A 461,501-nucleotide genomic window follows, 5' to 3' on the forward strand; every position below is an offset into this window, starting at 1 on the left:
CTATTCTGTCTCATTTGGTCACTGCGGATGATTGAGCAGTCTATTTATTGGAGCATTATTCTTAAACACACGTGCACTTCTCGTGAAGTAAACCATATGATTATGAGCATTGTAATACTTCAAATTCAGTTGTTTCATTCATCTTCCTTCCTCTTTTGCACTTCCCTAAATATATCAAATTCACACTTTGCGACAGTGTGACCTATATACACAAGTTCCTCACACCAAATCTCTTTTACAAATGTGTGAGAGTTTTCCTTTGAAGGTCATGTAATCCAGAGTACATTAGTCAATTATTTGCTAGATGCCTTACTCGAGGTTAGCTATGAATAACGGAAAGTTCCGGAATGTGTCGATAAGCTTGTGTGGCTAAAAATGTACAGACCCAGAGGAGCACTTAGCAGACACACAGTCATTCTGAAGTCCGCTATCTAAAGGAGGTGACTCCTCCTCCTTAAACAATGCCTGGGTGGAGCGTGACAGTTAAGTCATGTGTGCTCTTGGACTAAACTGTTTTTTTTATTGTTCTGATCTATGTTCTGTAAAAGGACAGTTTGTGTTTACAAGTCTTGCTCCCACTGTAGCCAAAAATGTATGAATGTTTAACTTGGAAGACTGAGTGTGTCAGTGGAAAGTCAAATTCTCGCATATGTGGGGTCAGAAAGCACTGAAAAAAAAACACTTTCTTAATCAGCATTTCTGTGTTGTATGCCAGTTAAAATATCTAAAAATTCTTAAAACGTACTTGATATCTAAAAAATTCCATAATATAATATAACATGTTTTTTTAAGGATTATTTTAATCAAGATATTTTTAAGATTTTTAAGAACTAGATTTACTTATATAAACAAATGTTTTTAATGTATTTTTTTTTATTATTGTTTTAAGAAAAACCTTAATAAGCATTGTAATTTATACTTAAAACAGAGAAGTTTTTATTTTAGATTTTCCATTTCCATTGGAATCGTAGTTTTAGTAGTTACTGTACTTTGTCATTTTATTATATTTAAGTACTTCAGATTAAACTAATTTCATTTCAGTTCGTTGGATAAGGTAACATTTAAAATGTTTATGTTTTTAAAGTGCCCCTATTATGCCGTTTCCAATATTGCCTTTCATGCAGTGTGTTATGTTGCTGTATGTGGAATGTAAACGATCTGCGAAGTTGAAAAGCTGAAAGTGCAAAATAGTTATTGTTTTGGGCCTCATTTATCAATCTAAAGTTGTAACGAGTGCAGATCCTTGCACACAAATCAACTTACGACAGTTCACTTGTGATTCATGAAACATTCATAGGCCGCCAATCTCATTGTATGAATGATCGATTAGGATTAGAAGTGGGGTTGGGATTAAGCAATCAAGTAGCAATTTCAGTGAGGGGGTGCATAATCTGACAGCGGTACAGAATTCAGCACATCACCGGTTTTACCATTGGGCTTGAGTGGGCTGCCCATGGTCCCCGACTTGTAGGGGGCCCTGCCTTTGCCCGTTTATGTTTGTTTGATTTGTTCATTATATGCCAGACATATTTCAGAAATTATCAGATGCGTTTCCACTGCAAACACAAGATCTAAACGGGCCAGCTGGGGCTACAGTTTACAACTACGACCTTTGAGGCCACAATCAAACAGCATAAAATGGTATTTATGATTAATTCACAGAGAAGAAGCACAACACTGGCCGCGGACATCTTGACCCCGCCCAAAAACATTTAATTCTACTGATGATCTCGGGGAGTTCAACTCGGGATTCACAAAAAGCTTGCTGTTGAAAGATGGATCAGTATCCTGTTTATTTTGACCAGCTGCTCCACTGAATCACAACCTGTGATAAATAATAGATGTTTATATTTTCTATAGAGCATTCAAAATACAGAACTATTGAAATGGGCGTATCTTTTTTGACACCGCTGTATGTTGTAGACCAATCACAACAGACCAGGCCATCTGACCAATCAGAGCAGAGCAGGCTTACTGAAAGGAGGGGCTTAGAGAGACTGAATCTTTGAACTGTTTCGAACGAATCGTTTGAGAACTGCTGGAAAATGAGGTGATATTAAATGCATATTTTGAGAAAACTAAAGTTTTTTTGACCTTGCATGCATGTAATCTTATTGTTGGAGACTCCCAAGAACCATATAAATTGGCATAATAGGGGCACTTTAATCTATTATTTATGTTTTATTTTATTTCAGCTTTATTTTATTACTATATATTATTAACAAAGAACAAAAATGTTTAATAGTTTTACTAAACTGTTCGTGTTCCCAGTCCTAATTGTTTTATAAAATTGTGTATAATTTCAAAACATGTTTATAAAATTATACTCTTTTCTAAGAAAGAAAACCGTATGATTTACAGTTCTGTTATGGAAAGTAAATTATGATTTTCATTTTCTGAACTATTCCCTTATTTCAAGTGGCAACCTCTGTTTATCATATGCACGATTTCTTTTTTTAGAGGATTTCATATTTGCACTGGAAAACAGTGCAGTTTTTTTTTTGTTTTGTTTTTTGCAATGAGGGTACTGTAATTTCCCCTGTAGCCACAGAAAAGTACACGCTGCTCATGCTGCATGCTTAGGGTTCAGCAGAATCTCCTTCCTGTTAAAACCACATCAAGGGGAGACGTACAAGGAATCTGCAAGAACAGAAACTGAAAGAGTAAAGTCGAGCCCAGGTATATCTTGATTCGTTCTCTGTCTCACTGTCAGGAACCTGTCAAGCTAATCACCCACACCTGTTCCCTATCAGCGACCTCATCAAAAGGACTATAAAACACTCACATCAGCCCCAGTTCACGGTCGGAAGCGTTTCATCCACGCGTGCGGGACGCAAAACCTCTGCAGTGGCTGGCTGGATTGTTGACGACGCTGGAACTTTGCGAGCTAGGGCGAATGGTTCAAATGTTTAAAAAAGAACTGACGGATGATCCTGGGAGAAAGGAGCGTATGGAAGTGGGAGTTTGGAAAGAGGTCAACTAAAAATGGAGAAGAGGGAGAAGGCAGCTGGTAGGCACAACTATGTTGAGAATGGGTCAGAGTGGAAGGACACTGATATGGGTGATAGTGAGGGGGGTATGGATATAAGTCAAGAAGGTAAAAAAAAGGAACAAAAGAGGAAATACTTTTGCTGGGATCAGTACAAAGAGGGCAAGGAGTAATGAGGATTATGGGAAAGTAATAAAAGATAACGGTATGGAAGGACTAGAGTTTAAAATCATATTGAGATTTGGTGAGGAGAGGGGAATTTCGTCAATAAGTCCGGTGAATTTAACAACTGTATTGAGAAACCAGATCGGGGATATTATAGTAGCCAAGGTGTTGAGAGATGGTAATCTAATGATCGGTTGTAAAAATGAAGAACAGAGAGAGCGGGCTGGAAGGATTCAAGAAATTGGGAGGTTTAAAAGTAATAAGTACAAGTCAAATTGAAAAAGGAAACGTGGAGTAAGGGAGTTATATGGGGGGGGAGGGGGTACCAGTCGGAGTTACAATGGAGGAAATCAAAGCAAATCTTAAAGGAGGATATCTAAAAGGTGTCCGAAGGATGCAGATAACTCGGGAGGGAGTGCGGAAGGACAGTGAGCTTGTGATTCTGGAGTTTGAGGAGGAAGTGCTCCCAAAGAATATAACACTAGGTTTTTTTAGGAGTTCTGGTGTAAGGGAGTATGTTCCAAAGCCAATGAGGTGTTATAACTGTCAAAGGTTTGGACATGCAGCAATAACATGTAAAGGCAGAAGAAGGTGTGCGAGATGTGGAGATGATCATGAGTATGATCATTGTAATCACGAGCAACCAAAGTGTTGTAATTGTGTGGGTAGTCATAGTGTGGCAAACGGTGGATGTGAGGTGATGAGAAGGGAAATGGAAGTACAACGAGCTAAAATTCAAAATAAGATCTCGTATGCAGAGGCTGTGAAAATGGTTAGTAAGAGTGATGAAAGAAACCGAGAGGAAAGCCAAATTACAAAAGTACCAGACCAGGATAAGGAAGAGATAGTAACGGTTGATCTAAATAAGTCTCTTTCATAGCAGGGGTGATAAATGCAACTATGGAGGTTAAATCTAAAATGGAGAGAATACAAATAATTGTAAAAGCAGCAGTTCATCACCTAGATATCAGGGAGCTGACATGGGAGTAGGTGAGGAATGAGCTAAACAGTCAAGCAAGCCAGGAGCAAGTAGGGACTGGATAGAATTTATAATGGTCCTCTTGCTACAATGGAATGCTAGGAGCTTGATGGTCAACGGACAGGAATTTAAAAAGTGCATTGATCTTCCCAATAAACCAGACATTATTTGTGTACAGGAAACTTGGTTGAGACCAAATTTAGAATTCAGGTTAGATGGATATGCCTCTGTAAGGTGTGATGGGGGGGGGGGGGATGTGCTACATTTATTGGAAATTATATTTCATTCAGAGAAGTGAGTGTAGGGGGGAAAGAACAAGAATATGTTAGTGTAGTGATATGGACAAATGAGTGAGAGTGTGTAATTATAAATTATTATAATCCATGTAGGAAATTAGAGTTGGGTCAGATAACACAAATAGTAGGGTTGGATGGTAATAAGGTGGTGGTATGTGGTGACTTTAATGCACATAGTACGTTATGGGGAGGAGTAAAAACAGATGTAAATGGTGAGGTTATAGAAGAATTGTTAGAAGAGAGAAACATGGTGTGTTTAAATGATGGGAGAAGGACTAGAATAAATGTACATACAGGGAACATCTCAGCATTAGATTTAACTTTTTAGTTTCTAGGAATTTAGCGGGAATATGTGAGTGGGATCTATCTGAAGAATCATTGGTAGGTAGTGATCATTTTCCAGTATGGTGTAGTGTTTTATTGGAAATAAGGATCAAAGGGAATTAGTGGGGAAATGGATATTTAGTAGTCAAAATGGGAAAGATTTAAATATGTGTGAGATAGAAATGGACAAAATAGATCTAAATGAGGAAAATATTAGAACAACAATCCTACAAGTTGCTAAAGAATCGATATCTAAAAGCAAAGGGAAAATGAAAAGAAAGGCAGTTCCCTGGTGGACAGAGGAGTGTTGGAAAATAGTGAAAGAAAGGAATAAAGCACTCAGATTATTAAGAAAAACTTACAATTTGACTTTCTGTAACAAAATTGGTAGACTTTCTGTAACAAAATTGGTAGAGCAACACCTGTTGGAGATGTGTGGAACATGATTAAGAGTATGCAAAGAATTCGAAGGGAATGGAAGCATCCAATATTGAAGATTGGGGAGGAAGCAGCAGTGTCTGACCAGGAGAAGGCAGAGATGATAGCGAAGGCATTTACTCTTATTCATAGTTCCGATAACTAACGGAGGAGGGCAAGAGAGGAAGGACGATGACAAGATTAGCATATGGAGGTTAACTTGAAAGAAGGGAGGATTGTAACAGTATAATGGATGCACCAATTACAATGGAAGAAATGAGAAGGGCAATAAAAAGATCTGGATTAACATCTCCGGGTAAAGATGATATCTGCTATGTAATAATAGAACATTTAGGTGTTTTAGCATCTGTTGCTGGGGTTTCATAATAAAGTATGGGATTTAGGGAAATTGCCAGCTGGGTGGAAAGAAGCAGTAATTATTCCTATCAGGAAACCAGGGAAAGATTTGTCAAGCCCAATGAATTCTAGACCAATAGCACTTGCATCACATGTAGGAAGGATAATGGAAAGGATCATTACAGATAGATTATCTTTTTATATGGAAAGTAGATGAATTTTATCACCTCATCAGAGTGGATGTAGGAAGGGTAGAGGAACGATGGATCCTGTTATGTGTTTGGAAACAGAGATCAGGAAAGCTCAAGTTAATAAAGAATCTGTAATGGCAGAGTTCTTTGATGTAGAAAAAGCCTACGATATGGTTTGGAAGGAGGGAGTAATGATAAAATTAAAAATGATAGGAATCGGAGGTAGGACATATAATTGGATTAAGGGATTCTTGGATGAGAGAAATATACAAGTAAGAATTGGGACTGCTGTTTCAAGAAGATACGTGGTAGAGAAAGGTACTCCTCAGGGCAGTGTTATTAGCCCTATACTCTTTTCCATAATGATTAATGATGTTTTTTCACAAGTACAGGGGGATATCGAACAGTCACTGTTTGCTGATGATGGAGCCTTATAGAAAATGGGAAGGAACATTAATCATATTAAAGGTAAAATACAAGAGGCAATTAATGTGGTGGAGAGATGGTCAATTGCATGGGGATTTAGGTTTGCAATTGGGAAAACCAAGACCGTATTTTTCACTAGAAAGAGAGGGGTGGAAGCTCAGGTGAAGATGTATGGGCAAGAAATGGAGCAAGTAAAAGTTTTTAGGTTTTTGGGTATGTGGTCTGATGAGTTAACATGGAATGAACATATCGGAAGGGTAAATACAAAGTGTAAAAAGATACTAAATGTGATGAGATGCTTAACAGGGTCAGAATGGGGGGCAAGTAGGCCTGCTAGTAAAAATGTGTATATAGCATTGATAAGATCAGTATTCGATTAAGGGGGCATTGCTTATGGATCGGCAGCAAAAACATCATTAAAGAAGTTGGATGTGGTGCAAGCTCAAGCTCTAAGACTATGCTGTGGGGCTATGAAAACAACTTCTGTGGCTGCTCTTCAGGTTGAGATGGGGGGAAATGCCGTTGCACATTAGACGCAAGCAGTTAATGATGCACTACTGGATAAATTTACAAGGGCATTCTGGGGATCAACATCCTACAAAGATACTTCTCCCATGTTGGGAGAGTGAAAGAGCTAAACGGGGAGGCTTTGCATGGATATGTGAAGAAATAGCTGGAGACATGACATTAAATCAAGGTGGATATATCCCGACAGTGCCATTATCAGTGACACCACCTTGGTTGTTTCCTCCTGTGTCAGTAGATTTATATTTCCTGGAAAAAATGCAGGGTCAAAAAGGATTTGGAAATATAGCAGTACTGGTGGAAGATAGAATACAAACACTATATCAAACATATGTTCAAATATATACTGTACAGATGGATCCAGGGATCCTAACACAGGGAAAGCAGGTTTTGGTTTTAGTATTCCTACATTACATGTTTCTGGTAAGAGAAGGACTTCAGATCATCTATCAGTGTTTACAGTTGAGATGTTGGCAATTGTAATCGCATTAGAGAAGGTAGAAGAATTACAAATTAAAAAAAGTTATTATATGTACTGATTCATGCTCTGCATTAATGTCACTGCAGTCATTTATATCAAACAGCAGACAAGATATAGTTAATGAGATCTATGAAATATTGTACAGAATTAAAAATCTGAACATGCAGGTAACATTTATGTGGATTCCGGTACACAGAGGGATTAAAGGAAATGAAGATGTGGATACATTAGCAAAACAGGTGCTGATGCAGAAAAAAGGACGAGTATTAGTAATCGGTGATTGTGTGGCATTGACCTCTCGTCTATGGACGTACTCTCCTGCATTCCGCCTCTCATCAGAGTGATTTGCACAGAATCCGCACCTGAAGTCACCTTCTACTCACCGTGCACTTATTCTTGAGGAAAATAAACATTGTGTTGGATTCACTTACCTCTGCCTCCAGTGATTATCCTGACACTCAAACACTTTCATTTAAGTTGTATTTTTATCTTTCTTTTCTCACTCTTATCCTGTTCCTCTCTCGCATAGTCATGTCTTCCTTTAGATTACCATCTAAATGTGGTCTTTCTCGAAGCCTTGTTTTCTACACCAGTGTTTCAATGTATTTGCACTCTATATTTTCAAGAGAATCTCTTCTCATGGTTTGACTTCTGCTGTTGGCTATGACTTAACATAATTGTGTTCTGCTGTAATTTTGTCCGGTTACTCTAAGAACACAGGCTTCCTTTATTTTCAGTATTTAATCAGCACTCTAGATCTCAAAAAGGCCTTCTCTTTTCTTCTCTCGCTCTCTCCTTTATAATTTCAACAATGCTTTATTTTCTGAGGTGCATACTGAGAAACAAAAACCAAACTTCTGTTCTCTCTGTGTAATTCTTGTCCATTCCTCTGTGATTCCAGAGGAGACCCTGAAGGGAGTTTGCTCTCTGACCTTCAGGTGTGTGTAGTTTAGGCACTGTTGGTTCCATAAATGGTGGCTTTCTGGATATCTTGTGTAGCAAGCATTTGAGAACAAGTCAAGCCTGGCCAAGAGCCTGTGAAGAGCTTTCAGCTGGCTGAGAGTGAGATCAAGGCCTGAAGACATTTGCCTTTTATAGATGGAGAGAGGACTCTGGACAGAGTACACAGTGAGTGAACTACTGCACTCCTTCCTCTTCCTCACTCTCTGTCTATGGAACATTACAAATCTCCAGGCTTGTGTTTACGTGTCTGATGGAAGTTAAAAGGGCTTATGTTCTCGCTCTTGTTTTCCAGTATAGAGATCCTGTCACACAGGAGATGAGATGGAAGACAAAGCAGAAAGGGAGGTGCTGTGTAAAGTTCATCGTTCACCTATAAAATGAGCTAAACTATCAGAAATCCTTTTGTTGTCTTATATTCTTTAGGGATTTGGTGCAGAAATCCCTTTGTGTATAGTGTAGACTTGGGTCCTGTCCTGTTTATTTATATGTGATCTGAATCTTGTAGGCGTGCTCATTATGAAATATTTGAATAGACTTTTTTTTTTTTTTTTTTTCAAATGACCTAATTTTAAACCTCATGAGACTTAATGCCTTTCTTAGTACTATTTAATATGTCAACTTGGTCTCTGATGTTTCTAATAACTCCTTAAAATATAGATAGATTACACTATTATTTACAAAGAATAGCGCTATAATATATTAATATGGATCCATTTGAGTTACAGTTTCTATATGGCAAGTATGCATTACACAAAATGAATGTCTTTTTTTTTAAGATTTATTTTTGGTGTTTTGCTTTTTTACTACGATAGGAAAGTATATGACATAGGAAGCAAAAAGGGGTTGATTGGGGTACAGGATCGGGAAAGGTCCACGAGCCGGGACTCGAACGGTACATCCTGGGTACAACGCCACTATATGTCCAACACAAAATGAATAATATACAGATTGGTACGATATCTTGTGTAACGAATCAGCTCAAAGGGGAAATATTAATAATCAATCATAACTAGTTATAAGTAATTATAAATTATTTAGATCCGCTGTATATATTTACTTGACCTCTCAGTGTCAACTGTCTGTCAATTCTAAGAACGTTAATTTCCTGGTTCAGGAAAATAACTTTACTAAGAGCATTTAGCAAAAATCTGGATGATTGGGGACTTCAGTTATGAGCAAACAATGAACTACCTCAAGTGTAATAAAAATAACACTTTATTAACTACATAAACACTTAAACTAGTATAACATACACAAATGCATACAGTTGGCATAGGAAAAAGGGGTTAAAGCTTAAGCAGTAAAGAGATGAAAAATAAAGACATGAAGCTATGGTACAATTTGATATTCAGCAGATCTACAGCCTGAAGAAAACATCAGTTTCTTAGTTCAAACACACCTTTGTAAAAGGTGCATATGATACTTAATGTATCAATTAATAAGACTAAGTTTGATACTGGCAAGTCTTGCCTGTTTGATAAAGAGTCCTGATGCACCTTGGGGGCACCTTTGGAAGTCGTGGCCTAATGGTTAGAGAGTCTGACTCGCAATCGAAAGGTTGTGAGTTCGAGTCTCGGGCCGGCAGGAATTGTAGGTGGGGGGAGTGCATGTACAGTTCTCTCTCCACCTTCAATACCACGACTTAGGTGCCTTTAGGTGCCTTGAGCAAGGCACCGAACCCCCAACTGCTCCCCGGGTGCCACAGCATAAATGGCTGCCCACTGCTCCGGGTGTGTTCACAGTGTGTGTTCACTGCTCTGTGTGTGTGCACTTTGGATGGGTTAAAAGCAGAGCACAAATTCCGAGTATGGGTCACCATACTTGGCTGTATGTATGTCACTTTCACTTTCAGTTGGTCTCTGCTGAAGTGAATTGATGAGACCAGTTTGAATCAGAGGATCTTGATGAATGAATAGTCAAGGACGAAGCCTGGCACAAGCTTAGCGTGGTTTTGAAGGCCCTTAGTTCAGCATCTTCTCCTGGAATTCCTGAATCCAGAAGAACCACCCTTATCTGGTGATCAGTGATCTATATAGGGGATGATGTCACACCCTCAGCATTTGAGTGAGCCAATGAGGAATGGTAACTTTTGAAGGGAAGTTTTACAACTTTTTGTCCAAAGTATGGTGTCTTGCATATGAAATTAGATTGGGGGGTTCAAGAGAAGAATATTTAAGATTCTTATAAAACTAATGTGTTGCATAGGCATCAGCATATAATATACACTCTCATTTAGATCAAGAAAATACAAACTCATAGATACCAAACATCACATAGATGAGGTTATATTAACTAGTGACCCATCAAAAGGATGTATAAAACATATATAATACACAAAACACAATATACAAGAACAGTAACAGCATACACAATGCCCTAAAGTTTATGTGAATTAATTAAAAGAAAGGTTTTTCTATGAATTAATTAGAGAAGAGTCCCTTTTTATGTGCATTATGTGTCTGTTTTTGAGAGACTTGAGTTCAGAGTTGTTTAGCCACATTCCTGGGCGTAGTAAACCTAGTGTTAGTGTGCCTATGGTTGCTATGGAACCAGAGGCCTGTTCTGCCTTTTTTGAGGGGGAAGGGTCCATAGACCCTTTGATTAGATGAGGTGGTGTTAGATATTATTTGTTAAATGTAACAAATAGTTGTGTGTCTGATTGGTTCAAATGATACACTTGTATTGCATTCCTTGCATGTATTACCGTCTTTCTGCACATGTGCACAACACCTGATAGAACAAGATGAGCTACAACTGAGCATTCACAAAAACCCACCCTCCTTAATTACTGTTGCTATGTCCGACAAGCCAAGCCGCTTTCACACTACACATCATAATCTATCCAGTAAAAAAATACATCATAGAGCAAAGAGGATACTGACAGTAGGCTGATAGAGAAGACATAGCAGGTTACGTCTGGTAAGAAACAAAGTCTTAGCATTCAAATTTTGTCATATTTTAAAGAAATACAAACAATAAATACTGTTTTGTGGCTCTTTAATGTGTCATGACAGATCACTGTAGTGAACCATTCATTTTTTCATATTTACTTAAAGCATAAAATAAACATGAATGAAAATTTGAAAAAATGAAATGAAAAAACATGAAATTTTATTTCAACTCAATTTTCAAGTCCACCGAAGCTAATCTACTCTCCTGTCTGATTAGCTTATCAGACAAAAAAGCAGATTTGGCATTATGATTGGTCATATCATCTGTCAATCAAGCTTTTGCCAAGGGTCTCTCTCTCTTTTCCACCACCTACTTTACCGGGGTGTGTAACATCAGGGCTATTTGCAAAGGGTCAATTGCATCCAATAGTTAAAAACATCCTACAGTGATCATCCTGCAGTGATTTCAGTCAGCCTAGTTTATATATGAAAATGATTGATTAATTAATGGTTTAGTTCAAGTAATAAAGAAACATTATGTATATAAGCACACTTTAATGTTGAGATATCTTCTGTAATTCTAGGGAAAACACAAGTGAGCTTATTGTGAGAAACAAGAAGTAAAAGTTTCTTCTGCATCTAATCCTGTAGGTAAAGGTAACTGTTTCCCTTGAGAACAGCTGGTCCTCTGTGTCAGAAAGAACTGAGATTCACTTGGATTCAATGACTGGGCTGAAAGACAAGCTCTTTTTTTACTCCATAGTCAGCAGTATAAAGATCTGGCAGATCTGGTGTTTGATATTACAAAAGACAATGAAGTACTGACCCTGGGTCAGAGCGAGGTCATATCCTAAGTTAACAATAAAGAATGGCAAAAGCAGAAATAATGGCATGGATGCTGGTGGTAGCCAGTTCAGTTAAAAGTCAGGGTGAACTTCAGGTCACCTTATATCTATTGTGCTTTTTGGTAATGTCCGGTTCCTGCAGGTAGGTGGTTCCACAATTGTAATTGGCTTTGCATAAGAGGCATCTGCTACATGGCAAGATGCTCAAACTGAATTACAGAGATGGGAAATATTTCACCTCTATATGTTGATGTCTTGATGACACATTAGAATATAATTGGCTCTTTGATTCAGTAGTTCCCATCTCTTAATCAGATTTTTTTCTGTTCTTTTCTTCTGATTGATCTTTTCATCTCCCTCTTTGGTGCCACGATGCTGTGGTTATGCTGGGAAAGAAAATGACAAGTTCAAATTAAATCTGTGTGGCAGCAGCGTAATACACAGTTAATAAATCAATAAATCCACTGCTCTGGTCTCCTCTGAGCCTGAGACTCTGAAGTCAGTGCAGCCAAAAGACAGAACAGTTATCATGCTTTGCTTGAACTTTCACCATGGCATGAGACCTAGTACACCGCTGTTGCTTCCAAAAACAAAATGGCACTGCCGTGGGTGGAAACTTAAGGGGTGGTTATATTAATAAGATCCCTTTTCTACATCACAGGGGAAACGAAATCTGAATGGCTAATTTTTTCACAAGCTTGCTGAGAAAGGCTTACCAAAAAAAATTATGTTATTCTTTTTAATGTTTTCTAAGTTGTTAGATGCTCCAGGAACACGATCACTTAAACATGGAAAAAGTCAGATTTTCATGATATGTATCCTTTAAGAGACCTTTTTCAAAAACATAAATGTTGTTGACCTCAAACGTTTGAACAGTAGTGTACTATAAATATATATTATAACATATGAACAGCCTACATAAACTAACTTTACAATTTAAAGCAAAATTTTGATCCCACAATCCTCACTTTGCACACATGTGACATGCTGTATGACTACAGACAGCCTAGATTATGAGCTTTATATGTCATGAAGATTCTGCAGGAAATTAAGCCTAATAGTCTGCTTAATGTCTATTTAGAAGACAGCCCTCAGGGGGACACAGAGCTAATGGTCTCAAATGGAAAACTAGTCTGTCTTTTCCTCTGTGAATCTGTGCATTTAAAGGCTTTTTTTACACGCTTCGAGCACTCATGAAAAACAACATGTGACAAGAACATCTTGAACAAACCTCTTCACCCTTCTGAGGTGACAGAAGGTCTGTCTATGCACTTGTCTTGGAACAATGTTAAATCATTTCAAAGCAGTAATGAGAAGGAGACAACAGGGTTTTCTTTGAAAAATACTCAAGGAGGGGCCTTGTGTACAGAAAATACTCTCATGAGTCTGTGGTTCTTTCTCCCCTGGAGAGGATAATGATCTCTTCCTTACCATCTCTGTGGTTACAGAGTTCCATAGAACTGAAAACATTTCAAATTCTACTGTACTGAGAACTTGTAAGCAAGCAAATAAACAGTGCAGAGCTACTCAGTACTTAATGGCCTTTGAGCACAGCTGACCACAAGACTACAGAACAAAGCACATATTGTTCTTCTCAGCATGTCTTGGTGGATTAACATTTTAATGTCAGTCATCCTAACCTTGCGCACTCTATAATCTGTAATAATGCAGCAGTGGATTGTGAAGCAAAATAAAGAATACATACTAAAATAACGTTTTGACATGTCAAGCATTGTCTTTTTTGTGTAGACTTTGAAATTGAAACATACACGCAAGCTTTGAAGTCACATGAAGGGTATTTCCTTCAAACCACTCTGGAGTTCCAAAGAAATCAAAACCCACACCTGAACAGGTTTGACTTATGATATTGAGCTGTATGATGATCTGCTTAGAAATTATTTATATATACAAAACTGAATTAATTTACAACTGTATGCAACACACAAGTGACATTTTCAGGATTATAGCTATTAGTTATCAAATATTATTTTACAGAAAAAGAAAAAACTTTTACAGAAATACATTGGCCTGGTCTGAGAAGCACTTTCTTTTTCTATTACTATTATTTGTAAAACATTTTTTTAAGGGAAGGGCCCTTTTATTTTTCTTATCAGTTTGTTGCCTTAGTTGTTGTTGTTGTTTTAACCTGAATTGTGTTAAGGGGCATTAATTAAAAAGTGAAAAGTGTAAACTGTTTATTAATCACAATATCATGAGGTAGAAACTGTAGTTTACTGTGATATTGTGATAAACTGTTGTTTACACTGCTCCAAGAAACAACAGTTTCTTTAATGTATTTGATACTCAATGTACTAAATTTTGACTTACTGTACATCTATAGCTTCCAATATAGATGTAACATAGCTTCCAACATCTATAATGTTGCCACAACATTTGAGTTTCCAAACAACAAGATGTTTGTATACACACACAAAATATCTGAGTATATCCTTTCACATGACCTCACATACTTGAATGTCTGCATGTGGATTATATTCCCAACCTGTATATTAAAAGGTATTAATCAATTTTTTTGGAACACAAAAGAAGATATTTTGAAAAACTGTTTTGTAACTGTCCTTACAATTAAAGTCAGTGGGGTCCAAAACAACACTGGATCCCACAGACTTTCATTGTAAATGTAATCCATTAGACAGAAATGCCTTATCCTAAGACAAAAAAAAAGACAAAATGTTTTCATCTTCTATGAAAAACAACTTGTTTTGTCCCCAAGCCTTAATTTGTGTATCAGAAAAAAGGCTCTAAGAATTAACTCAATGAGATTAGAGCTGTGGGCATTGTGAGGGTCTGTTACAAAATTCTGAAATGCTCTCTAACCCTCTCTAACTAATCTAATCACACTAACAAAGAGTGCTCTTGATATCATTCTTTTATCACCCATTAATAAGAAATTCTGTTCCTGTCATCTGCCAAAGCAATGCAGTATTATCTGTTTTAATCTTATCTCCATTTTCTTGCATACGGAGTGGTCTGTGTGTGAGTGATTTGAGCAGAATCTGAACTAGGTCTTTTTACTGATCTTTGATGTGGATGTTTTTGAGTCTGTGATCCCTGTCTGACCCATGCACATACCAAATGCTATAATTTGTTCAGTCTTTGCATAACTATGGATCTAGAGTTGTTGCTACCATGACTGGCATGCAAACCAGCCTGAAATGATACTGCAGACATGACTAACAGATGTTAGGAGTTCATATGTGTGTCAGTATATGAATGTCTATTTTAAGTTAGAGGTGTTAAAAGAGAGCTTGGTCTTCGGCTTTCATTTCACATGTTCGTACAGAGCAGCATCCAAATCAAACTCTGATTTAAAACTGAAAGTTTTACAATTTTGAGAAATGTTAGGGAAACAAAATTAATAAGAAATGTAGTAGATTCTGTACTATTTCTGGGTCACTAATTAACTAAGTAAGTCTGTGACATTGACCATGTGATTTACAGATGGTCAGATGTTCTAACTGTTTGGATCATCTCAAATCAAGCTTGAGAACATGATGATCAGGTTTTGTGCAAACTTGTGGAGTTCATGCACCTCAAGTAACGCAAACTAGATAAGACATTCTCTGTGTACTGAGCCCTTTACTCTACTCCTTATACACATATGACTGTACTCCTACTCGTTCCACCAACACCATCATCAAATTTTCAGATGATACCACAGTGATTGGACTCATCTCAGAAGAAGATGAATGAGCCTACAGGGATGAAGTCCAGAAACTAGAGAAGTGGTATTCTGTAAATAACTTGTCCCTGAACAGCTCTAAGACAAAAGAGCTCATTCTGGACTTCAGGAGGTGTCACACTGAATCAGCCCCAGTCTACTGTACGTCAATGGGGAATGTGTCGAAAGGGTCCACACCTTCAAATTCTTGGGACTCCAAGGACATGTCTTGGTCTGCTTACACCTTAGCAACCATCAAAAAGGCACAACAACGGCTGCACTTCCTCAGAGTAAAACATGCAACATAGAAGATATACAATATTGTACAATATGCAGTATGTCAATCTGCAATAGCACTGTCTGTGCACTTTATCAAAACTTCAAACAAATGCACTAAATAATGTCAAGTGAAACAACCATATCTGGTTTCTAAATGTGTAAAACTATATCTGCAGTAAGGTGCAATAATACATGTGCAATAATATACACTATATGTCAATTGTGAAATACTATATCTAATCACTAAATCTGTACAGGGACTCACTCCATTTAATCTGTACCTTTGTTTAAATATACTTTGCATAGGCTATCAATGTGAAGGCCAACGTACAATACTATAAATGGTCACTTTACTCAGATTGTTCAATGCGAATATCACAACTCAGTCACTTGTTGTATTTACGGTATTTGTAAAATTGTTCTGTACAGTCTTATAGTCTAATTTATTGTCTGTGGTTATATGTTTATTTTTCTAACACCAGTAAGGAGCACTGCTCCTAATTTCGTTGTATGCAGAAAAATACGATGACAGTAATGTCGATCAATTCAATTCAATTCAGTTCAGTATTCATGTTTTTTGTTTTTTTTTTAACTATTTTTTCTTTCAGATTGTTTTCTTTTTATATACACTACTGTTTAACACTTTGGGACTAGTTTTTGTTTCGCTACTTAATATTTTTGTGGTAAATATGATGCAGTTGTTGTTTTTTTCACGATTCAGGAAAGTAAATTCAAAAGAGAAGCATTTATTTTAAATATAAATCTATAAAAAAGTATTACATTTCCTACTATGAATTCAATGTGCTGTAGCTGTACTAAACCCGCAGTTACACTAAACCAACTGTCAAAGTAAATGCACCCCAGACATGACCAGGCAGGTCACAACCTGATGTATATAAAGTGAATATATATATATATAGTATTCCATTTTCTCTGGAAAAATAGATGTGAAAGAATGTGGATAGGTCTGGTTCGCTGTCCAATCCATACAGGACTCTCTTGAATTAAAATCTCAGCATGCTGAAAAAAAGTTGGGGTGAGCAAGAATGCCACAAGATTTATTGTAAGGAATGATGTACTGTAAGAGCGGTTTATACTTCCTCAGGACTGTGATTGGTGGATTCATATAAACATGCTCCTCCTGAAACCTCTGTAAGGAGGGTTACATCCCCGGTTGAGTGTGAAGTCACAAGTAAAGCCTCACCTGTCAATTCAGATCAAAACAATACAGAACATAACCAATAAGGACATATGATCTTGCTCAGCTCACACCTTTCAAATATACCCATTGTTCCTGATAAACTGACTGACGGGACAAACTTATCTCTTAATGTTAATATGAACCAATATACAAATAAAAATACACTTTTTAAACACTGGGATGCAGCAGAAAGAGCTTTGTCTGTGCTGACCAAACAATGAAAACTAAGATTCATAAAAAAAATATGACTTATTTCATCCAGTGACGGACCACAAAGAGTCATGCTTTACATCTGACCACATTTCAGTCAGAAACCTGTGAATTTCAACTCTTACCTGGTGAAAGACTACTCATTAGTTTACTGGTCTTCCAGGCTGGTATTAGGTGGGTTTTGAGGGCGGTTGTTTTGCTGGTCCAAGTCATTTGCTGCTTTTTAAACCTCCATATATAGCCAGCTGGTAGCCGAAAGTGGTTTATTGGACTAGATAGAAACATATATTTTACAGCATTGTTCCTCTTCAAACGAATGTTTAGAATGAGCTCAAGTAGGCCTAATTACAAGTATTATTAAATTTATAACTTACATTTTATACTACAATTCGGCAGTGTAAACCTAAAAACCAATGTAAACCCAAAATAAATCATCTAGTCGAAGTATACAACGAATTGTCATACGTTTTTCCAGGAAACGTTAAAGAAAGCACTAGGCACTGTAGGCAGTCAGTTTTCATTCTAGTGACGAAGGACGTACTGTAAACAAAGTGAATTTTTGGTAAATAGTGCAGTAAATAAGGACAGTTTTTACCCCGCCCTAGGAGTGGATCTTAAGCAGATCTGGAGACAGACAGGATGTGAACACGCTCTCGCGCAGCTGGAGCTGAAAGGCAATAATGACTTTGACTAAGATAAAGGCAGAAGTTTGGTATTAGATCAGTTTGGTTCCAGTCGGTTTCCGCTGAGTTTTGATATCAAGAAGTCCGCATTAACTTTCATGTTTTGTCTCGAGGAGCGCGACACGGAGTCGTTCGCGTGCGGGTGAGTTTTGACGTTAGCAGGTCTGCTAAAACACTGCTTTTTATTTGCTTTAAAGCTTTGTTTAAATAAAGGTGTAAACGGGTTCTTTACATATGCTGTTTCAGCGAAAGTTGATGTGTCTGGTGGGTGTCTTTTCGGCATTTTACCGGTCAAAAGTAAAGTTAGTTTGTTTGATAGTGTCTATTCGGCGGCGTCACCTGGGTGAGAGGTGCAGTCACAGATTGCATATCAAACAGCTTCTGGAAATAGGCTACATGCAACCGGTAGGCTAATTCACAGAAAAAACTGGGCTACATTACTCCAAAACAGCCTAAATTTAGTCGCTGCCATCGTTCGTGTAATTGGAAACGAATTTTATATGAACGCTTACGTGTGTCTATTCTAGTGCGTACACTAACAATGTAAGGTTGGTGTGAATAGTAGATTAATATTAACGGATATCAACAGTTCCCCATGTTCAGTTTCACATTCTGTAATTTGATTGAATCTTCATTAGATTGTACTTGTAGTCTTTATCAGGTTGTGACCTGCCTGATCATGTCTGTACAAGGTGTGCATTTACTTTGACAGATGTTATGGTGTAACTGCGGGTTTAGTAGCCTACAGCTACAGCACAATGAAATCATAGTAGGCCTATGAACAGGAGCATTCTTCTCAAAAAGTGTATCATTTACTGTCATAAATATCACATCTTAATTGCCTTTTAACTAAGCACATTGCACAGTTTTATGGTGTGTGTTCCTTGTTGTTTGCATTTAGTTTGGTTTTGATTTTTGCACAGGTTAAAAGGGGAAGCGAAATGTCTCAAATGACAGCTGTCCAGAGAAAATGCATTAAATGACCTTTAAACTTCCAGTTCCAGCTCTATGAATCCAGCCTAAACAAGATTTCATAATGTAACATAAGATTTTTCCTCCAAAGCGTAATTTGTTGTTAGTTGTAAATTAGACATTATATGAAGTGTTTGCTTTCATCAGCTACGCTTTCTAACCTAAATGTATTCAGACTGTTGTTCCCTAAAGGGGTTGAAAGTGGAGACGAAGATTAGATCAGTGGCCGTTTCCAGGAATGTTTCTTAAGACCTGTTTGATTCTGAATGCCCTTTTTCAGAGAAGGCGAAAGAGATCCTGGAAAAAAGAAAGTCATCCTTATGGATTAACATGAGTAACTGTGTACTAGGAATTAACACTAATGACCAGTTGTCAAAATATATTTTTAATTTTTATGATTGGTTATGGTGGCACGTTTGCTTGCTGTTGGGTGAGCATGCCATGCCAAACTAATGTGAAACTAAGTGCATTAATGTCATTAGATAATTAAATTACAGTTAAATGCAATATGTGCCGTGCCAATCTGTTCTATACATTATAATGTGAATGTTATTTATTATTTTTTTCACAAATGTTGTCAATTCTTTATGCATCCATGTTTTTTTAGCATGTTGTTACAGGAATTTTCATTTTTGGGGGGGGAACTATCCATTGAATTGCATGATGCTTGAACATTGAGAAAGACCGCAAAAGTTGCTTTAACCTCCCTTATTTGCAAACCGTTTTAACTGTGGAGTCAGAACGGGTTTCATTTCTGCCTTTGTTTCACTAGCATGTAGAATGTTAGCCTTATTACAGAGAGATTGCAAGCTCTTAAGGAATGTTGCCTACAGTCTTCAAGTATGTGCTTGAGCTTAGAACAACCCCCAGATTAGGTTTTTTAGGTTGTGGTGGTGCATTTGGCTTGGACAAATCGAAGTACAGTTTCTTGCATCAGTGCTTTCCTTTGTATATTAAATGGTGCTTAAATTTTAGCACTCCAAGGCCCGGTTTCACAGACAGGGCTTATACTATGCCAGGATCAATTCTTTGTTCAATTATGGAATTTAAGTAGCTTTTATAAATGTGATTTAGAAAAAAAAAAACATTACTGGTGTGCGTCTTCATACAAAACAATAACACTGACAAATTTTAAGATCTGTCAGTGAAACTGGCTTTGTTAAAACGGCTCAATCATGCATTTTAGTCCAGGACTAGATTAAGCCTTGTCTGTGAAACTGGTGGGGCAAAACATTTTTGAATTAATGAAGCAGCAAATGTTGTTTATTCTTGAACTTCTGAAGTCATTGTGCTGAACAGGAGTAGGAAGACCAGGTAGTGTACGCATAGTGTGCATCAGTGGGGTTTTTGACTAACTAGGGTAAATCCCTTGGAGTTAGACTCATTAATTATACATTTCCATGATGACTCCGGAAATGTCCTTCAGTGTAAGCTTGTGCCCCCAAGGTTTTCGTCTCATTTTACCCATTTAAATGTAAGTATTTTTAAAGTTAACTACAGAATGTGTAAAAGGTTTAGAGGCTGCAATCAGTCAGTTTCTTAAAGGAAGTTGAGGGGGCTTCCTGCGTGTAGGGCCATTCCTCAGAATTGTTCTTTTAAAGGGGTCATATGATGCGATTTCAATTTTTCCTTTCTCTTTGGAGTGTTACAAGCTCTTGGTGCGTAATGAAGATCTAAAGTCGCAAAGACTAAAGTCTCAAATCCAAAGACTTCTCTCCAAAAAATCTTCTTTATCAAAGTTAAAACTCTGCCACACACCCCTAAAACTGCTCGATAAAACATGCCCCCACATGTCTACATCACTGTGGAAATATTTGTGTAATGCCGCCCAATAGGGCTGGGATAAACGATTATTTTTAAAACGATTAATCTAGCGATTATTTTTTCGATGCATCGATTAATCTAACGATTAATTTTTCAGACCGATTTGATTTCGATTATCTCCCCATTAATTGACTACTAACAATTTATACATGTTGATTTACATATCTGAATGAAAAAAACATCAATTCCTTAACATTGCAATATATGTTTATTGCTCTTAAAATTACAAAATAAGACTGACTAAGAATGCATTACTTTACACTTGTATAGAGATAGCATTCAATAAAACCTTGAAACCTTGAAAACACATAGCTTACTGAAACAAGCTTACTGAACACATAGGGCCTAGCTTACTGAAAAAAAGTTCTTCTTTCAGATGACAATAAGAACAACTTGATGTCTAGTATTCAATAAAAAAGGTCACCCAAAATACTTGTTTAGAGCAATTGAAAGAATACAGTATGTAAATGTAAACTTGAGGGCTTTAAGCTAATACAGAGAGTGCTTTTACAAAAAAAAAAAAAATTAACAGTGGGAGCCAGCAGCCTGTCATGCTCCACGTGAAACTTTGACGTTCCGTCCTTTTTCTATCGTGTCTAATGATTTTGGTTAATATGCACAAGGGAGGGAGAGAGCAAGAAGCGCTCATGTAGTTTGAAGACTGTGAGTGCGCGAGCGCGCGTGAAACTTTGGTGTTTCGCCCTTTTTCTATCGTGTTTAATGATTTTGATTAATATGCACAAGGGAGGGAGAGAGCAAGAAGCGCTCGTGTTGTTTGAAGACTGTGAGTGCGCGGGCAGCCGGGGCTCTCTCTCGTACGCGCCCTATCACTGTCACTCACCGATCAAATAAGGCTTTGACAGCCGCCAAAAAAAAAGATCAATGCAGAAAAACCCCTGGATTGGTTATATAACGTTGGACAGAATGTTGATCCGGCCATCACGTATATTCAGCGCACATAAGGTAAACGTTTTGCAAACGTTTTTTAGAGAAATAAAAACAGGTCGACGAATCGATGCGCACATTTTGCGTCGACGTATTTTTTGCGTCGACGTCATCGATGACCTCGACGCGTTGTCCCAGCCCTACCGCCCAAATGTTCACGCAAAGAAAGAAGGCATGGTTTCAGTAACCGCAGTTACTGTTGAAGCAGCCATGTCAGGGAGATGCTGTGTGTATCTAGGTGAAGGCAAAAAGTAGAGGAATGGCTTTCCGAAAGTAGAGGAATTTAGGAATCTTTAAGATTACTTGCAACAAAACATCAACACATTTTATGGATGACCGTTTTGTGAACCTAGGAGACGAGGTAATTCTGACTTTGCTACAACAATCTGGTGCTTCTAAATTGGTTACTCTAAGTAGGGCTGGGTGATATATCTAACGATATGATTGTGCATCTAGTCAGTAAATCTGGTTCTGTGATTATCGAAGGTGATATTGCGTAGCTTGTCAGTGATCTACGGCTCTATTAAATGCCACTCCATTTGAAAGCAGGTGATGGCGATTTAGCAGTAATCATGGAACCAGATTTACTGACTAGATGCGCATGATCATCTCATTAGATATATCGCCCAGCCCTAACTGTATGTTTTGTTTTGGTTTAAGTATTTACTATTGACTGTTCAAATGAGGAGTTTTGCATATATGTGTGTGAGAGAGAGCGTGACAGGGTCACACGGTGGAGTCAGCTGTCTTAACCGTCTGTGGCTCGTGTACTGCAAACACATACAAGCTTAATCACTGTGTCAGGCCACTCTGTTCCTCTTTCGGGCTTGAACTAATGGTAAAACTAAGGACATTGTTAACTGTCTTTTACATTTATGTTGAAGGATGAAGCTCACGATTAAGGAAAGGAGCGTTATATTTCCAACGAGTGCTTTGTGGTGTTTGGGCACATCACAATGCACTGGGTCAGTTGGCCAATCAGAGCAGACTGCGCTTGTCGGAAGGAGGGACTTTGTAGAAAAGGACTCCTTTGAGAGAGGCAGGGCATAGAGGACCTACAATAATGTTTTTTGAACATTAAAGCATGTCAACATATTCTATTACACCAAATACACAAAATAATGATCTTTAAAAAAGCAAAATATGACCCCTTTAAGATCTCTCACACCGTTTCATGTCACTGTCTGTGATTGTTTTGGTCACTTGTATTCCATTTAAGTGCCACATGGGAAAACTCCACCCAACTCCACCCAAGATAATTAGTTTCAGTGATGGAGAATTCTCCCTTTTCAAGGAAACCTATGCCTGAAGGGACTTCAGATACATTATACTGTTAAAGGGGAGATGATAGGCTGGTAATGGCCTTGTTTTTGTGTCACATTGCCAAGCTGTATGTAAAAGATAAGCATACATTTTTGTTCACTTTTCTTCCTTCACAAATACAACACAATTCAAAAGTTAAAAGCATTCGCAAGATGTTCAGATGTATCGGTGAAACCTTTTTATTCATAATTTTTTTTCACAAAAATACTTAACCCTTATGCGTTGTTGGGGACGTTTTCGTCCACTAGGTGGTAAAGTTGAGTCTTATTTTGGCCACAACTTTCTCTGTGTTTGAGCTAATTGAATGATTTTTGGTGACAAATCTTATTTTGACCCATATTTTGGGAAAATGCTTTTTCAAAAATTTTTTTTCAAAAACTCAACGGTACACTGTGGGCAAATTCACTACCCTTTCGGGATGTTCGTGGATGAAAACATCCACTAAATTAAACTGCTGTAAAAATGTATCAGATAAATATTTTTTTCAATTTTTTTGCATAAATCTATTAATCAACCTCAGTCCTGATCAAAACTACCAAATTTTTTAAAAAAATCCAAGATTTTAACTTTTTAATTACCAAGTTCATAAATGATGTCACTGATTTGGGGAAAAAAACACACAAAATTACATATTTTCAATATAAAAAGTGATTGTGGACTGGATATTTTTTTACCTTTTATCACAGTTTTTGTGCAGCATTAGATTTAAATTTTTTCTTCCTAATTTGCTGTTGGTGGCTGTTTTTGCCCCATTGACTTCCATTATAACGAAATTTTTTGATTGCAAAGCCATGACACCATATAATCATGCATTCTTGATTGTGGTTTTCACTTTTGGGAAGAGGTAAAAAAATCTATTTTTACAGTTGATCACTAGGTGGGACCATTAACCCTTTAGATAGGCCTGTGCAAAAAAAGGCTTGGTTTCTGGCTTGTATATGGAGTTTTATGGAGTATAACAGCAAATTATAGTGTTTGTGTGTGTGTGAGATTCTAAATTGTTGGTGGGTTTTCCTGTTGGGAAGAGGTAACATTTGTTATTTTTTACAGTTGATCACTAGGTGGGACCATTAACCCTTTAGATAGGCCTGTGCAAAAAAAGGCATAGTTTCTGGCTTGTATGGAGTTATATGGAGTATAATAGCAAATTATAGTGTGTGTGTGTGTGTGTGTGTGAGATGGAGAGAGAGAGAGAAAGAGAGGGTGTGAGAGAGACCTTTGTGCACTTACCTTGATGTACAGTATTTGAAAAAATCTAAATATGCACCTCATGCTCTCAGAACTACATGGAGTAAACAATAAAAAAAGAAGTGTGTTTATGCACCTGCTTCCTTTTGATGGTGAAAAGTACAGATGGCCTACATGTGAAATGCTCGTCTTTTCTTGATGGTAAAGCCAGTTTAAAACCTTAAAATCCTGTAAAAAAATCTACTTCGCATCAAATTTATGAACATAATGTATTATGAACCAAAATGCAATACCAACTTCAAATAAGCTGCAGCTCTCTGGAGGGGTCACGCTACATAATCATTTCTAAAACTTTGGTACAAGTCAAGCCCTTTCTCGTGTTGCTTGCTGCTCTTCTCACCATTAAATATCCAGCACGATGGCATGCAAGTGTTTAAATCCACGTACTTTGCTTTTGTTTAGTCTATTCGCTTGTTAAGTCTGACGTCACGTAGCAGCGCTTCCGTGTATCAGTTACCACGAGAAAACAACAAAAGGTGCTAATATAAACTCACAATGTGATAGAATACTAGCGAAAAAGTTATAACATTAACCTTTAACTCCATACCGAAGTACCAGATAGCCAGACAATGAAAATATAAATATTAAAAAAATATCTAAAAATTATTTGTGTTTGGGATGCTGTGAGCACGGAGACTGTAGTGTATATCGTAAGTTTGAAAGCATTTAACTTAAATTATCAATAAGAATAAACAAAGTGCATTTCAAATATCTTTAAACATTTACCTCGCTCATTCAGTCATAATTAGGCTGCACGACTGAATTATGAACTGGTAAACGACAAACTGATTACGGAACATGTTTGTAAAGCTGTTAAACTGTTAAAAAGCAATGTTATCATGTTTTACGACTTAACATTTGCAAACAACATTTTACTGGAGAATCTGCACAAATGAAAGTCTTAGGGGCCGTTCACAAATCGCGCCTAAAACGCGTGGAAAATGATAGGCGCACCGCTTTCTCCTTCTTTCCATAGCGCACGAGCAGAAGCGCCCCTGAGGCTTCTGCCTTTGCTAAGCAACCATGACGTGCTCTCTCCTAGAAGACGCGGAAATTTCAGCAAAGGATAAATGGATTTGCAGCTCAAAAAATCGCTTGCAGTAGCTCTGCTACTAAATTTATTTCAAAATGGAAATCCATATACAGCTATGATCAGCTGTTCCTTTCATCTTGACTGAGCTTTTAACGTTGTTACGGGAAAGGATGAAGCTGATTGGTTAGTTCTTGTCACATGACCCGCGGTGCGCTTGCAGCATTCTGAAAAGTTGAAATGTTTTTAACTCGATGCGGTGCGGTGTTGGAAATAACTTGAGCGCGCAAAAGACGCGATATGTGAATGTCCCCTTAAACAGTTCAGTAGTGCAGAGTTTACAGGTTACGCTTCTTTTTTAAAGGCTCAAAGTAAAGTACTCCCACACATAAACATCATATATGATGTCTATGCTCCCACATCCCGCTAAATGCTGCAGAGACGCTGTTCGGGGAGCACGTGACATAAAACGAGGCCAGCTATTGGCTATTCGCTACTTCTCCTGCTCTACTGGCTGAGTAAAACCTCCGGTGGCTCATTACTGCCACACTTTGGTCACCGCAGATTTGAAATATGCACGAAATGAGCCGCTTATGGCACATAAAAGTTATTTAGCAACGAATCGATGACTAAATTAGTTGACAACTAATTTAATAATCGATTTTAATCGATTAAATCGATTCGTTGTTTCAGCTCTACTCCATATAGCTTCATATACAAGTCAGAAACTAAGCTTTTTTTGCACAGGCCTATCTAAAGGGTTAATGGTCCCACCTAGTGATCAACTGTAAAAATAACAAATGTTACCTCTTCCCAACAGGGAAAACCACCAACAATCAAGAATCTCACACACACACAAACACTATAATTTGCTGTTATACTCCATATAACTCCATATACAAGCCAGAAACTATGCCCTTTTTTGCACAGGCCTATCTAAAGGGTTAATGGTCCCACCTAGTGATCAACTGTAAAATTAACAAATTTTACCTCTTCCCAAAAGGGAAAACCACAAACAATCAAGAATGCATGATTACATGGTGTCATGGCTTTGCAATCAAAAAATGTTGTTATAATGGAAGTCAATGGGGCAAAAACAGCCACCAACAACTAATTAGGGAGAAAAAAATTAAATCTAATGTTGCACAAAAACTAACAATGCATCAAAGCCAATGTTGCTACTAAACTTTGACATGCCCAAGACTGTTATAAAAAGTATTAAAAAAAATCCAGCCACAATTACTTTTATATTGAAAATAAGTCATTTTGTGTGTTTTTTTTCCCCAAATCAGTGACATCATTTATGAACTTGGCAATTAAAGAGTTAAAATCTTGGATTTTTTTAAAACATTTGGTAGTTTTGATCAGGACTGAGGTTGATTAACAGATTTATGCAAAAAAAAATTGAAAATCTGATACATTTTTACAGCAGTTTAATTGAGTGGATGTTTTCATCCCAAACAACTCGAAAGGGTAGTGAATTTGAACAATCCACAAGGGTTAAACACATCTGTTTTCAACATTGATAATAATAAGAAGGTTTCCTGAGCAGGAAATCAGGATATTAAAATGAAGGATCATATGACACTGAAGACTGGAGTAATGACTGCTGAAAATTCAGCTTTGCCCTCAAAGGAATAAATTACATTTTAAAATATATTAAAATGGATAACAGTTATTTGAATTTATTTCACAATATAGTATTTTTGATCAAACAAATGCAGTCTTCAGCAGCATAGTATTCGCCTCATTGACCCTAGACTTTTAAATTGTATAATGCTTAGTCATTTGGATAGGTTTTTTTTTTTTTAATTCCCATAAATGGCTTGCAGTCACCATGCACCTGCGCCCAGGTAGTTCATCACAGAGTGGCTTGCTTTTTGTTTAACCCCAAACGTATTGTTCATCTCTTACAACAGCAGTGGACTTGAAGTCACACTGAAATGATCATCAGTGAGTGGGTGTGTGGGTGTGTATATATAGACAGTGCTTTTAATCTTAACTGGAGCTATATATAGCGTGCTCTGTTCTCATTAGCCGCATTTCCACTGCCGGGCCAGAGCGAGGCCGGGCTTAAAGCGTGCCGGGCGGGGCTAATAGCCTCGGGCTCAGGCCAGAATAGCGCAGTGTTTCCACAGTCGAGCCTGAAGCACTGCTGCGCTTCACTAAAACCCGCCCTTTACACGCTTCCCAGGAACAACGTCACGCAACCTCGTCATTTCACCAACAAAGAGAAGTTATCAGAAAACTAAGAAATAAATCCCTGGAACATGCGTGATCACAAAACTAATATAATAAAAGTGGCCGTTTTGCATGCTTTGTTAAATATTAATATTCAACAGCATCAATGTTTTACTATAGAATAAGTGATACATTTGATCATAAGGAATTAATTTATCAGGACTCAAAATTAATCACACGAATAATCTCTTCTATTATTCTATAAATCCATTTTATTTATATATTTTTAACACTTTTGAATATAGCCTGCTCATTCAGTCGAGTCCGTTTCTGTTTATTTGTAGCCACAGTAGCCTATACGTCACATTTTGAATGAATGATATCTCTATTTTTATAAAAGCTCCCGAACCAAAAACTTTATTATATTTTTATGATAGGCTACGTGGAGCTAAACTCTCGAGACGAGACTTATGACGGATAATAGAAGTTACTAAATAAATACACTATTGTGATCGAGAATAAAAAGGCTGACGCCTGATTTCTTCAAGCGGTCATATTTACCATGTTTACTATGGTAATGTTAATGCCTAGTGTGCACAGTCTTTTGCATCGCTTATAAATATTCCTGTCTTGTATGGTGAATATAATCCACGTTGGATCGGATCAAATTATTTCAAACACTGCTGACTGAAAGTGAGTTTTGAGTTCAACTTATTTAAAAATGTTTTTAATGCTGCCGTTAAAGCTGTTAGATTTATGAAATGATCTGCGGCGCTGGCGCTCTCCAGACCCAGAGAAACTCCGCCTTTGTTCATAACCACTCCTCTAGCCCCAGCTGGCCCACTTTGGCCCAAGGTTTTCGTCAGGCCAAAAAACCCTGGCCATTGGCGTGTAAAGGGCGGGTTTTAGTGAAGAGCAGCAGAACTTCTGGCCTGAAGGTGGAAACACAAGCACTATTTTTGGCCTCTGTGCTACAGGTCAGAGGGTATCAGCCCTGCCCGGCCCTTTTAAAGCACTGGCTCACAGTGGCCCGACAGTGATAGACCTGTAACCACACATCAGTTGAATTCTGTTTGAATGCATATATGAACAAAAGTTATGTTGCTTGACAGCTATAGTCAACTTTGCTCTGCTTTGTACTAAAGACAGAACAATTGATTCTTCCTTGTCTTGACTTATTCTGGGCATGTCGAGGATGCTCTAAATTCTCATGACTTTTACATTCACCTTTCCTCATTTGTAAAAATCTAAATCCATCCTGCCGGCTGATAGCGGTGCAAGAATACAAATAAATTCTCTTTACACACAAATGCTTCTACAGCAGTAGCATTAAATATTTTCCAATGCATGTTGTATTATAAAGTTTTTATTTTTTTGCCATTGCCTAATTGCTGTTGTTTGTGCTTTGGATTTTGCACACTGTTGCTTAAATTTCTTTTCTGACCAACAGCAAAGATGAGCAACACGTTATTTGAAAGGAAAGTTTTCACAATCTTTTTTTTTTTTCTTTTTTTTTTTTGACATTTTCTGTTTTAGTGCACACACATAGAGAACGTAAACCAAAATATCTACAAGGAGACACTCACATTCACAGAGAAAAAAGAAAAAGATAAAAAAGATTGCAGTAATAGAATAAAAAAAGAAAAACTGTTACATGAGGTCTTACAAGAAATTAGGAGCTGCATGGTACAGATAGAAGTTGGGGTCCACTTTGGAAGTCTAGCCATTGCTTGTTTGAAGTATTTTACAATCCCATTTCCTCCCTTTGTTCTTCTGTAACCAGAGAGAGAAGGTCAGTTTTTCCATAGAGCATATTTGACTTACAATACTTAGAAGTTCCATTTTGGGAGGGCTTCTTTTGAGCCAACATCTACTGCTCTCTTACATCCAATTAAAGACATCTTCAAGAGATAATTATTACATTTATTCAAACCCTCTGGACTCTGGAGTGACCCCTAGAAACATAATGGCATAATGGTTTGTAAAGGGCTAGTGAAAAGATCCGTGTGAGTCTTTAGTCTGTTGACATGAGGATGGAGAGCGATTCAGTTCACTGTTTACACAGCAAATGTAGTGTTAATTATTAATAAGAGACTTCACCTCCTGGGGACTCTTTAGTTACTTGGAGCACTTACGGTCAGAGAGAAGAGGAACAAATGCACTAAATGTCTAGATTGTTCTCATCAGTGCCCTCAAAAGTACTTTATGTCCTGGACATGGCTCTGAAATGTGTATAACGTTTAGACATTGTTTGTTTGTTCATTTGTAGTTTGACAATTCAACTTTTTTTCCCCAGCAAAATATAGAAATTTTAGGTTTATTTTATATCGAAAAATTTGTTTATATATTATGATGAAAAACTATTTGTGTGTTTTATGTGTGTGTATATGTATGTGAATTTTTTTTTCTTTTAATTTGCAACTTGCAATTTAATTTGTTGTCTTTTTTTAATGAAAAATTTGTTTTTTTTTTAAAGCAAGTCATTTCAAGCAAGGCCAACAAATAATTGCGCTCAGACCACCTGGACTAATCCTCAAGTGCAAGCAGACTCGGTTTATTCTTGCTGTTATGTTCCCTCAGATCTTCCTTGTATCCACTATTATAGCAGCAGCACAACAACATGTTTTGCTTTTTTTCCCAGATCTGGATTTCCTCTCCAAATCATCCCTGTTTCTGTGAATTCGCTCTGTTACTGTGTCAGGATGGGCTAAAAACTATTGCTAGCACCTGTGCACCATACACCTGGACCCACCATAGTCTCACCTGTGCAGGTAAACGGGGACACAAAGTATAATCATTTAAGCTGAGATGAAACCATTCTTATTGTATCATTTGTTGTATACAATGTTTAGTCATAGTTCACTAAAGTACCATTTAAACGTTTTATAATTCAATTCAGGAATATTGAGACATTTATGCATTTTTCAAGTCAAAATAAAGATAATGCCGTTTTTTTTGTTGGAGAGTCATTGACTGGCTCATATGTAGTCTTTAAATCACTACTTTTCCCAGAGGCCAGCTGGCCCATGGGGCCGCTCTAAATTTAGTCCTTTGTGTCGTATCTGCAACACTAGACTCTCATTCAGCTCCGTTCCATAGGAAATACAAGGCCTTATATTGATATCCCTTATGAGTTATAGCGAAGGGTGTGGGTTATACAAAGAATAAGAAGGGAGTGAGTGAAAAGTGGGCTAGGATAGAGCAGAAAGGTAATGGAAAAGTAAACTGAACTGAAGAATGTGGAGTTTAATAAATGGGAGAAACCATGTGCAACAGAGCAGAGGGGTTGCTGGGAGACAAAAGCAACGGACCAAAAAAAAGAGGGAGGATATTGTGAAAGAGAAGCAACAGATGGATGAGAAGATAACATGTTCAGGTGAATTAAAAGAAGTAATATTAGTCTTCAAAAAGTATGAATTGTCCGAAATGAAACCTTTCTCATAGTGTTGGAATTTAAAAATGGCAAAATGATTCCAAGTTGTCCCAAATGAAGTTTTCTTTAACTCTTTATGAGTTAACCCACAATTGCATAAACGTAAAGAGGTTCACGTGGTTTAATTTTAGCATGCCGTTCTAAAATTAAAACAGTCAGTCAGACTTGAAATGGGCCAAGTCCTTCAAGTAAATGATAGCTTTGTATCCACTAGTAGTTTGTCTTCTCGATCTGTACTTCGTATTAGCACGCAGTACTCAAACACTTTAGTTGCCAACACATGCACAAATAATCCAATATTATCTTGTAAAGTGCTGTTGGTCAATCACATCTTTAGTGTGCTAGTGTTTCATCCCATGTCTTTGTCACTTTTGATCAATTATCAGAATTATTGCATGCTTGCTGAATAGAAGTATAAAAAAATGCATATGCCACTCATACAGTCAGTATTACTACAGTGACAGCACTTATTGGGATCTGTGTTCAGCTCTGTCTGTTGTTCGTGAACTAAAACGTCAAGCATTGGCTCATAAAAGTTTAAGAACCAATGGCTTCCTAGTTATTTTTTTAATCTGTAGTGCTGAACGTAGTCCTAAACATGTCCTTATCCATGTTATTTTTTGTCTGCGGTTTAGGTGGCGAGTCTCGACACCATGCAGGGACCTCGGAGGAAGGTGAAGGTCATGGTGATGATGACTATGGTGTTCATCTTCATAGTGGTGGAGGTCTCTCTCAATGCTGGGAAGGGAGAAAGCAACAAAAATAAGCAGCTGGTTCCCACGAAGCGTTTCTGGGCAAAAGATCTCCCCAGTGACGCCTACTGGAATCGCCAACAGCAACAGCTGAACTACATCAACAATCGCAACCTAGAAAAGCTCAACTTCACGATTGTTAAGCTTCCAGACTGGCTAAACGACACAGTTAGTCTGCACTCCTGTGAGCCGGACTTCAGGGTGACCACCCAAGTCAAGGATTACAACTCTCTACCGGATCGCTTCAAGGACTTTCTGCTTTTCATGCGCTGCAGGTCCTATCCCATCGTGATGGATCAGCCAAACATATGCAATGACCCGCCGTTCCTCCTCCTAGCTATCAAATCTTTAGTCCCGCACTTTGATCGACGTCAGGCCATCCGTGAGTCGTGGGGCAAAGCTGGCCTCCTTGCAAACAGAACGGTCGTTACAGTGTTCCTTCTTGGAAACGCAGCCATGGAGGACCACTTTCCTGATCTCTCAAAGATGCTTCTCCATGAGAGCTCCATACATGGAGATATTCTCCAATGGGACTTTAGGGACACCTTCTTCAACCTCACCATTAAGGAAGTGCTTTTCCTGGAATGGCTGAACACCCGCTGTCCTGGAGTCAGTTACGTCTTCAAGGGCGACGACGATGTTTTTGTTAACACCATCCGCATTATAGACTTCCTAAGCAATCTTTCTCATGCCAAAGCCAAGGAACTGTTTGTAGGAGATGTGATTACCAACGCTGGTCCACACCGAGACAAAAAGGTCAAGTATTTTATCCCGGAAAGCTTGTTTGTTGGAAAGTACCCTGCTTATGCGGGTGGGGGTGGTTATTTGTTCTCGGGACAGCTAGTCCAGAAACTTCATAACGTCTCGAGGTTGGTGCCCCTCTACCCCATTGATGATGTCTACACAGGTATGTGCCTTAAGAAACTGGGCCTTGCTCCTGAGAAGAACAAAGGCTTCAGGACCTTTGATATCGAGGAGAAATATCGCGATAATGCCTGTGCCTATAACGGCCTGATGCTGGTCCATCCCAGAAGTCCTCAACATATGATTAAAATCTGGGCCTGGCTGAATAACCCGGCTTTGAACTGTCATTGAGCTGTTGGTCCAGGGTTTCGGCTGCTTTAAAGGGATAGTTCACCCAAAAGTGCTAATTTGGTTATAATTTACAAATGTATGATTGATTTTTGTATTTTATTTTCATTTGTTTGACCAGAAAAAACTCTATCACTGATCCCTTTTTATTTATTTTTTCATCCCCATTGACTTTCATTATATGGACGTCTTTTGTGTTCTGCAGTTTGGAACAACATGAGATTGAGTAAATGATGACAAAATTGTCATTTTTGGGTGGACTAGCTCTTTAACATTTTACCATTGTTCTAATGTGATTTTTATTTATCATCTTTATGTACTTAATTTCATGTCAAAGGTCAGAAGCGATGATGAGCTCTTTAGATGTGTATATATTTCAAATGTAGCTCTAAATTGCCACACACACAGTATTTCAATGGCTTGAGTTTCGGTGTCAAAAAATTCTGCTGATAATGTTACAAGTATTTATACAGTTCTCTGTGGTTGAGATCAACGGTGCTGAGAATTGTGGGAAATGTAGTTCAGCTGGTCTGAACATGGCACAGACGATACACCGCACACCTGAACATAAATGTCAATCATTTTGATAAAATGTGGTTTCTTTTTCTATAGGAAGATTCCGTTGCATTATGCTACAGTGAACAGATATGTTTGAACACACTCTATGCAGCCATCACAAGGCTAATCCAAACTTGCTGCTCTAGGTCTTTTTAATGTAGGAACACATTGCCTTCCTGTTTATATTAGGTCATATTACCACAGCCCATGCTGGTTTAGATCAATGAGGAGTTGGCTCATTTTAGAGCCCTATTTGTGGCGACAGCAGTTTTGCATACCAACTAAATATAGATTGCGTTCCCAGACCTCTACATGTATGCTTTTGCCGTGCATTACTGGCTCTTTTCCTTCTAGATTATTATTTTTTTTTTTCAGGAGCAGACAATCAGTTGCAACTCATAAAGTTTTGTATTAACAGAGCCAAAACCGGGTCATTGTGTCAAAGAAATGTTTAAAATGAACAAAATCATTACTAGACGAATAAACTAGACGATATGCTTGCTCCCCTATCAGATCTGATTCTCAGGGTGTTTTTTTTTTTTTTTGAGAGCGAGTTTTGGTCAAGCTTGCAAATCAGAGATAAAGTTCAGAGCTATGGGTTTCGTTTCCCTTGTAAAATCCAGGGATTCTACAATTTACCTTCTTGACTAAATGAATGAAACTCTGCAGACAGTTTTCCAGACCTAAATGAAGCCTGTTGCTGTTGTGATCATGCTGTCGTTGCTTTTTCCCTTCTTATAAAGAGGCCAGGAAATGGAGACTCCGCTAGATGACTTAATTACTAAATTTTACACAGTGGCCCCCAACTAAGTTACAGTGACCCCTGCTGGTCTGTATATGTTTTTCTTTTTTAAATGAACACTGGACCTTTTTTCAAATTTGTCTTAAGCTTGATTGATTATTTAAATCATGTCTATGGCCTGCCAGTCAACAACAAAATGTATAATGTTTTCTGTGACTGTTCACCATCAGCTGTGTCTCCTATTAAAGACATTTAGGCCTCGTAATTTCCTAGGGTGTGCTGACTATATCCGCTCTATAAACTATCTGTTACTCTTCGTACTGCCTCATTGGTTGCTTGTTGAAGAGCTAAATCAAGCTTGTGTCATGTAGTGTTTATATAGTCTGACAAATTGTGTTTAATATTACGTTGTTCACCCAGCTATGAGGAATGAGGGCTAAGAATGTGTGATTTATATTGTCTCTTTGCTAATAGAAAGACAAGCACACAGTTCAACAGCCTGATGTAGTGTTTGGTGGGAGGAAAAAAAGTGTTTACATGAGTTCATGAACAGTACAAAAAGCTTGTATTTATAAACTACAATTTTATCCATGACAAAGTTAGATTATGCAAGTTTTTATACACTGGTATTTACTGTACTCCTGAGAGTTCTCAAACTCTTCAGGCCCTTGTTGTTGCTCTTGCATCCGTGCATAACATTGAAGAAAACAAACTTGTCTTGTGTTGTTCACAACTGTGATGTTCATGTATTAGAAATACTTTTAAAAAGCAATTTAGTTTCTGTTGTTACTGCCTTTAAAAGAATTCTTTATTTCCATTATAAGATATTTGAATGTTAATATGATGCCTTGAATGTGGCTTTAGTCGTCCATGGATGTATATTTGCGTATTTGTTGACGTGCATGTATATGCTGAGGTGTATGATCATGAAAATCCAGTTCTAAAAATGAAATCACTATTCTGTTTGTATTTTTGAATTATCACTCAGTCATGTTTATACTTAAACCTTTTTTTTTTCACTTTTCCCACACAAATATAGTCACATGACATTTTTTTTTTTTTGCCACATTTGTGCAGATTATTTTCTGACGCCTCTTACCAAAAAAACACATTGCAAACTACACGAACGTTATTACCAAAATGTGCCTGTTAATGATTTTTAATCATTGTCTCTTTTGTAATTGGATATGGACATTAATTTTCTCATGTTTATGACTGCCTTTTTAAAATGTAATTCTTGTAATAAGTGAAATAAACTGATGTATTGACCCTCTGTCATTCCTGTCTGAGTGTTTGTACTACTATTAAATCTCTGTTCAGTTCTGCGGTCTGATCTTAATCTTATTAAAATTTGATAAATTACTTTTGGTGTTGAAAAATTTGTTAAAGTTTTACCAGCAGAGGGCATCTTTGTTCTTTGTTTTAGTATCAGTATGCCAGAGTTCTCCTGCTGTAGATAATTTTTGTCACTGCATTTTTTCTGACACATACATTATCAGCAGATTCTTAAAGCTGGATGTCTCCCTTTCTTTGATTGACTAAGGTACTTCGTCATGATCCGTTCCGTGACACCATCTTGTTCCAACATGCAGCGTTAAGTTCTCCTCTGACATTTAATTATAGCGGTGTTCACAAATCATCTATTTAGAGCTCAGCTAAACACTGAATTTTCATACCTAACTGCACTTAACTTGTTCTCTATACTGCAAAAAGCCCTAAATCTTCACATTTCTTGGTGTCATTTACTACCTGCTAAGATAACAATGCAGTACATGCACTTTCTTGTTGGTTGGGGAGAAAATAATGTATTGGAATTATTTTAAAACTTGAGTTCATCTCCGCTTTAGTCACTAAAGCACGAAAGAGACAAAATGTATGTATATTTTTTGCTTTTCACTCAAATTGATTTGCAGATAATATCAAATTACTTTACAGTTTAAAGGTTTGGGGTCGATTAATGAAAAATAATATTTTGAATGATTACTAATTAAAATAACTTTTATTTTGCAAAGCAGAACTTCATCAGCGATTAATTCAGTCTTTAGTGTCACATGATCCTTCAGAAATGATTCTAATACAGTCACCCACCTCTCCCGGAAGCTCCCTGACGCCTGCAAATTAGATACAATATCCCGGAAATCGTGGAGGGAACGGAGAGAACGAGCAAGAGGAAAGAGCACGATTTAAGCAAGAGAGAGACACATGTGATATATAATCATGACTGTAGCCAGCTATGAGATCACCATATGAGTGTCTGCATGTATAATTCAGTTTAGACCGTTTGCAAGGATGTTTAGTATCTGTGGTATGAAAACGAATCTTCAGGGCACGGGTGCAGCCTCTGTCGTGTTGCCAGATCCAGCGATTGTAGGCTTTTTTGTACTTAATTCGACACTTTATTCTTATTTTATCTTCTTTGCAAAATATTTAAAATAATTTAGGTTTATTTTGTATTTTTCGTTTTTTATTTGTTTCAATGGCAATATCTGGCAACACTGCATTGCCGGTGTCATGCAGAAAATTAATCGTCTGAACTGGTCTTTCTGCCTCGAAATGACTTGATTTCATTCATGGTTGTTATATTTGATAGATTATACCTCATTCAGTTCTTTTTACCTGTGTAGAAATACCCATAAAATGCTGTTTTACACTTGCCAAAAAGTGATATGAGGCAGACAGAACACTTAATTCAATAAGTAGAGACTGTAATCACTTTTTGGCAAGTGTAAAACTGCATTTTATGGGTATTTCTACACAGGTAAAAAGAACTGCATGAGCTAAATGACTTGATTGCATTCGAGGGTTATATTTGACAGATTATACTTCATGCTATTGTGGGATTACAAATTTATAAAATGTTAAATATAGGTTCCAATATAATAGTAGTAGGTAATAAAGCTGACATATCCAAGAAGATCAAATCAAGAAGATCAAGTGTCTGAGACATTAACCTTTTGTCTTCATGCACTTCCTGACGATTGGGCAAGGCCCAAGATAAAGGTGCCTGCTAAACTCAAGGCACAGCTGTACCTTTGTTTCTATGATAATGTGAAGGTATCAGTGATACTGTCAGGCACCTCTGTATTTAAATGACACTGTTATGCTGATGAGGCTGGGAAGATGTCAGTGTCTGGCACCTTCCTGATTGCATTTGCATGCTTTGTTTAGGTTTGTCTCCACCTCTGTGCATCCCGCCCCCTTAAAATGTATAAAAACTACAATGTCTTATGGACAAGTAAGACTTCTTGATGACTGCAGCGCCACGCAGACCGTTCTCAATAAAGAATCCTGCTGAAGATTACCCAAGAGTCTCCTGGTCTTCGTTTCTGAGTTCCCAACACTATGTACCACAGTATGTTTCTTTTGTGTGCAGTTGCGTGTTAGTTTTGATTTCTTCATGAGATTCGTTCACACAGACAGGCTGCGTGGGCCTCAACTGCACGACCTTGTCACTGTCGGTACGTTATCCTCTATAGCCTAAATTGCCATTTGCCCCAAATGTAACAAAATCAGAATCATTCTCGCTGAAATTTCTGTGCTTCCCTAATTAGATGTTTTAATCACGTCTGTTGTCTGGTCGGACAAGCCTTTGGCAGGTGTTAATGTCAAGCGCTTATTAATATGTGTATATTATCTTTTGGAGGGATGCTTTTAAGCAGGAAATCTCAATATTTGTGTATTGTAAATTGAAAAATGCACTACCACACTCATTCTTGACATCTTGTCCCTGAAGACATGGAGCTAGAGGACAGGTGAGGAGTTGCTGTAGAGACTTTCTCTCTAGGGATGGAGAGGTGCTGACTTCTGTAGGTTTAGAATCAGGAGAGAATGAGTGTAAATGTGTGAGTGAGAGATTTTGTATGGAGTGTTTCGGAGACCAGATGATGGTCTAATCAGGCTTGTGTTTTTGTTTGACACACTGTTGTACAGTACAGTATTTCAGCTTTGCTGTACTGTGGTGGTCAGGGTAGTGGAGTAACAGTGTATTTTTACAGTCTCATAGCTTCAGGAAATGAGTGAAACTAGTGTGTGTGCAATAGGATACATGTGTTTGTGTGACAATAGCAGATGCAGAACTATGAGATGTCTGAGCATGTAGGGAGTATAACATCATCACCTTTTACTTTCCCTCTCCTCCGCACACAGAGCGAGCATTTGCGGCCATGTATGGATATGAGAAAGCAGAAATGAGACATAAAAGAAACCTAGATGATAGAGAAGCATGTGCTGAATTCTGTTCAGCTTGGCCGTGATGAATTCAGCTCTGCCAAGTCTTAAAAGCAGCCAGCATCATCTCCTCATGGTTTCCTTTTGCTCTCTGCTTTCAAATAATCTTATTGTGAAGGATGTCTCTGTACGGAGATTCACACTAGTGGACTTTAAAAGAAGAACCGGGTCTGTATTTAATCTTTATGGCTCTGTGCCGGGATACCCTTGACAGGATTCGATGGAGATTTCAGAACAGACAGAGTCCTTTCATGCACATTTGTTTCTTCAGAGTGTTCTCCAGACATGCCCCCCACCCTCAGGCATTTCTCTTGGCGTGCAATGTGAGCTATTTTCTTTGGCACTCATTGGAAACGTTGGAATTTAGGAGCTGTTTTTTTTACACTTTCTTCTGCTAATATTTGCAATAGATCGCAAATACACCAAAATGTACACCTAATGTATTCACTGGATTTTAGTGGCCATTTATGCAGAACTCATTTCTGCATTTCAAATGCAAGACAAATTAAAAAATCTTCAAAAAAAGCTGAACTTCTTTTAACTTTACCGTTTTTAGAATGCATTTTTTAGAAGCACTTTTATATGGAAAAACAATGAAATAATAGCACAGAATGCAACATGTTCTGTGTGAACAGCCCCTTACTATATAGGCCTACTAAATAGCATACTCTTTATAAATACATAGTGATGCTTGCTAAGACATCTGTTGCTAGTACACATACTAGAAATACAAGGACGTGAAAAAAATCCCTAACCTTAAACATATTTTAAGTTTACACTTAGTCAACTTTAGACATTCTACAACCCGAATTCCAGAAAAGTTGGGACGTTTTTTAAATTTTAATAAAATGAAAACTAAAGGAAATTCAAATCACATGAGCCCATATTTTATTCACAATAGAACATAGATAACGTAGCAAATGTTTAAACTGAGAAATTTTACACTTTTATCCACTTAATTAGCTCATTTAAAATTTAATGCCTGCTACAGGTCTCAAAAAAGTTGGCACGGGGGCAACAAATGGCTAAAAAAGCAAGCAGTTTTGAAAAGATTCAGCTGGGAGAACATCTAGTGATTAATTAAGTTAATTGATATCAGGTCTGTAACATGATTAGCTATAAAAGCTTTGTCTTAGAGAAGCAGAGTCTCTCAGAAGTAAAGATGGGCAGAGGCTCTCCAATCTGTGAAAGACTGCGTAAAAAAATTGTGGAAAACTTTAAAAACAATGTTCCTCAACGTCAAATTGCAAAGGCTTTGCAAATCTCATCATCTACAGTGCATAACATCATCAAAAGATTCAGAGAAACTGGAGAAATCTCTGTGCGTAAGGGACAAGGCAGAGACCTTTATTGGATGCCCGTGGTCTTCGGGCTCTCAGACGACACTGCATCACTCATCGGCATGATTGTGTCAATGACATTACTAAATGGGCCCAGGAATACTTTCAGAAACCACTGTCGGTAAACACAATCCGCCGTGCCATCAGCAGATGCCAACTAAAGCTCTATCATGCAAAAAGGAAGCCATATGTGAACATGGTCCAGAAGCGCCGTCGTGTCCTGTGGGCCAAGGCTCATTTAAAATGGACTATTTCAAAGTGGAATAGTGTTTTATGGTCAGACGAGTCCAAATTTGACATTCTTGTTGGAAATCACGGACGCCGTGTCCTCCGGGCTAAAGAGGAGGGAGACCTTCCAGCATGTTATCAGCGTTCAGTTCAAAAGCCAGCATCTCTGATGGTATGGGGGTGCATAAGTGCATACGGTATGGGCAGCTTGCATGTTTTGGAAGGCTCTGTGAATGCTGAAAGGTATATAAAGGTTTTAGAGCAACATATGCTTCCCTCCAAACAACGTCTATTTCAGGGAAGGCCTTGTTTATTTCAGCAGGACAATGCAAAACCACATACTGCAGCTATAACAACAGCATGGCTTCGTCGTAGAAGAGTCCGGGTGCTAACCTGGCCTGCCTGCAGTCCAGATCTTTCACCTATAGAGAACATTCGGCGCATCATTAAACGAAAAATACGTCAAAGACGACCACAAATTCTTCAGCAGCTGGAAATCTATATAAGGCAAGAATGGGACCAAATTCCAACAGCAAAACTCCAGCAACTCATAGCCTCAATGCCCAGACGTCTTCAAACTGTTTTGAAAAGAAAAGGAGATGCTACACCATGGTAAACATATTGGTAAACATATAAACATATGGGCCCCGTCCCAACTATTTTGAGACCTGTAGCAGAAATCAAAATTGAAATGAGCTCATTTTGTGCATAAAATTGTAAACTTTCTCAGTTTAAACATTTGCTATGTTATCTATGTTCTATTGTGAATAAAATATTGGCTCATGTGATTTGAAAGTCTTTTAGTTTTCATTTTATTAAAATTTAAAAAACGTCCCAACTTTTCCGGAATTCGGGTTGTACTAACTATAAGTAACTTTGCAACTACATGTCAACTAATTCTCATTATTTTGTAATTACATGTCTAACTCTTAGAGAAGACTGTTAGGTTAGGTTTAGGGTTAGTAGAATAAGCTGACAAATACTTGCAAAGTTTCTCATAGTCAGTATGTTGTATTAGAAGATGTGTTAGAATAAGAAGATATTAAGAAGATATTAAGCAGACAGTCTACTAAACTTTAATGATGCTAGTTGAAATGTAGTTGCAGAATTACTTACTGTTAGTAGAATGTCTTAAGTGGACTATCAAAATGAAGTGTTAACTATTTTACTTCGATGTGTAGCTTGGCCTGCTCAGTTTGTGCTATGAGAGATCTAATTTTACTTTCTAAGCAATCGTGAGTGGCAAAAAATGCTAAAATCACTTGGGCTTAAAGGAATAGTTCACCCAAAAAATACAAAAGATATTTTGGTAAGCAAACAGTTACATACTATAAAAGTCAATGGCTATCAACTGTTTGCTTACCAACATTTTCAAAATATCTTCTTTTGTGTTCAACAGAATAAACAAACTACAGGTGTGGAACAACCTGGGAGTGAGTATGACAGTATTTTTAATTTGGGGGTAAACTAATTTTTAATTGGTTTTCAATGTAAACATGAACTGTACTGAGGTCTTTTGGCGCTTTTCCACTGTGTGGTACAACTCGTCTCAGCTTGCATTTCCACTGCAGTTTAGTACCGCTTTAGTGTGGGTGGGATTATACACATTGCCCCATCAAGCTCTCGTTGGATCCGATCCTCGGCTATCATCGAGAGGAATGTCTGTACTTTCTCAACAGACCACAAAACAGCAATTTTTTTGGTTGTAAAAAAAAAGGTGTGCTCATTCAAAAAAAGTTGCATTCGATCTTTCGCTGGCTGTGCTGATCTAAATCTTACGGGTCCAGTGTCGCAAGTTTAGTGACACAGGTAGTGACAATTCTCTCCGGTCAATCATTGATCAGCAGGGTTGTCACATTTTGGTAACGGTACGGTTCACTTGGAACCTCAGCTGAGGTGGTACTGAAAAAAGTACAAGGTACCTGTTACTGCACCAGTAGAAAACCCCCCTTTGACAGTAGCATTGCTTCTATCTGCTTTTTAGTGTTTAGAAAGAGCATCATGTGTGTCTTGCGACCTTATGTTCTTTTAGATTCATTGGTGCACATTTTTAAGACACCTTCTGTGTTCATGGCCTCTAAAAGAACACCTAAGCAACTGCATAGCAACAGTCGGTTGGTATACGTTTGTTATAGAGTGATCACTTTGTTATGGAGTTTGTTATAAAGAGATAGCATCACTTACCTGGAATAACTGCTGCAGAGGGACATGCAGCATTTCAACATAAAAAAAAAACTTGATTGACCTAACAATTCAGATTTTCGTCATAATAAGCCCTTGAGCCCTCAAGGAATGTGTGTTTAAGAGAATTGGATCTTAAGATAACAGAGTCCACCACAGGGAGATATTACATTCTGAGCCTTCATCTTTCTTTAAACACGCATGTTTGCTTTTCTATCATGATGGTAACTTTCCATTGACTTCTATTGTTTTTAGCTAATGATATTTTTATGCATACCCCTCTTTTGACACAAACAGATATCTCCTCACCTGCTGTGGTGCACATAGTGTTCCTCCAAGGCAGGAGAAAGAAATCTTAATGGCCAATGGTCAAACATTTGAAAAAAGATGCAGTCATGGCCAATATACTCATATCTATGTAACAGATCTAGTGTTTCAACTTCCTTTGAACTTACCTGATGCGTCTCTCTTCTTCTTTGTGTTAAGACAGCAGTTGGAGATCTGAGGAGCAGGCACGGCTAGAGAAGGTGCTAAAGAGGACAATGTGTCCACCTCAGGACCCTGGATTAACATGAGTTTGACAGCTGCATTCATCCTCATGTATTGACATTTCAGGTTAAAATAGAGTAAATGCATACTAAAATATGCTGAAATGTCCATTTGAAAAAAGCTTGAAGTAACCTGACATGATGTTTCTGACATGTATAATGAAGCGTGTGACATTTAATAATTATCTGACGTGCGCAGTGTGTGAGTGATTCAGGTGCCTGTATCAAATCAGCTTTACAGATATTATAGCTGGACAATGTACACATTATACTTTTTATGTCTACCCCGTCTTTCTTTATTTTTTTTAGGTATAATATATTTATAGTTTCTCCAATAATTTCCTAGAGATACAGATGCGATCGTCAGATATTATAGATGAAGATTATACACGTTATACTCTATATGTCTACCCCTGTCCCTCTTTATTATCTTTTTTTCTTTTTAGGCATAATATATTTATAGTTTCTCCAGTAATTTCCTAGAGATACAGATGTGATTGTCTGTGTGAATGGAGACGGGACTAAAGTGATGACAATAAATGGAAAGAGCAAGAGAGGACATAAGATTCATCAGAGTTATTAAACCTTCCAGAGTGACCTTTGTTTGTTCAGAGTAATACAATTATCAGCCCGTTCTTCCTTAGACACAGCAGTCCATTGGAAAAAGAAGCTACTGAATAACACTAATTGTTACATACAGTAACAGATGTTCACATGGCCTGGTAAAGACAGTCGGCTTAAACTTAAGCCAATGCAAAGTGACAAAAGCCTGCATGAAGGGTCTCAATTCCGAAAGCATTCATTATTCACTGAGTATGATAATTTTGTCTAGAAGGCTGAGGTTCTGTGACAGCCTCTGTGAACTGTATTTGCACACACTTTCTCTCTCTCTCTCTCTCTCTCTCTCTGTGTGTCAGCTGTAATGGCAGCATTCACTCTAATGGCAGGAGTCACTCAGTATTTCCATGTGGCCAGACTGGAAACTCAACAGGACTGGAACTGTCTCTGTCCTTGGCATTCCCTTGAAGAATTGTCTTACAGGGTGTTATTATTCAGCCAGCACTCCTGTAAAGAAATACAGCCACTTTCATAGTGAATGTTTTTATAGCTTTATGATTTGTGTAGTCAGTCAGACAAAGACAAATGGACTCTATTAGTAGCTGAGCTTGTGTGAGATGTCGACTCTCATGTCCATCTCTCATATTTTAGGAAGAGACAACAGTTCAGAATACTTTTGTGTGTATGCATATATTTAGTTAGTTTATTACTTATTCGTTTTATTACTATCAATTTAATTATTGAAAATGTATTTTAGTTTGCTACTTTTGCATAATGAATTTACCATATAAAAATATATATATACTGTGTTTTCACAGCAGATAAATGTGCATTACACAGAAACAATTAGCTGACATGAATTAAGAGTTTTGTAAGCTTATGGCTAGTTTAGTTACTTTAAGAGGAGATTAATCACACACACACACACACACACACACACACACACACACATACACATTCTTGCATATGTTGTTTACGGGTACCCTAAATAGGTGTAATGTTTTTTATACTGTATTTTCTATCCCCTTGTCCTAACCATACTCCTCACACAAAACTTTCTATTTTAGATCTTTAAAGGATCATTCTGTATAATTGTCATGGGGACCAAAAACAATGTCCACTAGAACAAGGATTTTGAATATTGCCATCTTTGTGGGGACATTTTGTCCCCGTTATGTAAGGTTTACCTGAACCACACGCACGTAAACACAAATACATGTTTGATGTGGACAATCCTGTTTGTAATCAGTATGTGGTTCAGATGTAAGCAGCCAATGCATTTATGAATCGATTTAGCATTTGATTTAACGCTGAACCCAAAATGTAAAGCAGGAAGTGATTAAGAAAAAGAGAGTGACTGATGGGAAGTTTTTCAGTTTCTGTGGATTCGCTTCAGGCAGTGAGCTTTCTTCACAAGAGAGAATGAGTGTGTGGGTGGACATGTAGCTGCTTTCTCCCCACTTACATGTTCTTTATACTTTAGTGTTGAGTTCCTCTCTCTCTAACACACACATCTTTACAAGTGCATAAACACCCTTCAGGATCTGTGTCAGACACTTGTTCCACATATGACACCAATATGACTGAATAAGCTGACACTGCGTTTCCCCTGCTGTAGGGAGTTCATTTTATCCCTTTAAACTAACCAACTCCAAAGTTCTGACCCTCCAGCGGTTCCACAGACGCCTTTATTATTTCACCTGCAAGCAATGAAAGCCTAACTACACTCAGAATCAGCAGGAAGATTTTGCCCTCCCCCCTTTTGGTTTTCCTCTCAAGTCAGCTGCCTATAAATAAGAATCATGAGTAGCATCATAATAAAATCATAATAAAAATCCCTGTTTTTCTTTTTCTCCGTTGCTTCATTTTTATTTATTTCCTCTTTAAATATTCATCTTCATAGTTTTTCAGTAGAGAGTCTGTTTTAAAGATGCTGGTTCTTAGGTACACTAATAATAGTGTAAGCTAATAGCTGTGGTCCTGCAAGAGAGAGAGAGAGAGAAGAAAAACGTTTTTATTCTCACTAATAATTTTCATTTTTCCCCTTCAATACTAGCCAGATCCTGCCTACATCCCTGCTCTCCAGAGTAAAAACTCTCTTTATAAACACTACATCGCACTCTCTGTTCACTCCTCTTCAAATTTTCTTCCCAGAATTTCATTCTTCTGCACTTTTGCATTGTGGACGGAGAAAATTGCCAAAGCTCATTGTGTGGCTGTCGGCAAGTACTGGAGTATATGTGCAAGTGTGTGTGTGAGTTGCTCATTGCAGATAACAGCTTGCTCTCTCATCCTAAAATAATGCCAACAGACTGAACGCACTACTGCTGAAGATAAATGTGATTTCAGACGGCAGTGTAACTATTACAAGATACCCTGTAGATGAAAGTTGTTTTATATGTAACTCAATTATAATGTGACCTTTATGATTTCAGCCATAGAGTAGTCTGACTTAGCAGCTGTGTGTGAGTGCGTGTAGGCCTATATACAGTACACTATGTGTGTGATGGATTTTCTACACATTTATTGCTCAGTATAAATTTTGTTGTTGTTGTTTTTGTATCTCAGGTCAGTTTATGGTAATTTTAATGAGATAGATCACCCGAAAAAATAACATCCTTTTTTTATCATCCTTATCCTGATTGTCAAACTTGACATGTTGCATAAATTCATGGATGCATGCAGTGGAATACAAGATTTTATATGATAAATTATTGGTACAAACCACTTTGGAGCTCAACTGCCCAGATCCTCATTTACTTCTATTATATGGAAGACGCTGCTCAGTACATTTTTCATAATATCTCCTTTTGTGTTCCAAAGAAGAAATCAGAGAACTCATGATCTATGCCGGGTCTTCACTTTTTTTTCCATAAACCTTCATTATCTTTATTGCTAACATTGGTAGTCACAGATGATCTGTAATATGATGACATTAAAACTGTGAAATTGTAGCACTCGTGCAGCTTAGTATTTTGGGTTGTTTTCTCATCAGAGAGCACAAAAAAGATAACGCTGCCATTTCTGCCTTGAATTAACGGTCCCATCTGTTCTCCATTATCCAGCGCTAAAGCACAAGAGAGAAAATATACCACAGAATCAGAAGAAATACAAGAAATCACAAACAAAGTCGACTGTATTCTGTAGCAAGAACTAACACACGTTTGTGTGTCCCTCTCCAGAGGTGACCCAGCAGCGTGAAATCTCAGAGGTGCGGTGATGGATCAACCCTTTCAGGCCTTGCTGGCCCCTGGGAACCGCTGGAAACCCTTTGTCAGTCTCAAGAGGCCTGTGTGACCTGAAGTGCCAAACAGCAGGAGGTGGTGTCACACTCTTACCTACTTACAGACAGCAAAACATTAGGAATCAAATGAATCTTTAGCCAGTGTTAAGGCCTATTCAGATCCATTTATGACTAACTGCTTTATTCTTATTCAGATAGAATAATTTATTTTAATAAATATTTATAAAGCACTATTAATAAAATGACAAATAAAGACAAATAATTGTATTAAATTTATTATTAATATTAGTATTACTATAAAATTCAATAGAATACAAATATGTCAGTAATTGCTTTTTTTACGTTTGCTTATAGTGAAAAATAAATATACTATTTGAAATAAACTTATTTCATGCAAAAAGTATACTACGAATAAATGTACATATTTATGTTCTTGATAATACCCTTCAGTTGTACTTTTAGTATATTAAACAGGTATACTTAAAGTGTGCTCAATTGGAACAACTAATTTTGTACTTAATGCACTTTAATTGTGTGGAGGTAGATATACTGAAGTATATTTGATTGTGCTAAAGTGGAACTATTGCAAGTATACTTTAGGTACACTTTAATTATATTGCATGTAAAGACTTTTAATATCAAAGATAATATAACCCTCTTCAATAATAGCGACCTTAAAACACATCTTAGGCTAAAAATTAAGACATGCATTGTGCACATGTAGTACTCCAAATAAAGTTTAATTATAAACTTATTATTATTAAATTATAATTAACTTTATACTTCTAGAGTTCACATTTTTCAACTTTGTTAATGTTTGTGATGTTTTACTCTTCTGTAAATATTGTTGAATAAACCATCATTGAGGTTGCAGTCTGCACTTCCTTGTGTTTATTTGAGGACATTCAGCTGGAGTTATTTACAGAATCTTCTACCCAACAACTCTTGTCTTCAACACAGAGATTAAAAATCAGTGCACACACACACATACACAAATTAACACAGTTATATGTATACTGAGCTGATCAACAGATGTTCAACAATACACACTTCAAACTGTCTCATTAAGGACACTGAATCTCATGGTTGAACACTGATTTCCTCATAATGATGCACATATGGTTCAGAAGCAACAGTATAGAGCATTTAATTAGCCATAATGAGGCGCATCACAGTTTCTTGCTGCAGAAAGCTTCCAAAGCTCGCCAAAGCTTCTATTATGTGTGACATCACTGTTCTCCCTTTCTTGGTCTTCACCCACGGTTGAGCCCATCATGTGTCTGTGCCAGTGCATGAGGGAGTGATTCACTTACAGTAAGCGTGCTTATCTCACTGCCAGCAAACGCACTCACATTACCGCTGGGACACACACAGGAAGAGAGAGAAAGTAAAGTCGATACACAGACAAATTGCAGACTCACGTCTCCCACCAAGTCAAATCTGGCTTTGTGAAGATTTCATTGATTAAACTGTGGAAAATTTATTTTTTAGTAGTAATGTATTGTTATTGCATTTTAAAATCACGGGCTGCTTTTTTTCATACAAAATGCCTGTTTTTTCATAGAAAAAAAACGGATAAATTCAGAGCTTCTTTAACATCTTATCTGTTACAAAATGGTGTTGGCAGCCCCTGAGCTTCTAGAGCAGTGGCTTGAGAGGTTTAATGTTGCCTAACACATGTCCTAAAGTGTTGGCAGCCCATAAAAAGCAGGATCTGATCTACAGACTCCTTGAGTCTCTGTCTGACACATGGCAAAGGTGTCTGATTGGCTGTCTTTCAAAGTGCACTTGGCACTGTGATACTGCAGTCATGATGTTACAACTGTTTGTAGACACTGTGACTGCTTATGAGTAGAGATCACACACCCCCCTCTGCCCCCTGTGCCCACATCTTCCAAAATACACACACACACACCCGTTTGTCAGGGAGGAAACCCGTCTCATGCACTCAAAAGATAAGAATCGAGATGCTGGGGAAGTGGCAGAAAGAATCCGTTTGAGCACCTCTCTCCAAATACTCACAGACATATGTGCCTTTTCAAGAATGCTGGCAGCTTCAAATGAGTTTCTGACACATTTCTCTCTGTGATATCAAGGACTGCTGTGCAGGCATCAAAAGGCTTCTGATAAACAATTCCTTCCAGTGGTCAGAACTTTGGTTTAAAAAAAAAAAAAAAAAAATAATAAAAATACATTTCACATTTAAATTTAAATAATAAAATCTAATCTGGTTAGAATATGGTCTATGTGTTTTTCTTCACATTATTCAGGCACAAAAAATCCACTGTTTGCCATCTGGCAGTGGAATCAGAGTGTCCCTTTCACAAACTCTCTCCATGTTTCTATCACTTACATTATATCAGATATTAAGCCATCATTAAATCACAAATATGTTGTTCTAAAATATCTCTTTCATAATCATAGTTCTAAAATATAGTTTTGTTTTGTTCCAGCATTTCTTATCCACATATTGTCCTACCATAATAATAAATATTCCAGATAACTGAATTGCCTCGGCCTATCAGATTTGGCAATGTTCTTCTTTCTCTGAGTCACAAGACTCATAATTAATACACTTTATTCTTTAACACACAGAAGACGGTTTACATTACTAGTTCCTACTGAACTCTGCTTGCTCACACAGGCGGGTTAAAGATCTCTGAAAGATGTCTCTATCGACCAATAGGAGCGCTCACTGGTAACAAAAGCTTTAAGAAGTGTCATGAATATATAAATATTTGCAGCCCGTCAGCCAATGGGAGACGCGTGGGGGCGTTTCTTGCCGACTCCGCACAGATGTTTGACTGAATGTGGGATTGGGGAGGAAAATTATGGAGTCTTGATGCGTTGAGTTTGTGTGTGAATACGAAAACAGCGCTGGAATTTCCTCCTTTCGACCGGAAAACCCGCCACTGCTTCTCGGCTTCAAGCTCCTCAAGTTTGGTCGTTGCCGTCATACGTCTGAGTATCCAAGGGATTTCTGTTTCGCTGCCGCTATTTACCCTGGGATAGCCTGCCTGGCTAAGGTTAGCCTCGGCTGCTAGCGGAGCTCTATGGGAATCTCCAGCCGGAGCGGCTCTTTAGCTCGCTAGCAGACTGAATGCATCCACGCGCCTCCCGCCGCATCGGGGGCGTTCAGCCGCTACTGCTGCTGCATTATTCACGCGGTGAGTACAGGAATGCGACCAAGACCAGGAGGGTTATGAATAATATCTGTGAAAGAGTCTCTGTAGTTGCAGGGGTTTCATTATTTATTATTAATAATCTCTTAAACTATCTTGCTAAACATGTAACTATATATATATATATATATATATATATATATATATATATATATATATATATATATATATATATATAACACTGGAAAAATTTCTATCTTAAGTCTCTTTAGTCAGTTTGACAGCACCGACAGTTTATCAGTTTGTAGTATGTGTATGAGGATGTGAGTTGTTTGAAGAAGTCTTGCATCAATATAAAACTGTGATCTCGTGAATGTTTGAACAGCAACAGTTGTTATTTTAGAGAGTCCATGACATTTTTTGAACTTTTAACGTGTAACGTTACCATGTAAATTCTGACAGCATGGAACAAACAAACAAACAATCTGGTTGTCAGCTTTCTTGATATTTCTGGAATAACACAATAGACAACGTGCTGTTGTACTGAATATTGGCACAACTGTCAATTACTGCTTAGCACACGACTACATTATTCACAGCCTCAAGTGTCTTTTTAGCTTTTTTTTTTTTTTTATAAACACATAATACAAATAAAAATGACGTTTTTTATTGAAACATTATTTCATTATGCAAAATCTATTACATACCATCCTTTTTCTCGAACACCCACTTTTTCAACAGCCTTGGTTTTTTTTCAATAATTATCCCCATAGGGATTAAAAAATAAGTTTCATTACAAAAAAATTACAAAGCATGAACCAATCCAGCTACCTGCAAGGTGAATGACAACATTGCAAACTTTGATTAAAAACAAAAATTTAAAATCATATAAAAACGGTACAACCCGAATTCCGGAAAAATTGGGACGTTTTTTAAATTTTAATAAAATGAAAACTAAAAGACTTTCAAATCACATGAGCCAATATTTTATTCACAATAGAACATAGATAACATAGCAAATGTTTAAACTGAGAAAGTTTACAATTTTATGCACAAAATGAGCTCATTTCAATTTTGATTTCTGCTACAGGTCTCAAAATAGTTGGGACGGGGCATGTTTACCATGGTGTAGCATCTCCTTTTCTTTTCAAAACAGTTTGAAGACGTCTGGGCATTGAGGCTATGAGTTGCTGGAGTTTTGCTGTTGGAATTTGGTCCCATTCTTGCCTTATATAGATTTCCAGCTGCTGAAGAGTTCGTGGTCGTCTTTGACGTATTTTTCGTTTAATGATGCGCCGAATGTTCTCTATAGGTGAAAGATCTGGACTGCAGGCAGGCCAGGTTAGCACCCGGACTCTTCTACGACGAAGCCATGCTGTTGTTATAGCTGCAGTATGTGGTTTTGCATTGTCCTGCTGAAATAAACAAGGCCTTCCCTGAAATAGACGTTGTTTGGAAGGAAGCATATGTTGCTCTAAAACCTTTATATACCTTTCAGCATTCACAGAGCCTTCCAAAACATGCAAGCTGCCCATACCGTATGCACTTATGCACCCCCATACCATCAGAGATGCTGGCTTTTGAACTGAACGCTGATAACATGCTGGAAGGTCTCCCTCCTCTTTAGCCCGGAGGACACGGCGTCCGTGATTTCCAACAAGAATGTCAAATTTGGACTCGTCTGACCATAAAACACTATTCCACTTTGAAATAGTCCATTTTAAATGAGCCTTGGCCCACAGGACACGACGGCGCTTCCGGACCATGTTCACATATAGCTTCCTTTTTGCATGATAGAGCTTTAGTTGGCATCTGCTGATGGCACGGCGGATTGTGTTTACCGACAGTGGTTTCTGAAAGTATTCCTGGGCCCATTTAGTAATGTCATTGACACAATCATGCCGATGAGTGATGCAGTGTCGTCTGAGAGCCCGAAGACCACGGGCATCCAATAAAGGTCTCCGGCCTTGTCCCTTACGCACAGAGATTTCTCCAGTTTTTCTGAATCTTTTGATGATGTTATGCACTGTAGATGATGAGATTTGCAAAGCCTTTGCAATTTGACGTTGAGGAACATTGTTTTTAAAGTTTTCCACAATTTTTTTTACGTCTTTCACAGATTGGAGAGCCTCTGCCCATCTTTACTTCTGAGAGACTCTGCTTCTCTAAGACAAAGCTTTTATAGCTAATCATGTTACAGACCTGATATCAATTAACTTAATTAATCACTAGATGTTCTCCCAGCTGAATCTTTTCAAAACTGCTTGCTTTTTTAGCCATTTGTTGCCCCCGTGCCAACTTTTTTGAGACCTGTAGCAGGCATTACATTTTAAATGAGCTAATTAAGTGGATAAAAGTGTAAAATTTCTCAGTTTAAACATCTGCTACGTTATCTATGTTCTATTGTGAATAAAATATTGGCTCATGTGATTTGAAATTCCTTTAGTTTTCATTTTATTAAAATTTAAAAAACGTCCCAACTTTTCCGGAATTCGGGTTGTACAAAACCTTTGAAATATGTTTCCTGATACCATCACTTTCCATTGGCTTTTTGTTTTTGTTACTGGTATGCATCGGTGCTTTAATTTAGGGGTGGTATTGGTAAATTAATTAAGCTAAAACTAACAAATATTTAATGCAAAAATTTGGTAATCAAAGATTGACAGATGAGTTAATGGATATCTTTTGGTGCAACAACCTTTATCACTAAGATCTAACCACCTCTCTCTTTTTCTCTGTAGGTTTATTGACACATGGAAATGAGGAATATTGGATTACCATGCACTGCTTACATTTATTTTGAGGGATTTGCTGCACGGAATGAGCTCTGTGAGAGATGTCAATCACCCCGTTGGATTTAACATGTTCGTGCCATCATGCTTGATCTGCGATCATCCACACTAATGTTTTGATGGCAAGGGATCTACGTGTTTTTTCCTTTCCTCTACCTGATTTTAAACCCCTTAAACATTAGTGAATGCACAAAAGCCAATTTTGGATACTTTTGAGAACTTTTACAAGGAAAGGATTTGTGAGGGGGTGGCGTCAGAACGCGAAAGTATTCTAAACAAACTGTCAGCTCTATAAAGAGGACAAAACCATGGCTTCAGTGTGGAAGAGACTGCAGCGTGTTGGGAAACATGCTTCCAAATTCCAGTTTGTCGCCTCTTACCAGGAACTTGTGGTGGAATGCACAAAGAAATGGTGAGTTGTCACTGCTTGCATGTCTTGCGCGTGCTGCTACGCATATCCAGCCCAGCTTGTGTGTGTGTGAGAGAGCATGAGCACCAGCTTTTGGAATGCTGAGTTGGCCTGTGACGTATCTAACGGTGAGGATTTATCCATTCCCCGGGAGTCCCTGTGTGTAGGGAGAGGGTGGGAATATGCAACTATACTTTCTACATCAGTTTGTTTATTTTCTCTTCTCACGTTTAGGAGTTGTGGATGATGAGTTGTATGAGATTAAATGCAATGAAGCCTGAGGTCTCCTTCCCATATTTCAGCAGAGAAGATGTAGATCAAATTGGATGTAGTGAGATGTTAAACATATGTTCTTATTTTGGGGAAGGGCAGGGCAATTAATATCTAACGTAATAGGCTTTAACATAGATGTGTCACTTCCCACTATGTTTCTAGGGGTCACACTCATGGAGTGTTTGAATAAATGTGATGGTTATCTCTTAAAGATTTTTTTAGTTGCATGTAAGAAAAGCAGTTACTAAATGTTGGCTTAAGAGAAGCCCTTATGATATGGATCTTCATCTAAGTATTGTCAATCAAATATGTTCTATGGAAAACATGACCTTCTCCCTCTGGGAGAAGAATAAAGGTGAATTATTGGAGGAAATGGGATTGTTATATACTGCGAACAAGCAATGGCTAGACTTCCAAAGTGCTCCTAAAATAAAATAAAAAAGTAAAAAAATTAAGTATATAAAAAACATGTTATTTTTAACAATTACGTGTTTTATATACACACTTGGTTGTCCTCTCATTCAGAGCATATTCATGAACATTTATCGTGTTTAAATGCACATTTTTTTTTTCTGCGTAAATTCTATTTATAAGTTAGGCCATCCTTAAAAATATTCTTGTTTGCCGTAACCCAACCGACCCTGTCAATTTAGCACCGACTCAATTTATTTATTTATTTTTTTGCTTTTAGTCCGACCGACTTGCCGATTGTAAATTTGCGTTAAGCCCGACCAATTATTTTTTTACTCTTCAAACAACTAATACAAACGCAATAAAATACTATTAATTATATTTAAGTAAGTATTGTAAATATATAAATTGCCTTGGCCTACATACAAATGAAGGCTATCTTCTTTAATTAAAAAAAAAAAACCTTGACGTCATTTGTGTTTACACGGATGTCACACTGTGGCCGGTGCGTTCGCTTCGTCTCATACTCTCACTCACTGTCAGAGTCAACGGTTCGCGCTTGGTAATGATGGCTGCGGCTGCAGTAAACTAAATGTTCGCGGTCACTGTTCAAAGTCATACGGGTTCGGGCACCATAATACATCTAAAAAAATTCATTAAAACAGCTCGACACCGCTTTAACTTGGCACAAAGTTCTGGAAAAACTGTGCCCAGATCTTTTCCCATCCCTTCTCCTCTCTATTCTAAAACCGTGACCGTGTGGACTGTCACTTTATGTTCGAAAATCTATTGCACAAATCAAGCACGAATCAACCAACACAAGTTTCGAAAACGAAAATAAGAAATGATTTTAACGACCTTTTCTCGGAGCGCGTCCAGGTTTGTTTTTTTTTTGTTTTTTTAACAGGCGTCACACAGCAACTGCAGCTTCGGACAAACACGCATAACAGCAAATAATACTTCTGCACAATGTTTTTCTTTTTACAACAGAAATGTGAATTCTGCCGGTATTCAGTCTTATACAGTTTCGGGCTTGAATCGCCTAGGGCTGTCAAAATAGCTGAAAAAACTAAATTCAAACTTTTTACTTAAATATGTTAAAAATTTGAATTGTATTCGAATTTTAAATGCATAATTACAGTTAGGGTGAAGAAAAGCTTTTTGCTTCTCTTCTGAGGCTCAAGGTAGCGCATCGAGCAAAATATTAAAGCATGTTTATTCAAAGCATTAGAATACATGACTGTGAAAAAAAACATAATATTTAAAATAATGTTTATGAACCAATTATTATTAAGTTGCTTAAAGAACTATAAACAAAACAGCATCATGTATGCATGCATTAAATAAATAAAAAGGGCGGAAAACCAGTCACACAGGATACATTTTTTCATTTAAAAACATGAGATGCGCGAAATATGCGTTCTGTGTGAACGGCTTGGTTTCAGTTTTGATGTAAACAAGATCTTCTCCACATTGATTTTTTTTTTTTTTTTTTTAAGTGGCTTCAACTGGATAGGCTAACATAACCTTATAATGAAATGACACATATTGTCATCGCATTTCGTGAGCGTACACGAGGTGAAAGATGAGAAAGCAGATACTGCGTGTCGAGCTCGTCCGCCTTTGAAAGTTGTGTAGACACAGCTGTGCGCGCGGTGAGATGGAATGGAACACGTACCGGGGCTCATAAGGCAGCTTCCTTAATGCACACCTAAAATTCATATGCGCATTCCAATGTGGATTTTTATTTTAAATTCGACGAATATTCGAAAAAATATTTTTTTTGATAGCCTAAGAAAATCGCCTATGCAATTTTTTGTTGTTGTTGAAATTTAATCGTAAACACAGCCATGTTGAAGCCTGCAGTAAATGTTTTGCATTATGGCAGTCCACTCTGCTTATTGTTTTTCGAAAATTTTGCACTCCTGTTTGTCATTTTGCACATAACTTCACACCAATAAATCATCAGAAAAATTGGTCTTTACCAATATATTGAATCTTTACATTCCTCCTGCCTATTGTCCGTGGATTTACCTATATTTCGTGTTATTTGCCGTATAAAACTTTAGACATGCAAAATCGATTTTACAATTGATTCAATGAACACTCGTCACTCAAATCAAACAGGATTTTTTTCACAAAAGTGACAACCCAAGAAAGCAAAGTAAACGTTCTCTCATTTGTAGGTTGCATTGATACGTAGCGGTGGATGCAAGTAAAACAGTACCTCATTTTTTTTCCTTACCTGAAATTCATGCAATAAACATGTTTTTGACAAAGATTTAAATTTGTTTTGTGGTCTATATAGCCTGCATCAAAATGAGGTTTGCAATGATGCGCCCGAAGGCACGGGTTGAAGACCCAGTCAGTGACGTCACGATATGCTAATTTGTTTAAATTCATACCGACGTCCTCACCATCACAAAAATGTACTTTTTTTTTTACATTGAAACTTGAAAAAAAATATAGACCGACCTACCGACCCTTTTTAAAAAAAAAATTCCTGTTACTGCAAACCAAAATATTTTTAAGGATGGCCTTATTAAAAAATATTAAATAAATGTCAGTAAAATAGGTTTACAGGTCTCTCAGGTATAGAAATATTTCAGTATGCTTGTAGTCAACATAAACTAAGATATTCTTTTTACTGGAGATCTGCACCCATGCCAATTATTTAATATTTTTTATTACATTTTGCACAGTAGGCCTAATTTAATAAACTTCTAGACAACAGTGGGTCATGAGGTGCCTCCATCTCAATGGCTTTATGGTCACCCCTTTTAATTTTTTTGGAAAAAGAATAGTCTTTCTGTGGATGCCTTTTTAAAAGATCTGTTTAAATGCATATTGTTGACCTTACTTTGAACAATTCACCCATGTGAATCAAAATATTATAACTCGTTCTTCTGAAGAAACAACAGACTTTTCTCTGCTGATTTATGCCAGATTTCTCCAATAATTTTGTCCACAAAAACCCCTTTTGTATCATCGATTGCAAACTTGCTTTCAGATCTGCCTTCATCCAATCAACAACTGATGGATAGAACCTCTATAATCTGTTTCTTTTTAATTTATATCAGAATACCAAAGAAAATATCTGTGTTTTTTTCCGTTGCATTACAACTTTAATATTTAACATTTGTCCCAGTCTTAGTTACATCCTTTTGCAAAGTATGTTTGCAGTGGAATGCTGCTTAGATGTTGTGGATTATGCTGTATTTGGGGGTCAAGTTCCCAGCAATTTCTCAAGTTTTTATGTTTTCTCTTCTATATTGCCTTAGGAGTGTTGGAGTTTAGTTTTTTTTGTAGATTTCCAAAAAGGTTTAGTTCTGCAGTCATGGCAGTTGGCAAAACGTTTAGTTCTCCACAGGGGAAACATGACTCATATTTACTCGGCTCAAAGTCTGAGGACTTCAGTCTGAGGATTGTTTCTGGGGCCTGGAGGCATGTGTCTAATTAGCCGTGTTTCCACTGTCGGGCCAAAAGCGGGTGTGCTAGTGTGTGCCAGGGCCAGTCACGTTTCCACTGTCACTTCCGGGGCTTGATTGTGCTTCGTCGGGGCCAATGGCCCGGGTTTTTTTTGCCCGACGAAAAACCTTGAGCCAAAGTGGGCCAGCTGGGGGTAGAGGAGTGGTTATGGACAAATGCATAGTTTCTCCGCGTTAGCAGCAAGTGTTTTCGAAATAACTCGATCCAATGTTGATTATAATCACCATACAAGGCAGAAATATTTATAAGTGATTCAAAAGACTATACATGCTAGGCATTAACCTTAAAAAAAAAAAAACATGGTAAATGCAACCACTTGATGAAATCAGATGTCAGCTTCTTATTCTCTATTACAGTCGTGTATTTATTTAGGAACATTTTATCTGTCATAAGTCTCGTCTTGAAAATTTAGCTCCACGTAGCCATGTCATAAAAATATTATAATGTTTTTTGTTCTGGAGCTTTTATAAAAATATAGAAAAATTAAAACATTTTCTAAATGTGATATATATAAACTACTGTGACTACAAATAAACAGATACAGACTTGAATGAATAAGCAGGCTATGTGCGGCAAATGCCATTCTCCCTTCTATGCAGAACGTGATATATACGCTCAACCAATCACAGTGCACCATTTTTATGCACCCAAACAGTAATGGCGGTGCTTTGAATACACTCGGCATCCTAGTTTTCCTCATCTACTTTGTAATTTGTGATCAACAAACAAACTTAGGGCTGCACAATAAATCGCATGTGATTGTCATGCGTATCGTTAGTATTGCCGGTTCTGTGATTAATAGTAAATCTCCATCACATGTTTTCAGATAGATACAAAAAGCTGTAGATCACTGACAAGCTATATACAATATCACGTTCATAATCACAGAGGAGTCGCATTTGAAAATTAAATCGTTTATGAACGTGATATTGTATAGCTTGTCAGTATAAGTGTTTTTATTAATGCCATTAATGCCATTTACTAGTCAACTAAATGAATGTAACACGGCAAAGATGAATGCACTTTTGGAATTTGAATGTAAGGTAAATGTAATTTTGGAATTTCTGAGGTCTAATGTGATGTTTTTCATGATTACATTTTCTTTTATTGCTGTAATTAATTTATAGCATTAATAAGATGACCCACTGAATTCATTTTGGGAGCGATGACAGATTTTATGTGTTTTTAGTCCAGTGTCTATATATAAGATTAGTATTGACCAAGTGCAGAGGCTGTCATATGTGGATTAACCATGTTGTGTATTTTCAGCAGTTTCAATATGAAATATAACTTTTATATTAATTTAATGGATTTATTGCATTTTGAAAAAAAATGTCATGGATTTATTGCATTTTGGGGGGAAAATAATACAATTTTATAATAAATCTTTGAAAATCTAAATCTGGATTAGATTTTATAATGTTATTATGACCTGAAATGCTATGTGAAAGTTTGAAACAGAAAATAGTGGTTTTCATCTTGACACTTTCTTGGTAAAGAAAATAAATTTTTACGCAAATTAATCAAAATGGATTTATAGCGTTTGGAACCAAACTCTTAATTTCTTAATTGGCTTAAAGGACAAAAATTCCTTCCCTCTCCTTATATGTGTGTTTTGGATGCACAGACTGTTGTCTGCATGGTGATGTGTGGACCAATGCAGAGTCAGATTGGCACGGGCGCTGATGAAAGAGCATTATTCACTTACTGGCATGAAGCTCAAAGGTGTTTATACCAGGGAGATGTTTGTGCCTCAGCTGCTTGCATGTGTGTCTGCTACGTGATCTCTGTGCTTTGTGCTTCATCTGTCCAGTGTGCCATTGTTCTGATGGAAAGTTTTCCACATTTGGTCTCAAGTGGGAACAGCTCTCTAAGCTTGAGTAAAAACTTCACTTTTATTCACCTTTTACGCAGAAAAACCACAAGCATTTGTTCTGGAATGCAGGGGAGAAGGAAAATGTGTTAGTGGGAGCAATGAAAGAATGTGTTAGCCAGCAATCAAATGAAGAAATCATTTGAATAAAAAAAAATAATTTTAGAAGTTCAAACATAGCATAACATCTCCACTGGTTCTGATCCCATATGGATAATGTGGTTGTGTAGGGTGTATGAAAGATGAAATGAAAGCATTCTGTGGATGTTAAAGTGGATGGAATAGGTTCTTGTAGGAGATTTGGCATGGCCATCAGCTCTGATTTCTCAGGCTGAAAGATGGGTTCTAGTATTTCAATCATTAACTTCCCTAGTGTTGTTTTTGTGTGTACATACAGTATATCATTAGATCACTGATATCCAGAGACTATCCTGTGATATGATTTATGTGTAGCCAGATAAGCCAAGAACAACAGCTCCGCCGGACACATACTGCAGGAGCAACGTCCAGTCAGACTGCAGCCAGCACCTTGGGCAGTGTTCCAGAAGCATGATGCTAGGATACGGGACACGCCACGGCCTGCTTGGGTATCCCCGCCTGTTGATTCAGTGCCTTCTAGAATGTTGGCCTTTGCAGTTCTCTTGTCCCTTGGCAACATCAAATGTTTATTAGTTGAATCTTTCAGCATCTCTGGTGTAATGTGCTGTTGTGTAATTGTGTAATCCTGCCAATTTCCACGCCTCTACAGCATGGCCATTGTGGTGTTTAATTACTGTGGAGAATTGCTGCATTAATGTAATGCAGTAGTAATTACAAAATTGCAAGGAGAAAAAAAAGTTTAAAATATTCACTACTGTTTAAAGATTTGTAGTCTGTAAGATTTTTATTTTTTAAAGAAAATAATATTTTTATTAAGCAAGGATGTATTAAAATGACATTTAACATTTATATTGTCACTAGGGTTGAGCTAGTCTCAACCCCAGATGTCACGCCCATGGACCGTTGGCCAAACATCTGATGCATATAGGACACAAAAGTGGAAACACTTCAGAAGTGTCGAAGTCATCATCAGATTTTTTGATTTATACAGGATTTCCTGGAGACATGTGTGTCGCATTCTTTAACGTTTCGCCTGGAAGCAAAAATGCTGTGGTGCCAAACCCCCTCACGAAAGAAGAAAGCTTGTGTTTACAAATGATATGACGACCGCTTATCAGGATCAACAAACGCTGGATATTTAAAAATATCTCAAAGTCTGAGAGCTTTGCACACTTGTCTGTTATTGTGACATTTCCACGCCCTGAAACGTGACGATGAACGAAACAAACTTTGATTGGTTGTTTGACATGTCTGTCAAACAGCCTCATAGGTGGGCCTTAGCCAATGAAAGCTGCCATAGATTCCAGACCTACAGCCGTCAGTCTGTGGTTTGTCTATGCGAGACTAGGGTTGAGCCGATAGATGATGCCATCATCCATCACCAATGGCTGATAGATCACAATGTTGAGCTGGCATCGTGATTCCCCCGTTCCCGCAATCCGCCACGTCCTAATACCGTGTTCAGAATGAAAATTACAAGTAATATTGAATATAAATAAATACAAGATGGGAGGAAAATATGTATTTCAATACTTTCTCTTACAGTTTTATCATTGGGCAATTATATTGTATATAAACTGCGAGATTTGCGATTGCACATACTTTGTTTATACTATGGAGCAGAAATAATTACCACACCTTTAACCAGATCAACTGCATGTAATGTGGTAAGTGAAATTTTAAGTACTGTAATGTAACAGGCTACCGTTAGCAATCGTTTTTTTTTCTCGTGGCTTTCTGAATATGACTTCACGCTTCGGGCACACCCCCTAACTTTGTTCAATGCCAATTTTGTAGATATCGCCCAACCCTAATTGTCACAAGAGTTTTCTATTTCAAATAAATTATATTCTAATTGTGTATTTAAAAATAAAATATTGTTTAAAAATGATAATAATAATAAGAAAAGTTGGTTTCACTTTATTTTAAGGTCCAATTCTCGTTATTAATTAACTATTGACTATGAAATTTAAACCATTAATGACTGATTAGTAAGGTAGTTCTTAGGTTTAGGTATTGGGTAGGATTAGAATATGGTCATGTAGAATATGTGCTTCATAAGTACTAATACATAGACAATATATACTAGCAATATGCATGCTAATAATCAACCAGTTTGGAAAAATAACATTTTTTCTATAGGCTACTAAATTGTTACCTAAATGGTTCTTGACCACCAAATCAGCATATTAGATTGATTGGCTTTCTTGTCCCAGGAGTTAATTACAATTTATAAATATTAAAATGGAAATGTTTTACATTTTTACTGTATTTTTGGACAAATAAATAAATTCTTGTTGAGCATAAGAGACTAAGAATCTTAAGAATCTTAAACAAAACAAAAAATCTTTTGTTTTGTGTGAGTTTCTCCCTTACCTTATGTTTGTTGGGCTTGTAAATTCTTTGAAAGTATGATTTGAACTTTTGCTTTGATTTGTGAATGATTGTAAAAGTCTTTATAAATAAGCTTGAAAATTTGTTTTTTTTTCCATGTTTAAACATCTAACTCTAAAAGTGTGTACAATTTGCGAGATAATATTTGTATAATTTTGGAAACACTGGCTTTATAATATTAGTTAATTAATTAATTAGTTTTGCAGCAGTAATGTGTGGTTGCTTTAGAGAATGGGCCGGGGCAGCCAGCTGCTTTTGCGTTCAGGCCTGGTGCCATGGGTCAATCCGACTGGAATGAGGAAGCGAAATCCTTCTAAGTGCTACAGCAGCCAAGCCTAAACTCAGACCTTTAAAATCCCAGCATGCTTCATGTGGGATTTCACTTAACTTCATATAGTTCAAGGCTGCCAAGAATCTCATCTTTATTGGTGAATTATATTTGACTCAAGGGCACACTGACACTGAGTCTGGAATGAACTTGGATGTATATGCAAGAATTGCATAGTGACTTACAGCACACTCCATATTTTCAGTTTCAGCTTAAAAATGTTAGGTGAAAGATAGATAAAAATCAAACCCAAGACTTTAAGTCTTTCTTCACTTGCACACCTTTTTTCATGCCCTTTTCTTGTTTTTTTTTTTTCTAGAGGGGTTGAGAAAAGGAGAAGATAATTGAAGTGAGGGGGAGAGAGAATGTGTCTTAGAGTGAGAAATAGAGGGAAATTGACCAGAGATACATGTTTTAAGTAGATCCATTGTACTCTTTTGCATTTTCTGATGTGAGTACTTTGATTCCTCTGTCTGTAGGCTCAAGGTTTAACATACCCATTCAGCTCAAATGTGATCCAGAATGCTAAACTGGGTTTAGATTAGGGGTGCACCAAATGTTCGGCAACTGAATAAGCTAAAAGACTAAATAAATTGTACTGAATAATGACGTGATGCGACCAAAAGAGGTGCGCACTTATGCAGAAAACATGTCTGCAGTGTGGAAGTATTTAAAACGGTCCGAAAAAGACACAAAATCATGACAAGCACCGACAGCGAGAGACTCTTTAGTACTGCATTGGATGTCTCCGATTAGTAGTGGAAGGGGTGGTTGTTGCTGGTTACTGTACGATTATTGAAATCGCGAAATGATCTTAAACAATTAGTAAATAAACTGCAGAATGTTGTGTTTTCTAATACACGCACTAATTGCTTGTATTCTGACAGCGCTGCATGAGCTCGGGGAGCTATCTGAACAGTGTTAAGTTAATATTCTTAAATTGTTGTTTTGTAATTTATTTTTTCTTTAAAAAGTAAGACAAAATAGTAAAAAGCACATTTTGGTTATTTCTTTTATGCAATGGTGAAAAAAATAGCCAAAATACTTCAGAGGGTGAAACCACAGAAAGACCAGCGTTTCATGTTGTCCGGCCAACAATTTTCATTTTGGTGTATGCTTTGCTTAGATTATGTGTAACTTTATTAGAGCGAATACAAAACAACAGAGCATTTGTGTTATAGTGAATGCTTCTGGGCAAGCTGTTTAGTGAGATGGAGTGCAAACTTGAATTCATACACTTTCTCTTGTCAGTAAAAGCAGATTCTCTTTTTCCAGCTGTGTTGTCCATGTGTTCATCCATCTGTTCATTATAAGAAATTATTATTTCTCCCTTCCAATTTTCTATTCGCTCCTCTTCGCTTGGTTTATCTACCTTTAGCGGGGCTTGAAAGTAAGGCTGTCTGATGGGTCAACAACCTTAAGACCATGGTGGATGTGGTCAAAACAGTCTTATTCATTCAATGAATGAATTCATGGTATCCTAAAGTTTAACATTTAATTGGCTTAGCAGCTGTTTATTTTAAGTCGATTTGCACATAGTTATTAAAAAATAACTTTTAAATTGCAGTACTATATTACAATGTTTCTGATTTTACTGTGTTATCAATTAAATGCTAAAATAACAAAATTTTTATCAACTAAAAACATTGTTCAACTTGAGCAAATTGAACATTAAATTAAATCTTATTGACACCAAACTTTTTACAAGTAGTTTTTGGGGCTGCTTAAATTTACTCAAGTAATAAACATGTCTCTGAAGGCTTGCTTATTCAAACAACATTTAAACGCCTACAGTCGTGCAATCTGTACATCATTAGGCCTAACGAGTACTGCTAAACACTTAAGTGTTGTTCAGTTCACTTTTGACTCGTTATTTCTAAAAAAAAAAAAAAAAAAAACATTGCATGCTATACAGTTCTGTATAACACAAATGCAGACCTGCAGCCTGCCCAGAGCAGGGTTTGACAGGCTTTGCTTCATTACTCGCACTTCAATTGTTGACAGGTTTCTATCAGTAGACACCTGCCAGATTTACAAAAAATGCCAATCATGGAAAAATGTCATATTAGGGTTTTTGTAGAGAACAGTAGTTAAGATTGACCTTGAAAGCGCAGTCAAAAGAATTTGGCAGGCAAAGTAAATCTTAATGTATATAAAGCTGCATGAGCTGCAGCCACAAATCTGAGCCAAAACAACTGACCGACTTTAAGGATTTGTGTGGTAATGGGTCTGAGAACTGTACCCTATGGAACACAGAGTGCACATATGAAATATAAGAAATGAGTTACAGGTGTGATTCTTTCTGTTTCTGGCAGGATGCTGGTGTGATTGCAGCAGGAAACACATAATGTAGCTCTGTTGAACATATACCACTTGTGTATAAGGTTCAGATGGTTTCATTGATTGTGAAGTGCAGTAATTATATAATTGTATGTGTCTGCTGGCATTCACTATAGAAACACTGAACAGGTCTTTATATATATATATATATATATATATATATATATATATATATATATATATATATATATATATATATATATATATATATATATATATATATATATATATATACATATACATATACATATACATATACATATACATATACATATATACATATACATATACACACACACACTGCTGGTTGACAAAGGCCAATGAACCTACCTGCAAAGCTGTACTGTTAAAAGTTTAAGTCACTTGTGTAAAAATGCTGTAAAATTAGGATGCTGTCAAAAATAATGTCATAATAGTTTTTCTTTAGCAATTAACTTCTGTTAACTAAATAACAGTCAACATTTGGTGTGACCTTCCTTCGTGTTTAAAGCAGCTTTTGATCTAGGCGCACGGTTTTTCTGGTAGGTCTCTTGAAGCATCTTGGAGACGTTGCCACAGTTCTTATGAAATTCTAGTCTCTATATATGTATAAATGTATGTCATATGTTTTCTAACTAAAACTGTAAATTCAGTTAGACTTAATAATATACATAATGATACATTGATACTTAATGTATAATCATATGTAGCCTATTATATTTTTAATGACTCTTTTATGAATGGGAAGAATTAGAAAGAACATCATTTATTTAAAATGGAAATGTTTTGTAACATTTGTAAGTGTCTTTACTGTCACTTTTGATCGATTTATGAAGCCTTGCTGAATAAAAGTTATTTCAAGAAACATTGTGACCCATCCATGAGGAAACATAAAGCCATTATGGAAAACTTTGATAAGATCATGTGAAAAGAGAATTGCAGTAGAGCATGTCTACTAGCCTAGGGGAAATGCACAAGCCCAAGTAGGAATGGAAATATTGAAGAGAGGATAAAGAGAAAGGGTTTTGGTATTTCAGCGCAAGAGATGACTGAAAACAGATTGTCTTCAGTGCTCCATGTCAAACACAGCATGATGCTGTAGGGCAGGAGGCAGTGTGTGTGTTCTAGAAATGTAGAGACACAATGGAGCATCTGTGTATTGCTTCTGTGATGCTGTCTTGCTAGTTTCCCGGACACAATTTAAGCCGAGTCACTGGCTGAAATGCTCTATCACTGGTGGTTCTCCACAGAAAAGGGCAGACATTTCTCCGTTCCTGGGAAACTGATACATATAGTAATCTAGAATAATCCAGACACACAGCAGGAGATCGTTTATCCTTCTGTCTGCTCTACCATGTTTGCAACAGTTTATTGAGGACCGTGATGTTCTGAAAATGAGACACACACAGCACCCATGCATAAACACACACCTGTCAGATTGCGGTCAAGCCTCTTACTGCTGGTAATCCAATTCAAGATTGCGAGTCCTGGTTCCTGTGTGTGTTCTCTCTCTGTCATTCTCAGATGTCCTGAAAGCTTTTTCCTTCTATTTTAGCAGTCCGTTTATCTTTAAACCTATAAGTCTATCCGTGAGTCTGCAGTTTGATGTGTATTGTGAATGTTGTACTGTAAGATGTATTTGTGCTTTAGTCTGTGTGATGAATTAAACTCCATTAACGCATATGTCTAGTGCACACACCCTTGCCTCTCAAAAGCAAAGCAGTGAGTTAGTTTAATGCTGGGTTAGGCTATATGTGATATGTGTATGAATTGATTTGCAGCATCAGTTGGACTTTGAGCTCTTCGCAGAGGAGTCTGATCAGCATCTTTCTCTTTTATTTCTCATCTGATCTTGTTCAATGTTGGGCCTTGTGTCATTTAGACTCAATTTTGCTGTAGCTTGTTTACAGCAGCGTTTCTTTTAGATATTTTGCTTGTTTTATGTCATCATTAGTGCTGATTGTTTAATTTTTTAATCTCTCTTTTTTTTTTTTAGGCAACCGGACAAGCTAGTTGTTGTCTGGACACGCAGGAGCCGAAGGAAATCATCCAAGGTGGGTAATATTATTTTCTTTTTTTAAACTTACATTTCTTTCTTTTTTTTCCAAATGCAGTTGCAAACAGTGCCTTAAGTGTGTTTACATGTGCAGTAACTAGTAAGTTACTATAATTGAGCTACATTCTGAAAACGGGACACACGACGCTGCTAAATAATATCATTATTTTGTGTATTTGGAGTAATGGTTTAAGGTTAAAAAAACACATTATTTTCCACATAATGTACATTATTGTATCTTCTCTATGCCCCACCTTTCTGAAATGCAAAAGCTCATCATTCTGAAATGGGAGGAGTGCTGTGATTGGCCAGCTATCCAGTGCGATTGGCGGAATACCTCAAGCGTGTGACGGAAATGTTACGCCCCTTAACATACTGTGATGCTGTGTGTCCCGGTGCGACGAGATAAAACCAATAAAACTCATTACAAACAATGCATTTATAGCATCCAGTGGGGACATAATTGATTATAATGACTTATACTGTCTTTTTTATGCGTTTCATCGTGCTGCGTTAACAAAACCATGTCTGCACCCTGGATTTGTTATCGGAGAAACGACAACCACACTACAACAACAAGCGCTACTCTACACTGCTCAAAACTCGTGTTTGAATCATCAGGGGCAGATTCTTTAAATATGAAAACGTGCTTACAGGCTGTGAGTCAGCATTATTTGTCAATACACTGGCATTATAGGCTACTCTCACAGGAAACAGTCCTTGTCCTCTGTAAAATGTGTTGCACACATCTGAATATTTGGATTGAACTGTTCTGGAACAGTGTTGTAAATACAACTTAACTGCTGATTTCTAGTTGTGTACACTTTTGGAAGGCCAAGTAGTAGGGATGTCACTTGAGAAAAATCAAATCCGAATGGATATCGAATATCATGCAATGTATTCGAATGTATTTGAATATCTACGTGACCCCCCCCCCCCCGCGCATAAAAAAGTACCGTAGCCTAAGGGGCCGTTCACATATCGCGCCAAAAAAACACATGGAAAACGCTAGGCGCGCCGCTTTCTCCATGAAGACGCAGAAATTTCAGCAAAGGATAAATGGATTTGCAGCACTGAAAATCGCTTGCAGTAGCTCTGCTACTAAATTTATTTCAAAATGGCAATCTATACATAGCTATGGTCAGCTGTTCCTTCATCTTGGCTGAGCTTTCAACGTTGTACGGGAAAGGATGAAGCTGATTGGTTAGTTCTTGTCACATGACCTGCGGTGCGATTGCGGATCTCGGAAAAGTTGAGATGTTTTTAACTCGATGCGGTGCGGACGCGGCTGGAAAAAGCGTACCGAGCGCCTACATTGGAAATAACCATAGACAGTAAAAGAAATAACGAACATGAGCACGCAAAAGACGCGATATGTGAACTATAGATCGACCGATATGGATTTTTCTATAGCCGATGACGATGTTTAGAGGTCAGGGTCAGCCGATGGCCAATATGTGCTGCCGATTTTTAGGGCCGATATCTTGAAGTTTTCCCCTTCATTTGCATGCTAAAATGTCACACTAATAATAAGTGGATGCACAACATTTCTAAACTTATCATCATTTATTGACCACTGACTTGAACCATCTCTCGAATCTTAATTTTGTGCACTGCTTGGTATTAAAATAAAAAATGTATCCAAAGTTAACCAAACAAAATCAATAAACTGACCAAGTATTAAATATATAAAACAGGTAATATATATATATTCACATAAAAGTTTTAGAGCATTTATCAAGTAGAATTTTTCAAGTTTTTTGGAACATAAATGTAAACTTAAATATACATTTAAATAAATACAATTTTAAAAATAAAAATCTGAAAAATATAAAAAAATAAATATATAAAAAATAAATAACAGTAGTGCTGCAAACACACTAGCAACCAGCAACATTTGTGTTTGGTATAAATGACACAGAACATCTAAAGTGCATTCTAATTTCAAACTTACATCGCAGTCTGTTCATTATTAAAATAAAGTACAGTCAACCAAACATTTAAAAGGTTAAACTGGTCAGTTTAAATAGACCGTAGTATACCGGTCCACTCTGCTGTTATGCCAAGGTTTTTGCTCATGTGAAGAGGATCTTTATCGTCTAGTTTACATTAAATAAATAAAAAATATTATAGTTTAACATTCAGATACATTGCGAATATGGAAAGATTTGGATATGTGCAGAACGAGACGTGAGCAATAACCTCCAAATACATCTAGTCAAACCCGCGCTCGCTCGTCCTCGTATGGATCGGATCATTTTTCGGATCAGCAAAAAAAAAAAAAAGGCCAAGACAAATAAACATACGTTTTTTCTTTTTTTATTAACATTAAATTATTAAATTAAAATATATGAAATCAACTTAAAGTGCACATAATATCTTCTTTTTAACATAATAGCCCGACTTCTCATCTCCCTGTCTGCTGTAATGAAGTGAGCAGTTATCATCACAGAGCTCTCCGTCCCCCTGGACGTCCACCCTTCTGTCGTGAGCGCAACAGAGGATGCTCGGGATAGTTCATCCACAACTGTTTTCTTCTCCTGTTCATAAAGATCTGGCACAATATTTTTACTCTAACCTCTTTCCTCATCATTATATCTGACAGGGAATCTAAAATGAACCGGCCGTTCAAGCTCCTCCGTTCCTCCGCTCGCCATTACCACTGAGTGTGGACTAAACATGCGCAACTTTTTTTTTTTCAGAAATCAATCCGCGGGTCACGTGTGTGCCGAACCGAAGATATTGATCCGAATGGATCAATGATGATCCGTAGCACCACTACTATAGTGTGTCATTTGAAAACATTGCAGATGCGTTTTAAAATACAACAACGAGCACCACGAAAGCATTAAAAGAGGCGCATGCAGCGATCTCCTTGACGAGAAACAGTCAACAAAGTAAAATGATCTCCAACGTATGGCGCGCTCTCTTCATTTTATCAAGTGATTATGATCACATCTAATCATTTTACAGTCCTGCTACTAGGAATTTAATCAGACTAAAACCCCTTTAATTCGGAAGAGAAAGCTTTTTTTCCAAGTGGCTTTTGCACATAATAATAATACTGCTGCAGACGCATTTTGCAGCATTAAAGTAATTAATTGATCATTAATTTAAACGACGATCGATCATGGAAATGATCGAATATTGACATCCCTAAATACAAATGAGTTGGATGGAAAACTGGTTATTGTCTACATCAAACCATGCTTCCGAACCAAGCGTGCTGCACAAGCCCTAAAAAGTGAAGCCAAAACGTCTCGATCGCCCCCCGGTGTCTGGTCCTAGTATAGGTCATAAGTCCCGCCTCCCCATGTTTTTCAACAGGACGTGAGACAAACTAAACAATTAAATTACACTTCAAATATCGTTTTTCCAAAGGTGGTTTCTTTCATTTGCTGTAGCTTTTATCACGCTGATGTAAGTTCAAGTGTCTGTTTCAAAAATAAGTTGTTTTTTAGTTAGTTACGTGATGCGGTGGTGTAACGTCATGATTGACAGCTGTGATTGACAGGTTCTCGAGCGAAGTAGTCACTGAAGCACCAACGGACATTTTTTTCGGGATCTTCGGAGGACTGTGGAGATTGTATTTACTTTATTTTAACAAGCCTTTTGTCGTACTGCAATCAATTTTTTAAAAAGTGTGCAGAATCCACTCTCCATGAGTGCATTCTGCGAGAGTGAGGGCGGAGCGTTGATTTTCGTGGCTTTACTTCCTGCTCAACTGCGCATGTCTGGTCCCGAGATCGCTACTGCGCAGACTCAAGTTCAATATGTCAGCGCCATATCGGGACTCTGGCGGCTTCAGTTCTCATCAATGGAAGAGAGCGAAGGGGCGTCGTCCATCTTTTTTTACAGTCTATGTTCCGAACAAATGTGATTCACCGTTCTGGGCAGCTCCAGCACAGCTGTCTCTCCGAGCGCGGTGCTGTCTGTGAGCGGGGCGGAGTAACGTCAGAGACAGTTTACTTTGGTATCTGATATCGGCCGATGCCGATATATAAAAAATTGACAAATATCGGCCCGATATATCGGCCGGCCGATATATCGGTTGACCTCTAATGTGAACGGCCCCTAATGGAGATTCAATCACAAATGTTTAACAGTGAGTCATAAACAGGACTATCTGGATTTATTTATTTTTTTTACTTAATGTTTGAAACAGCAGGTTATCAACTTAGAATATCAATTTATATGAAGTGCCACTACGCATATCCCACAACATTAGGCTAAATGAAATAAGAAAAGAAAAAACTATTCAGAACAGGCACAAACAATAACGTGACAGCTTAAACAGCAGCAGGAGTAAGGCATATAGCCTAGCCTAATTCACTTCTTAATATTGTTTGCAAGAAACACCAGTCTATCAACTTGATCTGGATTAAGTGCGGCTCTCTTTTTATTTACAATGTTCCCCGCAGTGGAGAACACACGTTCGGAGCGCACAGACGTGCCTTCCTGGCTACTAACTCTTATTCGCTTGATTTGGTCATGGGCCTACGCTACAATACGTCTAGAGTGCCCTCTACTGGATAAGATGTCAAAGAATAAAATAAAAAACAACAATCTAATCATAGACAGTAAAAAATGCGCTACACGTGGCATTTTAAAAACCGGATATTTTATTTATAGTTCGATTACGGATATTTCACGTCATGTTAGAATGCATATTTGAATATCGAATAAAAAGTGACAGTTCTACCAAGTAGTTTTGCTTTCACAAGGAAACACACAGCATCTCCTCGACATGGTGGCGGTCAACAATACTACAGTGAGAATAAAGGTTACGCCTTCTATCTTTGGAAGAACATTTGGGCGGCGTTATGCAAATCCTCCCACAGAGTGACGTAGACGTAGGGATGTGTTTAAACAAGGTGTTTTAGGAGGGCGTGGATAACCTTAACCCTTTATAAAGAATATCTCTTTGGGTTTAAGACTTTAGTCTTTGCAACTTTAGGGATCTTATCTATTCACGAACAGGTTGTAACACTCCAAAGAGAAAGGAAAACTTGAAATCGCACTATATGACCCCTTTAATATGTAATTTGATGGATTAAATACACATCACAGATCAAATTTTGGAGCAAGCACAATGCTGAAGACCATTGTAGTAGCCCACTTAGAATGTATACAACATGCTAGACGATGTTGAGCTGCAATTACATTATCTAGGTCTGTAAGCCTGACTTAACAAAACCAGACTAGTATAGTAAGAGCAGTCTGACTGAAGTGTTTGTGAAATTTTTAGTTGTAGTCCAAATGAAATGAACTTTTAAATGTGCATTTAAATGTATTTAACGATTGAGCTATTGATGTGAGTTTGGAATCTCCTTCTGGTGCTGATATTAGCTCAAACATTATGCACATTAACTTTAATGAATCATTAAAGCTTTATGTAACAACTCGCCACTTCAAATTCACTGCAAAAAAAAATCTTGTTTTCCTTACTTATAGTCTTGTTTTATACTTCATGCTTTAAACATTTAAAAAGTTCTTCCAGTGAGGTAAAAAAAATGTTTAATTCAAACTGGCAAACAAGACAGAAATACTAAGTAAGAAAATTATTTTCCAGTGTTTTTTATTGTAGCAATGACTAGATTATTGTATATATTTTCTGTTTATTTTGTTTGAGTAATGCTATTAGTTTTAACAAGTCTTATAATGCAACTTTTTCATACATTTCTCTTCTTTGCAGTCTCATAGCTGGCAGCCTGGCATCAAGAATCCCTATAGAGGAGTGGTGGTGTGGCCTGTCCCAGAGAACATAGAGATCACTGTCACACTATTTAAGGTAAACACATGCATTTACACACATATAAAAAAAGAGACTCTCATCTAGGGGCCAAGTAGGCCTAGATGCTATTGGGGCCAGTTGCAGCAGTTGGCTTTTTCCCAGAAGCTGATTGGTTGGGATCTGCAGGTCTGCTGGTGTCTAGACATCTTGATTCCACTCTAATTTAACTGCCACAGTCCAAGTTTTAACCCCCTTCTCAAGTGTGTGTGCAGCAGAACCTGACACGGCAGCAGGAAGTCTGTGCTTGGTATTTTAGTCTTTTTGAGATGTCGGTCAGCAGACCTGGCACAAGTGAAGTGAGACTTTACATCCTGGATTGTTAGACCCATGCGTAGCCATAGAGGAAGTACATATTTTAGACAAAGAAAGAGAGATAGATTTGTAGATCTGAGGTTCCTCCTGTTAACCACACATATGTAATAATTATGAAATGTTTTGATGTTCATAATAATTTTAGAATTCATTCATCATTTCATCAGCTTTGATTTCCTCAGAGGGGCAAAAAGACTGACTTAAAACCACAGACACACACCACACATGCAAGTTACGAGCTAACGCTGACAGGCTGACCTGGTGTTGAATATCCTCTAGCAGAATATCCTCCACATTGTGTTCACAAATGTGTCATCTACGACTACATCTCCCAGAGTTCCTTGCAGTGGGTCAGTTTGGCATTCATGAGTTCATGAATGTTTCATTTGTGTACCGCCAACCCTGCGCTCAGCTGACCGGGACACTTCTAGAACAACAGAACAGCAGTTCAAGTGAACCCGTGTGTTTTTGCATCCTCATATGCTCATTTACCATACTGATAAACCTGTTTCAGCTTTGAAATAGGCAGTGTGAGAGATGTGTGACTTGACAAATCACTTTGTCTTGTGACCTATTGCACTGCAATTGGCCATTATAATACTGATGTAGCCAGATGAAGCTTTGGAGGAGTCATTTATTGAAACATCCCTACATCCTTTATATGTTTTACATTTTATTTCCCTCAAGAAATGCAGATATTGCTTTAAATCCTATTGTTGATCAGTAAATGGAGATTGATTTGATCTGTGGAGTTGCTTTTGCCCAGTATCTCTGCTACAAAAGACACTAAAAACAGGCTTTATTATGAGACTTCTTTAACGAGCCTCATCTCAGTTTATGTGACATTAATTCATTTCCACATTCAATTTTTTCAGGATCCCCATGCAGAGGAGTTTGAAGACAAAGAGTGGACCTTTGTCATTGAAAATGTGAGTGCTTTTATTACACTCTTGTTGTTCTGGTGAGTTCTATGTGCAGCCTGACACCTAGTGCTCAAATACAGTAATCACACTAATGTGGCAGTTTCAGAGTGCAAGAATAAAGAATGACTGATTTGAGGCAGAATATGTTTGTGTCACTTAGTGTCTGTTCACCCTTAGTTGTTCATGTGGTTTGACAAGTGATTATGTAGTTTGGCTGAACTGCCACGCTCAGAATTTGGATTAATTTGTTTTGTCTCTTAGTTTAAAAGCAGGTTATTTGTCTGGCTGTTTTTTCATCAATGCACACAATTTTAATGAAAAAACAACGAATTTTAATGCAAATACAACAAATTCACCATTCCAAGTGGCTTTGGCCTTCTAGAAGATAGCCAACTTTTATGCTCTTGTATTGCATTGATTGGGGCAGTCGTGGCCTAATGGTTAGAGTGTTGGACTTTTAACCCAGAGGTTGTGGGTTTGAGTCTCAGGGCCAGCAGGGATTGTAGGTGGGGGGAGTGAATGATCAGCGCTTTGCCAAAAATATGGCAGAGCTTTGCGTCTTGGTCAGCTAGTTATCTTGTTGCTTGTTGGACCACAATTTTATGACAGAAAAAAATAAATATGGCTGCTTTTGACTGATCTTTTATACTGAAGGAGTAAATATTTTACAGTGATTGGAATCTCTCTGCATCCTCAAAGGCACAGACACAGGGCTCTGAATGAAAAAACACAATTTAAGACTTAAAACCCAGTTGTAATAAATGCTGAGGGAGAGTCTGGGGACATGTGCATAGCAAACATGTCAGTTAGGGATGTTATCTTTGATATTGCTGCTTTCTCTCTCTTTTAGCAGGCCTCTGATTATAGATCAGTAAACATCACAAGCTGTTCAGTGGTCTTGTCTGAGCTGTGTTTTGTGGTTTCATTTGCTGTAGAAGAATATCATATTCTAAAAATATAAGCTAAAAAAAATTTTCCTCCAGATTTATTACAACTTTATTTCAATTTCTCACTTTCACATATTCAGAATGGCATATTAATTAATTACACTACTGTTCAAAAGGTTTGTGTGAGGGAGATTTTTTTTTAACACTTGTATTTAGCAAAGATGCATTCAACTGATCAAAAGTGACAGTAGATTTCTTCTTGTTTCATTACATGTTCATTCGAACTTTCATCACGTTTATCAAAGAATCATAAAAAAGTATATATATCCACAAAGCAGCACAACTGTTTTGAGCACCGAATCAGCATATTAGAATAATTCATGAAGGATCATGTGACACTGAAGAAAGACTGGAATAATTCAAATTCAGCCTTGCCATCACATGAATGAATTACATTTTTAAAATCTATTAATATAGTATTACTATTTAAAAATGTTATTGTTTTGATGAAATTAATGCAGTTTTGTTGAGCATAAGAGACTTTCGAATGGTTTCGAATGTATTTTTACAATTGCAGATGAATCTTTTATTTATTTATTTAAACTGTTATGCCGTATATATTTTGCACTACACTAATTTTCCATTCTTAACATGGCATCTGTCTGTGTCTCTGGAGAGAGGCTCTTTGGATCCACAAACATGGGCATTGGTCCAGACAGGGCTGTCCTTTCCATCTGTCTGCTCAGCAGACACATGCTCAAACATCAACACAATAATAACTCCCATCACAGCTCCATTGTAAATGTCTCTGCTGGCAAGCGCTTGTCAATGTCTCTGTTCTTATGAGAGACTTCTACACACACACACACACACTTGAGATGTCCTTTCTGTGTGTGTGATGACCATATTTGTGATTTGTGATTAATAGATGAAATGGTATTCCTTTTGTGTTTGGGTTGTGTGCAGGCAGATGGAGAGAGGTCGAGGGGAAAGTGAGAACACAAAGCGTAATATCTGAATTCCTCTTGTCCATACACACCTCACTAATAACAGACTGATCAAAGACATGCCTGTCATCTGACACCAGCAGTGAGATTAGAAGAGATCCACATACACCAGGTTCCCACAAACGTACTGAATTCCTCCTTCCACAAACATAAACACTCCCTTCTCCCACAGACTCTCTCTCTCTCTCTCTCTCTCCCTCTCTTTCTTTAACTTGCATTTTTGCAGTTGTTTAGTTAATTTTTTTATCAGTTGATACGTTTGCCATATTCATTAATTTCAAACCATTTTACTCTGACATTATAATTGATGATAAGAGTACAAAATGACAGAAAAATTATAGAAAATGTCCGACTGTCACAGACATTTTGAAAAATGTTTTAACAATTAATGGATAGTTCCTCATAATTCTGTTCCAAACCTCTATGTATTTCATTCTTCTGTGGAATACAAAAGATATTTTGAAGAATGTTGGTAACCAACCAGTTTGTGAGTTTAAAATTGAGACATTTTTCAAAATCTTTTAAAATTCAGTTTTTGTTCCGCAGAAGAAAGTCATAGTTTTGAGTAAATGATGACAGAATTTTCAATTTGAGATAAAAAAAAAAATTCCCCCACACATATATTTACATAAACATAAATATTTACATCCTCATATTTTTATTTTATAGCATGTTTGAAGTATAATTCTGCAATAATCATCATGATGCATCTTTTTTTTTTCTTCTTGAGATTTGACATTATATAAAAACATAATAATTTTGCCCTGTGCTCCTGCCTGCTGTGAGAAATGAAGGAGAACAGAAGAAAGAATGAGAGAGGGATAGAAAGAGAGGAGTATAAACGTGGGAGGGAGAAGAAAGCATTCCAAGAGAGACTGACATCAAAGCCCCTTGAGCTGCCCTATTTGGCACCACATTTCTCTGTGTGTATTTGTGTGTGTGTTTGAGAGAGAACAGTGGCAGCATTTCCAGCCATTTCAGTCTTAATTCCTCATATCAGTCTTGTGTTCTGTTTAACTCTGGGTTTAAACCTGCAGTTGTGTCTGTAGTTTGTTTCTGTAGTTTTACATTTGTGGAAATTGTTGTTTTCCATTTTTTCCCGACTGGAGTCATGCTACTTTACAAAATTGAAGACTAGCAAGAATGTAGTCTCATTCTGAAGCTCTAATTATCTGTGAAGTTTCTTATAAGGTGCATAATGGGAAAATGGATAATGGAAAAGCATTGGAGTATACCAAAATTCTGTAATCATTTATTCTGTGAACTGTTGCTGTATGGAAAAGTGTTGAAGAATCCTCCAATTTTTTATTTTTGGATGAACAATTTCTTGCTCATTTCCTCCTCTAGCCACTAGAGGGCAGCACGTGACTGACTGCAAATAGGTTATGTTCCCATGTCCTGAAATAGAAAGCAGGAATAAGAGGAAAGATTAAACAATGTGAAGTAAATGTGTACATTTCAAGATAAAATAAAACACTTTGTCAAAGCAGAATGATTCACTTCCTGTTGTTCAAACATTGATTGTTCTTGTTTATGTTCTATTGTTCTGTCATTCTTTTTTGAAATTATTTTCTTTCTCTTTCTGTCTCTCTTTTCCTGATGATCTGCCGCCTTTTGTGGACTTCGTCCAAAACATTTAAAGTCATTTCCACATCAGTTGTCCTCTGCGCAGGGGTCCTCGCCGCATCTGCGTCTGTGTCAGGAGCACATTACGTGGGCTACTGGTCCTCGCGCTGCCCCTGGTCCTGCGCTTTTCTGGAGACCACACAGAATAATTCAGCCACCCAGCCAGGCATACTGAGCAAAGCTGGTGTGGAGAATGAAATAGAAAAGTTTGTGTGTGCCTCTCTAGGGATTAATCTGAACTGAATGTAACTGGCTCTCAACTTTTATTGCTGCTTTGCTTTGTGTAATTATGTCAGATCAGAGCCTCAGAAGCACATGGATTTCACTTTAAATGGGATATTAACCTGGGTGCTCTTATAGGGAATTTATTTTATTTTAAAATCCCAATTTATTGTGCTCAAGATTGTCTGTGGTTGAAGTTTGAGTCGAATTTTCATTTTGGTGAAATCCAGGGATGCGCCAACATTTGATTTCATGTTGTGAATGCTAACTAATAAATAGCAGATTGTTAGTGCTTTTAAATCTTAATTGTAATGTAGTGTTGTTGAATGAGGTAATCTAAATACAAAATAGGGATGCGAAAGTTTTTGTAAGTGTTAAATGGTCCTATTAATTTTTTCAGTCATATAATTTTTTGGTGGGAGATGTGGAAAAGTGGAAGTCCCATTTATGATGGTTGTTGTGTCTTCAACTAACAATAGAGAGTTTGCTAATAAACCTATGATTTTAACAGAAAATTATTTAAAAAATGATTTTCCAGGACTGAGTGTTCCTCACTCAATTCCAACGTTCTTCTGGAACTTTAAAGAACGTCTGCTGGTTTCATGTTGATGCAGAGTAAAACAAACTTTGTTTATACAATATGAACAACCAACAGCGACACTGAGAGCATTATGTACAGATATTGATCTTTCATGGTATGTGTGTGTATGTATACAGAATTCTGTGTGTGTGTGTGTGTGTGTGTGTGTGTGTTTGTGTACTATGCTCAAGTGCTCTAGAAGTTTAAAAGGGGAAAAGCAAGTTGTATTTTCAGTGTTTTGTATTTGAAACACTAATGTTCAAAGGTTTGGGGCGGTATGGTTTAATGTTTTTGAAAGGCAGCAGTCTTCACTCTTCAAAAAGACTGAATTTATTTGATCAAATGTACTGTAAAAGTAATGTTGTTACATACTACATTTTCAAATATTTGTTTTGCCATTTTAATATATTTTATAATGTAATATGAATTATCAGCATCCATTACTGCAGTCTTCAGTGTCACATGATCTTTCAGAAATCATTCTAATATGCTGATTTGGTGCTTTCTTATTAATATCAGTGTTGAAATCTGCTTAATATTTCTGTGGAAACGGGGATACATTATTTTCAGAATTCTTTTATGAGAAGGAGGTTCAAAAGAACAGCATTTATTTAAAATTGAAATCTTCTGTAACATTATAAATGTCTTTACTGTCAATTTAATTTAATGCATTCTTGCTGCATAAAAGTATGAACAGTAGTGTGTATATCAAACTACAAGTTTCCCCCCTTTTTAGAATGCTATGTATTATTTTTTATGGCTGGTAAATGTTTTCAATTCACTCCGCATTGGCAGTTGTGAGAGTTAAAGTCTGTATGTGTGTGTTTGACAGTCAGATTAACAGGATTCTTAACAGGGATGGAGATCAGATGTAAGGCAAGGTCACAGTCAACTCTGAGCCCATCTCACACACGTACACAAGCAAAGATATCCAAAACAGAAACACTCTTTGTTTTGCCCCTCTACTGTGAGATGGAAGTAGGAATAAACATGCACACATGTTAATCTGTTTCTCAGTTCTGAGGTCACACTGCTGCACACAGACTCTCTCAGGACACTATGTGTGTGTGTGTGTGTTTGTTTCTGTACTGATTTGTTATTATTTGGGCTTAGAGCTGTAACATCAGATGAGCACACACACACTTTTCTTCAGTGCTTGTGTTTGTATGTCACTTGTCCTTTATTCTTTGTCCAGTTTTGTCTTTCATTTTTTTAAGACCGTTTCCATCCTTCCTCACCTGCCTGGCTTCACATTTCTTTTTATCTCCCCTCATTCTGCGTCCATCCCTCCCTCTCTATCTCTTCCCTCGCATCTCTGCCATATTTATTTTTCTCTTTCTTTTTAAGATGGTGCCTGCTGATGGAGACAGATTATAGTGGCTCTGAAAAATTTTCCTCAAAGCCAAATATTTATCCACAAGCTTGACCTAGGTGTTCCCCCTCTCTCTTTCTACAGATTGCCATCTCAGACAGCACTTACAATACCATCCCCATCCCCAACTGCATGGTTATAGTCAGATACCAGTCAGATCATTAGTATAGTTAGATTAAATGATATCAACACTGGAAACATGATGCTAATGTGGTCTAAAACGTCCGATCTCTCTTTGCATACTTTCTCAAATGTAATCCGCTCTTTTAGGGTTTAAAGCACTGGAGTGTATTAAACATCTGCGAGTGAATGGCGATGGCCGTTGAATGTTTCGGTCGATGCAGTTGAAAAAAAGTGATTTTTAAATCTTCTTAATCCCTCAGTTTTTTTGGGGTGGGTTTTCAGCTACCATCAATTCATCTGTCTGTTTTTGTTTTGCTAGTTTCGGATCTTGAAAAACGGACGCCTAGTATGATAAAGTGAATTAGAGCTGTGGAACAATCGCACTGTTGTTCGCCTTCAAGAAACACTTACAGGAAATGCAAACACACAACGCTCATCCAGTATCTTGTATGGACATCTGAAAACAAAAATGGGATTAGGAAAATAAAAAACAGAAGGAGAGAGAACATGTAATCGTTCACTGGGAGTGTATGAGTTGAATTTGTAAATGGAAATATGCACGGCAGACTAATTGCTCTTTTTGTCCATATAATATGGATTTTGGTTTTTGTATAAATACTAACATATACTAACATACTAATATATTGCATAATTTAAAGGTTTTGCAGTCTGTGAGAGTTTTTAATAAATAAATTAATACTTTTATTCAGCTAGGACACAATAAATTGATCAAAGATGGACCAGTATAGACTTTTGCATTGTAACAAAAATGATTTGTAAAAAAAAAAAAAAGAAATCTTTCTGGTGTCGAACCAGCATATTAGAAAGATTTCTGAAGGATCATGTGACAATAGCTGGGTTTCCATCCAAATTTGTGAATTTAACTTGTGGGCAACATTTGCGAACATGCACCATTTCTGTCCAACGAGTCAAAGAGAACAAAATCATCACTTCCCGATAAACTGGCACTATACATCACTAAGAAAAGTACGAGAAGCTACTGAATATAATCATTTTAATTTAATAAACGTTGTTGATTAACAGTTCTGGGAGGCAGTTATATAGAAATACTACTGACAGAATTTGTTTGGACATTTCGGAATAACAATATAACAACATTTCACATTTTGTGGGACAAGATCGGTCCATTGGTCAGTCGGGATTTACGTCACATGACTTTTTTGAAGTGCTTGGAGGAATTTATTCGCAAAATGCATTTCCATCTCACATTATTCGCACGAACCCTTTTTCACACAGGTGAATTAAGGCATTTTTTATGCCAAATTCATCTTTTCTGTCACTCGATTCTGATGCGATCCTTCAAAGTGCACATTACAAGCAGTGTGATGGAAACCCAGCTAATAAAACATGGAGTAATAGCTGCTAAAAAAAATTCAGCTTTGCCGTTAAAGCAATAAATTACTTTTTAAGATTTATTTAAACATAAAAGTTACAATTTTACCGTTTTTACTATATTTTTGTTCAAATAAATGCAGCCTTGGTGAACAGATGTAAAAAAAAAAAAAAGAAAAAAAAAAGTTGTTTAAACAGTAGTGTATATGCAAGAAAAGAGAGATGACGTCTGTTTAATTAACATTCTGTTTTAGAATAATTTGATTCAGGCAGGTACTCTGTAAAGTATCTTCTGTTACTTAAACTCTTTTAAAACCATAGAGTCTGTGTGATGGATTAAACCTATTATGTCTGTCTTAAACGGCTTAAAACTTAAGAGCTAACACAGATACGACCCTCAAAGCCTGTGGGACGGTACTGCCATCGAACCTGCTTTACGACAGCATGACAGAAGCTCTTATAGCAGTTCTGATCCCGAGATTCCTTCAGACTCGGAGCGTTCGCAGATTGAATATTAAAGACTGAATGTTGTGTGTTGAACAAAAACAAAAAAAATCGCTTCATCAATTCACTCAGCAATGCATATTGTGATTTTTCTCCCATTCATTTTTCATCTCCCAGCCTGACAGTGAGAGCTTAGCTGGTCATGATAAACCTGTTGTAGAATGTAACTGTCACTTGCTTTAGAGTTGTGGCAAGTTGCTGTCTGCCACTTACAAACACACCTATAATTCTCTTATCCGCTCTAAAATAGTGTTATCCAGTGGTTAGTTCATGGGCTAAAGTCTGCGAGTGCTGCACATAACATAACTGATTATGATGGATTTCTTCTGTCAAACAGGCTAACTGTCCGCTGTCTAGAAGGCACACGCACACTCAGCGCTTTTCCACCCAGTACTGATAACGGTCTCCTTTATACCAGTGCTGGACTCACTGAGCATTAATTTAAGTTAGTGCTGTCGATATAATTACAGCTGTGTGTGTGTGTGTGTGTGTGTGTGGTCATATGAGGTGGAAACTGATGAGCTGGCACCTTTTAAAATGGGATGTTGGGTGTTAATCCAATAAATCTGTCTCTCTGGTGTGTGTATGTGTGCTTACCTGTCTCTCTGGTGTACATTGTGTGTGTGCTGAAATGCTGCAGTGTTGGAGATGTTTACAGAGCAGTATTTTTTTGGCCCACATTTGATAACTGAGAGGATGGAAGCGAGAGACACAGAGCAAAATAAATAATTAATAATTATCATTTTAGGAACGGGCTTTGCGACTTTAAAATGTGGCCATTTTATTTTTATTGTCATTAATTACTGACCATCATGTTGTTCCAAACACGTAAGACCTTTGTTCATCTTCAAAACACAAATTAAGATATTTTTGATTAAATCCGGGAGCTCTCTGAGGTCCTACCACACTCATAAGTACTAATAAACAGCCAATATGCACGCTCATAAGCAACTAGTTAATAGTGAGAATTGGTCCCTGTTACCTTATTATTATATTGCTTTTTAAAATACTTAATTTTACAAGTATTTGCTTAATTTTTTTTTTTATTTGCTTAAAAGTTTGCTTAATTTTTACTTTTCTGTTTGCTACTATCTTTGCATACAAATGTAATATTGTCATGCCAATAAACAGAGAAAGTATATTATAAGTATATATATTTTTTTTTTATATGAAAACTTCACACACTGTTTTTGAACCTCTTAAGTTGAGTTTTCCGATCTTTCATGGGCCTGGTGTATGTGATTTTTAAGAGTCATTTTTGGCAGCGGATGCTTGTGCTTCATCAGAGAGCCTGAAAGAGACTGTAGGTCACAGGGTTTGGTGGGTTGCGGAGAGAGATTTATTTTCTGTTGTTGTTTTGTGCGTTCATAGGCACCAGGCGGTGTCCCAGTGTGGACATGCTGCAGAAACAACATCTCCAGTATTTGAGCACAGCTTTTTGTGATTTCACTCTCTCTCATCTCTCTCTGAAGGTATTAAGCTGGCATCTTCTCTTCCTCTCTTTTATAATAGGCTGGTATTGTTTTGGGCTCTTTTATTATTTTGGTGGCTGGTATTATTTTTGATTTCCATAAGTCTTGGTCTGTTGGCTTTGCTTGTCTTTTATGTTCAGCTGGAACAATGGCAATCCCCCAGCCACCGGCCCTACCCTCAATAACAATTCCCACAAATAATGACACTACCCCTAATCTGTGTGTGTGTGAGCTCCACTCAATGACAATTTGGGGAAATCACATTTGAATCACAACAGATGAGTGATGACAGACAGAAACATGCCTTGAGTGATGCCAACTGAAAATGTGTCATCCGTTCTCTCCCTCTTTGTCTTTTCCTTCATATATTTATATTCGGCTCTGCGTTCATGCAGAAACTCGCATCTGGCATTTATTGATGGAAAAGCCTATTGTGGCCCATTTCTTTGACAAACACCCTCAGTGTTGATGCATCTTTTTTTATAGAGCTACATTTTTGATCCCTTCAGGGATCATCTCTGGTTGAGAACCGAGAACCGGTTCTGTGAGCCAATATTTGGCAATGAAACAGTCAAAAGTTAAATTTTTTTTTTTACCTAGCATCCCTCTTTCTTTGCGTCCTCTTCCACTGCTCTGTGTGTGTGTGTGTGTGTGTGTGTGTGTGTGTCTGTGTTGGGAAGGAAACCCCACAGCCCTGACCCACACCCCCCATACTGGCACCAGCTGTGGATCAATAGTGGGACAGCTGGGACTTCCACCTGCCTAAACCGTACACACACACACACCCTAAAGTGGATGAAGCTCCCGGTCGCACCCCTTTCTTCCTCAGGCTTTCTGGAAATGTCAGTCAAAGGAAGTTTGAGGTTCACTTTAGGTGTGAGAGCCTGCAGGGGTTTAGTGGTGTTCTCCTCTAACAGTAACACACAAATACACAACACACACTCATACATGCAGATAGGAAATCTTGAATATAGTCGTCATTTGAATTATTATTAATGCTATCCTCTCAGTCGTGGTGTTGGATTATTATTGAGTTAACAAAACAAACATTTAAGCACAGGTCACAGGCAAACATGTCCATGATACACTGGGCAAACTGTAGACAACACAAACATGCCACGGCACCTGGACGTCACCCAGAGTAATGTTATAATCACTTATTACTGCAGAACATCTTGTTTTACAGTTAATAGTGTTGTGTTTTCAGAAAATGGCACACATGTCAACTGGAGTTGGGCAAAAAAAAAATCATTGTTGTGAATAGTTGCAATGTATATATAATTTCTATAGCCTTGCCATTTTGAATTTGTATACAGAATTGCAATGTAGACATTGAACTGCACATATAGTATGCAGTTCATAGTATAGTATTATTAGTATAGCATTATAGTATTTATTAATATTTTGAATTAGCTTTTTATATATTTTTTATTTGTTTAAATTTGAATAAGTTTGTTATTTGATTTGTCAGTTTTATTTGTTTTCAATATTTCTATTTAGCTTTATTTAATTTTTTTTATTTTTAATACATTTTAGTACTTTTTAATATTACCTATATTTATATAATTTCCTAAATGAAGCTTACATTTTGTGTCTAGTCTTTAATCTTATTTAGGTTTCATGTCAATTCCTAATAATTATTAATACTAGTTTAGTTTTGGCTAACAATAACTAATACTGTTACCTAACTTTGGTTAGTAAACAGTGTGTTTGTGTGTTTTCTTTAACTTAATACAATCGCACAATGCTAATTATGTAATCAGCAAAACGCTTTCTGACATTTTGTATTAAACGTCTCTTCTTTGGGATTGAATGATGACGGTGGTTTAAAGATATTTTGCAAAATATACACAAAACTTTAAAAAAATGTATGTAAAGTTAAAGTTTTCCACAATATGTAACAGTCTTTAAACACAAACAATCAGTTTTTAAACACTTCAGTTTCACACTCTTCTCTCAGAAAGAGAAGAGTCTGTGTTGGTGTGTGTGTGTGTGTGTGTGTGTGTGTGTGTAGAGAGAGATATGCTCCTTAAGGGAGCAGCAGGGGGCAGCAGTCAGCCACCCTGGCACCTTCATCTCCCCTCTCCGCCAGGTATTTAGCAATTCTGTGGGTACAATAGCTGCGTATTGATAGTCATATCCCTGTGATAAATTAAAAGTGTCTTATTGTCTCTTTTCATTTTACACATTGTCATAACCCTGGACGGTAATCTGGGGTTTTGATTGACACTGGCAGCCAGGGAAAAGAACACCCTCATTGTTTGCGCTCGTCAAATCTGTTAAACCTAATTCTTCCCTGCATATTTGCATATCCTTAAGTATTTTTTTCGGTGAAGGACTAAATCCTTCTTAAGTGTTTGATGCATTTTGAAATTCATTCATAAAGGACCTACATGCACTATTAGCTCGGTATAATGCCAGTGCATAATCTCAGCGATAAGACACGCTTTGGAGCGCTGGATTCTTCAGGGATGACATGCTGTATTTCCGACCGATTCAACAGGGGCTCAAATGTCAACACAAATGTCAAGTGGCTTCGTCGGCGAGCGGTTTTGAATCTTAGACGCAGGTTTTTTTTCTCCCTTTTATCATTTTCATTTACTGAAGGAGTCGCAAAGGACCATCTCCCGTCCCAGATGGAGTGCGGGATTGTGGGTAATTTGTCTGGGTGCGAGATTGGCAGGCGGCACTGTTGTTTTGATTGGGTCAGCACTCGGGCACTTTACGTCTCTGTCTGTGTTTCAGTCATCGGCGGTGCCGTTCGCTCAGATTAATCACCTTCAGCAAACCGGAAGAAGGGTTAGTGTGTGCTGACCTTGTGTCCTGTGTATGGAGCTGTATTGAGACGAAAATTGTCACTCTTCAGCTCTCTGCGTCTCAATCATCCTGAGAGTGCTCTGATAAGGGCTCCTTTTTACCTTGTGGGAACACTGATACATGCAAACACACTCGTGCGCCTGCAAGCCAGATTTCTATCTGGAGATCTATATGTAGTCGCTCCACATATGCGCACAGGCAGGTGTATGAATGCAGGCTCTTTGAGAGGTTATACACAGGGCCTTCATTTCTCTCTCTGCTCATTTTGTTTGGATTAAACAGGCCTGATGAGATAAATATATCTCACCCATAGAGAAAGCTTGAAATTAAAGGTGCTTGCTGAAAAGAAGGCCAAATAATTGCTTACAGCGAGAGAAGAAACTTGTACATAGTGTAAATGTGTAAAAATGTTAAAATGTAAATGTACATTTCTTGTTTGAGTCATTTCCAGTGTTTAGTTTAGGTGAATTGATTCTTTAACCAGTTCATGACTCTGATTCAGTGAATAGTGGCATTTTCACTCCGATATGTTCATAAAAGAATGCTCTATATTAAACATTTGTTTTGTATTTACTAATTAAATGATTCAATTATGAAAAATAATTAATTGGTAGATTAAAATAGCTTTTATATGATCAATATTTTAACAAATTATTAGTTTTCTAAATGGATTTAAAAGTGTTCTCTTTCCCTCCCTTTCTCTCTCTGTAATTTAATTTAGATGTTATCAAGTGAATGTATTAGTGGCAAATGATTTCGTAGCAATTTGTAGAATCATTTTGCAAAATTTCTATTTATTAATAGGTATTAATATTGGTGAAATTAACTGGGAAACTGATGATCTTTAACTTTTGCAGTATTTTGCTTCCTGCATTAAACTTGCATTAATCCTACAATCACAACTATACTGGCTGTTTTATTAAAATATTAAACCATATTTAGATATGGATTGAGTATCATCAAAGGGCTGAAGAATATTGAGAGATGTTTATGTATATTTGTCTGTATTGCCTCTCCCTGCACTGTGTGATGGTGTCAAAACATGTTTCACAGGTTGAGCGTGGTACTTTCATCCGGGAGGAAATTGCTGATACTTAGTCAGCAAGCTGAGAAAATGCCTCAAGAACAAACAATAAAAGTGATGATATTTATTTGGCTTTGTTAAATAAGGAGGCAGGTCAGGAAATGTCTCCAACTGTGTTTCCGACCTATCTAGCAAATGTAAAGTGTGCAGGTGGGCCAGTGTTTTGTTTTGTTTTGTTCCGTTTTTCTTCGATGTTGTTGCCCTAAAGTCATTTTGGCACATGGCTGGTGTCAAACCCTTTTCCTCTCATTAGTTTTTTAAACCATTATTATTATTATTTTTTTTTTTTACACAATCTGAATCCATAACCTGATATATCAGAATAGATTTTTTACTACACTTTACTAACCATAAATAAATCCAGTGAATTGGAGAGCAGAGTAATGGCCAGGTCAGATTTCCGTTCTAATGCCTTTAGAATATTCCAGCCCTTTTACCTGCAGGGGGCGCCATTGACCATTATGATTGGGTATGTTTACTCTGCTGGTCTTAAGAGGTGATGAACTAATACCCAGTTTGGTTATTGAAATGATTTAGGCAAATTAACGTCTTTAACTTTCAATGTGACCTTTCTTTGTTTGAGAGGTTGTTGACATGATGTTATCAAAGTGAAGCTTTATCTCACCAAAGAGAATTCCGTGTCACTCTGTTTGCTGTCATTTTTATCCTTCTGTTCAGAGTTTATACTCCATTGAGACCGTCTATATAAACTTGTATGCACATGTTCTAGGAGTGCCGGTTTCCTCCGGCGTGAGTGTGTGTGTTTGCTTTGAACATGTTAAAACAGGTGATGATTTTACCCATATGTGTAAGGTTTAGCAACATTCATTCATTGTTTTTGATCGTTTTCTTTTCTTTCTAAGGAAAGCACCATAGGGCTGTTTTGTTATATGCAAATTCTTAGAGTTTGAAACTGTTAAAAACATACTGTTTTTTTTTGTTTTTTTTGTATTGTGTTAAATGACCAATTGTATCAAATGAGTTAAAAAATGTATTTTTGCAGCTTAATAAGTATTTAAGCATCTCTTTGTTTTTTGTGTGTGTGTGTTATTTTAGGAATCTCCGTCGGGTCGTCGGAAAGCGCTGGCCACCAGCTGCATTAACATGAAGCAGTACGCCAGTGCCATGCCCACACAGACAGACGTCAAGCTCAAGTTTAAGCCGCTGTCCAAGAAAGTGGTTTCAGCAACACTGCAGTTCTCCCTGTCCTGCATCTTTCTGCGAGAGGGCAAAGCCACGTAAGAGCAGCCCACTACACCATCTGAAACCAGCTGACTGCACCCACCCTGAAGGAATGCTGCCACTTCAAATTCCACTCTTATTCCTTTACTCTCTGTGCATTTCTTTCTTTTTTTGCCTCAGTGACAGGGAGAGATAATACCTGACATTCCCAGAATGTCTTTCCCTGGATCTTTCCCCCTTTCATCCCTTCCTCTCTTCTTCTCCCCCTATGATTTCATCCTGTCTTCATACACACCCCAGTGAGGTTGTTCTCTCTTTCGCTCTCTGGAATGTTCTTGCCATTCGTTCTGCCAATTGATCTGAAAGGATATAATTAAGTATTTCGCTAAATAATATGAGCTTTATCTTTGATATATATAAAATTTATTTTTTTGAAGAACTTGACACCCCCCCCCCCCCCCAAAAAAAAAAATCATGATCTTTTAGATTTTGACAGCTAGAGTTTCACAGAGAGAGCCTGATGCTATTCATTTAGTACAAATATGCACTTTCTTAGTAGGAATATTCCTACTTCTCTACTAATAGTATGCAAAAAGCAATACATCAAAAGAGTAGTATAGCTAAAGCAGCAGTCACACTGCACTTTTTGTTTCCATTCAAATGCATGTGAATGCATCAGACTGGAAATGCAAGCTCGTGCAAAAAGTTTCGCATTTTGCTGCATTCCTAAGTTTACATTTGACTTGATGAACTCTGACTTGCGAATTTGTATCATGTGAAACTGTATGACCAACAGCATATCGTTATGTCAAAGCATGACCTAATAGTGCAATTAAACAAACATAAATTTAAAAAACTGCATTACTGCAGAAATGTGAAGTAGATTGTAAGTTTTTACATTATTGATGTATTATTATGTTACGTGTTGAATTGAAGTTTTTAAAAAGATGCTGTGGAGCATGATGTCACATAACGACGGTTGCATTGTTCAAAGAAATTTTGCATGCTCAAAGTCTAGTGTGACTGTGGCTTAAATACTCTGATTTGTTTTGTAGGTGTGCTTTCAGTGGATGCATTACTATCAGGGAACTACACTGCGACCAAAATGGTCGCATATGCGACCTTTTGAAATGTCATTGCGACCCTAATTTTTATGAGGTCGCAAATGTATCACTGATTATTTTTGTACCTATCTTATGTTTTAGGCAATATGCTATGATTTACTATGAGCATTTATTAAAACAGAAATGTGTATTTTAAAAAACACGTTTTATAACGTGCTCTGAGCATTCAACACATCAAGTTGGCTTCAGCCCCGCAATGCGGGAAAGCTGAACTGAGCAGCTGTTACTCGCGTGCTCTGTTCGGTGCGCACGCGGAGAGAGAGCCGCGTCTCACGAACAGCAACACTGAACCGAGCTCTCCTTCAGGACGTTCGCGTCCTCCTGCACCTGAACGAACAAATACTAATCGCAGTTTAAACAAACAGAAAAGTATGTGAAAGAGCTTAATTCAGCACTGCAGTGTTCTGGTGTTCAGGGCGCACACAGAGACGCGTCTCAAAGTCTTCTTGCTTTTGTACCGACAAATACATACTAAACATGTCAAAATACCCGTCTTGGAAAGTGTGTTCAAAAAAGTCTGCGGTTATGTCTTAAGTGAAAGTAAAGAGTTGGAAAGAAATCGGATGTGTATCCTTATAATGGATGCATTGTCTCTTAAAGTGACCGCGCCTAATTTACAAGCTCTGCTGTCAGTGTCTATAATGTTAATCCAAGAAAATTAAAGTAAATCACTCTCTGCTCTTGATCGAATTACTTTGCAGTTTTAACAAGAATTTATTCACAATCAGATATAATTGATTATATTGTTTTACTGATGGGTGCAGGACACTAGTTCATTTATGTAAGTGAGTATAGCAAAATACAGCGAGCTGTGAAATATTATACCCAAAAATTCTTCATACTGTAGACTACCTGTGAAATTGATAAATATATATATATATATATATATATATATATATATATATATATATATATATATATATATATATATATTAAATTAGGGACCTGACCATGTGTGACTTAAGTGTTTATTTCTTTAATTGCTAATGCAACCTTTTCACACCACAGACTGAACAAAATTAAGCATTGTTTGGTAATTGTTCAACAAAGTATGGATAGTTGTGTAAATGTCATACTGACAGTTGTCTGAAGTTTTGGTTGATTCCATTACATATTTTTCTATAAAAGTTATTTGATATTATCAAGATGAATTTGTTCTGACACAGTTTAACTCTTGAGTTCTTGTCATATTTTATTACCAATTTCTAACTATAACAAATAAACTGTGATAATGTGAGAAATGTTGAAGGTGTCTGAATACATTTTGGTTTGTGTATTTTATTTTACAGTGAAGACTATGCAGTGCTATTTTGAATTAGTTTCTGGACACCTACAAACTAAAAAAAAAAAAAAGGAAACATTGTGTAAATAGCACAAATAAATAAAAGAATGAACATAAAGTTCAAATTAAACCATTTCAAACAGGGCCCACTGTACAACCTGCACCAGGGCCCGTCTAACCCCAGCTGCGGCCCTGGGTTAAGGTACCAAGTGTGTACTGTAAGAAATAAAACAAGAAGACATGTGGTTTAAAAGATGGCAAGTAAAATAAAAAGCACATCTGTATGCAATACAGTTTCATTATTATCCAGAGCGGCTTTAAAAAATTTGTGCAACCAAATTATGTTTTGCGCCAGTAACTGAAAAAGTTAGTCGCGCAAGTGCCACCAGTGGAAAAGGTTAGTGTAGTTCCCTGACTATCCATTGAGGCTAATGACTAATGTAGTAGGTCACATGGTCAACATGCCTGATGTAGAATGAAGCGGTAGTGTTCACTACAGAGTATTCACAACATGCAATCCAAGATATAATCTGATTCTGTGATTGACACTTTGAGTGATCTTCTTTTAGTTTGTCGTTAAAATACAGTTCATTGGTCAGAAGAAATTGTGGCAATCAAATTTCGATTACTATAAATGAATATTTTCCTATCGTTATAGAAAATAGAATAGAATATGTAAATAGAATTATTTCCATTTGAATGTTTTCTATTATTTCTATTCTCTTTGCTTGCCAGAATGCAGATTTTGTACCCTGTTGTTCAGAAAATTTCAGGAAACACACATTTAAGGCTGTACCTCACGTTCTACTGGCGTAAACACGAAAATGAATCAAATCCTATCGCCCCAGATGTGAGCTGTTGCTTTTTGACATGCGCATCACAACAAACAGAAGTCAGATGGAATATTTCCAGCCACTGGCCCTGAGAGTGTAAATATCTTTCCTTCACTTGTCTTGCAATATCTACGTTTCCCTCTTTTTTTTCTGATCTCTGCCTGCCTCTAAATAAAGGAAGCAAGAAGCGTGTGTGAGTGTATGTGATTTCACCGTTGTGCTATATGAGATACGTGTGTGTTTGTGTGGCTTTTGTGGCGTGTGTGTGACAGAGGTTATGTGGCAGAAGTGTAACCGCTCTTAACCCATGGGAATGATGTCAACAGCACACAAATAAACCCCATTACATTAGTTCAAATAAGCTTCATGCCTGCCAAAGAAAGGAAGAAGTGTGAGATAGATGGAGAGAAGGAGAAGACGGGGACATTGGGAGGGAGAGAGGGAGTTAATCCTGGAGCGTTATCTCGCCGTGCTTGTGAATGCCCTGGCTGGAATGCATGTCCGTATTGCACTGCCTCTTATGAGCAGGACCATGAAGGGCATTTCGTTTACACGTTCATCTTTTGCTCACTCTCTCTGTCAAGCTGGCTTTCTTCTCATCTTCCATCCATCTCCTTCAGTGTAACAAAATGCTTTTTACACAACAGCACAGTGAATAAAAGGCCATATTCACTCTTAACTAACAGTTTTATTCAAATCTGGGGAAGGTGTTATCAGTGAACAGTTCTCAATCCATTCTCAATTTTACTGTATTTCAATTCATTTCAAATCCATTTTGCCTTAAAATGAGTGCAGAGAATGCAAAAACGGTACTGTGTCTCATCTATGAATGATTTCATCAAAAGATATTGTGCTTTTATTTTGTTCTCATTCTGTGTGTAGTGATGAAGATATGCAGAGTCTGGCCAGTCTGATGAGCATGAAGCAGGCTGATATTGGTAATCTGGATGATTTTGAGGAAGAGAATGAGGAAGACGAGGAGAACAGAGTGAACCAGGAGGAGAAGGCGGCCAAGATCACAGGTGAGACTTGCTCAATTTCATCTGAAGACCTCTGGTGTTTCTATTCACACACTGTTTGTTTCATTCTATTTTCTTCTGTTCTTTTTTGTTTCTTATTCTGTTGTTTCTGTTCTTTTTCTTGTTCTTATTCTATTCTATTTGGTTCTATTTTTTCTATTCTTTAAAAAAATGTAAGAGTTTTTTTTTTTGGATGGTTTCTGAGGGCTGCATGATACATTTGTATGTAGTGCATAAGCCATATGATTGTTATAAAAGAACAAGAATAGATGTTTGTGGAGTTTTGGTCTCTTGTAAATTTCAGCATGTCATTTTTGTTGTTCTCTTCAGGATTTCTGTCCAGTCTCAGTTCAGTTTCATTTGAGTGACAGTAACCTTTTTTCTTTAGTGGTTTAGTTTCTTTCTGTGTCCATTTACTTATGCATATAGAGGCTTATTGCTGTGCTTGTTTACATTTGTTTTTTGGTCATAGTTTATTAGCTTTTTCTAGGCTTTCATACACAGTGCACTGCTTGATCGCTGTGTATGATATGGAATGTCCACCCAATACATGTCCTTTGAGTGTATGTTTGTGTTTGCATGTGCAAATGTGTGTGTGATTGTGTGTGTGTGTGTGTGTGTGTGTGTGTGTGTATATGGTACATTGTGATATAATCCAGCCTCCCATTACCCCCAAGATAGTGGAGTCTTAACATTAAGCCCATGTGGTTTTATCCCTTTATAAGTGTATGTATGGAGCTCCTATGGAAATGCTTGAGTTGTTTATTCATCGTATGGGTTTAGGAATCCCTTTGTTGCCATAGAGATGACGTCTGATCTGTTTTTCAGTTTGTTAGAGCGAATACGCAGTTCTGGCTCTTTCCAGAGAGATGCACCTCAACACACACACACACACACACACGCGCACACACACACACACACACACACACACACACACATACACACACACACACAGATATTGTCTGTATGTATTGCATACCTCTCTTTGCATTATACAGGTTAGCGTGTGTGCAAGCGTGCGTGTGTGTGTTCATTGATTGTATGTTGTGCTGTTTGCAGAGATTGTGAGGCAGCTGAATGCTCTCAGCTCTATAGATGGAGATCCAGATGACTGCCTAAAGCAAGCAAATAAACCTGCCTCCTCTTCTGAAGGTCTTTCAGCTTTCACCTTCTTTCATTCTTTAATTCAAACACTCTTACTTTCTCACTCTCACTTTCATTCACTATCTCTCTCTTTCTCCTTCTCTTCCTCTTTTTTTTCCATCCCTGTGGTTGTGCTGTGTTATAGAGCATCCATTCATTGGTATTATTTTTTTATTTGTGATGCTCTTCATTTGTGATCTTGTGTCCTCGTTCCACCTTCTGCAGTTTGCAGTGAACCCAACTACCCCCGAAAAGCTTTGTTTCTGTAACCATGGAGTTGATGATCCTGGAACACATGTCCTTAAAGACACCACTGGTCATGAGTACTCTGACGGCCTAATATGGGTCAGGGTGACATGGTGGTGTAGCGAACAGAGACGTCACACCTTTCTTATCACCTCAGAAAGCACTTCACTCTGTCACCCGGCACACACACAGTTTTTTTTGGCCCACTGGCTCATGTTGAGAGTAGTAGTCTAGAATGAAACACTGCATCAGCTCTTCGGGAACATACGCCTCTTTGGACCTGAAGGATCTTGGTATGGTTCACTTCAAAATGCAGATGCCAACAATTTATTTATTGGTTGTTTTTGCCACAGTTTTGCTTTCATTCAAAGCTTCACCCGATAATTCAACGGTTTTCCTTGTTGATTGTTTTGGACTGATGAATGATGTTCTCTTCTCTCTTCTCTATTATCACTGTGGATGGATATTGATGGTTTAGAGCTGATCAGTAAGTTGAACTTCCTGGATCAGGAGGACCAAGACCAGAGCAACATGAGCTCTAACCCCTTCGATGAACCTAATGACCCGGTTGACCTTAACCCCTTTGGTGACCTGGATGAGGACGGTAAGGAGCGACCCTTGAACCTTTGTATGACCCCTTTGCCCTTTTATCAACAGGGCAGGTTGTACTCATTAACAAAATCTGAGATGCATGATGAAAAGGGAATGTTTACTGCAGCTGAATTTTGAAAAACATTCTTAAGATATTTAATTATGTAAATGCATTTGATACCAGGGATGTGCAAAACTATTTTCAAGAACAACTAATTGACTAGTCAGTAATAAAACTGGCATGAGATGAAAATCTATTTTCTAAATGCATGTTAAAGACCTTATTGTGAACGATAGATCCATGCATGTATTTTATGTAAAATAAAAAAAAATTATTACAGAAGCTGTAACTGTTGAATATGATTGAGATAATATATATATAATTTTTATTTCAATTATAGTTATAGTACTGTAATTGTAAGTTTCATTTATATAATACAGGTGTGGATGTGCATTTTTTTTTTTTTGTGTGTGTATTTCTAGAACAATCTCCTAAGCCCCATGTGCGGTCCACTATCAAAGATCAGGAGCCTGTATATGATCAGAACACCGCTTATCCCTCAAACCCATTTGATGAGGCTGACACAGAAATGGATTCCTCTCAACTTGGCAACCCATTTGATGAACCTGAACCCCAGCCTAAAGTTTCTCCAACCAGAAGCAGCAAGAGGAAGAATGTCCAGCCGGTGGACATGAGCAAATACCTGTACGCGAACACAACCAAGACAGAGGAGGAGGAGCTAGATGAGTGAGTCAAGGAATTCTTGGATATTCTGTTGGAGGGGATATGGGTTAGAGCAGAACATTTTAAGTGGTTATTTTTGAGTTATCAAAATAGTTCTGGAACACACAAAATCTCTGTTTGCTCTTCTGCTGTTCATTAGTAGTGCGTGAGTGTGTGTGCGCGTGTTTGAGCGAAGGAGAAAAGCACTTGTCGGAGGAGAAGAAAGTGGTGAGCGAGTTCTTTCAGCAGGAACAAGGCTTCTGTTGTTCCCCACATTCTTTGGCCTTGTCTGTTCATCTCTGAATTTCTCGCACACACTCACAGTGCTCCAGCTGGGACGCACGTTTCCAAACCTGACGTTATGTAGCGAACATGAGAGCAGAGGAGGGTAACTTTTTAAAGCTGAAATGTTTATTTTTCCAATGTTAAATATCTGTCACTTCCTAGTACAGCATATATATATATATATATATATATATATATATATATATATATATATATATATATATATATATATATATATATATATATATATATACATACACACACACACACACACACACATATATACTACTAAAATTATGCTCACACAGGCTGTTTTACTTTTTCAAATAAAAAAATATTTCAAATATAAATATTTCAGAATAATGTTACAATTGAAGACAACTCAATAACTTATCTTTTTAAATATATATATATATATATATATATATATATTTTAAATATTTCTTTGATTGCAAAGCTGATTTTTCAAGTCATCACTCCAGTCTTCATTGTCACATGATCCTACAGAAATCATTCTAATATGCTGATTTGCTTATTATTAATGCTAAAAACAGTTGTGCTGCTTGATGTTTTGTGAAAACTGCAATGCATTTTTAGATTCCCTTGATGAATAAAAAGTTGTAAGGATCAGCGTTTATTTAAAACCTTTTGTGACATTATGAGTGACTTTACAGTTTTGATCAATGCATCCGTCCCAAATAAAAGTATGGATTCTTTAAAAATGGAGCGTACTGAGCTTAAACTTTTGAATTATATATATAAATGAAAGCTGTATATTAATATTTAATAAAAGTTATTGATCATTAAATGCTTTAAGGATCAATGTTTTAAATGTTTTTCTTTACAAAAATAATCTAGTTATTTACCCTTTTAAAATGATCATTATTTCTCAATTATCATTGTTGCTTAGTCACACGATACATAAGACATATTTAAAAAAAAATTGCCTACTGTTCTCAGATCCCTCTTTCTGCTTTGCTTTCACTCTTATTTTCTCTCTCTGTCTCTCGTCCTCTATTTCACCTCCATTTGTTTTGACTGCACTTTCCACTTCTTTATTTTCTTAACTTATTTGCTTTGCTGTCAGCTCTTTCCTCCCTCCTTTCTCTCTCTCTCTCTCTCTCTCTCTCTCACTCTTTCGCTCTCTGTCTTTGTCCGTAAGCTTGGGAGCTTGGGATACTTTGTGTCTTTAACCTTGTCTTTCAGCTGAATACCTGTTCAGCCTTTTCTCAGCTCTATCTCCTCATTGTGTGTGTGTGTGTATTCATGTACATGTGTGTGCCTGTGATGAGTGATGGGACTTTACACAGCAGTGTGTATTGATGCCAGCGGACGTCTGTGTCTGCCTGTCAGTGAGCTCTCCGACAAGGCCATAGGTTAAAGTTCATGAGGTGTGACCTCTGAAGCACCTGGTCCTTCTCATAGTCAGTGGAGCGTTTTATTGGCTAATAATGTTTGCTGATGCCTTCTTTACCTAAAGACATCAACACACACAGATTTGTCAGTGTAATATACAGACAAGTAGAAAGGTGCAGAAAATGATTTAAACTGGCTAAGTATGCTAAATTGTCAGTCAGCAGTAGTGTGAACAAAAACACAGATGTCCCATTTCTACTGTGATTCACCAAATTGTTATTTTGCTGATATGGTGGTTTGTTCTCCCACTCTTAGATCAAACCCATTCTTTGAGCCCGGATCCTCTGGTGCAGTCACATCCGAGATAGACAGCAGCATCTCAGAGAAGAGCACCAAACAACGGGCCCCTCTGCCTCCCAGTGCTGGACCCAACCCTGTTGTGGTCCCTCGAGGCCCTGTACCAAAGACCTCAGCTCCTGAAGGAACCCCCACTCTACCGGCCCCGGCACCCTCTGCTGTCTCAGCTGTCATAGGTAGAGAGTTGACCTCGTCCTCACCCAAGGTAAATCTTCCTCACCACATTATGACTCTTATTCCCAATAGAGTATGATTTTAGTGCGTTGTTTTACTGACAATAATTGCTGTAATTGGTGTCAAAAACAAAATCGACTAATATAGTTAGACTAAAAAAAATCGTTTTTCTGTCTTTAGACTCATGGTATTGAATTTGGTATTTTTCACCTCATTAGCTATCTTACATTTTTACTGAGCTTGTCACAATGCATTGTGATGCAATGCAGCCTTGGATTTTTGCTTACAAGCCAGATACCTATTGGTCAAGGCCTTGTGTTGGAAATGAAGCTATGATGTCTTCATATGTTTTCACGCAGCTTATTAGGTTTGGAACACAGCTAAGAATTGATCTTTTTTGGTAGATGGATACTAGTCTTTGGGTTGGCTGTATTTTTGTAATCTTTATATTTGTTACTAGGGATGCACTGATACTACATTTCTCAACCGATAACTCATTATTCATAAAAACATCAGATGATGCCATTATCGATACCAATACATGTAGTTTGGTTTTCTTAAGGAAGAAAATCTCTCCCAACTAATGCTAGTTTAAGCTCTACAGGGAACCCTCTGGTACATAACTGTAATATTAAAGGTTATAATTAACAACAGAACCCAAACTATTGTATTCTACTGTTGCTTTTTTAACATTTTAATAATCAGTCAAAACTGAAATGTAAAAAAATCCATATGGTATTTTGTAAAAACTATTATCAGTGTGGAAACATTTGTGCTAGTTAACATTTTTGTGGAAATTGTGATGCTTTTTTTGGGAATCTTTGCTGTATAGGGAAAAAAAAGGGCATTACTGTCACATTATCAATTTAATGTGTCCTTTCTGAATAAAAGTTTGAATTTCTTTCAAAATAATAAAAAAAATGTATTGACTCCAAACTTTAGAACATTGGGTTTTGGGACGTGATTTCTTTCAAACTTCCAGTTCACATGTTTTTAATGAAAAGTGACTCATAATTTGGGTGTGTCATTCCTACACTGTCATCTTTACAGGGTCTTTCAGTCACACATGGATTCCAACAGTGCCACATTTCTCATTTTCCCCTTTACCTTCTTTCCGTTTACCATTCCATCCCTCTCATCTTCTTTCTGTCCTCTTCCTGCATGCTCCGCTCCGAGCATTTGAATACAGGCATGTATTAGCTGCTCTGTAGAATCGTTATATATGCATTATGATTCTCTTCACTCAATGCTTTAGTGAGTCTAATTAACTGGCTCTGCGGTCCCTCACTGGCTGAGGGTGTGGAGTATAGTGGGCGAAGGGAGAGCCCACCGAGTGTGAATGAGAGCGAGGCGTCGGGCCGCTGCAGAGGGGCTTATACATGGTCAGATTAAATCCCTAAAGGCAGAGTGTTTTTATTTACGCCTGCGAGTGTGTGCGTTATAATGTAGTCCATATTTAATTATAGCGAAGGTTTTATCACAGCGCAGCACTTGTGTGTGTTCGCGCCTGAGGAGTCCTGCCCAACTTAAACATTTAATTACCCAAATTCAGTGGCCTGTGAGGGCACACACACACACACATCAGGCAAATAAGTAAATTTTCCTCTGAAACGGCAAGTGGTGTCCAAGCTTCACCTCTTGGATACCTTGGATTTGTGCTACGAATTGCCCAGTTAGTACACTGCTTGACTCACACCACATCAGTCCGATTCAAACCACAGTGATTGGAGATGTCTTTTTCCAGCAGAACCCTATTTATTCTGATCATGTGCTCCCTCGATCTTTCTCCCACACACACTTCGTACGGATTATGATTTCATTCTCTTGCTGTATGCTGAGGTTGTTTCCTCTGAGTGTGGCGTATAAGATGACCTTAGCAAGAATAGTCAAATGGGATTAGCTGGAGACATGCACTATGGCTACGTATTAAGAATGAAGATACAAGGAAGCCCAAAGGCTTTGTTATATACGTTTATGTTGTTGTTAGAAGAACCCCCTTTTGCATGCTTGAAGACATGAGGTGAGGCAGAAGATGCAGGTTGGAAAAACAAATGAATAGGACGCTGTGATAATCTCTGAAAATACAAAAGAAATGGAAATGTTGAAATTGCCATAGTGCATGGATTAGAGCAGCCCTTCCCATTCACTGAGCGAATCTGTGGGGCACATGGTAATGTCATCATGGTCTTGTAAACACAATCTGGAATAGTTTTGAATATTCTCTAAAGGGCGCTCCCTTTGGTTTATCGTCATTTCGCTAACACGGCCTGATCTTTGAGCTTTTTCATCGAGAAGTACACTCTTAAAATGGCTGCTGTAGTATTACGTTTTATCAGCCATTTTTTTCATGGAAAGTTAAAAACAGAAATAATTAAACAATTTGGTAAAATTAGTGAATCAACAAATTACTATCCGTTTTTCATATGGTACATTATAATGTAATGTATTTAACAAAAGGCAAAATCATGTCATATTAAAAAACATTTAGTCACATAACTGCCTCTTTAAATTGTAAAAGCATCAGTAGGTTTGAGTAATTTTCACATTCGATTTTCAGGGATGGAAAAATCTAGACAAACGTACTTGGCTTTCAAGAACTTTGATATATTAGCATTTGAAGATGCTGTTTTTGAAAAGGGTGAAGAATTAATCTGGATGAATCAAGGAAGAGTGGAATAGGATGTCTTGGGCTGCGAAAGTAGAAAGGGATGTTCTGATTCACTAGTACATCTTTTTCTCCTCTTTTTATCTCCCTCTGTCCTCTGTCGTCATTTGTCTTTTCCAGCGAAACGATTTTACACCTCCCTGCTCTCCCCTCTCTCCTCTGTCGTTTAACAGCAGTATTCCACACAGGGACGCACTGATCTGAGGATTTTCATCAGTTCACGCTTCATAAATTATGGTCTGTATTTTAATATAAAGAAACGGCAAACGCAGTCACTGCAAAGCTCTTTAGATTTACATAAAGCCCTCCGGGGTGAGGCGGGGCCATCTTTAGGGCTAGTTCTCTCACAACCCAGGCTAAAATCTCAAAGTTTTGAGAAAGATGTTAGTAACTTTGTGCGATCATGTTCACTTTTTACTGCGGTTTTACTTTATCTCTCTTTTTCCCCCTCAAGAAATCATGACTAAATAATTTAGCGGTATAATTTAAGTTTATGAAAAGGTTCTGAGTTAGTAGAACTAATCACAAGACCAAATTAAATGATGGTGTTCATGACCTGAGAGCCCACAGTGGGAGGGACAGGGCCAGGTCACATTCTTTTGTTATACTTCTTTGTTTTCTACTCTCTCTGTCTGATTCAGACTGCGAGATAGATAAATTGAAATTAAAGTAAATTAACATTATTTAATTGAGTTCGCAGATGGCAGTGGCATTTTTAATTAGTTTGTGTGGACACTGGTGGGTTTTGACTCCATATGGTCATTTTGGTTCTTCCGGTTCTTTTTCTCTGATATACTGTAGCATCCCTCGTTTTTAGTGTTTCAAACATGGATGAGACGTTTAACAATAAGGAATTAAAGTTGAATTGTATATTTTCCATTAAATGAAATATTTTATATTTGTGTGTGTGTGTGTGTGACCCTGGACCACAAAACTAGTCTTAAAGGCCGTGTTGCAGGGTTAATTTTTTAACGAGTTTGTGCAATTTGCTTGTTGGTGATAAACATTTAAACTGTTATCCATTGTATTTTATGTTGTTGGGTATCACAAAACGGAATATAATACGAAAAAGTAGGTACTATCTTACAGCGGTCTCCTTTCCCCCACAATGCATTGCATCACGTCACGTTGGGGAGAGAATTTACCAAAGCCCGCCTTGAGAGCATTGAGAGTATCTAGAGAGACGAGTAGTAGACGAGAGTATTCAGATAGCGCAGATTAAAGATAAATAGATAAATACATAGATATAGATAGATAGATAGACTACATATACAGATAGATAGACAGACAGATAGATAGAGAGATATCGACCAACAGCGACCGAAACGCATTCACTTCCCTACAGCACAAGCTTTCCAGCGCAGTTTCCATGGGACGGCACCCACACAAGCACCTGCCAAACACAGCGACACACACGCGGCTACGTTTGCAACAACATTTTTACCGGAGGAAGAGATAAACGCTTAGAAATGCCCATATAGCTAGCATGATGCCTTATATTTCTAGATGACAAAGACAAAGTTTACCAGTTCTACGTCACTATGTAAAGGTTACCGGTACTTATCTGAACTAACGTCATGATCACTGCCACTAGATATAAAGAAATGTTGAGTTTTCACTCAGTGCTATTCAATGACAGTAAAAAAATATATATGTCGTTATTGTGCACTGCTGCTCGTAGACTAGCTCCAGTGCTCATTGCTGCAATGCTAAATGATAGCAACTCACTAGGACACTTCACCAACTCTCCACTCATTCTCCTCGGACCATGCATTTAATCAGATTTGACGGACATCAGTTCTTGGCAATTCCTCATTTGCCCTCTCACGACTGGCTCGATCGAAATTACACGGCTGCGGATCATACATGTTGGCTCTTGCCACCTCTTCCTCATCCCAGTCAGTCGCTATAGTTCTGATGCTGCGTTCCAGTCAGGTTTTAGAGCTCGTAATCACTATTTCATACCACGACTAACGACTTTGTGCCGTTCCAGGCAAGTTACGCCAAACTTTCTGAGTGCAAGGAATTGTAACTAGATTATTTATTTTATTGCAACGTTACATTGACCTAAAATCGTTTTTTCAATGTGTACCACTTGCATAAACACTGCATCCGTAGGCAGTATTATTCGTAGGGGCTGCCATCGTTGTTTTGCGTGCTGTGTGACCTCGGAACTCGGAGTACATCGATCTAGTACGAGACACGAGTTCACGGGTGGGAAGTCACGGGTTTGATTGCCGTTCCAGTGCACTTTCACGGGTTTAAGGTTGGGAAAACACGGTTACGGGTTGCCTGGAATGCGGCATCATACTAGACTGAGGCTACCTTTCCTCGACTTCTCCCCAACGTGACGTCATCACCGAGTTGCGTAAAAAAAACGTTAATACCAAAAACTTAAAAAATAGGTCTTTAAGACCATTTTTGAGACATTTTAAAATGATATACATATCTTGAGTGATTTATGTACCCATTAATTGAAAGTGGTGGTTAACCTGCAACATGGCCTTTAAGTCGCTGGGGTATATTTTTAGCAGTAGCCAAAAAACATTGTATGGGTTAAAATTTTCGATTATTCTTTAAAATCATTAGGATATTAAGTAAAGATCATGTTATTAGATATTTTGTAAATTTCCTACTGTTAATAAATCAACACTTCATTTTTGATTAGTAATATGCATGGCTAAGAATTCATTTAGACAAATTCAAAAGTGATTTTTCTCAGTATTTTGATTTTTTTTCTCACTCAGATTCCAGATTTTCAAATAGTATCTCAGACAAATATTGTCAGATCCTAATAAACCATACATCAATGGAATTTTATTTATTCAGCTTTCAGATGATGTATAAATCTCAATTTCGAAAAATGTACACTTGAGACTGTTTTTTTCTGGTCCAGGGTCACATACAGTATATATACTGTGTGTGTGTGTGTGTGTGCTCTTGTATTTGTGACATATCAGGACACAACTCTGTATAATGACATGGGTATGACACAGGTATTACAAGGAGAGGGTGATTTATGAGGACATAACCCATGTCCCCATTTTTCAAAACGCTTATAAATCATACAGAATGAGTTTTTTTGAGAAAGTAAAAATGCACAAAGTTTCCTGTGAGGGTTAGGTGTATGGTTGGGGTAGGGCCATAGAATATACAATTGTACAGTATAAAAACCATTACGCCTATGGGATGTCCCCACTTTTCACAAAAACAAACATATGTCTGTGTGTGTGTGTGTCTATATATATATATATATATATATATATATATATATATATATATATATATATATATATATATACATACATATATATATACATACATATATAAATAACCCTTGTTTGTCCTGAATAATTCATTTAAGAACAATTAATTTGAGTTGGATCTAAGATCCATTCCACCCCTGAGTTTTTTTTTCAGACAGAGTGGGTTGGTGGTTGGGTGGGTAGTTGAATGGTCGGGTGGGTAGGTGTAGAGTTGTCTTGTTTTGTTTTAGGTCTTTGTGTAGTATGTTAGAAAATATGTGCATATGTCTGCATGTACATTGTATGTGCATGTATAGGATTGTCATGTTTATTGTGTATGCAGGTGTATGTATAAATATATAGTTAATAACTGCAAAAAAAAAAAAAAGTTGCATATGAGTCCCCCATTTGAACTCAGTGTGAAAGGATGGATCTCAAAATCATAGTCATTGTTGGAAAGGGTTCAAATACACAAAATGCTGGTAAACCAAATAATTTGTGGGACCAGAAGGATTTTTTTATGAAGAACCACTGACAGTTTAACTGTTCATGACAGACAAGCGTCTCATGAGACCACAAGTGCTGTGACTATCCGCAGACCACAAGTGCTGTGATTGGTCTGCTAGTATTATATATAAGAATAAAATACATTTTACAGTATATATACTGTAAATGTGTATATATTTTTTATATAAAAAGCATAATTTATCATGTATTTTTCATCAGATTTATTTCATATTTTTCAGCTTATAATTATTTTGTTGTGATTTTTTTTTTAATCATAATTCTTTCTTGTGAACTAAATTGATGTAACAATACTTTTTCCTCTGCCTCTACTGTAAATGACACCACTTTTCTTAGTCGTTTCAAAAAGGCGGCTTCAATTTACAAAAAACGCTGCCAAGCTCGTTTTTCCTGTTCCATATTTCACCCCGATCCAGTTACCCCTCTGAACCCAGGGCCAAGGCTGGAGTAACACAGTTAAGCCCTGCTTGAGGCCTGGTTCCGCTCCTGTGCATGGACCGCCCGTCCCCTCAGAGAGGCCATGAAACCACTACTGACAGAGGGGCAGTAAGACCCCAATACTGCCCTCATAATCTGTGAAACTCTACCAGAATAATCTCCCTCAGCCGGCCGTCTACCGCTGAGTGATGCAGGACAGAACCTGAGAATCTGAGACGCTTTAAGACCTTAAGGCCTCAGGACAGAGAGAGAAAACTCTTAGAGCTTTTATCTTTGAAATCTCTCCATTAGATGAAAATATAAATAAAGTGAGGGCTATTTGGGCAGAGAGAGAGCTCATCTTCCTTCTCAAAGCATCTGTGAACGATGTTTGTGCTCTAAGAATGTCACAAGCATCAGTGTACTAGCTTTACCTCAAGATAACTTTGCCCAGGTGTGTGTTTTGGCTCAGTGTACCTACCCTGATCAGATTCTGGGCAAACGCAGAACTTGTTCCCCATCCAGAAAGTTTTGGACGGACCTCATTTACCTCTTAAATGGCCTCCGCGTCCCCATCATCGGATCTGTAGCAGTTCACAGCACAGCAGTTAGGATTTTACTGCTTAGAGAGTCCTCAAGCCGTCAGACCAGGTGTGTTTGAGTGTTTTGAGCCTGTTACTGTAATACTACTATCATTATCCTCCTCTCCTGCATGTGTGTGTGTGTGTGAGCTCAGTTCATGAGTTAAGCACTTGAAGAGCTCTCCAATACCCACGTTGACTTGCTACACACAGGCTACAAAGCTCTCGGTAATCTTCCTGTTGTAAGTCCTTAGTTTTATCTGCCAGGGATTACACTTCTGGCTTCAGAGAAAGAGAGAGGGAGCACGAGAGGGAGAGAATGAGAAAAAAGGCTGCGGAGAAATGAAAACAAATCTTTAGTGTAATCTCTAGAAAGAATACCTGTTTGAGTGGGGAAGTTGGCCGGCCGCAGATTGGCCAAATCGCCGTATTCTGCATGTTTGATGTGAACGAGGCAGGTGTGTGCACGTTTGATGATTGTATGTGTATGGGAGTGAGTTTGTGTGTTCTTTTGTGTACACGAGAATCAGGAGTGTGTGTGTGTGTGTGTGTTTGAGAGAGCTGATGAGGGCTGTGTGTGTGCAAGTGAGAGGTTTTAAGGCCGAGGGCAGTTTGAATGACATGGTGGAGATGGAGAAAGTAACTTTAGATTAATCTTCTCCTGGTCTCTCTTCTCCTGAAGGTGTGTGGCCTTAAACCAGTTTCAACTGGGAGAACATTTTACCCACAGTCCTCTGCATACCACCCAGCACTGATCAATAAGGGCCTGATTACTGGCCCCCACTGCCTTTCAACCTCTAAAACCATCACACACACACACACACATTATACCCCTTATTGTAGTGTTGATGGAATGTGGAGCTCTTAAAGAGGCCAAACTTGACATTGTCATTATTTTTTATTTATGCATTATTTTTGAGCCCATTCATAAAGGTTAGTTTAGCATCATAATTTCATTTTAAATGACTGTTTTCCACCTTTTCTCTGGGATGTACGGGGACTCTCTTTTACTGTACCTTTACAACTTTTAGATGTAATAAAACCCCTGTTGTATTTGGTTTAACCCTGGCATACAGGATGGATGAATATGTATGAGCTATATATATATATATCTCTCTCTCTATAAACTGTATCAGTTTGAGTCTTGGTCGTTTTAAATCCCTGGCGCCAAGATGCTCCTCTGTCGTTCACGTAATTACGGAAGGTGAAACATAAATCCATAGGGGTGGTTGTATTTATTCACGCACTTTAAAAATATTAATTTGAAGCTTCTTTCTTTTCAGATTCTTACAGCTTTATCATAATAGGCTGTATATTAACTTATTGGGAGAAAAACGGAAATCAGACATTTGAGCGCTAACATACAGTCAAAATGGCATAATCAATAACACCCCGCGAATATTTGACAGTTAGATTTGTAGTCGAATCAGGCTCCTCGAATCAAAGCATCGATTCGTCAGCTATTCGGGGTCACCCCTATTATTATTATTATATAATTTTTTCAAAACGTAATAAAATCTTGAGCTCTAATGTAATAACAAGTATTACATGATGAAAAATGTATAACATTATAAACTCACCAAAAATATTGTCAAAATATTCTGGGTTCCAGAATTCTGATGTTGTTAGTAAACTAAAAATATGGAATATGGATTATAAACGAGTATATTCAGTGTAGGTATAATAAGAAGACTTGTTAAACATAACTCTAATAAAACAGCTACAGTAATAGTATAGTAAAGAAAATACCCACAAACAAATTATTCTAAAAGGAAATATATATTTCTTTTCAGAATTAATTTGTACATGAATGGATTAACCCTCTGGAGTCGATTAACGCAGATACGTGTTATGAGTCATTTTCTCCTGATAACCCCGAAAAGAACTTAAATTACACTTTCAGTTTTAATCATACAGATAAGAGCAATACATTAATCGAATCTGTAAAGGGTCTACTTTTTTTGTATACAGACATAACAACAAAACTTTGTGCAACTTATAAAATAAAGATAACAAACAAGGTGTGCTGTCTGCAGCCTTTGTCTGCGCTGATCTTCATTTACAAACACGTCATTAAAATGAACTGTAACTCCGTGAATACTCAACGAAGAGACATGAGACAGATATCTATAGAAAGCTTGACATGTTTACTTTTAAACTAAACAAGTGCCACCGAAAACAAATATTCTGTGATAAAGTAATCCATATGAAAACAACGCGATGTCTGTTTTTCACGTCTCTCCCCGCGCTGAACGCTCTATACAGATTCTAATGTTACAAACTGAAGCGCGCGGCTTGAATACGCCCACACAGAAGAAAAAGCAGCGAGACTGTTCTTCAAGGGATTTTCCTTAGTTGTCAGTTATAATCATCAAAAGTAAAAGAAATAAAAATTTGAAATATATCAGTCTGTGTGTAATGAATGAATATAATATACAAGTTTCACTTTCTGAATGGAATTAGTGAAATAAACTTTTTGATGATATTCTAATTAAATGACCAGCACCTGTGTGTGTGTGTGTGTGTGTGTATACACTCACTGGCCACTTTATTAGGTACACCTTACTAGTACCGGGTTGGACCACCTTTTGCCTTCAGAACTGCCTTAATTCTTTGTGGCTTAGATTCAACAAAGTGTTGGAAACATTCCTCAGAGATTTTGGTCCATATTGACAAAATAGCATCACACAGTTGCTGCAGATTTGTCGGCTGCACATCCATGATGCGAATCTCCTGTTCCTCCACATCCCAAAGCTGCTCTATTGGACTGAGATCTGGTGACTGTGGAGGCCATTTGAGTAAAGTGAACTCATTGTCATTTTCAAGAAGTCAGTCCATTCCTTGTTCAAAGTCACTTAAATCCCCTTTCTTCTCCATTCTGATGCTCGGTTTGAACTTCAACAAGTCGTCTTCACCACATCTAGATGCCTAAATGCATTGAGTTGCTGTCATGTGATTGGCTGATTAGCCATTTGTGTTACCAAGCATTTGAACAGGTGTACCTAATAAAATAGCTTGTTTGTGTGTGTGTGTGTGTGTGTGTGTGTGTGTGTATTTTATTCAACAGTGATGCATTAAATGGATCAAAAGTAACAATAAAGGCTTTTACATTATTACAGAATGTTTGTATTTTAAATAAATTTTGTTCTTTTGTGACTTTCTATTCATCAAAGGAAATGTATCACTGTTTCCACAAAAATATTAAGCAGCACAACTGTTTTTGACGTTAATAATAATAATAGGAAGAAATGTTTCTTGAGCACAAAATCAGCATATTACAGTGATTTCTGAAGGATCATGTGACACTGAAGACTTTGCAGTCATATTAATTATATTTTTAAATGTATTAAAATAGAATATAGTTTTTCAAAATTTTAATATTTCACAATATTACCATTTTTACTGTATTTTTGACTAAATAAATCCAGCCTTGCAGAGCATAAAACAATTCTTTTTAAAATGTAAAAAAAAATGCTTACAGACACCAAATGTTTGAGTGGTATTGATTGTTAACAAAACACAAAAATAATTTATTTTGAACAATGCAACCAAATGTTCATTCCATGAACAAAACAACACAATCTTCATGATATTTTCTTTAGTCTTCTACAGGGAAAAAAATATATTATACAGGTGTGAAATAAGAAACGCTTGAGTAAATCATTCATAAGTTTTTTGTGAACTGTCCTGGCTACATTACACACCCATTTTTCTTTCCTCAGAAACAAGCGTATAAAAAAAAAAGTAAAGGCATTACTATTATTTAAATCTTTTTTTGTGGTTTCAAAATCCCCCTGGCGCACCTGTGGTTGTGAATCACTGCATTTAATGTGAAGAAAACATGGCATTTGTCAGAGAGTTTATCGTTCTCTCGCTGGTTGCGTTTTTGTGTCTTTCATTAGCTTAAGTGTGCGTCTCGTCTCATCTCTCATGCGTGATTCCATTTGATGGTGTTAAACATGCCACAGTAAAAGCCTTCCTTCCTGGCTCCATCGATCCCGCTTCACACTCCGGCCGACGTATTGACGTGGGTGTGTTTTGATCAAGGCCTCGTTCAGATAGGGGTGACTTTGTAATTATATTCGTTTTAATTGCTTTCGCTTATCAGGGCTCTCATCTGCCAACGAGACCGTACCGCCGCGGACAACGATCTGACGGCAGAGCACACCTGATGTTTCCCTCTCTTCCTCTCCTCATCCCTCTCTCCCTCCTTCTTCTCACAGTATTACTGCCGCTCTGCTCTTAATGAGTTTCCGTGTGCATTGCGAATTCATTGATAAATGACAGCTTTATCAGAGCAGATCGCTGAACTTCGCCTCCTGTAATTTGTTTTGTAGAGGAGTGTTGTCTAAAGCAGATTAACGCTGTATAGATTTAGTTTTTCCTGCTCTCATCCCTGCTTTAACTAACAACGTCGCTTTTTAACACAAAAAAGTCTTTTGTATGTTGGTTTGCCTTTGTTTCTCATGTCTACATTCGCCTCAGTAAATCACGTTTTTTTTTAGGGTTTGTTTAGCGTGGCGGTAATTTGAAGGTTGTTGTTAAGTTCGGTGTGCTTTGCCAGAAATGTTCGCATGCTGATGATGTTTAGCATTACATTGATTTGAGTATTTCGGTATGTTTCGTGAATGCCTGCCTCCCCCCATCAGAGAGGTAATGGCGTGCCAGTCGCCTTTTTTGCTTTTCAATACTGTTTTTTTGTGTGCGCGCGTGTGCAGGCCTCACTAGATAAAGCTCATTTACACAGTTCAGAGTTTTAGGCTATGCCTCTTCGGCAGTGTTTTCACCGCTTCTAATGTTAGATTACACCACATTACACATGTATAGCACACGAGCACGTGCGGGAGATTTGCTCTTGCTTGTATCCTCCCAAATTTCCTTATGTTTTAGCGAGTGCTGTTGTGTTTAAATTTTAAAAGCCTTGTAGCTTAGCATTGGAAACAGGCCCCGGAAATGTGATTTAGTCATGCTCGCATATTTTGCAGTTTTGTACCAGGCCCAAAAAACTCCCCCTCAGCCTCAAGCTTAGGCAAATGAACTTCACTTGTTTCTGTAAGAAAACTTGGTAAGTTTGTAATGCAAAATGATGAAATTCATATGAAAGTGGGGTCGTTTGAGTAGAGGTGAAAATATCTTTCTTTGTCTTTAAGGAAGCAAAAGATATGAATACTTTTAAAGTTACAATCTTTTTTTATTCTTTTTTTTTTCCTAAATTCATACATTTCTGATCTGGAAGATTGTATTGTGTTGACGACTTCCTGAATCCTTCCTTATTTTGATCTTTGTCAGATAGCACAATCTCTTCCACTTCAAAACGTTGCATATTGGAGAGGCCGCTGCTTTGTGATTGAATTTCCGTGTGGGCTTCAGTGTTTGCCGTTTTAAAATGACACTGTTTAATTATAATAGTAATTTGACATTACTTTATGCATTTCTGTGGCGTCATGTTTCGTACGAGTTCACATTTTTATAATGGAGCTTTTGATTTGGTTCAAAGCTGTTCAGTGAATCGTTCACAATTGAATATCCAAGATAATCAGAAACAAAAGGAAAGCCAGATACAGAGACGCACATTTAGGGACAACTAAGTTATTTGATTTAAGGTTTAATTGAATAATTTAAAAGCGATTACAGGAAACTAACACATTGGTACAAGACCGTAAATAATTTAACTAATTGAAGCTCCACTTGACGAATCAAATGACAGTTCCAACATCTGAACTGATGCAGTGGGTCAACTCTTGAAGACCATTGTATGATGTGTGTTTAAGAGAGTTATGAGAGTGCTGACCTTGTGAATGTGTGTGTGTACACACATACCATAGAAAGATTTTGCCACAGGCATCTTAAGTGGATTACAACTTTTAAAGAGTATGTGTGATTCAAAGCTTCCTCTGTTTTGGTACCTTTTTGTTTGTATGTGTGATTGCATCAGTTTAATGAACTTTTATTTTTCTTGCATTTCAGATGTCAATTTTACAGAATGTTTTGGCCCTAGATGTTTCAAGTTTAAAATGTTTAGTGTGACTGCATGAAAATGTCATTTTTAAGAGCATATTAATGAAATTTGCAAGGAATGACAGTCGATTAAGAGTTTTTTTTTTATTGCTGGATCACACTCTCAGATCTTTAGTTTTGAGCATAAGACTGCCATTCTGATCACATGACCTCTCCTAGTTTCTCTGCCAAACTCTTTCTCCCCATCTTCTCTCTCACCCTTCATCTTTCCTTGTCTCATTCAACACAGATTAAGTTTTCCCCCTCCTCATCTCTTTTTACCTTCTCCTCCCTCCTAGCCCCTGTTCTCCACCATGTGTCAGGTGTGTGTGTACATTTGCTGCCATCATGAATAATGAATATCTTTTCTGTCTCCGTCTTATTTTTGGCAGATGTTGAAATGTGCTGCATGATTTTTTTTTTTTTTTTTGCTGTTTTGTTTTTTCCTTCCTTTTGTGTGTGTGTGTGTGTGTGTGTGTGTGTATGTATGTGTGTGTGTGTGTGTGTGTGTGTGTGTGTGTTGGATAGTGATGAATGCAACTTCATTTTAATATGTTCTGTTTGTGGGAAGAAACGGCACTGTAATCCTGTCCTCAAGCACAGAAACACGCCGCTGCCAATCGTTTATTTTTCTCCTCCTATACACCTGCTCCGGGCAAGACAGCGCAGCGTTTGATAAGTACATGCGCTCTATATGACACCAGAAATTCCTGTCAGTGTTGTTTCAGTAGATACATGCAGTTTAGTAAGAATGTGCACTCGGTGCCGTGAATGAAGGAAGTTCTGATGTTTTGTTGTGGAAGAGTTCAGTGATTGACAGGAGAAGTGTTCAGTATAGTTTACCCCTGAACCCTGTATTTTACAGTGAAACAGTATAGTTTACATTAGAACAGTTTAAAAGTTTACATTCGGAAAAAAATTAAGCACTTTACACTGTTAATTCAGTAGTTTATATTTGAAAAGTGGTTTACATCAGAACAGTTTAAATGTTTACCTTAAAGCAAGCAGTTTTTTGAAACCTTTTACAACAATGCAGTTCAGCAGTTTGTTTAAACAACAATTTAGTTGACTTAATTCAGTAATTATTTACAAACAGTATAGTTTACAATCAAACAGTTCAACATTTTACATTTAAACACGTTTTTGAAACTGTGTACAATAGTAAAGTTCAGTTGTTGATTTTTAAAAAGTGTTCAGTTTATATATTAAGTAGTTTATATTTGAAAAACATGGTTTAAAAGAGAGCTTTTAAGTTTTATTTAAAAAAGTTTTTGAAACCTTTCAGCGGTTTATATCTGAAACACTCAGTTTGTTTATATTTTTAGCAGTTTGCATTTGAAATGCAACAGTTCAGTATATCTGAATAGAACAGTTCAGCAGTTATATTATATATTTGAACATCACAAGGGAAAATCTCAGTAGTTTACAGTGAATACTTCAGCACATGTGGCATTTTAGCAAATGGGTCATATCAGTCATTGAGAGTAAAACAGATAGACGCTTTAGGATCAACCCACCTCACAGAGGTGTAGGATGAATTAAATAACAGCCATGGTTCCTGGGAGTTAAATTTTGTCTTGGTGTGTCAATGTTACTGTTTTCCTCCTGCCACAAAGGTGCTACAGGGTACTGTTAGCCTAAAGAGCTGAGTGCCCCTAAACGGCTGTTGTCTTCTAATTGCTTTAATAGCACCTGGCCGGTAATCCCAGGTAATTATTGAGCTGAAATTAGACAGCTACTTCAAACATCTCTTAAAAGGAGCAAAAACTGCCCGAGGAACTTGCAGCTCTCTCATCATGCATGCCGGAAAAGTGACATGGAAAAGTGGTTGTGGGTTTGTATTCGTGTGGAGCTTAATGTGTTTCCCCCCACCCCCATGTATACTGTAGCATGTGAGTGTATGCAGAGAATACTTAGTCAGAGAATACTATGTAGTCTGTTCAGTTCATCACACTTTGTTTCTGCTCTGGGTGAATCACTGTAGTTGATCTCTGATTGAATATGAGACCCTTCAATAAGGGGAACAGGCTTTTTTATAATTAAATGATTAAAGCAAGACACTTGAATTCTAGTTTGAGGTCACTTAACCAAAAAGGAACAAAAGATGAATGAAACAAAATTAAATGTTGTACATTAAATGTAAATGTAGATGACTGTGAAAACACATTTCATAACATTATACAACTATTTCCCTTCATGGGTGCTTACTGTTGTGGCAGCATCTTGAGCATTGTTATCAATCTGTTTGTGTGTGTGCTTGTGTCTTTAGAGCAGAAAGGCTCTCGGAGCCCCAAGGGCCCCTCACTTGACTTTTCCCTCCTGCTCTTTCAACCTTAACCTTTCAAATTGTGCAGACAGATTTATAAACGCACAAATAACACACTTGCCCTTAGTGGCATTCGTTCGGATCTTAGCATTTAATTGTGATAATTTAAGAGGCAAGTATTCGAAGAATTTAACGGAAGTTACAGCTTTGGTGTCTAGCCAGTCTACTCAAACCACACCTTTAGGATGTCACGCTTCCCCTTATAATATCATTGTTCTTTTTTTTAGTTTTTGAGTTTTGGTCTGTGATTTACATAAGTCTGCTCTGGGCCCCTCACAAGCATTTTTTTTAAGGTCTGTGCGTCCTTGAATCCTCCTGCCCTAGCAGATTCTGTCCAAAAGGGGGCGTTGTTAAGCTGCCGTACATGGGTGATGTATAGCGCTCTTATCAGGGGAAAGGCAGCATCTCTCTTCCTTTGCACACACAGATCCATACAGATACCTGTCCTATGATAATGTATTTCTGCAGGATGAGCACTCTTTTATAACATGTTAGATTTGTATTTAGATGTGGAATCTATCAGGGCTGCATTCATCAGATAGCTGCAAGTTTTGTCTCAGGCTATTTGATTATCGTTATTAAAAAGTTATTGTGAGGGGGGGAAATGCGAGGGCATGCACCACAGAATATGAATTCAGAGCGATACAATATCCGTAACATGGCGGCTCCGTTTTTAACGGGATTATGTCCGAAAGTGGCCAGACTCCTGGTGCGAAGGGGTTCTGCTGCTTTGTGTTCCTGGATTTGCGGGATTAGAATTCTCGTTCCTCCGTTTAGTTGGACTCTTAATACAGACTGATACAGCTTCAAAGGCTGGTCTTTATTAATCATGTGTTTACATTATCCATGGTCATACACTCCTTACAGACCAAAGCTCTCATTAGAACGAGCATGCAAGTCTTTTGTGTGCATTTTTCTATGTGTGTGTGTGTGTGTGTGTGTGTTTGTTTAAATTAGAAAGAAGATTTCAACAGAGGCTACTTTCAACAAAGCTGAGCTTACAAAGCTAATTGGAGAGAGATGGATTGGATCTGATGTTCTTGATTGGAATTTAAGAAAAGAGGGACAATAAGAGGGTTGTATGTGTGTGTGGGATAGAGAAAATTAGTGTGTATTTGAAAAATGGTCAAGGCTTGGTCTAAATGAGTTGTGCCTAATTTGGTGTACAGTTCATGTTTCCATATAATTATAAAAAGAGTTGTGTTTCTCTAATTTGTTTCCCTTTTCTGCATGCATCATGCTACACATTCCTTTTGTGTATAATGAAATAAAAATAAGTTTCTTTCTTTAATTATTTTAACATATTCAATACATTTTAGAACATTGTTTCTATTAGTGTTTTGATTGCTAAATACACTGTGAGATGTGTTGATCCAGATGTCTGTTCATTTCCAAGTCAAAGCTGACATGACATTAATTTTGTCAATAATTTGAATGTCAGTAGTACATATTAATCTCTCTTTTCTACAACCTTTCCTATCTTTCTCCTTTCCTACAGCCCAGTCCAATTCCTAGTCCTGTTCTTGGTGGGAGGCCGAATGCAAGTCAGTCCCTGTTGGCCTGGTGCCGTGAGGTCACGAAAAACTACAGAGGCGTCAAAATCACCAACTTCACCACTTCCTGGAGGAACGGACTGGCATTCTGTGCCCTGTTACACCACTTCAGACCCGCCTTAATGTAAGCCAAGAATGAAAACACACTTTTATACATAAGTCTAAACACAGGAAGTGTATCTGGAGGTGGTTCAGTCAGCAGTACCCATGTTAAGCACTTGGGGTGCTGACACAATTTACCCCACTTTAGAGATAGCTCACCCAAAAATGAAAAATGTCATATCGTCTTATGTTTCACACGGTGACATGATGAAACCATTTCAATTAAATGGTTGTATACACTGCCAATTAAATGAATATTTTTTTTAATCTTGGGTAAATTTCCTTTAACATAAAACAAATTTTACCTGTCATGTGAAAAATTCACTTTGACATGCAGTAGCATCAAAAAAAAAAATCACTCTGCTCATGTGATCTCTCAATTGCAGTGACCAAAAAAATTACAAGTCAAAAATTACAAATTACTTCTTGAATTAGCCTCATGACACTGGAGATTCACTGTTTATTTATTATTGATCGGTCATTTTATTGTTAAGCTATTTTCAGCTGTTGCCTTTGATCAAAATAATCATCAGATGACTCATAAACCTCTATATAATTAATAGCGACAGGCCTAAACTATATGTATACACAACTCTCTAAATTCACCTCTCTCTCTCCCCCTCTGTGAGAATCTCTCTTTGTGTGGGGGGTCTAATATGGTTTCTGATGGAGAGTTTTTAATCCCTCTGTCTTATTTCTGAACATTTCTGTGTCTGGTCTCATCAGGAATGACTCAAATCCTCCTTAATTACTACACTTACAGCAGATTCATCACAGTGCTGACAGCGCCACGGCCAACCACCCTCTGGGTTTAGCAGACGCTAAAGTACCAGGAATCTGCCTGCCATCTATTTAAGGCAGATATCGACTGATTTATTATCTTTGATGTTTTTACGAAATATTTGCATTGATTAACATGTGCCAAGTCAACATTTTCACACAAGATAAGAGACAACCTGCTGTTTGCTTCATGATTTGTCTTTTGTTCTGTTCAATGACCATTATTCCAAAAATAGTAAATTTATTCCTCTGTTATGATTTTTCTGTTGATGTAACCAAGAATTAAGGCAGAAATATTACCTAATATTATTGCAATATACTTTTCACTTTTCCCAATTTTTCTCACAAATCCCATTGAATAAAATGTACAGTATTACTAGCTGAATTTGCAGTTAATGTCCATTTTTAGAGTAGCCCGCTTCTGTTTCCCCTGCTGAAGAGTAAAAACCCCAGGGACACAGTGGGTGGGGTGGAGAGTGAGAGATGAAACATTAAATGTGTTGAGTGGTTGAGTAAAAGTGTGTGTGTGTGTGTGTGTGTGTGTGCGCGTCTAATTTTGCTTGCACTCACACACACTCTATTAGTTGTGTTGATTGCAGAGCTGTGAAATTGCATGTTACAGCCATTACATGAGAGGCATATTTAAAGCTAACTCTCTCTCTCTCGCTATTCTTTCCCTCCCTCTTAGTGACTACAAGGCTCTCAATCCTCAAGATATTAAAGAAAACAACAAAAAGGTAAATGCTACACACTCTCTTCCACTCTGTTTGTTTGTGCATCAGTAATCCTCCTCGTAGGTGATTTATTTTGTTATAAGTCTGATTCACTCCCACCCAGCGTTCTCTAATTGCCACTTTCAGAATGCGGCTCCCCCTGCCGACACTGATGGAAAGAGGGTATGTGTTTGTGTGGATGGAGTAAGTCACCTGGGAGTCGTAAGATAGCATCATAATTCATAAACATGCTATAGATGAACTTTACAGGCTTCTCTACAGAGAGAGCAGGATAGAGACAATCAGAATCAGAAAGAGCTTTATTGCCAAGTGTGTTTGCACAAACAAGGAATTTGTCTTGGTGTTTAGAGCTTCCAGTACAGAAAATTCAAACAAAGTGCAGACATATATAAATTGAGAGAATAGACAATAAATTATAAATACCAATAGTAATAAAAAAAATACAGAAAAAGGAAAAATGTCCATAGACAGCACTGTGAATGCACATATGTGCTATTTACAAAAGAAGGTTTGATGAGATATTTACAGATGTGCAGTACTGAGGTGTGTTATGTGTTGTTCAGATGGGATATGGCCTGTGGAAAAAACTGTTTTGGGGCTCAGTGCTCTCTGTAGCGCCGGCCGGAGGGCAACTTTTCAAAGAGAGAGTGGGCTGGGTGTGAGGGGACAAGAGTGATTTTCTTTTCTCTGGATATGTAAAGTTCTTGGAGGTTGTGTTGAGGGGCAATGGGGAGAGAACACATCACTGAGGAGCTCCAGTGCTGATTGTGATAGTCCTGGATGTGAGTTTGCCCAGCCTCACTAGTTGCTGCCTGTCTGTCAGGAAGCTGGTGATCCACTGACAGATGGAGGTGGGCACGGAGAGCTGGGAGAAGGTCAGGCATGATGCTATTGAAGGCCGAACTGAAGTCCAGTAATAAGATCTTTGCATAATTCCCAGTTTTGTTGAGGTGTTGAAGGATGTAATGCAGTCCCATGTTGACTGCGTAATTTACAGACTTGTTTGACAAACTGGAGAGGATCCAGCTAGGGTCAGGTGATGTCCTTCAGGTAGGCCAGACATGACATGAGACCACAGACATGAGAGTGAAAGGTATGTAGTCATTACCAAGCTCTCAGAATGCATCAGAAATATCTCAATTTGTTCTCTGAAGATGAACGAAGGTCTTACAGGTTTACAACGATATAAATTCAGTTGATCTTCACAAACATGATGGAACCTTAAAAAAAAAAAATCAGATATAATCTGTTGCTTTCCACCACTCTCATTCCTCTTTTTTCTTTCACTTTTTTTAGTCACTTTCTTCTCTCTTTCTCTCTGTATTGTTTTACATTATACTTTGTTCCATCCATTTTTTTAGAGCGTGAGGAAGGTGTGGATATTGCTGTCAGCTCTCAAATGCCTGTTTAAATAAACCGCCAGGTGGCTGTGCCAACAAAGATTACTCCAAGCATCTCTCTTCCTCTCTCTCAAAACACGCACACACAATGCACAGCAGCGCACAATACGAAGCAAATGTATATTTGCTGAGGAGTTGCTTCCTGGATTTGTTTGGAATCTATTCGGATTTGTGGATGTATAAAACTTAATTCCTCTGTAATTCCGCTCCATTGAACGATCACTGTATTCTGGAGAGCTGCAGATTAACTCTTATTTCAGCCCTCAGATTAACTCCATTTAGACTTTATTAGATGTATTTAATGTGCTCCTCGCTCTCTCCTTTCCCTCCATTCCTTTCATCTGTCATCACTTTATCCCTACACTTAATACCTGCAGTCGTTTCCTGAGTTAATTTCCTGCCCTCTCTCATCCTGGGACTATCATATACTCAGTTTTTCTCTCTGTGACACAGCGAAGAGTGCGTCCTCTCGCTCTCTTTCAACAATAAATGAATATCCCAAACTGAGGAGGTTAAGAGCACTCTCTACACAGCCCCAAACACACACATTTATATAAACTGCATTCATTTCCATGTGATAGAATCAGCGCGACCCTCTCTGGCCCAGCCGTGATTGCAATAATCTCCACTGAAATATGATAGATAAGAGCAATCAATAGCAGAGGGGAGAGGAGAGGATGGTTTTGTCATACAGGCAGTGAAAAGAATTATTTTCTCTGTGTGTGTCTAGAGAGAGACTAGCAGTAATTTCCCATGATATCTGATCTGTGCGCGCACATGTGCGCATGCGTGTATGTGTTCCTGTATTCCTCGATAAATGAGCGGACAGGGGGGAAAGCCCCTCTGGCTGTGTTTGTGATTGACAGCGATGGATACCTCACAATCATTCAGCGATGCCATTCACAAAACAAAATGCTTTTCATTGTCCATTTAGCACGGGGGAGGGGCTGGCTGACTGGAGCAGGAAGGGAAAGTCTTAAACACACAATTACACAGTTCACACGGGTTATTAGTGCTGCTGCATCATTTATACACAGAGAGAGCAAACAGAACACTTTATTTAGTTGAATAAATGGCTTTTGTAGTTATTAACGCAGTACATCAGAAGCTTGTTTTTGGGCTAGTATCATCTGAACGTCTCGTTTGGTCACACAGAATGCTGTTTACATGGTGTATTTATTTTAATCAAGCATGATTTGTTGTTTTGAAGACTAGAGCAATGAGACTGAGAGACACCTTTCTTGTTTCCCTTTTTTTCCTTCTCCCAGGCAGCTTGATGCTCTCTGTATTAGACATTGATGCATACCATAGACTGTATAAAAACATGGATGTATTGACCTTGATGTCACCCATTGGTTTCCGAATAGCATTTTTTTAAGCCAAAAGTGGACGGCAGTCGTCATCTTAGCAGCGCATCACCGCATGATACTACCAGATAATCGAAAATGGGCAAAAAGGCAGGAGCTAGTTGCTGAAGCCACACCCATCTAGCTCGACGGCGGTGACAGCAGCGGCAATCCACCTGTCACTCAAGTGTCCGCGCCCTTAATTATGCAGAACTTTAAGGCTTAACATAATTTAAACGGATGAAAAAAATTCACCCCCTCACAGTTGTCATGAAGGGCAAAAAAATTTTTTTAACCAGGCTGTAAACATGTTTTTTTCTGCTGTAAAGTTGGCCATTTTAACATGGGGAGTCACGGCCAGGTGATGGATTACAGTTTAAGTCACTTCTTTATTGGCTTTACGAGAGAGAGTGGGAGGATGCCACTTGATGCATACACTCTTTATAATATATGTAATTTAATAGAAAATAAGAATTATAATGTAATAAAATTAGTTTTTATCATTTTTATTCATCAAATTTTTTTCCATATCCTTTATTATTATTATGTGTTTTATACACAACCAATAAAAAGTTTGATGAATATACGTTTAAATAAATTAATGCTTTTAATCAGTGATGATGCATTAAATTGATCAAAGTTGACAGTATAGATGTTTATAATGTCTCTGTTTCAAATAAATGCTATTCTTTTGAAATTCTCTTGACATTCATAAAAATCTCACTTTCGGGCATCCCAAGTTCGACCTTGGACCTTTCTCAAGTTCAACCATGGACCTTTCTCAATCTCGCTCATCCCCACAACCCATCCTCCCCTGTCCCACTTCACTTCCTGTCTAAGTGACTGTCCTGTCCTAATAAAGGCAAAAACACCAAAAATAAATGTAAAAAAGGCAATAAATTATGTTTTTATGGGTAATAAAAGCTTAAAATTTTGGTTTTGGGAGTCCCCAAAAACAGGTTAACATGCATGCAAGGCCAAAAAACATTTTCATTATCTTATAATATGCATTTATTTTTAGCTTACTTACTCAACGACTCCCAAACGATACATTTTTCCAAACCCCTCCTTTGCGTTCTGTAATCTGCTGTGATTGGCTCGACTGGTCGATTTCATTTCCATTTCATAATAAAAGTTGGGTTTGTGAGTGCTACTTTGTTTACAGCCGTTACTGGGGAAACCGCTATTTTACCAAAAGTGGCACCTAGTGGGAAAGAATGAATTTGCTTTTTCATTCAGACCAACAGGAAAAGACCAACAAGTGGACAGGCAATATGATAATGTTTCATGTTGACATCAACGTGAAATGGGTTGGGGTTCATTTTAAAAACTCTTTAAAAACTTTATTTTGAGAGACTATAACTTTATACACAGTGCACTTTCAGATTTAAAACTTTGCATGATGTTTTCATTCACTTGATTTGTTACACACTGCATGAAAGGTAATTTTCAAAAATAGGGGCATTTAGGTGTAGGGGTAATAATAATTCAGTAATCAGTTACTGTACACTGTATTTATACTCCAAAAAATGTCACGTTGCTAAGCTTCTAAAACATACTGTCCTGTCAAAAACTTTTTTTTTCCACATGTGAAAAAGTATTTCGATTTGTGCCACATTCGGCTGTAGTGTGAATGTAGCTCAAGAATCTCCATCAGACACTTTGTTTCATTCGTTCTACCAATTGTAATTTTTTTCTTTAGAGTTAATACCCAAACAACACATACCTGCAGACCCCCCCCCCCCCCCCCCAATATTCATTCTCCCTTTTTTCTATTCAGCTGTCTGTACCTTACATTTCCCTTGCTCTGCAAAGGTCTACATCACCATCGCTATTGTTGGCCTCCAGCAATCAGGAAAAAGAGAATGAACAAGAAAGAAAGATGTGATTAATTGTAAATTGAGAATCAGCTTACCTTTGATTATACCTCCCCTTCCTTTCTCTTGCTTTCTCTCTCTTACTCATGCCAATAAAGGGAACAAACCTGACAAAGTCAGTAAATGGGTAAGCGACAGAGTTTGAGACAATAGTCAACACTCATCAGCAGGGTGAAATTCTCTCGGCCATCAGCTCAGCTCTGATAGTGGCTCTGATCAATTGAATCAGGGGCGAGACAGAAGGCTAATTTGTAGGCTTTTATTTATACTGCTGTATTCTCAAATTCTTAAGAGAAAGAGAAAGTAACTTTTCTTTCATTCGGTCGGTGGATTACGGCGATAATGTCAGCCAGTTTACTTTCACTTCTTCCCGTTTCTGTCTCTCTCCCTCTATCTCCTGATCAGGGATTGAGTTTGGCTGTTTGATTATCTGCCTGTTCTCCTCAACCGGACAAATCAGTACAATTATACTCGCTGCCGAGAGAGAGAGAGAGAGAGAGAGTGACGGAAAGGGGGAGAAAGAGAGAGAGATGGAAGGAGGGCGAGTGGGAGATGTATGCGATAAGACTGAGGCAGGATTAGTTTAGTGTTTCTTGGTATCGTGCTCTCTTATCATGGAGAACCATCCTTGACATTAGCTGTCACCGCCTGCCGCATCCTACTGATCCCAGCTTGTCTTATCCCAAATCTAATTCCTGCATGCACCCTACACCCTAACTGCCCCCCCCCCCCATCACCCTACAAACTCTATTCTTCCCTTTTACCCTTTACCCTGGCATTCCCCTTTTCCCTTCATCCTATAGCTTGGCCTTCCATCCCACCCCTTTAACCCTACACCCTACCATTCATTTTCAGCCTTCACCCTCCACCATGTTTGTCTCTTTCACCTTTATGCTACCATTTCCTCCTTAGCTTTCAACGTATACACTACCCATCCCACCTCATATTTATTTCACCTTCACCTTTCCCACGACACCAACCCACCCTTTCAACCTTAATTAACACCCACTATACTCCAAATATGTGTAGAAATTTGTTTTGATAAATCTATAAAGGTCTTCTTCTTTTTTTCTTTTTTAAAAGCAGTGTTAATGTTATTTTAATTTATTTATAAAGCCATATAGACTAACCCAGATTCTTTATTTATTCACTTTTAATTTGATAGAATTTAAGTTAATTTGATGAATGATTTGGAAAATTTTATTTTGAAGATTATTTATCTCATCTCTTTTCTGTCAATAATTTTGTCATGTTCTATCACACATTCTATTGTTTATTCATTTATAATTTATTATTTGTTTATTTATTTATTTTATAGAACAATTATTTATATTATAGAATTCTGATTTAGTTGTTTTTTTAATTTTGAAGAATTATTGTCTGACCCAGACTTACTTTAGTTTTGATTAATTTTGATACATTTGGTTTGACAGTTTATTTCTAGTTTAGTTTATCTTAGAAAAATAAAGTACATTTTACTCCCTATATTCAGCTATTTACCCTTCAGCAACAGTGTTAATGGCTCTGCGAAGGACTGACACAACTGAAATGAAATCAGTACTTTTTTCCCTTTAATCAATCCTTCTTTTTTTAAATCAATTTTTATTTTATGCCTTTATTTTCTATACTTTATTTTAAACATCATCTGTATTTTGTGTATGCAGGCATATGATGGCTTTGCCAGTCTGGGAATCTCTCGGCTTCTGGAGCCGTCTGACATGGTTCTACTGGCGATCCCAGATAAGCTGACGGTGATGACGTACCTGTATCAGATCCGTGCGCATTTCAGTGGAGAGGAACTCAATGTTGTGCAGATCGAAGCCAACAGCAGTCGGAGCACATACAAAGTTGGAGACTTTGAAACAGATACAAACAGTTCTATTGACCAAGACAAATTCTACGCAGAACTTAACGATATTCACAGAGAGCCCACCAGTCAGGGTGCCGCAGCAACCAATGGTGGGCATGGTGTTCAAGAAGAGCAGGAAGTGAAGTCAGTCATGACAGTTGAGATATGTGGTTCTCTATCCGCCTCCCCAGGGGAAGTTTTAAAAGATGTAGCTCAATCTTTACGGGCGACTACAGCAGACCGTGACTCTCCAGCAGCTACAACGCTCACTGAACCTCACCCACGACCCGCCCAAAGCACCAGAACCAGCCTGGAGACCTCCACCAGCCAACTTCCCGCTGCAGAACAGAAAAAACTCCTCAAAGCCGATACACTGGACATGGGTGATCTGTCTCACAGGCTGGAGAGAGAAAAGGAGAGAGGCCAGTTGGGTGGGTTGACTGCTGCTGACACCAGAGACTCCAGGGAGCAGCACAAGACCCCACGCCCTGGTGAAAGACAAACTCAATCTGGGTCGCCCACGTGGCAGACCGAGTCTTCTCTAACGAGTGCACACAAACTGGGCTTCACGTATAACAGAGACACTGATCTTATCAAGAAGAAGAGAGCGAGTTTGCGCCACTCTGAATCTGACAGCACCTCAGACAGCAGTGCCCAGACAAACCACACACACACACCTGCTAAACTCACACAGGTAAATGTCAACACACACAAAATGTCTATCTATCTATCTATCTATCCATCTATCTGTCTGTCTGTCGTACTGTTTTTTTGTCATTATATCATTGCATGTATCGTTCTGTCATTTTATAATTCTATATATTGTTTTATCATTCTTCTGTTCTATCATTCTACTATTCTATCATTCTTTCTATTCAACTACGATTCTATATATTATTCTTTGTCATTCTATTAATTCTTTCTTTCTCCCTAAGGTCAATAAACCTTACATCTGAGAATCTTTTCAAAAAATTTTGTTTACTACTCTACAGTTTAATTGAGTTTTTTTAATTTTAATTGAATTTTAGTTGAGTTAGAATCATCATTTTTTAATGTCACACATAAACCTCCTCCCCAAGATTCTCAATAACCTGGAAATATCAAGGAATTTCAAAATTTACTAGGAAAGTCATGGAAATAATTTCTACCATATTTATACTCCGTACCAGAGTGTTTAACTGATTAGAAATGACACTTTGTATGTGTCATGTAAAAAGTATTTAAAACGTCACAAACGACAGGAAAAGTCATGGAAACATTATGGAAATTCATTGGTCAAAAAGTGTGAGAATCCTGTTGACCATTCAAAATGGCCAAACTGCACAGGACCAATGGTCCAAAACAAGCAAATATAAATACACAGACACGGTAACGTTAGGTAACGAACTCCGGTAGATATGCATGCACGTTAAATGAATAATGCCCTGAACACTACCAACAGAACAGCAGTTACAGCTTAAACGAGAAAAGCTGCCATATAAAATCAAAGCACATAAAACTGTTTGAAGCTTTTTACATGTTTGATATTTTTACCATTTTGTTTGACGTCTGATCGGCACAGACAGCAGCCGCGTGTCACTCGGAGTGGCATGTCATTATGTTCGGGCCATCCCGCCTGCAGCTCTAATACTGACACGGGTTATAGCATGTTCCGCATGAGAGCCTCTCCTCATCTATACAGCATACTCACACATACACACACACACACACTTGCAGGTATTGCCGCACAACCCACTTTTATCACACTCTCGCCATGTATCACTGTCATTCCTTCCACTGAATAACTTTCTGGCTTAGATTTGTCCTGATTTTGTTTTGACATGTCATCAAAACCTCAGCTGTGACATGAGAGGTGCGTTACCATGGTATACCATTTTTTTGGCACTTTGTTTGGTTATTTTACACCCGTGATGTTAACCATGATCAGGAGCAAACGTCAGTCTATCTTCTCTCAGCCATCAGAATCACCACCATACCAATCAGCCAATCAGCTGCCTGCTGGAGCCCGTAATGAGCATGCAGAGCTTGATAGTGTTAGGAAGAGATTCTAATCTAACTCTCACAACATATAGGGTGATAGGGCATCCACAGATTTCTTCTTATGTTATGTTTTTTTCCATGTTTTTTCAGGAAGTTGTACCCGCCCCAGTGTCTAACACCAGTGACGAGAAGGTGAAACGGGTCATGCTTATGCAAAGTGGTTATACAAGGTAGAACTTTGTTACACTCAAAATTGAATGAAACCTGTTTCTGTGGATTGCAGAAGGTCCTGTCTCGTCAAGAGGAGCTGAAGGAGAGGGCCAGGCTTCTATTGGAACAGGCCCGTAGAGATGCTGCCATGAAGGCTGGAAACAAAAGCACCACTAATGCACAGTCACCAACACACACTCCACAGATAATTGATGTGAGTTCACACACACACATAGACACTTTAGCTTAGAACATTAACAGTCATTACTCAAGTCAAATTATTTGGTGCTCAAAAAGCATTTCTCGGAAATACTTTACAATAAGGTTCCATTTAAATTTAATTTAATGTGTCTTTGCTTATTAAGAGTATTCATTTAAACTTTTGAATGGTAGTGCATATACAGGTAATTATAGTTATGACTAAAACTCAAACCCTCCTGTAAACGTTAACCTTTCAGTATTTTTTTATGTTTTAGTTGTGGATTTTACCAAAATAGTTTTTTTTTTTCCCCAAATATAACAATTCTTGTGGCAAGCTCTTCCTTATACATATTTATAAGTGCGTATACACACTAACATAAGTTCTTACCACTATTTCCAACTCCTCTCAGGATGCTCCCGTCAGACAGGAAGTAATAGAGAGTAATATGATTTTTAGCCGAGAGCCTGCATGCTAGAGTCTCTCATTTCACACAGGACAGGTCTTTAAGAGTTACTCGAGGACTCCAGGTAGTGATGTAGGAAGTGACCAGTCAGAGAACATCAAACGCTAAATAAACATGCTCTTCTGAGCTCAGTACTGCAGGGTGGCTGACACTTGATGTTGAAAAGCTCAGGCCACATCCGAATAACATTTCAGTTCTCCTGACATCCTGTTTTAGAGGAAGAATAGTGTGAACGCAATGGCATAAACATACAGAACCACGGAGGAGGGGTTTTCAGGACATGATGAAATATCTGGCGTGTGGCGGATTAATTCAGACCTTTTGCTGTATGAATTTTAAAAGGAAATGAGATGCCCTTGAATGAAATGCATAAGAAAGCAAAGAACGGGAACAAGAAGGCACCTCAGTGTGATGCTGTCATAAATTAAAGTTATTTTTATTTTTTAAGAAAAATATTTTATTTCCTCATAGTCTCTCTCGTCTGCAAAAGTCCTCTGCGCTCTGATGAAGGGGAGATGGTCCTCATCCCGTAAATTACCCACGAATTAGCGTCTGTGTGTGCGTTCACAACGCCTCCATCCCAAGGACGATGTGCTAATGAGGCTTCAGTGCATTAGCGTGCCGGAATATTGAATTGTTTCACTTTTTAATAGAAAACATTGATCAAAAGGGAGCGTGGCTTGGCACGCTGGTAATTGTTAGTGATTTAGATTAGATTAGTTGATGTCTTGTTTTGATTAGTAGGCCCTGTTATCTTATCACTGGCCTCTGCATGAAGCTCCTCCACTAAGAGACTTTATGCTTTAGCATGCAGAGGGAATATTTTAATTAAATTAAGACTTGCTCCATTCTTTCAAAACGGAGATCGAGATGGAGGGGTGAAAGCGAGGATGGATGAGAAAGAGAGAGAGAGAAAGTGAAGTCATTGGGGTGTAGTGAGCTTTTCAGGGAAAAACAGGGAAGATTTGAATCATCTTACAGTTAATATTCAGCTTGATATTAAGGTATTTACTGTGATTTTAATTGAATAAATGCTGCCTTGGTGCAACTAGCCCTTCAATATCCTGCCCCAACTTTCAACTGGATAATTGTTTGTCATAAAGGACTATTTTAATAAAAAGCACAAATTCTCCATGTGTACAATATTGTTAGCAGTTAGCATACAGACTTGATTGTGTGTGAGCGTGTGTAGGATGGCCAGTGGGCCAGTCATTGTCCTTGGTCAGTGGTGTGTTTCAGCAGGCCCATCAGTGAGCCCACCCCTCTCCTCAGAACTGCTCTGTGTGTGTGTGTGTGTGTGTGTGCGTGCGTGTGTTTCTCTTGTTCTTTTACATGCCATGTTAATTGTGCTCCATTGCGCTGCAGTGGCTCTCTTGTTTTGATCTTTGCCACCAGTGTCTCTCTCCCTCTATCTTTCTCTCTGCTTCACTTTCTAATTCCTGCCCTCCTACTCTTTGCTAACTCTGTGTATATGAGTGTGTTTAGGCCTTTGATAGTAGGATAACGGTTTAAATTGTTTAGTAGTGGCCATTGTACTATGGGTAGGTGGCCTTCACAATCCATTAGAACCAAACCACTGAGTCGCTCTCATGTTCTTCACCCCCTGGTGAGAGCAAATCGCTAATTAATGAACAATTAGAAAAAGCACAGCGGCACAATACCCCCTTCATGCTAGTATTCACATACACTCTTAAATGAATGTTCCAGGTTTAAGTTAAGTGCTATTGACAACATTTGTGGCATAGTGTTGACTGCAGCAAAATAATTAAATCTCATCCTCATTTCTTATCAAAGGCAAATATAAGGCTAGTAACGCACTTACAGAGTTATTCCAGAAGTTTTAAAAGATGCAATGTGAATCTCATTTATGTATTTTTATTATTATTTTTTAATAAAAGCACATGCATAATTTCATTTTCAATTGAAAGGTCACGTACATTATCTTTCTTGAAGCAGACATACCTTTCTGTGTGGTTGAACTTCTTGTTATTCCCGTGGGTGGATTGTTATTTTGGTAACATTTCTGCATTTTTAGCTTTTTGAATTGGCTTATATATAATATATATAAATATATATATTTAGTAATTGTGTGGTTTAATTTTTTTAAAATACATTTTTACAATTTGTTAATAATTTAAAGTAATTTTAGTACTTTAAAACTTTATCCAACTTTTTATATTTTATTTTATTCCAGCTTTATTTCAGTTAATGAAAAATGATTTTAATAGTTTTAGTTAACAATAACAACACTGGTTTCCACCATGCAAACCATGTGTCCTGTCTGGATTAGTGGAATTATGTTCTCATGCAAACTGTTATAAAATCTGGTCTAATTTTACTTTTTAAAGTGTTTCTTTTACACCAGGCTTGTTTGGTTGCAATTTTTACTGCCTGGACCTGTTGAACTCTGGATTTTTAAACTGATGCTTGACTCAAAATGTTTGTGGCAGTTACATTGTCACAGTTGCTTCTATACATCTTAACTTATACAGAACCCAGAACATTTCTCCCCCACTTAATTTCACTCTTTCATAGACAAAACCTTCAAAATAAAGTGAAGCCAATCTCCCCTCTGTTTCCATTTCCTCTTTTTCAGTCCTCGATAAAGAGAAAGTGGGGGAGTTAGTGCGATAGTGAGGGGAAATAATTTTTATTTATGTAGACCTTTAAATCATAAAAGGGAGGGAGGTAGGCAGAAAAAGGGGACAGTGCGTTCTTCAGATTTTCTCAAGCATTAGTTGATCAGTGCAGTAATTTCACAGCGCTTTGGCCAGGGTAATTATGGAGGGTACGGTGAGAGAGAGAGAAAGAGAGTGGGAGAGGGGGAGGGAAAAGAGAGGGAAAAGATTCCAGGTGAGCTTCCTCGTGTTCACTGGCTCGTTATGATTAGTTTAATTGGACTGTGTTTGATTTTTACCGACGAGGCCCTGCTTCACCCTCCTGACTCTCTTCTCCGTCCTCTCTGTGTGACAGTGCGGTGACTTTTCAGAGCCGCCCGTGACCCTCCCTCTCAGAGAGAGACGGAGCAAACCTTTGAACTCATGGCGGCCTCCCTGTGCGCTTGTGTGTGTGTGTGTGTGTGTGTGTGTGTGTGTGTGTGTGTGTGTGTGTGTTTTGAGGCAAACCGCTACCTCTGTCATGCTCATTTTCAGCCTCGTTTAACTGCAACGTTAAACGTGCTATCAAATATGTTGCTTTCCCTATGTAAATCTGTTGTAAGTACTAACACACCACGTACTGCAGTGATCTCTTTCTATCTCTCTGTAGTCCACAGTCGTTAGCGTCGGCCCGCCTCTGATGCATGAGAGTCAGTGGGAAGGCCCGGGGAAGACCAATTGTCCCAGCAAGCACCAGAGACTCAGAGTTAATTGGGCCAATTAGGCCACAGTCATCCTCCTGTTCTCTGTTCTTTGGGTCTGACGCCCTCAAACGATTCTCTCAGACTTTCAAAGGAACCGTGGCAGCGCCTTCCATATGCATTTTAACATGCTGATGTGACTACACAGGCTCTCTCGCGCTGCATTCCGATTGTCTTTTTAGTTTGGAAACCTTTCTTTTTCCGGTGGATTCTCGTCTAATGAAACAGAGTGGATAGAAGGTAGTTGAAGGGCTGTGTATGTGGAGATCAAAGCGGTCGGTTGGAACAGAGAAACTGTTAGACAGAGAGAGAGAGAGAGAGAGACGCCCCTCCAATCTCTTCATGAGTTGTGATCAAGCCACTTGCTCTATCCAGCATTACGCACACACAGTCATTTCTCAGTGGGGCTGTCTCCTCTTTTTTTTCCCCCTTGTCTCTCTCTCTTTCCACCACAACAACCTCTCCTTTCTTCTCTTCCACTACCTCATTCCTTTCTCTCTTTTTTCTACCGCCCTTCAGTTTTTAACTTAATTCATAAGTCGGTCTCCTATGAATAAAATATGAAGGATAAATGCATAAAGTTTAAGTTTATTTTGATATGAAATTGCAATTGTTTAATCCAGTTATTTCAGTTAGACTGAAAAGTGTTTGTTTAGAGAGAGAGAGAGTGCTAAGAGGGTTTGTGTGTCTGTCTGAACACTTTAATTAAAGAAAGTAAGTACAAGCATTAATACGTTTTTCAATAACTTGTTGATTTTCTGTCGCATTAATAAATTTTTAATGGTCATGCTCCAAGTATTTCTAAAGACTGAAAGAGATCAAACTTTTTAAAGTTAACTATACATTTAAAAATTGACCTTCTTTACTTTCTTGAATGTGCATTGCTGTTCGCACCCTATTTTACATCCGTAATCTGATGTATTTCTGAGCATGACTAGATATTCACTCATGTAGTGAAAATCTGATTCTTGATTTTTGGGCTGGATGTTGTTTATTTAGAAACTGATTGGATGGTGGAAAGTGGGCGTAACATACCAGAATGGAGCCATGGCAAATAATAGTTTGCTAAAATAGTGCACAAGTAGTTGGTTAACCATTTGTTTAATATTAAAGAGTGTTGAAATACAATATTTTAATTCATGAAGGATGCATTTAATTCTTTTGCAAATAAATGTTGTTCTTTTGAACTTTCTAGTCATCAAAAAATGTTGATAAAAAAAAAACAAATCACAGTTTCCACAAAAATATAAATCTGCACAACTGTTTTCAACATTAATAATAAAAATATTTATTGTGCACTAAATCAGTACACTGAAAGTTTTTCTGAAGGACCTTGTGACAATGAAGACTAGAGTAATGGCAGCTGAAAATTCTATTCTGCCATCATATTTTTAAATATATTAAAACAGAAAACGTACATTTGAAGTTGTAATATTTCACAATATTTTGTATTTTTGATTACTACTTTCAAGCGATGTCATCAGAAAAAAAGAAAATCAGAATATATCTGATTGCAGGTTATAAAGGACATGTTTTTGGAATACCAAAAAGTAGTTATTCCAAAATAGTTGGCTCTTCTTCTAAAAATACTTATTACATTTCTGCTGACATCAGTTGAAAGTTAGTTTCATAAGTTAGTGGGGGAGCAGTCTGTCGATTTCAGGTTTACTTTAATACTTGTTATAGTTGTTATTGTGAAAAAATCATTGGTGTACATTAAAAAGTCAGTATTGTCATAAATTGCTAGTTTCCGTCAACATTTCAGTTGATGTCATCAAGCTCTGTTAATTTTCAACCCCCTCCCGTCATCTCTCAATCCATCCAATTCCTGATCAGACTTATCTTTTTTTCTCACAAATGATCTTCTTTTACTCGGAAACACGTCACATTACGGAAGCGACCTGGCTTTCATGTTGACTGAAGCAGGTGTGTGTTGTTTGTACTCGGTAAAGAACAGCTTGCAGTGAATGGCTCTTTCTACCGTGTAATTATGCTGTCATGTAAAGGACAAAGTTTTCTTCCTACTCACACACAAAGTGCCTGCTCAACCTGTTCATCTACTACTCTTTCACCAGCATCAAGGGTTTGTCTTTCCAACAGCCCACATTCATCAGTTTGTGTGAGTAGTATTGACACACAGCTCTCCCTCCATCTCTGTAACATCTTGCCTTTGGCTCTCTGCAGTCGTATATTAAAATAAGCATGTTTTGTTTGGTAGTAATTTTGCTCTTCACATTGTCATTTTTGTTCATGCCCACTAAGTGTAATGGGAATGTCTCAAATGCCCTCATGAGTTTTGCATTAAATGCCAGATGTCTTTCTGAGGACAAATCTGGCCAACAGCTTTTATCCTTCCATCCTGACCAATGGGTTGGTAACTGTTTGACATGTTTTTTGTGTTTGTGTGTGTGAGCCGGGTGTTAAGGGCAGTCTGTGTAGCCCGCAAGACATCTATCTCTATCTCTTTATTTATCTGTTCACCCTCGCACCACACCGCACCAGTATCATCTACACACATGCAGAAGCATAATTATGCCATGTACAACGGCCTTTGATAGCATGTACAGTTTTCTTCTTAATTCTTTATCAAATGCATTGATCGTGGTGTATGTGCATTGATCCAGGAACCACATCTGCAGCCCAACGATAAGGCCACGGTGGCATCTCTCTCTCTCGCTTGCTCTCGTTTGGCTGGGGGCTAAAGCAGCCTGCTGTAGGATTAGCTGATGCTCAACTACTTGCATTTTAAGTTGACACCTCAACACCAAGCAGAGGCCACATTACAGAGGAAAAGCTGCCCCGTCCGTCCACCCAACGCTTCCCCTTCTGTACGCTCACACTCTCTCTTTGTCCCTCTCTCTCTTGACTACATATAATTGGATTTGTGAACGGGATCAGCAGAATGCTTCCTTTAGAATGGCCGGGGACACAAGGTGAAGTTTTCTCATTACAGACCACGCAGCCAGGGGACAGATCATAGACGATCTGTATTTTCCATTAAAGAGGACAGAAATGGGAGAGAAGGAAGAATAAAAGAGAGGAGATAGACAGTGCAGAGAGAGGGAGGTGAAGAGGACAAGGAAGTCTCTTTATTTCACAGGTCACTTTCTAAAGGACGGAGAGAGAGGGTTGATGAGCATGAGACGTGGCAGTGTTTTCATTTTCTTGAACGTGTCTCAAACATTGCTTTCATATTTGATTGCTTCTGTAAGCGTACTTAATATTTGGGTTTGGTTATATGTCTACTGTTTGGAAGAGTTCATAGGCAAGTAGGGTTGGGAATCGAAAACCGGTTATAACCAGAGACGTCATCACAGCCTTGTCGATTTTCACGGCATTGTTTTCTGATTATATTCAATTCTTTTTCCTCAAAATGAAGAATCATCATTGATGGAATCAGAAGCAGAATTGATAAGAAGCTAATGATTTCCATCCGTTTGGATGGGCTAAAGATCCAAACCGTCTCTTCTTCTGCACTGCTTGCTTGTTCTATGTGTGTGTGTGCACATGGCCCTCCCCTTCTCTGCACACTCAGTGTGTCATGACAAATATATCTGTTTGTGCTTCACTGGCTGGCACCGTCTCTGGCTGGCTGGCACGGCTGTGTTAGCGCCAGGGCCCTGAGCCTGTGTGTGTGCTCAGCCGAGCGACTCCTTCCATGGCTCGCTGCACCCTCGCAGCCCCCACCCACCCTACAGCTCCCTCCAAAAGAGCAGCCAGACTGGGGCAGCCACCCGGACCCCATGCCCACTGTGAGTGCTTCTGTCTGGGGCTCAGCTCTGCCACCCACCCCCTCTCTCCCTGGATCTCCTGTCCAGAATGAGGGCGACAGCCCTCCATTATCTGCTTTGCGTCTCTCCCCCTCCCTTTTTACGTCCCAAAAGATGGAGTGAAGTCTTCCCACACACCATGCTTTCTTTTTCCACATTTAACTATGACTTTGTCATCGTTTCTGCCACTCCTGATGTTTTTCTTTCTTTTTCTTCACTCGTTCTTGTGGATCCCCTCATTATCCTTGGAGATCTGCAGCTGGGAGGTTGGATGGGCCACTGATCTCTCTCCCTTCTCTTCCTCTTCCTTTTTCTTCCTCTTTCTCTCATTCCAAGCACAGCCCAGTTGGAGAGTCCAGACTGAACGGTCAAGCTTCAGTGTAGCTGAAGAAGAGCCACTTGAAGTTCATTTGAAGAGAGAGTCATTAAAGAAATCTCTTCATAAGAGGACAGACAGTTTCACACCTCATTGCTGCTGTAGAAATGGATCGTTCCACAGTGGTTATTCTGCACAGTGTGCAAGGCCGCTTCATTTGGAGAGTCCAGTTGTATCTCTCAGTGATTGTTTTCATCCAAGCATTTTGACTTCACACTTTCATAACTGTCCCTTTCAGGGTCTCAGTTTTTCAGTGCTTTATTGGCATGATTTTTTTTAAACATGACATTAAAATAATGTCAAATTCTTCAACAATAGTTATTTTTGTTATGTTATATTGTAATAATCAGTTAGATACCATTTAACCATAAATAAAGATTTTTCAGAAATGAATGTTGTTTTTTTACAGCATTTATTAGTCTAGTTTAATGTTATTTATACATTTAAATTGTAAACAGTACAGGAGATCATGTAAAAAATTATCAATTATTTAGTTTAGTAAGTCTTATAAAAGTATTGTTTGTTGTTATTTGATGTTATTGTATTAATATACATCCAAAACCTTATAGTAAAGTTTTCCAAAAAAAAAAAAATGTTTCAGTCCAGTGCAATTAAATTAGTTTTTATTTGTGAAATATGATGAAAGTACAGGCCTGAATTTTAATCAAAAATGTAATGCAATGTGAAAAGGTTTTTTTTTTTTTTTTTTTGGAAAGTTAAGCAAAACTAACAGAGCTGCATTCAAATGTATGACCTTTTTTCACCATCAGTGTTTTCATCCATTTAGTTTGACTCAGCATTTATTCCAGGTATACCATGCATTTCCAACTTCATAAAGCGCCTGTCTGCACCTTTACAGATTTGGCCAATTCAAGCTTCTGATAAATGTTCCAGCACAGTCTGTGTGGATTGACGCATCTTTCCTTTTCTCTGTCTGCTACTGTTCTTCATCTCTTGTTAATTTTCCTTGACTACAGTATTATAGAACATTTCCAGAGTTGCCTAAAAGCAGTTTACACTGGGCCTGATGCTAATCCTGCCCTTTGGGCACACACACACAAGGAATCTCATTTTCTGTGCTAATGGCTAGCCTAGTCCTGAATTGCTGTATGTAAAACAGTGTGTCGAAGGTTGTGTGTGATGATACCTCCAAGGTTGAGTAGATCATTTGGCATTTTAGACTTCAGCTGCAAAAAGAATGACAATTATATTACGTTAAACTGTACAAGAAGCACAGGGCAAAAGCCTCACAGCTGAAACGAAACATACATTATTATACAGTAGATGTAGACACGCTCACAGAAACGTGGTTCTGTTTGTTTTTGTTGATTGCTTAATTTATTAGCTTTCACATCATTGGCTATTCCAAATCATCCTCCAATTAGAGCAGATATATTCATTTTGCGAGAACACAGCAGACACACTCATACTAAACGTGCCCAATTCAGCTTTGGCAGGGGAGCTCCTGTGTTTTTTTTAGGTGTAACCTGGCCTTAGCTTTGTCTTGCATGTTCAAATTACCCTGAGACTCAAGGGCCCCCGGGCTGGACCCCTGAAAAGTGCTCCTGGGATTCCCTCATCTACATCTCACTGCTTGTTGTCCTTCTGAACAATGGCTTCAGACAAACAGTGTCCACAGAAACAGGTGAAATGGGGTTAATTAACTTAACACTTTTGTAACCAGTTGGGCTAATTCACTCTCTTCACTTCCGCTCCAGAAACCTGTTACCACCTTGAAAATATGTGCATGTGTGTGTGTTCATGTGACTGTCGGTGGGCCTAAGGTACCCATCATGCTAAGCAGACCTTAATTCTAATGTTGTGGTGGCGGCACAATAACTTTGTGAATATTACATAAAATTGTTAGGTTATAATAACCATCCAATATAATGCATTTTCGCAAAGGCATTGTTACCCTGCTGTGGTCACTAATTTTGCCATTACCAACATAGTTCAGTGAATCAGTCTTTCTTAAAATAACTACAGGTCTAATTTCTATAATGTGTTATTAATTATCAGTATTTCTTAGTGAAAAGGATTTACATGTCAGGCGCTTGTTTTAGTGATTAGATGTTGCAATTAAATGTAATTCAAGTTCGGATCGAGTGATATTTCTCAGTCACTGTTTCCTCATCTGTCTATTCATGCTTAAGTAGTTGATGCATACATTTCTGTCTCTAGCTCTTGCTGATGCACACAAAACACTCTTAAACATATAGTCAGGCCAAAAAAAAAATTACCACACCAGCAAATATCTCAGGTTTATTACAGTATGTCTGGACCTATACAGAATCAATGACAAATAAACCATGCAATGAATAACTCTCTCGCTCTCTCCCTCTGTGCCAGAGACCCTCCATCCTGACTGGTAAAAAAAGCTGCTATCAGTCTGATCTGATGGGAGAGAGAGGAGTGAAAATGGCATTTCTGTCAATTACTTGAGATGGCACCCGTTCAATAACCCCCCTCTCCCTCTGCTTCTCTATGTGTGTGTGTATGTCAGGAGCGTGATGAAGAACGGCGCAGGCAGCTGCGAGAGAGAGCCAGGCAGCTGATAGCGGAGGCTCGATCTGGAGTAAAGATGGCTGAACTGCCTCTCTATACTGACTCCACCTCTATAGCCTGTAGTGCAGCTGGGAACAACTTAAAAGGAAGGTCAAAGACAGCTGGAGGTGAGTGCAGGGGGGCTTTTATAGGCCGAACACGCACATACACTCATAATGCGTAAACGCATACATGCATGCATGCACATTTTCTTATAAAAATGCGAACGCACACGCAAATCTACATGCGTTCACTTTGAAATACCACAGGCATAAGCTCTGTTCCAAAACAAAAAGCAGCCTTCATAAATAAGGTAATTTCATAATACATTGTATCATGCTTGTTGGGAGATGGTATGAAGCAAGAGAATGTTGCTTATAATTCATTCAGAGCCTAAAAGCATGGGCTGTTTCACCCAATGTGTGCAATTTTCCCAATGTTTGAGTGTGCTATGTACATTTTGAGGCTTAAAAGCATAGTTCATCCAAAAATAAATCTCAAAGAAAGAAATCTGAAAATCCAGTCATGAAAATGAAACATTTTAATATGGACAGTAATGGAATATGTCAAAGTTAGCATAAATTAATCAAATATATATATATATGTATGTGTCTATATATAAACTTTGATTTATTTTTGTTTTATTAATTTTAATAATTCAACTTAACTTATTCCACTTAACGTTTTTAGGTTTTTTAATCCAAATTTTATTTCAGCTTTATTTCAATTTACTAAAATTATTTTTCATAGTTTTAGCTTACAGTAACACTAAACAGAATTTTGCCAAATATGATGGCAATGCCAAACACTGATTTAGATGCTGAATATGCACGTGTTTTCTGTCATTGATATTTCAGGCTCCCCTCAGAACATTGTTCACAAAATGTTCAGAACATTAAGGCCAAGTACTAGTGTTTGGCTTCTGAGATTTTTAATTTGTTCATGAAGCTTCATTGTGTGTGTGTGTCCATTAAGAGCAGTTCGTACGTACGCGCGTGTATGTATGTGTGTGTGTCCATTAGTGGCTTTCAGCCCTTAAAAAGCGATTTTGTTGCTCACTTCATAATGGCAACCAACACGTCTGCTTTCAAGGCCCAAAGGAGCATTACATTAAGAAACACACCAACACACCCACACACTCTGAACTCTAATTTGAGGTGTTCACAGAGGGCTTCACTTCCATTTGTTCAGGCAGTCGCTTCCCACATAATCCTTTGGAAATACATCATGAAAACTCTGATGATAGCCAACGTTGCCCTGTGCCCTAACACGCACACATACACACCAGTCCACACAGCCCAAATCATCATCACCTTCATTATAACACACACCCATGCCAGGTAATCAGTATCTCATTGTCCATGGAGGACTCCTATAGACCGCGTCTCCTTCAGCTCAGCTTTCCAGCCGTGTCCTGTGTTATCATCAGCCACCATTTCTCCTTTTATTTCACATTACAGGACAATGAGACGACACGTTACTGTAGCCCTAACCGCTGGGAGGCCCGTGTGGAAACAGTGGGGCATTAGCATAGCGGGCAGCTGTGGCGTGTTATTAAACGTGTTTACACCAATGGGGTGTAAGCGTTGTGGCTAGCCGCTGCGTATAATTAAATGTGCGCGTGCACGCCAAGCGAGAATGGTGTTAGCGGCACGTCAAGGTTTTGTTTAATACGTGAGGTGTTAACATAGCGGGCTAGCCGCTGTGCCTAATTCTGTGCCGGCTCATGTCCGTGTGCACCATTTCAAAGCTCAAGGGGAGATACAATATTCCTCTCCTTTTATCTCTTTCATCTCGCACTCTTTGACGCCCTCCATTTTCTCTTCATCCTCTCCCTGTCCGACTAATAGTGTTCCTTCCTCTGCAATCACGCGTTTACCGTGCCTCAGAAACGCTGCAGAACACCTCTCATGGTGCACAGAGATGGACAAACCCATGTACAGACAGAGCGAAGGGAAAAACGGGTCAGAGGGAGGGAGAGGAAGAAAGACAGTGAAAAAACGGTTTATTTGGCCTTTTTGGCTGTTGAACTCTGCTAATTGTAGAACTCATTAAAAATCAGGTTGAAGGGAAATGCTATAGGCTTGATGCACAAGGCCTATCGTGCAGAACACATAATCCCACCAACACACACACAAACACTCAACTCTAATTCTGAGAGAGCTCGAGCTGAGTAGAGCAAAACATTCACCAGCAAAACTTTTACCAACTCCAGCAGCACTTGTTCTGTTAATTAGCTTAGCACTGCCTCGTGTATGTGTTACCGTATCAATGAAATAATCTTTTTTTAAAGCATAGAGGAGAAAGGGATAAAACCATACAGTCTCTTTCTTTTTCTCTTTTTTACTGGTTGTTGGGGTATTTTTATTAGGGACATCATGTGGCATTTTCCTATAGGGCTACATGAGTAATCAAAATAAAACTGAAATGCAATTTTCAAATTGCAAAGGGTATGATTTAATTACATAAATACATGTGAGTTGTGAATACATGTTATTGTGTATTGAGTGTATAGAGTGAAACACAGCACTGTGGTTTTATGCTTGAGCAACTGTTGTTTTGTACATGTACAACTTGTATAACAGGTGCATCTCAATAAATTAGAATGTCGTGGAAAAGTTAATTTATTTCAGTAATTTAGCTCAAATTGTGAAACTTGTGTATTTAATAAATTCAGTGCACACAGACCGAAGTAGTTTAAGTCTTTGGTTCTTTTAATTGTGAAGATTTTGGCTTACATTTAACAAACACAAATTAGAAAACTTAACAAGACCAATATAAAAAAAATGTTTTGCCTTCTGGAAAGTATGTTCATTTACTGTACATGTACTCAATACTTGGTAGGGGCTCCTTTTGCTTTAAATTTCTGCCTCAATTCGGCGTGGCATGGAGGTGATCAGTTTGTGGCACTGCTGAGGTGGTATGGAAGCCCAGGTTTCTTTGACTGTTGCCTTCAGCTCATCTGCATTTTTTAGTCTCTTGTTTCTCATTTTCCTCTTGACAATACCGCATAGATTCTCTCTGGGGTTCAGGTCTGGTGAGTTTGCCGGCCAGTCAAGCTCACCAACACCATGGTCATTTAACCAACTTTTGGTGCTTTTGGCAGTTTGGGTAGTTGCCAAATCCTGCTGGAAAATTAAATCAGCATCTTCAAAAAGCTGGTCAGCAGAAGGAAGCATGAATTGGTCCAAAATTTCTTGGTAAACAGGTGCAGTGACTTTGGTTTTCAAAAAACACAATGGACAAACACCAGCAGATGACATTGCACCCCAAATCATCACAGACTGTGGAAACTTAACACTGGACTTCAATCAACTTGGGCTATGAGCTTCTCCATCCTTCCTCCAGACTCTAGGACCTTGGTTTCCAAATTAAATGCAAAACTTGCTCTCATCTGAAAAGAGGACTTTGGACCACTGGGCAACAGTCCAGTTCTTCTTCTCCTAAGCCCAGGTAAGATTCTCAGGAGTGGCTTAACAAGAGGAATACAACAACTGTAGCCAAATTCATTGACACATCTGTGTGTGGTGGCTCTTGATGTCTTAACCACAGCCTTTCCTTGTGAAGTTCACTCAAATTCTTGAATCGATTTTGCTTGACAATCCTCATAAGGCTGTGGTTCTCTCAGTTGGTTGTGCATCTTTTTCTTCCACACTTTTTCCTTCCACTCAACTTTCTGTTAACATGCTTCGATACAGCACTCTGTGAACAGCCAACTTCTTTGGCAATGAATGTTTGTGGCTTATCCTCCTTTTGAAGGGCGTCAATGATTGTCTTCTAGACAACTGTCAGATCAGCAGTCTTCCCCATGATTGTGTAGCCTAGTGAACTAAACTGAGACCATTTTGAAGGCTCAGGAAACCTTTGCAGGTGTTTTGAGTTGATTAGCTGATTGGCATGTCACCATATTGTAATTTTTTGAGATAGTGAATTGGTGGGTTTTTGTTAAATGTGAGCCAAAATCATCACAATTAAAAGAACCAAAGACTTAAACTACTTCAGTCTGTGTGCACTGAATTTATTTAATACACGAGTTTCACAATTTGAGTTGAATTACTGAAATAAATTAACTTTTCCACTACATTCTACAACCCGAATTCCGGAAAAGTTGGTTTTTTAAATTTTAATAAAATGAAAACTAAAAGACTTTCAAATCACATGAGCCAATATTTTATTCACAATAGAACATAGATAACATAGCAAATGTTTAAACTGAGAAATTTTACAATTTTATGCACAAAATGAGCTCATTTCAATTTTGATTTCTGCTACAGGTCTCAAAATAGTTGGGACGGGGCATGTTTACCATGGTGTAGCATCTCCTTTTCTTTTCAAAACAGTTTGAAGACGTCTGGGCATTGAGGCTATGAGTTGCTGGAGTTTTGCTGTTGGAATTTGGTCCCATTCTTGCCTTATATAGATTTCCAGCTGCTGAAGATTTCGTGGTCGTCTTTGACGTATTTTTCGTTTAATGATGCGCCAAATGTTCTCTACGACGAAGCCATGCTGTTGTTATAGCTGCAGTATGTGGTTTTGCATTGTCCTGCTGAAATAAACAAGGCCTTCCCTGAAGGAAGCATATGTTGCTCTAAAACCTTTATATACCTTTCAGCATTCACAGAGCCTTCCAAAACATGCAAGCTACCCATACCGTATGCACTTATGCACCCCCATACCATCAGAGATGCTGGCTTTTGAACTGAACGCTGATAACATGCTGGATGGTCTCCCTCCTCTTTAGCCCGGAGGACACGGCGTCCGTGATTTCCAACAAGAATGTCAAATTTGGACTCGTCTGACCATAAAACACTATTCCACTTTGAAATAGTCCATTTTAAATGAGCCTTGGCCCACAGGACACGACGGCGCTTCTGGACCATGTTCACATATGGCTTCCTTTTTGCATGATAGAGCTTTAGTTGGCATCTGCTGATGGCACGGCGGATTGTGTTTACCGACAGTGGTTTCTGAAAGTATTCCTGGGCCCATTTAGTATTGTCATTGACACAATCATGCCGATGAGTGATGCAGTGTCGTCTGAGAGCCCGAAGACCACGGGCATCCAATAAAGGTCTCCGGCCTTGTCCCTTACGCACAGAGATTTCTCCAGTTTCTCTGAATCTTTTGATGATGTTATGCACTGTAGATGATGAGATTTGCAAAGCCTTTGCAATTTGACGTTGAGGAACATTGTCTTTCACAGATTGGAGAGCCTCTGCCCATCTTTACTTCTGAGAGACTCTGCTGCTCTAAGACAAAGCTTTTATAGCTAATCATGTTACAGACCTGATATCAATTAACTTAATCACTAGATGTTCTCCCAGCTGAATCTTTTCAAAACTGCTTGCTTTTTTAGCCATTTGTTGCCCCCGTGCCAACTTTTTTGAGACCTGTAGCAGGCATTACATTTTAAATGAGCTAATTAAGTGGATAAAAGTGTAAAATTTCTCAGTTTAAACATTTGCTACGTTATCTATGTTCTATTGTGAATAAAATATTGGCTCATGTGATTTGAAATTCCTTTAGTTTTCATTTTATTAAAATTTAAAAAACGTCCCAACTTTTCCGGAATTCGGGTTGTAATTTATTGAGATGCACCTGTAGACCTTAATCAGGTTATACTTCATATTTAATTTAACACAGATGAAAATGAAACCGTGAGGGATAGACGACATGCACTGTATGAAAGTCCTGTATCATGCAGTTTTTTTTTTTTTTACAACTGAAAGTTTGTGTCTTAAAATATAAACTTAATGGTTTAACCATTGAAAATAAAGAAATTATATTTTATGAAAAATTCATTCAAGTTGTAATTTTACGGTCGTGCTGCACAATAAAATAATTACATTGTTTTTTTTTTGTTGTTTTTTTTAAATACATTATTTTTTATTTTACATCGAAATATTACAATAGTAATATTTCTTAGTTTAATATTTTGGTAACACTTTAGAATAGGGAACACATTTTTACTATTAACTAAGCATTTCCCTGAACAAACTCCTAATTTGTTGCTTATTAATAGTTATTAAGGTACAGTAGTTGTAAAGTTTAGCTATGGGGTACGTTTATAAGTACTAATAAACACCCAATATGCTATTAATATGCATGTTAATATGCAATAGATAATAGTGAGAATTTATCCTTAAAATGAAGTGTTAGCAATACTTTGAATAATAATAATAAAAATAATATTAATGAGTCATATTAATAATTATTGTTGTTATTATTACTTTATAGTCATATTGATATGTAAACACAACATTTTGAGACAAATTGTGCAGCTGTAACAGCACAGCAAACCAGTGTCTGGTTGCATAAACTGCTTAGACTAGTCTAGAAAGTTACTAAAACCTAATTTTTTTCTTTAAGACTGGTCATAATATTTTTAAGTCTGTTACATAAAAATGTAGATTGATCTAATTTGAATATGAGAAGTTATAGACTGATAATATAATAAGACTGATAATCACTTGGTTAGCTGCTGTTTACTCAAACTAGTTCTTAAGACAGTGTGGTGTTGTTTATGCAAGCATAGCACAGTATTTTTTACATTCATCACAAAAATTTAAATTAGGCCCTTTTTCCCTCTTTGTTTTTGTCTCTTATTTAAGTTCGAACTGCCACGTGTGTGTGCGGCTCTGCTCTGGTTACCATATAACTGAATGAGATCGATGTGTTTGGATTGAGTGTGTATTGTCAAGGGCTCTGTGGGATTCAGATCTGTGGATGCGGAAGAGGAACTCTGGAAGAGATTTTGCCGTCAAGGCCAAATCTGCCATGCAACACACACACATATAAAGCTCAGCTCTCTGCCAGACACTCTCAGCCATCTGTCTGATTTCTCTCAGCGCAAACACACGCACCCCAACGTGACAGCAGCAAACTTTTTTGTTAAGGAAATACTGTCTAAATCGGTCTAAACAAATGCTTTTCTGACTCTTCACTTGCATGCAAAGTTTCCTTTACCGCTGGAATACTGAACTAACACTCAACGCTTCACTAACCTCCTCTTCTCTCTTTTTTTGGGGTGTGCCTGTTTGTTTGTTTGTTTATTTGTTTGCTGGCAGACGTGGTGGATGGAATGAGTGTGGAGGGCGAGGATGAGGAGATCAGGAGTGATATTGAGGCAGCGGCGTCTCATGCTGATGATGTCACTCATACTAACCCTGAGGAGAAACTGTCGTCTTCATGTCTAATGGAGGATGATTTTACTAACTCTGCTAGTGACCTGGCCGCTCTGGGTAACCCAACACTGCATGTTCTCTGCACGTGTGTGAATGTGGGTGCACGCAACACTACATACCTGAGTTTGACCAGTAGTGTGCAGTGATTAATCTGTGTATAACTACTTGTTTTTCTTTTGTTAACCTTTGACCTTTTATCATACCATTACAACCCTTAATTTAGTAGGGCTGCATAATTAATCAGAATCAAACCAAAATTGGTTTAATGTGACAAATACATGCAGTGCATGTTTCATAGTAAAATGGTGCACTGTACTCTTCTACACGAGCTGCTCAGGATGCAGTGTTGTCTGTGTTTTTGAGTGGCTCAGTTCACAATAAATTCATTGGTTTGCTTATAACATTTTGGGAATATATGGACCAAAAATCTTCCTAAGCTTTTCATGGGAAATGCATAAGTGCTTATGCAATATTGGTATTGCAATTTTACAGCTATACTATAATTTTACAGTGAAATAATGGAATTGCAATGAAATTACAGTAGTAATATTTCTTTGATATTAATAAGTGTTTTAAATCGGAAATATTGCAATAAAAAAAAAAATCAATAAAATTGCACAGCCCTATAATTTTTTATTTTTTTCTTGTCACATTAGTTCCTATTTTAAACACCTTTTAGTATTAATTTTATCTTTTAATTCAATAAAACATTAAGAACAAAATTAGGTTTCTTTAAGTGAGGTTTGTGCCTGTTAATAACTTTTCTGTCTGAGATTTAATTTTTTTAATATATATAATTTGTATTTATTTTTATTGATGTTTTTAATGTGTTGTGCCTTAGTTTAATTCAAAAGTTCTTGAACATATTTTCAAGACAAACACATTTATATCTGCCAAAGAGATGTGAAGTTGTTAATAATTAGGTTTTTGTCTTTCTAAGGAAGTCTTATGAAATATCTGGATGAAACCTGAATTATTCTTTCTCTTTTGTTTACTTTTGTGTAGTATCTACGTTGTTTGTTTCTTTGTTTGGTTTGTGTTTTTGTCTGTTATTGTGAAAAGGAGGTCTATGTATTATTACACTGAATTCTTTTGATGAAAGAATCTCTTAATGAAATGAGGTTTTTTTAAGCACATTTCAGCTCTCAAAGAGTGGCACAGTTGGACCTTTTTTAGGGATTAACAGTTTTACTGATTCTCAGGCAAATTTCATAATAGATGGTAACTCTGTACAGAATCAACATTTTTCCCATTGACAAACCAATCCCAAACTAGTCCCTAAATATGTCTTTAAAGGTCACAGATTGGCTATGATTAAATACAATTAAAAACTCCTTAAGAATATAATGAGAAAACTAAATAAATGAAATAAAATGAATAAATAAAACTGGTTCTTATAACACATCACATTTACATGGTCACAATCAGCATATTTCTCACATATTTCCAAATAGGTTAAGTACTTGGACCATTTTTTATAGTTTAGGTTTAGCTTGTAAATCTGCTTCGAAGACATTTTTTCGTATGCAGCCACTCTAATTAGTTCTACTCATTCCTGAAGGTAAGGAACATCCTCTGATTTCCATGTGAATTATATGTCTGTCAGTGAACTGATTGGACCCAGGATTCTGTGTGTACAGTTGGACTTTTTAAGTTTTGTTATTGTTTCTAACAACAAAAATGGACTGCCGGGGAAAAACCCTACCGATTTAAACACAAAAGATCATATAGATACCCATCATGGTGCACACTTTAATTAGTTTGAGGATGTGGTTCTTGTGTTTGGGAGAACTGTTGGGCAATGCACACACACCTGCACCTTTATCCAGGTTGTGCTGAGGCCTGATAAATGACTCCTGTGGTGTTTTTTTAGGGAGAGAGAGGGATGCTGGGAGACGAGAACAGGACCCACATGAAAAGCTTCCTCACCTCACTTTCATCTCTAGCCCAGATGAGAGAAAGAGTGTGTGTGTGTGTGAGAGAGAGAGAGGGCAAGGCTAAACCTGCTAGTGAAAGGTTATTAGAGACGATAGACTTGGATTATATAAAGGCAGACCAAAAAAAAAAACCAAGACTTTTGAAATACAGGTTTGCATATGAACTGTAAATTAGAAGTCATTGTTCATTAAAACAGACAGCGATGTTATGTTCAAGTAATCACAAGCACTGTTCCCTCAAAGCATGTTTGGCTGCTCATCTGACATTGTTCCCTAACTGATGTTAAAAAGAAAACCGATGTGGAAGAGATAGAGCTTGTTGAATGAGAGCTAAATTAATGGTAGGAGTTTAAAGTGGAGTCTATCCAAGTGTCCATTGATTTTTTTTTCTCTTTTCTCCAGTATGCAGCTGAAGCTGTGAGAAATCATGTGTGGTGGAAATATACAGCACTGATTAATTCCCAAGAGGGTTAATTCACAAACAATACAGTACAAACTTCATTGTGGCACATACACCATCTCATGAAGGCCATGCAATATTTGTTTTCTTGTTTTGTGGTTTCAACAAAGCAAATTCTAGGGTTTTTTTTTTAAGAGAACAACTAAAAAAAGTAATAATAATAATGTTCTTTAAACATTACTAAAGTTAATATTGCATTTTTTATCATATTTGAAATAGTAATAAATTATAATATATTTATTATTATATAATGTTAAATTAGTAAATAACGTAATGTTTTACTTAATCTGTAAATAAATAATAAATTATGAATTATGAATGTCAAATTATTCCTAATTTATTATGTATGTTATATATATATATATGTGTGTGTGTGTGTGTGTGTGTGTGTGTGTGTGTGTGTGTGTGTGTGTGAGTGAGAGGGAGAGGGAGAGCTTGAGAGGGCCGGTTTGCTTAAGGGCAAACATTGTCATGTCCTCTGCTTATCTGTGTCTTGGAGACGAGTGGCCTAGTGCATATAACTCTTCCTCTCTTCCTTTCTCTTGCTCTCTTTAGGTGTGATGAACAGCAGGCATGTGGACCTGAAGCTCAAGAAGCTCACAGAGATCCGGCCACAGGGTGGCAGCTCTCCTTCATCTTCATCATCTTCCTCATCTCTGACGGCATCCACCACTTCACCCCTCAGCCCTGAATCAGGCGGAATGCAGGTAGCCACATTTACAAACACCGACTCTAACAATCTCTAACTGTTTTTACAGTTATTAATCCTCACAATTACAGATTTATGGTGAACAAACTAAATCATAAGTATTAAACTTTGCTGAGTAACAAATTCAACACTGTTTCAGCTATAGACGTGAGTGTTATTGCAAATTGTGTGGCTTTTAGCTTAAAAGACCTACATTTTAGGATAGAATAAGCAAAAACTCCCATAGTTCTACATTGAAGTAGAGACCCAAGGCATATTTAGAGACCAGAATATCATGTGGCTTGTAAACAGCCGCCCAGAATACTTTAGTAAAGCTCTAACAACAACATGACTCTCACAAAAAATCCTTTTGCATAAAATGCAAAAATATACCCATCTAAACATTCCAAAAGGAGATTTGGAAGTTTTATTTGTATTTGTTGTTGTTATCAACAACAACAACATTGGTGCCCCTCTCCCCTCCATCCTGGACATTTTCCTTACACGATGCTGCAGAAAAGCCAATAGTATGCTACTACCATCAGCTCCTACCATCAGGAAGACGGTACCAGAGCACCCTGGTCCTGTGAGGCAAGACATTTCATTCCACTGTATGTCCCACGTGTAGCAGAAAGCTCGACTTGACTTGACTTGATGATTTGGTTGTTTAATAATATGAAATGATTTGCTTGGATCTATCATTTCTGTGGGTGAGGTAAAAAGCTTTCTCTTAATATTCTTCTGAGGAACATCGTGTGTTTATATTTATTAAGCCAGAACACATGAACGAGTCAGAACGACATTATAGTCATTACCTCATGTCACACCTGACCTTTTCTGACAGAGAAAAGAGCTTTGGAAGTATCGACAGCAGTGTGTGGCTCATGACGCTGACATGCATTTGATTGATTTGCCGTGTTTATTTAATACCAGCGTTGTGTGTAGGAACATGCATACCTGTGTACCGCTGACTGCTTGGTGTTTATATGTACGTGTGTGTATGAGATGACCTCCTATCTGGCTGTTGTATTCAGAGCCCCCAGGTGGTGAATGCAGGGCATGTTCAGAGATGCTGGTGACTACCTTCCTGCACCTGTTCGCCCCTTTCTCCCTCTCTCTCTCTTTCTCTCTGCTGACAGAGGGGATTTCCTGTGAGCAGATGTTAGCAGGGTCTTTGCACAATAACTGCAGTGATGTGTTTGTTTGGGTCGACAGGCCTCACTCAGTGCACTGCAGCAGGTGTGAAATGATTGGCTGAGATTTCCCAAGGCCTAGCCATAGATAGGTTAGATTCCAGAGACTGATTTACAGACCTGATGAAGATGATGCAAAATCGTTGCTCAAAAAGCAATTGATTTGGGTCAGAGAAGAATAATATCTATCCAATTATATTATTTGTATTGATGAACTAATAATAGCATAATCTGTACATGCAATTATTGTACAGATAATTTATTTTTTTAATTCATTACACATACAGTTCTTTTTGAAAGTTTGGGGTCAGTACATTTGATTAATGTCTTTGTAAAGTCTCTTACTCTCACTAAGGCTCCATTTATTTGATAAAAAAAATGCAGTAAAAACAGTAATATTATGATATGTTATTATAATTTTAAAAAACTTGTTTCTTTTAATATATATTTGAAATGTAATTTATTCCTGTGGTGGCAAAGCTGAATTTTCTGCATAAGTGTCCCATGATGAAGAACTCATGAGGATGAACTGCTAGGGGTGTAACGGTACGCAAAAATCATGCAAAATATATATAAAATAAAAAAAGAATAAGAAATAAAATACTGCTGCAAAGTTCTCCACTAAATAAAATACTCTCAGTCTCAAACCAATATCATATAATAAAATATAATGAAAAATATAAATTAAATAACTATGATTACAGTGCAGCATTACCAATCCCAGCTTGTAGGCCTGCTCATATTTAAAAATATATATATAACTTTTCCAAAGTGTGAAGTGCAGCATCAACAGTTTCAGTTTTTAGACCTGCTCAGATTTCGTTATTGTGTTGGACCGATCGGAATTAAGAGCAAAGGTCTGTTTAAATGGCGACGGGAGCTGCGTTTGAATTACAATCGTTTTTTTCCTAGTTGTAGTGATGTTCACACTCGCGTGATGCCTTTTGAAAACTTTAGGCCGGTGACACACTGGCATATTGCACCTGTCAAACATAGTCTATTTTGCCGTCAATACTGTTGACGGTGTCCTTTATCAGTAGGCTTTATATTTATGCTCAACATGAAGTATAGATATTGTTGTCGTGAAGACAAGAGCCTGGTCTGTCGGCGGTCTCCCTCTATGTCACCTACAGTAGCAGCAGCGCACCAGAGCCGCGTCAGGCACGATTCTGGTGTGTAAAGAAAGACACAGAAAACGCGAAGCAGCCGTCACGCAACTGACACGCAGCAGAAATGCCACGCTCGCGCCACGCAGCAGGTGTGTCACCGGCCTTAGAATCAGCTGCAGGGCGGGATTTGCGCTGAACGCGGAGACTTCCGCCACTTTATATGTTTGTTTGAAAACACGAAAAAAATGTACCAATGTTCCCGCACACAAAATATTGCATTCGGTCATTCGGTACACACGTGTACCGTACCGAAAGCCCTGTACCGAAACGGTCCGGTACGAATACACGTACCTTTACACCCCTATGAACTGCTAGTCTGGTGCTTAAGAAACATATATGTCTTATTGTCAATGTTGGAAACAGTCGTGCTGCTTTAATATTTTAGTTTAAACCTTAATAGTTTTTTTTTTTCTCTCAGTAGTTTTTGATGAATAGAAAGTTCAAAAGAACAGCATTTATTTGAAATATTAATCTTTTGTAATATTATAAATGTCTTTAACTTTTGATCAGTATTCATCCTTGCTAAAAAAAAAAAAAATTATTAATTTCTTTAAAAAAGAAAAGAAAATGTAGCTGACCACAAACTTTTGAATGGTGAAGTATGACTTTTTTTTTTTTTTTTTTTAAACCGCTCCATCCCCAGAGGATTCTCCCATCCCCTTCTTCATCCTTGAGGCTGCAGTAGAACCGTGCTGGACAGAATACCCCCAACACACACATTGCAGTCCCCCAGTGCTGCCGGTTGTGTCTCATTAGCAATTGTCTCTATGCACTGTGAGCCTGCTGCCGTGGTGGCACACGATAACCGCTTGCAATGAGCAGCAGACCGCAACATTAGTCACGCATCCCAGAAACATTCACACACCTCTGCCAAAATAATACCCAGCACCACAGAAATGATCGGGACGATAATAGATTAAAAAGCGCAGATCGTGATGTGAGGATAGCTCTGATATCTGCCCCAGCCAGGGGTACCGAGGGGCCGTGGGGGCAGGTGTTTCAAGGAAGGGGTTGTTAGCGAAGGTTGGAGGCCTCTGGTCCTCCGGGAAACGAGGATTCTAGCGGGGCTTTGGGTTTGAATCCTGTTTGTTTTCTTTGGACTTTAACATGAGAGGAATCAGACGGGGTTAAAGGGCTTTGTTGAGCTGCCTCTAGAGATCCAGGCTGTTGAATGTGTCGTTTTAACATGTAACACGCTCACGCCTTTGGTTTTTGTCATTAACTGCAGTGCGTTCCACTTATAATGGTGGATTTAAGGTGAAATTCTTTTTCACCCCCGGATTGCCACCGAATGTTTATGTGGGTTGTGATGTATTGATCATTTCCTCCACTCAAAAATTGTGTACATACAATGATTTGAATAGACCTATTCTGTGAGAAGCATGCTTTTTAATTTATTTCTTAAAAATTGATTTTGTTTTTTTTATGTGCGTTTGGGGGGGTGGGGGGTGTTGCTGAATGTTGTTTGACTCTTAGTCATATTTATGAATTAATTATTCATGATATTTACAAAAAATACTTCCAGAGCACTTTGCTATCTTGTTTGTTAATATTAATGCATTAACTAACAAACTAAAACATTAACAACAATAATCAATATATTTTACAGCATTTATTAACCTTTATTAATGTTCTCAGTAAAATGTTGAGATTAATATTAATAAAGGCTGTAGAAGTATTGTTCATTTGTTCATGTTGACTTATGTAGTTATATTGATATTCATGTTTCTTTATCATATATGCTTTTAGGTCCCACTAAATATATATAACTATGTGCTTACATTAAAATGAATCTTTTGATGCAGTGCACTTATTGTGTACTGTACATACTTGTTTTAACATGCTTATATATTTTTTTAAAAAGAGCATGTAATTAAATCTGTAAATACATTTATAATTACACTGTTGAGCAATCCCTTACACTTGAACCCACTGTTAAACGTACCCATACCCATACCAAACCTCTTCCTAAACTTTCCCGTATCCCACCTCAATAGCAGCAAAAGTGTTTTGCAATACAATATAAACACAATAATTAAGTACTTATTATTTTTTATTTTTTTTATGTAAGTACATAGGAGCTAAGGCCACTTACTATAAAGTGGGACTTGCTTTGATATGTCATTGACCCACGTACAGATGTGTCTCATCCAGCTTGTAGGAGTCTCTGAAAGTTAAGTTACAGTCTGTCAAGATGGCTGAAGAGGAGCTGCAAATTAGGGCTTTTGACAGCTGATATTGTTCGTTTAAACATGTTCGGTCAGTTGGATAAACAGATATAACTGTTAATATTCACACACAGAGATGCCAAACATCTACTCTAGGGACACGCTAATTGCAGATTTGTTTTCAAAAGTTATAATTTAAGAATAAACAGGCCAAAGGCGGTGTGTGTGTGTGTGTGTGTGTGTGTGTCTGTTTGTACACGCTTGTCTTTATTAGCTGTGCAGTTTCCGTACACACACCAGTGAGCTAGCGTCTACAATAACAATGTTTCTCCCTCTCAGTCTCAAGCAGTGGAACGTGTTCGCTAATTGCGAACTTTATTAGACGTTTCCTATTATTATTGACGTTGCAAATGTTATTCTGAACGCTGCCGTTTCGCTTTCCAGTCTGCTTGGCTTATTGGGCCCAGCACATAATAACACATTTCAATATTGAGGTGATTGGAAGCTGCTAACACGTGTTCGCTTCCAAGACAATAGTGCTTTTAATTTGCATAATCTGAATACATTTTCTGGCTCAGGTTTTGTTGAAAGTAGACTTAATTGCCTTATTTCCTTTGTGCTTGTGAGTTAATGTGGGACTCGGAGATGTACCAAATGCTGCAGAACCTTTTCTCGGCCGTTCTTCAGGCGCGGCGCTCCATCGTTAAACATTTCTTGGCCATGTGTGTCTAATTTGTTCTTTTCTTTAATGTCGACCGGCATCAGAAACAACTTTTATTCAAATGACTCTGCTCTACTTTTAAGTTAACTGCTCTTTTACCCTTCTGCCCCCACCCCCCATCCCTCCCTCTTTTTTTATGTTTTTATAGAATAATGTTGATGAACTGCATGCAGAGCGTCTTCGCAGGGCAACGGAACGTCTGCGCAGTCCCGTTGTCTTCCACAAGGAGTCTGCAGTTAGGAAAACACAGCTCAAATCATTCAGCCAATACGTAGAGACCAGGCCAGGTGACGTCCTTTACTTTCTTTGCCACTGACTGCATGAAGTTTATGGAGTATTTAATATAGTTGAACAGTTCAGTTATCATTAAATGAATGTATCTGATGGATAAGTCTGTTGCAGTCAGGTTTATTTTTCTAGTTAATTAGGCTTAATGTGAAGACTATCTTGAAGTCTTCACTGAAGTTTAATAACAGCTGTATAAGGTGTTTCTATACACTTTGTGATATATTTAATGAAGATGTTAGATCTGTCTGAATGGTTTAAAAGTTCATCTGATAAAGAGAAATATCTTCATATTCCGTTATAGTGAGTTTGTGTTTGTGCCCAGGTGAGAATGAACTCTATCATCGTTTGATATCTCTTTCTCTCGTTTCAGAGGTTAAAAGGCAGAGATCAGTGCCGGAAGATCTAAAGCGGGCAGCCGAGGAGAGAGGAGCTTTGACAGAGACAGACGGACGAAAGCCAACTGAAGATGAAGTACTTAAATGCATATTTCAATTCTCAGTCAGAGCTGTTCTTCCTTACTGATGTTGTCTGTGACACCAGGTCATAGTTGCACGTCAAACCTGCGCATAGTCACTCATATCCGTCTGAGGGCCGAAGAGGTTTTTTTAACTCTGATGCCAATCTGTTCTTCCCTAAAGCTGAAGAGACCAGCCAAATTAGACTGCAGTTCCCTGATAATTGTAAGATTAGGAAAAAAGGAAATGGACAGAGTAGAAGATATTCCTCTTTCAATCCTCCTGTATGTCCCTTTCTCCAAACCTTTTTAATAAGTTCTGAATGTTTACATTTTTAAATAGTTCAAATGGAATTTATTAATTTGGAATATTTTAATTTCAGTAATTTAAAATATAATTTGAAGTATTTAAAAATAAAAATGTAAAAAAAAATGATATATTGTGTACATAAAAAAATTTGTTTATATATATATATATATATATATATATATATATATAGTTTAGATTGTCCCATCTTCGTTCATTCTCTCCATGTTGGCTGATCTAATGAAATTTTCATTATTGTGGCAGCATATATAGGGCCAGAGCACAGAGAAACATACCCTGGGAAGAGTGAGATAGATAGAGACATAGAAAGAGAGAGAGGGAAGGTCAGTAGAGACCAGCTTTGCCCCTCTCTGTGTAGGGGTTAATGGGTGTTGAACTTGTCCATTACCCAACTCAAGCTGAATTATCCAGCGAATGATGTTTGCATTAATATAATATATATGGAAATTTCAACACTTAATTATGGCAGAGAGGCGAGAGCAGAGGGGAGGGGGCTGATCATGTGTAAAATTGATTTGTGGGAGAAGTATTTGATAGAGCAGCAAGGAAAAGGAGGGTGGAGTTTGATGGACAGCAGGAGGACTCAGGCAGAAAAAGTGCTGTCTTGGATAAAAAAAAATAAAAAATTGCTTCCCCATTTCCCTCGTTCCTATTATGAAATAAGGTGCATCAGTACTAAATATATGTATATTTTTGCAGCAATCTTTAGGATGTGAATTTAAATAAGCACTCTTTTTCCCCTCCCCCTCTATCTCAGAATATTAGGAAGGATGGAAGGAGGAGAGGACCGAGGGGGGTGATAAACGAGTGGAATAAGGGGGGGTGCTTGTCACTATCACACACTCAGAAATAAGTGTGAAGTTTAATTACTCTATATCACTGTCTCATCCCTCACTCCAGTGTTTCCCACGAGCCAGAGGGAGCTGCTGCCGCCACCAGGGCCACGTGTGTGAGAGAAAGGGAGCATGTTTCCAAATGTGTACATGAGTGAATCTGAGTACACGCGTATGCTCTGTCGACCTCTTAGATCCCTGCTGATAGGCCCTTAGGCACTGACCCACCTCTCCCGTATATTTCAATTTTGTCTCTCTGTGTGTCAGTCTCCAGACTGCTGTAATACTGGATTCTCTCTGAGATCATTTAGCGTGTTTGTATTGGTGTGTAAGTGCACCCTCCTGCCTGAGGCTTTACGTATGAAGTCAAACCACAGCATTTAAAGCTACAGTTATTATATACAGAAACAGATATTATTACAGCAGGAACTAAGGCAATAAATAAATTTAAATAAATCTTCAAACAGTGTCACAAAAATTATCATACAGTAGAATACTTTCATACATGTGTAATGTGTTAATGTAATAAATTCGCGCACATAGTCATTTCTCTGCATTTAAATCTACAGTCCATGACTGAAGGAGATATTATTATGCCAGGAATTAAGGCAATAAATATAGAATAAAAAGCTTTTAACATTATGGTACAGTAGCTCTGAGTACCGTAGCTCTTTTTGATTTGATTTTATATACATGTACTCCATTTTTGACACAATACTTTTATGTTAATATATCTAATCTTTTATATATATATATATTTAATCTTAGCAATTAGTCTAATTTGTTTGTATGTCATTTTTATCACTTTTAAAAAGCGGTACGTCATTTCCAAAAAAAAAAAAAAAAGCAGGAAAAAATAACATTTTAATTTGCTTTATTAATTAAAGCAATATTCACCAGTCATCATTATGACCACTGTTCCCCTGGTATTAAAAAGCTATATAAACACAGGATGTGATGCTTCATTTGGAATCACTCATCACTCCCCCTTCCTCTCGTTTGTTCTTGCCCAGCAGAAAGCGTTCAAAGACACCAGTCAGTACGTGGTGGGAGAACTGGCGGCGCTGGAGAGCGAGCAGAGGCAGATCGACACGCGGGCCTCGCGTGTGGAGAAGCGTCTGCGCTATCTCATGGACACAGGTACGCCGCCCAATTACACTGTAAACAGTTTTGGCAAATTGAGCGTTCACAAACTCTTATGGAGTTTGGGAAGTGTGAATCTTTGAAGCCGGGGTGTTGGGGCGGCAGCGGGGATATGAAAAGGGGCGGTGAGGATGCAGGGAGGCTCTCTGGGCCGCAGTGATAAGAGAGCCTTCATGGGAGCTGATAACTAGTGCTGATAGCGTCCGCCAGCCAGCCACTATTGAACAGTACCGTGCAGCCATGCGCAACAGAACCCCATATCTGGCCTTCAATGATATGCTGTAGAAGAGAGAGAGAAGGAGGGAGAGAGGGGGATACGGCAGAGGGGTAAAGGGTGAAGAGGGGAGGAAGAGAAACGGGGAGGGCTGCTGTTTGGGGGCTGGACCGAAAAGGAAATGTTGAAATAATGAAAGACACATATTAATAGATACATGCTCTTGCTCTCCTCCTCACTCTCTCTCTCTCTCCCTCTATCGCTCTCTCTTCTCCTCACATATACACATATGAAAGGATGTGGGGCGATCTTTCGGGTGTGTATAGCAGGGAAAAAGAGCTGCGGAGCCTTAGTTAAAACATGGAACTCCGTTCTGAGACTCCAGTGCCTCAATAACTAAAATTTAAGAAAAGCTTCCTTCCATCCAGATGCTGATACGAAACAATCATTTCTCACAAGAGTAGTGTCGGGAAGCGGGTTGAAAAAAGGAGGGGAAAGTAGACGGTTGAATTTTTATGCTTCTCCATCACATTGAGGATGATATCATGACTATCAGAGTTTTGTGTTTGCCCAACCTTCCATCCCTCCCTCGCTCGCTCGCTCTCTTCACACTCACCTGGACCCTGTTGAAGTCAAAGCTGCTGTGTCCGTTTGAAGGGTTTTTTTTTCTCGCTCTGAATGATAGATGGCTTGAATGCCCTAGCAGGTGGAGAACCAAACCAGACATTTCGGCAAGATTTACACACTCACACACAGAAATAAGAGGCGCAGTTACACACCAGATCACATTAAGTCTCACCTTAATGTGCTTACCTGACTGAGCTAGTGCATGCATTTCAACACTGCGAACAGGTGCACCCATGCCGCTGTCAGGTTCACAGACAACATAGTCCGCCTATTCTCTATAGCTAAATATACACAAAACATATATTATGCTCAGAATACACATATTGAATAGAATCATGCTTAGCTGTGTTGCACTGTATTAGTACAAGTATTATAAATAAGTATTGTTTATTGTCGTGTGTGTGTGTGTGTGTGTGTGTGCGCGCAGAGAAAAAGAATATATACTATACCCTGGACCACAAAACCAGTCATGAGGGTCTTTTTTTATGAAACTGAGATTTCTGAAAGCTGAATAAATAAGTTTTCCATTGATGTATGGTTTATTAGGATCAGACAATATTTGGCCGAGATACAACTATTTGAAAATCTGGAATCTGAGTGAGCAAAAAAAATCAAGATATTGAGAAAATTACCTTTAAAGTTGTTCAAATTATGTCCCTAGCAATGCATATTAGTAATCAAAAATTAAGCTTTGATATATTTTCGGTAGGAAATATCTTCATGGAACATGATCTGGTTTTGTGGTCCAGGGTCACATATTTAGAAAATATATTCACAACATGCATTCAATGATGACTGCAAACAAATAAGCAAAAGCTAAATAAATATATGTCTGCATATCTGTACGCACACATATAAAGTTATATTTATATACATATAAAAACTGTGTTAAGAACTACTCGTGATCCCTGATACCCCTCCCCCTCTCATTATACGCTCTGCCGTAGTCTGCTGGTTTTTTGCGTTTGCTTCCCAGATGAATTCACAGTAATTGGGCTGGTTAATTTATTTACTGTGTGCAGTTCACAGCACATTAAAGAATGAAGATAATTGAACACGAATTGTCAAGTGTCTTCTGATATCAGGCGTATTACAGAAGGGAATGCGTATAAAACTCTATTTCCATGCAACCATTGTTTATGGTAATTAAGTACACAGATGTATTCCTTGGTTGCCTTCCAAGCTTATGGCGACTGCCATTGTTGTCTTCTATTAATATGTAATCAGTAAATAGTTTAATTTTCTAATCTGCAGTTGGAGAATTCACTTTCTAACAGCTCTTAATTATGGCAGAGCCCTAATGATGCAGCCGCTGATGGGCTAGGAGGCCGTAAACGGAAAGCAGAGTGCTCGGGGGGGAACGCAAAGGCCTGCGGTGGCTCCTGCCTAATGAACTTGTTATTCCCACACCAGAGGGAGCACACACACACGCGCACACACACACACACCAGCAGCTCAACCATTACCCCTCAGTTAGCCACATCCCTGGAATTACGTCTAAATATGTTATTGTCACCTGATTTTCTAAACATATCAATTTTGAACATTTGGCGAAATCAAAAGTGAGAGAGGAGAGCTATTCGCGCTCGCGCCATTCTGTCCGAGCACAATACCGTCCCGAATCACATAGAATTTTTTGAGCATGCAGCATTGAAATGTGTGTAAATGTTATCTGCACGGCTTTTGATATTCGGCAAGCCCCTGAATGCATCTCCCTGACATCTGCTCAGCATGCATTTATGCACACATATGATTTTCAAATTGCTTTATAACCTGCAACAATGAACGCAATTATGAAAATAATGGCATTTAAAGGCGCTCTAAAGCCCACACACCTACAGAGTTCTCGATAAGAGATTTTTTAAAAAGCACAGAGGAAAAGAATGAGTTTTAGGTGAGATTAACATATGTTTAAAAATTGCACTTGACTCTGATAAGATTGACACAGGTTTTATTGCATGCTAATCCGTTCTCTTTTTCTCCTCCGCGGTCACAGAAATTCATACAAGACGAATATCGTCAGCTCAATGCAGTTTACAGACAAGTCATCACAGTAGTCTGTGCTGGAAAAACAGATGCAGAGCGGTGTCAGAAGAGGCCCGTTATGTTTGTTTTATTCACAGAGACGTGGCCGTGTTCTTCTGGGCTTCTTAACGGATGTGCACCTTTTTATATTTCAGTCTCAAAACGTCAGACCTTTTTTTTTTTGGTCGCCTTTCCCCCCTCAGTTTTCCCACATTAATTCACCGTGCCCACATTCCAAGGCAGTGTTGGCCATGCAGAAATAATTGCTTGAGTGTCTGCGTTTTATAGATCTCAGCTCCGCCAAGACTGAAATGGAATTGCTTGTGTGGCTAAGGCAACATGCTTGTAACCAGCCCCTTAGTTTGACTAAAGATTTAAGCTTGGCTACGTGAGTCGCATTGGGAAATGGTCTCCAAGCTCAGACAACAGCTAACAGCTAACACAGCTTTAAGTATATTATCAGGCAAGTTCTTTCAGAAACGTATTGCTAAAGAAGCTTAACATTAATTATTGTAACTTTGGGAAGATTACATCCACAGCATGCTTGTAAGCGGTGGCATAGTCCTCTTGACCTCCTATGCAAGAGCTTAAAGACACTAGAATGGCATTTCAGCTGCATTAATAGGATAACCAGTATAATCTTTCCACAGTAAGAGAAGGAAAAGTGTTTAGAGCATAATACTCGCCCCGGTTCTGGGGACGGGACGGGTTTTGTGATGTCTCTCGCAATCGGCATGCACCGGCTCTATCGGCGTAATCGTAAACTCTTTTTCTCTCCCTCTCTGCTGATCTCTTTCCTCTGTTGTCTCTCTTTCAATTCTCTTTTTTCCCCTCTTCTCCCTCTGTCCTATTCTTTCTCCTCCATGGGATTTGCATGCTAGTTCGCTAGCTTGTCCACTCTAATTTTAAAGACCAAAGACCTCGTTTAGCCTTCCTGCTAAGCGTGCGCCGTGAGTAGCGGGAAAGTAAGCCTGGAGACAAACGCAGGAATTCGGCTCATAAGGATGGCTTTTATCGACATGACCAAAGGCCAGTGCTGGATCAGGAGGTGACCGCCTATTCAGGTTTAGTGCTGGACTATGTGCTCGACTTCAAGAGCTGGTTAACATCAGAATGGTCCATTTTCAGCTGCTGGCTTTTGCGGCCTTTGTTCTTCCCGCTGGTTTTAATTCTCACCGGACCGTTACGCACGCAGCGTAGATTGCCTTTGTGAAGTCATGTATTCTCGCTACCTAATATAAACAGGTTAGACCTTTAGCCTCAATTAATGCATGTTGTAAGACATTAGCACGACTCTTGCATTTGTCCAGTTTATTGCAATGATCTCTGAAAGTGAGAAGGAAAACGCCTCACATCAGCACCTTTTAATCTCCGAGGCTGTTTGAATGTTCGAGAGGCAAAAACAATTTAATTAGTTAAGTTGCATTGACTTTGCATTCAAACCCCCAACCAGCAAGCCCTCCCTCCGAAAGCTTTTCCCAGATGTGAAGAGGTTTTTTTTTTTGGTCTGGTGTCAGGCTTTCAAACATTCTTTAACAGTTGGATGAAAGGGGATTTTAAGGAAGATTAGAGAAGGGGATCCTCCAGGCATTGTCTGAGAATCTTAAGATAAAGCGCACGGGGTGGATAGTGTCTGCTGAGGGGGGTGTCGGGGGGAAGGGTTTGTTGGTTGCGGGAGATACGGCCTGCATTGAGAAACATGTAATTTAGATTTTTATAACAACACAGAAATTATGACCAGTTGGCGTTGTAGCACTCTCTCTCTCTCCATCCCTGTTTGTTATCCTTTTTCCTCTATCCCTCCCTTTCATCCCCCCCATGTGTTTTGCAGTGGCCTTGCTGTCCTCTAAATTGTTGGTGTGAAGTTAAGTTAAATGCTGCTACATGTGGCATTGCAGGCAGGCAGTGATATGCCTGATTAACATTTTCAAAAGGGGCACAATGATGGCGCTTATTATAATCTCCCCTTTATTGAAGCATCTTGAGGCCTTTTCATCTTCCCCCCCCTTTGACTGCCATTCCAGTAAGACCCAGCCAAGAGCAGCTAGTGCCGTGCCACTGCGGCTCCATACGCACAGAAAAATAGAGAGCCGCTCTAACGCCAGCCAAGACCTCAATGATCTGCTGGGCTTTTTTTTTTTCTTTTTTTGTGTTTTTGTGGCAATGGTGTGCGTGACTGTCTTTTTTCTTTTTTTATGGGATTTTTGTCTTTAGTGTAGAGGACAGTAGAGAGGAGATGGGATTGGATTTGTTTAAAACAGGCTGGATTTGAACTTGCATCCCATGTGCGCAACACCCCACTTTTTTGCAAGCTTGTGCATTATTTTTAAATGACAATTTCTTTGAGAAATACATGTTTAGGTTTGTGAACACACCGACAGATTCGATGGTTAAAATATTTCTTTAAGTTGCGGTTTTGAATATCATTCTGTATGTGTGGTTGCTAAAAATTTTTTTATTTAAATCAATTAGATTTTTCCTAGAAGTTCTCAACTAGAAAAAGGCTTAGCAGAACAGTTTGGGTGCATTGGGGTCTGTTTGCATAATTGATCATTATTTGGTTTACAAATTGTCTCCTGACAACATAATTGAATTTCAGTCATGCACTTAATTAATAGACCTTTTCATATGGAAACTGATTAAGACACACTTTACAATTAAGTGTAATGATGTGGGGTTGGCCTGTAATTAGGGGCATTCACGTGCTAACAGCCCTGCTATGCTAGCTCAGTTGTCGTTCCTTTCCCTTTGTATGGGCCTCTCTAGGCTACACATTCCTCTAACGTACTACCTGAACCTTATCAGCACACGGCTGCTCTCCCCAGCCCACCTTTAGCATGCTAAAACACGCTAACGACACCCAAAACAGCTCATTTGAGCTAATGGAAATGACCATTTAAATGCTATTGTTCTGCTGTTAGCTGCTTAGTAGAGATGGAAAGATAGCGAGGGAAGCGACTTTTATAGTTACTGTAGGGAGGAGACTCATTATCAATTTGTCCTTAAGCAAACCGAAGGAGAGAAGGTGGGGGTATGGGGGGAGAAAAGAAAACGCTAGAATCCACAATGCAGATGTGTGGAGGCCGGCTAATAGTGTTAGCACATCCATTACTCTCCTCAGCTTAATTCATTAAGCAAATTGGGCGGGAACCGTATTGGCCTTGTTGAAATACGTGCAATATGACACTGCTCAAATTTGTTCTAACACATGGCCCGGGGAGACGAGTCGACCGCTCTAATGGGGGAGGAGGGGCAAATTATGCAAAGGCACACTGCAGGAGGGAAATGACTACAACGCAGAGGGAGTAGCACCTCCACACTCATCTAGCCTATTTTGCTTCAAACCAAGCCTTGCCATATTCTTTCTTCTCTCTCCTTGTTGTACCTTTTGGCCTAAAAGGAATAATTCACCCAAAAATTACAATTCGATTACTTACCCTCATGTTGATCTATAACTGTATGAATTACTTTATTCTGTGGAACATGTCTCATGTGTTTTTCCCCCTACAATGAAAGTGTTATTGTGGAGTTGAGACATACTTCAAAATATCTTTTACATTTACATGGTACACTGTAATATTATTATATCACAAGCCAGTTTGTCTGTTAAATAATGCTTATAACAACTTTTAAATGCTTTTGACAGTCATCTGAAAGGCTTAACATCTCGGGGGCCAGCAGATGTTTCACCCTCTGCAATCGTTTGCTCAGACGTTTACTTGGAAAGCAGATTAAGCAAATAAAAGCAAATCATATATTAGTAAGAAAAACATTCTGCAGGTGTTGACGGGTCCTTGCTGCTTGTGCTAATTTGTCATCTCTACAGGTAGCCATTTCAGCATCTCTCAGGGTTCGGCGTGAATCTAAATGGAGTGTTGCTCAAACTCCGATAACCCCCCAGAATTTCACACCTCAAGTATGTAAACAGAGTGCAAGGGCAGGTCTTAAGTCGATGAGATAACAGAGATACTCCTAAATGGCTACAACCTGTCCTTAACACACACTAATGTTGTACCAAAATTCTTGCGTTTCAAATAGGTGGGGCCAGGAATGCAATCTTTTGTTAATGCTAGTTTAAATATCTACTATAGCTCATGCGTACTGGTAGTTTGTAATTGTAACTCCAGATGATTGACACTTGCTGACTTGCATTGCATACAATGTTGATAAATGTTAATATCCAAAAACACCGGGTTGATTTTCATTGTGTGAACAACAACATTTCTTCAATATATCATTCTTTGTTTCACAGAAGAAAGTCGTGCCGGTTTGGGTCAACATGAAGATGATTTAATGGTGACAGAATTTTCATCACCATCTTTTTTTACCTATCCCTTTAATTCATATCATCTAAATGGCATTTTATTTGGCATATAATGCCTGTAAATCTAATTTTTTTGTGGGAAAATTCTGAAGAAATTGTCCATTTGTGTGTTGGTTTTAGTAGTTAAATCAGGTGCAGTTGACACCATTGGTTTTGGTTTAAGAGCAAGAGATGGGGGCAGGAATCCAAGCAGCCCATTTGGCCCATCATGCAGTCACAGATACATATGTATGTGCTCACTGCTCCCTCCTGGAAGGCACCTTTTTACATGTACATGTCTACTGGGGTCCCCCCACCCTTGCAAACAGGCCTCCCCTCTGTCAGCTAATCAGTACCTCAGCTAGATGCATTGTAACACTATGCAAATCTATTTACATTGGAATAGGGGAATCAGGAGATCCTAAACTCAGAGTTTATGGAAGTTGAAGAAAGAGAATACCCAAGGCCGACAAATAAATGAAAGTTTGCTCAAATCCGTGAGATAATGGGGTCTGTGTTCAGACTTACCACAGTGGAGAGATAAACACAGGGATTACTTGGGGGTTTTGCATCAGTTGCTTTCTGCTGGGTGGCCTTACTTGTCAAAAAGGGTAGAGAGAGAGAAAGAGAATAGGGGGGAAAAAAACGTTTAACGCAAGGACATTCACATGGCACATTGAGAAAAGAAGTACTGCTAATTCCATCAAAGCCAGAGAAATCAGCCATTAATCTATGCTGCTCTCTCCCTCCCCCAAAGCTATTGTTGCTGTGGTTGTTGATAATTTCGGTAACATCTGGTCCTGGGCTCTTTTTGGTGGCCAGCTAGTGTCAACCATCCGACCCCCGACAACATGGCCAAAAAAAATCACTCTGGTGTCTCGTGGTGTTGCGGTCGTCCTGTTGGTAGGAACAGAAGATACAGGGAGTGAGCATGAATATGTTGGCCAAGAAGTATTCAAGTATATAAACCAATCAGAAAAGAGCAATTACAGTAGGTAAAAACTTAACAATTATGCATATTTTATCCAAAGTAACATCTAATTTAGATATTTCTTCAGCATTCCTTTTCTAGCATCATTGTTTACTTTAATGTACAGTCAAACTCTAAAAATATTAGTATTTTATATTAAGGATATTGCATTCGTAATAATTTTTAAAAGAGACCAGTGTTTGTAGTCAGACCTCCTCGAGTCAATTAACCTAACCAAAATGTAAAGGCATTAAATTAAACAATTCTATAAACTTGAAAAGCTGGACTATTTGATACCAAACATTTCCTTCTCAAAACTTATAAGAAGTGTTATGGGTGCGCAGGAGTGGACGATTCCTGTTAATATATATTTGAAAAGATGGAGAGATTCGGCATTTGAATCAAGGGCTTTGCGGAGGAGCAGATTATGACTTCCATGGTGACTCCTTCCAGCTTTGGGGAAATGAGCTGTTGACATTCTTCAGGGTCATCATCCAAGATAGCAGGCCAACCAGCAGGATTTACCCGATAAACCCATCCAACTAGACCTTTATCCATTTCACTACGACTGGGAAAGGCAGGGGTGAGATGGAGACGGGTTAGAACTGATGTTTTCCTCTTTCCATCAAAACACAAGGCATTTAGTCTTCCAGTGTGGATGCTGTCATCACGAAACAAACCCTTGGGCTGAAATATGTAGGATAATTCACTAATAAACAGTCTTTTTTAATTTGCATGCATAGCTTAAGTCGTAACTGTTGCAGGTTTATACTGATGTATGATTTTTAGAGTACACTTTCCAGACTATATGAGTAAATAAAACTATCTAGAATGGATTCAATGAGAATATGATGAAGAATCTTCATTTCTACCTTCTCTGCAAGTTCACCAAGAACATCATATTTGCACACGGAGCCTATGTCGGACAATGTCTGAGTCCTCTCCACCTTGGTCAAAATCATTTTTTCCCATAATTCCCTTGTGTAACCTGAGGCTAGTGTTGCTCCCCGCTGTGAGGTAGACCCAGAGGAAAGACAAAAGCACAATGAAACTGGGAGCTTACCACCAACCGCTCTCACTGGAGCTCTGGAGTAGGGCCCACTATACACCGCTGCCTCTCCAGTTCTGTCCCAATGCTAATGAGCCGGCTCTGATCTTTCCTCTGCTTCCCGTGTTTTCAACATCTTCAAGGACCACATGGCGCTAGCAAAATAAAGACAACCAAATGAGAATTTTTAACGCTTTTTGTGTCAGCGACTCGGTGCCTTTCAGCCAGCTCACTCATTTAATATTCCCCCAGAGAAAGAAAGGACAGAGGAAAGAAGAAAAGAAAAAAGGTAAAATGTGCAACAAGGACTTGGAGGTGCTGGAGGGAAAGGGGGAGGTGTCACTAGCATTCCTCTTCTGAGTTATCGCCAAGAATTGAACGATATCTAAATCGCAAAACAGAAATGACGTAGACTTTGGTCTTCTCGTTTCGAACATTTCTGTTAAAACACAACACCCAAAATGAAACCTTTTTTTGACAAATGTCGTCAACAATTTCCTGCAGCTTCATGATATCACTGACAGGCTCCTGAACAAGAGGGGACAGATAAAGGGTGAAAGAGGGCCTGGGTTTGACGGAGTCTCCTGCCGGCTGTGCACACACTCCTTTTTAATAGCTGCGTTCTCTATACAGAGGCACAGGGCAGTACCTCGCATTAGCGCTTGGGACCACTACTTAATAGGATGATGTCTTTTAGCTTTTGTTATGAGATTATTAACCGGGATAGGTTTCTGCTCTCATCCGAGCCGCTGCTCTGAGGGCCTGTTGAGCACAAGTGGTAAAATACGGCGTCCACACATTGTGCCGTGCTTGTATGGTAAAAGGCTTTTAATGAAACACCTTTTCGGAGGGCTTCACCAGGTGATCTTTTTTTTACTGCTCTCGTCTGCCACTCACCCAGCTTTAATTACCTGAAGTACTCTGCTTTTTCCAAAGGCCCTTGATTCTGCCCCTGTGTTCAGCGCTCCCAAAAGCAGGCTTAAAGTGGGTGATCGAATGAAATGATAGTATTTGTCAAAATAAGAAAGAAAGGAGAAAAGGACCTCTGGCTGCAGTGTTTCACCCTGAAGGTCATATTATAAAATCGTTTTTTATGGTTCAATGGTCCACGCTTGCATTTTAAGGTTAACTTGGTTGGTGAATTTTTTAAATTCTGTTTTATTATATCTATTCTATAACTAACTTTATTTGCAATAACTTTATTCGTTGCATATATTCCAACAAATTACTGTGCATTTAATCATGTCCTGACTTTATATTTAACAAATGTGCATTTGATTGGACTATACAGTATTAAACATTTATCAAATCTTTTATTATTTCTGTACCTCAACGAGTGAAGCTGCGATAGTGGACAGGCGGCCCAGGGATTAAGGAGCAAGAAACGACCAACACTAGCAGATCAGTCTGTGATAATGTTTATTGATTAAAAAGGGAAGAAGGGGAGAATATAAAACACAGTTTAATAGAGTAGGGAGCTGCGGACAGAGATGGACATATTTGTGATTCACTGTGCTTAACTCAGACAGCCAGGCTAAAAATCATATAGTCTCCACTGTTACTGTCCATGTCAAAAAATGCTTTAAAGTAATAGAACCATAATTGTGGTAGAGTTGCTTAAATATTACATAAAATAGGAGAAAACCACAATCCAATTTGTGTATATGGAGGAAAAAGAAAAAATCTATTAGCTGCCATTTGTTTGCTTTGCCCCTGCCAAACTCGGCATAAAGTGAGAGGTGTCTGCTATTAGCTGGGGGACTGCAGTGTTTGCAGAGGAGCTGTTTGTGTTAACAGCGCTGAGGGGCGGGTGAGAGACGAGTATTAAGGTACAGCCTATCTTCTGTCAGCCCCTCACTGAACGTTCAAACAATTACATGAAAGGATGTATGATAACGGTGTATGTATAGCCAAGACTTTTCTGTCATTAAGGGCGACTTAAGCGATCCTGTTTTCCTCCTGCGGTTCTTCTATCCTCGATGTAAGGCCACTCTGCTTATGAACCCTTCCTCATAAGCAGCAAAGCAAGCAATTGAAGGTCAATAATACCGGTGGCAATTGAAAACCTAGTGACAGGGACAGGAATTAAATTGTAATGCACTTTGGCTGCTCATGTTCCATTAGTGTAAATATGTTGGTTTGTCATATGATCATAAGTGATAATGTTTCCTTAAAAGATTTAACATGATTTTTTTATTCTGTTTTAGATATTTTAAAGTAATTTGATTTGATTTTAATGTCAAATGAAATAACCTTTTAAGCTTTTAAAGATTTCTATATGCCTTTTTTGTTTTTTCGGTGTCTTGGTCACCTAAAGAGGCCGATCCCCGGATAAATAGCAAACAGGGGAAAAGGTTAGCGGTTAACTAGGTTGGCTTAAACAAGAGAAAATGTGTTCGGTCCGTTTTGAAACTAGTGATAGGCGTCTTAAAGCACAATGGCTGGGGCTTTATCCTGAGATTAGGTATTGTGGTTCAAGCTAAACTAACTTCCATCAGAGCGGCGCAAGGCGAGCACGGCCCTTTCAGCCCACACTAACAAGACTTCTCCACATTGCAGACACACTCAAAGTAATTAAATCAATCCTTTTGTACTCACCGCTCTCTCCTTCAGTGACGAGTGAAGATCTGATTATTGCCTTCATGCATATTCAGAAAGACTCCCTGACTGGGCCTTAATGAGCTTCCTCTGTCGCACAAAACCTTGTTCATCTTGTTCTTTTTCCTCTTCTTATTTATTTATTTTTTTTTACTTTCATATATATATATATTTATATATATATATATATATATATATATATATATTTGTCCCTCTCTTTTTTTAATGCATTTTAACTCCTGACAACAACAAAAAGAGGGAAACGGCAGTCAGACGCTCAAAATGAATGAGTGAGGAGAGTCAGCCCACTTAAAATAAATAGTAAATGTTCAAAATGTGACTGAGTGGTAGAGGAGTGGAGATCTTCCCCTTCAAACTCCGATAGACAAATTGGATTACTGGGTATTGGATTAAACAGAAAACGGGTGGATAAGAAATGAGAAGAGCTTGCTGTGATCACAGGGTTTAATATATTTCTTTTCTTTTTCTTTTCTTTATGGCCTCCTCTCTCCACCCCCAGCCGTTTTTTTTTTCCTTCAGTAAAGACACCCAGCTCTTAGCAGGACTCAGGATTAATTTGTAATTGTTCTGGTTTCTTAATGCTTTAGAAAGATTTTTATCTAAATCAAATGAAGAGGAATTTTGTAATTAAACAAAATGCCAAGCAAAACAATCCCCCATTTGTGGAGGTTTACTTCAGAGTTATTTGGTTTTTATCATTCTGTAAATATCTAAATAAGGTTCTAATAAAAAAAAAATAGAACCTTCAATTCACGATTAATTTTCTATTCACAGCATTTGGCCTAATTACATGCATTGAAAATGAAAAACAATCTTATTTAGGCATTCTGGCCTAAATAAGATATATAAGATATATTAGAAATGTATCTTGTATATAAGATATATTGGAAATATTGTATATGAAATATTATATATATATATATATATATATATATATATATATATATATATATATATATATATACTGATAACTGATGTAACCTAAAAATATTGATGAAACTTCACATTTGGGTGACTTGTGGTTTGTTTTGTCTGTGTGTGTGCTGTAGCCGTAAATAATCAGTAAATGTTAGCAGGGAAGAGGGGCAGACTGTGAAATGTGTGAGGATATCATTAATGCTATCTGTTTTGAATGCAACAGTGGCTGAGATGACTATCTTAATCTGATTTGGCTATTGAGGCCAGATCACCCCGCCATGGACACAGGCCCTCGGGCCTACCAGACGAGCATGGACCCTTCGTGCTCGTGTGACGGTATCTCTTGAGTTTTACCTTTCTTCATTCCAAAGTGAATGCTATTGGGAAAGATCAGCCAGGCTAGAGAAGCAGATTCTATTAATTTTTAGTTAGATTTTATTCAGTGCTCGGAAGAAAATAAAATCATGTGGGGGGAAAAAAAGTTAATGAAATGTTGGAGATAAATGATTACAATTGTTAAAAGTTTAAAGTGTTATTTATTTGCAAATTTTAATTATTTGTATTTTACAAATGGCAATTTCGGTGTAATATAAAAGTCTTCTAGTTATATAATGCAGAACGGCACAAAACCATTTTAATATTATATTGTATTACTTTAGAACAGAGATATGCACATAAACTGACGGTCACCACTGATAAACTACTACTAAATATTGTATAAACTTAATTTTCTGTAAAGTTGCTTTGCAATGATTTGTATCGTAAAAAGCGCTATACAAATAAACTTGAATTGAATATATATATATATACACACATACATACATACATACATACATTCACACACACAAAAGTGTTTAACCACCAAAGAGATGCAGCCAGACATCATAGTTCCATATTGTTGGGATATAAATGTACTACATTGGGTATGTCTGTGACACTATAGTAGTGTGAAAATATTTTAATTTATTTTAAATAGTAAAAGGCATTGTCTGTGTAAACTGTGTTGTGGCATTTTTAACTGTGATCTTGAGGATAATTATAACTAAAACTGAACTACTAAGAATAAAATTAAAACATTGAAAATACTAATAAACACCATAATAGTATCTCACTGATACTAAAATAACTCTGGTAATTAACATGATCTTAAATCAGATAAATCTAAATTAAATTATAAGTCTGTTTGTTTTCAATTGGTTATTTTTGCAATTTTAAGGCATCAGTTATTTGGGTCGTCCCCATCAAATGTCATAGTTTAAGTGTTAGCACTGTAGAATGTGTATGGAGGAGTGTGTTTGCGTGCGTGTTATTTGTTTTAGTGTTAAAGCGAGGGCTTCTTTCATGCTGTCAGGGCTCTGTCAGTGCTGAAGCTCAGGCATTGGCCTCCGGGTTGCGGCTGCTAATCCGTCATTCCCTTACAATGTCACACAAGCTTAATATTACCATTTATTATTTGCTTGTTTCATTTGACTGTGCGTCGCTACAATGACCTGTCACTGCACACTTTATCCCTTCCGAGCTGCACTATTTAAAAGTTGACTACAATAATCCAGGCTTGATTCCTAAATCCCAGACCCCCTCTTTTTTCCCCTCCCTTCTACTCTGCGTTGTCGTCAAATACAAAATTTCACACATCTGGCACTGGCAGACATGAGAGCGGCTCCCCTGGTGGAGGGCCGGGGTGTTTTGGTTGGGGTGAGTGACAGGGCCGTCGTCTCACCGGGGGCTGCCGCTGGCTTTGTTGTGGCTAGCGGATTTGTCTCTCTCACATGACCAGCGTCACAGTCACATGGTGCCAAGCAACAGCATGATGGAAAAAAGATCCGAGGCACAAGTTCCCACATCAGACTCTTATTGAAGATCTGCCCTTTGTCACCCTCACCTCGTCCTCGAAATGGCTCTCAGACAGATGCACACACTGTCATACTGCTTGTTTTTTAAATGGATCCAGTCCTGGCTTCTGATTGGTCACTACGGCATTCTAGTTGTGCTCAAATCCACAATATATTAGCACCTATGACATTCGCCATTTCATTTCACTCTACCCATTTTTTTTTATTGAATAGTAACTATATCTTCCTGTCAAACGATGCCCTTTAATAATGTTTTGCTAAAAATAGCAACAAGCAATAAAACAGTTGCTATAATCAAATATAGTCATGACTAAAGAAATTCCAAGTACTCTGCTGCACTATATAATCTCATTTGACATTATAATATGACTGGAAATATTACGTATAATTGTTTGTGTGTTTGACTGTTATCTGAAGAAGGTTAAATGCAAATCAAGGGCATCCAAGATCACTCATACGCACATTTTTATATAATGGTGTGACACTGTAATTCTCATCTTGAGATCTACAAAAGTTGATCTTTAAGTCCTCACATTTGTAAAAAGCATGTGTGAGCGTGTTTGTGTACAGATGCTAATTCTGTTGTTGATGCTGTCAGGAACAGACAGGTATCACAGGAACATAGAGTAGGTGATGTGATTACATAAGCTTAAAGGATCTTTCATCTTTTCTCCTCTTTCATCCCTCTTCAAAGACATAATTAGTGTCACAAAAATGCTCAGAAAACCGACATCGGAGTCATTCTTCCTGAACCCACTTAACTGGTTTACCCCACGGCCCAAAGTATCAAACTCTATAGTGTCTGCTTTCCTTTGTGACCTTCTGAGGTCAAATCAAATTTTGAATTTGGATGGCATCATTTGGTCAGACAAAACCAACAAAATGTGAAATCTTGTCTCTCGTGACATAATTAACTTTCTGCCATGAAACTACTAAAGCTAAAACAAGTGTTTGGGGTGGGTACGAGTTTATGTTTCTGAAAGAAGTTTCTTATGCTCATCACGGCTGCTTTTCTTTGATCAAAATTACAGTACAAAAACTAATATTGTCAAATAGTATTACCATTTAAAATAACTGGTTTGTAATTAAATATGTTTTAAAATGTATGAATTATTTGCTGTAATAAAGCCGTTACTAGTGTCCTCCATTTCACACGATACTTCAGAAGTCATACTTATAAGCTAGTTTGGTGCTCAAGTAGCATTTTTTATTATTAATGTTGTTTTTGTGGAAACCATGATACATTCTTGGAATATAAAGTTCAAAAGAAGAGCATTTATTTGAAATAGATTTTTTGTAACATAATTTTTTGCTGTCAATTTATTTCATCCTTGCTGAATAAAAGTATTTAAAAAAAAAAAAAAAAAAAACATTGCATGTACATTGCACTCCAGATGTTCAGTTACATTCACTCATGAGTCATTGAATTTTAATAGCTAATTTTTACCATGAGAATTATAAGAGTTATTGAGTTTCTTAACTGTCACACATCCGGCCTTTCAGCTATGGGCGGGCCCCCACCTGTTGTTTCCGACTATGTAAGTTTGGCATCCGTACATGTAGGCCTCGGGCACAGGACATGTGCTTTTGGATGTACATCGGATCTGAAGCTCTGAGGCTTCACAAAGAACCAGAGCTGATGCTTTAATCCCAGTCTGCGGAGGAAAGTAACCAGCCTGCGTTAATCCTGCTCTAATCCAGAGCCATCTCTGTTTTACTGACAATGGCAGTACCTTGTGAATGGTGTCTAATATGTAGGTAGTGAACACACATCTGGATGACTTCCTAACATGCGTGTCAGTCTGCGCTGTTGAGAAAAGCCTGTCAGATAATCTCATTTGATGCACTTTATACTCGTTGGAGGTGTGAGAAAAGTGCTTAACTTATCTGTGCCAGAGAAAGTCGGTCAAAAGTCTGTGTGTGTGTTTCTCTCTGTAAAGGTGTCTGCTTAAAGAACAGGTGAGACTTTAGAGATTTAATAGTTTTATTGAGGTTTAAAATGGAGATTTGCTGGAACTAGCAGGCACTTGTCTTATTGTCTAATTATTGGCTAGGTGTTTGAAGATAATATTTTGCATTTCAGTAATTAGTTAAAAATTAGTTAAAGGTCCCGTTTTTCGTGCTTTTTTTGAAGCTTTGATTGTGTTTACAGTGTGTAATATAACATGTGTTCATGTTTCGCGTGTAAAAAAACACAGTATTTTTCACACAATTCACCTATATGTATACCGCTGTTTTCACTGTCATAAAAACGGGCTGATGACTTCCTTGTTCTATGAAGTCCCTCCTTCAGAAATACGTAACGAGTTCTGATTGTGCCAGCGTTTCCTGTGTTGTGATTCAACAGCAGCTGAGCGCAAGCGGCCCTCCTGGAAACACGATTGGGCTAGTTTTGGACTAGTTTTGAGAAGCAAGTGGGCAGGATTTGTTTTGAAAACCTGGCAATCCTGATCTGAACCATAGACAGTAAAAGAACGCATTGCTGGAGATGTACTTATAATCACAGGATCGTTTTTACTGACGAGATGTGCATGAAAATCGCATTAGATTTTTTTGCACAGCCCTAACAGTTAACAAAGCTAAACAGCGTTGCCCTTTACGTAATAAGTTACAGAAACTGTTAAACGCACCAACTTAAATAATAAAATACACTTACTGGTTGTGGTCCATAAACAACGCCTTCTCCAGACAAAGAGGGAACTGCTCCATCTTTCAAGAGTAATCTTTGTGCGAATCCGGCATTAAACTGATTGAGATTTGAGGAAGCTCGCTGTCCTCAGCAAAATGTGCTGCAATAGTTTTACATGTGGATTATAATTTTCGGGAACCGAGTTAAACATAAATTGTAACCATTAATCTCCAAGTATAGTGTCCCTGGGAAGTCCAAACAAAGGTGATTGGACTCCGAGATGAAAATAACAACGACATGGCGACAAAAACAAACGCAACTCTTGCTCTTCTCGGTCGGAGCGTAACAAGGCCACGCCCCTCTTTTTTATGTGGGCGGAGGTTAGTCAAAAAACTGTTTTAGTGATGTCATTACTGCAGGAACTAGAGGGATGTAGTCCAAACGGGTCGTTTTTTGTAGGCGAATTCTGTTAAATAAAATATCTCGCTTGGCATTGAACTTTGAGCTTTAGAATTTTACAGATATTATTTATACTCTAACAACAACATTACACACGAACTAAAGTTTAAAACATGGGATCACGAAGAACGGGACCTTTAAAATAATTAATTTAATCTTATGATTTCTAACCAGAGTTTAGAAACCAGAATGAAAGGATAAAATGTTAATTTCTATATTTTTTTAAAGATATTTTAAGATTTTTTATTTTAAAATAATTTACTTTTTTTTTTTTTTAAGATATTTGTGTTTTATTTTATTTGCACCCACTTGCCACCCACCGGGGGACCCCAGACCTAGTTATAAAACCCCCTGCACCACAGCAATGATTTTTAATGTGGCAATAACATTATAATAAGGTTTTACATGCTCAGGTTTTTTATTTATGTGTATGTGTGTCTCCAGGCAATAATAAAGAAGAGGAAGAGTCCATGATGCAGGAATGGTTTACGTTGGTCAACAAGAAGAATGCTCTGATTCGCCGACAGAACCAGCTCTCTCTGCTGTGAGTTCATGTTTACACTTTCTCTCTTTCTCCATTCCTTACCAATGGAAGCGGTGGTCTCTGAGCGCACACACACCTGTAATATGTTGAGACCCACACTTGAAATGATTTTCCCAGGAGACCTGAGCCCAGTCAGAAGGTCGGGCCCCTCATTCACTTCCACCCCTCCCCCCGGTGGCCCTCCACTGTAAAGCGGACAAAACGGCATATCAGAACGGACGCGTCTGCAATAATGTGATTTCAAAGACTGTATTATTCCACCCATTATGAGAATTGGATCGACCAAAAAAAAAAAAAAAAGACCTGGAAAAAAAATGACTTCATTCACCTAAAAGAGGAAGCCATTATGACAATAACCCACATATTTACCCTCTTTTTTAACTACTTTCGCAGTTATTTCTTGCCTCAAAAGATGATAATGTTCATTTTTTAAACCTTTCATCCTTTTCTTTAAAAGTGAGAGTGAGACGTACAGAAATCTGGGCGGCTGTTCATTTTGCATAAAGAGCAAGAGAGAGAGAAGAAGAAGAAAGAGACAGAGTTTCAGAGCTCTCACAAATGACAGATTGAAGTATTCTAATCACATTATATCACTGGAAAAGGGCTTTTTAAGTGCTCAATTAAAAGGGCCTTGATAATTTCTCTTTCTTTCATTTCTTTTTAGTCACCGAACAGGCTGTGAAGGATAAATTCTATTAGGGACAGAGTTAGCTCATTTCCAATACATTTGAAAGTGGCCAAATTTAATTTGCCGTGTGATACTCCAACCGCCCGCCCAAGCCCGTTTCCCCCCCACCCACCACTGCCATTTCGCCGCTCTCAGCCCCCTCTGTTCCTGTTTGTGTATCGCTTATTTGCAGTAGATTAATGTGAGGTAGGGAAGGTGTTGGCGAGTTCACAAATCAATGTTTATTAAAGGTTTCTTTAAGTGTTTAATGATTTAGTAATTAACATATTGATGAACTTTTACAACTTGCCCAGGGAGAAGGAACACGATCTGGAGAGACGCTTTGAGCTGCTGAACCGAGAATTAAGGGCAATGCTGGCGATTGAAGGTAAGAGGGACTGAAAGAGGGATTTGGGGTTGAATTTGAGAGGCGCTCTGTAAAAGACAAAGATCCTCTCCTGCTTAATTAAACCTGCTCTTTGACACCTCAGACGTGGCTCCGCCCACCTAGCCCTGATTTGATAACACTGCCAATTCTTTTAGCTCCTTTTATTAATGTAAATCTTACATATTCACCCTTGGATTGGACACAATATATATGCTGTCCTCTCAAAACCACAGGTATTACAGCCATAGTGCAGATGTCACTTCCACATCAATATTAAATCTCTGTGATGTGCCTCGGGGCATCAAAGTACGCACTCATGTTTATAAGCTTTTTGAGTGCGTGTTATACAGACTGGTAAGGTAAGTAAAAAAAATAAAGCCTATTGTGTGGTATCAAAGTTGTCTGGTTAAGTTTAATCCCTTTGACTGTGTCCTCTCTCGCAAAATGAACCTTTTGCAATCAATGCAAATTGATTTTACAATTCGATGATGACCCTCTCACCCCTTGGCTAGCCATGGTAATTTCTTTCTGCACCTGATAAGCTAGCTGATCCATCATAAATCAATTCTAATTAGCTTGGAGAGGTTGACAGTGGACATGAATAGCCAAGCAGAGAGCATATCCGTATTGTGACGCTCCCTGTATTCGCCAACACGCTTTCTCACCTCCAGGGCTTCGCCGAGGCAGATCAACATGGTTCATCTCAATATTTTGACATGCTTCTGTCTTGTTTCTGAAAGATTCCTCCACGCTGAGAGCTGCCGTGATACTGAATGCTAAATGCTGAGCCCGATAGCTGGAATTTTAAGCTAATAACGTTCAGATGTCGAAGTGCCTCAACCTTGTGTCCACTTATCAGTGAACATGGAGTGAGTTCCAAATATTGGTCTGGGTGTGCAAGGGTGACAGGGTCCGTCCACAGCAGTGGTAATTCAGTCTCTGCTGCTTGTAACAACCCTATCAGTCCACACACTGCTACCTGTTGAATTATCACTCCAGTTATTTTCTCTCTCTCTCACTTTATCTGCCTTGCTCCCTCTTTCTCTCTCTCTCTCTCTCTCTTCCATGAGGCTCAGCACTTGGCATTCAGAGTCAGGGTGTTTCTGAAGCGAGTCAGAGATAGTTCTGAGCTGCTGGTGAGGAGGTTCGTGCATCAGTTTCTTATTTGGAGCCCCGACGGGCTTTCGCGCCCAGCCAATGCAGACAGGTAATTGCTGATTTGCTTGGTCAGCTGATGACATTGGAAGTGTAGCGGCTGAGGCGTTCAGATGGGCACACACACACTTTCTCTCGTATCAGCGCACACTCTCTCGCTGATACAGAAAAATACTCACCCTCCTCGACCCCACGACTGTGCAAAGGAGAATCTACAGTCAATGTGACCTGGGGATGAGTAATACTTATTTCCAATAAATATTAATACTGTAGATATCATTACTCACTGACTTAAATTCAGGTACACTTGTTGCATTACACACTATTAAATCTGAAGCCTGTGGACACCAGAAAGGGAAAGGAAATATTTCAGAAATTATAAAGGCAGGTTGAAAAGACGGGAAGGATTTGGTTAAAGGTGTAGAGCAAACAGGGTGAGTGTTAATGTCAGCTAAACGATAACCCCTTCAGTCTGCTCCGCTGTGGGGAGGCAAAGAAAAGTGGCAAGGCCTTCCACAATATGCCATGACTCCTATTTCTCTGCCTCTAAATTGATCCTTTTTGCCCTTTTTATCTGCCTGCCATGCACACACGCTTTCTCTCAAATTCGTCTTTTTTCCCCTCCCCTCTCCCTATTTCTTTCTTTCCTCAAATGCGGTGCACTCCGGGGCGTTATATTTGAAAGTGGACGTGCCTTTTTGCCGAGGGATTTCTGCATAGGTCCCCCAGTTTTGTTGTTACGGTTTTATATGATAAGCTTTTTTATATGTTTAAAATCAATATGTAATCCTGTGCAAGGGCTTATCCCCCTACAACCCCATTTGTAAATCTATTTGAGCTTTGTTACATGTCTGGGTTGCCGTATTCCTCGGATTGATTGGGTGCAGTGTGAGAATCCTATCAAATGGCCGGCTTTGATGATGTTGCAAACTCTTTCAAGATTGCTAGTTGACTGGAACTGGAGATAAGGCGAGACGACACTTTCTCATTCTACACTATTCACTGAAATCTGTGTTCATTTCCATTTAGCCGTTGCTTTCTGCATTTGACTCTCAGTGTCCACTTTTATATAACTGCACCTAATAGAGGTTTGTATTTGTGTAGTCGGCTGTGTTTATTCTCGTGCATTTAGAAATGGCACAGAATCATTTCTTTTTTTTTAACCAATTTGTTTTAATTTAAGTGATAATATTCTCTAGTAGGCAGTAATGTCCTGTTAAATTTTACTGAACTGATTTACAGGTTGTCTTCAGCATTTTAACCTTTTTTTTCCCTATTTCACAAAACCCGAATTCCTTACATCACTCATATGCATGCACAAAAATACAAGATGATTCAAATGTTTATTCAAAGACATTGTGTATTTGGTTTGTCACTTTATTTGTATCTGATAAAGCAGATGGGAGATGGAATAGCGTGGTAAGAATCCTGGGACTGTTGTCCCGTCATCCTCCTTGTCATGGTTTTCCATGTTGGTCTTTGTCTCATTCCCAGCTGGCTTCTTTCCAGCTCCATCTTACGCCGGAGCTCCCAGCCTGCCCAGCACTTGCCCAAATCTGCTGTAATAAGATAATGCATTTTTCCCTGGATCCTCCAACACTACTTATTTCCTCTCATTTCCTCCGAAAAAAGTTCTAACCCAAAAAAAACCCTCCATTCTGTCCAAAAGTTTGCTTCATGTGTCCGTTCACTAATGCAAGTAGAGCGTGTGTGTGAAGTTTGTGTTTAGTGATCTTTCAGCAGAACTCTCAGAAGAAGCTCTGTGCCTCCTGAAGCTGCCGAGCAGGTTGCGCTCTTGAATAAATTTTGCTGTGGAGGAGGGTCATGGGGATTTGAACCAGCGCATTCTTCTGTGGGTTGTGAGTGCTCACATGGTTACCATTGGTGTGCATTGTTAGGGTTATCTGAATAAGCACCAGCCATGTGAGTTTTAACGTGATTGCCCAGGGCGATGAGAGAGAGAGAGAAAGAAAGAGGGGAGTAATCCAAAAAGGATTGAACCCCCCACCACCACCACCTCCTCCTCCTCCAAATAGTCTTCAACCATCTCTTCTTCGAAAGAGGTAAAAAGGAAAAGGAGGCAGCAGCTTCTGTCAGTGTTTTTTTGGTGAGTCACGATCACTCGTTTACTCTGCCGTGTCCCTCTGCGTCCATATTCGTTGTTTACCTTCTTAATGAGGGGGGCGGTGCCGCTCCCGCTTGATTGACAGCTGCATGCGGCCTCTGCCGGAGGTGCAGGGGAGGATCTGTGGCTTTTTGGCTGAGAATGCTGAAGGGGAACAGGAGGAGGAGGTAAAGAGTCGAGGGGCTTTTTCTCTCTCTCTACCTCTTTGGGACATGCAAGAGAAGTTTTTGTTGGTTGTAGCCTTCCCTCCAGGCAGGTCTTTGTGAAGTAGGCATTGTCATTTTTGACGGAGGGGTAGCAGAAACGACAGAGCGAATTAAAGAGGAGGGTCATAAAAGACAGAGAGCATATGGAGAGCAATGCAGGATAAACAGTCCGGCCTGTAGGATGTTAAATGCAGTCAGCACTGTTAGGAGCACAGGCAAAGACCGGCCCGTGTTGAATTGCTAGCTTAACAGAAATTTCAACTCCATATTTGTTTGTTTTTCACTAAATTGCTTTTTAAAGAACAATATCCCCCTTTTTCATTTTCCTTCCTGCAGCTTTTGTTCAAATTCTACAAACTCATTAAAGCGGAGACAAATCCTCTCAAATATTTAGCGTTAGCCTCTCTGAAGCCTAATGTCAGAACACCAAAGACTTTCATTTAGCTGCTAGAGGCCAAATAACTTTCAAATATTGAAACTGTGTTCATTTTGCCACTGCGCTTCACTTCAAAGGCACAGAGGTTAAACGGGAGCAAGGAGCAGACCTTTTGGGACCAACGGTGCTCTCAGCACCACACTGCAATTTCACACAACCGCAGCAGAAATATTATTTTAATGAAGTATAATTATTTTAGGGATAGAATTTTTAGGAGGTTGAATGTGCAGTTTTTTCTCGGTCTCTCTATAACAAGAGCATTTGATTTTTGTGTGCGTTTTTGTGAGGCTGTGTGCATGAGGGAGCACTAATAAAGCAGTGTAAAGACACTAATACAGTCTGTTCTTACAGCGGGCTGAAGAATAGGCCCGGTAAGATAACTTCCCCTTGGCTGTGAGCATGGCCCTAATCTGCACTGGTATCAGTAAGGCCTGATCTCGTCTGCCTGGCTGATATTTCAGACCTGTTGTTGGCAGTGGGACAGGAGCGGGTCACCTCACAGAGACCTTCCCTATAATGTCATTTGTTTTCAAAAGTCATATATGGAATAAAACATTTAAGTGCTTTTTCCAAATTACAGAACTCTGTGTTAAAGTAGTAAAAATCTAAATTCTGTTGTATTTATGGACAGATTTTTTGCAACTGGGTCTTAGAGATGGCGTCAGTGCGTCTCTTTGGGAGTTGTTTTGAGGTGTCTGAAGGCAGTTGGTGTACTCATTGTACGGTCCTTATCAGATCCTTTCTGTCTGAATTCCACCGTGTGGCTGCTCTCCGTACAGGGGCCTGTGGGTGCCCTGGTACAACTTCACAAGAACTCAACAACAGGACGGATACATTTTCTGAATATTTTATCACAGGACAGTGATGTCTTTCTCACTAAAATCCAGTATATGACATTTATGTCTTTTAAAAGGATAAATCAACCAAAAATTACATTCTGACATCATTTCCACACCCTCATATCATTTCCAAACCCAGACTTTGTTTCTTCTGTGGAACACAAACTTTTGAAATTTATTGGTGTCTAAAACAACGTTGGAGCCTAAAGACTTTCATTGTATGAACAGATATATTTCAAATTTCGTTTTTGGATTAACTATCCCCTAAAGTCTTGTTTCCTGGGTTATGTTGGAAGGTGCTGTAAGGTGATTAATGGTCAGTCTCAGCTTTTTCTCTAACTTTCTTCCATGTTTCCTTTCCACGTTACCAGACTGGCAGAAGACAGAGGCGCAGAAGCGCCGAGAGCAGCTGTTGCTGGATGAGCTGGTCATACTGGTCAACAAACGTGATGCACTGGTCCGAGACCTAGACGCCCAGGAGAAAGAGTAAGTCCTCCAGCCGCAAGGCATTGTGGGATTGTCGATGCCATGATTAGTCCTCCAGGCCCTATAGCGTGGTTCAGAGAGGGTTTTAAAGGCCAAAGTTTGCAGTCACCCGTGTTCTCTTTGCCTCCAAGTGTGTTTGGTGTTTTGTGGTGGGGATGGAGTCAGGCAGAGAGGCCTTGTGAATATTTTAAGAGCTAAAATGACTCTGAAGTACAGGTCATAGGTGGTGGAGGTGCAGGTGGCATTCTCCTGTGTCCCCGTCTGTGACTTTTGATGTGTGTGTGTGTCTGTGTCTGTGTCTGTGTCTCTCGGCAGGGCTGAGGAGGAAGACGAGCACCTGGAGAGAACCCTGGAACAAAACAAAGGCAAGATGGCAAAGAAAGAGGAGAAGTGCGTTCTTCAGTGACGGTCATTTCCCAAGCTAAAGAAAAGGAGCAAGCTGACATATACACTACAAAATCTGGAAATGTATTTGTGTCTTAGAGACCACAGCATACACCTTATTATTGTTGTTTTAAATCTTCACATGTAGATCTTTTTGCTATCACTAAGGGCTTAAGAACTATGCCCAGAGATGTATCCTGTTTTATTAATACCTGAGATTTGTTATTTCACATACACAAATACAAAACCTGTATTATTATTATTATTATTATTATTATAAGGTTTGTTTTGTTGGATTTCACAAACAAGGTACTTAATGAACTAATATTTGAGGAGATGCAAAGCTGTACAATTTCCAAAACTTCTGACTAAATGGTTAAATCCATTATAATACAGATTAATCTGAACACTGAGGCATTCAAAGCCTTCCCAGTGTGTTTCTCTTTCTTACAGGAAATTATTACTCAAAGTTTCGGTACACCATTTAACCTGGGACATGTTTTGTTTGTGAATAGGATTGGGTTTCAAAATCATATCACATTTCAGTTTTAAGAAAATCTGTCAACATGTTCTTCTCTAACAAGAGCTGAAATGTTTTAATTACTCAACTTTCTAAGTGTAGAATATTTGAGATGGGGGACTTGTTGCGTTTAAAAATATATTTAGTGTTTTTTTTTTTTTTGTTTGGTTTTTTTATGTTTAATATGTTTACTAAAAATGTTAAAGCTTGCTTTAGTGAGAGAAAATTAAAATACTGCGAGTGCATATAAAAAAATAAAATAAATGGTCATGTTGTACATTTCATTTTGCTGCTGGAGGCTTAAAAAATCTTGGAAAAAAAAACTACTTTATTTTCAGAAGCAGTAACGATCAGTGTAATTTATTACTGTTTGCTTTTATTACTGTTTGAGACGTTTTTAAAGTAACCATCTTCACATTCCTGCACATTTGCTCAAGGACTTTTAATATTTATTGTATAGTTAGAAGGGAGGCTTTTCTTGTCCGCATATTTCAGTTCCACGTCTTTATTGTATGAGCATCACCGGTTTATTTATTCCATTGTACTATAAATATCACTGCTCAATAAAATCCAAATGATTTCATACTCGAATCAAACAGTTCGTGTGTTTTTGGGTGTTACTAATGGATTTGGCCTAGTGTTCCTACTGCAAATGTTGTGTGCCATTTTTCCTTTCCTGAATGAATTTAGAATTATTTTTAAACATTTATTTCATTACGTAGTTTATGCGGTTCTGTTCGTTGTTTATTTATATAGATTTTTTCCCCTGTCATTATTACATAGATATTCCTGTCTCTATTATTTTGGCCTACTGATTTAATAATCACTTGAACTGATGTTTTTCTGAAGTTCTGATTGGACTGACGTTTCAAACAATCGTTTCTTTTAATAAAACCTTATGAAGTCACACGTATCACTACAGATTTTCTTTTATTCCTTTTCTTTCTCTATTTTTTCATTTAATGAAACAATTTACAGGCACTCAAGAGGTAGTGCGAAAAAATCCCTTGCGCTTTACGGTTATTTCTAAATGAATGTTTGCGTTTTGTTTTGTTTGAGGTCGTTCCTCGGAGGCAGATTAAGGCAGAATCGCTTCGTCCAGAGCATCTGTTTTCCCTCAGACACTTCACTCTCAGCCAAACAGCCATCACCACAGCCTCGCATCCTCCGTTTAACGAGCAAAATAACTTTTGACAGCTGACGTCCTCCCTTGGTCCTTCTAATACTTTCACGTTAATTTGCTGATGGCTGGGTCCGAGTGCAGCCTACCTCCGTTTCTCCCGGGCGTTTTGTTTTTACTATTTTGCAGTTATCACAGATGACTGTAATCTTCTGAATAGGAGACACTTATTGGCGCTCACAAACCATTTCACATAGGCGGAAAGGACGTTTGTTTGTTGCCTTTACTAATCGGAGAGTTTAAGCCTGCGAGTCGCTTCAAAAGCATGTCATAATTTTATGCATTAGACCTGTGGCGAGGTCCGTGTAATCCCGATGAGACGGTAGCGTGGTGTTCATATCTAAATGACCGCTTTGAACTGTTTTGCAGTCCATTCAGATGCCTAATTTAATACAAGATGTGTTTCTATACATCTGATTTGTCCCAGTAAAACGTGGGATGGAATTTAAATATTTTACTTTTGGAATAGGCTAAAGAAACTTTTTTGTTGCACTTCTTACGAATAGGCATATCTGTTCAAAGCGCTTACATTTTTTTTTTTAAATAAATTAATAAATAGGCTTATATAAATTATATTTCGTGATGAATAGGCCTATATGTCATGAATTTGTGCTTCCTTTTATAATGTTCTGCTTCAGCTACGCAACTATCAGAAAGTTTAGGATAGATAGTCTATACCTCTGGCATGTTCTCTGCATTTCACACACACGGATATAAAGATTGAATCAAAATTAAACATGTCCTCTGGGTCGTTCACACATTCACATGCAGTGGCATTGTCAAAATGCACAATTAATTATCTTACCTGATTGTTGTCCGTTTTGCCAACTATTGTTTTTTGGGCTCAAACCAACAGTGTGTTTAGTGAAAAAAAGTATACTTTAAAAGTATATATTCTTATAGAGGCGAAAAAAGAGCTCTCCAAAACGGCGTAGCGAGACGTAGAGAGCATCTCCGCGCGCGTCCAAGAGCGCGTTCTGTGGATCCAGCTGCTTTGAAGTCCACGGCCCGACTTCAGGTGTTGAGCTGTTGGACTTCACGAAGCCCCTCAACCGCCGAAAATACTTTCCTCGTCTTAAAATACACAGGGGGAATCGGTACCGAGCCTTCTGTACGAGCTTCAATATCGTATTTTATGCATCATCGTTTTAATAAGGACCGACAACATCGCCGACCCTCTCCCATCCTGCCGGCTAAAGAAACCAAACTTTTCCCCCTCCTCTTCTCGCCTCCTCTAATCCCGAGATTTACGAGCTCAGCATTTAGAAAATTCGAATGCAATTTGGGATTAGACAAAATACTCTTATTACAAAAGCTTCTTGCAACCTGATAACTTGATACTTGTTCTTGGTTTATCATGAGGTCTTAGCAACATCAGGGCCGAGAGAATAAATTAACAAACGTACAAAATGCAGGAGTTGTATATTTATATTGTGTGCGTGTTTGAGGATCACATTTTATTGTTGTTATTATCCGTGGAAATAGTTTAAGGCCAGGTGGAATCTACCTTTTTGGGGGGCCTGGGGCCAACACTTGTGCTTTGAACACGCAGTATAAACATTTAATTTGCGCATTCCCTGTCACCCTTCTTCTAAGCATTATCCAGTAACTTTCCCTTTAGTTTTTCCGCGTCTATTGATGGCTGACAGCAGCATCTCTGTTACTGCAAGAGTACTTTTGTCGATGACTTTGTTGATCTGTAGAAGAACGTGTAAAGCCGCCCGGTCTTTGATTGGATGCCCCATATAGTAAAAATGTAATTTCGTTCCTCCGGCGGTCACTTGCTTTGAACATTAGGTCGCTTTCAGCTCAGGCCTCAATTAGAATGAGTTGATTTTGTGAGATCAACAAAAGGACCGAGCGAAGCCTTATTAAGATCTTCTGAGCCTTTCAGAAACAGTTAAGGAAACACCGCGCCCTCCGTGATATTCTGTTACCGTATTTTATTGGCATTTCTTTGGGAAAGTGAGGCTTGAAAGGTGCTTTCTTTGATTTTCTGAAGCGCAGACTCTATCTATGTGCTGATTTCATTTCTTTTCTGGAAGGGCCGAGTTTTTCTTCACTCCCTTTCACGTTTCCTCTCCGTGTGCCTATTAAACTTTACGCACACTATTCTGAAATGTAATTCTAAGTGGGGATTAGCCACTCATTAATATTCATGAGGCGGGGTAACAATAAAAATGAAAATAGATAAAGTGGATAAATTAAACTTTTTTGCTGCTTTTTTACACCGCTTTAAATCGATGAACTACATGAATCAATCGCTTAAGGGAGTCTTATATTCTGAATTAGACGGTTGTCTACTTTGTTTGAATTTGTGGTGTTTTTTTGTTTTTGTTTTTTTGCGTGATGTCAGACATTTGAGAAAGGCCTTAATGTCCTTTACAGCTTAGATTGTGGATGGCTTTAATTATATTACACTGTTTAATCCACGTTGATAAATTTCGCTTTTAGATGAATTATTAATACTATTTATATGCGATGATGTGTCCGAGTTAGGCTGTAGGCTACCTCTAAATTAAATAGCTACATTTCAAGACGCAAAAGGGTCATAATTTTTATTAAGCATTTAGAGAATATGCCTATTTTGTTTATATGACAGGACTTCTTAATCAAATGCCTCGGTCTACATCGCAATTCTAAAGCCTTTCAGTAAAATATAATTTAAATGATTTAAATATTTTTAAAGCCTAGCCTGCACTATAGACTACCTTAATTTTATAACGACTTTTGCATGTGAATCCTATTGTAATATATTGTCTTCAGTTTTATTAAATGTTAAATCTGCATTGTCTGCACTTTTCTTTATATTTGAGGTCTTCTCGAAATTCTAAAGATTTATTTGTACGGTGCATGTTCTTGATGTCTTTAGTCAGCGCAGGGTGGGGCTTCAAGGATATTCTACCTATAGACTGGTTGATCGAGCTGTCAATCAAGCAGAGACTGCGCAGCGATTGGCTGGAGTGGGCGGATCTGCAGGTGTCCTACGCTCTTAGAGAGGCAGGGTTAGGAGAAGGTGATCAATCTCCATCCGTCTACATTAGCAATCACCTTAAACTAGTGACAGACACGAACGCGAAAGCCAAAGCAGATGAGTTTATTGTATTTGGTTTTAAACCCCGGGAACACGCTCTGAATTGACTACAAGAAGTCCAGCTAAAGGCCAGACACGTGCGCCATATCAACATTGCTGCTTATCTGCAGCTTTGAGGAGAGTTTTAGACGACACTTATTTGCTGAGGTTTCGCGGTCGGTTTGCCCTTCCTGTAATCTTGCATTTGTGGATATTTTCTATCGTCTGTTCAGACTGCAAAAATATCTGAAGAGGAGAAGGACGGAGGGTTCTGAAAAAAAAGGTAAAAAAAATGCCTATTTTAATGTAGAGTTTTTTTTTTATTATTTCCCCTAATTTTATTGTTAACGTTCAACACTTTCACAAAACGGAACTAATACAAGTTTCAGTGGTAAAATGTCTTGTTTTAATATTAGAAAAAAAATTCTATAAATTTGGTCTTCAAATGATTGTGTAAAAGTTTTTTTTACTATTACTTTTTTGTTTCGCCCTCTTCTGTACCGACGTCAGTATTGTTTTTAAGGCACGCAGTAAACAGTCTGTTAATTGTCATAATTGCTTAGAAGAAAATGTTTAAGAATGTATTTAAACTAAAAATAGGGAGCGCTAGTAGTTTTGCAAAGATCAACTCATCACCGCAGAGTAAACCAGCGCACTTGGAGAGTAATTGGAGAGGCGTGTTTTGGTTTTTGTTAATTTATTTTGGTGATAAGGCAAAGAAATGAAGGTGTTTCCCCAGAGGTCTAATATGCATTGTAATTGTAATTGAGTTAATTTGCACGTAAACCAGTCTTTACAGAGTGAAGAATAAGCAAGGAATAGATTGGAATACACAGAACTCTAAGTGTTCAGTTCTCTTAGCACGGGGCCCATCCACATTAATTTCCTCTAACCAGTCAGCTCCTAAATTTGGTTAAAAACTGAATGACCAACAAAACCAATACAAAGCGTTAATAAAGATTAATATAATTTCTTCACCTTTTTTTCTTTTGTGTGTGTAGTAATAATAATAATAATAATAATAAAAATAATAATGTATAGCCTAGTAATAAATTATTCTAGAATTAGCCTAACTCTCAATATGCCCTATAGTCTGCTATCTGTTCTAAGATGTTAATTATTTAAAATGTTGTTGAACATTGCTCTAAATATATATATATATATATATATATATATATATATATATATATATATATATATATATATATATATATATATATATATATATATATATAATAATTTTTTTTTTTTTTTTTTACATAAAGCTGCAAGTCTGAACGTTTTGTAATTCTTTTGATAAGTAGACTTTTTAAACCGCACAGGTTTGGGCTTTGGTTTTTTACATTTAAATCGGTCATTTACAAGTAAGCTTATGTAAAATAAATGTAGCTGATGTTTGTAAAATATTTTAAGTATGCTTCTATATAGAAAATATAAAAAAATACGATTACAAATATAAAATTATAGACATGCACAATTGTAGAAATAGTCTATTAAGGAATACAATTATACTTCTAATTCGCCCATGGCATGCTGTTATGCAGTTTTCACCACTGTGCCAATCGTTGTCGTCTTAATAATAATAATAATAATAATATTACAAAAAAGAAACAAGATTCGTAGTCATTAATAATATCATCATAATCAAAATCGAAAAAGGCAGGCTAAGAGAGAAATCCTTAAAGATATATATTTTTAAAACAATCAATTCGTTTGTTTGTCACTTAGGCTGTTTATAGGCTACTTCCTCTTCTCTAATAATTCTTCAGAGGATGCAACCACCCAACTTATTTTCTCGATTTGTATTTAATTCACGTGGCATGCTTCATGTGGTTACGCATATCAGCTAATAATATTATTTGTATTATTGCAATTGCATTTCAGTAACTTAAATTGGGTCCGTCCTTCGTCAAACTGCAACATCGGGGGAAATCGAACTATTGGCAAGATCTGGGGGGACCCGTGACTGCCTCTAGCATGATGTCATACCTCAAACAGCCCCCCTACGCCATGAACGGCCTGGGGCTGAGCGGCGCAGCCATGGACCTACTGCACCCGTCCGTCGGATACCCAGGTACGTGCAGAACACGTTTTACGGACATTATACACTGTTTAACAGCGTTATATGTGGGCTTTTTTTTAAGTTGTTAGAAATTGTTTCAGGCACTTCAGATAAGGGAAAATTAGTCTTGACATAGCCTTTTGTGTGATTTCTCTCTTTCTCTCTCTCGATGTTTAAATATAAATCATTGGTTCTAACAAGCTCATTGCATAGTCGTTGCAACATGTTTGTAAAATATAATCCACAAGGCCTCTGTAAATTAGAGCGCTATAATTTTAAAACCGCTTTGAGGTAAACCAATTATATTTTATTTCCGACAGGCTAGGCCTACTTTAAAATGTCCAGAAGCTATTTGCTATTTCACATCTAAACAGAATTTTTTCATACACATCTCCACATCTCACACTTTCTATAAAGCGCAGTATTGCTATTGTAAATAACATTATGACATTTTTGCTTCTTATTATTATTTACAGCAACTCCCAGAAAGCAGAGGCGGGAAAGAACGACGTTTACGCGCTCACAGCTTGACATTCTCGAAGCGCTCTTTGCCAAAACTCGTTACCCGGACATATTTATGAGAGAGGAGGTGGCACTGAAGATCAACCTTCCCGAGTCCAGAGTTCAGGTACATGTGACCACTGAATGTTTGAAAAAATAAAAATTCAAAATGGGCATTTTCTCTAAATAACTTTCCAAAAACATTCCTAAATGTAGCTACGTTATGCTCAGCTGCTCCCCCTACTGATTTCCATAAAAGTTCGTAGTCGTTTGTAATTATTATTACAGTTGTTGCAATTATTTTTATAGACTCGATGAGTTTTAACATCTTGATTGTCCGCCTAGATAGGCCTACAGACAATTTAATCTAGGGTTAAGTGCCAGGTGATTCCTCTGTTTGATTTATAATTTTTTTTATGAATTATGCAGCATGACAGAATGTAATAACCTAATTATTCTAGAATAATTTGTACTCTCCAAACCAAAGTAGTGTTAGGTGCATTTGTTTGTGCATACCAAACTGATTTAACTGCACTGAAGAAATGTGGCTTATTTAGACCAAATATAAAAAGGAACTGTACACAGATGATCACTGTGAATAAAAGACTTACTCTGCATTGAAGTTAATGTAAATATCAGAGATGAGGAAATGTAAAATTCCCACAGTCTACTACTGTGGATTTTTCATGTAAATAATGCTTTTTCTAAAGTGATCCGAGGCCTAATGGAGCAGCCCTCTGTCAATTTCCCAAGCAATTTTATTTGCTCTTAATAAGCACATGAAACAAAACTCTTTACATGGTCAGACCCTCCTTCCACTATTGAATTACTATCTCTGCGGAGAAACTCAATAGGCTACTATCACCCAGCCGTCTACAAGCACTGAAATTAGATCCACCCAGTAAAGCAGAAAGGCCCTGCATGCAAATTAAAGCCAGGAACCACTAATAACTAGCTATTTTCCACTCTGATATTGCACAATGGCTCTCCAAGATGTCCTTCAGACATGCACGGAAGGTCTCCATAATCATTTAATGGAGCTCTGTGTGCATGCGTGTTTGTGTACTGGGTGTAATGGACTCTGTGCTATCGTATTTGGTGTGTGTCTATTTTTTTTAAGCTGTTGTTCGACCAGTATTTCCAAGTGTATTTTAAGTGTTCATTTCCTCTCTCTGTCCTTCAGGTGTGGTTTAAGAACCGTCGTGCTAAATGTCGTCAGCAACAACAGAGTGGCAGCAGCACAAAAGCTCGGCCCGCTAAGAAAAAATCCTCACCCACCCGGGAGAGCACGGGCTCAGAGAGCAGTGGCCAGTTTACCCCTCCTGCCGTCTCCAGCGCTGGCTCTTCCTCCTCCTCCTCCTCAACTAATAACACAGGCATCAATAGCACCTCTACCTCTATCAGTACTGTCTCCTCAATCTGGAGCCCTGCCATTTCTCCAGGCTCTGCACCCCCTTCTGTCTCCCTGCCGGAGCCCGTTGCTCCCTCAAACGCCTCCTGCATGCAGCGCTCCGTCTCGGGCACGGCCAGTTCCTCCTACCCCATGCCATACAACCAGACCACCGGCTACAGCCAGGGCTACCCGACTCCTTCCAGTTCTTACTTCAGCGGAGTGGACTGTGGCTCCTATCTGGCCCCCATGCACTCTCACCACCACCCTCATCAGCTCAGCCCCATGACGGCGTCGTCCATGCCCACGCACCCCCACCACCACATCAGTCAGTCCTCAGGACATCACCACCACCATCATCACCAGCCCTACAGTGGCACTGGCCTGGCCTTCAATTCTTCTGACTGCCTGGATTACAAGGAGCAAACAGCCTCCTCCTGGAAGCTCAATTTCAACACTACAGACTGTTTGGACTACAAAGACCAAGCGTCCTGGAGGTTCCAAGTCTTGTGATCTGATTTATTATTTTTTTTTTTTATGCCCTCCATTTTCACCATCTCTCTGTTTTAATAGTGTGCTGAGTTTAATGAAGAAAATATATATGGACTTGCAAATTTTAACAAAATAGTTAGATGTTCTTCACATTTTTAAGTTACCCCCCCCCCCTTTTTTTTTAGAGAGAAAAGAGAGCGGGAAAGCGGAAAAGTTGTGGAAGGAAATTAAAGCTAGTTTTCCCCCTTCTTTTTGGTTCATGAAGAGACTTAATTCGATTTGCTCGACGGCCCTGAGTTCTGGTTCTGAAGTGTTCTGCCGGACTCGCGTCACTCTCCTGCCTGATCTGGATTACCGTTTTTACACGGGACACTGAACGCTCAGCGACCGCTTTACCTCCACCTCTCAAACCCTGTACAGCTGTTTCGTTTTCTAAATATGGTTATTTTTTAGGATGACAGATTCTAGTCAGCTTAACGGAGCTGAATTCTGTACATATGTATTTGGGTCAGTTACATTGACCATATTTAGTTGGTGTTACTGGATTTCAAATGGTTTAATAAGACTTTGAAACGACTTTATGTACTAAATCTTTTCCCAAATAATCCAAAGATCAAGAATTGGCCGCTGGACTTATTTGATATACTGAAAACCAATTTTTGTTACCCTGAAAAAAAAATAATAAATAGGATTTTATATTGAGAACACCGTGTGGAAATTTCAAAACAAAAAAAAGAGAGAGAGAAAAAAAGATTCTTAATTATACGTTGGAATTTTTTAGAGCTGGGGGATATTTGGCTGTGATATTCCATTAGGTAAACTAGCTTGAAGATTTGTTGCGGTGAAGAAGCACGAGCAAGATTAAAATTGTTGGATGCATTTAACAGCACTTGACTTAATTGCTCTAACCGAAAAAAAAGTGAAATGTGGTTTAAGGAAGAATGCCCAAATGCCAGTTAAATGCTGAATGTACTGCAGGCGCAGATCATTACATTCATGTCCGTAATAAAGATAATTAACTACCAAAATTTCACATGATTTCTGACTGAGGTATGACAAATTTTAACATCCAGAATTTACTTTCGTGTAATGTTTTCAACGAATAAATAAATTACAAGTACAATAAACGCACCTCAATTTTATTTATTTGGTGAGATGCTGGATTAAGTTTGGATTTAGAACGAATTTTACAAGCACAATAATTTTTTTTTTTTTTTTTTTTTTTTTTTTTTTTTTACCTTTGCACCATATCAAGAGCTGAATGATTGTCTGCACTAAACTTGAGGCAATTCATTGGTTTATTTCCATCGGACTGTGAGGATTTTAAAGGGCGTGTGTGAAATCGCATGCCACTGATTGAAGTTTTCGTTTATGTGGAAAGGATTTAGTTTTGGCTCCTCCTTAATAAATCGGTTATTTGCTATGGACGTGGATGCTGTAGTAAGTGTGTGTGTGTGTGTGCAGGGGTGTAAAAACGGATTAAAACTCAAACCGTAGACTTGAATTATATTCATTTGGTCTTTAGAAAACCTACAATCGTTTGAAGTTTTTTTGTGCAAACTGGTAAAGGCCACGGCACCGCAAAATTTCTTAAATATTTATTAACGCGTCTGATCAGGTCGTAATTGAATGCGCTCGCGATAATTGCCTCCCAGCAGAATCTCCGCGCGCTCTGGAGCACAAGAGCGTTTCGCCAAAATAACCCGGAGCGATATCGCCTCTTCTGATTCGGTAATGACGTGGGTGGGTCTGGGTTAATGGGTCAAAAGCGGGAGGGAGGCAGCCGTCAGGCACCGGGCCATTAAAGAAATAGCTGGAGAAAAGCAAGGGCTCGGCAAAGCTGTTTAGATGAACGTGTTCGAACAGAAGTTTATTTTTAGTCGATTAAGCAGCGGATAGAAAGAATGTGCACAGGTAAATTGTTTATAAGCTTGTCAACACACAGGAAGGCATGCATTTTGTACGTCCTAATTTATGACAAACCTCAGTTAGGCTATGTTTTATATTAATTTTAAAATGTTTAAAATTATATATGACAAATACATGCGCATTAGGAAATATAGGCTACTTTGACATGTCTTAGCTGAATGCACCTACTCTGTTGAATGAATATCACGTTTGGCATGTTTTCAGAACAATATAATAGACCGCATATTGCTAATAAGAAAATAACAACCCATTCGCACGACTTTAATCAGCTTCAGTGTTGTTGTGTGCTAATTACTGATTGTGTTGGCCTGGCAGCTGAATCAACACCTCGCTCGGGAGAACACTGCGCGTATTTGTTTTACTGTGCTCGCGTTGAGACTCCACCGCAGCTCAGCGACATTACATAAACATGAATGGATTTGTACGATTTGCATCAAACAAACCTTTGCGTCCTGTCTTCCCGGGGAATCATTTGAGGAGCTCGGACACGCCCTCGCGTGGAGCACCTGCTGAAGCCCGAGGGGTGTGTGAGACAAAACATTATAGGGCCTGTTCGTACTAACACTTTCAACTGAAGCTGGCATATCATTCTGCCGAGTTGAATCCATGTCCATTAAGTCTGACATTTATTTTACACACTCTAATAGTAACAACCAACTTTGTTTTGGATGAAATGCTACCTGAGTAAATCACACTGCAGTCTTCAGATATATTACATAGTCTACACTTTTTGGCAAGAAGAAAAACGAGGTGTCCGTCTAATAGGACATTGGCTATTTATAATAATAGGCTATTTCAGGGTGTTTGTAAAATGTTAAACATGTAAAACCATTATTTTAATTTCAAGTCGAGTTGAATGTTATGGATACAGGTAAGAGGAACGTTATTATACAAATTTAGCTTAAACTTTTTAATTAAAAAAGAAAAATGAATTAAAAAAAATAGTTAAAGATGATTAACCTATTGATCGGATATTTCCCGTAGCCTATATTTGTCACAAAAAAAAGCCGTGCTTTCATTTTAAATTTCCGTTCTGAGAACTAGCTCGGCTATTATATTTGTCATTTACTCAACCAGAAGATATTGTTTTATCAGTTTTCACCTGGAGGGCATTTGCCTTTGACAGAAGTTTGAGTTCCAGGCCACAACTCGAATACAATTTAGTCTATTGAGAAAGCTTTACGTTAGTTTTAGATTATTCTTTTTAAATGTTATTAGCCTATTATTAGGTCTATTATTCATTTATTTGGTCCTGTTATTAAAATAAAAACGGTGTTAAATTATTCAAACTAAACGAATAAAATTAAAGAAAGCGAATTATTACACCAAAAAGCACGAGAAGCTAACTTCCCTGCAGTCAAGATTTTTATTTTTTATTATGAACTGTCCTCCAAACATAGAATTTTCTAGGCTGCTGTACGAGGCAATCCACTCTTGCCTTGCTGATATGCTCATGTGTCCAAATGTCACCCGAGTGGGACGGCTCGTCCACAATTGGCACCATATTATTACATGTGAAAAGTGTAAAAGAGATTACGGACCAAAACCATTAATGGGAAAACGGAAGTGTGATGAGCGAAGGGTTTGCTGAGATGGTGAGATGCTGACTCCAGGCCTCTGTGAGTTCCAGAAACGCTGAGGGTGGGAAAAGCACCAGAGGGATTTATTCCTCCAGTATTGACGCTGAGGTCTTAGGAACCGATGACAGACGCATTATGGCTGTCAGGATGGACACTTGCTGAGCTCATATATAGCTTTATCTTCAACTCCGTAGCTGACCATACATGCACCATTTAGGTAGACCTTTTAAGTTATTTGGGTCAATTTATTAACGATTTATTGAGTTTGTTGGGGATTTATTGTATTAGCGAAATTATTAATTCGTTACTTTTTTTTTTTTTTACAGTCAGCTCTTCTTTGATTAACCTAATGTTTGCATTTTATTAGACCAATTAAATAGCCTATAAGCTCTCTCATCTAAGCTCTCTTATTATTAATGTATTTTTGTGGTCCAGAAGCCAGAAATGTCCAAGCGGTGTAACCATGGGTATATAAACATAGCTACGAGATTTCTTTAAAATTTATTTTAAAATAATAATAAAAAAAAAAGTAGTGAAGAAATGTATAAAAATGTATTAGTTATTTTTAAAGATTTTGGCCTTTTACGTGAAGGGCGAGGGTCAAGTGGAGTTATTTGGCCTAGTGTTGCCTAAATTTGTATTGACATTTATTGCAGAAAAAAAGACATGATATTTGAACCGAAATTACCTGGAAAGTTTTTTAAACCTTAAGGTTCGAAAGCATTTTTGAAGATCTTATTCACTCACAAGAATTAAGATGCAACTTAGGCTAAATACATGGTTTCACCACTTGACATTTTTAGAGTCAAAAGAACGAAATAAAAATAAAATGGATAACCGTGTCATTGAATTACTTTCTTTATAAGAAACTACTATTAACACAAAAAGTTTTACTGTGACAGAGGCAGGAACACGATCTCCGTTAACGTATAGGCCTACCTACTATTTTACTACCCGAGTGATAGATGACAAAACAGTGCAGTCTACTCAGAGTGGTGATATAATTGATCTCAATGACAGCAATTAAAATGGGAGTAGTTAATTAAATCTTAATTAGGTAAAGAACAGTTTGTCCAGTTAATTTTTCTGATATCAAGCGACCAGACTGTGACATCACCTCACCGTCTGAAAAATGGCGCCTGACGAGCCCTGAGGCCTCGCGCGCAGTCAAAACCAGCTCGCCCTCTGCTTACACAGCCAGCCAGGAAATGAACACTAACCGTGGATAGCTGATCAGTGGGATATGTGAAGTATGACAGGTGCTTGAATTAGATGTCAAGATCTCTGATCAACTGTGTAGAGCACTAGAGTCATGAACACTAAACTTTTACTTACCATAGCAGAAGTAAAACGTGCACTGGCACCTTCAGTTAAAAGGTTATTTCAATTTTCAAAGATAATAGAAGCTGCATAAACCCAATGACCTCATAAGCTGTAAAATACACAAACATGATCAGATCATCTAAGCCAGTGGTTCCCAACCTTTTTCAACTCGCGGCCCACAAGACCAAACACATATGTTTGCGCGGCCCACTGCAAAAAAGAGAGATTTGCCCCCGCTATTGTTGCGTTATTAACTTATCACTCAGAAGCTAGACTGTTAACTGTATTTATTGAATGAACTAGGGCTGTGCGATATGGAAAAAAAAATCTATCGCGCTTTCTTTGATCAATTTTGCGATTTCGATTTAAGTCAAAATAATCACTATAGCAAAGGTGTAACAAAATTTCTAGACTTATGGCAAAAATATAAATAAATAAATAAATAAATAAATCCCGTGTCCAGGGACCTTTTCTTCTTCTTTTTTGCTCATTAATTGTAGCGGTTCCTCAAGTGTTGAAATAGATTTGTTATACATTATACAGGTTCACATGTACTCCGTTTGCAGTGCGTATACAGTATGTGTGAGCGGTGCAGAAGCAGCAGATAGAGTGTATTAATCGCGAAAGCACATTAAAATAATGCACATTAAAATAGTGCGAATCTCTCTGTTTGCACGCAGATTTCCTTTGCTCTGTCACAAAACCAGACATGCTTGCTCAGATGCACCCCTCTTTCGCATGTCTCCTCTCACTTAAACTGAGTCCTGTGCACTCAGAACTCTCTCTATGCGCATGTGCTAGATATTAATTATTTTCGCACGTTTTTATTTCTAGACTTTTACCGCGTGCAGTGTGAACGCTCTGATCCGTTAATATGTGCTCGGAAAAAAGGCGCATTACAGACAGTGTGTGAACCTGGAGTTAGGCATATGCCTGGTCTGTTCTGTTCTCGCGCTAGGCATGTTGCATTCTGATTGATTGGATCGGATAGCAAACTGGGGGAGGTCAGGGCCGCGGAAAATCGTGCTATAAATTTAGAAATCGCGCACGCTCAAAGCGTGATTTTATGACGATTTCTATTAATCGCACAGCCCTAGAATGAACTGGCAAATAACCGAAAATAACTCTGGCTGGCACCGCTCAGCAAAACGGAAAACCAGATCCAGCCAGAGCTCGGCAGCGGGTAGACAGTCAGCGGAGCAAGCAGTCAGGAGGGAACATGTTGACAGCCATTTATGTATGATTGAATTTGTTGTTCTGTAGCATATGCAGCAAAAATATTAATTGGTGGTTTATTCTTAAACCAATCAGCGAGCTCGAATAGTGAAAGCATAGTTACAGTTTGATATTTATTTTTTGTTATTGAATTATATGAAATTATTTATGTTATTACTTACTTAGACATTTTTACATATATTAACAAAATTATTATTTCTTTTAATAGTAATTGGCGGCCCACCTGCAATACCACCGCGACCACAGGTTGAAAACCACTGAAAGCTCTCTTATCATAATTCGTGAAAAGAAGTTAACAATGCTTCTGGATGTTATGAAAGAAGCTCATCATCTATCAAACCCAATTATGTGCCAATCAAATCTCAACATTTTTGCCAAGACAGTTTGATCCAAAATATTTTCTTAGTTTGACTCAACACAGGATTACAAGGTTGTCATTCATAGACAAACTGTGATCTCTTCAATAATCCTGTGTGATTATAAGTTTCTAAGATTTAGTCTGAGCTGTTCAAAATGGTTCCTGGCACACAAACAGTGACTGGAGGCAAGACTAATTTAAAAAACAATATGAATATAATTCAAATAAGACAGATGCCTCTTGAAAACTGCTAGATAATCAGATTAACACATTAATAATGATGAGTTTTTTAAGTGTGAAGAACATTTTAATAATCTAAAGAACCTGTTTGCCAATAAAGAACCCATAGATGTTCAAGGACATCACTAAAGAACCTTTGTTTTAACAAAGTATACAACATGTATTACAACAGACAATTACAGCACTTTATAAATATGCTGTAAAATGATACAGTGATGATAGAACTTAACTGATTTTTCCTTAAAATGTGCAAAGAATAGGCAATAGACGGACATAAAAACAGAGGTTACAACACAAAATCTTCCTCTCCTGACCCTTCCTCCATTTCTAGCATCAATTCATATTTATATATCTTGTATATATACTTTTTTTTTTAAAAGAAAATCCTCTTAGAATGCGGAGTAAATAGATTACGATACAGTGAGGGATTATGGATGGCTGGGTGCTGTCAGATTAAGTTCGGAGAGCAGGCCGGCGACAGTTCTGACCCGGCCGCTGTGTATGAAGACTGTGGGGGGAAACTGGCAGCCTTCTCTTTAGAGACACGCGCTGCGTATCCCTCTGAATTTCTTCTGCATGTAATCTCATACACCAAACAGGTGGAGAATTAAACCCAGCCCACAAGCCGCACCACTGATCCTGTGATCAAGGGCAGGGATAGTAGTGCGGCTTCTGTGCCACCATTCTCAAAGAAAGTGAAGTGTTACTAAAATAAAAAATAAAATAAAAAAGAAGCTGTTTGCACAGACTCTCAAACATCCATTCTGATAGTGTGATAGTGGCTGGCACGAGCTGGAATGGAAAGGGAATATATGTAACAGAAAGAGCCGTGGAAAAGTAGGTTAGAATATTTTTTTTTACCTCAAGACTGTGCAGTATACTGGCCATAAACAGGATTTTACGACCCCTTTTCCAAGATAGAGTGTGACAAATTATGTGACAAGAAATTCTTTAACAAACACTGTGCATCAAGCTAAAAAGTAATGAAAACAGAATCAAAAGAATTGCAAAAATATGTTTTATTTAAAAGTAGTTTTTATAGTATAAGCACATTTAATCTGTTACACTGGTTCTTTTAGTAAGAAGACAACATTTTATTCTATCGTAAAAAAAAGTACTATTCATTGCACAAATAAATGTTTATTTACACTAAACCAAAATGAATAACTTTCAGTTTCCCCTCCTCAGGCACCTATAAGTCACAAAATATGAATATTATTATTACAACTCTCAGCAAAAACTGCAGTAACAGATATTATACATTTCATAAAAAATGTAATACAGTAATTATATATTTTAGAAGTGAAAATATGACATATATTAACTGATTTGTCGACATGCATCAATTAACAGGACGGTAAATGTTGCTCATACAAAAAGTTAACAACACAGTAAGAAATTATTATCATAGAAATGTAACTCATTACCTGGGTGTTCTGGTCAACAAGTTTGATTTCTAAAGAGAGAAAAACATTATTAAGCACAACTTACTTAACAAGTGAAAAATCGATAAAAGTTTCCTAAAAAGTTTTGAGGTCTATTTCAACTAAAATCTATTTGCATGTCACAGCGCCACCTTTCTGCATCCACACCTGAATCAGGTGAACAGATGAGCGCCAATCACGCAGTAATCTGCTGTAAATGTACTGTATGTACAAGTGGGAGGAAGTGTTGAGTTCAAGCATCCTCTGCAGCTCAACTGGAGGAGGGTTTCTCCATGGTAAATTATGACTGTGCCATTAGCATTCAGGATTATGCATGTATTAAAATTCTGATGTAAATGTCTGTAATAGCCTACAGTCTGTACTGTCCAATAAATATGTATGGGAAAAGTTTAATTATTCTGTGGACAGAAAAGAATAAAACATTCATGTTTTAGGATGATTAGCTAAGTACAATACAAGCAGAAAAAAAGGCAGTCAACTTGAACCTATTTTTCAGAGGGCAAAACAGAAGGGAAGATATCACTCTCAGGGCATTAATGAGGGAATTATCTACAGCAGTAGAGCTCTGTGTAAAACACACAGTCAATATAAATTATAACCATAAAGCTCAACATGAAAAACAAGCTGTAAGCCTTGATCCCAATAGTGAGAACAATGTAGTCATTCAACCCTGTTACTTTAATATCTACTTTGAGAACTGTATTTACTCAAATGGACTTGTATTCAAAAGAACACACCTGTGTGTTTCCAAGGCCAGGTGCGATGACTTGTCGGGGCGTTCGAGAACTCGTCCGTAGCCTCTGAGGTTGATGTTGCTCCAGCCCTGATGCAGACAAAACAAGACTGGAATCATATTTTTCATATATGACTGACTAAAGAAATCTCTCTAACCCAGTACGGTCAGACTAAAGAAATCTCTCTAACCCCGTACAGTCAGACTAAAGAAATCTCTCTAACCCAGTACGGTCAGACTAAAGAAATCTCTCTAACCCCGTACAGTCAGACTAAAGAAATCTCTCTAACCCCGTACAGTCAGACTAAAGAAATCTCTCTAACCCTGTACGGTCAGACTAAAGAAATCTCTCTAACCCCGTACAGTCAGACTAAAGAAATCTCTCTAACCCTCTACGGTCAAGAGCACTCAAGAGCAGTTTTACATGTGCACTGCTAACTGTCCATGCTGTATGGAAATATTCCGTCCGTCTGCATTCAGAAAGATGAATGCTTCACAGGATCCGGCATTACTATCCTGTTTAAACTAATATTAATGTACTAGCATTTACTGCAGATGGATCTGGATCTCCTCACACACACACACACACACACATATCAGGTCCGACCCTCAACAGGAAAAAGCTACGTGTGGGAGTCAGGCCTTTCCCAGTGATTCATGGGTATTCCAAAATGCCGTGCCGTCAAATCCAGCAAGCGTGTAAGACTGTGTGAATGTTATCAGTCGTATTGTGGGCTGTGCGATTTGGGTTTTCTGCGGCAGCTGGCGATGGAGACGGGGTCTGCTTTTTCTATTTCCTTTAGTGATGCACGGCGCTTACAAGGAATCGAGGGAGGAGGAGAAAAAGAGGCCTACGGGGCGCAGCCCACACCATACAAACAAGCGAACAAACACATACACATCGCTACACGTGTACAGATGCACTCAGATGCAAAAAGTGTAACGAGTCCAAGAGCTGGAGCACGTCTTTCTGAGTGTGCCGAGTGTGTGTGTGAGAGAATTAAAAGGATACATCAACAGATGTGTGTCGGGATGTTTTCCAGATATCCGCATCTTTGCCTCTCTCCCTGCGCAGGGCTGGATTTAGCACAACCGACGGTGATGCCACCAAGTCATTGTACTCCTCCTTTCGCTCACTCTCCTGATCTTTTTTTTCTTTGCCAGCACAACGCAGACATGAAGCTCGAATCAGTGTCTCTAAGCCTTATTGGCTCCGCATAAGAAACAATAAAACTTCATCGGAGACCAGATTAGTCTGGTTAAATAGAATTTTTTTTTAAAATCCAAAAAACAAATACAAAAAGGAAAAATAGAAGAGAGGCTTTCTGCTCTCTCTCGACTGCTATTTATCTGGGTGGGAGCATCTCCCTCTGATGTCTTGTATGCGGCCGTGTAGCAGTACAGGCCTGAAAACTGGGATTCCAACTGCCAAATTACCCAAAACTCCTCATTTTATGTTTTAAAAACCCTTTAATCCCATCCCATCCTCTTTGGGCCGTCCACTCGGAACTGGCTGATGGGAGAGGCAGGATTTGAAGAAGATCGAGGGAGCTTAAGTGGGACAGAAAGAAAGAGAGTCAGCACAGAGTCATTGGTCCCTCCAACAGCAATGGTAGCAGAGAGAGAGAATAAGACAACCCTCATGTAACACACACACACAAACACACACTTACTCTACACACTCCTTGTGATGCTCCAGGCCAACCTTGAACTACACATACTAGAAGTATGAGTTTGGGTGTTTGCTCAAAATATATGGCTGAAATTTGTTAAAATGTATAGTTCACCCAAGAATTCAAATGTAGTCATTATTTACATCCCTCAAAGCTGTATGCTTCTAAGAATCTTCACATAGTTATTTTCCATATAATGACTGAAGTTACTACATCTGTCAATCTCCAAAAAGTGCCGTAATATTAGTGCACATAACATACACACTATATTCCACGTCTTCTGAAGCCATATGATCATCTTGTGTGAGTAACGGACCCAAATGTATATTGTTAATCACTGAATGATTGACCATGACGAATGGATCAGTTCAATATCTGACAAAATCATTCTTTTCAGATTTTTTTTTTTAATAAACTTGTTCATCTAAGTGAGCAATTCGTTCCCAAACGGTTCCCAAGTTCAGCTCACAGAGTCAAGGCTCCAGTCAAAACAGTTCTTAAGATTATAAACAAATAATGACTTAAGTTTCACAAAGCAATCAGCTCTTACCACATAGCATGCAAGATGTATGGAATACCTTTATGGAGACTTTATGCTTAGGAATTTGACATCGAAATGAACTGTCATTGTATAATAAAGAAATATTCCCTCAAGAAGCCATGGTTTACTAATATTTGATAACAATAATACATTCTTCAGTAATGTCCGTAAGAATGGCTACCAAACACATAGACAGCAACACAGACACAAAAGAGCAGTAATACTGATGAAAGGAGATCACAGGTGTGTGTGTGTGTGTGTGTTTATAGAGTATTTTACAATTGCCTTGAACATGACTCAGCCAATCACAATCAAGGACCGGAACTATCACTTTTATCAAGATACATGAAGATTCTCCAAAAACAACTACTTCTGTGTTCCACAGAAAAAAATAACAGCATATGGTTGGCAAAGATATGAAGGTAAATAATGACTAAATTTTCATTTTAGGGTGAACTATCCATCTCCCTATCAGCTAACAATTTTATTGGTAACACTTTGGTATATGGACCATTTCTCAGTAATAACTTGTTGCTTATTAGAAATAATATTAAAATATTGACTGTTTATTGGTACATAAAAAAATTGGTACATTAAAGCACATATGCTGCATGACCATATTCTGAATCCTTAATCATACCCAATACCTAAACTTAACAACTACCTTACTAAATATTAATAAGCAGCAAAATAGTAACTTATTCAGGCAAAAGTCATAGTTAATGGTTTGTTAATGGCAAGAATTGGACATTAAAATAAAGTGTGATCATATGAATAATGAATTTTTAAAACACACCCACCTTGATGCAGTGCTCCAGTGTTTGGGGTCAGGAACATGCCTCTCGCTGATGGATGGTTGTAGTTTGACTCCACTCTGCCCTTCACACACTGACTGACACTCATCTGAAAATCACACAAAATTTCCCACCAAGCCCCGAGGGAAACTGTTTAACATGTAGAATCTTTGAAATCTAGAAGCTCTTCTGTATGAAGCAGAGAGAGAGAGCGAGAGACAGAACATGACATATTGTGTAATACATGGGCATCTTAAACACGACTCTCCCAGACAGAGACAGTGAAAGTTACACATAACAAGAAACCATAAGTGAGACTTGATCTCAGGGAACACCCTACAGCACAGCAGTGTGTGCGTCTGTGTCTCATGAGCTATAAGATGACCACTCTCATACACTCTTCTCAGAGTCCGTCTTTACAATTGACTCTCTCACCAAATCAACACACTCCTCAATAAGACAGTGAACACTGATCCTCTTCTGTGACAACAAAGCAACTGTGAAAGGATGGAAAGAGAGACAGACAGAGAGAAAGACTACAAAGTCTATGAAGGGAAATCTACAAAATTTTTGTGTGTGTGAGTGTGTGTGGGAGGGGGGGGGTTGTCAATGATTAGGACCGTTAATTTCATTCATTCATTGAGTATAAATTGTTACAGGAAAATGACACCATAAAAATTATATTCATTTAGTTTAATCATGTTCCCAGACCTTTGGAGTGATAGAGCGGTTTTAAAAGAATAGTTTTTGATTTGTATAAAATAATATATAATATTATATTACACACACACACACATTTCTTTCATATATTAAAATAGTGCACACTGATTGTAGGCCTGTGAGAGGAATATGCAAAATTTACTTGAAAATCCAATTTTTGTTTACATTAAATTATTTGCAATTAATTAATTTAACTTGATGACATTTATTATATAAGGGACTACATTGATGACACTTGCTAAATTGTCAGTTAATAATCATCCAGAAGCAGCTACAGCAGATCAGTACCCTTAAAGCTGTTTTACACTGAGCTTTGTTTTATTTATGAGAATGGCCATATAATGTGTGAAAAATTTCTGGGTGTGTGTGTGTGTGTATCCTTTAGAGTCATGGTTGGCTGACAGTATGAGACATTTGCTTGAGGGTGGCCAAATGTAAACAAGACACCTTGTCTTTTTAAATGCACAGCACAATGCCGAATCCTACCGCGCTCATTCCCTATTTATGATCCCCCACACTGCCCTACAGAATTTCCTCTAAATATTCCTCTATTCCACAATAATCCCTGCACACAAACACACAATATCAGCACCTCAAAGAAGCTATTGATCCAAAAATGGACACAGAGCTGACCGAAAAGAAAAAGAGAGAAAAGGGGTATCTTTCACTATTAAAAAAAATCTCAGGCACTGACTTATTATTGCAACATTTTAACTATTAACAGCGGTAAAATGCCCTGAATCAGACTATTTTGCCCATCTGTTCCTTTCACATTCACACTCTTAAGCACTTCCTTCCAAGGCTAAGGTCTGCTCGGGGTGAGAGAGCAGGGAAATCATCAAGGACATAATTAAGAGGCTTATGGGCAGACAGGGTGGGAAACACACACACACACACACACACACAAGTTTTCACCCCCTTATTAGAAGCTAAACACCTCCCTTGTCTCATCTGTACACCTGTTAGCCAAACCACTTCTGTTCGTCCCTCATCCCCCTCTTGCTTTTCCTTTCTTTCTACTGGTCTCTTTCCCTGAACGTATGCCCATCCTGCTGGTCGAGGAAATGTATGTTGAACAGCACATGGGATGCCCTCATCAGGACAGCAGGAAACAGAATATCAGAGCCGAGGTCAATGGACTTTAAACCCATCCTATTCAGCCAATTAACAACATGAATGAATCAAACTCTCTCTATATCTGCACAGAGTTCTCTAAAAAACCCTTCAAATAGTCAAATATAATTACATAAGAGATTAAAAATGACGAAACCTAATGACTTTTTTTAATTTCCCAGTGGTGCCATCACCAGAGTCACATGTGCCTTACGTCATATCATGAAAGACTGAAAAAAATGAACAGTGTATATGCTTTTTCAGAGCTAGAGTAAATTCTGCTGCGACACGACACATGCAACCACGGGACATGTAAAAAATGGACAATTTCAAAGCTGAAATACCTATCATAGCTTAATTTGCTTGTCTATATAATGGAAGACGAAGGGGATGTGGCCAGGAAAACCTCTTTGAAAACTGGTGACCAAGATGATTTTACCCTGCAGCATTTATTTGAATTTTTCTAATAGAGTAAATGAAAACACAGAGATAATGAGAGTTTATCAGTGATCATTTTGCACTTGTTAACACTAATCATTACATATCAATAGGAGATTTTGGTGCATTTTTTGGTAACTAACATTATGTGAATAATTCTCTCACCTGGTGCCGATGTTTGTGCGTCTGCGTCTATTTCATTAGCCTTCTTCTTGGCTACAGCGGCTAACACCACCTCACCCTTATCTGCTGCCACGTAATGGAGGTCCTTTGAAGGTAAAGCAGAACAGCAGAGCAATCTAAAATTAATCTCAGCTCACATGACAATACTTCAGTTTTTTCCCTTTTTCATTTTTGCGCTCTGCTCGAAGAGAGAGAAGGAGCGAAGAGAGGCTGCAGGAGAAAAAGAGAGAGATAATACATTAAATAACCTGTTTGAAGTTTCAGAGGGGAAAAAAACAGATAAAAGTATCAAACTTTCAAAAATCAGTCTTGCTCATTTGTTCAGTCCCCTTTATGTTGTCCTCCCTCCTTTTCTCTTTCTCCCTGAACTCTGACCGGATGCAATCTTACTGGTTTCAAAAAGCACAAAGATGTGGGGAAAGGCATGTGTCATCTTTTAAAAAGCAGGATCGATGCTCTTCATGTCGGAATAGAGTTTAAACTATTGTCATTACGAGCAGGTGTGTGTGTGAGGTACACACATCCACATTCACACACTCGCTCTTGCGCTTTCTCTCTCTTAAATATGAGCCCTCTCATCCCAGAGAATAGACTATAATATATCTATTATAGAGCCTCATGCAGTCAGGAGACCTCCATTAACCCGCAAACATGTTTTTAAATGTCACACCATTAGTCCCACCAAAATGGACGCCGGACTGAGACATACAACAGAGATAAAGCACATCCGACTGCTCAGAGAACGTCTATGTGTGAACAGTGACACTAGATGTGCTTTACTGACAGAAATCTTTGGGGTATTACAGTAAAAGTCTTCTTTTTTTTTTTTATCAAAAAAAGTTTTAACAAAGTAGTTAATTCCAGAATAAACTACAGAGAGAGGCCTACCAACACAGCGGTAAATTCACTGTAGAAAGACTTATTGCTTTCACATAATGAAGCAACAGCAAATATGTTACAATATGTTGGCAAATAATTGCATTAATTAAAAACTAAATACCAAATTAATACTGCCTAGTAATAGCTCATCAAAAGTTACCAGGAATGTAATAAGTCTTTTTAAAAAATAAAGTAAAATAAAATAAGTACAATTATTTTGGTACACTTGAAAACTTGTCTGATAATTCATATTTGATCAGATTTTCATGTATACCATTCATTTCACTCATTCAATCATCACTCATCCAATCAAATTTAAGAGCCAGAGCTATGTGAAACTAAGCTGATGTAGTATGTATATTGTACCATGTGGTACAAAACTTTCTCAGTGAACCGAATATCTTTATGTATCTGTCGAGAAGATCCTCAGATGTTCAGACACGGTGGAAGAACTTATAATAATGTAATTGACAGGCTACATTTTACCATCTTGAAGGGGCCCATTCATGGGTAAATTAAGATGAAAGTTGGGCGAGGAGCTCAGTGCTGACTCCCAACTAATAAGATCCTCTCTCTTTCTGTCCGTTTAAACGCTAAACCCATCCTTCCGCTTCAGGGACATCAGTCAGAGCTGCAGCGAGATGCAGGGAGGGTGAATGCAGCACAGTCAGACCTGCAGAGAACTAATGCCTGTATTGTCAACCGGCCTCAGCAAGTCTGATCAAATGAGGGCAGGGGGATAAGAGTGACTTACAAACATCAAACAGGACTTGATTTAGCTCTTCACAGGCTCAGGGACGAGAGCCAATAACCTCACGATTCAAACAATGATTCTTCTTTTTAAACAAAACAATCACAAACTACCAGACATTAAAAAGTCTAAATAAACAGTTAGGAGCCAAATGCCTTGAGAAAATACAGAATCAATTAATTATGATGGTATAATATTTTACCTCTTTTTAAAAAAAAAAAAAAAGTCAAACACTGAGTTTAGGATTTAACCTCACAGTTTTATTCCCAAACAAATTGAATCTTCCAATCAATGAAAAATTGCAAACTAAGCTCTTTCTGCTAAACGATATTTTTAGCAACAAATCTCTGAATATGTATATTCAATTAAAAGTAATGATTCTCTGCCCAGTTTAAATTGGACATAACTGAAAATGTATTCCTTATTTACCGATTCAATTGCAAACTCAGTAACAGCTCTAAACGATTCAATGGATCTGATTCAAATCTCAAACTACCATAGGAATTTGAGACCCTTTCATGAATCTTTCTGAGCGACTCATTGAAAAGAACTAGTTCATAAGACGTGCATTTTAAGAGCTTCTACATTTCTATAACCACAGAGGAAAAGATGCAACAATAAAGATAGAGAGGAAAAACGAAAAAGTGGCAAACACTGGATATTAGCACTGCATCTGAAGACCTCTATTTTAGCTTAGCAGAACATAATGCTTTCTGAGCCAGAAAGACAGACAGATTGAAAAAAAAGAGGAAAAGGCCAAGAAACAGAGAGCCAGACAGAGAAAAACTGACTGAATCCAGACATCTAAGAGGGATGACAATAATTCTGTACATAAATCAGATATTATACCTCTTATTCACCACAGCTTACACAGGACACAGGATCTGCTCTAATCTTATTTATTTAAGAGCTTTAAGGGCTCAAATGCAGATAAACGGCCTTTTAGTGTTATTTTTGACTGGAGAGGCATATGGAGACAGGATAAACAGCTGGTCCAGCGATGATGCTTGATATTCGCTCGACGTCAGAAAAGAATTTAAAATTAACATGGACCAGTGGAGCAGAGCAAGAGAGAGAACCATTACATGCACAACTGCGCATTTACGCTCACACACACGTGCGAAAACAATTCCGGAGGATCACACCTGTAATCCACGTGAGTGTTAGAGGAAGGTGTTTATCAGATACACGAGAGGGTCTTACAGAGTTCATTATCCATCTCAACACAGAAACCAGCCAATATCAGCTCAGTGCCGCACATCATGTCTAATCGTTGATATTAACATTGGCCCCCTCTGTTTCTTGCAAACACACGCACCATTAACCAACAAAGCAAACACATGATCACAATTATGATCTAATTAATTAATCTGTGGATCAAAAAAAAGCACAGGAATGAGAAAAGTCAGCGAAACACGGCTAACAAATTAGTGCAGACGCTATCAGGGTTCACATCAGAGGATAATTACAAGTATAGAATGTTACAATTATGCAAAAAAATCCAGCGAACGAGTGGAGGGGCAACCCTGCCCTCCCTCTTCCTTCCTCTCTACCCCTTTGGGTGACTCCAACCCCTCCAATTTCTTCCAACACCAAAGTGCTTCACTTCACAAAAGGCTCCTTACAAAAGAAAAGAAAGAGAAATTCTTTCGGTGCTCCATTGTTGGTTCGGAGACAATAGAGTCTCAAGCCCGGCTCATACTGGGTGCTCTTACGTGGGGCTCCGTCCGTTTTGTTTCAGCTGACCTTTGTGACATGGAGGGGACCAGATCAGATGGAGCAAGGACCCCCGCTCGCTCTCTGCCTTTCTCTTGCTTGCTTTCTCTCCCTCTCTCCTGTGGGTGGCTTAATTTAACTTCTGTGGCTAATTAGCCAAGAGCCAAAACCGCGGGGTGAAACGCCACTGCCTTTAGCTCCTTCTCTCTCGGTTTCTCTGCCTTTAGCTCACTCGCTCTCTCTCTGCTCTTTGTTGATTCACAAGGACTGATATTCATGGACCATTCATAATTTGCCACTTTCGTCTCTCATCCTTTCTCTTTTGCGTTTTCCCAGTGCATGTCCCAAGAATAACAGATCCAGGTTTCCTTTGCCCTTCTCTCTCCCTCCCTCCCTCTCTTCTCTGCCCTTTCAGGCTTGTGTGGCTCGAGCTCCACCTTTTCAATTGGGGCCCTCAGCAGCAGCACTTAGTGGGGAATGAATTGGAACGAGTGCGATCGGCGTGAAAGAAGGAGGGAGAGAGAGGAACTGCATGAAAAAAGGACAGAGAGAAAGAGCGGCTGGTGTGAACGCTAATAGGGAAGGTGTCACTCGGGCATGGAGAGAGGAGGCCTAGAAAAGGGGTCACACACACAAGACCATTTAAAGGAGTGAGAAAGGAGAGGGAGAGAAAAGATAGTGTACTGGCCACGAGAGCTGTGAAAAACAGACTCCCTCGCTCTTTTTCTTCTACACCCCTCCCTCTTTCTCTTAGCAACTGTTGCTCTCTGGAGTCTCTGGGATTCTTGTTATGGTATAGGAGAGAGGGGATGTGACATGGCCAGGGGCCTCAAACTCCGAGCTGCACCTGCCCAGAGCCTCTCAGTCCAAAACAGAGCCAACTCAAAGGTCTCTGAATGTGTAACCCACCCATAACTAAACTACTGTCATACACAATGGCAAAACGTTTTTAAGTTTATTTTAGTCATTTGAAAAAATATTTTTAATTTACACAGTCACAATATTAAATTAATAAATATTTTTAATGATCATAGATTATAGGGCTGGGTGATATATCTAACGATATGATCATGCACACCTATTCAGTAAATCCGGTTCCATGATTACAGCTAAATTGCCATCACCTGTTTTCAAATGGAGCATCACTTAATAGACAGAGCTGTAGATCACTGACAAGTTACGCAATATCGCGTTCATTATCCAAGATGAATTGCTTTCGATAATGAACACGATATTGCGTAACTTGTCAGTGATCTACGGCTCTGTCTATTAAGTGCTGCTCCATTTGAAAGCAAGTGATGGCGATTTAGCAGTAATCATGGAACCGGATTTACTGACTAGGTGTGCATGATCATATCGTTAGATATATCACCCAACCCTAATAGATTAATTTATTTTCAAACACATAAAAAGCTATGATTATGCTAACTTATAAAAACTTAATTAAATTACTTATTCATATGTACAAAATGTACATTACTATTCAAAGGTTTGGTCTCTTATGTTCACCAAGGATGCATTTATCTGGTCAAAAACAGTAAAAGAAAATTAAGAAATACTCTGAAATATTTTTACAATTTAAAATAACTTCTCTATTTCAGTATATTTTTTTTAAGTCATTTATTCATGAGATGGCAAAGCTGAATTTTCAGCTACCATTACTCAGGTCTTCAGTGTTACATGAATTTGGTGCTCAAGTATCAATCTTATTATTATCAATGTTGAAAACCTTGCTGCTCAATATTTCTGATACATTTGTTTTAGGATTATATGATGAATAAAAAAAGATCAACATTTATTTGAAATAGAATTTTTGTAACATTACAAATGTCTTTACTGTAGCTTAATTTAATATGCTCCTGCTGAATAAAATAATTTCTTTAAAATAAAATATTACTGATCCCATACTTTGAAGGTAACCCCAATCTAGGGTTTGTGAACTCCAGGAGGTTTCTAAAGTGGAACTGTAGAGATTTTAATGATAAAAATTGAATAATTAAATAATAATATGAAATTAAAATAAAATAAAGAAATAAATAAAACTTAATAATAAAAATAAAACACATTTACTAAAAAAGACAATATAAAAAATATATATATTAACCTACATTTCATGTGACCATTAACTGATATCAGATAACAGTCAACATGCAAATGTGTTATTAAGTTATTGAAAAATCAACTAAATTGAGATATTTGTTGTATTGTTTTGTTTGCCATTGTATGTGCATGTCTGAAAGTGTGTGCTCACCATGAACAGATCTCTCGCACCGATATCTACAGCAAGCAAGAAGGCTTTTTCAAACCTCTGGTGTCTGGAAGAGAGAAGTCAGAAGCATTGCAAAACCATTTCTGAACACCCAACTGACCGCTGATTTTTATTTAACTATTGTTTTCAGCTGAAGAGGAATCAATCAGATGCAGGAGGTGGTGTGTACTGTATGCAGAGTGTGTGTTATGTGTGTACCTGAGCAGGTGATGGAAGAATCGGCGGGCGTATCGGCTGATGGGGTCTCTGTACTCCAGTATGACAGTGTTTGAGAGGGGTCTGCAGGGGGCATAAAACATCCCAAGCGCAGCTTCCAACTGACCTGCAATCATACTCAACAGGATCAAATATGTACAAGCAGTAGCCCCAAACCCTTCTCATTGCATTAGATACAAAATATCAAACAAAGTGGAACCTGTAAACAAATTATACTAGAGCAATTCTCAAAACAAACTTAAAGGTGGTAACAGAGACTTCCTTTAGATATTAGCTAGGAATGTTATTGATGTAATGCAAACTTTTAACAACCTCAAAGTGTCAAACTACTTTTTATTTTAATTCTGAACCATACATATATGTTTTATTGTGCTCCATGGTTATCGCTCTCAGCACCAGTCTTTACCTTCAGTTTGCTGGTCCAGTGGTTTTCTCAGCAGGTGATCTGTGATGGAGCTGAGTGACCTGTAACACTCTGCTCCCATCATAGCCCAGTCCATATTACCCAGAATTCCCAGTGCTGCACCCACCTCCTCACAGCGCAAACGGTGCTGTACCAGATCACCTGGGCCTAGTTGAGCACCATTGAACACACCTGCACATAAAATGTTATTGGTGTTATTGAATGGTTATGAAGTGACACATATGCCATATATGATGACTGAAGCAGACTTAACAAGCAAATATGAAAGTCCAAAGGTTACAGTATTTCCATCAAATACTAGACGTAATCGACTCAATCCCTTTCCTTTACTGTCCTATTTTTTATAAAGAAAAATAATATTTGAAATTGTCACAATTCCACAGAACGGAGAAAGCGAGAAAGTGGTTGTGGAAGCTCTGGATCATATGAGGTGGGAGATCTTTAGAGGCGACGCTCTGTAAGATTGCCATTGACATTTGGATCGATCTTCAGTCTGTGCTCTTCCCCTGTAGCACTGTTGAGGTGTGTGTGTGTGTGTGTGTGTGTGTGTGTGTGAGAAAGAGAGCGAGCACTGAACTGTGACACGCAGCAAATGCAGTCGATTCAGGTTAAACATATTCATTGGTGTGGATACTGCTGACAGCTAGTTTAGTGAATTACCTATATGGCAGATGCTTTAAAAAATGCCATATACAGCAGAGAATCAACCAGAGAGGGATGAGCAGCTGAATGGACATCTAAGCTAATGGAGCTAATGGATGAACCTTCAGCTGTTTACAAAGCTTCTCAAATGTGCATTCACCTAAAAGACAATCACACACTATTTTAACCACAAAAGAGTCATACAGATGAGTTTTGTTCAAACTGGACTAAATGTAAAAATGATTGCTTAACTGATATGGATTTTTTAACAGCTGATACTAATACAGTTGTTTATAGAGAGCAGGGTGTTAGATGCCAGATATCATATTTGAAGGCAAATGAGATGAGGAAAATAAACACTAATTTTACATCAGGATGATGTACTCTGACATACATTACCATTCAAAATTAGTATTATACAAAATATTATACAAATTCCAAATAACCGTTTCTTATTTGAATATGTTTTCAAATGTAATTTATTCCTGTGATGGCAAAGCAGAATTTTCAGCAGCCATTAATTGAGACTTCAGTGTCACATGAGTTTTAGGAAATCATTCTAATATAACAACTGACTGATCTCAAAGTTTTGAATAGAAGTGTATATAATGGTATTAATTATTATATATGTACCATGGTATTTACATACTACTATCAAGTACAAGTAGTGCTGTGTTAACACTATACATTTATATAATGGGTTGATTTGAACATCGTTAAATTGTGGTGACTTAAATGACACCAAAATAATGTCCTCTGGTCAATTCAGTAGTATACTACAAAAGAGTTACGACAATAACGTTTCATTAAAAACAGTTATTTTATACACTTAATAAAAAATTATTTTATACACTTATTTTTCTGGCAAGGTTAAAATATTTTTTGAAAAACAGGTATTTATAATACTTTAAAAAAATCTGTACTGTTATAGGCCCTGCATAGTTTTTGTTACTGTTGTTATCATTCTAATATAATTTGGATTTGGACTTTATCAGCTTTTATCTTTAATATCTTCAGGTGAGTGCTAAATTTACAGTATTTAAGATTTCATAGTGCATCAAGAGCATTTCATATATTTAACCACTAAAGCTTTCCCTAGCATTTCACACACACACACACACACACACACACACACACACACGCACACACACTCTCTCTCTCTCTATCTTGTATCCACTGCCCTCTCTCTTTTATTTTAATTCCTGTTCTTTTTCTTTCTCTCTCAGACACATCTTTCTATTTCGATCTCTCATCTCTCTGTTCTCTTGCTAACTTTCTGTGAATTTTAGTGCCTGTGATCACAATGCGCAGTAATCACCTGAGGCGGCTGACACCCGTAAAGGCGGATTTAATAATGTAACAGAGCTTAGTCCAGCCATACTGGATCTGCTTCTGAACGGCACACTCAATCGCAGCTACGCTTAACCTTGCTCACTTCTCAACAGGAGACCATTAGCACAGCCAAGAAAACCACACGAACCATAATATTATTGACCAACACCACACAAACTGAGAAATATGTTGCCTATCAATAAAACAACCCCTCAGGACCCTCTGTATTCATGATTCCTGAAGTCTTACACATGAAGGCACATGCACATGCACATAACACAGCAAAGTAAAGCAAATGACCCATGCATGTTATCTCTTTCTATTGCTAAGCCAACTGTAGCTCCCCTCTTGGACAGAAATCATCTCCTGTGGATGTTGGGAGCAGAAGGAGGCGCCATTTTGCGGCAAATAAAACGACAGCCACCATATTTTGCAAGTGAATTTGGAAAGGTCATAATTTAATTGTGTTAAAAAATTTAAATAATTTTGACTTTGGAGAACAAAATTAATTGGAGAACAAATTTTTATTGGAGTACAAAATGTAACCGTTACTTAAAAAATATTAAATAAAATACAAAATTGAATTGTTACGGTCTTTCAAATAAATAAAGTTCAAAATTGACCTGTTCTGTGTAGTGAAAAACCTTGACCGTTGGGTGACCTTCATTTATGAGAATTTGTGATAGTGATTGTGATAGAAAATACTCATTTTGACTCTAATTGAAGTTGTTTATCTTGTTCTTAATTGTGGTATAAAAAGACTCTACTAATTTATTAATTTGAAATATGTTATAAATATACAGGCATAAAGACACAACCAAAACAAACAGGGTGTCCTAAGTGATGCAACCAAAGGGCTTCAAACTGCAATGCTGTGCAATTTCCTCTCCTTTAAATTAATCTTGTTTCCCCCTCACTCTCTCTTTTTTTCACTTTCTCAGAGTGTGCCGGCCAGCTGCCCTCCATATCCACTCCGTTCAGCAGCTCTCCTGTGCCGAGCGCGTGCCCACGTGAGATAACTCAGGGAGGAGAGGGAAAAACGAAGGGAGGGTGAGAGAAAGAAAAGGAAAGACTGGAGGTCTGCCAACTCTTTCATCCTCGGCGCGTCCGATTCACTCACTTCATCATGTAGCAGTTCTAGAGATATAAGTCAATAAATATGGGCGCGTGAGTAAGACAAGCCCAACGAACACGTTCACAAACAAATAAATAGACAAACGGGCAAACAAGCGCTGCTCAATAGCTGCTCCAAATTATCAGTCGGAAAGGATGTGCGTTTGCTTTCTTCATCAAAACCTTGGCACTCGATCAGAGGAGAGGGAACTGCTGTCGCTTGCTCTCTCTCCCTTCCACCCTCCCTTGCTTTCTACCTCTCTCTCTCATAGAAACTCTTTCTCTTGCTGACGTTCTCCATTTAAAACTTTGACAGAGTCGCTGGGAGTCACATTCCCTTCCAAAGTCAAAATTAAACTTTCGGCATGGGCATGTTTTGATTGGCAAACTTTATCTGGTGCCCTGGGGGGCCATAAGACACTGTAAATGATTTATCTGAGAAATGCATCCCAGAATGCACCTGGAGGTGGCAGCCCAAGGGTGGGTATCGAGTGACCTCAGAAGAATTGGCACCTGCATCTGCCATTCCCTCAAATGTCTGTGTGCTTCTACAGTTCTACAATGAACGCAATCTCAGATGGCACACTCAAACTCTGAAGTATATAACACACAATAACCCCTCACACACTCTCAATCGGACAAGCTCTAATCTGATTGGCTGGCCTTATGTGTGTCCTTTACAAGATAGTGGGTTGCTACAATGATTACTTCTGGAAGGACTAATCACTGGATTTGCCAAAGTGTGCAAGGATTGTGACATCAAATCTTTTATTTTGGGCTGTTAGTAGAAAGAAAACTAGATATCTATATACCTTTTCCTTGCAACTGGGAAAAAGAGGGGAATCAGGTAATGGGCCAGATTCAAACATGTCACTCATGTAAGCACAACAGCTTAATGTGTTAAAGAATGTGTACTGACTGCAACACCACACCTACAGCAATAATTTTCACCAAAGAAAAAGTTTTGTATTTTCTTAATAGAAAAACTACATATCCAATATCAGAGCTATGTAATACGTTCTCTTATGCATGTGAAGTATCAGTTTTATACATACTGTAGACCTGTTATTTAAAAATATTTATTAAAATAAGTAATTAATGAAATAAAAATGATAAATTATTTCATATAGGCTACATTATAATAAAACAATTTGGGGATCGGTAAAATTGTATTTGGACGTTTAGTCTCTAATGTTTATCAAGGTTGGATCAAAAGTACAGAAAAAACAGTAATATTTTGAAATATTACAATTTAAAATAACTGCTTTTAAGCTAAATTTTCAGCATCCATTACTCCAGTCTTGATCTTTCAGAAATAATACTAATATGTTGATTTGGTGCTCATGAAGCATTTTTTAATGCTTCTTAATACTGTTTTCATTGCTGAAAACAGTTGTGCTGCTTCACATTTTTTGGAAACCTTCTTCAGGCTTTTTTTTAATAGTTAAAAACAGTATTTATTTGAAATTGAAAATTCATATTTTTCAACATTAAACATTTATTTACAGTCATCTTTGCTCAATTTACTGAAACCTTTGCTGAATATTTTTTGTTTTTGTTTTTTTTTACTGATCCCAAACTTTTGAATGGTAAATAAGGTCTGAAGTGTAAATTCTCTTTTCATGATTGTTGTGTGTTTGTGTTTTATGACTTCTAGCTATATAAATACAATCATGTTAAGAATCTTTAGTGCTACACTTCAGATGATCTACTCTGATTTCAATCAAGTAAACTACACACAAGGTCCGACTGACCTAGTCTTAGCCTCAGTGCAGCAAGCGGCCCTCCATGAAACCGAAGCAGCAGTAAGTCATGTGCCTCCAGACCCTCGTTTCCATGGGAAATTGGACAGTAGGCCCAATGCATCCCGTCTAGCCCCTGAGAGTTTTTTATGTGACGAGAGAGCTGCAGGCTGGGGCCTGTAGAGCCAGGAGTCGGTTCTTCACTCAGTAACCGCAGAGGAAGAGGCGTAAGTCCCACATCGAAGCACTGGAGCTCGCCTTGACCTCCACCTACTATCAGCAGAGCTCCTGAAGGATGCCATGCTAGTACTGCCGGCACCATGGAGCAGGAGGCCCACTGTGAGTGGCCCGTCTGAGGGTCAAAAAGAACTACAGAGCAATCCTGAAGCCCCAGGAGAACCCAGCGCTCCAACGGGTCACGACAACAGATTATAGGTTTGGACGTCAGGAGAAGAGGAGAGCTAGACAGACGCTGAAGACATCCACGAGCACATTCATATACACATGTTTGGACTTCAGGAGGCTGGGCCTCCTCATACAGCTCAGACGTGGAGTGTTTGGCCTCTTGGTGCAGCTCCACGGCCAGGACATGGTAGGGTTGGGTCAAACTGAATCTGCAGTCTATAGGGTTCCCATCAGTTCGGATAGAGCTCAAAACCTACACAGAAAGAAACAGGGAGGCAAAAAATAATTTCATTTAATAAATGAAGTATTACATTTTTTGCAGAAAAAGTATGTGAACCATTGCATCTACCAGTTCAGTTTAACTATAAATTAATTGTGCATGCCCAGTTCACAATTACAGGAAATATTTGGTGAAAGTGTTTACCGTACATACTTTTTTTCTATCAATTTGTCACAACAGACAGATTTTGTTCATATACTTGTTTCAGTTCATGTTTTAGTTCATGTACTTTTTCTAAACTGTAAAATATTTTATTACCATTTAATATACAGTTTTGGCAGTTTTATTTATAGTGTAGTACTATAGCTGGAAGAGAATCAGAAATTATAAGGAGAAAAAAGGTAATGAAATCAGGTAAGGAACCAGATACAAATTTGAAAACTATATCTCAATGTGTGCTAAACATTTTAAAACATTATTAGAAAAGTTCTACATAATATGTAATTTCAGTAAAATGGAGAACGGATCATCTTAAAATTATTATCATCAATATAAAAAAAAAAACTTTGAGTGCCACAGCTCAATGTGTCAAAGTATGTGCTACACCACAATTCTCAGAGAGTGGTTGACTAAATAATATTTAGAAATGATATATACAAAAAGTAACGACCCTTTGCAAGGTAAAACAAACACGGAAAAAGATACAAGCAGTCTTGAAGAACCACAGCTAAAACAAAAGTTACAAACATTTTGTAAAAGTACATATTCAGCATGGGCACCTCCATCCCTGAGAGAGATCAAAAGTAGAAATCACTGGCCCAACACACATGTTGAGCAAATTTGTTTGGCGATTTAACCTCAAAATGTGCACACAAACAGCTTAAAAAGTATCCTATCAGACGGCAGCACACAGGAAGTTGGGGTTTACCTGTAGTATGTGAGTTTCTGGTGCAGATGGTGCAGTGAGAGAGAGATGGGCTGGCACAGAACCGTGGCGTGTGCGCCAGCGTAGGAGACTGAGTTAAGCGGGTTGCCGATGGTTTCTGTGAAAGCAGGGGATGAGTTTTTTGTCTTTTTTTTAGCTGTAATCCCCCCTGGGCCGACTCCCGCTGCACCCCAGGGGGTGAGAGGGGTTTAGTGAGAGGGCGGGAGAGGAGTTGCTGACAGCACAGAGGGGAGATCCGGAACAGTGCCAGATCTCCACAGAGCCAGGCCCCGCTGAGACACACCTGCCCCAGCCACAGAGGCCCCGATTCTGGGCCTGTCCACAGCTGGGCCCGGGCTCAGAACCAACACCCCACTGACCACGCTAGCAGAAGACCAACGCCCCAACTGCTTTGGCTAATACTCAATGTTGACCCCGCTAGCACTAAGCTAGTCAAAAACTAGCTAGGGCTAGGTTGAACACCTTTTCAGGCCTTTTTAAAGTGGTCAGCTTGCAGCTCAGGCCAGAGTTTTTGACCTCACAAGGCTAATAATACCATGCTACAGGCAATGCTACAGATATTAGTCGGGCTAATAATACACACATTTAAAAGTCTTGAATAACACTGTGCTTTGTTTTGAGTGTAAAATCATGGACTAGAAGTGCCATAAGGAATTGCACCATCCTCACGCTTGTTTATCCGGTTTAGTAGTAACGGATAGCCAACAGAGAGAAAGGGCCAAGCACTTTGCCACAGTAACACTAAACAAAAACAAAAAGGTGAAAAAATAAATGAGAGCTGGTTGAAAGGCAGTATGTTTGCCTCAGCACTGGGGGACATTTCGAGTGTCTTTCTCCCACCCGCCACAATGGTTTTAACATCTTCACAGAGTGATCCTTCTTAAGACCTGCATTCACACACATGCACACACAAACATCGCAAATCCCACAGCTGCCGCTGAAACAATGACAGATTCAATTTCACAAAGACAAACGGCATCTTGGTGAGTTGGGGAGGTTTGCGGGGGATGCAAAGGAGAGCGAGAAAGAGAGAGAGAGAACAGTGGTAAGTGAGTCGCTGTTAGTTATTGGTTTCAGTCACTGGTCAAAACTATTCTTTTCTTTTCTTCTCTTCTCTGGACTTTCTTTTGCAGCTTGAAAGATAAACCCAAAGAGGTCCAGCTGAGCAGCAGGCCTTGTTCACAGCAGTAGAGCTCTTTGAGCCAATTTTCCAGCTCAGAGAGCAAACAGTGAGAGAGAGCGAGAGAGAGGGGGACAGTGAGAGACGGAGAGAGAGAGGGAGATGATGATGAAGGCAATCTATGAAAGTTCTTGCTGCTGAGTCTCTGCTCTTCTGGTGTGTGTAAATGCATGTGTGTGTGTGCTACTCAGATGCTTGTCAGGCCGCTGTGGCATGAAATCAACACAGAAGCATTCGCTCTACTGCACTTGCACATGCCCAAGAATTTAACCCGAGAAATCACATTCCACTCGGACCTATTCTCTTCATATATAACATGGTCTGGAATCATAACAGCAGCCATGCGCAGAAAAATGGCAGAGATTGAAACCATTCCACATGAGCCTTGTAAAATCAAATCAACACTGATCGAGAATCACTGAATACATTCAAAAAAATGAGCGGAATAAATTCAGCAGGACAAATACATCAGTCAGAAAAGGCGTCTGTGTCAAAAAACACTACACTAGCATTCAAAAGTTTGGGGTAAATTGTATACTTTTCTTCAGCAAGGATGTGGTAAATTGATCAAAAGTTACTGTAAATACATGTATAATGTCAAATATATTTTTATTTCAAATAAATGCTATTTTTTTTTTACTTTCAATTAATCAAAGAATCCTGATAAAAATGTAACACAATCCTACAATTTTAAGCAGCACAACTGTTTTCAATAAAAAAAATTGTGAACATAAAAGTAACATAGCAACATTAGACTATTATTTTGTTGGGATATAGTTTGACAATTTAGGTTGTTTGAGACCATTGTGGTCATAAAAAAAGTGAATGTCCCTGAATGTCACTGACTCCATGGTCTATGTGTAAATTCTGGAGTCCTTTTCACTCAGGCCTGAAAACTGTAAAACTATTTCTGCTTTCATTCATTGGGTGAAAAGGATAATACGTGTTTGGATGAAGACACAAGAAATTTGGCAATTTTAAATAGATGCCTGGTAAATATGCAGATCAAACAAATGAAAAGAGAAGTGTTCTGAGAGAGATAACAGGGTATTCAACAACATCTAATGCGTACGGAAAACATAACAACAGCCACCCCAATATGCAAAACAACTAACAAAAAGAAAAGAAAAAAAATTATATCAAATGCTTACTGAAAACATAACCAACTCAACATTCAAAATAAGGGTATATATAAAAATATTTTTTATTAAAATCATTCAATTGCAGGAACAGGGGAATTGATTATAAATGTTAAGCGTTTGCATAAAAAAAAGTGAGTGCATGAGTGTTTTTCCCCATGTGTCTCTTGGCAGTGCTTATCTGAGAGGGGTAAGAATTAAGACCACATAGGGAAAGAAAGCGTACTTTTTAAATGCTGAAGACTAAGCAGAAAATGGGTTTAGCATGCAGATAGCAAACATAACAAAGGGAACATATATATGAGGCAGAATTGATTGAAGTGTGTGTCTGTGCGCCGAGCGAACCGTTTGATTCACCGCTCGCGTCTTACATAAACTGCTAGCTTGATTTCACACCACGGATCTGAAAATGACAACAAACACTTTAATTAGAAACGATGAAAGCGAGAGACACTTTAATGTTTTTTAACCGTAAAAAAAATGAGAGCGAGAGAGAGGGAGGAAGAGAGAGACAAAGAGAGAGAGAGAAAAATACATAGGTGTATGCCCAGGATAAATCCAGGGTTCATTTCCAACCAGAGCAATCCAGCGTTGCTTTATGCCGCCCCCCTTTTATTTTTTTATTTAGCAGTTTTCTACCCCTTGTTTGTTTTCATTTGGTGCATTTGCGATTGAAAACGCAGCTCCGTTTACTCGTCTCTCTCATCCCCTGCTCTGCGAGTGAAGATTTTGCATATGTTTAAAACCAGAGTGCAATGTTGGGAGCTTAAGCATTGCTTGCTGATTTTTTAATCGTCGGCATTCAACATTAAGCAGTGCTGATAGGCAATGGAATGTACAGTAGAGATGGAGAAGTGGACAGACAGTGTTTTAAGCAGTTCTTAAGAGCACCTCATTTTTACCTCATTTAAAAAAAAGTTTCACACACAAAAAAGGAGTACCTTGGAGATGTAGACTCCAGTCATACCAGTAGCCTAATAAAAGGGGTTTAATTTTACATGATTTATTTCTGTTTTATTTTGTATAACTCCATAGGGTTGTCGCCATGTTTTGATCACATAACCAGATCAATACTAGTTAATTTATATTTAAATTAATATGTTAATTTATAACAATAAAACTAAATGCTATCTTATTAATACTAAGTCGATGACGAGACGTCATTTCGTCCACTGTGATGTAAGTAAAAATATGAGCGGTACCTTTAAAAACAATGATGGATTGGTGTTTGTACTGCAGCTCTATACTATATATGCAAAATATTTCTACAATAAAATTTTTGCACCTCTGCATAGCTGTTGCGTAACTGCAGACTCGCTGGAGAACAGAATACATACTACAATGAAAAAGTGTCAGCTACAAAGGAAGGGGGCTGAAAGGTCAAAGGTTGGCTGTTCATGTAAAATAAAAAAAGTTCAAGTGAACAGTCTGCGAGTTACAACAGCTCATTGAGAAACACAATGGTGATTGGTAAAGTATGACAAAAGAGAAAAAGAAAGGTAAAATGGGACAAAAAGACTGGGGCGAAAAAGGGATTGACAATCTTTCCGAAACCTTGAGCAGCGGAGCATTGCGAGGGCATTATTAAAAGTATTTATATTATTTAGGAGGTCACACCCTGGTTACCATCTGACCTTCAAGTCTCTCTCACATCATTCAATTTCATCAGCCAAAAAATGTTAGTTCAGACAGGGATAAAAGGCCAACCCTGAAGCAACGTCAGTGTCTGCTTACCGTAAGCCCTGGTGTATCAGAGCAGGCGAGCAGCACTAGGTTGGCCCTGTCCACTGCACTAGGGACGGGAGACCAAGGCCTAACCTCCTCATTACAGAGAGGCCACCAGCACACGGCCACATCCTGCGTCCGGTTCAGCTCCACGCGGCGCTCCATGCGCCGTCCTCCACCAGGTAAATCCACCATTGAAACCTGCAGAAAAACAGCAACCATAAAGGAATCAGACCACAGAACATCTAAAAAACATGACCCCAACTCTTCTGCATAACACAACACAGCTGCATGCTGCTTTATTAATGTGGCCTGAGCTGCTCTGGGTAGCAGGGCATTGTTACCTTTTGTTGGGATTTTATAAAATTCATTAGAAATAGCCGCATTTGTTCTGCACTTGTTTGAAGGTAACAAGGTTTTGTATGACTGCTAATAAGATTTCTAGATGCTTTTGCTTTCACAAACCCCAGATTTGGACAGGTACTGTATTGTTTCCAGCGTGGTAGGACTGAACCAGAATTGGATTCTGCAGGAATATACTATGGAAAATAAAAAGGTAATTGCTCTATATCTTACAAATGCAAGTTTGTTTATCGTAATTATGACTTTATATCTCATAATTGTGCATTTATTTTCATAATCAATATCTCGGATTCTAAGATACATCATCAAATTTCCAGCACAGAGAAATCCCAAAACCACCCAAAATTACAGGTTTCTAAAGAAGCAGGCCAGTGTTTCGCTGCTGACTAAGTCTGACTACCAAATTTCATTAAAATGAGCCACACCTGATTGAGACACACCTGCCGTTTGGCTAATGCACAAACAGCTTTAATCACTCAAGACTGTCTAGCCATAACGTAGACATAATAATTGAGGTATTCAAAACTGGTTCCTTTGAAGGGGCATTTAATCCACTTTCTGTTTATGGGACTGCAATAATAGCTCAGTAAGGAGCGATATTTCTCGTACACTGCTGCATTAAACTCTATCTCATATCTGCGGCAGCTCATCATGTGCTATTTCAGCAATTCTGGGGTGAGGTTTTAAAGTAGGGTTTTTTCCAGACCCTTAATGCAGCCCATAGTACAAATAAATGGCATGAAAATACGATATGGCTCTTATAGAGTCAGTGCCTATTCATGCAACATAATAGCAGTCATTTCCATATACTTCATTCTGAAAGGCCTTATCAAGAGAGCAAACACGGAGTCTCTCTTTATGTCAACAACTCTATCTGTGCACAATAGGGAGGACTAGCAATGTACCACAGTCTGTTCATGACAACAAAAACTGTTCATCATTTAACCTTGACCTTCACAGACTGCACCCGTACAGACTAATCGTGAGTGTTAAGTATTGTTAAACATTAAAATGATTTATATAAGATTAATAAATAAACAAAAACAAAGTAAACCAGTACAGACTGTGGGAAAATAACATTCATCTCTCTCTGTCTCTTTCTGCCCTCCCCCAAAACCTGATTCCCCATCTCGCCTGTGCTTGCTGGTCAGCAATAATCAGGCCCTCTTTCTGGAGGATTAGGCTCAAAGCTTAGTCCAGTGGAGCAGGCAGTGGATGGGGCCGGCCGGGCTGGGATGGGGGGTGTGTGGTGGGCTAGGGGTGGTGTCGGGAGGGAGGGCAGGGTTTTGGGGTGGGGGGGTGCATACAGTCCCCCCTTATCAGAGCCATGCTGCTGGAGCCAGCCACACCGCAGGAGAGATTGCTTTCATACTTAGGCTGCCGTCGCAACAAAGCGCTCCAGTAATGCGATAATGTTTGGGTGCGGAGGGTGTTAAGAGCCTGATGTATTTATGTATTGTGTTTAGTCCATAATCAGACCCATCCAAATTGTGATCTCCGAACACTTGGTCTCTGGCCCATTAAAATGAGGTTAATGCTTTCAAAAAGAAAATGAATATTTATGTTTTTTTTTCTTAAATTCCGTTATGAATTTTTTTAGACAAGTTGTTTTGGAAAGCTAGAGAAAGAATGAATGGGATAGAGAATAAAGAATGGAGCGATCACCTTCGCTCCGTCTGAAGAGGAGGAGATTGACTTGACCTCACCCTCCAACCCCTACACCACTGCTCTGCTAGCGACAAACTGCATAGCTGTGACCAATTTTACAGAGGGGTAATGATGGTCATATCTTACAATATAGATAGTACAGCTTCTGTTCTTCTGGCTCAGACAGTAGAGTGTAGTGCTAGCCACGCCAAGGTCATGGGTCTGATTGCCAGGAAATCCAAAAACTAATGAAATAATACACACCACCTTTTTTATATATAATACAATTTTTTTTTGTTCTTTAAAAATGAATAAATATAAAGGAAGTATCTTATGCTCAGCAAGGCTGGTTTTATTTGATAAAAAATACAATAAAAACAGTAACATTGTGAAATATTATTATAAATGAAATAAATATTTCTTTTTTTCTGTGAAGGCTAAATTTTGGTTTGTTTCCTCAAAAAAAATATTTCTTATTGTTGAAAGCAGCTGTGTTTTATGTTACATGTTTTATGTAGAGACTGTGATACATTTAATGATTCTTTGTTCAAATGTACAGTATTTATTTTAAAATGGAAATCTTTTGTAACAATGACCTTTTGATCGATTTAACTTGATCTTTGCAAAATAAAAGTATTAATTTCTTTAAAACAAAAAATATTTATTTTTATTTTGATTATTAGAGCTTTCAGCTCATGAAAGTCAAAAATCCAGTATCTCAAAATATTAGAATATTTACATTTGAGTTTCATTAAATTAGCATCCCTAGAGTATAGATTCTGGGTATCTCTTGTTTTTTGAATCCACAATAATGGGGAAGACTGCTGACTTGGCAATGGTCCAGAAGACGATCACTGACACCCTCCATAAAGAGCGTAAGTCACAGAAGGTCATTACTGAAAGAGGTGGCTGTTCACAGAGTGCTGTATCAAAGCAAACGTTTTTTCATGCAAAGTTTCCTGGAAGGAAGAAACTCGGTAGGAAAGTTTCACAAGCAACAGGGATGACTGCAAGCTTGAGAATACTGTCAAGCAAAGCCAATTCAAACACACACTTGGGAGAACTTCACAAGGAGTGGACTGAAGCTGGAGTCGGTGCATCAAGAGTCACCACACTCAGACGTCTTCAGGAAAAGAGATACCAAGCCACTTCTGAAACAGAAACAACGTCAGAAGCATCTTACCTGGGCAAAAGAGAAAAAATACTGGACTTTTACTCAGCGGTCCAAAGTCCTCTTTTAACAAGTCCAAAATTAATACAGCCATCTACCAGGAGATTTTGGATCACTTTAAGTTCCATCTACTGACAAGCTTTATAGAGAAGCTGATAACCTTTTCCAGCAGGATGTGGCACCTGCCCAAAGTACAAAAACCACTTCCGAATGGTTTGCTGACATGATATTACTGGGCTGGATTGGCCAGCCAGCATGCCTGACCTAAACGCCATATGAAATCTATGGGATATTTTGATGCTTTACTGATGCTTTAATTTGTGCTTAAGGAGCCCTGACCAAGTACTGAGTGCATAAATGAACATACTTCAAAGAACTTGAGCTTTTCTGTTTTGCAAATCCTTATTTTAATTGATCTTAGGAAATATTTCAATATTTTGAGACACTGGAATTTTGACTTTCATGAGCTGTAAGCTCTACAGAGGTGGAAAGTAACGAATTACATTTACTCGCGTTACTGTAATTGAGTAGCTTTTTTGTGTACTAATACTTTTTAAAGTAAATTTTTAAATCTGTAATTTTACTTTTACTTAAGTATATTTTGTTTAAAGTATTGTACTTCGCTACATTTTAAAACACATTAATTACTGAGTAAAAAAAAAAATCGCTCCCTGGAAACTACGTCAGTAAATAATGGGCAGGAGGGCAAACTGGCGCTAAAATCAGAAGAAAGATGCAGACGGTAGTGGTGGAAATTATTCAAGGCCAGCTTGCAGTGACTGGTCTACAGTGGTGTGACTTTGTGACTGACACAAAATCAGATTTCACAATACAGAGGATCTGGCGAGATGATGCCTTCATAGCATCAATGAAAGACAAGCTAGACATGTACTATTATAGTGTTTATATGAATGTGTATCTTTCAGTGTTATAAACAGGACAGTTTCTGTTCATTTTCTGACCTTTGGATTTATTCTTATAATGGTATATATACCCACATTTATGTACAGAATGGTGAATACATGCTTATCTTTTTAATTTGATCTTGTGTAATATATGTGATTATATGTATGCATACACATTTACTAATTCTATATGTATTTATATTGTGTGAATAAAAATGAACAACAGAACTGAGTTGACATTTGTTTTTAATGAATTCTTATTAAAAAAAGCATTTTGTTGTCAACTATTTCATTGTGTCTGTCAAATTATTTTCAGGAAACTTAGTATAAACAATGACAATATACATTTGATCAAATGTTACAGTACAAAGTAAAAAAATAAAAACAATTTATTTAATTATGTTACCATTAAACATTTAAAGTATCACTACTATTGTAAAAATTAACCTCAGTGTAAATATCTCATATTTATTATATTATACATATATACTTGTATACATTTACTCCTCAAGAAACATTGGTCCCTGGTAATTAATCATAAAACAGCAATTATGCCAGATCTGATTGATGCTTCCTGACAAGGTGAGTGGCACAACAGAATCCCAAATGTGGTTTTCCTTGACCCTTCGAATGACCCTTTCCACCAGAATTCTGAGGCATGCAATGGCCTGTGTTTTTTCACAGTCCTGTTTGCTGAACTGCTTAGCACGTTTGAAAGGTGGAATGATCAGTCTAGCACTAACACTGGAGAGCATATCCTCGATTGTGAACCCCTTGTCTGCCATGACCTCATCTCCAGGTTCAAGCAGGTCCAAAATGCCGGACTTCTTTGTGATCTCTTTGTCGGAGATTGAACCTGTGTAAAGCTGGGAGATGAAAGTCATTGCACCACACGGAGCTACTCCAACCAGACCTTTAAATGTTGTAGTGCTCTTGTAGCTGGAGAAGATCTCTGAGTGGAGTGTCAGAGATGTGGGGCTCTCACAGCGGATTTCTGTGCAATCCAGGATGACTCGCAGGTTTGGACAGAACAAACTGTACTTATTTGGCATGGAGAAGCATATTTGTTGCCTGGACATCCAAATAGGTACTGAACCCAACACAAAGAACAGGTAGTTAGCCCAGGTGATAATGGCCCTGCTCACTGTGGCCACGCTTACCCCGAAAATGTCGGCGATTACTTGTTCCTTCAGTCCAGCAGCTACCCGACAGGAATACATGAACAGTTCATCTATGAGCTGGATCTTCCGTGCAGGGCTAGGGCTTGGGAAGGCTTCCTGTGACATCCTCTGTGCCTTAGTCCAGTACACAAGATTGCTGGCAGATGGGCAAACAGATTCCCAGAACACCTGGAAAACTTCCTGTGAGGGAAACTTTGTGTAATATTTCATTGTGTGATCAGAAACACAAAATCTGCTCATTGTTGTTTGTTTCTCTAATGACATTTTCTGCAGCCTAGCCTCCAGGTCTTCAATGTACTGCAGAGCCTCATCTAATGCACCTATAAAAATGTAAAATAGTATAGTTAGCAACTAATTACGTATATTTGTATATATATATACACACACACATGTATGTATATATATATATATATATATATATACACACACACACTATATATACATATATATATATATATATATATATATATATATATATATATATATATAGTGTGTGTGTGTGTATATATATATATATATATATATATATACATACATGTGTGCGTGTATGTATACACACGTATATATATATACACACACACACACATACATATATATATATGTATGTGTGTGTGTGTGTATATATATATATATATATATATATATACACACACACAGTCTACACTGTTATCACCGAAATACACAAGCAAAAGTCAACATTAGTGCTTACCAGCAGGTGGGCGTGCCGCGTAGTCATGTTCCTCAATATGACTGGATTCATTGGATGCATCTTCTGTGACCACCGGCTGCTCCTGAACACGTACATCCGCGCCAAGTCGAACGGCAGATCTCTCAAAAGCTGATAGTCTTTGAGGGAGTACATAGAAATTATTCCAAGGGAAACGACTGGGAATGGCACCGACTTTTAGCCGCGAACTTCCTGGAATGTAGTCGTCAGCGGTAAAATGCTGACTGCAGACATACGTGCTGCCTCTCCGAATGACGAACGTAGACCCTTCATCCCGTCTAATAGCGATGACCCATTTCTTTTTTTGGTCTTCGTTCATTGGAAACCCGTGAAAACTCAAATAAGGTTGTTTTTGCTTAGAATTGCTGCACTGAGGGACGCTACAGCAACACCTATTCTTGGTCTCGGCCATTGTTGTTGTCACCGGAAGTAAGTTTACCCGGCGTTGGTGAGCACCGGAAACACAAAACCCGGAAGTGTGAAAAAGGCTTATTCTTTCTAGAGATTCGTTCATTTTCAGTTCGTTCACCAAAATGATTCGTTCAGAATCGTTCACTGATTCGTTCAGTGATCATTTCTTGGTATTACACAAAATATGCCAGCAGGTGGCGAAAAAAGAGTGTATTATGTGTTATGTCTTTAGTCAACGAACGTATTCACTTGTTACAAAAACTGATCTGGCTTTATTAAAATGTGTGTATAATCGCATTCAGTATATAAAGTCTAATTAAGTTGTTCAGATGAACAAAGCACAAGGTTTTCTTGCCTAATTAGCATTTTAATTGTTTGGTCAGACAATTTGTATATTATATATTCACATTTTAAATCGGGGATTAAACGTGGAGTTGCTAAATATCAAAACAAGCGTATGTGCACAGTAACTGTAACTGCGCTTTGCATTTTGCGAGATTGAACTAAAATGGCAGACTAACCCAGTTTACTCTCATTAATTTTGTTCACAAACGAGATAAGCGATGTACCAGTTAATTTCATTCACGAACGACATGTATCCGTTCATTCAGGTTCACGAATGACATGTGTGCCAGTTCAGTCATTTCATTCACGAACGAGATGTACTAAATCATTCAACTCGTTCACGAACGATAAGATCTCTAGATCTTGTTCAGACTCATATGAAACTCGTTAATTGAAGGGCGTATTCGCTCACTACATTCAACAAATCACATTCTCTGTCACATCTCATACTCAAAGGCTATTGGCTCGAGGTTGTAACTCTTTGACAGGATGAAATGGTTGTTACTCGGTTCACTGAGCTGCGCATGCGCTGCTTATAGCGCCGCACTGCTGTGGAGGGAGTAACTTCAGTGAACGAGAAATATGAGTCAGTGGATTGCGTGAACGAGAACGATTCGTTCACCTAAAAGATTCATTCAAAAAGAACGATTCGTTCACGAACGACACATCACTAGCAGACGGTCAAAACAGGCGTTAGTGGTGCAGACACCGCTGAAAACGAAACCCCGTCATATTCTGAAGTTGAACTCGAAGGAAATGAAGTGAACCCCTGGCCATATGTATGCTCTATTATGCAGTGTAAGCTGTACTTGCCTAGGAAGACCAAACTAGCAGCTTATAAAATCTCGACAAGACATCAACCCTTCGCAAGAATGTAGGGCTAAGCTAAATAATTGCATCGTTGCATTGGTGGTTAAAATGAAGCTTTAACATTTTAGCAAGAGGTTTTGCACAAATTAGCCAAAAAGACAGTGGTGAGGAGTGTGCTATATATATATAGTCTGCGATAATATCATATTTTTTGTTTTAATGATGTGCGCGCGCATTTATAGTGCGTTCTTTCACTGTGTGATTCAGTCTCCTAAAATGCATTTAGAATGATCACAAAATTGAAGATATAGGGGCATAAAATTAACATATTTATATAATTTCATATATTAAATCAAAATCACACAAAGAATGCCATCTTTTCCTCAAAATCATCATGAATATATACATACATGTATATAACAGTTCAGTAAACAAGTTAATTAAGAGACTTGCGTTTTAGACACCATATTGCCTTTTTAAGCTCTATTTCTACAACAGAAAATAATTCCAAACACAGCCACCAAAGCACAGTTTTGCGTCTCTGAGCAACGTGACAGTGTTTCGTTCCTGAATGAATCAACCGTTTAAATGATTCGGTTCAATCGCAATGACTCACTTATTAACAGTGACTTGCTGACACATACTGGCCATTTTAATTTCACATTTAAAGTATCATTTTTTAAATAATGAATTTCCTATCATTTCAAATGAGTATTCAACATTTTATGTCTTGTATATCAAAACATTATTCATGCATTTGTAACTGCAGGTTAAATGCATTCTTGTCCTGCACTAAACAGTGTAATACATCTAAATGCCACTTCCAATGAATCTTCTGCATTTCCTCTGCATTAAAAGATGAGTTTGTTGATACTTATTTGCCTGGTAACAGCCCAAATGTTTTATTATTCTAAATAACTGATTCCTTTAATTAAAAACAACTAGTTTGAGATTAATAGACCCATCCCAGGGGTGTCAAACTCAGTTCCTGGAGGGCCGTAGCCCTGCAGAGTTTAGTTCTAACCTTGCTCCAGCACACATATCATGTAGTTTTCAAATAAACCTAAATGATTAGATTAGCTGGATCAGGTGTGTTTAATTAGGGTTAAATCTAAACTGTGCAGGACTGTGGCCCTCCAGGAACTGAGTTTGACACCCTTGGCCTGTCCCATTTTTGACTCCCTCCCACTGTTAAAATGTAACTAAGTAAATTTTACTCTGAGTAAATTTTAAATGAGCTACTTTTTACTTTTACTTGAGTTGATTTTTAGACTGGTACTTTTACTTGTACTTAAGTAAAATTTCATTAATGTAATGGTACTTTTACTTGAGTAGAATATTTTTGTACTCTTTCCACCTCTGAAGCTCTAATCATCAAAACGAAAAAAAAAAAAAAACTTTTGAAATATTTTACTTAACATATAATGAATCTAGAATATATGCAAGTTAAAATTTTTCTAAAAATATATATATATATTTTAGATGCACCTGTGTGTGTGTTTGTGTGTGCTCTTGTTTTTGTGACATATCAGGACACAACTCTGTATAATGACATGGGTATGACACAGGTATTACAAGGAGAGGGTGACTTATGAGGACATAACCCATGTCCCCATTTTTCAAAACGCTTATAAATCACACAGAATGAGTTTTTTTGAGAAAGTAAAAATGCACAATGTTTCCTGTGAGGGTTAGGGTTATGTGTAGGGTTGGTGAAGGGCGATAGAATATACAGTTTCTACAGTATAAAAACCATTACGCCTATGGGATGTCCCCACTTTTCACAAAAACAAACATGTCTGTGTGTGTGTGCGTGCGTGCGAATATATATATATATATATATATATATATATATATATATATATATATATATTTAGTGTTCCTGGTAGAGCAAAGGTTGTGGGCTCGATTCCCAGGGAACACGTTAAGTAAAAAATGTTAGCCTGAATACACTGTAAATCGCTTTGGATAAAAGCGACTAATAAATCCTAAATGCATAAATATATATATTACTGACCCCAATCTTTTGAATGGTAGTGTACCTTAAGGGCTATGTAATATAAGAATGAAATGTTAATAAAATAAATTAAATGTATTTATTGATAAATTATTGATATTGACCTGACAGTGCAGAAATAAATGCAAATGCAAATCTTATCTCTAAATAGAGAAATGATTTTGGTTCCTTCTGTTCCGGTTCTAGCAAAACCTTTGATGTGGGAAAACAGTGTGTGATAAGTACTCTGAAAAACTGCTTTGTGTAGTTAATGCATCTCAAATTTCAAATGATATTGTGTTTTCAAAAAAGCTTTTTTTTTCTTTTTTATATTTGCTTGATGCATAACAATTACAGTATAACAGCCATTGACAATGATATCCAACTATCTTCCCTTTTAAATAAAAAAGAAATATATATATATTATATTTTTGAAGGTTTCTGTGATTTAATTAACAAAAATAAAGATGGGGGAAGAACACATTTGTCAGGCTTATAGAGATGTACTGTCATAAAGGATGTGATCTCTCTATAAAGAGAGGAGAGCTGTATTTGGACCTTATGTTCCCCACAGGTGTGCATTAGAGAGGAGCTCCAGTAATCACAGTGTTACCTGTCCCAGCGGTACAAGAATGCAAGTAAAGCCAGGCAATTATTAGAGCTAAAAGCCAAGTGGAAAGAGCCAGACTAGCCTCATTAAAGCTTTTTAATTGAAAGCAGGAGAGGCTGTGCTGCCTTTCCTCCTAAAATGTGCTAATGCGTGTGCATTGAAGAGTGTGCATGTGAATGTCTTTGGGCGAGTGTTCAATAGATGTGTGCATAAAAGATATGTGCATGTGTATGTGTGTAACCTTAATCTCTGTAGCTGTGAGTTTCTCCATGTGTCGTGCTAGCTCAGGTGAGCTCTGGCTCTTCCTGTTCAGGTAAACCTGACACACCTGACTCCTCTCCATCAGTGAGAACAGCAGGAAGCGATCGCCAATCACCGCTGAAAACCACAGAGAAAGGTTAAAGTTCAAAACTCATATGACCTTCTGAGACTACAGCTTGACTACAAATTGATTCAAAAGCTAACTCTCTTGTAGAAAAGCATTTTGCATTTATAGCTAGAGATCATTTCTTTCAAAAAATAACGTCCCACAAAATTTACTGGATCAAATTTGATCATCTCTCAAAATATGTTTGTATTTCATGGAGGGTACTTACCTCTGACTTGTACTGTTTTTATACATACCTATGACATATTTATTGTCCAAAACTCTTTATCTAACCTTCATGATGAGGACATTTAGTCCCCACAACATAAGTAAGGTCTGACCCACACACAGAAAAATGAATAATTTCCATAAGTGTTTGAGTCAGGGCAGTAGTTTAAGTGACTAATAAGGAGTCACAAAAGAGAGAGAAAGAGAGACTGTTAAGCCTGTAGGGTATGCAGCTTTTTATGTTAAAGAGAGACATATGCAGGGAAACTGTTGACAAGCTCTCCACACTGGGATTAGCAATTAACCTTCCCTTCCTAAAAAATTAATCTGTTTATGAAACCAATTAAATGGCAGAAAAATTAATACAAGCCATTCGGAGAAGCAGGTTTAGTTGAGGATGATATTCAGGACTAGAATTTCCAACCTTAACAGCAATTAGAGACGGAATATCAGCACTACTGCAGTAATTATGAATCATCTCACATTCAAGCATAAAAAGGGAGCTCATTTCAAAGGAACAGTGTGTTAAATGCAGTAATTTTACCATCGTTTTACTTTAGCAAGTCTTCAATAACAAAGAAAGCATGCACATTTCCTAAATATTTTGAAAAATGAAGCTTAAATTGCTGAAATACTGTGCATTAGAAAATGTCATATATTTCTGGAAATTAAAAGAATCATTTTTGCTTAAAACCAAAGTTTTTAGTTTAGCCACTTTAAGAGGCTCAAGAGTGATTTGGAAAAGCTAAATGTAAAAAATACACTCTACCAAATTAAAACTGATTATTTAAATGACATATTTTCCTTTTGGAAAATAAAGACAAAAAGGAATACTCAGCATGCTTTTAAAAGATTATAAAAATTCCAGAAAGCATACTGATGTATTAGTGCTCAGTAATCATGGCCAAATTAAGAGGAAGATTCCACGATAATCCTTCCAAAAAAATGTCCAGATTTGTGTCCAGGGGCTAGTAAACAGGTTTTGGAACATGTGAGCAGCGGCTTAAACCAGAATAAATCAATAAATTCCTCTAAATCTGCTTAGTTAGTTAATACTCCATTCCTTTAAAACACTGTATAAAATGCTTACAAGCAGTGATATTAATTTCTAGAAAAATATAATACAATACTCGATAATGACGGGTATTTTGGTTCTTAAATTATAGGTCATTATGTTTTGAGCATCTTAATACCAACATAGTTTTTACCTTAAACCACTGTAAGAGTTTCTTATACTATACAGATATTTCCAAACACCTCTCTTGTCATTGTTTGGCTGTCCATTTACATCTTAAAACATCTTAACCTGTGACTGTACTAACGAAACAGTTATAGATGCAGTGCAGATCATTTGTGGGTCAAAATCAAAGTTTCTGATTTCTCTCTTTGTACTACAGCACTCACAAAGTAACTTCATCAAGGCCAGAACAGGTCTGACTGCATGTGTGAAACTAACAGAATAAGTGACAGATGCAGAAGCCCTCCTGGCACCCCCACCCTTACACTCACTCTCTCTCTCTCTCTCTCTCTCGCTCACACACACACATAATTACTCTGGTAATTAGGGGCTCTGGGGGCCTGAATGGTACTCTATGGGGGGCTACTAGAAAAAGGGAAAGGGTTGGGCTGGCAGAGTGAAAGAGAGAAAGAGAGCAAGAGAGGTTTGTCAGGTATCTAGAGACCTGGCACAGAGAGCATTAGCCATATAAGCTCTAAACAATACATGATATGAGAAAATAATTAGCAGATTTGGGATAGTGTCCAATTTTACAAACCAGAAATAAGACAAGGAGGCATGCCAGATTCCCTTGAGATTCAGGAGGAACCTTGATGTGTACGTGTGTGTGTGCTTGTGTCCGTGCTTTTCGAACTTCCTTTGGGAGTAACAGAAGAGGGAGAAACAGAAGGTACTGGTGTTTCGTGACCTGTGGGTGTGCATGCCGCCCAGGCCCATGCTGGGAAAATGAGCAGTGAGCAAAACTGCAAAGAGAGGGGAAGAGACAAAAAGAGGAGAGAAAGAAAAGAAAAGAGAGAGGACGGGTAGCGTGCAAGTGTGCATTTACTCACCGTCACTGATGGTGTCAGCAGGTAGTCGCCCCACCAGCGTTCTGTCAATAGCCACCCGTTCGACCTGAGCTCCGCCCAGGAAAAGGGTCACCAACACACCTGATCTCAACAGCAGCTACACACACAGTAACAGACAATGACACAGTCACAATGTTTCAGACTATAAATATCTAGAAAACTACATTCAAAGTTACTGTTCACACTGACGAATGAATATTGCTTCATATTCTGCCAAAACTTACTTTCTTCTGTGGAACACGCAAGAAGATATTTTAAAGGAAGTTTCAGTTCTTTGGATCAACATTAGGAAAGTCAAAAATTTCAAGCTCCAAATCAAAACACTGATCAACGCATGCACACAAAACTATATCAAATATGATGACACAAACTTCAAACATCAATGAAGAACCAATAATTGGTGCATTAGAAGTTTGGACACCATATTTGATATAGCGTTTCAAATAATACTGTAGCGGCTCTAATTACTCCTTTTATCTCCAGAAAAAAAATAATAATAATTAAGGCAAAAAAGAGGGAAAATTATGCCTTTAAAAATATCTGAAATATCAAATATTCCCAAATTGTTTTGACATCCGTTTGGAGATTCAATTTGAAAATATAATTATGATTAAAATTTTAAACTATGATTAACTATAGAAATCCACAACTAATTATAAACGATCTACAGCACTACTTTTAAGTCACTTCATTGTCTTCACTTTTTAGGGCTAGAAGTTTTGGGTCCCTCTAACTTTCCATAATACGGACAAAAACAGCTGAAATAAATCTTCTTCTGTGTTCCACTGAAGAAATTAAGTGGAATGACATAAAAGTAAATGATGGAAAAAATTTTAGGTGAAATATCCCTTTAAAAAATGCTGCCTTATAACATTTTCACTGAAATAAGGGGGAATTTCATCTCTATATCGTGTCAACAGGCGATAAAGGTCACTGCTTCCAATCAGACTCTTCTGCGGTGCAGGAAAAAAACACCAAAAAAAAAAAAAGGTTCAGTCTCCCTGACCTTTTAAAATGGCTGAAATGAAGCACTTAGGTGCCAAAAAGGTATGTGCACGTGGCTGAAGAATCCATCCACACTGAACAGAAAACCACTGGGCTGCAGTGATGTGCTTGGGAAGGGAATCTTTTTTGATCCCAGAGATAAATTCCCCTAGAGTATTTGACACAAACAGTCTGCAAATGCCCGTTGCCTGACCTCTGCTACACGAGCCAACTCATGCCAAGAAGGCCTGATGCCTGCTGGGTACTGGTGCATGCTGGGTAAGGTACCTGACAGCACTGTTTGCTTCTCCATCTGACTCTCATGACCGGGCATGACTGCAGCAGCTCCTGAGAGAAAGAGAGACAGAGAATGTGTAGTAGGAATGAGTAGATGCCGTCTGAGCATTTTCAGGGTCAGGTTTAGAAGGATGTTTCCAGTTTCAGATATGGAGAGGCAGCAAAAATGAGCCCGAGTCGGACTGAACAAAGCTAGGTTTGTGTGAGTGAGCCAAAGGCAGAGAGGGAGAGCCAGCTCACAGTCCCAATCATCCCCCTCAAATATCCCCCACGATGACAGAGAGGCACCCACACAGGTGCTGAGAGCGAGCAAGCAACGAGAGAGGTCGGGGGATTTTCTCCTTCCTAATGAAAGAAGTGACAGACAGAGAATGCTCCTATTTGTTAATCGGACTGCAGGAAATGTAAACAAATACCTCTAGTTCCTTTAGGGCATCTCGCAGCTTCTCCGGGCGACGGTTACTAAGGAACCATGGGTAACCCCGACCTGAGTGACAGAAAGAGAGGAAGAGAACATGAGTATGAAATGCAACGTCATCTGCGGCCTGAAAAAAGTAATAAAAGACAGCCAAAAGAATGTGTTTGTGTGTTTTATGGGGCTTTTTTAGGGCGAAGAGGATTGACCCTGAAATAGAGCTCCACCTGAGGTCACTCTACAAATGAATCTGAGTTGACAGCTCAAGAGTTAAATCCACTCATTTCAATCCTGATGATGATTTGGGTACAAACATATGGGACACATACAAACAGGAATGTATAGGAAAATAAGTTGTTAAAATAGTTAAAAATGTCTCGTCCCATTTGGCTTCAAGTGGAAGGACAGCCCTAACTAATCTTTTTCAAATGTCTTTTAAGCTTTATCTTCATTTGACCCTATCGAAAGTATTACAGTTTTTTTTTATAATAAATGATAAGGTATATTTAAAATTAATTTATAGTAAGTACTACAGTTGTATGGTGGATTTAAAGTTCTATGGTGGTTTTTAAATTTAAGACTTAATTAATATGAATAATTCCAATTTTATTAACATTGTTAAAACTTTGTAAATTTTTTTACATATTTATATACATTGTAAAATATTTGATTAAACAAGCTCAAAAAAAAATTCCATTTGAATTCAAGTTCTATTCCAAATTCCAGTCCTTTTTAAAGCAAACTCTGTATTTCTTACACATAAAACTCAAAAACAAACATTTTCCCTGAATCTACAATGCAAAGCGTAGATAAAACTTCCTCTCTCTTTTAATGTTTAAAACATTTCTTTATTTTCATTAGCTAAAATATTTACTTTCATGATTTCTCTCATGTTCTAGACAGAACGGATTTAAAAGCGTAATATTAACTAATATTACAACAGAGGCTAAATTCAGTGTAACGCCGCAGTCTCATTCAATCAGCGCTCCCTGAGTTAGCACAGTCACCCGAGGGAAGAACTCAAAGTTACCATAACATATTAAACACATTAAATACGGCACTCCAAAATGCCTCGTTCCGCTCACAAAGCCCCCCAAATTTCCGCTTAGATCTCAGTCCCTGTTTCCCTCTGGAGCAAACCAGCGAAGGGAAAAAAAGAGAGAAAGAAACGTTAATAGAATTCTCGGCTGAGTTCAATCTGTGAGTATGCGTTTGCATTTATGCATTAATACGTTCATCTGGGACAGGGACCCATGGAAATGGAGGAGATCTGTTATTTGTTTTCTTAAAGATTCCGCAATCAAATCCAATCAGTTTTTTTATTATTATTCCTACACCATTAAGAAACATCTCTTGCCTTTTAGGAGTAAGAGGATGCCGAAATAAATGAATGCAAATGAATGAGAGAGGGTGGCAGACGAGCAGGACGGGGGCGAGAGGGGGACGGGTCTGTGTCTCCTGATAAGGTTGTTTGTGTTTCTCTCGAGGGCGACGGGAGTTACCCCACCAGCAGGGTGAGCGGGTAGGAGGTAACTGGGCATTACAGTGGGAAGACACTGGCCATGCTGGCAATGAACATCTGACAACATCATAACTCAACTGAAAAAGAGAGTCAGTCCTATAATAACCTACATTAAAAGGGGCAGAATTAAGCTGTACTTCTGCTAAAAAGCCAAGAAAAATGCTGTAATTGTTCAATGGTTAAATGTGAAGCCAGAGATAATGTTTGGTCAAAACATAAAACAATAAAAACTTACCAGAAAATAGTGTTTTTTTGGACATACCATGGTAAAATCACTGTATTCTTCAAAGTGGTACATGGATATACAGCAGCTATCATTCAGTACAACACTGTACCATGGCATCAACAAAACACTTTTTGTAAGGGACAACTGTTGAAGACCTTAATGAGGTCTGAAGAATTGTTATAAATATACATTTCCTGCGCAAAATCTTGATAAAGCACCATCACAATTTCCATCATCGTGACTTGCAGCCTTATGCAGTGTTTTTTCATTCCATTCTTATTCATTAATGTTGCGTCAGACTCATGAGGGTTAAAGAAGTGGAGGGAAAATAGAGTGATGTTTAATATTTGTCAGATTTGCACTAATAGGGCACTTCACTTCCCAGAAATCTGAAGCACAATTTAAATTAGGAATCGGATAAGTGTTGCTTCAGTAACATGCAAACCAATATTCTTAAATAATGAGCTAATATGATCAGTGACACAAAGGTTAATTGTTTGATGATGGATTACTTACTGTCTGCAAACTGCTGTTTCTCATTGTAGTAATGCTGATCTGTAGAAGAGGCTGCACACAGAAGAAAAAAAAACATTTTTATGATTTTTGTATTCTTTAGAAAGGATGCAAAAATTAGTTGCATATACAGTAAGTGATGTGCATATGTAGATGTTTTGGGATTATTACAGTTTTCAACATGTAATAGTATATTTTTACTATGAATTTTCATTAAGATTGAAAGTCTGTCTCTGGGTTAGGTTAAAACTATAAAATCTGTAAATAATTAATTAATTTATTTATTTTAAGTAGCGAAACAAATGAAGGAATGGTAAGACATTTCAGACACATTTTTATGTAAAAAATAAATAAATAAATAAAAAATTAAATCCTTGCCATGTAAAAGTGCCAATAGTTTAAGCAACACCCATATGTGTGTAAACACACCCTCAAGTGTCTTTCTCAGCATATGGTCACTCAGTTGTCATCTCGCCCCAATGTGTGTGTTTGTCAGAAAGAGAAAAACAATGTCTCATACAGTGAGATGGACAGGTATGAAGACAGACGGAAATGACTGAGGGCAAGACAAAACTCCTACTTTGTCAGCACGCTCTCTCTCCACTGTGCTATAGTACCATACATTAAGCCCCATCTCGCCCCAGAGTCCCAGATCTCCAGCCCTCAGCGGCCCAGCCAGACGACCCCCTTCCCTGCCTTGCTCTACAGGAGCCCTGCCTCTCTCTGCTGGAGGCCTGGACCTGCTGGACAGCTCCAGGATTACTGCTGCTAATCAGATAAGGGCCATTCTGCCCCTGCCTGCCCCAGACACACACATCTGGTACGGGATAGAGGGGTGGAAAGAGCCCCCTTTCCTCATAGAAGCATGGGCCTCCTTCGCCCTCTGCTGGAGGCCGTGAGAAACAGCAGGTACCGCAATGAACAAACTCAACTTCAGGAAATATTAAATTTTAAAGTGGCTTTATAATATATACACTACAAACTACAGCTTAGTTATAAATCAGGTGAATGAATAAATTTTATTCATGTTTCTATGCTGTTTTTACAGATTTAACATTGCGACTTTGATCTCTGTTATTAATAAACAGTAGGTATGAGAAATAAACTAACATTGCATTATTGCATTCCCCTAAATTCTTGATTCTTTAAATCAATGAGACTTTAACCATCTGAAGGTCTTTATAACATCAAAGCATTTGTGTTTCTCAGATAATAAGAGTTCTTCATAGATAAAACAACAGAACAAAAAAAACCTTTTAAGTCTCAAGTCTGAAGCATTAAACATTAATAACTTAATTTTGTTATTGTTTAAATCAATAAGCTTTTCGCGTTTCAGAGCCGGCTGTGTCCTCTCATGAGGGGTCTGGATTATTAAGTATTTAATCTGCGACATGTGAAAAAACTTCATCAAGAAACCTGGTGGCACTTCATTTGCCCAGATTCGTTTAGAGAACATCTGTAACAGTGATGAGCAGGCAGACATGTAACTGCAGGCTTTTGCTAAGCTTATTTTAAGGGCAAATTTTAAGAATTAAAATATTAAAGTATAGCTGATAGTATTGCATGCTTTTTGGTAGCTGAAAGTATAATTAAATCAAAAACTGGGTGGGGAGATTTGTGAATGATGGGTGTTACAATTCTGTTGAGTTTTGTGAGCGAAGATTCAATGTGTGCCTGGTGTTGAGTAACAATCACAGCACTAAAAAACACTGAAATAGGGCTGAGCGATCTTCCCAAAATATCATTTTCTTAGTTATAACACACAGTCATGATCCACGTCTTCCCAATTTTGAGATATCCAGGAATAGGAACAAGCCTTATGACTTATCTATTCGCACAATTAAAAAAAAAAACAGTACGCCTATTGCATCATACAATCTGTTGTCAAAGGGGTTTTTAAAGACTGAGTTTAACTAACTAATATATATATTGATCCTTATTAAAGTTATAAAGTAATAGAGTCAATAGCAGTGAGTGACTTTTCTGTCTTTTTTGTTTGATTAGCATTAATGACACAGACAGCAGTAGGTAAATTAGGCTTCTGTCTCTTTAACCCCTTACTAGTCACCCCCCTTTTTTGGCATGGAGACAGAAATGACATACCCAAAAAAAAAAGGTTTCTGCTCATGATGACTAAATGCATGGACCTAATATACTGACACATGTCTGATTTCCTTCCCAGCTGTTTATGTTCACTTAAAACATAACTGACTGTCTTTATGCAAATTCTTGCAGAGACAGACATTTTGAAATTTTTTGTGTATATTTGACCGTTTATGAGCACTCCTCAAATCCCAAGTATATATTGCTCATCAGCTCACATTGAATTGTTTTCAAATACGTCACCATGCATGAAGGACACATTGTGGATATGCGTGATGTAAATTGGCCAGTCACAGTTATCTTGTATGCAGTTATTGCTATAGTTTTATCATTTTTACGAAGATGTAAAAGATCATGATCTCTACGATACACTTGAAAAGCAGATCATTGATGTCTTCAAGATCGATCACAAAATAAAATCATCAGATTGCCCACCCCTAAACTGAAGTGTCATTTAGTGAATTTCAATTAGAATTCAAGATACGTTTAAGCAGAAATACTGTGGTTCAGACAAGAAGACTGAAGTATTCCTTATTTTTTTTATTTCATTTTAATTCCTGTCAAAAATGAAATAAGCCACTACCCTGACTAAGGTCTATAATAAACAAAAAAATATCTGACACATAAAAAAAAAAGTAAAAAAGTTAGAAATTTGAACAATTTAATTATATATTTAATAAAGACAAGGTGATGCATACCTGGTTCTCCTTTATCATAGAGCTGATATGTGCCAATATCTGTATCTGTGAAAAGGGAAATAAAAAGGAGGAAGGAGTTTCATCTAAATACAAAATAAAACACAGAGTTTGTTAGCAAAAACAGCTACTGTCTAATACAAAAAATATAGTTTTGCACTTTTGGCTGAAGTAGATGAAATGTCCTTTAAGCAATGGCAAAGAAAACTGGATTTCTAAGATAGCTGTGAGCACCTGGAATGTTTGACTTTGCATTAGATTTACAGTTGGACTCTTCATGGACCGTGCTCCTCTGACATGGTATAACAAATAAACATGGACTACACCATTTCCATCCACCCATACATCTATGTTGATGCATCATTTCTAAAGTTTTTATTCATTTGATTCCCTCTCTCGCTCTGTCACTCAATATACGGGTCAGGAGGGCTGGCTACAGGCGATAGAGCTGCAATCACATACAAATACTCGCACACAGATTGCAGAACACAATAAAACGTGTATACACAAACATGCATGCATATAATCCACGACAACATGTTATCACAGGAATTTCCAAATAACTGATAACTGGCCTCGTCTGTGAGAAAAAGAAAATACAAATTGCTCTTACACACACTTACAGTACATCAAAACAGCCAAGAAGAAAAACCAAAGGGTTGAAGAAGGAACAAACGTGCAAAAAAAGGTTACCAAAAGAGTTGAGGACGTGAGGATTTGAACAATAAAGTACAATTAAAGAATAAAAGGAATGGCACGACAAATTGAAATGTTGTGTGTTATGAAGTATTTATCACCAACTGCTACTTAAAAGCTATAATTAAGAATGCCATAGATTTAATTATAGGCCACAGAATGTCTCTAGTAAATTGACTAACCGCTCTGGTGTAATAATAACCACCATAAGTGTGTGACACAACAGTTTAACTGGCTCTGAAAGAACTAATATTCGTTATTACACATGACAAAGTCAGACAAAGGCATACAGGTGCATTTAATGAGAAGAAAAGAAGACAGCAAAGGGAAGATAGCAGGAAAACACAAACAAGAGGCAACCAAATGTGTGAAAGAGAGACTTTCGGTGTGTTTTAATTACCTGGGACTTGCAGGCTGTTCCTGAAGGACCACAAGTGCAGCTCTGCCAGGCAGAACGACATCTGATCGAACTCAAACAGGAGCCTGTCCAAACAGGGAGAGAGTCAGTGAGTAAAAGGAAGGGCAGACAAAACAATAGCGGAGATATGCAACAAGAACCCTTCACTGTGTCTTCCATATCACCACAGAGACCTCAGAGAGCTGCAGAGATAGGGAGGATTGTTTTCAGACTGTAACTAGTTTTTGGCACCTTTGCTCCACACTAAAAAAGTGCAGTGATTTGAGTTCATACACATGCAAAAAACACATCAACTGAAGGAAATGAAAAAGGATGAATCCTCTACACAGATAAACATATGCATCTCAAGGGTGCTTACTGACACAACATGCTGGCATACACACCAGAATGTGACACCACTCACACACTCTCTGTTTTCTTCAAACACACACACACACACTCGCTCCTGCTGTGTGTCTGGGTTTGAGCCAGAGCTCTGTGCCAGGTGTCAGCACAGTGTGGAACACCTCTGCACGTCTCAACAAGGTGAATACACCTCTGTCTCCTCCACAAACACACACACACACACTGTGACAACTCCCTGGACCAGTGGGCTACAACACACTCTTTCTTTCTCGGACAGATGGCATTTAAAAAGAACTGTATATTCATTCCAGTCTGCTAAAGATGATATGAAATGAGAAATGACATGTCTAAAAAAACCACACAAAAAAAACTATTGGCTGTCACTTATGGTCCATACTATTAATACTAAATTAGAATAAGATTATGTATTTGGCAATTTTATCTTATTCAATTCTTATTAAATCTTTTTAAATCATCTTATTTTTAATGTATTGCATTGGTTGATGTTGATTATTTAATTGTGCACTCTGATTTCCTGTATTGTTTTACATTTATATTACCTTTGCTCACTTAAAATAAATCTTTAAAAAACAAATAATTTCATAACACTGTTACATGTTCTTTTCAGCAAATCGCATAATGATATTTTTTTTTATTGTACAATATAAATGCTGTGATGCCTAAATTCATTTTGCATTTTTATTTTGAATTTATTTAGACAAAGATGTACAGAAATTTCACCTTCAGCTGCTGGTCCCCACTGACTTACATAGTATGGAAAAAACTTAGTTTTTTTTAACATTGGTAAATTCAAATTGTTAGTACTGAATTAAAGGCAATAATTTAGCTAGGCACAGTACCAAAAGTATAGAACAAAGTGGCATGAAATATCACAAATGTTAATTAAATAATTTCTCGATATATCAAAAAGTAAACACATTCAGCAGTCAGCGATTGGGGCATGTCGCAAGCTGGACATAAACCTGCAACACCAACATGAGCACCGCACTACGTGGCTTATGGCACAGCTTCAGCAGAAACATGGAGTTTGACTGAAACCGAACAGCTTTCAAATATCCTTGGTCCAGACGTCTATCCATCCATGTGACCTGTTTGGATGGCTAAAGGTTGCAGAAAAAATTAAATCTAATGTCATATTGAAGGAAGAGCAGCATCTCTGCTTTCTGTCTGTGTCACAGGGTTAGCGCTGAGCATGCTAAGTCTTATCTCGAGGCCTGGGCTAACAGAGGGGGAGAGGGAGAGGGAAAAAAGAAAGAGAGAGGGGCAAAAAATTCTGCCACTTTCCTAAATAAATAAATAAAATTTACCACAAACATAAAATAACACTAAACCAAAAAAAAAGTGTTGGGAAAGCGCTGTCCCCAGCACAGCCTCTTAACAAGTTTACTGACATAAGAGGATTCTTTCATCTTCTCGCTAGCTTTTAGAGCGAGTCAGCTCTTTCTCTCTCTCCCGACAGAAACCCAATTTCTCCACAGAGGGAAGAAGCTTCAATTCACACTTTGAGATGGACAGTCAGGCGGAAGGCTCATTTTTGATGACCCTGTCTCAAAACGGCCACGATAAGCTAGAAAATTAGACAGAATTGCATCTTTATTTTTGGCATCAGGGTGACGCAAGGCTGCGCTTCATAACACAGGCTTGAGAAGCCCTTGGAGTGAAACAAAAAGAGACAATTGGTCTCACTGTTCCACCCAAATTAAGACATGAGAATGACCTGAATGGCAAATTAGCGAAACTGCTTATCAAAATGCAGCGCAAACTTCCTTTCCTGGCATTCACTGGAGACACAGCGCTCCCTGCGCGCTCGTTCACAGAGTCAGCGGGCACGTCCCAGAATGCTGTGCTGCAGATGCCACAGTATCGTGAACAGCAGCGCCGGCCGGCCGTGGCAAGCTGCTAAAGTGACCACACATTTGCATGTGTTAATGGGCTTTTATTGTGCTGTGCGAGAGCAAATTAAGAAGCAGTATTTACTGATCTGGGGAAGAACAAAAGCTAGGTCAGCCAGTGGGACAAACACAACCCCTCTACCCCACACACTGAAGCACAGCTTTGAGTTATTCAACCTTGAGTGTTTTTGAAATGGCTTTTCGAGAAATTGTGATTGATAGTTTAATTGGCTGTCTGAGAGTTCCTAGTAATTGTTTTACTGCTTTGTTTCATTTGTGTGCATGCAGAGAACAGCTTTGTTTCCAGCCAAAGTAGCGAATATAGTTATGCACAAAACTGGAATATCGCATAAAACATTTGCAAATAAGGACCGCTTCCATCCAACCAGTCAAAGAGAACGTTACTGCCTGATTAACTGGCACTAAATATCACTAATAAAAGTAGGAGAGGCCACTGAGTATATATGTGACCCTGGACCACAAAATCAGTCTTAAGTGTCAATTTTTCCAAATTTAGATTTATACATCATCTGAAAGCTGAATACATAAGCTTTCCAATGATGTACGATTTATAGGACAATATTTGTCTGAGATACAACTATTTGAAAATCTGGAATCTGAGTGTGCAAAAAATTTGAAATACTGAGAAAATAAACTTTAAAGTTGTCCAAATGAATTCTTAGCAAAGCATATTACTAATCAAAAATTAAGTTTTGATATATTTATAGTAAGACATTTACAAAATATATTCATGGAACATGATCTTTAATTAATATCCTATTGATTTTTGGCATAAAAGGAAAATCGATAATTCTAAAACAATGTTTTTTTTGGCTATTGCTAAAAATATACCCCAGCAACTTAAGACTGGTTTTGTGGTCCAGGGTCACATATAATAATAATAAATGACTTGTGCATCAGAACGAGCAGATGAAACACAATAAACACCGTCATTGCTTTCTGAGCTGGATGCCTGCTGTTTGGGAATGCTGTTGTGTTCCAGGAGACAATTATGCAGAAATAATTTGACGGCAGACTTTGCGCATGCATCTCAGAATGACAATAACCATATCTGAGATGCTGAGCAACAAGATCGTTCCAATGGTTAGTCAAGTTATGCAAAGTCACTTTATTCTGTACAGCATTTATTCTGTAAATAAGTTTCCATCTTTCATTATCTGCATTAACTCTTTTTTGCACAAGTCAAATCCACCTCAAGTGAGCGTAAAAACTTTGCGAATTAAGGATTTTTTTTCCCTTGAAATTTGAAGTTTACATTACTTGTTTCTGATGCAATACTTAAAAGTGAGTGACGTTACATACAGCCAAGTATGGTGACCCATACTCAGAATTTGTGCTCTGCATTTTACCCATCCAAAGTGCACACACACACACACCGTGAACACACACCCGGAGCAGTGGGCAGCCATTTATGCTGCTGTGCCCAGGAAGCAGTTGGGGGTTTGGTGCTTTGCTCAAGGGCACCCCAGTCATGGTATTGTCGGCCCTGGACTCGAACCCACAACCTTAGGGTTAGGAGTCATACTCTCTAACCACGACTTCACGACTTCCTACTTCAAAATGCGCATTAAAAACAGGCTGACAGAAACATAGTCAGTGTTAATAGTTTGTGAAGAAAGGGACAGTTTTTGTGATAACGCATGAGACTAAATCTGCATTTGCAATTGTTTTTTTTTTTCCATGCTGAGGATATCTCATTGAGACCAGACAGCATTATGGAAAGAGAGAAAAGTGTAAATGTTCTTTTTTTTAATGTATGAAAAACACTTGAGTATTCCTTTTTGAAATCTGACAAGTGCATCATCTGCCTGTGACAGGCCTCTTCTGTGTCTATGGTGTGAATGTTAGGCAACCCTTTTATGAATAATCCAAAAATAAATATTCTATTTTCTTTTCTATGGGCAGCATCACAAGACCTCCAGAAAAACTGCGTGCAGGTCTCCTCTAGTGTTTGAACCTAAAGTGTTTTGAAACCTAAAATCTTGTCCAAAAGTGTGCCCATAAAAGGCCTGTAAAAATAGACAACATAATATCATTGAACGTATTACATGTAGGAAAAAAACAAACAAACAAACAAAAATAAATTACTAGAGTATTATTAGAAGTATTTGAATTAAGTTTGGATAAAACTGCTGACAATTCTCAGCTTGGTTATTTGACGACTTCAACAAGGGGATGTTCTATTCAGTTATTTTTATAATATTATAATATTTATAATAATAATAATAATAATAATAATAATTGTACTGTCAAATGATTAATCGCATTGTTATGTTTTTGTTTACATAACATATACGAGTGTACTGTTTATATTTACTAGGGCCGTGCGATTAATCGAAATCTAAATAAAATCGCGATTTGAATGTGCGCAATTTCTAAATCGCTTTATAGCATGATTTTCGGTGGGCCCGGCCTCCCGCAGTATGTCAACTGAACCAATCAGGATGCAGCTGCCTAAGTGGAGTGCAAGAACAGAGCAGACTGGGAATATGCCTAACTCCAGGTTCACACACTGTCTGTGATGCATAGTCTTTTTTTTTTTTTCGAGCCCATGTTAACGGATCAGAACATTCACACTGCACACAGTAAAAATATGAGAACAGAAAAGGTTATGAATAGAAATGTGCGAAAAGATTTAATATGATCTGAGCACGCGCATCTGGTTTTGTTAACAGAGCAAAGAAAATCTGCGTGCGAGCGGATAGATTCGCGCTCGCGCATTTGATTTTAATGTGCTTTCGCCTTACAATAATGCGCTCTCATTGATGCTTCTGAACCGCGTACACATAACTTACTGTATACACACTGTAGATGGAGTACGTGTGAACCTTGGGCAATAAATATATTGGGCAAAACATAACACCCGAGGCACCGCTACAGTAAATAAATAAATCCCTGAACACGGGTTTTATTTTTTTTTTTATTTTTTTTTTTTTGCCATATGTCTAGACATTTTGTTTGACATCTTTACTTAGTGATTATTTTGACTTATGTCTGTTCTAGAGACATGTTACAACTTTTTGATAAAGCTCTCATTGGTTTTCTTTTTGAAATATGTTTCAAATTCATACTGAATGCATTTATGTCTGTAAAGTAGGGCTGCACGATGTGTCGTTTAAGCATCGATATCGCGATGTACAAATCCACGATAGTCACATCGCAGGATGTGCGATGTAGGCTGTCCTAGTTGATCCGTTATTCATTAACTGTACGGGCCAGCTACTCCCCTGCCCTTGACGAATGTGATTCGCGGATTAATTGCACAGCTTAACCATCATAGAGTGAAAGTTTATAATTGACAGGACTGAAAACCACATGCAAGTTTAACAGGGCAGAGACAGAGAGAACGCGCGGCGGCGCGAGAGAGACAGAGAGAGAGAGTGCGAGAGAGACAGAGAGAGAGAGTGCGAGAGAGACAGAGAGAGACAGACAGGGAGAGAGAGCGGGCGAGAGAGACAGAGAGAGCGCGCGCAAGAGAGACAGACAGGGAGAGAGAGCGCGCGCGAGAGACAGGGAGAGAGAGAGCGCGCACGCGAGAGAGACAGACAGAGAGTACATTAGAAGTACCATCAATGTTTATAGAAATGTATATGGATTTATTTTGCATGTAATTTTTTTTTCTTATGAATATATATGTATTTTTGTTTTGTTTGTTTCTATTCTGCTATGTACAATGCTTTAGGAATATGTACCTTTGTATGTCATGCCAATAAAGCAATATGAATTGAATTGAGAGAGAGAGACCGAGAGAGAGCGAGCTGTTTTCAAACAACACCAGGGCTGTCTTGCTCTCTCTCCCTCGCGCATATTAATCAATTGACACGATGGTGTCGATGTTTAAATCATTTAAAATGAGAATGTAAGTGTGCTCACCCCATTTTTGTTTGTAAGAAAAAATATCGCAATATATATCGCAGAAAAATAAAATATCGCAATGTCATTTTTTCCCAATATCGTGCAGCCCTACTGTAAAGCATGTCTGTGTGTGTCAAAATCGTGATCGAAATCGCAAAATTGCTAAAAAAAAAAACGTGATAGGTTTTTTTGTGTGCATATCGCACAGCCCTAATATTTACTATGCATATATAAATACATTTAAGAAAAAAGTGTTATGTTTATATATTTACATATAATGTTAATTATAAGAATATAAATATATGTATATATATATGTAAATACATGTTATTATTTTCAATATATACTGTATGTGTATTTATATATACATAATAAATATACACAGTACACACATATATTATGTGAACAAAAACTTTTGTATGCAATTAATCACAATTAATCATTTGACAGCATTAATAATAATCAGAATCAGAATCAGAATTAGCTTTATTCGCCAGGTGTGCGGAAACACACAAGGAATTTGCTGTGTTTTTTTATAATAATAATAATAATAATAATACATTTTAATAAAGTTTGATAATGACGTTGAATATCTGAATATCTGACTTCTTCACACTTGATCAACTATCAACAGCAATTTCCATTTTTAACATACTACAACATATCGGAAAACATGCAAATGAACAAACACTGGTCCCAAGCAATCAAATGTTTAGGATAATTTCATATTTAGTAAACTTCTACAAGAGAGATTCAAGTCTGTAGCTGTTCCTACACATGAAAACATACAGGAACCACACTGAGCAGCTGTCAAACTACATGTTCCTTACCTCCTCTAACTGTATCTGCCCTTCAGGTGGACGTCTCCAAATGCGTCTAAACACTGGGCTGAGCAGAGGAACACAGTCAGTCGACCTGAGATCTGTTCAAAGCAAACAGAAAGACAGCAGTTGAGACTTTCACCACAGTCAATCAGCCAAACCAACCAAACTTATGGTTATTTCTGTAAAGATCTGCTCTATTACTACATTTTATTGTGCTATGACAGTGACAGTAAAGTCACTGACATTAAAGAAATAATTCATGGTGTGATCCGATAGGGAATAGGATTGAATTGGACAGCAATTAAAACTTTGGGTTAAAATCCATTATTGACCAATTCCAAATGAGGTTTCATTAATCCGAAACCATTCCCAATGTGTCTTTGGTTTCAATATAGTCAAGTGCGATAGAATCACTGAAAATGCATTTTAATGCCAGGTATTAAGGAAGCCTAAAAGCATCCTGCACTTGTATGTTTGCCGTACGTCTCTAAATGACACATTAGATTTGTCAAAGAAGGTGAACATTAAAGTCAAACAGTACTGAGAATGTTTTACAACAAGGACAGGGAGCAGCTGGCCCTCCGGTCCTGCTCAGATTTAAAAACCAACATAATTAAATCCCCGGGAAAACGAATCTTTATCAAAGTCTTATCAGTGCTCTCTCCCACTCTTTCTCTCTCTCTCACACGCACTTATTCACATTAATATTCAACCTGAGCAAAGGATGAGTACATCAGGCAATCTTTCTGTTTGCCCAGTGGTCGACCCCAAAGAAACGTTGTTCTTCTTTTCGCTTATTTAATCAGACCCAGATTATATTTATCATTCCTCATTTATGGCACTCTCGCTTTAACTGTACCTTTAGTTCTGCTCTTCACAGTCAATTATCATCCACACCGTCAGCCCATGATTTATTTAATGCAATCAAGCAACTCTACATTTTTTTATTCTATTTCATTTGACTTTTTTCAAAGCAACAGGACCTCAGCGACGTATGAGAACACAGGGCAAATTGAATAATAAAAAATGTCAGAAGAAATTAAAAAGGTCAGGCTGGTGAATTCACGTGCAGAGCACAGATAACCACAGCAGAGTTTAGCTGACTGCAGCGGGAAGACAGAAAGAAAATCATCAGCAAGTGATTGACCCCTGGTGACCCCGCGCACCTATCCAGGGTCAGAACAGAGAGTGGAAAGAGATGCACTTGCTGATTTCTGGAGATGAGTGAGGGAAAGCTGACATGTCCTCTACTGACTTTCCCTCTCTCTCGCTCTATCTCTCATTTCAGAACTCTCTTCAGTCACAGACACAAGTAAAAGTGTCCCATCTAACCTGGACTGACAGCTGAAATTACAGACAATGGAAACTGCCACAGGTGAAGAACTGCAGCCCCACCAATCACCCCTTAAAGAGGCATTTTAATTTCACCTTAACCCTTCACCTCTCACTCTGACACTTGCTGTGATTTTATTACACATTATTAGGTTTCACACACCACACGCATAGATGGCAGGCATATGTTGAGCAAAATACAGATAAAATATAAATAATATTTAATATATGTATATAACCAAAATATAATTCTGTATACTTTGTATGTGTGTTGACCCCGTTTCAGCATTTCAGCATTCACCACCTCTGTTTTTCCTTTCTCTCTCTCCTCGGTCTCTCAAGATGAAGTTACTGAAGTGAAAATATAAAACAGTACATCCAAAAGAAAACAGAAAAGGCAGCAGCTCTTATCAGAGTCCTCTAGGGCACAGCCTGGCCACGGCCATCAGCATTAACATTAAAGAGACACAAAACAATGGAAAACACTTTGGGAGAGAGAAACAAAAAGGGGAATGGGGAAGTCAAACGTACAAGTAGATGTGCTGACAAAATGGTGTCACAGATTACAGAAGGGCATGATGGGATACTGGAGGATGCCCAGGAGTGCGGTAGGGAGAGTGATAAGACAGGGGAATGAAGATGATGTGGAGAGAGAGAGAGGAAGTGATCTCCATAAGAGTGATAAGTAGGCCAATAAACAGAGGAGTAGAGAGAGAAAGCAAAAGGGTGGGAGTTAAGTCCGTCAAGGCATTCAAAAGACAATAAACTGCAGAATCTTGCTTATCAAGCTTTTGTTTCACATGGTTTCTTGCTGGTCATATATGGTTACAGGCTGTTCTAGATGCCCAAACAGTTTCATTATGAGCAGCTGGGACCAAGTAATGTTGGACAGATATTTCTGGCCAAGATGGCTAGGACTGGTAAACCAACTCAGACCACAAAAAAAAACCTGTTCAAAGCAACATCTTGACCATGTTAAATTAGTATGAACATGGTCAGTTCTGTTATGCAGTATATGTCCCCATCACTTGTGTCACGGCAAAGCTAATTACTCCAGTCTTCAGTGTTACATGATTCTTCAGAAATCATTCTAATATGCTGATTTGCTGCTCAAGAAACATTTCTTGTTATTATCAATGTTGAAAACAGTTGTGCTGCTTTATATTTTTTCAGAAACCATAATACAGCATCTATTTGAAATAGAAAACTTTTGTAACATTACGTTTTACTGTCACCTCTGATCAACTTAATGCACCCTTGGTAAATAAAAGTATTAATTTCTTTCAAAATAAAAAATATGACCCCAAACTTTTGAAGGGGAGTGCAATTTTTCAATTTTACTAGTAATTTTTGTAATTTTACTAGTCATTTTTCTAGGCTACACAAACATAATCATAGCAAAATCTGAACAAAAATATTTATTTATTATTTTGTAATTTCAAAATTAACTTTTTTTCTGACAACTTTTTATTATTTTTGTGACATTTTGTTAAGTCAGTAAGTGTTATTTAAGAAAGTAGTTTAGTAAGTAGTTTGTGGTATTAGTTGTTTTTTTCTCACTCTAAAACGTTCTGTCCTGTCCAATAAAATGACAGAAATCAGCATTGATCAACATTTCCAAAGATGGTAAAACTCTGGCCTCTGGCTCATTTCCTTGTCATCACGAATATAACCAAGCTAAAATGAATAAAGTTTAATTACCTGATCTTGACCACAGCATATTTTGAAAGTCTGCTATAGAAATACTCGCTTAAATTTACATTACGAAAAGTACTGCATAACAGGAAAGACCTAGCTGGCTTTCAAAGCTAGATATTTTAGACATTTCCATCAAAAAGACCTCAGCTCAAAAGGAAACACACCAGAAAAACCATATGCAAGCAGAGAAAATAACTGAATTAGTCTATATATTCCCATCTGTCTTCTTTCAGCTGTTGAAATACCACAGCTTCATACAATTTATACTGCATCATATCAGTCCACTCATCTATTTCTTTTCTCCACTTTCTGAGGTCCTCATAACAGGAGAGACAAGTCAAGTGTGACAGAAAATATGTGGCTATGCTACGTAACATTAAAGGTGCCATTGAAGAGACACAAGGACAGAGTGGCGCCATGACACACACACACACACAGCCTGAGTGTGTCAGAGAGAGTCCTCTATTCACATTCAGCAGGCAAATAATAGGGACTGACAGACAAGCAGCTCAAAATGAGGTAAAGCTAATACTATTCATGTGAGAAGACATCTACAGTATGTCTGTGTAAGAGGTGTCAATCAGGGCCGTAAATGAAGTTGGCCAGCGTGAGTGACGTGGCCGGGGGGCAGGTCTGTCTGTCAAAAGAGAGGAGAAAGGAATGAACAAGTGTGAAAAACGAGGAGATCCCGACGGGATGAAAAGGAAGAATCTACTCCAATTGTTGTCAGAGAGAAGGAAAGCGAGGCCATTAAGAGTACAAGAGTTTAAAAGTTCAGACAGATGGGGAAAAGGCTTTGAGACAGTGAAGATCGGCACAAACACGTACAGGAGTTGCCAGTTCTCAATCTCAAACGAAAGTTAGCAGCATTAACTGTGACTAGCCAAGGATTTACTAGCCTCTCTTCAAGAAGAGGTGGGTTAAAAAGAGGAGGAGAACTATAAAGAGGGAGGGAGAGAAAGAAATAGAGAAAGCAAATGTCAGCAGGTATGGATAGAGCTGTAGAGCTGACCGAGCAGCACACACACACACACACACACACACACACATGCATACACACAATACGCCATCATCACCAGTCATCTTATCTCAGTGCTGCATGGTCATTCTTCCACTTCATTCCTCCCTAGCTCTCTCTATCTTTTTCTCTCTCTCCTTTCCTCATTCACATTCCTAAGAGGTTTTAATACTACAAATAGCTCCAATTAATTTCATAATATTACTGCTTTTACTCTATATTTAATCAAATAAATACAGCTTTGATGAGCATAAGAAAAGTGTTTGTGTGTGTGTGTGTTTTTGCGTGCATCTGTGCATTAGTGGTAGGGATTCTTTAGTGACTTCTGAGGCAGTTTTAGTTTTTTTCTTTATAAGCATATTATGTCAGTAGGTGTCAACAAGCAATTGTCTTTATACAGTAATTGAGTCACTGACTCATTTAAAAAACTGATTCATTCAGGAATAAAACTTCCTGCACCTCAATTTCTGCCCTAAATAGTACTTGCAATTAGTACTTTTTAAAACTATTTATGGAGGATGATATGCAAATTGGGATGCGGGGAATGTTTTTATGAGTCAATGTGTCATTGAATCATTTATTATTAAAAATGTATTTATTGTATTCCTGTGGCTCAGTGGTAGAGCATTGCATTAGCAGCCCAAAAGGTTGTGGGTCCGATTCCAGGGAAAAAATGTTAGCCTGAATGCACTGTAAGTCGCTTTGGATAAAAGTGTCTGCTAAATGCATAAAATTACATTTAAAATTTATTCAACATATTTATTCAAAAACACTGATTTATTCTGGAACAAAACACAGCTAACATGTTTTACTTGGCGATGTGCAACCGTTAATTTTCCAGTGCCTTAGTTAGGTACTATTTTCTTTAATGCCATTAAACTCATAGTTGTGCTTAGTTTTTTTTTTTTTTTTTTTAAAACAGTTGCAGCAATACAGTGTAGTTTTAAAATTAGATGATGTTACCATTATATTAGCAATGATCATTTTGACATAAAACTGTAAAACATACAACAAAATTGAGAAAATGTGTAGTTACTGCATACAGCAACCCAATATATATATATACACACATACACATATATATGTATAATGTGTGTGTGTGTGTGTGTGTGTCTGTCTGGGAGTGTGTTTGCATCAATTTAATACCCACAACCTTCTATGATTGCATTTATGAGAGTTTAAAATTGAATGCTTTCTTACTTAACATTTAAATAAAGACAGCTTTGCGTGAGCTTTGATTTGAATTCTTCTATTCTGACAGGCCAGGCGTAATGCGATTCTTGTTAGCATAGCCGTAAACATGGGTGGTAATAACCTGAGACTAAAACACTCACGAGGAGGTCTAAGTACATCTGTAAACGTCATTAGAGCAAAATGATCAGGAGAAAGAAGGCCACGAAAAGAACAAAGGAGAGAAAAAGGAGCAATGCCTTTTAAGCAGGTGTTTACCCAGAGACTTGGAGCAGAAAGCCAAATAGTGGGGGCGCAAGGCTGGGTCACACTTCTCAGAGCCGAGGAATTTTTTGTCATTTAAGAAATGTCTGGGATTTTTTGTCTGAATACTGTGGGGGCTTTTTTCTGTGACTTTCAAACACAGGCTAGAGTTTGTTTATGAAAAAAAATTCTGGTGACCAAAGGGGAGTAAACGTCGACATCAACAAAGGCCAAAACTGCCGCTAAACGACGGGACAGCAGTTCTAGGAGTCTGTCTGTGTCCAGTGTGGTTGTTGGTGAGACAGGTGTCAGTGTGTCCGTGTCTTTGTTTTTGTTGTTGGATTTAGTTTCTTTAATGTCCCTGCCAGCGTTCATCCCCCAGCGTTTTGCGGTTTGGCCCTTTGACAAGGATGCTTGGAAGGAGAAGACCTGGGAATGATGCGAGCTGCTGAAAGGTCAGGAGAATGTTGCGGACTTCACAGCAGCTCATTACAGGTAGTCTGCAGGATGCTGTCACAAAAAAATGACAACCTGTCAGTCCAGAAAGGCAGACATTGACATGGTGGCTGCTACACAGCACACACCTGCCCTTCCTCTCGTTCTTTTTCCCTCACTCAGTCTCTTCTTTTCTTCAGGGTGACATCCAGAGTGATCAACCTCGTTTATACCTTTCAGAGTTATTTCTACATCAGACCACACAGAGAACAAAATCTCATTGCCATAGATATTTTTGTGAAGCTAAAAATCTATATATAAAAATATTATTATTAATTACTCTAATTATTATTCTTTGTAAATTTGAGTGGAAATTGATTCAAACTAAATCCTACCAAAAAAAAAAAAAAAAACATTATTTCCAGTGTATTAACAAATAATATAAATTACTATATAATATTACACAATAATAAAAGATGTGTACCTCTTGGTACATCATAAACCATACAGGAAAATAATAAACACATTTATTTATATCCACATCTAAAGAATTAAATTATATATCAAATATATTCTGGTCATGCGTATATAATAAATATAATATATAATATTAAACATTGCATATATAATTTCTGGCATGGAAAGGAACTTAAAAGAATTATTTTAAACTATTTAATTTTCTAAACCTTACCCACATTTGCTATTCGTCAAACAAAAAGGTAGTCCCACCCCAAACCCAGTCCACTGGTGGTGCATATAGTGCTGTGTCAGGCTGGTCGGAAAGCGTAAAAAAAGAAAGAGAAAACACTTCTAAGTACAGCTTGTTTGAATAGTACCAATGCACAATTCACACAGAGTCCACTGACAATCGAAGTATTGCTTATAATGAAATGTTATCTCTTTCTCCAGGTGTTTTTGGCATTCTGGATAAGAGTCTTGCCCTCTCTATGACCCCTAAAGCCGACACCGCTGACAGAGTCGAGACACAAAGTTATTTTCAATTTAAAATAAAGGTCGGCTTTTCCTGCGTGACCTCTGACCTTTGAGTTTGAGCATCATCATGTGAGTCTGTGCGCGGCTGAGGAGGAACAGAGAGAGCACGCGGAACAGGAAAGCTGGATTGGACTGGGAATGCCAAATTCTCCGGCACCTGGAGGAGCTCCATCTGACAAGCAGCCGGAGTGATTAGCCATGCATGCACAAAACCCACCCAATTCAAGTGCCTCTCCACAAACACAATGACTTTGATTCTAATGGGATGCCCGCTTGATGTTAAAACTCAGCACACACACTCCATGCTATTCTATCCACGACTCCTGCATGTTATATTTGACTGATTATACTCAACACAAACATGTTTCCCTCTCTTCCTCTTTATGTGGAGAAATCCTCAAATGCAAGTGGCTGGCTGAAGGTAAGTGGACACAAAAGCAGGGAAGTGCATTGGTCATTGGCATTGTCAGCCCTGTTTCGTCAGATCCTATATCAGCTTTCCTGATCAAGGGTCCGCAGGGCCAGGACTAGAACTCAGAGAGTTTTCAGCAGCAGTTAAAGTACTAAAATGGTTCTGAGAGCTCTCATATTTCAGACATCATCTCCTGACAAACTAAACGAGTCGGTCCTCTCCAAATCAGTTGTGTGACTAAAAGCCAGTGCTTGAGATGTGGACAGTCTTACGCTTGAATGTGTCAAGCCTCTGCTGCATATCACAGCACTCTAATGTCCTAAAATGGTTCCACTGGGACCAATGTTTCCAAAGAACCGTATAATTGCTAATGTTTGTACGTTTCGTAGTGATGGCAGAACAATATTTATTCCCAGGAAACAACTATTGAGTGCCAAAAAATGTTTAAACATTTCATTCTGTATATGTCCTTTCTACCTAGTAATTATATTTAAACATCTTAAAACAAGGTAAATTTGTCTGACAAATCAAACTGACTTCTTTTCTTTTTTATTTACAGCAATATACTATTAAACTTGTAAAAAATATTTTTGTATGATGTCTCTTATGCTCACAAAGGCTCTATTTATTTGATCAAAAATAGATAAAAAAACATATTATTGTGAAATATTATTACAGATTTTCAGACTTCATTTTCACATGATCCTTCAGAATGTCTGATAAGTGGATTTCATTATTATTATTATTTGCTGCTTCATAATTTTATGCAAACCAAGATATCTAAAAAAAAAACCATTTCAGGCATGTATTTAATATGTATTGAATGCATTTATGCAGAATAAAAGCATTCATTTCTTTAAAAACTAGTTTGAACAGAGTAAGTACATAAATGTGTCATGAAAACGTTAAGCTTCGTGTAAAATATAATATTTTATACATTTTATACACACAAGTGCTGCCAAAACAGTTATGGCTTTATGGCTTTGTGATTGGTGAAATATTTTGAATGGCAAGTAAAAATCCCTCCCTTTATGTTTGGTTTAAGAGTTTCCACAAAGGCAAACAGACCATTGTGTTGTAGCTTAAACCTATCGACTCCCATACAGCCAGGCACTGTCTATACAAACACATAAAAACCTACTTAAACAGAAAACACACATTTGAGCTGAACATTTCAACACTGCTAAATCAGTAGATACTTTGATGACTATATTTCTTTAGCACAAAAAGAGGCACAACATGGCACAAGCAAACACAAAAGATTAAAAGAGTGTAAACTGTTTGTACTTTACTATCAAGTAGCCTTTTTTGTCTGACAAATGATACTGTACTCCTCTCAAACCACACACACACCTGCATACACGGAAGCAAGCTAGCTTCAATCCATCAATCCAGACCAGACGCCGTGGATGGCATGACAGCGCTATCCCAGCTAACATCTGTACGGAAACTTAGGGCACGGCAACAGGCCTAATCCCTACACTGACTGAGAGAGACACGAACAGAAAACCAACCCACAAACTCAGGAACTGGTCCAGCCAGGTTGCTCACGGTCTCTCTATTTCTCACCACTGTGCAGGAGAGTGTGAAGGCCAGGACTGCCTGTCCAGTTTAAGGGATTTGAATTAATGCAACATGTTTTGATTGCTGGACAACTACAATCAAACAGAAAGGCCGACTTGAACAACACTCTGATCCCCAAGGCAATGATTCACTCCTTTAGATGAGTGCAGTGGATGTGTAGGACTCTTAAGAAGAGCATTGTTGAAGCAAGCAACAACAACAACAAAAAGACAGGAGCCAGAGACCAAACACAATGCAACGTTGATGTGGGTCATGTGTGGCTCATCAGCACCCTCCACAGCATTGAGGAGGGAACTACAATTATCAGATTCATTTAGGCAAGTGCCAGTTCACCAGACTTACGAGTTAATTATCTAGATCAAAACTGTTCTAAGGCCTGCTAATTATCAATATAATATTATACATCATTATTAACATACAGATCTAGATATAAAATTACTATAAAAATATTATTATAAATTGTCATATAGAGGAACTGAAATATAAGATTACCTTTTTTCTATTCAAAGTCAACATTTTAGGTTAAAATTAAGACAAGCTTAAGTAAACATTAAGGGAACATGTTTTTCTAGTTTTAAAATGCCTATATATTTCATTGTTTTTATGGGTTTCATTTTTGATTTGCAATCTGGTGTGTGACAAATTAACATCTGCAAGTATAAACATTCCATGTATACATGTTACTTAATTTGTAATATGATATAATTAATATTTGTTTACAAGAGTTTTTGGTTAATTATTATGCAGACAGACAAAAACGTCATGTCAACTACCCATATAAAGATTGGCATATAAACAAAATTGTGTTTATTTTATGTATATTGCGTTTTTAAAGATTTTTTTATCATCAGATCATTTGTTAAAGCTCTTTTCAAAGCTCTTGCATATACAAAATATCACACTGAAAAAAAACATTTTTTACATTTTTATTATTTGATCTAATTTTGTTTTACATTATTGTTGTGTAAACAAATGTACCCTTATGCTAGGGAAAAGGCACATTATATGTGCTGTCAAATTAAATTAACATCAATATCTCAGCACTTTGATTTCAAAATGGATTTTATTGTGTGTTTATGAGACATTGAAAAGGAAAGGCAGGGTGAATGACAGCTGGAGGACCGGCTGCTTTATAAGCAGGTGAAGTGTGTGCTTTCACTTTGATCAGAGAGTGTGTGTGTGTGTGTGTGTGTGTGTGTGTGTGTGTGTGTGTGTGTGTGTGTGTGTGTGTGTCTGTGTGTGTGTGTGTGTGTGTGTGTCTGTGTGTGTGTGTGTGTGTGTGTGTGTGTGTGTGTGTGTGTGTCTGTGTGTGTCTGTGTGTGGCTGCCAGGCATGGGAAAGTTTGAGGCTGACAGAGTGTGTAGTTGACAGGCATGGGGAAGTCTGGGGTTGAAAAAGCATTCTTGAGTAAATACTCCTGAGGGCTTTGTTGTTTGAAGCTAAATCAAAGAGCACTTAAAATGATCACGAGCCAGGAGAACCCAGCTGTACATTTGTAAAACAATGTGACGACTTGAAATACGCCTGTCTTCAAAACCCCTGAAGGAAGAGAAGCTAAATAACGCTCACTTGATTACTTCCAGTCAGGTTTCAAGGGCCTGGAACTAAATGTAGTGCTTTCAAAAGTCCAAACTAGTGCAGGTTAAAAATTAGAGTGACCATTCAGTCACCATTCATTGATTTGGGACCAAACCTTCTCTGTAAGTGATTTTAAAACATAAGACAGTACCCAGATTTGAAGACTACAATAAGATTTCACTTCTACTGTTAATACAATTTTGTAGACTACTATGAGATGGATGGACTAAAGGTTATATAATTCAAATGGGCTACCTGTTTTTTATATGGTATATCAAGTGTATATTTTTAAATGTGATTAGTGTTGGTAGATTTTATCAGTATTTACCATACTTTCAAAACAAATATCAAAATAGGAAAAATATGCAATATTAAAATTATTTAAGAAAAAAATGTTTTACAGAGAGAGAGAGAGAGAGAGAGGGAGAGAGAGAGAGAAATCAACAACAACAAGATTTGGTTTTCAAAAAGGAAAAAGGGGGTCGTTTTATATTCGGGTTAATACGGTATGTTTGTTATAGTAATTACCTGTCTATGGTAATTACGCTACAAAACTAGTGCTACACTGGCACCTAACATTCTGAAAACAGTACTGCAGTTCAAACTCAAAAATCATGCCAAGAAATCAACTCATGAGAAAGCAAGCAAACATCACATCACAATTCTCAAGTAACCCCATTGAGACATGGCATATTATCAAGACGAATTTAGCTAACAGACAATGGAAAAGAGATAACAGTCGTCTGTTAAAGGATTTTGGTGAGTCACCGGCAGGCAATAGATCACCAACAGATACAACCGCCTTTGAATAAAGCAGATCATTGTGATATTGAGGTCATAGAAAGATTTAGAAATCACAAAAATAAGGGTATGTGAATATTAATCCAATCAACATGGATTACAAAACCAAAACGTCCATGTACACATAATGCTTGGCCCTTTCATACTGCTATAGTGCCAGATCTGTCTTTTTTTATGGCTGAATAACAGTAGTTTCAGTTAAAAACAAAAACAAAAAACACCAACTATGGAGCATTGATGCTATAATACAATGGATTTACATGCCAGGACCTTGCTGAAACCAGTTAGTAAAAATGCCAGTGCACTGAAACTGAAAAAAACTAAATAAAAAATGATAAAGATATTAAAAAATGGGGTAAAAAATGCCCCATTGTTCTCTTTCATGTTTTATGTACACTACCATACAAAAGTTTCATTAATTTTATTTAAACATATCTCTTATGCTCACCAAGGCTGCATTTATTTGATTAAAAATGCAGTAAAAACATGAATACAATTTAAAATAAGTATTTTGTATTTTAATATATTTTAAAATTTAATTTATTACTGTAATAGCTAAGATGAATTTTCAGCCGCCATTACTCCAGTCTTCATTGTCACACTTCTTAGTATCAATGCTGAAATTTAATATTTTTGAGGAAATTCTTGGATGAACAGAAAATTCAAATTCAGAACAGCATTTATTTGAAATTTCTATTTAATGTGTCCGTCCTGAATAAATGTATTAACTGCTTTCAGAAAAAAAAAATCTGACCCCAAAACTTTTAGACGGTACTGTTCCTTTTTTTACATGTTTCAGAATATTCAGATATCGGCACTGGTATGCACAGTGTATATAAACAAAATGCCTTAAAAATAATAGTCAAATATATCTCACTTCACTGTCCAAAATGTTATTTATTTGGTCTAACCTCAGGTTACATTACTCTCATCCAAACCTACAATATTTTCCTCCTTCACCCTCTTAGCTCTCTCAGGCACTTAAATGATATCATCCCACAGAAGCATAGTTTGATGAGGTCACAGAGTGCAAATGTTCTCAAATCCCTCACAGGTGTTTTGTTTTTCCTTCTCTGCACAGACCATGAATATCCTTGTGTCACCAGGTACAGTGTGTGCATTAGACACAATAACAAACATTCCCACTGACATGATGTGAACAATGCAGGTTCACAAAATCTGTGAAAAACAGCACATTAAAAAAAAGGGGGGAAAATTGCAGAAACCATATAAAGTCACTAGAGCATGAGTTGATAGAGGTGCACTTAATCAGGGACAACATCTGAAACATGACAGCTGAGATAATATCACTTTTTAATCCACAAAGAAATGTCTGAAATCAGTCATCTTATTATTCATCTGAACTAAGAGTACTGAATAACCTTTTGCTCAACCAGTCTTAATGGTCTTAACATTAGTGCCTCATAAGAATACAAATTCACTGCTATTTATGGGGTGCACAACAAACATATAGGCAGTCAATCTGACTACATATAGCTTCATCTGTTATTAACCATTTCATTTGACTGATTACGGTTTAATTTTCAGTCTGACATGGAAAGAGTTGTCTGAAATGGGGGCCTGTTGAAGCAGGTCTGGATTATTCTAGAATTTCAGTCTTCACAGTGTGCAATCTGATACTGTACTATTAAAATATTTCAAAACTGTTTTTACTGGTTTGACAATCCTGTCACGGTTAAGAGCAAAGTTTATTTGATTTAAAGGTTGAATATGTTTTTCCAAAGTGATCTGATAAATAAATAGCAAAAGGTTACAATAGTTTGTTTAAAAAAATGCATAAAATCACTTAAAACTTATGAACATAAGGTAAATACAGTTGTGGCCAAAAGTTTTGAGAATTACATAAATATTAGTTTTCAAAAGGTTTGCTGCTAAACTGCCTTTAGATCTTTGTTTCAGTTGTTTCTGTGATGTACTGAAATATAATTACAAGCACTTCATACGTTTCAAAGGCTTTTATCGACAATTACATGACATTTATGCAAAGAGTCAGTATTTGCAGTGTTGGCCCTTCTTTTTCAGGACCTCTGCAATTCGACTGGGCATGCTCTCAATCAACTTCTGGGCCAAATCCTGACTGATAGCAACCCATTCTTTCATAATCACTTCTTGGAGTTTGTCAGAATTAGTGGGTTTTTGTTTGTCCACCCGCCTCTTGAGGATTGACCACAAGTTCTCAATGGGATTAAGATCTGGGGAGTTTCAAGGCCATGGACCCAAAATTTCAACATTCTGGTCCCGAGCCACTTAGTTATCACTTTTGTCTTATGGCACGGTGCTCCATCGTGCTGGAAAATGCATTGTTCTTCACCAAACTGTTGTTGGATTGTTGGAAGAAGTTGCTGTTGGAGGGTGTTTTGGTACCATTCTTTATTCATGGCTGTGTTTTTGGGCAGAATTGTGAGTGAGCCCACTCCCTTGGATGAGAAGCAACCCCACACATGAATGGTGTCAGGATGCTTTACTGTTGGCATGACACAGGAGTGATGGTAGCGCTCACCTTTTCTTCTCCGGACAAGCCTTTTTCCAGATGACCCAAACAATCGGAAAGGGGCTTCATCGGAGAATATGACTTTGCCCCAGTCCTCAGCAGTCCATTCACTATACTTTCTGCAGAAGATCAATCTGTCCCTGATGTTTTTTTTGGAGAGAAGTGGCTTCTTTGCTGCCCTTCTTGACACCAGGCCATCTTCCAGAAGCCTTCGCCTCACTGTGTGTGCAGATGCGTTCACACCTGCCTGCTGCCATTCCTGAGCAAGCTCTGCACTGGTGGCACTCCGATCCCACAGCTGAATCCTCTTTAGGAGACGATCCTGGCGCTTGCTGGACTTTCTTGGACGCCCTGAAGCCTTCTTTACAAGAATTGAACCTCTTTCCTTGAAGTTCTTGATGATCCTATAAATTGTTGATTTAGGTGCAATCTTAGTAGCCACAATATCCTTGCCTGTGAAGCCATTTTTATGCAACGCAATGATGGCTGCACGCGTTTCTTTGCAGGTCACCATGGTTAACAATGGAAGAACAATGATTTCAAGCATCACCCACATTTTAACATGTCAAGTCTGCCATTCTAACCCAATCAGCCTGACATAATGATCTCCAGCCTTGTGCTCGTCAACATTCTCACCTGAGAATTACTGAAAAGACGATTACTGAAATGATCTCAGCAGGTCCTTTAATGGCAGCAATGAAATGCAGTGGAAAGGTTTTTTGGGATTAAGTTAATTTTCATGGCAAAGAAGGACTATGCAATTCATCTGATCACTCTTCATAACATTCTGGAGTATATGCAAATTGCTATTATAAAAAACTTAAGCAGCAACTTTTCCAATTTCCAATATATATGTAATTCTCAAAACTTTTGGCCACGACTGTAGATCTTAAATAAGTTTAAGAATAAATGTTCAAATATTTAATACAATTTTATTTGCATTTAATTGCATATTATTTATTAATGTCAACACGTAAACAATCTAAATTTAATTTAATTATTGATAACTATTAATTGTATTTTATTCAACATCAGTACTACAATATCTTTCAAATCAGCATAATGTAAAATTATTAAATCAAGTTTCTTCAGTATCTGACTTCATTTATTTCAGAATAAAAATATGCATTGTGTAGGTATAGCACACTTCACTTTTTACAGAAAACTGAAGGTGTTATTAAACACCAGTCTCACGATACACAGTGTGAATGAAAGAGCCTGAGGGAGAGAGAAAGAGAATATAAGAACGACAGAGAGGCTCAGACATTTTTTTAATGTCTTATAAATATGATATTCTATTCCAAAATAATTGATTGGCAAAAAAAACCAGTATGTAGCAATCTGACTGTAACTGATAAACAGAATTAAAAAGCACTCATAAACTGAAAGCTTGCCACCTCCTCTCTGTGTTTTGGAGAAGAGTGTAAGGAAGCAACATTATCCTCAGCTCCTTTGTCAGGCTGTTTGTAATGAGCCTGTAATGAGTTCATGTAATATGCAGCAGAGAGATCATCTATCTCACTCAAAGCAGGGGTCCCTACAGCACTGAACTGATACAGAGGCCCTTTATCACCCTCTCAACTATACGAGACAGCCAAATACATCTATCATATCAAGATATACTGTGTGTTAATCAAACAGCTCCTCTTGACTGTATTTTCTAAGCTTGCATATACATTTTATGCATGTTATACTAGGCTTTGAATAAACTGACAATTCTCCTTACTAACTGAAAATATTTGTCAGAATGGGGAAATATGATATCATACGTTTGTATAAAGAGGGGTCATAAGATATAACCTAGTTTTGATAGTTTCTGACTGTAACTTCCATTCCAGTTTCATTTATATCATTGTCCTTGTTAGTCTCAAACTAACAAATATTAATTACTTGTGTTATCTAGAATACAACTAGTAATAATAATATGGATGTGGTCCATCTAATAGCCCTGCTACTAATACTTTCCACACTCTCGTGAAATCGTCTTTCCTCAAGCCGACGACAACAGTGAACCCTATCCGGTGAGCTGAACCAGAACGAGGCGGTGGAAGTCCGCAGGATTCCGAAACATCTCACGACGGAAATTTTAGATTTTTTTTCGGGCGATAAGAGAAAATACCAACGTTATTTAACCACCCATTGGTTTGCGCTGTACAACGGCTCAAACAAATAGATTTAATTGATCATACACATGTTTGATTCACCAATCTAAAATAAAGTTACTCCAGTGCACAGGAGACTCTGACTCTCATCATTCATGGACTTACCGGTTAACTGTCAGCTCACTAATAATCGGTTGATCTCCAGATTACTGAATTGATGCCGCGGGTGTTGATGATGTCTATGTTTGTTGTCAGACGACTTATAACTTCAGAAAAATACAAGCATAAATAAAATTGTCGCGATCTCTTTCCCTTATTTAACCTTTAAACATTACACACGATATGGTTTAGGGATTGTTAGCTGTTGCTAACCATTGACATGTTCATGATTTCAAGAGTGTCCAGGCAACGGACGCAACTCTCCATCAGTTTACTTTTCTCCCGCGTTGTTTTCCAAACATTACGGTACGCTAATATCTTCCGGGTTGTTCCTTTAGACGGGATCAGGATTGAGATTCCATTTACATAAGTTCAGAAACCCGATCGATTCTCAACATATTACATTGTCTTTACGAGGAATGTTGTGGTTATTTTCCATTAAATCTTTACTGTCCAAATTGAGCTTACACAGATATTTAAACTAAGAAATCTTAAACAATTTTTATATTTATTTCGCATGAACTGCTTTGTTATTTTTGTGAGCAAATTATATTTATCACGCACATTAATTAATGAATCATTCAAATTTAATGCACTAATGAATCGTTTTTTAGAGTCGGGGATAACAAAGGTATAAACAATCAATTAAAAATAGCTATAAAAAGGCTATAAATAAAACATTCTGAAATATGTAGTATTAATTAAAAGTACAAAAACTAATTTAATGCATTTTTGTATTGTTTTTTTAAATGCAAAATATATATTAAGTTAAACCTTTGTTTTAATGACCCGACCAAAGTCTTTCGTATCAGTTCTTTGAAACGAACTGTTCAAAAGGACCGATTCGCTGAAATAAGTCGGACGTCCCACACACGAATCATGGAAGAGGGATCTTTTAGTTTGTGATTTATTGTAGTGACTTGTAGGAACTGTAGTTTTTATTTCAATCAAGTGAACTGCTGTAGCACCACTAAAAACTACATTTCCCAGAAGGCACTTGAAACGCAGGTGCCCCGGCAACTTGTTGCCTCGTGAAGAAAATAGGGGTGACCTCCGCAGTCACCCGAGTACAGGGAGAGCAGCTGTCATTCTGAAAAACCAGCTGAAAATGGTAAGTAAAATTACTATTCCGACTTACACTGATATGAAAATAAATAAAATATGACAATGTAATATCGAGCTGACCGCTTTGAAAATCAGTGTCGAAGTTTAATTAGACTTTAAGAATTAACTTACAGCAGAACTTATCTTTTGCTGTTACATGCAAGGACCAAGACTAGGAAAGTGATGATAAAACACCTGTTGGAATAAAAAAGTCAAGCATTTATGTTTACATGTGATATTTCTTATATCAAACCGTTAAGAATATTTTGAGGTGAATTAATCCTCTATTCTGTGTAAAATAAAATAACAAATAATAGATTAGATTATTCTGAACATAATACAGATACATTCATTTGCAACAAACAAATGTTCCTGCAGAAGTGCCAAGTGGTGAAAGTGAGTTAATTGAAGAAATGTATAAATGTCTCCTGGTTTAAAAATATCCCACACAGCAAGTCATTCTGAGGTCTGTCAGAGTTTGCCAGGACTATTTATATGTTTTAACTTGGTGAACTTCGTGAGCGTGTCTGTCCTGAGTGGTTGCTGTAATAAGACTTTTATATTCTATGCTAACTTGCATCTATTGTTTATAATTCCATTTCTTTTGTCTTGCTGTAGGCTGAGCCTATTAGGGTCCTGGTGACCGGTGCTGCTGGGCAGATTGCATACTCTCTGCTATACAGCATTGCAAAGGGAGATGTCTTCGGTAAAGATCAGGTAGGGGCAGGATTTGGCTTACGTAATTTCGCGTCACATCCAATTAAAGTCTGTTGTATCATTTAGCATACTGTTTGGCTAATTCCAGGAAAAGGCGCCAGCTGATGGGCTCTTCGACAGCTGATGACATTACTGTAAAACCAAAACCATATTATGACAGTTATGCAAGACATGCACTAATGTTCACTTTCCCTCTCACTTTCAGCCTCTCGTTTTGCTTCTGTTGGACATCACTCCCATGTTGCCTGTTTTGGAGGGTGTCGTAATGGAGATGCAGGACTGTGCTCTCCCACTTCTGAGAGGTACACATACACACACATACATACAGAATGGAGTGTCATGAGGCCCTGTATCCTGTGGGCTTTGTGCCAGCCATGCAGTCTTAAAGGCCTGTGTTTTCACTGCACAAATGACAAGGGCACAGAGCAATCTGATTGGCTGCCTGTATGATCCCCAGCTGAAAGGCCAGCTAAATTTAGGATTGTAGTTCCCATCCCAGGATGATGTGGGAAGGTTGACAGTATGTGACCTGTCAAGTGCATGGAATCAGCAACCAAAAATTCAGGAGGCCCAAGCTTGATGGATAAACAAAAGCAAGCCACTGTATATATGTATATATGTATGCATTATGACGTTAAATTCATGACAATAATTGTTCCTCTTTTTTTAATTAAACAAATGCACATTTTAATTGTTTTATATGTAGTAGCTACATATAATATGTGTAATAAACATGTAATTAATACATGGCAGTTCAACAAATATTGCCTACCTGATATAAAAATACTTAATACATAATAATAATAATAATCTTTCAATTATTATTTTACAAATTCATATTTAATGAAAATGAAGAATTATTGGCAGGATTGTGTAGGATTAATGTGCTATTAAAATATCGAATATATTAAAAGACAGTTTTTTTTTAAATTAAGAAATACTATGATGATTTCATAATACAATGTTTTATAATATATCATAATACCTGTCAACCAGTCTTTCACATTACCCAGGTTCTTTATTTTCAGAGTTTCTCTGTGTGTTGTCAGTGACTCCCTGATGTTGCTGGTATTGTTTACCCTCCATCTATTTTAATGCCACTGTCTGTGCCTTTTGTTGTAGAGGTCATCCCCACTGATAAAGAGGATATTGCATTCAAGGATTTGGATGCTGCCATCCTGGTGGGATCCATGCCAAGAAGAGAGGGCATGGAGAGAAAGGATCTACTGAAGGCTAACGTTGCCATCTTTAAGTCCCAGGGGGAGGCCCTTGACAAGCATGCAAAGAAAACAGTCAAGGTGAATAACAGGACAATGACCTTGACCTAATAAAGAGCAAATGTAATGAAGTGAAGCTCATTTAAAGGCAATATGTTTTAATATGCAGGTACTAGTTGTTGGTAACCCAGCCAACACTAATTGTCTGATTGCGGCCAAATCCGCCCCATCCATCCCCAAAGAGAATTTCTCCTGTCTGACGCGACTGGATCACAACAGGGCTTGCTTTCAGGTAAAACCCATGGATGGCCCACCAATCTTTTTCACAGAGAGGTGAATACTTCAATTAATGCCTACTTTTCACACTAACTTGTACCACACAATGTGTCCTCTAGGTGGCAGTGCGTTGTGGCATTTCAGCAAACGTTGTAAAGAATATGATCATCTGGGGAAATCATTCATCTACCCAGTACCCTGATGTCCACCACTGCAAGGTGAATGTGCAGGGGAAGGACGTGCCTGCCTTTGATGCAGTGAAGGACGATGCCTGGCTAAAAGGAGATTTCATTTCTGTAAGTGCTGTCTGCTGTGGCTTCCTTTTCCTGTAGAGGTCACTGTTGACCTAGTTACTATTCCACAATGTGTAAAGAAGAACATTATGTTTATCAGCATTCATGTGTATGATATTGAGAAATAAGACAGTTAGGTCTGTCGCAGCAACATTATTAATATAATAAATATTAATATAATTAATATAATAATTATTCAATTAATATGACTACTGATTGGAGTGATATGATCAAAATAGTGGTTATTCCACTCTTCCTCTCTGTTTCTCAGACAGTGCAGCAGCGTGGTGCTGCAGTTATTAAAGCCAGGAAGCTCTCCAGTGCCATGTCAGCCGCCAAGGCCATCTGTGACCACATGAGAGACATCTGGACAGGCACTGCTGAGGTCAACTTTTTGGGGGGTTTTTAGACTGTTCTGAGACCAATATTGCCTCTCTGTGTTGGTTAAAATATGCATTGTTTTCTCTGTAGATCAGTGGTTCTCAACCTTTTTGACTCAAAGGCCTGCCACTGTCCAACACAATATAAGATATTTTTCATTTTCTGCCGTACTCATGACAGTTACTTATTTTCAGACAGTTTTTCAGAATGTAAAATGTTCAGAATGTTTTTTGCAAACGGAGGCTCAAAATCAAATAATAAAACGGGAGTCACAGGGGGGAAAAAGTCCTAAATTGGTAAAACGGTCTGCCTTTTAAAATGTCCTAAAGAAGCGTGTTGCCACTCTGTAGAACTAAAAAGCAATATTAAATAGAAATGCACATTGAAATCACACACAAACACCATGGGATTTGCTCATGGATTATTTACACATCTACAAGTAATTTTATGTGCAATATGATGATTGCATAATATGATGGTGTCTAATGAATGCTGTAAGTGTTCTCTATTATTCTGTGATGTTGCACACAAGGCAACAGCTTTATTTGGACTAATGCTGTACAGATTTATGAAGAACTTATGATTTGATCTGAACAGCTTATGTGTTTGTTTTATAGGGTGAGTTCATCTCTATGGGTGTCTATTCCACTGGAAACCCTTATGGAGTACCTGAGGATCTCATTTACTCATTCCCTGTTTCAATCAAGGTTTGTAATAAAAAATTCCCCAAATCTATGCCTGATATCTGTTCCTGAAACTCACAATTCTTAGATGAAATTCATATTTACATCTATATATCAAGCTCAATTAGAGAATGCTGGATTTTAGCCACCGTTGCAAGATATTTCTCTTTTTTTTCAGGATAAGACCTGGAAGATTGTTGAAGGCCTGGCCATCAATGACTTCTCAAGAGCAAAGATGGATGCAACAGCAGCTGAATTAGTAGAGGAAAGAGACACCGCTGTCTCTTTCCTGGGTGTGTGAATAGAAACCCACTCTTAGATGCCAAGAAAACTCCAGAAGCATGTTTGTTAAACACTCCTGAAAATCGTTTTCTTCCCCTGAAACTCTTACACAAATACTAGAACTGTATTTACTTGAATTTCCTATACCTTTTCAGATGGATTTTGTCTGATAATTCAGAACTGGAATCTAGTCCAGCTGTTTAACAGGGACTTTGGTTGTTTCCTTTCTTAGTTTTGGTCTTCCACCAGAGCTTTCACGTAAAGAGAAAAAGTAGTCTAAAACAAGATTTTAATTATTTCTTGACTGCCCTTTCCAATCCAGAACTGCATAAATGAGGACCGAAGCCTGGAAAGGACTCAAGAGTACATGGATTATGTCTTTCTGTGTCATTATGTCATTGTCCAGACTGAAATTTCAGCTGTTACATATCTGACAGGAGTCAGAAATGATTAAGGAATGTTTCTTGTTTTAATTATATTCCTTTAGCAGTGTGGTTACTGTAACAGATGTCTATATGTAGAATCCCGCAATAAAAACCCAGACATTAAAATGCATTATTGTACTTATATTTATGACACATTATTTTTGTATATTAACAGTACTAAAAGATTATTTTGCACACTGTGGTTTACAATGAATAATGGCCAAAATTGTCTATTACAGTCAGTTAATTGATTTTTTTTTCGTTTCTTACTCTTATTTAGAAATATTAGAAATACTGCATATTGTACATATCTTGCATCACATTACATGCGCTGTACGAATGGAGTGCTGATCAATCTGTCCTGCAAGGTCATTGGTGTGAGGTTGCAGACGTGGCCTTGCCGTCTGTGTTGCCAAATCTCGATAAAAGAAATAATCACAATATTTGCGATGTTTTAAATCATATATTTCTACAAAATAATTGACGTTTTACTAGATAACTTTCCCTCTATTTTAATAAATATCGACACCTATTAGCAATGGGGGAAATATTTAATAATGTCTTAGTCTTAGATAATTGGTAGGTGTGTTTGACGCATAGACTGGGTTTTGATGCTGTTTTTGATAGAAAGTGTTTTACTGGGGTATGTAATTGTAATACGAATAACTGTATAAGAAATCCCAAATTAAAATGTATTCTACAAATAAGCTAACAAATCGCAACCCAGCAAAGCTTCTATTTATACATGATTTCATAAATGTCAATCCACAAATGCCCTATAATAAGAGGACATGGCAACACTGCAGTCCGACTGCCCTCCGCCAATGATATGCGCCGCTCTGAAATACAGCCCTCTTATTGGTTATTGTCTGTTTACGTTTTCCCTTTAGAATTAAATCTACCACAAAGTTTGTAATACCTTGCTTTTTTTTTCTTTTCTTTTTTTTTTTACTAAATACATAAATAAATATGATAATACATATAATACATATGATATAATTTCAGTGTGAACTGATACATTCATCCAGAATCACAATTCATCAAGTGACAATAATGACTATTAAAAGTGGGTAGGGGGGTGACAAATGAAGTAGTAATCTCAGCTCAAGAAACACATTTTATTTCAGTTTTCAGTTCTGTCTTTCTCCGGGAATAGAGTGGTTTAGTTGTGAAGACAAAACCTGACTAATAAAGATTAATTCCCCACCGCTTCCCTCAAGATTTTCTATTTTATTCAATTAATGAGTCAAATAATGTAAAAAACTTGGAAGATGCTTGACATTTTGTTCTATAATGCACATTAAACACACTCATGCAGAAAACACACACGTTTTGAAACAGTAGTTTATTTTTCCATGTATGTTAACACATATGAATGTTTGGGTGTGTGTGTGTGTGAGGTTTACCTTGTACAAAAAAATCTCAAAGTATAGTTATGTTTATCACAGACCAGAATATGTGATGCTCCCCTCAAAAAACTTTATATTAATCAAAATTAATAATCATTATAACAACATCACAATGAGTTCATCATGATATTGCAGCTGGACTCACTATGAGTTCCTGTGTTTTTCATTAGGCTATTTACATCATGTAGTTTTTGTGTAAAGATTAAATAGCCTGTGCAAACCTTTTTAAATGCAGTCTATAGTATTAGAATATGAGCAGGCCGGGTCATTCTGTCGATTCATTCAGGGCTGCTCTGGGTTTAGTACAAACACAACACTAGTCTAGGGAGGTATAGTCTTGTCTCTTGGAAATGCAGAGAACAGCTTTCCTCAGCTTTCCTTAAGGCTGTCCTTGTCCTGTTTGCAAATGGCTAAAAGGGAAGAAAAAAGAATACATAGAATCAGTTCACAGTTTTATGAAAAGCAATGGAATCCTTATTATCAAGTGATGATAAACTTAATCGGTAACACTTTTGAATAATGGTCCATTAGTTAATATTAGTTAACTACTTTAGTTAACATGATCTAAGCAAGAACAATCCTTCTACAGCATTTATTAATCTTAGTTGATGTTCATTTCAACATTTACTAATGCATTATTCAAATCAAAAGTTGTGCTTGTTAACATTAGTTAATGCACTCTGAATTAGCATGAACTAACATTGAATAACTGTATTTTCATTAGCTAAAATGAACAAAGATGAATAGAGTAATAAATGTATTGTTCATTGTTTGTTCATGTTCGTTAATGAATTAACTAACATTAACTAAAGGACTAGTATTCTAAAGTGTTACCACTTAATCTTTGTAAATAAGTAAAGGTAGTGAAATTAAAGAGAGAAGATTTAGCTCCATCATTAATCTAGACAGTCAAAAGGGGCTCACTCTGTATATTGTGCTCATAACACCATTTAGTTTATTATATAAACGGCAATATAAGTTAAAACGTAATAAGAACTCATTTAAACTTTATAAAGTCTCAGCTTTCACTGCTAACTACGCTAGCGATATCGCTAGCTATTATTAATATTCTGACACTGGTGGTTAATTAAGCTGTCAACATAATGTTAAAAATGACCAAAAAACGTCGAGAAAGAACAGTTGAGTCTCACCTGTGAAAGATAACACCCCGAGATCTGTATTTATTATCGTGTGACGGTTTATAGGTGTCCAATCTGTCGATGAGTCAGGTATGTTTTCTTCTTTCCTGATGTGAGAGTTATGAGAGTTGCCCGCTCCAATATGGCGGTGACGTTGACGTGCGGTCGAGCGGCCAATGAGGCGTCTAGGTATTTATATGTCTATGGTTTCAGTCATATAGACATCATATGGTTTCAGTCATAGACATGTATAGAAAGGCTAGATAGCTTACCGGCGCTGAGAGCCAATGGGACCCGACGACGTCACACGGCGGCCATCTTAGGACAGGACCGCTCGTCCAGTTATAACATTAAAGTCTATTGTGCATGTAGTGCTGAAATAACTATATTTTGCTCAATTTTCAACCGATTTTCAAACGGCTTGGTGTGTCATAAACTTCAGGGATGCGGCTATTTAACTGCATACTTGTGAAAAATTATAGCCACGGAGTTTATTAAGAAAATAGTATATTAAGTAGACTAGACAAGTAAAGTACTAGGTATACCCATACACACACACAGTAATGATGTCAATATTTATAAGGTACATGAAACATGAAATAGTGCAATTTAGTTTATTACTAATATTTACATTATTAAATACATGTGTAAATTTATGTATAATATAAATCTGTCTCAAGTTGCCATTCTGTAAAATGAAGAGAAAAGAGATTGGTCTTTGTTTTTTGTTTTTTTACTTAGGTCCAAAGGCACACAATTAGAAAAAACTTACAAAAATAAATACAAAATATAAAAAAAAAAAAAAAAAACATTAAGACACAATTGGACACAAAACTCTTTCCATCAATACAATATAATCAATACAGCTCCCTCCCTCTCCTCCTCTCATTTTCCACAAGCGTAATCAGAAGTTCTGTAAACAAAAAACCAACAAAGTAATCCAAATGTAAAGATGTTTTTAAGAAACCAAACCACTTGGAAATCATGTGTAACTCAAAGCTATGTTGAAACAAAAGACTAACCCTGCCTCTCCCACCAATTTACAATTGCTTGGTGACTCACTTACGACCTCTTCACTGCTAGCCAGCAAATAAATACAACCACATCCACAAAATGACATTTAGACAAAAGAGTATGTTGTCAAGAAACGTTGTTGGTCTCAGGAAACCTGTTAATAATTGAAAATGTCGACTGTGGTATCACTTTAGAGTAGAGGGCAGCCATGAAACACACAGCTACGCTGCAATGTTAAGCGTTTCTCAAAACGTGAAGCTACAATTTAAACATCGGCATCAGCACAAATCATAGCCACGTTAATAAGGTTTGTAATAAACCAAACCGTTTGTAAATCCGTCAAGAATTCAGCAAGTTACGAGCATTTTAGTTGGCGTATGTCACTCACCTTCCGTCCACAGCAGCTGGGAGCAGCAGCGCAGTCTCCTGACCTAAGATGGCCGCCAAGTGACGACACAGCTGACTCCGCCTTGAGCCATCTAGCCTTTCTATACATGTCTATGGTTTCAGTGACCCCGCAGTTCTGCTTCAGAGAGGAGAAATGTGATTGGTCAGAGAGGGAATCACGTCACTGTTCCGGAACAACCTTCAGCAGCTCCCCGCCAGCATCTTCCAGCCTTCAGAGTAAGACATTTCCAATCTACTTTCACATTCGCTTTGCATTTATAATACTATAACGCCAGGGAACAACTTTCTCTGCAGCGTTCCTAACTCCTAAATCACGTTAAAAAGTGACGTTTTTTTTCGCCACAACAAAATGTCAAGCGTCTAAGCAGAGAGGAGAACGTCGCTGCTTGCCCTGTGCTTGCAAGGGCGAAAATACTGCAACAACGCGTACAGCCCATAGCCTACTAAATAATAATACCACGGTAGCCACCAACATTATATTTCGTACAGTATGGTACAATAAAAACATTAATTTCCCCCGGATAAAGTAAACAAAACTGACTCTAAAAATCTTAGAAATGATCCTAAGACACAAGCAGATTGGGGTGGACGTGATCGAGGAAGTGCGGCTGGGTTGTAATGTGACGCGTTGAATCATGACGGACCAAAGGGGCTGAGCAATAATGTAATTTCCCACATACCCACACAGAGCTCACTTCATCTTTTAATTCAACACACCGTCTCCTTTGAAAAATACATGCACGCGCGAGTAAAAGTGGTCGTTTATTGACCCTGAGTTACTCGATAGTCAGTGGGCGGAGAGAAAGGAGGGAGAGATGGCTCATTTAAAAGCGCCTGGACGCCAGAGAAAAACGCTCTTGAACAGAATGAGAGAATCGATCAGCTGACCTTCTGTCTACTACTACTTGTAAACTCTTTATCTATGTTGCTGTTTTTTCCCATGACCTGAACTGGATTAGGTGGGGGGAAAAACAGGATTATTGTTGTGATATTTAACCGAACTGCATTTCATAGAGTTTAGAGCACCGAGACTATGTCGCTTTACATTGAAGGTAAGAACGTTTATAAATCCGGGTTTTGCTGTTTTTTACTAACTCGTTAAGTACTTTAAAGGTTGTATTGGCTCTCTGGATATAGTGTAATTAGTTAGATGATACCTACTGGTATCTAGTGATCAACTGGGTCTTACTGCACCATGTACAAGCTGTCAGATGAATTCTGATGAGAGTGAGAGCTGAATGACCCCTCAGTCAGTGCTGACTGATACACTGGGAAAGTTGAAGAAATGGAAGGGTTTATAGAGGGCATTTTGTAAACCCCAGACTGTCCATTCCTCGCTTTGGTTTGGCTGTCAGAGGTCTGGTTCTCTTGACAGCTATTCATTTGGCCTGAAATTGTCTGTAATTTAAAGAGATTTGACATTAAACACAAAATTAAAGGGGATACTGACTGTATGCGGTCGCTGGCAGTGTTTCAATGTAGGGCGCTGGGTCCAAAAGTATGAAGTCACATTGAAAATTCAAGATATGAAATCTTATTTAAACCTGGAAATAAATAAAAGGGTTTAGGATTTTGAAAATAATACAACAAAACATTATGGCATACACTCTCTGTTAAAGGTTTTGGGTTAAGTAAGATTCTTGAATGGTTTTTAAAGTTTCTGATGCTCACAAAGTCTGAATTTATATGTTCAAAAATACATTTAAAAACATACTACTGTGAAATAATATTTAAAAATGTAAATTATACCTGTTTTTTTCTGGAATCTTTGCGTTATAGAAAGTGTAAAAGAACAGCATTTATTTAAAATATATTTTGTTTTAATTAGAAATCTAAGGCATTATAATATAAATGCCTTCACTGTCACTTTATATCAATTTAATGCATTCCTGCTGAATAAAAGTATACATTTTTCTAAAATAAAAAAAAACCTTAATGACCTGAGTGACAGTGTAAATCATTAACAAGATTCTGCCTTTTTTATGGCTCACTTTTAAATAAGCTAGTTGTGCTCTTGTGAACTCCTAGTGTACAGATGGTGAGATGTTCTTGCTTCCTCAATATGCTCTTTGATCATTCTCAAATCATGCTGGAGAATATGACCATCACACTTTACACTTTTAAACTTCTGGGCCATCAAAGCAAAAGAGGGACATACAAGTTTACATTTACAATACAATTTCTATGCTCATAGTATAATTTTTAATGAAAGCATTGAAGCATGACACATTTCCAACGGTGATCCCACTTTATTTAGGGTTGCCTTTCTGTGCACTGTGTGCAGTTGAACTTTGATACATGCTGAGTTTGATTACAGAAGTTTTTTGAGAGTTTATGCTTCAAAAGTTTTTTTTTTTTTTTTTTGAACTCCTTTCTGCACACATATAGAAATGATCTGTTCATGTGTTGGTAGAATCATTTGTAAATGGCGTATAATATGTATCCAGTGCTGCTAAAGGCACCATTCTGAAAGACTTTTAACACGGCAAGACATGTGCAAATGCAAAACAATAAAACAGTAAAATGCTTTTTGAGGTGAAAGTTAAAGATGCAGACTAAATAAAGACCAATCATAACTGCACACTCCCTTATGCACTGTTTATTACAGTGGGGAATATTTATTTGATCCCCTGCTGATTTTGTAAGTTTGCCCACTTACAAAGAAATTAAGGGTCTGTACATTTTATGGTAGGTTAATTTTAATTGATATAGACAGAATATCAACCAAAAAATCCAGAAAAAAACACATTTATATAAAGGTTAGAAATTAATTTGCATTTCAGTGAGTGAAATAACTATTTGATTCACTACCAACCAGCAATAATTCTGGCTCCCACAGATTGGTTATGTGCCCATGTGGAACACAGATTAGTCCTGCAACTTTAAGAAGTTACTCCTAATGTCAGCTCGACCAAAATCGAGCTCTTTGGCATTAACCTGACTCACCGTGTTTAGAGGGAGAGAAATGCTGACTATGACCTCAATAACACCATCCCTACAGTCAAGCACAGAGGTGGAAACATTATGCTTTGGGGCTGTGTTTCTGCTAAGGGTACAGGACGACTTCACCGCATTGAGGGGCAAATGTACTGTAAAATCTTGGATGAGAACCTCCTTCCCTCAGCCAGAACACCGAAGATGGGTCATGGATGGGTCTTCCAGCATGACAATGACCCGAAACATACCACCAAGGCAACAAAGTAGTGGCTCAAGAAAAAGCACATTAAGATCACGGAGTGGCCTAGCCAGACTCCAGACCTCAGTCCTAAAGAAAATCTGTGGAGGGAGCTCACTTCCCTCCACATATGACAGATAACAGAAGTGAGAGAAAAGTGTTTATTACGTTTGAAATTAAATATTTTTCTTACAAAAACGCATGCATTCACTACAGAAGACCTTTATTCATTTTTTAATGTAACTCCGACTGTATTCGTCTGAAAGAAGAAAGTCATATACACCTAGGATGACTCGAGGGTGATTAAAACACAAACTAATTTTCATTTTTTGGTGAACTAACACTTTAAGGATTTAGAGAGGATCTGTAAAGAGGAGTGGATCAAAATCCCTCCTGAGATGTGTGCAAACAAGGGTTTCTGCACCAAGTACTAAATCATGTTTTGCTTTCAATCACTGAAATGCAAATCAATTTCTAACCTTTATATTATGTGTTTTTCTGGACTTTTTGGTTTGTATTCTGTCTCTATATATTAAAATAAACCTACCATAAAAATTATAGACCCTTCATTTTTTTTTAAGTCGGCAAACTTACAAAATCACCAGGGGATCAAATCAATATTTTCCCCACTGTAGATGCCAATGTATTGTCAACAATTTGCTATTTCTACCTGAACTCACCCTTAAAGTTACTTTTGCTGGTGTAACCTAATGTCATCAGGTTGATTCGGTAGTATAAAATGTTTTATTTTATTACTTTAAAATATTTTTGACTTTCATAAACCAATTAATTTAGCATTTAAGGTATTCTGACAATTTTGTTTTACAGTGTACCTTTACAAAATACCCCTAAGGCACATCACTTCATTTTCTTTCTTCTCAAATAGTAACATATATTGAAGCACAAATCAATATTTCATGTCCTTTTATTTATTTAGTTGGTAAATGGCTGTGTAAGTGGAACGATGTACAGTCAGCCAGTCTTTAATGCAAAATAACACTTGATTTTATCCTGTTGGCAGACTGTACATTTTTTTTACTGCCTTCTTTAACTCAGGTTCCTCCAGAGGGACCATATCTTTATTGTAAATCACTGTGAATAACAGTGTCTGTTCGATTACTAAATAAATGACCAACAGCCCAATAGACTATAAATCAGTGAAGTGAGGGTAATGTTGCTCTATTAGACAACTCTGAGAAAAACGGAAATGATTTCATTTCATTTCAAGCTTTAACTGGATTTTAAGTGTCACATGCCAGGAAGCATGTTAGCAGATGAATAACTTTTGCCACACTGGCAGGAGAATGAAAAATACTGATGAAATGTGGTCGAGCAGGATTCAATCAGGTAGAGCTGTGGCACCTTTGCTTGATGTCTTAAGGGAATATTAGTCTGAATCCTGTTACACTTATATCTCCCCTACTTCCCTTTCTTACTTTATACCAAATATATGGCCCGCAAATAATAAAAAGGAATACAGTTAGACTTTTCCTCTTCCCCATACCTCAAGCTCAGCATCTACTATTGAATAAACCATATTTAACTGAATGTAGTTAAACCTCTCTATTGTACCCACTCACTCAAGGGTAAAGGAGCATGTTTGTGGTAGAACAGGGAAGTCTGAGTCACACCTTATATTACAGCCAGTGTAAATGGGCTGATTTAACCCTGAGCCCAGTGGATGATGTGTGTGTTACACTCAGCAAATGTTCTTGATAAACATATATGTGCTTGCGTGGCTTCCTGGATGGTAGTCTTTCATTCATGTACCACAAGGCAGCAGCACAAATATTAATATTGCTTATCAGTTTCCTTATCACTGCAAGTAAGATTTATACAAATCAATTTGGTTGAAAAAATTTTTAAGGAACTGTATTTTAACACACTGATTCCATTCTTCATTGATACCACTGAAACTATAAAATAACAGAATGGAAATGATATGGGGAGTATGGGACCTATATATTTTAGTTTCTAAGTTAATTTACATTTGTCTACAAAACCGGTATTCAAGTAGCTTTAAGTATTTCAACACAAGACATTAGATCGAAAGGTTTTTAATGTTTATGAGAAACAGAAATTCATCTGGTTTTGACCTGACGTGATAGGTTGTTCATCGGCTTGCTGCAGATTGCTTGCAGGAAAAATCACTAAACTGTCTTTTAGGAAGGTTTTTTTCTTTGTAAAGTTAATGTACGAACTTTAACATTGAGGTGTTTGGTTTTAATTGTAGGTCTGAGTAAAGAGTTACCAAGCAACAGCAACGAGATGGCTCAGTTTCAGGAAGTGATGCGGCAGCAGCTGGAGAGCTCGATGCACGCCGAGCTGGAAAAACTCTTAGGCACAGCCAAAGGTGCAAAAGCTGAGGTGAGATACAAGCACTTTTAATTAATTAAACACTTTTTTTTTTTATTTAGCTAACTGTTTTACTTTTTTATTACATGAATAATTTATGTACTGGTTATTACCAGGTTTTTAAAATGTTTTTGAAAATACAGCAGAAACGGTAATTATGTTAAATATTTTTACAATTTAAATTAAAATGTTCTATTTGAATATATTTTAAAATGGAAAAGTCTTCAATGTGACATGATCCTTAAAGCTAATATGCTGATTTGGTACTAAAGAACGTTTCTTACTGAGGATTCTTTAAACTGGAACAGCATTTGTCCCTTTAAAAAAATCTTACTGACCTTAAACTGTTGAATGGTACTAGTGTAGAAGTGATCAGGAACATATGTTGGTTTCAGCATCATGCTAAAGTTTTCATTACTGATGCTCTATTCATCGTCGGCCAAAATTTCCACAACTTATTTCACAAGCGAAAAGGGGATGTACTTGGGGGGATTACTGAGATAAAGAGAGTAGTATTTGGCTGGTAATGTGATCTCAACATGTCAGATCAGGAGGCAATCCTGCTCCATGTAAAACAAATCTGCTCTTATTAGACTGCTGTCATGACTGGAATTTTCATTTAAAACACATTTTTAAAAAGTATACTAATTTCTTGATGTGTAGAACTTGCCTGCAGTTTTATTCAGAAATAGAAATCCTAACTTATTCTTTATAGTCTCACAGTTTCAGTGCACATTAGAATGAAGAAGGAAGCAAAGATGAAAAAGGAGAGGGACCCCTCTTTAGGTGCCATCTTGAGTGCAGCAGCTGATGAATGAGGTGCCAGTGTGACAGGAGAGAGTTCATTGCACTGCTGAGCTGATGTTTAATTAGTTTCACCATGAGACTAGCATCATCATGATGAATCTTCTCTCTTCAGCCCCAACCCACTTCCTTCTGTTCATCCTTTTCCCTTCTTTTATTTTACTTTTTTCAATGGATGACTCTGTTTTGCGTCAGTTTGAGCAGGTCAGATAGCAAAACTCTGAGCTGTCTGGCGATCAACCCCAGTGTTTCCTTCAGCACCACATGGTAATAATCAGGCTTAGCCACCATCACACTGACCGCTTGTGTCCCTCCCTCTCCATTTCACACAGACTCACGTGATCCCACCCAAACATGTACTGCCAATGACGTATTAAAACCCACACCCTGCTAGCTCAAATAAAGCATGATAAGGAGTCAGATTACAGTTTATATGATTGAGACACTTTTATGAAGATATCCACGTGTATGCATACAAACTGTCATTCTGCCATTCATTGTAGCTGCCTTTTAAGTAGGGATGTCAAAAGCACCGTTACTTCAGTCACACATCGATTTCTAAAATAACATGACAGTCAAGTCAACTGCATCTGTACCAATCCTGAATCATAGGTGGCTGCTTTTGACTCTCACATTAATATTTGAATCAAATCAATTGAACTTTCTGGTCAAAATGCTCAATGAATTTGAATATAAACCTAGTCAGTTAAAATGTCAAAATACTAGATCTGTGAAGTAGGCAGTGAAATATATTCTGATAGACCTGTTGCTATTTTATTATTGGAATATTAATATTAATCAAGCAAAAAAAAAACAGTAATCTTATGAAATATGATTACAATATATACTTTGTTAATGTATATTTTGAAATATATTCCTTTTGGCCATATTTTCAGCAGCCATTACTCAAGATTCACTGTCATGATCCTTCAGATCTTTTCTGGTTTGTATATTTATATTGAATCAACCAATCAATCAATTTCATCTGCAACCCTAAATCTATATTACTTGGCAAATGCATTTCGCTAATGAATACTACTTAAGTATTAACTTGTTATTCTTTATAAGTGTTAACTTGTGTGTTGCTCTCTTCAGTCAATTCAGTTGCCTCACAAGCTTCTTTCCAGGTTACACTTTGATAAGAGTACAGAGTAACTGAACTTTACATTCTCAGCAGGCACAAGGAGGTTTATGGATTTTCATCAAACAGATTTTATTTTTAATGATGTGCTCCGTGAGAGGCCTGAGGACCCAGTGATCTTTCACAGCAGGGTGTTAATTATTTCAGAAGCCTTTAGGAGTTTTAATTGCCAGATTTACAAAACAAGATTAGAAAGTTATGCTGCCAGGTTGTTTTTTTAATTCTGAAAAAAATAAGGATTTTTTTTTTTTTTAATAAGCAGAGTAGAATCATAACAAATCAGTGATCCAGCAGAGGAAAGTGACAGCCAATGCCCTTGAAAGTTTTACATGTAAAAAAATCTAAGGGGAAAAAAAATGTAAAGTACTGATGATTAAAAAAAAACACATTGATTGACCACTGTTATGAAAATATCTTTGATCGGCCAAATCATCTAGAGTTTGAGTTTAAATGACTGAAAATTATTATTATATCAGAAGAAGAAATCATGAAGGACCTTCCTCAATAATTCATAAATTTTTGCCTGCTCTCTTCCTTAGGTGTCTAAGAAGGACTTTGAAGGATTTAGGAAGTTATTCCACCGATTTCTGCAGGTGAAGGGACCTTCAGTAGAGTGGCCAAAAATCAACAGGCCCCCCGAGGACTCGGTAAGATAAGCAAGTGATTGATCGCAACACAGACCTTATTCTTGAACTCACTCATATTACACTCATATTATTAGTTTGATTCTAGACCTAAAGTATAAACTGAAACTATGCAGAGAAAGTAAAGCCTAATGTATCTATACACGCTTCAAGCATTAAAACAGACAGACAGGCTGAATTCAGAGCCTCTGCTTTGAGACTCATGTGTGGGCATTAGTGTTGCCTCAGGCTCTGGGAATTAGCCAGCTGTGATTAAAAGCTGCCCACATTCCAGCATGAATTAATTTGCATGACATTCATATACTTCTACTTTGGGCTGCACAATTAATTGAACGCGATCATCATGCACATCATGTCATTAAAGCCGGTTCTGTGATTAGTAGTAAAACTCCATCACCTGCTTTCAGGTGGAGCAGCATTTGCTACACAGAGCCGTAGTTCTCTGACAATGCAAAAAAATCGCAGACAATGTAATCATTTGACTATGAAATCGAAGAAATTGTTCGTGATAATGACAGCTGTTTGCATAGCTTCTCTGTGAACTATGGCTGCTCCATCTGAGAGCATGTGAAAATACCACATTTAATAACATGTTTTTACTCCAAACTCACTTCATAACGTCAGCCGTGTGTTTGAAAGAAATCCTCTTCTGTTGGATGATGTGGCTTCTTTAACCGCATAAGGCACGCAACATATTTCATAGTATTATAAGCAGTTATATAGGCATTGCATTATAAATATACTTTATTATTGTGAATATTATAATAAGAAAAACTCAGATAAACCGTATATTGCCGTAGTCATTTATTAGTCACATTGAATCAATGGTTACGTTATATGCAACCAATTAATCCATTTGTAATCAGATTGATGGCTCAATCGGACTGAAAAGCCTTCATGTAAACACCTTAACCGATCTGATTGAACTCAATTGGAACTAAATTTTGATCGGATTGAAGGGGGTGGTTTATTCCTTTTCCAGTATGATTGAGAGTGCATGTAAACACTCGATCGGATTAAACCCCTGAAAGGACTGCACATGTGCAATGATGCAAAAATAGCGTAATAACGTATGACTCCCGGAACGAACGGCTCTTCCTTTTACATGCACCCTGTCACTGTAAACTGGCCTGTCAATCATCGTCACAGCTAACATCCTCCACATTTAATTTCATTTAACACCTACCATACTGGAGAGAAAAGAAGTGGCTCATTGATCTGCTAGCTGCGGGTCTTTCATGTGGAGAACTCTGCTCATATTTTCTGCATAATAATGCATTTAAAAGTTAATGACCAAATGGATGTTTATAAAATGAAATATAGTACAGATAACAACAAAAGAAAAAAAATTACCAGGTGAAATGTTGATTATAACCGTGGATCGTGCACATCCGCCACGTTTGTAGTTTTTCTAACACAATTTATTTGTGTTTGTAGTTCCTTTGCCTAAGCACAATGAATTGTGGGCAATTTTAGCCATTAGAGTGTGCATAGATTTTGGCATACTCTTTTCAGCATACTATGCTTTGGGAAACACTTATTTTAATTTTACATTATTATAGTCTTGAATGATGGATAGTATGAACATTGAGACGCAGGAAAAGTGTTTTATAAATGTGTGTCCTGACATTTTTAAAACTAATTTATTTAACCATAAATGGATAAATATTAATTCTGCTGTTAAAAACAAATAAAGAAACTGTGTAGGAGAGTTGTTATTATGTGCAAACTGTGAGAAACTAAAAAAAAGATTCATCTGTGGGCAAGGGAGGGTGTAAGGATAACAAGCCACGAGAAAAATTGTCTACTAATTTGATGTGTGTGTGTGTGTGTGTGTGTGTGTGTGTGTGTGTGTGTGTTTCACATAAAGAATCCAGTGTCATTCTGCTTTCCTCTGGGTCTGTGATGATTATGCAATGTTCTCTAAGAGCCAGAAACCCACACGCAAGACTTTCTGTTCCATGAGGAACCACATGCAGGCTGTACTATGAAACTGCGTATGAAATGTTAGACACTACAGTCTGCAGTTTATATAGCCAGGTTTTCTAAGCAGGATATTAAATGCCTTACTCCAGAAATTCCTGTTTTAAGCTCACTTACCTGACAAGCACAGAAACCGATCTCCTTCCAACTCCTTCCAAACTTAAAGAGTATTGTTTACAGACTTTTGTGTATATGTATGCATGAAAATTTTTGTATATTTGGAGAAGGTGAGGTTGTTACATTGAAGAGAATTCCTCCGGTTCTGCTTAATGACAGTAAATGCTGAAAAATGTTTGCTTTGTGATGTTGGGACCTTAGGAATGGGCTGTCTGTGCTCTCTCTCATTGTAACTTAAGGGTGTGTCATTGTGTGTTTGTCCATTTGAAACCATCTTTGACAAAAAAAGAAAAATGCTCATTCACAGTTAACATCTGCTGGGTGTACGAAGGCTAACCAGTCCTTATCTGTTGCCACATAATGTCTGGATCCTGCAACGTCACACCTTATATTTGCTGTAATAATGACCAGTGATGTCCCAGTAGATATATTATACCCAAGATAAGTGGCTAATTGACTTGTCTGTGGTAAAAAAAAAAAAGGTAATTATTGGAACTTTTACCCAGAACTTTTTACCCAGATTTCATGTCGAGTTCATCATGAGATTTCACATTCTATCTCTCCCACTGAAGCCCACATTAAAAACATAATTAGCACAGCCAAGTGTGCATTTATTTGTTTTTATAAATGTGTTTTCAGATAAAATGTTTACATTAGTGTCAGAAAAATACATTTAGATTTTTATGTTATCCAATATTTACTTTATAAAAATTTACAACTAATTTATTATGATTGCAATTTTCAGTAATGTAATGTAACTCAGTAATAGCTATAAATGAGAAATTATGTATATTTAAAAATGTTAATTCATTTGTTTATAGTTCAGCAGAATTAGTAACAACTGTGCTCAATCAAAAAATAAAAAGTTTCTATTTGTAAGACATAAAACACATTATCGATGAAGGTATTGAGAATGCTGGACTAGCCCCAGGCTATCATTATTGATGAGCACTATGTGTTGGAAAAGGATTCCTATATAAAAAGTGTTTCATAAGTAGCATGCATCTGTAGGAAGCATTCCACAGGGAAATGTTGTCCTTCCTGTTTGAATCAATCTACATTTCAGTAATCGTCTTGTTAACTCAGGTGAGAATGTTGACGAGCACAAGGCTGGAGATCATTATGTCAGGCTGATTGGGTTAGAATGGCAGACTTGACATGTTAAAAGGAGGGTGATGCTTGAAATCATTGTTCTTCCATTGTTAACCATGGTGACCTGCAAAGAAACGCGTGCAGCCATCATTGCGTTGCATAAAAATGGCTTCACAGGCAAGGATATTGTGGCTACTAAGATTGCACCTAAATCAACAATTTATAGGATCATCAAGAACTTCAAGGAAAGAGGTTCAATTCTTGTAAAGAAAGCTTCAGGGCGTCCAAGAAAGTCCAGCAAGCGCCAGGATCGTCTCCTAAAGAGGATTCAGCTGCGGGATCGGAGTGCCTCCAGTGCAGAGCTTGCTCAGGAATGGCAGCAGGCAGGTGTGAGCGCATCTGCACGCACAGTGAGGCGAAGGCTTCTGGAAGATGGCCTGGTGTCGAGAAGGGCAGCAAAGAAGCCACTTCTCTCCAAAAAAAACATCAGGGACAGATTGATCTTCTGCAGAAAGTATAGTGAATGGACTGCTGAGGACTGGGGCAAAGTCATATTCTCCGATGAAGCCCCTTTCCGATTGTTTGGGGCATCTGGAAAAAGGCTTGTCCGGAGAAGAAAAGGTGAGCGCTACCATCACTCCTGTGTCATGCCAACAGTAAAGCATCCTGACACCATTCATGTGTGGGGTTGCTTCTCATCCAAGGGAGTGGGCTCACTCACAATTCTGCCCAAAAACACAGCCATGAATAAAGAATGGTACCAAAACACCCTCCAACAGCAACTTCTTCCAACAATCCAACAACAGTTTGGTGAAGAACAATGCATTTTCCAGCCAGTGGAGCACCGTGCCATAAGACAAAAGTGATAACTAAGTGGCTCGGGGACCAGAATGTTGAAATTTTGGGTCCATGGCCTTGAAACTCCCCAGATCTTAATCCCATTGAGAACTTGTGGTCAATCCTCAAGAGGCGGATGGACAAACAAAACCCCACTAATTCTGACAAACTCCAAGAAGTGATTATGAAAGAATGGGTTGCTATCAGTCAGGATTTGGCCCAGAAGTTGATTGAGAGCATGCCCAGTCGAATTGCAGAGGTCCTGAAAAAGAAGGGCCAACACTGCAAATACTGACTCTCTGCATAAATGTCATGTAATTGTCAATAAAAGCCTTTGAAACGTATGAAGTGCTTGTAATTATATTTCAGTACATCACAGAAACAACTGAAACAAAGATCTAAAAGCAGTTTAGCAGCAAACTTTTTGAAAACTAATATTTATGTAATTCTCAAAAGTTTTGGCCACGACTGTAGTTCAAGACGCCTCGTCTCAGTTCACCACAGTAAATACTCCAGAATCCAGATTTAAAAAACGCACTGCATGCCGATTGATGTTCTCAAGGTAATTCTCAGCTTTTAATTCCTTGTATTACCTTTATGAACCTTTAAATACTGCCATCAGCCTCTCTTTCTGTAAGATGAAGAAGCTTCTTATGTGCTTACGATGCAAACAGACTTGGAATTGTGGCTTTCTGACTAAGCTAATGAAATTCTGATCCTGTGGCTGGGGGATCTTTGAGGGGTTTTATTTATGCGGTGTTTGTGATTATGAATGTGCGAAGAGGTTTGAGCAACTGGAATATGTCTGACCAAGAAATAACAGCAGTCTAATTCAACCTGTAAAATAGGTTTAAAATACTGGAGTCCTGCTTTTGGTTTGAAGCTCAGACCTCACATACCTTCTTTCTTTTTTTTACCAGCAGTTAGGAAATCCATGTTGTTCTCTGGTGACTGGTTAGTTAATTCAGTCAGCCATGTTTCATTTAGGGCCTCAGGGGAAGTGGTGTAATGGTGGTTTGGAACTGGACTCCGGTTTAGTCAAACGCCTTTCATTGCCACAATAATGCCACCTAAACTGCATTTCAACTATTCAAAGGCACTAAAAATAGACTGTGTGTATATACCTAGAAACATTTCATGTCTCAAAAAGAAATGAAAAAAGGATTGCTGCTTTATTTCACACACACACAAGATAAGCGACAGTACACAAAGAAACAAGGCTATAGACACATGAAAAGATTAAACCCACACCACCACTACAACAACTACACCTGATCAGAGATTAAAGACATGGGGCGTGAACAAACAAACAAGTTTCGATTTATATTGTACATCTATTCATTTGTATATTAACACACTGAATAAATTACTAGGGTTTACACAAGAATAACGGTATGCATGATTTACACCGAAATTTGTTCTGCGTATATTTTATGAAAAAGGCTCATAGACAACGAGGAGAATACAATCATAGAAAATGCAAGATTGATAAATTGATAGAACTTTTTAGCAAACACTTTTCTCAAAAATAAACTGAAGGAGTCACGCAATACAGGTAATGTTACCGTACCAAATTTATGCAAGCAAGTACATAGTATTACAGCCCTAGTGCAAAAAGGTTAGTTTGAGTGATCCTGAAAGAGTTGTTAATCAGATGTTCAGATTATATAAATTTAAGAGACTGACAGAGATCAGTTATCATTGCTATTACTGATTGATTTTCAGTCATGAGTTTTAATGGATGGCATTATGAATGTGCATGTCTGTTTGTAGGCCATAAAATTGCAGTCAATATAGAGAAGATATTTTTCAGGGATGTTTTTCTAATTCCAAGGTTGACAGATGACCTAGTTTTACTGCACAATAGACTGGAATCTATTTAAGTCAATCAAAACAACAAACAAAATTACAAAACAGTAATTGGTTTTCTCTGAAATGCGTTGGATTAACATGTAAATACCATGGTATATGAATATGGTAATAATTATATACCATGTTATTGCCATCTGTCACCTTGGTCTGTGTGGTGAATGTCAATATAACATTCTCTGATAAAGTCGGGGAATGAACTACACCTGTCATTCTACAATAATGTGGCTGAATTTACATGAAAAGACTGTCCCAACAGTTTGTGGACGAATCATTTAGGGATTTAAAATACATCATAAGCACACCAGTTGGCCAATTAAAAGGATTTTCTCTTTGCAACTGCTGAGAGAACTGCTGCCTCTCTGGCTGTTGTTTGCTCCAAGTCATGAGCAGCTCTGGGATTTTAGCCACCAACCTCTGCTGGCTGCCTCAGTGTTTGAGCACTGTAAACTAAAAGTATGTATACAGTACTAGACAAATCAACATAAAAATACTCCTGTTTTTCTTTCATCTGATCACTGAGGCTGCACATGGCTATATCTGATGACCAGGAATTTACAGAGAGTATTTTCACTTAAAAAAAAAGGCAGAATTCTATGGAATTCTGTGGTCAGATTCTGAACTGAAGAATATATTCTTCACCAAATCAGTTAAACACAAACTCTTCCCACAGCTTATTTGATTGGTCAACTCAATCACTTACTTGTTAAGAAATATTCCGATTTCATGGATCCAGTTCAGAGTTCAGATGTATCATAGATGGAGACTATCATGACAAAGAGTAATGCTATTATCAGGATGTGCTATACAAAGATTAGGGTTTAGCTTAGGGTTAGGGGATAGTATTTGTTTCATTTTGTAGGCAGTCAGCACTGTGATTGACAACCAGTGAAATCTTCAGAACTGACTGCACTTTGGTTTGTGCTTCACGAGGTTGGGGGGGGGAATCATGCTTTCTTTTCATCTTAACCCCCCTCTTACATAGACACATCTGTCTTGACTTCCGTCTCTCAAACACAAATTTTTCTCTCTTCCTGACAAACATTATGACCTTGGTTACATCATGTTCTCCATCTGTCTGTGTGTTTGTCATGGAAATGATATTTGTGATTTGAGAGATTACATTTTTAGTCCTTTTTTTCATGCTTGTGCTTATGTCGTAGTATCATAAAGTAGGGCATCGTGCTCTCAATTTTAGTGCAGATGTGTGGTGATGTTTTATTGGTATCTGACTCATCAGTTGTCTCATGTTGGGGCCCCAACGCCCTCATGGAAAACAAGAGGAATGAAGTAAAGGGAAAGGATATTTTCTTTCCGAAACACATCCATCGTCTCTCTCGTCTTTCTGTTTCCCACCCACTGGTACTATTGATCGAGCAGTTGGGCTGCTTATTCAGTTAAACATGGTCTTTTTTTATGCCTCTATGAGAAATATTGTGCTTGCACAATTTGTGTTGTGTTTGTTTGGTTTATTTGAAAATGATCCTAGTGATTCTGAAAGATTGATTGCAGACACAATCATTACACAGTGCACTAACCTCACGTTTGACTTCTGACCCCTTAGCCAGATTCTTTTGAAGAAAAATAATCCAATGAGACACACACACACACACCAATAGCAACAGCATCTGGATAAAATTTAGAGACTTCATTGTAGTCCCTGGATGGATCATTTATGAACTCCAGTATAATATAATCCAAAACTCCTTATAATATAATATAAAATTCCAGATGGTGAAAAAATGTAAGCATGTCCTGACTGACAGTTGTTTGTCTTTCTTGTCTTTGTTTCAGATCCAGCCATATGATAAGATTAAGGCAAAGGGTCTACCGGACAACATAGCAGACAGTCTGAATAAACTGGTGGTGGTGAAGCTGAATGGGGGTTTGGGAACCAGCATGGGCTGCAAAGGGCCCAAGAGCCTTATTAGCGTCCGTAATGAGAACACATTCCTGGATCTAACTGTCCAGCAGATTGAGGTTTGTCATATGACAGTATAGTTTCACACATGGAGGTCTATAATAATTTCCTGTTACAGTAATCTCAATGACAGTTGTTTAGTGGGGGCTAAAGTGGCCATGCTAATTAGCCAAAAACTGCCACTCTGGTTGGAACGAGTTTGTTTGTTGCCACAAAATAGAAAATTTCCTCCCTACATAATTTATATCATGTAATCCACATTTGATTTAAAAATAAACATCACTAAAATTCTTTTTTTTTTTTTTTTTATTGCACATTTTGCAAGAAAATATCTTTCTAATATTCTTCAGGTGTTTTTATCTGTAGGGAATGCACAATAAATTGTTGTCTATTTTAAATGCAACTCAAATAAGAGAACTTCTCAGATTTGAACCCAAAGAAATATAAACCCTCCTGCTGGGAAAAACACAGCAGCTGTCTGAGAGATTTGAAAGCAAGCAAATAGACCTCCGTAATCACAAATCTATGTATGTAAATAGACTTCCTAAATCACAAACATATGTTCCTCTGTCTTTCCCTTCTCTTGCTCTTCTCATCTACAGCTGTACAACACAGTCACATTCCTTAATTTATACAGAGCGATCATTTTAAACCAGCAGCAACAGACTATGTCCTAGTTATCTTTCTCAGCGCCATGAACTGAGAGATAGGTAGTGAGCATGAAAGGGAACTTGGGTTGAAATTGAAACAGAGAGGGCTGTGTTCTGGGCAAGAGGGAAAAAAAGATAGGGGCCGAATACTGAGCCCTGTGGGATGCCTTCACTGAAGAACACTCAGCTCAGTGTCTCTTTGACAGACCGTTTACCTGCCTCATGTCGTCAGATATCCCACTCACTGAATAAGGCCCATTAGTACATGTAAATGGGTAATCTGTCCTTCTCTCTCAAAAATACAGGCTGTCGTTTCTATAGTTGGCAGGCCTTTAACAAGCCCTTAGGCCAGCTTATTCCATTTGGCTTCGATTTAGGTTCAGATTTATGGCATACATTCATTAAAAGAAACTGACCTAAATTTGTCATCCATCAGTTTCTGAAAGAGGATGATGCATACTAAATTTTGTGAGAAATTTTTAGTTATTTAAAGTACCATTAACACAGGGAAATTAAATTTATTTATGGGTAATTCTTCAATTACAGAAGTTTTTTTTGTACCTCAGAACAACTAAAAAAAATGCATTTGCATTAGTTTGGACACTTATGCATTTTTCCAAAGGGGTTTCTGTAATTTGTCTGAACTTTCAGATAATTATTTCAGAAACTGGTGACCAGTGTTTTTGATCCACTTGATCCAAAAATACACACCATTTCTTTTTTTACTTTAAATGTTAACTGCAGTACTGTTGACACTTTGCCAATTCACCTAATAATTATGTTCTGATTAATTATTGACCATGTTCATCACACCAGAGTAACTGCAGAGATTAGATAGGAGAGGTGTCTACATCCATTGGAGATATGTTTTAGCAGCTAAGCTCTTTAATTAAAGATCTCACGTTTACTGTGTTGTTGTCTAAACAATAACTTTTGTTATTTAGGATTATCTAGAGTCAATTCTCTCAGATAAAACAGAATGTGCTGCAGAATGTAATAAACCTGCCAAAAGTATCAGTGTTAATGAGAAACATTGTGGACATTGTTAGCTTGTTTAGAATGTTAATAGATAACGCATGAGTTAACTTGTTTGATAAAGTCATTTTTCTCTTTGGTCTTTGTAGCACTTGAATAAAACATATAATGCTGATGTTCCACTGGTGCTCATGAACTCTTTCAATACGGATGAAGACACTAAGAAGATCCTACAAAAATACACTCACCACAGAGTCAAGATACACACTTTCAACCAGAGCAGGTATTAAACCACACATACAGTACATACACACATTTACATGACATGAAATAGACTTAAATTTATTTTCAAATGAAGCTAATTATAATTAATATGCCTAAACTAAAATCATGCATTTTTTTTATAAAATAGATATGCAATTAATTTATAGTTAATTATTAATTCCGTTTTTTTTTCTCCGATTTATCTGACTTCTCAATTTAAGTATTCTGAATATAGGTAAATAAACACACAAACCGCAGATATATACAAAGGAATAATGTAACATTTGCGTAATTTGAGTATAATAGATCACTCAGTTGATGACGCATCACATAAGCAGCTACATCTAAACAAACAGATTGCAATTCAGGGTTTTGGCACAGACCGTGCTGGATGAAAAAAAAAGGATTTCTTCACCTTCATAATGTGACCCTTAGCCTGCAAACACTTAAAGTTTTGTAAAAACAAGTTAAAGATTGACGAGGATTCTAAGCAATAATGGGGATATGTTAATATTTGATGGACTTGTCAGAGCAGAAATTGATCTCAAAGCCAACAAAAGACGCATGGGGATATGGTTACATAAAGAATGCAGTGCTAAAAGACAGCACATTTAGTCCCAGTTAAAGCTGAAGCTTGTGCAAGAGACTATGTGATGTGATGAAAGGACGAGGAGGAGGATGCAGACTACATAGAATGTCAGATGTTTTCCCTGGCTTCAATTGACCTGAATAAGCTCGAAATGCAAGAGTGAGAGAAGATTTTAGAGCCTCTCTGAAAACACATTTGCATAAGCAGTGTATTTTTCATGCCCATATAAACAAAGCTTGAATATCTTTTTTTTCTGTAAAGAGGAAACACTTTGACACATTGTTTGCATTCTGATTTTAGGCCAATTTGATATGTGATAATTTTTTTTATTTTACAGACTTTTGTTATTTTAGTATTATTTATATGCTACTCTTGTATTATTAAAGGGTTAGTTCACCCAGATAGCAAAATTATGTAATTAATAACTTACCCTCATGTTGTTTCAAACCCGTAAGACCTCCGTTTATCTTTGTAACACAGTTTAAGATATTTTAGATTTAGTCCAAGAGCTCTCAGTCCCTCCATTGAAACTGTGTGTATGGTATACTGTCCATGTCCAGAAAGGTAAGAAAAACATCATCAAAGTAGTCCATGTGACATCAGAGGGTCGGTTAGAATTTTTTGAAGCATCGAAAATACATTTTGGTCCAAAAATAGCAAAAACGACGACTTTATTCAGCATTGTCTTCTCTTCCGTGTCTGTTGTGAGAGAGAGTTCAAAACAAAGCAGTCTGGATATCCGGTTCGCGAACGAATCATTCAGTTCACCAAATCGAACTGAATCGTTTTAAACGGTTCGCATCTCTAATACGCATTAATCCACAAATGACTTAAGCTGTTAACTTTTTTTAATGTGGCTGACACTCCCTCTGAGTTCAAACAAACCAATATAATGCATGCACTCAAACCGTACACTGACTGAACTGCTGTGAAGAGAGAACTGAAGATGAACACCGAGCTGAGCCAGATAACGAACAACAGACTGACTCGTTCACGAGTCAAGAACCGGTTGCATCGATTTTCGGATCACGAGTAATTCTTTCTGACAGTTCGATTCAATAAACCGGATGAAGAAAACGGTTCACCGGTTCGTTTGTGCTCGACGTAATGGTGTCATTGGCGATGATTGCCCTTGATTCAAGCCTTCAGTTTACCCGCGCTCATAACACTAGCACAGAATCAGTTCAGAATCAATCACCAAAAGAATCAGTTCGGTTCAGACGTCCTGTGTGTCGGTCTGCTTCACACTGAATCACACATGCGCAGTATCATCAGCTCCTCTGTTCTCGAATCAGACGCGTCTGACAGAAACGGTTCTTGACTCGTGAACGAGTCAATGTTTCGCTCATTATCTGGCTCGGCTCGGTGTTCATCTTCAGTTCTCTCTTCACAGCAGTTCAGTCAGTGTACTGTTTGAGTGCATGCATTACTCCGGGATATTGGTTTGTTTGAACTCAGAGGGAGTGTCAGCCACATTAAAAAAAGTTAACAGCTTAAGTCATTTGTGGATTAATGCGTATTAGAGATGCGAACCGTTTAAAACGATTCAGTTCGATTTGGTTAACTGAATGATTCGTTCGCGAACCGGATATCCAGACTGCTTTGTTTTGAACTCTCTCTCACAACAGACACGGAAGAGAAGACAATGCTGAATAAAGTCGTCGTTTTTGCTCTTTTTGGACCAAAATGTACTTTCGATGCTCCAAAAAAATTTTAACCGACCTTCTGATGTCACATGGACTACTTTGATGATGTTTTTCTTACCTTTCTGGACATGGACAGTATACCATACACACAGCTTCAATCGAGGGACTGAGAGCTCTCGGACTAAATCTAAAATATCTTAAACTGTGCTCCGAAGATAAACGGAGGTCTTACGGGTTTGGAACGACATGAGGGTAAGTTATTAATTACATAATTTTGCTATCTGGGTGAACCAACCCTTTACCTTCAATTAGCTTTTATTTTTATATTCTGAGTTTGCATTTTAGATTTATTTACTATTTACTACTTCTATTCTCTCTTCTGAATCTTTCAGGTATCCACGGATAAATAAGGAGTCATTGTTGCCGGTCGCTAAGGACATGGCTATGACAGGAGAGAATGCAGATGTGTGGTATCCTCCTGGTCATGGTGACATTTACGCCAGCTTTTTTAACTCCGGTCTGTTGGAGCAGCTCATCGCTGAAGGGAAGGAGTACATTTTTGTCTCCAACATCGATAATCTGGGTGCAACGGTAGACCTGTATATACTGAACCACCTGGTGAGCCAGCCGAACGGCAAACGCTGTGAGTTCATCATGGAGGTCACAGACAAGACCAGAGCAGATGTGAAGGTGAGAGAATATTATTTGTGTAGCATATGCTACAGTAGTCCAAAACATAGAAGGGGAATGTGAGGAATAATCATTTCAACCGAACAACCATTGTAGCCAAGTGTATTTTAAATGTTTAAGAACAGTAAAAATCATATTAAATATAATGTACATTTTACATAAAATAATAAAGACATGCTCTAAGTTTAAATCAGTGACAGTAGTAGACTGCGACAAGAAAAATTCTCAGAAATCAAATCATGTCTTTTCTTTTAGCCCAAATTCAGTAATTTGCATTTATGTCCATATAGATATTACAATGATTTGTTCATGTGCATAAATAAATTAAGTGTATTTGTAGAGAATGAGGCTTATGTTTGTACACATTGTCATTGAACTTTGTGTGTTTGTGTTGTCCAGGGAGGAACGCTCATTCAGTACGATGGTAAGCTTCGGTTACTGGAAATCGCCCAGGTTCCCAAAGCTCATGTAGATGAATTCAAATCAGTGTCCAAGTTTAAGATCTTCAACACCAACAACCTATGGATCTCCCTGTCTGCCATAAAGAGACTACAGGAACAGAACGCTATGGACATGGAAATCATAGTCAACCCTAAGGTAGGGAAACTAAAAGCTTGCAGAAACCACAACATGATTGTTGCCTTTTAAGATTCATCAAAGAATTGCAGTCAATTTAACCTGACTTTATACAGTTTCCTTGAAAAAGATTAGCCAACTAGTCATTCAGGGAACCAGACATTTGATTTTTTTTTTATTTCCCTTCTTAAGTCTTCATTTCCCCCAACAGTCTATCTTTATTTTACTGTAAAGCACTATTTTTAGTTGTGCACTAGAAATCTAGGTTTTATTCCCCTGGCAGCCTCCTCCTTTACACTATCACTTCTAAAACCTTAGTTGAGACCTGGATTCATTCATCAGGCCATGTGGGACCCTGTAACACTGCGCTTCAGCAGTCTCCTTTGTGGATTGTTCACTTCTGAATCAAACCCACTTAGAAAAGTCTCTAAACAAGCACTATAACAAGCTGATGTTGAGACTGTGTTTGAGTGTCCTTTTTATACCAGACCCAATAGCTCATTTGAGTAGAGATCATTTGGGGTCTAGTTCAAGGCTTGTGTGATCAGAGAGTTTGATGGAGAGCTTAACAACTGACAAAAAAGTACTTTTATAAACCATTTCTGTTGGGTCTTCTGTTCTCAGTCCATCACATAATAAAAGTGTAACCATAAGATGAAGGTGTGTGTGTGTGTGTGTGTGTGTGTGTGTGTGTGTGTGTGTGTGTGTGTTTGTTTGTGTGTGTTTGAGACAGTTCAAAATTCTCAGAAGTGAGATGAAAAAAAGCTTCATGTGAGAACATTAAGGGACTCTCAATTGGATATATATAATAAAATGATTTGTCTTATTTTAGCACTGTACCCAAACTAAACACAATAAAGGGTTTTCAGTTTCCAAATGACAAGTACTTTGTCAACACATGAGTACACCGTCTACACAGTATAAAAATGCAAAGGGGTTAGTGTGGGATAATTATAACCAATGTGTTTTTCTATGATATGTCCAATAGTTCTATGGTATGTCCTCATTTAGATAGCCAAGTAAGTGTGTGTGTGTGTGTGTGTGTGTCTGTAGAGTAGTACACAGTTCAGCAGAGCTCCATATTGTAGCACCATTTCTTCCCCTAAGGCCCAGGCTCTCATCCAGCAAGACATATTAAGCTGAAATTTGAGTCTGTTGTAGATTTCTTCACATCCAATCCCTCCCGTTCCTGTTCCTGTTAACTTTATACTTTTTCTGCCTGTGATACCAAGACCAACTATACAGTGCTTTCAGTGATGCCTCACACTTCCATGTTCCAATTATCATGCTTCATAGATTAATTATACATGGCTTGTTAACAGATAACATAAATATGGATTTAAAGTCAGCATGAAATGAAAATTCTCCCTTCCTATTTTCTAAAACCATGTTATGGATCATATTGTGAGCAATCATGCCATAGGCTTATTTTTGAAATTTCACCTAATGAAATAATTTTTTTTTTTTTTTTGTTTTATCGTAAAATTGTCATAACCTTCCAGTGAAATGACAAACTTCTCTCTGGTAAAACATTCCTGACTTAGAACTAACTGCAAATTCGCATTCAGATCTGCCTGTATCCAATCGACAGTCCATGAATAGAACCAAATCCATCCTACATTTTTTTTCTCAGTAATCGGTTTTAATTGGATGTACATAACAGTTCAGAAGAAAGGATTTGTTCAATCTAGTTTCTATTTCATTTTAGGCATAATTTTATATACAGTGGGGTATATAAAAGCCTGAGACTATACTGACAATTTTAAGGTTCTTAAACTTTGATATAATTATGTATAATTATAAGTACAAATATTCAATATAGTTTGTCCATATAGTTGCTAGAAAACTGCTGTTTAGAATAATTTTCTCTGTCTCTCTCAGACTCTAGATGGGGGTCTGAATGTCATTCAGCTGGAGACCGCAGTGGGTGCTGCCATCAAGTGCTTTGATAACGCCTTGGGCATCAACGTGCCACGCAGCCGCTTCCTGCCTGTCAAAACCACGTCTGACCTCCTACTGGTTATGTCCAACCTGTACAGCCTGGAGGCAGGGTCTCTGACCATGAGCGAGAAGCGCGAGTTTCCCACAACTCCTCATGTCAAACTGGGCAGCTCCTTCACCAAGGTACCGCACCTAATGAAGCATTCCCAACAAATGATCCATTCAAATCACATGGTGTTTCTCTCACGCTGCACAGTGTGATGCAATGATCTCCCTAGGGTTTCAAGACAACCAAATCTGCCAGCCAGAAACCCACTAAGATTTGAAAACAAGGACATCCTTCCCTAAAGAACAGATGAATAATATACAGTCTAATACTTATGAAGCCTTGATCCAATTTCCTTTTGTCCTTCAGGTTCAGGAATATCTTACACGATTCGAGAGCATTCCAGACATGCTAGAGCTGGATCACTTGACGGTGTCTGGTGACGTGACTTTCGGAAAGCACGTCTCTCTAAAGGTAAGCGCAAGGAACAAATGGAAAAAAAAAAGATTTGGCAGGGTGTTGTACAGTCTGATTATTCCTCTTGTCTTGACAGGGAACGGTCATCATCATAGCCAACCATGGAGACCGAATCGATATTCCAGCCGGCTCTTTGTTGGAAAATAAAATAGTGTCCGGAAACCTTCGGATCCTGGATCACTGATGTCTTTGTGTCGTGTCACTTGGATGCAGAATTACATCATTGACCCACACCTATCACTGTCCTCATCATCATAATAACCAATCACGGAGACACCATCGACATTCCGACCAGATCCACAAAGGAAAGTTCAAGTGTCTGGGAACTTGTGGATCCTAGAGCACTGACACTTGTGTCATGTGACCTGGATGCCAAGTCACATGACTGACCCATACCTGGCACTCTCAGAGCCTTCATTAGAGGTGCTGATCACAGCACACAGTGTCCCAAACACCATACAATTTCCATTCCATTCCAGAGACCTTTATTTTTGTGGTAGTAGTTTGTGTGTTTTGATTTCCTGTCTTTTAGTGGTCCTCAAATTGTATGTTCATTATACAAATCTCATTGTGTATTGTTTCAGCTTTTCACTCTGCAGTATTTCTCTCGTTGTATCTATGAAATCTATGTCCTCTACTTGTTTAAAAATGTGAAAGAAAGAGTGCAAAGCAATAAGTGTTCTGCAACAGTGAAGGCTGACAGTTCTGTCTTTATGTTCTTGAACCTGGTCTAGATTCTGAACGTTCTGTGGAATTAAATAAAGTGCAATATGTAACAGAACAATAGCAGAAGTTCGCTGTTAATTAAACACTCCTCCTTGTCTTCTACAGTAGGAAAAAGAAAGCGAGGGAACAAGTATGCGTACAAGGAAGGTAAAGAAAGTGAAAAGAGCATCTACTATTTCAGCAGTGTATGAAGGCTGTATACAAGGTCTTCCAGACTCCCTGGAGGCAGGAGGTTAGTGTGTTCCACTGGTCTGTTAATGTGAAAGCAGCCAAGCATTAAACTCACTGTTAATAATCTGCACACGGAGCAAGACACACACACACACACACACACACACACACACTGGTGATTTAAGATCAAAGAGGTCCAGAGATTGTTGTCACAGCCTAACAATCAGCTCCTGCTCTGACCAAATTAATTTAGACAACATTATAATGTATAGTACTGTATATGAAAAACTGGTATTTGAGAATTGCTAAAGATTCCATGTAACAGTGTTATTCATTTACTGGTGTTTTTAAAGATTAACTTTAATTGAGCGTTAGATAACAGCAGTAATTTAAATGTAAAAAAAAAATAAGGAAATGATCATGCACCATTAAATATCCAACATTGTACAATAGCAGCTAGTTAAGAACCTGTAACATCCATCTGTGTTATCAGCATTCTCAATGGATCCTTTACTCTACACTTCAGTGTCCTGGAATGAAAACAGTTCCTGTCACATATCCTTTTCTTATTTTCCATCATAACAGAACCACATGGGGATGAAATGTTTTTTGGCAAACACTGTAATAGTGTCACAAGATGCAAAAACAGGAAATCGGTCTGACACATCCTTCTCCAATATGATGAACACAGCTGCTTTCCAGAGTCTGTGATTTATTAGTGGTTAGTAAGGGTCTAACCAGAAAAACACTTGAATCATTTGCACAGGAATGTGTGAGGCAAATTTGCTAGTTCAGTAGCACAAAGTTACTTCTTAAAAGATTTAAAAGGCAATGATTCAAGGACAAATAAATTCTCTATGTATCACAATGCATCTTGTCCTTTATGGTTTTTTTTTTTAACAATACACACTGGGGAGTTTCAGTAGTCATTACTATCACTAGTGAAATACAACATCTCTCAACAACAGTTTCTGTAATATAGATGAAAATGCTTTATTTTATTTTATTGCAAAATGTAATTAAATATAGCTTCAAAATATCCAAGTAAAAAATTGATGATAAAAAACAATGAAACATAAAGCACATCAAACAAACTATCTAGAAAGTATCTATACATTTCCCTGACAACAGCAGGGAGTGATTTGTCTCTTTTTGCTTCACACTTCTGTGAACTGTGTTGCTTTGTCAGATGGGCTAATATTATTGATGTTGACATGTAAATGCATCTACCACAAACCATAAATCAAATCTAAAAACACTGATGCCACTGTCATTGTGCACAATCCATTTTGCTGCTCCAATAATAACAATCCGAGTGAAATCAATAGCGGTTTCAGCTGAGAATTCCTCCGAACACATACTGTTAACTCGGCATGACTATATGGGGCTTTCATGATGTTGTTACAGGTCAGTAATGAGGGTTATGGGTACTATTAACCTCAAATGTCATGCTGACATGCTGATACACACATTTTGCTTTAGGGGCTCATTTACGAAGCAAGACAAACAAATGGAAGTGAAGAAGAGGGTGTGGAGATGATTAAACAGACTAAGAAAGTTGGAGAGAATAATCTGCTGTCAGATTTCTACTAATCTATTTACAAAATTTTAATTACCTGCAAATAAATTAGAAAATTGATTTTTTAATTAAGAGTGAGTAACGAGTTACTGTCTTCTTTTTCTTCTTTTCTAAGCACTATAAATTTTTCTCATTAACCTGAGGTGCTTAGAAAAGCAGAGGCCTGTTTGAGGGAGATTTGGAAATGCTTTGGAAAAGCATCCTTGTTTCAAACTCTCATCCAGCTTGGTTTTGTCTGTGCTGGCTCCTTAAACGAAAGATATTAAATAATTGGTGCTGTTTTTAATCTTATTTTACGGGTTGTCTGATAATCAAGGGTTGCATAATCAAAGGTTTGGTGGGAATTTGGGCTGTACTCACATCTGCACTGATCCAGCACACACTCTGCTGTCGTAGTACTGTATCCCTGAAGGACATCACATGACTTGATTTTGGCTGCTGCCCTCATTCTGCTGACGGAGAGGCCACTTATGTAAGTACAGACCTATCAAAACACACACAAGAAGGCTCATTGGTGAGAAACTTTAGCTAAGCTTTGCTGTTCCAGACTTCCTTGACTATGTTCTGCATTTACAGTTTATAATGCCAGAAAATCCCCAACCTGATCTTAGGTCAACTGAAATAGACTTCCCTTCAAGCCAAACTACCCTTTACAATTTTAGGATGGGGTATGTGAATTATTGTACTGACATAAAAATTTCTTACTGATTAGATTAAGTCTCGTTTAGGCTACAAGTCTTTTTTTAGGGCCTTATCTTAAACGGTTTCAAAGAAAAAAGATGTCGAGACATATAGGAAAAGTCTTATGCTGCCAGTGCCACCCTGTGGCCGTCCTGTTGGCCACCGCTTCACACACCAAACCAATAGACCTTTTAATTGAATGTTTGACAGAATTAAAATAATCCGCCAAAAAAGGTATAGAAGGGGAACATCGTTCCAGCATTAAATGAATGATAAATGTTTTAAATGTAAAGTCTTAAAAGTATATATTTTATTAGAAAGAACACAGCAACAAAAAGTAACAGGAAGAAATTTAAGGAGCTTTGTGAGAATGTATTATTTTTCAAAGCTACTTATATTTTTTTCTTACATTTCTGTGAAGCAGTATTAAACGTGCCGTGTGGTATTGTTACAACAGTTCAATAAACAAGAAGTTAATGTTAAGTAACTTACATTGCACTAAAAGGACAGTTTGCAGGGCCACTGAAAATCTCAACACGACGCCACGGCACATTACCTTTGATATTCTCCGAGCAAAACACAGCAGTGGCCTTTATTTTCTGGTTTAAACGAATCGGTTCAATGGATGAATCAATGATTCACTCATAATACACATAATTATCGGTCTCCATCGGCCTTATAAACAGTATCAGACTGACAGAACGAATAAAAACCCATTAAACTTAAGCTGTTTTCTGTGAATGTGCGAGACTTCCGGTTCATTAGCCGCTGTAGAGAAATAACCAGAAGAATAACAAAGTGCAGTAAACCGTAAACCGTTTGCACTACAAAACAGTTTGTACATAATTAAAATGAATACTTTCAAATAATATGGTAAGACACACCTTACACCTCCGGAGTGAGGAAAAGGGCTAAGAAAATCACTCTGTTGCCCTCCGGCCATCTGTTTTAGGCTTAAAATCAGGGTTAGGTGCTTCTACAGCGTTGTTAATCAGCAATCATTTATCACTGACTTTAGGAATAAATTATGGGTACGTTTAGGTTTAGGGGTAGGGATTGGATTAAGTCTATATTTTGGACAATAATGTTTATCCAGGGTCATCAAAAGATGTTGATCAAGGATGTCTTATCCGGGGAAGTTGTGGCCTAGTGGTAAGAGAGTTTGACTCCTAACCCTAGGGTTGTGGGTTCGAATCTCGGTCCGGCAATACCACGACTTAGGTGCCCTTGAGCAAGGCATTGAACCCCCAACTGCTCCCTGGGTGCTGCAGCATAAATGGCTGCCGACTGCTCCAGCCCGTGTGTGTGTGCACTTAGGACAGGTTAAATGCAGAGCACAAATTCTGAGTATGGGTCACCATACTTGGCTGAATGTCACTTCACTTCCTTGGCAAAATCACAGGGACTGAACACACACACACACCCCCTCTGGGTCCCACCTGAGCAACACATAACACACCTCAGTACTGCACATCTGTAAATAACTCATCAAACCTTCATCTGTACCTAGCACATATGTGCATTCACATTTCTGTCTAAGGACATTTTATTTTTCTCTATATTTTTATTACTATTGTTATTTAGAATTTATGGTCTATCCTCTGTATTATTGAACGCTCTTTATTATTAAACAGTTTATTAATAAACACACTTGGCCATAAAGCTCTTTCTGATTTCTAATTTTAAGATTTCTAAAAATAGCTTGAAGCAGATGACACTGGAAGCCGGGAAAAATGATGGATCCAAAAAAAAGTTAATCAAACACTGAACCATCTTGTGCAGTTAACACCACTTGATCGATCAAATTCTTTCCAATTGTATGCTTTTATTGTTAAATGATGATATTTAAAAAAAACCACAATTATTTTTTTATTTCAGGGGCCAGTTGCATAAACTTAGTCATGATTTTAAGACGGTCTTAAGAATTCTGACTAACTAGTCTTACTTTTCAAATTGAAATTAGACCATTTTTACCATTTTATGTTTCCTAACTGAATTTAAAAATACATATATTAATTGCATGAACTTTGCCATCCTGAGGCCACTGGTTGAGAACCAATTTTCTCTAGATACTATGTTGTTAACCTATTAGCAGTCATGTTCATCTAAATTAATTTGGTAGAAGAGGGCACTAACCAACAGAACGTTTGCATGTATCATATCTCATTATTATATATTAAAGGAAACATAATCCTTTTAGACAGAAATAAATTAAATCAAAATAAATTTAAGAGCCTGTCTTGGCCTTAGGTACCCATGAGAAGAAAAAAAATAACACCCAAACTCTTACAATATGCTTTTTAAAATTTTATTCGTTTAAAGTTGGTACAAAATGGTAAATCAGAAACATTCTCAGCATTTGCCTTTATGTATTCTAATTTTCCAGAACAGGCACTCTCTTTCACACACACACACACACATACTAGGATCATGCAGACCGGTTAGACCAAAGTGAGAAGAGACATGTCAAAGAACTCAAACAAACAAACAGAAAATGAAAATAAAAAAGCCCTTTATATATGCCGTCTCTACAGAGACAAACGAGCGATGACCTTAAAAACTCAAATGTGTCTAACAAATCTAATGTGTTTGCTTAATACTTGGGGTAAAAAAAAAACACACGAGGACATGGAGAATTATTTTGCTAATGAAGCATCCTAAAAAAAAAAAAAAAAATTAGGTTAAGAGTTATGTCTGTTGCATGATTAAGCTTCATATTCGCTCTTAGCACTTTGAGTAGAGTGTGATCTAGATCTCCCCACACACAACAGACCAGATCAGCTGTCTGGATCTGAAATACTTCATGAACACATGCCCTGGTGGTCAGGATGGAGGAAACTCCCTGAGGTGAAAACTGCACCAGTATGCCGTGTCTGGTTGCTGTTCAGAACAGAAGGAACTGAATGATCTCTAGAAGTCGAGCTTGGACTCCTCAGGCAGAGAATCCCCTTCACACACAGTCCTGGGATTCTCGACCCTTCAGACTCAGTGAACGCTCTCCAGATTCTTACATGTAACACAGTACAGCACATTTAACATTCACACAGTACATACCACAGCATGTACATGAAATCAAACAGTCAAAAATGTCATTACAAATTCAAATATATTAGCATACTCATCACATATACATACACAAAAAAGGGACCTTAAATTCACAGAAAAATTATATATCGTATATATATATATGATTTGTGAGGAATACACTGACATTTAAGCTTGTATCACGCTGTATGGAAAAGAGCAGCGTGGACTGCTATATGAATCCCCTATATGAATATATGTCTTCCACAGAATAAACAGGTCATATGGCTTTTGAAAAACACTACCGTTCAAAAGTTTGAGGTCAGTAGGATTTTCAACATTCTCTTAAGCTCACAAAAGCTGCATTTGTGTGATTAAACCTTCATAGTTTTAATATTTTAAATGTAATTTTTTCCTGTGATGGCTAAGCTGCCATTACTCCAGTCTTTAGTGTTACATGAACCTTCAGAAATCATACTAATATGCTGATTTTGTGCCCAGGAAAGATTTCTTATTGTGAATGTTAAAAACATTTGTACTGCTTAATATTTTTGTGAATTCTTTTTTTTTTTTTTTTGATCAATAGAAAGGTTAGGGTTAAGGATAATAGCATTTATTTGAAATCGAAATCTGTTGTAACAAATTTCTTTCCTGTCACTTTTGAACAATTAAACATCATTGCTGAATAAAAGTACTGAGAAAAAAATAAAATAAAAATGTCTTAATGACCCCAAACTTTGAATGGCATTGTAAGTATTAACTATTTAGTTTCTTGCTCACGGGAGTGTCATGTATTTTGAAAATATTGTTTAATATTGGTTTTAAACTTAACATGGAGAAAATGACCCTTTCTACTGCAATCAAGGTCCCAGTAGCTGTTAGGTACAAAACTAATCACATGTCAATTTGCAAATTAAGATAAAACTGACCTATAAAAGAGGTAAAGGGTTTTCCAGAGGTTAGTGCTGCTTTTTGCACTATACAGATGGAAATTACTTTCCAGCGTCCCCAAAATATCCAAACAAGGGTAGTCATCTACATAGAAAAGACTCAAACAGAAAACAAAGACACTTAAGCACACACAATTTTGCGAACACTCGTTGTCAGGGCATGTGGTTTTTGCCTGTGCTTAAAGGGAGGTGAAGATTCTTAGGCCTCTTGATCTTTCTGGAGTTCAGCGAGAACATTTCTCTGAGCATGACCTCATTGGTCCACAATTGCAGAGATTTCACTCACACAATCATGTTACCTACATATATGAGAACAAGTGAGGAAAAATCTGAATGCTATAGTGAAGCCTACAAATGGAAGAGACTCACAATAAAGAGAAAACAAAAAACAGCTACATAGAACTTAACTCCCCAAAAACACACCTATAAATTTTATCTTTGATAAACATTGATAGTGTATAAATAAAAAAACATTACGTATTTTTTAAGTTATAGACATATATGGAAAACTGTTTATGAAATGCTGTGAAATATTGTATAGAGTACAGATAGACTCGTCTGTAAGCTCATCATAAACATACATGGATGGTGTATTGCCTCTCTAATGCTGAGTATTACTGTTAAGTAGTAAATAAACACTGTACAGGTCACCATCTGTAACGGCCATGCCCACTGCTTCAAATGAATAGCAGAGCCACCCAATCAGAATGCTCAAATGTGGGTGTGCATGTGCTCTTCTCTTCTGCAGAGGTCTAATGTTTTTTTTTTTTTTTTTTTTTCTTTTATAATAATTTTATTTGAAAATATATACTTTTGTTTCTTCTCGGTATTTGAAAATCATTATAAAGGTCACTTACAAACCAGAAAGGGAGGAACAGTCTGAGAGTGCAGAAAATGTCATCTTTATAAAATGAAATTCTAAGTAAAAACAAAGAAATGCCTGACTAATGTTTGTCAAATGGGCAGGTGTGTTTAATCCACAGGCCCCTGGAAGATCAGTCTGATGAATCCCTGTTCGCCACTGAGCTGCTGGGCGCAGAAAGGACAGGCTGCGTGGAAGGTGTGCGTTCCGTGAGGAAGAGGGATTTGACTCCAATAAGCTGCTGTTTTTTCTGAGCACACGTGACCGCACGGACTGAATGCGTGAGTAGGAGGGGCTGCATCCAGATAAAACCCTGCCTCGCAGCCCAGCCACAGTGGCACATACGGCCCACGAGCTCGGCACATGGGACATTCCCGCTCACGGCCCTCCCTACCGTCTAGCTCTGCGTTGCGGTTGCCCCAGTTGTGATAGCCGTGAACGTGACCGCAGTTTAGGTAGACCCAGGGTTGCTTCTCATCCACGATGTCCTTCCGCCGCATGCTGGGGAAAGCGAGGGTGTTGAAACCCACAGGACACTGGGGACGAGCGGCGTTCAGCTCTTGCCGGAGCGCCTCCAAGTGTTTGACAGTGGGAGTGCGGGAAAGCCCTTCCGCAGTACGCCACAAGAGAGTCGCTCCACAGAGATCGATCAGAGAGCCATCCACTAACTCTTGAGTCTCATTCTCCACCTACAGAGAGAAAGAGAAGAGGACTTAACTATAAATGGAGCCAATATTCATGCTTTTAACACAAATGATGCATGATTAAACCGAAATAAAGGCAGATCTTTTCAGTAGATAAAAGTTTGCCTGCAGGGGGCAGTAAAGCCCCAACACTCGCTGTATAGTAATGATTCATTCATTATAAACAGTCAAAAATGACAATATTATAACCATTTACTGCTTGAGACATCTGTCTTAAGTGAGTATGCAATGCACAGCCATAATGTGCAAAAAACACACACACCCTGTGATTCACGCATTCACCCTGGAATGACAATTCATGGTTGTGACATTTTGATCAGCCTTTGGTTTGACCTTCAGCGTACTGCATTATTTTCTCTCTCTCGCTCACACACACACACACACACACACACACACACACACAGTTGTAAGGGCAAAGTGTGTGAATTCCACAGTGTCTGTGTCTGAGCTGTGTTATGTGAAGGTCACTAAGTGCAAAAGCAAACACAACACTGTATTTGAGCTAGCAAGCATGCATGCATAGGGGAGTGTGTGTATGTTGGATCACTGTTTTCTTTGCCCTCAACATTTTAAGATTCCATAATTTTCTATATAAAGTATTATCTTGAATATCACGTAATGTATACAATTGAGCACATAACAAAAATAATAGAAATGACAAAATAATTATTGTATTATCAAAAAAAACTTGAATTTAACAAAAAAAAAAAAACATATATATATATATATATATATATACACACACACACACACACACACATTTTTGTAATATTTTTTAATTGTAATTATAAATGCTTAAATGTTGTTTTAAATATCTTATACACAACTACTATTAACAATTTCATATTTCAATATTTTAGGATTGGCAAGAACCATAATCTCGAAAAAGTTGATTAAAAGAATTGGTAACACTTGTTAACTATCAACAACGACATTTCTCTCAAATAAGTTCTTAATTGGCAGCTAATTAATAGTTAGTAAGGTAGTTGTTAGGTTTAGGTGTTTTAGGTAAGATTAGGGATGTAGAATAAGGTCAAGTAGAATAAAGCATTTATATGTTCTTAATTAGCACTAAAACATGGCTAATAGGGCTGGGATAAACGATTATTTTTTAAACGATTAATCTAGCGATTATTTTTTTCCCGCTGCATCGATTAATCTACCGATTAATTTTCCCAGGCCGATTCGATTTCGATTATCTCCCCATTAATTGACTACTAACAATTTATACATGTTGATTTACATATCTGAATGAAAAAAACATGAATTCCTTAACATTGCAATATATGTTTATTGCTCTTAAAATTACAAAATAAAAGACTGACTAAGAATGCATTACTTTGCACTTGTATAGAGATAGCATTCAATAAAACCTTGAAACCTTGAAAACACATAGCTTACTGAAACAAGCTTACTGAACACATAGGGCCTAGCTTACTGAAAAAAAGTTCTTCTTTCAGATGAAAATAACAACAACTTGATGTCTAGCATTCAATAAAAAAGTTCACTCAAAATACTTGTTTAGAGCAATTGAAAGAATACAGTAACCAATGTAAACTTTAGGGCTTTAAGCTAATACAGAGAGTGATTTTCCAAAAAATAAAAATTAACAGTGGGAGCCAGCAGCCTGTCATGTAGAAAAAAAAAAATCACCGAATGCTCCACGTGAAACTTTGGCGTTCCGCCCTTTTTCTATCGTGTCTAATGAATTTGGTTAATATGCAGGAGGGAGGGAGAGAGAGAGAGAGAGAGAGAGAGCGCGCAAGCAAGATAGCGCTCGTATAGTTTGAAGATTGTGTATGCGCGAGCGCGTGTGAAACTTGGGTGTTTCGCCCTTTTTCTATCGTGTCTAATGATTTTGGTTAATATGCAGGACGGAGAGAGAGAGCAAGAAGCGCTCGTGTTGTTTGAAGACTGTGATTGCGCGCACACAGCCGGGGCTCTCTCTCGTACGCGTCCTGTCAGGCGCAGCACAGATCACTCACCGATCAAATAACGCTTTGACAGCCGCCAAAAAAAAAGATCAATGCAGAAAAACCCCTGGATTGGTTATATAACATTGGACAGAATGTTGATCCGGCCATCGTGTATATTCAGCGCACATAAGGTAAACGTTTTGCAAAAGTTTTTTAGAGAAATAAAAACAGGTCGACGAATCGATGCGCATATTTTGCGTCGGCGTATTTTTTGCGTCGACGTCATCGATGACCTCGACGCGTTGTCCCAGCCCTAATGGCTAATAATCTAGTAATATGCATGCTAATAAGCAACTAATAGGTGTTACCTATTCTAAAGTGTTACCAAAGAATTCAGTAAAATTTGAAAAATAAATATAAGTTAAAATAATTTATAATAAATTTATATTTTATGTCACATGAACCTTCAGAAATCATTTTAATATGCTGATATGGCATTATTTTAACAGTTAAAAACAGTTGTTCTGCCTAATAGGTTTTGGGAACCATGCTACATTTTTCTCAGTATTCTTTGATAAATTAAAAGTTCAAAAGAACAGCATTTATTTGACATTTAAGAATTTTTTATCAATTTAATGCATTATTGCTCAATAAATATATTAATTTCTTAAAAAGTAAAAAACCTTTGCACAGTAATGCATGTGTAACTTATACTGGCAATGTAAAAAAAAATTACAAATCACTAGAATCTGCTGCCTTGAGAACTGAATGGTAAAATTATATCTAGTGGTGCACACTGGTGGCATGTGTTAAACACTAAAAGTGCACACTGATAAAATGTCATGTCCCAGCTTCTGAACTACATGACTGTTTCATCAGCATCAGGCCAGTGACTAAACAGTTGGGCTCTAACTTGATTTGTTCTGAGCCAGTAAAGCCGAACGTCTCTACAGCATCACAGTCGAGCAGTGTTTGCCCAGCACTGAGGCAGCATTGAACCATCAGCAGGCCTCCTCAGGAGCGGGACATGAACAGCATTCAGGAGCGTGTTTGTTCTGCCTGTGACAACCCAGATTAATGGGGCGCCTCTGAGCCTCTGGACTGTGAGTGCATGCGTATCAGAGAGAGTGTTTGAGTTGTGCAACAAGAATACATAAGCAGCAAAAATGTGGCCAAACACATCACGGGCTCGTGCAGATCTAGGAATCTTTACAGGCCTATATTTGGCCAGACACCCACTGAAGATAATGACTTGTTATGAGCAGAGGAGGAAAGTGTTGAGAGCAGTTCTCATTGGACCTCCTGTCTGACGCACTTAACAGATCAACTCCAGATCATCTTACAGCTTTGTGTTACACCGGACAGGGCAAAGATGTCTCGCCTGGGCCATTATTCTGGCAACAGCGTCCCAGAGCAACCGGTCAGCGGCACCAGAATGCCCCAACGTCCCGTCTTGCAGGGAGCCATATTACTGTTTAACAGAGCTTCAATTTCAGAATCCCATCTGACATTACATTACAACTTCCACAAATGCTGCTTCATGAACACTAGCTTTTAAAAAGTATGTCTAATAAGGCTGGGCATCATAACCTCTAAAGAAACCCACTCTAACTGAACAGATTTTCAAAAACAGGCAATTTTTCATAGTTATGTAATATATATATTTCTGGTTGAATATATACAGTAAAAAGTCCTTGCGTTAGAATATGTATATTTATATATTTGTAACATTGGATAACTGACCATTTTCCCTCGCTGCTGAGCAGAGCGTGTCTCTCTCAGGGTGAACACGTTTCCGCACACTGAAATCTCTCTCCACACACCAGGTTTGGAGTCCTCTGTGAAGCCAAGCCGAGGATGCATTACCAACACGCCGTTAGTAGTCAGACCGTCCATCTGTCCATCCGATGTCTTCCACTTTGCGGCTTTCTCCTGTGAGCCAAAAGATATATGCATTTTATTCGAATAATTAAAGGGTTAGCGCACCTGAAAATGAAAACGGTCATAATTTACTTATGACATTCCAAATCTGAGTGACTGAGGTTCTTCTGCTGGAACACAAAAGAAGATATATTTTAAAGAACACTGGGAACCAAACACTGGAGCCCACTGATCTCCACTGTATGGAAGAAAAAGACATCCCTCAAGTCATCTTCATGTTTCACAGAAGAAAATAAGTCATAAGGTTTTGGACCAACATAAAGATGAATAAATATTGACATTTTTAATTTTTTTTGAATGAACTAGCCCTTTAAAATAAATTAATTAATTAATACAATTCCTCAGGACTTTGAATAAATGTTGACATCACTATTTTATGTAGATGTTACAACATTCGATTTATTCTAAAAGAGGAAATCTTTCTTTATTCCAGATCTGCTTTAATTATAGATTTGGACGGCATCTCACCCCTAGGAAGATGTTCTTGGAGGAGTCAAATCCGGCGGCATAGATGCGGGCGGTATAAGGGGGTGTTCGCTGACACATGATCCGGCATGCAAAGCGAGATATGGTGCTCTGAACTGACTGAGTATCAGAGTTGCTCTGACTCCCGGGAACCGTGTCAGTCACCACAAAATCTATAGGACTCTCAGTTGAGCGGCCAATCTGAAATGCAGAAAGAGATGAAACATCAAACTCTGCAGAGAAATTTGTAAGATTGCATCCCAGTACACAATTATAGAAACGGTGTGGGAAATACATAAAGTAGATGCTAATGCCACCTTGTTTCTGCCTAGTGACAGCATTATTTCAGACTGACACTTTGAGTAGTGAGATTAATGGACACTTTTGAACACAGTTCAAGAAGAAGTCCTTAAGGACAGCACAGCGGAGTCAGCATCAAGTCGTTACCTGAAACATGTCTGTATTGCTGTCTTGAGTGTACTCCACCACCACTGTCTGTACACGGGACAACGTGTAGGAAATACTGTGCTGATCCTTGTTACTTATGGCCTAAGAAAAAAGGAAGAGAAATGTTAAAGTAACACGTTGAAGTCAAGACACGTATGCCCAAGATAAATAAGTGGTCAGAATTGTTGGTACCCTTGGTAAATATGATCAAAGGAGGATATGAAAATAAATCTGCATTGTTAATCCTTTTGATCTTTTATTAAAAAAATTCACAAAAAATCTCCTCTTCGGTTCACCCCATTTATCTTCTACAAGGTGCAGGTCAGGGAACTGGAATGGCCATAGCAGAAGCTTGGTTTTGTGCCCACCGACCCATTTATGTGTTGTTTTTAAGATCCAAACATGTCACTTTTTTTGTTTTTATCTGTTGGTATTTGATAGAATCAAAGATACCATGTGTCTAAACAAGATGTCCAGGACCTCCAGCAGAAAATATAGGCCCAAACATTATTACATTGTACCCAAGGGGTACTTTTTATCCCTGTGTTCACCAAACCCTTCGTGAGGATTTGCTGCTGCATTTGTTTTTAGTTTCATCTAACCATAGAAGCCAGTCTTGTTTGAACTTCCAGTCATGTCTAACAAATTAATACACTGCAGGTTGATTTTTGGGTGAAAGCATTTTCTTTTCTTGATAGGGCTGGATAATTTCATTTTTTTACAATCACCCTGGTGTTCTCAAAATTGTGAATATAAATGGGTATATATTTCAGTTACGCAGAAGAATTTATGCTCTAATGGGTGTGGTACAGTAGATTATATAGCGTCTTGCAGGGTGCAATAACTCACTTTTTTCTATAATTGGGTAAACACTGGTATTGGCATTTTAATTGACTAATGTATGTGTATGCAGATGTTTATAATGTGTATTGGTACATAAGTATGTATGGATATTGTATGTTTCTGTGTATATATGCACTTATACATATATCATCATCATATAAATAATTTATTGTTGTGGTTATTTTTATTTATTTGTAATTTTTTTATCATTATATATTTACTTTATTTATCTGATACTTAATTGCTGGCATGGGTTGGGGGGGGTTGTTCTGTAAAACGTGAAAAGCTTTAAATAAACAAAAATAGAATTTCTAGGGGTACAAGTAATTGTGTCCAACGTGTATTTAAGAAAAAACATTTCATAATGATAATCCCTCCCATTTTATATTCTTATTCTCCAATGAAAGGTTAGATTTATTTAAGATCAAATTGATTAACATAAAATAAGATTTATTTTCACAGCCTTCTTTGAGCATATTTACCAAGGGTACCAACACTTCTGACCACGTGTGTATCACCACTTAACCACCAAATAAAAAATATAGTAAGGAAAAAAATAATTTAAACACACGCTTAAATCTTACTTCCATAAATGTGGCTTTTTTTAATTTATTTATTAGTGAATATGATACATACATGCATACATACACACACACACACACACATACGCACAAGCACTATTTGCACATAAAAAAAATCATTTGGCCAGCAAAAGTTTATTTGGCAGCACAATAGAGTCTAACACACTGTGGAATCAGCCCGGAAGCGGTTTGTGTGTTTGTGAAGGAGCCACAGAGAGATCATTCATAAGCTCAACAGAATCCAGATGTGTGAATAGACACACCCTGTTCCATTACAGCTCAAACCCACCTAGTTTTTGAACTCAAAATTTCCCCAGAGGCAAAAATGACACTGTAACTGCTGATTCCCTTAAGATAGTCATGTGTAATGAACAGATCTGGGTAGTAACGGATTACATGTAATCTGGATTACGTAATCAGATTCCAAAACTCAAGTACTTGTAATTAGAGTAAACTACTTTTTAAAGTACTCGTAATCAGACTACAGTTACTTTTCTATGGATTACATGATTACATATTATTTACACAATGGTAATAAGTCATTCACAATTCATTGATTCTCCTAAAATTCTTTTTTTTAACGTTTATATTTTTTCCTAATAAACCTGCCGCTTATATACGTTTTTCAAGTTTTCAAATGGAGGGGAACGCAGCCTTTAATCACTGGATGTTCAGACATCATTTAATTTTTTAAAGAAAGACACAGGGAAAATGTCACTATTCAGTGTAAACTCTGCCTACCATGGATTAATTTGCTGTCCATGGAATTCTTTGAGCTATCAAAGTTATTGCTGGGAATTTCATGTCCTTTAATATATATTTTTAGTAATGTTTATCTTCATTGTTACTAAAGTTACCTTATGCACTTCAAGTGTTTTGAGATGGAATATTTGACCTGGAAATGGTCTCTATATATTAGCCAAGGCTCGACATTTAACGCTTGTCCGGGACAAGTGGATTTTGTGAAGGGGCAAGTGAAAGAGAATTGTACTTGCCCAAACAGACAAGTAACCTGATCAAACTTTTAATAACAAACAATAACTAGGGCATCACCGAAACTTTTAAGAGAATGATTCTGATTTTATTACTTTTAGGGTAAACGGTGACTAATAACAGATAATGTATTGACAGAATCAAGGTTGCGTCAGTTGAGGCTCGTGCAGTCTGTCATACTCGCGGAGAAATCAAAACTATAAGAACAGCACACACAAAGAAACACTGCGGTTGAAAAAATATAAATATTCTGTTTAATATGTGCAACATCACAGGACCAGGAGTGATGTTTTTCCGACTTTCAGCTCGATAGCAAATGTGATATTGATTTTATACATCTTGAGTTAAATAAACAAGTAATATTAACTGACTTACATTTTAGACACATTATGGGTCGTTTTTGTTCCATTTCAAACAAAAAATAGTTGAAAAAGCTCTTCTTGCTGAATTAAATAACTATATATATATATATATATATATATATATATATATAAAAATGTGACGAGTCAGCTGCCTCCTCCCTGATTGTCACTGGCACCCCATCCTAAATCGCCGCCCTTCACCAGGCTCCCGACTGGAGTGGGTGTGTGAGAGGAGGGGCGCTGGACGAGTCAGGGCTGGCGGCGTGTGATGGGGCACACCTGAAGGAAATGAAGCCTCATCACCGCCGCTGTTTAAAAGCCCAACGTGCCTCTCCTCGGGAGACCGCTCTCTTTCCCGTGCATGCACACTGGTGTCCTCGTGGGTCCAGGAAGGGTGCGTTGAGGGACTCCCGCGCCACCAGAGACGTGAGCTGCCGGACCCGCGATCCGGATGGGAACCGCACCCGTTTACACGGCCGTCGGGCCAGGATGCCGGGCCGTCCATCCCCTGCCAGCGCCCCGGCCCGAAAAGGGGAGCGCGTGCGGCCGCCGGACTCCGCCCCTTACCTGGACCCTTCCTCCATGAACACTGCCTGACTCACACGACGAGGACACCAGATTCCTTGTTTATTTTGGACACTCTTCCCCTTTGGCCACCTTTATCCCGTTTTATTTGATTTTCTGTTAATAAAAGCCTCTACGAGGCCTGACGCCACGCCCACTGTGTCTGTCTTGTGCTCCTCCCGCCACTATATATATATATAAATTTTGTAAAAAAGTACAAGATCAGGCTAACTGAATATATGTGATATCAAATAAGGGTTAGCACAAATGTAATCCAAAAGTAATCAGATTCCGTTACCAAAAATGTGTAATCTAAGAGATTATATTACTGATTACAATTTTTTTCATGTAATCTGTAATCAGTAACTGATTACAATTCATAAGTAATCTACCCAGCTCTGGTAATGAATTATGGAGGGTGTTAGTATACCTTGGCAGCCTGTGGAGTGCAGGCTACGTGTACAGTGCTGGGTTTGACGCCATTGGATTTTGGTCTTTTGGAGAGTGCAAACCTGCTCTTTCTTCTGCCGCGGTCCCCGTTGGGTAGAGCGCCATTATACCTGCAGAAAGAGAGTGAGAAATTCAACTGAAAACACCTGCACTCAACACTTTCTCCACCACCAATTCAGCCGCAGGCAACAGGTGGTGAAAACAACAGACAGAAATGCTTACAAAAGCACACAAAAACAAAGCCTGTATAGTAGATATATGATCCAGTGCTTTTCTAAGGAAATGCAGACAGTCATTTAGGTTGTTATCTGGAACCAAAAACACACAAAACCATTCCAGGGTCCCAAAGTTTAATACATTTTGGAAAATGTAATAAAATATACATGTATTCCTCTTATGGCAAAGCTGAATTTTCAGACTTCAGCATCACATGATCCTTCAGACATCATTGTAATATACTGATTTGGTGAAATGAGAAAGGAATTTATTTTTATTAATAAATGATGAAAACCGTTGTGCTGCTTAACATATTTGTGGAAACTGATACGTTTTTAGGATCTCACTGACACCAAACGTTTGAACGACAGCGTATCTTCTCTCATGTGCACCAGATCCATCCTCTTCAGTTTGCCATCCTTTTGTTCCACAAAATCAGCTACTGTCTCATGCTGTAATGCTGTCCATTCTCATTATTAAAAGAACCAATGAACATACACCAGATCTGAACAAATGGATCTGATATTAGGAATTATAAAATGGCCACGTGAACATGTAGTACTAAAGGTTTAAGCAGCATTTGAAAAACAAATCTGCTTTGTGAGCAGTGTGAAGCCTGGTACACTACATAAACACTGAACACTATGAACACTACACCTGCTATGTCTTGTGGTTTCCTCTGTGGAGGTTTCCTCCGTCCTCCACCCAGTTACTCACTACCGCTGTGTTCTTCCCAGACACAGAGGCTGCAGTGTAATTGTGTAGTTTAACATGTGCATTTGGTATTGTGTGGGTTTGGGCTTTAGATGCTAAGCAATGGACTTTATTGAGTCTCTGATTTAACATAAGTTTGCTGAAGGCATGCATTGACGCTGTGCATTCTCGACATATTTTGGCAATCCCACATTATCGCAATGTGCTTGTTTCTCTTGAGACGTTCCTTATAAAACTACATGCTCTTTTATATGGAAATCAGAAAAATGCAATTAAGACATCTGGAGTTTCCCACCAGGTGACATTTCAGCTTGAGTAAAGTGTGAAAAAGCCTAATATCCCTTACAGCAAGACTTTCCATGACAATCTCAAGAACTGATGTACAGAGGGGAAAAACAACATTAACAAACAGTGAGTCAGCACGGAAAGGGAATTTCATGGACATAAAATATGTGCAAACCGAGCAGGGTATTTCCGCAACAGCATGTTCTAAACTACTGCATTCCTTCAGAAAACCTGGATTTACAATAAACTGAGCCTCTGCAAAACAGGGCTTGTTTTCAAACATGTTTAAGAACACTATATATACTAAATATAAATTAGAATTAAGTTTAATGAATAGCATTAAGCCATGTTGGGATTTTGGTTTTATTTCACAAGGTAGCTAAAACTGCAGTTTAGCAGTAACACAACACTTATATCAGCTGTAACCCAACACAACAATGGAGGTGAGCCCTCTATCCACTTCAGGATGAGAATTAGGGCTGTGCCGATAGACGATAGTATTGTGTATCGACGATAGTCCGAGATATCGACGATAGCAGATGTCTCTGTCGATAGTCAAGACATAAGGCTCATTCTCCTATTAATGTATTAAATAATAATAATTATTATTATTTTCATTAGGCGGCCTATTATAATTCGGCTATCAAACTGCCCAGATATAAGGAATTTCATTGCACATTAACAAGTAATCTGAACGGCCTTTATATGTGCAATATTTTAAACAAGCCCTCACTAACTGAGTTTAATGCTACAGTTATGTTAGAATGCATCTCATTCTTGTTTCTGTGGCGGCGCGCGGTACAGAGCGCTGTATGACTGATGAATCAGTTTAATTGAACTTTAATCCAAATATATGAACTAACCTGTTTAGAATACTTTATATTTAACGTGTTCGTTTGGACTTTAAAAGAAATCTACTATTGATTTTCATATTTGACTGATTTTGCAGAACATTTAGACTGATAAGTTCCGTGCGCAGATGCGGCAGATTTGTCACAGGACGCACGATATGAACTAGCGGTTTTAAATACAGTATTTTTATATTTAACGTAAGTTTATCAATATGCTTGAAAGTATATATTTTTTGATTATTGGTGATTACATAGGCTCTCTCTCTAGCACACCTGCGTGGTTTAAAACACCAAATAGTTATGCTATGACAAGAACAAAGAGTCTCTCTCTCTTGCTCCACCCATGCACGATAATATTGTGTATCGTCGATCTCACGGGCTGACGATATGAAAAGAGACCATATCGCCCAACACTGATAAGAATCTAACCCAATCCATGACCCCTGAGATCATCTAATCAAAGTTAATACACAAAAAGCTCTTTTAGATGCCAGTGAGTCATGTGATGATATAGCGCAGGAAATCACATAGAAAGTCTGTTCTGCAAATGAAAGTCAATGAAGTGCATTATGATACTCCAACACCACATTGAAGCCCACTTTGTTTTCTAACTGAAGGCTCAGTTGTTCTCAAACTTGCATCCTCACATTTTGCTAACAATGATGTGACTAGCAACAACAACAAAAGAAACATATAAAACCTTCACGCCATCTGACTCTGTTTTCAGAAACACAAACACTCACATGCAAAGTTGTCACTAAGAGTTACAAACTATTAACTCCGGCACAACAGATGCCACTTCCTGCTGATCCAAGGTCAAAGGCCAGAAGGTCTTACCCAAGCACAATGAGCTCTCCATATTTGACTGGCACTTTGGTTGAAGACGTGGAGATGTTTTCCTGGTCGGGGGAGAACATGGATGCAGTGTGTGTGGGGGAGGGGGGTTCTTCCTGCTCCCAGTGTGAACGCAACACAACCACACACACTCAGCTCTCAGCTCTGTCTCTTCATCACCATCATCATCCTCATCATCACTGCAACTGAGAAAAACAGAGAAAGAATGCTTGTAAGAAAACTGTAAAATGCCTATTTTAGTTATGTTTTTAGCTGGAATATCATTTAGGTTAGTAAATGACAGGAATGAATTATAAAAATTTCACCAGGCATCACATAAACTGCCTTAGTGATGTTAAGTGGCCTATATTACACAGTCTTGACCACAGTCTTCTTCATAGTAACCTGAACTAACAGTACAGCCTGTACTCTCAGACATGAGATTAAAGTTGCTAACAAGATCTAAAGAGCTAACAAAGAAAGACCCAAACATTCAGACAGACACAAACCCATGCAGCTTAACACCTAGAAAACCGGTCAAAATATTCCAACAATCACTGTTAAACACACCTAAATGAATGATCTTGCACAATTACCTTTTCAACACAGAAACACAGGAAACACATATTGTTTCTGCATCTGTGTGCGTGTCAGAATGGTCTATCATAATTTTTCTCTTCCTCAAGTAAGAGGGATTTTAAAATTACTACCTATAAAGAAAACGGACAGTAAGAATTAAGACTTTCTAGGTCCACCCTACTGGTGCACTGGGAGACATTTCGTGTGAAACCTGGCCAAATTTTCATATTACACAATGTTTGGAGGTACAGTATAATAATTCACTCAACAGGAGAGTCGAGTCATGATTATCATGACCCTCACTCTAAACCATGATTTGACAGCTTTGTCCTTGAAAATTCAGAATGATGTTTCCTGTCTGGCACTGCTGACCATGTGAGATCAGTGGAAGTGGTGTCAGGAAAGACAGTACAGCAACTGAAACCGACAGCGCATGCGTGCGTTATTGAGGGAGGTCCCATCCTATCAGTGATGTGATGTATAACAACCAGTAAATATCTCATCCTGTCAGTGATTCAAAGTCAACATGAAATTTTAGTCAAGAAGAAGAAATATAAAATTAAACAAATAAAAGTAAGAAATGATTAAAGATACAAAAATTGTATATAAAAGGGAAAATAACTAAATACAAATTTAAAAAAAAAAAAATTATACTATGGAGCCCAGCACATGACATGCAAGAAAAATAAATAAATTGTGCGCACGATTTACTAATTCGTTCCCTCAATTTACTAAAACGTGCACACGATTACTATTGCGTTCCCTTGATTTACTATTCCATTCGCTCGATTTGCTAAATCGTGCGCACAATTTAGCAAATAGAGGGAACAAATTAGTAAATCGTGCGCACAATTTATACATCAAGAATTGATTGGTAGGTGGAAAGGGTTACATACTACAATGAAGCCAGAACACTAAGCCTAAGTAGCTATTTGGCTACTGATGAACTATCTGTTAGCCTGCACAACCTAAGTGGTGTCAGTAGAAAATGAAAGCCATTTCAGAGGAAGCTATTATAAAGCAAGTTAATATATTTTAATTTAAGATTACAAACCACACAAACAAACTTATTTTTTATGAAACATGCACTCAGGACATGTATTAAGCAAAATGTTTCCATTAGGGCTAGGTGATCTTTTCTGATTTTATCGATTTATTTGACTTTAATGTTTTGTCAGTGCACACGATTAACCACTCACGTTTGACGCACTCATATTGTTAGGTGTCATTAACACTGAATGCACTTTTGTTGACAAAGATGAGACATGGGCAGTGGAATAGGAAAAAATTGCAAGACGACGGGAGTTGAACTTCTTTTAACTTGAGCTCTGCATTTTTAAAATTATGTTTAATCCATGAGACATTGCAAGAGACACGAGTGCAACAGTCAAACGCGTCCATGTTTACATGTAAAAAAATATATATATATATTTTTGTTTTTGCCATATCACTGAACCCTGGTTTCCATATTAATATTTTCCCATTTCAAGCTCTACATAATCTTTTCAAATACGATGAAGAACATGAAATTAATTACATGGGTTCATGTTTTTTCCAAGTTGGCTTTAACAGCGCCAACTTGTGTACAATAGCTCTGTCTCTTCTTGTCCATCTTCTCATTCTTTGTCCCTAAACAGCGACGCCAGCTACTCTGGGGATTCACACCCTCTTCCATCCATCCCTCCATCCAGACAGTCTTCTTTATTCACACCTCACTGTCCCACATACGAGATTGTTGCTATGGATGTAAAATGTTGTACTTCGGAGTCATTACTTTATGGGTGTAGTGGAGAATGTGGCCATACAGTCCCTCTATAATACTTTAACAAGGGTTATGAGTGTTAATAGGCCAAATGCAGAAACTGCACATACAAGCATTAGAGCCATACAAAATCAACACCTTCCCCTTACACACGATCCTGAGAACACCAAAGGAAGTGGTCTAAATGATATCCACAGCACATGAAGTGTTAAGAGGTGTTAGCCTTAGCTGATAACTTCTTATATAACCGGGCAAAAAGACTTTCAGGACAATTAAAGGATTAGGTTACCCCAATATAAAAATTCTGTCATTAATTACTCAACCTCATGTCGTTTATAAACCCACAAGACCTTCGTTCTTCAAAACTGAAATAAAATCTTTTTGATGAAATCTGTGAGCTCTCTGACCCTGCATAGAGAGCAACACAACTGATATGTTTCTAGACCCAGAAACATAGCAAGGACATCGATAAAACAGTCCATGTGACCTCAATGGCTAAACGTACATTTTGCAAAGCTACAAGAATACTCTTTGCACGCAAAAAAAATATATAATGTATCAATATATGTATAATATGTTTCTGGTATGTTTCTGTGTCTGTGAACTATTTAGTTCTGTTGCTCTCTATATAAGGTCAGAGAGCCCTCAGATTTCATTAATTTGTGTTCCGAAGGAGAACTGAGATCTTACGGGTTTATAATGACATAAGGGTGAGCAATATATGACAGAATTTTAATTTTTGGTTGAACTTACTCTTTAAGCAGCCATTCACTTAAAGAGTAACATTTATTTTTAAGTGCAAGGCTATTCATTTTCCTTCTACGTAAACATGCACTAGATGAACATGTTTGACTTATGCTCTTATCTCACACGACACAGCTTACAAAAAACAAAAAAATCTTTCAATGTGCACAATTTCTAACTTTATTCTCAGTATGCAAATGGAGAGAAAAGCGGAAGTCAGTGCTGATGTTACGGAGGAAAAGAAAGAGGTGTTTTAAGTGGCAACACTACTCACAACCCTTCCTACACCACAGAACTAGTACATATGTCACTATTGTACCATGAATAACCACAGCAGTTCTTCCTGTCCTTAGATATAACACCGTTTACACACGACCCTCATACTGAAACAGAGAGAGAGAGAGAGGGCGAGAGAGTGTGAATAAGAGATTAGAAAGTGAGAAAGCAAAAGAGCCAAAAGGAAATTAAAAACTTAAAAAGGTACTTTACAACACACCATCTTACACAACTACACTTCAGACATGAGTGTTATGCAACTTTAAAATGCAAGCCAAACTTTTTAAAGAAAGAGTACCTGTATCAGTGGTAGATTGTATTTGACGGTGTATGTCGGTTAGCATCAGGCATGAAAATCTGGTATTATTAAAACAGGACAAACCAGCTCACTAGAGTTACACAGCAAAACACACTCAATGACATCCTTTATCACCATTTTACACAACAGGTCATTCTAAAACCATTCAAATAATTTGGAGTAATGCAAAGTGGAAGAGAGAAAACAAAAGGATAGAGAAAGAGATGAGAGGAAAAAAATAGTCTTTTAGAAGGTCATCAGATATGTGCATGCAGATTTCTTAGATATTTCATTTTTCTCCATCTCAGTTTCATACACAAAACCACCTCACATAGTCAGTAAAATAACCAACAATTTCTCTATATCAGCACATCTCATCTTACCACAGAGAAGAGTTTCTATTTCATGAAACAGAGTGAAACTGTTACATAAAGGTTCACATGGTTATAGTTTTACCTTTATCATGGTACCTTGCTTTACACACACACACACACACACACACACACACACACTTACTAGCTCCGAGATCTATTTTACAGTCAGTAACTGGACCAAAATACAGTACAGCACAGATGCACACCCTGTTTCACACACACACACCCCTGCTGTTTTTGTCCTGATTTGTCTCGCACTCCCTCTCTGTATAATGACCTGAAAAATAACCCGACCCCATGAGGAGCGAGACTGAGTAAGAGTTAAACCTGAACAGGAATGTGACTGAGAATGAGACATATAAACTCCAGATAAACAAGCAGAAAAAAAACAAAAGAAAAAAACAATGTCACCCACAAAACTAGAACGGTTTCTGAGATGTCAACAACCACCACTCAGCCCACGGATTTCACAAATCAAAAATACTGAATAAAGTTCAGCTTTTGTTTCAGTGCTGGTAAGAAGCATGGAGCCAGCTCACAATAAATCTTCAGTGCACACATGCATTACTATGGCTTAGGTTGGGCTTAAGGCCCAGTAACAAAAGGCAGCTTGGCTTTATTTCCACAGCCAACACTAATATGGACTCTACAGATTAGTGTGCTGGGATATTAGCTGAATTCAGTTGGCACCTGATGCAATGTCATGCATGACTCACTTTTTAAACTTTGTGATATTTTAGCAGTTATTATTATGATTTTTAAATATATTTGTAGTTTTATTTTTTTTTCATGTGCTTTTATTTTTATATTTTTTGTTGATTATAGTTTGTCATTTTAGTATTTCAACTTCTGTTTATATTTTACTTTATTTCTGCTTTACTTAGATTTTTTTAAACATTAATAGTTTTAGTTAACAATAACTCATCCTGCACTGTTTGTACTATGGACATGAATGATGCCTCAAGTCATGAAGCACTGAACAAAATTTTACAACTGAATCAGACTTTATTTCAAGGCTCCAACAATGACCCAGAGCACCTTAGCAACAACAAAAATCTTAACATCGCTTGCAGTCACCCACAACACCTTGGCACAGTGATGCACCACCACTCAGAAAATGTACGAACTAGTTACCCATTGAACTCGTGTTCTAGACAAAAAAAAAAAAAAAAAACCCAAATGTAGTGTGGGAACTTGATTTTGTCCAAGCATTGATTTGGATCTTTCTTATTTGCTAACTGCTGCAATCTCAAGCAAGTTAAGGGATGCTTATGTTTATGAATAAATTTATAATAAACACTGCAATATTCTATAAACTTTAATGGATTTAGATTTTTTGCTAACTGTCTGAATATACAACCAATTGAGCGTGTGAAACCTTCCTTTCTTCATTTTTCACACAGAACATGGTTTCAGATTGTGAGAAAAGTGACAGATCCCAGAACATAATACTGGTGTGAACTGTAAACACGTGATGAGTCGTTACCATTCCTCTACAAATTTACACACAGTTTAGGTACACTGATGTGCCTTTGTCTGACATATTAAATGGAAACAAGTCAGACTTCACAGATGTTTGTGTGTTTACAGCCTGAAGCAACCAATGAGCGCAGACAACACCCATACAAATCTTTCATTCACACACACAAACAAGCACACAGTGACCAAAAAAAAAAAAAGAGCACATAAACCCATCAATATCAAATAATTAGCAAATAAGTCACTTCCAAACACTTAAGTAAAAATAGAATTTTCCATATGCCAAAACCACCAAACACTCAGATTCAAAAAGTTTCCACCTCTGTGGTTAAAATGAGAATTTTAAGACTCCAGCTGAATCACGAATGCAGGTTCTAGCATCATTTTGGTGTCGGGGAGGTCTGAATTATAGCTCAACAGTGAGGAAAACTCCTTTCATGAGTGAGTAGGATGTGGAAGCTTAAACCATCCCCACCGAGAAATTAGGGAGACGTATCGGTGGCATCTGTGGTCTAAAATAGATCCAAAAGTAGAGAAGGAAGTTGAAATGAGAAGTTAGGAACCAGAGGGGAGGGACACATCTGCATCCAGCATGGGCATCTGGTCCGTGGGATACACAAGCACCACATGTGGGCGATGGGAGTTTGAAGTGGAGCATGTTGGGTGTGCAGCTGCTTCACAGCAGAGGGAGCAGATACAGCGATACACACCCGATGAACACCCGTACGCATGGCCAACCACAGACGAATAGAAGCTGTCTGGGTTTGTACACAAAAAGTGTTAAAGGAAACTTCCTGTCTTTGTGACATTAAGATTTCTTAAAGCTCACGAAAGGATAACTGCAAACTGTTCTAAAAATACACTTCAGTACTGTGAAAATTTTACTGTTTTGTGTAAATATGTAAAAAATAAAGCAAAATTAAACATCTATTATTTTAAATGCTACAAGTGAATTTAGGCATTACAACATACAATTACACTGTCTCTAGACCAGACGTGAGCGGCTCAACAAAATACTATAGAATTCACTGGGCATCCTTTCACGAAACAAATGGAAGAAAGAAAATTGGGCGTATGGTTGTTTCAACGCAAAACTTGGAATTTATCAATATGGATGCAAGCGGTGGCTATTATCAAATCTCACTTCTGGTCTCTGCTCGTGTACGCAAGTTTTTGAGTTACCTGAACTTGTGCGCAGCATAGTAAATCTGGTGGAGAACTGTGGAATTACAACATTGTTCATTTTTATTTTCCTGACCATCAAACAAAGCTTATTAGTAGATCACTAACAAGTAAGATTAGAATGCCTTTTTTTATTTTATACAGGGCCTTAGCTTTATATGTGCAAACAGCAGTGTAAACAAGACCACGAGTCTTTGCCTACGGATGCAGTGTTTATGCAAGTGGTACACATTGAAAAAACGATTTTAGGCCAATGTAACGTTGCAATAAAATAAATCTAGTTACAATTCCTTGCGCTCAGAAAGTTTGGCGTAACTTGCCTGGAACGGCACAAAGTCGTTAGTCGTGTTATGAAATAGTGATTACGAGCTCTAAAAACTGCCTGGAACGCAGCATCAGAACTATAGCGACTGACTGGGATGAGGAAGAGGTGGCAAGAGCCAACATGTATGATGCCCCGCAGCCGTGTAATAAAGAACCTGCCAGACGTGAGAGGGCAAATGAGGAATTGCCAAGAACTGATGTCCGTCAAAGCTTATTAAATGCATGGTCCGAGGAGAATGAGTGGAGAGTTGGTGAAGTGTCCTGGTGAGTTGCTATCATTTAGCATTGCAGCAATGGGCACTGGAGCTAGTCTACGAGCAGCAGTGCACAATAACGACACATATTTTTTACTGTCATTGAATAGCACTGAGTGAAAAATCAACATTTCTTTATATCTAGTGGCAGTGATCATGAAATGGTAAAAAATGTTGCAAATGTAGCCACGTGTGTGTCGCTGTGTTTGGCAGGTGCTTGTGTGGGTGCTGTCCCATGGAAACTGCGTTGGAAAGCTTGTGCTGTAGGGAAGTGAGTGCGTTTGGGTCGCTGTTGGTCGATATCTCTCTAGCTATCTGTCGGTCTATCTATCTATATATCTAGTCTATCTATCTATATATATCTATGTATTTATCTATAATCTGCGCTATCTGAATACTCTCGTCTCTCTAGCCACTCTCAATGCTCTCAAGGCGGGCTTTGGCAAATTCTCTCCCCAACGTGACGTGATGCAATGCATTGTGGGGGAAAGGAGACCGCTGTAAGATATTACCTACTTTTCGTATTATATTCCGTTTTGTGATACCCAACAACATAAAATACAATGGATAACAGTTTAAATATTTATTACCAACAAGCAAATTGCACAAATTTGTTAAAAAATTAACCCTGCAATACGGCCTTTAATGCATTATTTATTTTTTCTTTATATCTTTATTTGATTTAATCCATCTGATCGCAAATGTGCCTTACGCACACACAAAAAACATTAGTTTCTACCACTGCCTGATATTTCAGCCATTCATCATCAAACTAAAATAGTCAACCAAACATAAGTTACACTTTATTTTAAAAGGTTTACTGTAAAATCAGCATGGAGCACCCTCAAGGAATTGAGTTTGACACCCCTGGTCTAATAGATTACCCCTAGATTCTAGGGCTGCACGATAAATCGCATGCAATATTTAATGCGCATCTTGTCATTTAAAGCCGGTTCTGTAATCAGCGGTAAATTTCCATCACCTGCACGCTTCACATGGAGCAGAATTAACTACACAGAGCCGTTGTTCACTGACAAGCTGCGCAAAATATGATCGTGGTTTTGCGCAGCTTGTCAGTGAACAACAGCTCTGTGTGGTTAATGCTGCTCCATGTGAAACCAGACAGGTGATGGAGATTTACTGCTGATTACAGAACCGACTTGGGCATATGATCCGCTCCATGCGATCACGTCTCTGAACCGGAGCGAAAGTCTGGATCAGATTGTGAGTGCTGCTGTTGTTCGAGTGACAAAACGTGACACCAGACCTCATTTGCCTCAGTTGAAGCAAATTTACACTGTCTGAATCCTTCCCTATTGCCTAAATTGTGCACTATGAGCCATTCGCTGTACAGGAAATACTACACTGTGAACAAGTGACCGATCTCAGTGCGGGGCCTCAGATTCTAGAGAGCATTTGATTGGTCAGAAGATTTGATGAGAAGATGACGAGGTGATGTGTATATAAAAAAAAAAAAAAAAAAAATCTCGTCTGACCGATACCCAATCCGGCAGTAAATGCCAGTAATGGAGCCGATACCAAGTACTGTATTGATGCTTCCCTACATACAGTATGAAAAAAATGGATACTCATTTTACGATTTGCTAAAGATTACTTTTAACAGTGTTATTAAGTTTTAACAGTGTCAGACAACACAAATATATTCTAAAATAAACACAGAAAATGCACATCATAGTTATTATAATAAAACTGGCAGTTCTAGTTCTTGATTATAATCAGCTGAGCAGTGTTCAAAGCTATTTTAACATATGTATACAGGTCTTGGAACACTTCAAACTTTATAAGTAACTACAAAGGATCCTAATGAACACATTACAAAAAAATTTCACCACTAATGAGAAACTGAACTGCACATGTGGTCAATCACATTATATACAATGAAAGAAAGCAGGTGACCTACACCTGGGCGGAAACAAGACCTTACCACATCACCACTTTCCCACCATATAATATTGAAAACTATTCAAATAAAATTAACGAGGTTGACGATAAAAGCTGCACAACGGACTGTACAGCATCATCATCACAATGATGAATTTAAGCTAAAGATGAAACCATAGATGGTGAAGAAGAGATATGGTGAGATGAATCAGATATCCAGGAGCCTGCACGCACACATGCACAAGAATCACCATATGCACTGAAGTGAAAAACAAAGCATCTTGCAGGGATAGTTCAACCAAAAAAAACTATTTCTGTCAGCATTCACTCACCCTCATACATTTCAAACCTGTATGACTTTTCTTCAGCAAAACACAAAGACATAACTTTTGAAGAATGTAGGTAAAAAAAACAATTTTGGTTAGCAGTGAAGAGAAAAAAAAAAAAGGATTTCTCAAAATATCTCCTTTTATGTTCCACAGAAGGAGTCAAAGTTTGAAACAACATAAGAGTAAGAACGTAATGACAGAATTTGAGTTTATAGATGAATTATGCCTTTAATTAACCTAAAGGCACGTGCGCACTGACAGAAGGTGGCCTAAAGTCACCCTTTAGACTTGCTGAAAAACAAAAATCAAAGCTTGAGAAAAAAAATTCAGCTAGGAACAACAGGCCTTTGAAGCAGCGAGAGAAACATCAAACGTTTCCTACATGCTGCTGTGAAATGTTTAAAACCAGAGTTTTTTCTAGGGCAAGGGACAACTGCCGACCCTACATAAACACTTTAGAAATGCAAGTGGGCGCCTTTTTTTTTTTGTAATGTGGTCCTTTGCAGGTCATGCAGCGATGAACATGGAATCCTATTGGGTTTTGTGCAAATCAAAGAATTTAAACAAACGCAAAATATTAAACCACTGTGCTACTTCTGGACCGATACAGTAAGCCGCATGCAACAAGTGTCTTTTATTGGCACTAGGTTACAAAGAGGATGTTGAGAAAGATGAAGAAATGAAAGATTAGACAAAGTTATCCGCTTCATGGTAAAAAAGTCTGTGGTCTGTGGCTAAACTTAAACAAACCTTGATGTCTGAGAAAGTGACGATCAATGAGTCAGAACTAGCCAATCAACTGTCAGAGTTTAAAAAAAAAATTCTAAAAGGTGAAAAACAGATTTAGTTCTACCATTTTAATTTACTAACATGCTCTATGAGGTTGGTTAATCTCCAGAGTACCGTATGGATCTCACACACACACACACACACTACCTCACCATGGTCATTCACTCAGCACTGAGCTAGCAGGCTAATTGGCTTTAGGCTTTCTTTGAGCAACAAAGGGCACATGGACTCTGACTTAAACCGCATTTATAAAGTCTCAGCTTGGTCTGTGTGTTTGCTTAATGGAGGATCAACAAAAAACAAGCGCCCAGCCTTACGCCAAACAACAAACAGACTGAGAGCAAAATTAGCATGGGGCATCCCAGAGGTCGCATGATTAAGTCAGCTAGAATACGACCACAGTTTCACCAGCCAGCTCTCAAAGATGTGTTTCGATTTAATTTGTGAGGTGAGGAAAAAGGAGGAGTGGGCATTAACACACACACCCACCCCTCCATCTGGTACCGATTACACCACAAAGGAAGAGACCTCTGCAATGCCCCACCCTCCCGTGCGCACACAGGAACACATGTATGCACAGTGAGGCAAAACGGAATGTCCTTTAGTACTAAATTGTTCCACAATAGCAGTTTAGATCTCAGGCATCTCATGTAGTGGCTGAAAGTAACTTATCAATAGACAATTTATATTGAACACTTCACAGACTGACTCACAAAAAAATCCTCCAAAGAAAATAAAATATAATGCAATTGTGAATGCAAATCTGTATTAACAATAGCTAGTATTTAATAAGTCAAAACTGTTGATCTTACCATAACACAACAACAGCTTGGAATCACATGATGATCACACAAAACTGTCAAAAGATGCAAAATGATGACTCTGTTAAGGTCTCCTACTAGAAGACATCAAATCGGGGTCAGGTGAACTCAAAACAACCTATTCCACAGTGCTTCCTTAAAGGGATAGTTCACTCAAAAATGAAAATGTCTAACTGGTTTGATCTTTTCTTTTCTTCTACTCAGGGAACACAAAAGAAGATTAATCTGAAGGGAACCTAATATTACTGAAGCTGATTCCAATTTACTGACAATTTTATATATATATAATTTCTCAAAATATCTTTTACATTTCAAAGAAAAACGTCAGTCATGCAGTTTTGGGACAAAATGAGGCTGAATAAAAAAAAAATTATTTTGCATGGACCATCACTTTAAGACTGAACAACGAGTCAACTACTATTCTATCCCTTTTCCTATGTAAACGTGCTTGACAGATGTTTTTGACCACTGTGCTTGCACTTTTTGCAGTTACTTGCACATAACACTGCATTCAAAAAAAATGTGGCATTCGGCTCAAGGTAAAACTACTTTAAAAAAATATATATATTTCCCCATGCTACTACTCACATCTTGTGTTTTTTAATGTAAAAACAGGCCAGTCACACATTGTGTTTTTGTATTTAAAAACATTAGGGATGGCAGTGGGATGAAAAAAACGCATAGTCTAGAGATGTGATTTTAAAAGTCAACCTTTTTCCTTGATCACTGCATTTTTATTCACAGTGTCATGCGTGAGGCACTGTGAAAGACAAGACGTGAACGCAGTCAAACATGTTTGTATGTTTACATAGAAAAACAATGGAACAGTGGCATAATGAACTGCAAACACATTCTGTGCTTACGACCCATAAATATGCATTCTTTACACACTTTAAACTTATGATATACTACAAACAAAGATAGGAAGCAATATAAAACTGAAGATAACCATCTAGGAACGAGAAACAGTTACAAACAACACTCAAGCTGAACATGTAACAGTGAAATGGCTTGTTTTCTTAAATGAGTGAGGAACAGACGGATGGAGAGAAGACAGGAGAGAGGAGGGGACGGGCCGAGCTTCAATTTCAGGGGCTTTTTAAATTATTCAATGACATGAGCACTGAAACCTAAGAGAAACAAACAGACTGGACGGTGACAATGAACTAACCATGCAGACACATACAGATATGTAAAAAAACACCACAGAGGAACACACACGATATTGTGTCTCCATGCACTTGGGGCAATGTGTGCGTGTCTGAAACTAAGGCTAGCCGTCCAAACACACATCTAAAGAACCACTTGCTTCCCAGGAGAGCACAATGCTATCTTCCCAGAAACTGTCAAATGATCCCAATGGTCCAGTAAGGTGGGGGATGCTCTTGGCTGTCTAAACAGGAAACAAGTCATTTTTCAGAGCAGTCATTTGCTAACACTAATAAAAAGTGTTTAAACAACAATCAGGTGGTTTTTAGATTTATTTTTGAGCAGTTCGAAAGGATCCCTTTTAATGACGCAAACACCAGTCACTCTTTATGCCAGAGCTCATCCTTCTGCCCATTTCAGCTTTGACTGGCAGAGGCTGACCTCTCGGTCTCCATGACAATAACTCATTTACAGCCCACAGTGATCAGCTCTGGCTCTCCCCAAAGGAAGCTGAGGGGAAGAGTGGCCTGAGATGGGGGTTGGTGTGTCCTTCAGGTCACATGGCCAGTCTCGTCTTTCACACACCGCCCAGAATTTAGCTGCTCGGAGTAAAAAGCATGCAGAAAGTCAGACTCAGCAGGACAGATTATCAGAATCAGGTTTTATTTGGTACATTAGATGCTGAAATTTAAATAGAGTTCAACAGATACACAGGAGCAGAGATGAAATAAATCAAGATACATACACGATCCGATCAGGTGTGAAGACTACGGTCACACAGACTACCATTGAAAAGTTTGGGGTCTGCAAGGTTTTTTTTTTTTTTTTTAAGAAGGATGCATTTATTTGATCCAAAATTCAGTAAAAATGTAAATATTGTGAAATATTGCATGTGTTGGCAAGGTTGCATTTTCAGACATCATTACTCCAGTCTTCTGTCACATTATTTTTTTGCTAACATTAAAAAGCCTTTACTGTCAACTCCACCTCCTAGTTTACTGTAAAGACAACTCTAGCCTAGGCATTTAAAATATAATATACATAATTTCTTTAGTTTTCAGCTGTTGCAACTACAAACAAACTCACAGGGTTGAAGTAGTCTGTCAGCACAGCCAAGCATGTGAGAAAAAGAGAGAGTTCTTCCTGCTTCCTTTTCCTCTGAGGTGCCCACTGTCTGACCTAGTTTCCACAATACGTCATCCTTAAAAATTTTATTGTGTAGAGCAGGGATAGGCAACTCCGGTCCTGGAGGGCCACTATCCTGCAGAGTTTAGCTTCAGCCCTCATAAAAACTCACCTGCCTGTATCTATCTAGTAATCCCGAAAACACTGATTGCCTTGTTCAGGTGTGTTTAATTAGGGTTGGAGCTAAACTCTGCAGGATAGTGGCCCTCCAGGACCTGAGTTGTCTATCCCTGGTGTAGAGACTCAACAAAGTGGCCACAAGACAGTAGTGGTTAAAGAATATAATAGTTGTATGTATGTTCACTAGCACAAAACTGTTCCAAAAGTTTGGGTTCTGTATGATTTTTTTATGCTCACGAGGGGTGGCGTTTTCTTTTTAGTTTAGTTGCATTTTAAGTGTCTTAAAAAGTGTTTTACTGTCACTTTTAATACATTTATAATGGGTCCATGTTGAATAAAAGTATTGATTTCTTTCAAAGAAAAAATCTTACTGACCTGGACAGCGTACATCTTTACTTTTGTGAGAAATAAAAAATCTGATCAAACACATGACAGTTGCATAGATATAGATGATTCTGTACTGTAGACTTGGGTCAATAACTCAATTTTAATTAAATAGACACAATCAGCAGTTAATATGGTTAAAGGTCTCCGGGGGCGCTATTTAAAGAGATATGGCACAATTTCCAAAAAAGCACCGTGCTTATTCATCAAATGAATATACATCACTGGAACATATAAAATGCGGTGATCGGTCAAAAGTGGGCGACTTGTTTTATCAACCTACAAAGACTTGTGAAACCCGCAAAAAGTGTTTCTCATGATTGAAAAAGACTGGTGACAAGCAGTAAATTAGATTCACTGCACTAGGATTTAACTATGCTATGTTGAATTGCCTTACAAGATCTATTCTCAAACATGTATGCTTAATAAATGGAAAATTCATCATAAAAACAGCTAACTTTGAGAGAAGATCAAAGTTGAGCAAAGCAAAACAGCAAATAAAAAGCTAAACTGAACATTGCGATCTTTATCAGAGAATGAAAACATGGCTCCAATGAGCTTTGAGATCAATTCAGGGACAGAGACAGCCAATTTCACCATCATAGCACTGATCCAGGAACAGTTTTTCACAGTTAATGCCACTGGATAAGATGCACAGACTAAAAACTAATCCTAGACCTGCAGTCTAAGTCACTGAAAGTGATACAGACTGAGATCATTTTACACTAGAGCAGAGTCAGTGCAGCTACCATGCTTGAGGGAATACATGTAATACACGTTACATAAGGTGATGTGTACACAAAGACAAACAACATACACAAATCACCAATACAGCAAAAAAAAAAAGGCACAAAGTGTTAAGCGGTGGTAACCTTTGCCCTCGTTAAAGGAAAGCAGTGAAACAACTAAAGGAAATGACTCCCTGGTAATTTATCAAGAGAACAATATTCTCTCTTACCAGTAACTTTATTCCACAAAAAAGTAACTGTATAGGTAGAAAACAACACCACTGAATTGTCAGCATTCAGAAAGTTCAGTTTATAACTGCAAAAACATCCTCTGCATCAATGTTCTCCTACTAAGATACCCATTGTGAAGTACACAAATCTAAATTCACTCAACGAGTTTAAACCACACACAAACCCGAGAAAATAACTTTGGTTATTGATCTCAAACTTATTTTAATTTAAATTTTACTGTAAACAAAAAATAACAACTTAATTTTAAACAAAAACAAATATACATTTCAGATGAATGTTTATGTAAAATGTAAGTAATTTTAGACAATTCATAAAAATCACTATTTTTGCTTTGCAATGTAAGCCTCATAAAGTATTTAAATAGATTAAAATCACGTTTTTACAGGCCATGCCTAAAATGCAGCAATCAATTTTGTACAGTCTCTCTATCCAATAAATACTACAAATTAAGTAGTCTTCCAAGCTTTAAAATTATTTATTAGACAGCTGGAAATTTCCCATTTTTAGCAGTATGCATGCATGTGATAGCAGAAACAATGGAGTGACAGTAAATGTTGTATTAACGCATGTTAATCCATTGATTGTTCTAATAAATAATTCAGATGTAGCAGCACTGGCTGGTACCAAAAACGGGGGGATGTGATTGACATCCTGACGTCAGCACGGGAACGGGACAAAGGCCACATTGGGTCGGACCAGATGCTCGGTCTGCCTATGCAAATGACTCCGAGCGTTTAAATACATCAGCAAAGAACAATGACACGTCTGTAACGAGCCCATAAAAGCCAATGCAAATTCTGCCCATAAAGTATATGGAGTGCACTGCTTTCTCAATTAGTATGACTCTCCATTGTCTTCGCAAACACATGAAAACGAAGGCTTGTTGTCAATAACTAGACTTGACGTATGATAGCTAGGTTATTGCAAAAAAGCAAACAAAACAAAAAAAACCTATTAGTACGTGATAGAAATACATAGAGAAATATAAATGGCACTTATTTGCACTGCTAAACAATAAATGTTCTTCTGTTACAGACATTTAATTCGCTTTTAGATAAGCAGAACAACCCCATGACAGTTTATCTGATAACATTAGACTCAAACAATATTTTAAAAAAGGCATAAAAAGATGAGTACTGATACAAAACCACGAAACCAACTTAAAATTATTCTTAGAATTAAAGTGAAAATGATAGCTAGAAGATAGCCTACATACAAAATATAACAAAGATACAAGACTGTGATAACAAGCCAGACTCATGTTATTTTATAAAACACAAGCCCTGTTGTTTATTTTTCTAGTAAATATGAGGTACTCACGGCGGTGCTGGTGTGTTTTCCGAGGCACGAACAAAGAGCTGCTCCGTTAGCACGGGTGTAGCTACAACTGCTGTTTGACTGAATAAATTGTCAAAGAAAATAAAACAAACCAGAATATAACAGAGAGAGAGAATTAAGGATGAGGAGCCACGCGAGGCTAACTTGCTAACAAAGGCAGGTGTTGAGAGTTATCCTCAAAATTCAAACAAAAATAATATTTTGCCCGTTAAATGCAACGTGATCTCAGTCAGTCTCGGAAGAAACACAGAGGGTCGGAACAAACAATAATGCTTGTAAAATGGTGTTGTAAGCCGGCTGCTTCTAGAGAGACTGTAAACGGACGGTGGTGGTGTTTTGTATTTTAGTGGCTATGAGCAGAGAAAAACCTGCCGCGTCACTGATCGGGTGAAGAGCATTCTGGGTAATGTAGTTCTAATCTCAGAAGGAGTCAGAATTTGCAAATGTTACTGGGTTAGGTTATACAGTCTATGGGTCACAAACGTGTCTTTGCAGCAAATCTCATATTTGAGCTGCAGGCACGCCCACAGAAAACAATAACTACATTTATTGCCATATTCAATAGATGTCTGTACAACAGTTCAAAGGAGTAAGGCCCTTATAGATATTATTCATTAAACACTACCAGTAGGCTATTCATCTCTCTGTCAACAGCCTACATAAAGAGGATAATGGATTTTTTTAGGAAAACAATTGTGTTGTGTGTCATTGTTAGTCATAAATGCAGACTAGTGTATTTTTATTAGGCTACCTAATTTCTAATTTATTATGTATTTGTATGCTGCATTATTATTATTTATTTAATTTTTTATTATTGTCATATTTATTTATTCATTAATTTTTTATTTGTATGACTGTTGGAGTAACCCATCTGAAATCTGAATTGAGTGCTGCTTGCCTTTGATTAACTTGGCATTAAAGGTATTTGTGTGGTTTCCTGTTTTCTGACACAACACTGCCTTATTTTGGCATGTACTATTGGAAAGTCAAATTAAACATGACTCCGCAATCAAGACTGTAATGCCTGTATAACGAGAACAAGTTTAGGCTATTTTTTATGAGTAATACTGAAGAATGTTATGGTATTGTTCTTTTAGGGGTTATGAATGCATGATGATGCCTCATCACTGAAGAATGTTATGGTGTTGTTCTTTTAGGGGTTATGAATGCATGATGATGCCTCATCATTAACCATCCTGATTAAGATTAATGTCAGGCCCAGTCAAGTTTACTGTCTTTGCAAGAGTAAAAAAAAAAAAAAAACAGAAAAGAGGTCATGTGGACAAAATAAACACTATATGGAAGTTAACATCTCAAAACTGTCCCAGATGATAGAGGTATCCAGAGACATCAGTAGATCTGATTATTTTGAGTGCAATGACGCTACACAGCCACAGACCGTTTCATATAGACAGTGCTGCAAAAGGAAATCATATAAATTATGTGATTACACTAGGAAAAAATAGATGCTCAGATTCTTCCTTGTTATTCAGAGTGTACTAAAAATGCTCTCTCTTTCAAAAAACATGTAGTTCTTGTGCATGTTTCCAGGAGATAGATGTCACTTCCATTACCTGCTTACATAAACCTAAAGGCAATCAGATCATCTCTCTTCCACCCACTCTTTTATGATATGGGACTTTCCTTGCACTTAAAAGAAAAAAAAACATTATGACTAGTCCTGGTCTAGATAACATGTTTAGAAAGATTATTTAACCGTGCCATGTAACTGAACACAGTGTTTGGGAAAGGGTTCCCAGTTTTTGAGCTGTTCAGACATGATCTGGTAATATCATTCAGCTCTAGCCCAAGCCTGCTCATAGCTCATAGCAATGTTGTGAAAACAGTGTAATGTTGGCACAAGTTATGTATTGAAATACTTATAATTTCATCACACACCAAAAACAATATAACTCACATTTCCCATCCATTTGTAGAAACTTAACTTGGAGATAAGCATGGCTAGTGGTTAGTCAGTGCACACAGATATGTGCATGCACACATATCATGAGCTGTGGTGTAGATTAATATCTGCTTAAAGTTGTTGTCTGTGTTTATGTTATCGTGGCAACGACACTGACACCTCATACTAGGGTTATAACGATGTTTTCTCGATGCATCAATTACAAACCCTGATGAAGCATATGCATCGAACTTGAAACATGGATTTTAAATGATTATTGACAAAATGTTCATTTTAGAGTGGAGTATCCCTTTAACACAAATGTATTTTTTGTTTAGTGCAAGAGCTCCTCGCTTGTGTTCTCTCCTCTGCGTTGTATCTCGCATTTTTACACGTAAAACCAATTCTAAAATGCAACTGTCAATTTTTTATATATTTTTTAATCTCTACGGTTTTCGTTTTTACCATTCAACTGCCCTGCATCTAGCATTTTTAAACACAAAGAAGTTCCATGTGAACTGCCCCTTTAAATGCTTTTTCTACAGCACCATACTAATCATTTATTTGATGCCATATGCTTTGTGCATGCCTATTCAGTCTCTATAAATCTCGAAACATAAAGATAGTCATATGATAGTCGCCATTATACATTTTAAATGACACCAAAGGCCGTTGTTTTATCTGAAAGGTGATTTGAGTGCCAATTTTAAGTGTTGCGCTAAGATTCATAACATAAGAGGTATGTTAAGAAGTGAGCTGAGGAGAAAGATTGCCTGTGTGACAGCCTCATGTGATAAAATCACAACACCGGGGCTTAACCATATATTACATATAGCCTACTAGCTTGCTCCAGTTTGGGGGCTGGTGTTCAGATTGTTGTCCCAGCTGTTATGGTGACTGTAACTATGTATGTATATATTTTCTGAATGTTTAGAATGTGGAGAAACAAATCTGAAGAATCATGTGGACAGGAGTCAAGATACTATTTAATGTTCAAGATCACCTGCATTGAGCTGTATTTCAAAATGGCAGCATAAAAGTACTTGAAATCAACATAAAGTGCAAATAAATATCTAGCTCTCATTCATATATATTTAACAGAATAATGATGAGCTGCAGTAGATTCTACCTCAGAAGTAATTTCTTCAGTGAGTTATTTTTTTTATTTAATTTTTTCTAATTCCAAACCTGCCCTAACACAGCCGTGATACACTGGCAAAAATCAATTTATAGACATTGATTTCACTGGGTGAATTGCTGGTGATGTCATCTAGTCACTTAGATACTGTATCTGTATGCGTTTTTTTCTTCTTGATATTACTACTCCACCCCTGTATTTCTATAAAAAGTTGAATCGATTTCTAATTAAAATTATAAAGTGATTTTGTTGTGATTGAAGTGGTGTTAATTAAACAAGAATATTGGATAACTCTATGATTTCTGTGGTTTTGTGAACTTTTCTCAAACTTAAAAGCCAGAGAAGAACACTTTTCTTAGAAATAAAATTCAGAATAATCCATTTTTTTTTTATCAGCTGACTTCCAGTAATGGATTGCCTATATTTTTCGAGCAACTATAAACCCTAATCATGTAACTTGGGTGTGGTGTTTGATTTCCTAATAAATGTGTCCTTATACTGGAGGATGGGCATTTTTCCAGTCGTTCCTAACTGAAGAATACATTGTAAAGTTTTAGCTTATTCTTAGAACTATCTTCGGTTCCTGACAGTGGAATGAGACAATTCAGTACAAATGAGCAATTTGACAGCATCATTTACTTAACATAATTTACATTAAATTAACAATCCTAATTTGTTATCAAAACAGGTAACACTATCTTCCGAACCTGTTGCATAAGAGATGGAAGTTGACATTGACAAACGGTGATGTTCAACACTTCGGACAACTACGCTAAGATTACATCAGCCTCATGGATAGTAAACTGACGTGATGTATCTGACTGCCTGACCTTTCTTTCAAAGCCTGCAATATTCACATCAGTGGATATCAGATAAGATTAATAACAGCAGTTTCTCAGATTCAATAAGCTTCTTTGTTTTTATGTGTGTTCCAGCATGTTGGATATAGCTGACCTTGAGAAACTTGAGAAGCTAGTAGAGATTTGAAATTCAGATATTGAAATGTGATAATGGTCTGGTAATGAATAAGGATAGTGAAGAAATTTACAAGAGCACAAAGAGCAGGTGTTGGATTTTGACAAGTGAAGTGAAGTGACATAAAGTCCAAGTATGGTAACCCATACTCAGAATTAGTGCTCTGGATTTAACCCATCCAAAGTGCACACACACAGCAGTGAACACACACACACCGTGAACACACACCCGGAGCAGTGGGCAGCCATTTATGCTGCGGTACCAGGGAAGCAGTTGGGGGTTGTTGAATAAATACAAAAACAGTCAATATACAAATATGAAGAGCTTATTAAAAATGTTTATTGTTGAAAAAAAAGATGTCATTAATTCCATAAAGATCATTTTACACCAAGAGTATGTCAATGTGCACAATTATGAGGGCTTTATATGCAGCATTTCAAGAGGTAGCAAATAATGGTCCTGTGTGTGTGTAAAGGTCACAGGATGACTTTTCAAAATGGCACAGTACTTAACAAACCTTTGCAAAACATTTGTCTCTAAGCCTCAACTGGAGCCAGACACAAAAAATCTAGAACCAACAAAGCTCTAGTCCTAAAATCAACTGTCAGCCTATGTTCTATCAAAACATGCCATGAAATTCCAGTGTGGAGGTCATTATTACTACAATGAAAAGCCTGTTTCATAATTCTTAAATAAATTCTTAAATATTTAAATTCAGCATTTTTCTGTTGAATTTTTCATTTACATGGAAAAAAAAAATAGTTTTTATGTTTGTGACTTTGTGAAACATTCAAACTGTTCAAAGTACAGATATTGGATATAATGTCATCCAAATGTAAATGTAGTTTTAAACAAACTATTTCTTAGTAACATGTGAAGTCTTTCGACTGAGTTAAGCAGGGCCTAGATATGTTCAGTCTGACAGTGGTGTAGAGAATTCAGAGAATTTAAACCTGAACCTGGAACTGGTCAATGAAGGTAAAGGTAGAAATCAAGTATCCTAATATTGAACTTCAAGATTCAAAGAGAAGAAAATATGAACAGATGATCAATTTGTTGACATTTAAGAAGGACAGTGAAACACACATACAATTTATAACCCAAACCAATAAGCAATTCCTAGTATCTATTTAAAATATTCTTTATGCATTCTGTTCATCAAATATTGCATGCTAAAATATTCATCAAACTATTTTCACTAGTACAAGTAACTCAGCATATGGCTTGCATTGTAATGCAGTTTGTGCTGCCGTCTCTCAAATAGAATATATATTAAAAGACAGGACTATACTTGTCTTTTCAGTTCAACTTGCAGGTTTAGTTTGTGCTCAAATGTAAACATTGCAGTCTTTCCTTCATTTTCTTTATGGCACTTGATGGATTATTAACACACAGACTGCTCATTTAAAAACATTTATCATAAAAAAAGAACAAGCAGCAGTTTGGAAAACAAAACTATCATAGGCAAGGGTGAACTGTGCCCAGTGAAGAATCCTTGCTAAGCAGTGCTCTTTCTGTTCAGGATGAGGGAGTACAATGATGGGCAACATTGTAGGTTTCCCTAAAGCAATTTAAGTGTCTGGTTGTACACAGTCTAAGGTTTACTGGCACAGACAAGGCATATGGAACATGCACTAAAAAACCTAGTCAGTGAATTTGAATTCAGGATGCATTACATAAACCACAGGGAGAAAGAGGGTATGGAAAGTTCCAACAGTTGCCTTCAACACTTGCTTTCTTCTTCGTTGATGGATTTTTTTAAATAATTAAAGCCCATGTGAAGTGTTGTAATTGAAGTGTTATGTCACATTGTCAGTAAACTGTTCGTTGAATAGGTCTCTTAGCTGGTTGAGGGATGCCCTGAGTTTCACGCTGATGGTCCTTGGGAGGCCAGGAGAGAGAGGCTCAGATTGGCAAATCCAAGTGTCAGTCATCTTTTGGTTTCACTGAACACCACTATACCCAATCTGAAGCACCTTTCCTTGGCAGAGCCTCTCACATTCTCAGCTTAAGAATGACTGTTGCCAGTATAAGGAAGAATGTGTTCCAGCCAAGAGTGACTGCAAATCCTCGCCAGACCATCATACGCGACAGATCCCAACCTGAATGTGAAATAAGAGAATCGTAAGAGGCTCAGAAACAGAACATGAAGACAGAAAACAAATCAATGTATATTTAAGGAAACCTTTCAATGTCAAACACTTAAATTTGTGAAAGCCTCAAGAACCATCTGATTGAATCGATTCAATAGAATGAATCAGACTTTTCAACAATACATACACATGATAGAGGGGAGCATTTAGGACAGCTGTTAAGTTAACCTACTAACTTTATGGAGATAGAAAAAAATTGAGGAAGACAATAATTACTCTGTACAGCATGTAAAGACTCCTCCCAGAGCAGTGTTAATATTATTCAAAAACTATTATAGTATTTATTCATGTTTTAAATTTGCTTTTATTTTTATATTTTCAGTTATCATTACATTTTATAGTTTCTAGGTTACATATGTTGTCAAATTTATGTAACCTTTTTTTTCCAGTTTTAGCAATTTCAATACTTCCATTTTAACTTAGGATACTTTATTTCACTTAGTTGTCAAGGCAACAGTTCATTTATATTTTGCAAGTTCAAGTCATCAAACGTTTCTATTTTATTTCAGCTTTATGTCAATTAACACATTTTTTTAAATAGGTTTAGTGAACAATTATGTCGCCACAGAGCAATGTCATTGTGGTGTCATAATCAAAAATCAATGGGCTCAGGTAGATTAATGAAGGGGAAAACCAGGTTTGTGTACAGTCTGTACATTTCCAGTCGCATGACCAGTCTCAGCTCTGATCTAGCCTGTACAGTATCAGCAGTAGAGATGTGTGGATGAGCTAAAACGTCACTCGAATCCGCTGCTTCAAATAAATTATCCACCCGCGACCTATATTTTTCTCTGATTTAGATAACCAACCTGGACCGCAGCCGATCGTCACATTACAATGATTCTAATTAGACTAATTCTTAGTTTTGCATGATGATATGATGAACGGATGGTTTATTTTTAACAGCAGATTCAGTGACGTGAGAGCTGATCTGTGCATCACAACATACATCTGCAGCGTGTTACACTCCACTCTAGCCAGTGCTTGCGTTTAGCGTTAGCTGCACGTTTCAGAACTTCAAGAAGTAAAATTATTATTTTTTTTTTTAAACAATGCATTTAAAACACGTCTATAATTTAGAGAATATTTGCATCACTAATGATTTATCTCATCCACCCGCGACCCACACATAATTAATTAGAATGTATTTTTTCAACCCACCCGACCTGCGGATTACCTACAGGGTACGCAGATATAACCGCCATCTGCGTATCACTAATCAGCAGTCAATTAACTATATGTCAATTAACTCTAAAAAATATGTTTGAACTGGAACTTTGTGTGTCGTCATCGGAGTCTCTCACTGTCTGACTAATCGTTCCCGTTCATGAGCAATGCTGGCAGCAGGTAAACAACACTGAAGCTGTGTGTTTAATTTAGGAATGGAGGCAGACGCTCCTCCTGCTCCTTGAATAATTGAGAGAGAAGGGAGTCAGGTGTCGTGAAATCTGCTGAAACTCAAGACGTTTGTATCAGAGGGAAAATGTTAGCTGAGTGGGATTTCAGAAAGAATTGTTGTGCGTGTGTCTGCTGAACACATCACACAAGAGATGTGACATATCTGAGGTGTGCGGGTAAGGCAGTCTGTTTGAAATGTGTGATGTGATGATAGAGACATGCTTCAGACACTCCTGTGAGAAGACTCACCCGTACTAAGCATATATATATATATACATATAAGCATATATGTATTTAATATTTATATATATTTATATAAATATTAAATACATATATATTAAATAAAAAAATTGCTGACAAACTTTTGTTAAATGTTATTATAAATAACTTATAATTAAAATTATACATTTATTGTTGTCTTACCAAATAAAAAAAATTATAATTTAGTTAAAATAAATAGATATTTCTAATAAATTGACATATTGACATATTTATTATAATAATACAGTATAAATAATAGATTTATATCATAAGTGTATTGGTACGGGTGCTATATCAAATGTGTGTATGTGCGTGCATGAGTGCATATACTCTACCTCTGTACATGATACAGCGCAGGGCTTCAGATGCGTAGGTCTGGGGCAGGAATAGACTCAAATAACGCAGAGGATACGGGATACACTCAACCGGCCAGATAACACCTGCAGGAGGTAGATGACTCATTTCATTAATGTAAAACTTTAATCTGTAGAATCATCTACGTATGAATATTTTTAGTAGTTACTAATGTGTTTGTGTTATTTCAGCAGGCCATAAATGAGAAATTAGATGGTGCGTTTTCATGTGAATTATGACCGGTAAGTGGGGTCAAGTCCTCACTAAAGAGAATTTCCTTCCATTTCTTTAAAATAATAATCTAAATTTCCTTTCCATTTTTATCTCATCCATCAATCATCATTCACTTTGTTTATTCCACTCCACTATCAATCCACAATTTTACTCACTGTGGAATCACATCCATTAACCACTGGACACACCCAGATAGTATGGCCCTAATATAGCTCTTATTATATTTTCTGGACTGCACCATTTTGGGGTGGAGGGAGAAATGACATACATGGCTGCATCAATACAAAAACGTGAGGGTTAAGGGTAACCGAAATATAAATAATAGTAAGTAAAATAAGCCACAGCGTAACTTTATCCTATCTAATTTATTTTTGAACATCTGTGAGATCAAACAGTGTACCGCTAATGATGAGGTTGGGGTAGAAGATTCCAAGGGCTGCCTGATTGGCCGACTGTTCGTCATCGATAGCAGAGGAAATGACCAGTCCAAAGGAGATTCCCGTCACTCCCTGCAGCACAATCAGTGAGATCACCAAAGCCAGAGATCCTTCATTAGGAATCTGTAATAGAGAAAGAGACATGGAAAATGTGGTGATAATGATAAAAAATATTATGAAAGAGCTGTATTCTACTTCACAGCATCCATATGAATCACACAGGGTATGATGACACTTTCAGATATAAAATAATGTGTAAATATAAAATATAAGCGATCATTTTATGTGCATATATTATATTTTTTTCATCATAGAGTTAATTTACTACTGTATAACTGAATAAAATATGTGAGAAAAAAAGTACTCAAGAAGTATAGAATGACTACTGGGTAATTTTCCCTTTCCACTTCCTGTGAAGTGCTATTTTAGTCCCTGTGCTGTTCTTCAGCTCGCACCCCTGATATAAACTGTCAAATATACAATTTTAACATTATGTTGCAAAAACAATACTTATGTGCAATATTTAACAATAGGTTGTTTTTAAACAGTGATTCAAATCTATAGTGTCATAAGCGAGTGTGAAAAGTATTTTGTGTGAAGCTCACAGCTCATTGGCTGATTACACAGAACATGTAAGTCAGTGTCGCATCTTTACTGCTAGAGTTACACATTGGAAATAGAATAGCTTATCTACAGCTGGGTCTGTTACCAAAGCAATCCCTTTGTTGCCACGGTGGTCAAGTACAAACCACTAGACACAAAGCAAGGAATTATTTATGTATAAATGAACTTACATGGCTCAGTCCCAGAGCTGTTTCTAACATTCACAGAGCACAGTACATTTCACAGACCTTAATTCCCCCCTACAACTGCCTGCTCAGTCTTGATAAACTTAAAGGGATAGTTTACCCAAAAATGAGACGCAAGACCTTTGTCATCAGAAACACAAATTAAGATATTTTTTATGAAATCTGAGAGCTTTCTGACCCTCCATTTGACAGCAACACAACTACCACACTGAAAGCCCAGAAACGTAGTAAGGACATTGTTAAAATCCTCCATGTGACATCAATGGTTCAACCTTAAAGGGTTAGTTCACCCAAAAATGAAAATTATGTCATTAATAACTCACCCTAATGTTGTTCCAAACCAGTAAGACCTCCATTTATCTTCGGAACACAGTTTAAGATATTTTAGATTTAGTCCGAGAGCTTTCTGTCCCTCCATTGAAGCTGTGTGTACGGTCGGTCTACTGTCCATGTCCAGAAAGGTAAGAAAAACATCATCAAAGTAGTCCATGTGACATCAGAGGGTCAGTTAGAATTTGTTGAAGCATCAAAAATACATTTTGGTCAAAAAAAAAAAAAAATTATGACTTTATTCAGCATTCAGTCTGTTGTGAGCGCGTTCACAACACTGCAGTGATGCTGCTGACGTATAAAGCTGCTCACGTGTTATCTTTGTTATTGGGCGCGCCAGAAAACTTGTCAGCAGCGTCATACGCCAGCAATGTCGTGAACGCACTCACAACAGACCCGGAAGAAAAGACAATGCTGAATAAAGTCATACATTTTTGGACCAAAATGTATTTTCTAAATGATCCACTGATGTCACATGGACTACTTTGATGATGCTTTTATTACCTTTCTGGACATGGACAGTATACCGTACATACATTTTCAATGGAGGGGCAGAAAGCTCTCGGACTAAATTTAAAATATCTTAAACTGTGTTCCAAAGATGAATGAAGGTCTTCCGTGTTTGGAACGACATGAAGGTGAGTCATTAATGACATAATTTTCATTTTTGGGTGAATTAACCCTTTAATTTTATGAAGCTACAGGAATACTTTTTATGTTCAAAGAAAACAAAAAATAACTTTATTCAGAAGAGTACCATTACACGTGTATGAATTCCTGTGCTTGTAAACAAGGCTGGCTCCTGTTTCAACAGCATCACATGCATCCGCTGTGGTACTATGTTGTCCTTACGACATTTGGGCCTTGAATGTGTCAGGTGTGTTGCTGTCTATGGAGGGTCAGAAAGCTCTCGGATTTCATCAAAAATATCTTAATTTGTGTTCCAAAGATGAACGGAGGTCTTACAGGTTTGGAACGACATGAGGGCAAGTTATTAATCTCAAACCATTTTTTATATCCATTCCCTTTACGGGATACTTCACCCAAAAATGAAAAAAGTCTGTCATCATTTACTCACTCTTAAGTTGTTCCAAACCTGTATGAATTTCTTTCTTCAGTATTCTAATTGTAATATTACTTTTCTTAGTACTTTTTTCCCTTTATTTTTTATTAAATAAATACAGCCTCCGGAGACATCTTTCAAAAACATGAATAATGAAAATCTTATGAACCTAAACTTTTGAATGCCAATGTATAAACATATGTAGCTGAGACTTTTAATTTTTTTTCACAAATTTTCAATTATATGTTAATAAAAGAAGAAAAACAGATTCTGGTTAAATATCCTTCCAAAACCTAAGATGAGAGGATCTGATTGGTTCGAAAATTTGGCTTTAGATTGCTTCTGGTCTTGTGTAAATATTGTGTACAGTCCTGCACTACACTACAAACTTCACAGTGGACTAATACGTTTTCGTTTTCTCTGCGTTTTGGCCCCTCGTCCACACTGAGACAGCGTTTTTGTCAAGCAAAACCAAGCGTTTTGAAAATGCTGTCTGAAGTGGATATATTTAAAAATATTGTTTTTGAGTTGTAGTGTGGACTGTGAAAACAGAGGCTTATGAAAATGATGACGCAAATTTAGTAATGTGACACATATTGTACCAATAGATATCAATGTTTATACCAGTATTGTGTCTGTTATAAGCTATTCACTTTCACACTATTGCTACAGATGTGTTACTTTGTACACTAATCACAGTCCTGCATCAATGACTCGATGCTAATTACTCGCGATTACTGTTTGTGGCAAAACATGAAGGCAGTTGCATTTTAGATCAGACATACAATCGTGAGTGAACGCGACCTGGACTCGTCAGTGAATGGTGAAATATTTTCCTAAATGAATTTATCCTACCAGAATAATCGTATCATTTCTGTTCCCTCTGCATCATGTAGTAAACGGAATTTAACTTTTTCTGGCGTTTCAGTGTGGATGAGAAACTAATGGAAAATGCTTGAAAACACTAGTTTGGATGGAAACATATATGTAAAGTATTAATGAGAGACAGACACACAACTGAAAAACACACAGCTCTTTCTCTCTCTCACTCTCTCACACACACACACACACACACACACACACACACACACACACACACACACACACACACACACACACACACACACACACACACACACACACACACACACACACACACACACACACACACACACACACACACACACACACACACACACACACACTCACTTTGAAGACCAGCAGGATGAAAATCAGCAGAAGGATGATCTGAACACTGATAACAAACAGCTGTGAGAAGAGGTGTGCCAGCATGGTCTCCAGAGAACTTACGCCTTAAGAGAAACACACACAAAGAAACATATATTCACATATATCTATGAAATGTTTACCAAGTGTGTTTCAGCTGCTGTGGGTGATCAGCTCCCCCTATTGGTAAATCTCTAAAACTGCTTGTTCATGAAGTCTTGATGAAAAAGTAAGGGTTGAATTTAATAAAAGTGCCCATTTATTCTAATCTAAAAGTTTAGAGCTAAACATTATTTGTGTAAATAGGCATAATCTCTCATCCTGCAGGACAGTTCTAAGTTTTGGGTTGTGAACGAGACAGCTTTTATTCACCTGGTTTGTGTGTGGTAAGGAAACAAGACAGGATTTTATGCTGAAATACTCCATTCAAAAGTGTCACGATTCTTTACTGAATTTATTCTTTAGTCAGATGATGGCCATCTGGCTGATGTGAGCCGTCTCACCTGCCACCCAGCACCTGTCCAACAGCCCCTCCTTTCTCTCTAACACAAAGGACAGAGCGGTCAACCCCACTGCTAGATAAAATGTGATGCTAAAAAGAGAAAGAAAAGTTAAATAATACTGGAAAGAGGTCCATCATGATGCAGTAGTATTATCCAAAAGTGTAGTAATACATTTGAATGGCTGTAAGTGTGTGTGTGTGTGTGTGTGTGTGTGTGTGTGTGTGTGTGTGTGTGTGTGTGTGTGTGTGTGTGTGTGTGTGTGTGTGTGTGTGTGTGTGTGTGTGTGTGTGTGTGTGTGAATTAATGTTGTGATTTATATAATTAATGGCATACATGTGAATGTACTGCAATTGTGTTTACCTCAAAACAGCTCCTGGTGTCACAAAAGTTGTGAAATCTGTATTCTCATTGCCATATATAGGTTCTTCAAACTATGAAACCACATGAAACAAGAAATTAGGAGGGTATTTTAGGAAAGGAAGAATAAAGCGACATATTAAGAAAAGGAAGACAGATATATGAGAGGATAGTTGTAAAAGGCACAACGAGAAAAAAAAAAGAAATAAAAGAGGATAAGTTACATAAAAAAATTTCAGAACAAAGGTGTATGACTCATTCGAGCTTTGAAATTCCCCATTGATTAAGAACATCAGTGCTCCGTACTCACTTTTATAGGGACGGCCACCATGTATGACAAACTCCCCAGCTTTTTGTCGACAAAAGCCTTTTGGAAGATCAGAATAAGACAAGGAAAAACAGCTTCTTGCGTTCAAAGGATGGGAAAAAACTTAAATGTACATCTTTAAAACTAACCTCAAAGGCCTCATGGAGTTTTTTCTGCAGCATCAGGGCAATTTGTCTGTCTGAAATGTTGAGGAGTACAATTGTTATACTGAAATAGAGCTGAATTGCTTAACTCAAAATTGTTTATCTAACCACATAATATATGTAATTAAAAAAAATCTAAAATGATTAATTATAAACATGTAAAATCAAAGCTACTAATGGTCTCAGACATTTGAATCCCACTTTATTTCCAAAGATTCATGCAAAATGATCTGCCACATCCATAAAGGCCCTCAAGACTTAAAGGGCACCCTCTTGTGGCAGCAATATGAGGTCAAGTGGAATCAAAAGCTAAGTAATATTGATTGGACTAAAAGTGAATAAAACTCACTGGTCAGATCCAGCCAAACATGTACTGATCCTCCTTCAACCACATCTCTGGAGACTCTGGGCTGCAGCATCCTGCACACACACAAATAAGCATACATTTAAACATAATTTTACTTATTTACCATGTAAAGCCACAGATGTTACATCTAACATTGGTCATTTTTATACACATAGGAAAAATATTAATATATGTGATATATTCAAAAAGCTAATATTCAAAAGCTCAGGACAGAGATGCACAAAACATGATACATATGGACAGACTAACACAGAAAGGCAGGACAGACCTGCTTTTCTTCACCTTAAAAACACTGTGATTCACTCCTGAAGCCTCTCCCAACACTCTCCCCGTCAGTCACTCTGCTACACTCATTCTCACCTGACACTTTATGTTGTTTAAATGAATGCAAGCAGTTTTAGGCTGTATTCATACAGGTATTTGATGACGTAATCAGGATTGATGTTTAATGTCAGATGGGAAAACATTCACATATAGTCATTTTTTGCCCATCATATTGGTATGTACTTGTGTTTGTGTCATGTGTTTCTGACTATGAGGCAGGTGTTTGTGTTATGTGTATGATATTTGAGTGTGAATGATTAGCTGATGTAAGTGAACCCTCAATACAAGGGATGGGTCTAAAATTGCATTAAGAACATCTATGACACCTTAAGAAGATGCAGAAAAATCATTACCATGAGTTTATCTGAAGTTGTCCTCTAATGAACAAAAATGATACTGGACAAAAATGGATTCTACTTGCTGAGTTTATTGGTTAAAATAGAAGTTGTAAATGAACCGGCCAAACAAGTCACATGGTCCAAATAGGTTTTTATAAACAACCATGATCAAATGACAGCTTATTTGACAGAACAAATACGTGACTTTCTCAAGGTGAGTTTTATGTTTGGGATTATGAAACTTGGCTGGCATTCTTTGGTCACAACATCCAAACATGTTCTTTCAGGTCATTTTCATAAATATTTTTAAACAATAGAGCTCACCTTTTGGTTAGATAGCTGGTGAAATTCTCCCCAAACTCTATGACGCCCCAGTATTCCCCATTATAGATACCAGCGAATGCTTCAGAATGAGACAAGCTCACCTGCAGAAAGGAAACAGAAAACGTGCAGTTTCTTCTCTTGACTATTTATAAAGCTGTTTTAATTTCTCCGATTTGTTGCAGTGAAATCAAGGAAAGAGGAAGTGAGAGAATAAGAGTCTGTCTGTCTCTAATTTCTAATGTATTCTTTTTATTTTATATATTCTTTTTTTAAAGGGGTGGCTAATTATGATTTCACTTTTTGAACTTTAGTTAGGGTGTAATGTTGCTGTTAGAGCATGAATAACATCTGCAAAGTTTCAACGCTCAAAGTTCAATGCAAAGCGAGATATTTTCTTTGAGCTCCTTCCTGGGTTTGAGACTTTAACCCGATGTTTACATAAACCCTGCCCCCTGGAACATGCAACTACCTATAATGGTAAAGTATGGAAGCAACACGAATTGTGTGGCCAGCATCATCTGATTCAAATATTATGCTAATTAACAGTGAGCGGTGGTTTCAGACATTACAGTGCTTCACTCTCACTGACTCTTATTCTGCCTGGAAGAATAAAAAGACTGAGCTGAAGGTGGAGCGATTCCACCAATCAGATGAAAGGAGCGCTTCAGCGCCGCCCACCAGTGCGAATGAAATATTATAGCCATAAACCGAAATGATCAAAACGTACACGGACCAACGGTCTTGTCCATGTTCTCTGACTTGAATCCTCTTCTTGAGATTTGAGTCTCAGACCTTCTGCAAGCCCCGCCTTGTTCACGCAGTGATTGACATGGCGGGAGGGGGCGGACACGTGATCGGCTCGGAATGCATTTTCAATGTGCACATTGAATTTTGCTACATTCATTGCGGGACACTGAATGAAAATGCAATCGTAAGTGTCTTGACTGTGAGTGTTAATGCATTTAAGAAAAATAGCATTTAAATGATAATTTTGCCACAGTTTTTGCTTGAACATGTTATACATATCTAATCATTTCTGTAATACATTTTCATTTTAATTTTGCAACTTATAAAGCGTTAAATTTAGTATTCATTTTACATACTAAAACTGGTGTATGAAATGCCAAATGAAAATTATGTAATTTAATTTTCATTTTCATTTTGCACCAAACGTTGCACAAATGTATTGGAAAATGTAAATGTAAATACAGAAATGCATTGCCATTTTACATATTGCATTATCAATTTGCATATTACATTGCAAATTGAATATCACTACCCATATGCTTCCATAGTAAAGGGGCTAAGAAATTTCATTAGCCGGTTAGCGAATCACAAACACACTGAGCCCGCTAACCGATCAGAACCACTGAGTAATTTTGAGGGAGGGGCTTCATAGAACCTGGAACTCAACAGACCGTTTTGATGATAATGGAAACAGCTGTGTAGAATAAAGGTAAATAAAAAATAGTTAAAATAATGTTTTTTTTTTTGTTTTTGTTTTTTATGTTATGAACACGTTACACTGCACCCTATGAACACAATCAAGCTTTCGAAAAAATCTGATCAACCACCCCTTTACAGAATAAAAAAGAAAAAAAATATTGTCAAAAGACAATTTTAGTACTATTTACACACAATCTTTATTTTATAAATTCTACATTTACCTGGTATACACTCGTGTTGTCGAGGAAGGACAGCAGTAATCTACTATAGGCACTGGGACTGGTTTCATTATTGACCACTGCCACATCAATTCCTTTGGGGTCTCCACCAATACACAAGCACATCAGACAGATCTGAATTACAGGCAACAAGAACTGGAAACAAAGGGACCTGAGCACAAACCAGAGGAACACACACAAAACTTTGTTTTGAGTTAAAATGCTTTGATTATCAGAAATCTGCACAGTGCAAGAGATTGTTTGTGAAGGACAACAGTAAGCTATTTATGTACATTTAAGAAAGTGGTTATTACGTTTAATTCAGTTATTACTGCAGTCCTCCATTTATTATGTTTGCTTAATATTACAAAATAATATAAAAAATAAAACTTAGTAAAAATCACTGTCTATCCACAGGGTCCATAAATACTTTAAGACATAATTACCCTGGCATTCTCCTCATTCGAACCATCGTCTTGATCATCAGCGCTGCAATGTTACGCCATTTTGGTATGATGTGTCTGGCTCGCACTTTCCAGTCAGCTGTAGAGACACTAGAACATTTCAACTGCAAGCATCACATTCTCAATGGTGATCAAAAGCTGTTATTCTAAATACATAATTTTAGGTACATTTATGAAACCAGTGCCATTATATGTCAATAAAAAAGTGAATTTCTGTTTCAATTTTAGTTAAACTTTTGCATGCAGTATTCTAGAGCAAGTGAATTTCTCCCTCTTTGTACCTTTATATTTGCGCATGTCCTCTGGTGTGCTCTTTCTCAGTATGGGCTCTCTGCTCTCATCTCTCATACTGTCTGGAGATGGGCTGCTGTCCAGCAGACGGCCCTGAGGACTCTGTATGGAGCCCATCTGATCAAAGTCCTCACAAAGTTGCAAGAACGCACTCTCTAATGTCTAATGCACACACATAGATGCATTTGAAAGGTTAACCAAACCATTGTGCCAGTACAGTATCTCATATCTCATGTGCATGTTTGTGTGCACTTACTGCTGCATTGTGTTGCTTCATAACAGCATCCGGGTGACCTTCAGCTAACAATCGACCATTCCTCATCAAACCCACCTAAAGAGACAGAAAAACACAGTTTTATTGCTCATGTTGCTCTTTTATAGCTTAGAAAACCTAATGGTATAATGGTTTAAATGAATAGTTCAACCAAAAATAAAAATGCACTCATCCTCAGGCCATCCAAGATGCTGATGAGTTTGTTTCTTTATCCGAACTGATTTTTAGAAATGTAGCGTTACATCACTCGCTCACCAATACAACCTCTGCAGTGAATGGGTGCCGTCAGAATCCAAACAGCTGATAAAAACAACATAATAAACCACAAATCATCTACATGCCCCCAGTTCATCAATTTATATGTTGTGAAGTGAAAATTTGTGTGTTTGTAAGAAACAAATCCATCAGTAAGGCAGTTTAACTTTAAACCGTCGCTTCTGGTGAAAACATGAAGGATAGGGTTGTGCTGTGGATTATTGTGATGTTTTTATCAGCTATCTGAACTGGCATTTTGACGGCACCCATGCACTGCAAAAATTCCACTGGTAAGCAAGTGATGTATTGCTACTTTTCTCAAAATCTGTTCTGATGAAGAAAAAAAAAACGTTTGGATGGCCTGAGGGTGAGGACATTTTCAGCAAATATTTATTTTTGGGTGGACGATTACTAGTTATTTATTCAAGTATAAATCAGTCTAAGATGATTCACTTACAAATTTCCTCAAGGAGAAATAAAAATAGAAATAAATGAAACAATTGTTGACTTGAAGCATGAGCAGAACTATAATTTAATTTGGACAGCATGGCTCACATGATTTGGTCTTGTAGAAATTTGATGAAAGATATCGGAGTACATTTTGATATGGAATGATATTGCGGACTTTATTCAAAAGGCATTGCAAATTGTATTTGCAATTGCGTTTTCAATTTGTGGACGCATAAAATGTGACATAATCCAAACGCAAATGCAAATCGCGCATTACCGTTTTCATTTTCGATTAAGTGAACGCACAGTGTCTGCCAAATTTAAAATGGAAATGCAAAGTCCGTTTGCAATTGTGTTTCCCATATCTTAGGAGCTATGAGCCTGTCATATTTAAATAGCAATATTAATTACCACATTTGCCTTTTCACTCTCTCTGCACTGTGCATGTAAACTGCCAAAACTCAAATGGAATCGCAATACCTTTTGCATTTGAATTTCCAACGTCTACACGGAAACCTGTCAATCAAGTGACAGGGGTGGGGCCGTTTTATTGGGCGTGTTTGCATTGGGAAGTGACAATCGTACTAAAATGTAATATGTTTTTACTAGGGTAAATAGGAGTTAACGATAGTGTTTATAATTAAGCCACAGTAGCCACAAATGTACAGTTGTCTTAGACGAATTCTCCTTGATTCAGCAGTTGCTCGATGTACAGCCGAGAGTCCTGTCTTCAATCTAGAGATCTGGTACTATTTCAGTGTAGCTTGGTAGCTCAGTGGTTAGTGACTGTTGTCTCTCACGGCATACCGTCTTTTAGCGCGTGTTCGAAACCCGGGCAGGCACAGACGTTCTTTATTTTTTTGTTTATCCTACTAACTTCAGCCGCTGATTTCGGACTTGCATCCTCAGTAGTTCAGACTTTGTGCATTCAACTCGGGAGTGTGATGTCTGCGAGACTCCATTTGAGTTTTGGCAGTTTACATGCACAGTGCAGAGAGAGTGAAAAGGCAAATGTGGTAATTAATATTGCTATTTAAATATGACAGGCTCATAGCTCCTAAGATATGGGAAACACAATTGCAAACGGACTTTGCATTTCCATTTTAAATTTGGCAGACACTGTGCGTTCACTTAATCGAAAATGAAAACGGTAATGCGCGATTTGCATTTGCGTTTGGATTATGTCACATTTTATGCGTCCACAAATTGAAAACGCAATTGCAAATACAATTTGCAATGCCTTTTGAATAAAGTCCGCATATCATTCCATATTTTGAGACCACTGACTTGTCAAATGTGAGCACAGTTTGTAACAGTCTTTTGAAACTCCAAAGAAGACACGTGAGATTACCAAGGTCTGTTTTTCAGGGGAAAAAAATCATAGAAGCTGAAAACTGAAGCAAAACTAAGTCTAAGAGAAACAACAGATATCTCATTACCTACAAATAGAGAATGATGGCAGACAGAGAAAGGAGTTCGTAGTATTGTTGTTTAAAGAATACTTCTCATTTTGAGAAATTCACGTCATTGTTCTGGATCGGTGAGTGTACTGTTAGTAAGCATGTTGTGAATGTGTCTTTGGTTTCACTCTGTGCATGTGACTCAGGAGTAATATATCAACAGGATGTAGCAACTGTCTGGTTGACGTTATACAGTCAGAAAAAATTATGCGCAACTTTGAAGACAACAGGCATTATGCCTTCAAGAAAAACTGGTAAAACAACATTTTGAAGAGAAATAAAATAAAACAATAGAGTCACTGGACTTAAATCTTTCCCAATTTTACAGCAGTAATCTCTGATGTTGATCAGTTGATGTATACCAGTGCCTTTTTTGACACAATATACAGTAATACACCCTAATTATTGCATGAAATAAGTTTGTCAGTGGTCTCAATACCATGAAATAGTCTAATCAAAAATCTAAAACTCCAGCATTTATTTTTAAGAAAATGTCAAATGAAACATAATCAAAAATAAAAGCTCACCTGTATTTTTTTTTTTTTGCCAAAAGCTAGTTTTAAAGTTATGTAATAGGCTACAGTACAAAGTACATTTGGCAAATGAGTCACAACTTTAATAAGGGATTACAGAAACAAATCTGTGTGAGTAATGAGTTGAGTGGTTTATCTGTTCAAGAAACCTAAGAATGACTCTATTAAATCATGCAGTCCTGTTCTATAGCTTTACATTTAAACTGAGCATCTTTATATTTTAACAGAACAGGAAGGTATCTTACCGTATTGGCTTGTCTGGCTTCTTCAATGTAATGAGTCGTAATAATGACAGAAACCTGTCCTCCTCTTACAATGTCTACCAGGTGCTGCCATATCCTGTAGAAGTGGAGAGTTCGTTGCATGAGTGCTGTGCTTTTTTTTTTATGGAACTTTGACTTTATGAGATTTACACATTTGCATTTGGCTGATGCAACCTACCTTTAGTGCATATACTTATTATTAGTACAAACATTCCTTGGGAATTAAACCTATGAATCCACAAGTGGCATGGGATAACACAAACTGTTATACATTGGAAAGTGTCAGGACAGAGAGGGGGAGAAACGTGTTCAGGAAATAATTTCATGTGATATTTGAGCCCAAATTCCTATGACGACAACTATGTCATGAACACTTTTATGTCACAGAAATTGCAATGATTTACACCACCATTGAAATGTTTGGGGTCAGTAAGATTTAAAAAAAAAAAAAAAAAAAAGAAAGAAATTAACACTTTTTCAAGGACATAAATGAATGAAAAGGGACAGTAAAGACATTTATATTAAAAAGATTTCTGTTTCAAATAAATGCTGTTCTTTTTGCTGTTCTTTTTATCTTTCAATTCATTAAAGTTTTTTAAATATTGTATTATTTCATAATATTTTCTTTTTACTTTATTTTTGATAAATAAATGTAGCCTTTGTGAGCATGTCTTACTGACCCCAAACTTTAGCTCAGTAGTGTGTATGTGGTCTGGTCAATTAACATTTTTAGCATAGAACATAATGCATATAGTATCTTACAAAGGAAAGCACCCCAAAATGGTTCAAGGCTTAGACAGGCTTGGCCCATAGTCTATTATGTAAGAGGATTTCAGCAGGGTTCAACGGGGTCTGACTGGAACCTATGTGATCTCAGCATAAAAATGAATTAATTTAACCTAAAAAATGAAATATAGTAATGCAGAAAATGTGTTTCTCTGTATATGAGCTTTTCTAAACAATAAAACATGTTTGTTCATGAAATACTCAAACTCCAGAATAAATGGAGATTGACACTCTGAATTTACAGCATAAAGCTTATTTTCTTGAAAAGTTTATAATGAGTTGTAATCTTGAGTCTATAGAAGGCAGGATAATCTTCAGCAAGCCACATACTCAGGATGCACTCACATGGTAAGATCATACAAAGGCATGCAAAAGAGTCGACTGGGATTTGTTTGCCCATTATGCATTGTGAAAGATCTTCATACTACCAATTCATTGAGGCAAATCTTTGAAAAGGCCACTTGAATAATTATAGTATTTACAACGAACAAGGGCATAAGTTCATGAAATGGATTTCAAGGTGTGATGAAAACACAAGATACTAGGAAAGCCTTTAACTTAAGAGGAAAGTAACTGCACAGTTATGAATGTAAGCTAAAATTTTAAGTTGAGATGTCTGAGAGAGAGAGAGAGAGAGAGAGAGAGAGAGAGAATAAGAGAAAGGAGTGGTGCAGGGCAAAAAAACTCATCCTTTTAGAATGCAGAACAAGGTTCATCCACAAACGCATACAGGAGAGACAGACTGGTAGTGCTGGTAGTAGTATGGGTACATAGAAGGTTAATAAAGGTAATGGGAAGACGCAATGAAAGGTAAAGACGGACAGATGCTGGAGATAGAGGTACGTTGTGCATACTTGGCCCGTAAAACAGGGTCCACTCCTACAGTGGGCTCATCCAGGATCAGAAGTTGTGGGTTCTGAAGAAGAGCAGCTCCAAGTGAGACACGCCGCCGCTGGCCTCCACTGAACAAAGCAAATAAAAATTATGAACTTTCATCAAATAAATTAATGAATTAATAATAAAAATACATAAATTATCCATTTTCACCGGTGAACAAAAAAAGGTCCAGAATTGCAAGATATAAACTCACAATTGTGAGATATAAAATCTGAATTGTGAGATTTTTTTAACCGGTGGTGGAATCGGGCTTTCACAGAAACCTGTATTTGCTGATGAAATGAAATTTGAATCTTTCTACAAGCTCCAATTTATAGTAAATATTAAAAGAAATTATTAAAAGAAATAAGTTAACAAAAAATTATTCATATTGTAGTATAGATAAGCAAAGAACAGGTTGCAATGTAAAATATTGCTAAGTTTATGCGAAGTCTAAGGATTTTCTTTAGCTAATGCTGATGTGTGGAGCAATGGACTGTAAATACTGTTCACTCTAAAAGCAAAATCAGTTTCAAATTTGGCACAAGAAATGCTTCTAATTACTAACAAATTGAACAGCCAACTATTACACTACAATACAACAAATAAGAAAAAAATAACATTAATTATTTAAATGAATCAAATGAATATTAGAGAAACACAAGGTATCTCAAGACTTACCACAAATTCAATAACCCAACTTGTCAAAGAGAAATTGACCTTAACAAACTAGTGTGATCTTTAAGACTTTCAGGGCCATTGTCTTTCAGATAGATGAGCCCTGCCTAAAGCCAGCTCATCACTGTGAAAACAAAACCAGACGGACTACATCCAGAGGACGGCAGGACATAAGATGCCTTTCTACACAGAAATAAAAGTTGCATGCTTCACATTCCTTGGCCTTAGTGAAAGACAATCTGGTTTGTAGACAGGCACTTTGTTTCATTATATAATAATAATAATAGTAATAATAATAAACCTTATTTCCTACAAACAGTGCACACACAACAGTAGTGTAAAAATATAATCTGTACCTTCATCTGCCAATATATGTAAGACAGAAAACAAATCATGCCAATAATCATTGTCAATTAATTATTAAACAGATCTTTTAGATTCTCTCCATATAAAAGCCACTTTAGTCACATGACCATTTGACCCCTAAGACCCCTACAGAGAAAGTGTGAGAAGTTTCAGAGCAGAGCGGCCAGATAAACTGACACAGGTTTTCCCAAATGTTTGGACTGCATAATGTCATTAGCGAAGCTCTGATGAGAACGCTGCTGTCAGAAGTGTCAACAAAGAAAACTGGGTCACACATGATGCCTCCTTTTGTTTTATCCGCCTCTCGGTCTCTTTCAGAATTCTGTCATCATTTACTCAGCCTCATTTGTTTCATGCATTTTGTTCAAAACATCCAAAATCTGATTTCCTTTCTTCTGTGAAACACGAAACTTAAATTTGTGTCTGTTTCTCACAAATAGCTACTGTAACACTCCGGAATACTCACAAGGTTTGAACCGGCGTAAGAGTGAACAAATGATGACAGAATTTTCATTTCTAGGTAAACTACACCTTTGAAAAAAATCAAAAACAAATTAAATGAACCGTCATTCTACCTGAGATTTCTCACAAGGCTGTTTTTTTGTGGCAGGTCAAGGAAGTCAACGAGGAAATTCATCCTGGCTTCTGTTTCTTTAGATGAAAGGCCATGAATTCGACCGTAAAACCATAGTGTGTTACTGATAGTGAACTCATTGTACAGAGCTATATCCTGAAGGCAGAAAGAATGATAAAAAAAGAGGAAAATATATAAAACTCAAGAGGATTCATTTATTGGATTCATTATACACTAGTCTTTGTGGGTAAACACCAGTCTCTAACAATCTCTCACCTGTGGCATGTATCCCACCATCCTTCCTGGCACTTCATGTCCTGGGAAAGCAGGTGGTTTCCCCAGCACTGTGATATGTCCATGTGAGATTTTTAGAGTTCCCACAATGCATTTCAACAACGTAGTCTTCCCACAGCCACTTGGCCCTAGCAGCCCATAACTAAGCAAGGGAAAAAAACATAATCAAAGATCCAGTCAATCCTCCACAGCCCATCTAGTACAATGAGTAATTCAAATCCTTTTTAAATACAGAATTTCAATTTCAGTATAAATTCAACTGAATCAAAAGTGACAGTAAAGAGATATAAAAAATATTTCCATTCAAACTAAATGCTATTCATTTGAACTATTAAAAAAACTGGAAAAAAGTATCACAGCTTTCACAGATATTTTCAGAAGTTCATTGATATTGATAAAAAATATTTCTTGAGCATCAAATCAGCATATTAAAATAATTTCTGGAGTATTGGAAGACTAAATAGATATATCTTCTTTGATATATCTTAAATATATCAAATAGAAAATAGTTGTTTTATAGTATTACTGTTTTTATAGTATTTTTGATTAAATAAATGTAGCCTTTTTAAGCACAAGAAACATCTTTTTATAAACATGTTACGGACTCCAAACCTTTTAACGTGTAAAGTTCTAAACAAGCAACTAAAATGCAGACAAAACATTATCAAATGACATGTGGGTGACAGATGTCTGTGAGAGGAATTAGAAATAGGAAGTGAGAAATGTTAACTAGAGACACAGATATCAAGCTGAGAACAGCAAAAGAGTTACTAAATGCTTTTCAATACATTCATCATCAAAATAAGACAGCAGATATGGAATTAAAAGTGGCTCAAACCTATTTCTATTCTCTAAAATATTATTCCAACTACTGTTGGGAAAAGCTGGTCACAATACTTTGAACAGACTTTCAGAAAAACTGCAGTCTCACAAACATCTGATCCACTTCTGCACATCCAGAAACGAAACATTATTTTAGAAAAAAGAAACAAAGTTTTAAAATATCGTTCTGATAAGACTTATCAGATCATAAACAGAGGACAGATAGTCAGACGTAAGTTGATGTAAAAGTCAGTGAACTGTGCACTGCAGTAGCATCACAAGATTTAGAGGTTTGTTGTGCTACTTGTGCAGAACACCTAAGGGATGAGGTAGGGAAGATATATGCATGCATGTGCGTGACATGTCACGTGAACATCAGGTCAGCATTTGGGCATGTTTTCTTGCTTAAAGTGAGCATTAAAGATTGGTGTAACCTGATAACATATTCAAAACATATTTAGAAAGCCAAAATCATGGACTCACATTTGGCCCTGAGGCACTGTCAGGTTGAGATTGTTGAGGACTTTAAGTTTCCCATATGAACGACACACATCTTGACAGTGGATTGCAGAGCTGCAACTCCCAGCCTCCAAGTCAGTCTTCATTGTACCGCTCCTCGAGCTCTACAAATAAAGAAACTGAAATTAGCTCAAAATAAAAGTAGAAAAAAAAATATGAGCATCCAATTCAGCTTTATAAATGTAAAGAAGCAAAAATTAAACAGAAGACATTCACATGAGCTACAAACAAATACTGCAAAGGAAATGTCTTTGTTGTGTTGTCTATAATAACATACACTACATGACTTACATTGTTAACATTAAACAAAATATGATGCCTCATTTGTGATCCTTTTATTGGTTTCTTAACAAAAGCTCAGTATCCCCTTTACTGAAGGAGCAAACTGGGTCATCTGAACTATAATCTGTAATCTCTCTTTCTTTACACAGAATCTCTTTCTGTCACTCAATCTCTGCTCACTTAATCCCAAATGTTTCATCACAAAACACATAAAAAAAAACAATAAAAAATCCCCTTCCAAGATCTGTAATTCTTGCGTTAAGGCTGTCCTGGAGAAAGGAAGACAGATGACGAAGATTTGGACATATCTGATTGGTAATCAATGTTAACTGGTGTTTTATTATAATCATAAGAGAATACATCTAGAAATGCATTTAAAAAGTACTGAATATACTGATATTAAGTAAAATGTTTCCAGTTTCTAAATTAAAATAACTAATATTTTTGTGGATTTTAAGTCCAAAAGAATTGTGGTATCTGGAGACTATTAAAAAAAAAAAAAAAAAAACGATTAGTCTTTTTATTAACAGGCTGTAGTCTGGCATTGTATATTTATTTAAAATTTAATTAATATTTTTAATATATATATATATATATATATATATATATATATATATATATATATATATATATATATATATATATTATAATATCTTGTCAGCTACATCAACATCAGTATGACAAAACTAAAATGTGCACTTTAAGTAAAGTTTTCAATTAAGTTTCTTAGTATTTCATACTTTACATTTTAGGATCAATAAATAAAATATTAGTAGATTTTTTTATTTAGTATTTAGTCTAAGAGGTTACATTTCGGAGGGCATTCGGTACAATTTTATTTGTCATCGATCTATTGTATAGGCTACTTTAAATCGCACTCTGAGATTTAAGGTCCTGATGTGAAAAGAAAACTGTTCACGAACCGGTCGGATGGAGACAACGTGGAAATCAGCTGACAATTTCGTTACAACAGCAATTTTGAGCAGCTTAACTGGTTTGGTTTTCTATTTCTTTATTGTTTTGGAGGAAGCGCCTCCCTGTCACTGCACCTGACAGGAGCTTCAAGAACTGTTTGGGTCCTTCAGACAAACTTTACAACTACTTGGCTATTTGCATGTAACCATCTATTCTTTGATAATCATTTATCGAATAAATTCAATTTTAAAGATAAATTACAACGGTTAACAAAGCACAAGATACCGTAAAATGAAATTATAATTCAAGTTCAAATGAGCGTCTATATCCTGCACAGCTGTTTAAACGGTTAAAAACCTATCTATACAAACTTTAGGAAGAAAAAATGTTTTTATACCAATACGGCTTTACAATCCTTGAAGGAAAATCACGTCGATTAATTTAACAGTCCGGCTTTCCGGTTGTCGCAGCGTTATTTCATGACAGGTGCAGCGGTGCGCAGCGCTTATAACCGACAGTCACAGCAGCTGCGCGTTTTTTGTCTCTTCTACTAGTTTAACTACAAGCCCCGCCTCCTGAGCGGTTTGTCTCCCCTCACTAACCAATCCGATTCCGAGACGCTGTACAGAAGCAGGCTGTGATTGGGCAGTTGAGAAGTCGCTCAAATAGCCATAGCAATCATAGCAAAAGTGGTACAGCAAATGGGCAGGAGCTGTCGAAATACAGGTGGGAAAATAACGATGTCTGCATGCTGCATTTATTCAGACATATGCAACAAACACCCTAAATAAAGAAATCCCTGAGTGTTAACAACTTACAATTACAACAAAGATTTTTTTTCTAATTTAAGCGGTTTGTTGAAATCGTTCTCTTCTTCTCAGTGATGGAGATCCGATTCATTTTCGCGAATCGGTTCTTTTGAACAGTCAGTTTAAATATCTGTCTCAAACCATTATTCAGACATTATTTTACGTCCTGCCGTAATTACGCCACCAAGTGTCAAATTTACACGTTCTTAATCCAATACAGTCATAATATTTATAATTCATATAAGTAAGCACAAAACCCAGTTTATTACGTTTTAATTGTAAGGGCGTTTGATCATTTTGTTGCAGCCATTATTCAGCGCATAAACTATAATGTCAGAACCTAATATAATTCGCATTTTAAATAAAGCAATATTAAAATTAATTTACCTCGTTGAAGTAGGTTATTTTTTTAATTTGTTGTCATAAAATGCTATAACTGTGTTTCTTATCTGCATGGTAAACTGTCGTTTCTGCTTTTTATTTCACCGTCGTTTTAAGCTAGTTTAAACGATTCAATTAAAAGATCCGACTCAAAAGAACAATTCGCTCGGTCATTTCTAGTTACATGCAGCTTCTGCGTCATGGGGAGACACTGCAGTACAAAACCAATCCGTCTTTTATGCTCAGCATCTATATTAACGTAATAACCATGCACGAACGCCTGTCAAAAATCGGTTTATGACTGATTTCCATTGGATTCGAGTCTCAAAAGGACACCGCCATCAGAACATGTCGTACATTACATGGTTTACACATTGGACGTGTCGTATCCACTCATGCATGCTCAGTTAAAAAGCATAGACCTACAAATTAAGAATAAAAACAACAGCTCACTTTTTGCTCCATCTCCGTGCTGTCGTCAGGCGCTTCTTCGGTTCCATTACCGAACATGATTACCGTGCCGGGCCCGGTGATACAACACCGGAGATCGAGATGCCGCTGAGAGGAGCTGCGCTCGGCTCAGTGCGCGCAGATGAGCCGTTTAACTCATTCTGCTCCAGATCAAATTTGAACTGCAACTTATAAACGCTCAAGGGCCACGTTTAAACAGCATCACATAGCATTCTGATCACTTGTGGGACTTTTCACCAGTGGAGTGTCTTTTATTCAGACCGCTGTGATTAGTGTAGCTGAGCAACAATCTTAGATTGTTTCCCTCTGGGAGAGAAAACCACTCTGGAGTAGAAACATGTTTATCTGAATGAAATATAGATATGCATAACAAGTATAGGAGAGAGGAGAAAAGAAAAGTCACATATATTTAAAGATTAAACTGATATAGCTAGTAGCACTAATGTGAACAAACAGGAGAAAAGAACAGAAAACAGAGATAAACAGCAGCTCCCTTCGGATAAACAAAACACCAGAGAAGCTAGACGTTTCAGACACAAACAGAGGCCACACACAGTATGTGAGGAGATCTTAAATGCTGTAAACCATCCAAAAAGAAATAGGAATAAATTCTGTGCCTTTTTTATTATTGTTAAACTTTAAAATACAATTTAAAACATAAGACAAAGACAAAACTTCCTTTATAATTTTTTTCCCACAGGAACAGTAGCTGCAAACCATCTTTTCTTTAAGATGTTATAGCACTGCTGTCATATTCATAGTATATCTGATTGTGCATAAGCTTCACCTTAAAATAATACAGTGACAAGACATATTAATAAAACAAACAACAAACAAGTAAAAAAGCAGACATGCAAAAAGATGCAGCTCCCTTAATAAAACCTCCCTTATCAAAACCACATTATTAATATAGTCTTTTCTTGTGTGCTTGTCAGTTGTGGTAAAACAAATAAATAAAACAACTATTAGAAGTAAAAAGTTAAGGATGGTTAGAAAAAAAGGTAGTTACAAACCAGTTAAAGGAAGCACTGAACTGAATGATATTTAAAACAATACAGACAAATAACATAAAAAAGCACATACTAATACATTTGTATTTATATAATAACCAGGGATCAGTTTTTATTTACAGACTCTGGTTTCAAGTAGTAAAATGTGCAATTCTGCATTTCACCTCACTGAGTGAGAAGTGCCATTTAAAAGAACTTAGATTTTCACAAACAGCACTCAAAAATAAAACCATAGTCATGTATCAGACATAAAGGGTGAATATACTCTTCTAAATACTGTGTGTATATCAGATAAATTGTCTTTACTGATAAAGAAAAATCATCAGGGATGTTTTAACATATAGTTAGATGATTCAATCCAGTTAAAAACATTGAACAACTGAGGAAGTGAAGAAATAGGCAGCTTTTAAAAGATTAAATTGTTATATTAAATATGGAAGAATGGGTGACTTGAATTGTTTTTGTAGCGGTCTATAAAACCAGTGAATGATGAGGCTGGAAGATGATTGGCTGTTGCCGTGTTTGGTTATATGTGATTGGTTGCTGGAGTTAGGATGGAGGGGAACATTAGGACCCTGGCCTGCATGAAGGATAGGTCAGGGAGAAGAGAGATCACCTTTGCTGCTTCTTTGCTTATCTTTTCATCTTTTTCTGGCTTCCTGTCAAGCACAGAAAGAATGAGCATTTTTTTCAGTAATAATAGCAGAGTTACACCTTATTTGACCTTTCTAAACCTCTCTTGCTGTAAAGTAGTCATGTGGATGTGCTCAACATGCATGTTAAAAGTGTGCACACACGTCTAACCTGGCTGTTGTTCTGGTTCTCTCCATAGACTCCATGAGTTTTGTAAATGCATCTGCAATGTAGCGCCCAGTGGCGTTGTTTTCCATTTTAGCTGTAGTCAGTTCATATATCTCTGGATCAACACCTAAATAAACAGAAATAAAAATTAAAAGAGACACAAATATGCAGACATGTTTTCATTTCTTTGTCATGCTTAAAACTTACAGTTCATCATGATAAAGACAGTGAAACTATGTAAACAGGATCGCAGAAGCACTGTAGAAAACCTTACATGAGGTATAAAAGTCATGCAAGACTCTTGCCTAGGAAAACTTTAAGATAATTTCCCAGAAACGGAGAAGCAAATCATTCAAATCATTAGTGCATTAGATTAAAGGAAGAAAAAAAGAGATACTCACAGAGGCAGATACTGTAAGTAAGTCCAGAGAGAGGAAACCAGGGACAGAACACTAGACTAAAAACAAATGCTAAAGATGAAAAGCTTCTCTAAAGCCTGATTTTGAAATCACAGACACAAGGGAAAAGGAAGAAAACAAAGGTTTCACAGCAAACCACTAACTTCTCTGAGAAAAACCCTTTCTGTTCTAACCTGGTAGTGGGGTGTCAGTTCCACTATCTGAGCTACATTCATCCACAGGGCCAAAATAATCCAAATTTAGCTCTGATATTCCTCCATCTTGTGCTTCACATGAGAGCCACAGCAATGACAGCAGGACATGGAGGGTTAGTATGTTGTTAGTTAAACATAACCACAATATATTAACAGCATTAAATGCACTACCATTCAAAGCTTCTGTAAGTTTTTTTTAAATTAATATTACTTTTATTCAGCAAGGATGCATTAAATTAATCAAAAGATACAGTAAAGACTAATACAATGTTACAAAGGATCTCTATTCCATTGAACTTTCTATTTATCAAAGTATCCTAAAAAAATTATCATGGTTTCCACAAAAATCTGAAGCGGTTTTAAGTAATTTTTTTTTTAATAATAATAATAATAAAACTTACTGACCCCAAACTTATGAATGGTAGTGTATATGTATAAGAAGCATGTAGAGAAAAGACAGATCAACACCAGGGAATTTGTATTAGCAGTGACAGGGCAAGAAAAAATTAAGAGAATGAGAAAGGAAAGAAAAGCAAGTGATATACAGAATACTGTAGTATAATATATTTATTGACAATTTTGTGCAACAAAACTGGAAAAGAAAGGATTATCCAGAAAATGAGATTAAGGTCAATAATTTTGGTTAAAGGAATATTCTGGATTTCTTAATTTAATGTTGACAGCATTTGCAGCATAATTCTGATTATCACTAAAAATAATTGACTTATCCCTCAATAAAAAAACTAAATATCAAGGCAATTGCACTGGGACAAAGTCTTAAAATTCACAATGTTTAAAAAAATACAGCCATAAAATGTAAATTTTTTCCTTTTTTGTTTTTTTTTTAATCAAAAATTAACTAAGAAAAAGAAGAAAAGTCAAAATAATTTTCTGTGATAATCAACATTATGAAGCAAATTGAACTTTGTATTGAACCCAGAACATTCACTTAAATGTATAGTCCACCCAAAAATGAAAATTCTGTCATCATTTACTCACCCTCATGGTATTCCAAACCTGTAGGAGTTGCTTTCTTATGTTGAACATAAAAGAAGATATTTTGAAGATCGCTGGTAATCAAACAGTTGGTGGTTGCCATTGACATCCATAGTATTTTCTTTTTCCTACTATGGATGTCAATGGCAACCACCAACTGTTTGATTACCAGCGATCTTCAAAATATCTTCTTTTATGTTCAACATAAGAAAGCAACTCATACAGGTTTGGAATAACATGAGGGTGAGTAAATGATGACAGAATTTTCACCTTTGGGTGGACTATCCCTTTAAGATCAAGCTAAATCAGGTCACAGTGGGTTTTGAGACAGCAAGAATGAATGAAAACAGAATTAAACATTTACATAGACTGAGTTACAGAAATGACCAGCTAATTATACCTTCACAATTGTAAAATAGCATCCCAATGTGTTGTAGCATCTATATGTAAAATGTGGTGGCGTTTCCCCTTTAATTTGCAGCCAAGCTGTAAAATGGCTTCATGTAGGCACCAGCAATAGCGTCAGCTATTCCAAAAAAATATTTGCAATCTATTTTTTTAGTTAAACCTGAGACAGAAGCTGATGCACAGGGACCAATTTGATTGTATTTTTTTTTACAACACAACTGAGAACATACTTGATAATGGGAATAGTTCTCTTTATCTCAAGTCTTGCATATAATGGCAAGGTAAGAAACCACAGTCGAAGCTGCATACTTCTAGTCTGAGGTAGTATATTTCAGCCTCTGTGTGTAGCCAGCATGAGCCTAGACTTTAACAGTGAACAAGAGGGGAGAGAGGTAAGATATAAACATAAATTAACATTTAAAAAGGAAACTGAGATGAATGGGTTTATATCTTTGCTGACTTAATAGTGTTTCAAGAAGAAAGACAAAAACTGGGGGAAAAAAGTTTCCTATTCTTTGGATAATAAACAAGATTTTGATGGCTACTTCTCAAATTGTTCTGCGAATGCTAGTTTGATGTTGTTTTAAATCAACACTGATAAAACAAGTACCAGGACAGAAAGTTTCCTAAGTGGTATTGGAATTTTGAAGGAACGGGAAGTTTGAAAAATGGAGAGAAGAAAAGTGTGTCGTGAGAGAGGAAGGAAGTGCTCAGACAGGGGAAAGCGAGGCAGCATCAGGAGTAGGATTTCTGCCGTGAGTGACGAGTGGCTTTTTCTTGAACTCTAGAGAAGGAGGCACGGCGAATAGACATACCGTCAGTACTATAGGCCAAAGAGGACGCCACCTGCAGGACAACACTGGAGTTAGCAAGCATTCAAAGTGCTATTTCAATCGACATAGAAAGAGAATATGAAAAAATACAGAAAATCTAAAGACTGAAGGTTAGATCACTAATATATCTGTATCCATATATCTATGTACATTTCTGCACTTTTCACCTGAGTGCATAGAATATTTCCACTCTCCACAGGTTCAGAAAGGGAAAGTGCAGGAGAGGCTGGACATTTTTGAGACTCTTTGGTGGGTTCCAGCATTCCCTAAGAAGAGGGGACAGAAAAAATAATAATAATAATAATAAAATATATATTTTATTGTAAAAAAAAAAAAAGTCCTGCACACAAAGTCAAGTCAGGTCTGCCTAATTGTCAATTCTTCCACATGTACAGCACATACATACTGAGAATTTAAATTGTGTTACTCTCAGACCCTTGGTGCACACAGATAACACATAACAGTAGAGCATAAAAATACAGACAGATACTTTTGAATGGAGTGCATGTTAGGACTTTACTGACCAGTCCAGCAGCAAACATAGGCATGATCACTGGCTGCTTCTCATCTCCAGTGAACAACTATGAGAGGAATCAGAAGTCAAATCAATAAAAGTCAAATCAATAAAAAAAAGTAATCAAACATATTTAATTTCTTGGACTGGGTGTATTTAAAGTCGCAAAGCAAAAAATCTGTCTGATGACCAGTCTGTGACCATCATACACAATGCGATTTTTCTATGGAATCTGTCAACTCAAATCTGCAGACTGGCTTTGACCTACGGCAACTAACGTTAACTTCTCCAGAATGTGTATCTTTGGGGGGGGGGGGGGGGGGGGGGGGGTGATCATGTGGTGTATTCCAGGCTTAACAATACCGCATGTCTGTGTGTTAAGGCCATGAGTGCCGTGGATGTCCTGAAGGTGGCGCCACATGGCCAATGCATTCCTGCACAGATAAAAGGAGAACCAAGACCAAGAGTTCTTTCTCTGAAACTATAGACAAACTAAACACAAAGGATATATATAAACATTAGTTTATTTACTGAAGTCGCCTCAGGTTAAAAAATATAGCAATTAATTGTGAAATAAAGTTTAAATTCATAAAGAAAATCCACACTGTGAGATCTGAAGATGCAATTACAACAAAGTCTCTTTGAAATATAATGTCAATTGAATTGAACTACATTTGCAATTAAAAGCAAATTAAGCCAGTGAATCTTGATTGTTGAGAGGTTTGTAGCCAAGATGAAACTCTTACTCCTGTGCAAAAGAGCTGCTTGGATCCCTTTGCTCCTGAGGATCCTGAGCCTGTAGGAATTTGTGGAGGGGCAAAACCTCAGTGACCCCATTGACCTCAGGAGGGATGTCTGAAGGGAAGGCGGTTCTGAAGAGATGCTGTGTTTTGCAGCTGAAATCAGCCTGAGAGAGACACAAAACACAGGTTGCAGTTCATCTCAACTTCTTACATACACTTTAAATGTTTGATTTTAGTCAGAATAAAATGTATTAATGGACTGCAATTCATTTTAACAAAAGTATGTACTGTGATTAACATCTAACAACTCACAGTGCTACTCTGGAGGTTGTCACTAGAGGGTGCTGCTGAAGTCTCAACATCTTGTTCTTCTTTACCCAGGTAAGTACTCTGTTCATTCCCAAATGTGGCCCATGAACCCTGACCCTCTTCAGTGACTTCAGGTGGTCCAAACGCAGCCCAGTTGTCCTCTTCTCCCACCGCCACACCTCCAAACGGAGCTGAACTGAAGTCGGCAAAACTGTCACTAGGAGGCAACTCAGAACAAAAAGCTACTTCATTGTCCGTTGTTTCCTCAGCCAGCTCAAGGTCATCCTTGAAGTCCTTCAGGCTGTCCATGTCATCAAACTCATCATCCGTGGAGCACCTGGACATCGCTGTGACAAATTCAGGAAATCCGTCCTGGGTTATAGATTCAGTTCGGCTGAAGTCTGCAAAACCCTGAGTTGCATCTCTGAAATTTCCAAAATCCTCATCAGCTGTGGGGTCTATGTTCGTCTCAATCTCCTCATTTACTTCCACCGCTGCCTTTACAGATGATCCATTAATTTCCCTTGTGTCTCTGCTCAGCTGTGTGTCAGAGATTAGATCCACATCCATTGAGGGGTCCTTCTCTGTTTCGGCTATGTCAACAGAGTCCGCCGACCTGTCTAGGCAGCCTGCGTCACCACAAACAATAAAGTTCTCTATTTGATCCTGCTCACCTTCAGCCTCCTTTGCGTGTCTACTGGAAGTAAATGACTGGGAGTCACCAGATAACTCCAGTCTCGTTTCCGTCTCTCCAGGTTCTGATTCTTCTTCATGCAATGACTGACTGTTTGAGTCTGGCAGGTTGTCCGTTTGGTTAATTAACTGCTTTCTGTCAAACACATCAGCTATGTTTACGTCTAGTCCAGAGTGTTCCTCAGTGTCTGTGCTTTGTAAGCAGGTGGAAAGAGCACTGTGCATCTCTGAATTTGCACATGACTCACTGTAGCCGTTACTGAGGCTGTGTCTATCACCCATACAGCTGTTTTGGACATCGGGAATTATTGAGGGAGATTTCTGACCATATTCGACGGAGATCTCCATCTGTAGGTCGGAGGATGTCATGCCATCTGTGAGAATGTCACACGATTCCTTCTCTGTTTTCTCAACATTGTGGATAGATTCTTCTTCCATTTTTTTATCATTATCCCATCCACTCCCCGAAACAGTGACATTCTGCACAGATTTGATGTACAGGTCAGGTGGGGAGTCCTCCAGTGCGTTTGACTGGTTGAATGTTGTGGGCGTGTCGAGCTCTGAGAAGCTGAAACTGGTTGACACCCCTCCACCATCGAAACCCCCGAACTCACCAAACTCATCCTCCTCTTCTTCCTCTCCGGCCGCATCCAGTGGAGGCGGAGAGGAAGAGTACAGACGGATGACATTGGGCTCCATGGTCCTGTTGTGCCACCTGTGGCCACATGCACACACACTCCTAGAAAATTAAAAATAGAAAAGACAGAAAGACAAAAACACAAAGCGTGATGTTGAGACATGAATTTAAAATTACTATAACTATCAACTCTCTTCAATTGGCATCACGTTTCTTTACATCACTTTACTTAATATTTAAAGGTGCAGTAGGAGATCTTGGAAATGCTAACTTTAGCCTTAAAGCATTGAAAGCAAACGTCCCACCCTCCCTGCAATCGCCGTCCAAAGCCACGCCCCCTGAACGCATAAACGCTCAAAGACAAGAAAACCATATTACTTCAATAGGCTACATCAGCGGTTCCCAATTCCAGCTCATGTTCTGGAGGGAAGTAAACTTCATTGGATTTCCTCCTGCTGTATGATGTATTCTGTCTGCGTGAAAGGGGTATGCAGATACATACGTTTACCGAAAGCTAGGAAAGCCAATTAAGACACACGGACCGGGCATTTTCATTGGACAAACATTTCTTGGTCCTACGCCTTCCACAGAATATATAAATACATTTAGACCACTTAACTAAATGATTGCTATCAGGATGTGAAGAGACTTTCAACCAGCATAAAAAAAAAACAATTCTGAAGACAATCACCTATTGCACCTTTAATACATATAATAGTGCACTGCTTGGCAGTTAGGTCATGTAGTATAGTTTATGACTGAGCACTAAAAGCAGGAATAATACAAAAGTAAAAAAAAAAAAAAAAAAAAAGCCTTCAGGTTAAAGTAGTCAGCACTGCTAGATCAGAGAGCAGACCATTCATTATTTACCAGCACTTTAGATGTGACCCCTCTTTCATGGGCTAAATCTAGGGCACGTTTTAAACAAAGCTGCAAAGAATAACAACACTTTTTAGCTTGTGCACGTGCAGTTAGATGACTTGCAATTGCAGTATTGACAGGTCCTCCAAGCTCAAAGGATCTGACAGGTCTCACATGATGGCTGAAGTAGCAACAGCTACAAATATTTAACAGTTTGTCTGCAGACTCATTACTTTACTGGTGTAGAGTACAATGGTGGTGCAATGAGGAAATGTAATAATAGTGGTCATATGCTAAATCACTTTTCAGTAGTTTCAAGTAGGCTCATGTTTCCTTGTTTATGAGAGTTTCTTACATGATCACCATTGTAAAAGTAAAAGCAAGTTGCAAGTTTGTCAAATTGCAAAAATCGGCACTAGTTTACATGGCTAGCTGATCTACACTTAGTTTAAACTAAGTAGGTGACAGCTGGATAATAATTCCAGAACTCAAGATAGCACTTGTAAAACATTAAAGGGTTAGTTCACCCCAAAATGAAAATTCTGTCATTAATTACTCATCCTCATGTCGTTCCAAACACATAACACCATTTAATCTTCGGAATACAAACTAAGATATTTTTGATGAATCAGAGAGCTATCTTACCCTCCATAGACAGCAATGCAACTGAAATGTTCCCAGGTCCAGAAACGTAGTAAATACATCAGTAAAACAGTCCCTGTGACATCAGTGGCTCAAATTCAATTTGCGATGTTATGAGAATACTATTTTTTTTTGCACAAAGAAAACAAAAATAAGATAATTAGGGCTGAAACGATTCCTCGAGTTACTCGAGTAACTCGATTACAAAAAATGATCGAGGCTAATTCCTCTGCCTCAAAAACTCTTTTAATTTATTTTAAATCTCACGTCAGGTTCTTTCGCAATGATTTTTTTTAATGTGACACAACGCGTTTACGTCACCCACAAAGCAGAAGGAGACACAAGCGCTTTTGATTTGAGGGCGCGGGCAAAAGTAAAGAGAACGTCGTGGCGTTGCAAGATAGAGCTGGCATACCACAACTAGGGCCCTATGATTTCAGCGATGGAGAAAACGCGGAGGGAATCGCGGAATCCAGTCATAAAAACGGAATTTACAGTTTAACGCAGAATGGCACGGAATTTGCCAAATTTTTTATGAATTAATAAAAAAATAGGTCATTGCACTTACATCAAATCACGATATGGACTAATATCTGTAAATATTAAGCCCGAATAGTGTATTTAAATATGAGTCCTGCATGTTCTGCGTGTCTCTATTAATGAATGGAGCAGAAGCGCGTCTTCCTTTATCACACACACTGAAGCACGCGTGACGCTCGCGGTGATTTCAGCATCTGCTGTCTCACTAAATGAGGATGTGAACACATGAACAACATCTTCAGAACTGCTCTGACAGTCACTTCATGAGTATTTGACCGTTTGATTTGAGTAAAACTAGCGTCACATCACATACACAGAGCCGTAAAGGTACGTCAACCCGTCAAAATAAGTCCTGTTTTAGACAAGTATTTGCCAGAGATGTATTACTATTGTTCAGCAGAATGTACATAGCCTACTACTAAAAAAAATCAAACATTATTTTGTAATTTTTTTTAAGGTTTAAATCACACAAACTTTCTTCCATGTTTTATTTTTAATAGTAAATCCCCTTTGTTTACCAAAAAGTTAAGTTTGCTTAATTTTCAATAATTAAAAGATAAATTAAATTAATGTTTTATGTGTTTAATGTTTAATGTGCATCTCAGAAAATGCTTTATTTAAAACCCCCAACTGAATGGCACCTAAATGCACTTAATTGATCTTTCAACTTCATTGTCATTGTTCACAGTACAAGTACAGACAGAGAAAAAAATGTGTAATAATTAAATGTTTATTTTTGAACATGTTTTTTTTCTAAAAAAGGAAACTTAGTTGTTCATTTTAAGAGACCATGGAGTTTTATTTTCTCTTGCATAATTAATATTGCAATTTAATTAAGCAAAAACACATTTTATCCGATGACTCGATTAATAGATGGAATTTTTGGTAGAATACTCGATTACTACAATATTCGATAGCTACAGCCCAAAAGATAATTTAATCAACCATTCTTCTCCCCCGAGTTACATATTCTGCCATTTTAGAGAGTATAACAATGCATATGCACGCTTTCCCCCAAGCATAAACAATGCTTATTACACAGATCATGTGCGCGCTTTCCCCCTGAACGTAAAGAACACTGATTATGTCAATTACGCTCTTAGATACTCTTGAAAAATGTCGTTAGACGTAACTCGGAGGAGAAGATTGGTTGAGTAAATTATGTTATTTTTGTTTTCTTAGTGCAAAAACAAGTATTCTAATACCAAACAATTAAAAATGTTTGTAAAATATTCTCGTAGCATCGCAAAACTGAAGTTGAGCCACTGACGTCACATGGACTGTTACCGAAGTATTTACTACGTTTATGGACCTTGGAACATTTCAGTTGCGTTGCTGTCTATGGAGGGTCAGATAGCTCTCCGATTTCATCAAAAATATCTTAATTTGTGTTTCGAAGATGAACCTCACAGAGACCAAGCACTGATATTAATGATTTATCAGTATCAATGCAATGCCCTCAATTACATTTGAGTAAGCCCTGAAACACTCTATGACAAACATGATTAGTTAAGGCCATGACACAATTCATGTGTTAAGGTCAGCAACTCCTTTGTGCTTCCTTTGTCCTGCTTTACATTTCCAGCAAGAAAGGCCTGTGAGCAAAAACTTTTAAAGTCAGCATGATAATGGACACAGTGTAATCTGACTTGTGGAAAAACTTAATTAGGTCACACATTAACCTACATACTGTACACTAACATTCAAACATTTGAGGTTTGTAAATCTCTTTATAGAGAATGCATTCATTAACAGTAAAACAGAAATATTGTAAATTATTCATACAATTTAAAAATAATTATTTTCCATTTTAAAATGCAATTTATTTATTTGTTTGCAAAGCTAAAATTTTCAGCAGTCATTTCTCCAGTATTTAGTGTCACATGATCATTCAGAAATCATTCTAATATGCCGATTTGTTGCTCAATAAACATATCCTATTATCAATTTTGAAAACACTCATTCTGCTTAATAATTTGTGAAAACCTTAATAGATTTTTTCAGGACTCTCTGATGAATAAATATAATTGTCTGAAATATAACTATTTTGTAACATTATACATGTCTTTGCCATCACTTTTGATTAATTTAATTCATCCCTGCTGAATGAAAGTATAACATTTTTCTTCAATAAACAAACAAAAAAAAAAAAACCTAATTGACCTAAACCTTACTGACCCCAAACTTTTGAACAGTAGCATATACTATGGTTTTTCTGTGTGTGAGAGAGAGAGACGTCATGTTTTTCTGTTCACGCATACCTAAAAGTAAATTGCACAGATGCTCTTTGATTCTGGAAAACCACAGTTTACAAATTTCAGTCAGTTACACAAGCACACAATAGACTGATGTGATTTTGGGCATTTATGATTTGAAATATTTTGCCTACTAGCCCACATACTACAGTATTTAGTTTGCCTCATGCAAACGGACACACTTTTATACACATGCTCACTGTGTAAACGTTGATATGTCCTCTTTGAAGGGAGTGTAAACTGATGAGGAAACCCAATCCACTTCCTTTGTGCTCTCAGACAAACAGCACAGACTCAGAGACAGAGACCAAACATTGAGGGACAAAAACTCCATCCATTTAGACTTCCAACCATTAAGAACCAAGATTTAACCCAATCCAACATTAAAAATAACTTTCAGTTGAAAACAGTTAGAATGATATTGTCCAGCACAACTCACAAAACCAGTTTAGAGGGATTTTTTTTACCCTTATGAAAGACTGCTGAAGCTGTCATAACTGAGATTAATCAGTCAATGCTTGTTTGTAACAGAAACATTTAAATGTTTATGCTAAAAATGAGGATGTTAAAAAAAGTAATGAAGTCAACTATGAACCTGTTACAGGGTGCCAAAACCTTATTTTGACCAATGAATTTCCAGGACTTTTTCAGTCATTCAAGGATTAAGAACATTGGTAATACACTGACAAGAAATAATTTCTTGTATAAACAGTAAACAATTACATTCACTATGACAATTTCAATAATGGTTAAGAATTAATTCATTCCCATGACTATTCCAGACCTGGAAATCAAGGTTGTCGATGACTATGGGAAATTAATCCTACTTTATTAAGTTATTTGTATTTATTTATTTTTATTAAAGTAATTCCAGTGAAAACAGATCTTAACTCTAAGAGCATCAGTAAGGCTGGAAAACACATATAGATACCATATTAATGCAAACCAGATGTCTTTCGACCTCTAGCTTAATTTCTAAATACAGAGAAATAAACATATATACGGTAAAAATGTATTTATAAAGAGTGTTTTTTCCTCTGTGGAACACAAAATAAACTATTAATCGGATTGGGAAAAACTGCAATAAAGGTAAAAAAAAATTGCATCTCTTCTCCATTCATGACAGTGAATGGTGACTGTGACTGTCATCTTGTCTTGACATTCATTTTTCCATGAAAGTCATACATGTTTTAAACAATATGAGTGTCGATAAAAATAAGAAAAAGCTTTCATTTTTAGATAAAATATTCTTTTAACGTGCACTTCAACTAGAGGAAGTCTCTTCTGGTCTTCTGGCATTATGACACGACACTGTCATAAGCCGGTGTGGTTTCTAATCCACTTAATCCCTCAGAATAACATTTATTAGGACTAAACTATAAAAGTAATAATAAAGTTAGTTATACCATCTACGTTGTTCACAGAATTGTTTATGAGACGCTGTTGTCCTGCGATCTAAGTGGTTTGATAACATCGGATGCAGCTCATTATTCTTACCTTCACCTATCCGCTATGGATGATTAGAACGCCCATTGAACCTGCTCTGCGAGAGAACAAGCACAGTCTCGTGTTGTCTTGTCTAAGTAAAGTTAAACCGGCTCTCGCTGCCAGTGTCTACGTTCATCCGGAGTTCCGTGTCCAACAATATGCAACCGGAGAGCCAGACCTTTATTATCACTCTGCCAGATCAAACAGTAATCTACCGACCCCTGTCGGTACGGAGCAGGTGCAACACGACACGAGACAACAACGAGTGTATGGGTTAAAAAGACACAGAAACAAAACCTTTATCATAGAATTATACAGATTTGTATATGTAAATCATAGCTGATAGCTGGAGCTCAGAGAGTTCGAAAGACATCTAATGATACGCTGCACTTTTGTGTCGCATTAGAAATACCTTAAAGTATGTTTAAAATTGTATTATTATGAATTTAGCATGATAATTAACGATTTTTTTTTAAATTATTTAATTAATTAATTAATTAATTATTTATATATATATATTTGCCTGTCAAAAATGCAGCTTGTTGTAAAATAATTTTTTTTCTTATTTTTAATCACCAAAAACATGATATTCAGTGTCCTTTATAAACCGGTTACGTAATTGTTTAAAAAAGTTATAAAAAGTGAAAGTGACATGACATTCAGCCAAGATTGGTGACCCATACTCAGAATTCATGCTCTGCATTTAACCCATCTAAAGTGTGCACACACACAAACCATGAACACACACCCAGAGCAGTGGGCAGCCATTTACGCTGCAGCACCCAGGGAGCAGTTGGGGGTTCAGTGCCTTTCTCAAGGGCACCTAAGTCATGGTATTGCCAGCCCGAGATTCAAACCTACAACCAACTAGGCCACAACTTATTGCTCAAAATTGCAAACCCTGTGTTAATGATGGCAGATCTCTGTCTAGCATACAGTCAGATCCATAAAATTTATATTTGGACACATGCAGGGACACTTTTTATTATATTAGCTGTTGACCAAAACCTATTCAAGTTACAGTTATATAATGAATATGGGCTTAAAGTGTTCACGGTTTAATTTGAGGGTATCCTCATCACAAATTTGGAGTATAGCATAAGAAATTACAGCTCTATAATATGTACCTCTCCCCCTTTTTAAGGGACCATAAGTAATTGGACAGTTGACTCTAAAGCTGTTTCATGGACATGTGTGGGCTATTAATCCATTATTTCTACATCAATTAAGCAGGTTAAAGGTCTGGAGTTTATTCTAATAAGTGTGATATTTTAATTTGAATTGATATTTGATATTTGAATTTAACAAATCTAGAGAGATAGCAGGAACACTAGGTGTGGCCAAATTTGGTTCATTCTGAGAAAAAAAGAACACACTAGTGAACTCGTCCATGGAGGACAACAGTAGTGGATGATTGGAGAAATCTCTCCCTGGTAAAGAAAGACCCTTTCACGACACCCAGCCAAGTGAAGAACACTCTCCATGAGGCCGGAATGTTCATTTCAAAGTATACAGTACAATCAAGAGACTTCACAAGAGCAAATACAGAGGGTTCACCACAAAGTGCAAACAAGGGAAGATTAGACTTTGGCAAAAAAAACATCTAAAAAAGCAAGATCACCTTTAGAAAAGCATTCTTTGGACGTCTGAAATTAGAATCAACTTGTATCAGAATGACGGGAAGAAAAAAGTATAGAAAAGGCTTGAAACAGAAGTATAGAAAAGGCTCATGATCCAAAGCATACAACATCATCTGTGAAACATGGTGGATCAGTGTGATGGCATGAGCATGCATTGCTTCTGGCACTGGGTTACTGGTGTTTACTGATGATGTGACAGAAGTCAGAAGCAGCCGGATTAATCTGATGTGTATAGGGATATACTGTCTGTCTTCCCACATTCAGCCAAATGAAGCAAAGTTGATTGGGCGGCGCTTCCTAGTAAAAATGGATGAAAAAGCAACCCAGGAGTTTTTGAAGGTAAAAAGTGAAATATTCTGCAATAGCCAAGTTAATCTCCTGATCTCAACCCAGTTGAGCATTATTTCCACTTGCTGAAGACAAAACTAAAGGCATAAAAGACCCACAAACAGACACTGGGGACTATGTATAGAAATGGTTGTAATTTTTGGCATACAGAGCCGGAATTATGAAAATTGTGTCAGTGTCAAAATATATGGATCTGTGTAATAAACAATTATAGAAGTAATTATTATGAAAGCCTACGTGACCGTAGCTAACTGTGATTTAAGATGATTTCCATTTCCCACACAACAATAGATGGGTGTGGGGATATTGAAAGTAAAATTGGTTTCACTTTCAATTTGATGGTCCCTTTAACACATTCTCTTAGCTATAAGTAACACTGCACCCAACTCTCATCAGAGTATTAGAAGTGTATTAGTAGAATGGTAGGATTAGAAGAAGTTTGACATGTTCTTGCAAAATTATAGTTAGTAGAATGGTTAATTAAGCAGACAGTCTACTAATACTCTGAGTAAAGGTTTAAAAATAAAGGCTGTTTTTTTTATAGACAAAGTGATGAAACTCCACAATTAAACTAAAGACAAAAGGGAGTGATATTTAATTGTTAAAAGTATGAGGGGTAAAATTTACACAAAAAAAACAAAAAAACAAAAAACAAAGGCTATACAATCATTTGTCAGCTATTGATTAGAAAAAGATGGAGTTCTGAACAATTCATATGGGTCTGCTGTCTTCTCAGCTTTGCTGCTTTGTCCAATAAATTATTTATGCAAGACAGAGAAGACTTTTCTTCAACATTTGGCCCCAAATTTCCTAGCCCTTACTAAATTTACTCATTCTGGGTAAAAGAAAATTATGTTTTAGTGTACTACTACTAAACAATTCAAAAAAGTTTTTATTTTGATTACCGTTTTAAGAGATAGATAAATAGATAGATAGATAGATAAATAGATAGATAGATAGATAGATAGATAGATAGATAGATAGATAGATAGTCTAAAATCACAAATTTACAGAAAATCACTCCAAAAAAACTAAATTGTTTATATTTTGCTAATTTTTGAGAATTTCATAATTACTCTGAAAAATGTGTTTGAGGAAGTTAGTCTATTCATACCTTCCTTTGTCTTAAAGTTAATATAAAATCAGCTCATTTTGTATAAATCCACTTTTTTTGTGCAGAATAAATATTCAGAGCAGCGGGGTCAGCGTGTTGTGTGATAGTGCACGTTTGCAGGGGGAGTTCCTCTCTTCAATCCACCTGGAGCAGAAGGCCCTTCTTCACTATCACATGACTGCATGTGTGCGTACGCGCCGTGGATGCCAGTGAACATGGCGGATGAGAACGCAGAAGCGGAGCTCGACTGGAGCGGCCGACAGAGCCTGCTGCTCGACGAGGACACATTTTTCGCTATGGAGGCTCTGCAAGCCACCTTTCAGCAACTCGAAGCCGAGCTTCGGCAGCAAGACGTTTCTGAAGATTCGTCCACGGAGTACTGCAATAACTTCTGCCAGGTACGCGCTGCCGAAAACGCTGCATGCATGGGAATTGTTTATATGCAACGTTTCAGAGCTGTGGTGGCTAGCATTAGCTGACCAAGATGCAAGTTGTGGCTGAAACCAACCATGCATGGATGTTATCTCAACGCGTGGGCCGTTTAGAGAGCCATGTAAACGCAGAACTACCACAAGCTAATTGTGTTGGCATGCACGCCCAATAACTAGCTAATTTAGAGGCTTTGAAAGCTTTAAATTAGTCATTTCAAGTAGCAAGCTGTATTTGGTTGTGGTAACATTAGCTAGCTGATACTGCATTTAGCGTGTTGCACGGCTTCCCCTTTCCCTTGGTATTTGCGGCGGATATAATCTTATTTAAAATTGCTTATCTGTGGTCTATAAAATTACATATATGAGATTTGGCCCATACGGCCTGCTTGGAAAGGCATTTCCATGCATTATGGGAACTATCTTTAACTGGGAGGGGTCCAGCACGATAGTGGGGTGGGGCTCGGTTGTGTTTATCTCATGCATGTACTCGGTCTCTAATAACTTTGATACCTCTTTGTCACGTCACTTCTAGTCAACCTGGGCAGTGTTTGCATGCTTGAGTTCAAACTCAGACCCATTTTAAGAGGTCCAGTTCTTTTTGCATTCACACTCAGATCTATTTTAAGTAATGATTTGGTTTAATTTCAATTCACACTGTTTTTGCGGAAACAGCCCACTTGAATATAATTATATATTATTATTGATGGTGAGTAGAGCTGTTTTTAGCCAGGTAACAGTAGGCCTACTTGTTTGCTTTCAGTAATATGGTTGGCATCATTAAAAGATTGTTGATTTAATTAGACTACACAAACTAGGTTTATGTACCGTATTTTCCGGACTATAAGTCGCACTTTTTTTTCATAGTTTGGCTGGTCCTGCGACTTATAGTCAGGTGCCACTTATTTATCAAAATTAATTTGACATGAACCAAGAGAAATTAACTAAGAGAAATGAACCAATAGAAAACATTACCGTCTCCAACCGCGAGAGGGCGCTCCATGCTGCTCAGTGCTCCTGTAGTCTACACTGAAAACATAGAGCGCCCTCTCGCGGCTGGAGACGGTAATGTTTTCTCTTGGTTCTAAATAAATGCGACTTATAGTCCAGTGCGACTTATGTTTTTTTCCTCATGACGTATTTTTGGACTGATGCGACTTATACTCAGGTGCGACTTATAGTCCGAAAAATACTGGTAGTCAAATTTCAGCGCTGCATTGTAAACTCTTTACTACAAAAATATTAATACTTTTTTAATCTACTCCAATATTTGAGTATTTCAACAAAGTTCTGTTGAACCCTCAAATCTTCATTTTGTCTGCTGGGGGTACATTTTTTTACACTACTGTTAAAAAGTTTGGGGTCAGCAATATTTTTTTATTTTGAAAAAAATTTATACTTTTATTCCACAAGGCACATTAAATTGATCAAAAGTGACAGTAAAAACTTTTAAACTAAAAAAAGATTTCGATTTAAAAATATATATTTTGAACTTTCTATTAATCAAAGAATTCTTAAAAACACAAATGTGGTAAGCAGCACAACTGTTTTCAGCAGTGATGATGATGGTAAATGTTTCTGAGCACCAAATCAATGATATCATCAAGATAATGAAAAGTCTCAGAAGGAAGTACCCAGTTGGTCTGGAGTGAGTCTGGTTAACAGGGCTATACTCAGTTATCCAGAGGAAGATCTCCTAACCAGCTAACACAACTGGTGGTGGTGTTAGCGCAGTGGATAAGACGCATGCCTGTGGTGTGGGAGACCCAGGTTCGAATCCACTGTGAAACGCCAGTGTGTCCCTGAGCAAGACACTTAACCCCTAGTTGCTCCAGAGGCGTGCGACCTCTGACATATATAGCAATTGTAAGTCGCTTTGGATAAAAGCGTCAGCTAAATGAATAAATGTAAATGTAAATGTAACCTTAGATTTATAGGTTAAATATGGCATGTTTCCTCACTCATTCTTTATAATAAGATATTAGCTGGGATTTAACATCCCAGAGGCTTGAGTTTTGTTAAAGGGTTGTTTGAAAGTGTATGAACTATGAAGAACAAGGAGGTTATTTGGAGTTGCTCTATGCTCCACTTATACCTGCTTCCATCCCTAAGGTCCAATCAGAGCGCCTCAGCACAGATGGAGTGCTGCGAAAGTGTTGTATCAGGGGTTTCTCCTCACATCCTCCCTTGTGTGGACATGTAGGTTTGCAGTAGAGACTGTGTGTTGGAGCCAGGCTCTCCAAAGACCCTTGTTGGCTCTCTGAAGAAGTCAAAACTCTTTAATCTTTGTCTTGTTTCTTGATCATAAAGCGCTACCGTTCAGAAGTTTAGTGTTGAGAAGTTTTTTTAAAATGTTTTTGACAAATCTCTAATGCTCACAAAAGCTGCATGTAGGCTATTTGACCAAAAATGGCACAGTTATGCTGCTCAATATTTTTGTGGAAACACTGATACATTTTCATGATTTTATGGATGGAAAGTTCAAAGAAGAGGACTTGAAATTTTTTTTTTAAACCCTTTGAATTTACCCCCCCCCCCCTCCAAAAAAAGAAGAAAATCATACTTTCCCTAAGCTTTTGAATGGTTGTGTGCATCTGCACAGAATTTGTAAAATGGATTAGGATATACAGACTTTTATTGTTATTAGTGAATTTTAATAGGCCTATATGTTGGATATCTGAAGAGCACTTGACTCTTAAATTGAATCTGTGTGGTGTTTAAATAGCTTAATGTATTGTTTTTTAATGATCTTGTTCATTTCACTTATTCTTGTAGGCTTTAATGCATTACGCTGGGAGCAGGAATTCAGTGGAACACGGATTACCTCTTTTGGAGGTCTACTGTCTGTCAATCAACTGTTTTGCTGCTGCCCGGCCGCATCTTGCAGGCGACTCCCCCAACGTTGCCCTTGTGCTCAAAAGACTTGCATTGTAAGTGCAACTTTAAGGATGCTAATATATAAAGGTAGCCTATAACATAATACCCATAATTTGTGTCTGCAGATATTTCATTCTTTTCACAATTGAAACAATTAAAATCCTGACCTGATCAAAGAGCATTAAATCCATATTGATTTTTTCCCAAATGTTGTGATCATCTGCAGGAGTTGCCTTGAATTGCTGTTATCAGTGCCTCAAAATGAAATACCTTTAGAAGCATGGCTGCAGTTCCATGGTTCAGTTCAGGTAAGATCAAATTATTGGGTTTTTATGTGCCAAACTAAATTTATTGTGTGAGATAGAACAAAAGTTAATTTTTTTTTCTGAACAAAAGAGGTAAATGTAAATTTTCTGGATCCTAAAATAATTTTTATTGTGAAGATTAGAGGAACCTATTTTTAGGGGTCAAACCATAATTGCCAGATGCTTGTCACAGATGATGGTCAGTCTGTACTGTTCTTCAAGGACATTAGATAGGATGTACTCTTGGTGTATTAAACAGAAAGAGGGACATGCTATATAGATTCCCAATGAAATTAAATTTACAATCACTCTAAAAAATACTGAAAAACTGTAGTGGCATTTTGCCTAACAATCAGTGGGTTTGCTGCACATGAAATACAAGCAGTATACAGATGTGATCTCTATATATGTGACCATGGACCACAAAACCAGTCAGTTTTATAAATAAGCTTTCCATTGAAGTGCGGTTTGTAAGGAAAGGACAATATTTGGTTGAGATACAAATATATGAATATCTGGAATCTGAGGGTGCAAACAAATAAAAATATTGCAGAAAATTGCCTTTAGAGTTGTCCAAATGAATCCCTTAGCAATGCATATTACTATTTAAAAATTGTTGGAAATTAAAAAAATTTCTTTATTGAACATGATATTTACTTAATATCCTAATGATTTTTGGCATAAAAGAAACATTTATCATTTTAACCCATTGTTGTTGGCTATTGCAACAAATATGTCCATGCTATGTATGACTGGTGTTGCGGACCAGTTTCACATATAAGATTTTTTTAATGTACATATAATTTTACATGGTGTGGCTTGACTCTTTGTACAGGCAGCCCATGAGGCCATGCTGCAGTATGGCAGTACAGATTTGCATGCCCTACTGAACATTACAGGTGAAGGTGGAGCTTGGAATAATCCTGTCCTGGTTTCACTTCTTACCGGCCAGTCAACAGATCAAGAAGAAGGTAACACTCCATTAATATAATTTTGTCCATCATACCCACAATAAATGTAAACAAACAAGCAATTCACTGCTTTCATCTAGAGAGTGGTTGAAGAGTTTGTTGGTTTATTCATCTCTGTGGACAGGCTGACATTTTATTACACAATATATTATGTTTGAAGTTTTGCCAGATAACATGTGATATCTAAAGTCAGACCTTAAGACAGAGTTGATATCTGCAGATAAACAAATTCAGCTGTGTACTTATGATGGTCTTCCTTTGGAACAGTGAATGCCTATCTTGCTTTGGAGGGAGAAGGTTTCATGGAAATGCGCATCAAACACTTGGAGAAAGTAGGGGAGGTAGAGAAAGCGCTGATCCTCAACAAAGCCTGTGCTAACTGTAGCCTCCTGCCTAACCAATCTACTTTTCGCCAAACTTTTGTCACCCAACTTTGCCAGCTGCTGCCTAGTGAGGAAGCTATTTTAGAGGTAAAGTACCCAGCTTTCTCTAGTGATTGACTCTGATCATGATATGTTTTAATAATAAACTAAATTATTTCACTATCTCTCCCTTTGTCTTTTAGATTTCTAGAATAGATGCAAAAGATGTCCTGGACATTATTTGCAACATGGATGCTGAGGGGGAAGAGAGCACAGCTTTCATCCTGTGCACAACGTATTTTACACAGCAGCTACAGCAAGACAACTTGGATTGTTCCTGGTGAGGACCTGTTATATTCAAAATACACTGGATGTCTTTGTACTTGAATTTAGCTTTGTTCACTTGTGAATGGATCACAGGAGATAATGCTAATACCAGGTATATATGAGATCTGAATTTCCATGTAAATGGCATCTCTAATGAAGTTTCTTTATTCCTGTGGTTTAATTCCTGCGTTTGTCAGGGAGTTAACCCTGCTTTGGAGCAAACTGCAGAGAAGAATTGATGTGTCCATTGAATCATTTATTGAACGGTGCCTCCAGTTTGGAGCCATTGCCAGGACTATCTACCATCTTCTATTCCTCATTCGTGTAATTCAGACAGAGGTGAATAGACCTGTTTTCTCCTGTGTTACTTGGTTAGTCCTTTTAATGTATGCTATGCTGTTCCTGACTTTGTCTTTTTTATATTTTCAGGCAGTGCAGCTTGGTTTAGCAGTTTCAGTTGAACTGTGTGTGAAGGCTCTTCGGCTTCCAAATCAAGATGTAGACGCAAAAACAATGGTCTGCAAAGCTGTTGCCTGTCTCCTCCCTGAGGATTTGGAGGTTATACGGGCTTGTCAGCTCACACAATTCCTCTTATGTCCTGCTCAGGAAGCCTTTGATGTCCTTGAGGAGCTCTACACACGTCCTGATCAAAAATATGATGAGGAAAATGCCATTATACCAAATTCCCTGCGTTGCGAGCTGCTACTTTCTCTGAAAGCACACTGGCCCTTTGATCCTGAATTCTGGGACTGGAAGACATTGAAGCGCTACTGCAGTCAGTTACTGGGGCTGGAACTGGAGGAAGAAGTAGAAGATGAAGCAGTATCAGAGGAGCTGTGTAATGTTGGAGCAGTTTTGAATGAAGAGGCTTGGAAGGAGGAAGAAAGTGAAATTAATGTATTTAGCAGCACGGCGCAAGAGCAGACAGTGGAAAAAACAGAAACCGAAATGGGCCAAAAAGTCTTAAAGAAAAAAGACTCTGTGGATGTCTCTAGGAGATTCGACAAGCAAGAGAAGAATAAATTTTTCTGTCAGATATGCCATAAAGAAGTGGTTGAGACACGAATCTGTCACCATGCGAGAAAACACATGGAAGATGATGTGTGGACATGCCCTGTGTGTCTACAAAGGTTTAAAAGTAAAAAGGAGTTTGAGCCACACTCTAAAACACACATTCAGATTCCTGCAGAGGGTCACTGGAAAAAGAAAAAAGTGAAGGTGGACCCAAAACAGTATTTCAAGGAGGATAGTATTGATGAGTTAGAGCCAGGTCAAATTCCTTTAGATCCTTCTCTTGCCATGTATTATCAGTCCACCCATGATCCTGTTGTATTAGAACATATATTAGAGAAAGCTGCTAGTGTGCCAGATAAGCAAGTAGAAAATGACTATATTACATTTGACTACATTAAAACACACTATACGTTACAGAATCGTGATGTTTACCAGTGTCCTGCCAGTAACTGCTCAAGAAATTTTAAACTTTTCAAATATTTGGGTGTGCACATCAAAAATGAACATGTTAGTGAAGATCCCAACATGAAACATTATCTGGAGATGAAAGACCGTCGGGAGAAGTGCACATTCTGCCGAAAGACCTTCATGACTGCCTTTCACCATCGCCAGCACTGTTGGGTCCATTATGGAGATAATCCCTACATGTGTCTGGTCACAGGATGCGGTGCCCGTTTTGACACCACCAATGGACTTATAGCACATAAGCATAGTCATGGGTTCCGTTTGTCCTACGGCTGTGAGCTGAAAGGCTGCAGTTTCTCCTATTGTGACCTCGGGCAGCTCTACCACCATGAGGCGCAGCACTTCCGCGATGCTGCTTACACTTGCACCAGTCCAGGCTGCAAGAACTTTTTCTACTCTCGCAAAGAATTTCTTCAGCACTTGGCAACCCATGACATCACCTTTACAGAGAAAGACTTTGAGACACAGAGAAAAATCAAAAGGAAACTCTTGCTCCCAGTTGTGGAAAGCTCTGAGTCAAAGGCAGAAGTAGAGAATGGTGTCCAAAAAGGTTCAGGTTCTTCACAGCTGTTGGCCAACAGGGAATCTAAGGTCTCATTGACATGTGTTGCTGTCTGCTTTGATGGTAGGAAGTTTACGTGTGGCTTAAAAAGGTGTGGAAGGACATTTACTACTGTAAGAGAACTTCAGAAGCACTTGAGAATTGCTCATCCAGACAAATTTAATGAGGAGCAATTATGCAAGAAGAAAGTACAAGCAAAGCATTCTAAGACTCAAGCCAATGAATCACATAAAAGTGGTCAGGATAACACCGTAAGAAGGTCATCAACGGAGGAATCGAATCACGAAAAAGCTCCCTCACCTGCTCCCGAGTCCAAAGGCTGTGACATAACCCTTTCAAGCTTGGAAATTGGTGCAGCACTAAGTGAGATCATGCTTGGATTGAGTCAACTAAGCCTTAATTCTCCCAGCACCAGATATGCTACGCGTAATTCACAGAGCACTTGCATGCCTACCTTGAAAGCAAGGTCACCTGCCAAAGCATCAAACAACAAAAATGAGATGAGATCTCATGTATCGAGTAGTGATTCAAAAAAGCTGCCAGGCAAGCCAGAATCACCACAAAAACGTGACAACAGTAAAGACCCTGAGAAGAAGCAACTGCAAAGCAAGCTCTCAACCAAGCCTTACACCTGCGAAGCCAAAAGCTGCCACTACCAGAGTGTTACCACTTGTGCTTTAATGCAGCACTACATTAAGATTCATGGCTACTCTGAGGAAAAGGTTAAACAGATGGAAGTGTTCCAGTCTCAAACATTCAAACCTTCCAAAATGCTTGACAGCACTGGAAATTCGGTCTTGGAGGACGATCAACCACACAGCGAGTTCCTTGTGCAGGCCACAGCGAAACCTTACACCTGCGAAGCTAAAAGTTGCCACTACCAGAGTGTTACTAGTTATGCTTTAATGAAGCACTATATTAAGATTCATGCTTACTCTGAGGAAGAGGTGAAAGAGATGGAGGTGTTTCAGTCTCAAAAATTCAAGCCTTTCAAGTGCCATCTCTGCTCCAAGAGGTACAGAAACAAAAAAGCATTGAGGGTCCACTATATACGTATGCATCACATAAATAAAGCCGTTGTTGAACAGATGAGCTGCTCTTTTAAAAGAAAGCTAGCTGAAAAAGCACCTGTGGTGTCATCATCTAAGGTGAGGACCAGGAAGAAGTCGCAGTCTTTGAAGAGGGATGATGTTAAAACCCAAAGACGAGAAAAACACCCGTGGCAACAGAAATGTCAACAACAAGATTATCGGTTGTGGAAGCGCAAGCTTCATAGAAAAAATGGACAAGCTGAAGAGAAGAGCCAAGTCCCTTCTGAAACTGATGCGCATGTAAATCACTCAAATGTTGATGTAAGGGGAAGTCGCCGCTTGGTTGCTAAAGGGAATCTGAGCTATATCCTCAGTAAATACAATAAGCCCTTTCATTGCGTGCATAAAAACTGTAGTGCTGCATTCAATACTCAGAATGCACTTGTTGGCCATCTTCAGCTGGTGCATCACTATAACCGCTCACAGTTGTGCTTCCCATGTGAACACAAAGGATGCGATAAGCAGTTTAACAACTTGTCTAGTCTTACTAAACATTACTATAGAGAGCACAACAAGAAAATCACATCGAAAATGCCTTGCAAGTCTAAGAACATAGCAAAAAGACAAATGACTTCATCAGAGGAGCCCATACCGAGGTTCAAGTGTACATATGCGAACTGCAATGAGTCCTACCATCTCAACAGCAGCCTCTTGCGTCACACAAGTCAGTTTCACCAGAACCAGACTCCCCTGAATCCAGTTGCTACATCTGTGAACAGAGAGTTTAAATCAAGCTATAAAAAGCATGTTTTCTATAGGCACTGTGATCCATCTGATTCCCTTGTGGTGCGTCTCCAGAGTACACCTAAAAAAGATGAGTCCAATAGTGGATGCCAAACCAAGTTAATCATCTCACCTTCTTCCCAGTTGTCGAAAGATTCCCAAAAGCTGCCTTTGAGGTGCTACCTCAAAGATCAGGAAATTTCTCGCTCAGACAAGAACTTTGAGTCGATGGAAGAAACCGCAGAGGAGGAGCTGGAAGAAGTACCTAAGAAACCAAAAATCAAACTAAAAAGAGGATTTGACAGGATTGTCTTCCGAACGCATGAGGAGGCTTTGCAGATGTGCCAGGACCGCTGCCTTCCTGTGGCCTTCCCTTGCATGGTACAAAATTGTGACTCTGTAGTCGTGAGCATGCGTAGTTTAAATCGACATTATATTAGCGTTCACAAAGTAAGACGCAAACAGTTGACTGAGAATGAGGACAAATTATGTTACACAGCTGAAAAGTTAGAGGAGATAATACAAAAGAAATCTGCTGTGTCTGCCATCCCTGATTTAACTCGAATTCCAAATGGCGTCCTTAAAATGGAGTATCAGTCTGAGCCTGCGACCCCAGGTGGCCCATCACTGCCAATGAGCCTCCATTCAATCAAAACTGAATCAAAGGGACAGGAAGTGATCGAGTTTTCTGGGGAGCCACTCCCTGACAGAAGTTTGCTTATTGCTGCTGAGGATTTGCTCTTTGGCTCCCCGAAGTCAAGCGGGCACCCCGAAGAGTCTGTTACCGAGGAGAGTCAAAGGCACAAAGACAGGTCGGAGTCAACTGCACCTCCCCTTATTCGCCCTCCACCGCTTGACCTCTCTCCACCATCTACCCTCAGAATTGCTGTTGATGAAAGTTCATTTGAACCCTCTGGTAAAGACAGTAAATCTATTAACATTCCTTCTACCGTTTCCATATCAGCTCCCACCCTAACTCGGCAGCCCCTCAGACGGAAGAATGAACTCTCTGAACCACCACCTCCTGTCCCTCTTTTACCAATCTCAAAGGATCCTGTAACTCACAGTCTAGCCCCACGAGCTTTTGACATCGCAACTTACAAACCTATGGGCTTTGAGTCGTCATTCTTAAAGTTCATTAAAGAGAAGGAGGAGATCAAAATTGAAAAGCCTTGGACTGCAGTAGTTAATAAACCTGAACCTCCTCGAAGGCGTGATTGTTTTCGACGAAACTGCTCGGTTAAGGAAAATACTCAGAGAGGAGCCCCAATCTCCCGAAGCCGCAAGTTTCACTCATCCCCTCTGAGGCACTTGATCTCTAAAGGAGAGTGTACCTCTATCCAGAATCTCCGTCTGATTTTGGAGAGTGCTTTAGGGGGCTGTGGGGACCAAGCTATAAAACAACTTCAGTTCTTGAAGCCTGTGGTGGTTCTAGAGAGGCCTAAGTCCTTTGCCTCCATTCTTGATCTCTTACCCTCTGAAACTAAAGCATAAGCTTCTGCTGTGCGCCAAGGCAGTTAAAACTGGCCCACTTTTTTTATTTGACTTTCATAGTATTTTTTTATATCGATGATACAATTTTGGTTCTTTGATGCCAGGGTTAGGTACCTTGATTGTGAAGTTGTGAATGTTTATATCTGTACATAAGGTAAAATAAAAAAATGACATGATTTTGAAAATTCATATTCTATTAATTGTGTTGTATACACATCAAAGAAATCACTGGATCCACAAGATCCATGTTTTATATATATATATATACACACACACACACACACACACTAAGAAAATGCATATGCAGAATTAGAATTTCAGATAAATGTATTCAAGTTTTATTCAAATTAAACAGCGACATCATTGCTTGTTTATGAGGCTTATAAAAATGTTTGGAAACCACTGAACAGGAGACAGGTCTGCATCTGATATTCATCCTCAAATGGCAAGCCCGAAAACACTAGCTATGCAGTATATGGTTTTATTCTCCCATCGTATCGTGCAACTCCCTGTAGAAAAACAAAAGTCAGTCTCATTAAAAGCAATTTCTCGATTATGCTTGGATTTGGGCCATTTTGTAAGAAAATGAAATCTGAAATACTTGGCCAGTCTTTCAATATGTCTTACCATCTGTACTGTTGTCCCAGAAACATGAGCTGGCAGTGTGCAAACCTGCCCCATTTTTTTGGAGTATGATGCATGTCACTGGGTGAACAAACATTAAGAGATTAAATTTGGGGGGAAATTACAGGTACTGTACCTTTGCATAAGTATTATTGTAGTTTTAACGGCCTCTTGCCATACCTATATACTTGAAAGGCTTTCCTAATTTAGTTAGCTGGCTTAGACTTGACTCTACAATGCTTGACATCCACTGGTTGATTTGACTGTGCTGGTAAGAGCTGTTACCAATGGTGCTTTCAACAGCCTGTTGTCAAAATACCCAATAAAACAAAAGTGATTATTGCAAAGTAAAATATTGATCATTTACAAGTATTTACTTCTGAAATTAAAGTAATTTAATTTACTGTTTAAGACTGATTCCATGTCTACAGTGTGGTGATGTAGTAGATTCTTACTTCTTTGATAACTGTGGTAATCTCGTCCACAACAAATGTAGTCTGTGAATGAAAAGTAATTAAGGTCGCAGCTTTGCTATGTCTGAGTAAAATTTCTACTGCGTACATTTAGAAGTAAGAATCACAAGTTACTATTATAATTTTGGTGTGAGTTACCTCCTCAGCAGACGGATCCTCGTCCATTGCTCTGTTTTGTCCAGAGTGTTTTGTAGTGTCTATGGAAACAGACCAGGGTCACTCCCTGGATAGTAATCACGGCCACAGACTCGCTGCTCACACTGTTCTTCATTGTTTTTGTCTAACAAAGCAACGACAATAACCCTTTTTTTCGAGGATGTGGAAGCAAATTCAACAGTTTTGAATTGAACGCTTTGACGTGGAAAATATTGGAAATACTTTTATTGAGCTTTCGTACATGAAGGATACTTACTGTATCTATACTATAATCCATACAAATTGCATAAAAGTTTAGTGATGGTTGAAGAAAAACAAAAAGAAAGTATATATATCACCTATTAACAGAATATTTTATTGTGCTTTATTTAAATATAAGCACAATACATTTTTCTGTTAATAGGTGATATATAACTTTTTGTTGTTGTTTAGCTTCAACTATCACGTGTCATTTTGACGCTTCAAAAACTGAAAAAAGTTTGTAGTACTTTATAAAAACCTGGTTGCATAAAAGTGCCCAAAGATAAAGGAACACACTCGTGCATTTATATTTCGAAAGTGTCTGAGAAATGTTATTTTTATGATTACTCTTAATAATTTCTGTGTATTTAATATTTAGCCATGACTATCAATTTTGTACTCTATTACAATAGTTTAATTATATAAACATAGTATTTGATTAATATTTGCTTTTGTAAATTGAGTTTATCACTATAACTATTACCGGTATCTCATTAAAGGTGAATTTTAAATCTCTGAACCGTGCATTTTTCAGGAAGGTGTTTCGTTCCGATGTTGTGTCCGGTCGAACATAGTTTCTGGTTACACCTTATTTCCCATGAATGGGAAAGGAAGTAATAGAGCGTGAGTTATCATTATTTGTGGATTACTGTTTGTAGTTTTTCAATATATGGACTTATCACATACACATTCTCGTAAGGTTCAAGTCTCGTATTGGATTAGAATAGGTACGAAGATTATCTGTTGCCTTGAATGACAGACATCTGAATAACTGGATATCCCGGAGCTAATTAACGGTGCCAACAAATAATAAATACTAAGTCGTAATAATGCTGCTGGAAATTCTTAAATTACCAGTTGAAGACAAAATCTTTTACGCTGTCCTGGTCTTCTCATGGACGGTGTATATTTGGGAGGCCTACCTCGCATATAGACAGGTGAGCATATGGTTATTGTTTATCTTGGTTGTGTTTGCGAAAAGCATTTAAAGTCAGATACTCATTTATGATTTTCTATTCTAATTTGTAGACTTTATCTATAAATCCAAATTTATATATCAAGACCCATCTCATCTTAGAGCTTTGTGCAGATGCATAGTAATGTACTGCAATGATGCACTACTCTAGACCTTGTATAAACAAAGACATATTTTACCTTTCACAGAGGAAAATCTACAGGACTACAATGCATGTGCCCACTGAACTGGGCAAGATAATGGATTCAGAGACCTTTGAAAAGTCTCGCCTCTATCAGTTGGACAAGAGCAACTTTGGCTTCTGGTCTGGACTCTATTCAGAGGCAGAGGGCACGGTGAGCTTCATGTCAAATTAAATGTTTAAATAAAAAATAATAATAATTAAACTGTTGCTTCCTCTATAAGCATGTTTTATTTATTTCTGTTTTGTAGCTGATTTTGCTCCTGGGAGGAATCCCGTTCCTCTGGAAAGTGTCAGGGATTCTCACCACTCGTTTTGGTTTTGGTCCAGAGTATGAGGTAGGTATATTCTCTGGAAACATTTTGGTGAAAAATACTCTTCTTGTGTGTGTGTGTGTGTGTTTAGATGATCTATCTAGAATTTGTGTCAATTTTGGCCAGCCAAATTTTTCCTGTTCAATGTCCTAGTTCTAACTCGTAAACCGTTTTATTCTCAAATGTCAATATGCTTTTTTCTCATGTCTATATGGTGCTTTTACTCCTATTTATGTAACTTCAGCTGAATTAGACTCCGTGAAACTGAAGGCTGCATTACACTAAACCACTTTTGAACAAATTTAAAAACATTATGCATGTTACGCTTGTCAACTTTGCAAATGGTGACAGAAAAATTTAGGCATCATCACACACCTCCAGACTTTCAAGTCATTCCAAACGCAACAGACTCATGCAGAAACATGTGACTTGTTGCTACCTGATGCATAACAAATGAAAAAAACATGTCCTTAAACTGGCTCAAAACATGTTTGATACTCTCCAACTGGATGGAATCGTAGTTTGGAGCTAATCATACAATACGCAGATTTCTGTCTAGGCCAAATCTGCAGACTTGCTCTGCTTTTCAGCGAATAGCATTGACTTCTCCAGATTGCACAAATCTAGGTAAAAGTCATGTTATGTATGTTTGGAATGAAACACCATCATACTACATGCTGAATAGTGTACAGTATACACTGTGAAGCAGTAGGTATTATTCTATTATCACATGACCTCGTCATTCAGCTTGTGATTGGTGTCCTGTTAACATTTTGAAAACAATAGTGGTTGTTTTCATTTTTAAGGATTTTGTGTGTAAATGTCTTGCTTTTTGGCAGTCCAATCAAATTATTAGTCAAAAAAAAATATATAGATTGTTCGCTGTACTTTAGGAGTATCATACAAGCATACTATTCTGAACATTTTCAAAAGGTACTGCATTATTTCAAATGGTTTCCTTTCCTTCAGATCTCCCAGTCTTTGGTGTTCCTGATGTTGGCGACTCTCTTCAGTGCTCTCACTGGCCTTCCCTGGAGCCTCTACAGCACTTTTGTTATTGAGGAGAAGCATGGATTCAACCAGCAGGTAGATAAGGCTTGCTCGTATCTATTTTCTGTCATAGCTGGAATAAAACTAATGGCAAGATGTACTGAAATGTCTCTATTGTCCCTACTTTATAGACAGTGGGTTTCTTCCTGAAAGACGCTCTCAAGAAGTTTGCTGTGACTCAGTGTATTTTGTTGCCAGTGACATCATTGCTCCTTTACATCATCAAGATCGGTGGTGATTACTTCTTCATCTATGCCTGGCTCTTCACACTCATCGTCTCCCTGGTCAGTTTTCCTGGCTTTTGCTGAGTGTGTTATCTGTGAGAAAAATTAAAAGAGATTTTAACTGTCCTTCCCATTTTGCTCTACAGATTCTGGTGACTATCTACGCAGACTACATCGCCCCTCTGTTTGATAAATTCACTCCGCTGCCAGATGGAGAGCTGAAGAGTGAGATTGAGAGCATGTCAAAGTCCATCTACTTCCCCCTCACCAAGATCTATGTAGTGGAGGGTACAGCAAACCATACTCATCTTTTCATTTGTATTACTTTCTATAGAACTATAAATGCATGTGAATATAATCACCCTTTTCCTAATATATCTGTGCTCTTTTTTTTCTAGGTTCAAAGAGATCTTCCCATAGTAATGCATACTTCTATGGTTTCTTCAAAAACAAGCGCATTGTGCTATTCGACACTCTTTTGGAAGATTACTCTCCTTTAAATAAATCTGGAGAGAAAGAGCCAGGAACGGGAGAGGAGAACGAAGCAGCAGGCAATGAGAGCAAGTCCAAACCAAAGGTCAGATGGTCAGAGCCAGAACACTAACAAATTAGATTAAAAGTTTTTTTTTTTTTTTTACATTTTTTGTCTGTATTCAGAACAAGAAACAGGGCTGCAGTAACCCTGAGGTTCTGGCAGTTCTTGGACATGAACTGGGGCATTGGAAACTAGGCCATACAGTCAAGAACATTGTCATCAGCCAGGTGAGCTGCTATATCAGTAGTTTTTGTCACTGCACATTTCTGCAATGTTGTTCAAGTAGAATCTGATCAGGTTGAACAGTAGCTGATAATTAAACATAAAACACAGAAGGCACAGAACTTTAAGGGCCCGTGATCCGAGGACCAAAATTTGAGGATGTTAACAGCTCCCTGTTTCTTTACAGATGAACTCCTTCCTGTGTTTCTTCCTTTTTGCTGTCCTGATTGGTCGTAAAGAGCTCTTCATTGCATTTGGCTTTCATGACACCCAACCAACTCTTATCGGGCTGATGATCATCTTTCAGTTTATCTTCTCACCTTACAATGAGGTAGATCTTGCATTTCTCTCCTTTCTTCTGTCTCTCTGAAAAATACATGAGGATTTGTTTGCTAAAAATGCTTATTCTAACTTCAATGTGAATATCTTTGCTTAGAATTACATGCAGGACATTACAGTACGTTTGCAAATCACATGGTCAGTGTTTAGGGTAATCAAGTAGTATATACAAGGTGTCGTATAGATATACTAGATTAATTATAGGACATCGGCATTTATTAAAAGATGAAGAACAACCAAAATGTAATTTTGTAGCACTAGCTTGTCAGTAAAACTTGTCATGAGACAAAGAATTTTATCAAGACAAACTTTGAAGTACTTATTGTCTAAAATGGATTCAGAAAAAAAACATATAAAGTATTTATCACAAGTACATTTAAAGAATAATTGATAAAGTTGGATATATAAAATGTAGTCTTTTTATCTCCAAGTAAATATCTGTACTTATTTTATCGTTTGTTCAATCTGTATCTGCCTGCCATGTAATAGCCTGTGATGCTGATATGGTAATAAATGTAAAGAAATCTAAATACAACCCTTTTCTGGGTATTCAGATGTGTATGATCCAATTCACCTTCTTTTTCCTTCTTCAGCTGCTGTCGTTCTGTTTGACGGTGTTGAGCCGAAGGTTTGAATTTCAGGCAGATGCATTTGCGCGCAATATGGGCCGATCGTCTGAGCTGTACTCTGCTCTCATCAAGCTCAATAAGGACAACCTAGGCTTCCCTGTAGCAGATTGGCTCTTCTCTATGTGGCATTACTCCCATCCTCCCCTGCTAGAGCGGCTCAGAGCCCTCACTGGACCCAAACAAGACTGACAGCTTTCCAAGGGGGCGCCATGTTCACCACTTGCTCCCCCGAGAAAGGGTCTCCGTCGGCCTCTAATGGCCCTCTGATATCAATGCCTATTGCTCTCTCCTTCTCTCTCTTTTATTTCCATTCCTCTTCTTAAGTATTTGGGTTTTGCCGTTTGTTTGTTATCGTCCCCTGGAAAGAAGTCTAAATTGATTTAAGATGGCTTCAGATAACTCGATGTACAAGATGTTAATGATTTTTAAGTCTTTTGAAGTTGTTCTTGATATGGTTTTGATTGTTTTAATTTGTTTATACATTTTAACTGTGAATTACCCCCTCCGGTTCTTTAGAATCATGCATTTTGACTTTAATTTTGTGTCATCCGCTTGAACCGTGAGAGAGGGGAGGTTAAAACATCTCAGAGGGGCTCTTAGTAATGTATGAAACCAAGAGATTCTTACCAAGAGGTTTAATACTGAGTGCCAGCTGGTGTACTTTAATGTCTGAAACTGGAATGAAGACTGTCTGGAATTTAGTGAAATGAAATGGATCAGATGACAGATGTTATGGACTACCCAATTAGACTTCTATTCTGAACTCGCTTGGCTCAGTTAGGCCAATTAAAATGTCTATTCCAATTTGAGTTCTTTCAACCTTTTGAAATAATTTTGTACTTTGTTTTACCAATTAAAGGTGTTTGAACATTTGTGTGTATATATATATTAATTTTTGTGAAATATAAGCAACATGCAAGGACCAGGTTGACTTAAAAAAATATTAAATAAGTGGTTAGAAATGTTTTATTTAGTTAATTTTATTTCTGTGCCTGTATGTGCAAGATGTTGCTATGAGAATATGTGTAGAAAAATGATACCGTCACATTTTCCTCATTTCCTCAGAGAATTGAAACCCTTAATAGTAACTGTTCTACTAGCGGAAACTGCATTTATGAGGATTCTGTGAGCTTTCACATTAAGAGTGTTACATTTGGCATGCAATCCTGTCAAAATGTTGAATGTGTAGATGGATTAATGTGGAGTAGAAGTGGCTTGAATAGTCCATAGAATGCCCACCTGTTGAAAATATGCCCTAAACCATAACAAATCCTTAGAGAGAGTTTAATTGGCTGTATATGTTCAAACTTTCTCCACAAGAATGTCTTGTGACATCTGGAATGTTTGGACTGGAAAGATTAACTTTTGTCACTATGAATAAAACAGATCACAACAGCTTTGCTTTAACCTTATTTATGTTTCCATTTAATCTTTCTTTTTTTATCCGCAGGCTCTTTAATTGCTCTATTCACATCTTTTAGGGGTACATTTTTTATTGCATTTATAACAGCATAGTCATATATTAAAAGTGATATTGTCAATGTTTTGGAGTGGCTGTTAGGTCTTCAGAGATTTAAAACTCATTAAAATATTTGGTTGGAGGCACGGTTTATTGTAGGTTATCAAGAATAAAAGATTCTATACAAAATGTAATGTTCGGGGAATGAATACATTTGTACAAGTACAAGTGTTTGAACATTTTTGGTTACTCCGAATCACTCAAATGGTATTAATAAACTTCCTAATACAGTTCTCTAATGCCTTGTTTAAATTGTTTTAATTTTTTATTTTAATTTATTTATTTTGCTCACGGCAGCAGAATGTCATGCAGGTCAAAGGGGTTGTAAATGTTTGATTGCAACTGTACATGCTTGCGAAGTTGCATAGACATAGGGTAAGCCATTTTAACTTAAATGATTGCAGGGTCACTTGTAATTGCATTTTTACCAGGAATCATTTAATTATAGAGCTCTCTAATTTAATTACAGAGCTCTGCAATTGCATTCTTTCTAGTAACAAATGAATTCGAGAGATCTGTGATTACATTGCTACTAGTACTCCAATTATAGAGCTCTCTAACTCAATTTCTACTAGTAACTAGTAAGGACTTGGAGAACTCTCTAAACTGAATAAGAGCTCTGCAATTGCATTCTTATTAAGGCAAGTTTATTTATATAGCACATTTCATATACAATGGTAATTCAAAGTGCTGAGTTTTGAGTCTAGATTTAAATGTGACTAGTGTTTTAGCACATCTGATCTCTTCCGGAAGCTGATTCCAGCTGCGGGCGGCATAGTAACTAAAGGCAGACTCCCCTTGTTTTGTGTGAACCCTTGGTATTTCTAACTGACTTTATCCTAGTGATCTTAGTGGTCTGTTAGGCTTATATTCAGTGAGCATATCTGCAATATATTTTGGTCCTAGGTCATTTAGTGACTTATATACGAGTAAAAGTACTTTAAAATCATTCCTAAATGTAATTGGAAGCCAGTGTAAGGACCTGAGGACTGGTGTGATATGCTCAGATTTTCTGGTTCTAGTCAGAATCCTGGCAGCAGCGTTCTGGATGAGCTGCAGCTGTCTAATGGTCTTTTTGGGAAGGCCAGTGAGGAGCCCATTACAATAGTCCACCCTGCTGGTGATAAAGGCATGAACAAGTTTCTCCAAGTCTTGGCTGGAAACAAAACATCTAATTCTTGCAATGTTTTTTAAATTATAGTATGCTGATTTAGTTACTGCTTTAACATGACTACTGAAACTAAGATCTGTCTCCAGAATCACACCAAGATTCCTGACTTGATTTTTAGTTGTTTGACCCCTAGAGTCAAGGTATGCATTCACCTTGAAAACTACATCTTTGTTTCCAAATGCAATGACACCAGTTTTTTCCTTGTGTTTCTGGCACATCCAACTATTAATTTCATATTTCATTTAATAGGAATTACTAGTAAAATAAAGTAGAGCTCTCTATATGATAATTGCTACTAGTAGAAACTGAATTACAGATCTCTCTAATGGAATTGTTACTAGTAAAAATGCAATTACGACGAGTAACGCTGGGAGTATTTTAGGCTAAAACGACTTACCAATTGCCATACATATATATATATATAGAACAATGTGAAATTCTTGTTTGCGGTTGTACACTGTCTGTCAGCGCATGTCAGCGCGCATTCAGCGGTTATGGACTGTACTATTGTGAGTTCCTGTAAAGAAACATAATGTATAAGCTTATTGTGTACAGTATTTAAAAAAATAGAATAAAAAAATTGAATAAACTAACTTTCTTATTAACACCAGAATACCAGTGTATGTGAATGAGTTTCCCCAGCGTTCACTTATTTTCTATAATAATGGTACGGTCCTGTTTTGAGTCAGTTACAGTTACAGGAGCGCACACTCTTGTCACTCCATGCATGATCGCCTGAAGAGAGAATGGCTAGATTTCTAAACCGTAATGTAAGGACTTTTTTGGCCACACAGATCAGGATGTCGTCCGACCAGGTAGATATGAAACATATTTTTGTCTTTCTTTAACCTACGAAAGTTAAAATATAACTATTTTACCTGAAGCACGCAATGTCAGTCTGTTACCAATGTATTTCGTCACACTTGTTTGTTTTTAAACACGTTATATGTTGTTTTAACGTACAGCGTCGATTACAAGTAGCTATCAACCGTTTTTACCTGTTTTTATAATGTAGTCTATGGTTTTATGCAATAACACAACTGGAGTGCTTTCAGTATGCCCTTGTGTTATGACCCCTCTGTTTACATTCAGGACAATTATACATTCTTTGAGCTTGCAAACTTTTTGGAGCAGTAGAGTCAGCATATACTTTATACACACACACAGACACACACACACACACACACACACACACACATAGCTCAAAGAATGTATTAATTTCTGCTGGTCAATCAATGAACTAGTTACTGTTTATTAATAAACTATTCTATCTTTTGCAATTTCTCTCCCTCTGATGAAGCTAGGAGAACTGGGTAAAGGTGCTGGGAAAGGAGGCGGCGGTGGAGGTGCGGTGAGGGAGGCAGGAGGTGCGTTTGGCAAGAAACAAGCAGCTGAGGAGGAGATGTACTTCAAGTGAGTGGTTTTGCTTGAGCCCATTGTGAATTTTATCGCACATACTAGATCTCTACTGCTGATATGGCTATTTTACGGTGGCCGAGAGAGCTCAAAGCGCTGCAACTTCAGAAAACACATGCAAATAGAAAAAGGACCAGCAAATCAAGAAAACATCTTTATCAACTTGACAACAAACGTGCTGCAAATGCTCACAAGAAAACCAAATAAATATTTTTTTTATGTGTATTTTGTAGTGGTTTATTTGGTTGTGTTGTGAGCATTTGCAGCGCACATGTTGTCAAATTGATGAAGATATTTTCTTAATTTGCAGGTGTTTTTTTCTATTTGCAGCGTGTTGAGCTCTCTCGGCCACCGTACTATTAGCAAAATCAGCCCTCTCTCAATATTTGATTCTGCTATGTGCAGATATAAAGCTCAAACAGTGTTGTATGCACTTTTTTACTTAAGAAGGTTTTATTTGGAGTTATTTAATAATTTGAAAGCTGCTTAAAAGGTTATTGCATGTCTTATTCCCCCCTCTATCACCCTCACAGGAAAAAAGAGCAAGAACAATTTGCTGCTCTAAGAAGACACCACCGGGAAGAAATCGACCACCACCAAAAGGAAATTGAGAGATTACAACAGGAAATCAGTCGCCATGAGGGCAAAATCAGAAAACTTAAACAAGACAAATGAGACCGGCGAAATCGTGACATTACATTTCATAGAAAAATATCCCACACATGTTTTTAAATGTGATTAAATAATTGTAGATGCTTTATTTTTATTAAGCATTTGTGATCTCTGCTCTCACGTATGAAAGCATGTAATCAGAGGTGGAAAGAGTACAAAAATATTCTACTCAAGTAAAAGTACCATTACATTAATGAAATTTTACTTAAGTACAAGTAAAAGTACCAGTCTAAAAATCAACTCAAGTAAAAGTAAAAAGTAGCTCATTTAAAATTTACTCAGAGTAAAAATTACTTAGTTACATTTTAACAGTGGGAGGGAGTCAAAAATGGGACAGGCCAAGGGTGTCAAACTCAGTTCCTGGAGGGCCACAGTCCTGCACAGTTTAGATTTAACCCTAATTAAACACACCTGATCCAGCTAATCTAATCATTTAGGTTTATTTGAAAACTACATGATATGTGTGCTGGAGCAGGGTTAGAACTAAACTCTGCAGGGCTACGGCCCTCCAGGAACTGAGTTTGACACCCCTGGGATAGGTCTATTAATCTCAAACTAGTTGTTTTTAATTAAAGGAATCAGTTATTTAGAATAATAAAACATTTGGGCTGTTACCAGGCAAATCAGTATCAACAAACTCATCTTTTAATGCAGAGGAAATGCAGAAGATTCATTGGAAGTGGCATTTAGATGTATTACACTGTTTAGTGCAGGACAAGAATGCATTTAACCTGCAGTTACAAATGCATGAATAATGTTTTGATATACAAAACATAAAATGTTGAATACTCATTTGAAATTATAAGAAATTAATTATTTAAAAAAATCAAAAGATACTTTAAATGTGATATTAAAATGGCCAGTATGTGTCAGCAAGTCACTGTTAATAAGTGAGTCATTGCGATTGATTCGAATCATTTAAACGGTTGATTCATTCAGGAACGAAACACTGTCACGTTGCTCAGAGACGCAAAACTGTGCTTTGGTGGCTGTGTTTGGAATTATTTTCTGTTGTAGAAATAGAGCTAAAAAAGGCAATATGGTGTCTAAAACGCAAGTCTCTTAATTAACATGTTTACTGAACTGTTATATATATATGTATGTATGTATATATTCATGATGATTTTTGGAGGAAAAGACGGCATTCTTTGTGTGATTTTGATTTAATGTATGAAATTATATAAATATGTGAATTTTCTGCCCCTATATCTTCAATTTTGTGATCATTCTAAACATAGGCGCCGATTTATGTTTTTCTCCGTGGGTGCTCAAGGGCGCAAGCCATTTAAAAAATAAAAAAATAGACTAGGCTATTAAAAAAATATTGCATTTCAGAACCTTAGGCTAATGGACAGCGGCCGATACAAACAAACACAACAGCGTCACTTCTCAAAAATACAAACAGGATTGGAGATGAAAAGTTTAACTGACACGTAACCGCTAATGCGTTCAGCTTCTTGGGAAATTAATGTTTTGTAAATATTGATTAAAAGACTATTGCGAAAGGACAGCGTTTCCATTAACCGATTGTTGCGACTAAAATAATGAGTTTCTGGGAATGTCTACCTCATTTATGTTTCGAGGTTTCTTTTGATAGTGGCCTGGCTTTTCTTTGAGGTTTCGAATCCATTATTCATATAGGCTAAAAAAATATTTTTTTATTTTATGTATTTAACAAAGAACTTGTATTCTGTCCAAAAGTAGGCTACTTTTGTGTCCATTAGTTTTTCCTCTTTTAAACCGTATATAGGCCTATACTTGAGCAGAAAAATGTTCCCATTTAAACCCTGTTACGAACTTTAAGGAGTCTAGGGAATGTACCGTAACATTTACATATTAACGTACTGCTGGGTATGAAATGAGGTGGAAGAACATGACAGACAAAACTTTGAAAGAGAAAAAATACTGGACGTTTATTCACAAAAAGCCAAAGCCACTAGATCCAGTAAAATAATGTCGATATATCAATATTAATAGGTTTGGCTTTTTTTTTATAACAAATCTGTCCATTTTAGTCTGATTAATGATTAGTGATTACGGAAAGCATTACATGATTACATACTACGGCACTGTATAGTGGGGGATGGGACGTTTTCAGAAACGCTGTGATTGGTGAATAGGATATGGAACATGCATGCGACTGGTTATGTCACTGTCACTGACAACAACATAACCAATCACAGTGTGGCAGACGCTTCATAGCGCCAACTGCAATGTTTAATTTTAAATAAATGTAGCCTACTGGCAGTCTGGCACTGGCACACGTGGGTGCTCATTTTCCGTGGGTGCTCGGTATTTTCCGTGGGTGCTCCACGGTATCGGCGCCTATGATTCTAAATGCATTTTAGGAGACTGAATCACACAGTGAAAGAACGCACTATAAGCGCGCACATCATTAAAACAAAAAATATGATATTATCGCAGATGATATATATAGCACACTCCTCACCACTGTCTTTTTGGCTAATTTGTGCAAAACCTCTTGCTAAAATGTCAAAGCTTCATTTTAACCACCAATGCAACGATGCAATTATTTAGCTTACCTCTTCTTGCGAAGGGTTGATGTCTTGTCGAGATTTTATAAGCTGCTAGTTTGGTCTTCCTAAGCAAGTACAGCTTACACTGCATAATAGAGCATACATATGGCCAGGGGTTCACTTCATTTCCTTCGAGTTCAACTTCAGAATATGACGGGGTTTCGTTTTCAGCGGTGTCTGCACCACTAACGCCTGTTTTGACCGTCTGCATCTTTCTTGTGATTTTAGCGCCAGTTTGCCCTCCTGCCCATTATTTACTGACGTAGTTTCCAGGGAGCGATTTTTTTTTTTTTTTTTTTTTACTCAGTAATTAATGTGTTTTAAAATGTAGCGAAGTACAATACTTTAAACAAAATATACTTAAGTAAAAGTAAAATTACAGATTTAAAAAAATACTTTAAAAAGTATTAGTACACAAAAAAGCTACTCAATTACAGTAACGCGAGTAAATGTAATTCGTTACTTTCCACCTCTGCATGTAATACAGATATGGCTGGAACACTGAAAATATACATTTGTATTAAATCAGTACACTTTCTCCTCTTGACAATAAACATGAAATGGTGTCTCAAATATGAAATATGTTTTGGTATGAATAATGTTTACTGAACAAAGCCATCAATTCATTTGAGTTCAAAATATTCATTTAAGTACCAATAATAAATATAAGATACTTATAGTTTACACTGTATTTAGAGCAAACTGTACCAAATAAAATAATGTTCATCCCATATTCCTGGAGGTCTCCTGCAATATATATTTTAGATCAAGAGTCTCAAAACTCAGTCCTGGAGGGCCGGCGTCCTGCAGACCTTTTCAACACCTGCCTAAACATTCAAGTGTACCTAGTAAGACCTAGATTTGCTGGTTCAGAGGTTTTTGATTAGGGTTTGAGTTAAACTCCGCAGGACATTGGCCCTCCAAGGCCAAGTTTGGTGACACCTGTTTTAGATATTTGTATTTCTGATAGACCCACATCATGTATTTATGCTAATGAGCCAGTTAGGCTTAGTCAGGTGTGTTAAATTATAGGAACATCCAAAACATGCAGTATTATTGGTCCTTTTTTAGTTTACCTCCATTTGAAGAGCCCTTGTAGCACATATGCCATCCATCTGATGGCAGTAGAAATAAATAATCGGATTACAAACGTCCTCTGAAGAGCAGAGCGTCTGTCGCGTCATTTCCGATGACGCGTGAAGCCCCGCCCACGCCCCTGTCTTTTACATCGGGCGGCCCCGCGTGTCTTTCTTTTCCCACATCATGGCGGACCGGTTCAATAAGGTGCGTTCGAGCGGTGCGATTTATATTCTGATATCTCGCTTTTATTTAGTGAGGAATGTACTATTTGAGGGCTAATGTGTAGGTAACGTTACCTGAAGCTATATGCGTTATAGTGTTACTCCATTAGACCCGGTAGAGCTATTATTTTTGGGAGAGAAATGCGTGTGTAATCGCGCATGCTGTCTTGCTGGAAGTCAGGCCTGTAGTGAGCGTAACACTCGTGGTTCTGTAAAAACCGGACTTGAGTTGCTGTCCATACCCAGGTACTCCTAAAAATAAACTGTGTGTGTCCTCAGAATATGTACGTTAAATAGGGATTCATGAAATCGTTTAGGCCTAATTAATAGACGTGTACGTTTTACCGTAGTGGGCTGAATTACTGCACCGTTGTCTATTGCGAAGCCCATAGCCTGTTGTATTACACAAAATTACCACAAAATGTTTAGAAATATTGTTGGTGGCGTTAATTTGATAACGCATGTCAGATGTGCTTGTCGTTGACGAGTTCGCAACCACAGTTTAGTATTCGAGTTTAACGACCATGAGAATACTTTACGTGCACTACCATCTGAGACAAAGCAACGTTTTGATGAACGCATATGGAGTTATGAACTTACCCCGTACTAATAAGAGAAATGTGGTTTAATTTCTTCATAGGTTCTGATCCTAGATGGCAGAGGCCATCTACTCGGTCGTCTTTCCGCTATTGTGGCCAAGCAAGTGCTGCTGGGTAAGTTTATGCTTTTTTAAGAGGTTAATGTTCTAGTATTTAAAAAGCCCTATCACATAAATAACAGTTCATCATTGTTCTGAATCGGTTAACATTAGGTGGAATGTTGTAAGAATTGTATTGACCAGGGTTTTTTTTTTTCTTTTTGTATAATGTTCTCCTTACAGGCCACAAAATTGTGGTGGTGAGGTGTGAGGGTATCAACATCTCTGGCAACTTCTACCGCAACAAACGTAAGTTTGTTGACCACTTATAAGTATGTTGCGTTTTCAATGCACTGATTTTATGAATGTGAAACCATTGAAAATTGGTAAACTGGATGTTTTGTTTGTGCAGTGAAGTACTTGGCTTTCCTCCGCAAGAGGATGAACACCAACCCTTCCCGTGGACCGTATCACTTTAGAGCCCCCAGCAGAATCTTCTGGAGGACAGTAAGAGGTGAGTTTTTTTTTTTTGTTTGTTTTTTTGTTTATCACACACTTTGCAGTGGTGACACTTTAAACAATGATGAATACATTATCCCGAATCTGATTCCAGTTTGATGATAGCAATCTACGGATCTGACTACTGAGTTTGAATGTCACAAATCATCAGTTATCAGTTTCACCCTTTCAGCCAATGGGTAGATGATTGAATATTGACTTTTTTAAACAGGTATGCTTCCACATAAAACCAAGAGGGGTCAGGCTGCTCTGGACAGGCTGAAGGTGTTTGATGGCATCCCTCCTCCTTATGACAAGGTAGCTTATTCTGACTCCGCTTATTTCACAAATAAATACTGTCGATGATGACTATAAACCGCCTTGTTTGACTGTTGGCTGAGAACAAATTCAATTCAAAACTGAGACCTCTTTGCTTCTGGAGTTTAGAATTTGTCCTTTTTCTTGCATCTCATCTGCATCTGTGTTCCACAGAGAAAGCGTATGGTCGTCCCAGCTGCTCTCAAGATTGTGCGTCTGAAGCCAACACGCAGAGTGAGTCTTTGTGGAATTTTCTTCAATATTTGAAACTGCTTTTTGTCAATGATGTTTTTCTACAGTAATTATGAGTTTAACGACCATGAGTCCACTTCATGCACTACCAGCTGAGACAAAGCATCAGATTCCTTTTATCCTGACTGTGAAGTACACAATGCTTAAAAACCATGTTTTTCCTGATGTCTCGTTCATTGTAGTTTGCTGTGCTTGGACGTTTGGCCCATGAAGTTGGCTGGAAGTACCAGGCTATCACCGCCACTCTGGAGGAGAAGAGAAAGGAGAAGGCCAAGCTGCGCTACACAAAGAAGAAAGTTGAGATCAAGCTAACCAAGCAGGCGGAAAAGAATGTGGAGAGCAAGATTGCAAAATATACTGAAGTTCTTAAACAGTATGGTGTCCTTGTTTGAGCTGTCCATGCAGCCAGTCAAAATAAATGTTTATAGAAACTATTGTCTTGAGTGGGTTGTTTCATTGGATTAACAATCTACAAGTGCTGTTTTTCTATAAATTGGTGTCATGATTAAATATTTGTGGCTCCTTTACTATATAGGATATTTGTATTGTGTTTTTTTTTTATTTATTTTTTTAAGGTAAATTCCTTAAATGGTTCAGTGTTTACTCAAAAAAAAATTTTTAATTAATTTATTAATTTTTTATTAATTTTAAGTTGATACAACATTCATGTTGAGTATTTGGTTTATTTAAATCGTAGGTGCCCAAACTCCATTCTGGAGGGCTGCTGTCCTGCAGATTTAGATCCATCTGCAGTTAGACACACATGAACCAGCTAATCAAGCTCTTACTAGGCATAATAGAAACCTCCAGGCAGGTTAGAGCTAAACTCTGCTAAACCTTGGCCCTCCGGGACTGAGTTTGGGCATCTCTGATTTAAAGATTACTATGCATGTGTATGCTATAAAAATGCCTATGATGAATTTGCTAGTTCATAATATCACCTCTATTTGTGTTCTATGTTTCGTGCTGTGTATGTTTTGTTTTTTTTAATGCTGTCGCAACTAGTTGCACAATGTTTCTAGTACTTAATTTTAAGAGCTTTTCAGTCAGGAGGAAACTTCTGGATCATTTGTGCACCTCGAGGACATTAGAAAGCTATGAAAGGATATGAAAGAGCCTGACAGAAAATCTAGCTCTAAATTAGTATTGGTAATGAAATGAGCGTCAACAAATTACTAGATATTTCCGCGTAGTGGGTCTTTTATTTTGACACTGGATTCTGTCGTGAATTCACGTGACGACGACTTTCAGACGGAAACATGGCTTTTCTTACAGAGGATCAGTTCACTGCTTTACAGCTGCTTTTAAAGGTATGCAATATAATATATTATCAGTTACTTGTCCATATAGATTGTTGAAATGCCCGTTAATTAGACTGAGCTTTAGTGTATTCTGTCATTATTTACTATTCATTCAGGCTCCGTCTAAAGATGCAGTTCGGCAGATCTGCACAGAGAGTTACCCAGCCGGAGCCTCCAAGTGTCAGTCTATAGTAGAAAATACTGCTAATGCTCTCTCTGTGTCCAATAGTGAAGCGATGCAGGTGGGTTCGTGCCATTAAGTCTATTTGATTACAAATATTCCAGCTCCGAGACATCGGATGTATGTTGTTTGTTTACAATTGTTAACAGTGTCCGATAATCAAAAAAAAGTGTATGTGTGTGTTTTATGTGACTCAATTAGTTATCTATTCAACATATTTACCAGTCATAAATTTAACCTAACTCAAAAGTAAATTTTAGTCACAAATGTTACTGATGGTGGGATTGAATGGATTAATGTTTATGTAAAGCATACAAATTCATTTAAATGTTGTTTGTGCTAATATTTCCTTTATTTTTATTAATCTACAGTTGCTGACAGCTTTTCACATGCTCTCGCATCATGTTGTGTACCAGAATTTAACCTCTCCAGAACAGATCTTGCCAGTTTTCCCAGAATCATTCCACTCGAACCTGAAGAATCTGATCACCAAAATTCTTTTGGAAAACAGGTGGATATATCTGTAATATTTTTACAGAAATCTGCTTGAGTAATTTACCCTGCTGACTAGTTTATAACTTATTTTTGGTGTGAATATTTTTAGTGTCACATGGAGAAATGAAGCTTTATCCAGTCAAAGTGAGTGTGAGATGATAATACAGTTTTCATCGTATCACAAGATGGTTGATGACATTTATTCTTTGCTTGTGTTATAACATATGTATTTTTTATAGTTTCACTGCCAAAGCTGGTGGATTTGGAGTGGCGAGTGGACATGAAAACGGCTTCAGACTCCTTGAGTCGTATGGCTGTGCCAACTTGTCTGTTGCAAATGAAAGTAAGCTACAGCCATATTATATGCTGTAATTTACATTTATGCTAATCAGATATGTATAAAGATAGATATCTGTAATAAGAATAAAATATTGGTTTAAAACCTATTCTCAACTGATATTTAATATTTTATTCAAGATTTAAAGTAATGTTTTAATAAAACCTCAAAATCACTCTCACAACTCTGTTTATGTGTAGCTCCAGGACACTCCTTGCATTACCGGCGGTCCAAGTGAGTCCACAGTTACAATGGAGCTGAGCAAAGAGACTCTGGACACCATGATAGACGGTTTGGGTCGCATCAGGGACCAGCTGAGTACAGTGGCAAGGAAATAGATCTGAATAAAAGATGTTGCCCCCGACACCTGTCTGTGGACATACAGACTGATGGACATGGGAAGGATGTCAAAACAAAACAAAATGGACGTTAAATAAAAAAAGAAATGTATGCTAGGTTAACTGATTCAATATGTAAAATGGAGTTTGCTCTTGTTTTGATTTGTGGTTTGTTTTTCATTTATTAAACATTGTTATATTGTTATACAGTGCATTAGCATGGTTTAAATCGTACTTATATGACCACCATCAGTTCATAGCAGTGAATGAAGATGTATCCTATCGATCACAAGTGCAGTATGGAGTACCTCAAGGCTCAGTACTAGGGCCGCTACTCTTCACGCTTTATATGTTACCCTTGGGAGATATCATCAGGAAACATGGTGTTAGCTTTCACTGTTATGCTGATGATACTCAGCTCTATATTTCTTCGCAGCCCGGTGAAACACACCAATTTGAAAAACTAATGGATTGCATAGTCGATATAAAAAACTGGATGACGAGTAATTTCTTACTGCTAAATTCTGAAAAAACAGAGGTGTTAATTATAGGACCTAAAAACTCTGCTTGTAATAACCTAGAACACTGTCTAAGACTTGATGGTTGCTCTGTCAATTCTTCGTCATCAGTTAGGAACCTAGGTGTGCTATTTGATCGCAATCTTTCCTTAGAAAGCCACGTTTCTAGCATTTGTAAAACTGCATTTTTCCATCTCAAAAGTATATATCTAAATTACGGCCTATGCTCTCAATGTCAAATGCAGAAATGTTAATCCATGCATTTATGACCTCAAGGTTAGATTATTGTAATGCTTTATTGGGTGGTTGTTCTGCACGCTTAGTAAACAAACTACAGCTAGTCCAAAATGCAGCAGCAAGAGTTCTTACTAGAACCAGGAAGTATGACCATATTAGCCCGGTCCTGTCAACACTGCACTGGCTCCCTATCAAGCATCGCATAGATTTTAAAATATTGCTTATTACTTATAAAGCCCTGAATGGTTTAGCCCCTCAGTATTTGAATGAGCTCCTTTTACATTATAATCCTCTACGTCCGCTACGTTCTCAAAACTCAGGCAATTTGATAATACCTAGAATATCAAAATCAACTGCAGGCGGCAGATCCTTTTCCTATTTGGCGCTCAAACTCTGGAATAACCTACCTAACATTGTTCGGGAGGCAGACACACTCTTGCAGTTTAAATCTAGATTAAAGACCCATCTCTTTAACCTGGCATACACATAACATACTAATATGCTTTTATTATCCAAATCCGTTAAAGGATTTTTAGGCTGCATTAATTAGGTAAACCGGAACCGGAAACACTTCCCATAACACCCTATGTACTTGCTACATCATTAGAAGAATCGCATCTACGCTAATATTTGTCTGTTTCTCTCTTGTTCCGAGGTCACCGTGGCCACCAGATCCAGTCTGTGTCCAGATCAGAGGGTCACTGCAGTCACCCGGATCCAGTACGTATCCAGACCAGATGCTGGATCAGCACCTAGAAAGGACCTCTACATCCCTGAAAGACAGTGGAGACCAGGACAACTAGAGCCCCAGATACAGATCCCCTGTAAAGACCTTGTCTCAAAGGAGCACCAGGACAAGACCACAGGAAACAGATGATTCTTCTGCACAATCTGACTTTGCTGCAGCCTGGAATTGAACTACTGGTTTCGTCTGGTCAGAGGAGAACAGGCCCCCCAACTGAGCCTGGTTTCTCCCAAGGTTTTTTTCTCCATTCTGTCACCGATGGAGTTTCGGTTCCTTGCCGCTGTCGCCTTTGGCTTGCTTAGTTGGGGACACTTCATCGACTACAGCGATATCGTTGACTTGATTGCAAATAAATGCACAGACACTATTTAACTGAACAGAGATGACATAACTGAATCCAATGATGAACTGCCTTTAACAATCATTTTTGCATTATTGACACTGTTTTCCTAATGAATGTTGTTCAGTTGCTTTGACGCAATGTATTTTGTTTAAAGCGCTATATAAATAAAGGTGACATTGACATATTAAAAATTTTTCCCTCCTTGACATTTTTCCATTGCAAAACTATTTTCTATATTCACAGCAATAAACTGAACAAAATGCTAATCATTTTTCTTTGTGTACTAAATTGGCTCGATGAACCTGCTATGTTTTTTTTTACTTTACTTGCACGACATACCGCTGGGGGCTAATAAATAATTTTAGCTTGAGTGGGTTCGCATATATGTGAAAGGTTGGTGTGTTTTTAGCATACTTACCACTGAGGTACATTAAATACTGTTTCTGTTACATGTGAGTTAAAAGAGATGATCTAGTCCAGGGGTTTTCAAACTGTGGGTCGCGACCCACTCGTGGGTCACGGAATGGAACAAGGTGGGTCGCACAAAGTCACTTGGCTGCAGCTAATTTTGCGTTTCAATGACACACAGACACTAACACAGTTCAGTCTAGGGCTGCACGAATGTGACGAGTGGGGCGGGGCCTAGTGCCATGGGAACAGAGCTAGGCCGGTGGAGTGATTGGGAAATGAGCAACACTCACCGGTCTCAAGAACCACGGAGGAGATCGGAAAGATACAAAAGAGGAGCGATGACAGTGAAGGACGAGAGAGGACCAGGCCTGGGTTTTATTTTGTGTTTGTTTTTTATTTGTGCACGGCAGTCATCCGAGAGGGGCTGTCGCGCTGTTTTGTGTTTATTTGGTTATTAAAACTTTGTTTGATTGTCCGCCGGTTCCCACCTCTTTCCACGAAGGAGTCATCGAGGCGGTGGGCTGGAGTGAGTTCGCCCCCCCCGGCAACTCACTCCAGCCCACCACATCGAGCACCCTCGGCGGCAGACTCCTTCGCCCTGCTCGATGGCACTGCGGATTCACCCCAGCGGCGAAGGATCTTCGGCAGCGCGCCCCTCCTTCCTCCCTGGCTTCGGCACCAGTGTAAAACATTAAAATCTTCACAATCACAGGAAGAAGGAGGCGGGAACTGGGAACCCACTCATCACAACGATATAGCCCACCAACATTAATAATGAACTGCAATATCCTTAGTGTGATTTTCAAATTGCAATTAAGTCCGTGTGCGTTGCGTGTTTTGAAGGTCTCAGAGCAATGTCATTAAAAGGTTCAATCGGTCTTTTTTTACCTATTTCACAATTATTTTAATCTCCAAACTGTTTTAGATAGTTCTGCTTTGCTTCTTATGCTTTTCTAAAAAAGTGTTGGATTGTGCTCCGTTCTCGCCGACACACACGGAAGGATCATGAATGCAACAAAACACAGCAGCGCAGATCACACTTCACTGGAGTGAGCCTGCTTCACGTTTTTATGGACACTACATATTTTAACGCCAGTAAACAAAAATTAAAACTTGTAAATTTGTAGTGAAATTTTCAGTTGTACTCTAAAATAAAATGGTTATTTTTCTTAAATACTTAATTTCTGTCATAAAAATTTTAAGTAAGATTAGGTTTAAAGTAATTTCACTCGTTGTTTTTTTTTTTTTTTTAATATTTTGGTGGGTCGTGAAATATATTACACTTGTCTAGGTGGGTCGTGGAATGGAAAAGTTTGGGAACCACTGATCTAGTCTACAACACGGGAAGTCATTCTCGGTGTTATCTGATAACTTTCTGCATGGCCATGAGAGGCGCTGTAAACTTTTAATAGCTTTCCTGTAAGTGAGAAAATAAAATAAGACAAAATAAAAGTTTCAGATATATGGTGTAGGGGGGCAATATCACAAAACCCTTTACAATATTGTTTTTGAAATGAAGAGTAGACTAGGCTGAATTCTTGAAATACGATAAATAAAAACGGGGGGACAATAACAAACTAAGAAATAATAAGAGCGAAAAATGAAGGGAAACAGGAAAGCAAGACACTTAGAAAAATTACATTGTGGTAAGAATATTGCTTGTCAAAGTTTCATACCTATATTTAGAAAGTCAGGAACAGGAGGTTTAATTTTGACACAATGGTGAACCCGGAAGAGCAAATTAGTGTTTACAGTCGCATGCCGCTTGTATTTATTGTGTTATGTTTATAAAACCTGACTGTAAGATTCAACCCGCCATTAAATCCACAGAAAAAGAAGAAGAAGAAAGTGACTGTAACGCTCTCGCGGTGATGATGAGACAGCTGTACTGCACTGCAGGAGCGGGGATGGAGGAGCTACTGGCCGAGGAGCTACAGCACAAACTCTGCGCCACTCAAGTGCGTTATACGGCATTTTATTGAGGTTATTCATTATTTCACACCAAGAGTGATATGCAGAAGAAAAATAACTAGATAATTTACTCTAAAGATGTTCTGCATGTGTATATTCATCCACCTGTTATAGCTCAACTTTCCCATGATGATGTGTTATTTGTGTTTTTGTTATGTGCTTTGTTTGTGTCAGGTGGAGCAGATTCCAGGTAGAGTTTTTTTCTGCAGCAATGCTGATCTACAAACCGTGACACAACTCAAGTCTGCAGAGAGGTTGTTTATCCTCCTGCGCAAAGCTGAAGCCCTTTCACTCCCCAACAACCCAGGTGTGGATGAACGAGAATTCACTGTTCTGATTGGTTGAAAACAGATGACATAGTAAAGAGTAAAAAAAACGGCAACTTTTATTTAGTGTACAAAAATCTACTTTTGCAAATAATCACTGCCTATGCTGTCATGAAAACATTTTAGTGAATGTACTGTGAACCTTCGATTAAGTCTTATTTGTTTAATGGAAATCACACTTCAGTCAGCAGGTTGTGAGAGACTTTCAGTACATCATTTGCCTATTTACTGTAGGCATTCAAGAGATCAGAACCAGTGTACTACAGTACATTATTCTGACATGCAGCCCATTTTACAGACTGATCTTCCCTTTTCTTCTTTTAATAGCAAAGGCAGCTGCTGTTATACAGCAGAGAGTTGTGGGAGATCCAGATATTTGGAGGCAGACCTTCTTAACCTGGACAGCCCTGCAGCAAGAGCTTCAGAGCAGCCAGCAGCGTGGACAGAAGAGAAAGAGAGAGGATGAAGAAGACAGTTTGCACACACCATCCTTCAGAGTGAGCTGCCGATGTAGTGGAGTCATTGCCCGCTCTTATACCTCTCAGGTGTTTATTTTGTAATATTTTGTTCATGGTATGTTTTAATGTGCTCTGTATAATGCAATCTAAAATGCAGTCTAATTTAAAGCTTGTAATAAACAGACATCATAAAGGATTTAAGCTAATTTATACATGCACATTGTTATGCAATATCAATGATATCAATTGTAAAATGTAATAAACAAATGCTAAAAATAATCATTTTCATTAGTGGTCTCAAATTTGGACATCATTATATATTGATGAAAATATTAATCCATTTATAATCCTGGCTTATTCAGTTTCTGTGTGTATGTTTAGAGACTGAGTCGTATCATTGGGATGGCCATCAAAGAAGATCTTGGGTGGAAGGTGGACCTAAGAGATCCTGTTTTCGAGGTATGCACACTTACATAATAAAATAAAAAATACAATAAATGCATAAACACACTGAACCATGGCATTCAAATGTTTATGCATAAATGCATGCAAACAAATACTTCGTATGCACTAATATTTTTACAATTACAATTAGTTTAGCTGTGACTGTTTAAATGCGACTATTTTGGTTGTCTCTTTGTTTAAATAGGTAAATGTGTATTTAAGCGATGACCACTGCATTGTAGGCATCCCTCTCTTGAAGTAAGTAACTGCCCATATAACATTTGAAAGTCTGTCAATTTAAGATTTAATGCAGTGTGTGGTTTCTTCAGGCATCCTCTGTCTAGTCGATCTTATATGAAACACAATGGGTTACGTTCTACGATAGCCTGGGCCATAAGCTCTCTTTGCCCCAAAAAGGTGAGGTCTAGAATTAACTTCTAGTAGGCAAATACGCACATACACAGTAGAATCATTAAATCAGCAGCATTAGCATAGTATCTCTAGTTCCTTAGAGTGAAAGTGGAAAAGTATTGATACCTGACAAGTCCTTATCTTGACTAGCATATTAAGAATATACATTACCATTCAAAAGCTCAAAATACTCGTGCTGCTTAATATTTTTGTGGAAACAATGATACATTTTGATGAAAGGAAACTTCAAAAGCTTCTTCTCTCTCACTCTCTCTCCACAGCTGAATGACTGTGTGATTTTAGATCCAATGTGTGGAGTTGGTGCTGTGTTGTTAGAAGCAGCTCAGGAGTATTCAGTAACACATATCACATACTCTAAACTCCACATGCAAATTCTCACACACACCATTCACATCTGACTAACTGTATACATTGTGTTTGGCTTCAGAATGCTGTATTTCTAGGCATGGATACAGACTTGTTGCAGTTGCAGAAAGCTGCAGATAACGTCAAAGCATCTGGAATGGAAGGAAGAGTGCAGCTACTTCAGTCTTCTGCCATGGGTTTGGACAAATTCTCTCCCCTTTCATCATCTCTGACCCTGTTTAGCCGACTTAAATTTGTGTCGGCTTTCAGGTGTTCTGTGCACATGTAAACAGTAATAAAATCAGCTGTAAACAGGTTTGAAAACATTTTGTGATCAGTTCAGAAATTTGTGTGACTATATTGTTAATGTTCATGCTATTGCATCCTGAGGCCGCCTGGATAACTGGAAAGCACCGCATAGCTGCACTAAAACTAGAGCTTTAAAGGAGTAGCTCATCCAAAAGGGATTATTTGATGAAAATTTACCCACCTTCAGGCCATCCAAGATGTATATAAGTCTCTTTGTTAATCAGAACAGATTTGGTGAAATGTAGCATTACATCTCTTAGTCACCGATGCTTCCTCTGCAGTGAAGGGGTGGAGTCAGAATAAGAGTCCAAACAGCTGATAAAAACATCACAATAATCCAAAGGTAATCCACACAACTCTAGTCCATCAGTTTATGTCTGGTGAAGTGAAAAGCTGTGTATTTCTAAGAAACAAATCCATCATTAAGGAGCATTATTTTAATCCTTCGCTTCTGGCCGAAACACCAGTCCATAATCCTCAGTAATGCCTCCCCCAGTGAAAATACATCCTCTGGTGTTCTCTCACATCAAAATCCACCTTCATATTCATTTAGAATGGTTCTGTATTGTTTTCACTTTTAAACAGTGCTTGATCTGTATTTCTCTCTTAATTCAGACAATATGTGACCTTGGACTACAAAACCAGTCTTAAGACACTGGGGTATATTTTTAGCAATAGCCAAAAAAAAAAAACATTGTATGGGTCAAAATGATCGATTCGGCTATTAAAAACATCATTAGGCTATGAAGTAAAGATCATGTTACATGAAGATATTTTGTACATTTCCTACCATAAATGTATCAAAACGTAATTTTTTATTAGTAAAATACATGGCTAAGAATTCATTTAGACAACTTCAAAGGTGATTTTCTCAGTATTTGATTTTTTTGCTCACTCAGATTCCAGATTTTCAAATAGTTGTATCTCAGCCAAATATTGTCCAATCCTAATAAACCATACTTCAATGGAAAACTTATTTATTTGAAAAATTTACATTTAAGACTGGATTTGTGGTCCAGGGTCACATATGACTTTTTCCCTGGAGAAAACAATGTTATTGGATAGAGGGCTCTTGTTTTGGCCAGACGCACCGGTTTGAAGTTACAGTAAAACATCTTAATCATGGATTTGTTTATTACAAACATGTTGCTTTTCACTTCACAAGACATTAAGGGGAAGTCGTGGCCTAATGGTTAGAGAGTCGGACTCCCAATCGAAAGGTTGTGAGTTCGAGTCCCGGGCCGGCAGGAATTGTGGGTGGGGAGAGTGCATGTACAGTTCTCTCTCCACCTTCAAAACCATGACTTAGGTGTCCTTGAGCAAGGTATCGAACCCCCAACTGCTCCCCGGGCGCCGCAGCATAAATGGCTGCCCACTGCTCCAGGTGTGTGCTCACAGTGTGTGTGTGTGTTCACTGCTCTGTGTGTGTGCATTTCGGATGGGTTAAATGCAGAGCACAAATTCTGAGTATGGGTCACCATACTTGGCTGAATGTCACTTCACTCATTAATTGATGGACTGGAGTCAAGTTGTGGATTATTGTGATGTTTTCATCAGTTGTTTGGACTCTCATTCTGACAGCACCCATTCATGCTAAACTGATCTATTAGTGAGCAAGTGATGTTAAATTTCTCCAAATCTGTTCCAGTGAAGAAACAAACACATTTGGATGGCCTGAGGGTGAGTAGATTTTCAGCATTTTTGGGACACCAATGTGTGCATGTAACTGTATATAAACTAAAATGGACTTGTGTCCTTTTTCTGTTTCTCAGACATCCCTCTTGCAGATGGGGCAGTTGATGCAGTGCTGTGTGATGTTCCTTTTGGCAGGAAGTTCAGCTGCAGCTCTGACATGCGAACTGCACTGCCACGCTTACTGAGAGAGATGGAGAGGTCTCTTTTATGATCATATGTCTATAACTTCTCTACAAATACCCGTGTTTTTGGGCTGTAGTTGTATAGTCAGTGTGTTTTTCTTTCTTCAGGGTACTTCGTGTTGGTGGACATCTTGTTCTGTTACTGAGTTTGCAGCTTTCTGCACAGCTTAGGAAGATAATTTGCACACACGAACACAAACAAAATGTAAATTCCTTAGACACAAATAATCTTCACACTGATGCCTCAAATACACACAATGAAAGCACAGAAACACCAAAACCCTTAATGTTTCACAAATCAAGCTCTGAAATGTCAAATTCACCATTATTAATTAGCTTATTACAAGCACAGAGGACACATAAGGTTAGTCTGGGCAGCACAGACGCATTTATACACACCTACACCAAAATAAAAACTCAAACACTCTCACACTGAAATAAGATAACCCTGATACGCTTTTGTGGACAATCAGAGAATTAACAACAAATGAGCAAGGTGCTAATAAAATCTATTTAAAAGATCCTCATATTGTCTTTCATTAAAATAACTTTGTTATTAATAAAAATTACAAGTTTAAGTGATTATGATACGGTTGTGGTTTGTATAGATGAGAGAGTCTTGGTTCACACTGTACTTAAATCAAGTGAAGTTTTTTTGAGGTTATGATGATGATTAACAAAAAATGTATTCCTTCAAAATTAAAAGTGCCTTTTTAAACACCTTCATTGCAGCTTTTACGCATAATTGTTGTAGATCATTGGTTATTTAAAAAGTCTGTTTTTCATTGCTGATGATTATCATTATATTTCACAAGTTTGTTTTTTTATCTTTGTTTCTAATAATTGCCATTGAGTTTATAATATTGCAACATCAATGTAGCATCAAAAGTCTTTATATAAGTAGACTTTATAAACTGTTATTTTATCATTATTTATATACTATAGTATTTATTATTATTGTGAATTAGCTTTTCCTTTTATAAGTAAATTAGCTTTTTTTTATAAATTTGCTTTTGATTTAGTTTTTTTTTTTTTTTATATTTCCATATAGGTTTAATTATTTTAGAAGTTTAGTATTTAGTTTTTTTCCATGCAATATTTACTGTACATTGTATTCATCTTTATTTAAATTACTATTATTATTTGGTTTTATTTATGTATAATTTAGTTAAAAATAACAACAGTCCTTGACCTTGACAAGTCTGGACTCACCTTTCGTCCAAATTTTATACTACAGTATGGGCTAAATCTATTTCATTATAATTCAAACTGTTATGTTTTGTTTTAAATGTTTTGCCTGAAAAGAAAGCTTGTTACATTTTTTTTGCAGTCTATTCAAATTAAATCGACACATTTTTAGCGTGGTTTACGTTTTCAAGCTGTTTCTGTTTTATAATGCGTAATTTCTCCATCCTCGAGTCCTCAGCGTGTTTGTTGTTGTCAGGTAGTCGCATTGCGCGTGCGCACAGGAGGCCATGTTGTTGTAGTTCTGTGGGACTGGACCGTCATATCCCTCCGTTACTGTATGTCTCTGCGATCATCACTCCCCTCCCGTTTTTGACATCGGGGACAAGTAAATAAACCGGAGGGCTCAAACGGTGACTCGCACAATGAATTTAAGCCTGGATCTGTCGCGCAGAAACCCTCAGGAGGATTTTGAGCTGATTCAGAGGATCGGGAGCGGAACCTATGGGGATGTGTACAAGGTAAACATCAACTGGGTCTCAGAACCTATTAGGCTACCTACCTAGACTGCATTTTTGGGCATCATATACGCTTTTCGAAAGGTCAGAATGCGCATATGGTGTCCAAAAATGCTGTCTAGGTAGACATCTCACTAGGGATTAAGACACAGCCACTTAACTGAACGATGTAACCAGTAAATTGCGGGAGACAACAGATGTATATTTATTCTAAACCCGAGTGTGTCTGTGTTTTGCTGCGAGTTTGCCACTCGGATATGGTGTAATATCCTGAAAGGGTGTACAGATCTTTGTTTTCATAATGCACGGGGCCTAGCAGTTCTATTTCACCAGAGAGAGCCAGTGCTGCAGGGATGTCACACTCAAAGTCCTGCATCTCTTTATGAGACATAAACAAAGGCAAGAATAGACCAATATGTCTTAGAGAGCTTGTGCACTGGCAGACGGTCACTACTGAGGGCTGTTGCAAGGTGTTTAGTATCTAAGGGGGAGGAAGGTTGCAATCATGATCTTAAGAAATATTAAATGTGTCCTACTTCCTTTGGTGACAGGAAGTGGCTGAACTTTAAGCTGCAAGTGTGTCTGTGTGAGCGTGTTTGCCCACAGCTATGTCCATCCTGTTTGTTCGTAATTGTTCCCTCTTCCTGGGGTTTTAGTGGAGTGTTGCGTGGGTGAGAGTGTGTGTTGGGTGAATGCCATGTAATTCACACACGTTCACTCAATCAGAGCCTTGATGTAGGTGGAGAATTGAATGGGTTCGTCTTGACCTGTCTGAAATGTAGGACCTTAATAACTAAACCAACAAGCAAAATGTTTTTCTGCCAACTCTACTGAGAGTAGACCTGAAGTTGGGCCTCAGCTCTACCCAACGGTGTGAAAATATGATGTGGTTTCACAAATTCCCTGGCAGCGTATGCCCAGGTTTACCTCTGTAGTAGTCAGTTATGAAATCTGGTTGATTCTTGCAATATAATTTTGATTGCTTACAGTCCTCCTGATTAGATTGATCACTTAGCTATTTTAATAAAGTAGAAACAACCCTGAGCTTATTTATTACAGGACAGTGAAATGCCTCACTGCGATCAGAGAGGCACTGTGTGAGTGTGTGTGTGTGCGTGTGCGTGCATGTGAAATTTATTTGATGTTCTCCTTGTCCTACTTTTGACAGCCATCACAGCGCTGTGAACATCAATGCACACATTTCACCAGCTGCTCCTGTTCTGTATTACTTGGAATGCTGAATGGAATTCCATATAAAACTGAGATAAAGTGTTGGAAATCTCTCTCTTTCTCTTTTGTGTCTCTGATGACATCATCCTCACTTCTGTTTGGCAGACAGATGTCTCTCAGTTCGGTCTTATAGATGAAGCCTTTGTGAGTGTGTTTGTGCTTTAACTTGTGAGAGAACATGCAAAATAGTGTGTGCACGTGTGTGTATGTGTGAGTGTGTTTCTAGAATATTCTAGAAAGCTGCATTTTCAGCAACATTTACTCTAGTCTTCAGTGTCACATGATCCTTCACAAATCATTTTAATATGCTGATTTGATGCTTAATATACATTTCTTTCTTGAGCACCAAATTTGTGCTGCATGATATTTATTTATGTCTTTATTTCTTGGAAACTGTGAAAGAAAAGTGGAAAATTAGAAAGAAAAGCATTTATTTGAAATAAAAAGTGTTTGTAACATTTTATAAGTCACATTTCATTAATTCTATGCATACTTGGTGAATAAAAGTATTCATATCTTTAATGGATAAAAAGAAAATCTTTATGATCTTTGATCTGACAAAGTTTTCAATAGTAGTGCATGTATTTGCATATAACAAACTTATAATTTTTTTTTAATTAAATTGAATAGATATATGTCGATCAGGTGGTTTAATCTGGAAATATGTTTGGGCATCTTTCTTATCTTTCTACTAGTCTGTGACAGACATATCATTGTATATTGAACTATTTCTGTTCTATGTTCTTTGAGGCAGTCAACATTTTCTAAAAATAAGTGCTCTTTTCATTTAAACAATCTCATTTGCTGTCTTTACATTTCATTTGGTATGTCAGCCACTGGATTAGTAGATATTTGAAGCATTAGTCCACACTGGTCAACCAGTAGTTAAAATACTTTCTCTAATTACCAGCTAAATGTGCATAGACATATGTATATATGTCACGTGGGTTTATTTTTCCAAAAAGTCTAAACAACAACATTGCTTTCAACATTGCTTTTTGTTTTTGCGGTCAATATTAATCAACTAGTGGTGTTCATTTAGGGTGAGACTGTCTGTGCTTTTGGAAACCTGTTTGATATCTCTTAGCTTTACTGATTCACTGGAACAGATCCATCTTTATTGTGAGTCAGATCTATATAACAAGTATAATCATGTTATTGCACAACTTTTGTGCTTATGTACTCACAACTCTTTCCATTTCCAGGCTCGTAATGTCAACACTGGAGAACTGGCTGCTATCAAAGTCATCAAACTAGAGCCAGGTGAGCCATCCTAATGCTGCCGCACACACACTACCTCTAGATAGTGCCCTATCACTGTCAATCTGTACCTGAATAGTTAAATATTACAACTGTGGTGTGTTGATGCATTGTAATGGTCTCACTGTACATGCATTTTAAATAAAGGCAGCATGTTCACACTCTTTTTAGTGCAGAATCACAGTTTCCATGTTTGGGTCTATTTGCACTTGACATATTTCTTTATTGAATTTTTTTTTGTCAATTGATTTTTGCAGGAGAGGACTTTGACGTGGTGCAGCAGGAGATTATTATGATGAAAGATTGTAAACACTCAAACATTGTTGCATATTTCGGCAGTTACCTCAGGTACACACATGCAGGTTTTTTAAATATGTTTTATACATTTTATAATGTAGTACAAGCTTTTGGTTTTACATTTCAGCAGTTGTTTTTTAGTCGCAGTGAAGATTTTGTAATCTTACAAAAGATTTCTATGTCTTTTTTTTTATTGAGAGAAGAAAAAAAGAAAAAAAACACTATTTACATTCACAAATACAATTTATCCCTTTTCCTCTTTCCCCCCTCCTTTGTCTTTTAAACATAAATGCATATGTACACAGATGCATATACACATAAAAAATAAAGAATAAAATAAAAACACTGATAAGAAAGTGGGAGAAAATAATTAAATGATATCACAAAGAACCGTGTATTAAACAATGAACAACCCCCCACCCCCTCCCAGACTCAGCTCACCACGACCAACACACATATTAATGGCTATTTATGCAATACAAACAGTACAACAATAACAGGCACACATTCAATTGGGTAGTACCACTAAATTAGTGAAATGGGAAATAAAGGGTTGCCATTTATGGAAAATGTTGACTCTACATCCTCTCAACGTGTATTTAATTTTCTCAAGTTTTAAAAAAAAACATGATGTCTCTGAGCCAACAGGAGATAGAAGGATATTTAACAGACTTCCAATGTAAAAATAATAAGCATCTTGCTAGCAAGAATGTGAAAGCTATGATGTCCTTTTGTGTAGGGTTAAGTGCAAGTGAGGTTTCAGGAATCCCAAATATAGCAGTCAGACGGCAAGTTGAAGATTTAAAAGATTTCTTTTTCAACATAATTGCTGTGCTTTTGATCTTTATATTCATTAAAGAATCCTAAAATATATTTACACTGAAGTATTAAACAATAACTGTTTTCAACATTGATAACAACAACAACAACAACAACAACAAAAAATTAACTTAAATATTAAATATTCAAATTATTTCTGAAGCATCATGCGACTGAGGACAAGAGTAATGGCTGCTGAAAATTCACCTTTGCCTTCACAGAAATAAATGACATTTTAAAATATAAAATGGAATAATAGAAAACAGTAATTTTAAATTGTAATATTAGTTCACACAATTACTTTTTTGCTGTATTTTCAATTAAATAAATGGAGCCCATACTGACCCCTAAGCTTTTGAATATTTGATTTCTCTTTCTTCATCTTTGTTGATATTTCTTCCTAACTGTTGAAGTACACGCCACAACCCAATTAATACAAGCACCGCTTTTATGCGGTTGTGGCCAGAGTTGGCATGACAAGACTTGATAATAGATGTCTTAACATCCCTCTTTCAGGAGAGATAAATTATGGATCAGCATGGAATACTGCGGTGGAGGCTCACTCCAGGATATTTACCATGGTAACTAACTACTGTCACCAAAAACCGGAGTTTATAATGCATTTATCATGTTGAGCTGTTCAGCAGTATCTCTCATATACTTGTATATCTATCTCTAACAGTTACTGGGCCGTTGGCGGAATCCCAAATTGCTTATGTATGCCGGGAAACCCTGCAGGTATATACATACAGATTTACTAATGTTTAAAAATACTGGTATGTGACCGTTTAAATTGATTCAAGTGGTAAAATGGGTTTTGGTGTTCATTTCAGGGTGTTTACTATCTCCATAACAAAGGCAAGATCCACCGAGATATAAAGGTACAGACTGGACGTCAAAACACAATTAAATCTCACTTAAAGGAGGCCATTCCAAACAGTGTTGACATAATTAGCACTCATGTCCCACTTGACAGATATTATGCAAAAGGTTTTTTTTATTGTTGTTTTTTTTCCTCTGAAGTCTGACATAGATTAAGATTATTTTTTTTTTGGAAAATGCTATTCTTGAGACCAGGATTGTTTCAAAGCTGCTGTAATTTGTTGTTATCTTTCACAGTTGCTCACTGTGGCTCTTCTCTTGCTTTATAGGGTGCAAATATACTGTTGACTGACAACGGCTACGTTAAGCTAGGTAAGAAAAGACTTTGTGAGCTTGCATTTAATAAGAATTCCACTCTCACACCTGCTGTTTGTCTCTCTTCAGCTGATTTTGGCGTTTCAGCGCAGATATCAGCCACTTTAGCAAAAAGAAAGTCCTTCATTGGAACTCCATATTGGTATGTCAGTCCTCCTTTGCCTTTTGTGTGGAAGGATCGTTTTAATAGTTTGATTCTAGTCACTGGGCTGTATGAATTTCTTTCTCATTATGTCTTTCTCTGCAGGATGGCACCTGAGGTGGCAGCAGTTGAACGGAAAGGTGGATACAATCAGCTGTGTGATATCTGGGCCGTGGGCATCACAGCTATTGAGCTGGCAGAGCTAGAGCCGCCAATGTTCGACTTGCACCCCATGAGGTGTGTGTCCTGTGTCTTGTATTGACTAAATGTCACTATGCTGGATCATGAGTAGTTTGGTGCAGCACATGTAAATGAATTAGTTTAGTAAATAATACATATCACACAGGACACCGTCAGTATGTTTACACTCTCGCTTTCTCCTGCTTTTCAACAATTGTTCTTTTTGTCCATTCTGCTGTGTTTGCCCTTCTCAGAGCACTTTTCCTAATGACCAAGAGCAGTTTCCAACCACCTAAGCTGAAAGACAAAGTAAAGTGGTAAGTATTTGTAAATGTATATCATTTAAAGTATGGTTTATTCCAAAGTGTGGGGAAGGTAAGATTGTTGTGGATGGTTTTTAAAAAGGTCTCTTACATACCGAGGGTACAGTTATTTATTCAAACATACAGTAAATAAAGTAATACTGTGCAACGTTATTAAAAGGTTAATATATTTTAAAATATTATTTATTCCTCTGATGGCAAAGATTAAGTTCCAGCAGCCATTACTCCAGTCTTTAGTGTCACATGATTCTTCAGAAATTATTCTAATATGCTGATTTGGTGTTCAAGAAACATTTCTTATCATTATTAATGCTGAAAACAGTTGCTGTAAGTGGTGCATTTGTTTCAGGATTTGTTCGTGAATAGAAGGTGCAACATCATTTGAAATCTTTATTGACATTATAAATGTCTTTGTTAGTAATTAGTGTAGTGCCTCCTTGCTAAATAAAAGTATTTGTTTCTTAAAAAAAAAAAAAAAAATTTTTTTTTTACTGACCCTAAACTTTAATATACACAATGGATGTGTATATTAAAGGAGTGGGATGGGTTCAATGCAGCTTAAGCTCTATTGATAGAATCTGTGGGAAAATGTAATAAATATATAAATATAAATAAAATAAAATTATAAATAAAACTCATAACAGGAAGTGCATTCACCTACAAAAGTATTCCCAACTATGATTAATAGTTTAAAATATAAAGAGGTTTTTATTCATTCACATAATTGATCACATTTTTAACTTCACACTTCAAAACCTCCCAATTTCAATTGTGAGGCTTGTTATTATAAATGCAATGAAAAAAAATATATTTATAATATATATATTTTAATTATTTTTTATTTTATTTATATTATTATTATTTTTTTTTGTGGTAAAGAATATTTCCAAGAATATCACTTTATGATTGACAAACACGCTCTTCTGTTTTGTTTTGGCTCATGAAGGACAAATAATTTCCACCACTTTGTGAAAATGGCTTTGACCAAAAACCCCAAGAAGAGACCAACGGCTGACAGATTACTGCAGGTAAGATCCACCCTCCCTTTAGAGAACATTTATGATTGGCTCCAGTTATCCACCATCATTCAGTAATTTTTCATTGCATTGCTTCTCTCTTTTTGCAGCACCCATTCGTTACCCAACCGCTTAGCCGGACTCTTGCCATTGAACTACTGGACAAAGCCAACAACCCTGACCACAGCACCCACAGTGATGCAGAGGAGGATGACATTGACCCAGAGGTGATGTCATATATCTGACTCTTTCTTTACCTTTTATCCAGTGGGAAACCATGTTAGGGCTTTACACTGAAGCACTGATCTCTAATTGGTTGTTTCTTTAGATGTAGATCCTAGGTGAGGGCAGACAGTTGGCTCTGCCAGCTGCCAGGTACAAGTGTGTCCGGTTACCAATGCTGCAGTGTGCATTTGTGATTGTGTGTGTATGTGAATGCATGAGAGTTTATCAGTTTTAACACATAATGGCAGTGGCTTGCAGTGGTGTCTTGAGGGAAGATTAGGAACTTGTAACAGATATTCAGAAAATGTATGTACTGTATGTTGCTAAGCCTTTTTTGCTTTCAAGTTTAAAAACTTTACTTGTGGTCTCTGTGTTTGCAGTCTCCCGTGTCTGTTCCGCATCGGATCCGCTCAACTAGCAGGAGCTCACGAGATGGAAAGACTCTGTCTGAGATTAACTGTAAGTCATGTCTCAATTAGCCTTTGACTCACTGAACCGAAATAAGCACAAGAATTCTCAGCCTACTTAAAAGCACAGAGAGAAATCTGAAATCTGTGTGTGTCCCTCTCCTAGTTGATAAGGTGAAGTTCGACCCGCCTTTGAGAAAAGAAACCGAACCGCATCATGAGATGGTTTGTGACATTATGCCATTTATTTATTGCTATTTAGTGTGTTTGTTTGGATGACGTGTGTGACTGCCTTTATGATTCATGTAGGATCTACCATTAGAGCCCCAAAGCCTTCTGGGAAATAACAAGTAAGTGTTATTCTTTACTTGCAAGTTTATCAAAATAAGGAAAAGCCTTGACCTCATTAATCAACAATTTAGATGATATATGAATAGGTCATTAGTCATCTGTCTGAATCCATTCCTAGTTTAAAATAACAAATTCTACTGAAGCTCCTCGTCACCTGTACCATTTCCGTGCTCGTTTGACTCCTAGCACCTGGTGCAGAGGTGAGGTGAAGTACGCGTTTGAAAAGTCTTCTCTTCGATGTGGTCGTAAAGACATTCTGCGTCTAAATAAATGCAATTCTTTTCAAGAAAAAAAAGAGGCAGCAGTTATGAGTGGGTTGAACCACCATAGCTTCGCCCCTGGTTTAATTGTGTTAAATATTTTTAATGTTGTTAAACTGGAAAAATTAATCACCCACATTAACGTGTGTGTGCTCTTGTTTTTGTGACATATCAGGACACAACTCTGTATAATGACATGGGTATGACACAGGTATTACAAGGAGAGGGTGACTTATGAGGAATAACCCATGTCCCCATTTTTCAAAACTTATAAACCATACAGAATTAGTTTTTTTGAGAAAGTAAAAATGCACAAAGTTTCCTGTGAGGGTTAGGGTTAGGTGTAGGGCAATAGAATATTCAGTTTGTACAGTATAAAAACCATTACGCCTATGGGATGAACCCACTTTTCACAAAAAAGAAAAAGGTGTGTATGTATATATATATATATATATATATATATATATATATATATATATATATATATATATATATATATATATATATATATACCGTAGTTTGATTAATATTTTATTGTCATAACAAATATGTTTGTGTATTTTGTATATATGTGTAAAACAAGTTCTGTTCTGTCTTTTATTCATTATTTTTGTAGGAGTCTATTAAAATCTGTTGCTGAGGAGCTCAGTCAAAGGTACAGCCCCTCCTACTGTCTGATTGGTCAGCCAAACCTCTATGCAATCTAATCGCTTCTTCAGTCAGTCTCATCTCCTCTGCTTGGCACTGAGAAGCTCTTACTGCTTAGTGTGTGTGTGTGTGTGTGTGTGTTCTCTGTATTCTTTGGCCCCTCTACCTTCTTAGCCTCACCCTCTTCATCTCTCTCAGGGGTCATGTGACACATTTAGAGGATGAGGAGGAGGATGAAGGTGATGATTTGCAGTAAGTGAGAGGAATATGTGATGTGAGATGTGTATCATTCAAAGACACCTGTGATCATCCGTGACTCCCTGTCTGTTAGTGTCAACCAGATGTGAGACTGAACGATGCGCTCGCTTTGTTTTGTAGTGTGTCTGGTTTGTAGTTGCTTGCTGGTGCACAAATGCATGATCGTTATTGAAATGCACATCATTATTTTTGAATACATGTGCCCTCGTAATCTTTATTGGAAAACTTTAACCTCCCATCACCCTCGCAACAACATCTTCTCTAAAGTGTGCTTTGGCGCGAAGGCTAGGCAATAAAGTTTTCTCTACAGCAACTTGACAATGAGCCAATCAATTCCAGTGTAAACATTATGTGTATGTTGTGGTAATTTGATCCGACAATTGTTTTGGTTTGTTTAATAACCTGGTGACGAGCACAATATATATAGTAACACTTTCATTTTCAGTCAGATTAAAGCTTTGAAGCTTTGAAGCTCAAAGTCCAAACATAGGACAATTGCAAATTGTGTTTCCTGGAACTACAGACTCTAAGAAGTTTAACATATTCTCAGGCTTTGCTCTAGATTAGCTTGATTTTGTGTATGTAGGCATATTTAACACTCAGTTTGTGTGTCTTGTGTCCACATGACCTTTCTTTCTTACTTTCTTTACTGTTTTTGCCATTGCATATGAGGTCTCTTTCTTCATCTGATTGTATCCCTTTATATGTTTCCACCTTTCAAAGTAACTGTGCTGTTGGTCCTTGCATCCTGGTTTTGTGTTACCACATCATGATTAGCAGTAATATAAATCATTACAATGATTTTTGTGTGTTTGCATCTACAGCAGTAACTCCACTTCAACCATGAGGCCTAGAGTGCCACCTCCTCTGCCACCCAAGGTAAAACTTACACACACTTTTCTTATGCAAAACATAATGTGTAACTCACACTCACATCTGTCTTTTTCCCTCTATCACTTCCTAGCCGAAGCTTCTGTCTCCCGGTCAGAACAGTAGCACCTCAGAGGACAATACTGGAGAAGGGACCATTAAACGTTCCCCAGCTTCTGCAAGCTCCACCCCTCCTGTTCGGCCTGCTTCCTGTGTGCCCCCGAGACCACCACCTCCTCGCCTGCCTCCACGCCGGCGTAGTAGTTTAGGTAACAAACGATCTGAGCATGGTCAGACAGAGCCAGCAGGGGATGATGGGATTTATAGGTTCTGGGAATGGCTTCATGATGAACAACAGGAAGAACAAAGTAAGCTAAGCACCGCCAACTTGAGCGTGCTCTTCTGTGATTGGTAGACAGCCCTGCCAGTCTTCCTCTGTTCCTTGTGCTTTTAAAATAATATTGCCATTTGTTCAGTTACCCAACACAGATAGCTGTGTGTTAGTTGAGAGATTCGTAGATGAGTCAGTGTGATATAGTAGTAAGATTGTGTTATTTGACAACCTAATACACGTAATATTTTATGCAAATAAGGTAACGATCGTGCCCCAAAATGTAGCGCAGAATACACTTTGTACAGCACAAGTAATTTTCATTGCCTAGTTATTTAGGATGCAGACTACCTGTGTCTGATGTACATGGGAAAATCCATTTTATTTTTAGCTTAAGAACGGACATGGACATTTTTAATTAAAGTTTGCAAGGCTTATGGTTTTTATTCACTTCCAGTTATTTTAGCTGTACAAAAGTCTGTTATTCTGCTTGCACTACCGAAAAAACTACAAAAAAATGCTTAAGCTCATTGGCTAGATTGGTTAAAGCTGGAGGTAGCTGGTTTTAGATGGCCTGGTCTACCGGCTTGGCCAAGCTGATGTTGATCTGGTTTTAGCTGGTCTCCCAGGCTAAAAAGTTGTCAAAACCATCTGTGACCATGCTGAAAGACCAGCCAACCAGCTCTGAGTGGGGTAGTAATTGCAAAATGATATTTATTATCATCAATTTTATTTATTATCATGTACATGTGCATACTGTTTTATTAGCAAACGAATCTGAAGTCTTGCAACTTCTAGACACCTGAATTAGTTACTATATTTCCTCAAAAACAGCTGACAAATTCTATGTACTTCTTGCTTTCTTCGAGTAGTATTAGTGCAAACATAATCAAGCAAATAGCATGTTTTTTTGTGTGTGTTTTTTTTAAATAGACGCATATAAAGAACCTAATTTGCATAGGTGTGTCTTTTGTTTTTGTGGTTTCAGTTTTCAAAGGACAGATAATATATTGTGAGTGTTTATATGCAGGTAATGGAGTTTCTGTCCAGGAGAATGGAGAGAAAGAAAAACTTGCCTCCCTTCCTTCACCTAATCTAAAGGTATGGTTAATGCTCACTTTCGCTCTCTCTCTCTCTCTCTCTCTCTCTCTTTTATATATATATATATAAAACATGTTGTGCAAACATTTGTAGAAAATATTTTGTCTGAGTAAACTGACTTAACAATTATTGCCCTGTGATTACTATTCCCAGATGAAATGGGAAAACAAAAATAGTTTGATTACAGCGTTGATCGGTTTGTCTTTTTGTAGTTTCCATTCAGTAATGGCCTTCCACCGACCCCTAAAGTACACGTGAGTTGTTTTTTTTTTTTAACTCTCCATCTTTCACAATTTTTCCTTTTTTTTTTCTCTTTCATACACACAAACATTGAAAGATGTATTAGCACACCTGGATTAACACAAATGTCATAACAACTAAATTTAGACCGTTCAAACTCAGCTCTGCTGCCACAATGTTGATCTTAGTTTCTGCTTTGTAGATGGGAGCTTGTTTCTCTAAAGTGTTTAACGGCTGTCCGCTAAAGATTCACTGTGCCTGTTCCTGGATAAACCCAAACACCAGAGGTAAGAAACTATTCATGTAGAGCTCATGCATTCGCAAATCACATGCTCCTGAATAACATAATTATAATAATTATGTTTTTAGCTTTATGACCTTACCTTATGCCTCTTTTTCAGATCAGTATCTGATTTTTGGTGCAGAGGAAGGAATTTACACCCTCAATTTGAATGAAATCCATGAGAGCTCAATGGAACAGGTCAGGGCCTTTTTATTATGGTTTCTTTTTGGCATTGAGGTTCAAAATTAAGAATAATTTAAGCAGGCAATATAGATATGAAAAATCATATCATATTTTTAGCATTTTAAATTTGTATTTCAAAATGCAATAAATATGGAAAAATGGCATAATGGATAATAAAAATTATAAATTGATTTTATATATGCAATCAATAATTATGTATTTGCTCTGAAAGAAAATTAATCGAATGAACCATCATTTGAAATGGATTTATCTTTTATCACATACAGCTGGTTCCACGGAGGTGTACATGGGTGTATGTAATGAACAACTGGCTGCTTTCAATATCAGGTGAGAGAAAACCAAGAAGGAAAAGATTTACCATGCATTTGAAGTACATTTTAATCTTTTAGCTTTCCCATAATGCAATCTATGTGCATAAATGGGTGTTTTCCACAGGTAAAGCATCTCAGCTGTACTCTTACAACCTGACGATGCTTTTTGAGCAAGCTCGACAAATGCAGAAGTTACCTGTTGCCATACCAACACACAAACTCCCAGACAAAATCATCCCACGGTATGATTCAGACTAATCTTATCTACATTTCTGTGTAGCTGTTTAGTCCATTGTCATTTGTATTTTCAAATATATATGTAACCCTGGACCACAAAAGGAGTCTTAAGTCGCTGGGGTATATTTTTAGCAATAGCAAAAACATTTTTTTTCTTTTATGCCAAAAATCATTAGGATATTAAGTATAGATCATGTTCCATGAAGATATTTTGTACATTTCCCACTGTAAATATATCAGAACGTAATTTTTGATTAGGAATATGCATTGCTAAGAATTCAAAGACAACTTCAAAGTTTTCTCAGTATTTACATTTTTTTTGCCAAATATTGACCAATCCTAATAAACCATACATTAATGGAAAGCATATTTATCCAGCTTTCAGATTGACACTTAAGACAGTTTTTTTACTGTAAATCCTATTAAATCATATCATTTGCATTTTGTCATGTTAATGCCTTTTTTTCAGGAAGTTTACTGTATCCAATAAAATACCAGATACGAGGGGTTGTCAGAAATGTTGTGTAGGTCAGTACAAATGCACTTTTGTGTTGTAATGCCTACCAAATTGTATGATCAGAAAGCTGCATAGTTTTTAGGATTTGCACATGAAATAATACATTGTATTTATTATAAATGCAGTCAAAAATGAAACATGCCTCTGTATGTGTATGTATAGTGCGAAACCCATACACCGGTCATAAGTACTTATGTGGAGCTTTCCAGTCCAGCGCAATGCTGTTTGAATGGGTGGAAGCCATGCAGCGCTTCATGCTGATAAAGGTAAGTGAGAGAATGAGAAATCACACTGAGAAACACAAAGTGCATCCATGCACAAGACGACAATCCTGTGTTTTTGTGTGTGTCCAGAGCATAGACCTCACCCTGCCGTGTCCATTAGAAGTCTTTGAGATGTTGGTAGTTCCTGAGCAGCATTATCCACTGGTGTGTGTGGCAGTCAGTAAAGGAAGCCATCCTGATCAGGTGGTCACATTTGGCACAGTTGATCCCAATGCCGCCAACCCAGCGTTCACAGAGCCCGGTCAGTATCAGTTCAAAATTTGGCTTGGTTTGGATTTCCAAAAAGAGTGTTGCTCTTGGGACCTGTAGGAACTTTTGTTGTGTTGTGTTTTTCCAGAAACACCTCAAACGTGTGTCATTCATGTGACTCAGCTGGAGAGAGATACCGTCCTCGTGTGTCTAGATCGTAAGTCATTTCTTTTTAATATAATAAATCCTATAACAATATGATTATGTTTCTATTTAATATAATACTCTGCTAATATACAATTTTTAGAACAGTTTAAATAATAATATTCACTTATCTATATTATTTAGAACAATTGGTTATAATCATTATAATAGTATAATCTATTCTTCTAAATATAGATAATGTACATAAATACATATTACAGAAAGGTTAAATGATATAAATGAATTGTTATTAGGATAAGCAATAAATAATGCATACAATACAAATGAAATCCACTTAATATTCTTTTTGCCATTTTACAAAACCACAGTTATAGCTATTTTCAGCTACAATATGATAAATCACGTGTACATTAACCTGTCTCCTGATAAAGCTGTAATGGTTTCGGAATTCACACAGAATCTTTTTCTGTCGGTGTTTGTTTTTACCTGCAGCGCAGATTCATGTTCAAGCATCTGCACAGGCTCTTGCATTTTCTTTATCCAGCAGTTCCAGCTCTAGGAAGCCATTGCTCATAATTTCTTTCTGTATTTTGCAGGGTGTATAAAGTTGGTGAATTTACAGGGCAGGTTAAAATCCAACAGAAAGCTGTCAACTGAACTCACCTTTAACTTCCAGATTGAGGCAATAGGTAAGAACTGAATTAATACAAGCCTGAGGTGGGGATTTCATTGTGCGCTTTAAATAATAACAATGCGTTTTTCTCTCTTTCCAGTATGTCTGCAGGACAGTGTTTTGGCGTTCTGGAAGCATGGAATGCAGGGAAGAAGCTTTAAAAACAGTGAGGTGTGTGGTGTGCCTTCGGTTTTCTAAATTCAACTAGCTTTGCTTTAGGAAACAGGTGATCAAAATAGCTTGAATTTTGATTGGTTAATGCTTCCAACGTGAAGTACCACTGATCTAGATTATACATTCATAGCCCGTAACATAGCTTTAAAGTTTAGTAACATTAGCCATATTTTGTGGGGAGAACAAGGTTAAGGTCCATTGTCAACAACTGATGTTCTCTGCTTTAGATTACTCAGGAGATCTCTGATAACTCGCGGATCTACAGGCTGCTGGGTGCGGATAGGTGAGAGCTCGCCAGAACACACATTGTACCTCCATGGGTCAGCACTGTTCTTACAAACATTTTTCTCTCTTTCTCAGAGTGGTGGTGTTGGAAAGCAAACCGACAGAAGACCCTACAGCTCAAAGTAATCTGTACATCCTCGCGGGCCACGAGAACAGCTACTGACAACACACTGCCTTAACACACACTACATAATGCATGCTACGAAGTACATGCTCCTGAGACTTAAACGCCTCATGTTCATTTATGAAGCTACTGAACAAAACACTACAAACAAAAAACAGCAAATCAAGTCAATACATTATATCTTTTGGTATCGTACAGGTTCAACGTAATTTTTTGGTACTGCCAAACTGCGTGAAATTAATATAAATGCATTTCAGTGTCAGAGACCTTGATAAACAACCATCAGTTCTGTGCGACTGAGATAACTAATGTGAAAACACAGCAGTCTAGTACAAAATATCATGGCTTTTTATATCAGGCATGATATGCAGGTGTTTTACCATCTTGTTAGCTTTGTAGCTTTCAGTACTGCCTTGTAAACGGCTCCTCTCTGTCATGCTAATAACAGTTCACACGGAACGCATTCTCGCATTTAAAAATAGAAGAACACAAGAATTTGTTTACATAGAAAAACATTTAGTAGAATTTAACGCAAAAGCACGCTCTGTGTGAACCAACTGTAAGTCTTAACAAACTCTTCTGCTTCTCTTTCTCTACATTTCTCTCTTTTGGCGTCTGCTTTTGGTGATGTCGTATTAGTAAAATTTCTATGAAATTTTGCGGGTAAAAAAAAGTCCATTGTCATTTCAATGTCACTTTCAAACCAGGCAATTTTCTGTTGGTCAGGGCAGCAAATTAATGTGACTAATTTTACTCCGATGTGAAATCTTTGTGCGAAAATCTTTCACCCAAATGAGAAATTTGCTAAATATCTGTTCATGTAACTGCACTTTAAGGCTTCAGTAAGTTTTATGTTTCCTTATTAGCGGCACAGGTTTTTCTGTTGTTTTGTAAATTATGAGTGTTAATGAGCTAATAGGCCATTCAAACAGAATGGATTTTTGTATTTAAAAAATGTGCGACCAAGGGCAGTCGAAAAAAAAAAAAAAAGTCCAGAGACACTTACGAAATCAACAAAAATCAACCTTCTTTTAACTTGAGAACCACATGTCATGACACAACCGAATGTCATTTGCAAGACACTACGAGAGGTGCAAGAGTAAAGGTCGAAAGTCAATCTAGCATATGTTTACACACAAAACAATGAAAAAGCAGTGGAGAGAAATACAAAAACATGTTTCCTGTGAACAGAAAAAAAAATCCTGCAGTGAACGAATTTGCGTATTAATGATTTTTAAGGTTTAATGATATTTGCTTATTAGTTACTAGCCTGACTACGTCAGACTTTGTACTTCCGCTCAATTTCAGTTCGCTTCTGTACTCTACAGCGCCTACAAAGCAAAACGAAGTAGCAGAGTTCGGTATTACCAGGCTAATTAGTTGTCAAATACAATTTTTGTTTGGATTGTTTAAATATAAACTAGGGGGCGCCATGTTATCATGACATTATTCGGCAACTCCTGAAGGATTTTTAATTACCACATCTAGTGGATTAAGCATTGAAGTATGAAATGAATTACAGCCAATATAAATATTTCCATCAAAGTATAATTATTCATGAATGATGCTAATTCATTCATACTGTAGTGGTATCCTTAACTCCTTTTTTTATTATTAAAAAATTAGTGTGGCTGTATCATGGTATAGTGGTATCAGATGGCAACACCATATACAGTATATCATGGTGTGAATGATTACCCTAGTCACATACCATGGTACTTACATGGTACTCAAGGTGCTTCAAACAATACCATGGTATTACCATAGTGCAATGTCCAAGAAATCACGAAAATACCACAACAATACCGATGCTGTAGCAACATCTTGAGCAACTTAATGGCAATGGAGTGATTTTTTGAGTTTTTCTATTTCATTATTTATGCAGAAAGGCCAAGTGCCATGTTTTAGTTCATTATCAAGCACTATTATTAAATCCATTTTTACTCGTGTGCTTTTGTCTGTGTGCTGTGTGTGCACTTACAAGCTGTAATGTCAATAGTAAGAGTTGAACAGATAAAGAAATCCTATTTATCAGGCTCATTGAAAACTAAAGATTAGAGATAACATAACGTCTTACGGATGCAGTATGTGTAAATATAAAATGGGACGTCAAGAATGTAGCCGTCTGTGAAGCTTTCTAGCATTTTCATCAGTTCGAATCACATATCTGAATACGAACTCTTTTTTTTTTGTCAAAATAGCAAAGTCATGTTTCGTTCAGCTGAATGCGCCAATTTAGCATGTCGTGTCTACCTCTAACACGCATTTAAAAACTACATAAGATCATACGCCATTAAAACCCTACTGCAAATAAATTATCTCCCTAGCAACATTTTAAACCCTGGGGTTGTCACATGATCTATGCTCTAGATTTTTGTCAAGACCCAAATGAAACCGTGTCTGAGCCTAATCTCCAGTAACATTTACTCTATATGTCTGAAAGCTCGTATTTGTGTTATTGGATGCTTTGAGTACAGTGTGTGTCAAACTACTCCATGTTCACTACAGCAGCGTTTTCTTGTGTGATGTGACGCATATGTCTTGTATATAGTGTAAAATAATTTGAGTTTTACAGACTGTATAAAGCCAATATTTTGTTTCAAATGTGAAACTCTTTTATGAGATTTAACACATTAAACCAAGGTGAAAATATAAAATACATCTGAATGGTGTTGTTATTTTTGTCATATATACACACATTTATACACAAAAACGAAATGTTACCTAAAAATAAGATTTGCTTTATTATTATTATTTTAATTGTTGCCATTTACATTTGCATTCAAATATATTTAAATTTTTATTTGTAACGTATACAGCATGTATTTATTTATGAGTAATTAACATTATACATTAGATCAGATATAGAATGCATCCTGTCAGAGCGGCCCAGCATAAACTGAAGAAAAGATGAAGATGGAGAAGTGTGTCTGTTACTTTATATGTGCAAGTATATATTTGCTTAAACAATGCAAAAACCGACGATTCTCAAAATTCTGCCCAAAATTATATTACTAATATAATTAATTTATCATGTAAAGTGTTTTATGTCTGAATGCATGAAACCTTGGACATTCAAGAGATATTTAGAGAGCAAACACTTCACTCCCTGAAGCAAAACCAGCAGAGAACCACTTTAAACAGCAGTTCCTCTGTCAATGTCTGCTGTGCGAGGGGCTTTGGTGGACTCCAGCTCTCCGCTGCTTTGACACTCAGCTTTCACTGTTGTCTTCTCCTTTCCATCACCACTAGACCTGACACACACACACAAAGTATCACAGCTTTAAATGTGAGGACATTTTGTATGTGCAAAGCAGCCGTATGTCTCCTCTTATTAACTCACTTTTTCTTAAAGAGCTTTTTGAAGGAGTTCCTAAATCCTTTTCCTTCTTTCCTACTGTTTTCACTCAAGTGGGTGTGGTCATAATCATCTGACACACCCCTCAATTTGAGCTCCTCCCACACCAGGCTTCTGGGATCCTGAGGAGCAAGCACAATGAGCTTTTAGTGAAAAGCTAAATTGTTTTAGTATACATTTATTTAAATGTGAGTGTGTGTGAAAGCAATGTTTCTGGAAATTTAAAGGAATTTTCTGCCTCTTTGCAACCCTATGCAATACAGTTGCTAAGGTGCTAATAATAACCACCAATAATCTGTTTATATATGTGTGTGTATGTAAATGTGCATGAGTGTGTACCTTTTGATGTATTAGCCGTGGCTGCTCCTCTGTGTCAGTGTGTGTCTCATATCTGTGCTTTGGACTGCTGGGTCTCAGTCTTGATTTGACACCTGACTGGCGCTCTAGCCTCGGGTGGGCGGGAGTTTTCGACTGATAGGCGTGGCTATCAATACTGTCCATCTGCAGGCCGTTCAGTGATTTGCTCTTTCTCTGCACTGCCTGTAGAGGGCGTGGTCTTACAATATCTGCTGAGTCAGGTGACACACAGGCTCTGTTGGACCTATAAACCACACCTCCAGAGCTTCTCCCCCTACTGTGGGACTGTCGAGGTGGACTATGAGAAGGACTACAATGCACAAAGGCAATATCAATGCTGGAGTCTGAGGAATGAGACGGGCTTGAGCAGCGAGAGCCACCGGCTCCATAGGAAAAGAGTGCACCCAGAGCATCAGAGAGGACAGATCCCGCTCCCTCTGTCTCTGGAATGCTGCGCAGAGGAACTGAGATGGCTTTGTGGCGAGAGTCAGAGTCAGACAGGAAGGAGACAGGGGATGGGATTTCTGGGTCGTAGTGATAGGGTGCTGTTTCATAGTCAGGGTAGCGTTTGTTACGTCGAGAGGGATCACTTAAAATAAAAAAAGACATAGAAAATGTATAAGGGTATTTCTTCAGTTCTGGGCACTTTTTAATGTTTTTGGAAGAGAGCTTTTGCATGATGGTGTGTATCTCATACTTAATCTCAATCACACTACTCCCTAAAAAGACTATTTAGTATGAAATTTGTCAGTGTGTTGGAAATAACACCACAAATGTGGAACATGGAAAAAATATATATATTATAAGTTTTAATGACCATAAATCCATAAAGGACATAATGAAGGCATGGTTAAAATTACATAATAGTGCCTGAAGTAGAAACACCCATAAATTCATAGAGAGCTCACTTTGTGATATATTTGGTTGGTGTATCTATTCACTCACTTTTGTGCGATGGTGTGGCTGTAATTTTTCTCATAGTCGACTTTATACAGCTGTCTAACTGTAGACCTGACATTAAAAACAAGAGCCAGTAAATCGTACAACACAAAAACTTACACATTTGTTCATTGGACCTTACCTGCTAAGCTCTTTTCGGGTGTGTGAGGGCCGCTCTTGCTGTTGTGTGCACAGATTGTGTGTGTGTTCTCGCAGGGCATGACTGTGTGTGAGGAGTTCCTGTTTGTGCTGTAGCAGATGGCTGAACTGGGACATGAAAGCTCGAAGCTGTTGCACAGACACCAGTAACAGGTAATAGTCTGGATGCTCTGACTCTGTCTGCTGCAGAAGACTCTTTAAAACACAGCAACATACAAATGGATACATATATGCACTTTCTTTTATGTAGCAAAGCTTGACCAAGGTGATACCATCACAAGTATCAAACATGCACAACTAATAAACATGCCTGATGTGTTTGACTACCTGGAGGAGCGTATGGTATTCTGGGATACGTTGGACAGGTTGTAGAAGCAGAGAATGCAGAGATGGACGTGTCTCATCCCCTGTGACATCACCCTGGATTTGAACACATACAACAAATTACAAAGCCGTTATATGGATTCATCTCAAATTTATCCAAAGTAACCTAAACTTGTGTAAATGATCTGGGTTTATTTAAAAATATGATTTCAGTATTATATTATTATGATATAATGAATATTATTTATTAATATGGTGAAAATGAAATAGAAATTTAATTCATAGGAACATAATGTACCATTTCTATCATTTATCTTGCATAACACTTTCTATATGCGTCAAATATCAGCATATTAAAACAAATTAAGTTTTTAATCTTGCATTTATTAAATATAAAATGTGTGTATATATACCTCCAGTAAGCTGGCTGATTTTGAAGAGGAGAACAGACTAACAACTGTCAAACATTCTGGCAGGTCCCGAAGATATGACACGTAATGATCCAGAAAATCACTCTGTAAAGCACACATTTGAGATTACATTGTGCACTTTAGGTTATGGTAGGATGGTAAGTTTAGCTCATTTTCGCTCTGTAGTATTTTACTTCTTTGCTTGTGAGCCTTAGAAATACATCTCCCATGATTCCTTGCCAGTGGCTCTTAAGAACTCTTTCCTGGAGGAGGTGAAGGAGTTCCAGATGCTGCTGAATCAAGAAGCGTAGAGAGGGAGGGAAAGGCCTGAGAGTTAGAAAAGAGAATAAAAAACAGCATCATGCGCCTGAAATCACTGTTTTACAATACATTTTCTTCCTTAAAATCTATAATTACTAAGATCTACATGAAAAAAATATGCTTTATATTATGTCTGTTCCACAGCAGACTATTACAATACACAGTCTCTGTTTAGCACTGAACTGAATTATTGTTGTTGCCTGTGTGTTGATCTGCGCTATTGTAGAGGCCAGTTAACATTTAACATTGGGACAATGCTACATAAGTGTGAGAGTGATACATAGTTACCGTTTGCCTTTGAGGTTGATGTTTTCCGAGCCATTAAAACTGATGTTGGCCTTTAACAGGAGTGAGAGATACGACACATACGCTCTCTCAGACTCCAACAGCTCCAGTGCTGCAGTCTGCCTCTGAGCTGAAAAAAATGCAGGATTTTAAAACTGGTCATTCCTTTTTCAGTTCTTTCACATAAAAATTTTCATGAAAAATCAAAAATGAAGCCATTTTCACTTTTATTCTGCTGCATATCACTCACTTGAGTTATTTTGTTCTTTCAAATCTCGGTTGTTTTTTCTCTCCCTCCACACTGGAGACTTCTTTTGACCGTCATGCTCAAGATAAGAGTCTAACCGCAAAAACACAACATATTATCATCTTATACACTACCATGCTATCATTTCCACACACTTGTGTTTTTAGTACAAAACAATCTCTAAATTGTAATACTCACTCTGATTAGCTGACAGGCTGCTTATGTAATGCTGAATGAGACTGAGTTCTGTTTGGCTGTTTAGAGAGGCGTGGCCATCCACTGATCCCTCCCCCCTTGAGCCTTTCCTATCAATAATACCACATGTTTATATATTTAGATTTTACATTTACATTTAGTCATTTACCAAACGCTTTTATCTAAAGCGACTTACAAATGAGTACAATAGAAGCCATCAAAATAAACAAAAGATCAATCATATGCAAGGGCCATGATAAGTCTTGGTTAGCCTAAGGCAGTACACGTAGCAAGGTTTTTTAAATGTTATTTATATAAGAAATAAAAAGAAAACAAGTAGATAGAATGGAAAAGAAATCAATGTGCAGACTGAATCCCAAGTGTGTTAAATTGGGTCTGATGTTTAATACACTACACCAAAAAAAAAAGAAAAAAAAAAGAAAGAATGACAGAAAAGAGGAAGAAAAAAAGCAGTTTAGTAGCCACAGTGTATCACCTGTGTTGTGTGCTCTGCATAAGGTCCAGGTCCCTCTGCAGGTCTTTTTGGTTACTCCTAACCTCAGAGAGCTGCGTTAGAGCTGTGCTCATGTCCTCCTTCATACACATACACAATAAAAAAACAATATCATCAGAATAAAAGCAACATTTCACAATGACAATGCATGGAAAAATACATGAAGTACAATTTAAAAAACATGAATTTTAGAAGATAACTGCAATATTATATATTATATACTCAGAAAGTAAATTATATATATAATTGACTTTCTGAGTAATATACAATACTTTTCAATAGTTTGGGGTTGATAAGATGTTTTCACTGTTTTTGAAATAGGTCTGTTATGATCAGTAAAAACCATGATATTGTGAAATATTGTTGCAGTTAAAAATAACTGTTCCCTATTTTAATATATTTTAAAATATAATTTATTGTCGTGGTGGCGATGCTGATTTTTCAGCAGCCATTCCTCCAGTCTCCAGTGTCACATGATCCTTCAGATATCATTCTGATTTGGTGGTCAATAAATATTTAATATTATTATCTATTTTTAAAACAGTTGTGGAAACTTTGATATTTTTTATGATTCTTTTATGAATAGAAATTTCAATCATTTAAATCCTATTGACCCCAAACTATTAAATGATTGTGTATATTATTTAAATTATATTTTTTTAACCACTCATTTTATATCTCATAATATAACTGTTAGAACCTGTAATATGTTAAGTGTGTTTCTGAGAGACAGGATCTTTTCATTAGTTTCTTGTTGATAGGTAGAGACTTTCTCCTCCAGTCGGCTGTAGGTTTGCTGTAGGGTGGCAAAATCTTCAACCACACTTCCAACTCCCGATTTTAGCTCCACCCACATCGCCTGCAACTAAAGCAACATGTCAGAGGTCACCAATACTCAATAAGAGACAAACCCAGATAGAGAGTTGAAGGTTAAACAGGAGGACAGGAGCTTCAGATCAGTCTCAATAGCATTAGAGAGGGTTAAGCTAAATGTGGCCGAGTTCTGTCATACTCTTCCTATTAGCAATTTAGTGTCTCAATGACTATTATTTTCCTAACAGCATTAATCTGTGAGGGTGTGTGTGATTGGAATTAGAGATCAATAATACAGGGAACTTAAAACAGAAAACCTTTTTTTAACAAACACACACACAACAAAGTATACAGAATCATGAGGAGAAAAAAAAGCTATGACAAACTGGAAGTGAGTAAGGAGAGGGCAATTTAGATTACCTGAAGGTCTATGGCATCTATGTCATTACCTGTACCTGCAAAAACACAAAAATATAATTTCATGCAGAAATACAGACTTTCTCACACAAAATTTGACAGAAACATGCACCTGAAAGAAAGAAAAGTTTCCAAAAAGTCATCCATTGAACTCTTAATTTAAAGTAAACTTCACTGTTAATGACCAATTAATCATAAAACTAAAAAAGTATTACGGAAGATCTAAGAATTTTTGCAGATTGAAAATCAAAGATGGTTTACCCTCTATTTTGCCATTCTCCATGATCCGATGGTTTTCCAGGTCCAAATCCAGGACTGTCGGTTCAGATCCTCTGCGGTTTGGATCCTTTCTAGTAGAGTTTCTTTGCTCAAACGGATTAATTTTACAAACCAATTAAATGTCACACTTCTATGTTTTGATATGGTTAGAAATAACAGGAGAGCTCTCTGATTCTGTGACTTTGTTTGTCTATCACTTGTCTTTCTCTCTCTCTCATCTGTCCCACCTATCTCTTCCCCTCCTCTTTGAAACATGTGAGTCTGATGAAGTCGAGGACAAAAAGAGGCCTTGTTTTACAGTAAGTGGATGGATGAAGGAAGAGAGAGAGAAAGATAGAGACGTCTGTTAGCATTTTTATGGTTCAGAATCAGACGATTAAATTTCCTCTTCAACCTTTAAGACCAATTTTCCATTTTACAATGAACTCTGTATGGGCTCTGGAAAAGATCTACTAGGCATATGAACAGAAACACCCACAAAATTATTTTCATAAACTCAAAAGTGAACATTGAGTCCTACCCAATTTAATTGAGCTATAACAATGAAACAAATAAAACACCCTCAAGAAGTTAATCAGTTTGAAATGGAATCATACACTGGAGCTTCAGCTTCATTTAAAGCAGATTTAGAAGTGAACTAAAGGGTGGTAGATCTCAACTCCTGACTTTTCACTGCAGTCATGAGCTCTGCTGCTGTGTGTGCTCCACCAATGGCTGAAGCGTACACAGAGAATCACATTTCTCTCACCCTTTGCACTAAAACAAAGCAGTGTTTCTTTCAGAAGTGCAGTGTGTGGGAACATGTGTTCTTGATGTTCAGTGGATGCTGCTGGAACTGAAGTTATTTCACTGGAGCTCATCAAAGCCTCAGGGCTGCTAGCTGTGGTAATGCATCACTGTGTATCGAAGATCTCTTTCAATAGTTTCACGGGTGGTAATTCTTTTAACTTAAAGTTGACTCAGAAGCTTGCTTCATAATCTTGATAAAATGCTCAAATTATACTTATTTTCACTAAATTCAGTGCTTCAGAATATCTTTTGAAGTTCAGTTTGGTCTAGTGATTGGATACTTAACAATAGAGCACTTACTGAATGCCATCTAATAAAGAAAAAGGACAGAAAATGTTTTTCCGTATGCATTTAAATGGTGTGTGTTTGTGTGCAAGTCACACATTGACTTTGAGCTTCAGTCCCAGTGCGGCTTTGTTATGGAACATCCCCCTCCACATAAGTCCTTGTGAATCTGTGAACTCCCCTTCACCTTCAAATCTGCAAAAAAAAAACACATTTATGTTCAGACAATTAAGCCTTCCTTATGACAATAAAACCAATTCCAGTTTTGCATATGTTTGCAGGACTGATTATACTGTATCACCTGTTATTGTTAAAAGTTCCTGTGTATTCTGTCCCATCAGGAAATCGATAAGTTCCTTTGCCATGATACATGTTGTCTCTGAACGGGCCGCTGTAAAACGCCCCTGAAGGGTGTGTGAGAGTTCCTCTGCCATTCATCTGCAGGACACATAACACCAGCAACAAAGACATAATTACTAAAACCATATTAAGATAAGTAATATATTTATCCAAGGTAGTTGTCACATGACTGAATTTACATTTCATTTCATTTGTGTTCCTGTAGCTCAATTGGTAGAGCACTGCGTTCTCAAGCTCAAGATTGGGGGTTCGATTCCCTGTGAACACATGATATGTAAAAATTGATAGCCTGAATGCACTGTAAGTCGCTTTGGATAAAAGAGTCTGCTAAATGCATAAATTTAATTAAAAAATTTTTTATTTAATTTGTTGCATAATGCACTCACAAAACTGAGATAAATGCATGAATAATTCAGTGTGAGCCTATGAAAGGAGATCAGATGACAGCTTTAGTGCACATGTGACTAAAGTTTTTACTTACTTAAATATTGTAGTTATTATTATTTAAATAAAATAAAAATCCCACACACCTTATCATTGTCCCATTCTCCAGTGTATATAATTCCAGAAACTGATGTGTGTCTGCCAGACCCTTTCCTCAGCAGCACACCATCTGAAGTACGACAACATTCGCCCTCTAAACACAAACACACGAGTACACACCTGTTTAATGGGCTTAAATACAATAAAATAAACGATAACATTCGCAGACACGTTTAAAGCTGGCAGCTAACTCACCATATTGGTCTCTATTTGGAAAAATATATAAAATTTTAAGAGTTGTAGCCTCTGCAACAAATTTTGGGACAGCCAAAAATAGAAAAGAAACGGAAGTTTAAGTTGTTCAACAAGTAACGTAACGTATGCATATTATGAATGATAGAAATAATTGTTATTAACATATTTACCGGACATGATGCTGTATTTACATCACGTCATTCAGGAAAGTTGCTGTAGGATCTCCATAGCAACGACGCAACAACTGCTTCGTCGGATTGTTTTTGAGTCATGTGCTACCTGTACAGACATACACATAGATGTCTATGGACATACATAATAAAGGCCTTTACTTATACTGCCATCTGGTGAACGCGCCACGGATCTAGCGCACTCTGCCGACCCGGAAGTTATTCTAGTGGGTTCCTAACGCGTGTGTGGCGAGGCAGCTGTGAGTTAACACGAGTAAGGTAATAAATGTACATATTTTTCACTTACGCTTTACAGACTTCACACCTTGTTGAAAGAGGTAATACTGTGAGAATGAAAGCATATTATTGTTAAACATCTTTTGTCGTCATGTTGTGTGTGTGTGTGTGTGTGTGTGTGTGTGTGTGTGTGTGTGTGTGTGTGTGTGTGTGTGTGTGTGTGTGTGTGTGTGTGTATGTATGTGTATGTTATTTATTTATGTATATATATATATCTATCTATCTATCTATCTCTGTTTACTATTCGTTTTGAGTCACACCACCAGTTTCATAGTAACGTAACTGGTTTTCTCTTTCAGACGTTTTAAAAGAGACCCCATTTCACAGGTTTTAAACTGGAGATTTAATTGAATCTGGTTTTACATGTTATAATGTGGGAGTTGACAGCTCAGTTTTTCTGTTGACAGATTTAGGGAAAGTTCAGACAGCAGATTTTAGTTGTGATGTCATTAACGTTACATCTTTTAGTGCATGTTGACTTTTGGGGAAGTTGAAGACCTTAATTTATATTTAAGTTCAAAATACATCCACAAACTGTGGAAACTAGTTTCTCCTTTTGTTTTTAGATCATGGGAAAGTCCAAACAGGTCGGAAAGCACAGTAAAGGCAAGAAGAAAAACATTTCCAAGACATGGAAGACTAAGCGCAGGACAAAGGACCTTGACCAGATCCATGCAGACATGATCCCTGTGAATGCTGTCAAATTACTAAAGCAAGATGTAGATTATGATGTTACAGGATGTGCTCAGCATTATTGTCTGCACTGCGCGTAAGTCACACCTCACCACCCCAATAACATGACACATTTTTTTTAAACTGCTTGCATTTTGTATATCAGCTTTTTAGAATATACAGCTTTTCATTTGAATTTTTTTCTTCCTTTCCTAAAGGAGATATTTTGTCAATTTGAAAACCCTGAAGGAGCATTTCAAGTCAAAACCTCATAAAAAAAGGTGAGTCGGAACATTTTAAAATCATTTTCTTTTTTCTCTTAATGTTAATCTTAATCTTTGGATCATACAGTTTATGCAAAAGTTTGGGGATCCCTGATAATTATCAGAATTTTAGTTTATAATCTGCTGGGCTTTCAAAGCAGCAACTTCATTTGGATATATTTTATACCTTATGGAGACAATAACTTTTCAGTTCTGAAATAAAAAAATTTGAATCAACAATGCAATGTGAATCATACCAAAAACACATAGGTGCAAAAATTTGGGCACCCCAAAGAAATAATGGCATCAATATTTAGTAGAGCCACCTTTTGCTGAGACAACAGCCTGTAGACACTTCTTACAGCCATTGATAAGACCCTGAATTCTGGCTGCAGGTATTTTGAACCATTCTTTCTTGCAAAATATCACTAGTTCAGTCCGGTCTGATGGCTGCTGAGCAAGAACAGACAGCTTCAAATCCTTCCATAGATTTTCGATGATGTTCAAGTCTGGGTTCTTGGATGGCCATTCTAGAACATTGCATCTGAGTCTGTGCATGAACTCCTTGGTAGATTTGGAACAATGCTTTGAGTCATTGTCCTGCTGAAATAAATAACCCAGGCATAACTTCAACCTCTTGGCTGATTCTTGAGAATCTGCTGATACTGGATGGAATCAGCAACCATCAACTCTTGACAAGGTTTCCAGTGCCGTTCCTGTCACCTTTCATTTTTGAACTATATTTCTGACTGTGGAGGCAGAGACCTTAAACCTTTGATATTATTTTTTTATAATTCTAATTCAAATTTATGAATTATCCTAGTTTTCAGGTCATTAGAGGTTCCCATGTTGTTTATTTTAAGTGGAGAAAAGCAAAGCTAGCAATTAGCTGCCTTAAACATAATTTTTCATGATTGTTTGCACGTGAGTTTGCAGTGTTAAGGTTCACTGAGCTAATCAAATCAATATCATGTTGTAATTAATGTGTTATTAGAGACTACAGGTATTAAATCAACACAATTTACTTTTGCACAGCCCTTTTTTTACATTCATGTTGTCATTCCATACAACTCAATACTGCTACACTAAGAATTTATGTCTGAAAAAAATCACATTATGCTACTTTCTCTAGAAAGTGAATGGAATATCACTACGATCTTTTCTTATAAAGAAAGAACAAAGTATTATCCAGCCTCAGAGGGGTGCCAAAGCTTTTGCATAAAATAAAAAACATTACCTGCATATATGCAAAAAAAAAAAAAAAAAAAAAATAGGTCTGGGTTTTCCATGTGTATTTAAAATGATTGTCATTGTAAAAGCTTTTTTTTTTATTTAAGATTGAAGCAGCTGAGGGAAGAGCCATATACACAGGCCGAGGCAGAGCGGGCAGCAGGAATGGGCTCCTACATCCCACCCAAAACTGTAGAGGTTCACACACAGCAGGTCGAGGAAGATATGGACTGAAAGAGAACTTTGGCCTCTCTTTCTGTAGACTCTTGATTTTCTGAAAAAATATACTCTTGAAAAAATATATACTCTTGAAAATATAAAATGAGTTGATATTATTTTGATGAATGTTCATAGACAATTCTCTGTAAATTCAGACTTGTTTGATTTTGGAGAAGTCCTGAAACAGGTGGCTACAGTTTCATTCTTGTTGTGAAATTAAATTAGTAAAGTTTGCTTTCAACAATAAAAGTCACTTTGAATATTCTGTATAACCACCAGCTGCTTTTAAGTACTACAATATATCTCATCCTTGTGGACTGTACCAGATTTGAAAGCTCTTGCTGTAAGTTGTTACCGCACACTTCCACCAAGAAACTTAAAATTTGAACATGTCGCGTGGATACATGGTTACACATGGTTTTACAAGATAAGCTGTCCTTCTTGTAGCACTGCTGTAGGCCTCTTACATTATGGACATTACACTTAATTGCTCTGGCCACATCTGAAGTCCTCATGCCTCCCTGCAACAGGACCATGGCATGTTCATGCAGGTGATCAGGGACCCTGGGCATCTTCTGGTGTTTTTTGAATCAGTAGAAAGGTCTCTTTAATGTTCAACGTATTGTAACCTTTTTTTTTTTTCATGTGCACTTCTGGAACAATGACGTGTATGTGTAAATTCTAAAATTAAGTCAATGCTAGTAAACTGTCAATGAAATGAAAGCATAAAACTTAATCCAGTAATATGTAATGGGAAAATCATGAAAATGTATTGAGTAAAGAGTGTGGGACCCTCAATTATGGTTTTATGCTTGGAATCACAACAGTTGTAATTTATAGATCCTTTTCCTGGTCCTTTATTCATAGTTTCCTAATCTTTAATAATATTTTTTACTTAATTATTCCGTTCTCAGTTAATATTAACAGAAATAATTGTACATCAAGTATACACGCCTTGTTTGCGTGTGGTTGAAATGTCCTTTTCGTGGACATAACACATATTTAACTATTAGCACGAAGGACAAAAAGACAGATCCAGTACATTCTTTGGCCCCGAAACGTGTAATTACGGTCGTACATTATAAGCCGTTTCAAAACCTACTTGGCTGCCTTGCTAGACAGCATTTTGGCCAACTTTTGGTCACGTTCCGAATGTTGCCTAGATAGGCAGCTCACTAGATTTGAACAAACACCCATCGAGTACAACGTCGTGAATGTGCGCACTGGCCCTTTAAGAGCGACGGACGTGATCCACAAGCAGGAGAAGCAGGAGTGATTTCCTCTTGTGTTGCTACGATGTAACGGCTCACCCAATAACGGAGACGAGCCCGTGACTACAGAGTGACTTCCCTTAAGAGTTTTTATATCACCCTGGGCTATTTTTGTGGCCCAGTAGTGATTTACAAAGCAGATAGAGACGTTTATTAGAGGATGGCCGCAGACGTGGATAAAGCTCCTGCCGGAGAGCCAAAGGATGATCATGGTGAAGATCGCGCGACTCCATCCAGCAGACGCGCCCGCTCACGTTTCAAGCAACTCTCCAGTTTATTTCTAATCGCTGCTGTTCCTTTCTTCGGCTTTTGCATTAAATATTACCAGGACACCCAGCTTGTGAAACGACATGTAAGTTAACACCAGTTTGGTCAGAATTTCATTGCAGTTTGACCCGTGAAAGAGGGATGCTTCTCAGAGCCATGAGAGATCCTGCAGCTGTTCAAGCCACATGTAGTCCTTGCAGTTGGTTAAAATGCAATATGTTCATTCAGTTTTAAACATTGCTCTTTTAAGATACATTTTAACTATCTTTGCCACGTTTTCTTTTGCTATGTGTGAACAGTAAACTTACATCTGGTGTTCCAGCTGCCCGCTGTTTTATTAGGGTTGGATAATTGCCACCGCTGGGCAAGACTGTTAGAACAGCAACCCCCCTCTTTCTCATATATTTGTGTTACTTCTGTGTCGCTTCCTATATTAACCAGATTCTCCAGACTGCCCTCCAACTCAGACCGATAATAGACCCAGACACGACATAAAAAGTATGTCAGGGATTTAGTTAAAAATAGAAACAGTAGACTTCATTGTGTCGCGTTGCCTTGGGGCAAGTATTCTCCTTTCCTTTCTAGAGTACAACTCGTTCTTTTGAGTCGAATCTTTTCGATGAATTGGTTCACAGAACCTATCTGAATGATTCGTTCATGAATTGGACTGAATCAGAGTAGTTCTGAAGTCAGCAAGCCACTTTGAACCTAGAATCGACTCTTCCGAACATGTTTGATTCGTGAACCGAGAAGAAAAAGAATTATTAAAGCAAATTATTTTTGATAAGCCGAATAGCAGAAATTGTAAAAATTAAAAGTACTAAAATCTTGTAGTTTTTATGAAAGTAAGTAAAATAATATTTCATTAAGCCATACAAATTAAATGTATTTATTTAAAAAACACAAAGACATATAAAAAGCATTTTATTAAGACAGTTACTTTAACTCATGATGTATTTGTTATTATGTGGTCCTTGACATTTTTAATATTAAATAAAATGCCACAATGTCAGGGAACAAATACATCCTGTGGTAAAAATATTGCTGAATTGTTTGTTGAACCAGTTCTTTGTAACAGACTGTTCAAAAGAACTTATTGCAAGATGATTGTGTTTTTCCATCACTGGAGCAACCTGATAACAGATGATTTATTTTCTGTTGCAGGAGGCAGGATTGAAGGCGCTGGGAGCAGACGGACTCTTTTTCTTCTCATCCCTGGATATCGATCATGACCTTTATCTCAGTCCAGAGGAATTCAAACCTATTGCAGAAAAACTCACAGGTATTATTTTTGGTGTCTGTGCACTTGCAGAGCATTAACGTCTTTTCACAAGTAGATATTGTCTATCGAAGCAGAGTTAAGATGCTTCAATGCTATATTCTCAATCACTGTAAAAAACAGAATTCCTGCTGAGAGTTTTAAAGCATTGTTGCAATGCCTGATGTCCATCTCTGTTGTCTGAAGGTGTGGCACCTCCCCCAGAGTTTGAAGAGGAGATACCACATGACCCGAATGGAGAGACGCTGACCCTGCATGCTAAAATGCAGCAGTTACTACTGGAAAGCATGACTAAGAGCAAAGATGGCTTTCTAGGGGTAATTTAAACATTAACAATGAATAAATTAATCTGAACTGCTAACAAGGTTATAAACACAGGGTGATGAATAAAAAAATATTTTACAAAAAATAAAAATACCAATAATAAAGAAATAAAATGTACATGAAGTTCTAAGCTTAAAATAATTTTACAAATTATAGAATGTGGATTGTTACAAGTTACATACCCAAAATGCTTATAAGTTAAATTGAGAGCAGTGTCTTTCTCATCAGGTTTCACACAGCTCTCTTAGTGGGCTGAGATCTTGGAAACGTCCAGCTGTTCCTTCATCCACGTTTTATGCCAGTCAGTTCAAGATCTTCCTGCCACCCAGTGGTAAATCGGCCCTAGGTGACACTTGGTGGATCATTCCCAGCGAACTGAACATCTTCACCGGCTACCTTCCCAACAACCGCTATCATCCTCCCACACCACGAGGCAAAGAGGTACAAATATACCTTTTAATTTTTTAAAAATGAGTTCAAATTATTTTCGATGCTTGAGCTGAATCACATCAACAAAAACTTTTTCATTTAATATTACTTTGGTTTAACCACATTATTAAAAAATGAGTAATCAGAGGTTGTCAAGAGCTGTTTGATTTGAGGAGACTAATTTCATTTCTGTTTAGTTGGTGCATAGATGATGTGATTATTTCATTTCCCTGCAGGTACTGATCCACTCTCTGCTGAGTATGTTCCACCCACGGCCTTTTGTGAAATCCCGCTTCGCTCCACAGGGAGCTGTGGCTTGTATTCGAGCTGCTAGTGATTTTTATTATGACATTGTTTTCAGGTGAGTTAAAATAAAACATACTGTCATGTTTGAATAAAGTTTTTGTCATCCAGAATAAATTAGATTTTCTTAAAATCAAGTAGAAGTTTACTTTGTATGTCACTTAAAGAATATCTGATTGTAACTTCAGTTTGAACTTTATTTTAATTTTGAGCCTCCAACTGAATCTTATCTTATTGTGTCACTAATTACAGAATCCATGCTGAGTTCCAGCTAAATGATGTTCCAGGCTTTCCATTCTGGTTCACTCCTGGGCAGTTTGCTGGTAACATCATCCTCTCTAAAGATGCTTCTCATGTCCGAGAGTTTCACCTCTACGTCCCAAATGACAAGTCAGTCTTCCCTCCACTATTCCTAAGTACAAACACTTTTAAGGTGCTGAATGTAGGGCTGCGTAATTAATCGTGATCATGATTTCTATTTCTCGAGACTATTTTAGTATAATTGCCTGCAATATTTGCCCTCTGGTTCCACATCCATCCATATTGATAGAAAAACATTGGCATCATTTAACTGTTTTAGTTCTTAATAATGTAGAGACCGTGTTAAATAATGTGACAAATATAATATGACTTGACATTCATTTTCATTTGTAAAAGTGCAATAACTATTCAGATTAAATGTAAAAGGAAATTGACAATCAATTCTTGTGGAATCAAAGGAATCAATATTTGTGATTTTAATAATTGCAGTTAACCTTTTGTGCAAAATAATTTGCTCTGTTTAACCATTATTCTGCAGCCCTAGCTGACTGAGTGTTTCATGTGGCAGGTCTCTGAATGTGGACATGGAGTGGCTTTATGGGGCCAGTGAGAGCAGCAACATGGAGGTGGATATTGGATACCTGCCTCAGGTTTGTGCTCATGTTTATGCAGAACATCGTCTGAGGGTTTTGATTTGTGGTATGCATAATACAAAAGTGCTTCTCCTGACATTTTGCTGTATGCTTTTTAGTCAGCTTTTTGATAAGTCAAAGCCATGCATTGTATTCTTACCTGAAATACACAAAGTAAATGGGCTGTATATGTTTACAGATGGAGCTGAGGGCAGAAGGTCCCTCCACTCCCTCAGTGATCTATGACGAGCAGGGGAACATGATTGACAGCCGAGGGGAGGGAGGAGAGCCCATTCAGTTTGTCTTTGAGGAGATTGTCTGGAGTGCAGAGCTGAGCAGAGAAGAAGCATCCAGACATCTGGAGGTCACAATGTACCCATTTAAAAAGGTGAGTCCCCTGACTATCAATCAACGTACCTTTTCTGTATCACAGATTCATACTTAAACATCTTGAAATATGTTGTTAAGAGTCTGCAGCAACACTGCCCTGTTAAATATGCTGGTTAGGTATGTTTTAAAGCATGGCTGCTGGGTTAAGCTGGTCATGTGCTTGTCCTAAGAAACTAGCTCCTGCTTAGGACCAGTTTAAACCAGCTCAAACCAGCAGCCATGCTTCATAACACACCTAAACAGCATATGCTGGATTTTTCAACAGGGTGAACAGATGTTCTTTCAAGATATACATTTTTTGGTGATGTTGGTTGAGTAGTTGTTTTACAGATAAATAGAAATGTTTGCAATGTTGTCATTTATCAATCTCATCAGTTGGTTTTCTTTTTGGAAGGTACCGTATTTACCATTCAGTGAGGCCTTTAGCAGAGCTGATGCAGAGAAGAAGCTGGTTCACTCCATCCTGCTCTGGGGCGCCCTGGATGACCAGTCATGCTGAGGTAAAACACCCAAAAATGGGAATAACAAAGAATATGAACTACTGGAGCAGTCAAGTTTGGCCACAGAGGTCTGTATTTCTTTATCTTGATATCTGCTGACAGTGTTATAGCTAGAACTCTGGTTCTTTCAGCTACTTTAGATGTTTCTCTAATTTGCGTTCTGTGCACTTCTCTTCCTCCTTATCTGCGCTAGGTTCAGGGCGGACTCTTCGAGAGACAGTGCTCGAGAGTTCGCCCGTTTTGACCTTGCTCAACCAGAGCTTCATCAGTAGCTGGTCTCTAGTCAAAGAGCTGGAGGATCTGCAGGTGGGAAGTTTGGGTCATTTAGTGGTCACATGTTGTTTAATTAAATGAAGTTATCCTTATTTAGACTAATTAAGTGGTTAACCTTGTTTGACCTAATTTAGGGTGATCAGAAAAATCTGGACTTGAGTAAAAAGGCCCGTTTACATTTGGAAGAGTATACTTTTCCAGTGGAGATGATGGTGGCGCTGCCCAATGGCACTGTGGTGAGTCTTCTTTAGTTTTCCCAACCAGCCGGGTCAGTCTGGGTCAGCCAACTGCTTGTTTCAATGAATATCACTCTAACTTCTCCAGATCCATCACATCAATGCTAATAATTTCCTGGACCAGACATCCATGAAACCAGAAGAAGAAGAGGGGCCTGCTATCAGTTTCTCAGCAGGTTTTGAGGATCCTTCAACGTCCACATACATTCGCTTCCTACAGGAAGGACTCGAAAAGGCCAGACCTTACCTGGAATCATAAAACGGTTTCTCTCCATTGGTGCAGATTAGAGACAAATGAGAGGAGTATATGAGGGAGAAAGAAAGGAAGCACTGATATCAGCTCTGCTCCCCCGTGTCTGATTTTAGGAACGGAATGTGGAGGAGCTGACACAATTTCTTAATTGAGAAGGCAGCTGGTGGCCACATCTTAAGAGTGACACATTCCATGTAAAAGTGTACAATATAACATCGTTATAACAAGAGTGTGGTATGTCACACAGTGAACCATAAAGGGTGTTTAACTGCACACAATAACAAAATCTCAATTAAATCATATTTTTATATAGAAAATTTGTTAATTTTGTGCAAACCTTACACTTCCTGAGTGACGAATGTCATTAGTCTGATCCATTGTTCAGACTAATGAACTGAAACAGCATTATGTGTTGTATACTGACCTGATAAAACCACTTTTATACTTTGTTTCATACATAAAAAGCCACATATGTTTTTGCTGCATCATTTTTGTTTGTTATTCCAGATATTCCTGTAGGACACAGAACTTTGCTCGCTGTTGCTTCCTCGATTAGGCAGTTTGTGATGGTCTGGTCTGAAAGCCCAATCAGGGTGAGAGCAGACCTGATGTTGTTGTTTAATTCTGTGGAAGCAACGTCTGCTTTTCTGTGTCTGAACAGAATACTGGTACTATGCTAAGACACACACAAAGTGAAGCTTTGGATTACAGCTCAACCACACAGCTGCAGGAAAGCTGCCATGGGCCTTTAATAAATCACGCCTGAAATCCACTTTTGTCTAAGGGTGGAGGTACGTAATAGACAGTTAGGAACATCACATTTTTGTCTTTTATAAATTAAATACAATGCAAAAAGCTCACATCCACTCACTTCTGATTCTTTCTACCACATTTAAGCTGAAGACCAGAGTAGAAACATGACAGAATACTAGATTTAAAATGTAAGCTGGCATGGTGTTCATTGTCTTTAAATGGTGCAATAGGTAGTTAATCTTTTCAGCAAATAACTTTTGCACTACTGTTCAAAAGTTTGGGATCTGTAAGATTTGTTTAAATATTTTTAAAATGAGTCACTTATCCTGACAATTAATTTGATCTAAAATACAAAAGTATTCTAAAATATTTCTACAATTGAAAATATCTCAGTGTCACATGATCGTACAGAAATCATTCTAATATGCTGATTTGCTGTTCAAAAACGTCCATATCAATGTTGAAAATAGTTGTAGACACCGTGATAAATTTTAAATGGGTGAAATAGATGACTAGAATATTCAATAGAAATCTTTTGTAAAGTTAGAAATGTCTTTACTGTCACTTATGATCAATTTAATGTGTCCTTGCTGAATAAAAATTAGTATTTTTCTGACCCCAAACTTTTGAATGGTAGTGCATGAAATACCATCCTTATAACTGCAGTTTTGTGTAATGCAATTCTCTACTGGCGTCAAATAAATACAATGTGATTTTTTACATATAAATAAAACTTTGTTGTTGTTAATCTGATGTTTTATTAGGTAATGATTTAATGAACACTTTCAGTATCGAGTGACTGCATTCTCACATGTATAAATATTGCATTTTGTTGGACTGTAATTTTTTTACATTTTTAGAATAATTTTTTTGTACAGATAACCTGGTGAACTGATGTTATTACCATTGTAAGAGTTATTTACAGAAAGAAGATTTTCCTACAGGCTAGGAATGCATCCACATGGGTACTTGATAATTTGTGTTGATGTCTAAGAAGGGTTTGTTGGACCAAAAGCCTCTCAAGACTTGAAACATGCAACTCTGGGGTTTGTGTGATGTTTACGTGCGTGGTATTCAACCCAAAGTCATTTCAGTCTTGTTTTTGTTTTGGCTTGAGTGATGAGAAACCTTTTCCGTGTGTAAAAGTACAGCTGTGGGTTTAAACTAATGCCTAAACCAGTGTTTATAGCTGATGCTGTGCTTACTAACAGCGGACGAGACTTTAATCAGTGCTATTTAGTCAGGGCGTTGAAGTAACACAGATAAAAAAAAAAGTCCCTTATTACAATAATATTCAAGCTGTAACCAGAGCTGCAGTAACAATGCAGGATCCACGATCAACCTCACCAGTACAAACATGTACCGCTCAGATAAATGTCCTCCATTCTGTCCCAGAATTCACCTAAAGATATTATTTCTTGTACAAGTGCACACATTTAAATAATGAACTGGACCCAAATGCATCTTAATCACAAGACGAAATTGATTTTTTTCATCATGATGGTAAAGATGTTAGGTGAGCTTTCATTCCCTTCAGGCAGATTATTCAGCATTCAGAGTCTCTTTCCTTTGATTTACAGGTGTCAGTAAAATGGAGAAATAGTTTATCTGTTAATGGCCATATTTCCACTAAATCATGATGTTTTATATTATTTTCAATGCTTGTAGTGTCAGCCGAATGTCCAGGCTTCCAACTCCAGAACTGTGAAGTCGTTGGTCTCAGACAGGCTGCAGTTATTAAAGGTGAAACAGGGGCTGCTTCTGCCCAACAACAACCTCTCGTCCACCCACAAACCAAAGTGACCACTGGGATGAAAAGAAACAAATTCCATTTATGGGTCTAAAATTTAGAATAAGTAGTATTCAGATTTGCACATTAACATTTTGCAGAGTACTAATATGTACCTTCCTCCTCCAATGGCAAAAGAGTCCAAATCTCCTTTGATGAAAAACGAGTTTTCTCCAGTCCAACGGAAACACTTCAAGGAAACAAATGTCAAGTTGAAGGAATCTGTTTTCCTCAATGATAATAAATATGTCTTTATTGGAATTTACCTTAAAGCGTGGATGAGACAGGAACAGGAAGGTCTCTCCAGTACCATAAAATGCTTCACTAGGATGCAGCGGATGTGAGAGGAAGCTTCCAAAAACCTGAGTAGTAGCAAAACCACTTAATAACTAACCAAAACAGACTTACAAAAGTAAAACCTCTGTCTTCGGTCAAAATTACAAGTGGATGCAATATATACATTTATTGTGGGAAATTAACATCACATGAACAGTGATCATCGACCTTTAGATGTTTATTCTGATTAGGGCTGTGAGAAAATGTATGACCTGCTGGTTGTGGTCCTTGATGAGAATCAGCACAGGCGAGTCAGTGGTGCTGAGTTTCCTGTAAAGAGTCTTGAGGCTGGCCCCGTGTTTGTCAGTGCTGTAGGACAGCTGCCATGTGTGTCCGATTGTACGAGGAGGCAGCTCTTTTGAGATCTGGGAGAAAGCATTTTACTACTGATTAAACACACTGGGCCTCCAGAATCAGGTCAATGCTGCATGAATTTGGCTATGCATTAATGTTCATGTATGCTATTGCGACCTGACCTCTCTAACTTGTTGGGCATCCAGGATGACACTCTGCTTCAGAATGTGACTCAAACCTTCTGGTTCAGTAGACACAGAAGCTTTCGGCGCACTCTGCTCCACTGACACCATCTGTACAGGAGCAACATGTGTATGACTCACCAACTCATACATTACTGTTTAGTAGTCTGGGGTCAGTAAGTTTTGTTATTTTTTTTATTATTTATTGAAAGACATGAATACTTTTATTCAGTAATGATGCATTACATTGATCGATAAAGTGATAATGACATAATGGCATGTATTTCAAATAAATATTGTTCTTTTACATTTTATGTTCATCAAAGATTCCTGAAAAAAGTATCAATGTTTCCATTCAACCATAAACAATAATAAGAAGTTCTTCTTGAGCAGCAAATCAGCATCTTAGAATGATTTCTGTAGGATCAAGTGACACTGAAGACTGAGGTCATTGTTTATAAAAATTCAGCTTTGGGAATGAATAAAATTTATAGAAACATTCATTTTAAACTGTTATACATAATATTTTATAGTAATTTGATCTTAAAAACAAATCTTGCAGATCCTGAACAAAAATGTGCTGCTCTTATAAAGATGACCTTTATCCACACTTTCAACACGGCCATGTGTGAAAGAAACAAGAACAGCTGATGCTTATAAGCACATTCGTTAAATTTTCATTTTGAAATAAAATGTTTTATACAGTCTATGGTTGGCACTGGCAGCGCTACAATTGTTTGACATTCTTCTTCTTCTTATATCTTTCAGGCAGTGTAGACGCTATTGGGCGTATTACTGGCCTCCACAGGTCAAAGTTTGAACTAAATTCTTACATATAGTCCTGTATTATGCAAGAACTGATGGACTTCTTCAGAGATCAGTTTATGCTGATCACTGTATCCAAAAAAAGTATCAGAAAAAACTCCAAGTTATCCCAATTTAGAAAAAAATGCCTTTCTTTCTAAATAATGCTTGCTTAATTCAAAGAAAACATGCCCTACTGTTTCCATATTCCCACATTTACATAATCCAGATATACAGGTGCTTCTCAATAAATTAGAATGTCGAGGAAAAGTTCATTTATGTCAGTAATTCAACTGAAATTGTGAAACTCGTGTATTAAATAAATTCAGCACACACAGACTAAAGTAGTTTAAATCTTTGGTACTTTTAACTGTAATGATTTTGGCTCACATTTAACAAAAACCCACCAATTCCCGATTTCAGCAAATTAGAATACTTCATGAAACCAATAAAAAAAACATTTAGTGAACTGTTGGCCTTCTGGAAAGTATGTTAATTTACTGTACATGTACTCAATACTAGGTAGAGGCTCCTTTTGCTTTAATTACTGACTCAATTTGGCATGACATGGAGGTGATCAGTTTGTTGCACTGCTGAGGTGGTATGGAAGCCCAGGTTTCTTTGACTGGCCTTCAGCTCATCTGCATTTTTTAGTCTCTTGTCTCTCATTTTCCTCTTGACAATAGCCCATAGATTCTCCCTGGGGTTCAGGTCTCGTGAGTGCTGGCCAGTCAAGCACACCAACACCATGGTCATTTAACCAACTTTTGGTGCTTTTGGCAGTGTGGGCAGGTGCCAAATCCTGCTGGAAAATGAAATCAGCATCTTCAAAAAGCTGGTCAGCAGAAAGAAGCATGAAGTGCTCCAAAATTTCTTGGTAAACAGGTTCAGTGACTTTGGTTTAAAAAAAAACAATGGATCGACACCAGCAGATGACATTGCACCCCAAATCACACTGGACTTCAAGCAACTTATGCTCCATCCTTCCTCCAGACTCTAGGACCTTGGTTTCCAAATTGAAATACAAACCTTGCTCTCATCTGAAAAGAGGACTTTGGACCACTGGGCAACAGTCCAGTTCTTCTTCTCCTTAGCTCAGGTAAGATACCTCTGATGTTGTCTGTGGTACAGGAGTGGCTTAACAAGAGGAATACGACAGCTCAACTTTCTGTTAACATGCTTGGATACAGCACTCTGTGAACAGCCAGCTAATTGGCAATGAATTTTTGTGACTTACATTCCTTGTGAAGGGTGTCAATGATTGTCAGAGACCATTTTGAAGACTCAGGAAACCTTTGCAGGTGTTTTGAGTTGATTAGCTGATTGGCATGTCACCATATTCTAATTTGTTGAGATCGTGAATTGGTGGGTGTTTGTTAAATTTGAGCCAAAATCATCACAATTAAAAGAACCAAAGACTTAAACTACTTCAGTCTGTGTGCACTGAATTTATTTAATACACGAGTTTCACAATTTGAGTTGAATTACTGAAATAAATTAACTTTTCCTCGACATTGAGATTATTGAGAAGCACCTGTATGCTTTCTAGGCACCCAACAGAAAGTGATACTGCAAGCAAACCCAACTCTAAAAACACAATCAAGATATCATTTACAATATCAGATCAAACTTTAGATTTAAGTGCTTGACATTCACGGCTGTTGGTGTTGTAGTATAAAACAGCTTTAAAAAAAAATTAAAAAAAAAATTAAATAAAAAATTAAATATTGATATGACTAGACTACACCTTTAAACGACATTTTCAAGTGTACAGAGTCTGTGTGAAAGGCCACCAAAACAACACCAAGTTGTTGATAAATACAAGGGAGCTAAAGAGACGAACTTTTCAAAACTGTGATTTTACAGATGAACGTATGAATGTTTATTCCTTATTCCTATCATATTAATATTTCTTTTGTGAAAATAAATGTTGAGCATGTATGTAAGAGCAAACTCAAGATTGCTGGTTAATAACCACAAGATCTAAAGCGGAGTTAAAAATAAAATTATTTACATCATTTATATACATAAAGACTTAAACTGGTTGGTTGAGTTGGTAAGATTTTTTTTTTTTTTTTAGTTTCTTAAACTCACAAAGGCTGCATTCATTTTAATCAAAAATAAATCAAACAGTAATATTAATAAAATATTATTACAAATTTTAAAAAGGTAATTTTATTTCTGTTTTTTGTGACTTCGTTGTCATAGAAGCAACACTACAGGTCCACGAACATATTTGAGCAATTACCTCAAGAGCTCAACAAGTGAATTATGACATTAACACATCATTCGCAAGTTTGCAAAGTAAGAGCTGTTTGTTTAATTCGTACATTTAGTAAATGACTGACCTCCCATTCCTCCCCAGCCTGGCCTTCTCGTGGAGACCCCTCCTCTTCCTCCTGCTCTTCCTCATCCAGAAGCACAAAATCCTCTTCATTTGCTTCGTCCTCTTCCCCTCCCTCCAGAATGCACAGGTCTGGTCGATGCTGGCTCAGGTAAGTGTGAAGCTCGTCTGACCTAGAGCACAAAATATCAGACAGAAAAAAGAAATTGAGATGAAGCAGCTTTTGCTTTATGACATTATTACCACATTTCTGCCCTTTCCTGCTGTTCATTTCACCAGGCAGCCTGTGTAGCCTTGGTAAGGCTTAAGTACCTTTCCTGCTGCATGGTGAACCAGGCATCCCTGGAGAAGATTTTAAGTTTAGAGAAAGCCTTTTTTTTTGCATGCTGAAGCTTCTGTCGAATTCTCACAAACATCAGAGATCCGTTTACACCACTGCTAGATGTAGCAGCACAAGTACCTGATGAGTAAAAAGAGCTATAACTATAGTAAGTGATAAAAAGATATAATCCTTGTTTTTATTTGTACTTAGTACAAGTTCAATGTCAAAGTTCTTGAATAAAATGATTACCTAACAATTGTGTTTCCAAATATGATTTCGGTTCTGCTTTCTCCATGTGTTCGTATTCTTTGTTTCCTCTCAGAATGCTGTCTTGTCCTCCACAACAGAAAGTAGCAGCCGCTGTTAGCATTCCCCCGGACTCTGAAGTCAGCTGTCTCTCAGTTTCAGCCATGTCCCCTGCCTCTCCACCTTCCTCATCTTCTTCCTCAGGATTTTTTGTCGGACCATGTGAAACAGAGGACTTGGGAGCAAGAACGGCCTCTAAAGCTGACTGATGGGTTTTCTTGTGCTCTTTTTTGCTCTCTGATGGCTTACAACGGTTACATCTGGAAAATAAAGTGATGATCAATGTGCTTGTGCAGTGAAGGGAAGACAAAAAATAATCAAGGTGTGGAATTTTAAAATGTAGCCTGGGGGTGCTATATATAATATATCGGTGTGTGTAATGTTAAAATGTTAAAAAGTATGAAATAATCTCAGTAAATCTCAAGTATATGCTGTAATAAAATGGCAGGAAGCCAATTGTTTCATTTTGGAAACCGCATCCAAGCAGTAAAGCAGGAAGCACCTGTATGTCTTGTTGAAGTGAATGTGAGAGATGTCCGTGTAGAAGGACACTGAGGTAAGATCATCCACAGAGCAGGAGAATACATATTCTTCACAGCCATTCTCCTGAACAAGTGGTTGAGACTTCTGAGGGTCAAAGAAGATCTTACTGGACGTCACCAGTAATATTCCAGCGACCACACCCTGTGAGACAAACGGAACAGAGAGTTAGAATTTGAGCATGCTGTATTTTAAGAAATGTACTGGGAATACAGAAGAGCATAACATAAACACAACATTCTCACCTTTCTGTCTGTGATGTAATGAGAGAATAGTTTAAGGCAAGACAAACAAGCTGGCCCCTCCCCCTTGGAGCATTCAGATGGGAGAGCCAATAGACATACATTTCCATCAGGTAAAGGAACCGCCTCCACATCCTAAGAGAGATGAATAAACCTCACACTAAGCAGCAGAAAAAGCCATTGTGAACCACTACACAATGACATCACAAAGAGCTTAAAATGTCTACAGACCAGCTATATTGAGATTTACCGCGCTTATGCATTAACAACATTTACAGTTTCTTAACACCTTTACGCTCTTACCGTCAGCTTGTCATATTCTGCATCTGTGGAAGGAGACACAAGAGTCGCGTTTCCCACAACACCAACGTCGAGCGCAGGATCGAGGCTGTGCTCTTGTCTAGAACACGGGTCAGAAACAGTCTCCGTAGAAATTGAGGCCTTGTTCTTGAGTAACTGTTTGAGGTGGTTCATAAGGAAAGACATAGTCACACTGAAAACGGTTTAACTTCCCTTCCTTCCAAACTGCTGTACACCCCCTCATTTCCTTACTAATAGCCCCGTGACATCAGATGACTGGACAGAGTCACAGCAGCCAGAAACTATGAGCCAATCACACAGAAGCAGAATTCATGCAAATGGGATCACAGGAACGCTGACAGTTCCTGTCATAGATTATTTTCCTAGATTATTGTCTTCCTTTGTATTTAAGTAAATAGCAGAACTGTCCTCATAGATCTCATACATAAAGCACAAAATGAATATGGGTTTAACTGTGACTTTCTTTCAAAGAACATGAACCGTAAAGACTATGGGCCTGTGAGGTTGAGTGGGGGAGACTTACTAAACTCAGAGCATATTAGAAAGATATCTGAAGGTAATGGCTGTTGAAAATTCAGCTTTGCCAATACAGGAATACATTTCATTTTTAAATGTATTACAATAAACAGTAATAATACAGTAAATGCAATAATATTTAATAATATTAAAGTTTTACTGTATTTTGATCAAAGAATCACAACCTTGGTGTGAATAAACTTTTAAAAACAGGTAAAATAAATCAATAAAATATCGCCACCAAACCTTTAAACGGTGGTGTATAATAAAAGTAAATATAATAAATATGATTTAATATGCATAACAAAAAATAAATAGGGACAACATAAATAAAACCTCTGCAAATCAGTTGTGACCTTTATTTCTGGTTTTATTTTTTTCCATGAACGGAAAGGTGGAGTTCTTTTTGGTCTTTGTCACATAGATCAATGAACTCTGCGCAGAGTGTAATAATATCTGATCATCCAAACTCACATTTTTTCAGTCGCTGTCACTTTGTTACAGACAACTGTATCCAGGCATGCAAAATATTGTTGATAACATGCAAATCACAAATCCACACAAACGTCTGTTGTTCTTATACTGGTACCTAATGATTTGCATAGTTTCAACTTTAACTTTACATTTTTTACTTTAAACCTCCAGCACAACTTTCAGGACTTTGACAATGATTTCTAGACTTGAAACTGTTTAAACCCAGCTTACTTCATAGCATAATACAGGGCTGTTCGTATCCAAATGGCAAAAAAGTTAAACTGAGAATATTAAATTGAGGAGTGTTGCAGCACATCTGGTGGAGCTTCAATAACCATGGACAGAATAAACTACATTTTTAAATTGAATTAAAAATTGAATCTCTGTGGAACGTAGAAATATTCAAACAATATTTCATCTCACACAGAAGAAACTAAATGGACATCAAGAGAAGAGAAGAGAAGAGAAGAGAAGAGAAGAGAAGAGAAGAGAAGAGAAGAGAAGAGAAGAGAAGAGAAGAGAATTTGCTGGGTCATCAGATTTAGCCATGTTTATTGTGCTGGGTTTATTAATTCATTTTAATTAATAAAATATTAGTTACCAGATTCTTTGGAGTCGATATTCTCCCAATATATTTGTCGTAATCTTTCCATGTTCTCCTTGAAATATCCATTCAGACAGTTCCACTCAATTTATTTCACAGTTAGACTAGACAGCGTGGGGTGTTTCAGTAACCTTTGTTCTAAAGTTATCAGTAGATGACAATAATGTATGACATAACGTTGGCTATTATATTTATGGTGACTTCTATCATTTATCAACAGGAATATGAAGGCGATGGAGTGTGTGAATAAGCTTAAAAACTTTACTCACTCCATCTTCATTGTCCCTGCATGACTCCAAAGCCTTCGCTGTTGGATCTTTAGCAGGAAACGCAGCCTCTACGAAGAGAAAATGCAAAAACAAAAGCTGCATCGACTAGAGTGAAAGCAGATGTGTTTGTTTCTCAGGTTGTTTCTTCAGCTGTTTAAACTAAAGACACGCAGCAAGAAGTAACTCATTTTAAACCTGTGTGTGACAGTAACAGTTGAATTATCAATGTTGACTTTTTTTGTTGCTTAATATTTTTGCGGAATCTGCGATACATTTTTCAGGATTCATTGAATATAATGTTTTCATTAAATGGAAATATTTTGTAACCTTATAAATGTCTTTACTGTCACTTTGGATCATTTAATGCAACTTTTCTGAATAAAAGTGTTAATTTCTTTAACCCTCTGGGCTTCTTCATAAATGGGTCACACTTAGCTTCCTCCCGCCCGAAAACGGGCGAAGCCTTAAAATTGTACTTTACTTTTTCCCAGGATAACCAATCAAATAATTTTTTGTTCTATAATGTTTTCTGATTATTATTTAGAATTTTTAGAATTTTTTATGATACTTTGCATTAATTATATAATTTTTTATGAGCTATTTTTCCATTAGAATTAATATATCCTTTTTTATTTTATATTTATTTAAATTTTTTTTCAATAA

General features: G+C 37.6%; 22 protein-coding genes and 3 non-coding genes across 42 annotated transcripts in view; 17 read left to right on the forward strand and 8 right to left on the reverse strand.

The window, feature by feature from the left end:
- The first annotated feature begins 17,858 nt into the window (after positions 1-17,858).
- LOC132112684 (N-acetyllactosaminide beta-1,3-N-acetylglucosaminyltransferase 2-like) lies at positions 17,859-32,777 on the forward strand. Its single transcript, XM_059520271.1, has 3 exons — positions 17,859-18,046; positions 30,069-30,198; positions 31,496-32,777. The coding sequence occupies exon 3, from the start codon at positions 31,514-31,516 to the stop codon at positions 32,705-32,707; it is 1,194 nt and encodes a 397-aa protein (XP_059376254.1). The 5' UTR covers positions 17,859-18,046; positions 30,069-30,198; positions 31,496-31,513; the 3' UTR covers positions 32,708-32,777.
- Positions 32,778-49,097: 16,320 nt separating this feature from the next.
- Positions 49,098-179,164, forward strand: ehbp1 (EH domain binding protein 1). 5 transcript variants are annotated; one of them, XM_059520272.1, is made up of 27 exons: positions 49,098-49,497; positions 52,194-52,656; positions 65,836-65,893; positions 71,591-71,686; positions 72,877-72,930; positions 87,028-87,209; positions 91,275-91,414; positions 92,471-92,563; positions 93,279-93,404; positions 93,875-94,139; positions 96,072-96,318; positions 113,542-113,720; positions 115,167-115,215; positions 121,500-122,378; positions 123,815-123,856; positions 123,948-124,088; positions 132,814-132,852; positions 134,547-134,715; positions 141,655-141,828; positions 144,724-144,875; positions 150,256-150,394; positions 150,766-150,866; positions 153,027-153,150; positions 171,263-171,362; positions 172,344-172,417; positions 177,550-177,664; positions 177,980-179,164. In XM_059520272.1, the coding sequence occupies exons 2-27, from the start codon at positions 52,553-52,555 to the stop codon at positions 178,068-178,070; spliced, it is 3,933 nt and encodes a 1,310-aa protein (XP_059376255.1). In that variant the 5' UTR covers positions 49,098-49,497; positions 52,194-52,552; the 3' UTR covers positions 178,071-179,164. The 5 variants fall into 5 exon arrangements, with proteins under 5 accessions (XP_059376255.1, XP_059376256.1, XP_059376259.1 ...); XM_059520273.1 differs by lacking the exon at positions 132,814-132,852 and having other exon boundaries at positions 49,100-49,497; positions 153,024-153,150; XM_059520276.1 differs by lacking the exon at positions 132,814-132,852 and having other exon boundaries at positions 49,101-49,497.
- Positions 179,165-182,754: 3,590 nt separating this feature from the next.
- Positions 182,755-187,971, forward strand: otx1 (orthodenticle homeobox 1). Its single transcript, XM_059520277.1, has 4 exons — positions 182,755-183,103; positions 184,704-184,895; positions 185,360-185,511; positions 186,568-187,971. Exons 2-4 carry the CDS (start codon positions 184,799-184,801, stop codon positions 187,285-187,287), a joined length of 969 nt encoding a protein of 322 aa, XP_059376260.1. The 5' UTR covers positions 182,755-183,103; positions 184,704-184,798; the 3' UTR covers positions 187,288-187,971.
- Positions 187,972-195,260: 7,289 nt separating this feature from the next.
- Positions 195,261-262,328, reverse strand: wdpcp (WD repeat containing planar cell polarity effector). Of its 5 annotated transcripts, XM_059520279.1 has the most exons (19): positions 262,216-262,313; positions 262,009-262,082; positions 245,951-246,042; positions 238,969-239,051; positions 237,876-237,920; positions 235,078-235,128; positions 232,815-232,885; positions 232,390-232,449; positions 231,100-231,214; positions 228,679-228,815; positions 218,281-218,472; positions 212,669-213,314; positions 207,810-207,998; positions 207,386-207,509; positions 207,170-207,233; positions 201,555-201,657; positions 199,125-199,227; positions 196,115-196,200; positions 195,261-195,388 (listed from the first exon to the last, which is right to left on the reverse strand). In XM_059520279.1, the coding sequence occupies exons 4-19, from the start codon at positions 239,027-239,029 to the stop codon at positions 195,279-195,281; spliced, it is 2,157 nt and encodes a 718-aa protein (XP_059376262.1). In that variant the 5' UTR covers positions 239,030-239,051; positions 245,951-246,042; positions 262,009-262,082; positions 262,216-262,313; the 3' UTR covers positions 195,261-195,278. The 5 variants fall into 5 exon arrangements, with proteins under 5 accessions (XP_059376262.1, XP_059376261.1, XP_059376265.1 ...); XM_059520278.1 differs by having other exon boundaries at positions 262,009-262,327; XM_059520282.1 differs by lacking the exon at positions 245,951-246,042.
- A 631-nt stretch (positions 262,329-262,959) lies between these two features.
- Positions 262,960-267,508, forward strand: mdh1ab (malate dehydrogenase 1Ab, NAD (soluble)). Its single transcript, XM_059520283.1, has 9 exons — positions 262,960-263,113; positions 263,725-263,823; positions 264,029-264,125; positions 264,946-265,121; positions 265,210-265,332; positions 265,436-265,612; positions 265,881-265,994; positions 266,608-266,697; positions 266,852-267,508. The coding sequence occupies exons 1-9, from the start codon at positions 263,111-263,113 to the stop codon at positions 266,972-266,974; spliced, it is 1,002 nt and encodes a 333-aa protein (XP_059376266.1). The 5' UTR covers positions 262,960-263,110; the 3' UTR covers positions 266,975-267,508.
- Positions 267,509-271,457: 3,949 nt separating this feature from the next.
- ugp2b (UDP-glucose pyrophosphorylase 2b) lies at positions 271,458-296,519 on the forward strand. 2 transcript variants are annotated; one of them, XM_059520285.1, is made up of 10 exons: positions 271,458-271,566; positions 276,759-276,892; positions 279,365-279,472; positions 287,162-287,347; positions 289,063-289,196; positions 291,805-292,102; positions 292,502-292,699; positions 294,560-294,802; positions 295,035-295,139; positions 295,219-296,519. In XM_059520285.1, exons 2-10 carry the CDS (start codon positions 276,794-276,796, stop codon positions 295,324-295,326), a joined length of 1,479 nt encoding a protein of 492 aa, XP_059376268.1. In that variant the 5' UTR covers positions 271,458-271,566; positions 276,759-276,793; the 3' UTR covers positions 295,327-296,519. The 2 variants fall into 2 exon arrangements, with proteins under 2 accessions (XP_059376268.1, XP_059376267.1); XM_059520284.1 differs by lacking the exon at positions 271,458-271,566 and adding an exon at positions 272,266-272,402.
- A 5,362-nt stretch (positions 296,520-301,881) lies between these two features.
- Positions 301,882-331,934, reverse strand: peli1b (pellino E3 ubiquitin protein ligase 1b). Of its 2 annotated transcripts, none has more exons than XM_059520286.1 (7): positions 331,553-331,934; positions 315,305-315,507; positions 312,382-312,511; positions 308,609-308,710; positions 308,165-308,362; positions 307,499-307,687; positions 301,882-303,824 (listed from the first exon to the last, which is right to left on the reverse strand). In XM_059520286.1, exons 2-7 carry the CDS (start codon positions 315,382-315,384, stop codon positions 303,246-303,248), a joined length of 1,278 nt encoding a protein of 425 aa, XP_059376269.1. In that variant the 5' UTR covers positions 315,385-315,507; positions 331,553-331,934; the 3' UTR covers positions 301,882-303,245. The 2 variants fall into 2 exon arrangements, with proteins under 2 accessions (XP_059376269.1, XP_059376270.1); XM_059520287.1 differs by having other exon boundaries at positions 315,305-315,501; positions 331,549-331,934.
- Positions 331,935-335,905: 3,971 nt separating this feature from the next.
- On the reverse strand, positions 335,906-365,206 carry abch1 (ATP-binding cassette, sub-family H, member 1). Of its 4 annotated transcripts, XM_059520288.1 has the most exons (24): positions 365,149-365,206; positions 364,792-364,890; positions 364,607-364,637; positions 361,778-361,901; positions 359,946-361,632; positions 357,070-357,209; positions 355,747-355,906; positions 355,472-355,626; positions 353,831-353,938; positions 352,173-352,266; positions 349,212-349,286; positions 348,946-349,117; positions 348,647-348,743; positions 348,204-348,372; positions 346,537-346,637; positions 345,533-345,603; positions 345,169-345,218; positions 345,023-345,079; positions 344,716-344,786; positions 344,356-344,444; positions 343,835-343,938; positions 340,387-340,546; positions 339,734-339,838; positions 335,906-337,688 (listed from the first exon to the last, which is right to left on the reverse strand). In XM_059520288.1, the coding sequence occupies exons 5-24, from the start codon at positions 360,000-360,002 to the stop codon at positions 337,582-337,584; spliced, it is 2,142 nt and encodes a 713-aa protein (XP_059376271.1). In that variant the 5' UTR covers positions 360,003-361,632; positions 361,778-361,901; positions 364,607-364,637; positions 364,792-364,890; positions 365,149-365,206; the 3' UTR covers positions 335,906-337,581. The 4 variants fall into 4 exon arrangements, with proteins under 4 accessions (XP_059376271.1, XP_059376272.1, XP_059376273.1 ...); XM_059520289.1 differs by lacking the exon at positions 364,607-364,637; XM_059520290.1 differs by lacking the exons at positions 364,607-364,637; positions 364,792-364,890; positions 365,149-365,206 and adding an exon at positions 362,176-363,484.
- aftphb (aftiphilin b) lies at positions 361,500-373,485 on the reverse strand. Its single transcript, XM_059521165.1, has 6 exons — positions 373,316-373,485; positions 366,194-367,598; positions 365,885-366,045; positions 365,502-365,572; positions 361,778-361,901; positions 361,500-361,632 (listed from the first exon to the last, which is right to left on the reverse strand). The coding sequence occupies exons 2-6, from the start codon at positions 367,580-367,582 to the stop codon at positions 361,500-361,502; spliced, it is 1,878 nt and encodes a 625-aa protein (XP_059377148.1). The 5' UTR covers positions 367,583-367,598; positions 373,316-373,485.
- Positions 373,486-376,496: 3,011 nt separating this feature from the next.
- rlf (RLF zinc finger) lies at positions 376,497-387,200 on the forward strand. 2 transcript variants are annotated; one of them, XM_059520292.1, is made up of 8 exons: positions 376,497-376,806; positions 379,612-379,766; positions 379,940-380,021; positions 380,854-380,989; positions 381,257-381,459; positions 381,555-381,691; positions 381,876-382,017; positions 382,108-387,200. In XM_059520292.1, the coding sequence occupies exons 1-8, from the start codon at positions 376,591-376,593 to the stop codon at positions 387,025-387,027; spliced, it is 5,991 nt and encodes a 1,996-aa protein (XP_059376275.1). In that variant the 5' UTR covers positions 376,497-376,590; the 3' UTR covers positions 387,028-387,200. The 2 variants fall into 2 exon arrangements, with proteins under 2 accessions (XP_059376275.1, XP_059376276.1); XM_059520293.1 differs by lacking the exon at positions 376,497-376,806 and adding an exon at positions 377,128-377,292.
- A 136-nt stretch (positions 387,201-387,336) lies between these two features.
- On the reverse strand, positions 387,337-388,461 carry LOC132113225 (dynein light chain Tctex-type 1-like). The gene is made up of 5 exons (XM_059521037.1): positions 388,263-388,461; positions 388,107-388,148; positions 387,832-387,955; positions 387,655-387,732; positions 387,337-387,536 (listed from the first exon to the last, which is right to left on the reverse strand). Exons 1-5 carry the CDS (start codon positions 388,287-388,289, stop codon positions 387,466-387,468), a joined length of 342 nt encoding a protein of 113 aa, XP_059377020.1. The 5' UTR covers positions 388,290-388,461; the 3' UTR covers positions 387,337-387,465.
- A 591-nt stretch (positions 388,462-389,052) lies between these two features.
- On the forward strand, positions 389,053-394,385 carry zmpste24 (zinc metallopeptidase, STE24 homolog). The gene is made up of 10 exons (XM_059520294.1): positions 389,053-389,458; positions 389,685-389,831; positions 389,929-390,015; positions 390,961-391,077; positions 391,173-391,325; positions 391,412-391,553; positions 391,664-391,842; positions 391,923-392,027; positions 392,210-392,353; positions 392,955-394,385. The coding sequence occupies exons 1-10, from the start codon at positions 389,351-389,353 to the stop codon at positions 393,177-393,179; spliced, it is 1,407 nt and encodes a 468-aa protein (XP_059376277.1). The 5' UTR covers positions 389,053-389,350; the 3' UTR covers positions 393,180-394,385.
- Positions 394,386-396,350: 1,965 nt separating this feature from the next.
- On the forward strand, positions 396,351-397,862 carry atp5if1b (ATP synthase inhibitory factor subunit 1b). The gene is made up of 3 exons (XM_059521038.1): positions 396,351-396,495; positions 396,981-397,093; positions 397,630-397,862. The coding sequence occupies exons 1-3, from the start codon at positions 396,427-396,429 to the stop codon at positions 397,769-397,771; spliced, it is 324 nt and encodes a 107-aa protein (XP_059377021.1). The 5' UTR covers positions 396,351-396,426; the 3' UTR covers positions 397,772-397,862.
- A 3,643-nt stretch (positions 397,863-401,505) lies between these two features.
- rpl13a (ribosomal protein L13a) lies at positions 401,506-403,745 on the forward strand. Its single transcript, XM_059521039.1, has 7 exons — positions 401,506-401,589; positions 402,247-402,319; positions 402,487-402,552; positions 402,656-402,757; positions 402,974-403,059; positions 403,234-403,293; positions 403,494-403,745. Exons 1-7 carry the CDS (start codon positions 401,569-401,571, stop codon positions 403,701-403,703), a joined length of 618 nt encoding a protein of 205 aa, XP_059377022.1. The 5' UTR covers positions 401,506-401,568; the 3' UTR covers positions 403,704-403,745.
- Positions 402,080-402,167, forward strand: LOC132113411 (small nucleolar RNA Z195/SNORD33/SNORD32 family). The gene has a single exon (XR_009425159.1). It is a non-coding gene; the product is annotated as a small nucleolar RNA Z195/SNORD33/SNORD32 family (small nucleolar RNA).
- LOC132113413 (small nucleolar RNA SNORD50) lies at positions 402,819-402,893 on the forward strand. The gene has a single exon (XR_009425161.1). It is a non-coding gene; the product is annotated as a small nucleolar RNA SNORD50 (small nucleolar RNA).
- Positions 403,335-403,413, forward strand: LOC132113412 (small nucleolar RNA Z195/SNORD33/SNORD32 family). The gene has a single exon (XR_009425160.1). It is a non-coding gene; the product is annotated as a small nucleolar RNA Z195/SNORD33/SNORD32 family (small nucleolar RNA).
- A 741-nt stretch (positions 403,746-404,486) lies between the features above and the next one.
- Positions 404,487-406,163, forward strand: commd9 (COMM domain containing 9). The gene is made up of 6 exons (XM_059521040.1): positions 404,487-404,621; positions 404,729-404,854; positions 405,165-405,304; positions 405,398-405,432; positions 405,528-405,631; positions 405,826-406,163. The coding sequence occupies exons 1-6, from the start codon at positions 404,571-404,573 to the stop codon at positions 405,961-405,963; spliced, it is 594 nt and encodes a 197-aa protein (XP_059377023.1). The 5' UTR covers positions 404,487-404,570; the 3' UTR covers positions 405,964-406,163.
- Positions 406,164-409,894: 3,731 nt separating this feature from the next.
- thumpd2 (THUMP domain containing 2) lies at positions 409,895-414,902 on the forward strand. The gene is made up of 10 exons (XM_059520295.1): positions 409,895-410,175; positions 410,363-410,495; positions 410,842-411,059; positions 411,354-411,431; positions 411,622-411,674; positions 411,746-411,833; positions 412,109-412,183; positions 412,276-412,390; positions 414,275-414,395; positions 414,488-414,902. The coding sequence occupies exons 1-10, from the start codon at positions 409,999-410,001 to the stop codon at positions 414,813-414,815; spliced, it is 1,386 nt and encodes a 461-aa protein (XP_059376278.1). The 5' UTR covers positions 409,895-409,998; the 3' UTR covers positions 414,816-414,902.
- Positions 414,903-415,827: 925 nt separating this feature from the next.
- map4k3b (mitogen-activated protein kinase kinase kinase kinase 3b) lies at positions 415,828-431,250 on the forward strand. The gene is made up of 33 exons (XM_059520296.1): positions 415,828-416,085; positions 418,518-418,575; positions 418,830-418,920; positions 420,205-420,269; positions 420,371-420,426; positions 420,522-420,569; positions 420,840-420,882; positions 420,955-421,027; positions 421,133-421,264; positions 421,462-421,524; positions 422,477-422,558; positions 422,657-422,773; positions 423,152-423,230; positions 423,345-423,403; positions 423,488-423,528; positions 424,406-424,444; positions 424,636-424,689; positions 425,520-425,574; positions 425,660-425,933; positions 426,927-426,997; positions 427,210-427,251; positions 427,440-427,524; positions 427,639-427,718; positions 427,991-428,051; positions 428,160-428,277; positions 428,742-428,800; positions 428,952-429,055; positions 429,143-429,314; positions 429,411-429,479; positions 430,024-430,116; positions 430,201-430,271; positions 430,502-430,557; positions 430,635-431,250. The coding sequence occupies exons 1-33, from the start codon at positions 415,990-415,992 to the stop codon at positions 430,720-430,722; spliced, it is 2,694 nt and encodes an 897-aa protein (XP_059376279.1). The 5' UTR covers positions 415,828-415,989; the 3' UTR covers positions 430,723-431,250.
- Positions 431,251-433,408: 2,158 nt separating this feature from the next.
- On the reverse strand, positions 433,409-439,908 carry arhgef33 (Rho guanine nucleotide exchange factor (GEF) 33). 3 transcript variants are annotated; one of them, XM_059520299.1, is made up of 15 exons: positions 439,284-439,908; positions 439,026-439,054; positions 438,493-438,657; positions 437,775-437,872; positions 437,282-437,388; positions 437,087-437,176; positions 436,840-436,966; positions 436,425-436,557; positions 436,234-436,335; positions 435,824-435,916; positions 435,480-435,691; positions 435,344-435,409; positions 434,381-434,987; positions 434,027-434,163; positions 433,409-433,937 (listed from the first exon to the last, which is right to left on the reverse strand). In XM_059520299.1, the coding sequence occupies exons 1-15, from the start codon at positions 439,303-439,305 to the stop codon at positions 433,820-433,822; spliced, it is 2,106 nt and encodes a 701-aa protein (XP_059376282.1). In that variant the 5' UTR covers positions 439,306-439,908; the 3' UTR covers positions 433,409-433,819. The 3 variants fall into 3 exon arrangements, with proteins under 3 accessions (XP_059376282.1, XP_059376280.1, XP_059376283.1); XM_059520297.1 differs by having other exon boundaries at positions 439,026-439,060; XM_059520300.1 differs by lacking the exon at positions 435,344-435,409 and having other exon boundaries at positions 439,026-439,060.
- A 97-nt stretch (positions 439,909-440,005) lies between these two features.
- On the reverse strand, positions 440,006-441,927 carry morn2 (MORN repeat containing 2). Its single transcript, XM_059520301.1, has 6 exons — positions 441,789-441,927; positions 441,644-441,748; positions 441,474-441,524; positions 441,266-441,372; positions 440,677-440,813; positions 440,006-440,570 (listed from the first exon to the last, which is right to left on the reverse strand). The coding sequence occupies exons 2-6, from the start codon at positions 441,648-441,650 to the stop codon at positions 440,468-440,470; spliced, it is 405 nt and encodes a 134-aa protein (XP_059376284.1). The 5' UTR covers positions 441,651-441,748; positions 441,789-441,927; the 3' UTR covers positions 440,006-440,467.
- znf593 (zinc finger protein 593) lies at positions 441,803-444,596 on the forward strand. Its single transcript, XM_059520302.1, has 4 exons — positions 441,803-441,922; positions 442,507-442,709; positions 442,831-442,893; positions 444,213-444,596. Exons 2-4 carry the CDS (start codon positions 442,510-442,512, stop codon positions 444,337-444,339), a joined length of 390 nt encoding a protein of 129 aa, XP_059376285.1. The 5' UTR covers positions 441,803-441,922; positions 442,507-442,509; the 3' UTR covers positions 444,340-444,596.
- Positions 444,597-445,550: 954 nt separating this feature from the next.
- selenon (selenoprotein N) lies at positions 445,551-452,228 on the forward strand. The gene is made up of 12 exons (XM_059520303.1): positions 445,551-445,947; positions 447,027-447,144; positions 447,328-447,458; positions 447,694-447,906; positions 448,131-448,255; positions 448,450-448,587; positions 449,027-449,108; positions 449,290-449,478; positions 449,875-449,980; positions 450,174-450,286; positions 450,388-450,489; positions 450,578-452,228. The coding sequence occupies exons 1-12, from the start codon at positions 445,756-445,758 to the stop codon at positions 450,746-450,748; spliced, it is 1,680 nt and encodes a 559-aa protein (XP_059376286.1). The 5' UTR covers positions 445,551-445,755; the 3' UTR covers positions 450,749-452,228.
- A 148-nt stretch (positions 452,229-452,376) lies between these two features.
- si:ch211-15d5.11 (nuclear receptor coactivator 7) overlaps positions 452,377-461,501 on the reverse strand; it is a 14,924-nt gene continuing 5,799 nt past the window's right edge. Inside the window, exons 4-15 of one of the 2 annotated variants that reach the window (XM_059520304.1) lie at positions 460,839-460,906; positions 458,958-459,110; positions 458,658-458,789; positions 458,375-458,556; positions 457,816-458,132; positions 457,557-457,704; positions 457,249-457,417; positions 454,097-454,207; positions 453,833-453,985; positions 453,551-453,646; positions 453,401-453,474; positions 452,377-453,301 (exon numbers count right to left, since the gene is read on the reverse strand). In XM_059520304.1, coding sequence (XP_059376287.1) covers positions 453,166-453,301; positions 453,401-453,474; positions 453,551-453,646; positions 453,833-453,985; positions 454,097-454,207; positions 457,249-457,417; positions 457,557-457,704; positions 457,816-458,132; positions 458,375-458,556; positions 458,658-458,789; positions 458,958-459,110; positions 460,839-460,906 — 1,739 coding nt within the window. In that variant the 3' untranslated portion in view covers positions 452,377-453,165. Of the gene's footprint in view, positions 453,302-453,400; positions 453,475-453,550; positions 453,647-453,832; positions 453,986-454,096; positions 454,208-457,248; positions 457,418-457,556; positions 457,705-457,815; positions 458,133-458,374; positions 458,557-458,657; positions 458,790-458,957; positions 459,111-460,566; positions 460,710-460,838; positions 460,907-461,501 lie in introns of those variants that run through there. The other variant, XM_059520305.1, reaches the window with a different exon arrangement.

Source organism: Carassius carassius, chromosome 32, assembly GCF_963082965.1.
Source record: "Carassius carassius chromosome 32, fCarCar2.1, whole genome shotgun sequence".
Taxonomy (NCBI): domain Eukaryota; kingdom Metazoa; phylum Chordata; class Actinopteri; order Cypriniformes; family Cyprinidae; genus Carassius; species Carassius carassius.

Coding starts and splice junctions, on each gene's coding strand:
- LOC132112684 (XM_059520271.1), top strand. CDS start 31,514: ATGCAGGGACCTCGGAGGAAGGTGAAGGTCATGGTGATGATGACTATG.
- atp5if1b (XM_059521038.1), top strand. CDS start 396,427: ATGGCTAGATTTCTAAACCGTAATGTAAGGACTTTTTTGGCCACACAG. Junction 396,496..396,980: donor TCAGGATGTCGTCCGACCAG/GTAGATATGAAA, acceptor CCTCTGATGAAG/CTAGGAGAACTGGGTAAAGG. Junction 397,094..397,629: donor GAGGAGGAGATGTACTTCAA/GTGAGTGGTTTT, acceptor TCACCCTCACAG/GAAAAAAGAGCAAGAACAAT.
- LOC132113225 (XM_059521037.1), bottom strand. CDS start 388,289: ATGGACGAGGATCCGTCTGCTGAGGAG. Junction 387,733..387,831: donor AAAGCCTTTCAAGTATATAG/GTATGGCAAGAG, acceptor TTGTTCACCCAG/TGACATGCATCATACTCCAA. Junction 387,537..387,654: donor CTGGGACAACAGTACAGATG/GTAAGACATATT, acceptor GTTTTTCTACAG/GGAGTTGCACGATACGATGG.
- commd9 (XM_059521040.1), top strand. CDS start 404,571: ATGGCTTTTCTTACAGAGGATCAGTTCACTGCTTTACAGCTGCTTTTA. Junction 404,622..404,728: donor CTTTACAGCTGCTTTTAAAG/GTATGCAATATA, acceptor CTATTCATTCAG/GCTCCGTCTAAAGATGCAGT. Junction 405,632..405,825: donor CTTGTCTGTTGCAAATGAAA/GTAAGCTACAGC, acceptor GTTTATGTGTAG/CTCCAGGACACTCCTTGCAT.
- rpl13a (XM_059521039.1), top strand. CDS start 401,569: ATGGCGGACCGGTTCAATAAG. Junction 401,590..402,246: donor TGGCGGACCGGTTCAATAAG/GTGCGTTCGAGC, acceptor ATTTCTTCATAG/GTTCTGATCCTAGATGGCAG. Junction 403,294..403,493: donor GTCTGAAGCCAACACGCAGA/GTGAGTCTTTGT, acceptor CGTTCATTGTAG/TTTGCTGTGCTTGGACGTTT.
- znf593 (XM_059520302.1), top strand. CDS start 442,510: ATGGGAAAGTCCAAACAGGTCGGAAAGCACAGTAAAGGCAAGAAGAAA. Junction 442,710..442,830: donor CATTATTGTCTGCACTGCGC/GTAAGTCACACC, acceptor CCTTTCCTAAAG/GAGATATTTTGTCAATTTGA. Junction 442,894..444,212: donor TCAAAACCTCATAAAAAAAG/GTGAGTCGGAAC, acceptor TTTTTATTTAAG/ATTGAAGCAGCTGAGGGAAG.
- zmpste24 (XM_059520294.1), top strand. CDS start 389,351: ATGCTGCTGGAAATTCTTAAATTACCAGTTGAAGACAAAATCTTTTAC. Junction 391,326..391,411: donor TCACACTCATCGTCTCCCTG/GTCAGTTTTCCT, acceptor TTTGCTCTACAG/ATTCTGGTGACTATCTACGC. Junction 392,354..392,954: donor TCTTCTCACCTTACAATGAG/GTAGATCTTGCA, acceptor TTCCTTCTTCAG/CTGCTGTCGTTCTGTTTGAC.
- map4k3b (XM_059520296.1), top strand. CDS start 415,990: ATGAATTTAAGCCTGGATCTGTCGCGCAGAAACCCTCAGGAGGATTTT. Junction 420,270..420,370: donor ACTCCAGGATATTTACCATG/GTAACTAACTAC, acceptor TATCTCTAACAG/TTACTGGGCCGTTGGCGGAA. Junction 423,404..423,487: donor CCGAACCGCATCATGAGATG/GTTTGTGACATT, acceptor TGATTCATGTAG/GATCTACCATTAGAGCCCCA.
- otx1 (XM_059520277.1), top strand. CDS start 184,799: ATGATGTCATACCTCAAACAGCCCCCCTACGCCATGAACGGCCTGGGG. Junction 184,896..185,359: donor CCCGTCCGTCGGATACCCAG/GTACGTGCAGAA, acceptor TATTATTTACAG/CAACTCCCAGAAAGCAGAGG. Junction 185,512..186,567: donor TTCCCGAGTCCAGAGTTCAG/GTACATGTGACC, acceptor TCTGTCCTTCAG/GTGTGGTTTAAGAACCGTCG.
- thumpd2 (XM_059520295.1), top strand. CDS start 409,999: ATGTTTATAAAACCTGACTGTAAGATTCAACCCGCCATTAAATCCACA. Junction 410,176..410,362: donor ACAAACTCTGCGCCACTCAA/GTGCGTTATACG, acceptor TGTTTGTGTCAG/GTGGAGCAGATTCCAGGTAG. Junction 411,060..411,353: donor CCCGCTCTTATACCTCTCAG/GTGTTTATTTTG, acceptor GTGTATGTTTAG/AGACTGAGTCGTATCATTGG.
- arhgef33 (XM_059520297.1), bottom strand. CDS start 439,305: ATGGAGAATGGCAAAATAGAGG. Junction 438,658..439,025: donor TAGATGCCATAGACCTTCAG/GTAATCTAAATT, acceptor ATGTTGCTTTAG/TTGCAGGCGATGTGGGTGGA. Junction 434,988..435,343: donor AGCCACACCATCGCACAAAA/GTGAGTGAATAG, acceptor TTTTATTTTAAG/TGATCCCTCTCGACGTAACA.
- ugp2b (XM_059520284.1), top strand. Junction 276,893..279,364: donor CCAAAGGTGCAAAAGCTGAG/GTGAGATACAAG, acceptor TCTCTTCCTTAG/GTGTCTAAGAAGGACTTTGA. Junction 289,197..291,804: donor CACACTTTCAACCAGAGCAG/GTATTAAACCAC, acceptor TGAATCTTTCAG/GTATCCACGGATAAATAAGG.
- morn2 (XM_059520301.1), bottom strand. Junction 440,814..441,265: donor GAGAATGGGACAATGATAAG/GTGTGTGGGATT, acceptor TGTGTCCTGCAG/ATGAATGGCAGAGGAACTCT. Junction 440,571..440,676: donor GGAACTTTTAACAATAACAG/GTGATACAGTAT, acceptor TTTTTTTTGCAG/ATTTGAAGGTGAAGGGGAGT.
- wdpcp (XM_059520280.1), bottom strand. CDS start 239,029: ATGTCGTTCTGCCTGGCAGAGCTGCACTTGTGGTCCTTCAGGAACAGC. Junction 237,921..238,968: donor GAACAGCCTGCAAGTCCCAG/GTAATTAAAACA, acceptor CCCTTTTCACAG/ATACAGATATTGGCACATAT. Junction 207,510..207,809: donor ACTGGACCAGCAAACTGAAG/GTAAAGACTGGT, acceptor GTATGATTGCAG/GTCAGTTGGAAGCTGCGCTT.
- mdh1ab (XM_059520283.1), top strand. Junction 264,126..264,945: donor TGCTCTCCCACTTCTGAGAG/GTACACATACAC, acceptor CTTTTGTTGTAG/AGGTCATCCCCACTGATAAA. Junction 265,613..265,880: donor TAAAAGGAGATTTCATTTCT/GTAAGTGCTGTC, acceptor TCTGTTTCTCAG/ACAGTGCAGCAGCGTGGTGC.
- rlf (XM_059520292.1), top strand. CDS start 376,591: ATGTGTGCGTACGCGCCGTGGATGCCAGTGAACATGGCGGATGAGAAC. Junction 381,460..381,554: donor GTGAGGAAGCTATTTTAGAG/GTAAAGTACCCA, acceptor TTTGTCTTTTAG/ATTTCTAGAATAGATGCAAA. Junction 382,018..382,107: donor TTCGTGTAATTCAGACAGAG/GTGAATAGACCT, acceptor TTATATTTTCAG/GCAGTGCAGCTTGGTTTAGC.
- ehbp1 (XM_059520272.1), top strand. CDS start 52,553: ATGGCTTCAGTGTGGAAGAGACTGCAGCGTGTTGGGAAACATGCTTCC. Junction 92,564..93,278: donor ACCTGCCTCCTCTTCTGAAG/GTCTTTCAGCTT, acceptor TTGATGGTTTAG/AGCTGATCAGTAAGTTGAAC. Junction 94,140..96,071: donor GAGGAGGAGGAGCTAGATGA/GTGAGTCAAGGA, acceptor TCCCACTCTTAG/ATCAAACCCATTCTTTGAGC.
- abch1 (XM_059520289.1), bottom strand. CDS start 360,002: ATGTTCGGTAATGGAACCGAAGAAGCGCCTGACGACAGCACGGAGATG. Junction 348,744..348,945: donor GGACATGCGCAAATATAAAG/GTACAAAGAGGG, acceptor GTGTCTCTACAG/CTGACTGGAAAGTGCGAGCC. Junction 345,604..346,536: donor ACCAGCTATCTAACCAAAAG/GTGAGCTCTATT, acceptor GTGTGTGTGCAG/GATGCTGCAGCCCAGAGTCT.
- aftphb (XM_059521165.1), bottom strand. CDS start 367,582: ATGGAGCCCAATGTCATCCGTCTGTACTCTTCCTCTCCGCCTCCACTG. Junction 366,046..366,193: donor ACAACCTCCAGAGTAGCACT/GTGAGTTGTTAG, acceptor TGTCTCTCTCAG/GCTGATTTCAGCTGCAAAAC. Junction 365,573..365,884: donor AGCAGCTCTTTTGCACAGGA/GTAAGAGTTTCA, acceptor TTATCTGTGCAG/GAATGCATTGGCCATGTGGC.
- peli1b (XM_059520286.1), bottom strand. CDS start 315,384: ATGTTCTCCCCCGACCAGGAAAACATCTCCACGTCTTCAACCAAAGTG. Junction 308,363..308,608: donor GCAATACAGACATGTTTCAG/GTAACGACTTGA, acceptor TCTGCATTTCAG/ATTGGCCGCTCAACTGAGAG. Junction 303,825..307,498: donor CTCAGCAGCGAGGGAAAATG/GTCAGTTATCCA, acceptor TTCTCTCTGTAG/GTGGAGAATGAGACTCAAGA.